The 574831-nt window shown below is 46.3% G+C and overlaps 9 protein-coding genes and 1 non-coding gene across 37 annotated transcripts; 6 read left to right on the forward strand and 4 right to left on the reverse strand.

Annotated features, from left to right (window-relative positions):
• Positions 1-220: 220 nt before the first annotated feature.
• Positions 221-31812, forward strand: AIF1L (allograft inflammatory factor 1 like). 2 transcript variants are annotated; one of them, XM_075905924.2, is made up of 6 exons: positions 225-386; positions 481-542; positions 15746-15812; positions 22880-22921; positions 25303-25465; positions 28888-31812. In XM_075905924.2, the coding sequence occupies exons 1-6, from the start codon at positions 356-358 to the stop codon at positions 28973-28975; spliced, it is 453 nt and encodes a 150-aa protein (XP_075762039.1). In that variant the 5' UTR covers positions 225-355; the 3' UTR covers positions 28976-31812. The 2 variants fall into 2 exon arrangements, with proteins under 2 accessions (XP_089629106.1, XP_075762039.1); XM_089772980.1 differs by lacking the exon at positions 22880-22921 and having other exon boundaries at positions 221-386.
• Positions 31813-35463: 3651 nt separating this feature from the next.
• NUP214 (nucleoporin 214) lies at positions 35464-122526 on the forward strand. Of its 2 annotated transcripts, XM_075905426.2 has the most exons (36): positions 35464-35619; positions 39077-39272; positions 40698-40849; positions 42686-42890; positions 43690-43760; positions 44099-44162; positions 47016-47119; positions 48290-48396; positions 48915-48981; positions 49484-49610; positions 54180-54341; positions 58135-58600; positions 61437-61612; positions 62580-62671; positions 64292-64381; positions 64793-64942; positions 66041-66199; positions 69616-69719; positions 70253-70435; positions 71109-71194; positions 71309-71392; positions 75031-75276; positions 77335-77496; positions 79624-79732; positions 89349-89424; positions 90153-90261; positions 93020-93125; positions 95941-96008; positions 97560-99347; positions 101620-101690; positions 102353-102509; positions 111895-112044; positions 115390-115561; positions 119756-119898; positions 121553-121577; positions 122289-122526. In XM_075905426.2, the coding sequence occupies exons 1-36, from the start codon at positions 35578-35580 to the stop codon at positions 122320-122322; spliced, it is 6303 nt and encodes a 2100-aa protein (XP_075761541.2). In that variant the 5' UTR covers positions 35464-35577; the 3' UTR covers positions 122323-122526. The 2 variants fall into 2 exon arrangements, with proteins under 2 accessions (XP_075761541.2, XP_075761542.2); XM_075905427.2 differs by lacking the exon at positions 111895-112044.
• Positions 122527-146255: 23729 nt separating this feature from the next.
• On the reverse strand, positions 146256-159665 carry FAM78A (family with sequence similarity 78 member A). Its single transcript, XM_075905428.2, has 2 exons — positions 159343-159665; positions 146256-147245 (listed from the first exon to the last, which is right to left on the reverse strand). Exons 1-2 carry the CDS (start codon positions 159663-159665, stop codon positions 146717-146719), a joined length of 852 nt encoding a protein of 283 aa, XP_075761543.1. The 3' UTR covers positions 146256-146716.
• Positions 159666-160118: 453 nt separating this feature from the next.
• Positions 160119-241532, forward strand: PLPP7 (phospholipid phosphatase 7 (inactive)). 6 transcript variants are annotated; one of them, XM_075905432.2, is made up of 6 exons: positions 160119-160245; positions 163616-163746; positions 164364-164453; positions 165105-165247; positions 178525-178987; positions 198011-198849. In XM_075905432.2, the coding sequence occupies exons 4-6, from the start codon at positions 165239-165241 to the stop codon at positions 198373-198375; spliced, it is 837 nt and encodes a 278-aa protein (XP_075761547.2). In that variant the 5' UTR covers positions 160119-160245; positions 163616-163746; positions 164364-164453; positions 165105-165238; the 3' UTR covers positions 198376-198849. The 6 variants fall into 6 exon arrangements, with proteins under 6 accessions (XP_075761547.2, XP_075761545.2, XP_075761549.2 ...); XM_075905430.2 differs by lacking the exon at positions 160119-160245 and adding an exon at positions 160832-160969; XM_075905434.2 differs by lacking the exons at positions 160119-160245; positions 198011-198849 and adding exons at positions 161347-161768; positions 237945-241532.
• A 7260-nt stretch (positions 241533-248792) lies between these two features.
• Positions 248793-335875, forward strand: PRRC2B (proline rich coiled-coil 2B). Of its 8 annotated transcripts, none has more exons than XM_025187388.3 (32): positions 248793-248970; positions 277055-277222; positions 280311-280488; positions 281497-281599; positions 284824-284896; positions 287704-287847; positions 289321-289562; positions 290030-290151; positions 290659-290801; positions 291459-291549; positions 292060-292252; positions 292775-293090; positions 295732-295916; positions 297311-297518; positions 298886-299108; positions 299883-301946; positions 304113-304312; positions 305255-305400; positions 309124-309265; positions 310672-310754; positions 311434-311625; positions 311774-311968; positions 312379-312465; positions 313843-313947; positions 314500-314692; positions 315988-316085; positions 316835-316962; positions 318566-318806; positions 322330-322462; positions 322837-323013; positions 324273-324354; positions 331297-335875. In XM_025187388.3, the coding sequence occupies exons 2-32, from the start codon at positions 277108-277110 to the stop codon at positions 331340-331342; spliced, it is 6648 nt and encodes a 2215-aa protein (XP_025043173.3). In that variant the 5' UTR covers positions 248793-248970; positions 277055-277107; the 3' UTR covers positions 331343-335875. The 8 variants fall into 8 exon arrangements, 7 of the variants coding, with proteins under 7 accessions (XP_025043173.3, XP_006128441.3, XP_075762072.2 ...); XM_006128379.4 differs by having other exon boundaries at positions 322333-322462; XM_075905957.2 differs by lacking the exon at positions 331297-335875 and adding an exon at positions 323708-323799 and having other exon boundaries at positions 324273-324357.
• A 1482-nt stretch (positions 335876-337357) lies between these two features.
• POMT1 (protein O-mannosyltransferase 1) lies at positions 337358-369320 on the forward strand. 5 transcript variants are annotated; one of them, XM_075905958.2, is made up of 21 exons: positions 337358-337721; positions 338421-338567; positions 339214-339320; positions 341589-341639; positions 343072-343218; positions 343915-344026; positions 345609-345674; positions 346273-346366; positions 347127-347282; positions 351213-351343; positions 356056-356151; positions 357028-357120; positions 358091-358187; positions 358283-358375; positions 359151-359271; positions 360664-360761; positions 361416-361529; positions 362182-362308; positions 362831-363008; positions 363342-363542; positions 368882-369320. In XM_075905958.2, exons 2-20 carry the CDS (start codon positions 338446-338448, stop codon positions 363514-363516), a joined length of 2178 nt encoding a protein of 725 aa, XP_075762073.2. In that variant the 5' UTR covers positions 337358-337721; positions 338421-338445; the 3' UTR covers positions 363517-363542; positions 368882-369320. The 5 variants fall into 5 exon arrangements, with proteins under 5 accessions (XP_075762073.2, XP_075762074.2, XP_089629108.1 ...); XM_075905959.2 differs by lacking the exon at positions 337358-337721 and adding an exon at positions 337857-338189; XM_089772981.1 differs by lacking the exon at positions 337358-337721 and having other exon boundaries at positions 338253-338567.
• Positions 364138-376035, reverse strand: UCK1 (uridine-cytidine kinase 1). The gene is made up of 7 exons (XM_006128384.5): positions 375886-376035; positions 372181-372340; positions 370056-370152; positions 369662-369804; positions 369462-369556; positions 367583-367631; positions 364138-367226 (listed from the first exon to the last, which is right to left on the reverse strand). Exons 1-7 carry the CDS (start codon positions 375982-375984, stop codon positions 367039-367041), a joined length of 831 nt encoding a protein of 276 aa, XP_006128446.1. The 5' UTR covers positions 375985-376035; the 3' UTR covers positions 364138-367038.
• A 6026-nt stretch (positions 376036-382061) lies between these two features.
• Positions 382062-394587, forward strand: PRRT1B (proline rich transmembrane protein 1B). 3 transcript variants are annotated; one of them, XM_006128388.5, is made up of 5 exons: positions 382062-382280; positions 382970-383087; positions 389660-390060; positions 391289-391429; positions 392383-394587. In XM_006128388.5, exons 2-5 carry the CDS (start codon positions 383054-383056, stop codon positions 392527-392529), a joined length of 723 nt encoding a protein of 240 aa, XP_006128450.1. In that variant the 5' UTR covers positions 382062-382280; positions 382970-383053; the 3' UTR covers positions 392530-394587. The 3 variants fall into 3 exon arrangements, with proteins under 3 accessions (XP_006128450.1, XP_006128451.1, XP_089629025.1); XM_006128389.5 differs by lacking the exon at positions 382970-383087 and having other exon boundaries at positions 382063-382280; XM_089772899.1 differs by lacking the exons at positions 382062-382280; positions 382970-383087 and adding an exon at positions 383097-383290.
• TRNAE-CUC (transfer RNA glutamic acid (anticodon CUC)) lies at positions 384654-384725 on the reverse strand. The gene has a single exon. It is a non-coding gene; the product is annotated as a tRNA-Glu (tRNA).
• Positions 394588-401893: 7306 nt separating the features above from the next.
• Positions 401894-553884, reverse strand: RAPGEF1 (Rap guanine nucleotide exchange factor 1). 8 transcript variants are annotated; one of them, XM_075905548.2, is made up of 26 exons: positions 553663-553884; positions 492710-492849; positions 485118-485296; positions 480882-481038; positions 471000-471088; positions 470447-470599; positions 468570-468693; positions 464894-465077; positions 463554-464060; positions 453475-453677; positions 450469-450624; positions 430367-430648; positions 427117-427209; positions 424720-424808; positions 423058-423169; positions 420400-420475; positions 416697-416785; positions 414229-414317; positions 412994-413179; positions 411483-411567; positions 411160-411254; positions 409610-409688; positions 409369-409470; positions 408808-408905; positions 406691-406819; positions 401894-405993 (listed from the first exon to the last, which is right to left on the reverse strand). In XM_075905548.2, exons 1-26 carry the CDS (start codon positions 553685-553687, stop codon positions 405843-405845), a joined length of 3672 nt encoding a protein of 1223 aa, XP_075761663.2. In that variant the 5' UTR covers positions 553688-553884; the 3' UTR covers positions 401894-405842. The 8 variants fall into 8 exon arrangements, with proteins under 8 accessions (XP_075761663.2, XP_075761662.2, XP_075761664.2 ...); XM_075905547.2 differs by having other exon boundaries at positions 450469-450627; XM_075905549.2 differs by having other exon boundaries at positions 430367-430525; positions 450469-450627; positions 553663-553883.
• Positions 553885-574831: the final 20947 nt, after the last annotated feature.

Here is a 574831-nt window from a genome sequence, read left to right on the forward strand (position 1 = left end):
GGTCGGGGGAGGTTTCCCTTGGGCTGATGGAGTGAGAGTTCCCGCAGCAGCACAGCCGTTTAGGAGACCTCGTCCTGCTGCTCCGGGGGGCACCACCCAGGCACAATGAGCCGCCTGCAGGGGCGAGGAAAGGGTTACATCCGCCAGGCGCCGGCGGGCAGGGGCGGGGAGCGCTCGGCCGGTGCATTCTTTTGCCTCCTCCAGCGGAGGGGCCGCTGAGTCACCAGGACCCCGCTTGGTGAATGGCTGCGCTCAAGAGGGGCTGGGCTGCCCCTTCCGCTCCCGGCTCCGCCAGCGGCTCGCAGCTCGCCCCGCTCCGCAGAGCAGCCGGCGGGAGGGGACGGGGCAGCGCAGCATGGCCGTGACCCTCAACAGCCGCCTCCAAGGTAAGCGCGCCCGCAGCCGGCACCTGCGCCTCGGGGGGCGCAGCCACCTGCCCCTCCGGCCGGCCCGGCTAATGCCCCTCTCTCCCCGGCGCAGGAGGCAAAGCCTACGGACAGCGGCGAGCGCAGCAGGAGGGGCGGCTGGAGGAGATCAACAAGGTAGGGGGCGGCCGGAGAGGGGAGCGTGGGGGGCGGAGGGGCGCTGGGGGGAGACCTGGGCGCGGGGAAGCGGGTCTCCCTGCGGGGGCTGCTTTGCCCGGCTGGGAGCTGCCGCCGCTGGGAAGCGAAGGGAGCTGGGGGCGGCGGTCCCAGCCACCTCTGCTCCCGCGCCCGCTCGCTCTGGCCGGGGCGCGCCGCTCCACGTGGGCTGGTGGGAGCCAGAAGTTCCCGCTCTCGGATTTCTAGCCGGGCTCGGCGCGCAGCCTGCTTCCTGCCGAGGTTTTCCCAGGGAGCTGGGGCGGGAGAAGGGGCCAGAGCTTGGCTTGTGGGTGATGTGGCCAGGCGCTTGTGCAGCCCCTCTCAGACCCCCGGCTAGGCAGAGCCCAGCTAGCTGCCGCTGGCCTCTGGGGAAACTGAGGCACGGATCAATGCTGTGACTTGCCCAAGATGGGATGGGGAAGCCTGGACTCCAGTTCAAGGCTCTATCCGCAGAGGCATCCTCCCCCACCTCAGTTACCCCTCTGGCTAGCAAAATCTGCTGAAGATCCTAATTTGGGAGCAATTCTAATATGCCTCTTTCCTGCACTGAGCTCACCCAGCCAGTCCTGCTAGGTGGGGGCCAGCATATTAGGGGCAAGGATGAACACTGGTGTCTGTCTTTGCTGAAGAGTTTGAAATCCTTACAAGTGCCCCCTGCCCCCCCTGGACTCTTAGCTTGCTGCAGCAATCAAACATGAGTCTGTTAAGGAGCCTTATGCCAGCTGGAGAGACCGGGGCTGATGGCCTTGCACCAAGTGCTGTGTAGTGAAGTTCCCAGATCTGGCTTAGTTCTGTCTTCTTTTCCCGCCAAAAAACAAACAAAAAACAAGGTTCCAAGGGTGCCACTAAATGCCTCCGGCTTCTAAACCGTGTCTGCAAGTGAGACCACTGCCTGTGCCCGGTGGAGAGAGTTGCCTGCCCACCCAGCCTGGGTGACTCCAGTGTGCCTTATGTCTCACTTGAGCCAATTGAAATGGTTAGGAGCCCGTTAAAGCTGTATATTTGAGCTCAAAGTGAACTGAGGGTTTGTCTAGAGCATGGGTTCCCAAACTGGGGTGCATGCCCCCGTGGGGTGTGTGTGAAGAAATTCCAGGGGGGGCATGAGGCAACCCAGCCACACACCCCCATCAATCCCACCTTAAGTTTTACTGCTATTTTTGGGGGGGGGAAGGTATAGGAGGGTTTCTCAAAAATCAAAAAGGGGGTGTAATGCGGAAAAGTTTGGGAACCGCTGGTCTAGAGAGCTGGGAGGGGAAGACAAAGGTGTTTGCAGGGGAAGGAGGATGGGGGGGAAGAATCCATATGAAGGGGACTGAATGGAGATCAGAGTTGGGGGGGGTAGGCTGGCAGGAGGGGTCTAGTGTTTGAGGTCGAGTGTGTGGAAAGACCCGAGTCTGTGTGGGGCCAGGCCCTAGTTAATCTTAATTCCAACTAGATTCCGTGTCTCAGTGGGCACACTGCCTGGTGTCTGGCTTGCTTCTCCCAGCTCCAGATGGGAACGGACCTGCTGACCTACTGTCATTTCTCTGACCCAGCAAATAGAGCCCTGTCCCCACCCGTGGGCTGTCTCTGTTGTTAGAAGGCCGTGGTAGCGAGTGAGCTGTCCTTCCCACTGCTTTCCCAGCTCATGGAAGGGACCTTCCAAGACCATGGAGACTCCGACAGGCAGGGGCCACGTGGAGAGATGTCCAAGTGGAGAGGTGGTCAGAGCCCGATGGGTGCTCACTTACAGAGGGCCCCATAAAACAGAGCCGCCCCTCTGTGCCTCCCAGAGCCCTGGGGTAAAGCTTGCAGGCTGGGTGTGTACCTCATGGGACCTACTGGCAGGATGGTGAGGATGAGCAGCCAGGCCTGTCCTCACTCTTGGCTCTTACTGGTTTGGTGGATTAAATCCTGGACCTTTCCCAGTCCTGTCCAAGTTGCATAGCTCAGGCCTGAGGTTATGTTTGAATAATCCAAGCATGCTGGACCCAGACCCTAGCAGAGCAGCCTGCGCTGGTAGAACCAGTGCGAACACCCTCTTCCTCCGCGCCGCGGTGACGGCAGTAATGAGGCGCTCCGTTACGCTTCCCTGCAAGTCCAACACCGTGCAGAGCCGGGCAGGGTGTGTGGCTGGCATGCGAAGAGGGCTGGGGTGTGGCAGTGAGGAAGGAATGGAGCCGGCCGGAAGCTGGGGAGGAGGTGGGTCTGGTTTGGGACAGGAACGTTGGCTGGGGCAGGACAGTACAGGGAGGTGTGGGGGCCTGTATTAACCCACAGCCGGCTGTGAGCCAGCACTGCGTCCCCTAGGGCCATGTGGTCCCTGAGCAGGTGGTGTGTGTCAGAGGGAGGCTTTCAAGCCAGTGGAAGGGGTGGAGTAGGAGAGCCTTTTCCTGGCTTTGGATGGGCTCCCTGCACCCACTTCTGGCCTGATCTGACCTGTGCTGCGCACATGGCTGCTGCCAGATGGGCACTTGACGAGACTGTGTGCAACAGGGCCTGCCCCGAAACCTGGCCCTGTTACCTCCACACAGCCCCAGCGAGCGGCACTCCCCCAGCCTGGGGGGTCCCCGCTCCCTCCCCCCTCCTGAGGGTGGCAGCCAGACTGTAGAGACTGAAACCTGCAGCTGAGATTGTATCACATCTTTGCAAGCTGAACCCCTTCAAAGCCAGCTGCTGTTTGGAAGGGGGACCGAGAAGGGAGCGGACGTCTAGGCAATGGGGGGCGGTGACTGAAGCTATTCCTTGCATGGCACTGGGCATCCCAGGGTAGCAAGGTTGGATCTACACCGGGGCTGTCTCCCTTCAGCAGCCCCCTATCTAGGGGACTCTTCCCCGCTACAGCTTGGGGACTGAAATCCTGTATGTGGGGCTAGGGCTGGGCCTGTGCCAGGGACCGTTGTGTGGCAGTAGATGCTTTGTGGCCAGCTGCCATAACAGTCCCTGCAGGAGCGCGCCCGAGGAAGAATAGGAGCTATTGTTCTCAGGAAGGGCTTTCAACTTTCACCCCAGCCTGAGCCGAGCTGCTCTGATTTCCTCTCCCAGGAGTGCAGAGTTTCTGCCTCTTGTGAATGCTGAACTTGGGCCTTTTCTTCACTCTGTGTAGCCGGTGGGTGCTAGGGACGTAAGCGAGGAGTTGAGTACTTGACAACTTGCTTTCTCCCCCGCTTCTCTGTTTGAGAGGCAGCAAGTAGGGGGACAAGCCGGTTCCCCCCAGCACCCCCAAGGTGCCATCTTCCCACCCCCCGCCAGCGCCGCTACCTCTGTCAGAGGCAGCAGTGGGGGTGGAGGGGTAGGGGAGGCTGTTCCAGCAGCAGTTCCTGTCGTGAGGGGTCCCAGTAGGGAGCTGGGCCCCCCTGTGGATGGGGGCTGCTGCCACGAAGTATCACCTGCCCGCGGCCAGAGAGGCGCAGTGGTCCCATTCTGACGTGAGGCGGAACTTCTCGGTCCCAGCTCGAGCCAGGTCCATGAGCTACCCCTGCTGTGGCTCTGCATTTTAAATATAGTAAGAGTCGGGCGGCTGCTACTACATTGAAACTGCAAAGCTGCAGTGGGGGTAGCTCCTGGACCGGCGTGAGCCAGGACAGAGCACTTCCCCTTATCGATTAATCGTGTAGTTGATACAAATTATATCGGCTACACGATGAGTCAGTTATCCGCCTCTTAACATCCTTGGTGGGTGCTGGGACCTCAGACGTCCTGCAGATCTTGGCAAATCAAGGATTACACAGTGCAAAGGGCAGTGAGGGTAAATGCCGTGGGCACAAGGGCCAGGTGAGGTCCCTTTCCCTGGTGCAGTAAAAAGGAGGCCCCTGTGCTGGAGGAGGGAACCTTCTCCTGTCCTTGAGAGTAGGATGGAAGATGCCTCCGTCTTACGAACACCTCTCCCCTGTCCTCCTTGCCCACCTCCTGGACACTAAGCACCCTAATCTCTCAGGGGCTGTCCTCTCCTTGTGTTCTCTGTAGCACTGATGGGAGGCCCTGGAAGAGGAGGCGGGATGGTGAGGGTGGGCACTAGGAGGCTGACTGGGTTAATTTTGGAGAGTTAGGAGTGGGCTGGAGACTAGGAAGAGCCGGAGGTGTGGAGTGAAGGGGTGTGTCCAGGAAGGATTCCAGAGGCTGGGGTGGAGGGAGGAATGTGTAATGGATTCTGAGATGGACAAAAGCCAGTGAAGGCTTTGGAGAGAACATCTCAAATTCATCCAGGCCGGTATCTTCGATCTGAGCATCTCAATGCATGTACCATCCCCCAGCTTTGCGGGAGGGAGCATGGGACCCAGGTTCCAAATGATTCCAGGGGACAAATAATGAAAAACAGGTTTGGGGTGCTGGCCAGAGGTTGGAAACAAGGGAACCAGAGGGGGACACCGAGCAGAGAACCCTGGACAGCTCCCCCTGCCCCTCAAAGCAGTGTAGGGAGCCAGCACCTGCCGTCCACAGAAACTCTGCCGGATGCAGAGTGTGACGGCGTGATGGGGTTTCCCCGTCTCCTGCACCCCGAAATGGCACAAACAGACTGCACCAGCTGGTGTAATGGAGGTTGTTTATTGCCTCTCCAGGATACAGCACAGCACAGATGTAATCTGGTCACAGAGCTGGGCTAGGATGCCTCAGGCCCCCTTGAGATGGGGGAGTCTGGGCCCCTAAACTCCAATCCCTTTCCCTAGGCTGTCTCCTCCATGCTTCCAGCCAGCCACACACTCACTCTCTTCCAGCCCTGCCCCCCAGCCAGAGCAGCATCCACCTTCCTTTGTTCCTCTCCATGGGGGGTGTCTGGTTCAACAAGTTTGGCATTACCTTTGCATAGTGAGGTTTTCCCTGCTGGGTCTTGCTCCAGACAGCAGGGGTCACCACAGCCCAGCAAGTACCCCCACTACGTCACACAGAGAGGAGCAGAAATAGTTGCAGAGCACCCCTCATCCGGCATCCTCCTCCTGGGGTTGTAAATGGCAGCGTTGACCTGGGAAGAGGCTGCTGAGGAGGTCCTGTGATTTCATGGGGCCACGGATGAGGCAGCATCATCTTCGTATTACAGGAGGAGAAACTGAGGCGCAAAGGGGAAGTGATTTTTCCCACGGTCACAGAGCGAGCCAGTGGCACCGCTTGGACTAGAACTGAAGTGCCCCAATCCCTCACCCTCACTGTGCGCCAATATGCTGCACTTGGTGGGTTTCTCTTCTAGGCATGGATGAAGGCAGCCAGGACCTGTGGAGACCATGGGGCGGGGGAGGAGCTGGAGAGGACTTGAGCCAGCGAGAGGCATGGATAAGGGAGCACGTGACAGAGGAGACGTGGGGGTGAGTGAGGAGAGACCCCAGCACAGCTCACGTGGCTGGGAGATGTGGAGACTAGAGCGTTTGGGGTTAGTTCTAACCCAGCCTGATCTCTGATTGCAAGATTGGGGCTAAGAAGGTTGAGGAAAGAGCTACATTGTCCTCTCTAACCTCGCCCATCCAGAGGGTAAATGTAGCTGGAAGTGCAAGGGCCAGGAGTCTTGACAGCTGCTCTTCCCAGAACCCTCTGAAATGGTTTCTGTGCCAAAGCTGCTCTTTCAGGGGAGAGGGCCCTGAATTCACTGACTTGGGGGGGAGATGGGAGGGTGACAACAAGCTTGATAAGCCCACGTGATTCTTGCGGCAAGTGCAAATCTGTCCTTGCTTTTACCCCTTAAGTGCATGGTCCATGCCTGGCTCCTGCACAGGGGCTGTGGCTTTGCCCTTTGAGCTGTGGTAGGTTGCACAGAGGGGGAATATTCTTCTGACTCGTGCCACCCTCACTCTGCGCCTGGAGCCTCCTTGTAGGGAGGTTTGGTTGTCAGAAAAGCAGCGGGGCTTTGATTTCCCTTGGTTTGCCTTGGAGAGCTACTTGTTAATGCGCTTGCTGGCTTCTCTCTCCCTATTGTAGCTCCTTTCTTGGGCCTGAGTGTTAGTGTGTGCTGCCCTTAAACAGGCGTGGGTGTTGTGTGCACACAACTGCTGTCTGAAACCGGCTGCAAACAGCCTGCAAAGGCCATGGGGTTAACGGGCTGGAGCAGCTGTGGGCTGTACGCCCTGCTCTGCTCCTCTTGACCAGCCTCTGTGCTTTCTCTCTTCATGGTGGAGGAGTTGTTTTGCTTTTTTAAAAATCTGATCAGCTGTGCCACTGCAGAGATTTGGACCCCTCCAAAGCCTCCCAACTGCAGCATAGCTGGCATACCACACTGTGCAGCTGGCATGGCAGAGTCACCCATGAAAACTGCCCAGGCCCTTATATAGACAAGGAGAAACTTTCTCAGGCTTTCTGCAGGGACTTTCCAGCCTGCAAACTCCCAGGGCTGTAAGCAAACTCCATTAAGATCTGTGAGGAGCACCAGCCCTAACCAGAGTCCCTAGCGTGCTTGGGAGAGCAGTCGGGGACACCACCTGGAAAGCCAACAGCTCCCCTCCATGCTCTGCTCTCTCTGGCTGTCTGCAGCTGAAATGCTGAGCTTAGTGCTCTTCTGCCTAGATTAGGGTCGCTGGCAAGAAGCTGCTCCCTGCTGCTGCCTCCAGACTGCCAAAGGGCACGGACGACTCCCATAGCCAACATTTCTCTCTTGCATGTTTCAGCCAGAGCACCAGTCTCAGCCATTGAGTCTCTTAGGGGACTTGGATTGCCAGGTGCCTGGGCTAATCAGCACAGATCAGCAGCGATCCAAACGTTGCCCCTTCCAGTAGCTTTGGGGGGATGAGAATGGAATGGCCTCAATCTGTTTAACGGGAACGAGGGGCTTGCATCACAGGATGCCCCAGCTGAGGCCCCCGCTTTGAGTGCCCGTCTCAGCAGAGAGCTTAAGAATTAAGCGGCCAGTGGAGACCGGCACGGTGATGGGCACCTTACAAACACTTAATGCCAGCATGGGCCCTAGGGCAGCTTGGGGCAATTCTCCCGCCACCTCCCCCGGCCCTGCTCTGCCTCTTCCCGTGATGCAGGACTGGGGGGGGGGGACGCAGGCTGGGGTCGGGGTGCTCGACTTCCTGCTGTTGTGGTGCAGTGGAGCCCAGTGGGCTGGGAAATGGCTGCTGGATCGCTCCGGCTCCCACAGACGCAGTGGCTGTGTCTAGACTGCATCCCTTTTCCGTAAAAGGGATGCAAATTAGACGTATCGCAATTGCTAATGAAGCGAGGATTTAAATCCCCCCCACTTCATTATCATAAAAATGGCTGCTGCTTTTTTCCGGCTCGGAGCTTTGCTGGAAAAAAGCGCCAGCCTAGACGCGGATCTTTCGGAAAATAAAGCCTTTTCCTCTGAGGGATAAGGCATCTTTTGGAAAAGGCTTTATTTTCCGAAAGATCCTCATCTAGACTGGCGCTTTTTTCCGGCAAAGCTCCGAGCTGGAAAAAAGTGGCAGCCATTTTTATGCTAATGAAGCAGGGGGGGATTTAAATCCCCGCTTCATTAGCAATTGCGATATGTCTCATTTGCATCCCTTTTACGGAAAACGGATGCAGTCTAGACACAGCCAGTAAGTGGGAGGCTCGGCCCTGCGCCAGGTTCCCCAGGTAATCCCCAGGCCACCCTGAGCCCAAGGGGTCCAATCCATAGACAGTTGAGGCGGCCACTGTGGGGGCCCCCCCAAAGTGTGGGGCCAGGGGAGGCTGCTCCGAATCGTCTTGTGGACGGGACCACTCCACGAAATGTTGTAGGTGTATTGGCCTGTCCCTTCCCAGGGGTATGGCTGCCCGGCAGGCGGAGGTGTGATTGCAGCTTGGGAACCAATAGTGGTGAAGCCATGGCAGCGAGGACCTCGGCAAGAGCTGGCCACCCGAGTGCACGCCCCGGGTCCCGGGCAGGCTTGCAAAGCGCGTGTTATGGTGGCTTCCCTGCTTTGGGACCCTGAGCTAGCTAGCTCAGGTGCCATGCCATGTGCTGCCATCAGACCTCCATCCCCTGACAGGCCCAGGTGTGTGAGTGGGGTGGGAGAAGGGAGCCTGTGCTGAGGCGTCCTGGACTGTGTGGCCAAGGGGGAGGACGTGTGCGTGAGGGATGTTGAATATCGGGTATTTGAACAGTCGATTAAACTCATGAATTAATCAACTATTCTATAGTCCCCGGAGGTGGAGCCGGCAACCAGCAGCCAGCCTGACACAGAGGCAGCAGCACGGGGTGGCAGCAGCCCATGTCCAGGGAAGGGGCTGAGCTCCCAGACCTGGCACGATCTGAGCTGGGCTGCCTGCGTGCCTGGCTCCTAATACATTTTAAATGCAGAGCCGCAGCGGGGGTAGGTCCTGGGCCCAGTGCGAGCCAGGACCGAGCCAGGCTGCCTGCCCACCTGCTAAAAAATGTACTGGCCGGGGCGGGGAATGTGTGTGGTCTGTAGCAGTAACCTATAAGCGTATCCTTTAATCGACTACACTATTCTGTCCCTAGCCACTTAAACAGGGATGGCTGGTGGAGGGCACTCAACCTGGCTGGGCTGGAGCGCCCTCCCCCTCCCCCCTGCCCGCGGTGTGTGGGGGCTGCTCCGGCTGGGCTGAGCGCCTCTGCCTGTGGTGCACCGGGCTGGTCGTGGGCTGGGACTGCTCAAGCTCCCGTCGGTTAACCATTCACTTCCCTACGCTCGATAGGCAACGACGCCGCTAAAGGCTGGAACCTCAGCAGTGGGTTCTGGGAGCAGCCTGAACCACTAGAAAGAGCCCGAGACACCAGGCTCTGGGCTTGGGATTCCTCTGTGCGGTGGCTGATGTCTGTTGTTATCGCAGTGGCTACAAACAGGAATTGCAAACTGTGCTCAGGGCGCAATGTTTCCATTTGAAATGTCTTCCTTGTTGCTTTGCACGTTCCAGACCAGGCTCCTTGAGGGTTGCTGGGCCGTGACTCTCTCCCCCTCCCCTGCTATGAAATGCATTCTCTTCCTCCTCCTCCCTTCCTTCCAATTTCTTGTACCAAGAGAACTGGCTGCTGACCTCTAGTTATCTGACTACCTGCTGGGTTGAGGCCACTTGCTTTGGTGTGTCGCCACATCAGTACAGCATCTAGGCAGCTTCCCTGCTAAATTGTAGCTGGCTTGTGCAGCAAAGTCTCAGTCGCCAGCCAGCCAGCTCCCTGTAGCAGTGCTTCCTCTTGGACCTATAGGGTGTGTCTAGACTACAGGGTTTTGTCGACAAAACTATACCTGCTCTACACTGCCGCAGAGTTCTGTCGACATAATGTTGACAGAACTCGGCAGTTTTGTCGATGGTGGTAAACCTCATTCTACGAGGAATAACGCCTTTTGTTGACAGAGTTCTGTCGACAGAAGGCGTTATTGCATCTACACTGTCCTGTGCGTCTACACTCTCGTGTTGACAAAGCGGCTTGCTTTGTCGACAGGACTGGATGTAGTCGAGATGCTGTTTGTCGACAGTATCTGTCGACAAAGCCTCTGTCGACAAAAGCCTGTAGTCTAGACGTACCCGGAAAGATGAGCTACCTCTGGGCTGTCACCTGGGGTGGCAGAAGCTGGTGTCCTCCCATCCTAAATGCCTCTTCTTTCTCCCCACCCTCCTCTGTGGAAGAACAATATACCCTCTGCTCCGCATGGCCCAGCAGGGGGGTTGTGGGGCAGGGAGAAGTCTGGCCCTGGTTCTCTACTGGCTCCTCCACTCTCTCTTGTGATTGTTTATACCAATAATAACCCTCCCTCCCAATACAGGTTCACTCTGCAGCCTGTAAGTCTGCCTCCATTGCCCATGTGCTCTGCGTAGAGGGGGCCAGATAACACATCTCTCTCAATGGGGATATTGTGCTGCTGGAGCATTGGAAGAGAGATGAAGCTAATGCAGAGTAGGCAATCCTCTTTGACCAGGAGCCACTTCAGAAATTTTTGAAATGGTCCTGGGCTGCCCATGAAGAGGTGGGGGCTCAGGTGGAAGGGGCGGGGGCTCAGGTGGAAGGGGCGGGGGCTCAGGTGGAAGGGGCGGGGCCAGGACACTTCCTTGTTTTCCTGCCCACAGACCCTGATTGGTCTGTAAGTGGGGGAGTGTGTGAAGTCTTCCCTTCCCTCCAGAGAACCACCAGCTGTTCTGACCAGCTGGTGGTTCCCTATAGGTGCCCGTGCCCCTGGTGGTGGGAGGAAACTTTGCACTCTCCCCATCCCTGATTGGCCTGAGGATGGGGGGGCCATGAAGTCTCTTGCTCCCTGCCCTACAGCATGCAGCACTTAGAATCAACCACCAGGACTGACTCTGAGCACCATGCACTCCCCTGTCCGTAGGCCCTGGTTGGCCTGGGGGCAGGGGAGCGGGAGTACCCCCATGGGCCGGATCAGCCCACTTGGCGGGTTGGATCTGGCCCACGGAGGCCCTTTTGCCCATCCCTGAACTAATGGCCTGACCCTTTGTGTCCATCACAACTCCCCAAGACTCTTGTCTACGTAACCCTGGGGACCTGGGGTAATGGCAGTCTGCCGCCCCAAACTCCTCTTGCCCTTTCAGCTGGGTTCCAGGGCTGAGCAGAGCCCATTGAGTTGAGCTGGAGGGTGATATTCTCAGTTGGATCAGTATTTCTGTTCACGTGTGGCTCAGAGGGAACCAGCCTGGCTTATGTGAGTGCGGGGAAGGGTCTGGGTGTGCTGCTGAGACCGGAGATTGGTGAGCCGTCGTGAGAACAGATGCTCGTCATTAGGGATGTTAAATTTAGATGACTTGGCTAATCGAATAGTTGATGCAATTTACATTGACTATTCGATTAGTCGATAAAGGCGCCTCCGCCTTTGAAGTGTAGTGACAGTCCCCTGCTGGCTCTGTGCTCCCCCGGCGTTTCAAAACGTCTGCCACATGGAGCCCGGGCTCAGCTGGGGACATGGTGTTTCGAAGTCTTAGACCTCAGGCTCCACGTGGTGCTGCTGCTTTGAAGCACCCCTGCCACTCCCCCCTCCCCCCCTTGCTGCCTCTTTCTGATAGAGGCAGCCAAGTGGGGGGAGTGACTAGTCCACTAGCGTATCAACCATCCAATAAGCACTTGCTTATTGGATAGTTGACTAGTCGTTCACATCCTTACACCTTGCTCCTCGCCATGAAATCCGAGCACCTGCGAGAGGCGTATTAAGCAATAGCTAATTAACTGGCATGAGTTGAGAAGGACCCTAGTAGAGAAGGGCCTGTGTAGCAGAATGCAGATTTGGATCCAGACTTCATCTCTCTGTATCTCCGTTTCCCACTCCTCAGGCGTGGATGACGATACTGACGCGCGGAGAGATATTGATTGGAGAGGCACGGAGTAGGAGCGCTGGGTAAGAGCTAGGTGTTCTTGTTCAGCCCTAGTGGGCTGATCCGGCCCAGCCCTGTGCTGTAGATAAGACCCCGGGAGGTGTTTGTACAGAGCTGCAGTGAGGTGGGCACTGAGAGGGAGGAGACAAGTATGGCAGGAGGGAAGGGAGGTGGGTTTCAACCATGACAGCAATTCAGTCATTTGGATGGGCTCTTGGTCAGTTCTGTGCTGGGGAGGAGCCTGTAGTGCATTGGGGGTTTCCCCGGTGTGACCCAGGGACCGCTTGGCAGAGGGTGCATAGAGTTTTACGGCATACACTGGGCTGGAGAGTCGTCAGTCACTGTAATCACTGGGAAAAGTGCAGGCAGGTAACGTTGAAGGAGTTACGTTTCTACACTCAGAGTTATGATCTTAAGTTCAGGTGACCAGTAGGGGACAAACGTCTAACATTCCTACGACAGGAGGTGACAGGTCACCTGTGTGGTGTATGTCTTGCCATGTTTGCTTGCTGAGCCATGTGCTTGTTTGCATGCTGAGCCGTGTGCTAATTCAGAAGTTGCAATATCTTCAAGAGAGAAAAGCAGAAGGGAGCCCTGCTTACAAGCAAACCCTATGGGCTACTAGGCTATAAGGGGGCTCAAGGCAGACCCTGGATATTTCCGGGGGGAGGGATGCAAGCAGACCATATGCTTTGTCACATGAATGGAAGATCACAGCCAAACCTAAGGGCTGTGTCTACACTGGCCACTTATTCCGGAAAATCAGCTGCTTTTCTGGAATAACTTGTCAGCTGTCTACACTGGCCCCTTGAATTTCCGGAAAAGCACTGACGATCTAATGTAAAATCATCAGTGCTTTTCCGGAAAAACTATGCTGTTCCCGTTCGGGCAAAAGTCCTTTTCCAGAAAAACTGTTCCGGAAAAGGGCCAGTGTAGACAGCACAGTAGTCTTTTCCACAAAAAAGCCCCGATCGCGAAAATGACGATTGGGGCTTTTTTGCGGAAAAGCGCATCTAGATTGGCCACGGACGCTTTTCCGGAAAAAGTGCTTTCCTGGAAAAGCATCCTGCCAATGTAGACGCTCTTTTTCCAAAAATGCTTATAACGGAAAACTTTTCCGTTATAAGCATTTCCGGAAAATCATGCCAGTGTAGACGTAGCCAAGCTGTAAAACACAGAAAGGACTAGGGACGTTAAATATCAGTTAATTGAATAGTCGAGTAACCTCATGAATTCTTATCGGTTATTCGACTAGTCTATAGTCCCTGGGGGTGAGGCCGGCAGCCAGTGCGCTCTGGCCCCACTCCCAAGGAGCCCCCGCCACTCCATGCTGCTGCCTCTGAATCAGAGGCAGCAGCGTGGGGTGCCAGGCAGGAGCTGGTCCACGAGGGGAGCCAGTTTAAAAACCAGCTCCTCTCACACACTGGCTGCCTGTCACCCTGTGCTGCTGCCTCTGATACAAAGGCAACAGTGTGGGGTGGCAGCAGGCCCTGTTCAGCGGGGGGTGGGGTGAGTCTAAGTTCCCGGACTGGGCGTCAGCCAGAACTGAGCTGGGCTACTTGCCCACCTGGCTCCTAATACACTTTAAATGCAGAGCTGCAGTGGGGGTAAGTCCCAGACCTGGCACAAGGCAGGACTGAGCCAGGCTGTTGGCCAGCCGCTAAAAAAGTTTACTGGAGGGTGAGGGGAGGGGGGAAATGCATGTAGTCTATAGAACTAACCAGGGCTCAGCGAACCGTGGTGAGCCCCGCTCGTCAGCCGCGCTGTCCGGTGATCTGCACATGCGCAGATTGCCCGAACCCGGTTCTTCCGGGTTACAATCTACTCGCCCGTGGCAAGTAGAGTGTATTGTTTGTCCAGCCCTGGAACTAACCAATAAGCTTTTGCTTATCAGTTAATTGAGTACACTATTACATCTGTAGAAAGGACTTGGAGTGGAATTTGCTCCAGAAGACCCGACAGTAATTAGTGCAGCAAGTCTAGGTTGTCGATGCATGTTCTCCTTTCGGTTCATGTGTAACAGTCTGTGTTCTGATTCTGCTTGCTGTCCCTGGAACTCTGCACTCGGTTAAATAGACTTGATTTCACTATACACGTACCTAAGTGCGGTGTGCAAAGCAGATCCGCGAGCTGAGGTGTAACGGAGAAGCTGGGGTGCACGGTTCCTTGGGAAGCAACGAATCTGTGAATGCAGGAGACCCTCAGGCTTTGCGGAATCGCTATTTGTGGTTCCGTGCATTTGTGGGGGTTTCCTGGCCTGCGGGGGGCCAGGAGCTGCAGGATTCTCACCGTGGCTCCCGGTTCCTGGAGCCACAGTGAGTTTGGGGGCCAAAGGGAGCTCACCATGAGTGCCGGAGTATTTGCAAATGTTGCCATCGGCAGTGGTGCCAGGGACACATGTACCACCAAATGGCAGGGGTTTCATGGACTGTGTGTCCAGCGGGTCGAGGCCTGGACACTTCAGGGAGTTGCTCGGTGGGCTCAGGCGTTGGGCTGTGCCTATCGCTAACCTGTTGAGAGGCAGCAGGGCCTGTGACGGCCTAGAGGGGAGTGTTGCCTGTGGCTGGTGCAGCTGTGGGGCTGACTGCTGGCGGTGGTAGCGAGGTGCCTCTCAACCCGGGGTACCCTGGAAAGGGTCACACCCTGCTCCTCGCACCATCCATACTGGCCATTGCTTTGGCAGTGGCTGACGGGTTGTTTTCTCTCTTCTGAAATAGCTGTCAAATGTACTTTACTTAAAGCCCTAAGATCGCCAGGCTGGAAGCTGCTGATACTGAGCTGTAGGCTGAGACTCTCTGAGCCATCTCAGGGGTCCGGCTGCCATGTTCCTACGTTGTTAGCAGTACGGGATGTGGTAGGAAACAGGCACGTCTCTGTGACTGCTGGTGATGACTGAGCGTCCCAATACCTTAAGGCCAGGGGCCTCCTATTCATGGCTGCACAGTCTGGGTCTGCAAGGCACACATAGAGTGTGCAGCAGCCTCGGCTCTCTGCCCCGCAATCCCTTGGAGAGCTCTTGCCCCATGCAAACAGAAAATAAACAGCAGCTGTGAATGATCGCTGCAGCAAAGAATGCTGACCATGGACCAAGTGACTACGTTCCTGGAGGTTGGGTGGACGTGGGAGAAATGAAGAGGAAGACCATGCAGTTTGCAGCTGCAGAGTGTACGTTGCCAGCGGAGGTTTGCTGGAGGGGCACCATGGTGGGGCTTGCTGTCCGGATCCTGCTCTGTGCTCCAGGCTGTTCCCCTTGCAGTGCGATGGCACTTGAATAATACTGCTTGAGGTGATGGCAGTGGAGACTGGAGAACTCTGCAAGTGGGTGTATGGAACTGACTGGCCCGCTGTTCCTCCAGCTCTCAGGAGAACCTGTTTCCTGCCTTAGCACATCAGAGTCACTAGCTGCCTCCCGCTTCGGGTGGCAAAGGTTCTCTGAAACTCAGTATCCAATGTCCACCACTCCCTTCAAAGCCCTGAGAGCATGATGCTGGATCTAAGGTATGAGTAGGGTGTGTGCCTTGACCTCAGGAGAGCGAGGTGAGGGGGTTGGAGTCTCCCATCTGCCCCCCCCAAACTGTCTGTGCCTAAGCCAGGAACACGGATAGTGTCCACGGACAAAACTGACGGGAATCCTGCAGCACTGCCGCTAGAACAGCCCCATAGCTGCTAGTGTAATGAAGGTGTTGTCATTAATAAACCTCCGGGTAGTGTAATTTCCTCTTGGCTCCCTAGGATTTTAACTGCAGAGGATGGGGGTGGGGAGACGGAAAAGACCCTTTAGATCTCTCCTGGCACTGATTTTGCTCAGCTTTGTAAACAGCATCTGTTTTTGACTTTTAGCAGTTAATTTCCCTCTCAGGTATTTATAGAGTCATCCCCCTCCCCTTCTCACCTCTCCCCCCCGGACTTGCTGGAGGAGGTTTGAGGCACTTTGCTGTGTGTTTTTAACCTTTGGGACTTTTTTTTGTCCCGATTAGGAATTTCTCTGTGACCCCAAGTTCAGCGATGAAGAAGATCTGGAGGAGAAGCTTGCAGCGTTCAAAGGTGAGACTGCCTGTTGCCTTCACCTGTACTCTGTGCACCAAGGGAGCCTTTCCCCCAGAGCTGGGACCAGCCAGAGGAGACCTTGCTTCCAGAAGAGATAACAGTGAATGGACTGAGAGAACCGGCTCCTCGCAGTCCGGTCGCAGTATTAACCATCACTGTGACTTATCCCACAATGAGTCCTCCCTCTCACTGACACACACACACACATTCGCACCCCCCTCCGATGGTCCCTCCACAGGCACCTCCCACACCAGTGTGGCAGAACAGTTACTCTTCTAAGGGTAGCGCTGTGCTCAAACATGCAGTTCCTCTTTTCCAGCCACAGTGCAGCTGCCCTGCTAGCCGTGGCTGCACCATGGCTTGAAAATTAGCACAGACTATTCCAGTGCAGGCAAGGTGCTCCTATGGGAGATAAAGGAAAAGATCTGAGCAAATACATAGAGCCCTGCATGCATATAAACTTGTATCTGCAAAAATGAGCTGCCGATATCTGCACTGATCTCTGAGCATATAAAGCAGATATTTGCAGGGTTCTACTAATTAGGGATGTGAACATCTAACTGTGTGCATGCCTAACTGATGAGCCTGAGCATGAGTGGATATCTTAAAAGCTGGTTCCCTGCGTGCACTGGCTCCCAGGGTGGCCGCCCACTGCCCCGTGTGTAACTGCTGAATTTTTCAGTGGTTACCCAGTTACTTAGACGCATTTTAGCATCCCCACTACTAATACAATGATAGTGGCCGTATACACGCTTAGCTTCATCTGAAGAAGTGGGTTGTGCCAAGAAAGCTCATGATACCATCTACATATTTTGTTAGTCTCTAAGGGTATGTCTACACTACCCTCCTATTTCGAAATAGGAGGGTAATGTAGGCATACCGCACTTGCAAATGAAGCCTGGGATTTGAATTTCCCGGGCTTCATTTGCATAAGCTGGGCGCCGCCATTTTTAAATCCCGGCTGGTTCGAACCCCGTGCCGCGCGGCTACACGCGGCACGAACTAGGTAGTTCGAACTAGGCTTCCTACCTAGTAACTACCGTTACTCCTCATGGAATGGAATGAGGAGTAACGGTAGTTTGAACTAGGAAGCCTAGTTCCAACTACCTAGTTCGTGCCGCGTGTAGCCGCGCTGCACGGGGTTCGAACCAGCCGGGATTTAAAAATGGCGGCGCCCGGCTTATGCAAATGAAGCCCGGGAAATTCAAATCCCGGGCTTCATTTGCAAGTGCGGTATGCATACATTACCCTCCTATTTCGAAATAGGAGAGTAGTGTAGACATACCCTAAGGTGCTGCAGGACCATTCGTTGTGTGTTTTTAAGATTTTTCAGTTCCAGGCTAACACGGCTCCCCCTCTGAAATGCCCGGATTGATTAGGCAAGAGAGTAGAAAGCTACAACATTGGGATCTAAGCGTCCTCAGAATTGAGGGTCTTGGGATCCCTGTTTGGACCGCTTGTCCCTATTGTCTTTCCTGATAGGATATAGATCATCATCCACCTCAATCCAGACCCTCCCAAATCCCTTCCCCTAGCCCAGTCCATGGTGATGGAGTTCAGAGATGTGCCCCTCTCTTCATTTTCCAGCCCACTTGCCTGTTTATAGATCTGGAATGTTGGCTGCTCTGGGGTTTTGGTTCATGCCTTGGGTAGTGTCCCCCCCCTTTTTTTGACGGGGGGAGCAGAGCAGCACAAAGCTTGGATCTGCATGTAAGGCTGTCTGGGAGTGGAGTTTGGGCCCATTATGGATAGGCATGAGTCTTAAGATGAGCTATCTCAACTGGCAGTGTTTGTGTTTCAGCTGGGAGCTGGCTCCCCAGCCTTTGTAGACAGACTCACTCCAGTTCCATTTGCATTAGCATGTCAAGAGGAGCAGCAGGGTTGGTGGCTCAGGTTAGCCCCCAGAATTCTAGCTTGCCTGATCCCCCTGGATCTGAGCTCCGATGGTTAATCTGGGCCGCTGCCCACGCCGAGCAGAGCTAGTGCAAGTCCAGCTGCAGTGTAGACAAAGCCTTAAAACCCTGCCCCTCTCCTTGGGAGCCCTGGGAAAACAGGCCCTCCATGTCCTGCTCCCTTTGGCTCTCTGTCTTCAAGCACCACTCTTCAGCAAATAAGGCCCCATCAGTAGAGGCCCCAGGGCAGTTGCTTAACCTACTTCCATTCCAGGCATTGGCTGCTTTTTGGCTTTGATGCCAGTCCTGGAAGGTGCTGGCTGGTGCCTTTCCCAGCAGAGACTAAGCGGGGGAGAGGGCTGGGTGTCTCCAATTTCCCCGTGTTCTCCTTTCCTTCCCCCACCACCTGCCATTCCTCCCATTTTTGCTAAAACTCTGAATTATTTTCCCTGTGAATTGGGCTTTCTTTAGCCATTGCGGCTGTGGGTCGCAGCCGCAGCGCTGCCTGTAACAGGAGCCCTCGGCATCTCCTCCCCCCGCCTCGTGCATTTGTCTCCATGGCTCGATGGCCTGTTCTGTGGGAGTCCCGCTCCCCGCCGCCAACACCTCCTCCAGCTCTCCAACAATTGTTCTATTGTGCCTCCCCTCTCCCGCCTGAGCCAGAGTGTCTCGGGAACCCCTGTGCAGAATCGGTGTTTGTGTGAATGCGCGGGGGTTAGCAGGGCAGGATTTCACCCCCATTGAAACCCGGCAGCATGGGATGAAAGGGGAACACAAGCGGCTTGGAGCGCCTGTGGTATAAAGCCTCCTCTGTTCTCTGCGCTGCCTGTCAAACCTCCTCCGAGGCCTAGAGAAAAGAACGCGCACTAGGCGCACAGCAGACGTGCAGGGGGACGGGGGAGGCGCACATTTCAGATTCATATGCTGGGATGACTGACCCAGTGCTCGGACCTGGCCAAGTGACTTAGAGCCACAAAGGAGGGCACTCTGAGGGGGGAATTAAAGCTGCCTCTCATCCCAGAGCTGCCATCCTGTTCCCTTGCTGCTCTCTGAACAGGAGAAGAACAAGGCTGGTTCAGACCAAAGGTCCATCTAGCCCAGGATCCTGTCTCCTGCCAGTGGCCAATTCCAGGTGCCCCAGAAGGAATGAATAGAACAGGTGAACATCAGGTGATCCATCCCCATTTCCAGTTTCTGATGAACAAACACCATTTCTACCTATCTTGGGGTGTGTCTAAAGTACATGGCTCCGTTGATGGAGCCATGTAGATTAGGCTGATCGGCAGAGGGAAATGAAGCCGCAATTTAAATAATAATTTAAATAATTTAAATAATCGCGTCTTCATTTAAATTTAAATGGCTGCCGCGCTCTGCCGACCAGCTGATGATCAGCTGTTTGTCGGCAGATCGGGGCAGTCTGGACGCGCCGCTGTTGACAAGGAAGCTTTTGTCGACCGGCGCAGGTATGCCTCGTGAAATCTGCTTCCTTGTCGACAGCGGCGCATCCAGACTGCCCCGATCTGCCGACAAACAGCTGGGCAGTCTGGATGCGCCGCTGTCGACAAGGAAGCAGGTTTCACAAGGCATACCTGCGCCAGTCGACAAAAGCTTCCTTGTCGACAGTGGCGCGTCCAGACTGCCCCGATCTGCCGACAAACAGCTGATCATCAGCTGGTCGGCAGAGCGCGGCAGCCATTTAAATTTAAATGAAGCCGCGATTATTTAAATTGCGGCTTCATTTCCCTCTGCCGATCAGCCTAATCTACATGGCTCCGTCAACGGAGCCATGTAGTTTAGACACACCCTTAGAATGCTCCCCTCATCAAAAATTATTGCTGACCCCCTGGCTAGGGACACCAGTCCTGCCCTTGCAGGCTCATAGCCATTGAAGGACTTATCCTCCATGAAATTATTTAGCTCTCTTTTGAAACCTGTTAAAGTCCTGGCCTTCGCAACATCTTCTGGCAAGGAGTTCCACAGGTTGGCTGTGCCTTGCACGCCCACATGCCAATTACCAGTTATTTCCCTAGAAGCCCATTTGCTGCAGTCCAGGATTTCTATCAGTGACTGAATGGTGACTTGTTGGTGAGGTATTTATCAAGGTGGAAATTCCCTCCTCCTGCTTAGCCATAGAGACAGTTCTAGACTCATACCCTGGCCTAGACGTGGCTAGGCATCTCATCCTGAGCTGAGCCACACAGCCATGTAAACAGAGGCAACTATACACCAGTGGCTGGTAGAACAAAGATCTGGTGCAGTGAGCAATTCAACTGCAAGTTGCCTGTAAAACAGGGAAGTACGGTGGTCGAGCTGGGCTTCCCTGTGCAGCGACAAATGACATTGCTTAATGTTACAAAAATAAGGTGGAGAAGAAAGGGAGTTTTCTTAATATTGTGTCCTCCACAGTGGGATCTGGGCATTGCTTAGGGCTAAGGGAGGTACCCCTTTTTCAAAAAAAAAAAGTACCCCCAGGAGCTACAGTTTTCAGACACACACCATTTTTTTGTACCATTGCAACGCATTTGTTTAAACAACTTAATCGTAGCCGGGCGGGCAATGAAATTTTGGGTATAAAAAGAACAAAAATAATGAAGAGCTGTAAAATGTAAAACAAAAATTCTGTTTTCTCCAGATTTCAGTTGTGTTGACGTGTACCCCCCAGACTTCTCTCGAGAACCCCTAAGGGTACTCAGACCGCTAGCTGAGAAACACTGGCTTAGTCCATCAAAGAGCATCATCCTGAGCCTGGTACTACAAAGACAAGAATTGCCCCAAATGATGCTGTTGGTAGTGAGAAGTATCCGGCTCTTAGCCAGGGGCCTTGCTAGCATGAGGAGACTAGTACAACTCCTCCCCTCTAGGAATAATGCCCTGTGTAATAGGAACGCTTGTGGAACTAACAACATGATATGGGACATAGGCTGGTTTTCATCATAGTTCTTGCAACAAATCTATAGCCCTCTTATTCTTCAGTTATTGCCGTGGTGTGCACTGTAGTATCAGCAACCAAGTCCAGAATCTTATGCCCTAAAACAGATTCTTACCACTTGAGCTCAAGGAGAATCTCCTTTGAGAGGCTTGTAGTACAGGGGCTTGGACATACAGACGAGTTGCTCTGTTTCTAGCCACTAGAGGACAATGGTGCATATACAGTAGCCCCAGGTCATTATAAAAGCGCCAATCGGGAGGTTTCAGTGGAATACAACAGCCAGGTCATTATAAAAGCGCCAATCGGGAGGTTTCAGTGGAATACAACAGCCAGGTCATTATAAAAGCGCCAAACGGGAGGTTTCAGTGGAATGCCTTTTTGGAAAAGTAACTGCACAGCTCTCCATGCAGCAAACCACCCCAAGCTGGGGTCGGTCAAGTACACTATCTTGACTCTCCTGATGCTTTCGCTGTGTTAAAGGATACAGTTTCTCCTCTCGTTGGCTTTCCAATCAGTGGCCTTAAATGTTTAAATCCAGATTGGAAGGCTGCCATTCAACTGTTCAGTGACTAGTTAACTGACAGCTCTGGACTAAATCAAAGAATCTGTGGCCAAATATATCTACCTGCAGTTTACCTTTCAGGAAGCAGGAATATTTACCATACCATATCAGTCATCAGTCTACCATGGAAACCAAATCAGCCAAAAAAAATTTAACGGGGCTCATGAGGCGATACAGGCCTGTTGCACTACCCAGTGTGGAAAACACCCAGTTCATCCCAGCATGCAGTTGCTAATCAGTGGTACGTGTTGCCCAGATGTCTGGCATGCATGGAGCTCCCATTAGCACTAACGAGCTGTATGCGTTCACCAAAGGGATAGCCCTGTCACAATTCTGAACTGGGAACTGGGGCACTAATTGGCACCTATGAACTGGCGTTTGGCCTAATTGGGTCTTGGTCCATCATAAAGGCTTTTGTATCTTCAAACCCCCTATATTTGGCCTGAGGGCTAGGTTCAACTGCAGGGTCATTCGCCCTGTTCTCTCTCATATTGTCTCTGTCTCCCATGGACCGGTGAATTCGGAAAGATCTGTCTCTAGACATGATGCCTCAGAGTTTAAAACAACTGCGCTGTTTGAAAATCTATTCAGTGTGCATTGTGTAATGGGTGCTAATGGCTGATCTCTCACGCCGGTCATGGTGCCGCCTGTTAAATGGGGCTGAAAATGTTTTGAAGAAAGAGCACTGTCCATTGAGAGCCATCGCGCTGCGAAGAGGTGATGAATTCGTGAAATGGGCAGGCCTGCCTGGCTCTCTTGTCTCCCTCTGAATCTTATGAACAGGTTATACTTCCCCACCAAGCAGTGCCCCTTCCACATTACCATTCATCAAGAACTTAGACCTAAGCGACTGGGGAAAACCTAGCCCCTTTTCCTGCGCAATACTGTATTCCTCTAAATCCCACCTTCGTACTTTGGACCTTTACCCCCAGGCTCAGGCTGAAACGCACATGTCCTCGTCCGTATCTTGTTATCTTGTCTGCCACAGGCCACTTCTCCCTACTAGGTCTCTTTCTTTGGTTTCCCTGTAGGAAAGGAACCACAGCTGGAGTTGTTACTGAGCCTTAGAGCCCACTGAACTTGTTTTCAAGGCTGGGCTCTAAACCCAGTGCTTGGGCATTTGTGTCCCTGTGGGACCCCCTCACAGAGGTATTAGGCACATTGCTATCTGTATTCTCTAGCCCTTTGAGGCTCCCCAGCTGGGATCAAGGCCCCTTGTGCTGGGTGCTGTACCGGCATATCAGAGCCATTCCCTGCCCTGACAACCTGAATAGTTAGATTATTATCAGGTGGGATGGGAGACACAGGCACAAAGAAAAACAACTCTCCTAAGGTCACCTAGCGGATCACTGCAGAACCAGGACTACAAGTCAGGTCTCCTGGCTGCAAGCTCAGAGCTCTATCCATTAGGCCTCACCATCTTGCTTCCACCCCTCTCCGTCTTGTTTGTGGCCAACTTCTGAGGAGTCCCATGGTGCCAGACCAGGTGGGCAAATGATCCAGTCTAGTAGAACACCCTGTGTGCTTCATTGCCGCCTCCTGGTGACTGAGCCCCTGTGCCCAGCCATGGAGCAGTGCCGTGTAGTCCTGGCCTCTGCCTCAGCCAGGACATAGGACGGGCTGCCCTGAGAGCCTGCTGAAGCTGCTCTGCTTTGCTAACTCCCTGCTGTGTCTCTTCCAGAGAAGTACATGGAGTTTGACCTGAATAACCAAGGCGAGATTGGTGAGTGACCCCTTGCGGAACACCTCCGTGTTGCTGGGCCAGGAGAGTGGTCTGTTGGGGCAGACGTCACGACAGCAAAGCATAAGTCTAGGGTTGCTAGTTCTCTCTCAAACACTGTCTCCAGGTGCTGATAGAGTCCAAGGGCTGCTCTTCCCTGGTCTCCCCAAATCTCTTGCCTCGGGACTGTGGAACCTCTTCTCTATCATTTGGCTCCTGAGAGGCCGACATTGTCCCCATATGTCCAGCCTCCTGTCTGTGTTTTTTCTCTCTGGATCTCTACCTGCCTGCTTCAAGCATTAGATATCTCTGCTCTTGGTCCTACCTCCCTTCTTTCTCCTGGATCTCTGCTCAGCCCTCTGGCTTCTTTTTCTGGCCCCATATGTCCAGCCTCCTGTCTGTGCTTTTTCTCTCTGGATCTCTACCTGCCTGCTTCAAGCATTAGATATCTCTGCTCTTGGTCCTACCTCCCTTCTTTCTCCTGGATCTCTGCTCAGCCCTCTGGCTTCTTTTTCTGTTCTTGGCTCTTCTTTCCTCTTGGTTCTCTCTCCGCAAGTATCAGGAAGAGCCGTGGATTGCTAGCTAGAGTTTTGTGCTTGGGTGAGCCTGTGGCCTCAAGGCTTTGTGGGTTTGAGGTGGAAGCCAGACCGAGTCCCTAGGTTCCACTCAAAACCAAAGCTCGCTTGTCCTTGTCCACCTCCAGTCTTCTCTTTAGAGGAAGAAGGGACTGCCCGAGACCACTGTCAGGTGAGTTGTAGGCTGTGGAGCTGGGCCCAGTGTTCTGTTTGCACCCGCTGAGTTCTTAATGGTTTTTAAAGATCATATAGTAGTTTCCCTGGGACAGGCCCCAGTGGCTGAAAGAGAGATGAGGCCAAGCCACAGTGTCCAGATCCAGACTTCTGCAGTACTTAGGATTTGGGTCCAGGGTCTTGCTAACTTCCCCAAAGCTCAGCGTATTCACTGTATCTGTCTTGTGCATTCTCTGGGGGCCACGGGCTCCTCCACCTTCCCTAGCTGATCCAGTGTCCCTGGTGGTCTGGGAGGGAGAAGGAGACCTGGCTCCAAATGCTGGTGCTGGTTACGGGGTGGAAAGGAGCCTGCAGCTCATTGTTCAAGTGAGAACAATCTGAAGGAAATTGCCTCAGACTCTGAGGGTGGGGTTTTAGCACCATTTCCAACGGGCCTGTTTGGGTCTGTCTTGGTTTCTTTTATATTGGTGTTTCTTTTTCTTCTCCCCCTCCCTTTCCTCCTCTCTATTCACAACCATCCTCGCGAGGCAGGGTGGGGAAGGGGGCAGAGATGCCATGGTTTGCCCCAGATCACGTAGTGAGTCAGTGGCAGGGTTAGGAATAGAAGCGAGGGGTCTGAGCCCATGCTGTGCCTCTCGTGGCAACACCTCAAAAGCCAAAACCTACGGGGAGGGTCTGCAAAGGTGGCTTTATACCACCTCAGCATAGGGCTGCTCCAGGGCCACTGGTCCTGGCACAAATCAGAGCAGCCCTGGGCTGTCTAACTTGCAGCTTCCACCCACCCCGGCACAGCCTCTGTGCTCAGGCTTCTGGTGGGGGCCAGCTTATGCTGTACATCAGGATAATCACCTCTAGCCAGTTTGGTCCCTGGAGGGCTACCAGAGCAATGTTGTGGGGCCGGGGCTTGGGCAGGAGAGAGCAAGTGGTAGATTCCATCAGGAGGCTGAATTCCCCCATTTGAGGCACCTGGGTAAAACGGTATGAACACCACCGATACCTGTTAGCTGCTTAAGCAAACTTGGACATCACCTGGAGGAAAACTATCGGCACTGCTTGGTTTCTGTGGAACCTTTCTGCTGCTGACTGGGGGCCCTGACATGGGGCTGCATCTCCTGCACGTGTTGTTTTTTTATCTTGGCAAGGGGAGGGCCTGTGGCTGGGGTGAGCCGCGGTTTTGCTGGAGGGCATTGAGCATGCTCATCATGTAATTGAAGGGGGGGGAGTAGGGATGTCGCAGTGTAAACGAGTAAGCAGTTAATCTTCATGGTTCCATGCACCCGCTGCGTGGGGAGGGGGCAGGCGGCTCGCGGGAGCTGGGATGTGGGGAACAGGCTTCGGAGCCATCTGCTGCACCCCCTCCTCTCCGTACATGGGTCCTGCGTACCCCCCTGCGCTGCTGCCTCCATTAGATAGGCAGCAGCAGGGGTTCAGAGGGCGTGTGTGCATGTAACCGTGTCGGTTAACGGATGAGCCCCGATTTCAGCAGGTGCACGTTTACCACAATAAACAAATGTTAACATCGCTGGTGGGGAGGACGAAGTCGTTAATATCCGTGCCCTGTATCTCGGTTCAGCCCTGCGCGGTCTCCCGCCTCCACCATGCCTGGCAATGGTGCGGGGGCTCTTGCTCTTGCAGATCTGATGTCTGTCAAAAGGATGATGGAGAAGCTGGGGGCTCCAAAGACGCACTTGGAGCTGAAGAAGATGATCTCTGAAGTGACGGGCGGGGTCAGCGACACCATCTCTTACCAGGACTTCGTCAACGTGATGCTTGGCAAGCGCTCCGCCGTCCTTAAATTGTGAGTGGCGGGAGGGGAAGAGGAAGGGCGTTGCTGGGGTTTGAGCTCCACGCTGCGGGGGTCTGAGGGGGGGCCAGGTGCAGCAGGAGGCAGGGCCTGTTCTGCAGGCTCCCGAGGCACAAAGATGGAGTGGGACCGACACAGGAGGAAATTTCTGAATGGGGAAAGGAGGAAGGACGTCTCCGGAGGGGGGATGGGCAGATGCGGCTGGTCACTCGGAGGGAATCAGAGTCAGGGGAGCCGACAGCCTGCACAAGTCTCCGGTCAAGGTGGGGGATGGGCAGTTCTGTGCTCCTGGAAAGGGCGGGGCCGGGGCAGCCAACACAGCAGAGCCCCCAGCGCCGCCCAGTAGCAGTGGTGGTGGCCAGGAGCCCCAGCCCCCTTTGAATTGTGGAGCCCTGAGGCGACTGTCCCCTCTGCCCCTGTCGGTGGGCCTTGTCGGAGTCCATCCAGGGTGCCGACTGAGCGAGGGGGGGGGTTACGTTGTGTGGGGAGGGGACCGAAATGGAGGTAGCTCTGGACCCCTTTGACAAAGTTTGGGAAGTGGATTGGAATCCATGTGGCCGGGGCCGGGTCGTCCTAGGTCTGTCACCACCTCCCGCTGCCAGGAATGTGCTACCGCGGGGCCTGGTGTTTCCGGAAGAGACTCCCCACCCCCCACCCCCACCCCCACCGTTCTCATGGCCGGGTTAAAGCGCTGCCAACGCACACTGGGTGCAGCGCTCTGGAGGACTTGTCCCTTCGCATGGCTGAGCATGGGGCCTGCCTCAGAGCTCAAGTAGGCGCTGCCCCCCCACAGTCACGCTACATCTGTCGTGGGGGGCGGAGGGACTCGGCAGCTCGAGGAGACGTCCTCTGACTAGCTTGATCTAGCTGGCTTGGGTGCCGTTAGAAATGACGCCACGGCAGCTACTCGTGGGACTAGCCACATACAGTAGCCCAGGCTGCCTTGATGCACTGTGGCAGGAGCTGAGCTAACTAGCTAGGGGTGAGACTGGGGGCAGCCTCCCCCACCCTCAGAGCCATGTGGAGTGCACGGCGTGGCGCTCTGGTGGCAATTTAAAGGGCCTGGGTCTCTGCCCACTGCCTCAGTAGCAGCAGCAGTGGCCAGGAGTTCCCAGGCCTCTTTTGAGTCGCTGGGCCCTGGGGTAATGGGCCCCCTTTGTACCGCCTCAGCCCCTGTTGGCAGGCCTGATTTCTACATGAGTTGCAGTCGTAGCCTCATACCTAGAGTGAGGGTGACTCGCATGCTGTGGCCTGTGTGTCTGATCCCGACCGGTACTGCCCAAGTCTCTCTCTCTCATGCTCCAATCCAGCTCTACCCGTGGGCCTGGGGGCAGAGGCTAGTGCTGCAGCGAGGCCTTTTCCTTTCTCTTCCTGTCTGAGAGGTGTCTGCTCTGAACTGGGAATTCAGCGGCAGTGCAGAGAAGCTGGGAGGCTCCTGCCATTTGCCTCTTTGTACAAACTCCCCCTTCCTATCTCCTGGCTTCTGTTCTCTCCATCCCCTGCCCCAACAGGACTAATTTACATAGAGACAAGTCCCTTCCCAGCAAACACACAAACAGGCATCCCATTGTCCTCCAGCCAGGGTTGAGTTTCTGCCCCAGTTACAAATGCAAAGTTCCAGTCCCAGCAAAAGCCATCGCCCATCGGACCAAGGTAGCAGCCGGCAGGAGATAAGTGGAGTGGGTGGAGGAACCATGTTTGAAGCAGTGCATGCAGGGGGGAGGGAAGGTCCTTCTCCTGAGGAAGGAGCCACTGATGTAAGCTTCTCACAGCCCTTTGTGCCTTCCTGACAAGAGCCTTGAATGCCCTGCTGCTGTAACAAATGGCTCTGGGTACCAGCTTGGCTGCTCCTTGCAGTGGGGTGGAGTCCACTAGCTCCTTCCCCACCCTCCTAAAGTCTCCCTGCCATTCATGGCCACCACACATGCTAGCACTGCTTTTGTGCATAACCCTGATGGATACTTCCAATGTGATTGGGTATCCAAACGGGATATTAAGGGAACCATTGTGTTCCCCACATCAGCAGAATTATTGTCACTAATCTGCTGTGTATGTACGGTGGTGAAAATCTTTAGTACTCCCCTTACATGCCCTTGGTTCTCATGCTTGTGAAGGATGGTTCTGGGGATTTCTCTCCTCATGATGGATTTGTTCCTGATAGTTCCATGATTCCTGCCACAAGTGCTCACGGGTGTTCCCTTGGCAACCTTCTATCCCTGCTGAAGCCTGTTTGACATTCTCCATCTTGTGCCCCAATAGGACTAGTTGAAGTAGGGACAAGTCCCTTCCCAGCAAACACACAAACAAGTATCCCATTATCCTCAGGCCAGGGTTGAGTTTCTGCTCCAATTGTAAATACCAAGTTCCAGTTCCAGCAAAAGCCACCGAACCAAAGTAGCAGCTGGCAGGAGTTAAGTGGCTACAATTCCTAGGAAAGAATAAAGCAGCGAGTGACAGTTAAAAAGCATTCTGGATTATCTTTCCAATTATTACCCCGTCCTGTCAGCAGTCCTCCTCCTTTCTCCCAGCACAGTTACTGCGGATTGCTTGTTTTTGCTTAAATGTGCATGCAATGTAATTTCCAGGGGTGGCTAGTTGCGTTGTCTAATACGCCTGTCTGTAGATATAGTGACTTAGAATGCACGGCAGATCTGTGCTTCTCAATAAACTTCAAGTGGCTGCCTGAAGTGAACACACAAATCCCTTGTGCTCTCAGATGGCAAGCAAATGGGCGACTTTGCAAATGGCATTTCACGCACAACCCTTTTGGCTACTTCAAAAATGAAACATCTTGTACTGGGTTGGCAATACTGCCCTCTACTGGCTACAGAGTAGTAGCGGCACAGCTGTATTTTTTCAGTTTAGAGAGAGAGGGTTAAAAAAAACCGACAAGTTACTATTCTGCACATCAATAAGGCCTTGTATTGGGGGATTTCTGCGAACGTTGCTGGCATGTATTGAGCCTCACAACCTTCCTGTGCAATGTAGAACATCTCTGTTTCACTGATGGAGAAATGGATAATGCGGAAAGATGAAGAACCTGCCCAAATTATATCTGTGATAAAGCTAGGACTAGAACCCAGGAATCCTGACACCCCGTTTTGTGTTCCAACTACAGGTGATCCCTGAGTTACGACTGCTCGACATATGACCCCCCCCCCCATTTACGACCATTTTTTTCCATGCGAGGTAGCTCCCCAAACCTCCCAATTTATGTCCGCAGTTTGCATTTACAACGGCATATGACTTAGGACAGTTCTCCAGGAACCAATTAGGTCGTAAGTGTGGGGGTTGCCTGTACTGGACTCTCTAGTGGAGGAGGAAGTGCTTGTTGTTTTCCAGCACATTATTGATCCTAATGATGGGTTAATCTGGCACCTCTATTCTTAATTCATGCTTCTGACTGTTTTTTCCAGAGTCATGCTGTTTGAAGGAAAAGCCAATGAAAACATCCCAAAGCCTTCTGGTCCGCCTCCAGAGAGAGATATCGCCAGCCTTCCTTAAGGTGATAGGCTGAGAGCCAAACCTGTTAGCATCATGGTGGTCTGTAAGGAGGGTTACCTGTTCTGTTACTTTTACGTTGGTCAGTCTTAGTGATAGAAACTAATCAGCCTTAGAAGAGGAATGACAAGGGAAGCCCAGGGACCCCCAGTCCACAGGTCGCCATCTCTTTGCTGCATCCCCTAACCAGTTTCATCTGTTTGAGAGACTCTGTAGCAAAAGTGTAACCGTAAAACCAAAAATAACTGCAACCCCCCCGGTGGTTCTCAGGTGAGAAATTGTTGATTGTTCTCTGTGGTCTCTAGCATGGATCTTTCAGCTACAAGGGGCTGCCTCCTTTTGAACAGTGGCTCAGAATCCACCTGTGAATCTGCATTCAGCACAGAGCATCCTCCAGTCACGCCCATGGGAAATGGACATGTCCTTAATATGGCCACATTGCTGTCTGTGCCCTGTGTGGCTGCTGTTGAGTTCTGTCCTGCCCTAACTAGTAAAGTGCCTTCTCTGCTTTACTCTACACACACCAGCTTCTGGCTAGTTCTGAAGTTGAACAGTAATTGTCCAGCCAAATGCAAGTACATCTTTCATCCTTGTGGTCTGCTCTCCTAGACAAGGATGGGAAGGCGGAAGTACATTTGAGACTGGCTGGTTGGGTCCTGCCCAGGCAGTTGAGGACTGCCCTTTGGGGACACGGTGGGGGAATGCTAGCCACTTTGGAGAAGGGCAAGTGGCTGCTGAGGCGCAGAGGCCTAGAGCCTGAAGAAGGAATTTTAGACACCTCCCCACCCGACCCACATACACCTACATCCCATTGAACAGTAGGGCCCAGTACCTGCTTCTCTGATTCATCCCTACAGTGTCAGGTCTGAGCCCAGTGCCTGCTGTTAAATTTCCCCAGTACACCTAGGACGTTCCTCCCTGTCCCAGTTCTGTTGCCTTTTTCGTGGCCAAAGTGGACCCCAGTTATAAATCCACACCTTCCCACCTGACCTGGCAGTGGGAGAGCTCCCCTTAGCTCTCCTGCCATGTGACCTCCTCTGTTTCCATGGTGCCTATAGCCTTGTGAATGATGCAGAAACTTCCTGTTTTACTGCTGGGATTTGACCTTGTGTCCTGTGAAGCTCATGAGCGGGTTAGAGGAGAAATTATAGTGTCGGGCTGGATATTTACATCCTGCTAAGGTAGGTTAAGAGGAAAGGTGAGGGAGGCCTGTGCATCACAGCCATTGCTGCGATACAGTAAATATCTGTGTGTTGCATCTTTTGGAGCTTTAAGTCAATACTCTAAGGATCTCTTTTTTAAGGTAAAGAACTGGCCTTACTGAATGCATGCTAGACACTGGCTATCTCAGGAGAATAAAATCAGACTTGAGAAACATTCAGTTCTAGGATCCACCGGATCTGGTGTCAAACTGGGATGGCTCTTTGGGTCTCTGGTGCCTTTAGTTGTTGATCAGGAACATGGAAGAAATTTTCCCTGTGATTTCCTAAACTAGGGTGCAAATCCATGAGAGACTGTGAGCTCCTGGCCCTACTAAAATCAATGGGAATTTTGTTGTTGACTTTCTAATGAGGCCTGGATTTCCCCCCTCTGACTTGCAGTTCTAAGACACTGACATCCACCTTTATTTTGCCTGCCCAAGGTGTAAGATTAAGCCCCAAGTGCATGTCACAAGCAGTCTAAAAATGGGCAAGAATTGCCCTCACGATCACAATCGCAGGCCTCCAACCGGAAGATGATAAAGAACTTCCACCTGTGACTGGTGCAGGACAGACAGCAAAGTCCCCTGGAGGGTCCCTCTTGGATCAATAAGTCCTTGCCACTGTGGTCTCCTTTTTAGAAGCTAGAGAAACTATTCTGTTCTGTCATCTGTGGTAGAAGCTGTCAATTCATTGTCTGCTTATATTTATATAGTTAAAATGAAAACTACATAATATATTGGGTTTGTTTTCCTTGTAATGTGAATAAGTGGTTGGCTTCTGAAGCTTGCAGACTCCCTCTTCTCCAGTGACCAATCTGGTCAATTTCCCTAGACTAAATCCTGTTTTAACGGCCAGTTCCAAAAGCTGTTATCTTGCACCTGAAATTCTGGGGATGGTGGGAGAATGAGCCCAGCTATTTTGCTTTCAATTTTCACAGAAAAGGCCTGGGATATGCTGAATCTGTAGGTGTAGGAAACGGAACTCCAGTCTGAGTCCTTAAGCTGGACCAGAATGAATTCTGGATGAGTCTGTTTGTATTAATGCCCTCAAAATCTCCCAAATTAGGCCTTGTTCAACAAACATATTTCTTATATGCTTGAATTTACTCATATGAGGAGTCATTTGACTTCAGTGGGACTATTCCGTGACAAAATGGAACACATGAAAGGGTTGGGGGTTTTTTTTTGCCTTTTTTTTTTTAATGGGAACCAGGGATCTTGTCTCTCCCTTTTGGGGGTAGGGAAAGACTCCCCAGGATCCCAGGACTGAGACTTAGCTGGACTGTGCTTTGGACACTGCTGTGTACTCTGTATTTACAACTCTTGGAACCCAGTTGTTTGCCTCTGGGATTTAATTGCTTATCATGTTTCTTCCCTCTCCCTCTGGGTTTTTTGTTTGTCCTTGGCAGCTTTTAACTTTGTGGTTTTTAAATCATGGTTTAAATTTAAAAAAAAACAGATACCCAATTTATTGTTTGAACTCTAACTAGTCTTATTGTGCCTGCCAAAGGCTGCCCTTTTTAAGTGTCTTGCTGTTCTTGTTTGTATGAGAATTTAGAATTGTAATGGAGAGAGAGATTGTGGATGAGAGCAGCACAGCTCTATTTGTACAGACTGAAAATAAATCTTCTGACATTTATGTGAGGCATCAGTGTATTTAATACTGCTACTCAATATCCCTGTCTAAACTCAAGTTGTTCCATGTGATCTAAAACCTTAGGCCTAGTCTATACTACAGCAGGAGGTTGAATTAAGATACGCAACTCCAGCTATGTTAATTATGTAGCTGGAGTTGACATATTTTAAAGTGCGTTTCTGCATCCACACAGGTGGAGCTCCTGTCAGCTTCCCTTACTCCTTGCAGTTGCAAGGAGTACAGGTGCTGGCTGGAGCTGTCCTCAATTTATGGATCTATACTAGACCTGCTAAATTGAACACCAGAAAATCAACCTCTGGAGCATCGATCCACCAGTAAGTATAGATGTGGCCTTAGTTTTCAAATCATTTTAGTTAAAGGGGTGCAAATCCCTGAATAGGCACTTAAATTACATCAGGATAAGATAGCTGTAAACCATTTCAGCCAAAGGCTTCAATGTTTGAATCAAACAGGGCAAAGGAAGGGGTTTTTAAAATCAAGCATTCACTGGTTCCTGGCTGCTCGCTTACTTCAGGGTCACTGTTTGACATGCACATGTGTCTGGCAGAAGCAGCAAGACTCTTCTTCTTCATCTTCACTTTAACAATGGATTGGCCAAACCATCAGTGAGTTTCCAAAAAGAATTATACAAGTGGGACTGCGCTTCATCATTCCAGTGGATGACAGGTAGATTTCCTGTCACTCAAATCAAGTGGTAAACCCCTTTTGCCCCAGCATAGTCAGAAATGTGGATGAGGCCTTGCTAGCAGCCTCCCTAAAGAATGTATACACCTCACTGGGGCCAGTGCAAGGTCAGAATGTATCGTTCACTGTGTGACACATCCTTGCATACTTCAGATAATATAAATTGCATTAAACTAGCCTGTGGGAACTGAGAGATTGTGCTGGGGTGGGGGCAGTGCAGCACACACAGCCTCCCCCCCCGCCTGCTCCCCATAAAGTGCAGAGATCCACATGGAACAGCTAGCCACTCTCGATGGTCCGGGGCTGCTGGCAGGCTGGGGAGCCTGCCTGAGAGTGCTGCTGGCCAGGAGCTGGTTAGGTAAGCGCCTCCCAGCCAGAGCCTGTCTGTGGTACCCCCCCTTTCTCGCACCCCAACTCCCTCCCAGAGCCTGCACCCCCTCTCACACTATTCCTCCAGGTCAGAATCCTTTCCTGCACTTATACCCCAAGTCACAACCTTCTCCTTCACCCAAACTCCCTCTGAGACCCAGCACTAAAATGATTAGGGGGCTGGAGCATATGATCTATGAGGAGAACCTGAGGGAGTTGGGTCTGTTTAGTCTGCAGAAGAGAAGAGTGAGGGGGGATTTGACAGCAGCCTTCAACTTCCTGAATGGAGGTTCCAAAGAGGATGGAGAGAGGCTGTTCTCAGTAGTGACAGATGGCAGAACAAGGAACAATGGTCTCAAATTACAAGTGGGGGGAGATCTAGGTTGGATATTAGGAAAAACTATTTCACTAGGAGAGTGGTGAAGCACTGGAATGGGTTACCTAGGGAAGTAGTGGAGTCTCCATCCCTAGAGGTGTTTAAGTCTCGGCTTGACAAAGCCCTGGCTCAGTTGATCTAGTTGGGATTGGTCCTGCCTAGAGCAGGGGGCTGGACTTGATGACCTCCTGAGGTCTCTTTCAGCTCTATGGTTCTATGATTCTATGACCCTCTTCTGTACCCCAGTCTCTTACACTGAGTTCCCTTCTGCACCCAACCTCTGTCCAAGACCCCACATCTCCACAGAAAAATGAAGCACTTGACCACTTACCAATATCTTGGATTGCGCCCCCCCCCCCCGCATAAAAAATAATTGCCTACTCGTGCTCTAGAATATCCATTTGAGTGATATTACAAATACAAGTATTTTTATCTTTTCCAGGGATCTAATGGCAGGTGCTCTCTCTGGGTATGTCTACACTACCCTGCTAGTTCGAATTAGCGGGGTAATGTAGGCATACCGCAATTGCAAATGAAGCCCAGGATTTGAATTTCCTGGGCTTCATTTGCATAAGCGGGGCGCCACCATTTTTAAATCCCCGCTCATTTGAACCCCGTGCCGCGCGGCTACACGCGGCACGAACTAGGTAGTTCGAACTAGGCTTCCTAGTTTGAACTACCGTTACTCCTCGTGGCACGGGGTTCGAACGAGCGGGCATTTAAAAATGGCAGCGCCCCGCTTATGCAAATGAAGCCCGGGAAATTCAAATCCCGGAATTCATTTGCAATTGCGGTATGCCTACATTACCCTGCTAGTTCGAACTAGCGGGGTAGTGTAGACATACCCTCATAGACTAGCTGTCTCATGAGATTGCTTGAGTAATGCTGCTGTTTGCCCTTCATTTGTTGGTGTGTGCATGCCTGTCCAGTCTGACATACACAATGGCAGTGGCTATTTAGCTTTGTTTAAAGGGTCTAATAATCCCACTATAGAGTAATAGTAATTGCTAATGCCATCAAAGGGTATTAGTTACATGCTGCAGTGGAGGAAATGAAATTAAGCAGTTCAATTGTAAACATGAAGCCACATTAACTGGCTTCTCTATAACCGGAAACTGATATTTTAAAATGAGATTTATAGTACTTTCATGTTTCACTTGGAGACCATTCATACAAGGAATGTGGAATTCCTTTCTTTGAAATGCAGAAAGTGGATCTAGCCCCACAATGCAGAGCCCTACACTGTCATGGTAATTATGTTAGGATAGACTACTCTGGCAGCAGCATTGACTGCTGTTTATGTATGCTGTGTGCATACTGATCATTGCATATGGTAAACCAAGACTTCAAACTCATGAGTGTCTTAAAAATCATGAAATTCTTAAAACATAAATCTGTGGGGTTTCTGCCCTTCCAATTTCTGAGCCTTTAGGCTACACTTAGGTCAGATACACCTCACTTCCATCCCCAAAACGAGGAGGGTTGGACATTTGCTCGTTATTCTTTAAAAGAACCTGAAAGTCTCATGTAATAATGACTCCAGGAGCTGGGGCTTTAACTGAAACACCAAGTAATGTGAGAGTTGGCAGCACTGGAATAACTAGCTTGCCCCAAGGTTGATGTTGGTGATTTACTGCCGTGTAGCAAATATAACACGACCAATTGGGTAACAGGAACAGTAGCCTTCCAGACTGGCTGGATCCCTGGTAGGATGACTAGAGGGGACTCCTGCTATTAGGAGCATTGTCATCTATAGGCAACTGTATCCTGCCTCTGAAAATACATGGTAAAACAAAACAAAAAAAGTCATGTAGCACTTTAAAGACTAACAAAATAGTTTATTAGGTGATGAGCTTTCGTGGGGTGGACCCACTTCAGATCCTATTCTGAAAGTGAACAGGCATGACCATTTTATAACAGAGGGAAAGAAGGTAAAAAAAAATTACAAACTGACAATTCAGCTACATCCATGTCCTAGTGCTGACTGTGATCCAAGTTTGAATTGCTTATTGATGTTGCTCCTAGAAGCCCCAATGATGGGGCAGCCCCCCACCCCAGTCTGTTAGGTGCTGTACAAACTAGTCACTGCCCTGAAGAACTACCACGCCCCATCCTCCTTTGGCCACGCCCCCTCGTCAAAGCTCCCGCCCCCTGGCATTAGGCCCCGCCCTACAGTCTTACTCGGTCTTCCTCGGTCCTCCACGAGCCAGCGGCGCTGCCATAGAGCGCTGCGGCTAGAGTAGACTTGATGGCCGCCGGAAGCGGAAACGCTCCTCAGAGCCCTGCGCAGGCGGTTGGCGACGGGCTGAGCCGGAGCTATGGGGGACGATATGGATGTGGTCCCCGAGCGGGAGATGAAGGTATGGGCGGGGGGGTTGAGGGGGCCTGCTGGGGGAGGACACGGGGGGAGTACCCTGCCTTGGGGGCACTAGGCGTTGTATGAGGGAGTTTCGGGGGTCAGCGAGCTGGGTGGGGGGGTGGGGGGCGGTGTGGGCCCGGGGGGACGGGGAGGGGGAGGGGGCTGTGGGCCGGGGGGACGGGAGAGGGGGGAGGGGCTGTGGGCCGGGAGCTGGGATAGCGGGATTGAGGGGGAGGGGGCTGTGGGCCGGGAGCTGGGATAGCGGGATTGAGGGGGAGGGGGCTGTGGGCCGGGAGCTGGGAGGGGGAGGGGGGGGAGGGGGAAAGGGGCTGGGAGCTTGGGGGGGGGGGAGGGGCTGTGGGCCGGGAGCTGGGATAGCGGGATTGGGGGGAAAGGGGCTGTGGGCCGGGAGCTGGGATAGCGGGATTGGGGGGGAAGGGGCTGTGGGCCGGGGGTCGGGGGGACTGAGCTGGGATAACCGGATTGGGGGGAAGGGGCTGTGGGCCGGGGGGACGGAGCTGGGATAGAACGTCTGGTCATCCTAGTGAGTGCTCATATCACTACAAAAAATCAGGCTGTTAGGTGTGGAATGTTAGGTGCCACAGTTACTGGGGCCCTACCAAATTCATGGCCATGAAAAACATGTCAGACCTTGAAATCTGGTGTGTTGTGTGTTTTTAGAATGTACTACACAGATTTCACAGGGGAGACCAGCATTTTTCAAAAGGGGGTCTTGACACAAAAGGGAGTTGCAGGGAACCACAAGATTATTTGGAGGGGGTTGTAGTATTGCCACCTTTCTGAGCTTTCTTCAGAGTTGAGTGGCAAGAGAATGGCTGCTGCTGACTGGAGGCTCAGCTCTTCAGTACAGAAGAGTGGCAATACAATTCCATGCCATCCTTATTTCTGTGCTGCTGCTGGTAATGGCTCTGGTTTGTGTATATTCTTTGTCAGTCTGAATTGGGGAGTGAGACTGTAATCACAAAAGGAATTTTAAGTTTTCTGCATAGTAAAGATGTTACCATTAAATTCTTATTGCAAGCAGTCAGCGTTTATATGTAACTTAAAGCTTTTGTGATTTATAATCACACTTTTTTTCCCTTATGTTTCTGGTGATGCAAAACTCTATGCAAACAACAAGGGGGTGTGATCACATGCAAACTATTGTCAAATACACAAAGTAAACATTCGAGAAGGGGGAAGAAGGAGGGGAATCTTTTTGTACTGCAGTGGTCACCAAACAAGTAGATCTTGGAGCCTTTGACAGGTGATCCTGACTGGTTTGGCCAGGAAGCTATCACGCTCTGGCACTTCAATTGCCCCTCCACCCACTATCATGCTGCTCATGCCCTCTGCCTTGTAGCTGCCCCCTGGGAGTCGCCTGCTTGCTGTGCAGGATGTGGGAGGGAGGGGGGGGATGCTGATGTCAGGGTGTTCCTTCTCCCACCCACTTCTGTATCCTATCTCTACACAGAGAAGAGATGGAGTGAGCTTGTCAATGCAAATCTCTCACTCTCTCACACTGTGGTAGAAATGTAGCCGTGTTAGTCTGGTGTAGCTGAAACAAAATACAGGTCTATGTAGCACTTTAAAGACTAACAAGATGGTTTATTAGGTGATGAGCTTTCGTGGGCCAGACCCACTTCCTCAGATCAAATAATGGAAGAAAATAGTCACAACCATATATACCAAAGGATACAATTTAAAAAAAAAGGATACAATTTAAAAAAAACACTGTGTGTGTCTGTCACTCACAAACACAAACTGTCCTTCACTCTCTCCCCACTCAACACATATGTGGGTTGTTTTTACTTCTTTTACTGCATGCAAAGTATGTTGTTTTTGGTTTTTGACAGGTTTGTGTATTTCATACTTTTCATTTCTTTCTTATGCTTAAATTTAATTATTTGAGTAGTGAGTTCTAAAATGCCTAACCTGTCATGGCTGGAGTAATTATCCCTATGGTAACTGCTGCTCCTGGGAGTGACTGGCATGTCCCTGCAGCGCCTGAGAAAGGTAGAGCAGGGGATCTTCACGTTCTGTCCTTGCCTGCAGACACCAATCCTGCAGCTCCCATTGATCAGTACAGGCAGTCCCTGGGTTACGTACAAGATAGGGACTGTAGGTTTGTTCTTAAGTTGAATTTGTATGTAAGTCGGAACTGGTACATATCGTAGGGGAAACTCTAGCCAAACATTTCTCCAGAACTCAGTTTTATTCTCCCACACCTCACTTCCCTCAGTCCTTTATTCTCAAGCTGAGGTGTCTGCTGAGAAAAGCCGCTCCGCGTCTCCATGGTCTGCTGGGGGGGCGCTAGCTTCGTGTCTCCCTGGTCTGCTGGGGGGAAGCAGCTAGGGCGGGGTTGCCTCACCCCGTTTGTAAGTAGGGATCCGATGTAAGTCAGATCCATGTAACCCGGGGACTGCCTGTAATGGGGAACTGGGGCCAGTAGAAGCTATGGGCTCAGTGCCTATAGATGAAGGACAGCACATGGAGCCATTGCTGTACATGCCAGCTGCTTTCAGGAGTGGTGTAGGTCCAGGACAGGAGCGGGTAGGAAGTTTTAAGTATATTACTGTAATAGCAGGTAAAATATATTCAGATACATATACCACTTTTAAGTTAACATTGTCCCTTATGCGATCACTGTAATGACTGTACTAGTCATTATGCACAGTCTTTTTTCTTTTTTTTTTTTAAGTGGAAAATGTTTTGCTACTTTCTAGGGAAGTCTACATGTTCTCCAAATGCTGTCTATTAATGATAAGTATATTAAGGATTATCAGACTTTTGAAAAAAAATACCTGTCAGGAATTAAAACGGTGACTTCCTAGTTCATTTTTGGAAACAGTGAAAAGTACAGTGTCCATTTTAGGCCACCTGATAGAAAAATACTTTAAAAAAGATGCTTGAAAATAACTTGGTGCTCTAGCTATAAAGTAGATAAAGAAGAAATAAATGTCTTAGTCTTTCTTCAGTTAGACGTCCCAGAGAGAGATTTCAAAAAGCACCTGTTTCAGATTGTGGTGATAGTGTTTCATGAGATTAATAACAGTCTTTCCTATTCTTCATTATTTACTTCACCAATATTAAAGTGCTAAGTGAGGTCCATGGCCCACCTATTAATAGATAATTTATGAAAATATCCTTATCTCTCTCCTACATATTTAAAAAATCTGGAACTGATTATAACAAATTATTTTTCGTTGAGGCAATTTTAAAGTAATTATTTTTGTTGATGTGGTCTGCAAACTCTTCAAAATCATTTTCAGGAGCTTGTGGTTTGTCAGCCACTTGGGAAGTAACAATTGAGAGATTGTGTGTATGTGGTAGTGGGCAAGTGCTTTTTAATGAATTCAGTTTCTCTGGGATGTAAGCGAAACTCAGTTTTAACTCCCCTTCGCCACTCCACATATAGACACCTACAATTGCTTTTTAACTCTGTTGTTTTATGACAGGATTTTCAATTCAGAGCGTTGAAGAAGATCCGAATATTTGATGCTCCTGAAGAACTCCCTAAAGAGCGTTCCAGTCTACTTGCCATCTCAAACAAATATGGGCTAGTCTTTGCTGGTGGAGCAACTGGCCTGCAGATCTTTCACACTAAAAATCTTCTCATGCAGAATCAAGCAGGAGACGATCGCAATAAAATTGGTATGCTAATATTTTGTATTACTCTACAAAGGAGGGAGCTGCATTTGGAATGTCTGTGACATAGCTGATTAGTCTACTCATGCCACATTCCATTTGGTTCAGGCCTGGCTGTGACAATCCATGCATTTGTGACTACCAGGCTTCAGAATTTGAATTTGTTATATCTAGGAATGAGGTAACATGTGCTGATCCAATTCCAACTGATACACGATGCTGCAGTTGTCTGCTTTCCAATATAAATTGCTGTGAATGGAAGGATACTTCATCCTTCTCCAGGGTACTTTACTCTCTGCATTGGTTCCCCATTGAATACATTTCAATTCAGTTTTTCCTTCCTGATATCGAAGGCCTCCATGGGATTGGCTTTAGCTACTGGAGAGAGTGTTGCTTTTTCACAACCATAGTCTTCTGACACACCTGGAGCCTATTGGACAACAGTGGGCCTATGAACTCATTGTGAGAGAAGAAGATGGGTTGAACTCCTGTGAAAATTCTAAATTGTGGAACTTTCCCTTGTAAAAGAGATGAGTAGTCATAAAACTACCATTTTGAGGGCTCAGTGCAAAAGTACTTTCTTGACTTTAACGTTCCCTCTGTGAATTCATAAATTATCCAACACACCCTCTTGCTCATTTAAACAAATCTATAAATTCATCAGGCATTTTTGCTAAGAGGCTGGGAAGAAAGATGGATGGTTGATAGTATCTGAATATCTCCCAAGCATTAAAATTATAATAGTAATGTGCGCCATACAAGTACTTTCTTTCACATGAGAAGTGTTACCAGACTAATAACTCTAACAGTTGATATTCATAGAAATTCAGAAATTGCTTGGCAATAGCAAATCAAATCATCCATCTAATCCGGTATCCTGTGTCTGATAAAGGTCAGGACCGGATGCTGTAGGGAAAATTGTCTTCATCTCTTTTCTTTGATTCTGATGCTGATCTTAGTCTCAAAAGCAATGAGAGCTGCTGGGATATTATCCAGCAAGTTTAAAAAAAAAAGTCATGATTTCTATTTGATCTGTGCTACATGACCCTTCAGATATTTTGTGTGTTAAAATTCACTGCCAAGTAGGTATAAGTCTCAGTCTCTTTACTTTTAGAGCAATTCATATGCTAAGATCCAGAACAAGGAAATTCCTCAAAAACCCATAATTAGAACTGTCAATTTTTCAAATAATTAAAACATTAAAAAGATTATTCAGACTGGACTCATGGCAAGTGGGGTGCATGTTTCTACTCATCCTTTAGAATTAAGCTGCTGTATTTAACTTTACATGAATACATATTAAGTCACCAGGTAGTATCTGTATTTGATTTTTTTTTAAATAATTCTGCTTAAAGTCACCACTTACTTTTCACTCTTTTCTAAGAGTGACCACTCCATACAGTCTTGTTCCTGTTTCTTTTTGTTTTTAAGTTGAAAATGTTCAAAGCATATTGGTTCCTATGAAGTTTCCTGTGCATCACCTGGCTTTGAGCTGTGATAACCTCACACTGTCTGTCTGCATGACATCCAGTGAGTTTGGTTCCTTCATTGGCTTTTTTGATGTCCGCACGTTTTCAAATCAGGTAAGGTGATATGCAAAGAAATGCTTAAACTTGACCTTGAAAGGAAGCATATGATGATAGAAAGGGCATGTCTCAAAACATTTTCTTGGGTGACTCATGTTTTATGTGGCCACAGTAAATAATGCTTTGTAGGTAAAGAACTGTGAGCTTTATTCAATAACTTTTCATTTAAAATCTGCTTTAGTTTCCTCATCTATAGCATGAGGTTATTAACCTTCTTGACAGGACTATTGTGAGGATCTCACAACTGATATTTAAACAGCCCTGTGAAGGGAAAAAATATTAATACTGCCACCTCTACCTTGGAATGTGGTAATTCAAGCACCTGTCTGCTATGCTAAGCAATATTTATGGTTGCCTCTTTTTGTTTGCTGTCGCACTGTCTGGTATGCACTCATCTGTTGAAAGAGAAGATGAATACATTACCCAGAAAAAATTCCACTGCTGTGGTGGTAGAAAATGACCTATTTTGGCCTTCTTCAGTTGTTCCATGTGATATTTTGTATATATTGCTTGTTTTACATCAAGTATCATGGGCTCACAGGTTAAGAATGTTGAAAACTGAACTTTAGTATTGACTGTGAACCCTCAATACAGGAAGCAGTATTTCCATAGCTGCTGTACTGGCTTTTAAAAGGGCATTATAAAGTATATTAATAATAGATTCTAGAAACAGTGACAGTATTTATTCTTGTGCAGCATTGGACACACAAACAAATATCCTTTGCAGTGATACTTTTTAATATTGTGGCATAAATAATGTACTCCTACCTTTACACATTCCCCTCAGTGTTTGCAACCCAGCCACTTCAGCAATATAGAATAAGAAAGGGAAACCAACAAGAAACCAACAATGAAATTAATTCTCCCTTCCTCCCCCCATTAACCTAACTGGTAGAAAAAATAAACTAGATTTTAAAAAGTTTTAGTCATCTGGAGAAATTAACATGACATTAGGAAAGAATTTTTGAGTATGTACATAATGAGAGCCTTGTGTGGATACAAAATTTTGTAGCGTATCTGAATCTGCCAAAAAAGCCATGGATATCCACAAGTACAGCCTCTCTCCGACTTACGAACCAGTTATCGACCAAGCAATTGGTCATAACTCGGTTTGTTCGTAAGTCGGACCCCATAGAGTTACATGTGACTGCACTGTTTGTAAGCGCGGATTGTGTTCGTAACTCGGGGTCCGCCATTTACGACAGTTTTGGTCGTAACTACAAACAGTCGTAAGTCGACCGTTTGCAACTCGGGGACCAGCTGTATCTGCGTCCATGGATTAACTTGTATTTGGTCTTGGGTTATCCACTATAGCAGTCGGTGTTTTTTCCTGTAGCAAGCATTACAGTACAGCATGCCAAATGGTTATGGAATGTGAGTTTGGAAGAACTTGTTTGTACACTGAGGCTACGTCTACATTGCAGGCTTCTTGCGCAAGAGAAACCGTTCTTGCGCAAAAACTTGCAGAGTGTCTACACTGCACGTGCATTCTTGCACAAGTAAGTTTACAGTAAAGCATTGGAACAGCGGGCTTCTTACGCAAGAGTTATTCCCCTCTCCATGAGGAATAAGCCCTCTTGCGCAAGAAGGCAGTATGCCGGGCAACAGGGGTTTCTTGCGCAAGAAACCCCTATGGCTAAAATGACCATCAGAGCTTTCTTGCGCAAGAGAGTGTCCACACGGCCATGGATGCTCTTGCACAAAAGCACATTGCGGTGTGGATGCGCTCTTGCGCAAGAACTCTTGCACAAAACAGTTCTTGCGCAAGAAGCCGGCAGTGTAGACATAGCCCCCGTGTATGAGCTAAGGCATTCATTTATTTTTTCTTAAAAGGCTAAACAGCAGAAACGTCCATTTGCTTATCATAAACTTGCCAAAGACTCAGGCGGTATGGCAATGGTCTGCGATCTGAAGTGGAACCCTGCTAACCCTTCCATGGTCGCTGTCTGTCTATCCGATGGTAGTATTTCTGTCCTGCAGATCACAGAAACTGTGAAAGTTTATGCTACTCTTCCTTCCTCAGTGGCTGTTACATCAGGTGGGTGACAACTGTAGCTTAGTGGTAATACGTAAAGATGGAAGATGCCATAAAGTTTGTGGAGCTGTGACTGGCTTATTTGTCTTGACATCAATTTAAAAATATTTTCCCAGGCAGTGAATGGAGTTACACTTAATGGAATTTAATTATATTCCAGTAGAGGTTTTCTAATTTTTCTTTCATGGTCTTCTTGAATTAAAGCTAAATGTTTCTGACAAAAGGTTACATTAGCATCAGGCCTTTATCACGTAAAGAGAAGGTGCCTTAGTATTGCAGATGAAATAGAATTGTTTCTCTGCATTTTTCAATTACATCAGTGCATGAGGAACTTTGCCTTCTGTGATCTGGAGCGTGAGTGAGCAGAATTGGTGTTTCAGAAGCATTCTCCAGACTTCTAATCCAGATAGGGCCTGGTTCAAACACACTTTACACTGGCTTTACAGTAAGTGTGATTTTAAAACTGATTTAGTTAAACCAGTGCAACATTGTGGCTACTATTGAATCGCGCCATTTGAACCATTTTAAGCTGGTGCAAATTTGTGTGTTGCTAGACTCCAAGACAGATGTGCAGAAAGTTAAATGTTTCTGGAATTTTAATTAATCTGAGCCATGAAGCCTCTTTGGACTCATCTTTCTTGCATTGCCATATGGTAATAAAAATCCATGGAATCCCCAACAGAGGACAATTTCAGCATGATTAGCTGTTTGGCTCAGGATTGAGTGGTATTTGGTTTACTGATGCTGTCACTGGAAATTGCTGCGTTTAACTTTTCCACTGACATTTATCTTGTTTACTCAGTGTGCTGGAGTCCCAAGGGAAAACAATTGGCTGTAGGGAAACAAAATGGCACTGTGGTCCAGTATCTGCCGGTAAGTTATTGTTTGCAATAATTAATTTTCTTTTTATTGACTTCTATTTAGCTTTAATTATCACTTTCATCAGCATGTGTCTATGTTGAAGTCATGAGCATATTGTAGGTAACATAGTGGCTTTCACATGAGTCTTCCCAAGCATGTCATAAATATTAAGCATCTCAACCTGCATTGGAGAGGTATTGGGACATCTGTTACTGCTGAAATGCAAGGATCTGTGGGAAGGAATGTGGCAAAAAAGGACATGCAACACCCTAAAATCAACTTTTCGGGATATGCGGAACTCCTGGTGAGGGTTTTTCTTTTTTCTGAAAGAGGAATTATTTTTCTTTCAGAATCTGCAGGAGAAAAAAGTAATTCCCTGTCCTCCATTTTATGACTCTGATAATCCTGTAAAGGGTAAGGATGTGCCTGTGTTTCTATTATACAAACCTCTTTTTTGGCCGGGGGGGGGAGGGGGGGGAAGCATGTTAATTTGGCTTCCAGACCAAAATTTCCTCTACAAGGCTTTGTTCCTGTTGGACATTTATATGTAGAAATGAGGTATGAACTCACCAAAGGTTGTGGTGGATTCTTAATCACTGAAAAACTTTGTCAAGATTGGCTGGGTTTTTTTGTTTTGTTTTTTTTAAGAGAAACTCTAGCTCAGGGATCTCAAACTCCTACCCTGCTGAGCAATTGCACAATCTGTCCTGGGACTCCCAATGGGCAGAGGTGTTGTCTATTACCAGCCCCCAAGTCCCATCCCTTCCCACCATTGCCCTGCTCCCTCCTCCCCATAGCACCCCACTTTCCAGGACGTGGCTTTGGGGATCATTTGGGGGGGGGGGGCGGAAGGAGAATGGCATCATGCTGCAGCATCTGTAGTGACCTTCCAGGCTCCCCAGGGCTCCTGCTGCTGTGGGGAAGCAGAGAGGAGCAAGCATGCCCACTGAGTGTGCTCCACTTCCCCTGCAGCTCCTGCTTCTATCCAGGCCACCCTGGTGATCCCCGAAGCCACATCCTGTGCAGTCGGTGCCATGGCCATGGGGATAGGTGAGGCGATGGCAGGAAGGGGTGGGGCTTAGAGGCCAGTAACAGATGGCACCCTTCTGCCCCTTTCCTATAGAAAGGATGTGGATGCATTGGCGAGGATCCAGCGGAAGGCAACCAAAATGATTAGGGGGCTGGAGCACATGACCTATGAAGAGCGGCTGAGGGATTTGGGTTTTAGTCTGCAGAAGAGAAGAGTGGGGGGAGGTGAGGAAGAGGGGGAATTTGATAGCAGCCTTCAACTTCCTGAAGGGAGGTTCCAAAGAGGATGTAGAGGGGCTGTTCTCAGTACTGACAGATGCGGAACAAGGAGCAATGGTCTCAAGTTAGTGGGGGAGGTCTAGGTTGGATATTAGGAAAAACTGTTTCAGTAGGAGGGTGGTGAAGCAGTGGAATGGGTTCCCTAGGGAAGGTGGTAGAATCTCCGTCCCTAGAGGTTTTTAAGTCTTGGATTGACAAAGCCCTGGCTGGGTTGATTTAATTGGGATTGGCCCTGCTTTCGGCAGGGGGCTGGACTTGATCTCCTGAGGTCTCTTCTAGCCCTAGGATTCTATGACAGCTGGGAGTCCCAGGTCAGATTGCACCATCACTTTGGCCGGGGCTGGCCAGCAACCTAGAAGTTTGAGGCCCCTGCACTAGGTCAAACAGGAATTAATTCTGGGAAGTCCCATGATCTGTGTTAGACAAGAAGTCAGACTAGATGACAATGGTACCTTCGAGTATCATACTCTGTGGATATGCAAGCATTTAAAAAACGGTTACATGTTTTTCTAAAAGAATGCAAGCTGCTTTTTAAGCACATGCAAAAAAATTAAAGCAATATTATGATAAATTCTAGTGATACACCTTAGTGGTGGGAAGATAAAATAGCTTCTGTGCATATCTAGGGTTTCTAAGATGTGCATTATGTCAGTGTGAAGCGGGGACTTTTACGATGAACTGTGCTCTCTAAAGGCTGCAATTACCTTTAGCTATGGAGGTTTCCAGACATTTCACAAAAGAATAGACCTCTTTTTCCATGCATAATTTTCATTATTTTATAATAAAATTCAAACTACCGCTACAAAATTGCATTCAAAACTTTCTTATAAATACGCAAATGCAGTGAATTTAGAAGAAGGGTCTCAACTCCATCATTAGATTTGTTTAGGTGTGTGATTACTGTGGTGTGTTTTTGCCCACAGTATACCAAGCCACAGTAAACTGGCTCAGGTCTGTGCTTCAGCTTTATTTCTAAATTTCCTCCTATCAAGCTGGTCCTCTAAAGTCACTCTTTTTTGTATGTTGTCTGCTGATTGACATGTGTTAGATGGGCAGCGCATTAGAAGGTCGTCTTCTTGCTACTGCAGATGTAAACTCTCTCTCTGAGGGTATGTCTGCGCTACAGAGGTTTTTTTGGGAAAACGGCCGTTTTTTCTGAAAAACTTCAATTATGTCCACACTGTAGTCGCGTTCTTCCAAAAGAAAATCAAAAGAGGAGTTTTTCTGATGTTGGTAGTTCTCATTCTACCAGGAAGAAGCCTTTTTCCGAAAGAGCTCTTTTGGAACAAGGCATGCATGGATGGAGAAGACGGAGTTCTTTCGAAAGAAGAAGAAAGAGGAAAAAGCACAGATGCCTTGGTGCAGTGTTTCTCAACCAGTGGTATCCTCAAGGGTACTCAGGAGAAGTCTGGGGGGTATGCCAACACAACTGAAATTTGGAGAAAACTGAATTTTTGTTTTAAGATTTACAGCACTTTATTATTTTTTTACACCCAAAAATTTCATCACCTGCCTGGCTACAATTAAGTTTAAACAAACGTGTGGCATTGGTAGAAATAAATGTTGTGTGGCTGAAAACTGTAGGTACTTACAATTTTTTTTTAAAGGGGTGGGGTAATTTATAAAAAAAAAAATTGAGAAACACTGCCCTGGTGGCCACTCCATCCATAGTAATCACAGCTAAAATGCTAGAGAGCATCCAAACTGAATGGATGCTATCTTTTGAAAAAGCAGATAGCTTTTTTGATGTGCTTTTGCAGTGTGAACTCTCTCTTCCGGAAGAAGTTTTTCCAGAAGATCTCTTCTGGAAAAGCTTCCTCCAAAAGAAATCTGCAGTTTAGACATAGCCTGAGAGTTACAATGTCATAGTACATAGTTTGGTTTTAATTGCACATAGTACACAATATCCAAATGCTCCCTTAAGATGTATCTTGATGATGATATTTATTTTTCTTCCAGTCCTGGATGTGCTTTGGGTTGGCACTTATGTCTTCACTATAGTATATGCAGCTGCTGATGGGACCTTGGAAACAGCCCCAGAGGTGGTGATGGCCATATTGCCTGTAAGTGCTAAGAAGTCTCAACTTTATTTTTCTCATTTTAAAGATTTTATGCTGATTGTTCTTTTGGCCTGTTTGTTAGTATAGCAAGTTCTTTTTATTCTTGTTAGCGTCGACTAACAGTTATAGTATCAAACTCCATTCTGAATCTGTCATTTAATGCCAAAAATAGGGTCCAATTAGGAATAAATCTGTAGCTCGTCTTCTATTGAGATTTGACTGAGACAGACTTTTTGAGGTCTCCATGTAAACAGAACTTAAGTAGCAGGTACTCTGGAAGGCAACCTTAATGGTTTATCACAGATATGTGGGCTACCCAAAGACTACTTTTTGGTATTGTAACCTGCTGCTGGGTTACTATGCTGCATGCACGCTCCCAGGGCTGTTTGTGTATAGTGATGGGCACATTCACTCTTTATTATTCCTGTGCACTTAACTCAGTTGGACCAGATTAACTTTGTACTGCTCTGAGCTAGGGTTGTAATAAATAGTATAGTCGATTTAACCGATAAGGAAAAGCTTATAGGTTAATGCTATTGACCACGCATTTCCTCATTCCCCTTTTTGGCAGTAAACATTTTAGCAGGCTGGCCAGCAGCCTGGCTCAGTCCCAACTTGTGCCGGGTCCAGGACCTCCCCCAGCTTCTGCTCTGTATTAAAATGTATTAGGAGCCAGGCGACCGGGCAGCCCGTCTCCGTTCTGGCTCATGCTGGGTCCGGGATCTCAGAACCCAAGAGACAGGGGCCATTGCCGCCCTGGGCTGCTGCCTCTGTATCAGAGGCAGCAGCACAGGGTGACAGGCAGCCAGACCATGATGGGAACTGGTTTTTAAACTGGCTCCCCTTGCAGACCTGCTCCTGCCTGGCACCCCGCACTGCTGCCTCTGATACAAGGACAGCAGTGCAGGGTGGCAAAAGGTTCCTTGGGAGTGGGACTGGAGCCATTGGCTGTCAGCCCCATCCCCAGGGACTAAAGAATTAATGAGGTTCTCGACTATTCTAATAAGTTGATTATTCAATTAACTGATATTTAACATCTTTAATCTGAGTGTATTTCTAAGAAGTGTAATGCGATTATATTGCTAGGTTTGCCCATTTGTATGAGGAGCTGAATTAACTTGCTTTAATGGAAGTTAAATTGAATGCCAATTTCTGTTCCTCTGGTCTCTGCAGAAAAAGGAAGAGAAACGACCAGAGAAATTTGTGAATTTCATGGAGCCTTGCTATGGAAGCTGCACTGAGAGACAGCATCATTACTTCCTCAACTATGTGGAGGACTGGTGAGTGTAGAAACCTATGACCAGATCTACAGCTCTTCATATATGGGTCAAAACAAGCTATTCGTTTCTCTGGTTTTTAGGTGGTAAGAATGTATTATATGCCATAAATACACAAAGGTTTTTTTAAGTCATGTGCTTAGAATGAAACTTATGTTTTAAGTGGTCCATGGCTTTTAGATTTTTCTGTTCATGTGTCCGTGGGAAGATGTTATGCCCTGTTTAAGCTACTTGTTTCTGTTCCATCACTAATAGCTTAAAACAGTGATGGTTCTCGAGAATGTTGTATCATCAACTCAGTTCCTTTGGTAGAACCTCTGGACTGCTAACGACACCTGGTGAAGAGTTTGCTGTTACTTCCCGTCTTTTACCATTTAAGCATGATGAATCAGTTTTGTTCTTGATTCATAAAGCATGCCATAAGTATTTGGGATGCCCATTGCAATAATATGGGTTGAGGAACTCTATATAGGGTTACCACCATATTTGAATTTAATGCTGTTTTGGTTCTGTACTTGAAGGGATCTAGTCCTGGCAGCTTCAGCAGCTTCCACAGAAGTCAGTATCCTCGCCAGACAATCGGACCAGGTAACCATCCATTCTGCTGCACTTGAGCAAATGCATCTTCTCCAGGAAAGTTCTCTGGATATCAAGATCTAAGGGCTAGGAAATGCTTTATCTCAGAGTCTACCCATTTGATATACATAGAATCTTAAAATGAAAGCAAATCATTGCCTTGCTTATGAGGAGTTATGAGTGTCTTTAGTGACCATAAAGTAGATGTCTGAAGTGAAGCATGGCAGGTAATGAGTAAAGTCCCAAAGGGATATGTTGCATTGGGCCAGTTTAACATCCTGAATCACTGTCCTCCCTGGTAACCTTAACAATTGTGAAGTTTTATGATATTTATAGGATTTTTTTTAACTTTGCAAAGTTTGAGAAATTGCTCATATTGTTGCTGTAACTTCTTTCTAAACCATTGGTTAACACAATAGCTATCTGGGGATTTGTGTTTTCCTGTAGCTTGTTCCCAGTGTGAATAAGAGTGCTGAAAAATCACAACAGTAGCCACAATATATTTTTTTTCCAGAACAATTGGGAATCATGGGTTCTAGAAGACTCCAGCAGAGCAGAACTTCCTGTGACAGATAAAAATGATGACACTTTACCAGTAGGTGTCGCCATAGATTACACCAGTAATATGCCAATACCTATCAGTAAGTCTTATATACTTGTTTTGTTTGTTGTTATTAAAAATAGCAAGTCAGATGGATATCTTTTGGGGAGCCGCTGGGTGATCAGTGTTTAGAGAGGTTGTTTTGACAAGGACTTTAGTGTAGTTCAACATCTCTAATTAGGCAATCTAGAAGCTTTTAGTAACCTGGGATTCATCAACAATCAGTATATTAATGTATTTGCTTTTTCCATCACCTACTTGAATAATGGAATTGAAATAGTAGTAGGTTTGAAGCTACTTGTAGTGTTTAACTCCAGTATGTGCCTGTAAGAGAGCTTGGTGGGCTATTGTAGCAGAGTCATTCCTGCAGGTCTATTTTCTTATATAAATTAATTGCATTGATCTAAATTAAAAGTAGACTAAGTCCATAACCAGGAAATGAATAGTTCACATGCAGATGCATTGAAACACATTGAAAGGTCTGTGAAAGGCATTGTACTCTGTGTAACCAGTAACACTATTTCTGTATCTTCTGCTGTGGCTGAAGGGCCCTCGGCTTTTGTTTCTAGCAAGGTACTTTGCTGATACAACAGTGCCACTGTGCTGTACCTTGATGGATTTTGAAAACCCTCCCTCAGAGCACAAAGTGAGTCTGAAATGAGCCTTTGGGTAGAGCAGAAGGTAGGGGCAAGTTGCCTGTAGCGCACAGCAGGATGCCGGTTAACTGAAAACAGCAGTACCCTTTATTGCAGCGATAGGCTACTGGAGGCAGTTCCATTCAGGATTGGATCTGAAGTATGTTCTGTGTTAATTAATACACTTTTATTGGATTAAGGAATCTACTAGGCATCTTCTTTAGAGCCAGGACTCAGGATTCAGTTGGTCTCTTCAAACAAATCTATTGCTACACATTCCCCTCTGCAATTAACCCTTTTTGGATGCCTTAGTCTCTCGTTTTATTCACTCTGATACTTCCCAGAAGTACCCTGAGGCACCTTGCTATCTCCTTCCCATAGCGTGAGGAAGCCTTTCTGGGGGTCTGCTCCCCAATTCCACCAACCACATACAATACGAGCCCTTCCCTTTAGGCCTACGGGTTAGCAATGGGCGCACACCAACCCCCGAGCCCTCCAAGTGTCTAGAGTGTCTATCCCCAGTCCACTGATATTCACAAATTTGCTGCTTTCAAGGGAACAGGGCACCCCAGCTTACCAGTTTCATATGGGGTTGCTGCTCTATTTAATTCTTAAATGTGTTATACTGAAATCAAGTATACGTTTATTTAACAAAGAATAGAGATTCAAGAGATGGCAAGTAGAACTATTGGAAGCAAATGGTGTCTCATAAAATGAATCTCAGTTTGCATTCTAGAGCCTAGAATTGAGAAGATATTCTTTGATGTCTACCAGACTGGCAGTGATCCCTTTTTCATGACACAACAGGCCTCTTTGTGAAGGATCCTGTGTGTTTCTTTGCATTTCCTTATATACCAGATTAATCTTGGTTATAGATGGAGAATCCTTCTGTTAGTTGTTTTATTTTCCTGTAGGTTGCTTCTCTTGTAGATTTTGCAATCTTTCAACTGGTATCTGGCCCAGTCTACAAATAGGCATTAATTGTGAGGCATGCAGCACACAGTACTCATGGTCAGAGAGATAAGCGTTTGTAACATCCAATGCATGTCACCACCTGGTGAATCTATCTTAAACTATGGGTCCTAAAGAACATATTTTTTACTAATGATGGATTAATATTCCTTAAATATTATCCATACACATATTTTGTAATTATTATGATTACCAGTGGTTTTGGGGTTCTTGGTTGAGATCTCATATGCCATCCTTTGAGGAACTGCTACGCATTTATTTGACCTAGGGAGCCCCTATAGCCCTCTGCATCCCCTCTGCCCATTGACACCACTGGATCCCTGGGCCATTCACCTTCAGTGTTTGTACTGGACAAGTTTCCATGGGAAAATGACCTTCCCAGGATCCGCTCAAAGAGCTGTTAATAGGAGAAAGAACAGAGTCAGAAGAGTATGCACCCATAAACCAGACTAACAACATTCATGAAGGTTTCTGTGGTCTAGATCTGAGCATTCAGTGTAAATAGGGAGCATAGACACCACGTAAAAGGAAGTTTTTAAAAGGTCTGACAAGCAGTTTGGGGCCCAGATTTCAGCCTGTGTGAAAATGTTTGAGTCACAGCAGGCTCTAGAAACAAATCCCTAGTTTGAAGTAGCCCAGATATTCCCCAGCTGAGATTTAGAGCATCAAGCTGTCCTCTCCAGAGGGTGTCTGTTTAACATTGGTATTATTTTTAAAAAGTGTTATAGCATTTTATTTATACTTTTTACAAAGATGAAATAAGATGTGTTCCCTGCTCCGGAGAACTTAATCTTAGGCAAGACACAAGACAGATGTGGGGTTTACTGAGAAATATGGGGGGCGGGGGTTATTGGTTGGAGGGAAGAGAGAGTGAGCTCTTAGAGCAGTGGTTTCCAACCTTTTTACACCCAAGATCACTTTTTAAATGTCAGAACAAGCCAAGATCTACCACCCCATCCTTCCCCCAAGACCCCACCCTTTCCTTGAAGCCCCACCCTCTCTATTCTCCTCCTCTTCATCACTTGCTATCCCCAGCCCTTATACACTCTACGCTGCCAGGGTTTTTTCGATTCTTCTGTGGGAAGAGGTTTTTCCAACATTTGGCCTGTCTAGTCTGGACCAAATGTCAGAAAAACCCTTCTTTTGGAAGCCTGCTTATTCCTCATGGAATGAGGAATACAGGGGTTACCGAAAGAGCATGTTTGCTCTGCCACTAAAAAAAGCAGAAGAACAAAGGTGTCCCTGGACGCGGAAGAGTTTTTCCAGGATATCTCTGGAATCCTGGAAAAACTCCTGAAGTCTAGCTGTACCCTCACTGGGTTGAGACAGGATGTGTGGGCTCTGGGGTGAGAATGAGGGATTTGGGTGTGGGAAGAGGTGAGGTGTGCAAGCTCTGGGAGGAAATTTGGATGCAGGAGGAGGTGGAGAAAGGGATGCTGGCTCGGGGAGGGGGCTCCAGGCTGGGGAGTGTTGGGGTCAGGTGGAGGGTTGGGATACTAAGCAAGCCACAGGCTTGTGGATGTGAGGGTGCAGGAATTTGGGTTGGGGTATGTGAGGGGCTCAGGGCAGGAGGGGCCAGTGTATGATAGGCTCAGATCTAGGGTCGGGGGGGGGTGCAGGAGTGTTATGATGCTGCGGCCAGATGGGGGCTTGGCCCCAGTTGGGGGTTTGTTTGGCCAGGCTTCATTTTTAAATAAAATACTGTGTCAGACACAAAAAGTTTCTGCATTGTCTTTATTTATAAGATGGGCAGGGAACCTGTTTTGAATCAGGAGTCACTGACCCTCAGAAAAGTCAATTGGGGGCCACACAAGTGAAATGCAAAAAAATAACTCCTCCAAAAACCCCCCAAGCCTCACTAAAGTGGCCTGAACTGTGCTGGTGGGAGCAGGGGACATGGTACTGGGAAAGGGTGTTACTGGGTGCTGGGGCAGGGGACAGGGTGCTAGTGGGGGAAGGGGACAGGGTGCTGGGGTAGGGGCAGGGTGCCAGTGGGGGACAAGGGGGCAGGGGACTGAGTCCCCCTCACCTGCCTCCTCCCGGGACTTCTCCCCTAGCACGTGCCTCCTCTGGGGACTCCTCCCCCTCCCTCCACCCATCGCAAGTTCCCGGCATGCAACAGACCTGGGGGAGTGGAGCAGCCAGTGCACTTCCGAACCCCTGGAAGTGGCGCGCAGCTGCAAGACTTCCAGCCACCCTTCAGGAAGCTGGCACTACCTCCACTGTCGCTGGAGATAGGTAGTGGGGCTTCTTGGGGGCGAGGGGAAATGGAGGGGCCCCCGAACGCCTCGCGATCAACCAGTTGATCGCGAATGACAGGTTGGTGACTAAGGTCTTAGAGAGTGAAGGCAAGAAGACTGTTTCAAACATATAGGGCTACATAATAGAAGACTTGATGCAAGAATTTCATGCTCTGTGTTAAGCAGCAGGTCATACTCAGTGATCCTGATGGTTCCCTTCTGGCCTTAAAATCTATGGGTATGTCTACACACAATTTTTATTTTGGGAGAAGGATGCAAATAGAGCTGCACATTTGCATACTTCCTCCGGGGCTTTTTTTTCCAGAAGACACTCTTCTGGTATTTACTCGCATCTATACCCAGCCGAATTTTGAAATAAACCCCTTTTTCGAGAGACCTCTTATTCCTCCTACAATGAGCTTTACAGGGGTCTTTCGAAATAGAGCATCTTCTGGGGAAAAAAAGGAGGAAGTATGCAGATGCGCAGCACTATTTGCATCCCTCTCCTGAAATAAAATTTGTGTGTAGACATATCCTATTTGTTTAGAAAACTATGACGTCAAAACTGAAAAAAAGATTAATAACAGGACTGGGGAAATTGTAGGGGAAAATTGGAACAGAGATATGCACAGTCATGTAGGTAAGAATAAGTAGCTTAAATTGAGATGGCAACGTCAAGTATGAGGGATTTGGGTTTTGTGGGTGGTAGTAGAGGCAGGTGACTTTGGCGGTGGCATAAGCCTTCTATGTGATCTTTTGCAGGTGAGGAGAAGACTCTCAGTCCAGCTCCAGTTCTAATATTGCTCTCTACAGATGGAGTGTTGTGTCCATTTTACATGATCAATCAAAATCCAGGTCTCAAATCGCTCATAGTGACTCCAGAGCAGCTGTCAATAGAAGGGGAAAGAGCTCCAAAATCAGCAGGTGGGTGTTCTGTATGTGGGAAGAAGCTTTCAGTTTTATTTGTGGTGACTGGTAGTGCTTTAGCTGTTGAACTTGCTATCCAGGCAGCTAGAGGGTGATTCTCCCAGATCCCCAAAGCTCTTCCAAAATAAAACAGGCCTAACCCCCAATAGATTGAGCAGGGCTGGGTGGTAATTTTCACAGGAAGGCCACTCCACAAATTTTGGCAAGTTATCACAGGCTGCACATTTCTACTATATTAATGAAATTATCTCATCTATTATAGAACGATACCATTATCTTCTTTACACAACCAAGTAATTACATTTGACAATAGTTAATTCAATACAGGATTATCCAAATCTTATCTTAGACAATTTATATTGAAAACAGTTTTGTGAACACTTATAAAATTTGTAATAACACTAACACTAAACTTTTTTAATTTTAAATAGTGAATGTAAATTGAAAAGTAAATGTAAAAGAAATGAAACTCAGTATAAGAAAGAAATTCACTGATGGGCATTAACAAGGGAGATGAAGTCAGATGTCATCCTGGGCAAGGTTGGATATGGGGGCAGGGCTTCAGGTGGAAGGGGTGGGGGTTAGCCTTCCCCAGATAACTCTTCAGCACTGTCCAAGCCCATTCCACCTAGGGCTCCAGCTACTGCCACTGTGGCAGCAAGGGCCAAACTAAAGTTCTCAGTTGCTAGAGGTCATGGTGGATCATACAGAAATAGCAGAAAGGCCCAATTCAGCCCGTGGGCTGTATTTTCTCATCCCAATATAGAGCACTGGCAAACTTATCCACTGTTGCCTGGGTCCTTCAGGGCAGGGGGCTGGCGGTGTGGAGGGGCAGTGCAGGGGTGGGGCGAGCACGTGAAGTCTCTTGCTCCCTGCCCCGACTCTGCAAGGGGCAGGGTGGGGTGCTAGATTGAGGGATGAGGAGGAGGTCTCAGGCCAGAGCATCCCATCTGGCATGATCCTTTCTTCTCCCCGCAGTCCCTTCCCCCGGCTACCAGGGGCTTTTCTCTCCCCACCCCCAACCCTGGCACTGGGACCAAGGGCTAGGAAGCCGGGGGAAAGGGTTTGGGGTAGGGGAGCTACTTACCCAGAGTGCTGGCGGGCAAGATGGCAGAGCCCCAGCCCTGCTGGCCGCTCACTTGGTGGTGTGACTGTCCTCCCAGTGGACACTGCAGGATAGCTCTCCCCTGCAGGCCCGTGGTGGCCACTCTCAGTATCACGTCCCTCCAAACAGCAGCCCTCCCTTTGCATGTTATGGAAAACAGTCCCTTTCCTGGGGCTTCCGGTCGTCCTGACACTGTCATACCCTGACCTTGCTTTAAGTTAGGAGAAGAGGAAGCTGCATACTAGGGGAAAACAAAAGAGGCTCCATGGACTGGAGCTGGCCCACCAAGTGGGTTGATCCGGCCTGCAGACACCCACTCCCAGGGCCTGGGAACAGGGAGCGTGTGAAATCCCTCACCCACCAGGGGTGCATGGTGCTTAGAGTCAAAGTGATGTGCACCCCTTGAAGGGCAGAGCGGGAGCACAGCAGGTGGAGACTTTGCACATTTCTCCCTGCCCCCAGACCCTGAGTGGCCTCGGGGTGGGGAGAGCACGTGAAGTCTCTTGCTCCCTGCCCCGACTCTGCAAGGGGCGCGCGGAACTTTGACTCTAAGTGCTACACACCCCTTGCAGGGCGGGAGGAGACTTTGCACGCTCCCCCAGGCCCTGATTGACCTGGCATTTGGGGGAGCACGCAAAGTCTCCTCCCACCCTGCAAGGGGCACACGGTGTTTAGAGTCAACCGCCTTCTGCTGCTCAGCTGGAGGTTGACTAAGGGCAGCGCTCTCTTGTAGGGTGGGAGCAGGAAGTGAGAGCCTTCCTGTGCTCACCCCGCTCCCAGACACTTCCCTGATTGACCTGGGGGTGAGTGGAGCGTGTGAAGTCTCCTATCGCCAGGGGCTTGGGCACTTAGAGGGAATTGCCAGCTGTTCTGAACAGTTGGCAGTTCTCTGAGGGGGACGGGCAAAGACTTCCTGGGCTCGCTCCACACCCAGGCCAATCAGGGTCTGTTGGCGGGGAAGTATGGAAGTGTCCTGGCTCTGCCCCTTCCACCTCAGGCCCCAGCCCTTGTGGGGCAGCCATGAGGCCAATTCAAAAATTTCTGAAATCCTCCCCAACCCCCAGCTAAAATTATTGCCCACCCCTGCTATATTCCAAATTTGGAGGCCCTCGCTCTTACCATGTAGGGGGCATTCTTGAACAAATGGGCTGACAGACAGATGCACTCTAAAATATATGAAGAAATAGAAAGTGGTTTGTGCAGTTCCATGCTCAAGATTCCATTCTACAAGCTGTGTGAATGTACATCGCATTCACTAGTCCTGGTAAAGGAATCCAGAGCATTTCTTAAACTACAGGTTGGACCTCCCTGGCCTAGCACCTTTGGGACCTGACCAGTCTTGAACCAGGAGTTTGCCACACCAGGGGAGATCAGTACCAACCCATCTTCTGCTGGACTTCTGCCCCCACCTCCTAGCCACCAGCCCAGCTCCACAGCCAGCCGCTGGGCTCCCTGCAACTGGATATCCGATTCCTGGGGCTCTGATCCAGAAGCATCTGGATCTAGCTTATTTCATAATTTGGCGCTCTCTACACAGCACCAAATTTTGAAATAACCCGCTATTCCCAAACGTCCCTTACTCCTCATGGAATGAGCTTTACAGGGACGTTGGAATAGCGAGCCCTAAATAATGGGTTTGCTGTTGAGAACGTGGGATAGCTATCTTGGGATACTCCTGTAGCCCGAAATAGCGTTGCAGTGTAGACATAGCCTGAATGCTCCAACCCTGGAGCACACATGAGATTCCTGAGGATGCCAGACCACAGATGTTGCTGAACCAGAGTGTCCCAGCTAGAGAGGTTCAATCTGTATACACTTACAGTCAGTCACTTTTTGGGGTGCAGGGCTGCAACCATGTGGCAAACTAACTGCTGTAACCTGTGTCTTTCAAGAAGGCATCTTGGGCACTTTAGTTGTGGTGTTATTTATCATTTGTGTTGAAGTAGCACTTACGACCTCCCCAGTCATGGGCCCCATTGTGCAAACACAGAACAAGAAGACTGCTTATCGACAAGAGCTTGTGTTTCTTCCCATACATTGTATCTGAATGGGGCCGTGACATGGGTTAAGTGCTTTCTCATCATGATGGCTTATTGAAACAGATGTCAGCTGAAGGGCAACAATAGCATTAGAAAACTGGTGAGAAACGAATAGTCTTAATAGTGTGTTAAGTGTAGATTGGGGGCTTCTTGTGCCTATATGGACTGATTAATTCATTCTCTCTTCCACTTCCATATATACCATGCAGAGATATTTCAGTGCAGAGCTACCAGTTTCTTCTGTAAATGTTTGTTTTTGCCTCTTGGAACACAGTGCCTTAGTTTGGCATTGTCTCTCTTTTTACATCCCCAGTGAACTTATGCATTGGCAGGCTGCTTTATATAGGTTGGCATGAACCACATCAGAACTGATGGAGAAATTGTGGCACTTTTTCACTGAAAATTCCAAAGTAAAATTGATTCAGAATGATTATATGGATCAGAGGTTGGGCTTTGTCCATCTAGTGTCTCAGTGGATCAGCTTGGTGATTGAAACACCCCTCTCCCTCACTTCGTCCCTGTCGTTTTATGATATTGCCAGTCTCAGTAGTGTGATTGCATTTTACTGTCCACATTGAGCAGTTTTTGGCTTGTAATACTTCCTTCAATGACACAGTATTAACTTGGTCCAATTGTTTTTCTCCAGGAAGCTCTGCCACAACCCCGACCACCCCTCCTGCTCTTTCAAAGCTTGAAACTGTACCAGCTGGCACTCCTGCCTCAGCTACACCTCTTGCTCCTGCTTCGTCAGCCACTAGTCTACCTTCTGGTGGTGGCGCAGCTGCATTTTCCTTTACACCTTCAGCTATAAAGATGTCTGGGGATCCTCCACCATATCCCTTTGGATCAGATGCCTCCAAGCAAGCTCAGGGCCCCAATCTAACTGGAGCAGCTGCATTCTCTTTCTCGTCTGTTTCTTCCAAAGCTTCCATGACTCCTTCCCCTGCTGCAGGCCCCATGACAGCTACGGCCAGCTCCTTCTCTTTCGGATCGACGCATTTTAAACCAACTACAGACAGTGCTCCTGTGCCAGCACTGTCCGCCACGCCTGCTGGACTAAAGCCATGTTTCACCCCTTCAGCATCTAGTGTCAAAGTAAACCTCAGCGAGAAGTAAGTAATAAGCTGATGGGCTGTGTTATGGGGCGGACAGTAGTTAAACCAGTTTGGGAATGTGTAGCATATCGTGGTAGTAGCTGAGATCACACAGCTATTTCCAGGTTTTTTTTCCCCTAAGGGAATCCTCTCTGCTCCTGATGGAGTCCTGAGAAATCCCTTCACTATCTAAGGCTTTGTCATAGCCATCAGCTTTCAGGCCTTCCTTCAGTGCTGGTAGTCAATGCTCAAAGGTATGAGGTTAGAAGAGTGAAGATGTCAGATTCTATTCATAAAGCAGCAAAACTTGCACAGCACCAACTTGCAAAATACCTCTTGCTTTTATCTCTTTATTTCACAAACACTAAACTTTAATCCCACCCACCCCCCGCGCTGCTGCCTCTGTGTCAGAAGCACAGTGCAGGGGAGCAGGTGGGAGCTGGTACACGTGGGAAGCTGGTTTTCAGGCTGGCTCCCTGTGCATATTAGCTACTGCGGAGCCACCTGCCCACTGTGCTGCTACCTCTGTATCCAAGGCAGCAGCCAGCAGGGAGGCAGGGGCAGGCAGGAGCCAGTGCTTGCCAGTTCCCCACCTGCCCCCAGCGTGTAAACGTGTAACTCCTTAAAAAAAAAAAAAAAAAGATCCAGCGGTTACACGTTTACACAAATACATGTTTAACAAAAAGTGGGTTGCACTCACAAAAGCTCATAATACTGTCTATATCAGGGCTGCTCAACATGCCACCCATGGCCCGTTTGTGGCCCGCAGTGCAGTTTGGGTTTACACGGGGCTCAACATGCAGCCTGCAGGTGGGACCCTTCGAACATGGCCTCCACTGGGAACACATTCCACAATGGCAAGGCAGGGTGAACACTGAAAGATGCAAGCGGATGGTCTGTCTGGAACAGATGGGTACAGGGTGTTGGCGTTTGTAGCCCCAAGGGAGGAGGTTCTGGGGCATTGTGAGAAGTGCTTTGTATTCATGCCTGTCAATGTGCAAGAAGCTATTTGCATGTATATGCAATCACATTTAAGTTGCAACCCTCGGCATGTGCAATGAGCAGGGCTTGACAAACAGCAGCAAAACCTACTCGCAAGACCTGCATTGCGCATGCGCATGCCGCCAGTGAAAAGGGCAACGGGCTGAAATCTACTCGCCACGGGTGAGTAGATTCAGTGATTTGTCGAGCCCTGGCTATGAGTATCATTGTGGCCCCCAGGACCTCCAAAGTTGAGTAACCCTGATCTACATGTTTTGTTCATCTTTAGGGTGCTATTAGTCTATTTATTGTTTTTAAGTTTTTCCTCTTACCGACTAACTTGGCTACCCCTCTGAAGCTTTAGAACCACAAGAGAAATGTTAATTGAAATGGAGATTTAATGAGATCAGTTCTGAATTCTTTAAATTTCTATTTTTAATTTAGAAAATATGCTTTCACTAATATCTGGATCTATGTAAATTTAATGTTAAAGACAAACAAGGCAATCAATTCCTGAATCAGCTGAATAGTCCTGGTTTTTAAGATAAATGGAAGTTCCTGTTCCATTTGCCTTTTAAAAGTAATGCCTGACACTAGAGATGTTAAAAATAGTTTAAAACTGCAACTAACTGTGTAACTTAACTGTTAGTTTAGCCTGGGGATGTAGTACATCCCGCTGCGGGCTCTGCATTTGAACTTGGAGCTAGCAGGAAGTCTCAGTCTTGGCATGCTGGCCGTGCTCTCAGACTACCCCATCTCTGGCTTTGCAGTTAAATTTGGAGCCCGGTCCCAGCACATGTACCAGTTCCAAATTGAAATACAAAGCCACAGAGAGGGCAGTCTGAGAGCAGGGCCAGCTACCCGGCTGAGCCTGCCTGCTGGCTCGAAGCTCAAATGCAGAGCTGCGGCGGGATGGGGGGGTGACTGCCCAGATGGTCAGCGTTTAACAGGTAAATCTTAACGATTAATCAGTTAAACACTAACATCCCTACCTGGCGCACTGTACAGTGCCAGCACTAGTTTAATCTGATGTATAGTTCAGGTTTTAAGGCTGCTGGTTGTTAATTTTCCTCTGTGCCTGATGGGGGTAGGATGATTCCTAGAATTGAGCAATTCCCTATTCCAGAGCTGACTCCAGCGCGACTCTGGCAGTTCCATGGGGAGTAGTCTAAACGCAGTCCTGCTCTGGTGACTGAGGCAGCAAGAGCCAAGTATCAAAGAACCTTCCCCATTCTTCTTCATGACACTGTCTCTTCGGTTACTCATTATAGCTGCCACAAGCCGTGTCATGTGAACTATGGAACTATCTGGGTTGAACATGCCTCTTGTATCCAACATTCTGGAATGGGGTATAAAATAGGGATGTAAAATCCTGTTTAATTCGGCTACTGCTTAAACGGGGTCCTGCAGGTGGGGACTAGAGCACCCATGGTGCAGAGGGCCTGGCCGGGCTAGAGCTTCCAGTCCCAGCATGGTGGACTATGGTGGGTTGGGCCAGGAGGTTGCTCCAACCTGGCTGAGCCACTGGTAAGCAGTAAGCATTATCCCATCGGGGTGATGCTTAGCAATTAACTGCTGACATCCCTAGTATAAAAGCCCCCACCCTGTGAGTATCTCTGAGTCCATTTTGTCCTTTCACCCATTTCCCATCCTCTGAAAACGCCATCTACTCCTGCTAAGTAGTCTCATTCATATTCCCTGAATGGCTTCTTTCCACCTTCACTGCCAGCTTGGTATCTGGATATTGAGTCCCTGTAATGATTCACAAAATTTAAAAACTGTCTCCTTTTAGATGTTAATGCTTCATTTTGAGCATAGAAGAAGGTATGTCCAGTTCAGGAAGCTAAATTAGTTGCCCTGTTTTGTCTTTCAGGTTCACTGCTATAGATACATCTACTTCTGCTGGCAGCAGCAATCACAACAGCTCCACGATGTTTTCATTCTCTACCACCTCCAAACCTACTCCTGGAGGGCCTCTAAGCCAGTCCACCCCCCTTTCAGCTTCACCTGCCACCCCAATGAAGGCATCAACCCCTGTGTCTGCAACAAGTATGACATTGAGGCTAAGGCTATATATATATAAAATAATCAGATTTTTACCTTACCAGGTATAAAATGAATATAAGAGGTTTTCTCTGCTGATTTCAGCTAGTGCAAATGAGCTATGAGTTTAGTAATTCTCCCAGTCTTCAGACTGCAAACTATATAGTGCAGTGAGTATAATGCTGAAACTGGAAGGGTTTTCTCTTTGCCCCTCATTCCCCATAGGGATAACTATTCATTGCCTCAAGTAACTTGTTTAGCTTCATATTTTCATCTAGAAGCTGTTGCACTTTTAGTGGACTAATACATCTCATTATATTGCCTACATGTCTTTGCTGTGTTGAATCAATTTAATGCATTTATCTTCCATTTGTAATGGCCAAAATTCAAACAGATCATACATTAAATTAAATCTCATCCTGTTAAGTTAATATTTCTTTTTTCATATTATATGATTAGCTGTCTCTGGTCAGGAGTTGTCCTGGATAGAAATAGAAGAGGTGATAGAAGTCAGACTTGAAAAGGATCATTGGGCTAAGGGATGCTGCATAATAGTACTGAGTAGTAGTTTTAGCAGAGCTATTGCAGTTGGGGAGGAAGAATTCCTGAGGAGCCATTGCTATTGGTCTCACTTTCCTGAGAGGCAAAGTTCATCCAAACTATTTCACAAATTAAATGTGTGTGTGGAAACATACCTGCCAGTCTGAAATCTGTTCTCTAGTTGCAAGTCATCTGTCCTAAGTCTGAGGTCTGGGAGCAGGGATAATGGATTAGGCTTGTAGATCTTTGCTGACTTGATGTAGATTGATGCATCATTTTAGAGGATTGGCTTGCTAAAATGCACTGTTAGGGTTTGTACCTTGCCTGCTAGTGATCGGAATAGCCCCAAAAGTGGGCATGTCCTGTCGCCAATTAGCATATTTTTTTGAGAATTGGGTGTTTGTCTATAGTTATTTCTCTCTTTAAATTCCAGTGGCACGTCCTGCACAAAATGTGCCTGCAGCTTCTAATGTTCTGAAGACAGCCAGGATCACCCCTCCTGCAGCGAAATCGAGCTCCATTCAGGTTAGGAGAACTTGAGTAGATTGTACAGAAACTGAGAAATTTCACTGACCTGTGATGTACATTTAGTCTTGGACTGATTTTAGTACTGTTAGGTCAAGGGACCACTGAACTAAAATCTTAAGTCATAAACTGCCAAAATTAAAATAATATTCTATGTAATTTTGGGAAGCTGGAACTCTGACATGGGTTTGGAATCTGAGGTAATAGAGCTAAAGCTAATACTTTGTGCTGGATGGCAATGTAGAATCACAGCTTTCTATCCGCAGAGAGATGTAATTCTTTGGGGTATATCTACACTGCATGGCTATTTCGGGATGCCAGAGCTATCCCGAAATAGCTACGCTGCATCTACAGTAAGGCCGTTACATAAGAACGGTTGTACTGGATCAGACCAAAGGTCCATCTAGCCCAGTATCCTGTCTGCCGACAGTGGCCAGCACCAGGTGCCCCAGAGAGGGTGGACCGAAGACAATGATCAAGTGATTTGTCTCCTGCCATCCCTCTCCAGCCTCTGATAAACAGAGGCCAGGGACACCAATTCTATCCCCTGGCTAATAGCCTTTTATGGACCTAACCTCCATGAAATTATCTAGCTTCTCTTTAAACTCTATTATAGTCCTAGCCTTCACAGCCTCCTCTGGCTAGAAGTTCCACAGGTTGACTACACGCTGTAGTGTTAAGGACCGTGTAATTGACTAACCAAATAGTTGATGCATTTTTGCATTGACTATTCAGTTAGTTGACAGGGCGGCGCTGCCTCTTTGAAATGCTGTGGGGAGCCCAGTGCCGGGCTCCTCGCAGCATTTCAAAGTGGCAGCGCCGCTTGGAGCTCGGGATCAGCTGGGGACTTCTCAGCTGATCCCGGGTTCCATGCGGCACTGTCCCTTTGAAAAGCAGCCTATGGCATTCAAAGTGGCAGTGCTGCACAAGGCAGCTAACCCCAGACTTCATGCGGCGCTGCCGCTTTGAAATACTTGCCTCTTTTCTCCCCCTCTCTCCTTACTTCCTCAATCTGATAAAGGCAGCAAGGGGGGAAAGCAACTTGTCCTTAACATCCCTAGTCTACACAAGGGATGTTCGAAATAATGGGTGCGCTGTTTTGCCGTCCCAGTAAACCTTGTTGCACGAGGGATAAGGGATGGCTCAAAATAGTGCATTATTTCGATATTTGGCAGCTGTTTAGTGGCACAGCGTGTAGTCTGGATGTTCCGCGGTCAACAAAGGAAGAACTTGTCTACCGCCCCATTATGCCTCGTGGAATGAGGTTTACCAGGGCGGTCGACGAGGGCTTCCCTTGTCAACCGCGGAGCATCCAGACTACCGCGCTGTGCTGCCAAACACCTGGTCGGCACAGCGCGGCAGCCATTTTGATGTAAATGAAGCTGCAATTATTTAAATCGCCGCTTCATTTCCCTTTTTCGAGTACACTAATCTACATGGGTCCGTCGATGGAGCCATGTAGTTTAGACGTACCCCTTAGGTATACATTTGTGCTTGTTCCAAAGGATGGCTTATGTTTCTAAAATGACTTTATATGCAAATTTTTCTAGTAGCAGGCATTTGTTGGTAATGAAGATTTTCATTTTGATAAGTTTATATTCTCAACACTTGGCTTTCTAGGGCAAGTCAGCATTGTCCAGTGCTGGGTTAGAGAAACAAGTCCATCAGTGGAAGGATTCAGACCCTGTCATAGCAGGAATCAGAGAGGAGGTGAGATTTTTCAAGGATATTTATCTTCAAACTTCTTAAAAAAATCACTGTACAGACATGAGGTCACAAGTCACTCTCCTTATTCCATTAGTGTTCTTCTGTTCTTAGTTGCCTTGGGAGATGTTTCAGAGTATAACTTAATCTCTCTCTTTTTTTTTTTTTTTTTTAAACACTCTCGCCCATGTTTGGCTGCTTAAACTATTAGCATATATTAATATGTTTAGCCAGCCCCAGTGTCATTTGTTCCAGAAATAGTCATGTCACAGTCTTCAGGATTTAGAGAGCCAAGCTAAACTATACACTAGAAAAAGGTTTGGGTTTATATAATTACATATTCACACACTCAAATCCCTATTGTTTGGTGGAAAACAAGCAACATGGATGGACTTTCTTTCTCATCTGGCTCTCTAGATTGCCCATTTCCAAAAGGAGATGGAAGAGCTCAAAGCCCGAACCTCCAACGCCTGTTTCCAAGTTGGCACTGCCGAGGAGATGAAGAAACTGCGGACCGAGTCTGATGACCTTCACACCTTTGTCTTAGAGATTAAAGAGACAACAGAGGTAAGTAATGCAGAGGAGCTTTTCTCAAACATTTACACATCGGTTGAGACTTTCATGGCTAGCATTTGGGGATGTAAATGGGTAACCAGTTAACCAACGCCTGGTTGAAGTAGTCCAGCCAGGCCCGCCACACAGTACCACAGACTGGGGGAGCGTTAACCCAGCCTGGCTGGAGCAGGCTTACGGTGCAGCAGGTCAGTCCTGCCAGGCCTGGCTTGGGCAGGGAGGCTGCTCCAGAGACGACATGTCGCGATGGGTCATTTAAACTGCTTTATACTGGTTAACGTTTTAAACAGGATTTTACAACACTACTTTAATTAACCTGTTGAGCACTGAACAGTGTAGCTGAGCCATCTGGATATGCCGCTTCAGTGTGCGTGGGCATATCCAGTTGTTCCTGAAAGTAAACTTTTTCTGAAGCCCATGTATGGACTTCAAATGGCTATAAACTGGCTAGTAGGAAGTTTAGACTTGAGATTAGACCAAGGTTTCTAACCATTAAAGGAGTGAAGTTCTGGAACGGCCTTCCAAGGGAAGTAGTGGGGGTAAAAGATCTATCTGGTTTCAAGATTAAACTAGATGGGTTTATGAAGGGGATGGTTTGATGAGATAACATGATCTTGGTAACTAATTGATCATTCATTATCAGTGGGAAATAGGTCAATGGAGGGATGATAGGAGTTACTATAGAGAACTTTCTGGGTGTCTGACTGGTGAGTCTTGCCCACATGCTCAGGGTTTAGCTGATCGCCATATTTGGGGTCGGGAAGGAATTTTCCTCCAGGGTAGATTGGCAGAGACCCTGGAGGTTTTTCACCTTCCTCTGTAGCATGGGGCACAGATCACAGCTGGAGGATTATCTGCATCTTGTGGTCTTCAAAGTATTTGAAGGCTTCAATATCTGAGATATAGGTGAGAGGATTATTCTAGGAGGTGTGGGTGAGATTCTGTGGCCTGTACTGTGCAGGGGGTCAGACTAGATGATCATAATGGTCCCTTCTGACCTTAAAGTCTGTGAGTCTATGAGTATGCATTGATATCAATGACTCTATCAGAGTCTTTTGTTGAAATCTGTCTTGTCTCTTCATCTGTACACAGTCCCTTCATGGAGATATCAGCATTCTGAAGACAAGCCTGCTGGAGGGCTTTGCTGGGGTGGAAGATGCTAGAGAACAGAATGAGAGAAATCATAACTTGGGATATTTACATCTGTTGTACAAGAAACCATTGGACCCCAAAAGTGAAGCGCAGCTTCAGGTATAAAGCCATGCTCACTAATTTGCAACTGTGCTTTTAAAATAAAATACAACAATTGAGGCTTGAATATAAGGTGCCCAGAAGCTGTGCCCTGCCTCACTCACGTTGCTTTAGCGCAGTACAACAACCGTAAGACTTAAGTATCTTTCTGAGATCTCACAGTACTTTGCTGACATGACACCGCTAAAACTGCTCTGTGGTAGTTAATGTCCCCATTTTAGATGTGGGAAATCAGAGACATACGAAAGTGAAGATCAGAGTCAATGGTAGAAAAGGTAGCAAATAGCGCTCCTGACTCCCAGTACCCTACTTTAACAAATAATGTTTGCTTAAGTGATTTTTTTTTTTTTTTTTTTTTGGCAAGTGCCAGGTAATTTTTTTAGCACTTCATAAAATCATCTTTTCAGAATTATTTTTATCTTTAGCAAATGCTTTTGCAGAGCAATTTGATGATTTATAATGACTTACAGAACTGTGGTTAATTTCATGGATGGCAGAGCATAAAACTAAATGGTGTTCTAAGTGCCTGATTGCAATGGAACATTCCCCAAAATACTCAAAAGACTTCGAAAGAGATGAAAGAAACCAGGATAAAGTACTTCTTTCCTCAAGCAATGTTGAAAGGTGCTGTGATAGGGCAAATTACAACAGTGCCTTTGGGAGCTTTTACTGTATTATTTATGTATCGTTGTAGGTCAGGGATTGTGTGTTCTGCCATTGGGAATGGTGAGCACAGACATCCAGCAACCAATAACAGTGCGGTGGAGGGGGCAAAGAGAGTAGCACCTCTAGAAAGACCACCATTGGAGAGGCTAGCATATAGTGATTTAAACGGGATCCTCCAGAGGCTAACAGACAAAGAAAAGACAGCCTGATTGGGTTTAAATTGATTGAGGGCCTACTTTCTGATCCATCAGATAAACAGAACCTTCTTTACGGGGGGGATCTCAGCCTTTCCTGGGAAGGGCTGGAAGGATTGTGTCTATGGGGGACCCATAAAATTGAGAGGTGATCTCTCATAAACTTCCTAGCATGCATGTAGAAACTTTTCAGTAATTCTTTCTGTGACGTTTTCATTGTAAGAATAATTATGCTTGCTTAGAAAGAGCTGTGTGACTAACCTGTTCATAGCCTTTGGAGAGAGTTAAAGTGCCAATGCAGGCCTGTATTGGCAGTCTGGCTTGATAGGGAACTTGGTGAACAGAGAGGTGTGCAGCCTGAAAAAACCTAGTTGAGAGGGTGAATGACGCATATCTATGCACAAGAGAGGTGATGGCTTGCAGCCAGTTACCTAAGAGTGGGTGACCTGGCTTGGGCATGGAGGGGAATACAAGTACAGTTCCCCTGAACTATGTCGTGTACACCATGGAAAGTAAAATGCCCTATAATTTAAAAACATGCCCTATAATTTGTGATACTTACCTAGTTCTTGGTTCCCTGCTGGACAGAACATGCTCATCTCAGGAAGTCTGACTAAGTAGTTGAGAGTAGTACCTTTTGTGTTATAGTAATAATTTACAGATGGGGTTTTGCTACTAAACATTAATGGTATGACAGTTAATATCACATCAGAGTGCACCACTTTGCATGCAGTTTCAGATTTCTATTACAGGGAAAATATCTCCCTTCTTAATTGACAGTATTGCATGTTTGTATGTAGTCCTTCTATAGAGAAACATATTTTGTTTATGTTCATTCCTGACATAGGGCCTGTTGGAATCCCATTCAGGATCAAAGAAAGTATAGGTTCTATACATACATTTATTTATATATTGCTGCAGTGAAAAGAATAGCATTTCTACATCAGATTTTACTAAAATTCCCCTGGGGTGCTGTAGATTCTTTCATAGTCCAGTTTGCCTTGTGTTTTTTTTTCCATTTTGCAATGGAACTTGCATGACTTTAAAGGGTGACAACATGGTTTTAAGAGCGAACTGCACAGACCTTGGGGAAAAAAAACACGGGGAAAGATGGCAGAAGGGGAGAGAAGTGGGAAGATTGAGACAGAAGTAAGGACGGAGGATTTTCAGCTATACTTACTGAAAGAGAGTAGTTGCTTCGGCCTCCCATCTTCTTGATACTTTTTGGCTGTGAAACGTAGCCAGTAGGGATATAAAAATCCTGTTTAATTGGTTAACTGTTTAACCAGTCAACTGATTAAAGGAAGAGCATGTCGGGCAGAGGCTTCAGCCCAGGGGGAGTTACTCTAGTCCCCCACCAGTTAACCTTAACTGGTATGCCCTCACCCCTTAAGGGGTGAGGCTTACTGGTTAACCCGTTTAAACCTGTTAACCAGTGCCATTTCCCCCATCTGTGTGCAGAATGTTAGCATAAGAATAGCCAATTGACTTACTTCTTACAAGAGCTTTTAACTGGGTTTCTTTGATGTGTGAACCAATCAACTCACTCCCCTGAGAGCAGTTGCTTACATGAGTGTTCATAGTTACTGGACAGAGGAATTATGCTTTTCAGTGTGTAATCCTGGGTCAGCAGCAGAACTGGACTCATTCATGTTGGCCTGGTCTGATAGAGTCTTGTATGATATCTTAAAACCATTTTACAATGGACTCCAGTCACACAGATAGATTTTTGGCAACCCACCTTGTTTTGTATTTATATATACATGAAATCCGTAAAACTAAACTTCCCATTGCATACACCTCCATCATCCAGAGGCCGAGTTCTATGAGGCTTTTTCATGCTGTGGCATGAGACACAGAATGAAGGGAGGACAGAGGGATGTTTTTTACGTTTTGTGCACTGGACTGGGACTAAAGATGTCTGGGTTCTGTTGCCAGATACATTAATAAACTGGCCTTGGGTAAGTCACTTTAAAGATCAAGCACTGAGGCATAGGGGTACTATCTTCAGTTTAGTACTTTCTTACCTCACACAAGTGTCGGGAGGAGAGATTTTTAAGTGCTTGGGAAGTGCTCAGATCCTTTAGTAATGGGAAAGAAGGGAAACACAAATAGTTAGATAACATAACTTTAAGTTTTTGACTACCTTTTACCTTAAGAAACTTCAGCGAAGTAAACCAGGGGCAAGCACATCATCAGTAGGAAATGGCTCTGGAAGAATAAAGTTTAATACTTGATATTTGTAACACACTTCATGTAAGTATCCTGTATACTTCACATTGATAGGGGGAAGTATTATCCCTATTTTAGAGAGGGGAACTGAGGTACAGAAGTTGACTTGCTCAAGGGCAGGCAGTAAGCTAGTAATAGATTTAATAGAAAAACAGAATTCCACTGTATAGCGTTCCACCATTCTGATTAAAATTTACTAAATGTGTATATGTAGGAGTGTCCTACATGACTTATTTTGGTTATTTACAGGGTCTTTAGTTTGTTGCGTTGGATCTGAGATTCCCAGAGAAAACTGAATGACTTTATTTTTTTTCTCTTTGGTAGGAAATTAGACGCTTACACCAGTATGTGAAGTTTGCTGTTCAGGATGTGAATGATGTTCTAGATTTGGAGTGGGACCGGCATCTGGAACAGAAAAAAAACCAAAAGTGAGTGAGTGAATTTGGAACAGAAAATTGTCTGTGTCTGAGGAATATACTAATAAATTAGGTCTTAAATAAACAAAAGGCATTTTATGTGTACCACTTTAAAACTTTTCAAAGAGTTTGTGAACAATGTTTGATGAAGCCATTTTTACTTGGATTTAAAGTCAGGTTGCAGCCTATTTAACTGTGGCTAACTTTGCTGTGTTTTCTCTACCTGGTGTAAATTCCACTTTCCAAAATACCTGTAAAATAGGCTGTGTGTGCACTACACAAATCCAGTAGATACTGTTAATGAAGCCCTTTTGTTGAACAAGTATTAAATGAATAAACATGCAGTGTAGTACAAAGAGAAACGTATAACTGGCCTGTGCTGCCTTGGTATTCAAACCAAAATGTGGTTTGGGGGCTGAAGTTGACTTAAGTCACTAGATGAAATTGGTTTTCTGTATATGCATGCACATGCACTTGCCGATGGGTTATCTTATGTGTCTAATGGTCTTCTTGTCTCTCCCTGTTTTCTATTCTGTTGTTTCCAGGCGCCTGATTGTTCCTGAGCGCGAAACTTTGTTTAACACTCTTGCTAATAATCGTGAAATAATTAATCAGCAGAGGAAGAGGCTGAATCACCTGGTGGACAGCCTGCAGCAGCTCCGCTTATATAATCAGACCTCTCAGTGGAGTATGCCCAGTGACACGTCTTCTCTTAGCAGTGCTCAAAAGTAGGTATAATAATTGGAGGTTGCAGCAAGAAGTGTATTAAGTCTCTTCCCAATAGTAAAGTATTAAGCTGCATGTTCAAGACCAACTTAAATCATGCTTTGTAGATACCATAACTGAGCGTAGAGATGTTGAGAAGATGAGGAGAACCCTCAGAAATGGGCATTGGCTATAAATATGCCAATTCTGTAACACAGATGCTCCTCCGACAGACTAAAAAATGAATTCAGTTGTATTTTGTGACATTTTGTTTTAATATATCCATGTGTCTGAATGAAAGATGGGCTTTCACAATAACGAAAACGTGAAAATGTAGCCTCAAAAGTGATCTAATGAAGACTGCAGTAGAATTTTAATTTGGGATAAGAGGGAATATGGGACCATTTGATCTTTCCATAAGTAACTTATGGTCTTGGTGCATGCATTTAAATAGTGCAGCATCTAAAGAGGTTGTTTTGGCATTCAGTAGTGATTGTTGTAAAGCAGTGTCACTGAGGCATATGCAGCTAGACAATCCTGTGACCTTTAGCCCTCTCAGCTGAGTTGGCAGCAAGCTGTGGTGTTCCCACATAAGCCTGTGGTTCCTTTTCATTCCCGTACAGTTGTTTATGTGGGGCAATGAGATGGCTGTTCTTGCAGTACCTGTTTTTGCTTCACTACTGTGTCTTGTTTCAGCTTTGACAGTGACCTTGAGAGCCTGCGCAATGCCTTGGTGAAAACTACCTTGGAATCGTATGCCAAACCTCTGCCAAAAGCACCTGGTAGCTATTGTTCTGTTTTCTCCTCCCCCTCTCCCCCGTGCACATTCTAAAAATTACTTGTCACTGAATCTCCATGGTGTCTGTAGATTAGAGATTTTTTTTTCCATTTTGCAGCTAAGTTGTCCCCAGTGAAACAGGCACAGCTGAGGAATTTCCTAGCCAAGAGGAAGACTCCACCTGTAAGATCCACTGCTCCAGGTAAACTCTTGCTATATTAGAAATCTGAAACATGCAAGTCTTTCCACAAAGCTTGTTGTCCTGCCTTATGCATAGAAGGAAACATTCTTTCTTTAGCCCCTTGTATTCATCACTTCCCCCAAATAATTGGCTTCTGTTGAACTAGTTTTAGATAGATGCTTCCTTTCCTGGCTCAGACTGGACTACTGAGCATCCCTTTTGGTGGTCTGTCCTCAAAGTTGATCACCTTATTTTCAGTAAATTGTGGTGTTTGCTAATCTGGTAAGAAAAGGAACCAAAATACCAAATGGAGGCAAAGTTGGAAGGAATCCCTAATTCTTAACTGTTGTCTCCAAACTAGTGTCGGTTATTTCTGTGTAATGCATCTACACTGTGAAAATATCCAGAAGGCTTATAGAAGACCTTCCATAAAAATGCAGAGTAAAACTAATTGTGAACCATGATTACTCAAAACAGCTAATATTCAGAGGTTATTTAAGCTTAACTAAATTCTGTATATCTCTATAGCTGAGTGGTGGGTTATTTCTAGCACCTAGGAGCCCCAAACAGGACCAGAAATTCATTGTGCTAAGTGCTGTACAAATATAAACCAAAAGGTGGCCTTGCCCCAGTGAGCTTACACTCTTAAGTCACGGGAGGGGCATCATATGTGCAATCCCCACCTCTTCCCCCCCCATACACACTACAGCTTTTGTTCATGAAAGAGACTAATTAAGATGAGTACGTAGTCTCTCTCCTAATCACAGTGAGCCTTCTGGTTTGAAATCAAGGTTCAGAATTGTTTTAAAATAAGGCACTTTAAAAACCAAATGCCTCTTTTCTTGGTGTTATCTAATTTAATCAATGTATGTGACACTCATTTTAGACTCAAACACCAGTAGCTCATGTTCTGAAGTGGTTATTATTCAGTGTAAATCTTGCAGATTATAAATGACAAAGAATCATTTCCTTACTATAACAGCAGAGAGCAATTTGTCATTAATATCTTGAGATGGAGGCAGTCAGAGATGCAGGAAGCAGTGATCTGAGAGCAAGTTCCTGCGACGTTGCCAGCTCTCACTGGACCTACAGTACTAAGAACCATAAATATTGTACTTCACTGTTATTATCAGATTAATCAAGAAGATAACAATGTAGCTTGTGAGACTGATACAGATATGACTCACAAATAACTGTTTTATGACAAAAAGCTTCAGGGGGTAGCCAGGTTAGTCTGTACAGGATAAACTTAAAAAATAAGAAATAGTGTGGTAGCACTATGATAGTTTCTACATGAGACTTGGAGGAGTGGCTTGAGATTGAAGCTCATAATCATGTGATTAACAAGAAACCTTTATACTAGAGCGCTCTTTAACTCCCCCCAACCTGTATCACTGATTCATGTGGGAATATTGCTGGTGGTTCCCCTTCATCCAGGGAGTGAGGGGAAAGTGTACAGTTTGCTCCATTCCTCAATCTGACAGGAGAGCGCAAGGGGCAGATGAACTTGGATATGCCCCAGCCGGGTGATATGCACCCTTCCTCCTGCTGTGACTGCTAGAGTTGCAAAAACCATTGCGAGAAGCTGCTGCAATGAGAGGCCTGGAGTAGTCAGCTCTCCCCTGGGCAGCCTGTACATTGAAGCCCTCATCCCCAGCCCCACCCCAGAGCAATGATTTAAATGAAAAAAAAAAAGTTGTTTTTAAGGACCCGAGCAACGCCAGGTAAATCTTCTGGTATCATAATATTTTGGGGATTGTTGGCGCACAGGCTCCTTAGAGAAGAACCCCAATGGTTCTGTATGCCTTGAAGCTTATTGGTGGCTCATATTTGACCTTGTGAGCTAACAGCATTTATGGGACTCTGATGTCTTTGTAGAATCATAGAATACTAGAACTGGAAGGGACCTCGAGAGGTCATCAAGTCCAGGCCCTTGCCCTCCCAGCAGAACCAAGCACCTACCCTCACAGATCCCTATCCAACCTGCTCTTAAATATCTCCAGTGATGGAGATTCCACAACCTCCCTAGGCAATTTATTCCAGTGTTTAACCACCCTGACAGTTAGGAAGTTTTTCCTAATGTCCAACCTAAACCTCCCTTGCTGCAATTTAAAGTTATTGCTTTTTGTTCAATCACCAGAGGTCAAGGAGAACAATTTTTCTCCCTCCTCTTTGTAACACCCTTTTAGTTACATGAAAACTACTATCATGTCCCCTCTCAGTATGCTTTTTTCTAAACTAAACAAACCCAATTCTTTCCATCTTTCCTCACAGCTTATGTTTTCTAGACCTTTAATCATTTTTTGTTGCTCTTCTCCAATTTCTCCATATTTGGATGCACTACTCCAACTGAGGCCTAATCAACACACAGTAGAGCGGAAGAATTACATCTTGGCTACGTCTAGACTGGCATGATTTTCTGCAAATGCTTTTAACAGAAAAGTTTTCCGTTAAAAGTATTTGCGGAAAAGAACATCTAGATTGGCATGGACACTTTTCCACAAAAGCACTTTTTGCGGAAAAGCGTCCGTGCCAATCTAGACGCTTTTTTGCGCAAAACAAATCTGAGCTGTCTACACTGGCCCTTTTGCCCAAACGGGAGCAGCATAGTATTTCCACAAGAAGCACTGATTTCAGACAGTAGGAAGTCAGTGTTCTTGCGGAAATTCAAGCGGCCAGTGTAGGTAGCTGGCAAGTTTTTCCATAAAAGCAGCTGCTTGCTGACAACACTCCTGTTAATACATCCCAGAATCATGTTTGCTTTTTTTGCAACAATATCACACTGTTGACTCATATTTAGCTTGTCGTCCACTATGACTCCTAAATCCCTTTCTGCCATACTCCTTCCTAGACCATTGCTTCCCATTCTGTATGTGTGAAACTGGTTATTCCTTCCTAAGTGGAGTACTTTGCATTTGTCCTTATTAAACTTCATCCTATTTACCTCAGACCTTTTCTCCAGTTTGTCCAGATCATTTTGAAAGCACTTGCAGCCCCTCCCAGCTTGCTATCAAAAAGTGTGTCTTCAGGCTCCCTCTTCTTTATTTTAGAAGATTTTGTCCCCTCTCCCTTCCCCCCCAGTTTTGCTTCTAAGCTCAAAAAACGTTCATTGACAAATGTCTACACAGTAATGAGTATAGGACTATAGCACTTTAGAGACTAACACATATATACAGGGCTTGACAAATAATGTAATCTGCTTGCCCGTGGCGAGTAGATTACAGCCCGGAAGAGCTGACGCCAAGCGATCTGCGCATGCGCAGAACCGCGTGGCTGGCGAGTGGGGCTTGCTGCCACTTGGCGAGCCCTGCATATATATATTTATATATAGTATCATGAGCTTTCATGGGCACAACCCACTTCTTCTTTTATAAGAATATAACAAAGCAACCCTTAATAAAAAATATAACAAGGCAACATGCAATCTCCTGATCCTTATTTTTAATTTGAAAGGATCAGGAGATTGTATGTTGCCTTAATATAGCTCCTGGCCGTATAGCATGTGGTGTCGGAGTTGAGAAGTCAGCTTCTGCGCCATGAAATTGAAACCAGACAATTAAAATGTTCTAAACAGGGTTCTTCCATCCTAATTGTTGAGGTTAAATAGCCCCCTCGATGGCTTTGGATGATAAAATAATGGGGCACTTTTACCATTACAGCTAGTCTCTCCCGATCAGCCTTCCTGTCTCTGAGGTATTATGAAGATTTGGATGAAGTCAGTTCAACATCCTCCAATTCCCAGTCACTGGAGAACGATGATTCACAGGTTGTAGAGCAGGAAGAAGAAGCTGCACCAGTGCAAGTCCCCCGGCATGCTCCTGTAGTCCGTACGCCCTCTGTTCAGCCTGGTCTAATGGCACAGTCTCCACCCTTTGGTAAACCTCATCTCCCGATGGGCACTTTAAGTGAGTAGATTTTGGAACTGCATTCCCCTTCTTGATGTATTTGTCTTAACTTCAAATCTAGATGAAATGATTTTGTACTGTCTTCACATTACCAAATCTCCAAGAGCAATTAACAGTACAGCATTATTGCCCTCTTGAACTCGGTTCACTAGTAAAAGCAAAAAAACAAAACCCAGATATTCTGTATTACCTTAGGACTCCTCTAGACTTCAGGGAACAATCAAAAGAAGATATGCAAATTCCATGGGAATTTGCATATATTCTTCCAATTGCAGAAAGTGAAAGTAATTAAGATGCGGCTTTTGCAACTAAGGGGGTGGTTTGCCAAAAAATCCACGTCTTAATTACTTTCACTTTCAAAAGCTTTGCTTTTGAAAGTGCGATCAGAAGAAGATATGCGAATTCCCACGGACTTTGTGTATCCTCTTTCGACTGTTCTGCGTAGTCTATATATGCCCTTAGGGTACGTCTACACTTGCACCGTAGTTCGAACTAGGGATGCAAATGTAGGCAACCGAAATTGCTACTAAAGCAGGGATTTAAATATCCCGTTCTTCATTGCATGATGATGCTGGCGCATTACTCCGCTCAACAGCTGTTTCGAAAGTGAAAGTGCGCATTGGTTTGAACCAAACCCCTTGGTTCGAACTAACATTACTCCTCATTTTTTGGAGAGAGTATTATGAGCTTTTGTGGGCAAAACCCACTTCCTCAGCTGAGCTGAGTGGAGCTCCACTCATATATATTTGTTAGTCTCTAAGGGTATGTCTACACTACCCCGCTAGTTCGAACTAGCGGGGTAATGTAGGCATACCGCACTTGCAAATGAAGCCCGGGATTTGAATTTACCGGGCTTCATTTGCATAAGCGGGGAGCCGCCATTTTTAAAACCCCGCTGGTTCGAACCCCGTGCAGCGCGGCTACACGGGGCACGAACTAGGTAGTTCAAACTAGGCTTCCTAGTTCGAACTACCGTTACTCCTCGTGAAATGAGGAGTAACGGTAGTTCGAACTAGGAAGCCTAGTTCGAACTACCTAGTTCGTGCCCCGTGTAGTCGCGCTGCACGGGGTTCGAACCAGCGGGGTTTTAAAAATGGCGGCTCCCCGCTTATGCAAATTAAGCCCGGGAAATTCAAATCCCGGGCTTCATTTGCAAATGCGGTATGCCTACATTACCCTCCTAATTCGAACTAGGAGGGTAGTGTAGACATACCCTAAGGTGCTACAGGACTCTTTACCAAAAAAAAAAAAAAAAAGTTACAGACTAACACAGCTACCCCTTTGAGACTTTCAGGGCATTAATGTTGAAGTAACATTGGAACTTGATTGTGCTTTTTGTATAGCTTGGGCCTTTTAGATTGAGACAGAGAAAATCAACTAAGATTTTTATCCGTTGGCTAGAGGACAGGAGGGAAAGTCAAAATGCCTGCCTTTGCCACTAATGTGTGACTTTGGGAAAGACTTCCTTGTGCCTCAGGCTGCCCGACAGTAAAAAGGAATGAACCTTTCTGAGCCATAAATATGAAATCTTACATGAGAGATGGGCCTGTGGCTCAGGTGTGCTTATTACAGTCTCTGGTTCATAGCCTTCTGTGCCTGACTTCTGCTTTCAACTAGTGTAGTTAGGCTTAGTACTTGGCATCCCACCATCTGACATTAAGATGACTGTTTGTGTATGTTCAGTTTCTCTGCAAGCCCAAAAGAGTTGTGCTTACTTCAGTAGGGATCTGTAAGTGATTGAGCAAGATGTCAATAGAAGTGACCAGAAGCAGAGTCTGAGAAGCAGCCAAGAAATGTGTCCATGTTTTATGTGACAGCCTACATCTGGTAGCTGAGAAGGCTTTTTTTCTACAGATGACATTCTGATAAGGTTAATTAAGGAATTTCATGTATGAACTGGATTATGTATTTCCAAAGAGAGTAATATCAAGGTCATAGCAATTTGACCCACCCTGCATGCTAAAAAGTATCAGTACATTCTAGTACGGGGTTTTTGAGTCTCCCTTGATCATGGGAATTCAATGAACTGTACTTTTTTTTTTTTTTTTTTTTTTTAAGTTCCTACCTCTTCAAGCAGAATCATTCCACAAGGGGCAGACAGCACAATGCTTGCAACAAAAACTGTGAAACATGGGGCCCCTGCTCCCACTGTCTCTGTCCCAGCACCGCAAGCAGCTGCTGCTGCAGCATTGAGAAGACAGATGGCTAGCCAGACTCCAGGTAAGGCTGAAGTTAACCAACTGAAGTCTGGACATTGGTACTTGTGTGGTGTTTTCTTTTATTTCTGTAGTAAGGGAATTTAGTAGACTTTTAATGATTTAGAGGGTAAGAAATCATTGACCTGGCATGAGCCAAGTCGGACATGTACAGGATCTGTGTGTGATTCCCCAAAGAATGCTGCAGTGGTTTCTTCTCTCTTATTTAACTATCATGCCTGAAGAATTCTCATCCAAGACTACTTTAATCTATGCAGAAACACAGAAGTTGACCTCTCTCTCTCTCAGATATTTTGTGTGTGTGTGTGTGTATACAATCTTGAAAAGCTACAATTATAATTATTTGATATCCATAAGCCCCTAAGAGTTACTAATATTTGACTATTGCATAATTAAAATAGTTCTTCACCATGTTAGTTATGTTTTAAATAGGGATGTAATAGTATAGTCAATGAACTGATAAGCAAAAGCTTATCTGTTAGTGCTATAGACTACAGGCATTTCCCTCTCCCCACCTCACTCCTGCCAGTAAATTTTTTAGCAGGCTAGCCAGCAGCTCTGCTCAATCCTGGTTTGTGCCGGGTTCGGGACTTACCCCTGCTGTGGCACTGCATCTAAAGTGTATTAGGAGGTGAGCGGGCAGGCAGCTCAGCTCTGTTCTGGCTTGTGCCGGATCTGGAGCCAGGGCAAGCAGCCCGGCTCTGTTCCGACTCGCACTGGGTCAGGGAGCTCAACTCCCCTTTGCCCCCCAAACGGGCTGCTGCCACCCTACACTGCTGCTTCTGTATCAGTGGGGTGAAAGGCAGCCAGTCCATGAGGGGGAGCTGGTATTTAAACTGGTGTCCCTCGCACACCAGCTCCCACCCGGCACCCCACACGAGAGTGGCAGGGGGCTCCTTGGGAGTGGAGTTGGAGCGCACTGGGTGCCAGCCCCACCCCCAGGGCCTATAGAATAGTCAAGTAACCAATAAGATTTAATGAGGTTAATTGACTATTCAATTAACCGATATTTAACATCCTAGTTTTAAAGCAGTTTAATACTAATGTTAAAGGAATATTGTGAGTAGGTTAATCCTTACATCTGGTTGTAAGGTTTTTAGAAGACCTTAATAGAAAAAACTTCATATATGGTGGAGGGGTTTTGGTTTGGATTTAGGCATCTCTTGTAATGCCCAGTCATTGCAGTAAATAATAAAATTCAGCTGCAGACAAAGAGGAAACTGACTAGTCTGTTTTCCTTGTCTAAGATGAATGGAACTGGAAAAGGTAGATGGACAGCAGGGGTACTTAAAAAGTGAACTAGGCATTTTAAATTCTTAGATTAATAACAAAAATATTAATAAGAGAAAGGTGAGGGAGATTTGTGTTAAGTATGATTTACGATGTACAAATTTCATGCAGCAAAATACAATACTTCCAAATATTACAAAATCCAGTAAAATAGATTGTATTACTTTTGATTACACCAATCTATTATAATTGAATTTGCTGTAAGTAATTCTGCAGTCATTAGAATATAAAATATCATAATTTTTATGACATTGCCTACGTTCCAATAAGTTCTGAATGTACACAAACACAGATCATGCACTTAGTGACCAAAATAGCAATCATGCACTCTCAATAGGTACTTCTATACGTGCCCACAGTATTATTGTGGGACCCTAGTATAGACTTTTATTTTCTACTCACATATTTTTGAGGTGAGGGAGGGAAGAAGGGAAAGAGGAGATCATAATCGCAGTTCCAAGGATAAAATAACCAGACTTCTGAATTGTAAACAGGAGATTGGTCAAGTATTGATACCAATTATCATATACCTTCATTAATGTCTTCCTTGTGTATCTTTGTCTGCCTGTATATATCCTAGTTGTGGTATTGTAAGTCACAACTTGTCTAGTCAGCAGTAAATTACTCCAATCAAATTTAAGCCCTATCTGTGGTTTCTGTTGATTTGACTAGATCAGGTGTTCCATTGTAGCTAGCATATTGCAGATTCCATCCCTTACTCTTCTAGGTGTACACGTGTGGTGGTCTAGTTAAGAAGCTACTCCTCTGGATACTTTAATGAACCATGTGTAATAGAATATTTCAGCTAATGGGTGGGATTCCTCTCTGTTCACTCTTAAAGCCGTGAGCACCTCCTTGACTGAATCCAATCTAAAGAACGTCCCTCAGGTGGTGAACGTGCGTGAACTGAAGAACAGTGCCTCAGCCCCTGCTGTGTCTGCAGTAATTGGGTGAGTGAGTGATTTCCTTTTTCTGTGTTTTAATCTGTTCCATTAATTACCCCTGGCAATAAGGTTCATTTGCCAGGAGGGAGCGATACTACTGCTTTCTATATTCTAAATCTGTTGAAGCGGAAGTGATTTGGAGAGGAATGATCCATTGCCGTTTTAGTATATGATGATGGATAAAGATGATGGATACTGTCCTTCCCAGGTCATTCATGGGCAGGGCTCGACAAATCCACTTATCTACTCTCCTGTGGAGAGTAGATTTTAGCCAGTTGCCCTGTTCACCAGCCGTTCGCACATGCACAGTGTGGGTCTCGCACATGCGCAGGGCTGGCAAGTCGTTTTCACTGTGATTGTCGAGTCCTGTTCATGGGCATGCTACATGATTTGCCTAAACAAAGGAAATTTCCGTTCTGAGTTTGTCCCAATAATCTAGGCTAGTGGTTTAAGATTAAGTTAATTATTAGGGTGTATGTAAACACAAAATATATTGGTACATTCCCTTTCTGTTGTGGTTCTGGGTCCTATGGTTTCATTGCTAATGCAAACTCTGAATCCTATTGCCTCAAAGGTGGGTTTCAAACTTTGCTATAAAGTCCCCTGTCCCCATTCAGCAATATTTTTGCATGTATCCTCTACTTTTGAGTGAAGAAAGCATACCCATCTGCAACTAACTCTGGATCTGTGTGTTTGAGCTGTCCAGCTGCTCTCCTGTTTACTCCTTCTGCCATAGAAAACATCTGCTCTGTAGTTTACTTCTCCAGTCCCACGCCCCTTAGTTCCTGCCCTGCAGGATTAAATGTTTGCTCCAGTTTCTCTAGTAACTTGCATCACTAGAATTTCTGTGCTGTAGAAAGCCCTTGATATTTCAGGGATTAATATTAATTAGGGGTAGAGCTCCCAGAAATATGTCCAGATGCTAGGCTGTTTTGCTCCACAGAAACCCACGAACATGTGCTCACTGTTTAATTTATGATTTATCAAGCAGTTCTGACTTCCCTATGAGTTTAACTGAAACTGTTGGCCTTCCAATACTCCACAGCCAGCTGCCAATTCAAGTCGTTCCAGAGATTTTTCTTTTCTGACCAAGCCGTGTCACCAGCCACAAAACTAATTCTTTTCTGTCTTGGTAATGACCTTGAATCTTCATGTTTTGTTTTCTGTGCTGGTTTAAGCCCAGAAAAATAAATGATTTTTTTTTTTAAGTGAGGGAGGAGAGATTTTTTACTGGAAAGTATTGGAGGACTCAGAGGGATAGCTGTTTTAGTCTGTGACTTTAAAAACACGTAGTTGTATGGCAACTAAGGATGCATCTACACAGCAAGGCTTAATTTGAAATAAGCTATGCAAATTGAGCTACGTCAATTGCATAGTTTATTTCAAATTTGGGAACATCTGCACAGCACTTATTTCGAAATAGAGCACTCTTCCTCTGACTTCCCTTACTTCTCATACAATGTGGGTTACAGGAGTCAGAGGAAGTCCTCCAGCTTGACAGTTTTTTCAACATTATTTTGAAATAACTGCCTGCTGTGTAGACACAGACTAAGTGATTGCGAAATAACGTTGCTGTGTAGATGTACCCTTAGGGACTAACAAAAATACATATAGTATCAAGAGCTTTCATGGGTAAAACCATGAAACTGGAGTGGAAATAACAGGAACCCAGAATTTATAACAGAAAAAGAAGGATGTGGGGGGTGGAATAGAGGAGTTAGGGATTATGCTGCGTTCCTACCATGGCTTAAAAAAAAAAAAAGTATTATAAAAGGAGATAATCTCACCATATGCTTCCAGTGTGAATCCTCTGGAATTGCAAATACTTTATCCCAGACAATGGTATGTGCTGGACATGCGCTTCTTGGAATTGTTTCAGCTTGCCATTTAGGATTACATGCATTTTGTATTCCTCTCTTTGATGGAGAAGGGAAAGCAGAATTCCTTTGAAATAATTTCAGAATACCTTAGGAAAAAGAATTTTGTAATGGTGAGCATCAGCTGTTGCTTACCTTGGAGAGGGCAACTCGGAGGATCTACTCTTGGAGAGGGTTCAGAAGTTGCTTCGTATTACGTTTTCCCTACAAGCAGTTGCCTTCCTCTGAGGCAGTAGCTTCTTGAAGCGCTGTAAACTACCAACAGTGGTGCCCAGCACTCCTGCCAAAAGCCAAATTGGAATGAGCCTGTGGAATTGATCTATACATGATGTAAGTTTGTGGCATGTAAATTGGTTTAACTATATTTCTTGCTTCAGTGATCATCTCCCTCAGTGTTATGCAGTCGAGTTAAGAGTGCTGTATCCAAATTGAATCATTGATGCACATCTTGGATGAGCGTGAACTGGAACTCTTATCATATAACTATTTTAACTTCAAATAGTTTTAGATATGCAGAATGGATCTGTATCTCTAATTCATGGGGTGTCATACACTTTATAAAAGCTTCTGAAATATAAAAAGTCTTATTGTATAACTGACTTTATAAGAATATACCCTCTAAAAAATCTACAAAGTAAAACCCATGCTAACTAATTAGATTGATCATTAAATAAAGAACATCCGTCTAGCAAAGTTGTCATCAGTTTTACTATTTCAGGCATCCTGTTTCTCTCTTGCCACCGCAGCACCTTCTCTGGGTTGTAGGGATGTAAAATCCCATTTAATCAGTTAACTGGTTAACCACTAAAAGAAGGGGGGAGACACTCTGGCGGGGCTGGAGCACCTCTGCCTGCTGTGTGGGCCCACCATGGGCGGGCGCTGTTCCAGTCAGACTGGAGCAAGCCTCACCAGGCTTGAGCAGTCCTCTGCCAATGGTAGATGAGGGTCTGCTCCAGTCCCCCTTAGTTATGGTAAGCATCACCCAATAATGATTTCTAGTCCTTATCAGGTGTTCTGTGGCTTTCTTGTGGCCTCAGTTCTTAATATATAGTTGATCTCCCACCTTCAATTTAAAAAAAAAAAAAAAAAAAAAAGCAATAACACCTCCACAGCTGGAACCAAGCTGACCTTTAAGGATTGAAAGAGCTGAAATTGCAAATTTTCTTCTCAGAAAGCTGACCCCTTCAGAACAATCCTGAAGCATTGTGGGGAATGTTGCCCCTATTTCTACCTGTTTTACCTGCTTTGTCTCTCATCTGGCACATTTTTATATACATTTTTATCTAGTTCCCCAACATTCACCAGACCTGGTGAGAATAGCTACATTGAGTGAGTAGAAATCATTTCATACTCATAAAACATCAGTGGCTTGCTATCTTCTCCCCTTTTGGAAAGAATTGTTTTGATAAATGTTGAAGTCTTGAATTGCGCTAAGTCATTTACATGCAGACGATACACTTATTTTTCACCAATTTTAAAAGTAATTTCACTTCTTACTGCAAAGTGTAAAGCACTGAAATGTCTCCAATAATATCCGGATGTAATTTGACAAAGGAACAGAAAAATTTATAAATTGAGTTGATCTCAGTACATAAATCCATGAAATTGGTTTGGAAAAGCTTCATAAATACAGAATGTAATAGCTGGCAAACCTAATCTGGCTTTTACTTCGAAGTATTACAATAGCATTCTTCTGCATGCTGACATTCTGTGCTGCTCCAGCAGAAGGCGCAAGGAGGCTGAATCAAGGAGTCTTTTTATGCTCTTAATTTCTATATATATTATGACATAGGCTGCATCTTTATCATTAGGTTCTAGTCTGTCACCACAAAACTTCAAGATATAGTTTTGAGCAATAGTACGTAATATGTCTTCCGTATACTTGGTATTTACTATTGCATATCAAGTGCACAGAGTGCCTTCAGTGAATCAGCATTATGTAGTGGCTGGCTTTTGTTTGGCACACTCTCACTGTGTTACTTGAGCAAGTTACTAACCGCCCTGCTTCAGTTTCCTTATCTGTGTAATGGGCACGATATTTTGTGAAGTCCTTTGAGACCCTCTGGAGATCTGTATATTTTTTTAAAGTGGACTTCCTGAAATCAGCAGATATCTTTAATTTTTAAAAAAATATTCACAGACCTTTAGCTTTATTTTTGTTTTTAAATTGAAAGCTCATTAGTCTGCAGCTGTTTTTAACAAAGTTTAAACACACCTAGTAGGAGGAGAGTCTTAATACATTCAGTGACGTGAATTCACATGGTGAGCAGGAGCAAAGAATATGAAATATCCTGGTTAGTAGCAGTCGGAGAAGATTGGAGTGTTTAAGATGGAATGGATCTGGTCTATAATAGGACCTTTGTAATTTAGGAATCTTTCCTTTTCTGTGAGGATATGTGGTTGATTTGTAGCCAGTAGGAGGCAGAAGAAGCTAGAAGTGATATTTTATGGCTGTAGCCTAGTGTTTGAGTATGTTAGCTGTCCATGTAACCTGCTTTGCTGAAGAAAGTTAGTTTTCACTGAGGGAGTTTCATATATGCACTGGCTTTGGAAATTGTCACTTTCCTTGACCAGCAGATACCAGTTACTGAAAGTGACAAGGGAAAGTACATTCTCTCATGTTGCCTATCAGGACATTTCAGACTCATTTTTGCTGTATTTTGCAGCATGGTGATAAAAGTAAGATGAGGGTTTCCACTGCTGACTTGTGTGTGTGAGGTAATGTCTCCACTTTGGATTCTGCAGCCATAGGAACAAAAAAGTCTCCAGCAGTTGAGAACTCTATTTTATCAAACTCAGTACCGGGCACTTTCAGGTACATTAAACTTCAGAGTTCTTTTTTTATAGTGGGTTTGAGTGCAGAAGGGCTCTTAAGAAGCTATTTCAGTCATGCCTGATCACCTCTTCGATCTCCTACCTGTTTGCTCTTTAGCCTTCTCCGCTGCTTTCCTTCTACATTTTTCCTGGAACATCCTCCTGTGTTAAATGTGAGCTCAGGGCTCAGCTTCGGTGCAGCATTCCTTACTTGAATTTTCATATGCAGTAGTATGGAGCGTACCAGTGTTGGGTACACCCCAGGCCCCCAGACACAAGCACTTGCCAGGAAATGCCACAGATCAGTTTAAAAGAGATCTGCTACCTGTACTGAGAGCCTCTTCGCTGCCTTCTCCAGCCAAGGGCTTTCCCCAGAAGCATCTTTCCCTGACAAGAGGCTCACAGCCCTGGCCGTAGTAGCAACATAAGATGCAAACCCATTGATAAGACATGTTTAATAGTCAATTAGGAAAACAAAACAAAAAAGCAGTTAAAGAATATTCCCAAACACTTATGGCTCCCTGCAGGAGACACAGCTCACAGTTTGAGAAGCACTGATCTAGATCAGAAACTCTACTGCCAGCAGAGCTGCTGCAACTGTTGATTTAGGAGTATAAGTCTAGGGGAGAAGGTCCAAAGAACCCTTTTCCTCCATATCCTTATAACATTCTGACATATCAGCTGGACACATTCATTCTTTAGCAAAACTCCAAAGATCAGTTTCTCTAGCCAAGTGACTGTCTTAATGTTCCAATTCCTTGATTTCTTGGAGAAAGGAATTGTATGTGTATTGTAACCCCATAAGCTAGAGTCATGCCGACAAGCATGTCCTGCTTTATTCCTCCAGCTTGCCTTGGGCATCAGTAGGCCTTGGCAGTCCCTGAACCTAATTCATTTTCTCTTGTAACATTGATAATTGTACATAGGAGAGAGCAGTGCTACATACTGCATACAGAACATTATTAGAGGGGAACCGATCCATGTGGTTCAGAAGTAGGAATACAGCTCTTCTGCACCTTCTGAAAACACTGGAATGAAATAATGGAGTTATCTCATCTTTCTGCTTAGCTCTGATTTGTATCTCTGGAGAGTCTTTATGCTCTTATTTCACCAGTCATTGCTCTTTAATATCCTGTCTGTTAAGAGAAGCGAGATCAAGGGGCTATAGCAAAGGCCTGTGCATTAGACTCCTGAGTTCTGTTCCCCATTCTGCCACAGATTTCTTGTGATCTTGGACAAGTTGCATAACTGTCGTGCTTGTTTAGTCATCTGTGTAATGCTCACCTACTTCCAGAGGTATTGTTAGGCTTAATGTTCAAAAGTAGCTGCTTGGATGGGGTGGGGGTTTTTTTCAGATCCTTGGATGAAAGAATGCTACGAGTGTTATGACTGTCAGTGGGTCTGAGGCTCAGTCCGGTCTCTTCCCATCTCCCCTGCACTCTGTACGTAATCTAGTTTGTGTGGAAATGCAATGAATGTGGAGCGGCATATTAGTCAAGTGAGCTTTAGATAGGGCAGACAGACTGATTGTGCAAGACCTTTCAAATGATCACCTATAGGAAGCTAGCCTGGCATTTCCACCTGCGCTCTTGCATATTGTTTCAACAGGCAAGTAAGTTCTTTTGCCATTATGCTCATTCTGACTATTGAAATGGCAGCCCCTTGTGCTCAAGGTGTGCAGAAGCTGTAGGAATCCTTTATCAAATCTTGCCTTCAGGTGTGGTACTGGCTTCTCCCCTTCATTATTGATGCTTGGTGCTGGATGTGCTGGAGCTGAAGGTAAAACATCTGTAGAGATGTCAGTCATGGTGCACCCTGCACTGGATGGTTAAAACTCCTTGCATAGCTTGTTCACATCAGTCCCGGAGTGCAGGGTGCCCTTTGTGAAGCTTCAGTAGCAGTCTGCTTATAATGTATCTGGTGGTGGTTCTGCTGAGTGGGTAGTTGTTTTGAGAGGGTGTGTGCACATTGATGATGTCACATCAGACAGAGACATTCAGTTCAGTATTAGAAATGCATGACATCACCTTAGCTTGAGATAAAAGGGCTTTGTTCCTTATGGCAGATGTGGTCTGAATCTTAGACTTGCTTATGCCCAAAGATTGAAGATGAGTATTTGGAATATAGGGCATTACCGTTACAGTGTAATGCACTGTGGGTAATTCTGCAGACTGAGGGATCTGGCTGAAAAGTGTCCTGGCTGGTTAGGGGGTCTAAAATAGTTGTCTAGGGGCTGCCTGATTAATCTGAACGTTATGTTGCACAACCTCAGATGTTGGGTACATTGTGTGGCCTTTAACCACTTGAAGAATGTGCATATGGTAGAACCAGAAATGCTGCTTGTGGTTAGTACAAACACTAAAGACTTGTTTTCTAGGCCATGGGAGCATGCAATCTCCTGAGGAGAGTTGGCGTTACCATCTTTAAAACTTTGGAATCTTAACCAAGCTTCTCCTACCTGGCTCCCGAATAAAAAGGCAAATGGCTTTGAGAAATTATTCTTCTATGTACATATCCAGTTCCCTTGGGTTGCTAGGAAAATTCTGTGAGTTTTCCTTGTGACTCAGTGACTTAGATAAAGGTGTGGGAGTAGGAGTGATTTAGAAGTTACACCACTTTTGAGCCCCAGATTTGATTTCTACTTGGAGAGAAGGACTTCTGACTCTTGTTCTATCTTATATTCGAGAGAGATCAGTTGTTACAGAGCACCTGTCACTGGTTAGATGTATGCAAAAGTAGGTCATTATAAGGTTTCTTCCTTACTATTTCTAAAACCTATGGTATTGGACTAAATGGGCCACTAATATAAGGAGCTCCTGTGACTTGATGGTAATTCCCATGTCATAATCATTAGAGCCATAATGTGACATGTAGTGGGAGCTAAGTTTCACCCTGTCAGCCGACGGTCAGGGCAGTGTGTGCGTGTGTGTTACACCCAAGTCTTCAACTGCTGAGATGCAAGGTCCCGTTGCAGCGGCCAGCCTAGGAGGCTGGAGGGCGCCCCGAAAAGAGTTTAACGTCCGTGACTTTACCGCTAGGATCGGTGTCCCGTTGCGGAGGGCAGCCAACAGGCTGACAGATGCCCCGAGTTTATAGGAAAAGCTTATTACATCTCAGATTTCAGCTGCTAGGATACAGGATCCCTTCGCAGCGGGCAGTCTAGGGAAGACTAAGAGATGCCCCAACGGATCTGTCACCTGGGAGTGACACGATCCAAAACGTCCAAGCTCTTCCTATACCTGTCCCTTACGACCGTCTGAAGTTCTTTTAAATTGTGCTTGGTTCTGTTACAGCAACTGAAGGAGTCAGGTTAAAGCTTAAACAGTTACAGGTTTATTAAAGAAGCTTATAAATCATATGGTTACAATGGCTATTGCTCTATTTCTTAACTGCTAGCAAATATAGATCTTAAAAATGGTTACAAAGAAAATAAAGATAGAAAATAGAAATAATAGTACCAAGTGACAGCTTAATCTTTAAAGAGCTCTAAGTCGATGTGTACACTTAAGACAATGGACCATATCCAGGTACAATTTTTACCCCCTTCTGTGCCTCTCGACTCCAGCGGGTCAAGCCAGGGCCGGTCCCTCAATTCCTAGGAAAGACAAATACGAGGTGGGCGTCCCCATGGAACCTCGGGAGGTCAAACACCTAACCCAACCAGCAGATAGATGGTAGATTGATACTCAGAGTAAATGTGCTGCTGGACCCATCTTTATACCCATAGGGGCCCGTATCCTCTTTCTTATCTAAGATGCCAAATTGTGTTGGTCCATTTTTGTGGCGCTGGTTCTTACAAGCAAGTTTCAACTTAATTTACACTTGCAAGAGAGAGAACTAAATTGGAAGTACTGGACATTTTTTACTGGGCGAGAGAGTCCTCCCCCTGCGTGTTCATATCAATATGGGTTTCAGTCAAGGGCACTCCTCGGCAGCCTCTTGGTAGCAATTGGCATATCTCTGTTTACAGCCATTCAGGGTCACTGAGCCTGTCATATCCGGGCCTTCTGTTCAAGGCTTTTACTGCTCTGTGTGCCCAGCATACTCCAGGCAAGCAAAAATGGATGTTACGGGGGGGTTCCTGTCTGGCTACACACCCCAGAAGCAGTTGCCTTTCACAAACAATTGCCCGTGGGCTCAGAACAGTTTTGTGAAGCAAGTAAAGCTTTCATGTAACTGTAACCATAACCATCGCAATTAGGGATGTATTTTTTTAAGAAAAACACTTTGTAACTGATTAAAATTCAGTCAGTTACACAGTTAAATGCTCTGAATGCTGCTGGCAGTGGCCAGGAGTTTAACCAGTAAGGTTAACCAATAAGCTAGTGCTTATTGGTTAACCAGTTAAACTCTTACATCCCTAATAGCAATTATATTATAAATCACAAGTTAGCCATGTCACAACCCTTTCTCGCTAATTCAGTGTTAGCACAACTTTGAAGACAAAGTACCGTTGGGCAGGGGAGGGGAGAGCGTTTCCCCCCTTTTTGTCTTGTTTTGCTCATCACTTCTGAGACTTACCCATGTCTGTATCCAGTACCAGACTCTGGAATGCGTGGAAAGCCTCTTACGTTTTTATGCCTGGTGTATAACGCACATAATCCCCTGGCCTGCTGATTCTTTCTTCAATTCTCTGTTGAAATAGAGATGGGTTGACTACTTTCTCTTCAGTGACATAAATGGGTGTGAAGGAGACTTGATCGTGTAAGTCTGGAGCTTTGGACACATTTGCAGCCAGTCTCTCTTAAATGAGGCTTATTCATTTAAGAGGTTTATTCCATAATCGGATTTGTTCATTTGGGTTTTGCTAAAATCACATGTTCGGAATCTTTGCTGTCAATGCTGTACTGGACTTCTCAGAAGTCGATGCTTTGGGGGAGAGAGCTGCTTCTAAACTAGCATTTCATTAAATCTTTTTTTTATTTTTAAAGATCATCTGTACCTCAATCTGCAGCCCAGGCAGTCCACCAAGTTTTGGCTACTGTTGCTACAAATCAAGCCAAGCAGGTATCTCTTGATATTTACCTCTTACGTACTATGCAAGACAGATGCTGCACCACTTTAAGTTTCAGCTGCTGTTGAATAGGATGTCTTGAAGTTCCTTTCCACAATCTCTACCCTGCATTCCTTCCAAACTACAACTTAATCTGTGACCCTGACTGGATAGTGCCAGACTTATCTGTATTTTGTCTCTTAACTCAACTGCTTTCAATTTGCTTTTGAAAATAGCTTGTGGGCTGCTAGTGGCTCTGGATTTACTGCATCATCCGGGCTGAATAGTCAAACCAACAGTGAGGGAGATAATGTTAACAGACATTCCGAGTTAATGAAAAAACAAGAGGCAGGAGAGGGGGAATCGGGGAAAGAATAATTCTATGTATCCAGTATTTTCCATAAAACCTTTCCTACTGGGGGACTAGATGCTACAATAGATTAATGTTCACCCACATTCCAAAATCATGTATGTTGTCAATCTTTGTTCTGGAGAGCCCCAGAACTGCATTGACAGATATTTGCTGGGTTAAACTGGAAGAGTTGAGTATGGACTCTCCATTCAGTTTTGTAAAACCATGTGTGGGTTCATGACTGGAATAGGAATAATGTGGATTAGAACAAGATGTTCTAGCTTCTCCTAGTTTTAGCTAAATGTAGCACTCATTTTCTTTTCTGAAAACCAAATCCACCTCAGAATTGAACAGTAACTTTTTTTTTTCATTTTGTGTCTGTATTTTTAGGGGTCTATAAACAGCTCACTTAAGGCACAGTCTTCACCTGTATCTACATCCATACCATGTACCGTCACCACCACAGTTGGTCAAACATCATCTGGCAACAAAATCTCAGGTCAGTTGTCATTTCTGCTGAGGGGGAAACAAAAATGGGAGAAGGCCTGACCTTCTTAGCTCACTGTCCACAAGAAAAAAGAAATCAAGGCACTGATTCCAGTTCTGTTGTTTGTCCTCTTGCTCTTTCAGTCTCGAGAGAGTTTTAAATGCAAAGATAAATGAGGCCACCGTTCAAAAGTCAGCCCACCCACATGAGTTTTGTTTAAAATTCTGCCTTGAAAAAGTTCCTTTTTCATTCTGCAATCAAGTGACTTCACCTAATATTTAGCTTGTGTGTTCCCTTTAATTGTAAACTTTAGAAGTATTTGAACTGGACACTGATGTATTCAAAAAAATAAGGTAAAACTGATACTGGGCTTGAAAGCATGGTATGTTCAGCTGTACTCTGGGACTTTTGCTGCGCTGTAGCAGGTTAACCAGAAAAAGGTTAACCAGTTAGTTGGTAAGCATTAGTTTTACTGGAATACTTACCTGGTAATGGGTTAACCAGACCTATCTAAACCTGGCAAAGGGTGAGCCCAGGCCAGAGTAGCCCCCACCTGCAGCAGGCCTGGGCTGGAGTAGGGCCCCAGTCACAGCGAGCCTTGGGCAGCCCCCACCTGTGGCACAGCGTTCCCAGGCTGGAGCAGCCCCTTGCCCACAGCAGGCTGTCCAGTGGAATCCCAGCCATGGTGGCCCCTGCCTGGAGCAGCCCCTGCCATGCCTAGCAGGCAGGATTCCTGTCCCCCGGAGGCAGGGGGACAGTAGCCCTGTTGTGACCCTTGCCCCTTCTGCTCTGTACCAGCCCTCCAATGGCTTACTGGTTAAACTATATAACTTTAATCTTTTAACCAGTGAACTATTGTAATGGGTATTTACATCCCAAGTAGCCGTGCTCACATGAGATGATCGTGGGGCAAGCTGTTGCATTGTAGAGTCACACCCTGGCTTGCCAAGCAGTAACTGGCTATGAAGGCAGGCCCTTAGATTATGGAAATGATTTCCAATGAAATGCCTCAATGATACTTGTCTAGAGATAACAGTAACATTTCTGGATATTTCTGAATTTGTGGATATTGACCAGAATAACCCCATGCTACGCAGTTGTTATTTTATGGGCTACTTCAGATCTCTTTACAGTGTTCATATTTTAAACCATTGGTATAGCTGATCCAGACAAGAATATATTTCAGAGATCAATGTTTAGATTATACTGTGACCATATAGCGTTCGGAATTGCCCATAAATCTTTATACAGTAGTTGTTTGCTGCCTTCAAAGTGAAGATGCATATGAATGAGCTTTGTTGTTACATGTCTAAAAGTGAAGAAATGATGGGTAATAGTCGGTGGACATTCATCTATATAGCTGCCTAGTTCAACAATCTCGTACAGTGTGCAGTCCAAAAGAGGAGGTTGGCAAACAGTCGGCACATAATACTCAGACACCTGAAACTTGGCATTTCTGGGTCAGTTATTAGAAAATGAGACACGGCTACTTCCTTGCAAATGGCTTTAAATAGTAGTTGAATATACTTCAGCATGAATTAATCACTAATCCATTTGACTGCACCACTGGTTTTCTGTGACTTCTGAGGTTTGTGCTCAGATGTGATCAAAGGGACTGTCAAATGTTTTCTCCCTTTGGGCTCTTCTGGCTTTTGCATATCAGTTTGGGGGTACTCTAGAGACTGTTAATCAGCCTTGTTTTTCAGTACACAGCTAAATCATGTCTAGAAAGCCATATGAAGAGACTGCTTAGAAGCATTATGAAATATGGTATAGAAAAGAGATACATGGAGTAGGAAGAAGCTTTTGCAGAAAAATCCCCACAACATTGTTTGTCTTGTGTGGAGTTCAACATGTTTTTTCTGTAGTAAAAATTAGATAAAAAAAGTAAATAATTTAAGTGCGTGCCATGCTTGTGAAGAGTAAGCCGAGTGAGCCCTTGGCATGGAGCAGGGCTGCTTTTGAAAGGCTCACCAGACAAGTATCCCTGTCCACTTTTCTCTGAATTGTTTCCAGTCACTTCTCAATAGCAGCTTTGGCTTCTCCATTTCCTTGGTGCCAAGGGCATTCAAAATAAGGATCCATCTTGCTCTTAAGAAGTAAAGGCTAAGAGCAATTTAAAAATGGGGGGTCTTTTGCTTCTTAATCAGAGAATAGAGCCAATAAAAATAGTGAGGGAACGACATTTCACATAACAAAACAATACATTTAAAAAAAAAAAACCCTCTTGAATGTGAGTTGAAAATGTCAGATGTTGAATTTGATAGTGCCTTCTCAGTATTTGAACACTGGTTGTTATGGTGATGGTTTCAGTAGGGAATATTGTCAAGGATCTTTTGGTAGATTTTGTTTACTCTATAATCTTTATCTTATGCGAGAGTGTGACCAGTAACTCTTCTTCTAGTCAAATACTAATTATTGCTTTAATTGCACTAAGTAATGATTCACATGTTCTGCAGTCTTGCACTAGTAACACTGATATTTTTATGTATAAGTACCAAGCAAATAAAATAAAACGGATATGTACTTCCTGAGGATGTGACATTAAAATTTTGCAAGACTTTTGTTTTCTGTTGTGTTTCCAGTTTGTGCAGTAGGACACAATGTGTTTGTGACTGTTCTTTTTCCTATTGATACTGCACATGGTCCATCAAATATGTGAGAACTCTGCTGGACTTGGCCTGAAAGATTCTCTACATAGAGCACATAGGGGGCTGAAGGTGAAAAGATGTGCTGTTTTTTGCAACTATTGTTGTTCTTATAATTCTAGGGCAAGGGACAGCAAAAACTGCTGTAGCTGTGACCTCTCCTGCAGTAACTTCAACTCCAGTGGCTGCTGCACCGTTTAACAAGACATTTTCATTCTCTTCTTTGGGGTCTGTTATAAGCTTTTTTGTTTCTGTATATCTTCTAAGTACTGTATTGCAGCTACAGCAAATGATATCAGTGAGCTATGTAGTAATAATGAATAATAGCTACTGTAACCAATTATAAGTGTTTTCTATCCCTTGTTGTTTAATTGATGCTAATAGCTCCAGTCAAAGCTTGGAAAAGTTTATATGGTTTGTAGAATGGCTACATAAGGAAGTTTAAAGAGTTGTGGAGAATATGGCACAATTTTATTTTGCTGTGAACATTCTAGATCAGGAAGTGTGGATGAGAAATGCTGTTCATAGGTTTTGGGTGTCTGGTTGGCAGCATGGCAGTAGCCAGGTTGTGGAGAATTCTAGGAACCTTTGAATCAGCTGAAATCCAAGTGTTTAATTTGAGGTTATATATGTGATGGTTTATAAAGCACCACCCTGATGATCAGGCAAACTTATTTATTCTCTGCCTCATAAATCCATAGCAGAGACAACTCTAAGTTCACCATTCTGTACCTCTGTGCTTCAAACCAGTGCAGAGGAGAGTTACTCCCCTTTGGAGAGGGGGCCGAAAAATGCATAATGGGGATACAGTAGTCACTTTTCTGCAATTAAAACAGCCAAAATGGATCTGGCTTCTTGTCTCTTTATCCAGCCAGGACAGATCAGTAAGAAATGAGGTTTTCCTAGAAGCCATGACAAGAACATGAGCAAATGAACCTTCAAATCTTCAGCTCCTAGCTGTTGAGAAGGCCTGAAGTTTCCTCCTCAAGAGGCTAAAGTTGAGAGGGAGGGTATCTGAGCTAGCCTTTGACTATGTTTGTAATCTTCGCTGATGATTTTCGTTCTCCAGTTAATTTTTCTAACTCTGGATATAGGGATGTTCATTATAAAAGGCGGGGTGTACACACTAATAAGATTCTGGTACACACAGGCACTGAAATTCCCACTAATGGCTGGAAATCTGGGCACACAGTCCAGTTTGAACTCGGTGAAGTTAAAAAAAACACAACAGCATGAATGCCATATTGTGACTTGAAAAGTAATCCACTCCTGGAGGTGACTGGAGTCCCAACGCCATCTGGTGATTTCTGTTACATAAGCAATAACACACAGAGAGGCATGTGTCATAAAGAGATAAAAAACATTGTTATCATGTTATAACCTCTGTTCTGAAATGTTTCAAGGGTGAGATGAAAAACCCATTTTATTTAAATAAATAAATAAATAAAAATACAAATTTCCTTGGCAAAGGCAGATGAAATAGATATTCTGTGCATTTACATATTCGGGTGAATTTCTTTCTTTGAAAGAAGTATAGGCAGGTGTTTTAAAACAGAGGTTTGGGAGTCTCCTTTCTAAGTTCTGTTGCAGATTCTGCCACTTTGTCTAGGATTTTAGATTGTTAATCCCTCTTGCCCTAGTTTATTAGTCTATATGTTGGGTGTAACACATAAGCACTTGTTGCACTCTTCAGAAGACCCAAGCATTTAATCTGTAAAGTGGGAAGATAAAATTTGTATCTAAAAGAGAAAATCAAAACCCCTCTCTCATGGTACCAGCCCCCTTGTCATAGCCTAGGAAGTGGAGTCCCTCTGATTGTGCCAGTAGTGTAGTGAAACCACACAGAGTTCTGAAGCTGCAGCAGCATCTGTCTCGGAGACTCAGGGTGAAGTGGCCAGAATGCTGAAATTCCTGCAGGCTTTCAGGTTCCCCAAAGGGTTCCAGGCCTCATTATGGTGGCTTATTCAGCTAAAACTAGAGTAAATGTATTTCAAAAATGTAGCTTGTTAAAGTATGTTTATTTTCCACAACTCGCATAAAAATAGTCGTTTAATGTATATAATGTTCTGTATGGCTTCCTCCTTCATGAGCGGTAGTAAAGAACATTTAATTATTCCATAGTACATATACATAACCACTTGGCTTTAAAGCTATTACTTAATTTTGAATAAATCCATGTACTCCTGTAGCTGTCGCTGCCATTATTCTCTACCATATCCATGTTCTGCCAAGTCAGCTTATTGCATGGAGCTTTTCCTAACAGTGAATGGAAGAGAGGAGCAGAAACAGCAGAGGAGAAGGACATAGGAGATGAAGTGGTCAGAAAGGTCTTGAATTAAACCAAACTCTTTCTGTCTATAACTTAGAGCTTTGTCACAGGTAGGGAAATAAATGTAAGCCATTCTCCCTGCTTCTGTCAGTTGCTGTACAGTAACAGGTTTGTGAGTAGGAAGCAGGATACATCTGCAAAACCCAATTTTGTATGTCCCTGTTCTGAGAATCTGGGTTTCACTATTAGTCAAGAGGAAGGAAGAATTAACACTGGAAACTAAGGCTGTGTCTACACTACATGCCTCTGTTGGCAGAGGCATGTAGATTAGGGTTGTAGGCAAAGGTAAATGAAGCCGCGATTTAAATGATCGCGGCTTCATTTACATTTACATGGCTGCCGCGCTGAGCCGACAAACAGCTGATCAGCTGTTTGTCGGCTCACCGCTAGTCTGGACGTTCCCCCTGTCAACATCAAAGCCCTTTGTCGGCAGCCCCGTTATTCCTCGTGGAATGAGGTTTACCGGGGCTGCCGACAAAGGGCTTTGATGTCGACAGGGGGAACGTCCAGACTAGTGGCGAGCCGACAAACAGCTGATCAGCTGTTTGTCGGCTCAGCGCGGCAGCCATGTAAATGTAAATGAAGCCGCGATCATTTAAATCGCGGCTTCATTTACCTTTGCTGAATAAACAACTCTACATGCCTCTGCCGACAGAGGCATGTAGTGTAGACGTACCCTTAATGTTGTCTGTCCCTTTTTCTTTTGGTCCCCAGGACGGGGTTTAATTTTGGTGCAGCCACGTCTACTGCCGCAACACCACCCAGCCTTGCAACCTCAGAAGGTAAATTGTGTAAAGTGTGAAATATCTCTTGTTTCTCCAGTAGATGAATACTTACACCTTTTTTCATTCATACAATTCTTGTGTTTTGTTGTTAAAACTGCAGTAACTACAATAATATTGGGTTTTGTATCCTAATGCTGGATTAAGCTATGTAATATGCAAGAATCTGGGCCACCTACCTTTCAATTAAGAGTAAGCAAAATATTTGTTCCCAAACACATCTAGTGATGTATTAGCACATGAAAAGGGCAGTATTGGAAATTATTTCCTCTGCTGTTTTTAATCTGCAGGCTTTAAAATGGCATAGGTATAGGTGGCTGGCTGCCTAGCGCGATCAGCCTTAAGTAGAGCGTGTACATGGTGAGTGAGGGGGAGGATTTGGAATGGTTTATAGCCGCATGCCTCTCAGAAGCTTGTGAAAAACAGGCAGGCTGCCTCCCGTACTTAATCTTTTGGTTTATGGGTGTATTATATTTACCAATAACTTATCTGGAGGAAAAATTTCCCTTCTGTATCAGTGAGCAAATATTCCATCTTTTGCAAGGAGATAGAACTGATTTCATTTAATCTTCAACTTCCAGATTAGGATCTTATACATTTGAGTAAATACAGGCAGTCCCCAGGTTACATGGATCCGACTTACATCGGATCCCTACTTACAAACGGGGTGAGGCAACCCTGCACTAGCTGCTTCCCCCCAGCACACCAGGGAGACGTGAAGCTAGTGCCCCCACAGCAGACCAGGGAGACGCGGAGCGGCTTTTCTCAGCAGACACCTCAGCTTGAGAATAAAGGACTGAGGGAAGTGAGGTGTGGGAGAATAAAACTGAGCTCTAGAGAAATGTTTGGCTAGAGTTTCCCCTACAATATGTACCAGTTCCGACTTACATACAAATTCAACTTAAGAACAAACCTACAGTCCCTATCTTGTATGTAACCCGGGGACTGCCTGTAGTGGTGGTAAGGGGAGGCTGGAAGATTCAGCAGGTCTGAAGAACTGCTTGTAGTGGTCTGCATTACACAGATTATTTCAGTTCTTCATACCACTCTCCCTGGGTCAGCAAGAATACTGTGGCCTTGATTCTCTATTTACAGTGGAGATGGGAGTTAAGTGAAGAAAACTGATAAGGACCTTAAAGTTTCATGAGGAAATAAGTCCTACTAATTCAGTCTCTGTTACTATTGTGTATTAACCTGTATCACTTGGACATTTTCATTTAATTTAAAAAATATGGGTCAGTAAGGACAGAGAAATGAAATCAGGACTTCTCAGTCCTGCTCCCTCTATGGCCCCTAAGCTACTTGGTCTTTTTATGGACTGATCCTCTGGCACTCAATACTGCAAAACTAATCCATAATGTTGTTGTTATATTGGGCTTGAAAAAATGTCAGGGTTAGTTAGTCATCTGATAGTCGCGAGACTGTACAGGCTTTGAGGTAGGAGTATTTTCTTGATACCTGTTTGTAAAGCATTCAGCATGCTGGTACCATACAGATGATAATGAGCATCGCAACCTGTAACTCATTTTAATTCCCTTTATGTCTCTCCAGGAGTGACAGCTCCTGCTAAAGAGTCGAGTCAGCCTGATGCATTTTCACTTGGTGCGGGTACTAGATTTGGAACAGTTCCGGAGAGCTCATTTAGCTTTGGATCCATCAAGCCAGCCAACATTTCAGGAGTCCCCGTGGCAAGTGGCTGTTCTGTGGATACCGCCCAGACAAACAGCAAACCTGCTCCGACTGCCACTTCAGCTCTTTCCACAACCTCTGGCAAACTAGAAGTCCTTCCGTCAAAACCAGGAGAACATTTATTTCAGAGTAATATGGCTGGGGAAACTCTTGGAAGTTTCTCTGGATTAAGAGTTGGTCAAGCAGATGATAATACCAAGGTCAATGTTAAAGCACCATCTACCAACATAGTTAGCTGTCCACCAGCTAAAACATCCACAGTACCTTCTGGATTTACCTTTAGCAGCCCTCTGCAGTTAGGGAAATCTGTGGAAGCCACTTCAACATCAGTCATGGCCACCAGTACAGCATCCACGTCAGTCAGCGCAAATACCACTGGCAGCATATTTGGCAATGTCCAGTTAACCAACACAGGACCTCCTGGGGTATTTAGTCTTGGAGGATCTTCAGGTGGCAACAAGCCTGCTTTTTCATTTGGTATTCCACAAGCAAATGGTATCACAACATCCACCTCCGTACCAGCAACCATCACCACTTCAGCATCCCTGTCATTTGGAAGTCTTTTGAGTTCAACGCCAACTGCTGTCTCCCCAGCACCTTCTAGCACTGCTGCAGGGGATGTCAAGCTACCGTCTTTGTCTGAAAAGCCATCTGAAGGGGAAGCAGTGTCTGCACCTCTAACTCCTCAGCCCCAGACACCCCAACCCCAGACACAATTACAGCTGTCCGAATCTGTTAAAGACGAACAGGCTTTATCTCAGTATCTGGCAGGAGACGCAGATGTGACAGGTCCTAGCACCTCCTTGACGCCTTCCACCGATACAGTCTCTACAGTTACCTGTGTTAGTGAGTCGAATGCAGAGGCAGTTCCTCCAGTCTCTGCTCCTGCCCCACTGGAACAGAACATTTCAGCGACCACAGCCGCAGCAAATGTCGTCATTGCCCCTTCTGCAGAAACAACAAGCACATTGGCTGCCACCACAGACACTGGTGCTTCTGTTCAAAGCCCAGCTATTGGTACTTCTGTATTCGGGGCTGTTTCTTCAAGTTCCTTGGTGTTCTCTCAGCCTCCAAATTCCAGTTCTTCTGCTTCGGCCTTTAGTCAGCCTGCTGGTGACACAACCACCACCCCTTCCACTCCTGTTTTTGGACAGCTGACAGCAGCTACCACAGCATCTTCTCCATTTGGCCAACCCACTGGCAGTACAGTCTCCACCACTGCAGCTACTACTCAGGTAGCTGGCTCAGGGTTTGGCACATCTACTTTTGGCACAGCAGCTGCAGGTGGCTTTGGTCAGCCAGCATTTGGGCAAGCACCAGCCTTTGGACAGCCAGCAAGCAGTTCTTCAAATGGTTTCACCTTCTCTCAAACTGGGTTTGGGACCATGCCCGTTTTTGGCCAGTCATGTTCCTCTACTGCAGTTTCCAGTGGTGGAAATGTCTTTGGATCGCCATCTAGCACCAACAGTCCCAGTTCCTTTTCTTTTGGCCAGCCATCTGCCAGCGCTGGTGGTGGACTGTTTGGGCAAAGCAGTGCTCCGGTTTTTGGGCAGAGTGCTGGCTTTGGACAAGGTGGATCAGTGTTTGGTAACAATGCTGCTGCCACCACTACAACAGCATCTGCTGGCTTCAGCTTCTGTCAAGCTTCAGGTAAGAGGTGGGAGATGAGGACGGGTCGTCTAGTTAACTGTCAGATTGAGGTAGTTAAGCAGTATTTCCTAGGGGAAACTAGAACTAATTGTGATGCCTTCTGCTGGCAGGGGACATAGCAAATCCGATCCTGTGTGAGACTTGCAGTTGGAGACTAAACGGTCTGCCTTAGTACTAATTGCTTCAGTCGAAGCCCTATTTGAACAAAGAAGCTCCAGTTTAGGTTCCCATTACTAAGTATAGCTTAACATGATTCTAAGCAATGTGCTGTGTTGTTCATTGACCAATAATTGAAGAGTTTTGGATTCAGTGTAGTCTTAAATTACACCGAAACAAATGGCTATTTAAGTACTTCAGAGCGTTACATTAAAGTAAATGGAGAGGACCAAGGTGAGCCTGTAACAGTGAGGAAATTCAAAAGGGCTCTTCAGCCGTATTAGTGAACTGCATTGCATACATGTCATCAGAACATATAGATGTACTAGGCAGCAGTTCAGCAGAAAAGAACCTGGGGATTACAGTGGATGAGAAGCTGGATATGAGTCAACAGTGTGCCCTTGTAGCCAAGAAGGCTAATGGCATATTAGGGTGCATTAGAAGGAGCATTGCCAGCAGATCTAGAAAAGTGATTATTCCCCTTTATTCGGCTCTGGTGAGGCCACATCTGGAGTACTGCATCCAGTTCTGGGTCCCCCACTACAGAAAGGATGTGGATGCATTAGAGAGGGTCCAGTGGAGGGCAACTAAAATGATATGGGGGGCTGGAGCACATGACCTACGAGGAGAAGCTGAGGGATTTGGGCTTATTTAGTCTGCCGAAGAGAAGAGTGAGGGGGGATTTGATAGCAGCCTTCAGCTTCCTGAAGGGAGGTTCCAAAGAGGATGGAGAGAGGCTGTTCTCAATAGTGACAGATGGCAGAACAAAGAGCAATGGTCTCAAATTACAAGTGGGGGGAGATCTAGGTTGGATATTAGGAAAAACTATTTCCCCAGGAGGGTGGTGAAGTACTGGAATGGGTTACCTAGAGAGGTGGTGGAGGTTTTTAAGGCTCAGCTTGACAGAGCCGTGGCTGGGATGATTTAGTTGGGATTGGTCCTTCTTTAGGCAACGAGCTGGACTCGATGACCTTCTGAGATCTCTGCCAGCCCTATGATTCAATGATTCTACTTTTAGCCACCCCAGGTAGTGGGTTGGTTAGGACCTAGTCACCTAGCGAAGTGTGCTTTTGCTTTGAGAAGTGTCTTGCAAATAAACAAGGGTGGAAATGTGGCTTTGGAGTTCCTGCCTGTGCAGATAAAGTGAATTTTTACACAGATCAGAACCCTGTCTGCCAATTTTCCTCTTGTTACACACGTTACTAAAACTGATTGCGTTTCTGTGCAGGCAAGGTTATAGCCTTCTGAGAGCCTTGAATGAAAGGTGCTAAGTGCAAAGTAATATTAGATAAAATGTATTTCCAATAAAACTAATTAGGCTAATTTAATTATAACAGATGGAACTATAGGAGACCTGCCTCTTGCATTAACTATAGTAATAAAGAATACTTAAGTCTGGGGGAAGTGAACTCCTGCTAACTGAAGGTGCTCCTAATTACAGAAACTGCAAATCGTATTACAAAGAATGTATTTAAGTGAACTGGGAAATGGAGTCTGGAGTTCTTTTTAATCAAAACCTTTCATTAGCTTTAACTGGAATCTTTAGGTAGCAACGCTGAGATCCTCTCTACACAGGAGAAATCAACAACCTCTACAGTATTTGTTCATAGATTGCAGCATTAGAGTGACATTAACAGAAATTTAGTATTAGCAACATCCCAAACACTAAAACAGATTTATTTTGTTTGTTTTAAATGGGGGGAGAGGGGATACTGACTTTCAAATAACACATAACTGATATTTACCTTGCTTCAGGGGGTAGCCGAGGTAGTCTGTAACAGAAAAAAACAGCAAGCAAACGGTCTGGTAGCACTTTATAGACTAACTTTTTAGTCTATAAAGTGCTACCAGACCATTTGCTTGCTGTTTTTTTCTGATCTTTACCTTATTCTTGTGTCTTATTCATGTGTTGGTACGTACCTAGTCACTCCAGCTCCATTTGGCAATGACCTTTACAGTATTATCAAGTTAAAACTGATTATTTGGGTCATAAAGTGTATTGCCCTTTTTTTCCTGGAGCTTCTGTAGTAATAAATGGCAATTCCTTTTAAATTGTCTGCTTCCGTAGTATTGCACTGAATGGAATTATATAGGAGCATCCTTTCCCTTTCTCCAGGATTTGGTTCCAGCAACACAGGTTCTGTGTTTGGACAGGCTGCCAACACCGGGGGCACTGTCTTTGGCCAGGTAACTACAAGATGTGCTGTATTAGTCTACGCAACAGGGTTCTGTACATGCAAACAGACTGGTCCAAAGTACTTTGCTTGTATCAAGCAAAACAGAATATGTTTTACAGCCAATAAGTAAAAACTATCCAAAACTATGTTGGTAATGTTTGATTATGTAGAGATGCAGCATCATGAAAGAGGACATAGCCCCTGTACTTCCTGTGGCATGCATGGACTTTCGCTTTGTTGTCTGTTTCAAATGATTCTGTCCCCCACAAAACAGCGTGAACAGGTGTCAATCTAGATACCATGAACTCCTGCACCTGCTCCAGGGAAAGGCCAGTGAGCTGTGTATGGAATTGTTGGTCAGATGTAGGCCCTGAAGTACTTGCAGGGAGTGCACAATGTGGATGTGAGACAGGGTGGCTAGCGTGGATATGATGCACCATTGTACCTTGTGTGGCCAAACTGGTGCACATTATAGCTGTGCAATTCTCCAGTGTCACTAAAGCTTGAGAGAGACGTAAGAAGATCCTAATTTAGTTCAGCCTTAGAAGAGCTACTAGTTAGCGCCTCATCCCTTTTATATCACTATTGTGAATGGAATTAGGCCAGTCAAAATCAACTGCATCTATATGCTTTTTTAAATGCTTTTCTGCCTTGTGCCGTTTGGATTTTCAGCAGTCATCCACTTCCACTGGAGGCTTGTTTGGGCCTGGAAGTGGTGGAAGAAGTGGAGGTTTCTTCAGTGGCCTCGGAGGAAAGCCAAGCCAGGATGCAGCCAATAAAAACCCCTTCAGTTCTGCCACTGGAGGATTTGGAGCTGCAGCTTCCCCGAGTAAGTAAAGCAACCGGCTCAATGTCTCATTTCATTCAATATCTTATTAATGACCTGAATGAGGGGATGGATTGCACCCTCAGCAAGTTTTAGGATAACATTAAGCTAGGGGGAGAGGTAGATATGCTGGAGAGCAGGGATAGGGTACAAAATGACCTAGACAAATTGAAGGATTGGGCCAAAATAAATCTGATGAGGTTCAACAAGGACAAGTGTAGAGTCCTGCACTTGGGACAAAAGAATCCCAAGCATTGTTACAGGCTGGGGACTGACTGGCTAAGCAGCAGTTTGGCAGAAAAGGACCTGGGGATAACAGTGGATGAGAAGCTGGATATGAGTCAACAGTGTGCCCTTGCAGCCAAGGAGGCTAATGGCATATCAGGGTGCATTAAGAGGAGCTTTTCCAGCAGATCTAGAGAAGTGATTATTCCCCTTTATTCTGCACTGGTGAGGCCACATCTGGAGTACTGCGTCCAGTTCTGGGTCCCCCACTACAGAAAGGATGTGGATGCATTGGAGAGGGTCCAGTGGAGGGCAACCAAAATGATTAGGGGGGGCTGGAGCACATGTCCTGCGAAGAGAGACTGAGGGATATGGGCTTCTTTAGTCTGCAGAAGAGAAGAGTGAGGGGGGATTTGATAGCAGCCTTCAACTTTCTTAAGGGAGGTTCCAAAGAGGATGGAGAGAGGCTGTTCTCGGTAGTGACGGATGGCAGAACAAGGAGCAATGGTCTGAAGTTAAGTGGAGGGAGGTCTAGGTTGGATATCAGGAAAAACTATTTCACTAGGAGGATGGTGAAACACTGGAATAGGTTACCTAGGGAGGTGGTGGAATCTCCATCTGTAGAAGTTTTTAAGTCCCAGCTTGAAAAAGCTGGGATGATTTAGTTAGGGTTGGTCCTGTTTTGGGCAGGGAGTTGGAGTCGACCTCCTGAGGTCTCTTCCAGCCCTCGGATTCTATGATTCTAAAGAAAATGAGTATAAAATGTACTGAGTTCCCATCTTGTTTTCATAGTGGTAGTTTTGTTCCTGGGTAATTTCCATGGCATGAAAGGCCTAACAAGCAACAAAGGGAAGTGGTGGAATGTGGGGGGAAGGGGAGGTGTACTTTCCCCAAAATTTACTTTTCAGGTTTGTGCAAAATGAATAAGGAAATATTCCAAATAAATAGCCAAGTGCTGCACAGATGGGAGAAGTCTGAAGACAGCATTCATATTTTGTAGAGATTTTCAGTACCAAAATATAATTCTTTCAAATTCAGTGCTGTAAGTTCTTACCAGTGAACTTCAGCTTCTAAGCTGGATATTAAAATCTTGTTTTTCTCCTCTGCAGCCTTTTTTACTTATGACAGTGTCCCACAGTTACCATTCTCTTCTGTGATTTTGATTTCTTGCCTTCTTTTGTTGATCTGTCATTTTATAGCTGGAGACTATGCAAAAATTGTTGTTAAAATATTTATTCTCACAGCTAATTGTAGAAGAGCCAGGAACCTGCCTTTCTCAGGATATCTCAGGAGTCTTTCTCATACTGATGTGTGATAAAAGATATTGATGAACCAAACAGGAGCACTGCAGTTAAATATAACAGATGTATTCAATGTGAATCCACTTACTATTCAGATCCCAGGCAGTTCTGTACAAGGATCCTGTCTCTCTTAATACATGGACCAATAGTGATGCTGGAGATTTTACTTTCAAATGTAGGAATGAGTAAGCAAGAATGGAAAACAAAGTTATCTTGAAAGACTGTGAAGTCCCTTCTGCTGTAGGAAACTAGCATCACCATTGGTGAGTTAGGAGACTAGATCCTTTATAAAAAAAAAAAGGCAGAATAGATGCCCTCAGGCATTTAAAAAATGTAAACAATACCAATATAATCGCACTCATTTTGGACAAGGGTTCTGGTCCACTTCAAAAAATTTTGGCGTTAACATAGATGAGTCATGTAGTCCTCCTGCCTTCACCCAGCAAGGGAAATTATAGTTCAGATTTTATACATATGTGGAGAAAAAGCATTTAGTGTTTGAAGTAACAGTGAAAAATGAAGTTGAAAGTGGGTTTGGAAGTGAAGCATCTCTATAGCATGGCTTTCTGTGGAGATTTAGTTGGGGCCTGTTGACTACAGCTTAATCTACAGCAAGTCATCCCATCTTCTGACATGCATACATACATGACTCTTCAAATGCCAGCCTCTTTATTTTGTTATAGTATCGATGGTATAAAATATATGCATATAGTTAGCATGGTTGGATTTTTAAGGACCTCCTCCTGATTTGTATTAGAGACAAGTTGACATGCCCATCTACATAGCTCTTATTTTCATAAGCATGTATTGCAGAAGCCATTTAATAACCTGCTTTTCCCCCAGGGTAACAGCCCATTGAAGTGGAGTTGTTTACCCTACACACTTGTAAATGTTTTCAAGGACAAAACCATCTTTGTGGGAAGTTCAGCTCATGCATTGCTGGGCTGTGGCTCTTGACACCCTGTGGCTTACTCTACACTGCAGGGTTTTTGTGCAAGAAGTTTTTTGTGCAAGATTTCTTGCGCAAAAACTTCTTGCACAAAAGTGCATCCAGACCTCAAAGTGCATCGCAAAAGCTATGTGCTTTTGTGCAAGAGAGCATCCACATTACATAGACGTTCTTGTGCAAGAAAGCTCTGATTGCCATTCACAGAATGGCCGTCAGAGCACCTGTGCTTTTGCTGATAGGGGTTTCTTGCGCAAAAACCCCTCGAGTGTCCACACCTCTCTTTTTGCGTAAGAGCTGTAGAGCAAAAAGGAGTTACTCCTCATGGGGAGAGGAATAACTCTACTGGCAAAAGTCCTCTGTACTGTAGATTTACTTGTGCAAAAATGCGCTTGCGATGTGGACTCTCCGCCGGTTTTTGCCCCCAAAACCTTGTAGTGTAGACATAGCGTGTGTGGATAGCTTGATTCCAACCACTGGTTAGCAGGGATAACATTTTTGAAAGCACTTCTAGCCAATTTCAGATGTAACTGAGGTACTTTGAAAGTCAACAGGATGTTAGTTCCTAAGTACCCTAAAGCCACTCTTCAAAATTTTATCTTAACAGGGAAAGGGCAGGAAGAGGGAGGGAACAAGACTAAAGATTTGTCCTCTTGTTTGAATATTTTATTTTGTAATGTGCTCAGATAATACATGAAGAATGTAATATAAAAATCTAGGTAGAGATTTACAGTGGCATGAAATCCAGTCTCATAACTTGCATTTGACAATTTACTCCTTGCAATACAGTTTGGGGATCTGTGTCCTTTTGCCCTTTCCCCACCCCATCTAAGCAAGCCCTTAGATTTTAACTTGTTTATGTGCAGTAGCATTTTTCACCCGTTAAGGAAGCAGTAACACTACATTACCTGCAAAGGCAAGTCTGTAGTTTCAAAAATAACATTGTTAATACTGCACTGTGTTCGCTGCTAGAGCGGGTTCCTTTTTCTCTCTAATGCCAAAGCCAAGATTTGTTACCTTCAGGGCTCAAGTCCCAGTGTGGCTCTCAAATGGAAATTACAAACTTCATGTTAGTTTGTTAATTACTACAGGTTGGACCGCCTTGGTCCAGCACCATCGGGACCTGACCGGTCCCAGATGAGGGATTTTGCTGGACCAGAGAAGGTTATTTCTGGGCTCTCCTTGTCACTGCCCTGCCCAGCCAAGGCCTTGCTGCCAGCATCCCAGCCAGCTTCCCTCTGCCTCCAACCCCTCCCCACACAGGGCTCCTGGCCCCATTGTGGTAGCCTCACTGCTGGCGCACACAGCCCCATTGCCGTGTTCCCAGCCCCATGGGGCAGCCCCTCTGCTGGAGTGCAGCTATGCCACCGAGCGACATCCCCTCTTGGGCTTCAACCTCTGTCGGCAGCCCTGCTGCCTACCAGCCTCAGGTGGCAGTGGGACTGCCAGGTTCTTTGCTGCGCTGCCAGGTAACAGCCCCACTCCTGGGTTTCTAGCCCCACTGCCAGGCAGCCCCATGGTCAGGCTTCCGGCCCCACAGAGCAGCCGCACTGCCTTCTAGTGTGCCAGGCAGTTGCCCCATTTGGTGGAGCAGGCTGCCGGGCTCCTGGTTGTGCTGCCAGGTGGCCCCGCTGCCTCCTGGTTTTGCCAGGTAGTTTTGCTGCTGGGCTTCAGCCCCACTGCCTCCCACCTCCTGCAGCGTCGCCTCTGGGCGTCAGCCCTACTGCTGGTCTCCTGTTTCAGTGCCACTGGGCGGCCTGCCACAAGGCTCCCAGCCACCAGCCCTCCACCAGGACTCTCTGGTCCTGGGACATCCGTGGTCCTGCCAGACCAGAGAGTCCCAGTTAAGAGAGGTTCAGCCTGTATCAGAAATCTGTCAACTAATCAAGAAACTGATGCATGAGGTTGGGTGAGCAGTAGGGGGAGAGTACAATTATTTTCACTGCAAGAGGTTTTCAATCCACACGTCTGCAAAAATCAATAGAACAAATCCCAGCCATACAAATAGCCAAAGATTGTGGGCTTGATTGTAACTAAATCAGTAGGAATGAGCAGAGTAACACCGAGCTGCCATTTTCCTTCTTCACGTGAATTTCTCTGTGCATAAGAAAATATATTAAATCTTTGGTACAAAATTTCACAGGTCTTTGGTCACTTTTCACATGCAAAAGGAGATCAAAGAAATGAAGAACTCTCAGAATGCATTTAATGGATATTTTACAGGGCAGCAAATGTAGTTAATGATATAAAAAGTTGATTTTTTGTAAAGAGCATATAACCATGTTAATCCTAAACAAGCTGTTCTGGGTTGTGGGCTAACTTTCAGCCTGTTCAGAGTGTCATTGGAAGGCATATGCATCCTTTAAACTGCCTTTTGAAGACCAATTGTACAAGGTTGACTTTTTTCATTTCCTTAGGAATTTGCATTACATTGGTCATGAAATATTAAAACAGAGAGAACTCCTTTGGAAGCTACCAAGAATTTTGTAGGTGATTTAGATGTTTGTGTGTATTGAGGAGTGGGAAAAATCTAATCAGATTCCTCCACAATTTGCCTTTGGACCTGGTATAAGTGCCAGGTTCAAATTACTAGCTGTTATAATGTAGACTTTTGTATATCAGGGCTAATCAGACTAAAATTGTATTAGTCTGAGTCTTCTGAACTAGCTGGTCTCTGTAATTCTACGTGAAACTGACTGAATATGATGCTCTCTGGTCTTCAGAGTTGAAAATAAGTTTGGAATACTTGGAGTACCATAATCTTATGCAGGTATCGGTGGCCTGCATAAGCATGTGACAAGTTTATCTATATTTAAACAAAATTAGAACCCTTTTTTATTATCAAATGCATCTTTTACTAAATTAGGAGCTTTGAGTGCCTTTATTCTTTCCTTGTAAATTTTGTCCAGCCAGCTATCAGAGAAAGAGAAGAGGGTTGCCTGGCTGAAAGGGAGCAGTGCAATAGCCAACAGATGGAAGTAGGGAGGAGAAGAAAGCAGTCATGTTATCTTTGTGTCCTAAACCCATTGAAGAAGTAATAATGGGCCCTCTCTTAACCTTTTAATAGTCCACCAGCATTAAAGGCTGTGGTTAATTCTTTGACCTTGCAAGTTCCTCTGTTTTTAACTTTTAAAATCAGTCTTCATGCTAATGGAAAACAAATATTTCACCCCAAAAAGAATTTAAGTGATTCACGATCTTTTGTCTACTGAAGTCATAAACTGTGATCAGATTCATGGAAGATTAAAAACTCGGGCTCTGTTTAGTCAGTGAGGCTGTCAGAGTGCAACTGCAAATTGTCCTGCAGCGCATCATGTCAAAAAATGCTGGCTCTTCCTGCCAGAATGGCTAAGAATCTTGAATTCTTCATTGAGTATTGGTCAGTGTGGATCCCAATGTAGATATATACATGCAAGTTTGGAATCATTGGAACACCTGTGTCCATCAGCCATGTATACACGCTGTGCCTCCTTGTGCTCCCATTTCAAGGCCTAAAGGACAGAATAGCCCCACCCCTCCTTTCAGTCCCTTCTTAATGCCCATGGTAGTCAGGGGGAAGCTAGTGAAGGTCTGACCTGTTTCAGCATTTGTCTGGGCTTCGAAGACCTGTTGTGAAAACTGTTTCTCAGGCCAAGTCTACACTGGCACTTTACAGCACTGTCACTTTCTGGCTCAAGGATGTGACAAAACACTCCTGCAGGCACAGCAAGTTACAGCCCTGTAAAGCACCGTGAGAACTAGGCTACAACACTGGAAACTGCACTCCCAGTGCTGTTAGCTGCTCTCCTTGTTGAGTGGTTTACATAGAGCACTGGGAGCCTGCCGTGGCCACACTTCAACTTCAAAGCGCTGCCAGAGCTGCATTTAAGCTGTTAAGTATAAACTATTAAGTATAGAGAGAGCCTTATGTGTGTTAGTTTAGTTATCGATTTTACCATTTAGTTGAACCTTCCAGAGTGGAGAGAAAAAGAAGAGACTGTAGCGGGAGGCCCACTGTACAGTAGCGCGGGATGGTACAATTATTGGAAATAGCATCTCTAAGTCCTACTGCTGTAGCGAACTAGCTACGCTCAACCGCCAAATAGCCACATGTGGCTAGAGTGTTGGACACGACAGGTTTAAACCCTGCTCTTCATGCAACAGTCTGTTGGCCCCATAGGCAAGCATAGCTGACGTCTTTTCTGTCTCAGGGAAGGGCATATCCCGGATAAAGACTGTTTGCTGCTGCAGCAAAAATCAAGGGGAGCCACATTCAAACTGCACCTCCTGAAGCAGTCCATGAAAATGGCCTCCGACCTTAGGGAGAGCTCATCCAAGTTGGAACTGAAGAGCATTTGTTCGGCAAGTGCCTTATCAACAAGGCTCACCACTAGTTCAAAGGACCATGCCAGCCCCAGGAGCATGTGCACTGACAGGCACCTCCTTGACATCATAGACATTGGGGCAGACCTCCTCAGCACTGACCTCAGGACTAAGAAATCCCAAACTGTGTCAAATGCTGATGCTGCACTTGCAGCGAATGTGCCACACAGTCTAGCTAGTACCTGTACAATCTGCCACCATGGCACTGTTGATGCTACTAGACCCACACTGATCTGTTGTTTCATCCCAAAGAGAGTAACTGAGGATATTGTGCTGTTATGAGCCCGTCACTGTCCATCAAGGATCAGTCTTACAGAATTCAAGCAACATCTACAACTTATTTCCAAAAGGAGTCAGACTCAGCTTATGCAAGGGTGCTAGGTGAAGCACTCCATTCTTCTTTGTAAAGCACTGTGCATTGGACTTTGCTGATCGATCCAATGCCAGATTCAGGAGAACAATACTCCGGTTCCTGATTGAATGGTGAACCTGGCATTCCTCCAGTGGTGTGGTGGATTTTTTTGTTAGCTTGTTTGTTTTTTTGTGTGACGATACTGCCCAGTACTCAGTTCCGGCACCTCTAGACGCAGTACCAGCACCTCCAGTCAGAGCTCAAGAACTTTTCCCCTGAAGTACCAGCACGTTTTTTGTTTAAAAAAAAAAAAAAAAGCACTGCGTTCCTCCATTCTGAAGAAGATACTGCTGGCCAATCATTTACAGTGGGATCCGTAGTGACATACTCAGAGAATGGTTCCTTACCTTACAGGAATGGTCTCCAACCTTTTTACCTACGAGATCACTTTTTTCCAGTTTAAGTGCAATGTAAGATCTACCTCAAACCCAAATAGCCTTTTCCCGCCCCCTTCTCCGAGGCCTCACCTTGCTCACTCCATCTCCCTTCCTCCCCCATCCTCGCAGCAGGCTGGGCAGGGGTGCAGGCTCAGGCCTTGGGCCAAGGGGTTTGGCATGTGAGAGGGGCTCCTGGCTCAGCCCAGGGTGGGGGATTGGGGTCCAGGAGGAGTTTCAGGGGGAAAGCTCTGGGGAGGAGTTTAGGTGCAGAGGATCTCATGTCTGGGGCAGGAGGAGGTTCAGGGCTGGGACAGGGGTTCAGGAAGCAGGCTTTGCCTGGACACCATTTAACTGAGATGACTTCTGGGTGGTGGAGCAGTGGAGTTAAGGCAGCTTACTCCTGCCCTGGCCCTGCACCACTCCTGAAAGCAGCTGGAATGTACAGCAGTGGCTCCATGATGCCATGTGCTGCCCCTCATCTACAGGCACTGAGCCCACAGCTTCTGCTGGCAACAGTTCCCCATTATTGATCAATGGGATCTGTAAGAGCAGTGTCTGCAGGCAAGGACAGCATGTGGAGACCCCCTGTTCTGCCTTTCTCAGCCGTTGTAGGGACATACCAGCCATTTGCAGGAGCAGCAGTTACAAAAAGAATGACTCCAGCCATGACAGGTTAGGCTTGTTAGAACTCACTACTCAAAGAATTACATGTAAGTGTAAGAGAAATGAAAATGATGGAATGCACAGACCAGTCAAAAACCAAAACTAAACCCACTTTCCAAGCAATAAAAGTAGTAACAACCCCCTTCCCCCCCCCCCACCAGTGTATGTTTTGGGTCAGGAGATGAGTGTGAAGGACAGTGTTTGTGAGAGTGACAGACACACACACTGTGTGAGTGACAGAGATTTGCATTGCCAAGCTCCCTCCAGTCCCTTCTCTCAATGTGGAGAGTGGGGAAGGAGGGACACCCTGACATCAGTGCCCCCCCATTCTCCCTCCCACACCCTGCACAGGCTCCAAGGCAGAGGGCAGGAGCAGCATGACAATGAGGGAGAGGGCAGCTGAAATGCCAGCACTTGATAGCTTCCTGGCCAAAGCAGTCAGGATCACCTGTCAGAGGCTCCAAGATCTACTGGTAGATCCTGATCTACTGGTTGGTGACCACTGCCTTACAGTAACTATGGTAACTTCCATGTGGATCCTATGACTTACTTACCAAAGTCCTCAGCTAACATGGGCTACAAATTGCGAGGGTGGCTACTCCATTCTTTATCATCCCTCATAGGAGCATGAAGAGGCACAGGGTAGAGATGTGGCTGTTCAAAAGATTCTGAACTTGTGTGCCAAAGATGCATTTGCCCTATCATAGGATCCACAGTGACTACAACATCTCAAGGAATCAGTTAGTCTAGGGCTTGTTCTTTTCAAGACATGAAATCTAAATGGTAAACTTGTGTCCCCATGAATGGCTGTTTTCAGTAACCCCAATTTCTGATTTGAACAATTGACTCCCTCTTATTGCAAGATGGTGTAAAAAAATATGCATGAGCTTGTCAATACTGGAGATAACAGTCGCTGCGTTTGTAGCCTTATCAGTGAAGGAGACAATAAAGTGGCTACAAATGCAGTGTGTTGGAACAGGGATTAGGGCAAGCTCAGTTTCTTTCTGTAGACTGCCATTTTGGATATTAATATTCACTTTGCTTTTTGGGAAAGTGATTATTTTTGTCTCATGAGCTTCACAAGTATCCTTCATCTCTCTAGATACCTCTAGCTTGTTTGGAAACAATGGGGCCAAGACCTTTCGATTTGGCAACTCATCTTACGGAGAGCAGAAACCCACAGGCACTTTCAGTTCTGGAGGCGGGACCGTGGCCGCTCAAGGCTTTGGGTTCTCTAGTCCAACCAAAGCAGGTATTCTATTAATAAAACCGCTTCCAGCACCCACTCTTACTCGTAATGTATTGAGTAGTGTGATCTAGTGGTCAGAGATTTACACTCCATACCTACTGTGTGGCAGAGCATATTCAGGAGTATTGCCTCTGCATGATACTCCACCATATGATACCATTGATCTCCAAAAAACAACAAAAAACAGGTCCCAACAAGTGAAAATTCAGATGCTAGATTAAAAACGTAATGAGTTAGCAGCTTATCTGCACAAAATCACGGAGTAGACTCCATCTCCACAGGGTTCATTGCAGAAACTGCCATTCGATTTGTGGGGAGGTGAGCTGTGTTAGGGCCAGGCTTGTACAGCTCACTGGCACCGTGGCGCTCCATGTGCTTTGGAGAACGTACTGGGTGTGTTTCCCCCTGTTGATGCCTCCTCCCAACTTCCCTTCTTGTGTAATCCTTTCTGTCCTGATCCCATCATTGTCACGTATGTACCAGAGTCTTTGATGGCATTTTCCCCAGAAAGTTGAAGCTTCAGGTCTATTGTTTTAAATCAGCCTGACCTCGCTGTCGCACATGTGGGACTTTTTCTTCTGTAATTAATCTGCAGTGAGATACAAGGTCGTTCATGCCGTTCTGTTAACGATTACATTCTTGCAAAACAGCGTTGGAAATCTTGCTTAATCTTCTTTCCTATTGCATGGTAGTTTTGCCCACTGAAAATAATGGAATAGATGGTGACTGTAATATGAATAGAGCCCTGTGCAGATACAAATGTTTACCCACAGACACGGATATTGTTGAATAGACATCAGTATTTGTTTGGCTTGATAATTACCAATCACAATTAGAAACCCAAAGAGTTAGTCAAAGCAAGGTTCTTTCCTCTAACCTTTGACTACTCCTCCAGTTGGCACCCTTGGAATTTGGAGTTTCCTTGGAAGCATCATACTTGGAAAAAGCTGCACACAGACTGACACCATAGGAGTTTAGAGAATGATGCTCCAAAGTATCCCTTATAGAAGTGGTACTTCAGGGATTAGTATTTTGACGCTACTGGTGGCTTTGCTTTTGGATAAGTGAAGTGGCAGATACTGTCAGTTGATGCTACTAGCCCCAATAACAATGACCTTTGTTTCTCCTACATACTACTTCAGCATGGTAGTGTAGTAAGCATTCTACCTGTCAAGCCAGCCTCTCACCTTGGATGTTGGAGATTCATTCGCTGAAATTACCTGTCTCCTTCCCTATTGAAGGAAAGGCTATAGTTGTATTAACTCTAGAGTCAGTCTTGAGATGGGATTTTCTGACGGGTTGTTGCAGGAGGTCATTTATTGATGTGGAAACTCCTTGAAGTCCTTTCCCCATCTAACTTTAGGTGTTGGACACCATAAAGATACTCAGCAGTTTCTTTCCTATTTAGTATAGGATGAAAGTTTGCTGTACGATTTGCTATAGGTCACCTTTTTCCTGGTTTGTGTACCACATATTGCATTGCCTTCTCATTTTTATGTTCATCAGTATAGTACACAAGAGTCCAGTTCAAAACTAAGCTCCAAGAAACTTAGGTAGAGACCAGTGTCTCTAAAGAAAGTGTAACTGGATATCTGATCTATGCGTCAATAATTCAGCCCTAGCTTTTATTTTTTCCAGACCTTTGTGTTTACAAGCAGGCAGTATCCATTATCTTGACTTGGCCTGGAATTTCACTCGGGGTATTAAAATGCATGGTGTTATCCCAACCCTCAGCCTTAATCGAACAAAGCAGCAGGTGCCCTATGAGAGCCCCGTAGTCAGTTCTAAGCATGCAAACAGCATCAGCAGAGTGAATGTAGGATAGAAAAATCCTAGTAAAATGTTCTTGTTAGATATTGTAGAAAGAGGAGATTAAGACACTGAATGGGAACTTGAGGTCCAATTTAATTCATGGCTCTGCCACAGATTTCCTGCATGATCATGAACAAGGCACTTAATCCCAGTGATTTAGTTCCCCTTCTCTAATTGGAGGTTGACAAAGTATTCTTACCACGTTAGTCCTTTAATAGTAAATGTAGTGTTTGAGGTGCCCAGAAGCAGTAGGGATGCGAATGGTTAACCGGTAAGCAGGTAATGATTAGCAGTTACAGTTCATTGATGGGCTAGAGCAGCCTCCCTGCCCACTATGGGCAGGGGTCTGCTCCAGCCCAGCGAAATCAGCTCCCTTTCAAGGCAGACCAAGCCCAGTGCACCATGGGCAAGGCCACTCCAGCCTGGCTACCCATCCACCCCCATTTAACCGGTTAACCAGTTAAATATAACATTTAACCAAGTGACTAATTAAATGAAATTTCACATCCCTAATAGGCAGAGAAGAGCAACTCTTACCCACTACATTGAGATTCCTTCCATGTCTTTAAAGAACTATGTGCTGCATAACCATAATCTTGATTCGACAGGTTTGTGTATAAGCCATTTTTCATATCAGATACGTTGCAGTGGTAAAATATCTTCTGTTGCATTTTGGCAGGGTGATGTTAGTAAAGCTAGCCATTGCAGGGAATTTTTTATCCTGGGTGTGGTCTGTGTATGTGTGGTGGTTTGGTTTTTTGTTTGTTTGTTTTGTTTTTTGCACAGGAGTTCCGAAAGAGCTTTAGTAACTTATCTAATTCCTGATGAGTAGGTTTGTAAAACTGTCTGCAGAAGCTAAGCTCTTCCCTTCTACAGTAGGGGACATGAGATCATTGATAAAGGATGCATGAGCATTGTTTAAATAAATGAAAAGTATCAGTCTATAATTTATTGCCACATGTATTTTTAATTGCCAGTATAACCCAGTGAATGTGAACACTCACTAACTTGCAATTAAAGCATCTAGTTTATATGAAGTAGACTTTTAATTCCTTCTCTCTCTCACTCACTCACTCACACACACACACACACACACACACACACACACACACACACACACACACACGCACACCATCTCCCCTTATGTGTATCTGTAGAACACACACACACCCTCCCCCCCTCCCCTTATATGTATCTGTAGAACCCTTTTAAACTGAACATTATCCTCTTTAAAATGTAATTCTGGGAATCTAGTTGTGTGCTTAGCTACTCAGGCAATCCAAACTGCACTTGTCCATTGGATAATCTGTTTCTTTGGGCTGATTTTGGAATGTGATCATGAACTCTCCTACCCATGCCTTTTGTAATAAAATGTGCTGTACTAAGTTCCATGGATAGTTCTGTGCCCATGCATAGGAATGTCAGCCCCCATTGTAGAATCTGTCTTTTTGGAAATCTAACTTTTGTTTTTCTTTTTTTCTCTTTGTTATTGTTTACTTGATGTTCTTGTCACTTTTTTGCCTCTGTTTTGCTCAGGTGGCTTCGGTGCTGCTCCAGTGTTTGGCAGCCCTCCCACTTTTGGGGGGTCCCCTGGGTTTGGAGGGGTGCCAGCATTCGGTTCAGCCCCAGCCTTTACAAGCCCTCTGGGCTCGACGGGAGGCAAAGTGTTCGGCGAGGGTACAGCTGCGGCCAGCGCTGGAGGATTTGGGTAAGTTAATGTGGGTTTAGGGTTTGGCAAATAAGTATTCTTACTTGATGCAAAACTCTTATGCTTCATTCTGTATCCAGTAGATTTTGCAAGTAAAGAAGGGTCTAGAGATCTGAAGTACATAGCTGAGCAGTGGGCCTCTTCATTAGAAAAACCTACCTGAAACGAAAACTGCAAAAGCCAGTCGTTCCTATTTCTGAACATGCTGGCCCCAATGAAAGTAACAGGTTTTCGTTTGAATTTGGGAACTTTCAAATTGAATCCTAGAATACAGAAGTAAGACCAAGAGCATCCCACCCACCTGTCTAAGTAGCAATTTATTCCTTATTTGCACACTAACAAGTGTGCCTTCCAGTCTAGTTCTAAATGTGCCACACAAAGCAGCTTGTTTCATTTCCGTGTGGAATGATAAATGTGTTTAATCTCTAGACTCATCCCCACCTTTGGGGCTGGGATAGAGATTTTTGAGAATAATTCAGTATCATAACTCATCCCTGCACAGACCATACTAGTAATATGTGGTAGACTCTAGAAATGAGGTACTGATTTTTCCACTTTTTATCACTTACATGGCTCTAAAATCGTATCTCGCAGCAGATAGCACTTTATTCCCCATTCAAACCCTGTGAAGCAGCAAGTGATTCACCCCACGCCTTAGAATTGATGGTAGATATCTAGCTTTCAAATGAATGTTCACATCCCATGGTAATCAACCCCCGTCATTTTCTGCAGGGAAGTCTTGTAGAACTGTCTATTGCAAGGTCCAGTGGAGAAGCCACTAGCTTTTATTTTTTGCCCTGTGTTGTAATTTCCCCAATCTCCATGTTTGCATATCCCATGAGTGTCTGCACTGGGTTCAGAGAGGAGCTATCTTTACATAATGCACCTCAGTATTTTCCATCTTCCAGATGGGTTTGCAAATGTTAACAAGTTAATCTCAACACCCTTACGCAGTGGTCAGTTAGATGTTCTTCAAAGCCCACTGTACTCCATGGCAAGCTCATGGTAAATTCTACCACAAGGCCCATGAATTCTGTAGTACTGCAGTGCAGCAGACTGGAGAGTTACTTCAGATAAGCTAAAATTGGAGGGGTTTGTTCATTCAAATCTAAAAGCAAACACAGGGACGATTGCACTAATTGTATTTAATTAGCTCCGAAACGCAATTTATGTTGCTCTGTCCTAGTTGCTTTCAGTTGCTCTTGTGTGTTCAAAACACATGCAGCAAATAGCAGTGCTGAAATTTCAAGTCTCATTAGGACTCTGAGTTAATATCTCATTTTCAGGAATGCAGCAATTCACATCCATGAGAGTTCTTAAGGAATTGAAGACTTGGGAAGGAAGTGGCTTGCACTTAGTCTTCTTCACAGCTTGAGAAGTTAGAGACTTAGGCAGCTTTGAGATCTTATTCTAAGAGATTTAGAGTCCAGTTTTTTAAAAAAAACTAATGATGGGAATTGGATGTCTAGATTCCCTAGGTAGCATTGAAATCCCACCCTAATCGCTTAAATCAATTGTGCCTGAACTTTTCCTGTCACACCCTCTCTCCACTCCCCCCCCTTTGTAATGTAATCTGTCTGTGCCCCCCTGCTCCTCCCCCCAACATTACAGCAGAGGAATTTGAGCTGATGGTGGAGCGAGAGGCAGAACTATAGATGGGGGAAGAGCTAAGGCTAGAGATGAAGTTGTCCTAGGGATGAAGAGGGAATGGGGGCAAGGTGGGAATGGGGCTGAAGTGGGGCTCAGTGATGCTCCCTCTCAACCTCCCATAGAAGCTAACCTGGGCCCTGCCACATGCCTCCTGAATGTTCATCAACATGTGCCCCAGTTTAGGGACCCACTGGCTTAAATTGACATTTGGCAAGTCAGTTCATCTCTGTGTGTCTCCGTTTTTCCATCTGTAAAATAGGGATAATGATCCTAATCTCCTTTGTTCTCACTTTGGTCTCTACTGAGGGGAGCTATGTAAGAAGTAGGTAATAGTATGTGACAACCTAGACTTTGGAGCACAATTCATTGCCAGGCAGATTCTGCTGTACAGTCTATAGCTGCAAAATTGTGTAATATGCAAGGCCTAATATTATCTTCGTTGTATAGATTGGGGGTGGGGAGTGGAGCTGGCTTGAGAAATTGAAACCCAGATGAAGTCGTTTGCCCCAGGTATTGGAGATGGGACAAGTACTTAGCTCCTTCAAGACTTGTGCTCAGCCCAGGAGACAACATTGCAAGCTCAGCCATGTACTTAGTTACATCATTTCTTAACAGCTTGAATCGCTTTGAGGAAGTGCAGCAAAAAGCAGTTTCTGTTTCTTGAGACCTACAAAATTCTGTGTCAAATCTAAAGGCGAGTTGGGATGGGACAGGCCTTCACTGGTGCCACCTTAATGTCCTCCAAACTCTCACTTTCACAATGACACTACATGAGAAAATCCCTGAGAATTTGGATCAAAACCAGATTGACAGGATAAGTTGTTAACAGGTTGCATCTCCAGCTCTAGAATTTGAACTTATACCATTAAAAAGTAAGTCAGTTGTTTGTACTCTAATCTCTCCTAGTCTCTTTCAACAGCCATTTGCTTTAGTAGCAGCTGAAAGGTTGAGGCAGTTAAACCGCAGGTTTCTTTGTTGCTAATTTTACCTCACGTTCTTTTCATATCTGGTTAGATGGTTTGTTTTCTAAAGCCACAGAGCCATAAAAACCTGTTGTCAGACACTACTGGCCTTTCCTCCCCCTCTTAAAAATACCACTGAGAAAAGCAAGATAGCCCACGCTTTATTTACAATCAAGAGCAAAAGCCATCTGCAAATAGCCACATCAAGAATCCTGTTTGGTGCAGGCTTACTTGTTGAATTGCAAAGTCACTGAAGTGCTTGTCTGAATCTGATACCATATATGGAAACTACCTGCACAGATCACTGTCTCAAAGAGAGCAAGGCAGAGAGGATTACTTGTTTTTTTAAGCAGGAGATTTGCATGCAGCACTTCTGCAAGGGCTGTTGCTTTTTGAGAAGTATGTTTTGATGCTTCAGATGTACTCTTGATCTGGATGGATGGAGAAGTAGATTAATTCAATGCCGATTGAGATTGAGCATCACAAATGAATGGAACTTGCTGGGCTCAGCCTACTGCCTCCTTGACATTTTATCAACAACAGGAAACAAGCACACTGTTTGACTTGGCTGACATTGCTGTCTGCATTACTCAGTTCTCAGGTGCATTGTCAGAGCTTTGTGTGGAGAAACTTTAATAGCTCGTGCCTGCACTATGCCCAGTTCAAGATATTATATCAGTGGTATAAGCCCATTGTTTTCAAGCATAAATAGAAGCATTGGAAGAGGTATTGGTGCCAGTGAGACCCATGTTAGATGGAATTATCATGCCATGTCATTGATGTGATACTGGTGTTGGTGTATTTAAAAAGAAATATTTGCCTGAACAGTGCTTGGTTGGATGGGGTGAATGGACGAAGGTTGATCTGGTTCTGTCTATAAAAATACATTTGTTTGTTATTTTCATAGTGTGCCCCCAAAAACTGTAAAGTTAATAATACAAAGGGATTTTAAAAATGGTTATAATAGGTCAAATGAAAGAAGTGTCAAAAGCAAGGAGAGGTTCAGGAAGGAAGAGGAATAAGGTGTACTTCAAAATAGGGAGGAGAAGGGAAATAAGACTGGAGAAGGCTTTCTGGGTTAGGCTGAATAAGTCACTGCCCTGGGAATCGGGAGACTGGATTCCAAATCCAGCTCTGTCCTACCCCTTGCCCTGTGACCCTGGGCAAATCACACAACCCCTATGGCCTGTTCTTCCCCTCTGTAAGACACAGTAATGATGCAGCATTTTAGAACTGGATGGATGAGAGATGGTGCCGGTGGTAATTTATTATATCACCATGAGGGCAGGAGTTGGGATTTTGTGGCATGAAAATGCACCACAGTTGCTTGTCATATGTTAAGGAGAACTTTTTCCCCATGGGCTCACTTGTTTCCTCTGAAGAGCAGGTGAGCAGAAGGCTGGCTGTGGTACTCTGCAGATTCTTAATGAAACCAAGAAATAAGCATCTCACAATAAGTGGGTATATAGTAAAAGAGTTCTGAGGCTTCAGGGAATGCTGCTTTGGGGGGGGGGGGGAAGACATACGGCCTTCCTTTGAGTGCTGAAGCATTTGTGAGTGTTTTGTTCTCTTTGAATTGCAGTTTTGGTGGCACCAATAACAATACCGCATCATTTGGCACCCTGGCAAATCAAAATGCTCCTACATTTGGGTCGCTGTCCCAACAGACTCCTGGTTTTGGCACGCAAAGCAGTGGATTCTCTGGCTTTGGATCAAGCGGAGGAGGTAAGAGAAGCTGAAATGTCCCTGGCAGAGAGTGAAGAGAGGGAGACCTAACAAGGTTTACAAAGCTGGGAATGGGAGGAGAATTGAGCATTATATTTTTCCCTTTTCTGATTACAATGAATGCATATTTCCATTTCTCGTTTGGATTTACCCCGAATTTGAGAGAGTGGAGGCTACACAGGCATCAGGTGGATCTCTGCCCAGAACTCTTAACTGGTAGAATACAAGTGAACACAACCAGATTTGCTTGTAACCAAGAGCACTGGACTCACAGTATCTCTTGTTCTGCCTAAGCTCTCACAATAGCTGCTCTTACAGTCTTGGGACTCAGAATGTTCTGTATCTGCAAAAGCAACGAGGAGTCCTGTGGCATCTTAAAGACGATCCAGTTTATTTGGGCATCAGCTTTCATGGGTAAAACACTTCAGCAGATGCAGCAGAGGGAGTTGGTGAGGAGTATGGGCTAAACATAGCACTTGAGTGCTTTTCTCAATGGAACTCTGTTCCAGAGCTGACCTAGAATATTGAGGAACAGATGTTGATGGAGCTGCACTAATTTACGTGGAACTGAGGTTATTAGAAGGCACGCAGCCCTGTTTGTGCTCTCCTTGCTCTTGCTTGCACAAAAGCAAGTTTCACCTTTTTAAAACCAGCAATTTGTTTTTATGGCAATGCCAACAATTGTTTTTATTACACACATCGGCTGCAAATGAGATGGGTTGGGTCATCAGTAGTAAAGGCTGTCACTTGCAGGCCGGCCACGTTTTTTTCTCGGTGACAGTTTTGACATTCATTGTTTGCCCATCCTTTCTCTAGGGATGTTAAATTTAGATTAATTGGCTAGTTGAATAGTCGATGCACTTTGCATCGACTGTTTGATTAGTTGATAAAGGCGCCTCCAACTTTGAAGTGTAGCAACAGTCCCAGGTCTGTTGCTATACTTCAGAGGTGAAAGCGCTGCTGGGAGCACGGGGTCAGAGGGGGACTCAAGTAGTCCCCTGCTGTCCCTGTGCTCCCCGAGGCATTTTCCTGCGAGAGTCTGGCCCCAGGCTCCACGTGGCACTGCTGCTTTGAAGCACCACCTCCTCTTCTCTCGCTCCCCCCCCACTCCCTCCGCCCCGCCTCTTTCTGATAGCAAGTGGAGGGAAGTGACTAGTATGTCGACTATCCAACAAACATTTGCTTATCAGATAGTTGACTAGTCGTTCACATCCTTACCTTTGGCCTAATTTGGGAGGAGAGATCTTCTAATGCAGCGGTTCCTAACCCAGGTTCTGGAAGTGTCTGCCAAGTGGAGCCTGCATTATATTTGCTGGGGCCTGCAGCAGAAAGCTCAACTCCCACTGCAAGGGAAAGAGCCCGGGGCCCTGCATCTTACCACACAGAACTGAAGCTGAAGTAGTGTAGCTTTGGGGGAGTCCCTGTGGGATGGGACCCCGGGCAGTTGCCCTACTTGCTGCCCACTAGTGCCAGCTTTTACAGTTGTGACACAGGTGGTATGTGAAGTTTTTAGCATGCTGGGAGCAGGGGAAGCTCAGAAAGAAAAAGGTTAAGAACCCCCTTTCTAATGGCGTATGGGAGGGTGAACCTACTATGTGTCGCATGCATTCTTTATGCTTTTAACAGTAATCCTTTAATCTTGCGTTTCTCTCAGGCTTTGGCTTTGGATCATCTAACACGTAAGTACCCATCACTGCCTTGTATCTGATTTTCCTTTAAATATATAAAAAGAACTAGAATAGAAGTGCTAGAGAATGTGTGAAAGGAAGCTATGGAACGCACACTAAAATGCTAATCCTAGTTGAATTTTTAATCAACGAAGGAAAATTATTTCATTCCCTCTCATTTCTCCTTTTAATAGTATTATCCACAGCTCAGTAGATGGCAGCTTTCTTCAGCATTCCTTTTCTCTCTTATGGGGGATTATGTAGTACTTTTTTTTCTTGATTGCAAAGTGCATGGTAGGGATGGGTAAATATGTATTCCCATGGTAGCCATGAAATATGGTGCAAAATACCAGATCATCTTCCTGCTCAGAATGAGGCTTTATTTTTCTAGTGGTTCTGTTACTCCTAGGAGATAAGTCTCCTATTTCTATTCCCTCCTCTGCCATGGAGTTACTGGGTTTCCTTAAGCAAGTCATTTAAACTTTGTGCTTCTGTTTCCCCATCAGTAGAATAAATGTCAGCATATCTACTTTACAGGTATGTTGAGACAGTGTTGTTAAGCCTCAGAGGAAAGGTGCAGGAAGGCTAGTGAATTCTATTAAAGAGCTTCTATTGGTACATTGACTGGTATGGCGGTTCTGGGAAGCTTTAGATAGTTGCTAGATTGCTAGAGATGAAAAAGGACTCCAGCTTTCTCACTTACCTTGTGCTGCTGTTTCACAGATCCACCTCGGGGTTTAGTGGTTGGAGAAGCTGAGAGGGGATGTTCTTGAGCCCCTTCCACCCATTCTGTGATCGGCCAAGCCAGAGTTGCTCTGATTGGAGATCCCTTCATGATCAAGCATCAGATCAGCTTTCCTTGGAAATGTCAATTCTTCAATTTCCCTTTTTAAAAACACTTGATGCTTATTTTTATGTAGTAATTATTCTTGCTCTTTAATAAATTGTGTTACCTGCTTCAGTGTGGTGTGTGTGGAAGAGTCTTTCCAGCATGTATCTAGAAAACATCAGCTTATATTATCCCACCTCCATGTGGACTGGATATAGATGCTGGTAAAGCAGGGGTGGGGAACCTTTTCTGAACTGTGGGCTACTCACCCACAGAAAAATCAGTCTGAGTCCGCACACAATGAGAAGTAAAGAAAAACAAAACCTTCACTGACATTGCCCCTGATGGGGAAAGAGAGAGACACTCCCTTTATTCTCCCTTACACACCAGACTGGAGGGGAGCCCAGCTTAGTAGATTTTGTGTTGTCCAGCTCCGTGGTCAAGTACCAGGGGTGGCGTTGGAGCACCGGTGTGGGCTCTCCAGTGCGGGGGAGGGAGGCATGAGCCTCAGGTACCAGATCCCAGAAAGCCAGGGGCCGTATCCAGCCCCCGGGCCTCAGGTATCCCACCCTTGTGTTAAAGGATGCCTCTTGCCCAGCCCGCCTATGTAAGAAGCCCTGGAGGTTTTTCACCTTCCTCTGTAGCATGGGGCACGGGTCACTTGCGGGAGGATTCTCTGCATCTTGGGGTCTTTAAAACATCGTTTGAGGTCTTCAGTATCTGAGATATAGGTGAGAGGATTATTCTAGCAGTGGGTGGGTGAGATTCTGTGGCCTGCATTGTGCAGGGGGTCAGACTGCAAGATCATAATGGTCCCTTCTGACCTTAAAGTCTGAGTAAGAAGGAAGAGGATAATTTTGGGTCTACACCAGTGTAGCTTTCATTGAAATCAGTGGAAGTTGTGGTCTTTTTTTATGACCGGGCAAGTATTTTTGACCCATCAAGTGACAGCTGTGTGCACACTCACCTCACTAAAATTCTGAGAACTGTGGACCCAGTCTGAGCCTGCAGCTTACTGGGGAAGTGGAACGTCAGTTCAGATGAGAAATGAGGTGAGCGTAGCACAAATATTGTTAACAGCTACACTCAGCAAGGTGCTGGAAAGCAAGAGCGCTCTCCTTCATTTTTTGCAAAGCCTACTGTAAAAATTAGCACCACTGAGTCCCCTTTAAAGGAAAAACTTTGAGCCTTTGTACTAAAAGTATGACATCCATCTAGAGACACTAATGCTTTTCATCTTGTAGCTTTGGGCACTGGATCCTTTTGTTAGCGCCACTTTTACCAACCCCATCAGATACTTTTTAGTGGTTCCCCACTCTGGTCAGAAGCATTTGTGAATTTGTCTTGTATGTGTTTACTTGAAAATATTTAGCAAATGTTTTTAAAGCATGCCTTGAAGGCATCCACAAAAACATTTTCTCTCTCTCTTTTAATGCATCTGACCTCCATGAAGCCCCCAAGTGAAGTGATGGATTTTCTCTGCACTGTGAAAGATGCATTTGTACTTCATAGTAGTTTGTGTTGTATTCTGTCCTGTTACTGTCAGTATAACATAGTGGTTCTAGTAGGAGACTTAAGAATATTGAATAGAGCGGTGTTTCAAATGAGAAGCTTTCTAATCTTATTTTAAATAGACGTGCAACTATGTGATAGGAAAATATTATCTTGGTCTGGGGTGACATCTGGGAGCAGAATTGGTTGTTGAAATGATAGCTGTGTGTATACATGCAGCAAGGCAGTTTTCAGTTGGATGTGAGGGAAAAGCTTTCTAACAGTAAGGATAGGTAATGAATGGGCTTCTAAGGGAGGTTGTGGAATCACTGGAAAAATTTTAATAACTGTTTAGACAAACACCTGTCAGAGATGGGCCAAATGTCAGCAGCAGGGGCTGGACTTAATGAGCTCTCAAGGTCCCTTCCAGCCATACGTTCCTGTGGCTAGTGATGACTTCATTTTTACTGTGTCCAGTTTGCAGCTCTGTATTGAAAGCAGTCTCTCATATTAGCAGTTTCCTGAAAAATCCTTGTTGTTTGGGATTCCTAACTCCAATTGACAAGTAAGCCTAGCAGCTGACCTTCTCTCATCCCAGTTGTGGAAGGTGCCCTTCATGTGTGATAAACAGCAACACCCATTTATCAACTAAGAGTGAAACTGGTAAGTGTGGCTTAAATAGATGGTCATAGAAATGCAGGGTTTGTTTAATGTGTCTAGGAAAGAGAGGAAGTTGTTCTTAGATGGGGGCAGGCTTTTATGCAGCTGTAAATACTAGGGCTCCACTCACACCCTGCATGTCATGACCCATGCGAGGTGAAATGGCACTGCTTCAGCCCCTCTATGACTAATGCAAAAGGATATGTCTACACTTACCCCCTAGTTCGAACTAGGGAGGCAAATGAAGCATACCGAAGGAGTAACAGATAATTCGAGGGAAGGGTTTTGGATCGGACTACCGCGTCTACATGCGGCAAGTTAATTTGGGTGACTGGCATTTTAAAATGACGACCAGACGCGAATATGCTAATCAAGCACGGGATATTTAAATCCCGTGCTTCATTAGCAACTTCGGTATGCTTCATTTGCCTCCCTAGTTCGAATTAGGGGGCAAGTGTAGGCATACCTAAGCGCAGTATGTAGGTAGGGACTATCTCCTGGAATTTTGTTGGAGAAAACTGATGCTGAAGTTCCAAAAAACTAAGGAGAAGGGGTATATATGAGAACTTAGAGGAGGGGTGGGGAACTTTTTTGGGGTCGAGGACCACTGACTCACAGAAAAATCAGTTGAGGGCCATGCAGAAGTGAGAAGCACACAAAAAAAGCCCTCGGTGATGTAGCCCACAGCTGACAAGAAAGACGCCCCACCTTGCACACCAGAGCCTAGGTGTGCCCTTCCTTAGGGCCTGTGGTGGGGCAGCAGGGGAATTGGAGTGCCAGCACAGGCTACCCTATGCTGGCAGGGGCCCTGAGCCTTGGGGGCCGCGTCCAGGCAAGTGGGGGGGCTGCATGCGGCCCCTGGGCCTGAGGTTCCCCACCCCTGACTTAGAGCATGGCGTCATTGTGCATGTACCTTGACTACACCCCAGTCTCACCAGGGCTAATTGCGCTGCTGCCATCACTGTGGTTTCTTTCTTACTTATAAATAGAAGCTGGTTTGGCCCAAGCTGTTGACCTTAAATTCTTTGCATTAATCCTCCATCACTGTGGCATGTGACACCTCCTAGCAAGGCCATATCAGCTGTGCTCCCCCAGATAGCAAACAGGCCACTTGCTATGAAGCAGATTGGCTTGGTAAGAATGTGAGGCTGGCATGTTAAGCCATTCTCAGTTCTTTTTTAGGACGATGGGAGCAGTTGGGGGTCGCCCCTCCTCTTGCTCAAGACCTGTTGATCTTTTTTCCCTGCTGAAGGGACAAAAAGATTGCTTCGGACTTCAAATCAAAGGAAACCCAAGTTGTGGTTTTGTCCTGCCTGCAGCCACCCCTCGATCATAGTAAGCAAGTCCTGGAGCGAAATGGCTGGCACCCAACACCTGAGGCGTGTGGGCATCCAGTTTAGCTACGCAAGAAGCAGAGTCGCACTGAGAAAGCCGTGATCGTTGGCGTGCAGGAATTACGTGCATTTTTATTGGATGGCTCGAGGGCTTTGGCAACTGTATATGGAGACTTTCCCTTATAGCTCGATGCACTTCAAATCCAACCCAGGCTGCTAGTCGCCGAAAGTCATTCCCATCTGACAGCTGTTCAGTGGCCTGTCTGTGAGACGTTGGCTTCTGTCCAGTTTCTAGTGGGCAGGTGTCCACATCAGAGAATAAAGCTACTACCCTAGTTAGTGCCCTTGTTGGCAGTCCTAGCAAAGACACCATCGCTGCACGGTGCTTAAACTTCCCTAGTTCTGTTGCCTCAGATTGGCTAATCTTTAAATAGCCTTTAATCTCAGGAGAGCAAGTGCACCAGCTTTTCATGAAGAGTATCTGCTAAATTCAACCTTGTATGGTCGACTTTACAATAGTGCAGACGCAGTGCTGTGAAAGTTGACGTTCTTGGTCTCCGGGAGATGTCACAGCAGGGCACTGTGGGACCTCTCTTTCAACACTGCTGCTCTCCAGGTGAACAGGAAAAGCCCCAAGAAAATTAAATTTCATTTCCTGTGTGGCCAGCGCGGCAAGCAGACCTCAAGAAGGCAGCATGCCTGGCTATGAATTCCCAAGGGTCATAGATGAGCACCAGTGTGGAGTGTAAATTAGACATACCGAAATTACTAATGAAGCGGGGATTTAAATATCCCACGCTTCATTAGAGTAAAAATGGCCGTTGCAGTAATATGCCCGCAAAAAGCGGCAGTCTAGACAGGGATCGGTCGACAAGGAAAACCTTTTCTGACCGATCCCTTATGCCTCATGCAACGAGGTTTACAGGATCGGTCGGAAAAGGCTTTCCTTGTCAACCGATCCCCATGTAGACTGCCGCTTTTTGCTGGCAAATTGTTGTGTTGGCAAAAAGCAGTGGCCATTTTTATTCTAATGAAGTGTGGGATATTTAAATCTCCACTTCATTAGCAATTTTGGTATGTCTAATTTACATCCCTCTGGTGACAGAGGGATGTAGTCTAGAGACATACCCAATGAGCTTAGCTAGCCAGTCCATGGATTCCTCCTGAGATGACACTTCGGTAACATTGGGCAGCAGCTTAGAGGACAGCATGGAAGAGGAAACTGGCCAGCATGGTAGCAGAGCACAGACCGCCAGGGCATCTTTATTTGAAGACAGTCCCCTCCTCCCTAGATGTCTCACAGCCAGGCCCTGATCCCGGGCAGGGCACTTCTAGGGAGTTCACATATTTTTAGCGAGCTGTAAATGGGTTAAGGCAGTCGGGTATGATCTGCGGCAGCCACTTTGCTTACACAGCAGGGGCTCCTTGGAATAGTTTGATGACGTATCTGGAGACGGAGTAGGAATCTTCCCTGCACATCTCCATAAAGCTCCCCTAGAAGAACTCTCTGATCCTTCTCACAAGGTTTCTGGAGAGATTTGCCTCATTCTGTCCTCTGTGGTAGGACACCTTCCCATGCCAAGCCAGCTGTAAGTGGTCTGGTGTCATTGCAGCACAAAGCGTTACAGCATAAGGTCCAGGTTTCTGGCCACATTGTCAGCGTCTGCTCCCTGTCACTCTGATTCGGAGAAGACTGATATCTCGCATGGAAGCCTGGGTGAGGCAGGGGAAACTATTAGCTGATGCCTCTGCAGAAAACCTCTGTTTGCTCATCCCCGATGAAGACTGGCTTGAGCCCCTACCCTGCCACCAAGCCCAGATCCCCTTCGCCCTCTGCGTGCTCCTGCAGGAAAGGAAAGTTGCATTCTCCCGGCAAATGAAGGGTGCCGAACACACAGGTCCCACATTAACCCTTGCCTGGCTTTGCTGCCATGCTCAGACCTCCTCCTCCCCCTCCTCAGGCTCGAGCCCCTGTCTGCCCCTTACCATGCCTACCACCAAACTGAGTCCAGCTGCTCCCCCAAGAAGTCTGTGGTGTACTGCTGCATAGTGGCCCTTAAAGACACAACAGTGACCTTGTACATAACACATCCTTCTGGTCTTTAGACAGACCTTCCTTTTATGCTAAGAGATTAGGTTTTATGCTCAACAGGGTATCTCCTGTACACTCCACGAGCTCTCTGGCTGGCAGAAACCTGCAGGTGAAAATGGACTAGGGATGAAGTGTTCAAGGAGCAAATGTGATCTGCCCGCTTGGACAGAGAGTGCTTAAACGGGTGGAGGAATACGCTACCCCTGGAGGTGCGAGCGGAGCATGAGGGCAGGAGCATGCAGGGAGCTGGAAATGAAAAACCAGGTGACAGTCTTGATGACCATGGCGGATGTGATGTGCTGCATGGTGGCCTTTCAGGACAGCTCCATGCACAAACACTCCCTCTTGCGGACCCACGATCCTTCCTCACCAAGGGATCCTAGAACGTGAGATAGTCATGGGCAGCCTCACACTGAACCCGCAAGGATGTGTCCCAAAGCAAAAGGCTGTCCTTCTCCTACCTGTGATCACTCCTCTCTCCCCCTCAAGCTACCGTCCTGAACTTCTTTTCTGTCCCTGCTGTGTTCCCTAAATAAAAGCGTATTTTTTTAATCGTCTCTATTGCTTGTGTTAAGCAAGCACACTGAATGCAGGAGCACCTCAGTAAGAGCAATGTGATTCTTGAATCACTGGCCATTCATAAAGCTCTCTTTCAAAGCCTCTGATTGGCAGTTCCCCTTGATGTGCTCTCCTTACTGCCCTGGTGTCTGGCTGCTCATAATTACTGGCTAGTCGCTGAGCCGCAACGCTACCATATAAGTTTCCCCCTTACTCTCTCAAATATTACGGAGCACCAGCTGGCTGCCGCACCAGCGGGAATGTTGTTTTCACTGAGGTCTAACCTAGTTAGTAGACTGCAGAACCTTCCCTTTAAATGCCCAAAAGCACATTCTCCCACCACTCTGCACTGGCTCAGCCTGTAGTTGAGCTGCTCCTGACTGTGGTCCAAGGTGCCCGTGTTCGGGTTCGTGAGCCTCAGGAGCCCCCACTGGTAATTTTCCAGGCAGGAAAGAGAGATACAGCTTGACAAACCGGCAGGAATTCTTAAAGAAGTGCGCATCATGCACCTTTCCCAACCATCCCACGTTGATAGCGGTGAAACAACTCTTGTGATCCACCAGTGCCTGCAGCACCATTGAGAAGTGCCCCTTACTCTGTGGCAAGGTAGTTGAGTGCCAAGATGGGGATGTGTTTTCCGTCTATTGCCCCATCACAGTTAGGGAAGCCCATTGTGGCAAAGCTATCTGCTACGTTCTGCATGCTTCCCAGAATCGCTACCTTCCGTAGCCGAAGTGTATTGATTGCATTGGCTATTTGGATCACAGCAGCCCCCACGGTAGGTTTCTCCACTCCAAACTGATTGGTGGCTGTAGCAGTGCAAGCTTCTACTGGACAATTACCACTCCCTTCCCCACTGTCAGAGCGGGGCTCATGCTGGTATTCTTGCACTTCAGGGTGGGGTGAGAGGGGGAATAATTCACAAACGTCCATAAAAGAGGCCTTATGCATGCGAGAGTTTTGCAGCCCCTGCTGATCATCCCATAGCTGCATTACTATGTGACCCACCAGTCTGTGCTTGTCTCATGGCACCAGCATTCCACTGAGTCTAGAGGATTGAATGCCGGCGGCATGTACCAGTTGCTCAAATCAAGTGTTTTCCAGCAGAGTATGTTCATGGCCTTCCTGAGATTCATCCTCGTTCCAGTGGACCCTGGATACGCTCCAGCATATGGTGCACCATGGTTAATATGGGTATTTTAGAAATGTGCATCTCTCTGAGTCTGTTTGTTCAAAACTCCTAAACAGTAAGGGCTTCATGTAGGGGTTAGGGAAATGGCTGCATTCACAGAAACCGGGGTATGGCAGTTAATGGGGCTAGCACCACCAAATTGGGTCGGCAGCTTCCTTTTATCCTAACTTAAAGCAAGGTCAGGGTTTGGTTGTGCCAGGAAAATGGAAAGTCCCTGGAATTGGGCTGTTTTCCATAACATGGAAAGGGAGGAGCTGTTCAGGGGAGAGCAATATGTAGAGTGACTCCTAGGGGCAATGAGCATGGGGAGAGCTATACCACTGGGGGTAGCCACACTACCAAGAGAGTGGCCCTTCAGGGCTTGGGCACGCCGTCTTCCCTGCCACCAGACTGGGTAAGTAGCCTTGCCCCAAACCCTTCCCTCCCCACTGGCCCTTGGCCACAGTGCCAGAAGGTGGGAGGGAGAAAGCCCTGCCAGATGGGAGGCGAGAGAAGCAGCCCCTACCCGATGGGACCCCTAGCCCCGAGACTCTTTTCATCCTTTGAAACCTCACTCTTGCACCCCCCCCCTATATCCACAGTCCTCTGCCCCGAGCCCCCTCATGAATCCCCCACCTGGCTCCTGCATTCCCACGTCCTCAGCCTCCTGCCCACACATCCCTCAGGCCCTACCCTGACTCCTTCAGCCCCACACATCACCAGCCCCTGGCCCTGAAGGACCAGGACAATGCCAGGTAAGTCTTCCACTGGTTGCCATGTTTTGATGCTCAAAGGGATCATGAATGGGTTCCGTACTTACACTGATGGCGTCTGCACAAATAATCGGGGCGGGGGGGGGGGGGAGAGAGCATGAAAAGACTGTTTGCCATTGCTGTTAGGCAGGGGGGAGGGAAGAGATGAGTATGTTATGGGATGCTGATGGTATGTACCAAGAACTCCCACTGCAGTTTTATCCCAATGTGCAGTGGGAGCATAGCCCAGACTGCAAAGGGGCGCAGGAACTGTGCATTGCTCTCAAAGTCGACGGTATGCATCCCGAGTAGCAATGCTCTATTTTGAACTGCGCTGAATTCTTGCATGCAGTGGGGACATGTAGCTTCAACTTTACAAAATCAGGTGCTAAAAAATCAACCCTAATAAATTCTACCTTGTCCTGCAGTGTAGATGAGGCCATATGGACTCTTCCTATCTGTGTATTTCAAGAGACTGGGGAGAAACCAGACTGGTTATTCCTTTTCTCAGTTTTATGTAACACAGAGGAGGGGAAAAAACTTCCTTTTTTGTGGGAGAGGATGTTCTTTTGGGGCCTCTTGTCTATCGTTAAGATGAAAAACACAATTATTTTCCTTTCACCTTTAATTGCCTTAAGCATGTGAACTATCTATCCCTTTTCTACTCTCGTTGGCTTAAAACGTGAATTCCCTGCCTGCAGTAAAGTGCTTCTGGCTACATCTCTGGACAGGCAGGAGCAGAGGAACTTTGGGCACCAGTCAGGTCTGCAATTGGGAGAGGGGGCAGAAATATTGAACCATCTGTTTTTTGCCTGGGGAGCAGCACTTATCAGGAGACTGCTTCTTCCTTGGGGTACAAATCACGGTGTTTGTGGCCTCATTGGCTGCTCCCAACAACTGCTGGGGGAAGGTGTGACATTGCTCCAATTGCCTGTGTTGGTGGGAGCCATTCTGCTACTTATAAATAGAAACGCATCCAGACAAGGGCCAGACCAGAGATTCCCTGCATTGTTTTCAGACCTTGGAGGGATTGTTCAGACCTAAAGCAAGAGCAGATTTCCAGACCACATCACCCTGTCGTGCCATGTGTACGTGTATATAGCTGGAGGCCTCACCTTGTCCTCTAGTGCTGCCGACTCTGTGTTTTCTAGTGAGCTGCAGCCTGAGAGTTTGGCACCGCTCCCCTCATTCTTCGCAGCCGCACCTGCTGGATCCTGTGTTGCCTCCGCTCCCCACCTTTTCCCAAGCGTATTGATGTCAAATATATGTCCCAGGCCAGGATTTCTTAAGGAGGGTAAATTGCCACACTCTGTGCCAGGCTGATTCATCGTTTCCTTTTCTAGCAAAGTCACGTGCACGATCTCTTCCCTCCCCACTCAGCTCCCGACCTATGACCCACTTACAGATACACCCTTGAACCAGAGCGGCGACAATACTGTGTTGATAGGGCAGGTGTGGCCAACCTGAGCCTGAAAAAGAGCCACCATTTACCAATGTCCATTGCCAAAGAGCTACAGTAATTTGTGAGCAATCCCCATCAAGTGCCTCCTCTCCCATCTCCAGCATCTTTTGCCCACCAGCAGCCCTACCGATGAGTGTCTCTTTTTCCTTCCCCGCACCTCCTGTCCACTGCAGTCAGCTGTTTCATGGCACTCAGGAGGCTCTGTGGAGGAAAGAAGAAGAGAGGGTGCCATACACTTGGAGGAGGAGGTGGAGCCAGGAGTTGAGCACTGAAAAGTTGGCACCTGTAGCTTCAGCCCCAGAGTCCATGCCTGAGCCAGGAGCTGCATATTAAGTTCAGAAGAGCCACAGGTGGCACCAGGGCCACAGGTTGGCCACCCCTGCCCTAGGGCCTCAACTCGGGATGTAAACGACTAGTCGCTTCCCCCCTCCCCTTGTTGCATCTATCAGAAAGAGGCAGCAAGGGGAGGGACGGGAGAGGGCGCTTCAAAGAGGCAGTGCTGTGTGGAGCCCAGGGTCTGCCACTTTGAAACCCCACAGGCAGCCCAGGGCCAGACCTTGGGCTCCATGCGGTGCTGCCACATGCAGCCCCAGGGCTACCTGGGGGCTGTACGCAGCATTTCAAAGCAGCAGTGCCATGTGGAGTCAGTGGCATAACAAGGGAGGGGGCAATTGCCCCTGGGCGCCACACTAGAGAGCTGGAAGAGAGGGTGTGACAAGAGTATTGGATGGGAAATGTCTTACTGTCTCTCCCCCCCTGGTTTCACTACTAAAAGGAGCCTGGTATGGTCCAGCTTAAAGATAACTCTCAAACATTAGTTAAGCCTGTGATTGAAACTGGGGGCACCACCAGAGGCAGCAGGAATAGGCCAGAATTGAGGGGTCCTTTCTGGGTCAGGTCATGAAATATGGAGCCAAGTAACTGAGGAATGTTGCTAGTGATGTCAGTTATTTCACTCCCAGCGTTCCAGGTTTGAACCACCACCCCACGCCCTAATTCTAGATACCACCACAGTCCTTCGGCCGGGAGAGCTGGAGGCCTTTCCATTAATGCCACATGCTAAGCTAAACTGCAGGCGAAGGCCAAGTAACCAAATCAGCCAGAAAGGTGGCTTATTGCTGCTGTCTGCTCCTGTTTTCCAATTCACATGCCCTCTCTAAAGCTCCATTTCACTCGGGGAGATCCCTGGATCCAGGTGTCTGGTGCTCCAGCTGCACGGCCTGTGCTAACCCATGGGGAGTTCAGATGTTACCAGTGGCGGCCCGTCAATACAGACAAACTAGGCGGTCGTGTAGGGCACCAAGATAAACGGCCGTTGAGGGCTTTGGAGGCGGGGGGCACCGAGCGTGCATTTCACCTAGGACGCTAGTTGCCGACAGCTCATCGAGGGCCGCTCCTGGATGTTACCGCAATCGGCACAGGATAACAACCGAGACAGACAGGACTTCAGTGCTTGTGGGCAGGCCATGGGGGAGTGGAGAGATGTTCCTCCATCCCAGACTTTTGCCATTCACATTTGGTAGAAGAAACCAGCTGCTCTCAGAAGCTGGTGATCTGCCTGGCTTCGTCTTTCTCAGAAGTTGCTAACTTACTGTATCCTAATCCAGCCAGCTAGGAGAAGCGATCAGTCTGTGCAGGAGGGCAGTGCCAGGCGAGACAGAAGAGGAATACTGAGTTAGAGCCTTAAAGAACAGCTTTCATCTGCTTTTGTAGCTGTAGGGCCAGATTTTCAAGAGCTTGGCACTCAATGTGGGCTGAGAGTTGGATACCAAGTACTATTCCAAACAGCACTGGAAAGACTCAGATCTTGTTTTGGGCTGTTATATTTGGAGTTTTATTTTTTATTCTTAGTTCTCAGGAAGATAAGGGACCAATAATGCACCTGGGGCAGGCCTGGCAAATTTCATGAAGACAGTGTGAACGTCCACAAATAGGTCAGTCAGTGTGTCTCAGGCCAGTGGGCCTCCCCTGTTTTTCTCATACTAGACCCCAATCATCTCTAGACTTTTGATTCCATCTTAGACCTCTACCTAGCTCTGCCAATGCACTTCACTACTGACAGTGCCCTGCCTGCTCTTCCAGTCCTGGATCACTTCCACCATAAGTGCCTCCAACTCCTTTATATCATGGGCACAGGCCAGTTTGCATTTGGGGTCCCAGAAGGCTGATTAAACTGCTGCGCCATTCAGGCTACGGTCGTACAACACCTCCTGTTTGAAGTTAGTGCTCCCAGGCCTGCTGGTGTCTGAGAGCGTAACACGCATCCATCCATGCATGGTGCCTGTGTTAGCTCTGTTGTTTCTCCTGAGCTCCACCAGCTGCTGAATGAAAATGGAGCCCTTTGGCGAAGAGGAATCTTCTGATTGGGCAGCATGGCTAATGGCTGAATTAAATGACAAGGCCTCATAAAACTACATTTCTCTGCCTGCAGCATTTGAGCAAGGGGGATGCACGGAGCAGACAGGAAAATCACCGATGACTGGTGAAGGGGTGAACCACCCAACTTCCTTTGTGATACTCACCCCCCCCCACCCCCACCAGCTGTAGTTACAGGGCCAAAACCACAGAATAGTGCTGCATGGATTTAACGATGCCATTTCTCAAAAGAGAGTCTCTCTGTGTGGGCAGTGTTGTGTAGCATGGACAACAGCGCTGGGCATGCCTTCCGCGGTAAGTCAGATGGCTGCTGGGCTTTCGGAAGTGACAGTAATGGCTGCAGCGAGATGCACTTGAATTGGCCGCGAAGCTCCGGGGTGTATGGTTATTGGAAGAATAAACTTGAGAGTGCAATCAAAGGGTACAACCTTGGCCACGGGATATTTTATGTAGTCCTAGGGGGATTCTGCAATTGTTGCATTTGGAGCCATTGTAGAGTTCCCCCAGGGCTGTTCAGCGTATCTGGGATCCTGTGTCATCTCTGCTCCAGCTGGGGTTGCGCTGTTGCTGGGTGGGGGAGGCGAAGTGTTTGCGCTGAAGTCAGCAGCCGAACTGCCCACCCTGCCACGCCCTGTACGAATGCTACGAGCTAGACGCAGGGCTTGGGTTGTCACTTCGTAAGGCCCAGAGGCCAGTGTGGCCTTTCAGTCAGCGTTTCCCCTGAGCGTCCGTGCATCGTGCCCTCGTGCGTTGCTCTCATACAGGGGAATGCTGTCACGCACGCGGCCTTGGCTGCAGCGCGGCTCTTCGTGTCGAGGGAGTTTTCCTGGCTGAGGTCAAGTTGAGCCCCAGGCTGGAGTGGGAAAGGCAGCAGCAGCTCAGAATGTCTGAACACAGAGCTGTGACTCAGCAGGAATAGACCCCTCTCATCCCCAGGCCCTTGGCAGAAGCAGCGCAGCCATCTCCCCAGGCAGGCTAATCTCAAACCCAGGCATGTGTGCTGCATGCATGATTGGAGCCGGGGGAGTGGCCTTCAGTAAGATTTTATGGACACTGTCCTGTAAATTATCAGAGGGGGAGCCGGGTTAGTCTGAATCTGCAAAAGCGGCGAGGGGTCCTGTGGCACCTTATAGACTAACTGAAGTGTAGGAGCATAAGCTTTCGTGGGCAAAGACCCACTTCGTCAGATGCACTGTGACCTCATGAGGAGCAGAGAAGCTGGAGACGCCAGGATCAGCCTGCCAGTGTTGTCCTAGGGCTCCGTTGGCTCTTTCCCCAGGGTGGAAATGCCCATCCCTGCCTTTCCTTGCTGCAAAGAAGGGCTTAGCACCTGCTGTGGACTCGATCTTTGTTGCTCCTTCCGCTGTGCCAGCCAGAGGCTGTATTGGGACAGGAGCACTGTTATGAGGCTTGCCACCAGAAAGAGGCAACTGCCCCAGGGCCTGGTAATGCAACTGCTGCTACCAGAACTCCAGGGCCTTTAAACAGCCTCCATTATGCTGGGCAGTGTGCTCCGAGCAGCTTTGAGGGCGTATGTGTGTGCACGCGTGCGCAGCAGTCTAGGAGGTGCAGAGGACTAGCTGTCTCCAGCCCCACCCCTTCTGTCCAAGGCCACACCCCTTCCAGAAGAATAGAGCCACCACACACACACACACACACCTTGCCCAGGAGCCTGGCAAGGCTGTCGGCTCCCCTGACTGTCCCATTAACATGCCAGCACGTGGTCCTTATCCTAGTGCCGTGGACAGCGGAGGCTTCTCCCAAGCCAGGCGGAAGGAGCGCTCTGTGTCCCCAGGCTTTGCATTCCAGCCCCTGGCGGCTTCCCAAGGGTTGTGTGTAGAAGGGCCTGGGTGCTCGTTGTCCCCCACCCTCCCTGGGATTTCACTTTCAGGAGCTCCCCACCCCCACCTGGCACTCAACTTCCCTGCCGGTCCTCCCATCTTAGCTCAGGGTCTTCCACAGCACAAAGTTCTTCCTTCGATTTCAGGGGCTTCCCAGACGCCGCCCCCGCCCCAGCTGCCTTGGCACCTTGCATTCCTATGCCTCTGCTCAGGCGTCATTGCTGATGGGTATAACTGGCACGGCCAGGCTCTCTGCCTATGCTCCTATTATCTCCGGCAAATTAAGTGAAGTTGCTTATTGCTGGTGAATGTATCATACATCCTTGCTCTCGATCGACCTGCTCCTCATGCGGCAGTTACTGAGAGAGGAAAGCCACAGGCTGCCTTCTCCCCCACTTGGATAGACTCAGAGCATCCTGGGCCCACTCTGAAAAAGATGACTCGCTACTTTCTAAACCACATTCCTCCAGAGAGATGTGCAGAGCTCAGCAGTTCCAGAAGACAGGATGTTAAGCAAAGCGTGTGCCCTCCTCCTCTCTCTTGCTCTGCTTTTATTTTGCAGGTGCGGTGAGGTTTGGCCTGGCAAGTATTTTGGCTGCAAGTGAGCCTGAGACCTCCAAAATCAAACTCTGAATAAACCCTGGGTAGATTTTTGAGTGGAAGGCCCTGAATTGCCCAAAATTGTAAATTGAGGTTCAGATTGGTCTCATGAATGACCTTGACAGTCTTCAGACTGTGCCATAACCCAAGACCTGGGGTGAGGTGTGTGGGGGGGTAGGGAGGGGTTGAGTATGGTTGCAGGAAGCCAAAGGTCTCAAGCAAATTCTTCTCCATAAAAGAACTGTCTCCACTATAAAGATTTAGCATGGGAGAGTCAGCTGGGAAAATCAGAGTAGTTACTCATGCCACTCTTTTTTTACTCAATTGCACAGACCATGCAGCACTCCAAATGAAAAAGTTTTCTGGATTCTGCGGACCACATCTGCACTTCCTGGAAACGCATCTGTGTTAAAACGTAAGAACGGGGGAGCAAAAACGTCTGCAGCTGCTGTGTGTCCGAGGTGGCCGCGAGGCAAGATGGCAGCAGACACGAAAACAAAGCCCAGCTTGTGACGGCAGATGAAAATGGCTCTGAGCATCACTGTGGAGATAAATGAACTTCCACAAACTACTGAAGAGTAATAAAGTCAGTCAGATAATTCCTCTTAAAAAAGAGGCCTTGAAATTAGAACCCAAAGCGGTGGAGCCGCAGTGGAACTAAAACTAGGCTGCCCTGTTTCAATGCCCTCCTCCGGGCCCCGGAGAGGGGAAGTGTCTATTTGTTCAGAGTGGAGGCGCTGCACAGAGAACCCATTGTCAGTTCAGTTTGTGGTGCAGGCATCTAGCCACATGGCCAGCCTTTGTGCCATCTTCTGTAGCCTGTGGCTGGATTGCGAGGCTACTTTCCTTGACTGTGTGTCTGGCCATGTGCATAGCAGTAAGAGCTGTTTTGGCCTGCAGCACTGGATTCTCCCATGGAACAATCTAACTCTTCTGCACATACAGCAAGTGCCTGCAGCCTTTCACATGTAGCCCAAAACAACTGAGTAAATTGGTATCTTCTCACCCCACCCCCCAAAACCAAACCTGGGACATCTCAATTTAACCTGCTGTCAGTATGTAAGCCCAGAGAATTTCCACTGTGGGAATGAATCCTACTTGGAACCTGTCCTCTCTTCTGGTCATAATCTCCATCCTTGCAAATTCTGCTCTAAGCCAGTGTTTCTCAACCAGTGATACGAGTGTCCTCAGGGGTACTCGAGAGACGTCTGGGGGGTACGTCAACACAACTGGAATTGGGAGAAACCTGAATTTTTGTTTTAAGTTTTACAGGGTTTTATTATTTTTGTACTTTTTACACCCAAAAATTTCATCACCCGCCCTGCTTTGATTAAGTTGTTTAAACAAATGTGTTGCAACAGTAGAAAAAAAATTTGTGTGTCTGAAAATTAGGTACTTATAATTTTTTTAAAGGGGTACTTTATAAAAAAAAAAAAGGATTAGAAACACTGCACTAAGCCTACAAAATACTCTATCCCCGTGGTCACCAACCAGTAGATCGCGATCTACCGGTAGATCTCAGAGGCTCTAAGAGTAGCTCTTGAGCCCTCTCTGAACTGCGCGCCTGCGCAGTACATTTACATTAGATTTCCTCATTTGAGGAGCAGCTACTCACTGAGCAGCAGCACAGGTGAGTAGCTGCGAGGAATGGTGGGATTTTTTTTTTAAAGTAGCGGTATAAGGATTAGGGATAGCAAGTGATGGAGAGGAGGAGAATAGAGAGGGCGGGGCTTCAAGGAAGGGACAGGGCGGTAGATCTTGGCTTGGTCTGTCATTTAAAAAGTGATCTGGGTGTAAAAAGATTGGAGACCACTGCTCTATCCCCAGTCTCCTCTTCAGCTGTCTACTTGTGTGCACCCTCACAATCAATAGCTTCCTGTACACAAGCACGGGGCACGTTCATTACACGCAGCCTTGTAACAATGTGAGATGCTCTGGCCCTCAAATGGTTGGCTGCAACTTCCAAGGAGTACAAAGGCCCTTGCTAAACTGGTTGCTAAGGGAGACATGAGTGAGAAGCAGGGTGTCTGAGGAGAGAGGGTTTAGAACTGAAGGCCTGATCTCTGTCCTGGTGCCCCATGTGTCTGCTGCCATTTTGAGGAGCATGAGGCACCTCCAAGCCTAATGGCACAGGTCTCTCCAGCTTGAGCTAAAGACTAGGCTTGATAGCTGGGGGCCTTCGTAGATTCTAATCTTCCGTGCAGTAAAGGAGGCTCTTGCGGTTATGGGGTCTGCGATTTGACCTTGGTCGTAAGCGCTGCTGCTGAGAAGTGGGTGAAGTTTCATGAACGGTCACAGTGGAAACTGTAGAAAGAAAAGCTGAGACGACAAACAGACTGAATCAACTGAAAGAGTCAGGATCCAGCGATACCCCTCCAGGGCTCTTCTGATGATTGGGATGCAAGCTGAGCAGAAATCAAGCAACCAAAGCCGGTAAGCGGTGTCTCGAAAATCAGGACTTAACGGGTGGGCGAAATTAAGCCCGTGTGTGCCCATGCCTGCACAGCAGATGCAGTCCTTCTGGGCCCTTTTTCATGGGCAAAGGGTATGTGCTGAGCAAGGCACCCAACAGTCTTGCTGCTGTTATAGAAAGACCAAGGTTTCCTTGATCTGCTAAGATGTTACACAGTGGAACTCTTGCATAGGACAGGTTGGGTCAGACACCTTGCGGAGAAGCCCCTGCCTGGCCTCGCATCTATGGCTGGGGTGGCCAGGTATCCGGTATTCACCCTGACAGTCCGGTATTTTCGCCTGTCTGATAAAAAAAAAAATTCAGAAAATACCGGACACCTAAGATGTCTGGTATTTTCTGATTATTTTTTTCCCCCCGGCCAGTAGGCGAAAATAACAGGCACCTGGCAACCCTACAAACACTCAGCGCCTGGCCTCCCCTGAGCCACCCCCCCCCCCCCCAGCCCTCTGACCCCACACCTCATGCTTACCTGGTTCCACAAGGCTGCCAGCATAAAATGGCTGCTGGCAAAAAGACCAAGGGGAAGCAATGACTCCCCTGGGTCTAGCGCTCAACTGCTCCCCTGTTCCTATCTCTTCACTCACTCTTAAAGGGGACATGCTGTTTGTAATGCTGTTTTATTTGAATTTTTGTTTGTTTGTTTAATGAGTCTTTTTTTTTTTCCCAACAACTTTGGTCTCCCCCCCCTTTTTTTTCTTCAACAGAAAAAAAGTGTTGTTTTGGGGAGGGGGGGGGAGAGGCAAGTGTTTGGTGTTTTTGTTTCAATCATCTGGCAACCCTATCTATGGCAGCAGTGAGTGGTGAGACAGGAGTGGTTCTGCAAAACAGGAAGTGACCATTCAAAGCCAGAAGCACAGATTTATTTCCTGAAGGGGGAGAGGAACAGTGGGGCTAGCTGAATGCCAGAAGGAAGCTGCAGTTGAGACTTCAGCAATGATACAAGAGGTCCCATTGATTAATCTATTAGCCTGAAGCTGCTGACCTAAAACCCAGGTCTCTACTTCCTCCTTGGACACTTTCCTGTTGGTTTAGGTGCTGTCTTTCTTCTTGAAAAGTGACCTGATATGAAATCTACCGATCAATGGCAAGAGGTTGGAGTGGTGATGGAGAAATTGTGGAGACAAGGGAAAGTGGTGGCAGGTTGGAATTATTCTTATAGATCTGTGGTTCTAAAATTACTTCCTAAAATTACAAAAGTCCTGCTTGTAGGAGCGGCTCTAGGCATTTTTCAGCCACTTCCCCCCCCCCCCCCCCACACACACACTGAAGTGACATGCCAACCCCTCCCAAAAAAATGTCCCAGAACCCTGTAAATCAGTACCCAGGGCACTTGCTGTGCTCACCTGCCCCTAGAATGACCCTAACTGCTTGGTAGTCCACAGTATGAAACCCTCTGAGGAATAAACAGAGATAAGAGGTTGGGAGAAGATGCAACATCTTGGTAGATGAAAAGTTTGGCAAGAGGGTGTGAAAACATGTCAGGCAGCCAAATTGAGCAGAAGCTCAACTGGTATCTACCCTGGTGGGCACTCCAGACTAGATTAGCTTTGCAATTGTCTTATCATAGGGCACCCATCAGCCCGGATCATGGTTAGGGGAAGGTGGAAACAGGGCAGGCTCTAGGATTTTTGCCACCCCAAGCAAAAAAATTTTTGGCTGCCTTCCCCCTCCACACACTTTTTTGTTGGATTTTCCACCTTTGCACTTTGCAATGTTTTTGTTTGTTTGTTTATTTTCATTTTCGTTTTCGTTCCGGCATTTTAGCCCTATAAATGGCAAATATAATTTTAATTTTTTTTTCCATAAAGGCAAAGGCACGTCAAGTAAACGCCCCCTCCCCTTTCACTCGCTGCTGGATCACAACAGCTTTTTCCCTGCCCTGTCCAGCCCCTCCCTGTGGACAAGCACCCCTCACTCCTGACCCACAGAGGGTGCAGGGACAGCGCAGAGCCCAGAGACGCATGGGAAACAGGGGGAGCAGGGTTCACCGTGGGGAATGGGAGGTGCAGAGCCAGAGGGGCGTGGGGACCGGGGACAGCAGGGGGACTGGGGTGCTGGGGTGTGCAGAGCCAGAGAGGTGTGGGGAACAGTGGAGGGGAAGGGGTGGCATGGGGAATGGGAGGCGCAGAGCCAGAGGGATGCTGGGATTAGGGGGAGCAGGGGAGGCACGTGGAATGGGACGTGGAGAATGGGAGGAGCAGAGGGATCAGGGTTGTGGGGCAGTGCGGGGAATGGGGGGCACAGACACAGAGGGGCACAGGGAAAAGGGGCTGTGGGGTGCAGAGCCAGAGGGGCGCAGGGACCAGGGTGCAGGGGCAGCGCAGGGAACGGGCAGCGCATACCCAGAGGGGAGCAGGGTGCAAGGGTGGTGCAGAGCCAGAGTGTCGCAGGGAACAGGGAGAGCAGGGGAACCGGGATTCAGGGGAGCAGGGTGCAGGGCACAGAGGCGGCAGGGGGAACGGGCGTCGTGGAGCCCAAGGGGCGTGGGGTGGGGCAGGGCAGGCTCAGTGACCCGAGCGGTCAGCAGGGAGCGGTCTCTCACTGGTGAAGGGGGCTGGAGCAGTGGCAGGACTGGAGCCAGCAGGGCAGGGCAGAGCCTGGCCATGCCACGCTCCGCAGCCAGCTCCTGGGAGGACACAGCCAGAGCTGAGCTCCCGTGGCCCTTTAAAATCGGCGAGGCCTGGCATTGCCGGGGATGGCTGATTACCTGGAAATGCCGCCCCAGGAAATGTGCCATCCCAAGCACATGCTTGATTTGCTGGTGACTAGAGCCGGCCCTGGGTGGAAAGCTCCCCTGTATTTTTAAGCAGCACCTCCACACGTTGTGGAAATGCACAAATGGCACAGACGCTGCAAGCCAAGTGTTTAATGTAGAGATCTGAGCATGACTCCAAACGCCATGTCATCTTTCCCTTTAAAAAATGCATCCTACCTCACCCCACCCCCAAACAACTCCAGGCAGACTTGTTTGAAAAAAATCCACTTTATTTCTCTCCATTAGAAAAGCAGGGCTTGTTTCTACATTTCAGTGAAGTGTCCAGACTTGATACAACTTTGTTTTCACAGTATCTCTGCAAGACCAAGGACGGTTGATATTGCTGCAGCACGAATGTGGGCAGAATGCTAGAGAGGAACCTCTGCTACAGGGTCTAAGGTAAGCCCCCTCCCCCGAGCACTCTCCTAACCCGACTGCCTTTCTGCAAGCTGCGCTGGGTGGAACAGTTCCTTCCTTCCCCTTGTTCCTGAGCCGCGCTGGAGGCTCTCTGCTGGGCTGCCCCTGCTTCTGGCTATGCGAGCTGGTGCAGAAAAGCATAGTGGGAAGCCAGGAATGGACTCCAGCTGCCATTGCTCACCTGGGGTGGTTCTCCACTGGCATGCATGAAATCCTGCCTCCTTTTGGCGCGTGGGAGATGGACGTTCACATGAGGAACCCTTCGCCGTTTCCATCCTGGCCCCTCCCCTGCTCTTCCCCTCTCTCCTGACCTGCAACAGGGACTGACCCCGTCCTTCCTAAGCCGCCTGGCACATTTCAGCTCCTGCCACGGTTTGGGGCTGGAGACTTGCCTATTGTGGAGGGCGTAAATGGGGCCTCCAGAGCCACCATGCTCCTGTTGTGCGCTAGATCGGAATCCAGAAGTGCAATAGCTCGTGCTGCCAGCAAAACCCAGCATTAGCGCTGCACTTTCCTCAGGACACGTCCCTCGTGCAATCCCATCCGTGGCTTGGCTCCAGAGCAGCTTAATAGACAAGTCGCTGTATTTACCTCGGCTGATTGCAGCCACTCAGGGCAGCGTAAGCTGGAGCCCTCAGCATTCAAGTACCAAAGGAGAGGCTAAGTGCTATCCAGAGCAATTCTAAATATATGGCTATTGAGCTATTAACCCGCCATATAAACAGTGGTGTGTGTCGCACTTTTCACTTCCAGCTGCCACCCCCTTTTGTGCTGGCTGGATCTGCCCCCAGCAGTTTTTGTAATAAAGCAGTGTTGAGAAAACATCACTATTGAATCACAAAGCATGAAGTCTTAAAAAGACAGTGTCCTTTTTCTACCCCAGCATCTGACAGCACAAAGGGAGGAGGGAGGTACATTTCCAACAAGGAAAAGGCTAAGGCAGATTTGGAATGGAGCGGGAGTTATAGGCTGGGGACACAGGCCGTGCAAAACTCTGACCTCTGACATGAACCTCCATTCTCACATTGACTGCACTGCCAGGTCTACTCAGTGCAACAAGATGTTAGCAAAGATGTGAATGTCAAATGGCATCCGTGTATCCAATCCAGCCAGCTAGGAGGTGGGAAAGGCCTGGATGTACCAAATCCAGCCAGAGAGGGGGTGGGAATTGCCTGGGTGTACCCAATGCAGCCAGATAGGGGGTGAGAATTGCCTGGGTGTATCCAATGCAGCCAGATAGGGGGTGGGAATTGCCTGGGTGTATCCAATGCAGCCAGATAGGGGGTGGGAATTGCCTGGGTGTATCCAATGCAGCCAGATAGGGGGTGGGAATTGCCTGGGTGTATCCAATGCAGCCAGATAGAGGGTGGGAATTGCCTGGGTGTACCCAATGCAGCCAGATAGGGGGTGAGAATTGCCTGGGTGTACCCAATGCAGCCAGATAGGGGGTGGGAATTGCCTGGGTGTATCCAATGCAGCCAGATAGGGGGTGGGAATTGCCTGGGTGTACCCAATGCAGCCAGATAGGGGGTGGGAATCTGGCTTGTTAAATGTACCCAGAGGCTAAGCCCAGTGCCACACTAACTGGAATATGGCATGAGGGCTCCCTGAATGCAATTTCTGATGAGCAGAAGAAATCGCACCTCACAGCACCCCTTTGTGTAGCAAATTAAGACCGTGCGAACCCACAAACCGCCCTCAAGCTGCAAATACTCAGCACTTCAGAAACAGGCTCAAAATTAATGCCAGGCCTGATGAACACCGTCCCTCCCTCCCACCCCCAAACTTGGAGGCTGTCGTGAAGAGTCTACGAGCTTCCCCGCTTGGGCCCATCCCCGCTATTGCCATGCTGGCAGCAGCCGGCACAGGTGTGGCCGTGTTCAGTGAGTGGCTATTGTGTGGCGTTGCCCAGGAGAGGGTACGGATCAGTCTCTAGTCTGTGCAAGCCAAGCTCTAGCTGGGAGCAGGTCAGGCATAAGGAAAGGGAGCTCAGGAATGAAGGAGGTGGTTGCTGTGCACACCACAATGGTCTCATGAGCTTGTTTCATCGTCCTCACTAGACCTAGAGTCTGGCTTGAAGCCCATTTGCAAGCTGCCTCTGATGACTGGCGCTCTGCCTGCCAGACCCATGGACTCTCCCGTCGGAAGCCGCCTCTCACCGAATGCCCACGGACACAGCTGCTGGTGGGAATCAATGTCCATGCCTAGTGGGAGGGAGGATGATTAAGGTGCTGTCGTGGGATGCTGGGCTCTGGAGCATGAGGCTGGTGGTTCCTGGGCGGGAGGGCAGCACTTGAACCTGCTGCGAAAATAAAGGGGTTGAGCACGAAGTAGGGGAGATCCCAGGATAGGCTGAGACGGTCTTGCTGGTGAACTCTTTAAAGAGCATGCAAGGAGGCTGGGGGCAATGAGAACAGCTAGCTAAAGAGCGACTTGGAGCAGAGCCTGGCAAATGAGAGTCCCTGTGAGACCAGCTGAGCAGGGACCAGCCAGATACAGACAACTGAGCAATCTTAGTCCCTAAGCAACTCCTTGCTAAGGGGCAGTGTGACACTCCCCTTTTCACAGGTGCAGAGGAGAGGTGAAGTGACGCGCCGGAGACCATACAGCAATAGCAGAAAACAGAAGGTAGGTCCCGTCTTCCCAGCCCCTGCCCTGTCCTCTGACCCACGCTGCTGCCGCCACACAAGCTCCTCTTCTTCTAAAGCTCCCTCTGCCAGACCCATGACTCGAGCTGCCTCCTTTTTGTGCCTTCCACCCCTGGTGGTGTCTCTGAGGCTGCCAGGAGAGGCACCAAATGACTTACGTGGGCCGCGACTTAGGTTCGAAACAGACGTAACTTCTTGGGGCACCCGCCTCCCCGCAGGAGGCAGATTTTGCGTTCTTCACACTACTTTGGGGGTCACAGGTTGACCCGTGGATGCTTCCACTCTATCTCGGCAGCTGTGTCGTCCCCTACAACCCTGCTTTGGCCTTATCGCTGGAAACCATCTGAATCCTGTGGGACTGTGAAGTTGTACGAATGGTGCTTCTCCATCAGCCCAGGTGAGCACTAAGCTATCATAAGAGGAGACTTTTCTTTGTTTCCAGTGTTACTATGAAGGGTGCATGTGATTTGATTTTTTTCCCAGAGGTATAATTCTACCTGAGTCATAGACTCCAATGGACAACAGCTGCCCTCCCATACGCCCATGCAGCCCCGGTGATTTTAGAGGGATCCCTCACTATCTCGCTCCTCTCACCCCACCTGTTATGAATTCATTGGGGTTTCATGGGAGGAACTGATGGCAGAATTTGACTCCACATATCTTACAGCTTGTGTGTGACCCACCTGTCATGGTGCCCTACCGGAGGATAATTGTGGGTTAGTTTGGAAGGAGAATATGAGAATATCCCACCACCAGCTGGATTGTCCTGTATTCTCATGCCAAAAAGAGGCTCAGCCCAAAAGGCTTAAGCAATGCGAGGCTGTGATGACCCCCTTCCATCGCGCGGCTCGGAGCCTGGCAGCTCTCGTCCAAAGACGTTACTAAAACAGATTTGTCACCTCCATTACAACTCTGTGTGCAGTACTAGTCCCATTTCAGCTCCTATAGCAAAACAACTGGTTCTAAGCTGGGTTTATTTCCATGCCGCCTTGCTCCATGTTTAAATTCAGGAAAAATTTCTTTTTTCATCTGATTTCTTCCATTATCATTCCTTTCGCCTCATCCCTTGATACCCTGACAATCTATTCCTTGCGCCAGAATACTTCCCCCGGCCCTCCCTAAAACCCGGCAGACAAGAGATTCTGCTTGGTGAGACTAAATTTTCTTTCACACACAGCTTTAAGGCAAAAGTTTGGCAATGCAAAGCAAAGTCTACATAAGGCCGCATGACTTAGGTTTGCAACTCAGAACCGTTTATCATTTTTAAAAAACCATCATAAATAAATAGGGTTTTGCTTCAGGAACTTGTTTCAATCTGGAAAAAAAATCCCTTTCCTCCCACCAAACATCATAAAATCCCAGATTAAAATCTTGTTTTGTTCTGGACAATCTGGGCGAGCTGCTGAGACTGACGTTCACACAGTAACTACAGTCAAGAAGAAAAGAAAGCTACAGGGCTGGAAATAAAGTTTTAGTTTGTTGATTCCTCCTTTAGGAATCAGGTGATGAAGCAGACCCCCGGGGAAGGTCTCCTCTTTAGCTTTAGCACAGTGAGATCCGTCCCAATGGGAGAAGGTAGAATGGTTGCATTTCTGCTGAATGAATAAAAAGTGCATCTCGATTTCTCTTAGATTCTAAATGTATCTAAGTGGTTTCTTTCTTCCCTTCTGGTGCCGGGATGCCAGGTTCCTATTACCGATATTTTGGAGGGATCACCACTAGCGATGGCCCATCCTTTGGCCTCCACATGAGTACCTGAGCATCATTGGCATTGGGTTTCACAAGGGCACTGGGTGGTATTGGCTCATTCTTGCTAAGGACCTGGGGCTGCTCTTGCGCGAAGGGCTCCCGCAGCTTGGCGCGCTGCCCCAGGGGTCTGCTGGGATTCACCTCTATGCCCAGCTTCATGCGCCACTTGATAGTCTGCAGCATCACCATCTCGCTGGTGGCCGTGTTAGTGGCAACCAACCAGGTGGTGAAGCTTTGATCCCGGTGGATGCTTGTGAGTTTTGCCACGTTGCTCTCACTCACAGGCACTGCCCACGTGACGCTGGGGTAGAAGTTATCATTCATGCTGATGCTGAACTTGGAGTCCTTCCTGGTGGGCCCCACAATGGTGCAGGTTTCGGTGGTGTTGCCGTACCAAGGGTAGTTCACGCCGTCCGAGTCGCTTATGGCCTGGATTTTGCCATCTTGCAGATCCGGGAGCTCCCAACTCGACCTGCCGCAACCAAGAAGGAATCACGGATAACTGGTTAGCGCAGGGACTGACGGGGCTGGGCTGAGAGCGGGCATGGGCTGAGAGCCGTTCCCCTGTGTCTTCCTGGATTGGGATTTGTGCTCCCAATGTTACTCTGGGGTGAAAGCTCGTCCCTTCTGTTAAAACAGCTTTGCAGATGCCCAGGTCCAATCCTAAGGTAGAGGGTACCACAGCACTGGTGTCAAAAAGAACCAGCAGCTCATTCTCTAGGCATGGTACCAGACTGGCCACAACTTGCTACTTGGGATGCTCTAAAATATACTGGTGTTTATAAACCTTCCAAAAAGGGCCTTAAAATCCCTTTGTTGCAGCCAGTCTTGTGCTGCTCTTTACTCTGTCTCTTTCTCCCTCCCTCGCCTCCAGGACAAATAAGCTGCCTACAGTTTTGTGGCCTTGCTGCTTTTCAATAAGAGCAGGCGTCAAACCCAAGTCTGCAGGATGGCTGAGCTGCCACCAATCTGCAGTCACCCCCAGTCCTAGGGCACAGGAGAAGTGGCCTCGAGTGGTAGGGAGGGGAGATCCCAACTGGATTGCCCTGCCTCTTGCTAAGTGCTGAAATAAATACTTAGCTGGGAACTGCCTGTCTTCACTCAGTCTCTAAACACGCACCATTGTTCATGCCCTGAAAATGTCACACTCCTCTCCATCTGCCCCTGCTCTAGTCGAGTCATGGGCAGGGCCCTACCAAATTCATGGTCCATTTTAAGGCTTGTCTTTAACTTCCGGGAAGATAGATGTTCCGGAGATCGATCTTCTATGGTTCGATTTAGCTGGTCTAGTAAAGACCTGCTAAGTCGAACTCTGATGGCACCTCTGTCAATCCCAGTACTCTACCAGGTCAGGAGGAGTAAAGGAAGCCAAGAGTTTCTCCCATTTGACCTCCCACTATGAAGACGCCGGAGACATTTGATCTAAGCTATGCAATTTCATGATCATGGCTTTTTTAAAAAATCATACAGTTTCAGCTATTTAAATATAACATTTCATGGTGTGGTAACCATAGGGGTCCTGACCCAAAAGGGCATGGTGAGGGGGAGGCTGCAAGGCTATTGTGGGTTGGGGATCTCGGTATTGCATCCTCGCTTACTTCTGCTTGCGTTGCTGGTGGTGGGGTGCTGCCTTCAGAGCTGGGCACTGGGCCAGCACTTGCTGCTCTCTTGCCACCTTTATTTCTGTGCTGCCTTCAGAGCTAGGTGATTGTACTATCACCCCCTACAACAGGGTGGGCAATAATTTTTGACGGGAGGCCACTCCAAGAATCTGGAAAGTGGTCGAGGGCCGCACTCTTCCATGATACTAATGGAGGAGATGTGGGGTCTGGGATGGAGCAGGGACGTGCAGAAAGGGAGCTTGGAGTAAGGGAGGGAGTTTGGGTGAAGGAGGCAGATGTGACATAGGGCACTGAACTGGGCTGCAGGGGGTTGGATTGTGACTGAGGGCAGGGAATTGGGGTACAGAAGGGATACAATCATAAAATACTAGAACTGAAAGGGACCTTGAGAGGTCATTGAGTCCAGTCCCCTGCCCTCATGGCAGGACCAAACCTGACAGATGTCTGTCTAACCTGCTCTTAAATATCTCCAGAGATGGAGATTCCACCACCCCCCTAGGCAATTTATTCCAGTGTTTAACAACCCTGACAGGAAATTTTTTCTAATGTCCAAACTAAATCTCCCTTGCTGTATTGCTTCTTGTCCTATCCTCAGAGGCCAAGGAGAACAATTTTTCTCTCTCCTCATGACACCCTTTTAGATACTTGAAAACCGTTATCATAGCCCCTCTGTCTTCTCTTTTCCAAACTAAACAAGCCCAGTTCTTTCAATCTTCCCTCATAGCTCATATTCTCTAGACCTTTAATAATTTTTGTTGCTCTTCTCTGGACCTTCTTCAATTTCTCCACATCTTTCTTGAAATGTGGTGCCCAGAACTGGACACAATACTCCAACTGAGACCTAATCAATGCAGGGTAGAGCAGAAGAATGACTTCTCGTGTCTTGCTCACAATACTCCTGTGAATGCATCTCAGAATCATGTTTGCTTTTTTTGCAACAGTGGCTGGGCCCCTTGAGTGGGACCCAGCAGAGCCAGGCTCTGTTCCTCAGCCCCATTACTGACCTCCTGGCTGAGCTTGGATGAGTCACTTTCCCTCCCACTTTGTCTAGTTAGCCTGTAAACTTGTCTGAGCAAAGACCCTCACGTTTGTGTGGTGTCTAGCGCAAGGGGGTCCCATTTTGGCGCCTCATGCACTACGTACCAAAATACAAATGGTACATATTAGTGCCAGAGCTGGGGAAAGCACCTAGAACCAGAGCACCATTTTGAGAGAGTGAGAGTGGGGGGCAGTGAGGAGAAAGTACACAGATTTTGCAAATTACTCCTCTGCCCCTTCCCTTCACCAGCTAGAAGTGAGGCGCATGCACACAAGCTGTGTACTGTCCCCTTGCTCCCTGATAGCCAGGGGAACAGGAGAAAACCCAAGCCAGGTCGCAGTATGCACGGCTGCTGCCTCCCTGCTCTCCCGAAACGGTGCCCTTGACATAGAACATCAGACTTCTCCTCACCTGCTGTCACCATTCGACAAAAGTCCCACATCCCAGGCCCAAGGGCTTGGAAGCGAACACAGCAAACCAGAAAAGCAAAGGCCAGGGGTTCAAGACCCTCCAAACTGGGACTACAGCTGCAGCCAGTCTTTGTGATTGAAAGTTTAAAAATAATCACAGGACTTCAACCACAAGGCCAATGCTTTCTGGTGAGAAGACGAACAAACATGCCCCCCCCCCCCCCGAATGTTAAATGCTGGAGCTTTTACCTTTCCATTTGGGCTTGAGAAATCCATTATGAAAAGCTGATTATTGGGTAAGAGGAACATGATGCCAGAGATAGCTGAGCCAAGAGCCCAATTTTTGCAAAGTAAACGCATCACACTCAAGTGACCACAAATACTGCCACAAGCCCAAGGGCCAAGGTGAGTTCTGGAGGTTGCTTTTTACAAATTGCTCTGGCTCTCATGTGCACACTGAATCCCTACTGGCTATCAGCTGCTGGAATACTGTGTTTTGGGAGGATTTTCTTGCACTTCAGTACAAGTCTTATGTCGTAGCCTTAAAACAGCCCTTACAGTAAATCAGAGAAATGGACTTTGTGCACAGGACTGGGAGCAGAAGACTCTATAATCCACGCTTTGATATTGACTCCCTGTGTAGTTTTGGACTAGCCACTGCATTTCTCCTTGCCTCAGTTTCCTGATCTGTAACATGGGAATAATAGAGGCAACCTCACAAAGCAGTGCTGAGGACTGATTAGTTTAATGTTGGGAAAGGCCCAGGAGATTGGTCTGCTGCTAGTTAGCAACAGGAGTTTGACTCTAACCATCCTGCGGACTATTTTATAGGACCAGAGGTTTGGCCTGGTCTCTTTGGTTACGATCCTTGTACTTGTGGTGTTGCAGCATGTTGTATGCTGAGCAGCTGCATGACTAATGCTATACATATCTAGGCTGTGCAGTGCTCTGGGGCCTCGCAGGATGGAAGACACAACACAAAAGAAAAATATTAAGTGGAAAGCATTATTTTAGGAATCTGCCTAGGGCATTAAGATTCAAAACTGACTAGCAGCTTTGACTCTCCAACTTCACACCTTCTAGGAGCCTGATGTGCAGAGAGCAGATGTCTGTCTTTCTGGAAATTGGGCCCCTTTAATGGGTCTCATGTTGAGCCCCTAAAATTCACTGGTCACTTCTCAGGCTATGTCTACACTACGAGTTTTCTTGGCAAAAAATATGCTAACGAGGGACTAATTTGCATGAGTTGCGATCTCATTTGCATATATTCTGCCGATCCGTTTTTGTGCAAAAACAAGCAGCGTGGATGTTTTCTTTTTGAGCAAAACCCCCTTTTTCTGCAAGACTGGTATATCTCCTTTTGTGGGGCATAAGGGTCTTGAGGAAAAAGGGTTTTTTTGCACAAAAAGAAAATGTCCACGCTGCTCGTTTTTGCACAAAAACAGATTGGCAGAAAATATGCAAATGAGATCGCGACTCATGCAAATGAGTCCCTTGTTAGCATATTTTTTGCCGAGAAAACTTGAAGTATAGACATAGCCTCAATCTCCAAGCTTCTCAATGTCAAGGCCACAAGGACCTGGCCCCCTGATCCCAGCCTGGTAAATTCAGTGCCATGTGATGTTATCACAATCTGTAGGGTATCTCGCCGGGTTTGGTTTTTCCTGTGCAACAAACCTACTGGCTAACATGCTGTCTGCAGCAGTTCTTGTTCTTCTGAGTAGACTGCCGCCAGACAGAGGAAGTCCTCTGCCCTACAGCTACTTCTGACCTAAAACTGTAAGAAGGAAACCCCTAAGTGGAGTCTAGCCAGAACCCCTGCGGCCAGGGGAGGAAACTGATTACATGAGAGTGTCTTTTAAACAGCGAAGAGTCCTTCCCCCCTCCCCCCCCCCACTTCAACACAAGATGAGAGAGAAAAGCTCCAGGGGTTTTTTCAGTGAACTCAGCCCTGCAAGGGAAGATAAATTGGAGGTCATGTACTATAGCAACAGGTTTAGTATCTCATCAAGCATGATCTCGGAAATACCATATGGAGCCCTTTCTCTCTCTTTCAGCAGATGGTTTAGGATTACTGGCCGTTCAAATCGTGGCTGATGCTCAGCTTGATTGAGGCCCGCGGATGAGATGTGACAATTTCCTGGATGTTCATGTAGATCAGGGGTGGGCAATAATTTTTGAAGGGCCGCGGGCAGACTTGGAAGGGGTGAGGGAGGAGAGCTACCCTACCGGGAGCTTTGCTTGGCCCGGGCTCTCTGCCCCCTGGCTTCTGGCCAATGGAAGGGACCTAGAGCAGATGGGAGGGTGCTGGGGGCTTAGTGTCCTCCCAGAGTTGTCTGAGGAGGAGGCTTAGAATTCACATAACACAGCTGGCAGCTCCTGGCCCTGCTGCTAACCTGTTGCCTGGCAGCTGCCCGGCAGGCACTGTTGGAAGGGCTCATGCCTCCCTGGCAGCTCCCAGGCAATGGGCCAGTGGGACCGAGAGCTGCGAGCCCTTTCAATTGCTTCTGTTTAAAGGGCTTGTGGCCACCAGGCAACGCAGCCACCCAGCAAGCGCGAGCCCTTTAAATAGAAGCCGTTAAAAGGGCTCGCGTGTCTCCGGCTCCCGGGTGATGTGCTGGGGGTGGAGCCTAGAACTGCCTCATGGGCCCGATCAACGCCCTAGGCAGGCCGGATTCTGCCCGCTGACAGGCTTTTGCCCACCCCTGCTGTACATTATGGATGTGCCCACTGCTGAGACAGATGCAGGCACAGGGGTGGTATAAACACAGACAGGCCACCCTGGAACAGCTCCTTTGGGACTCAGCCCATGTCTTGAGGTTTGTAAAGTCCTGAGCTATTTTGTCCTACCCTTGCCACAGGTGGTGGGGAAATAATCTGCGTGGAGGAGCCCCTGAAACTGTGTTCATTGGCTCCACCTTAGTGCCAGGTGGATCTTTCGTTTGCCTCCCCAAACGGCCACGTAAAGGACAGCCTCTGGTCGGGCATAGCTCTGCAAAGTCAGGACTGAGGTGCACTGGTTTAACTTCATAAAAAGATTCCGGCTAAGTCTACACTGGGGCTACGTCTACACTGGCACCCTTTTCCAGAAATGCTTAAAACGGAACAGTTTTCCGTTATAAGTATTTCCAGAAAAAGCACCTCTACATTGGCAGGATGCTTTTCCGGAAAAGCACTTTTTCCTGAAAAGCGTCTGTGGCCAATGTAGACGCGCTTTTCCACAAAAAAGCCGATTGTCATTTTCGCGATCGGGGCTTTTTTGTGGAAAAGACTACTGTGCTGTCTACACTGGCCCTTCTCCGGAACAGTTTTTCCGGAAAAGGACTTTTGCCCGAACGGGAGCAGCATAGTTTTTCCGGAAAAACACTGACGATTTTACATTAGATCGTCATTGCTTTTCCGGAAAAGCAAGCGGCCAGTGTAGACAGCTGGCAAGTTATTCCAGAAAAGCGACTGCTTTTCCGGAATAAGTGGCCAGTGTAGACACAGCCTGGCACTTTACGGTGCTGTAACTTTCTGGCTCAAGGGTGTGAAAAAACACACACACACACACACCCAGCATAGCAAGTTACTGCCAGTGTGAACCAGGTTACAGCAGTGCTCTTAGCTGCTCCCCTGGCTGTGCCTTAAGTGTAGACAGAGCCGAAGGCTGGGGGTGGGGGATTAGGAGTGGATGCTGCAGGGCAGGTGAGAAATTTGGGGAGGAAATGTGCACCACACTCTACAGCCCTATGCCTAATTCTAGCAAGTGTGGCTAATCCTAAGGATTTCAATGAGCATTACATTTACTCGCAAATGTTAGTGAGAGGAAGAAGTAGATCCTGTTACTGCAGCAAAAGGAAACTAGCACAGCTCATGCAGCACACGTCCTAGTGTTGCCTGCTGTTATCAAAGATCCCTTGCCAAGCAGATCATGACCTCTGATTGTCTGGCTTGTCCAAATTAAGCCAAATAATTCTCCCCTGACCGGGCATTTTGACATGCTCAGAGGGAGGTAGCATAGCATGCCCCACTGCTGCAAGGGGGGAGCTCTCTGGGATTAAAAACACATTATGGAAAGCCCAGAAGCTTGCACTGTAAATTCTTCAACACCAGGGGTGCTGTGTGACACACTCCGCTCTCCAAGCCTGTCTGTCTTCAGGCGGAGTTGCTCCAGAATCAATGGTTCTGGGTTGTAATGTTGACACATTTGTGTTTTACTCTGCTGCTCCGCCGTCCAGAATCACCATAGACTAGAGCAGCTGAAAGCCCTGCTTTAACTTACCACAGGCAGTTTACTAACACTTCAATACTTGTAAAGCTCCATCTCCACGGAGCAAGGCGGCCTGGGCTGTGGCCAGCCAAGCCATATTTTCCAGCCCTCCTCATCCAGTCTCTGACCCTCTTGCTTTCCTTTTCAGGCATGTATCTTTCTATTCCCTAACGCGGTCCCTGGTTTACACAGTCCCTCTGGAGCTTCCCTTGCAGCATAACATGAGGCCATACGTGCAGCAAAATTCGAGCCAAGTGCCCGCTGGCTTTCCACAGCAAGCAGGATGATGCTGGTGCGTTAAGGTAACCTGTTACTAATGGCACATTATCCTGTCTGAAATACTTGGGTGCAAACTCATCCTTGGGCCTCGGTGCTTGAAGCCAGATTGTAATTAGTCACAGGATGTTACTCCGTCAGTATGCTCTTGCATACTCTTTTTATAATAAAAGGGGAGCGCCTGTATCAGATCTGGACTCAGCTCTGCACAGATACCCAAGGATCCCTTTGGGGTGGCAATGTAAAGCCATGCTGGGCTTTCCACCCATCCTGCCACAGGATTCGTTGTGACCAACATCACAAGCTAACAAAATCTTTACAGGTGACAGAAACGGATTGGGGAGGTGCTGTGCATTAGCAACAAACGGGAATAATCCTGAACTGGATGTCTATGGACTTATACCCCCGAACCGCCACGTTCAATAAGACTCCCTTTATAAACTGGCTTTTAACCTCTACTTCACCTATTTTGGCTTTGCAAAGCAGTTCAGTAGGGTCCCTAAGAATAAGAAGTGAATGAAAAAGCAAGTGGGGGGACAGACATTCAGGCATGAAAGTAGAAGAGCTGTTAGCACATCTAGATTTTGGGGGACCTCAATGAGTTTTTAGTCCATCAAAGTTGATTTCCTGCACCCTGAAATTTAACGGATTAGTCTCCAATCACATTTTTCCTCCTGGGCGCTTGGAAGTTTAATTCTATTTCTGTTGTGGGCCCAGGAAGATGTAATCTTTTAAAAGAGAGATGCTTTCAACTTCAAGGGACGTTGTATATAGATTTTTATCTCTACAGTTGTATTTTAAAAAGCCTTCACAGATGACTCAAAGTCTGATGTATTTATCACAGTCTGTGTTTTGCTTATCACCATCTGTGCTGCTATGTGCCCTTTACACTACGGGGACAGTGAAATTAGATGGGTTAGGCTCACATATTTTATATTATTTATATTGTGATAGCAGCTAACAGACCCGGTCATGGGCCGGGACCCCACTGTGTTAGGACCTGTATAAACACAGAACAAAGGAATGATCCCTGCCTCAAAGAGCTTACAATTTAATTAGTGCCTGGCTTTTCTGTCCCTGCTTATGCTAAGTTCTGCCTGATTCTGATCATCCCTGTTAAGTAGCACCTTGCTCCAGGAGTAGTTCTGTTGAAGTGAATGGAACTCTTTGTGGGCTGAAGTGCTGCTACCGGTGAGCAGTGGTATCAGAACCAGGCTCTCAATGCAATCTAATAACCAGGGAAAGTTGTTTGCCAAAGGACAGCAAATTAGGACCAGCCAGGCAGTTTCACTTCATGGTCCTCTATTGCTCTGCTGTTTGCTCATGACGCTACAGGGAGAATGCTCATAGCCAAGGAAGCATTCAATGGCTTTTTAAGCAATGACACTTCTCTTCTCATTACATCTTTCAAAACCTTTTTTTGGAGCGTGTAAAACATAAACATTTGGCACCTAAATCCCCAAGCTGCAGACCTCCTTTCAGACAAGCGAGTGTTTGAAGTGTCTCTGTACCTCCCCGCCATCTAGTACACACAACTCAGTCTGTTCCTGCGTTCCCTAGCCATGCCTGCTGTTGGTGCCATGGGCAGGAGATATGCACCTGAGTGACAACTTCAGAATGTCAAAGCAAAAATGCTTCCACGTTTGGTGCAAAGATGAGGCTCCCATTCTCAACTGGGGATGTTAAAAAAAAATTATTTTTGTAAACATGTAACTGTTGAATTTTTCAGTGATTACATGTTTACATGCAGGGGGGCAGGCGGGAGCCGATGCTCGTGGGGAGTCAGCTTTTAAGCCAGCTCCTCACAAAGACCGGCTCCTGCCTGTCCCTCCCATGCCAGAGACAGCAGCACAGGGTGGGCAGGCGACTTCACGGGAGCTGGTGCTCGGAGGAGCCAGCTTTTAAGCAGGCTCCCCCCAAGCCCTGGCTTCCGGCCCTCTCCCCTCCACTTTGCTGCTTCTGATACAGCGGCAATGGGGGTGCGTGTAACCATGAGGATTAACCAATGAGCTCAGGCTTATTGGTTAATCATGTAAACAGGTACACGCTAACATCCATATTTTCAACCTGAATCCTTCTCATGCCATCAGATTTCACTCAGGGCATAGACATGAAGTTTTGTATTCAGAGTTATTACTGCCTATTTTAATGATCTGTTGCAACAGCGATTAAAAAAAAACAGTTGTCTCTATTTAAGAGCCTTCCTGGGGCCAAATTCTCCACTGCAGTAAAATCCTAGCAATGGGACTCTGCTAAAGTGCCGCAGCTCATGACCCGGCCTATTCTTCCAGCCAGATTTCCAGTGGTCAGAAGCAATTGCAGTCCAATATGCTGCAATGGCATAAAGAGGTCTTTGTCCCCAAAGGCCCTATGTATAACTTTATCATTTGGCCGGGTGGGAGCAACCCTCTAAGGAAATGGGACCGAGACGCCAATAGAACTTTTAATCATGTTTCCATAATATACAAAAGCGGTTAAATAATAAGGAAATATACCTCTCATATAGAACTGGAAGGGACCTTGGAAGGTCATTGACTCCAGTCTCCTGCCTTCACAGGAGGACCAAGTACAATCCCTGATAGATTTGCCTCAGATCCCTAAATGGTACCTTCAAAGATTAAATTCACAATCCTGGGTTTAGCAGGTCAATGCTCAAACCACTGAGCTATCCCTCCCCGGAGCAAAGCACCATTTTGCAGGCAAACACATGCAAAAGACTTGTTCATCCCCAAATCTGCATAGTTTACTGAATTACAGTTCATTGTTCCACTGTATCTGTAGTGAGCTTAATTATAGCTGCTCTGATACAGAACTGAGCTCTTACACAGGACTTTTAGCCTGTAGCTATCATAGCCTTTTAGAAAGGAAGGGCAGCATCCTTCTCCTCAATTTACAGACGGGAAAACTGAGGCACAAACAACGTGCGCCACAGGCTCTCTGTGTGTCAGTGACAGAGCTGGTATAGAACCCAAATGCCCTGTTAAGCTTTTAACTGCCTATCCACCTCTATTTATGCACAGTGGATTTTTGTGTGTTTTCCTTCACACCTGATCATCTAGGCTAAGAATATCAACTGAGCCTATGGGAGTAAGGCACCCCATTTTTTCAGCTCCTTTGAAACCCCCCAGCCCTAATTTTTGGTTGCTGAGCCTTGCATAGCTGAACCCCACTTTAAAGAGCAGACAGGGAGCCCAACCTCCCAGGGCTCAGGCCTCCTGTACATGCTTTAGAATCAGCAAAATCTTACCCCCTTCCCCGTCAAACCACACTCTCTCAGTATTTGGCTGTCGCCAACGTATTGGCAAGTGGGCACTTTCTGTTTGAGCAATGAGCTTAGAGAGGAAATGGAGACAGAAGGCAGGAACTGTTGCCTGGGGCATTGGACCTCTCTGGCACTTGTTTGCTTCATGCCTGACGTGTCAAACTCATGTCATAGGCTGCGCACGTACTAGATATAACCTTGCTCTCTCTGGCTGTGTCTACACAAAGTGGAAGATTGACACCGCCACGGTTGAGCTTCCAGAGTTCCATTTAGTGGGTCTAGTGAAGACCCGCTAATTTGAACTGAGAGGGGGCCCCTGTCGGTGGTGGCACTCCTGCTCCTCATGAGGCGTGAGGGAAGCCAATGGGCGCGTTTGCTCCCATTGACCTCCCGCTGTGTGGAAGGCGGAAAAACGCAATTTGAGATATGTCCGCTCCAACTATGTAATCAGCTGGCCTCTGGGTTCTGCAGTGCTCCTGGAGGGGGAGAGAAACAGGAAGGCGAGGGACAGTAGAGAGGCAATTTAGGACAGGCAGTGTGTTGGGTTCAGCTAGTCTCTGGGTCTAGCCTCTGTCCCCCTTCTTTTTCCTCCTCCCCATCTTTCATTTTGTAGTTGACCTGTCCTTCCCGCCCCCCGCGAGGCAAATCTCTCCCTCACACGGTGCTCCTTGAATTAGCAAGCAGGAAGGTTGCTTAAGCCTGACCTTTTCCTCCCATCTTCCCCTGCAGACTGGGCAGCATCAGCATATCCCGTCACCAAGCCATCTGCCTCTCCTAGCCTACGCTCCACTCCAAAGTTAGGCTCTTGTACTGCTGGCTGGGCACACCACTTCCGCTGCATCATGAGTCTTCTACTAGTTTTACCCACATGCTATTTTGTGGAGGTGTGTGTGTGTGTGTAATAGTTTATATATATATATAATGATGCATTTCCACTTGCATCACAGTTTGGAGATAGAGGTGTGTGTGGTGTTTTTCCCCTGCTCTTTTAACTTCCTGTTGTTACATGGTATGGATGGGGATGTGCACTTTTAACCACAGTTGGAGGGTGATGCAAAGGGTTAACCCCCTCATTCTTGCAGCCAAACCCTGCTTGTCTTACCCATGCAGGCAGCCTGTTGCAATGAGCAAGACAAACAGGATTCAGCTCCCCCCCCCCCATGCTGTCTTACATTCACTGCTGGTGTAATGTTAAGCACTCAGCCCTGCTGATAGCACATTGCAGGAATAGCAACCAACTTGTTTACAGCACCACAACGCTGCAAGTGTCAACAATTGTTCGCATTGTGAGCACCCTTTCCTTTTTTTTTTAAGGGGTGTGCATCAAGGAAAAGCTGGCATGGAGGGAAAAGCAACACCCTTGTGTTCTGCCATGTCTGCAATCTTGTGGCAAGGGTGACTTCTGCTTTCAGAATTTACAGTGTTGCAGAAGCCTTGGTCTGCCCCCTGTCTAACGTGGTATTGCATCGGATGGCTACCCAACCAAGTGTTTCTGTTTTAGAGACCAATTTTCTTCCCTTTGGAGTCAATGGAAAAACACCCATAGGCCATCAGGGGGCAAGATAAAGCCCTTATCTCCTTTTGTAAAGTATCCAGTTTTAATATTAGAGGAGCCAGGTTCTTTAAAGTAAAATCAAATAACTAAATGGTTTAAAGCTTCCTCTGCTGCCTCTCCTTACACACATGCACACACACTGGAAATACTTACATTCCCTGTTCCCCATAGTGGTTGTAAAACTCCATATGGCTACATGCCTGAATCCAGCCCACGATCCAGGTCTCCTTCTTGGCGATAGGGGGTACCAAGACCTGGGCAGAGGCTCGAAAGTGAGGAGTCCGGTATCGCAGAACCACGCTGGACGACTCGTCAATGTTGGTGGGAACGGGATCAATAGAGGCTTTCACTTCAATCACAGAAATACTTTCCCGGAAAACTTTGGATTTGCAGCTAATACTCTGAATACAGCCCATGGCATACAACACCAGTGCAATTCCTAGGCCACACCAGCAATCCTGGAGAAGATTAGGCATTGAAATGATATGGTGCTAGATCAAATACAGATCTCCCTGGTTTGTACTCTCAAAATTGATATCCATAGGATAGAACATTCGACATGGAAAGTCTTTATTTCAATTTCAGTATTTACCGCTGCTGCGCTTGTGGATTTAGCTGCAATTCAAAAGCAAAGGGGCCTTTTCTTATTTCCCCAGTTAATGATAGATGAAATCACTTGTTCATATATTCTTTGGATTAAAAAGAGAGTCTTGAGTTCAATAAATAATCATCTCCCTTTTTTAAAGATATTAGTCCATCCTTTTCGTGAGTGCCATCTGTTGTTCACCATGAAACAGCGGAGAAGCTGGTATTTCCCTTTATTCTTTGGATGAAAAAGCAGCGCTCTGATAGACACATCTATAGAAATAATAAAATACTTCTTGTCTCAGCCCTTGCAGATTTTCACTTCCGGACTTGCAGTTGTTCAGAACTTCCCTTTGCAAAGAAAAAACAGTAAATTAAAAAAAAATTCAAGGTGGGGGAACGTTACATCGGCCCCATCTGTGACTTGGAGGCTTCTGTAGGATGCCAGAGAGATGGGTCCTGCTGATTTTTGTAAGTAATAAATAGCTTAAATACTAAATCACAGGTCTTTGTCACGCCTCAAGTCCCCCCCTCTTAGCGTTTAACCATAAAACCGGAGGGAAAAGGAATACGAGGAGATCTCTTCGCTCCTCCTAGTGCACCACTTCGCTGCTTTTTGTTTCCACTTCGCTCTCCCTTCCTTCGACCCTGGCGGAGCCCCGCTGCAAAGCCATGACTCGGGGAAGCTCCGCAGACGGCCGGTCTCCTCTGCCCCCCGGGCTCTTCGCGGTCTGTGGGGCGGCGGTACCCCGCCCGGGTTCAGCCCTTCCACCGCCCCTCTCGGGACCCGGCTGCGGGGCGGGCTCTGAGCGCGCCAGAAGTTTGGTCAAAGTTTCTCTGCAGTGTCGGGTGGCTGCGGCTTTGGGTCCCGAGGCTGCCCCGCGGTCTCCCCCCCTCCCCTCCGAGGTCACGATCCGCCCCGCTGACCCAGGCTGCAGCAAACAATCGCCTCCCGTGACATGTCCGCTCGCCCCCACCTGGGCTGGGGAAGGATGCGAGACAAGCGAGGTGGCTCCGCCGCCTGCCCCCCGCCTCCCTCCCAGCGCCGGGCTGCTAGCTGGATGGTGCGGTGGATCGCATGTCACGCCGCCTGTGTCCTCAGATGTCTCCGCAGCACCGGCTCCGCAGCCTGCCTGCCTCCCTCCGCGTCTCCGGGGGCCAGGCTCACCCACAGGGGATCCTCTGCAGGCATGGGGCGCGTGTCCTTTGCAGCGGGGGGAGCGGAGAGTGAGAATTCAGCCGTTCCCCCAGCCTCTGCTTCCGGAGCCTTCTAGCTAGAGAGCTTCACAGCAGCCTGCACCTGGGGGGGAACTTTGCATTTGAGCCAATGCACCGCCTCGCTCGGCCCCCCTCCGGTGCGGTCCCCCTCTTTGGACAAATGTCATTGGCAGGTCGCTTCGGAGCTGCCGCTGCTGGGGGCTTCTAGGTGCATCCGTTTGCCAGGCTGCTCCAGCCAGACCTGTGTCTGCATGTGTGTGTGTGTGTGTGTGTGTGTGTGTGCAGGGTGGCTTGTTTCGCTTTATGTCTAGGGAGGTGAGAAAAGCAGGAGCGACACCTTCCCCCCCCCTCCAGCCCGCCCGCTGCTGCAAGCTTCCTCTTTTGGCAAGCAAGAAATCAGGAGGCAGGAGCTGAATTGTATTTCAGCCTCTGCCGTGGATCCGGGCGGGATCCGAATCCTGCTTCGGGTTCTGCTGCGGCATCAGCAAGGCAACCGGGTCAAACTTTGCAGAAACTCATTCCCACCGGTTCCATGCCCGTGGCATTTTCATGCAGCGCAGCTGTGCTTGCAGGCTTTCCAGGGAGGGAGCTCTGGGCATGACAGCTTCTTCCCCTCCGCCCCAGTCCGATTGCAGTATTATTAGCAGGTCTCTCTCCCTGCCTCTCATACCTCCCTCCCTCGCAGCCCTCCCCCTGTAGTCCTCGCTTAAACTGCAGCTGTTGGAGCGAAATCTTTGCAAAACGGCATTTCCTTTCCACCGCTCCAGGCATTCTGGGTAATGTAGTTTTGTTTTAATTCCACCTATTTAAAAAAAATGCAACGCGTTTTCTGTCACTTTAATTTTGGCCCTTTTCTCTCTTCTGAACTGTTTACCGGATGAAGTTTGGTAGGTAGAGTCAGTCAGGGTATAAAATTCCTTTAGTCCTAGGCTCTGGGCTGGGGGGGAGAGGGATTCTGGCAATGGAAAATCAAATCCTATGGGGAAAGGTCTAAGGAATAGCTGGTATAAGCAGAACACTGAAATCAGCTGATTGTGAGGAAGCGAAGGGAGAAAGTTGCTGCCTTGTATTATTGATACATGCGGTGTTGCTGTGATGGTCTTGTGGCATACAAGCCAGTACCTACAGTTGATATTTGTCCTCCGTGTGTTGGGTGCTGGGCCTTGTGAAGATATGAGCATAAACCCTGGTGGGTGCTAAGCACAACTGCAAGCCTGGATGTTTTTATAAAATGATGGTTATGAATATTTAACCCCTACCGGTTTTCATCCTAGAGCAGTGGTTCCCAATCTTTTTGATACTGGGGACCAGTAAACCCATTCACAAGCTTTTGGAGGACCCATAACATTTATTTGCATATTTGCATAGTCATTAAGCAAATGCTGAATATGCAAATAAATTGTCTGGGGGACTCCCAAAGTCCCTAGTGCCAATAGGAGAGGGCCCGACCCCAACCCTTAGGTAACTACTTCACTCCCGTTTGGGACCGGTAAGGTTAGAACGTGGGTTCCCAAACTGGGGGCATGAAAAAATTCCAGGGGGGGTGCGAGGTGACCCAGTCCCCTCCCCCGCTCCCCCCAGTCAATCCCTTCCTCCCAAGTTTTGCTGCTATTTTTATTTTTCGTCCCCGGTCAGTTCCTTTTTTTTTCCTCAAGTTTTTCTGCTATTTTTGGGCGGGGCATGAGGTTTTCACAAAAATCAAAAAGGGGGCTTGATGCCGAAAAGTTTGGGAACCACTGAGTTAGAAGGTCCCTCTCAGGCCTGCCGGGTGACTCGGCTCATATGGGCCCTGGAGGTCGGGTGAGTAGCCCCGTGTCCTCTCCCCCTGTCGCACCTGCGTTCGTGGGTGAAACCACGGGCCACACCTTGCCCTGGGGGGTGTCGCTGTCCCTACCTGTCCAGCAGGTTGTTCCACCTCCCCCCTCTCCTGCCCGGACCCAGTCCTGGCCGTACAGCGCCTGGCCTTCTTCCTGGGTCCTAGCGCCCACCGGATCTAGCCCCGCCGCCTGGGAGCATGCCCAGCAGAGACGCCGTGACGGCACGCTCTCTCCCAAGAATCGTGTGCAGAAATTTTTCTGAGGACTGGTATTTTTTTTCTAAGGACCGGTACTGGGCTGCAGACCACACTTTGGGAAACACTGTCCTAGAGCTCAAAGCTCTTTACAAAGATGGTCAGTATTACGGTCCCCATTTGTCAAATGGGGAAACTAAGGTACAGAAATGTGTAACAAGTTGCCCATGGTCAACCAGCAGATAGTCTATTATATCACTATAATAAGATGGATACTTGCATGTTATTTACACACACACACAACTCACTTAGCTCTGCCAATGTGCCTGGCACTGGGCAGTCTACCCAGTTTCAATCCCTGCCCTTGACTCTACAGTGCAATAAATACACGGGAAGTTGGGAGTTGAATGGAAATTCAAACACGCAGGTGCCTTGGGGGCGGGGCAGGGTTGGGCTTGCTTCTTGTGGGCATTACTGGAACTACCATGGAGCCCATTGCATCTGAGACCCAAGTGAGAAGACAAGCGTTTAACGGGGATGTGCTGGCATGAAAAAAATCCCACCTCCAGCTCTCAGTTTGGCCAATGCCTTTCCCCCTCTTCCTCTTTTCAGCTGAGTCCCCACCCTGTGCAGAGCAGCGTGAGGTGCCTCAGCATGGATGGGAAGCTGAGCCCGGACGCCTTCTTTTGCCTGCTCTCCCTCTTAATGCCAAACAAAGCACCACTGGCAGGCGTCCTCAGTAGGTAAGTTGGTGGGGCAGATAGAGCCAGAAAGGGACACACAGGTCCAGAGAGCACCCGGGAAGGAATTTCCCTGGCTGCTGGAGCGATGGGCTGCTGGAGAGGGGAGCTGCTAAGCAAGCCCCTGACTGTAGGAAGAAATGACTGTAGGGGGGCAGGGAGAAAAGGCCCACCCCAGCTGGAGCAGGAAGATCATGAGGTTGCTCCTATTTGGCTTTAAAAGTAATTTACAGTCTACTCTAGTCACCAGAGATCACTCACAGCCTAACTAGGCATGGACATAGGCATCCACATTTTGCATCCACACCCTGTTGGCTTGTGAAATAGACAAGCTGAGGAGGATCAGAGCTTGTCAGTCTTTGGATGGGAGCTTCTAGGAAAACAGCTGCTAGAAGGGGCACTTATCATACAGCAAGTCATAACAGTTTCATGCTTCCTATTTTGTAAAAATGTTATGCAAGCATAGGATTAAGTACTGATTATTACTATCCTTGCAGCGGATAGGGAAACAGCTGCCCAGAGAATAGATACAAGGGATTGATTTGCCCACAAACTCTCATCAAATCTGGTGGGGGGGGGGTGTATGTGTGGAATAGAACTTAGAAGTTCATGCCTCCCAGGAGACTACTTTCTACCAAGTCAGTACTGACCCAGCGTTCTGGACACTGTGATCCCGGGAGTGATGTTCTCCAGATGACACTAAAAACAAGGTAATTAAAAACCCCACTGTGCTTTTTGCAAGAGTTGAGTAGAGCCGCCAGAAGTTCTGTTTTGTGAAAGATTTTGAAATCTGGTTTCATTCTGAATGGGAACAGGAACTGAACATATAACATCAAATAAAAAAGAAAGTTGAAATAAAACCAAAATTATTCCATTGATCCCAACCTAATTGTTTTTGAACTTTTCTTGGCTAAGAACTGCAGATTTTTAAATATTTGTTCCCATGCCGAAGTAGGATTTCAAAACAAAAAATTGAAATATTTCATTCCAAAAAGGGGACATTTCAACCTTAGTGGAACTTTTCCCCTCAGTGTTCCTCTGAAATTAACCCAATTTTCCAGAAGCATTTTGATTTCAATGGAGCCTGGTTCTGTTGCAATTCTGTGCCTAGCTTCAGAGCTCAGCCTGGTTAACTTTGCTGTCCAGAAGCTTCAGGGGGTAGCCGAGTTAGTCTGTACAGAAAAAAACAGCCGGTCAGCTGAAGAAGTGGGCTATGCCCACGAAAGCTCACGATACCCTCTACATGTTTTGTTAGTCTATAAAGTGCTACCAGACCATTTGTTGTTTTTAACTTTGCTGTGTAGGTCAATTTCTGAGTTAGGTCACTATAGTCTACCTATCACTCCAAATCATCTTTGCAGCTTCTGGTGGATGCTTCTTCACATGTAGTGCTACATGGCTGCAGACTGCCACATGCCACTCCTGCAGTGACTGCATTTGAGGACTGGGTGAAGCGATATTTAGTGTGGTGAAGAGCTTGAAGGTGAAAACATTCATGCTGAAGGTGGGTCTTTGAGGCCCAGCTGTAGCAAAATATAATGTAGCAGTTGGGGATCTGTTGATCCCTATAGAAGATGCTTTTCCTTCTTCAGTCTGTTTTATGTTTGTGTGCCCCAGTCTCACATCACAATGTGCCCACTCTCCGTTCTCCCTGGGGCTATTTCCTCCTGGCAGTGGGGCTGACATACTTTGTCAGCAGAGGGTGACGGAAATAGAGCACCTTCCTTTATTGGAAAAAAATACTGCAGTATTCTACACGGAAGGAGTCAAATACTGCAGCTGGAGCTAGTGCTGCTGTAGCCTGTAGGGTTAATACTCCCGAATACTGTCGTGTGTTTTAAATAAGGTTCCTTTCCCCCTCGTTTGCCACCTCCTCCTCCTTCACTGCCTCCTCCAAATCAAAAGCCTCCTGAAAAACAAGTCCTGCCGTAGGAAGGCAGAAGGTTTTGCTGTTCAGCAGTTTGGCTGCAAGTGTCTGCTGCTGCTGCTTGGCAGTGATTGCTGGAGCTTCACCGCGCACTGGAACTTGGGATGTGCTGAAGGTGTCGGTGATGTTGGCGTTGGCGGGGACGGGGAGGTTTCCAGAAGCATGGGGGCAGAGGCATGGCTGCGTTCTTCCATCTCCGCTGCAGGCTGCCTGGGATTGCCAGCTGAGCTGATAAGCAGCAGCAACTACGCAGGGAATTCAGGCCCCCTGACCTTGCTAGCCCAGGGGGATGTGGAGCCAGGCTGGGAGGGTGCTGGCAAGGAGGGGAAACGGCCTGTGCACAAACAGAATCAGACACCTTAGGCAAGACTAAAAACTGCTGCTTCCCACCTGCTTTCCTAGAAGTTTGCAGCAGGCCCTCTGCGCCCCCTACTGGTGCTACCGCTAGTCCTGGGTTGGACGTTGATGGGCACAGGCCCCAGCGAATGGGACAATCTGGTGTCTCAATGGGTTGAGCTGGGCCAGCCCACAGTGAAAGTCCTCCAGGCCTGTGTCCTACGTCCTGCAACCTCTGAGAACCTCTCTTTGGCCTGCAAGGTCCCTCCCCAGGGCACCCCTTCCCAATGGACCTTTCTGGCACTAGGCTACCCAGGGCTCAAGAGGGGCATGAACCGTGGCTCAGCACTGCTGGACAGCAGCAGCTTCTGGCCCTGACAGCCTCTCAGCTCAACAATTCCAGGACCCAGGCTTGTGCAGGGAGCAGCTCTCAATCCACAGGGACCTAGTGAATGGGCAGTGCGGACCCTGCCTACCCCCACTTGATGCCCCCTTTGTATAGCGGGCAGCAGGCTCCCTGTCACTGGATAGAGTGGGGTTCTCAACTCCTCAGCCCCCACACTCCTGGCCTGGCCCCAGACCTGGCTTATGCAGCCCCACACTGCTAGTCCCATCCCTGCACACCACAATCCCAGCTGGCACCTCCAGCCTGTCCCCCCAACACCACACCATCCAGCTCATCTTGGTGTCAGTCCTTCCAGAGCTCCCACAAACAGGGGAGTTGAAGCAGCAGTCAGGCACTGCCCAGGCAGCAGGGAGTGCATGTGCTATTCTAGAGAGCTGGGTGGGGCATCATAGAACCACCATCAGGAAGATTTGAACCTGGGACCTCTGGAGCGTAGTATAGGAGCCTCTACCACTTGAGCTATAAAGCCAGCTGGCCCTCACGTGAGGCTGTAGAGCTCACTCATACTTATCTCTTGCTGTAAGTGGTCTATGTGCCACTACATGGGACAGGGGACCACACCCACTAGGTATGTGGGTTATAATGGCACTTGTGTCTGAAGCCTTGGCGGCAATAGCAGTGCTTCCAGGAGCAGCCCCACACTGCTTGCACCCAAGGCACTGCTACGGTCATGCTCCTGATTTTAGTAAACTCAGAGGGCTGGTAGGTAGCAAGACTAAGAGGAAAAATAACTGAAGAGAATTGGTGGTTTTTCAAAGGGACATTACTAAGGGACCAAAAGCAAACTATACCACTGCATAGGAGAGATAGAAAGTATGGCAGGAGACCACCTTGGCTTATGCAGGACATCTTAACGTGATCTAAAAATAAAAAAGGAGTCATATAAAACGTGGAAACTAGGTCATATTAGAAAGGATGAATATCAGCAAACAGCACAGGAATGCAGGAGCAAGATGAGAAAGGGGAAGGCACAAAACGAGCTCAATCTAGCTAGAGGCATAAAGGGTAACAAGAAGACATTCTAGAAATATATTAGAAGCAAGAGGAAGACCAAGGACAGGGTAGGCCCATTGCTCAGTGAAGAGAGAGAAACAATAACAGAAAACTTGGAAATGGCAGAGGCGCTTAACGACTCCTTTGTTTCGGTTTCTGTCAACAAGATTGATCGTGACTAGATGCTTAACACAGTGAATGCTAGTAGAAATGAGGTAGGTTTAGAAGTTAAAATAAAAAAAGAACAAGTTAACAATTACTTACAAAAGTTAGATGTCTTTAAGTCACCAGGGCCCAATGAAATGCATCTTAGAATACTCAAGGAGCTGATAGAGGAGGTATTTGAGCCTTTAGCTATCTTCTCTGAAAAGTCCGGGAAGTCGGGAGAGATTCCAGAAGACTGGAAAAGGGCAGATATAGTGCCCATCTATAAAAAGGGAAATAAGAACAACCCAGGAAACTACAGACCAGCCAGTTTAACTTCTGTGCCAGGAAAGATAATGGAGCAAGTAATTAAGGAATCCAACTGCAAACAACTGGAAGATAATAAGGTGATAGGTAACAGCCAGCATGGATTTGTAAAGAACAAATCGTGTCAAACTAATCTAACAGCTTTCTTTGATATGATAACAAGTCTTGTGGGTAAGGGAGAAGCAGTGGACGTGGTATACCTAGACTTTAGTGAAGTATTTGATATGGTCTCACATGATCTTCTTATCAATAAACTAGGGAAATACAACCTAGATGGGGCTACTATAACTTGGGTGCATAACTGGCTGGATAACAATTCTCAGAGAGTAGTTATTAATGGTTCATAATCATTCTGGAAGGGCATAACAGGTGGGGTTCCGGCAGGGGTCTGTTGGTTCTGTTCAATATTTTCATCAGCAACTTAGCTGATGGCACAGAGAGTACAATTATTATGTTTGCAGATGATACTAAGCTGGGGGAGGGCATTGCAATTGCTGTGGAGGATAGGGTCATAATTCAAAATGATCTGGACAAACTAGAGGCATGGTCTGAGGTAAATAGGATGAAGTTTAAAAAGGACAAATGCAAAGTGCTCCACTTAGGAAGGAACAATCCATTTCACACATGCAGAATGGGAAGCGACTGTCTAGGAAGAAGTACTGTAGAAAGGGATCTAGGGGGTCATTGTGGACCACAAGTTAAACATGAGTCAACAGTGTAACACTATTGCAAAAAAAGCAAACATGATTCTCAGATAAACAGGAGTGGTATGAGCAAGACACGAGAAGTCATTCTTCCATTCTATTCAGTGCTGATTGGGCCTCAGTTGGAGTATTGTGTCCAGTTTGGGCACCACATTTCAAGAAAGATGTGAAAAAATTGAAGACAGTTCAGAGAAAAGCAACAAAAATGACTGAAGGCCTAGAAAGCATGAGCTACGAGGGAAGACTGAAAGAACTGAGTTTGTATCGTTTAGAAAAGAGAAAACTGAGAAGGGACATGTTAGCAGTTTTCAGGTATCTAAAACCTGGGTTTTAGTCAAGGGTGTTAAAAGGAGGAGGGATAAAAATTGTTCTCCTTGGCCTCTGATGACAGGACTAAAAGAAATGGAATTAAATTGCAGCAAGGGAGGTTTAGGTTGAACTTTAGGAAAAACTTCCTAACTGTCAGGGCAGATAAACACCAGAATAAATTGCCTAGGGGGGTTGTAGAATCTCCATCTCTGGAGATATTTAAGAGCAGTTTGGATAGACATCTATCAGGGATGATCTAGATGGTGCTTGGCCCTGCCATGAGGGCAGGGGACTGGACTCGATGACCTCTCGAGGTCCCTTCCAGTCCTAGATTCTATGATTCTATATTTCTACCTGCACTGGGCTCATGGAGAGAGCAGCCGAGCTGGGGATCCCTTCATGCTCTTTGCAGCCCCGGCTGGTGGCCACCCACATGCCTGAGCTGCCCCACTGCCGCCACCGCCAGTCTGCCGGCCTTCCAAATCTGCCACCCGAGGCAGCTGCCTCCTCTGCCTGTAGCTAGGAAGACCTCAGGGAAGGGATCTGGGGAGGGAGCTGGAATCTATCAGCCTGGGAGTTCTCCAAGGTGCTAAAATAAATCCAGTGTGGATCAGATTGCAAGACCAAAATAACCCAACAGCAGCAGCAGCCTTGGAAATCTGAGCAGGGAGCACAGAGCTGAGCAGAATGCGTGTGAGGGAGGGAAGGGGCATTTTAATGGTTTATTAATAATATTTCAAAGCCAGGGCGTGCCTCTGCTAAACCTGCTTCACCTCCCTCCCCACATACAACATGTATGTGTTGCACATGTCTGTGCTCAGTGCAGTCTGTGAACGATGCACCTGCATTGTGATCTGTAGGAAACCCAAAACTTCTCTCTTGAACTATCCTTCCCCTCCCGGACTATGGTCATTGCAGTCCTCCTATATGTGCCAGCGTCTAGGAACAAGCTGCTAAAAGCAGAGCTCCGTGCCCAATCCAGTCTTACCCCTGAAAAAGGGCGGGGGGAGGGAATCAAGCAATGAGTTGCCTCCTTTCCTCTCTTTAGGAAGAGTGGGTACTGGAAACATAGTGGCCTTTAAATCTGTGGGGTACCCTAGTTCAGTGTTTCTCAACCAGTGGTATGAGTACCCTTAGGGGTACTCAAGAAGTCGGGGGGGGGGGGGGGGGGGGGGGGGGGGGGGGGGGGGGGGGGGGGGGGGGGGGGGGGGGGCACATCAACACCACTGAAATTTGGAGAAAACTGAATTTTTGTTTCAAGTTTTACAGCGCTTTATTATTTTTGTACTTTTTACACCCAAAAATTTCACCGCCCACTCGGCTCTGATTAAGCTGTTTAAACAAATGTGTTGCAATGTAGAAAAAAAATTTGTGTGTCTGAAAACTGTAGGTACTGGGGGGTACTTCTTTTTTTTAAAGGGGTACTTTATACAAAAAAAGGTTGAGAAACACTGCCCTGATTCACCGCTTGTGCATATGTTTAAGGCTAGGACCCTGATCAGACCTTTGTGAGTGTGTGTGTTTGTGTGAGTGTCTCATGTACTGTAAAGTAGTTGGCAGGAGAGAGACCCATGAGTTTTAAATTTCACCCCCAGTGTTTGCTTTCAAAGTATTTTTTCCCTGTGGTTACTCCAGCAGGGAAACTGACCAGTAAAAACTCTTCCTCTCCCCTCCCCCCATCCCTCAATCATGGTCCAGAGAGCCAGAGCTCTTCCTACTTCCCCTGGGCTGTGTCCAGACTCCATGCCTCCGTCGACGGAGGCATGTAGATTAGCCAGCTCGGAAGAGGGAAATGAAGCCGCGATTAAAATAATCGCGGCTTCATTTAAATTTAAATAGCTGCCCCGATCTGCCGATCAGCTGTTTGTCGGCAGATCGGGAGAGTCTGGACGCGATGCCCCGACAAAGAAGCCTTTCTTCATCGACACAGGTAAACCTGGTTTCACGAGGCTTACCTGTGTCGATGAAGAAAGGCTTCTTTGTCGGGGCATCGCGTCCAGACTCTCCCGATCTGCCGACAAACAGCTGATCGGCAGATCGGGGCAGCCATTTAAATTTAAATGAAGCCGCGATTATTTTAATCGCGGCTTCATTTCCCTCTTCCGAGCTGGCTAATCAACATGCCTCCGTCGACGGAGGCATGGAGTCTGGACACAGCCCTGGTGCTTAGGATCACTGCTACAAACCAAACACTGCATTGGAAACAACCCCCCAGAGCAACACCCCTGCAGCAGGAGTGGCTGAGCCATGTAGAGCAAAAGCGATGGCTATAGTAAAATTATAGAGGTGACTCGTTTTGCCAATGGCACATGGGCTGTGATTTATCCCATGCCATGGAACTCAGCACAGGGTAATGGCAGACCTGTAGTAACAGGGATATTGACTTCTCTAATCTCTTAAGAATGCAGCTGCATAACTCAGTGACCAAATGGGACCTACTGTGAGTCCATAGCGTACTAGTAACAGCACTGCTGTGCTGCCTTTTGTCTGTCTGCACATGTGTGGTTGTGTGTATGATATACCCGTATATGTAGTCTTTACAAGCCAAGCTGGGGTGTCACTCCTGGGATGGGACAGATGTGTTTGAAGAGAGGAAGGGATGGAAAAGTTTGCGGCAAGCCAGCGATAGAGCTCTGTCCTCAACTGGTCATCACATAGCAGTTGTAGATCCCTAGGGCAAGAGAGGCTGAGAAGCTGCCTTAGACTGAAATATATTTTTACCTGTTATCCACAGAGCTGGGATATCTCTGGTGATCTGAGCAAGAGACTAGGAATTGGGATACCTGGAGGCTTTTATTAGCTCTGCCACAGATTTGCTTGGGCACATCGTGGGTTTACCCTCTGTGTCAAGTAGTCTGTAACAAGGTCTTATACCACCTCACTACATAGGGATGTTGTGGCGCTTAATTAATTCTTGAGAGACTCAGACGAAAGGTGCAATAGACGTGTACATTATTAATTATTATTATTTTAACCCCTTCCCCCAAAACCATCTCCTTGTGGGATGCAGCTCTCCCATGTAGTGTATGAATTTCATATTGGTAAATGGCCCTAGAACCAAGCAGTGTGCGAGAGGCAATAGTAATCTTTTTAATTGCACCCACCTATCCTCTGAGGATTTCAAGGCCCTTGACAAAGATGGGTGTGTATTATAGCCACTTGGAAGATGGGGAAACTGAGGCAAATGAAGAAGCCCTGTGGCTTGAAGGGCAGTCCCGCAAGATTAATATGGTTCCTGTTACCATCTGGGTGTTCAAGCTGGAGAGGCATCTCCCTCCAAAAGGCTCAGTCTAGCTTCCAGGGCTACAGAGACATGTCCCTGGAGGCACCCCCCAGTGCCCGATTAGGCACAGATCCTCTGAGCTGTGGATCCAAGTCTTGCCTGGCAAAGGCTCTGGTCCCAGCAGCAATTGCATCTCTTGAGGGGTCGCTACCATCTGCACAAGCGGGTGGGGGAGACTTGGTTGCGGTGCTGCTCTGCACTGTTCTGGGTGTGTTGCGTTACCAGCAATGGGCAACCCAGGCTTGTGAGTGGGCTGCATGAGCAGCCCTCCTTCAGCTCAGTGGCCGCAAGGCTGAAATCGGGCATGTGCACTAACCGTGACCCCAAGAATACGACTAAAGACATTGCACTTGATTCTCCTCCTTTCTCGTGGCTTTTTCAACACCAAATGATCCTTTATTAGAGGCAAGTTAAATGCCTGGCAAAGTAACATAAGGAAGCAACACGGCTTTTACCATGTTGTGTGCAATCAGCATGGACTTCACATGTGCCCTTGCTTTAAAAGTGTGTCTCTTTGCATTTTGCCAGGGTCCGCTCAACCCTTCCCTCCGCTGCAGGCCCCACCCCCACTTCACCCCTTCCCTCAAACCCCCACCCTGCCTCTTCCCTGCTTCCCCCCCTGAGCATGCCTGATCCCTTTTCCTCCCCCTCCCTCCCAGCACTGCCTGAGTGCTGTGGATCAGCTGATTTGCTTCCCATTCTTGCTCCTCCTCCTCCTCCTTTCCAGAGCTTGAATGCTGTGAATCAGCTGATTCACAGCACTCCGAAAATGTAGGAGGGAGGGGGAAGAGTAGGTAAGCGCAGGGCCGTCAGCACATGAGAGGCGCGGGGCAAGGGGACGGAATGGGGGCCGCACATAGATCCCCAGTGGGCTGCATGTAGTCCGTTGGGTGCATGTTGCCCACCACTGCCCTATGCAGATGTGAGCCCTGTGGTCTGAAGCAAGAATAAAGAGCTCGCTGTTGACATCTGTCTGTGAGCGGGGAGAAGAGCAGTGTGAGAACTCCCATTGGAGAGGGGCTTCCCAGGGCAGGGAGCTCTCTGCTGGCATCTATTGGTCAGCAAGGGGAAATGACTGACCGGGCCAGGCCTCATTTGCATTTCAGTTATGCAAAAGTTTGGTGCCTTCGGGTTAAGACACAATTAAGATTTTAGTTTAGAAGCAATAAAATGTGATGATCTGTGATGGGAAATGAAGGGACAAGGCAACTGTATCAAATGTGCCTTGGGTGAGAGGTCACCATGACCATTGTTGTTGCCTGGCACAGCTGAGTAGCAGTTACTGGACACGCCCTAAATTAGACATTTGAATAGACAGAATGGCTTCTACCTTCTGTTGCGAAGCCTTTCCTGATGGTTGGGTTTATGTTTTGAGACTGTATGTGTCATCGACTCAGCTCTAAAGATTCTTTCAAAACAGTGGTTGTCTTTGAGGTGGTGGACAGAGGTAAAATGAGGTGCTTCAAGGTAGCTCAGTTGGTGCTGAGATGGGTTGGGCTGAAGCCACAGAGAGCAGCAGCTTAACTGAGGCTACATCTACACTGCAGGCTTTTTGCGCAAGAATGTTTTGCACAAGAGTTCTTGCGCAAAAGGTCTTGTGCAAGAGCGTGTCCACACTGCCATGTGCTTTTGTACAAGAGATGTGCTTTTGCACAAGAGCCTCCGTATGGACACTCTCTTGCACAAGAAAGCTCTGATGGACATTTTAGCCATAGGGGTTTCTTGCGCAAGACAGTCCTATTGCCCATCCACACTGCCTTCTTGCGCAAGAGGGCTTATTCCTCGTGGGGAGAGGAATAACTCTTGCGCAAGAACTCTGATGCTTTACTGTAAATTTACTTGTGCAAGAATGCGCACGCAGTGTAGAAACTCCACATGCTTTTGTACAAGAACAGCCGTTCTTGTGCAAGAAGCCTGCAGTGTACATTTAGCTTATATGTTTAACTGGTTAACTGGTTCACCATGTCATGCTGCGGGCAGGAGGCTGCTCCAGCTTGGCTGGGCCCGTCATACCATGGGCTACTCCGGCTAGGCTGGGCAGGGCCCAACGCACTGCACTCCAGGGCTGGGGCTGCCCAGGCCGGAAAGAGTGCTGATGATCCAGTTACCCCAGTAAGGTGAATGTTTACTGGGTAACCAGTTAACCCTCTACATCCCTACCTCCAACCCTGCACCCCAAATTGTGAGTGGGGGGACTGGGGAGGAGAGAAGTGGCCAGAGTGCATTAGGAGGACTGAGTTTGGAACAATTTCGAAGACACCTTGGGGCAAGGGATGGGGGAAATGCCTTTGTTTTAAAGCCCTTGACTTGGGGCAGTGAGTGGAAAAATACTGCCTCTCAAGAGTGCCCAGGGTACTATATAACCTTCCCCAGGTTTCTGGGTGAGGGTTTGACCCAGTGTTGTTTTAACTCTGATGCTATATTCAAGTTTTCAGAAGGAACCCTTAGAAAACTGAGACCCACCCTTTTTGCTGCTGACAGAACGATTACACTGAGTTGAAACGAAGGATGTGAAGTAGCGTGTTTTTCACTAACCAAATAGTCGGTGCATTTTTGCATCGACTATTAGATTAGTTAATAGGGCAGAGTTGCCCCTTTGAAACACCGCCATGGCGTTTCAAAGGGGCAGCGCCGAACGGAGCTGGGGATCAGCTGGCACTCCCCAGCTGACCCTGGGCTCCACATGATGCTGCCACTTTGAAATCAAAGGGACAGTGCCGCACAACCGATCCTGGGCTCCATGGGCGCTGCCCCTTTGAAACACTGCTGCAGCGTTTCAAAGCGGCCATGCCACACAGAGGCTGGGGTCAGTTGGGGACTCTAGATGACCCCGGGCTCCATGAAGAATTGCCCCTTTGAAGTACCCGCCTCTTCCCCCCTTGCTGCCTCTGAGCTGATCGAGGCAGCAAGGACGGGGGAAGCGACCAGTCAACTATCCTGTCGACTAGTCCTTAACATCCCTAGTTGAAACACAAGAGGCTGCAAAGAGCAGGTAAGCGCCATGTGGCGCAGGCCAAGCACTGCGGTGGCTGGGCTGTCAGGGAAGCATTTCAAACCCCTGTGTCTGGGGGACAATTCTTATTGCCTCCAGGCCCTAGCGTAAGCCATCACAATCTTGGCCACCAGTAGAGAGACCTCTCCTCTTTCCTTTCCTTTGGGCTTCTGTGCGGAAGTCAGTGGGGCCTGGCAGTGCCCCAGAGCTGATCACATAGCCCTCAGCATGCTCTTGGCCAGCCCTGGCTGGACCAGAGAGCCGGGGAACGTGTGTCCTGGATAGATGGCAGAGATAATTGAGTTTGGCACCAGAAACACCAGCAGTTCCCATGGGTGCATTTGGTTTCCCACTGGACTGTAGGCAGGACTGTAAATAAGCATCATTCCAGGGAGGAAGTATCTTCCTAGAGTAGGGGTGGGCAACAGGGCCTCCGCGGGCTGGATCCGGCCCACCAAGCGAGTGGATCTGGCCCGCGGAGGCCCTGCTGCGCTCCTGTCCCCAGGCCAATCAGAGCCTGGGGGTGGGGGAGCTGTGTGAAGCTTCCTTCACCCTGCCCCGGCCCTGCAAGGAGCCCACGGAACTTCAAAGTGCCACGTGCTCCACGCAGGGCAGGAGAAGGCTTCCTGCACTCCCCCGCTCCTAGGCCCTGATTGGCCTTGGGGTGGGAGAGTGTGCTAAGCTTCTTCCAGAGCGTGGGTACCTAGTGGGAAGGGGGGGGCAAAGGGGCTCCCCCACCCCCAGACAGGAGCCGCCCTAGACAAGGTGCCGGCAACTGGCGCCCTAAGTGAAACGCGCAATCGGCGCGCGATCAGTGCCCCCGCCTTCAACGCGCTCAACGGCTGTTTTTCTTGGCACCCTAGGTGACCGCCTAGCTCGCCTGTATTGACAGGCCACCTCTGCCCCCAGACCAATCATGGTCTGGGGGTGGGGTAGCCCCACCCTTTCCCATTTAGGCCCCACCCATTCCAGGGTGGCACGGGATTACTTAACAAATTTTTGAAGTGGCCCCCGGGCAAAAATTATTATCAACCCCTGTCCTAGAGGGACTGTGGAAAGCTACAGTCCCTCTGGTGGGAGCAGGGAGGGATTGATTTCAAGCATCCTCAACTTACCTGCCTACCAGGTCTATGTTACAGCCATGTCTACCAGAACATTCTGGCTCTTTCCTCTGGAGCCTTGCATGCCCTGGCATGTCTCAGGAAACCACCTAGCATTACGTTACTCTTCACCACTCCGGTGGGAGCACTAGCATAGATCAGGCAGAGGTGTCTTTCCATCCGTGCTCTCATGTATGCTCTGAATAGGCCTAAATGCAGTCGGTGGAGTGGGGCCAATGTAGGGTTGCCAGGTGTCCAGTTCTGAACCCGACAGTCCAGTATTTGAGCTTCCTGTTCGGGAAACAAATTGAAAAAATATAAATGTCTGGTACTTTCTAAATAAGATGTAATGTAGATTGTGATGTAATGTCAAGTGTGTCTGCTATTGTTGTTGAAACCATCTGGCAACCCTAGGCCAATGTAAGATTGGTGTGAGAGTAGGACTGGGCCCCAGATGTTCAAACAGGGCCAGTGTAGCCTCCCCCAAACAGCTACGCTTGATCATTGACTGCCCCATCCCACTCAAAGTTGTGCAGCATCAGTTGGCCTGCTAGTAATATACCTGTTACCTGTAATCAATGTTCCCTCTGCTCTTTTCCATCCACGTGCAGATTTTTTCCATTGACATGCAGAATAAATTTTATGTGCACCACAGCATGAGCAAGTGTGAACCACCAGTAGAAACAAAAAACCTAGCAGTGGGCTGCTGCTAATCAGCTGGGCTGCATTTGAATCTCCTGAGTGGCCACAGAAGTCACTCCCTGTAACCACCAGCTCCTTGCACCTCTCCCTAATAAACCAATCAAGTCCTATTCTCTGAGCCTGTCAGTTTTCCCACACTCCATGCTTCCCTTTGGGTCTTGTGCCTGTATGGTCTGTCTGGTCACACCTTACTCTGTTACGGATACTAAATGCTTCGTAGTCTTACGCACTGATTCGAGTCAGCAGGCATCCGCCTGTCAGCTGCTGGGAATCTGGGTTCTGTGAGATGCGGTGCAAACATGTGTTACAGTGAGGCTGGACTCAGTGTGGCAGGTGGGAGAGAAGGGAGAAATTGTTAGCAATTCAGTGTTAGTCCAAAGGCAGGTGCTGCTACATCACTGGCCCGGAGGCTAGCGGGCTGGTGGAACAGTTACTGTAGGGCTGTGTCTACATTGGCAAGATTTTGCGCAAAAGCAGTTGCTTTTGCGCAAAATCTTGCCACCTGTCTACACTGGCTGCGAGTTCTTGCGCAAGAACACTGACGTTCTAATATATAAAATCAGTGCTTCTTGCACAAATACCCTGACGCTCCCGCTCAGGGATAAGCCCTCTTGCGCAACTGTTCTTGCGCAAGAGGTCAGTGTAGACAGGCAACAGCAATTTCTTGCGCAAGAAAGCCCGATGTTTAAAATGGCAATCGGAGCTTTCTTGCACAAGAGAGCGTCTACACTGGCACAGAGGCTTTTGCGCAAAAGCACATGGCAGAGTAGACGCTCTCTTGTGCAAAAACTCTTGCGTTAAAAGTATTTGTGCGAAATCATGCCAGTGTAGACGGAGCCTAGGAGTTTAGAAAAGGTGGTTGGGTTTGGGGAATATAGGACTAGTAATATTTGAAGGTTACTAACACTAAAGAGCGGCAGGAATTATTTACAGCAGCACAAGAGGGAAACAAGGGAGGCAACTAGGAGCCATGGGGATGAAACTAAGCAAGGGAAAAGATCTGGAAAGACTCCTTGGCAGTGTCCTAAGGAAGCCCCATCTCTTGATACTGCAAATCTAGGCTGCACAATAGCCTGCAGGAATCAGTCCTGCCCTGGTAGGGAGAGGGGAACTTTTCCAGTTCTAATTCTTCCATTAAATCAGGCGGACGAATCCTGGTGTAAAACTACATTTCCCAGTCTCCCCTGCAGCCCTGGGGATATAAGCAATTGGAAGATTTAAATAGACCAGGCCTGAAGCAACCAACCCTTAGCACATAGAATTGCCCGCCTCTTCTCTGTATCCATTGGCTGTTTAACCTTTTTTCTGGTGTTGGACTGGCTGTCCTGCCTGGCATTAATTTTTCTTCCAAGCTTGCTAGGCTCATGAAGTAAACAGCCATGTGCATTCCTTACTCTATATTTAACAGCTGCTGTCTGTGCTGGAGGAGACAGCGCAAGAAGGGAATCTGTGTAGCTTATTAAATTCATCTCTCTGAAGGGGGGAGGTGGGGAAAGCTGATTGGCAGGGGAGAGGGATTTCTCTCGTGTACAATTTTTTGAAAGCAGGTTTCATCTAGGGAGACTCCACAATGCCAGCATCCCAAAGCCGGGCCAGAGCCAGAGAGCGGAACAATGTCCTCAACAGGGCTGAGTTCCTCTCCTTGAACCAGCCCATGAAAGGGACCCAGGAGACCAGGAGCTCCAGCAGAAAGCAGGGCGGCCAAGCTGGCCTGGCTCCCACCCAAAACGAGGGCACTAAGGAGCGGAGGCAATCGCAGCAGCTGCCGGAGGAGGACTGCATGCAGCTGAACCCCTCTTTCAAGGGAATTGCCTTCAACTCCCTGCTGGCCATCGATATCTGCATGTCCAAGAGGCTGGGGGTCTGTGCCAGCAGCGCTTCGTCGTGGGGCAGCGCCCGCTCCATGATTACACTCCTCGGGATCACGGGGCATGGCGTACCCTGGATCGGGGGCACCCTGGTTTGCCTGGTGAAGAGCAGCACGCTGGCGGGACAGGAGGTCCTCATGAACCTGCTGCTAGGTGAGTACAGCGCTCCGACTCCTAAACACAAGGGACAGCAGGCTTTCCTTCTCCTCTGTCCTGTTCATCCATCTCCAGGGGCCCCAGGGTCTTTCAAGAAAGAAGGAATGAGCTTAGATCCAGAAAAGGGATAATTCAGGGGTTTATGGCACTTACCAGCCATTTGTGCGGAGCCCGGGAGTGCTGCTGGGAAGCCATGTTGGTGAGTGAGGGAGGTAGGGTGCACTGATACCACAATGATGGGGGCAGTATAAGGACCTACAGGGCACAGGCTTGGTTCTCTGCTTTACTGCACAAGAAGTCCACCAGGCTAGCATGTGACTACTCCTGGAGTAAGGCCCTGTGCAATGTGGGACTAGCAGAGTGGGACCTGGGATGTGTTAGCGACCAAACCTGTGGGCAGGAAAACCGTACGGCTTCGAGGCTGCCAGCCAGCTCCTTTATTTAAACTATCTCTATTTCCAGCGGGGGAAGATTTAAGGATGAATTAAAATTTCAGTCCAGGGGGGGTAATGGTAAAATGGGGATCAGAGTCACCCAAGTTTGATGCTCTTTGCAAATATTGTCTGCCCCCCTTCCCGGGCTGGAACAGGCTCTGGCTCCTCTTCTCAGCTGCCCGAAGAAGAGTCTTGCTGCTTCTTTGATCTTCCTCCGAACCCTCCCTTCTTTCCCCAGGTGTCTGCTCTGCTGCTGTGCCTCACCTAACTGAGCAGAGAGCAGCTCCTATAAAAAAGACAACTAGGGGGCTGCGTCCTGCTCGCGACGCTCACCTGCCCCCCTCTCTCTGGCCGCGAAACACCCAGAGAGCCTGGTGATGCTGATGACGTGATGACGCCATTCTTTCACCCAGAAGGAACATTCTGTCGTCCGGCGGGAAACTCTTTTTTACCTGTAGCGAGAGATGAGGCTCGTTGGTAAGGGCCTAAATGCCCCTGGCAGAGCCTGCACACAAGTTCTTAGCAAACCTGTCCTCTGGGGGCATGGAAAGCCTGTGGCTCTGGCCCCTAAACACTGGAGATCAAACCCAGCTTGACAAGGCCCTGGCTGCGATGATTTAGTTGGGATTGGTCCTGCATTGGGCAGGGAGTTGGACTTGATGACTCCTGAGGTCTCTTCCAGCCTCGGGATTCTATGATTCTATGAAATGCTCATTTCAGCTTTCACTTACTTGCCCTTTTTGCTGCAAAGCTCAGATTCGGGCTGGCCCCCTTCTCCTGGGTTAGTCGCACTTAGCCAGGCAGCTGCTTATACTTGACCTCTTGGTAACACAAAGCCCATGCCCTGCGGTCCCCTCAGTATTGAGGTGGTGCCCGAAACAGCCTCTGCTGGGCTTCCCCGAAATCTTAGCTCTGCTCTCAGTGACTCACAAAACAAATAATTATTTTTTATCTTGTTCTGCTTCACGGGAAACATAAAGGCTGGTTTAAATCATCTCCTGTTACTCAAAGGATGCTGTACAGAGTCTGCCACCCATTGCCATAGTAACTAGGCAGTTTCCAACTAGGGGCCTATTAGGGACATCACAAAAGACTTGGAACACGCCACATGGGGAGACGTCTGTCCCCTGTGCCCTCCTTGTCATATTTCCATACTTTTTCCTCGTAAACCTGCCATTACTGTGTGCAAGGGGGTTACCAAAACCACTGGAGTAGCCAGTTAAACACCCAAGATCAGAAGGGCAGAGATCTGCCTATTTACGGAGTGCCGTTGCCATAGTACCTAGGTGCTGCCAGGCTAAAAGGCCGGATTGGGATGTGGGGTGGTGGACCCCGCCAGGAGCCATAAGAACCAAAGAGAATGAGATAGGTGCAGTATGGCCAGTGAACGTGTCTGCCTGCTCCTCTGCTTTGTGAATTGCTTCTCACCGAGTGTCTGGGATTTTTCCCCCCACGATGGAGCCCTGAATATTTCAGTGGCCTGTTAAATTTCGCAGTTCTTCTGTGGAAGGAGACAGGAAACTTGGTTTGCTAAAACTGTCCAACATCCTCAGTCATCCTTTTGTTTCGTCTCAGCCCTGTGTGCGGTTCAGATCCAGCAGTGCTTGGTGCAAAGTCCTTCAGGGCGGGGATGGGTCTACGGGAATGGGCTCTTCACATCTTTGCCTTGATCCTTGGGAAGGGAAAGAAGCAAGGCTGTTCACTCCACTTGGCTTCCCTCCCTTCCCCCACCCCCTCGGCGTCTGATACAGCAAGCAGAATTTCTGATGCAGTCTCTGGGCAGGGAGCCAGCCCATCACAACACGCTTGTTTAGGATTGGTAATCAGGCTTTGCAAAGGGAAGGAGTAAAAAGATCGCTGAGACGGGACTGGGGACCTGGCAGAGGTACAGCTGCAGATGGAGACACGCCCCCGAGCTGTGCGCTGGATGAAAAGTTTCCTTCTGTGTGATGGAATGTTTGGGGTGCAGGTGCTGGAATTTCTGCGCCTTCCTTTTCTCCCTCCCCAGAGCATGGATCCCAGCTGTGGATCTCCTCCGTAAGCTGAGTGGACCCACGTTGGCCCACGTTTGCTATCCATTCTGGGATTTATTATCCCAAACACTCATCCCCAGCCACAAATGCCAAGCAAAGTAAGGAATTGGGGTCACAGTCTGTCTCTCAAATGAGGGTATCTGTCCCCATTATAAAGGCTCTTCTGCTAGAACACACTTTGGGGAGAAGGGGGCCTGGGGACTGCCAATCTCATCCGTTCAAAAATCACAGATCAGGCTCCCAAAATCAGAATTAGCTTCAACATAACAAGATTTAAAATCCTACAACTTGGGTTCATTGTATTTGGAGCATTTCGAGTTCACATTTTCCCACTTTTCTCTGAAATCAGGTGGGCTAGAAACTTATTTAAAAAACAAAAAAAAGAGAACGCTGAGATGTTCAGATAATCATCTGACTCCAGCAGCTGGGTCTTTAAGAAAAAAATCAAATATCATGGAACTCACAATAAAATTAGGGTTAGAGTTGGCTCTCATCCAGACCCCAACTTTCCCAAAGGTGAAGGGGGATAGGATCTGGTTTTCTGATTCTAACCTGCCTAACAAAACAGTCCCAAGTTCATAGAATCATAGGTTATAAAGCCAGATGAACCATTGCGATCATCTAGCCTGCAAACCACTGGATTTCCCCAAATTAATTTCCGTTAGAACTAAAGCAGATCATTGGAAATATTGGCTGTTTTTCTAAGTGTGAGCGAATCCGTCACTTCCTTTGGCAAGTTGTTTCAATGGTTAATGACTCTCTCTGTTGAAAAAAGATGCAATTTTTTAATTGTAAATTTAGTCTAGTCTAAATCATCTAAATAACCTCGATAGCGGAGTGAAACGGGCTGGGAGATGAGTGGCAGAGCTGAGCATCCATGGTGAGTGCAAGGAGGCCCGAACCAGGCCCCCAGGTAAGCCCCCCAGGCCTCTGTGGTCCTGTGGATACCATCCAGAGGACCTTAAAGTGGCCACCACAGAGCCCACAAAAGCATGGGGCCTGGCACAGCCGCCCCTAACTATCCTATGGACGGGATGGCTCTGGTTATATATAGACTGTGATCGAGTCGTCCCTTACCCTTCATGTAAGCGCTCCAACTCCCTGGCAGTGAGTCAGGATAGGCACCGGCTTTCAATCATTTCTTCCTGCAGAAGGCCACACATCTGCGAATAATAACCCAGTAGCAAGAGTGACGCTTCCGGTGGCACCTTTTAATGCATGGGATTAAAATGCTGTACAATGGGAGTGTGTTAGTTCCCAACCCTGTTGCGAGGGAAGGAGCTAGTATTCTCCCCTCGCTATCACTGAGGAAGCCGACTTGGGCCACACTGAAGCTGTGTCTGCATTGGCATGATTTTGCACAAAAGCGCCCGCTTTTGCGCAAAAACATGCTGCCTGTCTACACTGGCGGGGAGTTCTTGCGCAAGAATACTGACGTTCTAATGTATGAAATCAGGGCTTCTTGCGCAAGAACTATGATGCTCCTGCTCAGGAAAAAGCCCTCTTGCGAAACTGTTCTTGCGCAAGAGGCCAGTGTAGACAGGCAACATGAATTTCTTGCATAAGAAAGCCCGATGGCTAAAATGGCCATCGGAGCTTTCTTGCACAAGAGAGCATCTACACTGGCACGGATGCTTTTGCGCAAAAGCACATCTCTTGCGCAAAAGCACATGCCAGTGTAGACGCTCTCTTGCGTAAATACTTTAACGCAAAAACTCTTGCGTGTAAAGTATTTGCACAAAATCTTGCCAATGTAGATGTAGCCTGAGTGGTTGTCGGGGGCTCTGTCTGTCAAGGAAGTTTGGTTAGGCCCAAAGAACTAGGTAATTCCCACAGCACAGGGAAGCAGCTGATTGTGCTCGTTTACACCATTGAGGTCAGTGGGGTTACTCCGTATTCACACCTGTGTGCATCAGGCCTGATGTGTTGTGAAGAGCCTGGGGTGATGGATACCACGTGCTCATCCCCCTTGGAGACGAGGGGGTCTCAAAAGTCCTCTTTTGAAGAACTCAGACTTTGGCTGCACAAAGTTTCCCTTTTGGCTAATGTCACTTGATAACCAGGCTGGAGGAGCCTGATGAATCCTCAGTGTAAAACTGGCTGTAGGGAACCTGGCTTGGTACAGAGCCCAGTATAACATCGGGCATAAGGTCTCCAACGGGCCTGACTCTCCATTGCCTTGCTCTTGTGCAGGAGCCAGGGCAGTGAGAAGTGCTGATTGGGTGGCAATTTGCACCCAGCTTGCACAGACGTGAATGCTTCCACAAGGCGCACGTCAGCGGAGATGCAGGCACCCCAGATCTTCCAGGGTGTCAGTGCCACATCTGACAGTAGCTTTCTGGACTTGATGCCTGATCCCCTACGTGGCACATTCACCCTCAGTGCCCTTTCCCCTCCTACCCCTCAGCATTTGCTGGTCACCCTGTTAGGAGCCTGCATTCTGTTGCGCCTGCAGTCAGGGGTGTAATCCCACCCTGTGTGGACACAGGAGGAAAATGTGATCCACCCTGTGAGGAGAATGTTATTTATTTTGCTGGTTCAGGGTGGTGTAACGCCGCTGACTTCAGCGAAGCTGCGCCAGGTGGTGATTACATTTAAATATAACGTTGCCTGCCCTGCATGCTGTATCATACATTGGCTCCTTGGCTTTGTGTCACAAGGGGTTTATTCCCGTCAAAGAGACAGTACTGAATGAAATGGACAGATCCTTGGTTCCTTGGTGGCAGGGTGATGATACGCTGTCTGCCTGAATGAGGGTGAAAGGCTGGGGGGGGGTATTTCCCCTTTATAAAGGACAGGGAAAGGTCAAGACATTTTCTCTTCTGTCTGTTCCGTGAATGCAGAGCCTGCCCTAAGATCTGTAATGTTCCAAGTAGCCAGACGAGGGTGGGGAGCAAGGGTGTAATGTCCTAGGGAAGTCCCCTATGGATTCCTGGCCAGGGCTTTGGAAAAATCTGCAAATCTATCCCCGATTTTATACTAGGCCTTGTACGTGCAAGAACAGAACCCTGGGAGTTCAGAGAGTAGTAGGTGGAGACCCACGCAGTGCAGGCAAGTTCATCCCTTGTGTACCTGCAGGTACGTCTACATTGCTATCAAAGGCTCTGACTGCAGCCTGTGCAGACATGGCTTGCCTAGCTTGGGTAAGGGCAGCAGTGATGCCACAGCCACACGGGTGGTACAGACTTGCCCAGAACCCTGGGTAATTACTCGCACGTCTAGCCCATGCTGAAGCACACACTGCCCTGGTTTCTCCGCTCCAGTACCTGAGCTTACTAGATTACAGCTCGTTCCTGTGTCCACACAGGGCGGGATCACACCCCTGACTGCAGTGTAGATCTACCCTTTCTGTTGAGTGTCAGGACTCGGTAACGTGGACACGAGAGAGGCAATGAGTTGCCTGCCTGTCTGCTCTTAAGGAGAGTTGCATTGCCAGACTGGCCGGGTCTGCACTGCAGGCCTATGTCAGTCTAATATATCGCTGCCCTACAGACCTGTAGCAGTATATTAAGCAGTAACCACTTGTGTTCCAGTGGTGGAGGAAACCTGGCATCCTGCTGGCATCTTCCTGCTCAGACACTCTGCCCCTATTTGTTGACCTGGAATGCAGGGGAGACACTGGCCTCTCCTCCTGTCCTGGGATCTGTTCTGCCTCCAGAAATCTTGGCAAGTTTGCAGCCTGTCTGCTCAGTGAAGTGGAAACTCAAGTGGGCTAGTGGGACTGGCCAAGGTAACCTCACACCCACCCACCCTAGTCATCTCTGCATCCCCCATCCATAGCCCCTCCAACTAGGAGTGAACATTCCTCTTCATCACCTATCTGGCTGCAATCTCTCTCAGCCCTCTCAGGCACTGCAGTAAAAGCCCCAGGTCCTTTGCCTGGTGTCTCCCTCCCTTCTTGTTCCATCCTCGCTGATGAGTTCAGGCATTGATGAATGGCAAACTGCATCCAACTCGCTGGCTTCCCCTCCTCCTCCGCCTCCTCTCCCCGCCTGCTCTAGTTAGGGCAAAGACATGCTGTTAAGCAAGGAGCAACCCCGTGACTCTCTAGAATCCTTCATACAGCGGAGGGGCCCAGTGACACACTAGAACCAGCTGCTGCAGGCGCAGAAACCACGGCTTATATTGGACCCCTGCCAGAGCACTAGTCTAGCTCAATTGGTCAGCTCTCAGCAATGACTAACTCCCAGCACTTCAGAAGAAGGTGGGTTATGCAGTAGCCTGAATACCAAGACTCCCAGGCAAAGCTAGCAGGTAAAGTGCCCTGAGGCTGAATGCAGATTCAAAGAGAAGGGAAGTGCTGTGGTTGTTAAATTGGGGTGGAGAGGGGTGAGAACTGGCTGTCTTTCTCTGCTGTCCGGATCCCCTCCCCCAGCTCTGAACTAGGCACTCTAGGAAGTAGGTGTTTTGCGCTGAGATGAACCCTGCTGGGAAAAGCTTGAGTGAGGCTCCCGCCCCAGGGGCAGTCCTGGAGAATGTGTGTGTGTTTGCTGGTAATGCAGCTTGACAAGAGCAGTAATTGGGAGAAAGGGGGACAGGAGTGAGGATTTCGTTTGCTTTTGTTAAGGCAGCCACAGGACTGGCTGGCACGGTTGGAGGGGCAGGAGCGGGTCTGGTGCTGCCAGTCTGGAGTAGGCAGTGGTGACAGTATTAGCGCAGTGTTTCTTAAACTGTGTTCCAAGGTACACCGGTGTGCCATGAGGCAGTTGGAGATGTGTGCGGAGAACAACAGAGTGCAAAATGGCTGTCCTTAAAGGGGCAGGCAACCTTTTTTTTTTTTTTTTTTGATCAACAAAAAATCCTTGGTTTTTCTCATAAAAAAAATTGTTTCATGTTCCTCTGTCTTAAAAAGTTTAAGAAACACGGGTATTAGAGGGTTTCTCCTCTTCCTGCCCAAGCCAGGCTGAAAAGCTCCACTTACTCAGAGGATTTTGGGACACTGAGTCACCCAGGTTGGTGAGGTGCTTTGAGTTCCACAGGTGGAAGGCTCTGTCAATTCTCCAAGGCTATAAAAAACCTGAGGCTGATTTCTCTTGAAGTCAATGGGACTTAAACATGCACTGACGTGCCTTGATGAACAGGGATAAGCTGAGAACGGCTCAATGTTACGCATGCGCTTAAGCACTAAGCTCAATCATGAGAATTATGGGTGGCCCAGACACTAAGCATTGCGTCACCAGTGGGTGAGCAGTACAAAAAGCTTCTCTTCCTTCTCTCCACAGGCAGATCATTCTACTTCTCTTTCATTTCTGCACCTGACCCAAGCCTTTCCTCCCGTGAGAGACACGGAGCACAAGTCCAGTCTCGTTATGCTGATGCAATGGCCCCATGCTCTGTGCTGTTGTTATGGGCAGCAGGGCGTTGGTGTGGATGCCGTTGTAGGATGCACTGATACTGTTCTGGTATCATTATGGGTGCACAGACGTTATCGGTGCTGTGTTCATGCAGTCTCTATCCGAGGCAGCTGCATAGCTGGGGGAGAGGTCTCATAGTGGGTCAGCTGATCTCCGCACATTGCTAGCAGGATTTGCAGGGAGTGGGGATAAGGAAACAGATCCGTTGTGCCTTGCAAATCTGCAGGTATCCGCATCTGCCAATGTGGAGCAGATATCTACAGCTCATTTTTGCAGATGCAGGTGCAAATACAAATTGTATATCTAGAGCCCTGCAAATTTGCAGCTATCCACTTTCTGTCTGCAGCTCATTTTTGCAGATATGGATGCAGCAGCAGATATGAATTTTGTATCTGCAAAGAGCTCTTCAGATCTGCTTAAATTCAATAAACAAGATATTCAGATGCAGGTGGCCTACAGGGGGCTGGCTCCTCCATAAAGTGCAGGGTTTTTTCACTGTGTTTGCCCTTTGTTCACCTCTTCCCCAGAATAATTGCAGAATAATTGCCCTGCACGGCAGAGCAATTTGGGAAGCCGCCATGCTAAGTAAATGCTTCTAGGGTACAAATTGTCCAGCTCCCAAAGGCATGTTTTATCCAAGGGCTTTCTAGGCAGCCTGTGGTTTCACTCAGGGCTGTTTCTGATACGTTGGAGAGGGATTTGGAGTCTGTTTTTTTTTAAATTCCATTGACCCCAAATTTCTTCCCTCTATTATCCTCCTGTGATCCCATGTCCCAGAATCCTTTGTGGTGTTTTGGCTGAAAAATCACTTCTCCAAAATGTTGTAAATATAGCGTGGTTAGTTATTGTTGAAGTCCATAGTGCCGCCTGTGGCCACGGTCTCCATTGATGGGCCTGGCTGACGAACCTGATCATTTCACATGGAAAAAACAAAACTGGGAAGTTGTGGGCTTGACTCGAGAGCTGCTGAGATTCTCCTGCTTCCACTGACCTCGTGGCTTTAGAACTCCTGGCCTGTCAGTTCATATCCTGGTTGGGAATGTTGTCAATTGCTTGCTCTCCAAGATTACATGCTCTACAAGACTACACCCATTTCTGCAGCACGTTGCCCTTGGGAAGTTTTCCACATGGCAGTGGGTTCTATAGAAATGTCATGAGTTCCGGAAAACAGCTTCATGAACCACCTTGGAGCCGCAACCTCCAGGAGATGCAACTCACAGTCTTGAAGCTCAGTCTATGACCCTGTGTATTACCACAGCAGTGGCTCCTGTGAGTTCTCCAAGGGAGTAATTGTGTTTGTACAGGGCCTAGCCCAGTGGGGCCCTGCTTCAGACTGGAGCCTCATGCATCTGACAAAGTGGGGTTTTGCCCACGCATGCGTATGCCCAAATAAATCTGTTAGTCTCTAAGGGTGTGTCTAGACTACATGGCTCCGTTGACGGAACCATGTAGATTAGGTTTCTAGACATAGGAAAATGAAGCGGCGATTTAAACAATCGCTGCTTCGTTTAAATTAAAATGGCTGCCGCGCTGTGCCGATCAGCTGTTTGGCGGCACAGCACGGTAGTCTGGACGCTCCGTGGTCGACAGAGGCATTTGTTGACCTCCCCGTTACGCCTCGTGGGATGAGGTTTACCGGGGAGGTCGACAAATGCCTTTGATGTCAACTGCGGAGTGTCCAGACTACCGCGCTGAGCCGCCAAACAGCTGATTGGCACCGCACAGCAGCAATGTTGATGTAAATGAAGCGTCGATTATGTAAATCGCCGCTTCATTTCCCTATGTCTAGAAAGCTCATCTACATGGCTCTGTCCACTGAGCCATGTAGTCTAGACACACCCAAAGGTGCCACAGGACTCCTCACTGTTTTTGCAATGCAGACTAACAGGACTGGCCCTCTGAGACCAGTGTTCAAGTGCAGTGGTGCTCAACCTTTTTTCATTTGCGACCCCCGGAGCCGGGAAAATTTTTGTTGAGCAACATTTTGTTGAGGACCCTTTAATTTAGAGTGCCGGTCCACTCCCCTGCCACTTCTCCCACCCCCACTGCATGTACGTCGGGCACCGAGCCGGGAAAAGAAAATACCATCTGGCCCGGATCAAAGCACTGCAACCCCCCAGGAAGACAAGTCCCCACGGGTTGCACACCGCTGTTCTAGTGTAATACAAGTAATAAATAAGAATTAGCCAGGCTGCCCTTGCCCTGACATCCATAAGGACTGGTCTGAGGACAGGGTGTAGTCTGTGGAACTCTCTCCATAGGAACTCCTTGGTTTCACTCTCCAGCTGCTTTCTGAGCTCACTGTAAGCTCTCCTTGCTTGGGTGAATTCCTCTCCACCTATTTCACTTCCCCTTTTCCCATCTACCTCCATGACTGGTAGGCTGTAATGATGCTGGGGGATTAATAGTTGAAGCCTTGGTCCTGGCTGTGATTTTTATTTTGATATTTATCCTGGAGCCCTTACAGCCAGGGGTTGTCCTTGCTCATTTGAGTGGTTCCATGTGAGTACATACAGGAGCAGCCAAAGCAAAAGGCTTCGGGGTTTTCTTTTTGTCTTTTTTTGGCACTGCACCTAGGTTGTTCAGCAACGCTTGTTTGAGAACTTATTCCTATAAACATCTCAGCAGCAAATCTACCACATCCCTTGAGTTGCTCCAATTTATGGGAACTAGCCAGCTTTTGCACACAGCCAGCAGGTGCTGCTGTCCCTTTAATGCTTTTCATGTGCTGGCAATGCCCCTCTGCCATGTACATTGAACAAACTGGATTGTCTGCACAGCAGAATAAATGGACACAAATCGGACATCAAGAATGGTAACATACAAAAGCCAGTGGGGAACATTTCAACTCCCTGGATACCCAGTTACAGACTTGAAAATTGCCATCCACACGCAAAAAAATTTCAAAACCAAGCTCCAACATGACACTGCTGAGCTGGAATTTCACTGCAAATTTGACATAATCAGAAAGGGTCTGAATAGAGATTGGGACTGGTTCACTCATTACCGTAAGTAATTTTCCACTTTAGGTAGTCTCACTTTCTTATCCACATCCGCCTTGATTGAATTAGCTCTGATGTACCACTCCCATCTGTTTCCCTACTATTGCTCACGCAACTCACAAAAGCTCATGCCACAAGAAAACTGTTAGGGTATGTCTACACTACCCCGCTAGTTCGAACTAGCGGGGTAATGTATGCATACCGCACTTGCTAATGAAGCCCGGGATTTGAATTTCCCGGGCTTCATTAGCATAAGCGGGGAGCTGCCATTTTTAAATCCCCGCTGCTTCGAACCCCGTGTAGCGCGGCTACACGGGGCTCGAACTAGGTAGTTCGGACTAGGGTCCTATTCCGAACTACCGTTACTCCTCGTGAAACGGGGGTCGAAGCAGCGGGGATTTAAAAATGGCGGCTCCCCGCTTATGCTAATGAAGCCCAGGAAATTCAAATCCCGGGCTTCATTAGCAAGTGCGGTATGCATACATTACCCTCCTAGTTCGAACTAGGAGGGTAGTGTAGACATACCCATCGTCTTTCAGGTGCCATTAGTGTTTTTGCTGAAACAGACCAATATGGCTACCTCTGAAACCACTCCTCAATCTACTTCAGATCTCTTTCTTACAGGGACAGCAGTAGCATTCACACCTCAGAGCACTGGAAAAAAAAGAAACCTGGCAAAGAGTGAAATCCTTTTACTGAGACTTCCCTTAAGGGTGATATTATAGATACAGGTTTTGAAGACATGAATGAAAGCATTAACCCTTCTAAGCTTGCCCCTAATCTGTCTATGCAGGAGGCTACCTCTCCACTGTTACTGAGCTGCAACTTTTAAGTGATTCCTGAATGCAGTAAGAACAAGGCAGATACATATTACCTTTCTCTGTTAGCAGAGCTAATAGCTACCCATGTATCAGGGGTAGCTGCGTTAGTCTGAATCCGCATGAACGACGAGAAGTTGCAAAGACCCACTTCGTCATATGAAGATGCCCACGAAAGCTTATGCTCTGATAAATCTGTTAGTCTATAAGGTGCCACAGGACTTCTTGTTGTTAATAGCTACCCATGTGACTGCCTTCAGTTTTAGTGCGAGTCCAGTGGGTGAGCGCACCAGAGCCCAGATTTTAGTTATTTAGATTCCACAGTGAGCTATCATACTAGAACTGCCCTAAATAGGCAGGATTTAGCCCTAAGCTTTATGTTTTAGGAGCTGAGTAGAGCCGTGAAACCATGGCGATTTGCACTTCGAGAGAATGTTGTCCAAGAAATCTCAGGTTTTCACACATTGTTCTGCTGATGGGCGCTGTTGCAATAAAAGTTCAGCTCTGCAGCCAATCACACTTTTGCCTCAGGTGACACTTTGCTATTTTTTTTCAGATTTAACATTTGTATTAAAACTAATGTTTGAAATAAAAATGCGTATAGTACATAGGTTTAGAGGGAAGGCTCTGTACATCTGAGGTCATGCTTGGATTATCGAAAATTAAGTCTTGCTTAAAAAGTCACAAGATGCATAGGGTACATAACCAGCATTGACCCAGGTTAAGGAGTTTTTAGGCAGTGGGGAATAAGTGTTTGGGTACGTTACCCCTGGGAAGTTTTGCAGAGTTAGTTGCGGTAAGCGGATATGTAAATAGGTGGGGATTGTCCCTCAGCGTGTTGGTATCTGGGGTAGGCTCTCTAGGAAAATACAGTCTACCAAGAAAGAATTTGGGCTCTTTTCCTAATTGTGTCCCTCTTTGGTGGTCCTGCTCTTCCGTTTTGGTACTGTCAGTGTCCTGTGATGTGTTCTGTGTATGTGTCCCTCAACCGTCAGATGACGTCATTGAAAAAGTCCTCCTCCTCTAGGGAGCAATGCAAGTGCAGTCGGGAGAGCCAGTTTCATACTCTCTGTAGAGACCTCTGTCTCTCCAGGAGAGGGTAGAGTTGTAGGGGCCCCATCTTCTACAGTCATCAAGTATGTGGGGGCTAAAGAATGTGCCTGTCTCCACATTGGCTGCACAGAATGGGTAAACTGGGTATACAGACGCCAGTTTGCCAATCAGCATTTTCCCACGCAAAATGGATGTGCTGGCAAGGTTTGCAGGTGCCGTTCAGCCAGCCTGCTAGAAACTACCCCTTGCTTTTTGCATTTCCCGTGCTGCAAGATGGAAACAGCAAAGAAGGAGTGCCGTTCAGCCAGTGCACAACCTAGGTCCAAGCTACTGTGTAGGCTGGGCAGTTGCAGGGACATATGAGCTGGACTATGTGCTCCCTGAGTGACTGCGCCATTTGTATCTATTTCTGAAGGCCGAGCTGTTTGCTGACTCTGTCAGAACTGTAATAACACCGGGCGCTGATTCACTCTGGCATAGTGTTTCCCCAGGGCACGCGGTGGAGGAGAAGCGAGCCAGCGAGGGCAAGGTTAGAAAGCCTTGGCTTGGGTGTGTTGCTCAAATGCGCGCTGGAGCTGGGGTGAGCAACTCGGCATCACCTGCAGCCCCCGCGTTGTGCTGCAAAGCAAAAGTTGAGGCAGCTGCACATGTCACAGAATAAGCTGCTTGGTGGTGACCACAGTGCAGGGGACAGGGACAGAAAAAGCCCCAAGCTGTAGTACCTGTTAGGAGAGAAGGGACGGGTGTTGGTTAGAATGAATGTTATTGAGGCTGCTGGAAAAGGCACAGACAGAGCCCTTGTTTCTCAGAGACTCTCTGGCTCCTGGGCTGACTTTCCCAACCAGGACTGCCTCAGTCATGACCGGGACCCAACAGCTATGGGATAAGCCACTGACTGCGTCAGAGAAGTAATTTAAAGGGGTCTCCGTATAATAGGCCCTGATTCAGCATGTGCTTCTGTACACTGCTGAATCGAGGCCATAAAAGGCACCGCGGTAAGGGTTCAGAAGCGGAGGGCCCGCGGTCGCTCATGAAGCGAGATGAGAGTCCGAGCACATGAGATCACTTGTGTCACCACTGCAGCTAAGGCAGACTTCCCCATCAGGATTAACCAAGCTGAACTGTTTTCCTCTGCAGCTGTTAGTTTTGCTGGCAACATTTGGTGTCTAGCAAAAAACAACAGTGCATGGCTGGTTCAGAGATCGCTGGCCTATTTTTGGAATTCCTGCCACCCCCGTGAAACTCAGTCTTAGCAAATCTTAAAACACAAAGGAAACCCCCTTCTGTTCAAATAGTACTACACACTGAACAGCTACAGACCTGAAATTCTAACCCTGGCTCCCCTCCTGCCCAGCTAGTGCATCACAAATACAGTACAGCAGCCCCCACCGTTGCATTTCTTCTCACAGTCTCACCTGTTTTGATGCAAGAAGCCGTCTGCTGTCTTGAACAGCCTCTCTGCATCACCCTGCGTCATCAATTCTCACCACCTCATTTCAAATCTTGTCTGTAACCCTCTCCTCTTCCTTGCCTTTGACTCTGCCCCTTGTTTGTAGGCATGAGATACTTATGTTCTCAGTGCTCTACAGTGGGTTTACAGCACCGTTTCCTCTCATTTATACTAAAGATGAGCTGGAATCAGGATTTTTTATCCCAGTCCAATGCCCTTTCATGGTTCTGATAACAAGGGATCTGGATCCAAGCTACCCCTCATTTCGGCTTTTCCAGAAACAAATTCCAGCCTGCATATCAGCGATGGGCAACCAAGACTAGTGAATGGGCGGTATGAGTAGCCCTCCTTCATCTCAGTGGGCAATATGATTACCAGTGGTGGACAACCTGCAGCTTGAGGCCCACTGGGGTTCCACCTGTTGCCTGCACACCCCCTTTGGAAGGAGCAGGGATGGAGTGCAAATCAGGTGATTCCTGGTGCTCCAAAAGGGCTGGGACGGTGGGCGAGGAGTAGGAATTGTGGGGCTCCGGTGCCCCAGTGTGCGAGAGGTGTGGGGGAAGGGGCAGAGAAGGGGTGCACAGGTCGCAGGTGAAACGCCAGTGGGCTATGGGCTGCAGGTTGCTCACCACTGTTCCATCTGCTACTTCTAAGTTACACCACTACACCGTGTACGGTCCTGTGGTGCTTAGCTTGGCATGGGCTGCACTTTGCACGGAAGATGTTATTCAAGCTTTACTGAAATTTATATGGGGGGGGAAACTGTGTGCGCAAAGTGTCTATATACACGATACACACTGTGCAGGGAAGAGCGCGGCTGGCAAAGATTCTGTTTGTGCAGGTTTCAGGGATAACCCGCGGCTCAGAGTTGGTGAGCTAGTTGTGACAGGAGTATCACAGAGCAGCAATAGAGTTGAGACCTTCTTCGTCCCGATCATCTGAATGTATGTTGCGATCCCCTCCTTGTGAATTGCTGTCTTACTTCCCCTACACTATCTAACCTGTCTTAAGGAGAATCCCCATTTAGCCAAATAAATCCCTTGTCTCCCATCCTATTTGGACACCCAAGGGTTGCTCTTCTTACTAACTAGCTAAATCAATGTTTTCTGTAGCATGCCTCATTCCTACCCAGGGGAACAGTTCAATTGATGTCAGTGGGGCTACTCGCCCAAGGAATGTGTTTCAGATTGGGCTCTAGTGTTTTGATTCATTTTGATTCATGGCTGAGGCGTGTTGGTATCTGAGAGAACTGCTCACCTTGCTGTTTGCCATCTCCTGTGTACTGGAGAAACCCTCTTCCGCCCCCCCAGTTCCTGCGAAATCTTGGCAGCATCGAATGAACAGTCTTAGTCCTGAGAAAATAGGCAACTGGCTTTCTGACATTCCTGCGGATGGAGCAGGCTGTGCCTGCTACGGTATGTATCTGCTGTCACTGCAGCTCCTTCCCAGCAAGGAGCTGAAATCAGCACTCTAACTAATTAGAAACACTGCAGAAAGGCAGATGAGAAGATTAAATAAACTGAAGAATAAAATCAACAGCACCTGTCTGAGGGAGGGAAATGAGCAAGATGAGGACAAGCTCCACCGGAAATTACTTCCGGGCAGGAGCAATTAAGGCAGAGGGGCCCAGAATGAGACAGAAACCACCCATGCAGCAATTGGAAAGCAAGGACTGACTGTCTTTAGCATTTATACAGGGAAATGCCTCTCTTACACTTTAACACACACACACAGAGGGAAGTCTCTCTTTCCCTCTTTCATGCACGCACAAACACACACCACACACACTCCCCTACATTTATACAGGGGTGTGCATGTATGTCTGCATTATCTGGACTATCTCATACTCATGTACCGTATTTTCTGGCGTATAAGACGACTTTTTATACTAAAAAACATCCCCCAAAAATCAGGGGTCGTCTTATACGCCAGGTATAAACATACTGTAGCTTCGGCTACATACAGAACGTCCCTATTATTACCTTTTAGCCCGCTGGATGTGCCCTAATACAGTACTGTAGCTTCGGCTACATACAGAACATCCCTGTGCTGATACTGTATGTACCGCGCTGAGCCAATCACGGCAAGCGGTGTCATCTATTAATGCATACAAAGCCTGCTCGGATTGGCTGAGTCAGAGAGGTGGGCTATTACAACCTTTGCCAATCCGAGCAGGCTTTGTATGAACATGATGAGGATTTTGAAGGATTTTAAGTACCGGTAAGCCAAAACCATTTTAATTAAAATTATTTAAATCAAATCTGATGTTATTAAATGGTGTTGCCTCGGAAGGGGGGGTAGTCTTATATGGCGAGTATAGGCCAAAACCTATGTTTTAACTGGAAAATTAGGGGGTCGTCTTATACGCCCAGTTGCCTTATACGCCGGAAAATACGGTATATGAGTTTGTCCTTTCTGTGCTTGGTTCTCCAATCTAGGCTGCTGAAGAAGCAGCTTTTTGCTAAATCCAAAGCAAAATGAGATGTCCAAAGATGCATCCTAGAATATTCAAGGAGCTGATAGAGGAGGTATTTGAGCCCTTAGCTATCATCTGTGAAAAATCCGGGAAATTGGGACAGATTCCAGAAGACTGGAAAAGGGCAAATATAGTGCCCATCTATAAAAAGGGAAATGAGAACAACCAGGAAACTACAGACCAGGCAGTTTAACTTCTGTGCCAGGAAAGATAATGGAGCAAGTAATTAAGGAATCCAACTGCAAACAACTGGAAGATAAGGTGACGGATAACAGCCAGTATGGATTTGTAAAGAACAAATCGTGCCAACCCAATCTGATAGCTTTCTTTGATTGGATAACGAGTCTTGTGGATAAGGGAGAAGCAGTGGACATGGTATACCTAGATTTTAGTAAAGCATTTGATATGGTTTCACATGATCTTCTTATCAATAAACTAGGGAAATACAACCTAGATGGGGCTACTATAAGGTGTGTGCATAACTGGCTGGATAACAATTCTCAGGGAGTAGTTATTAATGGTCCACTATCCTGCTGGAAGGGCATAAAAAGTGGGGCTCCACAGGGGTCTGTTTTGGGACTGGTTCTGTTCAATATCTTCATCAACGATTTAGATGATGGCATAGAGAATACATTTATTAAGACTGCAGATGATACCAAGCTGGGAGGGTTGGCAAGTGCTTTGGAGGAGAGGGTCATAATTCAAAATGATCTGGACAAACTAGAGAAATGTTCTGAGGTAAATAGGATGAAGTTTAACAAGGACAAATGCAAAGTACTTCACTTATGAAGGAACATTTCGTTTCACACATACAAAATGGGAAGCGACTGTCTAGGAAGGAGTACTGCAGAAAGGGATCTAGGCGTCATTGTGAACCTCAAGCTAAATATGAGTCAACAGTGTGACACTGTTGCAAAAAAAGCAAACGTGATTCTGGGATCCATTAACATGAGTGTTTTGAGCAAGACGCAAGAAGTCATTCTTCCGCTCTACTCTGCGCTGGTTAGGCCTCAGTTGGAGTATTGTGTTCAGTTCTGGGCACCACATTTCAAGAAAGATGTGGAAAAATAGGAAAAGGTCCAGAGAAGAGCAACAAAAATGATTAAAGGCTTAGAAAACATGAACTATATACGGAAGACTGAAAGAACTGAGCTTGTTTAGTTTAGAAAAGAGAAGACTGAGAGGGGACATGTTAGCAGTTTTCAAGTATCTAAAAGGATGTTACAAAGAGGAGGGGGAAATTGTTTTCCTTGGCCTCTGATGACAGGACAAGAAGCAATGGGTTTAAACTGCATCAAGGGAGATTTAGGTTGGACATTACGAAAAACTTCCTAACTGTCAGGGTGGTTAAACACTGGAATGAATTGCTTAAGGAGGTTATGGAATCACCATCACTGGAGATATTTAAGAGCAGTTTGGAGAGACATTGTCAGTGATGATCTATCTATCTATCTATCCCAATAGAGAGTTTTTTAAGAACCAGACTAGCTTGTACTGTACAATTTGCAGTCTTCATGTGAAGGACACAGAAAATAGCAATTTACCAGAAATTGGTGACCTAAACTTGTCTGTTTTCATTGCTCCAGCTCTAGAGAATTGCAAAAAAGAAGAGAAGCAACAAGGCAATGAGAACTGAGACTACATGTCATTTTCAGGTCACCAAAGTGGTGTTAGTTATCGAAATAAAGCCATTTTCTCGATCTTATTTTTAACCTGTCACTATCCCTTAATGTCCTCCCACTAGTGGAAACCACCAGTTCAATCGAATTCTGGGGGTGTGGAGAGGAAGAGGCCGTGGTATTTGTGAGTGTGTTATTTTTTAAAGGCTTCAGAGAACAAGGAATTAAATAGGCCTGGCATGAGCTAGGCCTGCTGTAAGGCACAGATTGCACTAACTTCCCCCTCCAGCTCTGCTACTGCAACACCATCCTCCTGACTTGCATTCCCAGCCATGTATACAGCAGATGGTGGGGTTGGTGTGGATGGCTTTCTTTGGCACACAAATGGGGCTAAGTTAAAGAGCTGTTGTCTAAGTAAAGGGGCAGGAACTTTGGAGTTTTTATCCCAGTCCTGCCTCTGTGATCTTGGGAGCATCACTGGTCTTCTCTGTGCTTCCGGTCCTTCATTTCTGTGGGAAGGGGATAACACAATACTCGCCTACTTCATGGGGGCGTTGGGAGGGTCAGTTCATGTTTGTAAAGTGCTCTGAGGATGACTAGGGCTGAGAGTACCCAAGCCTGTTTTCAACTATGGTGAAATTTGAACTCAGGTCTTCAGTGAAAAGCAGTTATTGCCCCAGATGCTGCCTTGCGATCCTCCCTTTCCCTTGCTAAACGTCTCATAACAGTGACCTGTCGGTTTGTCTCCATGACCTTTCCCTCTTTCTCCCTTCTTTTGCAGCATTGTTCCTAGATATCTTGATTGTGGCAGGATTGCAGAAGCTGGCCAAGCGACGAGGCCCATATGATGTCCACCCTGGCCTCTTGGACTATCTGACCATGGACATCTACGCTTTCCCTGCTGGCCACGCCAGCCGAGCTGCCATGTTGTCCAAATTCTTCCTCAACCACCTGGTTTTGGCCATCCCTCTCCGGATCCTGCTGGTCCTCTGGGCCTTTTTTGTGGGGCTTTCCCGCATCATGATTGGACGACACCATATCACAGATGTCCTATCTGGCTTTGTCTTTGGCTACTTGCAGTTCAGGCTGGTGGAGTTGTTGTGGATGTCTTCCAACACATGTCAGATGATAATATCAATCTGGTGAACACGAAAATCCCTGATGGAAACTAGCAGATACTTTAAGAATCTCTTGCTCTCATTTTTTCAATATAATTCTTCATATTCATTGGGAAAAAAATTAACTTCCATAAATAGTAGTTGTATTTTTACTGCTGCTCCCCTGCCCTCCCCAGCCCCACCCCCACCCCCCCAAAAAACCGTTTCTTGCAGGTGGTTAAACTGCAGCAATCATGGGCCAGCCATCACAGTATTTTGGCCACTTTTTAAAATCTCATTTGGATGGAAACTGAACTAAGCAGTAGAGATAGCAAAATGAGCTCTTTTTGGATGGTGGGTCTTCAGAGAACCCATTATCCCTTTGGAGATGTGTTTAACTGGCTTCTTGGAGGCAAAACATTTTGGGGAGAAGTACTACAGCACTTTTTCTCTTTGCCAGCCCAACGATTGTGTCTTGTACAGCGCTGGGCATTTCGCAGATAATAAATAATTGTAAAACAGCTGTCGTGTTTGTTTCTTATCATATTGACTCTACCAAGAGAAAGTGGGTGGAAACTCCATTTATTGGCACTTTACATAAAAGGCTGGTCTGTGCTGTGCAGGGAACAATCCCGCACTGGCCATTGAGAGACAGAACAGTGGCCTTGATAGAGAGCACTTTAATACCACAGGCTTAACTTTGAATGTGTGTATAAATCTTTTTAACTCTAGTGGGACTTAAGCGCATGCTTAAGTGTTTTGCTAAATAGGAATGCACATACAGCTACTCCCCAAGTTGCGAACGGTCGAGTTACGACCGTTCACACTTACGACCAAAGCTCCCATGGAGCAGTCGTAAAGGTGGTCCCCGAGTTACGAATACGACCCGCGCTTATGAACAGCACGGTTGAGTATAACTCAATGGGGTTTGAGTTACGAACAGTTCGAGTTACGGACCAAGTGTTGGTCCATAACTTGTTCGTAACTCGGAGAGTGGCTGTACTTGAAACAAAGCATTTTTTAAAGTAGTTGGCTGAATTATGCCCCTAGATCAGCTATTAAAAATTCTACTCAGCAAGGGTGAATGGGGAGGAGAGGTGTTGGAAGGGCAAATGAAATACCCAGGCTTTCCTCCTGGTCAAGGATGGGTGAGTCAATTTTGTGCCAGGTCATGACCATTTTGAGAGATTGAGCTAGATGGGACCCATGAGTCATTTCTGTGTCTTCATTTTTTGGGGTTTAGATTTGCCAATTAATAAAATGGGATGAGAGGTGATTTTCATGGCAGCGCCTGTCTCGGGTGAAATGCAATCCAGCACATGGGGAATATGGTTTACTAGCCAGAGCCAGGGATTGAAAGCCTAGAGTCATTGTTTCTACTCCTGGGCATGGCTTACTTGTTTTGTGACCTCAAGTGACTTCATCGCACCGTGCCTCAGTTTCCCATCTGTAAAATGAGGATAATGATCTAGGCCTTCCTGGCTTGTGAGACTGACTTAACTGATGTTTGTGAATTCTCTTGAACTTATTAGGTGGCCAGCGCAGCCCAAGCGCCAAGTGTCGTTCTGAGCGATCATCTTGAAAACTGGCCAGTTTACATCAGAATTTACTGTATTTGCTAAATGGGGTCATCTCAGTTGCGTAATGTGTCTGCCATATAGGGAAGCCCCAGGTTTTAAAAACTGTCTCCCTTCCTTCAGAAAAGGGTTCCTGGCATTTGGTGGAGGACTCACCCCACCAGAACGTCAGGGTCTCTCATATTTGGGGTGTTTCTTCCCTGCTCCATGTTGGGGTTCTGTCTTACTGCCACTCCTGAGTCCTTGATGGCACCCACCAGTATTCCCTGTCAGCTGTGCACTTGTGCAGCTGCTCGGGAAAGACTCAAATGCTTCCCAGCTGATTAGCAGAGTGCCCACAGCTAGGCTTGTGTTTCTATTGGTGGTGCACGTTTGCACATACCTTGGTGCACGTAAACATTTATTCTGCACATGGATGGAAAAAGGCACAAATAGATGGAAAAGGGTAGAGGAAACATTGGCCCCCCCCACTCCTCATAAAGTCATACAAGCCAGCCAAACTTTGTCTGCATGGTGGCAGCCTGCCAGGTGCTGCATTCCCACCCGCTCCTGTGCATCATTGCTACCTTTGGGGACAATGTAAGTATCTGCTTGACTCCCTTGACCTGCCTCCCAAATGAGACCAGACCACTGATTCCACAAGACCCAGGTGAGAGAGACCACGGGTGGTATAATTTGTGTAGAAACTGCCTGGTGAGAAAGCGAGAGCATTTTTGCTAAGGCTGCTGCAAGTGTTTAACTGTTGTTTTTGTTGGGTGTAATTAATCTGAAGTACCTATCCCAGGCAGACAGCTTCAGCTGGGGAAGACAGCAAAGAGCCTTCAAAGGTATCAACTGACTGCTCTCCCCAGGCTGAAATTTCAGCCGGCAGAGCATGACGAGAAATAGCTACTGGGAGCTAAATGTGTTTAAAGACAATTGAATTTTATGGAGCTTCCCCTGTGAGCAGTTCCCGAGGAAGTTGCTTCTGGGAAAGGCCTGTGATCGTAGCAAGTGTGATAGGGAAGGAGAGATGTGAACACTGAGTCTGGATCCAGTTTCTTTTCCAGGAAAGCAGCACCCGTGTCCTTAGAGAGCGTTCAACTGGCTGGAGGGGCTGGTCTGTCAGTTGTTTGAACAGTCATGGGTTAGGGGTGTTGGGGGGTGGGGAGGTACATCTGCTTCTACTGCACTCTCTGTCAATATGTCCACTGATTTACTGCGCTTTGGAAGGGAGGCTCTGATTTAGCATCTGGGTTTGCTGCTGCATGAGGAAGGGGAACCTGCATTTCCTGTGCTTCCTGGGGCTGCAAGAGTCTTTGCAAACACCCACAGGATGTGACTCCTGCACAGAACTGTTGTGTGCCTCACCTCTTTTTCTTCCAGGTATCCTTGCCCTTAAGATGCCTGACCACCTCCTTCAGGGAGAGATTGAGGCATGAGTGGGAGCACCCCAAAGGGAGAGTTGTAGTTGGCTCTGTTGGAAGGACAACCAGGCTGTCTGAACAGGAAGAGAGCAATGGATTCGTTTGCCCTGGTTTCCATGAGGAAATCCATGACGTTTCGAGACATTTAACCGTAAACCTCAGATTTTCTCGCCCCTTCACTTGAATCTGTTCTCACTCTAGTTTCATACTGGTATCTCTCCACTGGCCTCAGTAGAGCGAGATTCACCATGGCATAAGCAGGAGGTGTATGAGGCCCCAAGAGTGCAGCGAAGACTTGCGGACTAACCTCAGTGCCCAGGCTGCTCTCTGGCACCCTCTGAATGGTTGTGAAGTGAGGAGGGGGTCAGTTTGAGTAGCTGGCACAGGCTGGCTTGTTACCCACACACATTTCTCTATCCCTTCCACACTGTAGCCAGGTAAACACACCTTTACCCAGTTCCTAGGGCTCAAGGTGCAACCCTGTTAATTTACACACTCACCGCTTACCCAATTCCTAGGACACAGGGCGCATCTTCCTGCGGGTTTTGCAGAATCTTTAGCCACTGAAAGAGCCTCACACAGTAATATCCTTATCCTCTATTTATTGACAATTCTCAAACAAGCAGAATACACATGCTAGGCACAGTGTTATGCGCACCAATCCTGGTACAGGCTGACTTCCCCTGTTGGTCAGACAATATCAGTATCTCTGGTCTTAGGCTGTGTCTCAGAAGGGGAGTCCTTTTCCAGGTCTTCCCCCTTCTCTTGGTGTTCCTGGTCTTCTTCCAGCCTTTTCTTCTTTCCTTCTGCTTCTGTTACTTCTGATCTTCTTCCTCCTGGTATCCTTGGGTGTGTCTAGACTACATGCCTCCTGCGACGGAGGCATGTAGATTAGCCAGATCGGAAGAGGGAAATGAAGCCGCGATTAAAATAATCGCGGCTTCATTTAAATTTAAATGGCTGCCCCGATCTGCCGATCAGCTGTTTGTCGGCAGATCGGGGCAGTCTGGATGCGATGCGCCGACAAAGAAGCCTTTCTTCATCGGCACAGGTAAGCCTCGTGAAACCAGGTTTACCTGTGCCGACGAAGAAAGGCTTCTTTGTCGGCGCATCGCGTCCAGACTGCCCCGATCTGCCGACAAACAGCTGATCGGCAGATCGGGGCAGCCATTTAAATTTAAATGAAGCCGCGATTATTTTAATCGCGGCTTCATTTCCCTCTTCCGATCTGGCTAATCTACATGCCTCCGTCGAAGGAGGCATGTAGTCTAGACACACCCCTTCTTAGACCCCAGTTTATATAATGAATCCCGAGTCTTGCTTAGCTATACCTTAACCAATTATTTTAGTATAATTTTACTAACCAATCATAACAAAATTACCTAACCAATTATACACCACCACCTTAATTGATTTGCACCTAGCAAAATTAATTATACAGCAGACAGAAACAGTTACAAACCAGACAGAGATCACACAATCAAACAATAGGAAAGTGTAATGACAATGATCATAGAATGAGAATGCCACAACATTCTCTATTGATAAGCAGTTTCTTTCCAGACAGAATGGTGTTACTTAAGTTTTCTTTACCCATCTTGAGATCTGTTTCTTTATCTAGTGACAGTGGAGGAGCTATCAGGACAAAGTCCCCTCCTCACAGCTTGGTGTGACACTTTTTTAATACAATTTAGATGGAATGTGAGTATATGACTCCAGGTCTTATAGCTAATGGCTGCTGCTCTTCAGTCTAGCTGCAGAAGAAGGCTTTGGTTCAAGCCTAGCACAGGCCTTCCAACATGGCTACAGAAAAAACATATTGTTACAGGCTGGCCCCTTCTTTTACCCAGGTGGCAAATTGATTTTGGTCATGTGTCAGGAAAGAAGGTCAGGCCAGGCCTAGGGCTGTGGATGCTCCAGTGAGGCTGGGCTGGGCATGCCAAGTGGGATGGAGTCTGGGAAGCTGCAGTTGGGCCGAGGAAGCAGCTGCCAGTGAGTGCTGCAGGGAGCAAGGCTGGCTCTGGCAGGGAGCTAGGGAGCTCCAGAAGTGGGGCTAGGGACCCCTCACTGAACTTTGGAACTGGTGCCTAACAAGGCCATCCGGGAGTACCGCATGTCTCAGGGAGGAGGGCTCCCTGGAAATATCATAGAGGGGATCCTCAAGGAATCCATTTTGAAGCACTTGGAAGAGAGAAAAGTGATCAGGAATAGTCAACATGGTTTCACCAAGGGCAAATCATGCCTGACCAACCTAAGTATTCTTGCCAGCAAGTTAAGTAAGTATGGATTGGATAAATGGACTATAAGGTGGGTAGAAAACTGGCTAGATCGTCAGGTTCAATGGGTAGTGATCGATGGTTTGATGTTTGGTTGGCGGCTGGTATCAAGCAGAGTTCCCCAAGAGTTGGTTCTAAGGCCAGTTTTGTTCAACATCTTCATTAATGACCTAGATGAGGGGATGGATTGCACCCTAGGGGAGGTGTAGGTTGGATATTCGGAAAAACTATTTTAGTAGGAGGGTGGTGAAGCAGTGAAATGGGTTGCCTAGGGAGGTGGTAGAATCTCCATCCCTAGAGATTTTTAAGTCCTGGCTTGACAAAGACCTGGCTGGGATGATTTAGTTGGGATTGGTCGCCCTTTGGGCGTGGGGTTGGACTCGATGACCTTCTGAGGTCTCTTCCAACCCTATGAGTCTATGAAGAATGACTTCTCGTGTCTTGCTTACAACACTCCTGTTAATGCGTCCCAGAATCATGTTTGCTTCTTTTTTGCAAGTGTCACACTGTTGACTCATATTCAGCTTGTGGTCTGCCATGACCTCCAGATCCATTTCTGCAGTACTCCTTCCCAGAAGGTCGCTTCCCATTCCGTATGTGTGGAACTGATTTATTGCCATTGTTTCACTTAGACCTCCCCCTAATCACCGAAGCTAAACTGAAATAAATGTCGTTTAAATGGAAATCAGTGTGTCCGCACAGGGATTTGTCCTAATTTAACTAAATCACCTCAGAAATGGCAGCTTTGGTGAAGCTGGCACAGCTCTGAGTAGAGGCTGGCCCTAAGTCTATTTAGAAATCAATTTAATTAAGTCACTGTGATTGCCTGGCACAGATGCTCTGAAATCCGTTCGAGGAAGAACAAGCTAAATCGCTATCAGGCGTTCCACCCCAGTGGAGGTGACCACAGCAGGGCATTGCTCCAATCTAGTTACTTCAATACTCAAACTGTGTCGCCAAGGCCTAAGGCTACAGTTCACCCAGCCTCTCAGGGAAGCTGACAACTTCACACACACAACAGCATTAACACTTTACTACAGGTCCAGCTGTGACAGGGCTAGGGCCTTGCCTCGTCCCTGGTGAGCAAGGGGTTAATGCTGGCTCTGCTTTCCCTCTTCCCTTGCACAGATGCTCAGCAGGCAGGCTGCCTGTGGGAAGGTCAGGCTGGACAGCCAGGTGCGCAGGGGGGTCCTGTGAAGTCACATGGCTTGGCTGTCTTGTTGCTGAATGTTCACCTGGAGGAAAAGCTTTGCTGACAGCGCATAACTTCCACTGAGCCCTTGCCCAGCATGGCTCTGGCTCTGTTTCTCTAATACAGCCCCCTTTTCCCTCTCCGTGAGGGCTCAAGCTTGCTGCGTAGCCCACCTCCAACCCAGCCAGCTTTCCTCTCGCCTCCCTTCTCCTTGGCAGTGTCTGTTCTCGTCTGCTTTCCTCCCCACCTTCAGCAGATCCCAGTGGCAGCTGCAAGGCGGGGCCTGGCAGCCCAGATGCTCATTCTAAGGGCCCCTCAGTCCTGACGGATGCAGAGAGCGCCTCCTAGCGAAATGCCTGCTGCTGAGTCTGGGACATAAGAGTCGCTGCCCCTCCCTCCAGCTGGGTCTTTGGATGGACGGATGCTGACACAGCAAGGCAAGAGGGTGCAGAGCACTGGGAGGAAGGGGAATTTGTTCTGTTCTGCTCTGCTCTTTAGTCCGTCATTTTCCTGGGCAGGGCAGGGTTGCAGGGCCCCCTCTGGCCGAGCTATCACTGTCTGAGGGAGCACAGGGCTGCGACTGAGCTCAGGGGCACACAGAAAGTCCAATGGCAGGAGGCTAAGTCGACTCTTGAAAGATGTGATCGTGCCTCTCAGTTAAGTGATGTTTAGAAAACAACCCGTGGAGCGGTGTGCAGTTCTAGCCTCAGCTGAAGGAGAGGAGCCTGCCTCTGTCACTATAGCAACAGAGCTTGATCGCAGGATACCCCCGTGCTCCCTGGTCAGAGTTGCTCAACTTCTGCAGGAGGGCAGAGGGCAGCTCCCTGAGACTGCCTGTCCAATGGCTCTACCACAGGGATGGGCAATAATTTTTTACTGGGGGCCACTTCAGAAATGTTTGAAGTGGCCCATGGCTGCCCCAGAAGGGGTGGGGCCTCAAGCAGAAGGGGCGGGGCCAGGACACTTCCGTGCTTCCTCACCCACAGATCCTGATTGGTCTGTGGGTGTGGGAGCGTGAGAAGTCTTTGAGCAGCAGCTGGCAGTTGACTTAGTGCCCCGCCCCTTGCAGGGTGGGAGGAGTCTTCCTGTGCTCCTCCCACCCCCAAGCCCTGATTGGCCTGGGGGGAAGAGGGAGCAAGCGAAGTCTCCTCCTATTCTACCCCTTTCCTGAAATGAACATATGGCACTTAGAAGCACCCTCGCAGGGTGGGAGGAGACTTCACGTGCTTCCCCTTGCCCCCAGGCCAATCAGGGCTTTGGGGCAGAGGGAGCATGCAAATTCTCCTCTTGCTTGCCAGGAGCACGCGGTGCTTCTAAGTGCCACATGCTCCTTGCAGGGTGGGAGCAGGGCAGAAGACTTCACTCACTTCCCCCCGCCCCCGGGCCCTAACTGGCTTGGGGGTAGAGGAGCAGCAGGGCCTCTGCCGGCTGGAAAAGGCGCTTGTTGGGCTGGATCCGGCTCACAGAGGCCCTTTTGCCCACCCTGACTCTACCGTGAACTTTAGCGGGCACCAGAGCAGGTCTCTTCCGTAAGAACCAATCCACCTCAGCCCCCTCAGGGCAGGTACCTTTGATCGCCTTTATAAATCACCGCAGTCTCACTAACAGGCCTCAATGGGTTATTGATTAGCTCCTGGGGGCGGGAGGGGAGGGAGCTATGAAATTCACAGGCGTACAGTGACAGCTTTGAAGCAGCGTTCTCTTTGATTGTAGTTTAGAAATGTGGGGGGTGGCGGCTGGGAGACCACAGTGCTACAGCCTACAATCTAAGGGGATTTGTTATTGCTTTAAGCTTTGGTATAAATAATACAGGCCTACTTTTATGATGATTGCTGTTTGGGCTAGTGATAAGCCAGGATGGCGGAGGGGTGATGGGATTGGATGGCATGGCACTGCAGTCACAGACATTCAGGGCCTGATTTGCCTCTTGTTCTGAAGTAAATCAGGAATCACTTCACTGAACTCAGTGGGGTTTATGCTGGTGTAAGTGAGAGGAGAATCTACCCCTCTGCATTTATCTTTCATGCACCACAGGGACTTACTACTTGTTAGTGGCTGATTCCTTCTCACTGTCAGAACTGAGACACGGGCGAGGTTGTTTCTAAAAGCAGGGCTTTCCAGTCAGGGCAGAACATGAGTTTTGCTGCCTCTCAGCGGGTCTTAAAGGACTGTCAGTATCATACAGAGCCTTTAGGCCTGATTCTCCACAGCCTTACTACCTGTATTATCATTCATGCCTGTGCAAAGTGGGGCTAAAAGCCACCTTTCTGGTTTGGTAGCATCAACGCCTACTGTGCACAGGTGTCACTATCTCTACCAGAACAGGGGGGTGGAGAATCAGCTCCTTTGTCTTATAGATCGTCGGTTCAAATCCAGCCTGGGTTGTAATGTCCTCAAGCAGTTTACTGCTCCATGGGTGGGTGGAAAACAAGTTTGGTGGTCCCAGTCTGGAATCCAAAGGGCAGGTGTCCCCATCACATCAGTCACACCCAACTGGCACCTACCGGGGGGGGGGGGGGGAGGGAGTTTCAGCTGCGGCACAGGGCTGAATGAACTCCTACAGGGCATGGTTAATGTCCATGGGTGTAGGAGCCAGCCCTGTAGCTGTCTGTGCTCTGTGTGTATAGTGATCTCTGGAACAGTCCAGTTGCCAGTTTTCACCAGCACCAAATTCAGATGCATAATGTTTTCAATAGGTGGGAGGGAGGAGGGTTGGTGAGGCCTGGTCCTTGGTGAGAGACAAACTCTGCTCTACAAGACAAGGCCAGGAAGCTAGACTGCACTGGGCTCTTCCTGTTTCCGGAGCAATTCTTCATCTGTGCTGAGCAGCAGCCGTGTTTCTTTTGATAAGAGCTGGGAAGCAAAGGGTGTGTGTGTGTGTGTAGATGATGTGCTGCTTCTGTGTGAGAAAGGAGAAGGCTTGGGCCCTGTGCGAGGCAGGTGCCTGCTGGGACTGAAGGACAGAGATTTCTCAATCAGCTGAGGCATTCCTAAAAAGAGGTGTGTGCTGGTATCCACCACACTGCAGTGTAGTCCTGTGCGTGTGGGTTCATTCATGCCTTACCAGCAATTTGACTTGACCCTGTTGTGCAGCTGCTTACGTCCTTTCCCAGCGCAGGCGTGTAGCTTGGGGTGGGGCATGTGGGAAGCTGCAGAAGCACGAAGTGTCCAGCTGGAAACCCCCTTCCCCTTGCCCTCCCACCAGAGCCATGAGGGCTGGGGGTTGGATCGTTGCCCCCACTGCAGGGCAGGAGGCACCGAACAATTTGGGGTGCAGCATTTTCCTGTGGGAGGGGGCCTGTTCTGGGTGAGCCGCCCGTCTCCTAGAACAACAGGGCATCCTGTTACGGGGAGCGTCACCCTCGCGTCTCCAGAGCGAACGAGTCCCCACTGCAGCCAGGCAGCACCGCGGCTTCCCAAGGTCTGTTTCACTGAACACACACCGCATAACAAATGCCCCAGAGGAGGGAACTGCTTCATGTCGAGCTGTGTGCGTGGGCTGCTCCCTCCGACGCTGCGCACGGCCTGAGGAAGCCCGTGCACTGTGGAGATGAGGAGGATGATTTCATTTTTATTTTTGGTGTGAGTGATAACATGCCCCCAAGCTTTTAATGCTGATTAAATTCAGCTGCAAAAAGCAGTTTTAATTTACAAAAACGAAGAGCACTGGGTAAGCAGCAAATCTGGATTATAACCTCAGGCATATGGGGGAATCATAGCTGGGTTGTTTGTCTTTCTCCCTCCTCCCCAACCTCCTAAGCTTGTTTTATTTGAACAAGCTATTTCTTTTTTTTTTTTTGGCCACTGATGACTAGAACTGCGGGGAAGAAAGTGTGAGACACGTCTCTTCTTAGTAGGGCTCTGTGGAGTCTTACACCGGTCTGTATTTTTCTCTCCTAGTGCCCTCTTTGCTGGGTCGGTTTCCCCAAGGCAGAAGGGGAGAGGAAGAGGGAATGGAACCCCCTAAAACCAAAGCAGGGCACAAAGCGGTATGAGTTCTGGGGAAGAGAAGGCCAGACTTGCAGAATGCTTGAGTGATATGGCTCAAGCTGACTCCACTGGAAGGGGAAAGACCCAAGAGATGGCTGGGGTGAGGCAAGAATGTTATTTCCCTTTCACATGTAATTAGAGCTGAGTAAAGAACAGACTTTTTTTGGTTCATTGGCTACAGTTCTGAAAAAACGGGAAAACACGGTGTTGGAAACGAATGGTTTCCTTCTGACTTTGAGCATTTGCTGAAATTTTTCGTTCTTCCAGATAAAATTCAAGGCCAAAATGAAAAGTCCCTCCAAATTGGAAAATTAAAACATTTCCTTTTGAAATGGCCCAAACAAAATATTTTGATTTATTTGGAATTTTTAAACCTTTTTTTTTTCATTACATAAACAGTTTGGCAAAATCGTCATCAAGGGTGAAATATTTTGGTGGCATCAGACATACATTTGTCACTGAAAAAAAAGGTTTAGATTGAAAAATGTCAGTGCACTGGGCAATGGCTGCAGAGCCCTGGAATCAGCTAAGAGATGGAGGAGTGAGGGTCTTGGTACCCTAGCGCTGCATCCCACCGCCTACTGCAATGGCTTGTGCTGCTGCTGACTGGGCTTCTGTATCTCAACAGTCACAGAACAGCTTCAGACAAGTGTGCATGTATGTCTTGGGATATGCCTGGTGTTTGTGTGTGTGTGGTGTGGACACGTGCCAATGGTGTGTATTTAAGTTGGGGTCTTGATGGTGTTTGTGTGTGGCATGTATGCATAAGGGGGAGGGGTTTGCTGTGTGTGTGTGTGTGTGTGTGTGTGTGTGTGTGTGTGTGTGTGTCTTCAGATGGCAGGCTGCCCTACCCCCATCTCTGTACTATTGAACTGGCGTGTAATTCTGCCATAATCCCATAGAGCTGTTCTGTGGATTTCATGACTTGTGGGTGGGGATTTATTAACACAGTTATGCAAACTTTATTTTGGTGGCGCTTAAGGAGAGGCACCGTTCACTGCCCTTTTCCCCAGCTGTGTTCAGCTGGAGTTGGTCCCTCCGCTATGGAAGGACCAGCTGGCAGGAATGCCAGCAGCAGGAGAGCAGCTACACATGTCTAGTTCACTGTTGGGATGGCCAGCAGTTAAATGCCTGTTTCCTAGAGGCAAAATGGGAACTTGAAAGAATCTTTCCTGGAATGCCTTGATGTGGCTCTAGTGCTGGGATGGGGAACTTTGTTTGGGTTGGGGGCCACAGACCCACAGAAAAATCAGTCAGGGGCCGCACAAAAGGGAGAAGGAGAAAAACTCCAAACCCAACTGAGAAGCAGAAAGACACGCCCCACATTCCCCTCGCACACCAGAACCTAGGGGAGTCCTGGCTAGTAGATTTTGTGGGCCCCTCTATGCTCTTGGCTGGGGCCAAAAATCATGCCAGTCTAGACGTAGCCTAGTAGTTTAGTTTAGCCTAAGTACAGGTATTAAGTCTTTGCTTACTGGACTGAAAAAAAGATGTGTGTGTGCCAGGACATTTAGCTAAGAGAGCATGTTCCCTCTCAGAGACGGGGCCAGTTACTGGCAACATGATGGCAGAGGGAGATAAGAAGGAGATAAATGACCCTTTCCCCATGACATACAAACCATACTAACTTGGTGTTGCTGGGCAGGCCGGGTCTCCCAAGAGTGAATGCAAGAGATGGAGTCCTTTGTCCTAAAGACCTGCTACTTTGTGGGTGTCAGTATGTCTGGGAGTGTCTCTGTTCTGCACGCAGGACGACATCCTTGTCTTCGCTTTGGGGGAAAATCAGGAGAGCAAAGGGTGGCTTGGCTGCCATGTCTGATATTGCACTGCCAGGCTGAAGGATGGGGAAGGAGGGTTTTCTCCCATGCTGACTTTAGTTACCCAAGAGGAGTCCCCCTTTGACACCCTTTGGCAGAGGCCAGCCTGGCCTGCGGATATTTCTCATTAGTGCTACAGGGCAATAAAAGGTTGAACCTGCCGCTCTACTCTGCACTAGTTAGGCCTCAGCTGGAGTACTGTGTCCAGTTCTGGGCGCCACATTTCAAGAAAGATGTGGAGAAATTGGAAAGGGTACAGAGAAGAGCGACAAGAATGATTAAAGGTTTAGAGAACATGACCTATGCAGGCTTCATGAACTGAGCTTGTTTAGTTTGGAAAAAAGAAGATTAAGGGGGGACATGATAGCGGTTTTCAAATATCTAAAAGGGTGTCACAAGGAGGAAGGAGAAAATTTGTCCCTCTTGGTTTCTGAGGACAGGACAAGGAGTAATGGGCTTAAAGTGCAGCAGGGGAGGTTTAGATTGGACATTAGGAAAAAATTCCTAACTGTCAGGGTGGTCAAATATTGGAATAAATTGCCAAGGGAGGTGGTGGAATCTCCCTCTCTGGAGATATTTAAGAACAGGTTAGATAGACATCTGTCAGGGATGGTGTAGACGGAGCTTAGTCCTGCCTTGAGGGCGGGGGGCTGGACTCGATGACCTCTTGAGGTCCCTTCCAGTCCTATTATTCTATGATTCTATGATTCTAATCCAGAATTCCCTAGTCCAGCAACTCTCCTGGTCCAGCATCGTTGCTGACCCAGCGGGTGCTCCAGGGGCGGAACACTCACAGCTGGAGTCAGGAGTGTTGAGGGAACTGGGAAGAGAGGAGCCTGGTGGGACAGGGAAGCGGAGGCCCAGTGCCCAGAGGCCCAGTAGCCATGAGCAGAGCCCTAGCAACCTGGGGACTGGCAGCAGAGCGCCGGCTGGCAGAGCAGAGGAGAGCCCTGGCCTGTGGAGGGGAGTCCTGGCTCCCATTTCACCGATCCAGCCATCAGAATATGCTTCCCCTCTGCGATTTGAGCGTGTAACCCTGTATTCGGTACACTGTCTCCTTGATGGGCTCCTCCCATTGGCTGATTGGGACTCAGAGAGTTCTTTGCTGCCTCTGACTTCATCCCCCAGGATGCAGGAATCAAAGCGGATTAAGAGTCCCTTAGCTGATCACATTTATTTCATTATTTGAGTGAAATCCCTCAGTAAATACCTTCTTTCCCCGCTCCTATCCCCTTCGCCCTTCATCAGAATAGAAGGCAAAGAGGAACTGCAGAATTAGGAGAAGTTAATCGCAAGAGTGGCATTAAAATTACCTGGGTACATCATTAACCTCTCCTGGCCCAGCTGCGTGTAGCAGGGCGGGGGGATTGGCTGTTGCTGGGAGATGCTAAACAGGCAGAGGATACCAGCAGATTCTGCCTGCCCAGCACGACAGTCCTGCTTAGGGGAGAGACACACTCCAGCAATTAATGAGGGATTTCCCAGCAGCTACTCAGTGGAACTGCAGCTACTTCCTTCGCAGCATCACAGCAATGAGCAGTGGTGGTGGTGGTGGTTTCACAAATTGGCCCACACACCATGGCATCAAAGGCCTCTGGTTAGGGCCATTGGTATTGTGACATGACTCAGTCATGGGGAGGCTGAATAGAGGCCTTTGCATCCAGAGCTGTGAGTCGAATGCGCTTAGACACGTCATTGCCCTTTGATTTGCAATAAGGTCTTGGCTCTGCCCTGTGCGCTAGAGGGCCTGAGCACAGAGGTGTTGCTAATACATCTGCTACGTGGACAGAACCTGCCAATGCACCTTCTAGAAGATGCACAGAGTGGGTTTGATTATTTGCAGCCTTCGGATTCTGGGCTGCTACTGGGGCAAAACAGCTCCCAACACATGTTATGGCAGCTCCCTGTCGATCACTATAGCACCCTAGGTCGTGTAATGCATGGGTAGGGCCTGCCTACATCCAGCACAGCCCCCACCAGAGCTAGCCAGAAGGCAGTGTACCTGCATTGGAGCATTTTCCCAGAGCCACTTCCAAGTAGGGATGTAATAGTTTGTAGTCAATTAACCGATAAGCAGTAGGTTAATGCTATAGACAACATGCATTCCTTCCCCCACCCACACCAGTACAGGCAGTCCCCGGGTTACGTACAAGATAGGGACTGTAGGTTTGTTCTTAAGTTGAATCTGTATGTAAGTCGGAACTGGCGTCCAGATTCAGCCGCTGCTGAAACTGACCTCCAGTTCTGACTTACATACAGAATCAACTTAAGAACCCCAAGCGTCCCCAAGTCAGCTGCTGCTGAAACTGATCAGCAGCTGATTCCAGGAAGCCCGGGGCAGAGCAACTCTGCCTCGGGCTTCCTGTAGTCAGCGCTGGTCAGTTTCAGCAGCGGCTAAATTAGGACGCCTGGGGCAGAGCAGCTGGGGTGCTGCTGGGTTGCTCCAGTAGCGCCACTCCTTGGCACTACTGGACCAACCCAGCAGCACCCCATCTGCTCTGCCCCAGGCGTCCTGATTCAGCCGCTGCTGAAACTGACCAGCAGCGGCTGAATCAGGACCAGAGCAGCTGGGGTGCTGCTGGGTTGGACCAGTAGCGCCCAGAGTGGCGCTGCGGGACCAACCGGCAGCACCCCAGCTGCTCTGCCACAGGCGTCCGGAGAAAAGACTAGTCTGCTGGGGGGGGGGGGAGGGGCGTACTAGCTGCACCCCCCCCCACCCCAGCAGACCAGGAAGACACGGGCGGCGGACCGGGACGCACCGCGGTCCCGCCACCTGGGTCCTCCGCGGCTTTGCTCCCAGTCTCCCTGGTCTGCTGGAGACTGGGTTTTGCAAAGCCGCGGGGAAGCCGGCAGCGGAGCAGTCCAGGCACGCCTGGGGTGCCCCGCTGCCCGAGCCTCCCCATGGCTTTGCAAAGCTGCGGGGGGGCTCAGGCAGCGAGGCAGCCCAGGCGCGCCTGGACTGCTCCGCTGCCGGCTTCCCCGCGGCTTTGCAAAACCGCGGGGGGGGGGGACTAGGGCAGCCCAGGCACCCCTGGGCTGCCCGAGCCCCTCCGCGGCTTTGCTCTGAGTCTTCCTGGTCTGCAGACCAAGGAGATGCAGAGAAAGCCCCAGAGTACACGGGCGGCAGGACCGCGAGGTCCCGCAGTCCTTGTACTCTGGGGCAGCCCCGTTCATAACTGCGGATCCGACATAAGTCGGAGCCGCGTAAGTCGGGGACTGCCTGTAATTTTTTAGCAGGGTGTCCAACAGCCTGGCTCATACCCCCGCTGCAGCTATGCATTTAAAATGTATTTAAGAGCAAGGTGGGAAGGCAGCCCAGCTCAGTTTCGGCTTCCGCCAGGACTGGGAGCATGGACCGGGGCTGCTGCCACTCCACAGGGTGACAGGCAGCCAGTCCACAGCAGACCAGCTCCTGCTTGGTGCCCCGCGCTGCTGCCTCTGATTCAGAGTGGGAGAGGGCTCCTCAGTAGTGGGGCGGGAGCACACTGGCTGCTAGCCCCATCCCGGGGACTATAGGCTAGTCGAGTCACCAATAAGAATTCATGAGGTTAATTGACTATTCAGTTAACCGATATTTAACATCCCTACTTCCAGGTCCCTCTGTGGCACTGGAGTGAGGGAAGGGGAGAACTTTCCCGACTATATCCATGGTGCACTGGCTTGGAGTTCCTTCCTGGGGGCAATTTCAGGCATTGGTTTTCACCGCTACAGCTCCTTATGGCGGAAGCCCTGACTCCTTGAGAAATGTTCTTCTGTGTTTGTCCTGAGGGCTGCAGGTGCCCAGCCTCTACCCAGACTTCCTTCCTGAAAGGCAGGCCCAGGGCTCTGCAATTTGCTGACACAGCAGCTCCCCTCCCCTGCCTGCAGCCTTTCAAATGCCCTGCCATGCCCTGCAACTGAGAGAGGCCCGTTCATTAAGGGAGCATTGGGATTGGCAGAGGCATGGGGATTGTTGTAGGGTTTGACAGAGTTCTTTAATTGGTGGGGTGTTGCACTGAGATCCTGTTTAGCGAGATTTGAGAAGCACGTCCTACCAGATTCAGATAGATGCTCTGACCCTCAGAAACTTCACTGCACCCCCAGACACCCATCCCTCCACACATGCATCCCTGCACCCACACAGACAGCACTTTATAGTGGGGAATAGATATGGGCCCTTAGGGACAAACAATCTTCATGCTGCTTACCCTCTTCATGGGGCCCTCGCCTGCATTCCTTGCACAGTCCAGTATCCCACTGAAATCAGCAGGAAACAAGGGCTGCAGGGTCAGACCCACAGGGATTAATTAAAATAAAATAGCAGGGAAGAGAAGCTCAGATAATTGGACCTAAATGATGGATGTAAATGAAACTTTCTCCTTGATACACGGCTGTGTTGTCCTTGCACGGGCTCCATGTCCCTGCTTGTCCAAGCAGCAGTTAAAGCGTTTTCCTTTACAGTTTGTTTAGGAATTAGCTTCTTGCACATCTGGCTGCAGAGGGCAGTTACAAAGACACAGGATCAGTTTAATGCTGATCCCCTCCCATCCTTGCTGAGATTTTCACCTTGACGGTAATAGAATTGTGATTTTTAAAAGGGCTTTTGCTGTGTGTGGTTTTGTTTCAACCCGATCTCTAAAGATGTACAACAACAGTACGTTGCCATATGGGTTTTGCGTCCAGCAGACATGAGGGGTTACATAAAAGAGATTAGTGGGATAGCAGGACCAGAAAGAAATACATGGGGCCATGTGATGAGAGCTGCTTAGGAAGGGATGTGGCAGGAGGAGCTGTAAGGTACCAGATCAAAAATAAGGCAGGTCTGATGGTTTGGATGCTCAGAGTTGAGCCAGTGCAGTGTCTGGAGGTATTCAACTATTGCTCTGCATTCCTTGTTTCAGGCTGGTTCATATATTCTTTTCTTTTCCTCTTAAATCAGCATGAGGTCATGTGTGCCTGGCTGATGCCCTGTGAGCTGGATCAGAACCTTGCTAGATGTGAAACGAGGCTTTCTGTCTACAGGACCCTCGGCCCAGGAACATTGAATAGTCCAGTCATTATGTGCATAAAAAAGGAGAAATTATACAAACTCTCCCATTCACAGCTTCTCTGGTTAGTTGGTAGGGTGGGGGCAAAAGGGGAAGCACAAACTAGAGAGCAGGCAGGGGAAGCTTTGTATTTTGGATACTATCTACCTCCTATTTACGCTTTCCTGCTAAAACAAGTCATTACAATATAGCTAGCACTCTCACCTGGTGCCTCCCTATCATATCAGGACAGCATGGCTGGAGTCTGACCAGCAGTGCCTAGCTCAGAAGAGGAATTTGGAGGGGAAAGATTTGAATGGTTCACAAGATTTCCGGTGTTTGTTGGGTTTTTTCAAAGCCTCCTGAAACGACAAGGGCAGCTGCTTAGCTTCCTTTATAGATAACCTTCTTCCTGTTACCCAGCATGCTTATCTACTACAGACAGACTGGCAAGTGTAACCGGAAACCTGATACCTTATCTCTATCCTTAAGGAGCGTATTTAGGATTGGAATGTGTTGCAATGGTAATTGACTGTATAAATACAAGTGATGAATATGGGCACGAGGTTACACCTTTGCAGGAGACACAGCTCCTGCTAGACAGGAACCGGACTTGTGCCTACAAAAAACCCCTCTTCTTCTATTTAAAATCTGAGTTAGAAAAGCAGCAGCTTAGGCTTGGCAGCTGATTGGAGTTGGGAGTCAAGACTTTTTGGCTACGTCTAGACTGGCATGATTTTCCGGAAATGCTTTTAACGGAAAAGTTTTCCGTTAAAAGCATTTTCGAAAAAGAGCGTCTACATTGGCATGGATGCTTTTCTGCAAAAACACTTTTTGCAGAAAAGCGTCCATGCCAATCTAGACGCGCTTTTCCTCAAAAAAGCCCCGATCGCCATTTTCGCGAGCGGGGCTTTTTTGCGGAAAACAAATCTGAGTTGTCTACACTGGCCCTTTTGTGCAAAAGGACTTTTGCCCGAATGGGAGCAGCATAGTATTTCTGCAAGAACAGTGACAATCTTACATGAGATCGTCAGTGCTTTTGTGGAAATTCAAGCGGCCAGTGTAGACAGCTGGCAAATTTTTCCAGAAAAGCGGCTGATTTTCCAGAAAAACTGGCCAGTCTAGACATAGCCTTTAGGTTTAACTTCTACTCTCAACTCTGCCACTGCCTTGCTGTGTGTTTGGCCAAGTCATGATGGCCCCTCTCTGGGCCTGTGTTTCCCCATCTTGAAAAAGGTCTCGCTATACATACCTGTCTTGCAAAGGATGTTATGGGGGAGAAATCCAGGTTTTTTTTCTCCAGGATTGCTATGTAAGTAATGTCATGCTGTGTCTTGGCTACTTACTCTTTTTAATCTGGGCGTGGATTTAGAACAACGTAATATGCAAACACAACAATCAGAGTGAATAGGATTGGCAAGCCAGTAGACTAATTGAAATGAATGGATTCAGCAGCGAAGCCAGGCTAGAGAGCTGGACCAGAACAGATGAGTGACGTGGGAGTCAAGCAGTGCTGCGGCACCTCGCTGATTTCCCTCTCCATAAGTTACAGGCATGACTGTAGCAATTGCAGTGTCACTGTCTTGATGGTGATGAAAGAGGAGGGAACAGAACAAGCCAGCTTGGGGTGAGGGGGGCAGGATGTGGGTAACAGCTGCTGGAGAAGGGGTGGGGTGGAGGTGTCTATTTTAGTCCGGTTCTGGGGAAAATAGAAACAAGAGGCACTTACGACATGCAGGCTCTTGGTGCCAGCCTTGAGGAGGAGCCTGCTGTAGGCAATAGCAAAACTGTTCTCGCCTCCCTGATAAATCATCAACCTTTCCACTTGCCTGCAATTTAGGGAGCTGGGGAATGTGCAGAGACGGAGCTGGGTGAGCCTGGGTGCCAGGCAGGGTAATTCCAAATAGCTGAGGGAGCAAAAAGCCCCTTTTGTTCAGGTCACTTTGTAGAACCGTCATTCAGTTACACTGCCCAGCTGTAGCTGCTATGGCTGCATTGGCTTGGACCACAACTGGATCCAAGTGAGGAGAACTGGACATTGACTGTAACAGTGCTATCTCACAGTGACTGCTACGGAGTCCCTAACTGTACTCGTACATCACCCTGCCGACATTTGTAATGTACCAGCACTTGCAACTTGCACTGTACTGACTTGAGAGATTAAGCTCCAGAATGTCAAAGGTCCTTAGGCTCATAACTTTCATTGGGGATTAGGAGCTTAAATATCTTTGAGGATCTGGATCTAAGAGGTTAGAATGGCTCTTCTGCCTATACCTGCACTCGCACTGTCATTGCCAGAGAAACACTACCCTGAAAAGACACTGCTACTGCTGATGACTGAATGTGCAAAATAATCTGGTCCACGTCATTGGCAGTACTTTGGAATTGCCAAACCAGATCAGATCTCTGCTCCTTGAGTTCAGTAATAAGTCTCTGACTGTGGCCAGCACCAGTAGCTTCAGAGGGAGATGCAAGAAACCCTGCGGTAAACTGATGTGAGATATAATCTACCACACATGAAGGTCTCATGCTCCTCCCTAACAGGGACTGTTTTAAACCCTCAAGCTTGAGGCTTTATATTTTTTCCAACAGTCTTGTTTTTCATTAACAATAAAAACCCTGGGTATTCCTGTTATCTCTATGACCACTTGAACCTTCTCTGAATCATGCTAAATTCTTGGCCTCGGTGACATCTTGTGGCAATGAGTTCTATGGTCTCATTACATGAATACTAAATCCCTGACCACTTTTGATGTTAGTGTGTCACCACAGAGGGATTATGGTCATATGGACCAGGCGTGACAACTGCTAACACAAATACCTCCACTGCCAGCAGCACTGATTTCTGCCTGCCACTGTAATTTGATCACTGGGGGGATGGGATTGGGAGGTGAAAGTGTTGAGTAGGGGCTAGCTGCCAGCAATGATCTCTATCTTGTTGACAGCCTCAGCAGAATCTAATGATTGAATGGGCCATGGAGGCTGAAATCCTTTCCCCAGCTGAAGGCAGAAGCGCAGTGGCAGGGCAATGTGCCATGTATTGGTACCCGTGAATAAAGAGAAGGCTTCGGGCTGCAGGGCTGTCCATCTTGCTGCTTTTGCCAGCGCTGCATCCACTTAAGAGTTGGGAGGGAAAGCAATGTGTTACTGTGATCAATTCTACAAGCTAGCTTGCCTGTCCCTGGCTGGAGCTATCTTTGCTTAGCAGCTTTATTCCTTTATTGGCTATTGTTTTTGGAGGCCTTCCAGCCCACTGGAGATTGGGATAAACCCTTGTGCTGTTTCCAGTACTTGTATTCCTGTAGGCATCCTTTGCTCCCTGGATCAGGACACTGCAGCCTCTGCGCTAGGCCGGCTGGTGAAGGGCGCCAGGCAGCCTGGCTCGGGCCAGAGCTCTGGTGCAGTCTCCCAGTTCTCCCGGTCAGTGGAGAAGAAGTGGGGGAAAATGGGAAGAAGTGTGTGTACAAAATATATATATATATATCCAACCAATCTACTCGGCATCTGCGTCTTGTGATCCTGAAACCCAAGAGCCCCCCTGACTCAGCAGGTTATTAATAACCCCCTGGCTGTCTTCCCAGTGCAGTGACCGCCAGCCCTAACTTCTCCTTCCTCTCCTCTGGGACAAGACAATGCATATGCCTGGCAAGATTAGAGGTCCCTGCCTCCCTCCAGGCCTCTGGGCATTGTAGTGTAGCCAGCCGCTGGCTTTCCAGCATAGCATGGGCTGATTGCTACGGGACGTGTATGGTGCTGGCACTAGTTACTGGAGGGATGGAGGCTTCGTTAGTCAGAACTCCAGAGAAGATTCGAGGGTCCATTTGTGTCCAGCAGCCCTAATGATGAGCTACTCTTGAAATGTGTAGGATCTATGAAAACACTCTGCAGCCCAGCTCTCTTCTCTGGGCTAGGGTTAAAGGGGTTTTGGCTAGTGAGATCACAGGAGCAGAATAAGGTTCTTTAGGGACCTGGATCTCCTCTCCTCTGTCTCTGTTTATTCCCTTCCAGGACCTTGCTATGTCTGTGCCCCTTGTGCCTTGCTAACTTGCAATATAGCTACTGCTTTGTCCATTGTCAGGTGACTTGGACTCCTGTCAGTCAGGTCCCATCTGTGGGGCACAGAGACTCAGTTACTCCCTTCAAATTAGAGAAGGTCCAGAGAAGAGCAACAAACATAATTCAAGGTCTAGAAAGCATGACTTCTGAGGGAAGATTTAAAGAACTGGGGTTGTTTAGTATGGAAAAAAAACTGAGAAGGGACATGGTGGTGGTTTTCAAGTACCTAAAAGAGTGTTACAAGGAGGAGGGAGAAATTATTTTCCTTAACCTCTGAGGATAGGATAAGAAACAACGGACTTAAATTGCAGCAAGGGAGGTTTAGTTTGGACATTAGGATAAAGCTTCCTAGCTGTTGGGTGGTGAAACACTGGAATAAATTGTCTAGGGAGATTGTGGAATCTCCCTCAGTGGAGAATTTTAAGAGCAGGTTAAACAAACACCTGCCAGGGATATACCTATACCTATCTCATTGGACTGGAAGGGACCTTGAGAGGTCATTGCATCTAGTCTCCTGCCCTCATAGCAGGACCAAGTACTATACTTGGCAGATTTGCCCCAGATCTCTAAATGGCTCCTCTCAAGGACGGAGCTCACAACTTTGGGTTTAGCAGGCCAATGCTCAAGCCACTGAGCCACCCTTCCCCACATGATGGTACTTTGTCCTGCTCAATGCAGGGGGCTGGACTTGATGACCTCTCGAGGTTCCTTCCAGTTCTGTGATTCTGTGGTTACCCATTCATGGGCTGACGGCACCGTTCAACCTGGCAACGAAGGAACACCTTGTGATCAGGCTCCAGCCTCATGCTAAAGTCTTGGGCTTTGAAGGTCTGCAGTGTGATCTGGCACCGCAGGTCGGTCTGGACCAGGCAGCAGGAGTGCCCATCCAATCAGTCCCCAGCTCTCTTAGCCACTGAATTTGAAGCACAAAGAAGAGGCCTGGCTTGCCCGCGGTTACGCAACCATCCCAGCAGCTGGAGCTCTGATTTTCTGTTCTTCCCCTTTTCTGTTTTGCCTTTCCCCACTTTGGGTTCCTCCTTTCTGCTCCCTCTGTATTTTACAACACGAGGGCAGGAGCAGCTACCCGCAAACAGGAAAGTAACCTCCACTCACCCCTTATGCAATGGAGACGAGATCTGTCCCCTCTCTAGGACCTGACGGAGGGCACTGTTAATCACACAGGGCGGCTAAGAATAGAGCCCTATTCTCCTCACACTCTCCCTCACAAACTCAATGTCCTTTCCAGCCCAGCGAGCCCGGGCAGGCTGCTCTACTCCTCTGCAATGCTCTGGCTGTTTGCTGTGCTCTGCTTTCTGAAGGGGAGACATCTTGGCCACCCCTGCAGCCATTGCTCATGGGGATTGTTCAGACTTGGTGAGCCTCATGCTCCCTTCTGTTTCCTGACTCTCCCCTCTTGCTTTCCTTTTCGCTTCTTGTACATTGGGCCTGATTCTCCCCCGCTGCCCGCTCCACTCCCCTCTGGTTGCGGCAGGTGCAGGGGAAAGTGGTTGTAAGTTCCATTTGTGCTGCCTATGAATTTAGAGCAGCTCCAGGACTGCTCCAGCTTATCTCCTACCTCTGCCCCATGGGCTGGTGAGCACAGCAGAGCTCAAACTCCCTGTGTTTTGGCCTCCCCACAACATGCCCCATGGGGGGGGGCTGGTGCAGGGCTGTTACAGCAGTTCTGTATTGCTCTACCAAGGTCATGGCTTCCCTGATAGGGCCTTTTTACGGTCACAGTGTAATGTAAGGGGGCCTTACTATAACAGAGAATCAGCCCAATGGCTTAGGCCTTCCCTTCTGCTCCCCTGCTTCTCTTCTGCCTTGCTGTCTTGGCATTCCCACCACAGCTTCCCCAGTCTCTTCAGCTTCCCTTCCTCTTCCCTCTCGCACCTGTCTGCTCTGTTTCCCTTTCCTTCTCCTCCCCCTACTCCTTGGGCACTGCCCCTGCTCTCTGCCTTCCTGTTCTGCTTTTCTCTCCTCCTTGGCCTCTCCAGGATAGGATTTCCCATAAGGCTGACTCAGTTCCAAGGTGAACAAAGGGTCTCGCTAATAGCTGCAGACCAAGGTCAATAGCGTGTTGGCTACAAGTAGCCATAGACGAATGTTCTATGATGGATGAAGCGGGGGGGGGGGGGGGGGGGGTTGGTGAATATTTATAGCAGGGGTAGGGAACCTATGGCCTGGGGGCTGGATCTGGCCCCTGGTTTACCTGTATCTGGTCCCTGAGGTTCAGGGCTCCCCCCCCCAGCATTGGTAAGCAAGCGCTTGCACTCAAGCCTTGTGTCCCCCTTCCCCTGTAGACCCTGTCCTGCAGAGCTGGAGCTCCAACACCCTACTTCCCACACAGCCCTCCCACCCTGAGCCTGCTCCTGTACTCTACCACCCTTCCAGACCTACTAACCCCCAACATGCTCCTGAACCTTCACTCCTGCCCAGACCCCACACTCCAAGCCCACTTCTTGGCAGCCCCTCTCACACGCTGAGCCCCTCATTTTTGCCCCACCCCAGAACCTAAAGGGGCCCACAAAATCTGCTACCCGCCTTCCCCCCCCCATCCCCCCCGGCTCTGCTGTGTGAAGGAAATGTGAGAAGTGTCTTTCCGCTTCTCAATCAGGAGCCATGTCAGTGAGGTGTTTTCGTTTTGGGGTTGGCTTTTTTTGCATCTCACTTTGACTGATTTTTCTGTGGTTCAGCACGCCCCCCGCCCTGGCCAAAAACCATTCCCCTCCCCTGATTTAGAGCCAGTGGAAAGGTGACTTTTGGAGGGTGTATTTTGCTGGCTGTCCCCCTGCCAATACTAATAAATCATGGGTGAAGGGGCCAGTGTTCTACTCAGAAGTCTTCAGACTCCCCCACTTCAATGATTCTTTCCTGGAAGCTATTTCTCTTTGTCAAGTTGGGAAGTCAGAATGGTGCTTATGGCCTCTGTAAGGTACCTAGCACCAGTTCCAGGCTGGACTTCCATCACTGGTATGCAGGGCCAGTGCAGCCAACCTGCTAAAAGTGGACTCTAATTCTGGGCGTCTGTTTTCAGATGCCCAACTTCTGGTACCTTGGGCAGAAGTGCTGAATACTTGCCTCTCCCTTTGACTTTTGCTAGAATTCTGGGTACTCAGCGTGTCTGAAAATCAGATGCAAGGCATCTCCCAAACCCAGTGGCACTGACTGCATTGGCTGTGCTGCTCGGTAGTTTTAACTGTGAAGCCGGACATAAAAGCCTTCCCTTTACACCCACTCTCCAGGAAGTCAACACCCTTGATTCTTGTCTTTCAATTTGTTTCATTTGGTGACCCTAATATATTTTAAATGGAAGTGTGGACCCCTTTGGACATCTTAGACATAAACCCCCAAGGATATGCAAGCCACAGGTTAAAAAACCACTGTTCTGTGATAACAACAAATGTTCACAGACCCCTTTAGACATAGTTCGTGGTCAACCACAGGTTAAAAACCACTGTGCTAGATCCAGCCCTGATGGATAGAGCCCTGCAAATCTACGGATATCTGCTTTATATTTGCGAGTATCCGCATCCGTGCATGTCAATGCAAATATCCGCAACTCATATTTGCGGATATAGATGCCGGTGCAGATACAAATTTTGTATCTGCACAGGGCTCTACTGATGGTTAATGATGCAGGAAGTGTTAGCTTTTGGGAGTGGGGGGGGGGGGGTTGTGTGTGCTTTTAGGATGTGATCCCATCTACCTTTTTAAGGTTGGTTTTGTCACAGAGCACCCTCTGGTGGGGAAAGTGTGCATATGTCAGACACTAGTATCAAATCCCACATCCGTTGATGTGACATCTCTTCGAAATGGTGAGGCCAAATTAAGGTGTTTTTATTGATTACTTTAACCAAAATATGTGTATAATATTGTATATCATATACACATATCATTTATATGTATTTGACTGCATCCTCAACACTCATCTTTCAGGTATTACTTGTCTTCATAGAGTGGGAATTCATCCTTGCATTGTTGCCAGAATATGGCCAGCAGGCAACCAATACATCTTTCCACTTCCAAGGCATGGCAGGGCCTAGGTCAGCCTTGGGCTCAGATTAGGGCAGTCCTGAGATGTACCCTAAAATGTTCCCTAACTGCAGAATGCAGAATAGCTGGGGTATAAGACTGGTTTGGCCATTCCACTTTGGACCATTCTTATCCCCCCTAGGCAGAGGGGGGATAGAGTTGACTCTGCATGGCCCATATAAATTTGTACCAAAAGTATTCCTTGGTGATCCTGTGTGAAGCTGAACTGCAGCCCCTTTGTGCCAGTGCCAAAAGCTTTGCAGGGCAACAGTGAATTGGACCCTTAGATGGTAATCTCCAAGGGGCAGAGACTGTGTCTTTGTGATTGTATTCAGCCGGGAGTATCAGCAGCACGAGCCTCCAAAAATCATTAAATGAAATAATTAAGGAAACATTTAAGTTTGAAACAGAAGCTTCTCACTTTATTAAAAGTGGGCAAGTGTTGTGTCATGGTGCAAAACTACTCCTACAAGCAATACTTTTTAAAAAATGAATAAAAAGAATGACTCACAAATCAGAAAGTTTCCAACAAAGATCTTTGCCCGGGGTTTCATCTATACATTAGTCTTGTCCGTGTGTAAATGTAGAAAAACATGCTGTCTGAGCTGTGATTGTCTATTTGAGGCCAGGATTTACTATGGGAGTGGGCAACACAGCCTCCCTCCCTTCAAAAATTGTTGCCCACCCCCAATTTACTATGATGCAGAACACTGAAATAATGCTCTGTTTCACCCCTTCAGAAAGCAGCCAGTGTTCACACTGGATGAGTGAACTGAGATATTTCTGAATTGACTTCAGTGATCCTTCTCTAAGCTGGCAGCTGGCATGCGAGAGATGATTCTGAACAATCAGTTGATCATGGCTGAATTCGAAAACGTACACCTGGAGGAAGTCTTGAACATTCGTTTCTGTTACATTTGGAGTAATGAGAGTTTCAATATTTTGAAAATCTTAGGGGGCAGCTGTGTTAGTCTGTATATTTAAAAACGAGTAGTCCTGTGGCACTATTCAAATATTCAAATATTTTGAATAATTCTGTCTTTCTGTTCTAACTGGATGGAATACTGGCCATTGTAAAATCAAATACTTATAAAATCTCTTTGCTGAATTTGGGGAACTGCATTTGTGTGTCCTTATTTACATTTTCTTGGGAACTTTTACTTGACAGCTCAGGCTTTCTAAGTTTCTCCAACATTTCTGGTTTTAGCTGATCAAATGGCTTGAACTGAACTAAGTGGTGTTTCCCTACTAGATGGGCTTTCTGTTGATTAATTGTCTGACATGCAGAATTTCACATAACTTGTTTATCATGTTTAGGACTTTCTGACAGAGAGCTAAACTTTTCCATTTGAGCTGCTATGTCAATGATTTGAGATCTCATTTGGGGATCTTATTCTTTGTATCCTTCACACCTTCCCTAGTTGCACACGGTCAAGGTCATTCTCAGAAACTGAAGCCAATGCTGCCTCATAGAGAGTTCATTTTCTTGGAGAGATGACACAAATACCTAGTGGTGTCCTGAAATATATTGCAATTGTTTAGGTGATTTATGTCACGGCCTCCCCCATGTTTTATTAAAATTGGCTTATGAATATGCATAACTCAAAGATGCTTTAGGCAAAATGCATCACATGACATCTTTTTTAAAGTTACAATCTGCTGAATGTATATATTCTAGTCCTGTGCATGTGTAATTTTTGTAGATGAAGTCAGAAATACAAAGTGTGGATCTATTTATAATTCTAGCTCTGCTAATGGGGGACCAGAAGTAATACTCCAGAGACTTAGTGGCCCAGTGCTCAAGACAATGATCTGTATATGGTTTTGTTTTTCCTGTAAAACCAAACTGTGATTAGTCCTAAAAAGACATGTGGCTAGGACTCCTGATGTTGGAACCCATTTTGGATCTTGTACTTTTCCACTCAAGTAGTAATAGAGATGTAGCCGTGTTAGTCTGGTCTTGCTGAAACAAAAGACAGGACTATGCAGCACTTTAAAGACTAACAAGATGGTTTATTAGGTGATGAGCTTTCGTGGGCCAGACCCACTTCCTCAGATCAAATTGTGGAAGAAAATTGGCATAACCATATATACCAAAGGGATACCTCAGATTTTGATTTGTCGATTTTATGTGTGTTCACTTTTTTTTTTATTGTATCCCTTTGGTGTATATGGTCATGCCAATTTTCTTCCACAATTTGATCTGAGGAAGTGGGTCTGGCCCACAAAATCTCATCACCTAATAAACCATCTTGATACCTGCTGGAAACATCTAAGACTGAATGGAGGAAGGATTTGGCCCAAGGTAGAAGGCTGCCTAGCTTGGCTGCGTCTAGACTGGCAAGTTTTTCTGCAAAAGCAGCTGCTTTTGTGGAAAAACTTGCCAGCTGTCTACACTGGCCGCTTGAATTTCCACAAGAACACTGACTTCCTACTGTCTGAAATGAGTGCTTCTTGCGGAAATGCTATGCTGCTCCCATTTGGGTAAAAGCCCTCTTGCGCAAATGCTTTTGCGCAAGAGGGCCAGTGTAGACAACGCGGTATTGTTTTGCGTTAAAACCATTTGCGGAAAATCATGCCAGTATAGACGTAGCCCTTGTGAAAGAGATGATTAGAATAACTATTAGGGTAAAAATTTGTATGTAACAAGTTTCATGGGCTGTGTCTACATTAGTGCGACCTTCCGCAAAAGCAACTGCTTTTGCACCAAAACTTGCTGCCTGTCTACACTGGCCGAGAGTTCTTGCGCAAGAACACGGACATTCTAATGTATGAAATCAGTGCTTCTTGCGCAAGAACTATGATGCTCCCGCTCAGGAATAAACCCTCTTGTGCAACTGTTCTTGCGCAAGAGACCAGTGTAGACAGGCAACATGAATTTCTTGCGTAAGAAAGCCCTATGGTTAAAATGGCCATCAGAGCTTTCTTGCGCAAGAAAGCGTCTACACGGCACGGATGCTCTTGCGCAAAAGCACATCTCTTGCGCAAAGGCACATGCCAGTGTAGACGCTCTCTTCTGGAAGAGTTTTTGCACAAGAACTCTTCCGCAAAAGAGTTCTTGTGCAAAATCATGCCAGTGTAGACGTAGCCTTAGTGTATTGGGATTAGCTGGCATGCTTTGTTTATTTTGTCTTAGTAACTTACTTTGATCTGTCTGTTTTCACTTGCAATCACTTAAATCCTACTTTTTATACTTAATAAAACACTTTTGTTTATTATCAAGCCCAGTGTAAATAATTATTACCTGGGGTGAGGGAAGCAACCACTGTGCATATATCTCTTTCATTGATAAAGGTTGACCTTATGAGCTTTTTCTGGGTAAAACTTTATACAGAGTAAGATGGATTTATTTGGGATTTTGGTCCTCTTTGGGGCTGCATTCCTGGTGCTGTCAATGGTCATATAGCTGAGCCATCCCAGAGCTAAGCTGGTTCATCATCTGTGTTGCTCTGCTGCAGGGATGTTATCCCAACTCTGTGCCTTGGCTGGGGGAGACCAGAGCTTCTGCAGGACAGGGCGAGGGGGCGGAGGCGCAGAGGACAGATAGGCAGGCTCAGTAGCATCACCAGCACACAGGGTTACAGTCCCAAGGAGACCCCTGTGATCAAACCCATCGCAATTTATTTATGTTTTTTGTAACCTGTTTGACAAAGCTCCTATTCAAACTAGGGGAGTCTTGTGCTTTCAGATGAATTGCTTGTCTCAGAGACTCACAGCAGCCCTCAATTTAGGCACCATTCCTAGGGCATCAGCTCACTGTTTGTTGAGCTATTCTCATCATTGGCCAGCATGAGCTATAGAGGGAAACCAAACTCTGCAGTCTCAGTGGACCCCCAAATGATACAAGACTGGGTAAACCCCTTTCTTTTCCCCAGCCAGTCTTTTCCCTGAGTGGAAATGGGGAAGTGGGTACTGGGGAGAACCTAGGACCACCCTCTACTCCAGGTTCCAGCCCTGGGTCCTGTAATATCAGCTGCCTCTAAAAGTCTCCAACATCAGCTGAGACACAGCTACAAAACCCCTGGGTTACTTCCCCAGCACCTTACTTCTCTCAGGCCCATCCCCCTAGTATCCACTGGTGCTTGCTCTTCCTAGACTCTCTGTAGTGCTCCTTCCATCCTCTCAACTCCCCATGTGCTAACTAATTGCAGAGAAGCTCCTTTTTAACCAGTCTCATGTGGTTCTGTAATAGGCCCCAGGTATTCCAACTAGCCTTGGCTCACTTGACTCTGCAAGCCCACTTAATTAGCTCCAGGTGCTTAATTGCCCTGATTGATTCTGGCAAATTCTCGCTGGTTCTGGATTAGCCCCTGCCAGTTTACCCTGGGAACGGAGATTTACTCAGTCTGGCTATGTCTACACTGGTGGGTTATTGTGCAAATACGGTGTATTTGCGCAAGAATCCGCAGAGCATCTACACTGCCCACCGGCTCTTGTGCAAGGAAATTTACAGTACGGTGTGGTAAGAGACGGCTCCTTGCTCAAGAGCTACACTCTTTTTTAACAGGTGTAAGCCCTCTTTCGCAGGAGCTCTTGTGCAAGAGGGCAGTGTGGACGCTTGGCAGGGAATTCTTGCACAAGAAAGCCCTATGGCTAAAATGGCCATCAGAGCTTTCTTGTGCAAGAGAGCATCCACACAGCTGTGCCTTTGCGCAAGAGCGCCCATGGCAGGCACCTGGCAGTGTGGACGTTTTCTTGTGCAAGACTTCTTGTACAAGAACCCTTGCACAAGATGTTCTTGTGCAATAAGCCGCCAGTGTAGACATAGCCTCTGAGGCTAATATACCTCCCTTCCATCACTCTCTTGTACCCTTCTGACCTGACCCTGTCACAGCTGTTCCAAGAAGATCTTTTAGAATAGCATTTTCAATAGCGTCCTGACATGCCAAATTCAAAGCATGTCCATAGCAATACATATACGTCGCTTAGGGTTCCGCTGGTTGCACTCTGCCTGCTACACAGCACACAGCCATAGCATTGCCTGTGACAGTTGTTATTCCTTCAGAGTTAGACTCGGTGATATATAAATAATTCCTGATGTGATTACCTCAGTGGCTGCACAATCCATATTGTTTGGGAAGAGCTGATTGTAGAAGCCATTTATGTCATAACCCATTTAAGACTGGCAAAAGCCAATTGCTTTTTGTTGAAGAAGAATGTTGTTTAATTTACCATAATTATATGGCCTTGATCATTGTACACCACTTCCCAGAAACTCCCTCAGAAGTCCCCCTCATGTCATTGACCCATAATTTCCACAGTTGCATTTTGAATAACTGGACTTGTGAATTTGTCTTCACTCTTTTTACAGCCACTTTGAAGTATTGATCATATTCTGTGTTAAACAAAGCAGATGAATACAGTTGCAGTCAATCTCTCCACTTAAGAGTATATTTTCAGATTGTTTCAAACAATGGCCTCACAGTGCAAGTCCTTGACTGGCACAATGACGTGTTCTACTAGAATTTTCATTAGCATCTTCCTGTTTTCTTCTGAAAGAACTGAAAACTTAGCATGTCCCCAGCTTTCTTAGGGTCAGCTGAAGCATTTCAGCTGCCTTGGTGCCTCTCAAATTTGTCTCAAGCCTTTTTCCAATTAGGGAACTCTGTGAAAGTTTCACCTCGGACTTAGTCAAAAGTATTTTTGCATCTAAAAGGCTGTACAATTGTAGCAACAAAGTGCTCTGTCGCTGGCTTCAGAATAATGGTGCCACTGAGGTTATCAACCAGGATGAGCAGGAAGAACGGCCCTGTTGTCTAAAGCGACACATAAGGTAAAACTTATGTCATGAAATGGTTGACGAGGCGTCTCAGATGTACCAATGGTATCAGATAACTGGCATTTGGTTCTTGTTGAAAGGACGACAGCAGGATGATTCCTAACAGTTCTGCTGCCCTACACAGCCCAAGCACCTGCACCCCTCCACGAGGGTCACTCAAGGGCTGTGGGGCAGGAGTTGTGGGAGGCAGTAGGGCAAGGAGGCAACAGGGATCAGGCCTGCCCCCATACTCACCCAGCGATGTTGGAAGTGGGGCGACTGGCCCCACCCTACTCCATTCCTGCAACTCTCGCCATGTCACTTAGGGGTGGTAGGCTTTTGGAGGAAGGGATGGAACATTTCCACCCCATCCCCCCCACCCACTGGCAGCAGGAAATGGAGCGATGCACCTGGAAGCCATTGGAGCAGGCTGGGGCTAGGGCAGGGTTGCTCTGCTTCCCACTGCTGCTGGTGAGTGTAGGAGTGGGTCTGATCCATGTTGCTAGCATCAGGACCCCCAATAATCTCCCAGACTGCATCACTCAGGGGAGGGGGATTGGGAGAAGGAGTGGAATGGTAATGGGGTGGGGGTGGGAAGCAATGGGGTGGGGCAGGAGTTTAGGGGGTAAGGTGGGGCAGGGATGAAGAAGGGGAAGAGCTGTGGGTTGTCCTAGGCTCTGCACCCTCCCTAGGGAAGGCCCTGCTGGGCACAGCCTCTGGGTTGGGGGCTGCTCAGGGGATGTGGCTGGTTGCTGGAGCTGGCACTGTCCCATGTGCAGCATGCAGCTGCCCAAGGCACTATGAAATGTGAAAAATGCCCCTAATTTCATGGTGCTCCATGCATATTTTGCATATTGGTAGGGATGGCCTTGGATGACAGACAGGTTAGTGCTATAACTGCAGGAATAGCCCCACTGGAAGTGTAGTAGCTTCCTCCTCTTTAGTCAGCTATGTTTCAAGCGATTTCATGTAGGCACCTTGCAAATGGATGCTTTGGGTTTTTTGCTTTGCTCAGTCACTGCTCACTTGGGAAGAATGGTGTGGAGATGCAGAAGGAAAAAAACAACCCTGGTAACCTCAAACACCAACTCAGTGATTGGCCTTGTGATTTTATACAGTTGTTGCTTTCCTTGCAGGGCAGTCTAGAATGTAGTAGAGTGAAGAAAGAGAACACACCTTGTCATGAATAGGAGCTGTTAAGAAGAGTCTGACTTACCTGGAGAGTGAGGAAAGGGTTAAGCAACTCTGCAGATACACCTGAGGGCATTCAGCTAATGAAATGCAGATAGGAATTTCAAACCAAGAGAGGGTGGGTTTTTTCCCTCTCTCTTCCTTTGTTTTGAGATCAGACCAGTTTTCCCCACATAACAAGGGAGACAGGCTCTCCCAGGAATGGACTCCTTGAAATGTGTAAGTAGGGAAAAGTTTATACATTCCATCAGGTTTCATTGTTTTCCTTGTTTGGGGGTTTGGAAATCATGTCTCTTTTGTAACTAAGGATTACAGCCCAGGGATTCTCCCTGAGTTTATTTCACTCCGTGGCTGTTTAACACCCAGTCATTTACTATACTTGCAACAGTAGTCTTGTTTTGATTAACTGGTATTGGTTGATTTTTGTGTCCTTAAACCTACATATCTAAATTAACCAAGAGGAGAAGACACCCATTGTTCTCTATGGATTCCCTATGTTTGTTTTCCCAACTCCAAGCAAACCGGAGGTTGGGGCAGGGAGGCGGGGAGAGCTTTGCCTCAGGGAAGTGATTCCAAGTGGTCTCTTCCCAGTAAGAAGGTTTATTTTTTTTATTTCTTTTTTTTTTTTAATTCAAATTGACACTGGGTGGTGGCAGCAAATTTTTTTCTTAGATCTCAGGGAAACTGAGACTGGACAAGTTTGTCTCTGGAAGTTACAGAGACAGGTTCTTACAGAGTTTATTCTGCTAGCCAGACCCTATGTCTACACTCGGAGTGCCAGTTTGGGGAACTGAGCCATGACACACCTGATCCTTTGATTACACTGGGAAATAACTGTTTTTCTGTTTTGGTAAATGCTGCTGGGCGTACCCAGAGTTGGAAGCCAATGTGTTACCCTTCCGCCTCGGCCAGCATGTACTTTGCTAGAGACTAATTGAATGTTCACTCCCTGTTATGCCAGTCTGTCTTCTTCATCAGCCAACTTCTCAAGTCTCTCTCAGCCCAAACCTTGCGTAGCCAGTAACAAACATGAACTCTAGTTCTGCACTCCTCAGAGATGTTTCTCTGCAATGCACAGCCCCTGCAATGTACCATGTCACAGGAGGTATTGTGTTTGCTGTTCTTTTAAAGAGTCAGTACAGCTCATTATCTTAACAGGAGTAAATACACACTTTCCTTCAAGCACAGCACTGAGTTGGTTTACAATAAAAAAACAGGTTTATTAACAAAAGGGTGTAAGCTAATGTAGTGGGGCTCAATCTTTTTCATTTGTGGACCCCTAAAAATTTCAAATGGTGGTGTAGACCCTTTACAAATCTTGGACGTGATCTGTGAATTCCCCATTGGTCTGTGTACCAAAGATTGAGAACCAATGGACTAAGGGGTACCAAGTAGCAGGGGTAAAGATAGAAATAGTTACAAAGTTATTGCCATGGAGTTATTTCACTCCATGGCTGTTTAACACCCAGTCATTTACTAATACTTGAACTATGAAAGTTAAAACATGCATCTCACAGACTAAAACAATCTCACAAGATGCAATCATAGTTAAGATGCTTTCTCTCCCCCTCCCCACCACAATCTCCTTTCCAGCCTGTCCAGGATCCATCAGAGATTGGATCCCTTGGTTGCCTTCTTTCCTAAGGTGAAGGATCAAGATGGAATCTCTCTCTGTCCTTGTATCCCCAAAGGGATTATCTTTGTATTACAAATTAGGAAGCCCTCAAGGGTGCTCAGGTTGGCTTTGCTTGTTGGGAGCTGAATCCATGTCAATTTTATAGTCTCTCATGAGTTTTACAATGTACATGCCCTTCCTACAACCGCCAATACAAATGAATAGCTCATTGTCCGTGTCTCTGGTCACATCTGGATCTCTTAGCCTCTAAGCCAGAGATGTTTTTCTTCCCTTTTGACTGGAAAAAAAACTGATTTTGCCTCCTTTGTCTGCATACAGTTTCCAAAACATAATATTAGTGAGTATTCCTAAGTTCATCTATAATGTTATTGTGATGTAGTGTGGGTACCTTGCTGGTTGCTAGGCTTGGGCTGTGGGTGACCCCCACTGGCTGCTGTCTGTACCATGGCCCAGCCGAGTAGCTGATGGGACAGGGAGGTAACCTGTTCTACCAGTTACCCCCCAGGGAGAGGAACAAAGGAAGGTGGAATGCCGCCCCTGGCTGGGGGCAGGGCTGGAAGGGACGGGTCTTTAGTGGCTGTCTGGGAAGTAGGGGAGAAGGAGCTAGGGAGGGGGCTGGGATTGTAGGGCCCAGCCACCCCCCATCTCAAGGGGGGGCACTGAGGCCTCATAGCCCCAGTTCCTGTAACCAGATTACATCTGTGCTGTGCTGTATCCTGGAGAAGCAATAAACTCCCTCTATTCTACTGGCTGGTGGAGTCTGTCCATGCCATTACGGGGGTGCAGGAGGCGGGAAACCCCAACCTGCCGCCACAGTTATTACAAACATTTCACAAGGATAGTAATAACCAGAATGGTGTTAGTTTTCCAGTGAGGTATCACATGATTCAGATACCGATTATAAAAACAGAGAGTTGGGGTATATTGAGCTAGTCAGGCCCGCTGAAACTCACTGCTACCTACGAGAGAGCCCCTTGCCATCTGGCATAGGGATGCTCTTCAGGTCACAGTGATCCCCTGGTTCATCTCCCACCCAGTGATTTCAGCAGGAAGACTATAAATAAGATGGCCCTTTGACTCCCAGACATGATGGCAGAGGCGTAGTGAAGGGGGGGCATTTGCCCCCAGGTGCTGCTCCAGGGGGACGCTGGGCTGGGCTGGGAGTGAAGCGCACCCTGCTTTGGCCCACGTGATGCTTTTGAACAGCCAACTCCCGGTCTCTAAGTGCTCCCGGCTTTCTACACGCTGTGAGCTGAGGCAGCAGGGCCAGGTGGCAGCAGTAGCCACTTTAAAGGTTAGAATCTCTTACCCAGCTGTTCCGTTCCTCCCGTGCCTGGCTGGGGGGGGAGGGAGCAGGACAAAGGATTTGATGGGGGGGGCGCTCCCAGCACTGGGGGGGGCTCATTCAGGGGGAGGGGTGAGTGCTTTGGGATGGGGCACGGGGGGGGGGGAGACTGGCTCTGTGGGAGGTATGAGTGCATTGGGATGGGGGGATGCTGGTGAGGGGCTTGCTCTGGGGGGAGGGGTGGGTGCATTGGGGTTACTTTTAATTTTTTTAAATACAAGATACTTTATAACAAAAGGAAAAACTTAAAAAAATAATCTGGTTACATTTTAAAGATTAACAAACATATAGATCAGGCATGTCAAACTTGAAGGCCACTGAGGGCCACAAATGAAAACTGATAGCTTTCAGGGACACCAAAGAAAATGTACTTCCATTGGAAAATTGTAATTATATATTATTATAGATTATGTTTTAGGTATATTTTATAATATTTTTATAATTATAATATAATTAATATATTTTATAATCTAATATTATAATAATATAATATTATTAGGTATATTTTATAATATTTTTCAGGTCTTGTTTTAATAATACAATAATTTGATGTGTAAAATTGTTATTTACTCATAAAATAATGTTTAATTTAAATATAAATTTAGGGTACTTTTAAATTTTGTATATGACACATAACTTGTTTTGTTGAAATAAAAACAAGTATAGACCATGGTCAATCAAATAGAACAGGATTCTGTGAAAATTTCACATACTTTGTAAGTTTGAGATTTTGCATAAACATATACTGTAATTATTCGTGCAATTTCAAAAAATTGACATATTTGATATAAAATTAATATACATTTTGTGATTTTATTTGGAAATAAATAAATAAAAACCAAAACATTAACAAAATATCCCCCTCCACTGCCCCAGAGCCAGGCACTTCCATATCCCCGTTCTAACCCAATTCCCCTCTGTTCCCCCAGAGAACCCCCTTCTAACCCAATGCCTCCTCCCTCCCCCAGCCCCAGGCACTCCCAGCCCCTCCCCCCATAGCTAATGCCTGGGTCCCAGAGCCAGTGTCACTGGCACCACACATTTCTTCCTCAGGCGCTCGGGAGACGTGAGCATAGCAGCCAGCTGTGAGCAGGCACTTGATGCCTATGCAGAGCAGCCCAGCTAGCCATGGTCTGCACTCGGCCACGTGCTCCGAGCGGCCAGTGGGCCACACTTTATTCTTTTATAAAATGTTGTGGCAGGCCACAAAAAATTTCGATTTTTCACAAAAAATTTCGCCAGAAGCCTGTTTGACATGCCTGATGTAGATGGTATCATGAGCTTTTGTGGGCACAACCCACTTCCATCCACGAAAGCTCATGAAACCATCTACATAAAGGGTGGGCAATAATTTTTGCCTGCAAGCCACTTCAGAAATGTTTGAAGTAGCCCTGGGTCACCATGGAAGGGGCGAGGACTAAACAGGATGGGGTGGGGCTACCCAGACCATGATTGGCCCCTTTGCCCCCTCCTTCCCACTAGGCACCCATGTCTCTGGTAGGGCAGGAGGAGGCTTTATGAGCTCCCCCACCCCCAGGCCAATCAAGGCTTGAAGGTGGGGGAGCCCGGGAAGCCTCCTCTTGCCTTGCGAGGAGTACGTGGTGCTTGGAAGTGCTGTGTGCTGCTCGCTGGGTGGGGGCAGAGCAGAGAAAGCTTGACGTGCTCTCCCACCCCAAGCCCTAATTGGCCTGGGGGTGGGGGAGCAGCTGGACCTACACAGACCGAATCTGACCCATGGAGGCCCTTTTGCCTACTTCTGATCTACGGCTACGTCTACATTGGCATGATCCTGCGCAAATACTCTTTAACGCAAGAGTTCTTGCGTTAAAGTATTTGCGCAGGAGAGCGTCTATAGTGGCATGTGCTTTTGTGCAAGAGCATCCGTGCCAGTGTAGACGCTCTCCTGCGCAAGAAAGCTCTGATGGCCATTTTAACCATCGGGCTTTCTTGCACAAGAAATTCATGTTGCCTGTCTACATTGGCCTCTTGCGCAAGAACAGTTGCTTATTCCTGAGCGGGAGCATCATAGTTCTTGCGCAAGAAGCACTGATTTCATACATTAGAATGTCAGTGGTCTTGCGCAAGAACTCCCCACCAGTGTAGACAGGCAGCATGTTTTTGCGCAAAAGTGGCCGCTTTGGCGCAGGATCGCACCAATGTAGACACAGACTACATGTTTGGTTAGTCTTTAAAGAACTACTAGACTGTTTTGTTGTTTAAGTTTTTCCTGTTCCAGACTAACTCAGCTACCCCTCTGAAGCTTATAAAAAAGGTTCTATACTATTCCATTCCTTTTTGTCTCTCTGTTTCCTTTCTCCTTTGGTGAGTTGGGCAGGCAGGAGTTTTGGGTAAAATGTATCAGACATACACAAAGTGCCCACTCTACCTCAGCTGGTGCTGGATAATCAGAGCCTAAATTCTAAAGGAGTTGGCATTACTGATGTGATAGATCACCCCACGTTTTGTTGCCCATTTTCCATCTTCCAGTCATAGCAGAGACTTGGGATTAACGTGGCTTTCTCAACTAAAAGTCTTATACATGTTTGGATGTTGTGATTGTGAACACCTGGAGAGGCAGTCTGCTCAAGGCAAAGTTGGCCTTGAATCTTGATATCGATGGCTTCAGTTGAATAGCTTGTGTGAAATTTGGAAGAGCAGCTCAAAGACACCTCTCTCCTTTACCTAAGGATAGAATCTCATGGCAGCCTGAAGGAAAAAGTCCCTGGCTGCGTCTACACTGGCCCCTTTTCCGAAAGGGGCATGCTAATTTTAAACTTCAGAATAGGGAAATCCGCGGGGGACTTAAATATCCCCTGCGGGATTTAAATAAAGATGTCCGCCGCTTTTTTCCGGCTTGTAGATAAGCCGGAAAAAAGCATCTAGACTGGCCCGATCCTCCGGAATAAAGCCCTATTCCGGAGGATCTCTTATTCCTACTTTGATGCTTTTTTCTGGCTTATCTACAAGCCAGAAAAAAGTGGCGGACATCTTTATTTAAATCCCGTGGGGGATATTTAAGTTCCCCGCGGATTTCCCTATTCTGAAGTTTAAAATTAGCATGCCCCTTTCGAAAAAGGGGCCAGTGTAGACGTAGCCCCTATGGCAGACAGAAAGCCACGCTTGCAGGGTATCCTCAGCCTTAGGCTACTTATTGCTTCAAGTGCCTTCAAGAAAGTGAGGGTATGTGTTGTGTGTTAGTTTTATTTAAAAGTTTTTTGGAGTGTTATTTTAACAGGTAAGAGGTTATTTTAATCGCTTACATTGATAACTCTCGTGTAGTTTTTTGCTGTGCGATAATGTGAAAAACAATTAGGTTAACTTGGTAAGCAAATGGGCAGTTAGGAAACATTACAGATTGCTTATAATAAATGTATTGGGTATCTTGTTAGTCTTTAAAGTGCTACATAACTTTTTTTCTTTTTGTTTTACCAAGATTCAACTAACACGGCTACCTCTCTATTACAATAAATTTGATATGCTCAGAATCTTTTGTATTTTTATTCATTAAAGCAATGTGTTACTCATTTGCTATAACAGTGATTTTAAATGCTTGAATGAAATATAGTAATGAAATTCATATTTAGGTTGTATAACATTAACTTTGTTCATGTTTCATAATTAAGAATTTGACATTTTTTATGTAAAAGACATGAACCTAATGAGAACGGGATATGAACAAATTAAAGAGAAAAAATATTGAACAGAATGTAAACCACAAAACTATACAATTTATGTGTCTGTAGTTAGTAAAATAAATAATTCATTAAACAATAAATATCCTCAGAGGTGGATTATTTACAGTGGTGTAGTGAGGAGGGCACGGGGGAGGAGAAGTGGCCCCTAGGTGCCACACTAGTGAGGTGCCAGTATAGTCCTCCTGCACTCCCTCATCATCCCTCTGCTCACCTGCTCCTCCTCTGCCTGCCACCACCAGATGGAGCTACCTCCTCCCCACCTTTCTGTCCCCAGCCTGACTCCCTCCACCTCTGCCAAAGGGTTAGTGTGTGCGGGACTCAGCCCCAAACTGGAGGAGGTTGGGTAAGACATGGTACAAGCTCCCCCAACTCCTCCCAGGGTCGAGCTCAGCTATGGGCCAGGTTTTGTGCCCCACCATTTGGCGGGGGGGGGGGGGAGCACCAATTTTGCCTTTGCCCCCGGGCACATAACACCCTCTCTATGCTTCTGCATGATGGGACAGGGGAGAGGGGTTGCCAAAGACAAGCCAAAGGATCCTGAACTCCATGATACCTAGCCTTCTCCCTCCACTCCCCCCCCCCCCCACACACACACGTGAGAAGAGCACATTGAACATTGTCTATTTTTCTCCTTCCAGTCCCCAGCACATCAGGACACCCTGGGAGTCAGCCCCACCAACTGGCTGGACTCATCCTATGTCTCTCTAAAGACAAGGGATCAAAAGTTCTACTTCACAGAAAGAGAGAAGGCAGGAAACAACCTGCCTGGCTGAAGAAAGAGCAGGAGAGGCACAGACGGCTAGGCCTCACCCACGCATGCCGAACTCCCCTTCAGCAGGAGAGGAGACCTTGCTTGATGAGCTGTTTCCCAGAAAGGAGACGGAGCCTGCTGCAGGGGAGATCTTCAACCCAGCCAGATTTACCAAGAGCTAGCAGGGTCACAATGTTATGGAGCACACGGCAGGGTGCCACCACAATGGGAGTCTTGCCTGCCTGAGGTTTAACCTAGTTAGCAGACTGTGGAACCTTCCCTCCTAATGCCCAAAAGCACATTCTACCACCCCTCTGCACATCCTCAGCCTGTAGTTGAACTGCTCCTTGCTGCAGGGCAGGCTGCCCATGTACAGCTTCATGAGCCACCAGGGGAAGAAGTAGTCTGGGTCTCCAAGGATCACTATTGGCATTTCAACATCTCCAGTTGTAATTTTCCAGTTGGGGAAAAAAGCTCCAGCTTGTAGCTTGCTGAAGAAGAAAAGTTCCTAAAGATGTGCGTGTCATCCACCTTTCCCGACCATCCCACATTGATGTCAGTGAAAGGACCCTTGTGATCCACCAGCCCCTGCAGCACCATCGAGAAGTACCCCTTTCTGTACTCCTTTGCTAGGTGTTTGGGTGCCAGAATGGGAAATGTGCATTCCATCTATCACCCCACCATAATTAGGGAACCCCAGCTCAGCAAAGCCCTATACTATATCCTCCATGTTTATCAGAGTCACTACCCTCCACAGAAGAAAGGTACCGATTGCCTGGGCTACATGGATCACAACAGCACTCACTGTAGATTTCCTCACTCCAAATTGATTCCCAACTGACCGGTAGCTATCTGGCATTGCACACTTCCACAGAGCTATTTCCACTAGCTTTTCTACTGCCAGAACACGTCTGATTCTGGTATTCTTGTGCTTCAAAGCAGGGAAAAGAAATTCACAAACTTCCAGGAAAGTGACCGTACGCATGCAAAGGTTTTGCAGCCCCTGCTGATCATCATATACCTACCTCGCAGTGCTGTCCCACTAGTCTGTGCTTCTCTCACGGCACCAGAACCGGCATTCTACTGCATCCAGAGGATCAAATGCCAGCAGCATTTGCAATTCGCTCAATTCAAGTGCTTTGCAGAAGAATATGTTCGTGGCCTCCTGATATTCTTTGTTACGGCGGACTCTGGATAAGTTCTGGACATACTCCAGCATTAGGCACATCAAAATTTACATCAGCATCATAAAGCTTTGCTGCTGAACAAGATCCACAATGGGATCCCTGCTCACACTGCGATGGCGTCTGCGCAGATAACTAACAAAAGAAAAAAGGGCGCGAACAGACTGCTTGCTGTTGCAGGGGAGAGGGAGGAAACAAGTGCATTAAGAGCCATTGATGACATGTACCCAGAGTCACCAGCTGCACAGTTTTGATCCCAGCATGCACTGGGAGTATAATCCAGAATGCAAAGGAGAGCACACACTGTGGAATAACTACCCACAATGCATTGCTCTCAAAGTCAAGAATAGTCACCCTGCCAGGCACACACACTTAGAACTACAGTGTGTCCTTGCATAGGGACATGCACTTTCAACTTTACAAAATCAGGTGCTAAAAAATTGACGTTAAGGTCGAATTTATTATCTCATAGCGTAGACATAGCGCGAGAGTACCCTGATCAGACATGTCTTTGTGGAATTGATGTATGGAGTGCAGAAGCAATAGTTCCCCTGAAAGTCTTGTCTATTGCATGATTTTTTTGAGTCCTCACCTGGGCCGCATTATGACTTTCATGGGCCCTAGGCACTTTTGCCTTCATGGGCCCTTTCCTCCATAAAAAAAATATTAAAAATTATTTTTGATATAACTTTAAATACTTCAACATTTTTTTTTCTGTTTTAGGCAAAATTTAATAGATTTTCGTGGGCCCTAAAAATTTCATTTTTTTCTGATGTGAGAAAAAATTTAAACATTTTCTTCGACCCTCAACGTTCTTTTTTTTTTCTTCTGATTTTAAAAGAAATTAAAACATTTTCGTGGGCCCCTAAAAGTACCGTGGGCCTTAGGCACTGTGCCTACTGTGCCTAATGGATAAGTAGGCCCTGGTCCTCACCTCAGCCCGCTCCTCTCCCACTGGTTTCAGCAGCGTCCATGACATTTGTGACCACTTCATAAGAGTGGATGGATGAGCAATGATTTTGTTTAAGTGCTGTGGTGATGGGGGACACACTATATAAATGAATGTATTATTATCTTTTGCTTGTTTATTTCACCTGCTTGAACTCTACACTGGGGTTTATTAATTGGCACTTATATTCCCCGGGCTTGAAATGTTTCCTTGGAAATGAACACTAGACCTTCAGAGAACTGCTTATTATAGCACCAGGTGTGCATGAAACTGAGTACACTCTAGTGTAACCCAAGTGAGTCACTCTCTTAAGATTTGGGTACTGGTGACTGCACTAATGATCACAGAGGCTATGTCTAGACTACAGAGTTTTGGTGGAAAAACTGATGTTTTTCCAATAAAACCTGAGTTACATCCACACTGCAAGTGCGCTCTTTCAACTGTAAATTGAAAGAACAGAGGGGGTTTTATGCAATTGATATTCCTCTTTCTACGAGGAAGAAGCCTTTTTGCAAAAGAGCTCTTTTGCAAAAAGGCATGTGTGAACGGGGAAGAGGGGATTTTGTGCAAGAAAAGGCCTCCAGGAAAAAGCACAGGTGCCCTGGTGGCCACTCCATACCAGCTAATCACAACTGTTCAGGTGGGCATTAAACAGGTCCCTGCTGGGATCCAGGTGGCCGGTGTAGGGTTTCATTAGCCAGGGCATTAGTGGGTATGCTGCATCCCCCACTATGCACAGTGGCATGTGCATGTCGCTGACCACAAAGTCCTGGCGTGAGAAAAAGGTGCCTGCCTCCAACTTTCCATAGAGGTTTGAGTGTCTAACACTTGGGCATCATGTGCCCTGCTCTTTGACCACCCCACAAAAATGTCTGTAAATTGTCCCCGGTGGTCCACCAGTGCCTGAAAGACAAAAAAGTAGCCCTCCCGATTAATGTACTGGGCCGCTCGATGGTCTGGTGCTCGGATGGGGATGTGTGTCCCGTCGATGGCTCCCCTGCAGTTGGGGAACCTCAGGGCAGCAAATCTGACCACGGTTGCATCCAGGTCCTCCAGATGGACAACACTCTGCAGCAGCAGGGAGTTGATGGCCCTCACCACCTGCAGAAGGAGACAAACAAACACACAAAGCAGAGAATGAGAGAGGGGGTGCATGAGTTCTTGGGAGGTGCCCTTCCCCCTCCCCTCTTCTTCACCCCCCCAAACACCCCAGGACCCACCTTCTATGAGGCCCCTCTCCCGCCCTCCCGCCCCCGGCAGCAGGGCTGTGTCAGGGCGGGACAGCACAAGCCTCTGGGGACAGGGCTTTCCCACTCCCCCCACCTCACCCCCCACAGTCCCAAGCCCCCCTTCCTGAGGGTCCCCCTTATCCAACACTCTCCCCTCCCCCCTGCGGGGACTGCAGCCTAAGAGCGCCTTACCTCCATAAGGAGAGCCCTGATGGTGGACTTCCCCACCCCAAACTGGTTGCCCACTGATGGGTAGCTGTCTGGGATGGCCAGCTTCCAGAGGGTGATTGCGACCCACTTTTCCAGGGGGATGGCGGGCCGCAGGTGGGTGTCACGTCTCCGGAGGGCGGGGGTGAGCCAGGCACAGATCTCTAGAAAGGTGGCCTTGCGCATTCCAAAATTTTGCAGCCACTGCTGGTCGTCCCACTGCTCCAGGACCAACTGGTCTCACCAGTCCAAACTGGTCTCTAGCTTCCAGAAACTTCTTTTGACAGTGGGGTGCGGCAGCCGCAGCCACGGAGAAGGTCCCCAGAAGGAGCTCGGGGTCCACGTCCTCCAGTAACAGGAAGGCAGCTGGCAGAAAGTACTGCAAAAGCATGCCCGGGGCAGCTGCGGCTCCATGGCACACAAAGGAAAAAGCTGTGGCGTCCAAAAAAAAGATCACGGCAACCACAGCAGGCACTGCTGAAGCTTTGCTGTCCCTTGAAGAGGTAGGCAAGCAGGCAGCAGAAACAGAGAAGCGGCTGTCCTCCAGGGAGGTCCCTTTAAGCGCGTGTCTCTGCAGGGCTCCGGCAATAGCACTCGAAAGCAACTGGTGACCTAAAGCCCAGCTGGAACTGGTTCCAGGTGGCCTTTATTCAAGAGAGCATCCAATCAGTCTGGACACTCTCTTTCGCAAAAGCGCATCGCCTTTTTCCCCGGCTTTTTTTTTTTTTTACCAGTTTCCCCTGGCCATTTTTTTTAAAGGGTTCTGTGGCCAAATAAAATTAGGAAACACTATGTTAGGCAAAGGAGGAGGCGGGGCTATCTTCAGGGCTGGGACCTGTTGCTGAGCGTGTGAGCTGGTCTCCACTGGCTTAGGATGCAGGAAGGTGTCCCAGGGCGCTGGCTCTGGGCCCCCCTCTCTCCAAGTTGGATTGTACTGACTGCTCCTGGATCCTGTGTGAACAACAAGGCTGTTCTACACTGTATCTGGACCCAGTGACTCCCTCACACTCTGTCATACCCCCCTATCAGGGTCTATCACCTGTGAATTAATTAAATGCTGAAGTAGATCCCTCCGTCCCCTTCCTCTGGTATAAGTGCAATAAAGAAAGAGGAGGTGATGTTTAGGTGCAAATGAGGTAAGATGTTATTTAGGGATTGATTCCAAAAGAGGGAGAAATGGGGAAGAAAACCTGACGCAGATATGACAAACATAAAACAAAACTGGTGATAGTGACAGGAACCAACAGGGGGCTTGAAGCCCAGACCCATCAAATCAAAGCCTTTCACTCTGTGGTTAGAATGGTAAGAAAACTCCTAAGGGCCTTCTACCCTCAGGTTGATTTAGAGCTACTGGGGAGTCCCACAATGTTCTGTCCTGGACCGGCAGGTGAAGAGGAGTCCTAGGCTAGTGAGGAGATAAATCCTCTTCTTCCACCACTGCAGGTGCTTCTGGGGTTGTCCCTCGTCAGATGGTGGAACAGACAGACCTGAGCACTGCTGCCACAGACCTTATATCTCCAACAAAGGGCTGCTCTTCTTTCTGCTTCAGAATGGTCAAGATTGCTCCATTTTTTCGTAAAGAAATAAAGCAAGTCCTATTTTTTCCAGATGATTAAAAACTGGAAGAACTTAGAAACTCCACGGTGAAGCTATTAGTGAGGAAACAGTTTTGCCAGGTCTGAAAAATAATGGATCAGTTATAATAAAGTGTAAACCAATTGAAGCATGTCACTTCTGTGGGGATGCAGGGACTTCTACCTTACTGGAATCTTGACCCTCTTTCCCCTCTCTGGCTACATCTACACTATGAGTTTTGCCAGAAGAGGAAATGCAAATGAAGCGTGGATTAGCATTTTCTCATGCTTCATTTGCATATTCTGTTCCAATCCATTTTTGTGCTAGGGGTTATTTTTGAGGCATAAGGATCTTGCGCAAAAAGGGGGTTTTGAGCAAAAAGGAAACGTTCACACTGCTTGTTTTTGCGCAAAAACCTCTAGCGCAAAAATGGATCGGAAGAGAGTATGCAAATGAAGCATGAGAAAATGCTAATCTGCGCTTTGTTTGCATTGCCTCTTCCAGCAAAACTCGTAGTATAGATGAAGCCAAAGTGCATATAACGTTCTCCTTGACTAAGTAAGAATCTGGGTAAGCCCAGAGATTGCTGCAGTCTGGCTGCTTCTGGGATACCTGGCAAGACAGATTTTGTTGTGACTCAGTGAAATACACACAAATTCACCTGCAGCAGGCAGGCCCATTCCTTGAATTGCCAATGTCTTTGGGTAAGCCTGTCTCATTCTGAGGCAGAACCCCTTCTAAGAATGAGTGCTTGGGCCTGCTAGAAGGGCTTGCTCTGAAGGGGTCTGGTGACTGCCTGATGGGCACCTGATTCTTATAAAGACTGGGTGAGTGTAGCTGAGGAGGGGAGATACAGGAAGTAGATTTGTGCCCAATAGGTGACCTGAAGGAAAGCTACAAGGAGCTGGGAGGCTCTGACAAAGAAGTCCCTGGACCAGGGGGAAACAAAAGCTGTGGGATTTATGGACAAAGCAATGGTGCTTTGAAAGGGCCTGAGTAGATGCTGGCTGTGGCATTTAATCCTTCCTGGACTGGGGAGACAGGTAGCGTTGCCAGATACTTTCACAAAAAAATCCCAAACATGGCAGGAAAAAAATTGGTCGAGCAAAAACAAACAAACAAATAAACAAAAAATGGGGAGCCAAAGTTGTTGAGCTAAAAAGGAAAAAGATCACTGCACCTTTAAAAATCCCCGTGCTCCTTGTTTCCCCCACCCCCAGTAGGCAGGGGAAGAAAATCCGGTATTTTCTGGGGGTTTTTACCATACAGGGGCCAGAAATACCGGACTGTGCGAGCGAAAACTGGACGCCTGGAAACCCCCAGGCCAGTAGGTAGTTTACAACTGGTAGAGAATGTGGACAGGTGATTGATTAGCCCCAGGAAGGGAGAGAAAATGGAAAAAGATACAGAAAAGAGAGAGGCAGAAGTGATAACTGGTGGGACTGGGCTGCTGGACCTCACACCCTTTGTTTTTTGTTTTTTGTCTTTTGTTTTTGATTAAGTATGGAAAGGAAGGATATTGTCTCTGCTGGCAGAACAGCCAATAGAAACAAACAAACAAAAATCTAGCTGTGGGCACTCTGATAATCAGCTGGGCAACATTTGCATTTCTTCTGAGTGGCTACACAAGCAGCCATTTTACAGGGAATACTGTTTGCCACCCTATGGCATGAGGCCCAATCCTAGCACCAAGAGCAAATATTGAAATGTCTGGAGAACTGGGCTCCAGTGAGTATCGCTGGTTCTGGAGAGGGCAGCTGAGGCAGGCCTGTCTCAGGGTCTGCAAAGTTGTGACTAGAAGATGACTTTTAAGGTCTTTCTCTGTGCCTTTGAGTGGCTGGTGCTTTTGATGTAATTGGCACCATTTTTGATCAGAGAGGGTCAGGCAGTGTTCAGAACCTCAAGTGCTGAGCAGTCTGGCTCATATCCAGAAGTAAAAGTTGGTGTGTTAGACACTGGAGACTGACTCTAGAGACTTATTACTGCAACTGTTCTGGGTGAGTCCAATTATTTCATTGGGAGCATACCAGAATGTAGTGGCCCAGCAGTTGCAAGATCTTACTACCCAGTGGCTTTATCTTAACCAAGCAATATGAAGAGGGATTGGACCCGAAAATTGACAGAGCTGGGCGGGCGTCATGTGCAGAGCAGGGATGACTGCAATCCCAGCAGCTTTCCACTAGGCTGTCTTGTAGACTGGGCACATTAAATCCATGTATGCAGAATAAGGAATATGTAGGATAACTGTAATAAGTTTAGTTTAATGGTGATAGTGGGTGGCAGTATAATTGTTTTTATGTGTGTTACCCTGTCAGCCATCTTACCTGATTAGCAGGAATGATTTCTGCCATTGGAAAATATGCAATGGGCAAGCTGTCAGTACTTTGCCTGATGTTGAGGCAAGAAAACGCCAGAGATGTCTCTGAGGGTATGTCTACACTACCCCACTAGTTCGAACTAGCGGGGTAGTGTAGACATACCGCACTCGCAAATGAAGCCCGGGATTTGAATTTCCCGGGCTTCATTTGCATAAACTGGGCGCCGCCATTTTTAAATCCCTGCTCGTTCGAACCGCGTGGCTCGGGAGAGGAAGATACTCCTCGTGGAATGAGGAGTAACGGTAGTTCGGACTAGGAAGCCTAGTCCGAACTACCTAGTTTGGCACGGGGTTCGAACGAGCAGGGATTTAAAAATGGTGGCGCCCAGTTTATGCAAATGAAGCCCGGGAAATTCAAATCCCGGGCTTCATTTGCAAGTGCGGTATGCCTACATTACCCTCCTAGTTCGAACTAGGAGGGTAGTGTAGACATACCCTGATTTATTATGGTCACCTTTCATAGACTCTAAGGGTTGGAAGAGACCTCAGGAGGTCATCAAGTCCAACCCACTGCCAAAAGCAGGACCAAGCCCAACTAAATCATCCCAGCCAGGGCTTTATCAAGCCGGGACTTAAAAATCTCTAGGGATGGAGATTCCACCACCTCCCTAGGTAATCCATTCCAGTGCTTCACCACCTTCCTAGTGAAATAGTTTTTCCCCCCCTAAAACTAGACCTCCCCCACTGCAGCTTGAGACCATTGCCCCTTGTTCTGTCATCTGTCACCACTGAGAACAACCCCACACTAGCTGCTTCCCCCCAGCAGACCAGGGAGACGCGAAGCTAGCGCCCCCTCCCCCCAGCAGACCAGGGAGACGCGGAGCGGCTTTTCTCAGCAGACACCTCAGCTTGAGAATAAAGGACTGAGGGAAGTGAGGTGTGGGAGAATAATACTGAGCTCTGGAGAAATGTTTGGCTAGAGTTTCCCCTACAATATGTACCAGTTCCGACTTACATACAAATTCAACTTAAGAACAAACCTACAGTCCCTATCTTGTACGTAACCCGGGGACTGCCTGTACTACAATCCGAGAGGCTCTGGGGGACAGACCCATAGTCTCCTATAGACAACCACCTAACCTCAGGAAGATTCTTACCAACAACCACAGGACATACCACATTAATACCAACCCCGGAACTTTCCCTTGCAACAAACACCGCTGCCAACGTTGTCCACATATTTACTCTGGTGACACCATCACTGGTCCTACCTAACCATGTCACTTATATGATCAAGAACACATATTCCTGTTCATCCAGAAATATAATTTATGCCATCATGTGCCAACAATGTCCTTCTGCTATGTATATTGGACAGACTTCTCAGACACTTTTCCAAAGAATTAATGCCCATAAATCAGACATCAGACATCCTCACAAGGAAAAACCAGTTGTTTTTCATTTCAGCCTAGCTGGACATAGTCTTAACGACCTTACTATGTGCATCTTACTTCAAAGAGACTTTAACACCAGATTACAGAGGGAAACTTCAGAACTTCATTCATGCTTAAATTTGACACTTTACAAATGGGCCTTAACAAAGATGCTAATTACCTTCCCCATTACAAGATAGCTTCCCCACTTATCACCCCTGATTAGCCATTCATTGACTCATAAATAGCTATTCCCTCCCTCCCTCCCTCACCACACCTTCTGTACTAAATCTGATTTGTCAGTTTAATAATGTGTTCACTTTTTTCATTGTATTCCTCTGATATATATGGTTATGCCAATTCTCTTCCAGAATATGATCTGAGGAAGTGGGTCTGGCCCACGAAAGTTCATTACCTATTAAACCATCTTGTTAGTCTTTAAAATGCTACATAGTTTTTCCTTCTTAAGAGAGAAAGTTTCAATGTTGGAGCAGGAGATGATGAAGATTGGTACTGAAACCTCCTACAATAACAGTACATGGTAGAGTGATGGGCACCAAATATGAATGTCATAATCAAGGAGAATTAAATTTTCTATTGCTATCTTATTATGTATCCCAATGTAAACAGGAACATGCTAGGCAGAGAGGGGAATTCTCTGCTGGCGACAGTGATTTCCTGAGGTATAAAATCAAAGAAGAATCATGTGTGAGACATTAAATTTAGGTAGGAAGAAAAAAAGGTTCGGTGTTTGACAGGTATCTGGCAGCCAGTGTGAAATGGTCTCAGGCCACTTCTTACCAGACAGGTATCCATGCCACACAACTGCTACTACATCTGCCATTAATAGGACTCCTTGCTGGCAACCTTAATAAAGGGAGATGGGTTATGGAAAATGAGCTCCCATCTCAGTGTTAAAAGGGTGGTCACTCCATGGCAAGGCTGCATTAAGGGGTGCTGTATCATTGCCAGTTTGGGAACTGATTTAATGTTTAGAGAGCGGGGTGAGAGAGACAGAAATTCCATGGCTTCTCACTTTACTGAGAAACTGCTTCCTCCTTTGTGCATTCTGGGCTCAATCTAAAGCTCTTGCAGGCAAGGGAAAGACTTTCCTCTTCCTTCTTTCCTTAATTGACTTCTTCTCAACTTTCATATCATATCTGCCTACAATGAGAAATGGGAAAGCCTGGTATTTGGCTGCAGCTTCTCGACCAAACCTCCTGTCCAGCCTAGGCTTCTCTCTCACTTTTGCATGCACATCTAATCACCATGGGGCTTTTTATTGAAATCCAAAGAATAGTTTCTGCCTGACTATAAAGTAATCCTGACAACTGTAGAGCTCCAGGATCCCAGAGCTGCCCCTGCCAGTGTCTGCCTTGGCAGGACCAAGCTCCCATCCTCTCCTCCTGCAATCAGTTTCATGACCCCTCTTGTGGGCTGTAATCAAGGTGCATACTGTACTGTCCTCTGCCAGAATCCCTCAGGTTTTGGGAATCAGAGCAGAAGAGAGCTCCCCAGAGCAGAGGCTGGAGTTAGACAGTTCTGCAGGCACCTCTGCATCTTTCCCAATCATTCTTCCCCCTTTTTCTCATGTCTTTGACTCTTTAATTCTCTTTCTCCCGCTCTTTCTCCTCCCTCTCCGGCACGCTCCCTCCTTTCTCTCTCTTTTTCTTCTCTCGTTTTGCTTTCAACCTCCTCGCCTCTATCGTTAACCCCTGTGAGGCGCGGTGCGCCTGGCTTTCCTCTGGAGTCCCTGCAGGTGTCGCTGTCCGGTTTGTACGCCTCTGGCTGCGGGATGAGTTGCTCACTCCAGGCCGGGGATTGACAGGCCGTGCAGGAGCAGGGGAGGGGGGAGGACTGGAGGAGGAGGCGGAGGCAGACACAGAGAGGCAGCGAGAACCTGCAATCCAGGCAGCGCCGCCTCTGCCTTTCAATCCGCAGCCATCCTGCTCCCTGAGCCCCCATCTACCCTCCTGACTCGGCTCCCCAGGCAGACCCGGCTCCCGACAACCACCACAGGTGGGTATTGGGGTCGGCTGGCGGGGCTAAGAGGTTTTATTCAGGGTGGTTGATGCGGCGGGGGGGATGGGACCAAGGCAGCCCTAAAATGGAGCCTGAGCCAGAGGCTGCCTGGAGCCCGGAGGGAACCTGCCCCAGGCTTCCCCTCCCCCTCTGGTCTCCATTTCAACCCCGTCTCACTCATTCACGCCACCCCCCCCCCCCCCCGGCTGTAGCGGGCCGGAGCCCAGCACCCCAAACGCCGCCTTGCCCAGCGTTCCGTGCCCGCTTCGGCCCAGCCCGATCCCCGCTTCAGACCCGTGCGCCCCGGAACAAAGCCGGGGGATGGAGCCCCGGGGAGCCCCTCAGGGCGCTTGACCCCGGGTTCGGAGGGTTGGGGTGTGTGTGTGGGGGGGGGGATTAGCCTCTGGTCTCCCCCAGCTCAGGAAGCTGGAGCCGGTTTGTAGGCTGCAAAGCCCAGTCCGCGATGGAGCCTCCCTCGGTTCACAGCCGCAGATGCGAGGCCGCCCCCACGCCCAGTTGGGGGCTGAGAGGCGTGGGGACCGGGTTCACCTTTCAGGCTCGAATACATCGGGGGGCTTTGTTTAGCTTGGTGGCGTCCTAGGTTAGCCCGTTCGGATTGTGGGTGGGTTTTTCTTCAAAGAAAACCCCCGTGTATTTGAAGGCTTCAATATCTGAGGAAGTGGGTCTGGCCCACGAAAGCTCATCATCTCATAAACCATCTTGTTAGTCTTTAAAGTGCTACATTGTCCTATAGGTGAGAGGATTATTCTGGGAGGGGTGGGTGAGATTCTGTGGCCTGCACTGTGCAGGGGGTCAGACTAGATGATCATAATGGTCCCTTCTGAGCCTAGAGTCTATGAGTGTTCAGCCTCATTGTTTTGGTTCTGCGCTCGGGTCATGGGAGGCCTGATCCGTGTTGCTGCTACTGTTATTACAAACTGCTAAACCCTCCCCCATCTGGGATTATTAAACTATACGCGCTACAGTACAGTTCTGTCTCCCAGAGCTTCCTGCCCAGCCCCCATTGCTCTGCTACGGCACACACGGTGGTGTATGAAACAGTTTCATTTAACACCGTTGTGCGTGTTATTGACTAGTCGATTTTTGGGGTGGTCTTTTTTGCAGAGGCAGTTGAAAATCGAAATCACTCTCTTGGTTTGACAGCGATCAGATTCTTGTTGCAGTGGATGTTTCAATAAGGCGTTTGAAGCTCAGCTGAGCAGCTCCGATTGTTTTATTGTAGCTGTGCAAAGAGGTTCCAGAGACTGAAATGCAGTTTGTGGGGGTGTGTTTACAACGCAGCTTCTGAGGCTGTGAAATGCGGTAGGGATGTTTCTGGTGTTTGATGCTGGATCTTGGAAGATGCATGTGGTTTTATTAAAAATGTATATTTTATTGTTAACAAAGATTTTACTACCTCTGGGTTCGTGGGGGTGTGTGCTTGAAACTGGTCCTGGCTCTATAGATAATGTTGTTTCCATGCATCTCATAAGAATATGTGGATATTTCGGTTAGCAGAACTGTGTGGGCTTTGTGGTTGCAAATGTTCTTTGATCCTGAGTTTTGGGTTTTGTTATGAAAATTTTTCCTCAGAGGTAGAAAAGACTCTGGGTACAGAAAAGGTGATAGAGCAGCAGAAATTTTGGAGGCAGTGATTGTATTTGATGGATTAATACTTTCATATAATGATGCATTTTTATGTTAACAGTATTAATATTTGGCAAAATATATACAAGTTATGAAAACATTTAAGACCCTGTGTCTCTTTCTAGAAACTGCATGGGAGGATGGGCATTGATCCTGAAAGCTGCAATACTTCCTCTTCATTATTAGCAGACAGTGCCCCTCATCTTGCAGAACTGAGTCCTGAATAAGGATCTGTAAGTTAGTTTAGAACTTCCATGGCAGTAGTGCCTGCATGCCTCAACTAGAGCAGCAACTGTTGTGTGAGGTACTTTGCAAACATAGAAGATGATAGTCCTGGTCCCCAAAGAGCTTGCATTGGAGTGTTGGCTTATGACAAGTGGATTTGCCAAATATAAACTTGCAGGATACTACTTCAGGACCTGAATTTTTCTGAAATACTGTGCATTCGTGTCATCCATCCATAACTTCAATTGGAATCGTGGTTGCTCAATGTCTAAAAGCCAAAGTTTAGGGACCAAGGACTGGGATAAATTCACAGGGGTAAGGGAAGGAGGAGCCCTGAGTAGCTAAAACTTTAATTGCACTTTTGCTTCTGTAAATAATTTGGCCCTGATTCTCAGACCTACAAGTGGGTAAAACCTTGGGCCTATGCAGAGCCCCATTGAAGTCAGTGGTGTGGTGTTCAGGGTGGGTGGAGAAGTCATGTTGCTCCTCATAGACTGAGGTCTTTAGAGATTTTTTTCCCCCATCTGTTGTTGTTTGAGGTGTGAAGGATTAACAGGACTTCATTGTTAATCTTTATTTTCATGATGTCCTTTCTGAAATGTGCTTTCACATTAAGGCATAAGAAGATGTTGTCAGGTTAAAAATTACATTAAAAGTTCATAGAGGATTGGCAAAATTTAAGATTAAAATCAAATGTATCTTTCATTGCTCTTTCTGAATTTTTCTTTTTGAACTTAATTTGACTTTCACATTGAAGAGAGGATGGTCTGTTTTCCTTTTCACTTGACTAGTCAATTAGTTGTTAAAGGGAGTGAAACTGCATGGTTAGCTTCTGGGCTGGGAGCTAAGCCCTCTGTGGCTCTGCCTTTTAAATGTATTAAGAGCTGCAAGCGCAGCAGGGTGGCTGGGGGATGGGTTAGGATTGTGAGCTGGGAATCAGTTCCCAGTGCCCTGCTATGCCTCTGCCTCTCCTGCCCCCCCACCCCGAGATGGTGCTGGGGGGAACCAGCTTTTAAATCCTCTCCCCGCAGCACGAGCTCCTGCCCCTTCTCCCAGCTTCCTCTCTCTGATAGAGGCAGCAATGGGCGAGGGGAAAGCAACTAGTTGAGTCTCTAGTTGTCTATTAGATAAGCATATGCTTATCAGATAGTCGACTAGTTGCTTACATCCCTAGTCCAGATGTTGCACACATTTCAGGGCAAATTTTATAAAGACATAAAATAAAACAGCATGTTGAAATATGTAAATTTATAAAAATATGATAATACAATTTTGTTTTCAGGCACCATTGTGTTAATGCCAGTCAAGAATATGTTTTTTTAACGTTTCACAAAATCTATTTTGAATAGAAATGACTATAGGTTTTAAAAATTCATTATTTTGTTTTAGCATTAAATCAAAGTTTGCAATATTTGCATATGAAATATCGTACCTTTTTGCTAGTGCTTGAAACCCAGAAAGTGAAATTATTTTGTCTGAGCTGGTTGAAGGACAAAAAATAAACTGCGAAAACAGGGAAGAGTAAATGGAGGTTTTAAAAAAAACCTTAGTTTTTAAACTGGCTAATTCAAGTAAGGATTTTTTAAACATATCTTTTAGCAGAAAATGACCCTTGTAGCATTAGGTTTTATCAAAGCTTTTTCCAACTTGTAAGTTTAGGAGCTAATTTAATTGAACAGTGTCATAAAAATAAACAAAAAATAATACCAAAACATTATGGCTTATCAGTGGGTTAGTACTATTTGCACTGTGCCTACTACCATTGGGCCTAATCTTTGATTGGAGTATTTGGGTGCTCATGTTAAGAAAAAAATCTCTACAAGCTCTTGTAGAGTGCTGATATTTTTGCATAGCCACCATCAGCATGTTAGGGCCTGATTCTGCAAGTTGTTCAACATGAAACACAATTTGCCAGATTAGGGCCATAGCTTAGGGTGTCGCAGTAGGATTTATTGTATTTTGAAGGTTAGTCATACAATGTGTGTTCTGTTGTTCCTTACAGAAGTCAGCTATTTAGAACTCACATTTATCAATTGCCCAAGGTTTGCATTGTACTTTTTCGGGTAATTTAATGTACTTTAGGACTGATAGGGTTAGGACTCTTGATGAAGTACTTAAATGACGATAATCTTATTTGTTTTTTTTTCTTTCGTACAAAGAGATCTCACTGTAGCAAGACTTTCACTTGTTTTAATCACAGTTCGTGTTGTGATTGCCCATATTGAAGGCGTGGGTGTCAGAGGGAACTTCTAGTATAGTAAATGTTAATTTGAAATAGGGGAGAGAGTAATTTTTAGAATAATGGGAGTGGGTGACCTCCTTTCCCCATTCCACCACCAGTGCACTTTCCGTTTGTTCTGTCATTGGGCAATGAAAATTTTGTTCTTAGTTTCAATTTTTTTGTTCTTCAGATAGTCATACTTTCTAAGCAGTGTTTCTGCTAAGATTTTCCACCCATGAGCTGAGTGAATTTTGTCTTGTGTACCAATATGTTCGGATGTGTGCCACCGTTGCACCCACCAGTTACTAATAAATATCATATATATATATGTAAACATTCTAGAAGAAAGAATACTAAAATAGTCCTTTCCCAGTCACAAAGAATGAAAAGAGCTGTTAAATCAGAAATTTCACCCACGCATCTGTACTGTTATGGCTGACCCGAGTCATGCCATCAGATACAGGTATGGTAAAAAGACAGCACACAGACACCCCTCCCCCAAACCCATACCTGAAAAGTTTGAACAATAAGCTGTTTTTCTTAAAGACCTGTGCAGCGCTGCTACACAACACCAGTAATAAATGGTGGCAGGAACGATTTCCTTGGCAAAGAACAACTGCTGCTGTTCTTAAGTTTGGCAGCACCTGACCTGCCACAAATGAACTGTTTACAAGACAGTAAACTGCTGATAATCCGGCACCTTTAGGACCCAGGGGTGCCGGATTATCAGATATGCCAGACCCGTGGTCCCCAACATGGTGCCCGTGGGCACCGTGGCGCCCGCGGGAGCATTTGCATGCGCCCGCCAGGTGCTCGGGTGCTTGCGGGGGAGCATCGGCCCCGGGCGCGCAGCGCTTGCGGGGGGGAGGGGGGGAAGCACCGGCCCCGGGTGCGTGGCGATGGGGGGGGGGCGCCTCAGGGCGTGCAAGTGTCCCCACCCCCTGGCGCCCAGTGGGTGAACGGCCACGCCCCCTGGCGCCCAACAACCTCAAAAGGTTGGGGACCACTGTGCCAGACTATTGGAAGGGGGGGGGCTATGAGGGGTCTGGAGTGGGGTGGATGGGGGGGCGACGCTGCGGGACCAACCCGGCACCACCCCAGCTGCTCTGCCCCAGGCGTCCCCAAGTCAGCCGCTGCTGAAACTGACCAGCAGCTGACTCTGGGAAGCCCAGGGCAGAGCACCCCAGCTGCTCTTCCCCAGGTGTCCCCAAGTCAGCCGCTGAAACTGACCAGCGGCTGACTCGGGGAAGCCTGGAGCAGAGCAGCTCCAATTGTCCGGCTGCGTGGAGCACTTCTGGGTTCCAGGTGGTGCCGGACTATCAGGAGTGCCGGACCACTGGATGCCAGACAATTGGAGTTTTACTGTACTTTGCAATGGCTAGAGATGTGGTGGCTGCCGGAATTGGGGCCACGGTTCATGGTGACTGCATGGGGAAGCTATTATAATATGAAGGATTCTGATTGTTTCCTACATCTTTGCTGTGATGTTGTGCTGCTTTCTTTCTGTCTGCTCCGAGCAGCTGCCGCCAATCAAACGGCTCCAGCTTTGGCTGTGGGAGCAGCTGCTGCCCATCCTGAAGCTTGGGCCAAGGCAGGGTGGTGGCTGCCCTGCTGCTCCTGGGGTGGGGCAGACACCCCGCATGCAGCCCCACCCTTGAGCATCTTAGCCGCCCCTGCGCCACTCTGCTGAGGAGGTGGGTGGGCTTGAAATCCTTGGGGCGCCCGCAGAGTTGCACACCTTAGAGGGAACACTGCTTCTAAGTGAGTCTCCTTTTTCGTGTAGCACTGACTCATTCCTGTAATAGGTTAGTTGACTCATTCCTGTAATAGGTTAGTTATCTCCCAGCTCCCTGCCTAATTTAGTTTGTCATTGGGAATAGAAAAAACATAAATGTAGATTTTTTTAGATTAGGGATGTAAACAGGTAACTGGTGCCCGGGAGCAGCCCACAAGTGGAAGGCTGCTCCAGCCCCTCTAGGCCCACCATGGGGCTGGGAATGGTAGCTGGCTGCCCTGCAGGGCCAGGAGCTGCAGGCCCTGCACTGGCAGCCCCACACGGTTGGCAGCTCTGCTGGTTGGGGGCTGTTCCATACCGGCTGGAGTGGCCCTGCCTGCGGGATCCTGCTTAATCAATTAACCCGTTAAACTTAACATTCCTATTTCAGATATTTGTTGCATGGTCACACAGAAACATTCTGAACAGGTAAAAGCTGGTGATCTGTAAATTTCTTCTTCCTAATCTATCCAGAAAATTATGCTGTGGAAATAAACTGACTTTCATTACTAAAACTATCTTAATCCACTCCCAAAAGTTTCTCCCAGGGAAGAGGCATACAGATTTGTGACTGTAACACAAGTTTGGATAAAAACTTTTTCCAGAGAAGAATACATGTGGATAAACCCAGAGGGCTGTAATATAATGTTATAACTCGCAGAAGCACGACTTGATTTCACTTTGAGAGATTATCAGAAACTTCTTTGTAGCATTCAAGAGCTCTGTGTATATTTGTGTGTATGTGCATGCAGGTATAGATTAGCAATAGGTTTTTGTCATGTTGGTACAGAGTTAAGTGAGCTGGGGAGCTGTGTATTTTGGAACAAAATTTTTAGAAGGTTTGTAGGCGTAAAATTTGAATTTGTCAGGAAGCTGTAACACCACATGAATGGTAGGCTTAAGCCTCTTCCACTAGAACAAAGCTTTTGTATTTGACTGTGGAAGGGAGCTGGGTGCGGAGGGTGGGGCTGGAATCTCTTGAGCTGCCATGCTAAAAGGTCAGGTAAAGGACTGTAAGGAAAAGGACTGCAAGGAGGTGATCATCCTCTGTGACGCTGGTACAGCTGCATCTAGAATATAGTGTCCAGTTTTGAGCACTTGTATTACCAGGAAAATGTTAACCACTTAAAGGGAGCAACAGAAACTCCTAAAAGGCTGCAGGTGTTGATTTGGGAGAAAAGATTAAAAGGGCTGCTCTTTGAGTGTGAGAAAAGCTAATTACAAAGTTATCATAAAGACTAGCAGACATACCCAGTGTTGCCCTGGTCTTTCAGGGCAGAAGGCAGATGGGGGTGTGTGCAGGACTCTGGGCAGGGTTTTAGGGATGGGGGTGTGTGCAGGAGGCTGGGGTGGAGGAGTCCACAAGTGAGGGTTAGGTGAGGAGGGGCTCAGGGCAGAGGGGTCCCATCTGCCAGGGGCCTTTTCTGTCCCTCCAGTCCTCTCCTAGCTGTCAGGGGCCTTTTTTCCTTCCTCCCAGCTCCTCCCCTGCCACCAGGGGCCTTTTTTCCTCTCCCGGCACTGTGGCCAAGGGGCAGGAAGGGGGAAGGGGTTTGAAGCAGGGTTGCTACTTACTCCATGTGCTGGGAGGCAAGATGGCGGAGCCCCAGACCTGCTGGCCACTCCCTTGGTGGTACTGCTGCTCCCAGTGGACACTGAGGATAGCTCCCCCCTTCAGGCTTGCTGCCTCCAGTGGCCATTCTTGTTTACATCCCTCCGAACAGCAGCCACTCCCTTTGTGTGCTAAGGAAAAGAGTCCTTTTCCTAGGGCTTCTGACTGTGGCACAACCAAACTCTGACCTTGCTTTAGGTTAGGAGAAGAGGAAGCTGTATACCAAATTTGGTGGCCCTAGCTCTTACTATTTAGGAGGACTTCTTGAACCAGTGGACTCCTAGATACGCACACAGACATATTCTAAAATAGATACAGATATGTAAAATCACAGAGACAAAGGACATTCTTTTAGGTGGTATATAACGGAATAACTTGGAGTATGGGATGAAATTAAATTTGGAGATGAGCTGGCAGGGTTTAACAAATCATCCGTTGTCACTAGCAGGAAGACTTACTCTCTATGCTGATGGTTGATGTGAGCACAGGGCTTGTGGTTGTCTAGAATGGGGAGTTTGAAGCCTCCCAGGAGTTTCAGAGATACAGCTGTAAAGGCAACAGACTGTAGAGTTAACACCCCATTGAAACTAATTGGGGGAGGGATGTGTGGGAATCCTCTTCTTCCTATGTGTCTGTACAGGATTCTCTTTCACTGGAGCTGGAATGAATCTACGTCAAGGAGTAGTTGGGGACAGGGTTTAGGAAGACTGCATTGGATATATATCTGTCTCAAACTGTTCATAAACTTCCTGCATGTTTTCTACTGTGGAAATTTACTGTCCAGGCTGCTGCTATATAGATTTGTCAGGTATCTCCACCTGTGTGTGGAGTCTGGGCAGGTGCAAGTGTTTGAGAGGCTATTGTTGTCTTAAGGCTGGAGTAGTGGTCCTGGAGCACGTTTGGAGGTGGGGAGGAGGGATTTTTCTCCTATTGTGCTAGCATTTGGGTCTAGGCAGTTCGTCTGTGGTTCAGAATTTTTTCTGAATTAACAGAAAAGCAATGCCACATAAAGTCACATCCTGGGTGCTTTTCTGTATAGCCATAAGCGTGAAAAGCTTTATTAAAAAAATATTAAGCCCCAAACTAACCAGGGGCAGTTTCTTGCCACTCATTGATGAGCATGTGCATGATATTGTGCTAATTGTCATTTTTCTACATTCAAGGAGTGTATAGTATTTTATCATGCCACAAATACTTTGGGGAGTGTACATGATAAACCAACTAGGATGTTTTTGATATTCTGCAGATCAGGATAATCGTAGTTTATAAATGAATCATGAAGGCCATCCCACTGAAGGTAGGCAGGGAGGTACACCAAGATTCAAAGGAGATGGGTTTTGTTTTTGGCTTTACTACTAATTCACAGACTGACATGACCTTGGGAAAGTCAGTTAGGTCCTCCTTGTGTGCTCAGTTTTCCTGTCTGTAAAGTTGATAGGAAGCTTACCCACCATTGTAAAGTATTTTGTAATCCACAGATGAAAAGCCTATGTAAATGAGAAGTTGACTGTCAGTGAAATGTTTCTCACTTCCTATCCAGCAGTGCTCAGTCCAAATGTTTTGCATACAGAACATAACTGCTTTTCAGAAGATCTAAGCAAGACTTTTTATTATTCCAAGCATGTTAAAAGTGCTACTCAAACTATAATATGATCACTTACTTCCTTGGATCTGTTGTCCTTTCCCAATTAAACACTTCCTTTAATTCAGGCTTGATAAAAGTCAACGATACATTTTTAATTTAAATTGCATTTTTACAGGGGCAGTAGCATGAAGTGGCAGGGGGCTCCTCGGAAGTGGGGCCAGAGTGCACTAGCTACCCGCCCAACCCCTAGAGTGGGGTGGGCAATAATTTTTTTACTGGGGGCCACTTCCGAAATTTTTGACGTGGCCCCAGGCTGCTCTGGAAGAGGTGGGGCCTCAAGCGGAAGAGGGCCACTCATTTCCCACTCACAGACCATGATTGGTCTGTGGTATGGGGGAGTGTGTGAAGTCTTTGCCCCCCCCCCAAAGTTCCCTCTAGGCACCCATGCCCCAGCAGTAGGAGGAGACTTCGCACACTCCCCCTTCTGCCCCCAGGCCAATCAGGGCTTGGGGGCAGGGGAGCATGCGAAGTCTCCTCCCACCCTTCCAGAAGCGCATGGTGTTTCTAAGCACCACGCACTCCCTGCAGGGTGGGAGCAGGCTGGAGGAAACTTTGTGTGCTTCCCCCCGCCCCCAAGCCCTGATTGGTCTGGGGAGAGGAGAGCGCACGAAGTCTCCTCCCACCCTGCTAGGAGTGCGAGGCACGGCTAAGCACCACACACTCCTTACAGGATGGAGGAAACTTCATGTGCTTCCCCCTGTTCCCAGGCCCTAATTGGCCTGGGGGCAGAGGAGTGGCAGGGCCTCCACTCGCTGGATCAACCTGTTTGGCAGGCCGGTGGAGGCCCTTTTGGCCACCCCTGCCCCAGGGACTATAGAATAGTTGAGTAACTAATAAGAATTCATGAGGTTAATCAACTGCTCAATTAACTGATACTTAACATCCCTATTAAGTAGTACAGTACATATTTGCTAACACATTTTAAAGAAAGTCAGACCACGGAATTGGTGGAAGTCACTGGTTAACTACATGGAACGCACAGTTTGTTGAAGTGCTAAGTCAGCCTTTGATAGCAGTAGCCTCTTCTGAAGGTGTAAAGAGAATATTTGGTTTATTTCAGTTTATACAACTAATTCAATTCAATGATTTATTAATGCAAAGTTGAGAAACTGAGAGTTGAAAAAGGAAGAAAGTTTTGCTTTTCTCTTCCAACCTATGAGTGAACACTAGGGATGTAAAGGGTTAACCAGTTACCTACTAAGCCTCTCCCGGTAATTAATCCCTAATGAACACTAGGTACAAAAGGATGACATCTGCTAGTTCTAAAATTTTGAAGGACACTAACATAAAAATAGCTATACTTGGTCAGACCAATGGTACATCCAGCCCAGTATGCTGTCTTCTAACAATGGGCAATGCCAGGTACTTCAGAAGGAATGGACATAACTGGTGATCGAGTGATCCATCTCGTCATCCACTCCAAGCTTCAGACAGTAAGGGTACGTCTAGACTACATGCCTCTGTCGCCAGAGGCATGTAGATTAGGCTACCAGACATAGTAAAATGAAGTGGCAATTTAAATAATCGCCGCTTCATTTAAATTTACATGGCTGCCACGCTGAGCCGACAAACAGCTGATCAGCTGTTTGTCAGCTCAGCGCAATAGTCTGGACACGTGGGTGTCGACATCAAAGGTATTTGACCACCCAGGTATGCCTCCTGGGATGAGGTATACCTGGGTGGTCGACAAATACCTTTGATGTCGCCACCCGCGCGTCCAGACTATCGCGCTGAGCCGACAGCTGATCAGCTGTTTGTCGGCTCAGCGCGGCAGCCATGTACATTTAAATGAAGCGGCGATTATTTAAATCGCCGCTTCATTTTACTATGTCTGGTAGCCTAATCTACATGCCTCTGGCGACAGAGGCATGTAGTCTAGACGTACTCTTAGAGACTAGAGATACCTAGAGCATGTGGTTGCATCCCTGACCATCTTGGTTACTAGTCATTGATGGACATATCCTCTATGAACCTACATCATTCTTTTTGAACCCCGTTATAATTTTGACCTTCACAATATCGCATCACACAGTTTCCACAGGTTGACTTGTATGAAAAAGTGCGTTGCATGAGGAAGTGCTTCCTTTAGTTTGTTTTAAACCTTCTTGCTTTTTAATTTAATTGGTGACCTAGATGACTAACTACCAATAATACAGGTGACCACCTGTCCCTCCTGACTTACGACCACCCGACCTGCGACCCTCCCCCCCTCTTTTATGGCCACCCTGCTCCAGGAGCTGTGGGGCCGCCTACCGTCCAGTACAGCCCCATGCCGGCTCAGGGCACTATTTTGCCACACCGCGGGGCCTCCTACCACCTGGCACAGTCCCCAGCTGGCTCAGGGTGCCATTTGCACTGCTGGCTCCAGGAGACTATCACTCCCAGGAGGCAAAGCGGGCCAGGAAAGGAACCCCCATTCATAACATTGCCCTTATGGGCAATAAGAGTTCGACTTACCACTGTTCTCCAGGAACCAATTAGGTTGTAAGAGCAGGGGTTGCCTGTACTTCCTTTGTTTAATAAATCAGTTAGTTTGAAATACAACGCATATTTTGATGAACTATTTTTATTATGCATCCAGCTTATTTAAAGGAATTTTAGTTAATAAAAACAAATACATGATTTTTATATATGTTGTTAATCATCATTTAGGACAGGGGTGGCCAGCCCATTAAACGAAGAGAGCTGAAACAGCGGTGGAAAAAATGCAAAGAGCCACACCAGATTTTTTTTTGGAGCAATTTTTGTTGGTGGTGGGGGGGAGGAAAAGCTCCCCATCAGCCCCCCAGAGTTGTTTAGCCCCCTCCCCAAAAAAAGGACGCTGCCGCTTTAAAAGAAAATACAAGGCTTTTTAGCCACATCAGGTGCCTGTTGGTTGCCACCATCTTGAATTGCCACATAGGACGGCTCCCCTGTCCCGGTGAGCACAGGGGGCTGGGGACCATGTCTAGGAGTGAAAGGGTAACTTCGTGAGGTGCGGGAAGGCTTCGTGAGCCGCACTTCAAAGGGGGGAAGAGCCGCATGCGGTTCTCAAGCCGTGGGTGGCCACCTCTGATTTAGGAAATAAATGCATTATTCACCATTTTCTAGCTATGTAAAATACTAAAAGATGTATACGGCATTGCTTAGTTCCTTCAGGGCAGTGGGTGTGGGGGGTACAGGAATCAGGGCAGGTGCTTGGGGATCTGGGGGCCTCAGAGCTGGAGTGTGGGGGTGCAGGAGTCAGGATTGGTGTTGTGGAGGGGCTCATAGCAGGAGGTGCAGGAATCAGAGCAGGGGGTGGGGGTTCTGGGCAGAGATGGGTGTGGAGGAGTCAGGGCAGGGAGTTGGCAGGAGATGGGGTGGCCAGTGGAACAGCCCAGGGCTGGGGTGCTTCCCCCTTCCCCCCCCTCGTGGTCATTCGTGATTAAAACTGTCACTTCTGTCACACCCCTCCCATTCCGTTTGATCATGCACATCCCATTGTCCTGGCACAACCAAACCCTGATCTTGATTTAAATTATGACAGAAGAAAGCTGCATATCAGATTGGTGGTCCTAGCTCTTACTGTTTAGGACAGTGGTTCCCAATCTTTTTTTATACTTCGGACCAGCAGATCCATTCACAAACTGTTGGTGGACCAGTAAAACTTTTTATTTTAATATTTGAAAATTCATTATGCAAATCATGAATATGCAAATAAATGTTACTGGTCCATCTAGCCCCAACCCAGCCTCTTGCTCCCCAACGCCTAACACCCTTTGACCTCCCCCTCCACTCCTATGCCTTGTGCCCTTTGACCTTTTAACCTCTGACCTCTACAGCCCATGCCATCTTGCCCCGTGACCCACCTCGCCCTCACTCAATACCCCTTTGCCCCCACCTCCGTACTCCCTAAAGGGAGGCTTCCCCCCCCATGGAGCGTGGCCATTACTGCCATGTGGGCAGGGGGAGCAGCCATTGGCAGCATGCACATGCCCTCCTCCTTAGCGCCCCTGCCCTCCCTGAGCGTTTCCTGCACCCCCATGTGGGTGGACTGTGGAGCTGCCATTACCAAGGGGGAAGGAGAGAGGGAGGCACCTCCTGCTACGCCGCCTCCTGTTGCCACCTCAGCCCCAGCACAGCCGCTGGCAAAATCGGCCGCGTGGGTGGGTGGGAGGAGTGTGGAGCCCCGGTCAGGCTGCCGTTACTGAGGAACCTCCTGTTCTGCCTCCTAATGGTGCCACCTCAGCCCCAGTGCTGCTGCCTGCAAAATCGGCAGTGGGGGCGGAGGAGCACGGAGCTCTGGCTGAGCCGCCACCTTAGTAAGATGGGAGGGAAGAGGAGACACCTCCTGCTCCACCTTCTGCTGCTGCTTCCTCAGTCCCAGCACAAAAATCAGCCGCCACAGCTGCTGGAGCTAAGCCACTGCAAACAGCTGGCTTCAGCTCCAGCAGCTGCTGTGGCCTGTCAGCGAGCGGTTCGTGGACCAGCACTGATCCGCTGCTGTGGGCAGAAACTGCTGGCTTAGGAGGCATTCTTGAGCAAACGGCTCGTGGATGGTTGGACTGGATAGACGGCCAGATGTACACATTTTCTCACATATATAGTAGATATAAAAACTAGGAATCTGAATAAGTGTTAGTTAAGCTATGTGGTTGCTCAGATTTGCAAAAAGAATCACCACATTTACCATGAGGGCTCTATTTAATTGCAAATGAACATATTTTAATGGTTACCAACCAATGAGAATCAACCTTGAGGAAAATATGTGGAAAGTACAAATTTGAAACACTAAATCAGTGGTTGCAATTGAAGTTTCTTGCTTACTGATTTAAATCTTGCTAAATTAAATCAGTCTGCCCTGCTCTGATTTTTCATGGACTTTGATATGCATATTCAGTGCAACCAAGAGTTTTGAATTACTGGCTATATGTAAACCCAACAGCAGAATGAAAAGTGGTATTATAAGGGGTTTTTTTTTTTAAGGGAGAGAATTGGAAATACTTTTTTAGGATCTTGCATCTCAAATATTGGAGTATTTGAACTACAAACTTGCCTGAACTTCTGTACATTTTATTTGTAGCTTGACTGAATTGTTTCAACAGATTTGATGAATGTGGGAAAACCAATGAAGTTTTATAGAGAAGGATTTATTCATCTCCATGCCCGTGCAGTATTGTTTCCTACAGGACATGCACTAGTACTCCTATTTAGTTCTAAAGGTGCCAGGCAATGGAACTCCCACCATTTCCTGTGGAGAAGATTTTATATTCAACTCAACAGGGCTTGACAAATCCACTCAGTAATGGCAAATAAGAAACTTTCCCACAGATGTATCATAATGGGCATTTGACCTTTAATCTCTGTGGTTTCAAAACATGTTCTTCTTGAGTTATTATGATTGTGAAGATAGCTAGGGATGTTAAGACTACACCAACTAACTAATATTTAACTAATCGTGTAGCCAATAAAAATTCTATTGACTACACGATTAGTCAATAGGGGAAGGCACTCAGTCTCAGCTTGTGCTGGCCCTGGGAGCTACCTCAATTGCAGCTCTGCATTTTAAATGTAGTAAGAACTAGGGATATACCCGAGGTAGCAAGGGCGGAGGGGAGGGGAGAAGAAGCAGGAGCCAGTGCTGGGAGAGCCAGCTTAAACCTTACAGAGCCCTAGCGGAGGCTCTTGTACATTTCAAAGGAGGAATGCGGAACACCGCGTATAGCCCTGGGCCAGCAGGAAGTCCCACTGACTCCAGGCTGCACGCGGGTGCCTGATTTGAAATGTACAAGAGTCCCTAGCGGGGTCTCTTGTGTATTTCAAAGCCTTGGAGCCCAGAGTCAGCGGGGGACTCAAGTCCCCCACTGATCCCTGGCTCTGTGCTGCACTGCATGCTGTGCGGAGCCTGGGGTCAGTTGGGGACTCCCCAGCTGACCCCGGGGTTCTGGGGAAATGCTGCGCAGAGCCCGGGATCAGCTGGGGAGTCTCCAGCTGACCCTGGGCTACACATCTGCCCACATTCAAAGGGACAGCCTCCACACAGCTGGCCAGTGCGATTGTGCTGAGGGCGGGAGTTATGCCTGAAGCCTTCCGCCTCCCCTCCGGGCTCACAGTTTTTAAAGAGAAACTGCCTCACAGCAGCTTTTCTGAGCAGTCTGTGGGGCAAGCTGTGGGCCTGCCTGGGGCTCCCTGCTGGATCTGGGGAAATACTGCTCGGAACCTGGGGTTGGTTGGGGAGTCCCCTGCTGACCCGGGCTTCGTGGCCCTTCGGCATTTTAAAGGGGCAGCTGTGCGGCACTGCCGCTTTGAAGTACCCCCTTCCCCTCCCCTTTGATGTCTCTATCTCATAGAGGCAGCAAGGGGGAGGGGGGGGAATTGACTAGTCAACAGACTATTTGACAAGCAAATGCTTATCTGATAGTTGACTTGTCTTTAACATCCCTAGCATGTGGTCAATAGGTTTAACCGATAAGCCCGGGCTTATTGGCTAAATGTGTAGTTGACTACACGTTGACATCCTGCGTGTGTGAAATCTGGGGTTAAAGTACTATGACTCTTCCTAATGGATTGTGCTAAGGGAATAAGGCTGTTGTAACTCCATGAGCTCGTCGTTCTGGTGTCTCAGGTGTTTCAGCAAGGCAAGGTGGAAGGCAAATGATTTTTAGAAAATATAGTAGTACCTGTGCTGAATCTTCCAGCTGTTAGCTTTGGAAGAGCTCAGAGCATACATGCAATTTTAAGTAAAAAGATTTGCATTTAAATAACACATCTCTGCTTTGTGCTTTAAAGACAGCCTACAAAATCCTAAGTCACTTCCCCTATACAAAAGGAAAAGGGTAATAGATTTAATTTGTGGAAGCCACAGGTAGTTCTCTCTTGACTGAGCTGCTCTGTTCTTTGTGGTTTGGCTTCTGAGGTATGAGATGTGAAATGTATGCTTGTTGCATTTGTTTCCATTTGGGCCTTACTAGCTTACACTAATCAAGTGATTTCAGGAAGTCACAGCTTCTAGCCTAGTATTGTTTTTATGTTAATAAGATGTCAGAGGTTGGTGTTGGGTCCAGTTTTATTTAACACTTTCATTGTCTAGATGAGGCCATAGGCAGCATGTTACTGACATTTGCAGAAGTTGCTAAATTGGTCCATCTTATCAGTTTCTGGCCAGAAGCTGGCCAATGGGATTGTGCTGAAGGCGGGAGTTATGCCTGAAGCTTTCCCCTCTCCCTTGTGGGCTCACAGTTTTTAAAGAGAAACTGCCCTGCAGCCACTTTTCTGGGCAAGCAGGGGAGCCTGCCTGGCTGGGGCTGCCTGCTGCATCCGTGGGCCGGATCCGGTGGCATGGTGGGCCAGATTTGGCCCGGGGGCCGTATTTTGCCCAGGTCTGGTGTGTGGGGAAAATACATCCCTTAGCAACCTTGCTATGCAGACAAAACCCCCAGTGCCAAAAAGGGCTCTTGTTGGTATAGCTAATGTTGTTCGGTACAGTGGGGTTCCTGTACATGGAGAAAGTCTGCAGTGTAGACACTGCATAATCCAAGAACACCTATGCTGGCATATGGTGAGTAGTGTGCTATAGCCTGATTTCCTGACTAATTCATTGCTCTCAGGGAAGAATGGATCTTGAAATCTCTATCTGAACTGTATAAACCCAGGAGCTTGTATGCACCTCTTTCTCTGCATGAGCTGCAGACCAACACACGGGCTGGACGTACCTAGCTTTTCCTCTTCATTTTAGCCCTCAGCTACTGGGGCAGGGCCTTCTCGTGTATTACACTGTCTGTTGAGTCCTTATGGAGAAGCAGGATTCTCAGAGGTTACTAATGGATTGCTGTGCTTACTAATGGATTGCTGCCAGAGTGTTCCGTCTGCACAAGTGACCCTATAGTACTCAGGTGGTAGGCTGGCTGTGAATCCATGCACCCAAACATCTCTTCTCAGACACAAGTTTGAGATGTTGGCTGGTAACAGGTGCTTTATAACAACAGTGGAATCATTTGCTCATAAAAGAGTTTTGTTCTTCATGCCCTCAGTTGTCATGAAACATGAGGATTTACATGCTGTTTTTATACAAACAAAAAGTACCCACAAAACAAAATGGATTATATTGTGAATGTCCTTATTAACGATATCCATGTCTCTCCTTTTTAAATCCCATTAATGTATTGGCTTCTTATCTCTTGGCATTGAGTTCCAAAGTTAGGTTTGCATCATGTATAATGGTATTTCCTTTTATTAGTTTCTAGTTAGTTGCTTTTGAGTGTCATTTGCTGTCCCCAGGCACTAATGTTATGAGAGACAGTAATTAGAAGCACCCGATTTACCTTTTCTGAACTGTATATTTTGTATACAGAACAGTCCCAGTCTTTTCAATTCCTCAGCATACAGAATTATCTTCATGCCTCTAGATAATTTTTACTGGTCATTTTTAAACCACCTCCATTTCTGCAGTATCCTTTTGCAGCTATGGTGACCAGTACAGGCAGTCCTCGGGTTACATGAATCTGACTTACATCAGATCCCTACTTACAAATGGGGTGAGGCAACCCCGCATTAGCTGCTTCCCCCCAGCAGACCAGGGAGACGCGAAGCTAGCGCCCCTCCCAGCAGACCAGGGAGACGCAGAGCGGCTTTTCTCAGCAGACACCTCAGCTTGAGAATAAAGGACTGAGGGAAGTGAGGTGTGGAAGAATAAAACTGAGCTCTGGAGAAATGTTTGGCTAGAGTTTCCCCTACAATATGTACCAGTTCTGACTTACATACAAATTCAACTTAAGAACAAACCTACAGTCCCTATCTTGTACATAACCCGGGGACTGCCTGTATTAGAGGAAGTATTCCAAGTGAAGTCATACAGTTGGGATCTATAATGGCATTATAATGTTTTCAGTATTATTCTCTATCCCATTCCTTATGCATCCTAACATTTTGTTAGGTTTTATGACCACAGTGTGAACCAACCAAGGTCTTTGTGGAAGTGTCTTGATGTCCAGGTCCTTTTCTTGTGTGATTATACATAGTTTAGAACTTTGTGGTGTGTCTGAGTAATTGAAAGGGTTCCTTCCAGTGTGCAGTATCTTGTATAAATCTGTTTGCTCTGGTCAGCTGAGGCTTTCTAACTTCCAAATATTCTAACTCTGTAGAGATGCAGTGAATAAAACCTCAACAGCTCAGTCTGCCTTGTACAGGTACTTACAAAAACCCCTCAGGACACTCCTGTTTGGCAAGAATGCTGCTCATTGGCTTCGTTTTCAGTCCAGAGTTTCTCAGCACCATAGATCAAGTTTTTAGTACTGGCACTTTTCATGACAATTTCTCCTTATCTGGTGGCCCCCATGTCAACCTCTTATCTTAGTGGGTTAGTTTAATCTGAGAAAATGGATTTTAACTACAAGAACATATGTCCAAATAAATCTATTCGTCTCTAAGGTGCCACAGGACTCCTTGTTTTTAGTGGGTTAGAACTTGCTCAGTGGAGTGGGAAGTAGGCAGCATTGGTGCCTGGATTCTGAACACAAGGTTTAAGGCTGGTTACTGGGCGGCAAGGTGAAGATGATGAGATTGCTGTCTGGTACTGCAGAGTCTTCATCTAGTGATCTGAGCTTGGTGTGAGTGGGCGAAGCCTGGGGAGCTGTGATTTAGACAGACCTCTAGTAGAGTGTTCTGTTTCTGCTGTGACGCTGGGATTCTGTTGTGCAGTCCGTTATTATTATTTATTGTTTATATTACAGAAGTGCATAGGGGCAACCAGGAGCAGGGCCCCATTGTGATAATTATTGTACAAACACATTGATACAGTGCTTCCCATTTTTATACCGTGGGCCGGCAAACCCATTCACAAAACTTTTGGCGGACCCAGGACATTTTATTTGCTTATTCATTATGCCAAAATATCTACCCCAGCTAGGGCCAGCCTTAGGGAAAATGGCACGCTGGACGAACTTGTACGTTGGTGCCCCTGCCCCAGGCATAGTGCCTAGGGATGTTAAAATTAGATTAATCAGCTATTCAAACAGTTGATGGAATTTCCATCAGCTATTCAATTAGTTGATAAAGGAGCTTCTACTTTATCAGTGTAGCAAGAGCTTGTCCAGATGTTGCTACATTTCAAAGGCAGAAGTTCTGCAAGGTGTCCCACATTTGAAATGTACACGAGTCCCCACTGGGACACTCAGTCTGCCACTGGCCCCAGGCTCCATGTGGAGCTTCCACTTTGAAATGTACAAGAGCCCTAGCAGGGACTCTTGTACATTTCAACAGTGGAATGCTGCTGCTGCGCCCCTCCCCCCTCCCATGGAGCTGGAACTGGGGAGAACTGGCTTTTAAACTAGCTCCCCACAGCAATCACTCCTCTTCCCCTCCCCTCCCCCCGCCCCTCCCGGCTGCCTCTTTCTGATAGAGGCAGCAAGGGGGGGAACTAACTAGTCGACTAATATGTCAACTATCCGATAAGCTTTTGCTAATCAATAGTTGACTAGTCTAGTGAAGTGTCTTTCAATGTAGAGTGGCATTCAAAGGCAATTAACTAAACATTTGACTCAGCCTGTTTTTCTGCCCAGGTTTTATCCACGAAAGTTCATGATCCTATACCTTTGTTGGTCTCTAAGGGTGTGTCTAGACTACAGGGTTTTGTTGACAAAAGTGGACTTTTGTGGACAAAACTATACCTGCGTCTTCACTGCCGCTGAGTTCTGTCGACATAATGACAGAACTCAGCAGTTTTGTCAACAGCTGTAAACCTCATTCTACGAGGAATAACGCCTTTTTTTGACAGAGTTCTGTCGACAGAAGGCGTTATTGCGTCTACACTCTCATGTCGACAAAGTGGCTTGCTTTGTCGACAGAAGTGGCTGTAGTCTAGACGCTCTTTGTCCACAGAAGCTTTGTTGACAGTATCTGTTGACAAAACTTCTGTCGACAAAAGCCTGTAGTCTAGACCAGCGTTTCCTAAACTATGAGCCGTGGCCCGGTACCGGGCCGCAGGAAAAAGCTACCGGGCCTCAGCATGGTTGCCAGGGTGTTCTGCACTCCCGGAGTGCCCGTGTGGCGCCGGGTCCCACAAGCCCTCAGCCGGCTTGGGCGGAGTCTGCAGCCGGATGTTCTGGCTCCCGGCAGAGTCCTAGCTAGGGGAGGCGGGGGAAGGAGGAGGGAAGAGCCGGCCACTGGAAGCAGCACTGGACAGGGAAATCGGGGCGGGCCAGGCCGGGGAGATTGTGGGGCCGGTGGAAGCAGGGCTGCCGGGGGACACGAGATCGGGGGTAGGGAGCTGGCTGGGGAAGATGGAGAGGGTGGGGGGGAGAAGTGGCCGCTGGAAAAAAGTCAGGATGCGGGCAGCGGGGCTGGCCAAGGGAAATTAAGGGGAGAACTGGCTGTCCGGGGGGGGGGGGTTGGGGGAAGTGGGGCTGGCCAGAGGCGCAGCGGGGGGAGCGGGGAGGGGGGGTGAGTGAATCAGTCGGCGGGGAGTGGGACTGTCCCGGCCATATGCAGATCTCGGGGCACTGCCCCCCTTCGCCCACCCTCGCAAAGCACGAGTTAGTCCAGCCAGGGGATTCTGTTGTCCGTGTCGTCCCTCCCGCCCCCCCCCCCCCCCACCCTCGAGTAGTTGCGAACTGTCTGGCTGGTAGACACACTCATGCAGCCTGAGTACATTTACCAGCCAGGCAGTTCGAAACTACAAACTGATACATCTAGTAATAATAAAACTTACCTAATGAGAAAATACCAAACATGTCTGGTATTTTCTCAGTTTGTTTTTTATGTGTTTATATTTTTGGGCTTCAAAAAACAGAACTGGAAAAAAAAAGGGTTCCAACTAAAGTAAAAAGTTTGGAAAACCCTGGTCTAACCAGCTTTCTGTCTGTCTTACAGTCCATCTATCCAATCCATATTCCTTAACTTGCTGGCAAGAATATTGTGAGTAACCATATCAAAAGCTTTGCTAAAGCTGGCACTGGGGGTTTTGGGAGGATCAGAAACAACTTATTGAGTATTCATCATTTGAAAATAATCAGTGGCTGAGAACTCGGATCATGATTATGTTAAGAAAACGTTTTTCTTACACTGGTAGAGTGCAAATAACTTGTAGTGATTCACATAAATGCTGCCCCTTGCAGATCCAGTACAAAAACCCAGATTGAGACAAAACACAGACTAAAGGTCAAATTCTTGTTCTAGTCCCCTCCCAAGACGTTCTCCTCACTCCTTCTTTGAGTTTAATTAATAACTCTCAGGTTCATTGGCGCTCTCTACAAGAGAGGTCAATTCGAATTAATATGATGACTACATGGACATTGTGGGGATTAATCTAAAATGCAGACTCAGACACTGTTTCTGCCCTGAGTCCCCCTGACCATTTCTGGGAGCTTTTCAGTCTCATTTTAGTTTCTATTAAAATGTTTTGCAACTCTGTTACCACATGAAAAGCCCACAATGGCAGCCAAGGAAACAGACCGACTGCACAAGTTTACAAATCAAAGGAAGATTTAGTCATGCACAAAGTACTGTTAAATGCACAAAGTTAAAATACTGGAGAAATACATTTTGTATTTGCAGGCCTAGCAAGCAGCAGGCGTTAATCACAATGCGATCCGGCTCACGGGGAAGAAGCGCTGCCTGCACACTGCTGTTCTCCCAGCCAGGAGAGGGGGAGAGGCAGCACTTCTTCCCTGCAAGCTGGATCGCGCAGTGAGGCTCAGGGCTTTTCTCTACCCACCCCAGCGGGGAGCCTGCTGCACAGGACGGGCCAGGCAGGCGAGAGGGCGAGGTTGCAGCACCCTGGAAGCTGGCTGCTCTGCAGTGGCTTAGGCCACAAACAGAGGGCCTCACCATGGACTGACGGTTGGGAACCACTGAACTAATAGACGACCTCTGCCCCAAAGACCTTGCAATTTAAATAGACAAAACAAACAGATCAAAGGAAAGGGATTTAACTAGTTATTGTCATTTATTTGGCTTCCATAGTCTTTCTGAGCAAGACCATTGAATAGAAAGGCCCTTTTCCTGAAGATTAAATATTTGATCAGGGAAATTTGGGTGTTCTGAGATCTTGAGTTCATTGTAATGACTGCATCCTACACTAATAGCTCCAAGTAGCAGGTGCTACCTCGCTGCAGTATTTGTTTTAATAACCATGCAGGAGGGTAATTCATTTCTTTGTGTGTTTGGATTTTATCAGCGAGAGCTTCAGCCTACCAGGCTGGGAAATCTCTTAAGATGTCTGTCTGAGTCCCAAGTCAGACTGTCTGAGAGGAAAATACAATTCTCTCGAGGTAGCTTTGGAGTTAAAGGCAAGTGTACTTTTTCCATAGTGCTGCAGAAGACCCAGCTGGCAGAGCAGAATCAGAAGAAGAATTTAGCAGCGTAGATGGGCAAATACCCAGTTTCTATGGCATTTGCTTAGACTTTGAGGTCTGAGGGCCAGCATTTTATCTTCTTTTTTAGGTGGAATGACAGTCAATTTTTTTCAGATCAGCACTATCCTGTAGCAAGGTCAGTCACAGTAAGAGAAGTCAGTGTGGTCAGTGGTTACAGCAAAAGTCGGGGGCTGTGTCTAGACTGGCACGTTTTTCTGGAAAATCATCTGCTTTTCCGGAAAAACTTGCCAGCTGTCTACACTGGTTGCTTGAATTTCCGGAAAAGCACTGACAATCTCATGTAAAATCATCAGTGCTTTTCTGGAAAAACTATGCTGCTCCCGTTCGGGCAAAAGTCTTTTTCCGAAAGACTTTTGCGCGAAAGGGCCAGTGTAGACAACATAGTACTGTTTTCCGCAAAAAAGCCCCGATCATGAAAAAGGCGATCGCGGCTTTTTTGCGGAAAACCGCATCTCGATTGGCCACGGACGCTTTTCCGCAAAAAGTGCTTTTGCGGAAAAGCATCCTGCCAATCTAGACGCGCTTTTCCGAAAATGCTTTTAATGGAAATCTTTTCCGTTAAAAGCATTTTCGGAAATTCATGCCAGTGTAGACGTAGCCTGGATGTTAGGAGAATGGAATTGTGTTCCCAGTTCTGACATTGTCTCGTGTTCTCTTGGTTAAGTGTCTTCTGCCCCTGTTTTCTAGATATCAGGTGTAATGTTACTTAGCACTTTGCAAAGATTGATTTGAGATTTTCAGCTGAAAGTCATCGTAGGAAGTACAAAGTATTCTGTAAATGTCACTTGTCCATACTCTGACTGTGGTTGCTCCAGAAGGCTTGACAACAAGCTTTTCCTATTGCGCCCCTCCATTCTCTGCTTTGAAGTGGTTGTTTATTCCTCCTTCATCCTTTTTAATGATATGAGATGTGATCAAGAGGTAGCTAAGACTCGTTACATAACTTGTTGCTAGGATTTCATTTTGGCAGCTCTCCCCTGATATCTGTTTGCATGCTGACTTTCGGGAACGCAGGGTTTTACTGTTAAGCAGCCAACTCCCAATGCAGCTAACATTTCCCCCCTGCCACTGTGTTAAAATTCAAAATGGGTTTGAGGAAAGTTATTGCTTATTAAAGTGTAGGATGGATACCTAAACAGCAGAGAGAACAGGTGTTCCGCAGCCTTCCACCTTAGAGGGTTCTGGTCTAAAATACCTCAATCCAGATCTCCAACATGCCTGCTAAAACAGTCCCAAGGGCCCACAAAGCATTGCCTGTGCATCACAGTCCTGATTTACAGCATCCCCTCTTCTTATACGCTAGTCGTGAGGCTCCCTACAGCTCTGCCAGAGCAAACAGATTGTCTGCCACGCTAATCGGGACATAATTCTCTTTCCCTCTTCCATGCGCGTCCTACTAGTACAATACTGTGGAAATAAGGAAGGGATTCTTGTTAGAGCTTTGTGAAGATGGACATTTCTGTCCATGGACAGACATCGTGATCCTCAGGGCTCTATTCCCAAGAGCCACTGTGGTCAATGGAGTGTAGTGTTGCCCCATCGTGACCAGGAGCCAGTGCCCTGCGCCTCCAGCTCCTCCTGGCAGCACAGCTGCCCCACCCCTAACCCGCCCTCAGACATGGCCTCTGCTGGCTGGGGTCGTGCAGTCCCGCTGACAGCTGCGCTGGGGGCGGTGCAGATGTGCTGCCAGGAGGAGCTGCTGGTGCTGGGCGCTGGTTCCTAGGTGTGACGGGGTAACGTTCTTTTCTGTTGGCCACAGTAGCTTTTGGGAGCAGAGCCCTGGGGATCATGAGAAAAGTTTGGACCAGAAAAGGTGCCAAAGATGTGCCCGCGGTGCCAAGGGAGAATGTGTCCCAACATTGCCTTTAAGCCTTGTTATCTCTGCAAGGCCCCACATTGTAACACCATCAGCCTGGCTAGAAGGGCTGCATAGGATTCCTGATCAGCCAGCGGAAGTTCTTTCTGGGTGGTAGAAAATTCTTCCCATCTTGAGACTTAGCATGCTGAGTCAAAAGCCTTACACCTGCCAGCCCAGGATTTAAACCTGGCAGCACTGTATCAACCCATAGTGCCAGTTTTAGTGGTCACAAAATTGCTTCCTGGCTGCTGCTGTTAGATATGCCATACAAGCCTAGATTGCAGATGGCAGCACAGTGTCAAACTGGCTGTGTTCAGTGTGTGTGGCCTATGCTTACTGTATTTTGCATGTGATATGTGATGAATTTAGCCTGTTATCTAAGACTACTTTCTTCCACTATTTGATCTGAGGAAGTGGGTCTGGCCCACGAAAGCTCATCATCTAATAAACCATCTTGTTAGTCTTTAAAGTGCTACATTGTCCTGCATTTTGCCTGTTATCTGGAACTCATGTTTGATAAGAATCAGAAAATGTAAGAGAAGGAAGAAGTCCATTAGATCAAATCTGTTGTTTGCCAGGGAAGGATGTCCTACCCCAGAAGCCAGCCTACTGGATGTTAAAAGTGATTGCAGATCAATTTTAAGCTACAAATTGAGGTTTTGGAAAAAATAACAGATTTGGAGAAGTTAGGCTAGACCCAGAGGTTGGCAACTTACGGCATACGAGATGATTTTCTGTGGCAGGTGGGGCGGGAGCTCAGCCACACCCTCCCCTCTCCGTGAAGCAAGGAGCCATTGTTGTGGCTCCAGCCTCAGTCATGCAGCTGCAGCCTGGCACACCAGCTCCAGCTTCCCGCTGGTGGGGAGGGGCAGGAGAGGCGCGCACACTCATCCCTGGGGTTGGGCTTGCCCAGCCTGGGCATGCAACTCCTGGGAGCTAAGGGGTTAACCACTCCCCGTCTCCCTTCCCCCCCCCCCCACTCTACAGGCTCTGCCTCCTGCTTCAAGAGGGGGCAGGGCTGGGCCTGCTCCGCAGATGGGGCTGGCTGGCGGCCCGTCCCATGTGGGGTGCTGGGGGCCGGGATGAGCAGCAGCCTGCAGGTGAGGGGCGAGCCCTGGACAAAGGGCTAGGCCGGGCAGGGAAGTGACTCTGTCCCCCTTCCTCCCTCTGCCCCTCATGGCCTCAGCACTGCTCCCAGGGGTTGCAAATCCCAGTGCTGCTGCCCTGCTGGTGAGTGCACTGAGGGGAACAGGGATGTGGGCAAATGGGGTGTGTGTGTGTGTGAAGGAGGATGTGGGGGGAGGGGCTGTACTCCCTTCCCACTCCATCACAGCAGGATACTCTTTGCACCTTATCATTGTGTGTGAATGAGAATTTCAGCCCATTTGCACAATAATCAACCAGCCATAAGGGTTTTGAAGTGCAACTATTTGGCTGCATTCTCACCCTCCCAACTTTTCTGCAGTACTCCCTCAAACCCCTCCTGCCCCCAAAGTCCCTCTTGTACCCCCACCCCACACCCTCTTCTGCTTCCAAACTCCCTTCCAGACCCTGCCCTCCTCACCCCCTCCTGGAACCCCCCATCCCTATCCAACTCACTGGCAACCCCGTCCTGAACACTGTACACCTCATTTTTGTCTCCACCCAAGAGCCTAACGGAGTACCCAAAATCCACTGGCCAGTGGGAAGCCCTGAACCTCAATCCTCTCTGTTCCTTTTCCTCGCCCTGTTGCAACTTTCTTCTGGTGCATGAGACTAAAAAATGAAAATGATGAGAGATGGCTGATTTGACAGAAATATATTGGGTTACATTGTCCAGGCTTTGTTTGCAGTGCAAGCTAAACAAATGGCATCAATTATGTGAAGCATATATAGAATTTTAATATTTTGTTCTAATAATCTGAAGCGCCAACAACAGAGAGAATGCAATTTTTATCGTGTGCTTTCAGACCTGACACAATCATTGATAAGCTGTCATTTTGTATGCAATTTCACGAGTCAAACCTCATTTTTCTCAAGCCACATTTATACCACTTCTTGAAGCCTGAGTGTCCTCCTTCCTAGCCAGCAGATGCAGACAGGAGAATTTGAAAGGGTGTCTGTCAGTCTGTGGTAATTGATTCTTCCAAAGCAATAGTTGCCCCTAAAACTAATTAACTACAATTTGGAACCAAAACACAAAATATAACAAACCTGGCAAGCAATAACACGGATGGAAGTAATTGGATGAAAATTTTAACTTTCTCATTGTTATAACCATGTTGGTCCCAAGAGATTAGAGACAAAGGTGGGTGAGGTAATATCTTTTATTGGACCAACTTCTATTGAAGGCTCCTCTCTTTCACCAACAGAAGTTGGTCTAATAAAAGATACTGCACCTCCATCCACCTTGTCTAACTTTCTAGTTGATTTTTTTTATTAGTTCTGAAGTAGTCGACTTTTTTGTTTGAAAGGGAGGGTTTCTCCTGGTGTCTCTTACCAGCAGTAGATAATCTCTTGTGGAGTGTTACTGTTTAAATGAAGGTGTATTGTCAAGAGATGTTCACTTGTGCGTTGTAGGAAAAGTGTGTCCCTGGAGTTACAAATATATTCATCGCAATAATTACTTGTGTGTTTATTTGATGAAAAAAATCACCTTTTTATTTAAAAAAATGAATGAACTTGAATGTGCTAACAGAGTTGCTTATGGAATTTTTAAAATCTTCCATAAAGATTATCAAATATTTTGAACTTCCAGTTATGTTGCTTATTCCTTATGCTCTTTCAGTGATGTTCAACTGATGTCCTTAAACCTTTTGTAATAGATTCTCCTGAATCCCAAAAGCTTGCACTAACATGAGATGTTAAAGTGGCATAGTTTATCCTGTGTCCCCACTGAGTCCTCTGGTAAGATGGGGGCCTGAAACAAAAGTCCATGTAGCACAGGCCTGGTTTGAGGCCTGAGGCCTAGCTAACAATGGACAACACTTGGCTAATATAAAGCAAAGCTAAGCTGTGAGCAAGAGGCAGGCCCCTGCTCACAGAATTTGGTATGAACAAGGCTACGTGTGTAAAACACACTAACTGGTAATAGGCCCAGGTGTAGAACCATAATTGGTACTAGGTATCAACTGTAAAACAGTAATTGGTACTGGTCATAACTTGAAAGCACATGGCAGCACCAGCTCATTAAAAAAGATTGTACCCACCCTCCCCACCAATACGGACTCAGGCTCAGGAATGGGTCTAAAATGACAGCATAATGGATAGAGATTATCTAATCAAACCACGAGTTACAGGGTGATGGGTGGCAACCCGACACGTCAGGAGTTGATGTGTAACTTGTTTGTACCTGTGTATAAAGTGTTGTCTTGGGGGAACAGTCTTTGAATGACCTAGGGATAGTGGGATCTCCCACTGATTGTGTCATTCCATTGTTACGGGGTACATGTGTGTAGTGGTTCGGTAGAGTCTACTGACAGCTATTACTGTACTTCGCTTAACATTAAACCTGGCCTGGCACCTTCACTCTTTATCTGATTTGTGGCCTTTGGGGTCTCTCTTGAAGTCTGCTGTGTTAACTAATTGCACAAGTCAACACAGTGCACATCATTTAGCACACACGTAAGCAGCCTTCTGGTTATCATCACTGATTGAGCAGGAACCTATTGGGAGACCCTGCCTGACTACAAGTCCTAGCTACTATCAGCTAGGAATCTTGCACATTTTGTACTTTATCAAAGTATAAATAATTGGTTTGATGCTATTTCCCCGACTCTCTCTCATTAAAAGGCAGATCAGGAGCGGCGCAGAGAAATTTCCTTACTAGATGACATTTAATCGCAATGTCCGATCGTTTGGGGCAAATAACCAAGGGAAAGGATGGGAAAAGCAAGTACTCAACTCTCAGCCTGTTTGATAAGTATAAAGGAAAGTCAATAGAAGCTATCAGAACTACAGGTAAGCAATGCCACAGACAAGCTAGTGAAGGCTTCCCTTGTAAGGGATGTGTTTACTACTGTGTTAACTTTGTTATTGGCATTTGGATGTGAGCAGCCACACTTACTATGTACTCACTGGTACTGTATACCCCTCTGTATGTCGCTAGGAGTTCTGAGGACATACCCCCTGGTTCTTTGCTGAAGTAAACTGCTGCATTCTGATTGTTACCTGTAAGATACAGGAAGCAATTATTTCCCACTCAGCTCAGTGCTGATGAGGCCTCAGTTGGAATATTTTATCTGGTTTTGTGCACCACCCTTTAAAAAAGATGTGAACGAAGATGGGGAGTCCAGAAGAGAGCAACAAAAATAGTAAAAGGTATAGAATACCTGACCCAGGAGGAAAGGTTAAAAAAAATCTGTGTATGTTTAGTCTTGAATAAAGAAGCCTGAAGGGGGACATAAATTAATGGAGATTGCCTATCTCCTAGAACTGGAAGGGTCCTTGAAAGGTCATTGAGTCCAGTCCCCTGCCTTCACAGCAGGACCAAGTACCACCCCTGACAAATTTTTGCCCCAAATGGCCTCTACAAGGATTGAGCTCACAACCCTGGGGTTAGCAGGCCGCTGATCAAACCACTGAGCTATCCCTCCCCTTTGATGATAATCTTCACATATGTTAAGGGCTGTTATAAAGAGGATGGTGATTAATTTCTCTTCATGTCCCCTGAAGGTAGGCCAAGAAATAATTGGCTTAATTTGCAGCAAGGGAAGATTAAATCAGATATTAGGAAAACTTTCTAACTCAAGGGCTGTGTCTACATTGGCGCGATCTTGTGCAAAAGCATCCGCTTTTATGCAAAAACTTGCTGCCTGTCTACACAGGCCGCGAGTTCTTGTGCAAGAACACTGACGTTCTACTGTATAAAATCAGGGCTTCTTGTGCAAGAACTATGATGCTCCTGCTCAGGAATAAGCCCTCTTGTGCAAGAGCTCTTCCAGAAGAGGCCAGTGTAGACAGGCAACATGAATTTCTTGCTCAAGAAAACCCTGTGGTTAAAATGGCCATCAGAGCTTTCTTGTGCAAGAGAGTGTCTACACTGACACGGATGCTCTTGTGCAAAAGCACATACCAGTGTAGATGCTCTCTTGTGCAAATACTTTAACTCAAGAATTCTTGTGCTAAAGAGTTTTTGTGCAAGATCACGCCAGTGTAGATGTAGCCAAGGATAGTTAAGTTCTGGAATAGGTTACCAATGGAAGTTGTGGATTTCCCCGTCATTGGAGATTTTCTAAAACTGGTTAACCAAACACCTGTCAAGAATGGTCTGAGTAAACTTAATCCTGCCTGAGTACAGGGGATGCGGATTAAATGATGTTTTGAGGTCTCTTCTAGTCCTATAGTTTTTGGTTCTTTTCCAGTGAATTTGGGGAGAACTTGTCTGTCTTTGGGCACATGGCAATTGACATTCAACACTCAAGCAGTTTTGCCTGTGTCCTCACTGCTAAGTGAACAGATTATCACTTTGATTAAAAGCCTCCCTCAGATTTTAGACTATGCCCCAGGACAGCTAGCTTGGGTGTAAAGCAGGGGTGGGCAAAGGGGCCTCCGCAGGGTGGAGCCGGCCTTCCAAGCCCGCAGATGCCCTGTTGCTCCCTGATTGGCCTGGGGGCGGGCAGAGCGAGCAAAGTCTCTTGCTTCCTGCCCCTGCCCTGCAAGGGGCACGTGGCATTCAGAGTGGACCGGTCCACTCTAGCACTGCACGCCCATTGAAGGGCAGGGGCAGAGAACAAGAGACTTCCTGTGCTCCCCTGCCCTGAGAGTGGGGGAGCGGCAGGATGTCTGCGTGCTGGATCCACCCTGCCAAGGCCCCTTTACCAACCCGGGCTGTACACCCAAGCTAGCTGTCCTGGGGCATTGACTAAAATCTGAGAGAGGCTTTTAATTGACGAGGAGGGTGGGGGAAGCACGCAAAGTCTCCTCCTGTCGCCAGGGGCAGGGTGCCTAGAGGGAACCACCAGCTATTCAGAACAGCTGGCAGTTTTCTCTAGGTGGGGGAGGGCGGGCAAAGACTTCCCACTCCCAGGCCAACCAGGGTCTGTGGGCATGGGAGCATGGAAGTGTCCTGGACCTGCCCCCTTCCATCTGAGGTCCTGCCCCTTCCAGGGTGGCCCTGGGGCCACTTCAAAAATTAGCGATGTGCCCCCCCCCCCCCCCGCCATCTAAAATTATTGCCCACCCCTGGGGTAAAGCAAATTAAACTTTGGCCAGACATTTTTGTTTGTGTATTTAAGCTGGGTTAGGAGCCTAGGTGAACTCTGCAGTGAAGACATACCAAGAGGGGGATACTGAGGTCATAAAACTGAAACGAATAGGCTGGGTTTATTCTGAGCTCCAACATAGCTCACAGTGGTTAGCATAGAGGGGACTTGGATCCAGGACTTCTGGATTCTATTTCTAGTGCTACAGGTGTGCGGCCTTGGACAAGCCACTCCAACTCCTCTGTGCCTTTACCTACCATAAAATTGAGATAATTGTATTTGATGATGAGACATAATGTGCTGTTTAGAAAGCACTGTGAGATCCTACAGAAAGACCAGTTCAGTCCCAGCAAAGTTAACGGAGCCCTTCTTTCTGCTGGAGAAGATAAACTTGATGATTTATGTGGTTTTCTAGGTGACGCTTTGAACTTGGACTTTAAATAAGACCCAAGGCTTTGTCTGATATGCATGCTTACTGACAATCCCAGGACCCTTTCCATAAGAGGAGGGGTTTTGCTTCTGTCCTTGGCCAAAATGGTCCTGTCTTCTAACTGTTGTGTTTGGGCTACCTACCAGGTGATTGTTAGTTCACCACAGAGGTGACAGCATTGCAGTGGCTCTTTTGGAGGGTAGATTCTGTATAAACATGAAGTACTAATATAAAGATGCAAATTAACATTGCTGTTGCTGTGTGATTCTGCAGGTTAGGGTCAGATTCTACCAAACTTACTCTCTTAAGTTAGTCCCATTGAAACCAGTGGAACTCTTTGAGGGGTAAGGTGCTATTAGAGATAAATGAGGGTGGCAGAATCTAGCCCTTAATGACTTGCTGGCCCTCTCACCAGTTATTCCTAGACATGGCTTACAGAGTCTCGGGAAAGTTGCTGCTGCCCGGCGCATGCCACCTCCTGCAAACTTGCCAAGCTTGAAGTCTGAGAACAAAGGAAACGACCCCAACATCATTATAGTACCCAAGGACGGTACAGGATGGGCAAACAAGCAGGATCAGCCAGACCAAAAGAGGTAAGCGGAGCAATTCTTACGATAAATCCTCACAATCATGAAACAGAAATTATACTCCATCATGCAGAACGTTCTCTTTGGGCTTTATTAGTGACCTCTACTGGGTGTTATTGATTACTATGTAGGTCTAAGAATACTGTTGGACTACAAGATCCAGAGCAGCTCTTTGCAGATACAGAACTGGTACAGGCCCTCCCCGAGTTACAAACATCTGACTTATAAATGTCGGCACATAGAAACAGAAGCTCACCTGCAGTTCAGGGAGCAAGCAAGAGGCACAGGAGGTAATGAGCAGCGCATGTGCTGGCGGGAGGACTCCAGAGGAACAGGGGGAGGTAGCACAGCCAGCCACTGGAAAGAAGCAGTGCTTTGAAGGGGAAACCGCAGCTTCTCTCCAGCTGCGGACTACACAGCTGTCCGTGCTCCTCCAGAGTCCTCTGCTCCGTGCTTGTGTCACTTGCCTCCTCCTGGCAAGTGGGAACTGGATGCAGCCCACGGGTGTGGGGGGATGCCCACAAGCCCCCTTGAGAATCTACTCCTTGCTCCTCATGTTCCTCTAATTAAACCTGCCTTGCCTCAAGCACCAGCAGTCAAAGTTAAATAACAAAGTATTTCTACTATTTTTCATTATAAATTTGCATTTCAGCTACATTATGAGTTAAATGTCTTTTGTGAGCTGCCTGAGACCGTAACTACCATTTATAACATTGTTTCTATGGGAAAACCTGTTCCAAGTTCCAAACAACTGATTTAAAAACAAACTTTGGAACACAACCTGTTCGTAAGTTGGGGACTTCCTGTATACGCATCTGATCTGTAAGCATGGCCCATGAACGTAAAGCGGAAAGCGATAGATTTCCAGGGTCTGGAGATCCAATCTCTTTTGTCATATCTTTCAGCAGAAAGCACGATGCGTGCCCAAGCTTTGTATGAGGGCTCTCTGTATTGATAGCGTTGATTATCACCTTTATCCCATCTGATCTCGGTTGGTCTGTTGTCTTTTCCCAGTTCCAGTGCGACGGCTGCACAGCCGCAGGAGTCGCTGCCGCAGCAGGGTTTGCAGAAATCTGTCTCCAATTTACAGAAGCCGACACAGTCAATCAGTCAAGAGGTAGGTGCAAGTGATACCTGATGACTTACTCAATTTGGCCCATGCCCATAGATTCTAAAGACTGACCAACCATAGTTCGTTATAGTAGCTCCGGGTATGTCTACACTACCCCGCTAGTTCGAACTAGCGGGGTAATGTATGCATACCGCACTTGCTAATGAAGCCCGGGATTTGAATTTCCCGGGCTTCATTAGCATAAGCGGGGAGCCGCCATTTTTAAATCCCCGCTGCTTCGAACCCCGTGTAGCGCGGCTACACGGGGCTCGAACTAGGTAGTTCGGACTAGGGTCCTATTCCGAACTACCGTTACTCCTCGTGAAACGAGGAGTACCGGTAGTTCGGAATAGGCACCCTAGTCCGAACTACCTAGTTCGAGCCCCGTGTAGCCGCGCTACACGGGGTTCGAAGCAGCGGGGATTTAAAAATGGCGGCTCCCCGCTTATGCTAATGAAGCCCGGGAAATTCAAATCCCGGGCTTCATTAGCAAGTGCGGTATGCATACATTACCCTCCTAGTTCGAACTAGGAGGGTAGTGTAGACATACCCCCCCTTATTATCAGTTCTGTTAACAATAGTCTAGCTTGACTTCAAGTTACTGTGCCACTGGAATGTTCTGCTGCTGTTACATTATCAATGTAAGTATATTTCTGTTTACCTTACAAATCTATAGGAAGAGTCCGTTTTAAAGAAGCCTTATTGAGGGCGCAGCAACAAACCATCCCAGAGTGCAGAAAAAATAGCAAATATGGCAGGTAACCAACTTGGCTTAATAGAGAAGTCTTCGGTGAGCTTAAACACAGGAAGGAAGCTTATAAGAAGTGGAAACTTGGACAGATGGCTAGGGAAGAGTATAAATATATTGCTCGAGCATGCAGGAGTGCAATCAAGAAGGCCAAAGTGCCATTGGAGTTGCAGCTAGCCAGGGACGTGAAGGATAACAAGAAGGGTTTCTGCAGGTATGTTAGCACCAAGAAGGTCAGGAAAAAATGGGACCCTTATTCAGTGGGGAAGGCATCCTAATGACAGATTATGTGGAAAAAAGCTGAAGTACTCAATGTTTTGGTGTTTTTTTGCCTTGGTCTTCATAGACAAGGTCAGCTCCCAGATTGCTGCACTGAGGCAGCACAGTATGAGGTAGAGGTGAGCAGTCCCCATTGTGAAAGAACAGATTAAGGACTTTTTAGAAAAGGTGGACATACACTAAGGGCCAGATCTAACGCATCCGAGGATGCTAAGAGGGTAGGTTGATGTGTTTGCAGAGCCATTGGCCGTTATCTTTGAAAACTTGTTGTGATCAGGGGTGGTCCTGGGTGATTGGAAAAAGGCAAATACAGTGGTCATCTTTAAAAAAGGGAAGAAGAATAGAGGGAACTACAGGTCATCCTCACCTCAGTCTCTGGAAAAATCATGGAGCAGGTCCTCAAGAAATCCATTTTGAAACAATTGGAGGAAAGAAGGGGGATCAGGAACAGTTGACATGGATTCACCAAGAGCAAGTCATGCCTGACCAACCTAATTGCCTTCTATGATGAGAACTGGCTGTGTAGATATGGGGAAAGCAGTAGCCATGACTTGACTTTAGCAAGCCTATTCAGTCTCCTGCAGTATTCTTGCCAGCAAGTAAAAGTATGGTTTGGATTATAAAGAGGATAGTAAGCTGACTAGATTGTTGGGCTCAATGGCTCAATATCTAATTGGCAGCCAATATCAAGCAGAGTGCCCAGCAGATCAATCCTGAGACCAGTTTTGTTCAGCATCTTCATTAACCATATATGGTGGAATGGATTGCAACCTCAGCAAGTTCATGGATGGGGGAGATACGCTGGAGAGTAGAGAGAGGGTGAGAAATCTAATGAGGTTCAACAAGGATAAGTGCAGGAAGAACCCATGCACTGCTACAAGCTGGGAACCGACGGGCTAAATGGTAGTTTTGGGGAATTACAGGGGATTAAATGAGTCAACAGTGTGCCCTTGTTGCCAAGAAGGCTAATTCCAGCAGATTGAGGGAAGTGATTATTTCCTTCTGTTTGGCATTGGTGAGGCCAGTTTTGGGTCCCCCACTACAGAAAGGATGTAGATAAATTGGATAAAGTCTAGCAGAGGGCAGCAGAAATGATTGGGGGCTGGGACACATGACTTAAGACAAGAATCTGAGGGAACTGGTCTGCAGAAGAGAAGAGTGAGGGGGGATTTGATAGCAGCCTTTAACTAACTGAAGGGGCGTTCCAAAGGTGATGGAGCCGGGCTGTTCTCAGTAGTGGCAGATGACCGAACAAGGGGCAATGGTCTCAAGTTGCAGTGGGGGAGGTCTGGGTTGTGTATTAGGAACAACTATTTCACTAGGAGGGTTGTGAAGTATTAGGAGGTAGTGGAATCTCCATCTTTAGAGGTCTGACAAAGTCCTAGCTGGGATAATTTAGTTAGGGTTGGTTCTGCTTTGAGCAGGGGTTGGACTAGATGACCTCCTGAGGTCTCTTCCAACCCTAACCTATAATTCTATGACGCCTAGGGAAAATGGCTGAAACAGGGAGAGCTTGATCTGCATTTGTTAATCCACTTTATTTTGAAAGGTATTTGTGTGACAGCAGATCCAGTTGCTACTTTTCGCCAAAAGTTTCATGTGATAAGAAGAGATCGGCTTGCACATGACAAACAGCTAAGCTCAGGCCTGAAAAATCCCCTGACAAGTGATATGTTTCCCCTTCTAGTGAGCTTTCAGATCCAACCCATCTATTCCTGCAGAATGTATGTGCTTTTACTGTAACTTAAAAATTCCAAACCTGTGAGATTTTTAGAAAGGGCATCAGGGAGGTTGTTAGGTGTATGAGAGAGTGAAATTCTCCAAGAATCCGAGGTAGTGTGGAAAAAGCCTGAAAGATGAGTGGAAAAATGTATGGAAAAAGTGGGAGAGAAGGGAGGCTTTGTTAGATTGAAGCGAGCAAGAGGAACAGGCAGAAGAAATAGATAGGGAAGCCAGTGAAAGTATCCAAAGCAGAAGATTTCAAAGTTGTGGTGAGGAAGAGGATTTTAACTGCAGCATTTTGGATTGAGGGAGTTACAGAGAGGAGATGGTCATGGCCTCAGCTAGAGGGCTGAGGCATTAGCAGGATCTGGTAACATCTAGAGGATACAAAGATCTGACTACAATAGCATTCTCCTGCTTTACTTTCACCTATAAGGTGAAGAACTCTCATGAGGATCTCCTGGTCTTTTTCTTTTTACAGAGTACAAATTCAGTGCCAGGTGGACCAAAGTCATGGGCACAGCTGAATGGAAAGCCAGCAGGACGAGAAGGTGGTGAGTATGATTATGAATAATGGAGCAGTGTGCATGCACACAGCTTTATAAACACACAGAATGAGGTCTTTCCATGATGCACTCCTAGTTTAAAGTCTTGTCTAGACATAGATAAACTTGCAGTAGTATAACTACAATGAGGTAATTACAGTCTGTGCTGCTAACTGCATCTGTTTGACTGAGGAGTTTGAAACCAAGGTAACATTTTGAGTAGAGAAATTAATTCCTTAAATTGAGATCTCAGTCTGACTGGTAATATGACTCTTTTTATATTGGATGTATGTTCTAGTTACCATTAATATTGGTATTTTAAGGCTCAGAAAGAATGGCAGTAGCTTGAGGCACTGAGCTTTTAGCAGACCAGTAGCCTCTGGCTCTTCAAATGAAATTGCAGAGTGTCAAAAGAATTAAATAGTTTTAGAAGCAAAAATAGATTTAACAATCTTATGAAAGCTTTCTCAAAGCCCAGTCTTCAGGCAAATGTAAGCTTCTGCTTTGAAGTGACTACCGGCACAAATATGTATTTAACCACTGTATTTTTTTAATTGCCACTTTCTGTGAGATTGTTGCCATATGGACTCCATCTAAGGTAGGTTTTAAATCTGTGAGCCAAATTAGCATCTTGTGCAGAGCGGTGGTCAAATATTTCCCTGTAAGAAAGTGCTAATGTGCTTTGAGAACTCAATGTAGATCAGACCATTGTTAAGGTACAGTACATAAACCTGAGGAAAGAGCTACGTGCAGGGCTAAGAAGAGCTTAATTAGAGGATAATTGAATCATAGAATCACAGAAATCAGGCTACAAAGACTTATTAGGTCATCTTGTCCTCTGCACCTGTTCTGCAACTGCTTTGAGCAATTGCATTTACAGTCTAGTGAAGCAACAGCTTCTAGTGTTAACAACAAGGATTGAGATCTTTGCTCTTTCTGTTCGCTTATTTTAGTTACCGTGTCTTCCTTAAAGATACCATTTTAGTTGAAGCTTTGGGGAAAAGGGAGACTTTTAAATCTGCTGTAATGTAATAGGATATGTGTGGTATGGATTGGGGTATGAATGTTGAGATTGGATATATTTCCTGTCCAAAGGGACCTTCAGGGAAGGATGTTTACACTTCATTGGACTTTTCCCAGTGGAGTTCATGTTGGGGAATTAGGCTCCTTGCTGTGGATATTAGCACACAAATAATTCTTATGTTGTGCAACAGTATCTGTTTGGGGAAAGCTTGCCTCTTCTCTCTCTACCCCCTGCCCCTCCTCCCCCTCCCCCCCCCCCCCCCCCCGAATCATAATGTAAATCTTTCCTGAAAGGTGCTAGTCAACCTTAACTGTTCCTGCTATTAGCATACTCATACAGATCATTGCAATAATGCAATACAACTCTGATAGCATAAATGTTTGAGATATGGCACATCTCATATATTTTAAGATAAACTTTGCCAAATGTTTGTTTGAAAATGCTACATATAGTACTAACTTTTAAACTGGGAACCTGTTCTCAGCTATGGGATAAAGAACCGTGATTTTGACCATGTAAGATCCTGTGCTTATCTATGAACATATTACAGAGTAACATTTCTAAACAGTCTGTCCGGAATTTAAAGGGACACTGTTATGCTCTCAATTTTGGAAGTCTGTAAATGTTTTTAATAGGGGTTTTTTTGTGCTTTTATAAAATGTGATAGAAATATTTTTATTTAAAATAATTTTTAAGAAAATGCTAGGGTGGGTTTTATTTTTTATAATTGACTATCCTCTCTCTTGGTGGATAGCACTGAACTAGTTCCAGGAACATGAAACTGACTATATAGACCAATTCTACTTTACTTTCCAGAGCAGAAATGGCAAAGATCTTCTGGTGTGTTTAACAACTGCAGATGGGGTGTGTAGCATACAGTTTTAAAATGGGCTTTTTATTTGGACCAGTGCCCTTTTACTGCAAGGAAACAGTTTATCAAAACATAGCTCACTCTGCTCAACAGGCTCACTGATTTCTGTGCATTATTTATAAAATTACTTACTGATAAATTGATTTTTAATATTGTGTACAGTTGTACTGCTGGCAGTTTTCTTTTACTCAGTGTCATCTTGCCAGTGGGTTTCTGATGAACTGCAATTAACTGTTTTCCACTCACCATTGCACCTTTATAAGCAAGAAAACACATCTTAGAGTTGCATTTTGTGATTGTTAGAAACTCAGCAGGGCAACTCTCCAGTAAGAACATCTGACTGTGGCCAGATTGGGTCAGCGATCAGTATCTTAATGTTGTGAAGGAGGGCAATATATATATCACAATGTAACACTTAATGCTTATTTATAACCTCTCACTGAGAGCATTTGCAAGGAGCATAACAACGTAATTGTCTCCATAGACAAATAACAAAAGTTGGAGGAATCTGAATATAAATGTTGAGTGCTTCATATCATTTCTGAAGCGAATTTGCAGAATTTTCCTTACAGTTCAATGTGAATATATGTATGGTACAAAAATAATTAGGAACTGCAGAACTTTAATTAGGTTTGTTGAACACAGGAATTTAAATGAAACCCTTTCATTAATAGTTGCTAGGTAATTTGGTATGGACATGAGCTGTCATGTTAGTGACATACCTGGCTGTGGCTAACTTGTTAGCAAATGCTAACACAGGCAGTAATTTGTGTTTGAATGTGCTAGAAGCAGAGATTTTTTCGGAGGAAAAACATTTGTGCTGTGTTTCCTGTGTTTCCAAGGTGATCACAAACACGGCAGAGCTGATGCAGGATGGAGAAACCTTGTCCTATCTGAGTTGTGTTCTTGTTTCTTCAATAGGTTCAAGGGCCTCAAACCGACTGTTATCCTTCTCTCCCGAGGAATTTCCGACGCTGAAAGCAGCTGGCGAGCAGGACAAGGCTGGCAAAGAAAAGGGCGCCTTAGATCTGTCGTATGGGCCAGGACCAAGCCTCCGCCCCCAGAGTAAGTAAATGGCAGCATGTTGCTTTCCTGACAGCTAGCCACAGCCCATTAGATCACTTTTTAAGGAGATACGACTATCAGGCCAGTCTGCGGTAGTTCCAAATGTTTCCCCTCCCATGTTGTCTGTCACTCCTACAAGCCTCCCTGCTGTGCTTGGCTCAGAAAATAACTACAGAATCTAGGGACTGAAATTGGGTACCAGAGCTCTGCAGGACAGGCAGCTAAATAGTTACTATCGTCTGCTTCATAATTACTTTAAAATTGCTCTGTGTGTGAGGGAAGAAGCTTATGTTGGGCAGTGGGACGCAAATGAAATGTTTGTTTGTGTCTGTAATGAACATTTGTCCATCTCATGAATTATAACAACTGTGTTCAGGCAGTACTTTTGGTAAGAAATACCTACTATTGAGATAGCACAGATGGTGTAGATCAGTATTTGGGCTCATTGACAGCAGCAGTGTGTGCTCCACTGCTGCAGCGATTTCTTAGTAGGGCTGTCAAGGTGTAGTCAAGTACACGATTAACCAGTAAGCCTAGGCTTATTGGTTAATCTTACCGACTACATGCACCCCTTCTCCCGTTGCCTCTGTATCAGAGGCAGCAAGGGGGGGGAGGGGGGGAGGAAGGAGCTGGCTCCCCATGAGCACCGGATCCACAGAGCCCCTTCTCCTCCACTCCCAAAGTGCTGCTGCCTCTGATATAGAGGCAGCAGTGAGGAGGATTGGGGGGGGGGGGGTAGGTGGGAGCTGGTACACATGAGAAGTCAGCTTTCAAGCCAGCTCCCTGTGTATATCGACTCGTGCAAACTCCCCACGCACTGCTATCTCTATCAGAGGTAATGAGTGGGGGGGTGGAGGGGAGGCTGCCGTGGTTGGGCCCAAGCTCACTGTGGACAGAGGCTGCTCCATGGGATGCTGGCTCCCTGCAGACAGGAGCTCCTCCCTGTATCAGAGGCAGCAGCGTGGGGCAGCAGATGGGAACCAGTCTGTGCAGGGAGCTGGTTTTTAAACCTGCTCCCCTCATGGACTGGCTGTCACCTGCCACCCTGCACTGCTGCCTCTGATAAAAAGGCAGCAGTGTACATTAGCCGGGGGCTCCCTGGGAGTAGGGCCAGGAGTGTGCTGGCTGCCAGTCCCGCCCCCAGGGACTATCAAATAGTCATGTAACCAATAATATTTTGTGCAATTACACGACTCTTCAATCAGTCGCTATCTAGCATTCCTGTTTCTTAATAACAGTGTGCATGTGAAAGCTTGCACCGTCACTGCTGCAGCCATTAGTAACAGTTCTGGGTATAGAACTCAGGCTCTTTATGAAATGCCTCTGTACATTATCCACTGTTCTTTGATTTGTGCCATCTCATCTCAGATTCTATTAACGTAGCCATCTGTAATTCTGGCCCCAGAAACGCTTTGCTTGATGACCTTCTATATGTGCCCCCCAACACTTTACATCTGTATCATTCATTTTCAGATGTCACGAGTTGGAGGGAGGGCGGTGGGAGGAACATTACCTCTGCCACATCTCTGACCGCCTCCCCTCCTGAGCCGGGCAGCAAGACCTCTAACACAGGAGATGGAGCCCCCTCCTCAGTGAATACCAGCGATCCTAAGGAGCCCTCTCTCCGCCCGGCTCAACCTATCCGTAAAGGGGCTTCACAGTTCATGGGAAATGCGTACCATCCGCCTACGTACCATGACATGCTACCTGCTTTTGTAAGTCAATCTGCTCTCAAAGCTGCATGCGTGCGTCTCTTTCTCCCCATCCTAAGGAATAATAGTGTGCGAGGGGGCAAAATATTACATCTGACTCTACTAGCAAAGGCACTACATTTCCGGACTCCCCTCTTTAAACCCTCCTACGTATTGCTCTGGGGGACAGCTGAGATATCGTCCTTTTTTTTTCCTTTCCATTCCCATCTTGTACATTTGTCCTCAGTAGCCAACATTAATGCATTAATCCTCTCAGACAGCTAAGTGCATCCATTGAAAAGCGTAGGTACTTCTCACCTCGCGCCATAAAGAACAGTGTCCACAATGACACCATGCCTGTCTAATCAGCTAAATCTGACATGTTCTCCCTCCCTTCCCAACCTCAGCACTAAAATGCCCTTGTAATATAGTCTGGATATTTTTTTTCTCAGCAAAGAAAAACTATCATGTTTATCATTGTTCCGTTTCAGATGTGTCCACAGCAGCCATCTGAGGTCCCTGCATCACTGGACCGTGGGTCTTTTCCTCTTCCTCAGCTTCGACTTGAGCCCCGTGTTCCTTTCAGACAATACCAGATGAATGACCAAGATGGGTAAGGCCTCCAGGACTACCTGACTTGCAGAGGACAGATAATATAGGACAAGATCTTTATTTTATGCAAGAATCTTATGACTGAGCCAGCCTGGTGAATAAAGCTGCAAGCCTGGCTTCATTTAAAGCCTCAATGTCTTGCTTCCTCTATAGCAGGGTCTGTGAATGTTACAGAGAGGCAGGAAGCTAAGTTAGAAGGTGAGGGAGTCCTGCACATTGGTCAAGGAGCAGAAGGACTTCCAAAAGAATCCTGTCCAGTCCTAGGTCAAAAGGCTGGTGTCTATGAGCTGTAGGCTTTAGGGAGGCTCAATAATAAACAAGGAGGGAGGGGAGGAGAGGATTTCAAGGGTAATAATCATTGTTTGTAGGCTCACTGCCTAAGCATGTGACACACAAAGTAGCTTAAACTTCTATGCTGTTATGAGCTGGGGGCATGTGGATTTCCTGTGCTTTCCATCCTCCTCTTTTAACTGGTGTTGCAGCTGTATCTTTTTGTCTCACCACATAGAAAAGAGAATAGACCTGGGGCAGCTCGTCCAGCTCGTCCAGTTCGGCAGCAAGGAGAGCGGGCTCCCCGGCCCACCATTATCAACGCAGAAAACTTGAAGGAACTGGATGAACTAGACAATGATGCAGATGATGGTTGGGCAGGTAAAGTACCATTCTCCTCCCGCTTCAGGCAAACAGTAACTACTCGGGGAGTGAAGAGGTTGAATTGCTAACCCCTTCATCCCCAAAGAGAGACTAGTTTGATAGCTCATTCCCATGCTCCCCTTCCCTTCCCATAAAAGAGGATGGTATTCTCTGCAATGTGGCAGCTACGGGTGGTGTAAGTGATGCTACAGTAGCTCCTTCTGGTTCTCCCTTCGTGCTGTGCTCAAGGAACTGGATCTGAGGACTCACAGACTTGATAATGACATGTAGCTGAAAGAGAGCCGCTGGTGCTGATCTGGGAAGAGACTGAGTCAAAGTTAGCCCCAAATCGTCAGAGTCCAGTCATCTCAAGGCATGCAGCTGAAGTCTAGCTAGGCGTGACCCCATGCACAGAAACTTCATCTCAATTTGCTTCCTCCCTATCAGGAATGCATGCAACCAGTCTTCTGAAAACTGTCCTGCTGTTGAGATGTGTGGTCAAGACATAACACTGCTTGTTTTCAATAATCCTCTTGATGCTGTGCCTGAACATTGTGTTTTTCTAAATTGTCGCATTTATGTCTATAGAGTGGTGCGGCTCCAGATGCTTCTCAGTTTGTTAGAGGGTCCTCTTTCCTTCCTTTGATGTATCCTTCCTTCACTCCCGCCCCACAGGCATACACGATGAAGTGGATTACTCTGAGAAACTGAAGTTTAGCGAAGATGAGGAAGAGGAAGATGCTCTTAAAGATGGAAGACAGAAATGGTAAGAGGTGACTGTCTGGTCTTCTATTGGTGCTCTGTTCATACCGCTGGATATCATGAGCTATTTAGAATGTGTTCTAATCATCAAAAGCAAAGGCTTAGCTCCCCTCCCCCACCTCCTCAACTTCATGATATAACCTCTTGGATTCCACTTTTCAAAGTGTAATTGGGACATCTTTGTGGCATGGATAGGATACGTGACTGGGCATCAGGAGACCTGTGTTCCGTTCCTTGTAATTCCACTGACCATCCTTGTAATCTTGTGCAAGCTACTTCATCTGTGTGTGCCTCATTTCCTCCATCTGTTAAGTCTAGTAGTAATACTTACACACCTTTACAAAGTATTTTGAGATCCATGGCTGAAGAGTCCAACGCACCTGCCAACATTTTTGTTGTTGGATTCTCTAGTCTGTTGCTTGTATAATAAGCCTGCTTATGACTTGATGAATGAGTTGAAAATGTGTTTTGAGCTGATTTGGAAATGGTAATATCAAAAGCATTTGTACAACAGGAACAGCTGGGACCCCAGAAGGCAGCGCCAGCTGTCTCTGAGCTCCGCTGACAGTGCAGATATTAAACACTCCCTGGAGGAAGGAAAGAACTGGGGTGACTCCGCTGGTTTGTCTCGGTCAGTTCATAAGGTGCAAGGCCCCCAGCAGCCTTCAAGGAAGTTGAATGGCTGGACCCCTGCATCAGAATATCAGGTATGTTGAACTTGCACAGATTGTATTGTGCTGACAGGATGCTTGATATAACAGATTACTGTGCTTCAGAATCCATGTTGGAATTCTATAAACAGATCAGAGTACCCATTGTGACAAAACGAAATCTGAGTAAAGCACGAGTAGTTTAGAGAGCAACTAATAACACGTTAGACCTGCCAGCAAGACTGGGAGAGGATCTTCTTTTGAGCCTATGAACTCTGCTTCTAATCGTTTGAAGGGTGGGGACACTGCTGAATGATTACAGGGCTCCCTTTACTCCCAGCTGCAGAGATTTTCCTGTGTAACAGCCACAGTAGACAGGAATTTAGGCTGGACCAGAATGCTTGGGTTGCCCCATGACTTGTTTTGTTGTCAGTTTAGTACCATCTTCGGGTTCTGTGCACTGTGCCAATGTTTGCATCAGAAAGCCGGGGCCAGGGTTTTGTATATTTTTGAAACTTTTTAAGCATTTAGCAATTTTAAGCCGGAGTCAAATGGAGTGGGATATTTCTTCTTTTACAGAAGCCTCCACTGGGGGGTATTCTCAGACAGCAGTCCTTGGAGGATAAAGAAGAAAAGGTGCCCCCGAGGCAGAAGTTTGTCCACTCTGAAATCTCAGAAGCCGTTGAGCGAGCCAGGAAGCGGCGTGAGGAGGAAGAGCGCCGTGCCAGAGAGGAACGCCTGGCTGCCTGTGCTGCCAAACTCAAGCAGCTGGATCAGAAATGCAAACTGGCTCAGAAAATAGGAGAAACCCACAAACACGTGGAGAATGAAGATCTGAAGCCCCCAGGTGTGGAAAAGAAGGTGGCTCAAGAGAATAGTCAGTCGTTCCATAGAGGTAGGGAAATGTTACTAACCTTGCTTCATAAAAGTTGCTTTTACATTATCGTAATTGATCCCTTTTAGCAGAACAAGGATGTAACTAGATGCACTTCAGGGGTAAAGAAAAGCGATCGCAGGCTTCTTTGAGTCACATCATGTAGGATTAATTTTTTCTAGTTTCCTAAAGAACATTTATTTTGGGTCAATAATGTAGAGTCTCCCTTAAAGGGACACTGTCTAATTAAAAAGAGTATTGGAAGGACAAAAATATCCTACCACCCCAATTATCTTTATCCAAGTTATGAACAACACCGTACTGATTAGAGTAGACAGAATTTATATAGTTTATTTTGCTTTTTATTGTGCCCTCTTTTTACTGGTGTCTCAGTTTAGATGAAAAATGAGCCTCAGATTCTGTTTTTGTTTATACAATTAATTCCTAAGCAATTTTGCCTTCAGGCTTTCATGCTTTAATAGAACACTGCAATATTTAGGGTGCAAATACTGCTGGAAAGTTTTAGAAAAACTGTTTCAATTGGGATGATAGGCTTTGATTGACTTTAGCAAAGCTTTTGATACTGTCTTCCCATGGCATTCTTGCAAGCAAGTTAAGGAAGTATGGATTGGATAAATGGACTGTAAAGTGGATAGAAAGTTGGCTAGATTGTTGTGCTCAATGGGTAGTGATCAATGGCTCGATGTCTGGTTGGCTGTTGGTGTCAAGTGGAGGGCTGCAAGGGTCAGTTCTAGGGCAGGTCTTGTCCAACATCTTTATTAATGACCTGGAGGAGGGGATGGATTGCACCCTGAGCAAGTTCACGGATGACACTAAACTGGGATAGATATGCTGGAGGGTAGGGATAGGGTCCAGAGTGACCTCAACAAATTGGAGGATTGGGCCAAAAGAAATCTGATGAGGTTCAACAAAGACAAGTGCGGAGTCCAGTCCTGCAGAGTCCAGCCCTTGGAACAAAAAAATCCCAAGCACTGTTACAGGCTGGGGACTGGCTGGCTAAGCAGCAGTTTGGCAGAAAAGGACCTGGGGGTTACAGTGGATGAGAAGCTGGATATGAGTCAACAGTGTGCCCTTGTAGCCAAGAAGGCTAATGGCATATTATGGTGCATTAAGAGGAGCATTTCCAGCAGATCTGGAGAAGTGATTATTCTCCTTTATTCAGCACTGGTGAGGCCACATCTGGAGTATTGTGTCCAATTTTGAGCCCCCCATTACGGTAAGGATGTGGACGCATTAGAGAAAATCCACCGGAGGGCAACAAAAATGATTATGGGGCTGGAGCACTTGACTTATGAGGAGAGACTGAATGATTTGGGTTTATTTAGTCTACAGAAGAGAAGAGTGCGGGGGGATTTGATAGCATCTTTTAGCTACCTAAAGAGGAGGTTCTAAAGAAGATGGAGAGAGGCTGTTCTCAGTAGTGACAGATGACAGAATGAGGAGCAATGGTCTCAAGTTACAGTGGGGGGGAGGGGAAGGGTGTGTGTTCTAGATTGGATATTAGGGGAAAAAAATTTATTGGGATGGGTTCCCTAGGGAGGTGGTGGAATATCCATTCCTACAGGTTGGTAAGTCCCGGCTTGACAAAGCCCTGGCTGGGATGATTTAGTTGGGATTGGTCCTGCTTTGGGCAGGAGGCTGGACTCAATGACCTCCTGAGGTGTCTTCCAACCGTAGGATTCTGTCATTTTTCAGAACTGTATTTGAAAGAAACTAATTTAAGATGAGATTTGATACAACCAGTAGGTCCTTAAATACACATGAAAAGCAGGGGGACTGTGCTGCTTTAGCACTTGACAAGGAATGGTGCGTGGCTGTGTACTTGAGCCACAGCAGTAATGCAGCAATCCTAGCTTGGCTAGCAAACTTTTTTTTATTTTTTGTTTGTCTTAAGTGTTGGATCTTAGTCTTGTTCCTTTTCATGGCAGTTCCACAATAAAAGTAATGCCTTGTGTTTATTTAGGATCCAGTCCTGAAATCACTTATATGCATCAGTAACTTGAGTAGGGTCATTGATTTCAATGGGTTTGCAGGATTGGGGGTCTCAGTCTATATGGTCTTTGGGGCAGTGTTTGTCACTTGCTATGTAAGTGTGCAGTGGGGCCCTTTTGTGAATGGGGCCTCTGGTTGCTAGTGTAATCTAAATAACGATGATGGGATTATAACCTCCTGCATAAAATCTCATGCACTGAGGAGGGCATCTTGACTCCCAGTACCAGCTTTGGCTTCTCATTTAGTTTGAATGGAAAGGCAACTGAATGACTAGTGGTAGTGTCCTGTGCGTCCTGGCCACTGTGGGGAGTGACATGGGGCTCAAAATGGGCTATTCATTTCTCCTTAGTCAGAAGGATGCTGGTAGCATTGAAGGTCTCAGTAGGAGAGCGGTGTGGGCAAAGAAAAGAAAGTGGAATGATCTGTAGGGCTCTCTAAGGAAGATAGTAGCTGAAATACTATACAGAGCGGAGCACAATAGTGAGAGTAGAGTGGGGAGTTCATCTGGGAAATACAATCACAAGGTGCTCACAGCTCATATGTGCAATGTTCTTGCAAGTAACTCAAGCTAGCTGCTTTATAACATGCACTAAGCTTGTCTGGTGCAGAATTTAATCTAGCCTTCTTTTTGCCCTCCCTCCCCCACCAGCTGCTTCTGAATTTCATGCACAGGATGTCTCTGCTGGTTACCTAGAAGAGGAAACCACAGCCACAGCAGTAGCTGCCCAAAACAGCAGTGAGGAGGAGCTTAGAGAAGCCACATCCCCAGCACATGAGTTCAACAAATATCAGAAATCACTTCCTCCAAGATTTCAGAGGCAGCAACAGCAGCAGGTATGAGGCCTTGACAGCTCCCCCCATCCCTTCCTGGCACACTTTCTCTCTTCACTGCACACCCTCATCAAATACTGTTTATTCGTGGCCAAATCTTATGCTCAGCATCTAGTAACCAGACTTTGTGCTAGAGAGGTCTAGAGGGGGGAAAACAGGAATCTTCCTCCTAGGTTTGCTCTTCAATATGCTCAGACACAAGAATGCCCTACAGATCTGTTCCTGTGGAGGCTGCGCACACCTTTCATGCCCTTGTTCATAGTGTCCAAGATTATAAGGCTGGAAGGGACCACTGTGATCATCTAGTTCTAGTCTGACATCATAAGAACATAACATAAGAACATAAGAACGGCCGTACTGGGTCAGACCAAAGGTCCATCTAGCCCAGTATCCTGTCTACCGACAGTGGCCAGCACCAGGTGCCCCAGAGAGGGTGGACCGAAGACAATGATCAAGCGATTTGTCTCCTGCCATCCCTCTCCAGCCTCTGACAAACAGAGGCCAAGGACACCATTTTATCCCCATAAATCCTGCATAATGCAATCGATTGATAGGGCCCTACCAAATTCATGGCCATGCAAAACACGTCATGGACCCTGGTCTTCTCCCATGAAGTCTAAAAAAATTTGAGTCAAGCTTGACCACTTAGTAGAAATCTTGTTTTAATTGTTTTGGTTTTGTAACATTTTGAAGGCTTTTTTCCAGAATATAAAATTCCTTGTGTGTGTAGTTTCTACCTGGACTTCTGGCAGATGTCAAATCAGATAAAGACCTGTCATATTCCTTTATTGTGGATTGTATCCTGCCCTTTCAGAATAATGGAATGGTATGGCCTCATGGTTGCTTAATTTCTCAGAATAATACATAGGAAATTGTATAAGATTTTAATAGCTTTTTAACTGAGCTTCCTTTGTAATGTAATCTCGCTGGTTAATAAGCTTTAGTATTAGTATCTATGTGCACTAAATATCAAATGATCATATTTCATCCAGTGAGAAACAGCATTTTCAATATTTGAACCAGATTAATAAATTATGTTTGACAGGAAAATTCAGTTAAAAAATCTCCTGAGTTTGAGATGTGTTGGGAGAATGAAATGTAACGTTGTGATCTTGCAGCACCAGGAGTACGTGTGAGAAAAAGAGAGCAATTCAATGGCAGCTAATGTATATACATCTAAAGAAGCACAGGCTGTTCCTTATCAAATCTGGTAGTGTGCTGTCCATATCTCCTACCCAAGGGAAAAGGATGCCACATTCTTCGATTCTTTGGAGTTTATAATGCAAGCTTGTATGCAAGCTGGCCTAGAGCAAAGAAAATATATTAATGACTTACGTTGTGCTTTATTCAGATGCTCAAGGTCTGTGTTAACCTGTGTCATTGTTCTGCCTATCCAGGAGCAGCTGTACAAGATGCAGCACTGGCAGCAACAGCAGGTTTATCCTCCACCATCCCATTCCCACCCTCAGCGTACGTTCTACCCGCCACACCCTCAGATGCTTGGCTTTGATCCTCGCTGGATGATGATGCCATCCTACATGGACCCTCGTATGGCTCAGAGCCGCACCCCAGTCGATTTTTACCCTTCGTCCCTTCATCCTTCAGGTAGAGTGGGGGTTTGGTGCTTTTGTACGCTCTGATGCTATCCTGACTCAGTTTCTGGACTGTATCTGTAGCTCTTTTCCTGGAACTTGGATTCACGAGAGTGAGAGTTGATGCGCCCTTTACCTTCAATAACCTGAAAGGACAAGAAGCAATGGGCTTAAACTGCAGCAAGGGAGATTTAGGTTGGACACTAAGAAAAACTTCCTAACTGTCAGGGTGGTTTAACACTGGAATAAATTGTCTAGGGAGGTTGTAGAATCTCCATCTCTGGAGATATTTAAGAGCAGGTTGAATAGACATCAGTCAGGGATGATCTAAATGGTGCTTGGTCCTGCCATGAAGGCAGAGGACCGGATTTAATGATCTTTCAAGGTCCCTTTCAGTTCTAGTATTCTATGAACTCTGTGAAAAAATTAATTGCGAAGAGCAAGCTACATTCTTTTGGGTTCTGACAAGTCCTTAGGTGTATAATGCACTAGTCACTTTCCTAAGGATTCAGGCCACCAACGAGTGGTATGCCAGACAGGAGGGTGGGTTTTTGGCTATTGGGATGCAGGGTAGGACCCTTGGAAGGAGAATCTATCCCAGCTTGCTTTGCCTTCTTCATTACCAGCCTTACCTTGGCTCAGACTTCTCATTCTTGCTCTCTGTGATGACTCTCTCCAGGGATTGGGAAAAGTCTAAAGGGCGGTAGAGGCTGATGAACAGGCATCACTAAAAGTTAGGGTGGGATCGGGAATGCTTAAGCATACCCATGCATCTAGTCATGTGCTGCCTGAGGGTTCGCATTTCATAGCAGGAAGATACTCCACCTGTTCCCCACTGGAAGGGGGAGAGAGAGGTCATGGTGTGGTGGAGAATTAAAGGAAGGAGTGGACTGGAGATGGTTTTATTCTCACAAGACCTTTTTAGTTTTCCTAAAGAAAGGCAGGACAAGCCAAAAAGTCCTGCCCCAGGTTATATGCCCCTAGTATTTGTTAATCCTGCTATTAATCTGCCAGAGATGGCCATGTAAACAGCAGGATGAGTAAACCAGTGCCTTATGTTTGTGGTGTTTGTGCATTTCTTATCCCCACTCTATGCTCTTTGCTCCCAAGCCAGTGAAGTTCTGTATTACTATGCTTAGGTTTGGCTATGAAAGCTGCCCTAAATAGTAGCCCTGAGGATTCTGCTTCCCTTTCATTTTGCGGCGGTCGCTTTCCTTTTTATATATCTCCTGGTCTTAATTTCCTTTTTAAAAGAAGGTTTCCAAGGGTGCATTCTTCCACCATCCTGGAGGTAGGGAGAGATGACTTGTCCTACGGTTGTAAATTGCTGCTTGGCTGTGAATCTGTAGCATTGCAGCTTGAATTTTCTCTTCTCGTTAGGAATTATGAAGCCCATGATTCAGCGGGACTCCATCAATGGGAACGGCTGTAGGTCTGAAGAGCAGAACTGTCAGCCATCAGTGCAACCAGAAAGGAAAGCTGCCTCTATGGACCCTGCCCCAGTGTGGGGACAGGAAAGCTATGCATCTCTGCAGAGCAAAGGGTACCCACTGCCACATCAAAAACAGACTGAGAACATGACGATGGAGGGACTGCATACCAGGTGAGGGCAAAACCATACCATCTTGCCATGCATACTGTACTGGGAGCTTCTCTTTGCTTGAAGGAGTGGACTTGGGGTATACCCATAAGACTTCTTCAAAGAACAGAAGAAGATATTTTTGGTCACCTGTGTTCCCAGGAGTGCTCGTAGTGTGTAGTGACAGACTAAAATGCCACTGAGTTCTTGCATATAAGAACATTACATTCAATTTGAGCACTCAAAGCTTTATACGTTTAAAAAACTAGAGAGAGTCTAACTCTTTCTCTTTGGGAATCTTACTTCTCTGCTATGCAGCTTTGCAGGTGCTCCCTTGTGGGGAGAGGCAGTTTTTATTCATGTAGACAGCTGTCAAAAATTGTGGTTAACTCATGGGTGTTTCTCTCTTTTTATTTTATTTCATTTTTAATCAGTCGTCCTTACTGCTCTGAGGACTCTGAATCAGACTGCTAATTTTGAAATCACTACAGTGATCAGAGGCTGAATCCACATTCAGTGCCTGACTCTCTTATTTTTATTTTCTGTTCAGAAACCATTTATTTTTGTTCATCGGCTCTGCCTGACTGGGTATTATAGACTGGGGCCATGGCAGATCAATAAATCAAGCCCTCAAATATTTTATAGGCTAATTGAGTCATGATTGATAGTAGATGACAACGTTTGTTTGTTTGTTTTATTTGTTTATGCATGCATGCTGTGTGTGGCCTGGGCACCTGGAGCTGTGGTTTAATCACATAGACTGACTGACTGACTGACTTGGTTCTGGTTCCTTTTTAGGAGTGACAGCTCTTACTCTGCCTCATCGGGAAGGTCAGAGGGCATAAATGCCCAGCGCGATCTCTTTGAGGAGAGAGGGGATGAGTACTTAAACACTTTTGACAAGAAAGCCCAAGCTGACTTTGACAGCAGTATATCTTCTCAAAGAATAGGCCAGGATCTTTTGTTTCAGCACCAGGAGTCCGTGCAGGAGGCATGCGTTTCTGGTGCTCGCCATGCAAGCTTACGGTGTTCTCCCTTAGAGTCTGACTTGATACAATCTGATAAAAAATCTGAGTACAATGGCTGGGACATCAACCACCATCAGAAAAACTCAGAGGCTGCAGCAGAGGCGGATGAAGAAGTGCCTAGGGGTGAGCAGTCGTTCAGTGCTGACCCATGGAAGAAAGAAGGCTCTGCCACTAAACAGCCTGCTGAAGAGACAGATTGGGTCCCCGAGAACAGAAACACCAATAATCAGCAGCAGGAGCAAATGGGGAGGACACGGAGATCTGGCCCAATTAAAAAACCAGTTCTGAAAGCCCTCAAGGTTGAGGAAAAGGAGAAAGAGCAGGAAAAGATTAAACTGGAAGGAGAAGAGATCTCACACCCAGCAAAAGAGAAGACACCTGTATATAAGTTGGACAATGATTCAGAAGATTCATCAGCCTTACTGAACTCCACTCATTACCTGCTGGATGAAAAGGGTTCTTCCCAAGTCAGCTTCACCCAAGATACTGAGAAATCTCAGGAGGAAGAGGAGGAGGAGGAGGAGGAGGAAGAGGAGGAGAAGGCTGAGAGAGCATGGGAGAATAAGCCACCCAGAGAGTCTAATGACCTCCCTCCCACAAAAAGAAACAACTGGATCTTTATTGATGAGGAACAAGCCTTTGGTGGGAGAGGCCGAGGAAGAGGCAGAGGCTTCAGAGAGTTCACTTTCAGAGGCCGTGGCACTGCTGTTGGTGGCAGGGGGGTTTATAACAACCAAAGAAGCAGCAGAGGACGTGGTCTCCGAGAGTTCAGTCAGCTGGAAGACTTCTCAAGGGGCAAGCCCAGACGCCGGATTGCCAGTGAGACACATAGTGAGGGGTCTGAATATGAGGAGCTTCCCAAGCGACGCCGGCAGAGGGGTTCTGAAAACAGTAATGAAAGCTCCCTCCTGGAGAGGGAGGAGAGTGACCCGAAGAAGGGAGACTTCAAAGATTCTTGGAGGTCCAATAAAATCTACTCTGATGATCACAGCAGCCTTGATGCCAAGGTAAGGGGCCCAAGAGCCTTTGGGAGGTCGCTGCCCCCACGACTGAGCAACTCTGGGTATGGGCGAAGAGGCTTTGTGGCAAAGGAGCCTTCCCAGTGGCAGGGCAGAAGTGGGGGAACCATGTGGCAGGAGTACACCCACTGCCCGCTGCCGGACACGTTTGGGATCAGGCGACAGTCTGACAAGGATTATATCCAAGATTCTTACAAGCACACAGACTCCTTCACTGGCAGGGGTTTTGAGGAGAATCACATTGACAACAGAAGGCACTTGTTCCAGGAGGATTACGCTGCAGACCAAGAGAACATAGAAAACAGGCCATTCAGGAGGCGGCGTCCCCCTCGTCAAGACAAGCCCCCCCGATTCAGGCGCCTGAGACAAGAGAGAGAATCTGTGGGCCAGTGGAACCCTGAGGAAGGTGGAGCTAGCCTGTTGCCCAGCCAATGGCCGGGGAGACCCAAGCTGACCACGGTGGAGAAGAATGTCTCTAGCAGGAGGTCTCCTGAGCTGTCCTATCAGAACTCGTCAGACCATGCCAATGAGGAGTGGGAGACCGCATCCGAAAGCAGCGACTTCAGTGAGCGGCGGGAGAGGCACGACGGAGTCTTGGAGAGCGAAGTGCCGCTGGACAGCAGCCTTGCCGGTGCCAGCTTGGGAGAGAAGAGAGAGCTGGCAAAGAGGAGTTTCTCGAGCCAGAGGCCCCTTGTGGACAGGCAGAGCCGCAAGGCAGAACCAGCAGGGTTTGGGGAGCATTTGGTAAGAGCCAGTGGAGGAGCTGCTTCCCGGTACGAGAGCCAGCAGAATGGAATGCCAATGAAAAGCAAAAGGTAAACTCAAAGTCTGACATACCACATGTGCCCTATGTCACCACGTGTGCATGTATCCTGGTAGCAAACGACTTGCAAGCAAGAAGGGGTTGACTCATGCAGAGATGTTGGCTGTGCTTCCTTTCATCACACACATGACTTGTAGCACCACTTACATGTAAATACCTTTGAGCCTGCTGTAGCTCTGATGCCTAGGCTAGAACTCTACCTGTGGGGGGAGCTCAGGCTTGTCTTGGTTTCAGAAAAGTGGTTGGTCATGACTGGAGCTGCCAGCCTTCTTTAACCTGTGTAAATCCTATGGTGCAACAGCAGATCAGGTTTGTGCACCCCCATCAATTCAAGTGCTAAGAGGGCTGAGACATCTTTGTCATCGACTCCAAACTCTCCAATCCTCCGCTGGTGAATTCCAGCTGGGGTACGGCCTGGCGGTGGTGGAAAGTTTGGAAGACTTGTTTCCTCAGTAATGACCTGATTGGATTGCAGAGTTTAAATGTCATTTATTTCAGTCGATTTCTCTACTTCAAAGCTTTTCTAGGTCCACAGCAGTGGCTGTGGTTTGTGCAGGGTGGTGAGTTCCCAGGTCTAGCTGTACTTTCAAAACCCTTGTTGCTGCTTGGCGATAGGGGATAGGCAGCGCTCCTTTCACAGAAACGAGTGCTGCATGTTATGGGCCTGCTGGTAAGAATACTCCTGTGAATACTTATTTGGGCTTAAAACCAAACTCTACTGGGGATTAGGAGGTTTCTTGCACCTTCTTCTCAAACATCTAGTGGTGGCCATCAGCGTTCCATATAAGCTGAGCACTTGTGCACCCTGTCAGGAGTGATTCAGATGCTGTGCAGCTGATCAGCAGTGCACCCACAGCTAGGTTTTAATTTCTTCGAAATGGTAGTGCACATGCCCATGCCTTGGTGCACCTAAAATTATTCCACACATGGACCAGATTGACCTGCAGTCTGATCCAGACTGCCATTTCCTATGTGATCTGTTTTTCTTAGCAATAGCTTTTGGAGGTACAGGCCTCTTGAAGCTTGAACTCTTAGTAGAGCTATTAAAGCTTTGAAGTAGACCAGCGGTTCTCAAACCATGACCCTATTCTGACAATTAAAATTACCACGTGACCCCTGGAGCGGGGAACCGAAGCCTGAACCCAGCCAAGCCCTACCACTCTGGGTGGGGGAACCAAAGCCAAAGCTTGAACTTTACCTGTCTGGGCAAAAGAGCCAAAGCCAAAACCTGAGTCCCGCCACAAGGGGCTTTAGCATCAACCCCAGCGAGTCTAACACCAGCTGTGGTGAGCCCATTAAAATGGGGTTGTGGCCCCCTTTGGGATCCCGACCTTCATTTTGAGACCTCCCTGAAATAGACAATGTGTGCTTTGATGACACTACCTGGTGGTTTTCTTCCCCAGTTAATTATTAGCAAGTTGCTCCTCAATAACTGCACAATGGTTTATGGAAAAATTCAACAAAAGGCACATAAGAGGGTGTGTGGTGGGAACCTGGGTGAAAACAGAATCAAGCGAAAGGGGGAAGCAAATGTATTGCTTAATATTGCTTCTTTTTAAGCCAGATTTGTTCCCATGGTGCATGCAATCCCCTGCACCTCTTCTCTTAAGCTCCCCAGTGCTCCTTGTCAGTTCTGCTCTAGGGAGCGCCATGATGGTTAGAGATGCAAAGAATTGCCCAGAAAAGTAATCTGGGAAGAGGCTTTTGGGGGGAGGGGGCCTCTGGTGTTTTTCTTTCCTACCTCCCTTCCCCTCTCAGCCCTCAATCTGACCCTGCTGGGAAATATACATTTATTGTAATGAGGATTCAAGGAAACTTTACAGCTTTTATACAAAGGTAGTAGACATTAGGAATGCGAGCAGAGAGAGAGGCCTGTAAATCTTCCTGAGAGGCAAGCTTAAGAGTACAAACCATGTGTGAAGGAGAGTACTTTTGTCACTTCACTGCAGATGTTGGTTTTTTCCATCCCATTTCCCACAGCAGTGTCCTCATAATCAGGCTTTTGCTTTGAATTTGCATCTGTATCAGTTGAGAGTGGGGGGGCAAAGTGCAGATTGCCCAGCTTGTTTAAAAATGTAGCTATGAGAAGCTAACCCATTCGTGTTTCCCTCCCCCGTGTCCTTATTGAGCCTAACCCTTTTCTCTCCTTTTCTCACAGGTCTCCAGAAGAAGGTGGGGGTCTGGGTAACACCAAAGGTGGGAGTAGCCACTCTGTTTACAGCCTAGAGAGATCATCGCGCACCAGCTCCGACAATGCTGAGGGGCCAGGTAAAAAGCAGGAAAAAGAGCCTAAATCTACAGCCCAGAGATCAAGCGACAAGGGCGAGACCATGTCACAGTTTGAGTTGAATTATGGAAGTAAGTGTCTCATTTCATTTGTTTCCTTAGGAGGGACACTATCCAGTTAAACATTGTATTAGAATGTCTTCTTTCTCTTTCTGGTAACACACACAATTCAAACTGAAGTCAATTTAAATGCCAGATTTATTCTTTTTTCTCCCATTTATTTATAACAACTGATTTCCAGTGGAAGTGCCCCCAAAATTATTATCACATTTCTGTTGGAAGTATTTGCAGAAGCTTTGAATTTTTTTCATTAAAACCTAGTTTTGAGCCACGTGTTGGTGTCCTTTTAACATTTATTCTATGGAAAGAGTTAGGGGAGTGCTTATAGAAATGTGTCTCTCTACACAGAGTTACAGTCTATCATGTCAAGAGTAAAAAATAAGCTAGTTGGTTGGAGAGACGTTGAGAAACCATAGCCATCTAATGCAGAGAAGTGCGATCTAAGCTCAGTTGAGCTCCAACCCTAGTTCTAATACTGTCTCTCTGAGGCCTTAAGCAAGTCACTTAACCTCAGGGTTAATAGTCCTTCAGGGGTGGGTTGTAAAGGTTAATCAGTTAATCATTGTATAGACTATGGGTGAAAGCACTTGAGTCACTTTTGAAAATAGGACTTAGGCTCCTAACTCTTGGGTTCTTTTGAAAATGTTACCCAGTGCTTTGTAATTCAACGTTAGAAGGCATTTCTGGGTTATTGTCTACAGTTAATGCCCTTGTTGTCATATGAAAAGCCCAGTTTTCAGCTGCTAGCCCCAGGCTGGGTTTCTCTAGGTCAGGGATAGTGTAATTCTGTTGGAGAGTAACGATGCAAGGCATTTCAGAGGAACCCTGCTGGTAGGTCTCTGCTTACTTTCCAAAGTAAACTAAAGTTGCCGTTGGCTAAGCTGTTTCACTCCTTAGCTTAGATCCCATTTGGAATACATTTTAAACCATTTTTAAACGGTAAATCTTGTTCAGATGCCATCATTGACAATCGGGTTTCAAGCACAACTGAGGAGAATGAAGTGGGCTCGCTGGCAGGAGAAGGCTTCATTGAGGTCCTCACTAAGAAGCAACGCCGCTTGCTGGAAGAAGAACGTAGGAAGAAAGAACAAGCTGCCCAGGTGAGAGTTGTGAGTACAGAGCACAGCCTGATCCCATATAAAGCTTGCAGTGATCTAAGAAGGAGAGGCGCACAAACACACTTTTGGAAAATGTTTGAGAAAGCGACAGCATGTGTGCTTGGCCTAACCCTGACAGTATTAGGCATAGAAAATATGATTTGTAGCTGTACTGGGCAGAGGAAGTTAGTCTATAAGCAACATCCTGTAGCTTTCTGACTGTTGCTATGGTGACCTTGGCTCCCAAAGCTTTTGCTGTCTGTTTCTTTTTGTAACCAGTTGCCTTTTTACTGATGCGCAGCTTGGCATGCAAATGAGTGAGCAGACTCAAGGAGAGGATGTTGTGAAAACTCTTCACACAACACTCAGTCAATCTGTGGAACTCGTTGCCAGGAGATGTTGTGAAGGCCAAAACTATAGCAGCATTAAAAAAAATTAGACAAGATCATGGAAGAGACAGGTTCATAAATGGGCCATTAGCCAAGATGGTCACATATGCAACCCCGGCCTCTGATTGCCAGACGCTGGAAGTGGGCTACAAGGGACGGATTATTCAATGATTGCCTGTTTTTCATTCCTTCTGAAGCACCTGGAATTGGTCACTGTCAGAAAACAGGATACCAACCTATCTGGAGCATAGATCTGGCACAGAGTGGTTGATCTTACTTAGATCTGGGTGGGTAATTTGGGCATTTCTTCTGCAATTTGGAAATGCTGATGAGGGAGTAGGCCAGTTTTCATCATTGGCTGAGAGTTGAACAGTCTTTCATTAAACGCATAGGTCTTAAGTCCAGATCAGAGCTTCTCCAGGTGACAGCAACCCCAGATTAAGGTTTTATATTTAGCACATGAGCAGTAACATTTTACCTGGCTACAAGTCAGCAGCAATATACACACACTGAAGGATGGTCCCAGGATTAAAATAATAATTTGTAGCCAGATCATTTTTAGGGACTTAAATGTCCTTTTCCTAGCTGCTCATTAACCACTAAGCAGTGTTCTGAGACTGGATTGCTATGGTTGAATTGTTAGTCAGGGTCTTCTGTCAGTGTAAATGATGTTCCAATGGATCCTTCTGACCTTTCCGCTACTCTGTTCTTGAGAGTGGAATATGAAGAGACAAATTTAAACTGATACACTGAAGAAAGGCTCTGAATTCTCCCATCACCATCTCTCCAGTCTCCCATTGTGGAGAGTTAGTGCATGTAGAACAAGAAACAAATACCATATGAAACTCCTTTGGTGGCACTAAATTGGGAAGAGTTGCAAACACCAGTAAGGAGAGAAATACTAAAGGGCCTTTTATGAAACATTATTGTGTTTGATTCTGTTTGTCAAAAATAATAATACCATAATACTAACCACCACTCATTGGTCCATTTGGACTAAGGATGCTAAGTATCGTGTAATTGACTAATCGAATAGTCGACACATTTTTGCATGGACTATTCGATTAGTTGATAGGGGAGTGCTGCCCCTTTGAAATGCCGCTGCAGCGTTTCAAAGCGGCAGCGCCACACAGAGCCAGGGGTCAGCTGGGGAGTCCCCAACTGATCCCAGACTCCACATGGCGCTGCCACTTTGAAATGCCACCTGTGGCATTCAAAGCAGCAGCGCTGTATGGAGCAGCTGACCCTGGGCTCCGTAGGACGCTGCTTCTTTGAAGTCTTACCCCCCTCCCCCCACTTGCTGCCTCTGTTTGATAGAGGCAGTAAAGTGCGGGGGGGGGGAGCAAATAGTCTACTAGTCCTTAATATCCCTAATTTGGATCAGGATACATTGGGTATGGTATTGTTTTAGCTTATTGTGATTAAACTCTAGAGTGAAAACTGTATGCCAAATATGATTTGTCCTGGTCAGTACTGGCTACTATTGTGTCTTGTGACTGCTTATATTACAATATTTTTCACCCTTTAATGTTATTTTCAAGTCCCTTAAAAAGAACAGAAACATGGGAATTAAGCACCAAAATGAAATATGATTCACAAAACTGCAGGCTAATGCATTTGATGGGAGAGGGGAATAATTCAAACAAAACTATGCAGTAGAAGGAAGAATCCTGGGAAGCAATAAAGCTAAAAGTGAGCAGCCCATTCCTGGAATTCTTCAATGGGAGATGGCAGCAGAAATGACAAGTGTAGTTATGGGTTCTGAATGCCCAGATGCCATGTCATAAGATGGAGAGGTGATGGCTTCTCTCAGGTGTAGTTATACCTGGAATATTAGGTGTGGTTTCGGGCATCATGTTGACCCGAAAGACATTAACAAACTAAAAAGATCTTTAATACTTTGTGTTTTTTTAGGTGGCTAGAGGAATTGATTGATGAGGAAAGATGTAGGAGTAAATTTTGCATAACTAGGCTAAGTGATGACTATTGGTGGGATGGAGGCATGAAACAACAAGTACTTGAAGATGGAATTGTTTTTAGCATAAATGGAGGTCTGACTGTCTAACTGGGAGTGGAAGGATTAAATGCAGAGGAAAAAATGTTACTGGGAAATGCTTTATGACAGTCAGATCTTTTGTGTGGTAGATTATCAAGAGGTGATACGAAACCCCTAAAATGATTAGGGGTTTGGAATGGGTCCCATATGAGGAGAGGTTAAAGCGACTGGGACTTTTCAGTTTAGAAAAGAGAAGACTGAGGGGGAATATGATAGAGGTCTATAAAATCATGAGTGGTGTGGAGAGGGCCGATAAAGAAACATTATTTATTAGTTCCCATAATAGAAGAACTAGAGGTCACCAAATGAAATGAATGGGTAGCAGGTTTAAAACTAATAAAAGAAAGTTCTTCTTCACACAGCGTGTAGTCAACCTGTGGAACTCCTTGCCAGAGGAGGCTGTGAAGGCTAGGACTATAATAGAGTTTAAAGAGAAGCTAGATAATTTCATAGAAGTTAGGTCCATAAAATGCTGTTAGCCAGGGGATAAAATGGTGTCCTTGGCCTCTGTTTGTCAGAGGCTGGAGAGAGATGGCAGGAGACAAATCGCTTGATCATTGTCTTCGGTCCACCCTCTCTGGGGCACCTGGTGCTGGCCACTGTCAGCAGACAGGATACTGGGCTAGAAGGACCTTTGGTCTGACCCAGTACGGCCGTTCTTATGTTCTTATGTAAAACTTACGGTAGTTCCTTGTCACGTTGTAAATTAGGCTAAGGAGTGAGTGTGCAATAGGGAACAATCCTGCAGTGGCAAGGAGATATGCTAGATAAACTAATAGCTGGTTCCCTCTCTAGAATCTGATTCAGTGAATTATCTCTCTCTCTCTCTCTCTTTTTTCCTACTGTGAACTGATGAATTGATTCTGCTGTGCCAAAGGACTGGGGAAGGATTAATCAAAAACCTGAGTTGGTGGTTTAATTTTTGTTGTTGTTGTTCTTGGGTTTTTTCCCCCGTCAGTCTGGCTGCTGCTGAAGCCAGTCATTCTTAATAAGCACTCTTACTAAACACTGAAGAACTCTTCTTCAGCATTCCTGCTGTGCCACCCTTGCAGGCTCTTATAGCCTCTCAGCAGCAGCTGGAGACAGGAAACAAGCCGCTGTGGCTGTCTCCCCTTCTGGTGACCCTTGCTGGGATTGTCTTGGTAAAGGCAGCCCTAAGCGTGGATAACTCCAGGGGGCATATCTGCTTCAAGAGCCAAATAAAAGCCTGGAAAATAAGCCTACCAGCAGCAGGTTAATGCAAATCAACAGTAGGTCTTATAGCCTGAACCTCTCTCTCAGGGACCAGCCAAAGGACGTGTCCTTCAGTCTCGTATCCCGCCTCGATTTGCTAAGAAGCAGAACAGTATGTGCCTGGAGCAAGGCGATGTAACTGTATCCGGAAGCAGCCTGGGCACAGAGATCTGGGAGAGCAATAGTTCAGGTATGAGAGGGTCTCCATTATTTGCCAACTTCATCGTTATGGAACTGGAATCGTGTTATGTTGAGGGAAAAGATAGGGGTGTACACATTAGGGATGTGAAAGGTTAACCAGTTCTAACTGCTGGTTCTGGTTAACCAGGGGTGTTTGGAGCAGCCCCGTCCATGTTGCAGGCAAGAGCTCCTGTGGCTGGCCCAGAGCTCCCCTGTGCACGGCGGGCTCGGTGGGGCTAAAGCAGCCCCTGTCAGCAATGGGCCCAGGTGCTTTGCAGGCAGGGGTTGCTCCAGCCATCTAGAGCAAACCCTGTTCATGACAGGCCCCCGCCCTGCCAGCCTCCCCTTTAATCAGTTAACCTGTTTAACCAGTGAAATAGGATTTTACATCCCTAGTGCGCATGTGCCCAAAGGAGAGGGGCTTCATCTACATTCCACTCTGAATCTAAAGGGGGAAGGGATCTGCAGATCTTCTAGGCTCATATGTAAAAACATTGCTGTTAAAATCATTATCATCCCTCAGCTCTGGTCATGTCACCCTCCTATTTAAATCCTTTCCCTGATTTATTTTTATACCATATCAAGTTTTAGCTTCTTGAACTTCTCTTCTAGGACCCACACAATTCTAGCCAGCCTACATCCTTGTAATTTCTGCAGCCTTCTCATCCTCTTGCTCCGTGTCCCTGAGCCTTCACCCAAACTATTTTGTTTGTACCATTCTCCTAGGGTGTGTCTAGACTACATGGCTCTGTCGACAGAGCCATGTAGATTAGGGTTGTAGGCAAAGGGAAATGAAGCGGCGATTTAAATAATTGCCGCTTCATTTAAATTAAAATGGCTGCCATGCTGTGCCAATCAGCTGTTTGGCAGCACAGCGCTGTAGTCTGGATGCTCTGCGGTCGACATCAAAGGCATTTGTCGACCTCCCCAGTATGCCTCATGAGATGATGTTTACCGGGAAGGTCGACAAATGCCTTTGAAGTCGACCGCGAAGCGTCCAGACTACAGCGCTGTGCCGCCAAACAGCTGATCGGCACAGCGCGGCAGCCATTTTAATTTAAATGAAGCAGCGATTATTTAAATCGCTGCTTCATTTCCCTTTGCCGTGTCAACAAATCTACATGGCTCTGTCGACGGAACCGTGTAGTCTAGACGTGCTCCTACTGTGCTTTTCGGCCACAAAGCCTCCCCTTTTCATCCTTCCACTTTTCCCTGAAAATCTATCATCTTTCCCTTTATACTCTTATCTGACCTCCATTGGGGTGCCATGGCTCAGACTGTCTGTCCTGGAGTGTAAACATGTTGGGGTAGTGAGTGTGTTTTTCCCTATGCTTGGGAGCAGAATTTACCTCATTATATAAATTATGTGCCTCACAGTTGATATCAAACCTTTGAAATTTGTCTCTGTTCTTACAGCCCTCTCCGTTCAGTCACCAGGCAGCGATTCCTGGAGTAAGCCTGTGAATGCCTTTAACAGCACTGAATCTAGTTCCACAGAGGTAAGGGGCACCCAATCTTTGTGTGTGTGTGTGTGTGTGTGTGTGTGTGTGTGTGTGTGTGTGTGTGTGTGTGTGTGTGTGTGTGTGTGTGTGTGTCTGAGTAGTATTCACGTACGTGGCTCAGCAGGTCTGTCAGCTCTGCTTGTGCAGTTTTAAATTGACAATTGACTACTCTGATTAAGCATGGTGCTGTTCTAAAATGGTGGGACAAATTCTGCTCTGTTGCACACAGGTGTAATCCAGAGTAACTGCCTTGTAAAATTTCATCAGAATTTCACTCCTAATTGGAGTAGAGCATGGTCCAGTATGTGGAATCATGTTTGTGTACCTCTCACCTGTGAGAAGTGTGTGGCTGTAGCTGTAATGTAGGGAGGATGCCTTTCATCACTAGAGACCGGAGTTCAAATCTGGTTTGGGTCATAAGTGAAATGAGTTTGGCAGTCTCAGCATGGTAGCCATGAGGGGCATTTTCATTGTTTTAAAGCTGCAATGGGATTGGTAATTTGGATGGTTTCTGAGTCAGGGTAGCCTAGCACTGGAATAGCAAGGGGCATTGCAGGTCAGGACTTGCTCCTTGATAGTTGTGCTTGGTAAATGGGAACGTGTTCTCGCTGTTGTTTTTCTCCCTGTGGAGTTGGGTTTGAATCTGGGGCTTTAACACATTTCGTGCTTTGCATAGCAGGGTTTTAAAGGCAGCCAGGGGGATAGTGGCATTGACTTGAGTGCGGAGTCTCGGGAATCTTCCGCTACCTCCTCTCAGCGCAGTTCTCCATATGGCACCCTCAAACCAGAGGAGATGAATGGGGCTGGCCTGGTGGACCCAAAGCCTGACTGCCAGAAGGAGCAAGTTCAGAAGCAATCTGATAAAAAGGTAATCTGGATTTGCAGCCACGCCAGAACACATAGTGACTGGTACCAGAGACCTTGTAAAATTAGGTTTATAGTTTTTCATCGCATTTTTAAGGTAGAGATCGGGTTATGCAGTCTTTGTGTCTCAGCCTCTCTGCTTTCCCATCAAGGATTCAGACCAAGGCTCAGGACAGAACAAGGAACACAAGCCCGGACCCATCGGCAATGAACGCTCCCTGAAAAACAGAAAGGGTTCGGAGGGAACGGAACGGCTGGAAGGGAATATCCCCCCTGTTAATGGGGTGGAAATTCACGTGGACTCAGTTCTTCCTGTGCCACCCATTGAATTTGGAGTAAATCCTAAAGTGAGGATTGAATTTAATTTTATCTTCTTGGTGGTTTGAAATCCCTCATGTGAGCTTGTAGAGATGCAAAAGGTGGTTTTGGCAGAAGATTACCTAGGGCAAGCTTCCAGCACATGCACTGTAGATTGCCTCGTAGATTTCATTATTGACACAAACCAGGTTCTCAAGAAGTCTTGGTAGATGTTTATTATCCTGGATGGGGTGGGAATAGTAAGGGAGAAATTAAGGCCTGTTGTCCTGTGTATGCCATCGGGGATGCCTGTCGCTGAGTATGGAGAACTATTTTGTTCTTTACTGAAAGGAAATCTTTAGTTTCTATCCTCATGATCCAGGTAAATGTTCACTAATCATGAGCAATTTACAGGGGGCCCTTGGGCCTGGATTTGAGTAGTGCTTGTTGCCTTTTTCAGGACTCTGATTTCAGTTTGCCTCCTGGTTCTGCCTCCAGTAATGCAGCAAACCCTGTTGCCAAACTGCAGGATGCCTTGGCCAGTAATGTAAGTAAATCTTAGCTATGGAAATTGAGAAAACATTGATTTGCAGTTGCTTTGATATTTAATGTTGTAGTACCCACTTGATTTACAAACAGCAGTGAAAATACAAGTGCTGTGTCTCAGATCGTGATCAGTACCTGGTTGGTTCAGACCCACACAAGCCTTTATAAGAGGTGACTCAAACACCTTTCATCAGCCTCTGTAAAGTAACAAGGCTTCTTTCAGGCAAGGCAAAGGGGTAGAGCAGGAGACAGGCAAAGGAACTTGAGAGTCCTGTTGCTGGACTTGTAAAGTTCTAACCACTGAAGTGCTTAGAGTGTTGTCTTTGCCACAGGCTTCTGCTTCCAAAGGCTCACTATCAGCCAACTAGGCCCCATGCTCATTTAGAGCTCATAATAAAATGTGTAGTTGGCTGGAACAGATTGCTAAAAGAAAATAGATTCAGAGTCCAAGATCTGCTTGTAGTTCAGTTGTGTACAGTGATTTAAATGAAGACTGCTGCTGAAACGTCTTAATTTTGTAGCCCCGTATATCTGTTGGAGGTTTGTCGTTTTCTCCTTACAAGTGTTTATATAAAACAGACTTACTCTGCTATTTACATAGGTTCACCATTGTGGAAGGAAAAACATTCTTCACGGCTGGTATTGCTGTGTACCAAATTAGCCCTGGGTGTAAGTACAAGTGCAGCTGCATGGAGATCAGGGCAATTATGCCTGCTTACACCAGGGCTACATTTGGCCCAGCATATCAGTTATGTGTTTACAGGTAGACCAGCTTTACGTTTTTACAATGTTGAGGCAACTCCATAGTCCATTTAAGAAGCTAAGAAGCAACAAAACAGGTTGGCTGCGTCTAGACTGCTTTTGCGGAAAAACTGCTTTTGCGGAAAAACTTACCAGCTGTCTACACTGGCCTCTTGAATTTCCACAAGAACACTGACTTCCTACTGTCTGAAATCAGTGCTTCTTACGGAAATACTATGCTGCTCCCATTTGGGCAAAAGTCCTTTTGCTCAAAGCTTTTGCGCAAAAGGGCCAGTGTAGACAGCTCAGATTTGTTTTGCGCAAAAAAACCCCGATCGCGAAAATGGCAATCAGGGCTTTTTTGTGGAAAAGCGCGTCTAGATTGGCACGGACGCTTTTCCGCAAAAAGCGCTTTTGCGGAAAAGCGTCTGTGCCAATCTAGATGCTCTTTTCCGCAAATGCTTTTAACGGAAAACTTTTCCATTAAAAGCATTTGTGGAAAATCATGCCAGTCTAGACGTAGCCGTTGTGTTGCTGTTACTTACATATTCCTGAGGTTCCATTTGACTTGTCTTGCATAGTTCCTGTGTTGTTGCAGATATTCTTAGTGTTCAGTATTTTGCAAATCTCATTTCAGGGAGGGTTAACTCAGTCCATTCCCATTCTGCGAAGAGACCACCATCTCCAGCGGTGCATCGGCCTGAACCCAATGTCCTTCCCCACAGCAGACCTTACTCTTAAGGTAATTAAGGCACTAACTCTGCTTGTGATTGCTTTGAAAGTATGAGCCTCTTCAGCCAAAGCAGTAAAGGGGGAGAGAACAGCCTAGATGTTTCACTGATTAGTTTCAAAGTCTGTAAGTGGCCACTTTAAAAAAAAAAAAAAAGGTGTGGGGGGGTGTATGTAATGTGAATTCAGTTCAGGGAAGAAAAGGCCATTTTGAGGCCCTGAGTCTTGAAGTCTCCTCCAACCATAGAATGGGGGGTACTCCAAGCTTATCCACTTCAACTCTACCCAGGTACGACCATTTCATAGGGTACACGAGCCAGCAATTCAGTATTCATGGCCTGTTTGATCCTTGGCACTCTGCTGTGCCTGTTAACTAGTACTAACTGCAGTGGGTTTTTTGTGATGTGGGCACTTATCCAACAGCCATCAGGTGATCACAGTTTTTAGTGATTACCAGCCTGGGCTGGATTTGAACCAGTAATCTGTAGGTGAATAGCTCCTTATCCCATCATTTACTGCCATTGAAAACACCTATAATAATTTCTTTCTCTTCTTGCTTCTATAGATGGAGTCTGCACGCAAGGCTTGGGAGAACTCTCCTAATTTACCGGAACAGAACTCTCCAGGAGGTGCTGGCTCAGGCATCCACCCTCCTTCCAGTGTCGGTGCTTCCAGTGGTGTGAGCTACAGCTCTTTTGGTGGTGTTTCTATGCCCCCTATGCCTGTGGCGTCCGTAGCACCTTCTGCATCGATTCCAGGTAACTGCCAACTGTTCAGTTCATTCCAGATTTGCAGGCAGAAATGGGCCTTAGTAAAATGTCCCATGAGAGTTGTCCTGTTGGATAATCTACTGTGTTTGTGGTTACATCTTGGATCCAAGTGATAAAAGCTTGTTGGAAAGAGCATCCTGTTTAATGAGACAGTTGAGCAGCTCATGCTTGATTGATCCTTTTAACAAAACAGGTAAGGCATTGCCTTCCCAAAACTGCCTAACCTGCCCAGCCATCTTGAAGGGGCTGGAGCCAGGCCTCACAACAGCCCAGCTGCTGGAGAAGGCTGGGACTGCATGGCAGCCCAGCTCCCCAACAGCAGCGGAAAGCTGGGGCCACACAGCAGCCCTGGTCCTCACCTGGGGTGGAGCAGGGTTTGGTTGGGGAAGGAGGAGGAGAAGGTTGTGAAGGGGCGTAATCTCAGGAAAGGGGTGTGTCTTTGAGCAGAAGAGGCGGAGCCACTCATGCTTGAATGTCAGCACCATGTGGCGCTCCCAGCTGGGAGCACTGCTTCCCAGTTCCGAGAATCCAGTCTGTCAGTTCTATGTGGTGCTCCCAGCTTGGGCTCTCAGCCCCCCTCATTGCCCTACTTGAGTTGGTGCAAGTGTTCCTGGTGAGGATGTACACCCCCAGCAGAAGGAGGGTAATTATGTGGCCCTAACACAGGTGGACTTAGGCAAGTCTCTTATAAGCAGAAAAGGCAGAACAGAAAATGTAGCCAGGATTTCTGAGTCCTGGGTTAGCGCCAGTGTTCCCTCTAAGCTGCGGGGCAGCACAGCTTCACAGGTGATTGGGGCTGATGGGAACACTGGTTAGCACCCTAAGAACTGGGCCATTCCTTTCCAGAGCAGGAGAGTGGAGATGGGCTGTACAAAGGACAGCTGCTAGTAGATGGATCTTTGGAGTGGCTAAAGTGAGGTCCACTTCCATTTAGAAAACAGACTCTTCACAGTCCAGGAACAGATGGTTTTTTTCTCATTCCTGCCTTATTTACAGTGCATACAGGATCACTCAGTGCTCCCTTCTTTGGTCCCGCATGTACGCTTAGCTTCTGAAGTAAATAGGTGCTCTGTCTCTTTGTCTCCTGCCTTTTGTTCTAGCTCCAAAGATTTGATGTCAGCAGGGCAATCCAAGCTGACTGCCTTGGCCCTTAAGAATAGTTAGTAGGTTGGACTGTACATTGTACTGTGCCTGTACCATTCTGTGTCCCTGGGATCTGCTTTGGCTGGAGTGAATAAGGTTACCTTGTCACATTCGTCTTTCCCTTTTAATTCAAATTCTAGGTAATCACATCCCACCCCTATATCTGGATGGTCACGTGTTTGCGAGTCAGCCACGTTTGGTCCCTCAGACAATACCTCAGCAGCAGAGCTACCAACAGGTAAAAAGGTTCAAGGCACTTCAGAGTTTCCCCTTATTCTTTCCTCTTTTAGTGGGCCAGCCTACTGCCAGCTGAGGGGAGCTAGATTGTGGCTCTGTTCAAAATCTATGAAAGATTCCCAGGGGATGCTACAAGCAGCTAATAGGAGATCAGGCTGACTGGCATGGGGAAGTAATACCGATTTTGGCACCCATATCCTTTGACTGGGTTTAACTGGGGTAGGGTGTGGAAAACTTTCCTTTGAATGACAGTGTGTGCCTCTTGGTAAACTTGCCAGTACTGTCCTTAGTGGAACTTGAAAATCTATTTGAGCCTCAGACCAGTTCCCTGTGGACAAGTGTCCATGGTCTCAAAATCATCAGGTTGACAGTACTAGCTGGCAGCTCTGACAGTGTCAGCAAACAGGGAGTGTTGGGTGGGCAGTGGAGAATCCCTCCAGGTAGGAGTTGAGGCACAGTGATAGAGCAACATGGGAACTGACATAGTCGCTGATGCGATGGACTTGTTCTGTACACAGAGAGCTGGAGTCCCCAGGAGAGTCAATCTGATCCTTTCTGTGAGTTCTGTCTCACATAGAGCCATTATTCACTTCCTGTTCAATCACATGACATTGGGGCATTTGGGGGGTGTTGCAGGTTGGATAACTTTTGTGGTGAAGTAACTAGCTAAAGAAAAAGCTGGTCTTTTAACACCACAGGAGGGTTTCTGGCTCCCTTAGTGTCCTTTCAATCCTTTTGTTTCCTCTGCAGGCTGCCGCTGCTCAGCAGATTCCGATTTCCCTTCACACGTCTTTACAGGCCCAAGCTCAGCTTGGTCTGAGGGGAGGCCTGCCTGTCTCCCAGTCCCAAGAGATCTACAGCTCCATACAGCCCTTCAGGTAACAGTTCCTGGTTTGTTTCTCAGTGGACAGAGCTTTCATGCTGTGATCTGCAAAATATATCCGCTGGGATGTTCTTTCCCCTTCCTCCTCTCCCTTGCTAATGTCCTACCTTTGCAATTTTCCATCCTCTTCCCTGCCCTCTTCCACGAGTGCTTGCACACTACTCCTAACAGATGTAGAAGAGAGATTGATTCTTGTGTAAATAAGTGAATGCCACGTAGACAATCAGGGAGGTGAGATTACTTCCATATATGTCATTGGTGAGCCTGTGGTTGGAATGCTTTGTCCACTTACGATGCCCACACTTCAGAAAGGGCATTGAAATACTGGGAGATGTTCAAAAAAGAGCTACAAGAATGATCCATGGGCAGGAAAAATAACACTTTAGCAAAGTGAGAAAATTCAAACTGGAAATAAGATTCAAATTTAAAAGCAGGGGTAACTAACCACTGGAACAGTTTACCTAGGGCTGTGGAAATCACCATCATTTGGTGTCTTCTTAAATCAAGATTGGATGTCTTTCTGAAAGATATGTTCTGGTTCAGCCATAAGCTTTTGGGATCATAGGAGTTAGCACGTGACATTTTGGGGACTGCATTATGTGGGGCACTAGATCAGTGTTTCTCAACCAATGGTACGAGTACCCTTAGGGGTACTCGAGAGAAGTCTGGGTGGTACATCAACACAACCGAAATTTGAAGAAAACTGAATTTTTGTTTTAAGTTTTACAGCGCTTTATTATTTTTGTACTTTTTACACCCAAAAATTTCATCACCTGGCTATGATTAAGTTGTTTAAACGAATGTGTTGCAATGATTAAAAAAAATGTGTGCATCTGAAAACTATAAATACTAGGGGTACTTATAATTTTTTTTAAAGGGGTTACTTTATAAAAAAAAAATTGAGAAACACTGCACTAGATGATTGTAATGGTCCCTTTCGGCCTCAAAATAATCTTGATAAAAGTGGCTTTCTACAGTAATGCTAGGGCCAGGCAAATCCTGTGTGAATCACTTTTACTCTTGTTAGACTACTGTGGGAGTGTGAGGTATGTCCACACAGTATTTGGCAGAGGGACGGTTGCTGCTTACTGGTCTTTATGTGGTGCCTTGGTCTGTGCTTTACATCAAAGAAGCTGATCTGCTGGACTTTTGGCCCAGAAGGCTTGGTTCTCTCCTGCCAATGGAGATTTCCCAACTGCCTTAGGAAACATTCATCTTTCTGTAAAATAGCTATTACCATTGAAGATGTTCTGATGTCACTTCATTGCCACTATGATGTTCTGATGTCACTTCATTGAACTTTGTAAAGGGAGACATATTGATTCCATTGAAATTGGTGACAAAACTCCTATTGACTTCAGTGAGATGGGGACTTAGCCCTAGGAGCTTTAGGATTAGTGCTAAAGGAGCTGTACAGAGTTAAATTCTAGATCTGAAAAAAGTTGGAACTAGAGGTTTTTATTCCCTAGTTGATCTTTGTATTCGAAATTACCTCTTAGAATGCCGCTTGCAGCCTGCTAGCTAAATGCAGTTTAGGAAGTTGTATGCAGTCCCTAATAGGCTTTATCGTTGTGCATTAACCTGTTTCTCTTTTTTAGGTCTCAGGTGTACATGCACCCAAGTCTGTCCCAGCCCAGTACCATGGTCCTGACGGGAGGTGCTGCACTAAAGCCCCCATATTCCGCCTTCCCAGGCATGCAGCCCTTGGAGATGGTAAAAACACAATCTGGGTCCCCTTATCAGCCAATGAGTGGAAGCCAGACACTGGTTTACGAAGGCCAGATAAACCAAGCGGCCAGCATGGGAGCCTCACAGATGATGGATTCCCAACTTACACAGGTTAGGAACAAAACTAGCATGCCCCCCTGTTGTCTGTACATGCTCAGAGAAGTCAGTTTCTGAGATGGGGTCCCAGATGCTGTTTGTGATGCACCGTACACTTTCATCAGTAAGGCCTTCATGAGGAGACAGTATTGACATATACAGTATTGAGATCTAGCACATCAGACTTTGAGGTGCTTTACTTGTTACGTGTATCTCTGTGTAAACCACATAATGGTTAACTTAGTGAAATTAAGTACTCTCTTTCTACTGATGGCAAAGGTCTGTGATTTGTGTGTCCATTACTGATGCGACTGCTCCTTTGCAGTTCCTTAAACCCTCTTACTGTGCTTTTGGGATCTTATGCCATGATGTCACAGCGATAGCTGCCCTCAAAGCCCCAGCTTCAATAGGCCAACACCAGTGTTCCGGCTTAGATTTTTCCATCCGTGAGCGGAGTGAGTTTTGTCGTGTGCACCAATATTGTGCTCACATGCACTTGTTCGGATATGTGCCACCATGGCACCCACGTTAACAAATGCCTTGTATATATTTTTTCAAATGTTAGGGAAGAAAGAATACTAAAACAAGAGATAATTAACAAGGTGCATGACATTAAATGTTTTTTATATGAAGTCAAATAAAAAGAAAATTAATATTGCAAAGTTTTCAGTCGCCAACTTCCTCTGTTTATAGTCCTCTCCCAGACCCTCCTACAGCTGGACTAGATGATCTCTTGGGGTCCCTTATGGTAAAACTGGCCTGGACCCTGTGCTGAGGTGACAATAAGTTATTTAAAAGATACATGATATATAAATGTTCCTCCATTAACTACTGTCTAGCTCATCTAGCAGAATGCATCCACCTTCACTTCCATGTTCTGGCCTCCACCTCTGCTAGACAAGTGAACAGAGTTGGTTGGAGATGAGAGAAGTGTTCAGAAATAGAAATTGTGGTTCAAATTAACACTCATTTCCATTTCTTTTTACTAAGCTATTATACCAAAATCCCTTAGCATTAGTGTCAGTGGTGTTGGACACAGTCCAGAGATTAAAACCTGGCCAGGTGATTGATTTACTTTTCTTCTCAGAGTGATACTTTTTACACTGGATGTGTATTTTAGTCAGAGGGAAATATGTTGTAGCCTTTATACTTGCCTCCTTCACAGGCAGCATGAAGTCACCTCAGCACATGGTCCCTCTCTAGGCCCAGTCTGACTGCTGCTGCTAGGCCAAGCCAGACATTTTCAGTCCTTGCTCAGCCTGCTCCTCAGACTACAAGTCCCAGACACCTTTGGGCTGATTCATGCCAATCAGAAGCAAGGCGGAAGTGTGCAGGCTGCTGGGGCTTGTAGGTAGCTGCTTCCCTCAGGGGCTGTGGAGTGGAGGAGACAGCCAGGCTCCGCCCCAGCCAGGGGAGAGACAGATGGAAGTCTTTGGGGCACGAGAGGCAGGTATCTATTTGCTGCTATCTCAGGACTGCTAGGGCCGGGCAGGCATGAGGCGAGACCAGAGTCGGCCTCTGGCTTTGCCATCCGAGCCGGCAGTGCCTAAGTCCTGCTCCTGGCATTCCCGAGCCCTGCAGTGCCAGGCAGGCAAGCCAGGAGCCTACCTGCTCTTGTGGTATGCAGAGCGTGCTCTGCTCCGGGCTCTAAACCCATCCCTGCAGCCTGCTGAACAGCAAGCTGAAGGGGGACTGCTGTTGTGGTTGGGTTTGCATTGTGCACTGTTCCTTGCTGCCCTAGCCTGGGTGGGGGCCCCTGCCGTAAGTGGAGCGGGGTAGGTTGCCCTTGCTGACTTTGCACTAGTCGAACATGAGTCGATTTCCTGCCCTGCATCAAAGCTGGCTGCCGTCATTTCTCTGTGAGACCCCTGAAGCAGCGACTGCCAGAGGAACTGACCTTGCCTTTTCAGTAGGAGAGGTATGTCCAATATGGACAGCCTCAGTGCAGCACATGGGGCAGCTCCCCGCCCTGCAGTTCTGCCAGCCAGTCCACATGGCTGCTGCTGGAGCAGGAACCCTCCATGCTACTCACCTTCCAGCAGGAAAGTGAGTGCTGCTGTGCGATTCTGCAAAGGAGTTGGGCGGGCCGAGAACATTTTGTCCGCAGCCGCGCACCTTAGAGAAAACTATGGTCAACACCTCCCCATATTTTTAGTAACCATTGAAAAATCATCAGTGCTTTTAGGGTCATTTTGTTTGACCTTTAACTAAAGACATCCCTCTTTATGTCAATTCATTGATCATCTTGGCCTAATTAATAATTTTTGCTAGTCTGGTGGGTAGAATCTTAATAGAAGTTTCTTTCTGTTTTTGTGTCTTTCTCTTGCTTTTTTCTTTATTAAACATAGTTCAAAAAGCACAATGAATCCTACTGTGAGGGCAGCTGTGTTTATATGGACACTGAGCACAACTATTAAGTTGCTAACATGGAGAAGTATTGTCATTGACTATAAACTTTGCTTATATTGTGCAATAGAGTAAATGTTTAAAAATATAATGATAAACAGACTATTCCTAATCTTTTTTATCATAAAGAGGGACTTTCATGCTGAGGCAGACTCAAAATCAGCAATGGGCAACATAGGTTAACGAGTGGGCCAAATGAGTGGCTTTCTTTCATCTCAGTGGACCGCAAGACTGTTGTAACGAAGATGGTCTTCCAGGATAGGGTAGTTTTACTAACTGTACTTATGAACTTAGAATTTGCGGGTGTGCCGATTGAACTGTAGCAGCGCTTTGATTGGATGCAGAGGGAGCATACAGCTCTCATGGTCAGTGTAGTGTGCAGTCAGCTTGCACCTCACTTTACGTATGTATCACTTTAGTAATATCTGTATGAAAAAACCTGCACAGCCACAAACCAGCAGAATCTGCCAACCTTGCCGGTGGGCAACAGTAAATAAAATGTCTTGCGGGTCACACACAGAGTTCTGATGGACAGCTTGTGATCCATGAGCCGCAGGTTGCCCATCACTGCTCGAGAACAAGAATTGTTAATTACAGAAAGTAACTTAACAGGGGGGAATGAAGAGGTTACTGGCCAACTGAGTATTTGAAGAAGTGCTTTATTCCTTGTAACCTGGTGTTGCCTTCCTGGATCACATAGTGAAGCCTTAATCCTGTCATTACAATGTGGTGTCATGGGAAGTCGCAGATCCAGCAATTATGTGAACTACCCAGTCGAATAAAAGGGAATGAGAGGCTGCAAGGGAGAGAACTCTTTGAAAAATCTCTGATAATTAGCAAAAGTGGCAAGGATCAGAAGGAAAAACCACATGCAAAGTGAATAGGTTTCTTGGACAGCGTGATATGTAGGGGCACCCACTTCATTAAAAAAAAATAGCAAGCCTTGCTGCTGAGGATCAAGGCAGTGTGTCTGAACTGAGCCTGAGTTTGTAAACGGTAAGCTCTTCTCGCCTCTTGTCCTCCCTCCAATGTTGTATGTGCCCTTTTGAAAATTTAGTCTTTTTTAATAGCCATTGAGTCCTCAGTTAATTTTTAATCACTTTTAACAACCCCCGTCATCAATTGTTTCAAGAAGGGATTGAAGCCTGTCATGGAACGTAAAGCTGAGGCCAGTCTGAACCTTCCTGATGTTCCAGTCCCTGAAATCACATCAGCAGAGGAGTTTAGCAGATATTTAGATGTGGACATCGAGCTGAAATCAAAAGGTGAGCTGTCTGACGCCATTGTGGCTGCCATCACCACTCAGAGGGCTTGCCATGCTGTGGCCACAAGGAAGACTGAAGAAGAACCAAGGAAGGCTCCAGGCGATCAGGAAAGCCCTGTGTCTGAGCACCGTCTTGCTAGAGCAACACTTTATTAAAAGAACACATGGTGTGGTTACAGAGTCTGGCAACTCTATCTTAAGATGATTTTCAGTATGAAAGTCCCTCTTTAATGTTCACGTCTACATTTGTTGTGTAGCAGTGTGTCAGGTTTGAGATGCTTCTTTCAAACTGTGGTTTAAAAGTGTTAGTAGGGGACATGTTTAGATGGGCCATTGTTATTTCCATTAAGTAATCACATGTAAATTATCATGCAGCTAACAATGCCTATGCCTGGGTCCCAGCTTCCTCTGCCCCGGTATGGTTCTGGCCAGCAGCCACTGATTTTACCACAGTCCATCCAGCTTCCTCAGGGGCAGAATCTGTCTGTAGGAGCTCCCCGCAGAATTCTTCCACCTGGATCTCAGCCTTCTGTCCTCACTACCAGCAGGGAGGTAAGGGCTATGTACTGCATGAACACCTTGACATTCTTTCAGGAGCCTTGCTTTGGGGTTTGGTCCCTCCATAGTTTCCAAAAAAATAAAAGGAAAAGGGAAGCCTCTTGTGGGGATACAGTTAATTGTTAATGGGGAGGAAGTCTTGCTTGCTTACTAGGCCTTATCTTCCAAACAAGTGATCTGAATGGAAGCAAAGGGGTGCCATTCCTCCTGTCTGCAGAGCCCACGCCAGCAGTTTCTCCAGTTCTACAGCGGTTTGTGATTCCACTTCCAGGAATCAGAACCTAACTGGATTAAATTAAATGTAAATGCTCAGTGTTCTAAGAGATCAGTGAAATGGTAAACCGTTGGCACGTGGTGGAACGCTGCTCATAAAGTGTAACACAGTTGTAAAATGCCTCCATCTGAGTAGATATGTCAGGTTCGTGTTTGGTTAGATGTATACTTATAAGGAGTGTTTTTGAATGGAGAGAACATGGGTGGCTAGAACTCAGGCCTATGTGGTCTCTTCCTTTTTGTGCCTCAAATTTAGGCAAGCCATTTTGCTTGAGTGTCTCAATTTCCCCCTCTGTAAAATGGGACTCATACCTGCTTCATGGCGGTGGGGCTAAACATTGATTGAAGTGTTTGTGAAGTGCTTTGAGATCTTTGGATATATAGAAGACACTTTCTTACTCATTTCCCTTCTCAGTCCTCCCAAATGGAAATGAAAGGGTTTCACTTCACAGATGGTAAACAGAACATGTCCTCCGGAGGATCTGTACCATCACCTCATACTTACAGGTAAAGGATCCAGAGATTAGTCCCATAGCTCCTGAATGAGGTCTTGGTTGGAAAGGGTAGACTATTAGCACTTGCAGAGAAATGGTGTTTGTGTCACGCTTCTGCAGGATCCAATAATATTTTCAAATGTAGAATTCTTACTGGTGCTTCTTGCCAAAGTGGAAATGCTGGGAGGTGGAATAAATGTCAGAATTCTAGTTTTGTCTTCACAAGCCCAAGAAGTTAAAGGGCTCATGTCCAGAAACTCTAAAACCTCAGGCTCTAAGTCTCTTAATTAGGTTATCTCCTCCATCTAGTGAATGTGCTTTCACTTGGGTTGGTATTTTTAAGAGCCCAACTGGCCATATAAGGATATCCTAATGCACAACTGGCCCTGCTTCTTGCATTCTCTAAAGGGACCTTTCTTTCACACTGACCATGTTCTTGTTCTATCAGTAATACTCCATGTATACTCTCATCCCTTTGATTTCTAGGCCTAACTCTGCCAGTCCCAGTGGGAAGACGTCTGGACCAGCAGTCAATATGGGTTCCATGCAAGGACACTATGTACAGCAGGTAGAGAATGTTAATACCTTTGTGAGTCTAGTCCTGAGGGTATCTGCTCTTGCATGTTGCCAGATTCATAGCAATCCTACCATTGTTGCTTTCCCTTGCCATTCCTGTGTGTTTGTGTACCTTATCTAGATATCTATGGCTAGACAGTCAGGAAAACTGACTGATTTCTCCTTAATGTGATTCTGTTCAGGGCCAGCGTGATTATTTGTGAGGCGCTGAGTTCGGACTGGCCAGCTGGCTAGCATGGGGTGAGCCTCAGCATGGACACAAGCTCGAGCACTGGCTGATTGAGCTCCGTGCTCACTGGGTGGCATCCTTCACCACCTAGCACCCCAGCAAAGGGGAGCACAGTTCAGTCCAGTCTTGGCCTGAGCTGGCCACCTGCTAGCCCTCCCTGGGGCTGCTCAGGCAGCCCTACTCATTTCCAGCATGTGGCTGCCAGGAATGGCTGGGTGATCCGGGCTTGCCACGGACGGTTACTCCCCCTTGGAAGCCCACTTGGGATGCTGGGCTCTGCATTGGAGGACAGAGAGCCCAGCAGGCTGGGGAGTTCACTGCACCCTGCCCATCCCAATGGCTTAGCTCGGCACTGGCTGTATTCACTGCAGGGAGCTGCGTGGAGCATGGTTTGAGAGGCTGGGTACAGGTGGGGAAATAGCCCTGTGGGCTTGTTGGCTGGAGGGGGGACCCTGAAGCCAGGCTCCTCAAATCTCAAGCAGGGTCAATAATAAAGCACTGGGCCATATGTGGGGGAACCGACTGCACACACCTCATGCCGGCCCTTATTCTGTAAAAGGGCTTTCCCTGCGTTTATGCTGTTTGGTATTTTTATTTGAATAATCATAGCATCTAGGAGCCTAAGTCATTGGCCAGGACTCTAGTTTGCTAGACATAGTTCTAATAAGTGGGTACTGTTATAGTAATATTGGCTCCTTGATTGTTACCATCCTCCTGACTAAGTTTTATCTGTTATAAATTAATTTTGTTAATTATTGAGCACTCTAGTGGGAGATAAGGGCATATCCGAAATAAAATATATTACCCCCTCCATTTTTTGGTCTTTATCTATCCACACACGAGGCCAAATGACTGAAAACTTACAGGGAAAGTGATTGAGAAGCTGCCTTGATGGTGTAACCAGGAGTTTTATCTCTAAAAGTGGAGAATGGCACATAACTAGGCTGTGACACCTTGAGAGTCTTTTTGTTTTCCCTGTTTGTAAAAATTGGGGAGGGGAGAAGATGTTGAAGCCAAAATACCTTATGACTAGATTTGTCCTAAGGAGACGAAGGGGTCAGTGTGCAGGTAGCCCCAAGGGAGAAAGGACTGCTGTATCACCAGCGGGCACCGCAAGGGGAGGGGTGCATGTCCCCCGGGTGGGACAGGTCCAAGTTAGTCTGTCCCCTGCACTCTCCAGCTATAGTGAGCAATGCAGCAAACTGTGCACTTTTCCCTTGCTCTCTGATGAAGGAGAACAGCCAGCAGTGTTCCTGTACTGGGGTGGAGGTTCAGGACTGGGACAGTCCGGGGGTTGGGAAGGCTGGTATCCCCAGCCAGCCCTTTACACCCTCCTAGTGATATTCTCTTTTCCGTATGGTTTTACGAAAAGCACTCCCATTTTCCTGGCCCAGCCAAACCCTTACCTCGCCTTAAGTTATGATAAAAGGAAGCTGTATGCCAAATTTGGTGGGCCTAGCTCTTAACATTTAGGAAGAGTTCTTGACGGACAGATGCACAGACAGATAGATCTAGTAGATTGCAAACTATTTTGGGATTTTTACATGTGAAGTCCTTTAGAAGGGCCAAATGCCTCAGCAATAGGGAATAGTAGAATTTTGGAGCAAATATCAGCGACTGTCTAAGAAATCTTGTAGGAGGAGATAACAGCTTCAGTGCACAGCCAACAAAACAGGTTTTAGCTATATTGCTGGGTGTGAGGTACTCAGAGCCTATGGTGACGGGCCACAAAAGTATCTGTGTATATCCAGGAAACAGAGGTGAAAGTGGTATGAGAAGTGGCTGTTGGTGCAGCCCTGTACACAGCTGACGTTAAAGCACTGCAATGACAGCGTTTTAATATCGCTGCCCCTTTTGCACCCTCTCCTCCCCCCTCCCTGGTGTTGGTCCTACCGATAGGGTCCAGCAGCATTTCCACAGTGGCACTTTAATGTCACTGCCCCTCTCTGTCCTGGGACGTCAATGGAGTGGGGGTGCAAAAGGGGCAGCAGTGTTAGCCAGCGGGGGCAGCACTTTGCCTGGGACCCGGCCAGTTTAAAGGGACCAATAGGCTGTGTGCTGTGCAGCACTGATGGGCTGGCTGGGGGAAGCTGGTCCACAGCCTGGCCCCTTCCAGTGACCCAGAGCTGAGGCCCTGTACCAGTAAGATTTTTAAATTACTTTCACCCCTGCCACGAAGGGGTAATCCGAAGCGAGAGGGGGAAAAGTAATTGAGCAATGTCTGGCAGAGAAGTAGCCCAAGTGATAGTATGCAGGTTGCTAGACCCCACTTTAGGGAAGTTGATGTTGCTTTTATTGCTGGGTGGGCGGGGGGGTGGGGAGCGGGAGAGACGAGCAGTGTGTGCCATAGACTAACCAGTAATAAGCTTTTGTATCAGCACTGAGGGCCGGCCTTAAGCCGATTTGGCCAAATCGGGCCCTGCGCCCCTGCACCTGGAAGTTGCTCCCTCGGCTCGGCTCCCCGCCCCGCCCCGCCCTTACCTACGCACGCTGCCGGCTGCTCCTGCTGTGCGTGCAGTTCGCAGGTGGGTGGGGAGACGCCTGGGATTTTAAAACTGAAAAGTGCCATGCAGCCGCCGCTGCTGCGCATGCGGTTCACAGTCCGGCCCGGCAGACGGTAGAAGGTAAGGGAGCGGGAGGGACTTGAATGGAGGGGGGAGGAAGAGGCTTGTGCGGAGGGGGAGGAGGAAGAAGGGGGAAGATACCAAGAGACAGGGTGGAGGAGAGAGAGACAAATGGTAGGGGGCCAAGTACAGACAATCAGGAACAGGGCAGGAGGGGAGGTATCAGTGGGAGGGGGGACAGGGTGATGCTGGGAGAGGAGAGGGGAAGGGCATTGGAGGCTGGAGGGGAAGGTGCTGAGAGAAGACTTGAAAGGAGGGGTGGGCACGAGAAAGGTGGGGATGGAGCAAGGCGTGTGAGGGCACAGAGGGGCAGGAGGTGAATGGGGCAGAGAGTGGTGAGGGGGTGGGCATCAGGGAAAAAAAGGGCAAAGGGGGCAGGGGCAGTGAGAGAACGGGGAGCACCAGGAAGGTGCAGGGCTAAGGGAAGGTGCAGGTGCCAGGGGATTCTGGGTGTGAAGCAGAAGGGCAGACACCTGCAGGGAAGGGACCAGCACCAGAGGAGAGAGGCAGGGCAGGTGTGTAGAGGGAGGTGTTAGAAGAGGGGTACTCACATGATCAGAGTGGGGCTACTGGAGGAGTGGGCACGGGGAGGGAGAAGGGCTGGTGGAGGGGGGCAGGTTGCGGGAGGGCTGAGGGCATTGAGAAGGGCAGGAGTCAGGACAGTAGAGGAGGGCAAGGAGTTGGTGGGCAGCAGGCACCAGGGGAGATGATGGAGCAAGGAGAGGAGACATGGCAGCAGACAGAAAAGGTAAAGGTTTATAAAATGTTTATTAATAATGCGGTATGCTGCCCACGGCCAGTTTGTTTGCGCCCCACGCTGCAGTTTGGGTTTATGTGGGGATCAACACGTGGCCGGCGAGTGGGAGCCAAAACAAAAGTAGTCAGTGTAATGATCTTCTGTTGATATGTGTTTTAGTAGTTAAATTCTTGGACTGTCATTGCTCATGAAAAGTGCTGTCACATGGGTAGAAATCAGGTAAATGTTGCATTTTGTTAATATCAGCAGAACTGACTTAAATGGGGCCTGTGTGTTGTGTAGTCTTGCCTTAATCTTTGTATTCATGCCTGTCAGTGTGAGAGAAGCTATTTGTATATATTTGCTTGCATATGTAACCACACTTAAGTTGAGGCCCTCAACATGTTCTGTAAGTATCAGTGTAGCCCCTGGGGCTTCCAAAGTTGAGTTGTCCTAGCTCATCCCTGACAGGTGTCTGTCGAACCTGGTCTAAAATATCTGCAATTTAAGCCCATTGCTTCTCATCCTAACATCAGAGGCCAAGCAGAACAATTTTTCTTTCTCCTCCTTATGATACTCTTTTAGATACTTGAGAGCTGCTCTCATGTCCCTTTTCGGTCTTTTCTTTTCCAAGGTAAACAAGGCCAATTTCTTCAGCCTTGACTCATATCTCATGTTCTCTAGACCTTTCATCATTTGTGTTGATCTTCTCTGGACTTTCTCCAGTTTCTCCACATTTCCTGAAATGTGGCGCCTAGAACTGGACATGATACTCCAGCTGGGGCTAATGTAGATGGCTCATTCCCTGCCTAGGGGACGTGAGACTGGGTGGGTTAATTTCCAATCCTCCTGTTTATTCTTTTCCTAAGGAGGGCACAGTAGTTCTGATGGGGCTTGGAGAAGGGATGGAAGCCAGATCCAAGATCAATGAGCCCTGGGAAGTGGGCCCATTGAAAGGAGACTGGACCTGTGGGTGCCTTGGGGGTCAGCAGCAAGGGCCTGCTTTGGGAAGCCCCCTCTTTGGAGGTGAATGTGGCAGCATTGAGACATCACGCAGAAGCAGGCACCACAGACACTAATGCAGATTCATGGGATGGCTCTCACAGATCTTGCACATGCATAAGATGATAGATCTGCAGGAGGGGGAGCAGTGGCGTGAGGGGGGCGAAGGGGTCAGTTGCCTCTGGGAGAAAAAATAATATAAAATTTAGCTAAAAATAGATGTCACACGTTTTTAAAAGGAATACCGTATCTCCTGCCTGTTGTCTTATTTTTGTCTCTTTAGGCCCCCAGTTAAAATTTTCAAAGGCACTTGAGTGACTAGAGTTATTTTTGAAAATTGGACTTGGAAATCTAAGCTCAGATTTTCAAAGGTAATTAAGCTCCTAAAAAGACAGTTGCCAACTCAGATCTTCAAAGATATCTATCTGATCTTTACACATCTTTGAAAATCTGGTCATAAGTGTCCTAGTCAGTTCTGAATGTGAAATGTAGGAGCCCAGTCCTAATTCCTTCAGCCATTTTTTTTTAATTTAAACATTTACCTACACTAATTCCTCTCCTCTTTCACTATCCAATAAATGCATGGATCAAAATTATAGATGCTTTTTGAATATGCTGACTTGAGAGTGGAAAGATTTCATATTGTCATGTATGATTCCTGGTAACCCATCTCAAATATGAAAAACTAGGTTGATACCTGTTCATATCAGGAGCTGTTGAATTCAGTTCACCATTTGCAGTATCTCATTAGGATGTTTAGTGGAGAATGTTTTTTTATTTATACTGTGGGCAAAGCATGGGCTCACAAGAATTCCTCCATTGTTTTACCATGAGTCTCAAAACATTTGGTGTTTTTCTGAAGGCCAGGAGTCAGTTGATTATGTAGGAATCTCAGCTTTCATTTTAAAAAAGTTCTCTATACTTCTGGGCCTTACAGCTAAGGAGGAAAGCTTTAAAACATGAACCTTAAATACTCAAGAAACAAAAGGCCAATAAAAATCCAACATGTTTTATTTTTAAAATATCTTATGATTTGTAGACCATTCTCATAACTGTGTATAGGCGTTCCTTGTGATTTTTTTGGGTTGGCAATACTGCTCTTTGGTGAATTTAGAGAGGTCTCTCCCTTCAGTTTCCCTTTCCACCCTCCTTTTTTGTCACAGGTCATCAGAGAATCATAGAGACAATGGAGAGTAGGGTGAGTTCATGACTATGGTTAATGACTGGTCAGGGTGACTATTATCAGCCAGTGGTCTGAATGAGCTATCTACTGCCATCTGTTAATCAACTGTAGGAAAAGGCTTCAGGAGCAGACCTTATTTATATAGACAACTTACTTTGCCACAGAGATCAGTAGACACACTTGCTGTGTCAAGTTGATCAATTTTGGCTCTTTTGGGTTGAAATTCACTTAAGACTTGGAGCTGGGAGAATGAAATGTTGTTATCCATATTGTATGATTAAAAGGTTAAAGACCTGAACTTAATATGACCTGACTTAGGGTCTACCATAACTTGAACACTAAGCAGAGGATAGTGAGTCACATCTAACTGAAAGTCACAAAAGATGGAAACAGGTTTTATTTCTGGTGATGTAGAGTCTATTTGGGAGTCCTCAATTATATCTGACACTTTACATCCAGTGTTTAAAGGCAGAGCTAACTAGAATCAATTGAGTCCTTGTCTTGTCTCAGTGATCGCTTGAGCAAAAATCATTGATGAAATCTTGTGTAGACTGACCTTGGACTCAACATGCAGGCAATGTATTGAAGGGCAGTGCAAGGAGGCCAAGGAGGCAAGGGCAGCGCAAGGAGGCCATATTACCTAGTGAAATCACTGGTGCTGAAATCACTAAGGACTGGAATTTGACCACAGAACTGACACTTTCTTAACAAAGGCTCCGTTTTTGCTATTTAAAAAGTAAATCAATGTAACAGAAAACTGCAACGCTCTCTGGTAACTTTTTAAAAATCAAATTTTAAACTTTATTGAAAAAATTGGATCTTTTGCAATTGAAAATATTTGACCTACACTTAAGGCAATTGATTTAATTTTGTGTAAAATTTTGCATAATAAAGGATGGCATTTTTTTGAAAATGTTCAATTATATAGATATGATTTTGATCAGATCTACTTGATGTGATATTTGTGTGTGGTTGTGGTTTGGGTTGCTTTTTTTTTCTCTCAACAAAAAATCCGGGGGAGCGCCAAAACGGTTCGAACTGGGCCCCGCACTTCCCAAAGCCGGCCCTGTCAGCACTGCACAGGCAGCTATGCTATACACCTTGTCTGCTTGTTCCTAGGTCCCTTGCTTAGCTAACTCTTTGTTTCCCTATATCAAAAGGCAAAACAGCGAGTGGATGAAAATAAAACCAACCTGGGAGCTATAAAATTGCAAGAACCATCCTCCACAAACCAGATGAAGCCAGTGCGCACAGGAGCGATCAAGCCTCAAGCAGTAAAAGTGGAGGAAAGCAAGGCCTAGCACAGCCTATGATCACCAGCTACCAAGAGAGGCATTGCAGCACAGCCTGTACCCCACTGGAAGTTATGAAAATCTGGCCAGATCCACCATCAACCCAAAACTGACTGACTGACACAACGTAATCCAGGCCTCCTCTCAACAAAGCAGTTTGAAACAGCGGATATGACATTTACCTGCTTGTTCAAAAACCAAACCAACCACTTGCTCCCACGTGACTATTGAGTGGCTCAAGCCATTTTTTTTTTTCATATCCCGCCCACAGGTAGCCAGGATAGTTAATTTGGCAAACTCATCCTTCTCCTTCCCTACATCTGTCTCAGCAGAATGGCAACAGGAGGAGGGGGTTAGTTGGAGGTTTTTCATTTTAAAGGCAGCTGAGGTTTTTACAAAAGAAAAAAGCTATATCTTTGTTTATTGCAAAACTTTTATATGTTCTCTCATTTTCCCCTGCTCTCTGCCCCCTCATTCCTCCTAGAAAATAGCTCCGCAGCCAATATCGTATTCTGAGACAGAATCTGCTTAATTTTATATACAGTTCTGTGCTACCTTGACAGTTGTGACTCTTTTAAATTGAGATTTTTGAGTGTTCCCCTCTCTCCTCCAGGAAGTTTAGCCTTCCAGCTTATTTGATTAAGAGAAATACAGGACAGTTAAGGCATTCAGTACTTATTCAGTATTTTTGTTTAAAGCTAGAAGCAGTGCTTGCTTTAGAAGTAAACGTGTAACAAAGGTATACAGTAGACCAATGCATTAATCTTGAAACTTGCACCACTTAATTGTAGCTTTGGGGTGCCCTGTGCACAACAAAATGTGGCGTTTTTGTTTTAAAGGAAAGACACTGAATTTCTGTTGCAAGCTCACCTGGATCTAGTTGTTTTTGTGGATTGGGATTTGTTTTGGAGACCGCAAAATGCGAAATCATGGATTTACAAAATGTAAAATCTGATAACAAATCTCCATACCTTGCATGGGTCAGAAGAGTTGGCTAGAACCAACGGGTCTATTTGGACTACTTTTTGTAGTTGTGATGCTCTCTCTCAGCTTCACCCTTGGCCGCTCTAATTCTTTATGCCTCCTTGCCTTGTGGGACTTCTCTGTTTTCCAATGGGCTGCTCTTTGAGCTGCACTTTCCCTTCTTCTCCAGGTCTTGCTCTCTGCTTCTTTCTCATCTTCACAGCTTTTTGCACAACTCCCATGGACGCAAACCAATGGGAACCCCCCTCTGCATACAAGACATAGTACATAAATTCAATGTTTTTTGCATCAGAAACTTATGGTTACATAGACATAGTTTGGATTTATGTGTTCTCTCTTTCCCCAGACTAATAACAAGTGCTTCTCTCCTTTTGGTGCAGTTGCATACAGTGAGTATGCACTTCCTCAAAAGAATTTGGTGGTATATTAAAAAGGTCCCAATGGGAAGGGTTTTGAGGTGAGCTTTTGTGTGTGTGTGTGTGCGTGTGTGCGTGCGCGCGTGTGTCTTACAGGACTGACTTGACAGTTCCTGAAGGTGCTTGGGTCCTAATGCTGATAATGGTCTTAAGTTAGCTGGAGGTGGTTCAGTTTACTTGTTTGTACTGTTTAGCTCTTAGAAAACAAAGAATGGACTGTTATTCCAAAATTAGGGAAGGAGAATGTCACTTCTCTCTTAGATGATAGCTTACTGACTGTACCATCTGCCCATGTTAGATGGCAGCAGGTAAATTGCCGGTGGTTCCAAAGAAGACATTTTGAACAAAGAATGTATTTGGGAAGTGGTCTCAAAGTGTTGTTTTTTTTTTCAGAAGAGAAGGTTCTCCAGGAATTTCTAGAGATGCATTTGAAGTTTTAAGCTAGGTAGAAATCAGGATGTTTATACAATAACATTAGAAAGAGCTTAGAAGGCTGAACTAACTTAGACATAGTAATGTCCCCTCAGAGCATGTTAAAGAACCCTGAAGGGATTGGGATAGGTTGGTACTTTAAAATAAAAACAAAAACAGAACTTTTTTTTTATTTTGTGGATTTTTAACTTTGCAGCAGTGTGTCAGCATATCTCTTGCATTCAGATCTTGAGAATTAATGACACAAAAAGCATTCAGAAATCTCCCAAACTTGTATCCTCATCTGCTAAATCTTCATTTCTGCTCCCAACATTTTCCAAAGACTCCTCCTCCAGTGAGTCATGTATCTCCCTTCTATCCCCATCTCCCTCCCCATCTTCACCTTGGAATATTGTGAGCAATTGAATTGGCTTGAATTTCTTTATTACATTGTGCCCTTACCTTTCACTCCTTTCTTTGCCCAGCTGGCCCAAGATATCAAACCGGAGTCTAATGGCTAAAGACTTATCCAAGCCCCTCTTCCCTTTCCTTCCATCTCTAGTCTTTTCAGAGACTCAGACCTTTTTCCTTCATCATATATGACTCTTGAATGGCTCTATGTGTTGGAGAAATTAGGTTATTGCTAGATTTGTTTCAATCCTTCTGTTGTAAATGCCATCAGAATTATAGTACTTCCTGTTGAAAAAGGCCATCCCTCTTTTTCCTTTATCCCCCTTCATCCTCAAACAGAATAAAACACTAAAATTTATTTATATGTATTTGATGTTGTAGGTCTAGGTGAAAAAATAAATGTTTCACTGCTCTATTTATATATTATGTCTGAATTATTCTGTGCAGGAAAGGCCAAGAAATGCATGAGAGCTTCATTCCATTCATCACCTTTGTGTGACTGTCAGCTGCAGTTGACAAGGCTTTCACTTAATAGACTTTTGTCTGTTGGAAAGCAGTTTTAGAGCCCAAAATTTTAACTGAATCTTCCATGTTATTTGTTATAGCTAGTACAAAGTTAGTGCAGTCTGTGATGCTCTTGAGAGTCAAATAAATGGAACTGTCTCTAGTCTTCAGTGTGCAGAAATGTAAAGGTTTTGGGCCCCATCTCCATTGCTGAAAAGTGGGCCCCCATAATGACGACGTTGATGCTGAAATTTGCCTTATCTGCAAACTGACTGCCAAATGTAAGCGGCCCCTGCTACTAGGACTGACACAGTTTGCAGTGGCAGGGAGAGGTGGAATCCAAACTCTCACAACAGTTGGTTAAGCAGAAGTATTCAGACACTGACTTTTTGTTCTGTATTTTAACCAGACTGTTTAGCAGAAGACCTGAAACATGTATGTGTGTAAATACTATTCCATTATGCGCAGCAACTGCTGGCCTGTCAGCATCATTCAGTGCTGCCTGCTTTCCTGTGTTTGGTTTGCTTTTAGCTCTTTTAAAACAAAAAATCAACCTGAGTTTTGAAAAAGATTCCCTGTATATTTTAAATAAAAAGTTAATTCGGCACAGTCACCAGTGAAGCAGGTATTGTTGTTGATCTTTCACTTTTGGCTCTCCCATTTGACAGCTGAACTGTAGTTAGTTACTCTTAATGTGTTCTCACCCCATTGATTCTCATATGTGTTTGTGTACATGCAGAGAGGTGCGCCATTTAACAGATTTCCTTGCAAGAATGCTGCAGAGCTACAAGCTGCCCTGTGGTTCATGTATATTTATATAGATATATAAAAACAGAGCTTAGCATTTCTGCTGTGTCTCACCTTTTGGCAAGCTACTATATTCACTTTTAAACAAGTACCACTCCATGCTAAGATCTGTTCTGCAGCATTATGTTATCCTTCTGTTTTGCTCCTGACTGATTAAGCACAGATTAATTCCTTGGAGGGTCAACTATTTTTGGCAGACAGCCCCCACTTTCCTTGTATGAAAGATTTATCTTATAAGAATTACATTACAAAAGAAGCAAAATCTTCTTAATATAGTTGCAGCCTATTGATGAGAGATGAACAAATTAGTAAACAATGGAACTACTGGCTGTGAAGAGGCAGAACCAGTCCAACTATGTATTTTTGTTTTGTTTTTTTAAAATCTTAATGCCACCAAGACATCCCAGGTGTCGTAGACAACTTTCTTGGATATAATTTGTCTACACCTAGCCAGTAGCCTTGGGAATCACAGCAGCAGCAATGAGGCACTCACTTTTTAGCATGTCAAGGCATTGTTCTTAGTTGGAATCCTTTCTCCTGGTTCCATATACATTGCATTCATTGTTTCTCAAGGGATATTGTACTCCTTAAAGCTTATAACCTCATGACCTGTATAGTAAAGTTTTTTTGGCCTTTCCTCTTTGTCTTTTCATGTAGACCAGATATTTGAAAGGGCAGACGATGGATAAATGTGTAATGTGCAACCTGTTTATTTTTTGGAAACTTGAACTTGGACCAGAACTCAAATCACAAAATCACCAGGCCAGTGGTGGCACACTCTTTTCCCTTTTCTGTACCTATTGTTTCTCCTTTCAAATATGTGATTGTATTAGCTCTTTCCATATGAAAGAATTCTCCTTATTTAAATAAAAAATGTTAAAAAATAAATAAAGCAGATTATGCTTTTCTCAAATCCCCCGTGTGATTTTGTTTGGTTTATATATGTAGGAAGAGAAATGTATGTATCTAGGATTTGCTCCTGTGGCTGTTAACATGCTCTCTCAACACTTAATGCTACGGGTAACATTCTCTACCATAACTGCACACATGGTTTTGTCTTTCCTACCAGACACAAAAATAGGGGCTACGTCTAGACTGGCATGAGTTTCCAGAAATGCTTTTAACGGAAAAGTTTTCCGTTAAAAGCGTTTTTGGAAAAGCGCGTCTAGATTGGCAGGACACTTTTCCGCAAAAGCACTTTTCGTGGAAAAGCGTCCGTGGCCAATCTAGATGCGCTTTTCTGCAAAAAAGCCCCGATCGCCATTTTCGCGATCGGGGCTTTTTGCGGAAAATAAATTTCTGCTGTCTACACTGGCCCTTTTGCGCAAAAGTTTTTCGGAAAAAGACTTTTGCCCGAACGGGAGCAGCATAGTATTTCCGCAAAAGCAGTGACAATCTTACATGAGATCGTCAGTGCTTTTGTGGAAATTGAAGCAGCCACTGTAGACAGCTGGCAAGTTTTTCCGGAAAAGCAGGTGCTTTTCCGGAAAACCTGGCTAGTCTAGACACAGCCAGGGTGGTTTCTAGTAGTGCCCTCTGCAGCTCACTGTAAAACCTAGGGCCACGACTGTGGGCTAGTGCCAAGGAACGGTCCACAGCGCTGTGAATCGGTAACCAGTTACCTAGTAAGCATCACTCTTAAGAGGCTGGGTGGAAGGCCTGTTCCGGTCCCGAGGCTTGATGAGCCTGCGCTGGATCCCGCTTGATGAGTCGAGAAATGCATCCCTGCTGTCAACTTGGCGTTTACAGACCACCCAGAAGAGGGGGAGCCCCGCTGCAGAGCTACCTCGGGCTGCAGGGGCTAAGACAAGTGCAGCTCTGCCTAGGGCGGCCCCACCCATTGATGTGAGCCCCGCGGGGGGGGGGTGCATAGAGTGGCCCCACCCATCGATGTGAGCCCCGCGGGGGGGCGGGGCATAGGGCTGCCCCACCCATCGATGTGAGCCCCGCGGGGGGGCGGGGCATAGGGCGGCCCTACCCATTGATGTGAGCCCCGCGGGGGGGGGGGGTGCATAGAGTGGCCCCACCCATCGATGTGAGCCCCACCCATCGATGTGAGCCCCACGGGGGGGGGGGGGCAGGGCCTGCAGCCTGTAGAGCCGCCCCCGGAGGGGACAGGCGCATCCGACGTCCCGCCGTTCACTAGCCCGGTGGCTGCGGCTAGTCGCGTCGCCTTCGTGCCTCAGTTTCCCCCTTGTGCTCCGGGAGCCCTTTCCCCGCAGCGCGTTTGCGGCTGCCGTCCCCGCGCCGACTCCCACCCAAGGAGCGGCGGAGGGGGGGGGGTAGAGGAGAGGGCAACGAGTTGTTGCTGTGGCAACAGGGCCATTCCGCAGTGCGTCTGACGTTACGTCCGGTGTCACGCAGCGGCTGGCGGACGGCCCGCTCCGGCCCCGCCCCTCGGCCTGGAATCTCCCCGCCCCCTCCTGGGGCCGGGAGCGTGATTGATCCGCGGCCTGGGTGCCGTTCGCACTTGGGCTGGGGGAGGGGCGCGGTGCGCGAGCCGGTCCCGAGCGGGGGGAGTCTCCTCAGGCGCGGGAACGCCCCCGAAGGCGCGTCTGAAAGGCAGCGCTCGGGCACGGACCCCCGCCGGGGGGGGGGGGGGCCCGGTGGGAGACTCCCGGGGCCTGGCTGCCAGGCGTTTGCTCGGGCCTCGCCTCACCGAGGCCTGGGCGCGCTGCCTGTGGCGCCAGGGCTCGTCCCAGAGCCCAGGTTGTTGCCCCAGACCTGAAGGGAAGCGCCCGGCTCTCTCAATGCACCGAGGTGAGAACCCCCCTTTCCTCGGGCCCTGTCGCCATTTCCCGGCGCTCCAGCGCTGTTGCCTCCTTCCACGAGTGTTTTGCACAAGCACTAGGCTTTTCCCGCTCTTCCCCGGCGATAAAGTCCCTTCATCCGGGCGCGCTTCGCTCTTAACAAGGGCCCCCGAGGCGGGCGCGGTGTGTCTGTGTCACACGCATACGCGCTCGTTTTCTCTCTGCCCGCTCACCCTGAGGGCACCGAGTCTGGCTGACATTTCAGCAGCCGTCAAGATTTTGGATGGGAAATGTAATCTTGCAATCACTCCGATGACGTAGGAAACAGGATTGTCTCCTGAAGTCTCTGCTTGAGCTGCACTGTGTTGGCTCCGCTGGGGTCATGAGTTAAAAAACTGGGAAAACATTAAACGAGCAATGGCAGCAGGGATGGACTGTACGTGTGGAAGCAGACAGAGACCGTATCTGCCATTTTTAGGTAGAAGCGTATTCGAGTAGAGCAACGTTTTTGGATTATTGTACAGGTTAACATACAGAAAATATTTCCCTGGCAGAAAAAGAGAGTACTGGAAATGCTGTTTTCCTATCTGATACTGCTAGTATCAGAAAGCAGCATATGTATTCTTTCTGCCAGTGGCCTTTTGATAAGTGACTTGTTGATAATCTGAATGGTAACTGTAGCTGTTTTCTTTTCCCGCTTTGCTTTCAGAGACTTGAACATACCATTCTGCAGGATGTTGGGATTCCTGAAGCAGCCAGTTGTGGTCACTGCAGAAATCAATCTGAATCTGGTGGCCCTGACTGTGATAGGATTAGTAAGCCGGATGTGGGCACTCTCCTACCCAACGGCTGTGGTGTAAGCACAGTGCTTCACTTGCTGCTTAAAATATGTGGGATAGTTTGCAAGTGAGAATATAACAGTGATGAAAAGTGCTGGATTGGCAGCTCAGAATACTTATTGATAGTATGGTTTCAGCACATGTAATGGCAATGCAAGCATCCTCACCAGCATGCCTTAACTGTGACCTAGAGCGGTGTTTCTCTACCTTTTTTTTTTTTTTTAAACAAAGTACTCCTTTTAAAAAAATAAATAAATTAGAAGTATCCCCAGTACCTACAGTTTTCAGACACACACTTTTTTTCCTACCATTGCACCACATTTGTTTAAACAACTTAATCATAGCCAGGCGGGCGATTAAATGTTTGGGTGTAAAAAGTACAAAAATAATAAAGTGCTGTAAAATTTAAAACTAAAATTCAGTTTTCCTTCAAATTATGTTGATCTACCCCCCAGACTTCTCTCGAGTACCGCTAGGAGTACTCATACCACTGGTTGAGAAACACTGACCTAGTGGACTGAAAGCTAAATCTCTATGCTCCATTCAATCCCTCTGCTGATTCCCAAAGGAGGAGTCAGTTAATGTCTCCATTACTAAGATATCAATGTATTGTGAGATGTTTCTAGTTAGATTTGACACGTTTCTTTCTCTGTGGTGTTTCAGTTTTGATGAAGTTTATTATGGCCAGTTTGTGTCTCTGTACATGAAGCGGATCTTTTTTGTGGATGATAGTGGCCCGCCATTTGGCCACATGCTGCTAGCTTTTGGAGGTAGGGCACTCCACTGAACTTTAATTTAGGAAACATGTATTGCCTTTGCTTTGGGAAAATAGGAACAGGATGCACATATGTTTTCAGTTCTCAGATTCTGTTAGTGTGGAGAAGGTATATCTGTTAGTGTGGAGAAGGCAGAATTTCTAATACAGAGCCCTTCTGATTTCACTTGCTTTAGAACGGGGCTTGGCAAGATGCGGCCAGGGGCTGGATCCAGCTTGCCTAACACTTTGATCCGGCCTGCGGATTGCATCTGGCTGCTTTCAATTTATATCCTGCCTGTGCCACCAAATTTCCAGGCAGGGACTATGGCAGCAGGATCCTGTTTAAATGGCTCCAGACTCCCAGTTGCCACACTATCCCAGCAGGGGCCAGAGCTGCAAGCCTTTTAAATAGCCACATCAACTCTGGGTGGCTGCCAGGCAGCATGGTAGTGGCCCAGAGCTATGAGGCTTTAAATAGCAGCAATTTAAAGGGCTCAAGGCTCAGAGTAATTTAAAAGGCTTCAGGTCACAGTAGTCGCAGCAACCACAGATGGCTGCCAGCTAACATGGTAGCAGCGGGGCTTAGAGCCATGAGCCCTTTGCTGTGTTTTAATTCAAAGACTCTGGCCCCAGACGGCTCTGGGGGAAGGCTAGTCCTCAGGCCCTGCCCCTTCCAGTTAGTGGAGCTGGCCCATCACCATGTACCAAAATTCATTAAGTGGCCTCCCTGCAAAAATTATTGCCCACTCCTGCTTTAGAATGACTATATGGACATTGAACTAGTGGCTTGGAGTGCGGGAGGAGGGAAAGTGGTGTAACTCTATATGTGCACCATTCACCATGATCCCTATCCATTTCCTTAGTATGATGGAGGTGTCCCCAACAATTCCATCTTGCTCTGAGATAAACAGGCAGACTGAATCATACTGTACAATAGGGATGATAGACAGCGATTAATTGAATCATGTAACTGCACAAAATATTATCAGTTGCATGATTATTCTATAGTTCCCGGGGGAGTTGGGCCCAGCAGCCAGTGCACTCCCAGCCCTACTCCCGGGGAACCCCTGACACCATGTGCTGCTGCTTCTGTATTAGAGGCAGCAGTGTGGGGTGGCAGCAGGCTCTGTCCGGGGGATAGGGAGATACAGATGGCTCTCTGTGTGCTGTGGGGAAGTGCTCCCTGTAGGTTTTGCCCCCCACTGTTCCCATTGGCTGCAGTTTGGCCAATGGAAGCAACAGGGGGTGGTGCCTGCAGAGAGAGCTTACCCACAGCACACAGAGCAACTTCTTTCCTCCCTGCCAGGCAGAGCCCGCAGGCCAGATCTGGCCCTGGCTTACCTTAATCAGGCCCGTGAGGTTCACCCCTCCTGCCTGCAGCAGGGAGCACAGCACCCTCCATGAGGCTAGAGCACCAGTGCTGGCTTGCACCCCTGCAGTCTGAGGGGAAAGTGGAGCCAAGCTCTGAGTCTCATAGGCTGGATCAAGGCAAGCCATGGGCCATAAGTTCACAACCCCAGGGTTAAAGTAGTGTTTCTCAATCTTTTTTTTATAAAGTACCCCCTTTTTAAAAAAATATATATATATATAAGTACCCCCAGTACCTACAGTTTTCAGACACATATTTTTTTTTCTACCATTGCAACACATTTGATTAAACAACTTAATCGTAGCCGGGTGGGTGATGAAATTTTTGGGTGTAAAAAGTACAAAAATAATAAAGTGCTGTAACACTTTAAACAAAAATTCAGTTTTCTCCAAATTTGAGTTGTTGATGTACCCCCCCAGACTTCTCTTGAGTACCCCTAAGGGTACTCGTACCACTGGTTGAGAAACACTGGGTTAGATCATTGGGAATAGTAGGCAACTAGAGAAGATTCATGCCCCAAAAGTGTGAAGTCAAGACAAAGGAAAGTGATGGTATAAATTGTGGGGGATTTAGCAATTAGCTAAGCAGTTGTCCCTTTCCTGTCTGTGGGGTTTATTATCACCTTGTCTCTTGGAATTGAAAATAAACCCATTCCTCATCTAAGATTGCTTTTTCATGTAACAGTCCACTGCTGTAGGGGAAGGTGTATGTTTGAGATAGATGGTCCACAAGGGTCTCTCTTTACAAAGTGGTTTGAATATAAAAATGCTAAAGATACACTTGTGGGAGAGCAGTAGAAACCTAACTCTGATTTCCCTCCAAAGAGATTTGTTTTTTAATTAACCTTCAGAATTTTATCTCCGTTTCCATGTGCCACTCAATCCAGCCACATCAATTGCTATTCTTTTCCAGGTTACTTAGGAGGATTTGATGGGAACTTCTTGTGGAACAGGATTGGGGCTGGTAAGTGCTGATTTTAACACTTTCCTCCAATAAAACTAGGGATGTTAAATATCGGTTAATTGAATAGTTAAGTAACTTCATGGATTCTAATGGTTAGTTGACTATTGTATAGTTCCCTGGGGGCAGGGCTGTTGCCTCTGAAAAAGAGGCAGCAGTGCAGGGTAGTGGCAGCCCGTGGGTGGGGTGGGGGGGTAATGAGCTCCCAGAACTGGTGCAGGCCAGAACTGAGCCGAGCTGCCTACCTGCCTGGCTCCTAATATACTTCAAATGCAGAGCAGCAGTGGGAGTAGGTCCTGGACCTGGCGTGAGCCAGGACTGAGTTGGGCTGCTGGCAGGCATGCTAAAAAATTTACTGGCAAGAGAGAGGGGAGGGAAATGTGTATAGTCTAGACCAGTGTTTTTTAACCTTTATAAAAAAAAAGTACCCCTCTTTAAAAAAAAAAAAAAAAAAAAAAAAAAAAGTACCCCCAGTACCTACAGTTTTCAGACACACATACCTTTTTTCTACCATTGCAACACGTTTAAAAAACTTAATCATAGCCTGGCGGGCAATGAAATTTTTGGGTGTAAAAAGTACAAACATAATAAAGCGCTGTAAAACTTAAAACAAAAATTCAGTTTTCTCCAAATTTCAGTTGTGTTGATGTACCACCCAGACTTCTCTCGAGTACCCCTAAGGGTACTCATAACACTGGTTGAGAAACACTGATCTAGAACTGATCTAGCTTTGGCTTATCGGTTAATCAAATAATCGACTACAGTATTACATCCCTAAACAGAACAAAGCTGCATTTCAGAGCTTATGGGTTTTAGTCACTAATAGAAGATTTTTGTTGTTCACTTGATCTCTTCAAAAGAGGTGTTAATTCTGTATAACTGCAGTGGATGTTTCAGTAGATGTTAAAAATCCCATAGCATGGAAGAGAATAGAGTATAATTATAGAAGGCAGGCTCGTCCTGAGGATAGGTGAATGGGGATGGGAATCAAGACATCTCCCAGCTCTGACTGACTTGCTGTGACACCTTGTGCTAATCCCATTTGCCTGATATTTTTCAAAGTGCTGCATATCCACAGCTCCCAGTGATTTAATTTTGAGTTGTGGTTACTCAGCTTTTCTGAACTTTATTCATCTTTAAAAAGGGGAACAATGATATTTGCCCATCCTGTGAAGGCCTTTGAAGTCTACAGATGAAACACTATAAATGTGAAGGATTTTTATTACTAGCCTACATTACTTCAGACAGGTTTTGTGAGTAAAAGAAATTGCAGGGTGGGACTACAGTCCCTGCACTGCTGATATTTTATCTCATTGTTTATGAACAACATGGGGAGATAGTTGAGTCTGAGAAGAGTGGCATGAAACCAAATCCTAGTCTTCCAGCAAACATCTATGCAATAATCAATGGCTTCTAATCCTCTTTTGTGTTCCAGAGTACAGTATGAATGTGCCAGTTTGGTCCTTGCGACTGCTGCCAGCACTAACTGGTGCCCTGTGTGTGCCTCTAGCATACCAGATTTTGGTAGAGCTGCACTTCTCCCATTGTGCTGCATTGGGAGCTGCCCTGCTTATTCTCTTTGGTAAGGATTGTGCCTTCATACAGAGAGGGGGAATGATCTGTTTTTGCCTTTGAATTTTTCCACGTTGACTTTTTAGAGTATGTGGCAGTTAGTAAGAGCAGTGGTGGGAGCCAGGGAGTTGGGTGCTGTTGTAGCTTTCCACATGCAGCTCTGGCAATATATCAGTCCCAATCAGCGTATTGTTATTCAGTCCCACACACAGTTCTGCAGCATAGCCTACAGTTCCAGCATTGCTTCTAAGCAGACACTAATTCTCTCTAGGGAAGAGGATGATTTGACACAGGGAACCTCACAGCCATGTGGGCAGCTTCATTTCTTTGCCTTTGAGGAGCCTCTGCAGTCTCTTCCTCAGACTTCTGTAATATACCAGGAATGGGAGTACATGACAGAAGGGCTATAACTCAGCTTTAGATTTCAGTAGGTCTTTTCTTCTCCCCACCCTTCTGCCATTTCCCCTGCTTGAATGGCTTCTGAAATACAGAGCATGACACATGCTCTTATCTCAGCCTTATTATACTTTTAAAGGAGCTTTGTTTTGCTCTCTTTGGAAATGTTTCTTTAATTTTCAGTTGATCATGTTTTTACAAGTCCTTATTGTTGGAGATAGTATTGCTGTCATGAGTATGGCTTGACAGTTTTCCTACCAATAATTGTTCCTGATTTGGTGTATTTATCTTCTCCTTTTGTTTCTAACAGAGAACTCTCTGATCACTCAGTCCAGGTTGATGCTCTTGGAATCAGTGCTAATCTTTTTTATCCTGCTTGCAGTTTTGTCCTACTTGAAGTTTTACAATTTACAGAAGTGCAGGTACAGCTGGTTTTCATATCTGGGCATTGGATAATCTTCCAGTTAATTGCATTTATCATTTAAATATAAATGTTTGTGCCATTTCTGTTTTTTTTTAATTGCCATGTAAATTAATTAATCAGAGTCTGTCTGGCACTAATTATTATGATCTTGCTGATAGTGTATTGCAAGCCTTATTTAGGGTATAGGCTAGGGAGGCAAGAATCCTTATCTAATCACAGCTGTGCTTTGGACAAGTCACTTAATTTCTCTGCACCTCAAATTCCACTCTGTAAAATAGACGTAATGATACTTGACCACTCACAATGATGTTGGAAGGATTTTATGTTCCAAGCAATTTTAGCGTACTGTTTAAATGATGGCAGGGTGGTTTTGACTTCCTTATACAGGTTAAATATCTCTAGTCTGGTAGCATCCATGGTCTAGCATGATTTTAATTAGCCGGATGCCCACTTATCATGAGTGTGGCCAGGTTTTCCCGTGGTCCCATAAAGTGTGTTTACAGCCTCCAGTCTTGACTCTCAGTTTTTTGTGCTGTTGTTTAGCTCTAATTTACCCCTAAGGCTATGTCTACACTACAAGGTTTTTGCGCAAAAACACTGTTTTTTGCGCAACAACCAGCGGAGCATCCACACCTCAAGTGCATTTTTGTGCAAGTAAATCGGCAGAACAGAGGGCTTTTGCTGGTAGAGTTATTCCTCTCCCCATGAGGAATAACTCTCTTTTGCGCAACAGCTCTTGCGCAAAAAGGCAGAGGTGTGGATGCTCTGGAGGGGGTTTTGCACAAGAAACCCCTATTGGCAAAAGCACAGTTGCTCTGATGGCCATTCTGTGAACTTTCTTGTGCAGGAGTGTCCATGCAGTGTGGGTGCTCTCTTGCGCAAAAGCACATCGCTTTTGCGATGCACTTTGAGGTCTGGATGTGCTATTGCGCAAGAAGTTTTTGTGGGAGATCTCTTCTGCAAAGGGTTTCTTGCGCAAAAACCCTGCAGTGTAGACTAAGCCTAAATGTTTTCTAAGATTCCAGTAAGCAGTGGAAGTATTGGTAATGCTGCTAGACAATATTGACTTCCTCTTTCTCGGCACTGGTCACATCCTGAGGGCACCAGACTAAAGAGGTTCAACCGGCAATTTAAAAAAATCCCTCTGGTATTTCTTTCTGATTGCTAATTCCTACTATGGAAAATTTCTCTGTACGTAGAAATGAAGAGGGTGACAAATATCTTTCTTAATCACAGGTGCAGAGACAACCTAAACATCTTAGACTCTTTTTGTGTGGTTTTGTGTACTCTCTGATTCTTGCAGAGCCCCATTTAAAATTATACCCTTTAAACTTAGCCAAGCCCATGGCCTATCCTATTGATTTTTTTTTCTTTGTGGTGTTGGGAGCAGTGCAGACTCTCACTACTCTGAATGACTTTTCAGCATCAGTAGAAGTGTTTAACATCCACACCTAGACAGAGGATATCCATCACTGTCCTGGGAGGCCTGATATAAGATGCTAATAGGTAGAAAAGGGAACAGTGAAGAGACAGACATTTTTCCCTGTATCTTAATGTTTTCTTTTGCCCTCTTCTCTAAGCCCCTTCACTGCAGGCTGGTGGTTTTGGCTTTTGCTGACTGGAGTTGCTTGTTCTTGTGCAGTTGGGTAAGTACTGACTTTTCCTGTCACGTTGTTTTACTAAACTCATAGATTGCTTTGCTGCGTTACTGAAAGCTCAGCTTTCCAAGACTTGCTCTTCATTTTACAACTAGTTGTTGAGCATCTGTCTGTAGCAAGCGTCTGTAAGTTTTTATTATTTCAAGGGTATTCAGTGAAGAATCAATGTACTGATTATATCAATCCACGTAAAGCAGTGACAGACAAATTGATGGGAGCTGTACTGAAAAGAATGAAACACATATATCAATACAAGCCTCCAACATACATGGGCTTGCTAAAAAATGAGACCTGGATTTCAACTTCTGCTCCCAAATTTGTCTGAGTTCAGGGACCTGCCATACTCTACCTTTTGATACACTGCCATGTTATCAAACAGTCTCCCTGCCTTTCTCATTAGCAGACAAATAGCCAGTTTGAGACAAAGCATTATGATTCAGCCAGCATATGGAACTGGAGCGCCAGTGTCCCTGGGCTTGGGAACTCTGCTGATTGTTAGAGTCTGAATGCTTACACCTTGCATTAAATCCTGTCTGTGGTCTGGGTATGTTTAACCTAGACTGATCTCTGTGTGCTGTCTTCCCAGGGTAAAATACATGGGGCTTTTCACCTACCTGCTGCTCTTGGCCATCGCTGGAGTTCATGCCTGGCACTTAATAGGAGACCAGACATTGTCAAATGTAGGTAGCCTAACGTACTGGATAAATAGCATGTAATTGCATTCACAGTATGCATCCAGAAAAGGAAGTGCAAGCTAAAAGCCTTCTAAACCATTTGCTAATAATTCAACACTTGAAGAAATCCTAGGTTTGTGTTGCAGTTAAGTCTACTGCTATAGTACAGAAAACCCTCTGCTTTCAGAGCTACGGCCCTACTATGTTATAGGGAGGAAAAAAGCAGGGTTAGGATTTAGATCAAATGTATACATGTAGTTTTTCTGGTGCCAAATTGTATTTCTGAATGGGAAGTGGCTTTCCTCCTCCCCCTACTGATACCCATCTTTGATACAGAATGACAGGATCTGTAGGTTAAAACCTGTCCAATTTCAACTATTCAATCTGACCTTGCAGGAGGTAAGTCCACAGGGAAGTTGGGATTTTTTTTTCCTTTTAAAAAATAATCAAGTATCTGCTTATTCTCAATAGCTGGGACAGGCTTGAAGGAGCTGGGGGGAGAAACAGATCTGCTTGCCTTTTCCCAGCTTTGCTGTGAGACCTTGGGCAAGTTGCTTCATCCCTCTGTAGCTCAATTATTCCCATTTTACATACGGGAAAACCCTTCCATATTTCACACACGGTGTGAAGCTTGATTAAATACAACTTTTAAAATGCTTTGAGAATCTGAGCTGTATTTCCATTATTACCTATCAGTGGGGAAGAGCTGCACGAAGCTGGGAATTACTTGAAAGGATGTAACAATGAGTTCTTTGTATTCTGCCAGGTTTCTGTGTTGGGCCATTTGCTAGCGAGGGGAATAGCCTTAGTGGTCATCCCAGTAGCAATGTACCTGTCTTTCTTCTACATTCACTTGACTTTGCTATACCGCTCAGGACCCCATGACCAGATTATGACCAGCGCTTTCCAGGCCAGTTTGGAGGTAAGGAAAGCGGGAGCGAGGGAAAGGAGATGCTGGAAATGGGTTGTGCATATATCCTCTGTTGTGGAAATGGACTAAATTAGCACTGTGAAATACATGCTTCTTTTGTCCTCATCTTGCTGCTTTTGTGCTATAAAATGGCATTAAGCTGAAACAGTGAGGAAGTGCTGAGTCTTGACATGAAAGCTCTAGTCCAGTCCCTAGCCTGGGGCTTTCTTTTGTACCAAGATCAATGTTTGTGGGCCCACACCAAATACGCCCCTTTTTCTACATAAGAGCTAAATTCTCTTGGTTATGCCAGTTGAACACTACTGAAGTCAATGGAATTGGTCTCACAAGTAAATGATGCAATGAAATCACAAGGGGTTTTAAAAATAACCAAACCCAGTTTGAGGGATACCATCTAGTCAGGGCTCGAAGGCCAGTAACATGCCCCTAACTCCCATAATAAAGCCCTGTTTTGTTTGCAAATGTGAAATAACATGACACAAATAGAAAAACTCACCCTCCAGTGGCAGTTTTTTAAAGTGCCACCAGACTTGTTGGCTTTACTGAAACAGACTCAGACTTAGCCCCTGTTGTCATGATGGCAGGATGGATGAGTGAGTGGAATTGTGATCCTGTGCATCAATTTGAAGTGCCCAGAGCGGGAAGCCAAGCTCACCAAAGACCAGATTTGCTGCATTGTGTAGGTCAGGCTTGCTCTAACAGCTATTTCTCCCAACATCAGGCAAGACTCAGCCTTACACCTGTGCCTCCTACTCCCCTGAGAGCATGGCCCGAGCCCCCTTCCATTCCTGTAGGGGTAGAACCAGACCCACAGTGGATGGGAGAATTTATAAAATGAAATAAAATAAATTCCCCTCAAAAAACCCCCAAAATTATAAAAATGTATTTGACATGGATTAGGAGGACTCCCTTTGCTGCTACCTGATGTGCTGAGACCCCATCGAGTCTGTTTTCCCTGCCAGATTGCCCCCCCCCCCAGTATCCTGTCTTGAGTCAGACACACTAAGCTGCTGAAACACACCTACAGGTTCTGGGCCACATCCCCAAAACGGCAGATCTTAACTGAGAACAGCGCAACAAGACCAAATAACTTCAAAAACAGACTGCATAAAGAAACTGCTGAGATTGAATTCATATGCAAATTTGACACTCTGAACCAAAGTCTAAACCAGGGGTCGGCAACCTTTCAGAAGTGGCGCGCCCCAGCGTATCCTCCTGCCCTGGGCCGTGCAGCTCTCCCAGGAGAGGAAAGAGGCGGAAAGGCTCTCTCTACCACACACCCTACTTGGTCTCCCAGGCAGGGGGAGGCTGCGCAGCTCCTGTGTTCTGCCTCCCCGGAGCATGGGGGAAGGTAGAGTGTATAAGGCAGTGTGCATATTGCTGTGAGGAGGGGAGGAGCAGCGCACTTCCCCACAAGCCAGATCCGGCACGAAACCTCAGGGCTTCCCCACCCCTGCAGGAAGCTGGTGTTGGCTCCAATCTTGTGGGGGCGTGATGCTGGATTGCCAGTACGGACTCCCTGTTGCAGATGGAAGGAGCGAGGGAGAGCCTGTTAATTGTGCGTGCCACTGAAAATCATCTTGTGTGCCACTTATGGTATGCATGCTGTGCATTGCCGACCCCAAACAAACATATGGAATAGTTCTCGCATTACAATAGGTAATTTCCCATTCAGGTACTCTCCACTCTTGGAGATGAGCCACATCCATTCTGATTTAATTAGCACTGATGTCACAATCCCATCTCTATAGCCTCTTTTTTCTGTCTTTTCCCCTTCAGCATCTGAAGAAGTGATTTGTAGCTCACAAAAGCTTATGTTCTAGTACCCTAATAAAAGTGTTATTTTTTTTAAAGTGCCACCAAACCCATTGTTGGTTTTACTGAAACAGACTAATATGGCTAACCTCTGAAAGATACCTGTCTCCAGCACTCAGATACCCAGCCCCTCTGGGTGCTGAACCCTAGATAAATCTGTTTACACTGTACAGAAATCTATATACTGTTCATGAAGTTTGCTGCCTTGATGTAAAGAGAGAGATGCACAGATTACTTGCCCCCCTCTCCAGGTAACAGTTATTTACACTGAGCTTATGATAAACAAAAGTGATTTATTAAGTACTAGAAGACTTACCTGGTGTTGCTCAGGTCCTTCAGGGCAGAAGGTGGCAGTGGTGGGTGGATGCAGGAGTCAAGATAGGAATTTGGGGATGTGTGGGGGTAGGGCAAGAGGCTGGGGATTTGAGGGAATGCATGAGTGAGGGTTGGGGAATGAGGAGGGTCTTGGGGTTTCCCCCCCCCCCTCTGGCTACCTCTTCCAATGCTTCCCCATCTGCCAGGGGCCTTCCCTCTCCCTCCATCCCCAGGTGCTGCAGCCAAGGTTGGGGAGGGAGAGTTTGGGGCAGAGAGGCTACTTACCCTGTCTGGTGATAGGCAAGATGGCAGAGCCCCAGCCCTGTTGGCCACTCTCTTGGTGGTGTAGCTGCCCCCCGTGGCCACTCTGCAGGATAGCTCTCTCCTGCAGGCTTGCTGCTCTTAGTATCCACTCTCAGTATCACGTCTCTCCTCTCTGTGCCCCTCCCTTTTACGCCCTTCATTTCTCTGACCTCTCCCTTTACATATTGTGGAATACAGTCCCATAACCCTGACCTTGTTTTAAGTTAGGATAAGAAGGAGTTGCATACCAAATTTGGTGGTTCTTGCTCTTACCATGGAGTAGGTAAACAGGCATTTCTAAAATATATAGCTAAAAAGGTAGGTTGTAAGTGAGAGACCGCATGCTGAACAATATAGGTCACTTAAAAAAACACGCAAGCTAAGCTTAATAACCTAAGAAACTTAGTTACATATATCATCTCACCCTCTTAGTTCTAATTAGCTTCTTTCACAGACTGGAAAGCCTTCCAGCGTGGGCCCAATCCTTCCACCAGTTCAGTCTTAGATGTTTCCAGCACTCATCGTAGATGGGATAGCCAGGGAGAACTGGCAACCAAGATTAACTCACTTCCCACCTTAAATAGGTTTTGCATAATGTGGAAATCCTTTGTGTTGTAAATTTCCCGTCTACTCTTGTGAAAAAATACAGCATCCAAAAGATAGATGCCAGCAACAGGTGACATGGCTACATGTCTCTGCAAGACCCCTGTCTCCTGAACCTACCCATCCACAGGAAGGTTAAGATCTATTGTCTTTTTGCTAATAGACCATTATAGCCCTGACTGGAATCAGTGGGAGTGACCCAAAACAGTGATATGCAATTACAGATACAAAGTATTAATATTCTTAATTTGATCTACAAAAATGATACATGCATACAAATGGGAAAAATTGTATGTGTATATATATCTTACACACACACACACACACACACACACACACACACACACACACACACACACACACACACACACACACACACACACACACACACACACACACACACACACACACACACCCCCTCTCATATATATATAAAATCTTGGTTTTTATTATTTCCATTGCAGCTCATCTGATGAAGTGGGTTTTGCCTATGAAAGCTCACGATTCTATATATTTTTGTTAGTCTCTAAGGTGCCACAGGATCACTGGTTGTTAGTCACATTGATTAATCCTCAGGCTGCAGTGCTGAGAATAGTGGAAGGCCCCTATGTGGAATAAAACAGAGCCCATACAGAATAGTTCCTTAATTTATTCCCGATGAAGCATTGCTTTGGGGATTTTCCCTGAGCCCCTGCAGGCTTCATTATGTAACCAAATTATCTGAGCATAGTATTGCAAGCTATGAATTTTATAGCTTTAATGAGGACAGCAAGCCTTATATTAATATGTTGTATTACGTGTTAAAGCTGAGAGTGACTCTCTTCAGAGTTGATCAGCTTCTGAGATTTTTTTCCTTCTGGTTTATTATCTTATTGTGCGTTTTAGGGTGGGCTAGCTCGGATCACACAGGGCCAGCCCCTTGAAGTAGCATATGGCTCCCAGATTACCTTGCGGAATGTCTTAGGCAAGCCCATGCCATGCTGGCTCCATTCTCACAAGAATACTTATCCCATCAGGTGAGGAATCTGTTTTGTTCTGTAGAGTATAAGGGGGGGGGATCTAATTGTGCTCTTGTTCTTCAACTTACAGTTCAGATTTCACAGACAGCGTCTGTGTAGCATCATAAGCGGTCTTTACATCAAGCTTTCAGGATGTTACCAACTGTTTATCAACCAAAACCTTGTTATTATCACGAAGGGCTTTGGAGCCCTTTAATACTCCTGTTAAAGTGTCAGGGGTTAAACGTCCATGGAGCAGTCCATAGTAATTATACTAATGTTGTTCCAGTTTGGTGTGCTTCATTTCTAAACCTCAGCAAGCAGACTTGGATTATAAAGGTATCGATAGAATCCAAGGCAAGGGAGTGCCCGAAAAACTTAAAAATATACTAGGCACCATCACCAGAATAGCAATAAGATGGATATTGGAGGGCAAGTGAAAACAAGGCTGCCTGAAAACAACATGATGAAGAGCTGTGGAAGCTGAGCTGAAAAACCTGGGGCATAGCTTGGGAGCCATTAAAAGACTTGCCAGAAACAGACAGGAGTGGAAGAGCGTTGTCGCTGCCCTAAACACCAGAGGTGTAATGGGAACATCATGATGATGAGGCATATTAGGATAATGTGTGGTTCATCCTTAAAAGAACTTTATAATCAGCTTGCCAAACCAGTAGCAATTAATTTCAGTGTCACTGAGAAGAGGGAAGGTACAGAAATGTAGAGGAAATAAAATGTGGAGGGAGACAGGAAAATCCTAACAATTACCTTAGATTCAGTCTCACTTGAGTCCTTAGTACAATAATAGACCAGATTATGAAAGAGACAATCTGTAAGTAGCTAGAGGATAACAGAACATCAAACAGCATGAACTTAAAAAGAGCAAATCAAGTCAAGAAAAGAGCTTGCTTTTCACAGTCCAAAATGAGTGGATGAAGGGAATGTGGTAGCAATGCAGGGGCTCTAGGTTTCAGTAGTATATTCAGTGTATTCTAGATTTCCGTAGTGTATTCAGTGTTATCTGGTATCATTAAATTAAATTTTAGATTAAAAATGTCCTTCCTGGAAGAACAGTAAGACTGTGGAACAGCACCTCTAGGGCGGTTGGGGAAGCTTTTGAAAACTGGAGGTTTTCAAAAGAAGGTGGGGAGCCATCTGTCTTGGATACAACAAATCCTGCCTCTTGGCATGGGATTAGACTAGATCAGTGGCTTTCAACCTTTCCGGACTACTGTACCCTTTCAGGAGTCTGATTTGTCTTGTTTCACTCACTTAAAAACAACTTGCTTACAGAATCAATTGTTCATAAAAATACAAAAATGTCACAGCACGCTTACTGAAAAATTGCTTCCTTTCTCATTTTTACCATATAATTATAAATCAGTTGGAATATAAATATTGAGTTTATATGTCAGTGTATAGAGCAGGATAAACAAGTCATCTGTATGAAATTTTAGTTGGTATAGACTTCACCAGTGCATTTTATGTAGCGTATTGTAAAAGTAGGCAAATATCTAGATGAGTTGATGTACTCCTGGAAGGACCTCTGTGTACCCCGAGGGGCAGGGTTTCCCCTAAGGTGCACGCCTGCATGGCTGACCGTTCACAATAACTTCTAACCTCCTTCCCAGAGCCACCAGCACTCACTTTCCTGCAGGACCTAGAAGGTGAGTGGCGTGGCTGCTTCAGCGGATGTGGCTGGGAGCCATTTGGCGGCTGGCTGCTCCCGTGGCCCAGGCCGTGGCCACATGGTAGTCAACTGCTCGGGCAGGCTGGGGCCATGTTGGCACTGGCTTCTTTGCTCTAGTGGGCCAGGGCCGTGACTGCTCTGCTATGGCGGACTGGGCCACGTGGGAAGCAGCTGCTCTGGCAGGCCAGCACTTGGGCTGCGTGGGGAGCAGTTGCTCTGGCGGGCCAGGGCCGGGTGGGGAATGGCTGCTCTGCTCCAGTGGGCCTGGGCCAGGGCCAGGGCCACATGTTTTAGGTGGCTGCACAATGCTAACAAAGAATGAGTATTTCCTATGAAAACATAGCTTTAGCACAAATATCAGGTGCTTCTAGAAATCAGGCCATCAGGGTCTAATGCCAGACATGACTCCTAGAAAATATACAGCATAGACTGTACCTATCACTTAGAAAAAAAATGTAAACTGAATTCTGCCACCTTTTGATTCCTTTTTCCAAACCTCACCTTGATTTTTCCTGAATTGAAAACTAAAACTGCTTCAAGTGGCAGAGGAATCACAAATCCATCACCTGTTGATGCTCTGATATTGAAAACAACTTGCCCACACAATGAAACCTAAAATGACTATGACAAAACTTTTAGGTCAATCCAGTGGTTTTCTATCAGGGAGATGTATAAGCAGAGGTCTTCCAAGGGGAAGATCAGCTCATCTAGATATTTGTCTAGTTTTACAATAGGCTTACATGAAAAGTATAAGTGAAGTCAGTACAAACTACAGTTTCATACAATGATTTGTTTATACTGGTCTGTATACAGGCTGTTAATTGCTCTAAGTTGCCTTATAACAGCAGCTGAACTTGCTCCTGGCAAAATGGAAAATGCAGAAGGCACAATGGGGGCTTAGATACATCTTTCACTCTTTCAGTATTCCTGCATTGATGCATTGTGGTCATCTCTTGGTAGCCTAATAAAAGTTAAGATGCTGTAATTCTAACTTTTCTGCTGGATCACATACTCTTGATATTGCTAGCAAACCTTCCAACGTCCTTTTCGTACCTTGAATTCTGACAGTAATCATAGGACTGGAAGGGATCCCAAGAGATCATCTAGTCCAGCTGGGGGAGAATCTGGGAAAAGGTTATAAACAGAGGAATTTGTCTACTTAAAATTTTGCAGTATTAAATGTATTTTTATTTGACTTCATATTAAACAAACACTTAGTCATGCACCTTGTGATTTATCCCTTGTTTTTGTATTTTTCCGTAACATTTTACATATATAATTTTGTTAATAACTTGGGTGCCACGGTGGCACACATCCGAACAAGCACACATGACCTCAATATTGGGCACAAGATAAAACTCACTCTGCTCCTGAATGGAAAATCTTAGAGGAAACACTACCCAGGGGTACCACTGGTCTAGATGACCCTTGCGGTCGCTTCTAACCCTATTCTAATTGTCCTGGGAAATGTAAATGGATGTGTATGTGAATTCCATTACATGGCCTGTAAATTGCTTAAAAGATCAGGAAAACCAGCACTGTATTGTGAAAGGCACCCAGTGGGATGCAACTGAGCCAGGGCTACTACTATATTCCTTCATAGTTGGGAAGAACAGTTCTGGATACCAACTGGGACATGTCAGGAATGTCAAATGAATTGAAACAGCATTTAAAAGCTAGACAGGAGACAAAAATCACATTGACTTCGCAAAATAAAAGCTAACATAGAAGGTGGGGAAATAATTGGAAAGGCAGATATTCAGATGTGTGTGCATGGCGGGGGGTGGGAGAGTTGGTATTATATCTGGAAAACTGTGATTTACAAAATAAATCTGGCTTGATAGTGGAGAGAGAACTGAATGAATGAGTTTCCTATCCAGTGCTGCAGCCAGCAGACCAAAGCCGTGTTTTGGCTACCTGTGCAGAGTAAGGCGATGATGGTCCCTTTTCATACAGCTCCCTTGGCATGGTAGCTAGAATGCTGTATATGGTACTAGGCATCATTGGTGCTGACACACTTGAGAAGATTCTAAGATCAGAACAACATGAGTCTATCTTGACTTACAGCAGATCTGCACACTTCAGTATGACCGTCACTCAAGGGAGAGTGAAAAATGCACTCACCTGACTGATATAATTGCACTCACCAAGTCCCTGGTGCATGTTGGCAAGACAGCTGCTCCTACTGACATAACTACCACCTCTCATGGAGGTGGAATTACTAAACCAATAGGAGAGCTCTCTCTCCTTGGCTTAGACTGCGATTGTCTCCATCAGTAGTGGTGTAACTGTGACAAAGAAAGCTTTTAGTGTAGACCTGCCCTAAACAATGACTCCAGCCATTTACAAGAATTTGAAGGATTGAAACACCAAAGAGGGAGAGAAATAATGCAAGGTGCATTATGGGGTATATGTAAAGAAAATTTTAAAAAATTACTTCAATTGATTTCCTGCATTGTTGAATAGCGATTGCAAGACAAACAGTGGAAGCTCGTTTCTGGCATTTCAGACTATACAGAATAAACCTCTGAAGAATATGCAGCAGGGAGGGCTGGAGAAAAGAAGCTAGTAAATCTTTTCTCTAATCACATCCCATGCTTTAATTTACCACCTAATTCATATGCCCAAGCACTTGGTCAAAGCCATTGATAGCCCAACCCATTCCATCTCTTCGTGGACATTACAGCCCAGTTTACTGCATGGAAGAGAGGATCTGAGCACTGGCTTTTCAGACGTCCCTTAGAATGGAAAACGAGAAACAGCAATGAGTGCTTGGTGTGCTGTACTCTTTGGAAGCCTTGGCCTCAACACATGTTATTTCATTATATCTGATGTGCGATGACTAGTCTGCATTGCTGTCATTTCCTTTCTACGTTGTATTTCTTCTGCTGTCTTTGAAAGACAAACCAGTGGTATAGTGCTAATTCAGGTCACCGAGTGAGATTTGCTAGTTTAATCTAAGGCTGCTCTCTGTTCTCTGTGACCGTGTGAAATAGCGATGTAACATTACCTCACAGTTCTGTCCTCTTGCCTATCCATATAGGTACGAGAATGGCCGAGGCAGCTCCCACCAGCAACAAGTGACTTGTTACCCTTTCAAAGATGTCAATAACTGGTGGATTGTTAAGGATCCTGGGATGTGAGTATACAGGAAACATGCTTAAATGCCATGCCATCATGAGCGCCGCTGATATCTGATCCCAAAGGCTAAGCAGGGCTAGGCCTTAGTAGTAGAATATCGCCATGCTTCATTTGCATAATTAATGAATGCATAATTAGGGGCTGTTTTTGCACAAGAGGCTTTTGTGCAAAAAGGTACTGTGTAGATGGCTCCTTTTTGTGCAAAAAACTCCTCTTGTGCAAAAGCTGTTCTTCCTGAAAAAATGAGGAAGAACGGTTCTTGTGCAAGAGGGGGGGGTTGCGCAAAAAGGAGCTGTCTACGCAGCTCCTTTTTGCGCAAAAGCCTCTTGTGCAAAAACAGCCCCTAATTAATTAAGCAAATGAAATACGGTGATATTCTAGTTTGCGCTTCATGCATAAGCTTTTGCGGAAGAAGGGTGCAGTATAGATGTAGCCTTAGTGTGAGAGGGATTTCTGTCTCCATGACCCACACAGGCTTTAATCGTTTTTTGGAGACTGCCAGCGACGGTGTCAGTTGTGACAAGGATGTATGTCAGATCTGATTGAAGCCACTGATTAATTTCATGTAAGCCATCAGTCAGCTATTGGATAGAAATAATCTTTGGTCACCACTGGCTGATCTGGATTCAGACCAGCCATCAAGAGCTCTGTTTTCCATTATCAGTTACCTACATCAGCCTATTCCTCCCTCCACTTTGTGTTCAGTAACTTTCTCTGTATCCATCTGTAACCCATAAGGAGCTCAGATTTCTCATCTCACTGTCCAGATGTTTCTCTTCCTTCCTTTTGTCCTGATCTCTGGCTTTTCAAGCATTAGTCAGCACTAATTGTGGTGGGGTATGGAAACATTTATTTTGGTTTGTCACTCCCACAGGCAGCAGCTGGTGGTGAGTAACCCACCACGTCCCATCCGACATGGGCATATTGTTCAGCTGGTCCACGGCATCACAACTCGCTACCTCAACACGTATGTGTTTCTCCTAGTCTCCTGGCTTTGTTGCTTCTCTGAATGTGTCTGTAGGGATAGAGGTATACTGGAAAAGTGGTGTTGCTCTCCCTAAGACTTTCAGGCTCTTGTAGTATACTCAGCCATAGGCAGGGGTCTGGATACACCTCGTCCATCATTGAACGGTTTCTGGTTAATAACATAAATTGCTCTTTTACTGCCAACTTCAAAAAGCAAATGTCAGATCATTTGTGGTAGATGTAGAAGAGTCAGAGACCTCTTAGGTCCCAGCTAGTCCAATATACATTGTGACCACATTACACATTTTACATGCCCACTAGTCTGGGTGAGCATTTTTCCCCCAAACAGACAGGCTTCTTTAGATTTTTGCATCAGCACTACCTACTCCATTATAGTAAGGGTGGGACTTTCAGAAGTGCCTAATTGGCCTTGCTACATGTCCCATTTACTTTCCTAGCATGTGGCTTTTCAGCTGATTTGATGGTCCCAAATCATGTAGGCACTGTAAGCCTGTCTGCTGCATGTTTGTGACAGTTTTGTAAGGCTGCATTATTATAAGAATTGTCTCTGAAGTAGCAGGCAAGATTCAGTAACCTAGATTAGGAGGCGGTTCTCTCCTGTGCTCATTCCAGGCCAGTTGATTTGTTCTCGGAAATCCCACTAAATACTGCTAACATTCTAGCAACCCTTCTTTTTGCCTCAGTTGAGATATTTGTGCTTTACCAAAGTCGGTACCTGGCAAAATCTGCTTCCTCCAATGCTTTTTTTATGGTCCTTTATAACAAGGAGCCTTCTCCCTTTCTTTGACCCCCACATGTGCCACTTGATTTGTGCCAATAGATTTTTTGGCTTTTTGTGTGTTGAATTTCAGTACTCACTTGAGAAGCTTTATGGGATTTGATTGTTAAATAACTCTATGAAATGAACAGAGAATTTAGCCCAGGACACATTTATTTTGTGGATCTTGCAGACATGATGTTGCTGCACCTTTGAGCCCACATTCCCAGGAAATTTCCTGTTACGTTGATTATAATATCTCCATGCCAGCACAGAACCTCTGGAGAGTGGTGAGTGAAAACTTGGGTGAGGGGCAGGGAAGCTTTTCTCCTCTTGGGAAACATCTAAGACAAAGTGAAGATCAAAAGACATCCCTTTTTTGCAGGAAATTGTAAATCGGGAATCGGACACTGATGTGTGGAAGACCATCCTATCTGAAGTAAGGTTTGTCCATGTGAATACCTCAGCGGTGTTGAAGGTAAGTGGTTTTATGTATATCAGTCTTCTCCTCTTCCCTTGTAGTCATCCCAAACTGCCATGCAATCTGTGTCCAAAACTAATTTTCAGTAAACTGAAAAGGCCCTGCTTGGTCTGACGTCATCTTGGTCTGACGTCAGTCTAGTGAAAAGACTGTTTCTGACAGTTATGGAGCACTGTAATGGCTTAATCTGTTATAGACTGAGCACTGCATATTTTAAATGGCAGTTGCAAGTTCTCAGCTCATTTGAGGACCAGCGTATGGGTCAGAAGTAGAGGCTGCATAAACAACAGCTGGTGGTGGTTGGGCATGCTTAAGAATTCCTCTTCACAGATAGCATTTAAGGTAGGTGTGAGAGACACTATCCATTTTTATTAATTGATCTAAGCCAGTGGTTCCCAACCTGTGATCTGTGGACCCCAGGTGGTCCACGATGGTACTACACGGGGTCCATGGAAAGTCTAAAAATAAGGATTGGGCCACCATGGTGGGCCCGATTCATACTTTTCTTTTTTTTCCCCCTTACTTTTCTTTTTCTTTTTTCTTTTCCCCAGGGAGGAGGTCTGTGAAGTATTTATAGATTGAAAAGGGGTCCGTATGCTCCAAAACTATAGGAACCACTGATCTAAGCTCTTTTATCACATTAGTCAGTCAAATCTGAGCACTCGCTCCACTGGCATCCTGTTAAGGTCGAGTCCAGCAACAGGTCTGAAATTCAGGAACATCCTGGCAGGACTGTGCTTTTTTTTTTTAAGCCTTCACTTTTATTTTTCAGCTCAGTGGTGCATCTCTACCTGAGTGGGGTTACCGGCAACTGGAGGTCATTGGGGAGAAATTATCCAAAGGGTATCACCAGAGCATGCTGTGGAATGTGGAGGAGCACAGATATGGGAAAAGTAACTCTCAGTAAAGTTCTGTAGTTCTAATGCCGTGGTCCCCAACACGGTGTCCGTGGGCGCCATGGCGCCCGCGGGGGCATTGTGTGCGCCCGCCAAGTGCTCGGGGCTGGCCTGGCCCCGGGCACGAGGCGCATGCGCAGTGCCGGAGCTGGCCCTGGGCACATGGCGCATGGTGAGCGCCGGCCCCGGGAGCGCCGCGGATTGGCCGCCCGCACTCTGGGCGCGTGGCGCTTGGGGGGGGGGAGAGCGCCGGGCGCACGGCGTTTGCAGGGGGCGCCAGCCCTGGGCGTGTGGGGGGGGAGCGCCAGGCGCGTGGCTATGGGGGGGCCGCCCCCGGGTGCACAAGTGTCCCCGCCCCCTGGCGCCCGGCAGGCGAACGGCCACGCCCCCTGGCGCCCGGCAACCTCTAATGGTTAGGGACCACTGTTCTAATGTGTGAGCTTCCTCTTCAGGGAGAAGGGGATATTTATAAAACAACAAATGGTCTGGTAGCACTTTATAGACTAACAAAACATGTAGATGGTTTCATGAGCTTTTGTGGGCACAACGCACTTCTTCAGATGACCGGAGTTTTGAGTTTAGGATACACAGACTCAAAATAAATAGGAGAGAAGGTGAGGGGGGAAGAGGGAGGGTGGGGAGACAGGGAGCAGAGGGTATGGAAAATCAAAAGGAAAAACAGGAGGGTAGGGCGGGGAGTCAGTAAGTATCTGAAGTATTTATAGTACAGAAAGGCATTTATAGGTGGTCCTAGAGAGCCATAGAACCTATCCCATCCTGTAGTCTGGAATAACAGCTGTAGGACATCTGCCATCACTCCCACAGCCTGAAGGATTGTGTTACTTGGGCTGGACCTGGAGATGAGGATTTATCCCTAAGGCTACGTCTACACTGCAGGCTTCTTGCACAAGAATTGTTTTGCACAAGAGTTCTTGCGTAAGAACGCATCCACACTGCCATGTGCTTTTGCGCAAGAGATGCGCTTTTGCACAAGAGCGTCCATGGCAGTGTGGACGGTCTCTAGCACAGGAAAGCTCTGATGGCCTGTAGCCCATCCACACTGCCTTCTTGTGCACGAGGGCTTATTCCTCCTGGGGAGAGGAATAACTCTTGCGCAAGAAGCCCTCTGTTCCAACGCTTTACTGTAAATTTACTTGCTCAAGAATGCACATGCAGTGTAGATGCTTCGCAAGTTTTTGTGCAAGACGTAGCCTAAGTGATTGGGTCTGTTCCTCTGAACACTAGAGAAAATGCTCTTTGAGCAAACTCTGTCCCTCCTTCCTTGCACATTGGAAACACCCGATTTATTGCAAAGGGGCCCCTTGGAACCAAAGCGAAGGCAGAGTTATCGAATGTTGGATATTTCTGAGCTATGTGATGCACTTCCAGGCCAAGAGCAGAAGGAGAGGGAAGTGGAGCTGCACTCGCCCACGCAGGCTGACATCAGCAAAAACCTCAGTTTCATGGCCAGATTCACAGAACTGCAGGTGACTGGGCCAAGGGAGCAGGAAGGGGGGTGGGATGTGATTCTTCCCTGCAAAGTTCTCTTCTCCAATGCAGGGAAAATGCAAGGCAGCATTTCTATGAAGGGCACCTTTAACTGATAACACCCATGGCTTAGTTCTTATGTAGAGAGTTGCTTTCTCACCCTCCTAATAAAAAAAGACACACGTAAACAGGACTACTTATTGAAACAGCTGTAGGAGCCATTGCAGTGTTTTCTATGGTCCGTTTCTGGAGGTAGGATATGTGTTGCCATAACAGGTTGGGAGAGATTTAGGGTCCATAAAAAATATGTTGTAGAGTGTTCTTTTTAGTTTATTCAGCATGCTGATCTATGGCATGTTCATGAAGTACCCCCATTTGTATAACTTAGCTGTTCAGTAATAAAAGTAATTGGGCACTCCAAGATTCTGCCTTCATGTGGATTTTTAATGGGTGTTGTGCTTGATGTCTCACTAATCTTCACAAATTCAGTAACAAACCAGTATTCATTTAAAATTGTAATCAAATACAGTAATGAGAACCCTCTCTGGCTTAGAAACTTGCTTGGCCATAGGAGTAGTGTGGGACTGCCTGTCCATGCCAGGAGTTTTGATTGTAGTCCAAAATTTAAAAGTCTTCTGATGGCTTTGTTCTAGTGGAAGATATTAACATTGAAAAACGAAGAGACAGAACATAAGTATAGCTCTTCCCCTCTAGATTGGATCACTATGGATACAAACATCGCTTACTGGCTCCACCCTACCTCTGGTGTAAGTATGTCATGTTATTAACTCTGGATTGCTCATGTGGACTATGTGAAGTCTGAAGGCAAGATATGAAAGCGGTGAGAATGTTTGATAAAGATCAGGCTCTGTTCTTGTGGTGTTTCTGCTCAGATGTCTTTTATAGGTGGTGGCAGGTAAGAACCTCTTCTGAGTTTCAAAGAAAGTTATTTTCTCTCCTGATAAACCAAACACTTCACATTTTAATTTAATAGAAGATCTCTTTCCCCCCCTTCCACTGCCAGATAGGACAGTAGTAGACAAGTAAACTGGAAAGTTCTGCAGGCACTCGATGCAGTTATAATTCTTTAAGTAAACAATTCTCTTCTTCCAGTCCTTTAAAGGAAAATTGCAATTTAATATTCACTTGATCCAGGGTAGAACATCTATCCATCACTGACCATTTCTTTCAAATGCTTTATATAAAGATGAATTATGAAATAATAAAGCAGCCCCACTGTCAGTCTGATGACACATTCCAAGACAGATTAGCTCAGTAGCCAGATGGACAGGATTGCCATAGCTCTTGTCAGATAAATTCAGAGTTTTTGGATTTGGGTGTATGCAGCTATGTAATATTTAATTTTGTGCTTCTCTCTGTAATAAAAATCACTGTCGTTTTCCACCTCTTATCCTACAGGCTCAGATCCACCTAATTGGAAATGTTCTCACCTGGGCATCAGCAAATGTTGCAACTCTTGTATATGTGTGTCTATTCCTGTGGTATTTGCTTCGACGACGGAGGAAGATTTGTGACATCCCTGAAGGTCTGATCCCTTAGCCACTGAAATAGACTTGTACAGAGCAGTTTGACACTTCACTGCACAGCAGTTGAGCATTCTAGTTGGGGTTCAGCTATTCCAAAGACAAAGTAGTACAGCCCTCCCTGGTTAGTTAGAAGACCTGTGTTCTTTCCTGATAGGTACCATCTTCTCTTTGGGAGATTACAATGCATCACTGCATTTCCTGCATGCTTTAATGCTCCAAGGATCATAATTGGAATCTATCAAAACCCACCTACCATGAGTATTTTAGAGGTGCCGTTGGACACACAGGTCCTGTGTGCTCTGCAAGATCACTAAAGAGCCTACTGATAGCTTTACACTGCATAACCTTTGGTTAAAGTGGCTAGGGAAATGTTATCTAACTACTTCCACTCTGCGTGCAACATAAAAAACTTTGGAAAATTGCCTGTCCTTGCAGTTGCTAGTTGTCAGGGTGCTTGGTAGCAGACCTTCCCAGGAAGCCTGGTTAGAGCTCAGCACTGTGTTACCCTTTCTGTCTTGTAGATGCGTGGTGGATCTGGGTGGCAGCTGGAGGCCTCTGTGTGGGAGGCTGGGCTGTGAACTACATCCCCTTCTTCATGATGGAAAAGACACTTTTCCTGTACCACTACCTGCCTGCTCTTACTTTCCAAATCCTCCTGATTCCTATTGTACTGCAGCATCTGAGTGATCACGTCTTCAGGTACCTGGCACATCCTGCAGGGTGGTGAAATGATGGGGTTCTTAATTCTAGCACTGACTTTGGGCACAATGCATTATATCCCATCTGTAATAACACTGCCCTGCCTCCTAGAGGGGCATGGAGAGAATTACTCAATTAATGTGTGTACAGAGCCAAGCAAGCTACATGTTAAACTGCAGCCTTATTTAGAATTTCATTTATTTGGAGGAGAGAAGACAGAATCTGTTTCCTGGGGTCTTCCTTTCTTGCAGTTCCGAATTGCCACACTGGCCACTTGCTATTAGAATGTGTGTGTGGATGGCTTTCCTTTAACTTCAGTTCTTTCTCTCGCAGATCCCAACTCCCTAAGAACACATTCAGTGCCTTGATGGTAGCCTGGTTCTCTTCCATTTACCTGGTCTATCGCACATTCAGCCCACTAACCTATGGGAAGCCTGCCCTCTCAGCAGCTGAGCTCAGGGACTTGCGCTGGAAGGACACCTGGGACATCCTGATCCGCAAACAATAGTGGAGCCACTTTACACACTAGTCAAGGTAGAACTGATCATACTGAAATGTAACTGCTCTTGCTTCTAGATAGAGGCTCAGGGCAAAAAGCCTTGTAATTATGTTGGCAAAAATTGTATTCCCATGGGGGTGATAATGTGTTTCTGTTCTGCTCGATAGCATTAGTCTCATTGCAAATCTACAGTATTGTAGGTTAGCTCCACTGTCTCAAACTACCCTTGATATTTAGTGTAGAACAGGTGCCTAGACTGATCTTGAAAGATTTTACTGTAGAGCTTCCTTCTCTTCTAACTAGTAGCGTATAGTTCCAGGCTGCTGCCTTTAGAGGGAAGAGACTCGTACTTGACTGGATGCATTCAGGGAGACCATAGTGACACTTCACTAAAGCTTTAACTAACTTTACTTCAAGATAGAACAACTCATGGCTGAGAGACTAAACACACTACAGGGAGAGGATGTGTTTGCTCCAGCCTGCTCCCTGGCTGTTCAGCCTCTTTATTGTAGTTGACACTCCTTTGGGACTCTGTTAAAGCTCCTTGGTGTTGGGATGAGTAGCAAGAATGTGCCTTTTAGTAGATCTGTGTTGCAGGGACTGAAACTACTTTTATAAAAAAACTAGAAGATTTATTACATTGCTCAGGTCCTTAACTCATTTATTTTTTGTTTTTCTTCATTTAAATCATTGCTCTGGGATGGAGCTGTGGATGAGAGGGGTTCAATATGCAGGCTGCGTCAGGAAGAGAGGGCTACCCCAACCCTCTCACCACAGCTACTTGGGGTCATGGCTACTTCAGCTCCAGCGGGCACAGCTGGGGGAGGGGTCTTGTCCTTCGCCTTGGACAGGTCTAGGTTCATCTGCCCCCTGCACTCCCCAGCCAGAGTGAGCAATGCAGCAAACTGTGCACTTCCCCTTCACTCCCTGATGAAAGGGAACAGTCAGCAATTTTCCTGTATGAGGGGGGGGCTTCAGTCCCCCCATGGCCTCCCTAACAGGCACCTGGGGTGGGAGGCTCACGGCTGGGGCAATCCTGCCGGGGAGGTGGGTGGGGCATGCCCCTAGCCAGCCCCTACCTGGGTGAATCTCTTTTCTGTATGGTTTTATGCATCCTCGTGCTCCTTTGAGGGAGGAGAGCTTCAGCTCCCCTCCCAACCAAATCCTTAACTTATAAGACTGTATACCGAATTTGGTGGTCCTAGCTCTTACCATGTAGGAGGCATGCTTGAACCGATAGATTTGCTCACTCTGACAATCTCTCTCAAACCATTACGTGGTTACAGCCACATTGCTGCCATTTGTTCATTGGTGTCACAGAGGTAGTCACATTAGTCTGTAACTTCGAAAATGAGCAGTCCTGTGGCACCTTAGAGACTCACAAAAATACACAGTGTCATGAGCTATGACGTAGGTTTTACTCACAAAAGCCCATGATATTATATATTTTTGTGAGTCTGTAAGGTGCCATAGGACTACTTGTTTGTTCACTGGGTTATTTATCAAAGCAACACAAAACCGCCTGGCTTTTTATAAGAGACGAAAAAAGTTCTTCAACAATAAATAATTCTTCCCTCTGCTTAAGTCTGCATTTACCAAGTAGATGGGTAAGTAGCAAATGATGTTTTAAAATGTCACTTGTAATTAGAGGGTGGCCTTCTTGTAGTAAGGTAGAGACCAAAGCTCCCTCTAAGCTGTATGGCCGCGCAGCTATTTTCGGAGGCCTGCTCAGAAGTTCAAAGCTCCTGGTGCAGGTAGGGAGCTCAGCTGAGGGCGGGGGCGTCTGTAAACAGCAACTAATCACTGCCACATGCTGAACTGAAGAGCTCCCAGAGCAGAAAAGCAGCTGTGATAAGGCTGCAATAAGTGGTTGGAGGGAGGGAATAAGTAATTGCTTGGAAAATCCAAGGGGAGTTGGGAGAGTCCCTTCTGCTAGAGGAGAGAGAGGCAGAAACCCAGCAGTGTTTTCAACCAGCCTGAGCTAAGAAGGGGGGGGTAAGGAGCTGACTGCATGGGGTAGGTGGGGGATAGAGGGGGTGGGTGGGTGCTGGCATCTGTGCAGTGAGTTGGAGGCAGGGGGACAGTTTGTTTTGGTTGTCCCAACTCCCTGCAGTTCTCTCTGCTAGGCTGGGTTGGAGGGGTGGGGAAGCAGGCTGCATGGGAGGACATTTGCATTTCAAACAAAGCTTTACATAGGTGTTAATGGCTTAAGAGAAGAGAGAAAAATATTTTAATTTTTTTGAGTGTTGCAGATATCTAAAACTCTTAATTTAATTATTGTTTTAAAATCCTGTGTTACTAATTAATACATGGTAAAGTGTATTGCATTAAGGCCAGATCTTTGCTATGTGGTAAAGTTCTGGCTCTTATGAGTCAGAAGTAGCAAGTATGACATGCGATGCTAGTTTTGTAGAATGAAAGATTATCTGCAATCTCTTTGAAACATGCCTGAAGTCACGTGTTAATTTGTTCTGTGGCTTCTACTCTTTCTCAAGTGGAAGCAGGCTAATTCCCTACCTTTGTAATCACTAAGGGTACCTCACAACAACTAGACACAGATGTCTTGTTTTAATAATTTTCTTCCACACATGGGCTGCTGTATTGATGGTGCACATCCATACACTACCTCAATATTGTTGTTGCACATAAGAAATTTCAACCTGCCCAAGGATAGAAAATGAGAGAGGGAACACTGGTAGAGACTACGGTTTCATGTTAAGTTTCTTCTGTTCATTTTTTGATGCCACAGTACTCTTTGCTTGAGCTACTCAACTCCCCCTGGGATTGAATACTTGAGCTTTACCACTGCTTTGGAGAAGGCAAGAGAACTGTAAACCACATTTACAAGTGAATTCTGCCAGCAGACTCTGCACTCAATTAGTATGGAAGTGTTCTCCAAGGTCAGCCTTCCTGTCATGAGACACTCAACCCCATTGGAGCTCTCCTGCTCTGTAATTGCTTTGAGCACTATATCTGCTAAGCCTAGCTACATTCTGCGTAGCTTGTGACACACAAAGGAGCAATGGGGCTCCACCTTTTAGCAGAGTTGTTTAACCTCCCAAGAAGCCTAATTTTCCTCAGCCCTCAGTAAAATAGACATCTCTGCAGTTGCACCAATAATGAGCGTAGTCCTTTTTCCACACACAATAGAGTCCTTCTGGACATGGGAATGCCAGATCTATGTTAAGGAACAGGGGCAAGTTGGGGCCTGTTTAAAAACAAGTCTCTTTTCTGCTTCTCACTTAAGAGCAAGGATCTCATTTCCTTGCTGCTAAGGAAAAGCACCATGAATGCAGATTAGGGGTCCTGTACCCCACTGCACTGGGTTTAATTCCCAGAAGGGATTTCAGCATACAGTGCCATCTAAAACCAGGTCCTGGGTGCAGGATCAATAGTCCAGTTCCTTCCTTCACTCTGTGAGAAGACACACACCTCTTGAATCTGTCCCTAAGTTGCTATGGGCATGTCACAAACCAGTTAGTTGAAAAAGTTGGTCTGGAATAGAAGCAACTTCTTCAGACCCCCACCTGGTTAGTGGGGACGGCTGCTAGACTCCAGATGAGATCGTTTGCCAGCTGCCAACATGGTGCTGCCCTCTGTTTGCTCAGGGAATGATCGTTTGTATGTCCGACCATGCCCATTCATCGCCCCTCGCTGCCACTTGCAGATATCTCCATTCAAAATGTCCTGGATGTGCTGCACAATAAGGTTTATAGCAACTGCAAAAAGAACAGTAAATATTGGACATATGAATGTTGTTGGCTGAAGTCTTCCACTATTTTTTGAGCGGGTGTCTGTGACAACCAGCTCTGTCTCATTCAGATACTCTTCATTGCAATGTTGCTGCTTGCATTTGAAACTAGTGCAGTGTGGTCAGATCCCTACAACATAATGCCAGCCTCTTAAAAACTATAGACCTGGTTAAAACAAAGTCAGGGAAATCCTGTCAGTTTCTAAGCACTTTTCCCTCCACTTTACAAGAGGGTTCAGGAGGAGCATTGGGAGATCTGTTTATCACTATCTTTATGTGCAAAATCCATGTGACAGTGCAGTTAAAGCAGTAAATGTCCCTTACCCATATTGTCAACTCCACGAGGAATAATCACATCTGCATACTTCTTTGTCTGCAAATCAGAAATAATAGTAGGGCTGGGCTTTTCACAATATTTACCACTATTCTCAGATATGAAAAAAGGAGGCTACTTTTACATTGTAATAGTATCTAAAAGTCTGTTTGGTCATCTGAATGTTACTATCGATCTCCTGAATTTTGTAGCTGTGACTGAACAGTTTAAGGGGTGAGGGACTGTTGCCTCTATACTAAAAGCACTCAAGACATTCCTTTCCTCTCCTACTATTACTGACCTGAAATTGATGTTACCTTCATTGAGCCTCTTTTGCAGCACTGCCTGACTTACAAGAGCAGGTCAATCCAGTTAGCTGGTGGCATTCTGATTAAAACCAATTCTGTTTGTAATATTTGTGTGTGTGCTAAATTGCTACCTGTCTCTGATCCTTTCAAGTCCTCTGCTTTTTATAAAAAGGCAGTTCCCTCATAGGGATGCTGATCTTGCTACAACACTTGCAGGAGGCAAAGACCAACTCAGACCTCCCCCTAGATCAAAGTAAAAAAAAAAAAAAAGAAAAGCTTTTGTATTCTTAAAGCACTAAAAGCATTCACAAGCTAAATGTATGTATATGGTCACCCAAAATGGCAGCCACCTCCTCTCCTGTACAATTACACACAGGAAGGAAGGGGAGCAGTGTAGACCCTAGATCAGGGGGCTGCAACCTCTGGCTCTTGGGCCAGATACGGCTCAGTATGGAACAAATATGGCTCTTTTGCCATTCCCAAAATCCATGCTACTTTTTAAATTAAAATGAAAAATTCAAAATTTTAAAAATGCATAATTACTCATGTAGCATGAATGCCTGCATGAACCTGAATTTGACCAGTTATGATGTAAACTTCAAAGAAATGTGCAAAAAGATGCAGCAGAAGTCCCATTAAATAGTCTGTGTGTGAGTACGTTTCATTTACACTATTGCTAATCATCATGTCAATTATCAATAATATTAAGTTGTATATCTTCAGTCATCAAATGGGCATTCTTATATGGCTCTTTGTTGACCGCTTGTTCTGAATTTTGATGAAGTTTGGCTCTTTGGTTTGAAAAGATTGCCAACCCCTGCTCTAGGTCATACTGCAGTGTTCTAAGTCAACTGACACTAATACATAAATGAAAGGTTGGGGGTGTGACAACCAGAATATCCATGGCAGTAATCAGTGAGAGAAGAACTCATTCATATAGCACTGTAAATTTCCAGGATGCTTTACAAGCAGCGGGTAACAACCATTATATGTCTTTGACAGGGTAGCTCAGATGAGAAGCAAGGAGAGATTGCACATGGCTCAAGAAGACATCCCATGTGCAACAGACATGATTTTGCTTCAAAACCTTCTGTGAACCACTTCTTAAATTGTTCTCATTGAGACAGCCGGTATAGCCCTGTGTTACGAACAGTGGCTACGCTTTGGGAAGGTTACAACACTACAAAGGATAGTATGCTGGGTAGGACATCACATCTGAGCCAAACTCAGCTACACTTGTTTTCTCTACAATGAAAAGAAGACAACCCTGATGGCTTAATAGTTTTTTTGTTTGGTTGGTGTTTTTGGTTTTTTTTTTACTTTCTAGGACTAACAATGGCTAACTGTCTTGGATTAAATTACTGGGAATTTTATTCTAAATACAATGCAAAGATTAATTCTAAACAATAGGATCTTCACTAAAGATTACTTTTAATTTCAAGCAGCTATGATTTGAGTGATTTATATCATAGGTCCCTAGTTCCACTTCTCCAGCTCTAGTATGAATAAGCATCACTTAGCTTCCCCTACTTCTCCAGACCCTTAAAACATGTGTCTGTTTAGATAATGGAAAGCTTGGTACCGGCAAACAGAACTCCTCAAAGGCGGGTTTGACGAAGGTTGTGTATTGAGTCAGGATCTGCTCTAGGTCCCTTCCACGCTTCATATCTCGAAGAACTGGGGTAGAAGGAAAAACAAGGGGCAGTGAGTTTTATTGTATAGCTGGAGACCACCACAAGGCAAGCAGGTGGCTGCTAATGGAACAGAAGCCCAGGATATTACCTCTGCGGGACAGACGAACATCAGAGTCTGTGTCAACAAAAAGTCGGAGATGGAACATGTCCCGAATGTCTTGGTTATAGAACACCAGGATCCCCTCAAAAAGAACCACATCTGCAGGATAGACCACTGTTGTCTCTGCCAACCTGGCAAAGGGAAAAGGTACGTGGAACATTAGTTGGACCACGTTTCAAATTGCAAAGTGGCTTTCAACACTGAGCGCTAATGTGTAGTTCTGTTTCATTCCATTTAACATAGCTCACCCAGTCCCACTTTTTTGCTCCCTCCAGCATCCTGCTGCAAAATTCATATGCTCAGCGAGGATGGGGCAGAGAGATGACAGCTCACACTAACTCTGCCTAGCACCATGTGAAAAATGTTAAGAACTGAGACTTACCTGGAATGAGTTACAAAATCGTAAGTCGGCACCTCTACAGTTTTTCCTTCCACAATATTTTTCAGGGTTGTGTGCATCAGATCATTATCAAAAGCACCTGCAAAATGAAGAAATAAAATAGAGACAAGACCCAGGAAGTGTTAGAGCCAAAATTCTGCGAGTCTTTTCTGGTACTGAACAATTTAAGTCTATCAGCATTCCTCTGGGTGACGTTACCAGAGGAGGATTCCTGATTTATTCTTTCTATCTACAACAACCCACACTCTAAGTAATATTTATTAAAGGAAAACTTCAGCATCACCCCAAATATATTGTAATCACTGCATCCAGATACAAAGATGAGGACATTTTTGTAAAAGATACCTTAGGTACACAGAAATGAAGAATACGAACAGACAAGAAAACTACAATCAAGACTGCTTGGTAGTTGACAGATGGACATGGCAGCTACAGCCAGCGGAGTAAAGGATCTAGAAAAGCTAAATCTTGTATTTTTGGTATTTTATTTCTAGTCAGTTCAAAACATGTTAAATTAACACATCAAAACAGAATTACAAGGTAGAAAGCCTTATATATTTGTCCAGTCTTTTTAAAGAGTGAACCTTCTTAACCTAGAGCAGGTGTTTTTCTACTTTTGCCCAGCATGGACTGCAGGGAATGTCTCCGATTTGCAATCATGTTACAACCTTGGGGCAAGGACAGCTGTTGCTTATACAAAAAATATAGTAGGGAAAGTATTTCATGAATTTTTAACTTTTTTAAAAGGAACTTTAGCAGCTGGAAACCAGGAAGTGACTAAGTATCATGTGAGTAATGTTCTGCAGACTTACATTAGGCTAACTTCCACTGTAAAGTATTGGGCATCTCACTCCAGCAACAACATAAGCACCAATCACAACATGAGGATACTGTGGTTTTTCTAAGAGCTGGGTTGGAAATTAATTTTTTTTGTTTCTTCCCTACTACCTGCCACTGCAGTTCTTCCTGTCTGTCACTTAGGTGAGGCTGAAATACAGGAACTCAGATACCCAGTGAGGGGTGTTCAGTACTTTCCATTTTGCATGTTTAAAGCCTTTTAGATACAGTAATGTAACCATGAACCAGGTCAGTCTTATGTCTTTTTTACAAATGATCAAAGCATGTAAACTCATTGTGACAACGACTATCTACTCCATGTTTATCCTGTACAGTGGGCTACAGGTCCCTGAGGGCATGCCTATATAGCAACATTCTTTTGAAATAACTAGTTTTATTTTGAAATAAGTTTACATCTACACAGCAGGCAAGTATTTCGAAATGATGTCGAAATACTGTTGAGCTGGGGGCCTTCTTACTCTGACTCCTGTAAACCTCACTGTATGAGGAATAAGGGAAGTCGAAGGAAGAATGTTCTATTTTGAAATAAGTGCTTTGTAGATGCTCCCAATTTCAAAGTAAGCTATTTTGACTTAAGCTATGCAATTGACATAGCTCAATTTGCGTAGCCCTGCTGTGTAGTCGCACCCTGACTGGAGCTGCTAGGTGCTACAGTAATAATTATAAAGAGTATTGACTTGCTCTGTAGTCAACCCAGAAAGGCAGTAGTAAAGCTAGGTTGAGGCCCTGTATCTTTTAAGTCCAAATGCTGTGCTATGCGCACAACTTCTCGTTGGAGCTTCAGAAAGGTCACCCCTTAGGAATAGCGAGATTTCCTACAGGAACAGGAGACTTCTCAGTATGCTTAAATGAAGCATCCAGCTTCTACTGGCTCTTAAACTAAGGTGCCCAGAAGAAATGTTTTCCTTTAGAATTGGTGCTCTCCTAAATGTTTCTCAATAGCCTCTGGGAAGCACCGCATTGCAAAGACACTCCTCCAAACAGCACTCTGATATCAGTACACATCATAGAGCTATGGTAGAACAGAAGGAGATGGCTAGTGAGAATAAGGTCTGCAGAGGCAGGGACCAATCTTTTTATTTCCATGGAAAGCACCACATTCTCTATGGTGTTCTACAATCAGGAATTTTGATACGTATCTCAGCTCTTGCCCTTCTTCCATGACCATCTCCCATCAAAGTCCTTCCTCATACACACTGTTCCCTGACGGCACAGATGAAGTGAGATGGGAGGATTTTTAAAGCTTTACCTGGGTGATCAAAGTTATACTGTCCCTTCAATGCCTTGGCTTTCTGGTCTGCAGTGAGGACCTTGTAGAACCTATCCTGGCTCAGAATGATGAGCTTTCGTTGGTGATGATCCACTTCATTTTGCCCCAGGAGCTCCATGATCTTCTCACATACTGTGGACTGACGAACAACAAGCAGTCACAAATAACAGCCATCTGCAGCATCTTCCCCCAGGGCTTCACCAACATTCCCAGCAGTGAAGGGAGGTGGTGGATAAAAACTAGCCTTATTGTAACAGTTGACAAAACAAGGCAGCCCCCTTCTCCCAACACAAGTCAAAGCCAGGGAGAGAACAGTCCTGTATTAAGCACTTCATTATATTTCCTCTCTGCCTAATTCAACCTTACCCCTGGCTTTAGTGAGCTTTAAAATGGGGAACTGTGAATACTGTCTGCCTCAAGGAGCAGTCAGGAACATGGGGCAGAAGAATGTCTGCATAGAGATTATGGAGTGGGACTGAGCACCTGAGGGATAGTTTTGGGTGAACAGAGCCAGCTCAAAGAAGGGTCTGTTCACAGATCTAATTCCAACCCTGTCACTGCTGGGAAAGCTCAATTTCAGTTCTGCTATAGTATCTGTTACCTATCACTATAGTATTCCACGTTACAATGCTATTTTGTAATGGAGCCTTCTCTGCAGAAATGCTTTACAAACACTTGCCTACCTGAGAGTTGGGGAGATGTGAGAGACGTTCCCATTTTACAAATTGAAAACCTGAGGCAAAGAGCACTTAAGTAACCAGTCACATAAACCAGCAACAGAACATGGACTAGAGCCAAGGTTTAACTTAAGAACATAAGATTCGCTATTGTGTGTGTGAGACCAATGGGCCCTCTAGTGCAGTAGCTTGTCTTCTGACAATGACCAGTGCCAGATGTTTCAGAAATGTTGAACAAACAAAGCAGTGATTCATCCCTAGTTGTCCAATCTCAGCCTAGCAGGGAGAGGTTTAGGGACGGCCAGAGCCAGAGGGTGTGTCCCTGACCATTTGAACTAATGGTCATTGATGAACCTACCCTCCATGAATTAAATAATTTTTTAATCCAATTATGCTTTTGTCTTGTACACTAGCCCCTGGCAATGAGTTCCAGGGATTGTGCAGTGTGTGAAGTACTTCCTTATGTTTTAAACCAGCTACCTACTGGTTTCTTTAAATAGCTCCTGCTTCCTCTCATACAAAGTTCTTAACACTGCTCGAGTCACTTTCTCCCCACCATTCATGATTTATTAGATCTCTACATATCCTCAGTTTTTAAATCTCTCCTGGTATGGACGCTGTGCCATATCCCTAATCGTTTTGTTGCCTTTTTTTTGTATTTTTTTCCAGGTCTAAAATATGTTTTTTAAGATGAGGAAGCCAGAACTGCACACAGTAGTCAAGGTATACCTCAGATTTGTACAGTGGCAATGTGATCGCTTCTCTCTTACTACATCGCCCTTTCCATGTGGTTCCTAACAGCCGCCGGGCATTTTTGACTGCTGCTGCACACTGAGCCAATGTTTCAGAAACCTGTCCACAAGATGGTTGTTTTTAGCTTCCAAGGCCCCTTTGCCAACCATTCTGCCTCTCCATTAGGGGTGACATTCCCTCCTTGGCAACTTACTTCGCAGAAAGCGTGTTCTTCCAGCTCAACAAAGAAAAGAAACTGGAATCGGTTGTATACATTGAACAGAGCATTATAACTGGATCTTGACCCAATTAAAACTAGGGATGTAAAATCGCAATTAATCAGTTAACCAGCTGCTTAACTAAGCAGGATCCCTGGTAGGTACTGCTCCAGCCCGCCTGGAGCATCCCCCAGTGTGTGTAGGACTGGCTCCTGGTGCCAGCTGCACAGGGCTGGCTTCCTGGGCCGTGTGGGGGCCTGGCACGGCTGGAGCAATGTTCTGCTGGCAGGGGGCTGCTCCCAACGACCTGGCTAACCATTAGCTGATAAGCATCACCTGCCAACCTGTTCTCATCCCTAATTAAAACACCCTGTCAGAGAGTGGGTGTAATGCACAGGGTATTGGCTGAACTGCAGCTGGGAGCAAGCCTCTCAGCCTAGGGTGACAAATTCATGCTAGGTCTGTTCAGGCTATTGTGCCAATAGGAGTGTTGTGGACATGGCAGCTCAAGCTAGTGACCTGAGCTCAGACCAGGGGATTGGACCAAGGCAGCTAGCCTCAGTCACCATGGTCTGTCCAGCATGGCTGGGAGGTTGCTCCCAGAGGCAGTGTAGACATACCCACAGAGGCCAAACAAAACACTCGCTTTTCCTCACCCACATTCATCTCCCTAGATCAAAGTGGGGTCATCTTTGGAGTTGAATTGAGTCAATATTTGCGCTGAGGGCAAAGTGCAGGTTCCTTCTCCATCCCCTGTTAGGTAAATCTCTACAGAAACCATCCTTCTCCCTCCCCCTCCCCATCTCCCCCAAGGTTAGTGCAAAATACATACAATCAGATAAATGGCTGGGTGGGAGGTTCATTCTGAGGAAAAACTATTTTACTAGGAGGGTGGTGAAACACTGGGATGGGTTACCTAGGGAAGTAGTGGAGTCTCCATCGCTAGAGGTGTTTAAGTCTCGGCTTGACAAAGTTCTGACTGGGTTGATTTAATTGGGATTGCTCCTGCCGTGAGCAGGGGGCTGGACTTGATGGCCTTCTGAGGTTTCTTCCAGCTCTGTGGTTCTATGAATCTCTAAGGCCCACTTCAGGAGGTGTTTCCTGGGTGTGCTATGAGCTCTGCCCTTCATTCAGTATCCCTGTTTACCACCAGGCTTAGCATTTTTCTCACTTTTATCTTGATACATCACTGACATCTGAAATGTTTCCTCACCCAAGAGAGGAAAAATCCTGCTGAAGCCTGTCTCCTTTCAAGCCCCCCCTTTCTTCATGTCTCATTTTTGGTCTTTCTTTGTCTCCTATTTTTCCACAAGTGTTTGAGCCCATGCACTTAAGCAGTTTGTACTGGCCAGATGGGGAAGGGAAATGGGGTGCTATTCTGGGCTGAAATAATAATGCTGATGATCCTTTGGAGGAAATGTCAAGTCAGGTGCCCAGCAGATGGGGGGTGTGGGTGCCCAAAGCCACACAAATTGTGAGGGTGTTGCTTGGGGCTAGATGTCAAGGGTCCTTGGTTTCCTGCTGCTGCCGCTAGCGACTGATCTGTACTCAACCAGAGACTAGAATGCACAAATGCCATCCCCTAGGAAGGCTGGGAATTAGATGACGACACATGCATGGCACTGAAACCTGATGTGCCTCCCCCACAAAATCATGACAGCAGGTAACTTTATCCCTAAACAGGGACACCTCCCCTCCCCCCCCTCCCCCCCCCCGCTGCAAAATGGATGTGGGGCTCCATAGGGAGTCTACCAAAAACACCACTCAGGGGCCTTAATCACCAGAGATGTTCCCAGCACCTAGCTGGGGCATCCACATGGCTGGGGAGGAGGCACCCCGGCTATTCTGGGGGTGGGGTTTACTCACGGAGCCCTGTGGGGGAGGCCAAGCACCTTGGCAGTGCTCGGACCCGTGCCCCCCCCCCAACAGCCCGCAGGTGCCTTGGCTGAGCTGAGACCGGCCAGACTCATCTCACCCATGGGCGGCCAGCAGGCTGCACACTAAGCGGGGCCGTTCCTGCCCAGCTCCGGGTCCAGCGGGGGACGGGAGGCTCCTACCTTGCCGCTGGCGGTGCCTCCGCTCACCCCGATCAGGAAGGGCCTCGGGTGCGGTCGCTCGGCCTCCCCCCCGCCAAGGCTGCTGCCTGCCGAGGCCATGGCTCGCCACTGCGCCGGGAGGGTGGGGGGGGGGGGGAACTACAACTCCCAGCAGTCACTGCGCTGAGGGCCGAGAGCGCCGCCGTGAGGCAGGCTGGGAGCTGTAGTCCTTACGTCTGGAGTGTTCCGAGCCTGCGCAGTCTGCTCTGCAGCTTCTGTGGCAAGAGACTAGCTGGACAGGGGTGTGAAAGGGGAGAGCGAGAGAGAGACACTTGGGGGTGAATTTTAACAGGGGGCAGGGTACGAGCCAGGGCTTGCTCACTGCACCTGACTGGGAAGGGCCCTGGAATTATTTTTTTTTTTTTAAGATGGAAACTGTCCCTTTCATAAAATCTTAAACCACCAGGCCACAAGTGGACACAAAGTGCTACATCTGCAGCAACAATCCCTGGGCTAGCAGCAGGGGGAAGTGACAGCCAGATGCACCGGCCAGAGTCCCTGGTTGCAGCCTCCGTCACATTGACTAAAAGAGAAGCTGGCAGCTTCCTCTTCCATTCAGTCCAGCTGCCCATTTCAGAAGCACTTTGCAAAGGCCAAACAGAGCTTTCAGCTCACCTGTTTGCTGCCAAACAGTTAAACTAGAGAGAATTAACATCTTGTTTTGTTTTAAAAGCATGGACGTGGGTAAAAGGTGGCCAAGTAGCCCCCCGGGGGGGCAGGTTCATGGCAGCCCGCAGCCAAGGAGACAGGCTTTCAATTTCTAATTCTAGTAATTTTCTTTGTAAAGTGCTCCAGCCTCTCCCCTCCCGTTTTATACACACCCTCATGCGCTGAAAATTAAAGTTACTGGCTCACTGATGCTTGTAATTGTTCGTAGCAGCTGCACTGGCTTGTAGCAGTGTGGGAAATGGAGTCATGGATGATGCTTGTTGTTCAGTTTCTCCCTTTTTCGTTGTTTTTCTCTACGATTTTATCCACAGCCCACTCAAGTCAATTGAAAAACTCCCGTTAATTTCAGTGGGCTTTAGATCAGGCCTTATCTGAGAACAGAGCTGCTGCTGGATATCACCTTGACAATGCTAGAGACTAAAGGCCTCTTTCCCCTAGAGCAGGTGTACAAGGGTGGAATTTAGAGGGACAGTCACTCTCCATAGTCCTTTCGGTGCTGCCTTCTTTGCTGAGGCTTCCACTCCAGGGGCTGACAGTGCCAATGGATTTGCTATTTTTTTTAACTTACTAGGAAAACGGTCAAGACCCTTCAACATTCAAAGATCAGACATCTGGCAGAGGGTGTCTACTTTTGATCATTAGAGACACAGGGCAGATTTAAACAGGTGACCAAGATTTGTGAACTCTATATTCCATTCCTACTTCACTGAGCAGATAAACCTTAAACATTAAGGCTACATCCACACTGCAGGCTTCTTGCACAAGAACTGTTTTGCGCAAGAATTCTTGTGCAACAGGGTGTCCACCCTGCCATGTGCTTTTGCTCAAGAGATGTGCTTTTGCACAAGAGCATCCATAGTAGTGTGGACACTCCCTCCCGCACGAAAGCTCTGATGGCCATTTTAACCATAGGGGTTTCTTGCGCAAGAAACCCCTGTTGCCCGTCCACTCTGCCTTCTTGCGCAAGAGGGCTTATTCCTCGTGGGGAGAGGAATAACTCTTGTGCAAGCATCCCTCTTTTCTGACGCTTTACTGTAAATTTACTTGTTAAAGAATGCACGCGCAGTGTAGATGCTCCTCAAGCTTTTGTGCATGAACGGCCATTCTCGCTCCAAAAGCCTGCAGTATATCCCTAACAGTTTGCATGGGGATTAATCAATCCTTGAGTTTCCTGCTGCCCCCTCCAACTACTGTAGATATGAAAATTGTAATACTCTTGAGTAAGTTTTATAATGATTTTTGATAGTAGAGACCTCAGTAATTTAGCACACACAGGCATAGGAAGATCCAATGGCCAGAAGCAAGAAAAACTCAAGACTAGAAATAAGGTACAAGCAGTGAAGAGTGAAGGTAATTAAGCCCTGGGGCAGCCATGGATTGTGGTGGATTCTTTGTTACTTGAAGTCTTTACATCGAGACCTCACTCAGAAGTTACAAGCTCGATGCAAGCATCAACTGGTGAAATTCTCTGGCCCACATTATGTAGGTAGTCATACCAGTATTAACGGGCTCTGTACAATGCATTTGTGCTGTCTACATAGTAGAAACAGACAACAGACCGTATGGAAACCAGTATCAGGAAACAAAAGCGATGGCAAACAGAGCAGCCTTGGGAGGAATTTTCAGACAAGATCATACGCGTGTGTACATTTGGTAGATGGAGAAGGCAAAAAAATAGTCAGTTTGCCATATAAAATCAAAGTCCTGAAAACTCAGAAGGACTCTTTTAGGCTAGATAAATATTTCTTTCCATGCTGGTCATTTTCTTTACTACGTAATGGAACAACTACATCACACAGAGACCCAGAAAGGACAGGTTCAAGAATGCGCCACATTTACATATGAGAAGTGCAATAAAAGGGACAGTACAGCAAAAACTACCAATTATATGAACAAATTGGGGTGGGCAAGGCAAGAAAGCAACTCAGAACCATGAGAAATTTAAAAAGAAATTGCAGCATAATAAACACAGTTCTGCCCTCAGTGTTAGTGCTAGTTAGTTAGTGTTAATGGTTGGAAAACCCTGATAGGAAAGTCAGAATCAATGTCTATATTGCTCACTACAACCTTTGTCACACAAACTGGAGACAGGTGCCTGGCAGAGCACCTACTTCAATCACTACAAAGGAAATAACTCAGTCAAACTTTAAAAATGTGTCTGAGGTAATCATTAAACAATTTACTCCCAGAGAAAAAAGTTAACGATCCAGGAACGGGGATAATATGGGAAACAGTCTACCAATGGGATCAATAGGAAAGCAGAGATTTCAAACCCGACATAAGGTAAATTTTGCTGAAGTTTTCGCTTAGCTGGGAAATTGTTTTAATTGTCCTGAAATTACCACAGACAATTTAACTGATAACTGTAGAGCTCTTTGCTTGTCTGACCAGAACAAAAGGGCGCTGCATTTCCCGGGTCTCCAGTCTGAGGAAGTCAGGAAAAAAGGCTACTCCTCCGTCGCATCAGACACTGGCTCCTTTTGCAACCACAGCAATAAAGAAACAGCCACAAGTTTTTATAGAGGCTGACACGGAAATCTTCTTTCATGTATATATTCTAGTCTAATAAAAGACCTTTGCCAACCAAGCAATGCGATTTCGCGGTGTCTTTGTATCTGGGATCCTAACTCCTGGGGCTCTGCATCAGGATTACATGAGGTCTCTATTTTTTCAGAAGGTGGAGAGAGAAGTTTCATACTGCACATCACCTTCAGCTTGACCTATTCACATTACACAGGAAGGGACGTGTTCCCCCTGTTACATGGCAGTTCTGTCCCCGGATAAGCCCGTGTCATAGCTCATCACTATCTAGTGACTGCCTGATAAGCTGTCCAATGAGCAAACCAGGTTAGCTGTCAGCAAGCCAAGGGCGTCTTGGACACAATTGACTCATGTGGCAAGTACCAGCGACTGACTCAGCCCTGACTGTCGCAGTGACAATCAAGAGCTCATAGAACTCAATTTCTGCAGAGCCGATTAAGAAATAATCAGAGTAAGGGAATCAGCTGCACTCGGACGGTGACTGGAAAAATGAACCTACATTCCACTGTCCGTGGAAGGTGTGGAGCCAGCCCATCTCGCACTCCCACATCCTCGGGCCTTGTTCCTGATTTTCAGCCCTTTCAGATATGCTGGTCCTGCCCCTACTTCAACACCTCTCTGTAACTATAGTTTCAGGTTGGCCCAGGAGATAGCAGGGTGGCATTACAGACAGGCAAAGGGAAGCGTTGGAAGAGGCAAGGAGGAGAGATTTAAGGCTAATTGCACCAAAGACAAAGCCAGCAACAAGTACAGGCGGATAAGAAGCATTGGGAACAGGGAAAGGAATGTGGTTTTCAGTCAGACCCAATCACACCTGACACAGGTACCTGGGCTATCTTCCTGGCCTGTCCTAGTTCCAAACAGACCATTGCTAAAGAAGAACCCTCATTTGGAGTTAATGAGTCGCAGAAGAAAGCGCTACAGCCAGAAGCCAGCACTGCGACTGTGTCATGCCACAGCTCAGGTAGAGCAGCAGAAATAGCCACCCAGCAGAGCAGACTGGGGGAGGCAAAGGGCAGCCGTCTGCTGGAATGCCCCTCAGGGGCAGGAGGAGGTGTGACCCCTGACTGGCACAGCTGAGCTGACAGAAGTGTGGGATGCAGACACAGTTACGCTAACAAAACTGCTCTGTTTTATGGTTTCACTAATGCCAAGTGCAGCTCTGCTGGCATCGCTGTGTCCAGCCAGGAGGGTTTTGCTGGTGTAACGTAACAGTATTCATATATGGGCAATAAGCTCCTAGTGTAAACACAGCCTTGGATTCCTGAGAGCTTGGCTCCTTGCCCACATTGTATGGCTTTCCACACTAGAGCCCGTACTGGTCTAACTACACCCCTCCCGAATCACACCCCTAACCAGCACAGTTATACTGGCACAAAACTGTGTGGCGACCAGGCCTGTAGCCATCTGTCCCCCTCGGGGAGGTGATATTATGACTGCAGCCCAAGAAAGGGCTTGAAACAGATCCAGTTTGGGTCTCCCTCCCCCTTTACAATTTTCCAAGTTGTGCTCTCTGCAACACTTTCACTGACAATGGCACAGACGCTTTAGAGAATCCCAGGTGCCGGTAAAATGCCAATAGCTGTTTTAATGGATGACGTGCTGGGGAGCAAAGCGTGACACCTTTGTGTGTGTGTGGGGGGGGGGGGGGAGAGGAATCAACACTGGCAACTTTTCACAAAAAAATATTTGTAACAAAGAAAAGCCATTAGTGACAAAATGCCTTTCACGTGAAAATATTCAAAGCATCTCTGCTTGTCTGGGCTTGGGAGAGGCACTTTTCCTATGCAGCCCCTCTCCCCATCAGTGTCTACCTGTGCCAGCTCAGCCACAACTGCCTGACGTGTAGCATTGCTGTGTTTTGTTAAAACAGAGCGACAGCGTTCCACCCCAGAAACAGCTGCAGCCCAGGTTAGGAGAGGCTGAGGGATATGGTTTTATTTAGTCTGCAGAAGAGAGGAGTGAGGGGGGATTTGAGAGCAGCCTTCAACTTCCTGAAGGGAGGTTCCAAAGAAGATGGTGAGAAGCTGTTCTCAGTAGTGTCGGATGGCACAACAAGGAGCAATGGTCTTAATGTGCAGTGGGGGAGGTCTAGGTTAGATATTAGGAAAAACTATTTCCCTAGGAGGGTGGTGAAGCACTGGGATGGGTTACCCTCAGGAGGTGGTGGAATCTCCATCCCTAGAGGTTTTTAAGTCCCATCTTGACAAAGCCCTGGCTGGGATGGTTTAGTTGGGTTGGTCCTGCTTTGGGCAGGGGGCTGGACCCAGTGACCTCCTGAGGTCTCCTCCAGCCCCAGGATTGTGTGTTGCTCCCCAATGTTCTCGTCCACCAATTTGCTTTGTGAAGAGGAAGAGACTGGCCTGCCCCGACGGGGACCGGCGTTGCGTAAAAAGCCCCTTTCCCAGGAACATTTCACACTCATGCAAGGGGCCGATGGAAGGGAATTCCTTTGTCCATAGTGGGGGAGAAGCTCTCTCAGGCAGAATCCTCCTTCCACTTGTCCCGGCAGCCACCTCAGCCCAGTCCAGGTCTAAAAGCCAAAACAGCAGCCCTGCCTCCCAGTGCCAGTTATTTAGTGTGATTTGGCTCCAATAGGTATTTACAGTTCAAAGGGCTTTGTGGCCTGTTTGGGGGGGGTGTCCCTCCCCCTCTATTGTATCCCCTTATCTGGAGCAGGCTCTGACAGGCTTATGCTCCCTCTGCCAGGGTAGATAGGGAAGTCTGGTCTCAGTGCTGAAGTCTGGCCTTCATCCTTCCCCCCCACCTCTGCCCCGCCCCCAGGAGCAGGGAGATACTGGTACAGCCTGGCCTGGCTGGGAACGCCATGGCACGGGAGCTATGCTGCCCTTGTGTACACAGTCGTCTGCAAACAAGCTCGTCAATTATTAATAAAGCTCAGCACAGCTTCAGGAAACCGAATGCAAGCAAGGAAAGAGGCCGGGACTTAGTTCACAGGACAGTCACGCCCAGGAGAAATGCAGGCAGAGGATCCTCACTCTAGCCCACGAGTGTAGATAGCTCAGGAGAACTTCCAGGGAACAGCTGATCCCACTGGCAGGGAATCTTCATTGGCTTTGGGACGCACCACAGCATGGTCTGGAGTGAAACCAAGTAAGACGAGAGAGGCACATCCATTAATTCAGGTAACGTGAACGTTCCTTTCTTTTGGGTCGAGCACTATAAGGGCCAATCTAACTGAATTAGGTTGTGTCTGGCGGAGGGAGACCTCTGGAGTCTATGCAGTTTCTAGCAGTCAAATTAGGGTCTATCAAGAGTTATAGGGTCTGTCTGTGAGCCAAGTAAACACTAGCATCTCCATGCCACAGATGGGAAACTGAGGCACAGGGTTGGGTGACTGACTCCAGGGCACAGGGCAAGTCAGTGTCAAAACCAGGAGTAAAACTCAGGAATTCCAGGTTGCCAGATGGGGCTCAGAGCATGTGACTCTTACCATTATTGGTTCACGTAAAGAGAAACCCCTCTGGGGAGTAGCGTGTTAGAAACGGGCACCAGCTGCCGGAGCTCGTTTCTGCTACGCAAAGCATTGCACAGTGTTTTGTGGGAGAGGAGAAAGCTTGCCTGCATGTGTTTGAGAGTTTCTATGTGGCTGGCAGCTCCCAGTCACCAAAGAGCGGGAGTGAATTCTCACTCTGTCAAGTGGCAGCAGATTTCAAGGCCTGGCCAGTGAGTTTCCTAGCAGAAGAAACCAGAGACCTGGAATCTGAGTATTTACACTTCATACGCCTGTCCTTGGACAGAGGTGATCACAAATAGCATGCAGGCATTCCCCTCCTTCAGGAACTGTAGCCAAAATCCAATCCCTCATTTCCAGGAGGAAATTCTGCCCCAAGAAGTGATACTAGACAGAGAGAGCAACTCAGATTCTTCCCCTATCCCGTTCCTCCCCCACTCCTGCATGGAGCCTCATGAAGCTGCAGCATCAAGCACAGGTTGGTTTGGGCTGGATTCCTGCTGCTTTCCTAGAAAACCCCTGAATTGCACTGGATTTGGAAAGGGAACGTGTGAAACCCACCCTGGGTGAGCCCTAGTCCTGAGCAATCTACGTGCTGGCACTGAACCCTGATATCAAGTCCAGATGCCGAGAGGCAGGCCCAGCAACACCCCAACGGCAGGATCACACTGCAGCTGGAAGGTATGTGCAGGTTGAGGATACAGTCTCTCCCTGCAGGGCTGTCCAAGAGTTAACCTACTTTCAGCTGGGGGTTGCATGAGAGATGCACATGTCTTAGAGGGCACATACAGGATGAGCAAAATTCTCAAGTGTAACTTTTTTCCCCTGGGGGGTGATGGATAGATGCCGGTACACAAACACGTCACACGTTTGTGTGGATGTTGGCAAATGCTTGTAGCTGGAGTTTTTTCGAAAAAAAGTCTAAGCCTTTTGTTTGGTCATTTTTTAAACAAAACGTTTTGACTTTTCGATTTGAACCCTCTCCTCTTCAAAATGACCTGTGCTTCTTGCATTTAAAAAGGGAGGGGGGGTAGATGAAAATGGAAATACAACATTTAGCTTGTCACCAACTAAGCTACATTTATTTATTTACTTCTTGATTTGCCAAACTGCAAAATTTCGCTTTCAGGGTGACCCCAAATGATTTTTTCCTCTGATTTTTTGGACCTACCTGTGAACACCCCACTCCCCCGCCTTTTCACATAGCTCTAGGTCCAGAGACGCACTGACTCCTGAGAGGGAGTCTGGACACAAGCACTGACCTGGGGCAAGTCATGTGGTCTCTGTGTTTTGGTGTCCTGGTGTAGGAAGGAGAATCCTTGCTGCCTGAACTCACAGGGGTCTGGAGGAAGGGGAAAGCTAGCAATATAAACCACTGATGAAGAGCTGGGTGGTACAGATTGGACCTCCCTGGTCCAGCATCCTCGGGACCTGACTGGTACTGAACAACAAATTTTGCTGGACCAAGGAGGTCAGCTCTGCCCCCCGCCACCAGACTCCCCTCCTGGCCTCAGCTGCCAACACCCCCTCCCCTGCCAAACCCTGGACTGGCTGCTGCTGCCCAGCAGGCCAAAAGCCCACTTGGGCTGCTAGCCCCCAGCTGCCACTGGCCCCACAGATGCCGCCAGCCCTGGCCCAGGCTCTCCCACAGCTGCTGCCAGACCAGGCCAGGCTGCTGCTGGACCCCCAGCTGCCCTATGGCTAATGTCACCAGCCCCACTGCCCAAGTGCCCACCACATCCATAGTCCCAATGTTTAGAGGTTCTACCTTTGGGTAAGGGGACTGTTACCCCTACTAAAACTCTGTGGGAGCTGTTTGGTTTGCCAGCTCCCAGTTTCAGAGGGGGAAGGGTTCATGAGACTGACAGACCCCAGAGACAATGGAAAGCAGCCAACACTCCAGCTCAGCCTGATTGACAGGTTGGACAGGCCAGTGAGGAAGGGGAGAGGCCAGGCCTGGTCCTCCCTGTGTGCTGGGATTGTTCTGGCTCTCTCTGAGCAAACAGAGAGCCTAGGCAGCTGTCACATGAAATTACATGCTGCTTTCCCTGACTGGGAATCGAACCCAGGCCACAGCAGTGAGAGTGCTGGATCCTAACCACTAGACCATCAGGGACACAGCCCAAGTAGTGCAAGCTATGTGCTGAGGGGCAGTTTTTGCAGCTGCTGAGCTTGACACACACAGCTCAAGGAGCGCAGACCCTGTGTTGAGCAGCAGACTGGCAGTGCTCAGAGAGCCACAAGGAACAGAGAAGCAACGCAAGAAGCTAGAGACTGGCCAAGCAGCACCCTGCAGCTGGATGTGGTGAGCAGCTGGGAACTGCAAAGTGTGGGGAGAGGCTCTGGACTGGGAGAGGGGTCTGGCCACTTAGAGCTTGAGGCTGTGTGGTCACAGTCAGAGCAAGCGTGTCCAGCCTGCAGCCCCCCCCCCCCCCCCCCGCAGCACATCCAAGGCCTCTAAGGGGCCTCTAAGGAAGAGACTGTGCACTGTCCTTACACTCTGCAGAATTCTGTGTTGATGTCCCCGTGCTACAGAGCAGGGCTGTGTGTTCTCATTTAACCAGTCTCATTTTTTCTTATTCTTTTCTCTTTAATCAGTTGATGTTTAATAAATTGTATTTGCTTTGAACCTTATGAAGTGATCACTAGGCCAAGAAGGCATCCAGTGAGAAGAGAGCACCTCGGAGTGGGGACACCCTAACTCCTACCCCTAGTGACTACAAGGTCGGGGATTAAGCCCCAGGAAACCTGGGCCCAGCCTTGTTGGGGTTTCGAGGGCTCTGCTGCTCAGGAGAGTGGAGGGGGAGCCCTCAGGAACAGGGAGGCCGTGCGGTAAAGGAAGTGGGAGCGGGGACTCAGATCCTTTCGCTGGTCCATTTCACCGGGGTGGTATAGAAGCCAGGAATGTTCCCCACAATAGCGGGACCATTCCCCCGCTTACATTTGCAGTTGCTCTTCTCCTCCAGAGGGGAGAGTCAAAAGCCCTGGAGTAATTTCTCTCAAAGGATTTAAAGAGAGAAGTTACCATAGAACAGGCCTAGCGGCCACCCACGGGTGCTCAGGCAGCTGACCTGCCACTGCAGAACTCACCCAGACCTGGGACACTTTCGCCCTCAGAAGGAGCATGGATGTTTTTTGGCCGTTAGGTAATAGTGACGCCAAATGAGGGGAGCACCTACGCTCAGGTCCTGCTCCGCCCTGACATGCCTTCTCCATCAGAGACAAACCCCCTCCAGCTCGTCTTCATTTCCCTCATCGGCCCGGCATGCGCTGTTAACAGTAGCTGAACCGCAGGAAGGCGGGGGGGGGACGTTATGGCAGACATCCCTCTGGCAATCCCTGGCCAGACAGCCAAGTGCGCACGGAGAGGTCTGGTCAGGTGGGATCCCGCCTGACCAGGCCACAGAAATTGGGCAAGGCCCAGAAGATTCTGCCTGCCATGGAGGGCGGCTCTAGGCCCTGTAAGGCTTTAATATTGAATGGAAAGTTTCTTATGGAGTCAGAGTCGAGGCATTTCACGGCACTCGCAGGCCCCAGGGCAGGAATGTTCATTTCAGTCTTTGACGCAAACCGTTGGGGGGGGGCTTTGGGGTTGGGCCTCCTTTCAGCACAAACCAGCTCTGAAGCCTGGAAGCTGAGCCAAGGCCTGACTGGGGTTTCACAGTGGGGGGGCGGCCAGTTCGGAGGGGTCTGGGCCTCTCTCCTTGGCTGGCCGCAGCCTCAGGTTAGACACGCTCCAGTGGCCGCGTGTCACGCGGAGAGGGGAAGCCGAGCCCTTCTGCCGTAGGGGAAATTTATGCCCCACAATACGACCTGTTAGGAGGCTGCTCTGCTGTGCTGGCAGCCACTAGGGAGGGAGGCAGGCAGCAGCCTTGGGGTATGCACCTGGCTTGGCTTAATTCTCCTTATGTTGTCTGGAAGCCCAGGAACTGGAGCCGGAACTCTAGGCGCTTCCCGCTGATGGAGACTTTCCCCCAGGAGATTATTCAGACAAATTGTGGCATTTTGCACACGGACCGCGCTCGTCTGCCGGAGAGCTCGAAGTGTTTTCCCAGCCCCAGGGTCCTCCCAAGAGACTATTCCTGCCTTCCCCCTTTTAAGACAGGAGAAACCAAGACACAGAGAGGGTGCAACCTGCCCAGTGTCACCCCACCCAGCTGAGACTCAGTCCAGCCGCATCAAGACTCAAACATCTTGGAGGCTGGAGCACTAGAGACCCACAGAATCGCAGCAAAGTCCATGACAGAGCAGGGAACTCAGCAGTCCAGCTTCCCAGGTCCGTTCTACAACGTGGCCTCGTTTTAAGCAACACATGCTCAGCTTCACTGTCAGGAGCCACCAGCCACAGCTGGGCCCACAGTGACAATTCAATAACCCAACTCATTGTACCTTGAACCAAAGTGCTAGCGCACGACAGAGCAGCTGGTGAGCAGGGATTTGCTCTGTCAGGTCACTTCCTTTCCCAGCTGGTGGTTTCCAGAGGTGGAGCATTATTACTGCAGACCCCCTTTGGCTAGAATGGAGGAAAGGCCATTTCCAGAGTCCAGTCAGTGAGCTCCCAATTGTAGTTATGTGACTGACTCGCCATGTGGCCTTCTACTAGCTACCTCGCCTTGCTGTAGCAGCGTCTCCACCTATAAAATGAGGCTAAAGAACTTACCTGCCCACAGTAGGGGCCGATATGGGAATTATTTAACTGAAATGTGCATTCAGCTTCTAAAAGTGCTTATATATGGAAACAGTTCGCCATTAAGTTGTATGCTAAGCTCAATAATTTACGTCCATCTGAAAAAAAATATCAAGTACCAAATGCAAACTGCAGGAGAGAGCACAGTGTGTAAGTCTCCAGTGCTACACACTATGGCTCCTCTGAGCCAAAGGCCAGCCGCCTTTGTCCATAGAGTCCTTCAACACCTGAAAGGTTTCACTGCACGGAGAAGGTGGCTGTTGCCGTTGCACAGCACAACTACGCCTCTGCTGACTTGAAAAGTCACCATGAGCTGAGATTTATGCACAACATGAATAACGGCAGCTGACATTGTCCAGTGTTATGGACATCCTCGATTTTTGGTACTTTAATTGCATTTCCCCTCCTCCCCCCGAGTAATATTACAAACCACCCCAACATGTATGTGAACCACAAAGTCATGTAAGTTTCTGTGCTGTCACACACAAATAACCCCATCAGGGTCCAGCTTCACTTTTAATTTCACCTGTCAACATGCTTTATTCCTTTATATAAGTTTCTAAAACCCAGAAACATAGAATTCTAGAACTGGAAGGGACCTCGAGAGGTCATCGAGTCCAATCTCCTGCTCTCATGGCAGGAACAGGAACTGCCTAGATATCTATAGCGATGATCTATCTAACCTGCTCTTAAATGTCTCCAGTGACCGAGATTCCACAACCTCCCTAGGCAATTTATTCCAGAGTTTAACCACCCTGGCTGTGTCTAGACTGGCATGATTTTCCGGAAATGCTTTTAACGGAAAAGTTTTCCATTAAAAGCATTTTCGGAAAAGAGCATCTAGATTGGCACGGACTCTTTTCTGCAAAAGCACTTTTTGCGGAAAAGCGTCCGTGCCAATCTAGACGCGTTTTTCCGCAAAAAAGCCCTGATCGCCATTTTCGCGATCGGGGCTATTTTGCGGAAAACAAATCTGAGCTATCTACACTGGCCCTTTTGCGCAAAAGGACTTTTGCCTAAATGGGAGCAGCATAGTATTTCCACAAGAAGCACTAATTTCTTACAGTAGGAAGTCAGTGCTTTTGCGGAAATTCAAGCGGCCAGTGTAGACAGCTGGCAAGTTTTTCTGGAAAAGTGGCTGATTTTCTGGAAAAACTGGCTAGTCTAGACACAGCCCCTGACAAGAAGTTTTTCCTAATGTTCAACCTAAACCTCCCTTGCTGCAGTTTAAGCCCATTGCTTCTTGTCCTAACCTCAGAGGCCAAGGAGAACTATTTTTCTCCCTCCTCCTTGTAACACCCTTTTAGATACTTGAAAACTGCTCTAATGTCTCCGCTCAGTCTTCTCCTTTCCAAACAAAACAATCCCAATTCTTTCAATCTTCCCTCATAGCTCATGTTTTCTAGACCTTTCATCATTTTTGTTGCTCTTCTTTGGACCTTCAAGTTTCTTCATATTTTTCTTGAAATGTGGTGCCCAGAACTGGACAGAATACTCCAAAAGAGACAGAATTTTTTGTTTCATCAACTCCCTTCTTCTCCCCTCTCCAAAAAAGTTCCTGGATTTATTCCCTATTCAAAATCAAACATTGCCCAGTATGCAGAGCCAGGCAGCCATTAGCGATGGTTCAACAAAAAACCAGACAGAGGGGAAAAGGATGCTAGGCCACCAAGCAGCGAACTCAGATCGGGTGTGAAATCAAGCTCTATGTCAGCCGAGTCCTTGGGAACATCAAGTCAAGGAGCGAATGAGGTGCCATTATATTGAGGTTCTTCTGTTCTTGCCAAACAGTTCCACCCTAAAGTACATGGAGATTCAGAGCATTGTAATAACCACCTGTCTTCGCTAATCACTTGGCCTGTGAAACAGGTACACAAACACCACGTTGGCTGCAATTCTAGTGCTTTGGGCTAGCCCATGAATACTAGACAAAAGCAGACATCCTTGTGTCTAGCCAGGCCTGTAGAGGTTCCGAGATTTGGAAGAGCCTCTCTCCTGGGGTGTCAATAGGACTGAGCTGGAAACCTCTGGAGAACATGTCATGAGATTTCTGGTGCTTGCTGCTTCTGGTCACCCAGAGCCCCCCTAGTATCTCAGCGTAGCTGCTTGGAGCACAGGAGAAAAGAGCTGGCTGCAAACAGCCTGGGTCAGTTCAGGGTTGGCTCTTATTTGGCTGGGTCTGTCTGTGGAAGGGGTGTGGGAGAGGCCCCGTGTGAATGGGAGGATGAGCTGCTGTGGCCATTCGTCATGTGCGTTTGTCTGCAGGGGCATTGCTGGCTTGTGGGGAATCTTCACTTCCTCAAAGCAACAGTACCAGCAAGTGCCTGTCACTCACTTTAACCTTTGCTGCAATTTCTTCCAAGGGCCAGAGATGGAAGGCGACCTCTCCTGCACCTCCAGGGAGGGACTGCGGAGCTGCGAACCCCCGGAGGGAGGCGTGACGGGACCAGCCTGGGGTTCCACTGCAGACCACAGCAGAGGAGGGATGACAGGGCAGGAGCAGCAGGGCTGCACTTCTTCTGGACTCACCAGCACTGCCGCTGAGCCCAACTTCCCCGCCCAGGAAGGACAAGAACCCAAGTGCACTTCGGGAGTCACCAACCCAAGCTTTGCTGGGGATCCTCCACCCTATTCTCCTCCAGACCCAAAGGCTGCTCACATGATGTACCCACCCTTCCCAGCCATCTCAGGACAAGTGCCCATCATGTACCAGCCAGGACTTTTGCAGCAGAATGTACCTCCTGGCTCCTTCCCATACTCTATTGTATGTAACCGGGATGTTTGCTAGTGTATCATTGAATAGTTGTGTAGCCACATGAAATCTTATCGGTTACTCGACCATCCCTGGGTGTGGGGCTGGCAGCCAATGTGATCCAGCCCCACTCCCAGGGAATCTCCTGCCACTCCGCGCTGCTAGCATGGGTGGGGGGAGACAGCACTGCAAAGCTGGTGCTGGGGGGGAGGCGGAACCGAGTTTTAAGCCTCTTAAGGCTTTATGCCTCTGCAGGAGGCAGTGCGGGGGGGGGGAGGGGGTGAAGGGGGGGGGAAGGGCAGGTGGGCCTGTAGCATGCGCAGGGAGCTGGCTTGAAAACTGTCCTGTGTGTATTGGCTCCAGCCTCTCCATCATCAGCAGGAACAGCACGGAGGTGGGGGGACGGGGGGAGGTGGATCCGGTGCTCATAGGGAGCTGACTTTTAAACCAGCTCCTTATAGGCACTGGGTCCGGCTCCCCCCATTGCTGCCTCTGACACAGAGGCAGTAAAGGCGGGTGGAATGTGTGTAGACAACAGGATGAACCTATAAGCCCAGGCTTATCGGTTAATCATGTAGTCGTCTACCCAGTGACATCCCTAGTATGCATCTCTGGTAGCACGTCTCATGAGTTTGGAGTGCAATGTTTGCCCCCTTCCTGCATCTCTCTCATTGGTACTGCAGATTAGTCACAGAGGCTGCTGTTTCCCCTGGTGTGACTGTGTTACCTGTGGCCAACCTTCCATGAGTGTATGGACTTGAGGGTGAGGAGAAGGCAGAGGATCCCAGAGCAGGAAGCAGGGCCAGCTGTGAGCACGTGCCGTGCCAAGCGACTGCCTGGACTCGTAGGCTAGTGCCAGCACCGCAGGGTCAGAAGAGGAAGCCAGCAGACAGGAAGGGCTTGGAAAGGGGCTGGTCTGTACCCGGCCCTTGCTTGAGAATCCCCAGATACCTTAGAAAGGGAAAAGCTTCCTGATGGTGCAGAATTGCCCCCCCCCCTCCGCCACGGATGAGTGGAAGCCCCAAGGTGCGAGACCTTGAAACCCGGTGTGGACAACGCCCTGGTAGACATGGCAGTAAACAGCATAGGGAGCAATCCCGCAGAGGGGGGCGGGCCCTGCGTCTGCACCTTCCGCCATTCCACAGCAATGGGGTACCAAGGCGGTGGCCCTTGCCGCGGGACCCCCTCTCCATGTTGCATGTGCCCAGGAATGACCAGAGCCCTTTGCTTTGTGTTGCAGTACAACGGGCTGCCCGTCAGCGGGCTTCCAGCACCAGCAGACAGGGGGCGCCCGCCCAAAGATTACATGGTCGAGTCGGTGCTGGTGACGATCTTCTGCTGCTTATTGACTGGGGTGATCGCGCTGGTCTATTCCCACGAGGTAGGACGGGCCCTGCCCTTTCTGCCGCCTGGGCAGGCTGAACTTGCTTGGAGGAGGGATGTGGGAGTCCCTGTGCTTGGAATTTATTCTCCTCGTTAGGGATGGGAGCGGCTACGCTTAATAATAGGCAGCCCCGAGAGGAGCACTCCGGACGCTAGGCAACAAGTTACACGCTGGGGAGTCTTTCCCCTGCGCCGCTTGATACACGGGACATTGATTGTCAGCTCCACGGACACACTCAAAAATCTCTGCTTAACACCCCAAAGGCCGGCTGTACCCCACCAGGCCTGTCAACACAGGCATGGGATGTGGGAAGGCTGGAAGAATTCCTTTCCTCTCGAGATCGGGTGACCACTCACCCGTGTATACAGGGAGTCCCAGGAAACTGTCTGTTTCTTCCTCAAATCCCAAGAACACGGATTCGGCAAGTACCTCCCGGGGCAGAAAATTCCCCTTGCTCATTGCACTCTAGAATATAGAGCCCTACATGTACTGAGCCCAAACCAAACCCTGGCTGGGTCATCCTTTTGCTGCTTGGTTCCTATTCAACTGTACAGGGATCATTACAGCCAGACAATGTACAGCCTGTGTGTGTGTGAGTGACTGACAGGGCCTAATCAGCTGGTGGTTGAAAGACAGCCCAGTGCACCTTGCTGCGCTTTCTGGGGAGACAACCACCACTCTTTACCCACTAAGGGTTTTTTTGGAAGGGTTCTGACTGTGCTGGCTTGTTTTCTGCCTGGATCCATGGTCAGAGCCTTAGATGGTCTGAAATTTCATCCCTTTCCCTTTCCATTAGTAACAGCTGCTGCCTTTGTTCTTTATCAGATGTGCTTAAAGCTGTGCACAGGGACAGGGGCTCCCCCTTTGGGAGGCCTCAGCTCTTGTCTTTGAAGTGAAAGGAACTTGTATCCCTCTTCTTACTGTCCACTCTCTCCCCCCCGCAACTCTAGACCCGAGCAGCCCTGAACAGAGGAGACCTGATCCAAGCCAAGCTAGCGTCCAGAAAAGCCCGGTCCCTGGTTCTCTTCAGCCTGCTCTTTGGAGTGTTCGTGTGCATCAGCTGGGTCATCTATGTGCTGGTGGTGCTTTATGTATGACAGAGCCCCCCACAGACAACAGGCTGCATCACCTTCTCTGCTCACCACCCGTGGGACCTGGGGCAAGCGCCTGGTGGCGGGCGAAGGCAAGTGCCAGGATACAGCAAAGGGGCATGGAAGTCCGAGGGTCTGAGCTGCCTTGCTTTCTGCTGGCAGACACTGGCCTGTGCTTGTCCAGCCTGGGGTTGTATTTCATTCTCTTCTTCAACTGCAATGACTGACGGTGTGGTCCCAGGCCCAGACGCTGCCCCAACGCCAGCACACAAGCCATCCGCCCGCCTCGTGGTGTCCCCAGGCTGGAAGACAAGAGAGCGTCACACAACTGAGCGCTGTGCTGCTGCAGTAACGGGGCAGCAGTCCACCAGCTGAACATCCTCGCCACAAGACACTGCACGTCCCAGGGCGCCTCCAGGATTTACCAGCCTTCAAGGCCTCGTTCACATCTTGTGGCCTCCATTCCCAGAACAGTATCTCGTTGGGAAGACAACTAGCAGTATCAGCAGGCCTTTCGCCACCAGCCCCCTCTCCCTGCTGATAGGGGATCTGAGGTTAGCTTGAATTCCTTTGAGACTTGTGATGAACAATCACCTCCCTCAAAAAAGCAGGGTCGGTGAAAACCTGGACTCCTGCAGGATCAGAGTTAAGGTTTCTGAGCTGGAACATATTCCTCAACGGCGACACCTTTTGGGATTGTGCTTTAGGCACACAAAATCAGGCGGTTTCCCTCTAAACCATGGCACTTAAATAAGAGGAAATGCACCTTCCGGATGCCCTGCATCTTGCTAGCTCTTCACATCCAGAATCTATGTTCAAAATAACCCGCTAGGAAAGGAAGTTTCAGGATTTCATTCCCTGCCATTCCACCTGGCCTGGGGATTGTGGCCCAAGAAAACTTTGAGAAACATACTCATCTCTCCCACATCCCTGCTTCTGGATTTCAATTAAAAAAAAGGGCTTGTCAAAAGCTCATGTTTCCATATGTAACCATGTTCACAAAAGAGATCCCCAGTGCCCTGTCTGAAAATCAGCCTCTCTCTTATGAAGATGTCATTCCATAATCCTTCCCCTTCCCCTCCTGAAACAGCTGCCTCTGGTCAGTCAGAGACAAGATCCTGGTTAGATGGACCTTGGGTCTGATCCAGCCTGACATTTGCTGTGTTCGTCATCCTAAGAAGGGGGCCCGCCAGGCTGAGATGGGGGCCCTCCCAAAGCTGGGGCTACACAGCTGGTCCCCAGAGCTGTCCAACCTCATGCCATGGCCACATGAAACATTTAAACGTTTAAATAAAATTCTTGCATGTGACTTGTAGGAGGCAGGATAGCTTCAAGGACGTGGGTGGGGCTGTGTGAGGCTCAGGATAAACAGCTGGCGGTAAGCCATAGCCTAAACTCAGACTCACCTACGCAGCCGGCTGCCCTGCCAGCTGTAAGGGAGAAAAGCCTATTTGTTCGTCTAAAGTTTACACCAATGACCACACGCTCCGCTCCCTAATGCAGGAGCCAAGTTCTCTCCCTCCCCTAAGGCCGCCTGGATGTTTACTGCACGTGGCAGGCGCATGCAGAAGCAGATGGACTGGCAGTGAGGTCTGTCCCACACACGTCCCCTAATGATTTACCACTGTGTCCTCACAGATGTCGAGAGACTGGAACAAAGCAGAGGGCTGCATGTTGGGCTGTCTGGTTTGGGGACCACGACTGAGCACAACAGAAAGAAACAGTATCGGCCACTCATTTGATCTGACAGGCCTTAGTGCTTCTGCAAACGTCCTCTTTTTCAGCCGAATGGCAGACCCTCTCGCACTCCGCACTGTCCCAAATGCTGCCGCCCTAGGACTTCTTCGGCTACATTGGCACAGGCCTCGAAGTACAGCCCGAGGGGCGGGAATGCTGATGGAAGAAGTGGGTCCAGATAGTCAACAGCGTTACCGTGACACTGTCGCTGTACGACATTAAACACTTAACCACGGTTTGGGATTTTGAGTAGAGACTTTGGCCTGCTTAGCCCCACAGCAACAAGCAAACTAAAAATATTTGTAGCCTTTTGTGAAAGAGACCGAACCCCCCCCCAAAAAAACCACAACAACATGTGAAGCATTTGCAATGTGAAGTACTAAGTCGGGCTGTCAATAGGTCTTGATCCCTTTCAGGTTAGCCAGGGAGATTTGTCGTAAAGACCTCTCCCCCCGATGATGTATTATAGTGGTGCGCAACCTTTTTTCCACCATGACCCCAGTGCCACGGGGTCACCAACTGGCAGGCCCAGCCCCCAGCCAGCCAGATCTAAGTGCAGCACTGCACAGCCGCCAATGGCTGGGCCCAGCCCAGCCCCGGGCCACCCGGAGCTTAGCACCGCGATCCCCCCAGGAAGACATCCACAGCCCCCTTGGGGGTTGCGACCCACGGATTGCGCACTACTGAGAGGTATCAAAGATGGGAACTGTCTCCCAGGAGGAAAAGAGAAATTGAAATAGGCTGGAGTGGTGGGGAGGTCCAATCAATTCCTCGCTTCCATACAATACACAGAGAAAAGGGGATGGGAAAGAACAGCAGAGCTAGAACATGCAGCTTGTGTCTCAGATGTTGACTTCCGCTTGCGGGCTGGCTGCTGGAGACAAGGTGGCGCAGACGCACAACAAGGTCTTAGTAGCCTCACTCATCAACGGGCCAATTTGTTGGAGGCATTTCTTTTAGCTTCTGTTTCTGATCCTAGGCTCAGGGCAGTTTTGTAAAGGGCAAGATGTTTTAGTCAGCTAAGCCAGGCACTTGCTAGAGAGAGGCAAAGAGAGACAGGAAAGAGATGAAAACGTGGGGAACTGAAAGGACACGAAGGAGCAATGGCAGCAGGAACTCAAGTCTCTCATGGAAGGTGCTGTTTGGGGTTTAGCTGAAGCCAGTGGAGTGGGGATGTCGTCTTGGTCTTACCTGGCCTGATTAGGGCAGACATCTCTGAAGCCAGACAGTCAAGGTCCACCAGCATCCTGGTGGATCCTATGGGGGCAGTTCATTCCTTTCAATCTGTGATGTTTTGACATGCCCTCCCCCCACCGGGGAATCTCTTTAAGGACTCCAAAAAGAGAGTGACAGGCGGCATCCCCAACATCAATTTTTGGTTCATTAATTTCAAGTCCCACTGTCCTGGTTTACCCGTCACCTCAACACAGTCCTTGAGCGGCCTCAGAGCTCTGTGTTTGAACTAACCCCGGCTAACTTTGGCAGGCAATTCTATGTAACAGGCCCAGTCGGATTTTTGTTACCTTGCACAAGCGAGGGTGCAGGCCCCACACACGATACACGAGCCCAACTCAGAACAGCCCCACAGCGACTGGTTAGAAAGGGGGGCACGTATCAGTAAGGGCACTTGGATTTGGGTGAGTGCGCAGTGGCATTACTATACGTGACTGTCACAATGATCATAAGACGCCTTCCTTATTATACAGAGAAGTCTTGAAACTAGACAAAGAAATTGCTGGTTAGTGTAACAGTGACCTCGCCAAGCTGGCCAGGGGTGGGTCTGCTTGCAAAACCAAGTGTTTTGCAATTGAAATGCAGTTTTCTGGCCAGCAGAGGGCTGGATTTTCTAAGCCTAAGACACAGCTTTGTTTTTCAAGGCTAGTCTGCTACAAGGTGCTTCCAGGCAAAGAGGGGGAAGACTGTGTGTTCAGTGGCAGGTCAGGTCAGTCACCAGCATCTTCAGCACCACGGCGCCAAAGAGCTTAATGCAGGTAAATCAGAACCACCTGCGAGATACACATCTCCCTGTAAATCAAGATCATTCTACCTCTGCTGACCTGGATCACCCAGAAGGGAACCCCCAGGCCACGGCTAGGAATCTCTGCATCACAGCTACAGTGTGGGCTACCTGCCAAGTATCACCGCTTGGTCCTGCAGTCTGGGGCTGCATAGGAACAGAACAGGAACTTCCCTTCTACAGTCCTCTTCATTACTCAGAATCTGCAAATCACTAGGGTCCAGCCTGGATGCAGCAGAGCTAACCCCGAACCATTCCCAATGGCTCTCCTTTGCCAGCAGGAATAAACCACCTTTCCTCCCCGGAACAACCTGTGTAGGAGGCCTGGAGACAAAGGCTGGCTAATCACCATAGAAACAGTTCAACTGCATTTATCAGAAGCGTTTCACCCAAACTCTAGGGGCCTGTACATTACTACAATGAAATAAAAACACATCTAATGGCTCGATACCCTTTTAAAGCTGCCACACTACCAGAGGTGTAGCGAGGGTGTTAAAGCAAAATTTGTGCTGCCCCCCCCCCCCCCACTGCCACGTGACAGGGCCCCGAACCTGGTGCACAGCTGAGCCCGATGGGGGTAGGGGAGCTTGTACCATGCCTTCCCCCAGCCCCTCCAGTTTGGGGAAGGCACTATACCACTGTTGAAGAGGGAGGAGGGTTGGGCCGGGGGGTGCAGAAGCAGGGAGGAGGCTTCAGCAGGTGGTGGTGGGTGGAGGAGGAGCAGGTGAGCAGAGGTATGATAGGGGGAGCAGAAGGGCAATTACCCCCCACACATCTCCTTTGCTACATCAGTAAATATAAGGGTACGTCTACACTACAGCGCTAGTTCAAACTAACTTAGTTCGAATTAGTTAATTTGAACTAACGCATCTAGAACTAAAAACTAGTTCGAATTAGCGTTTTGCTAATTCGAACTAGCAAGTCCACATTGAGTGGACCCTGAACAGGGCTTAAGGATGGCCGGAAGCAGTGCCGGCAGGGCATCAGAGGAGGACTTAGAGCATGGAGATGCTGTCTCAGGCTAGCCGAGGGCTGCGCTTAAAGGGTCCCGACCCCCACCCTGGACAGACAGTTCTCAGGGGTGCCCCGCTTGCAAAGAAGTTCTGGCTTGGAGTGCCCGGAGTACCCACACTGGGCACATCACAGCACTCGGACATCAGCCTGGCTGCACTTGCCGCAGGCTGCCATCTGGGGAGAGGGGGCAATCGGGGGGCTGCAGGAGAGCTTCCACCCCCAGAAGCCCGCAGAGCCAGCCCAGTCGACCCCATCGGGGGCTCGTACCCCATTCCTCCCTCACCTCCTTCCACTTACCCTTCCCTAGCCCCCCTTCTTATTGATGTACAAAATAAAGATAACGTTTCTTCCAACATTGACTCTGTCTTTATTGAAAAAAACTGGGGGAGACTGGGAAAAGGAGGTGGGAGAGGGGAAGAGAAAGGCTGGGAGAAGGGAGGGCAACTAACATGATCAGGGGTTGGGAACAGGTCCCAGATGAAGAAAGGCTACAGAGACTGGGACTGTTCAGCTTAGAAAAGAGGAGACGGAGGGGGGACAGGATAGAGGTCTCTAAAAGCAGGGGTTGGGTGGAGAGGGTGCATTCAGAAAAGTTCTTCCTGAGTTCCCATAAAGAAGGACTAGAGGACACCAAAGGAAAGGAATGGGTAGCAGGCTTCAAACTAGTAAGAGAAAGTTGTTCTTCACAAAGCAAATAGTTAACCTGCAGAACTCCTTGCTGCAGGAGGCTGTGAAGGCTACAACTAGAACAGAGTTTAAAGGGAAGTGAGATCAATTCATGGAGGTTGGGTCCATGGAGTGGTATTAGCCAGGGGGTAAGAGTGGTATCCCTGCCCAAAGTTTGTGGAAGGCTGGAGAGGGATGGCACGAGACAAATGGCTTGGTCACTGTCTTCGGTCCATCCCCTCCAGGGTCCCTAGGGTTGGCCGCTGTCGGTAGACAGGCTACTGGGCTAGATGGACCTTTGGTCTGACCCAGGACGGCCATTGTAAGCTCAGGGCTCAGGGTCGGAGGTCTCAGTGGACCCCCTTGATTTTCATGCACACCTGCTCCTGGGTGGCCAGGCTGGCAGCTCTCCTGCCCTAGCCGGCCACTTTCCTGTGCCTAGTGCGGAGATCGTGGACGAGGTCCACGATGTCCACACTAGCACAGGAAGGTGCCTGCCTCTTGCGGTCCAGGGCAAGCTCCCGGGAGCCGCCAGCCTGGTCCCGGCCAGAGGGGGTGGGCTGGGGGGCATCGGGTGGGTGGCTCTGTGCCGTACCAGGTGCAGGGTCTGCTAGCTGGGTGCTGGCAGGCTTGCACCTGGCACGGGCACCGTAGCCAGCCCGTGCCCCTTTAAGGGGTCTGGGGCCGGGAGGGGGGCAGACGAGTTTCCCTGGTGTTGGCCAGAGTGGCCACCAGGGAAACCTGGGGAGGGCTAGCCTCCCACTAGTTCGAACTAAAGGGCTACACAGCCCTTAGTTCGAACTAGCTAGTTTGAACTAGGCGTTAGTCCTCGTAAAATGAGGTTTACCTAGTTCGAACTAAGCGCTCCACTAGTTCGATTCAAATTCGAACTAACGGAGCGCTAGTGTAGCACCTAGGAAAGTTAGTTCGAACTAACTTTGTAGTGTAGACATACCCTAAGAGATTAACTTACCTGTTAAAATAACACTCAGAAAAAACGTTTAAATAAAACTAACAACACGAGAATTGCCCTCGCTCTCTTGAAGCAATAGGTAGCCTAAGGCTGAGCATACCCTGCAAGCGAGGCTGTCAGTCTGCCACGAGGACTTTTTCCTTCAGGCTGCTGTGAGATTCTATCCTTAAGTAAAGGAGAGAGGTGTCTCTGAGCTGCTCTTCCAAATTTCACACAAGCCACTCACCTGAAGCCATAGACATGGGCGGCGAGTTTTATGGGCTCGTGGTGCCCATGCTCCACCAATATTCAGAGCCGAGGGCCCTGCTCCAGCAATAAAAAAACCCACCTGCCAGCCCCCCCTTCTTGTGCATCCTCCCACCCCCGCCCCAGAGTGTCCCCGCTGTGCGCAACTTTCAGTGCGGCTCCCCCTCGCCAGTGTGCGCTGCCGGCTGCTGCTGCCATGTGCGGCGTTCCCAGGTGAGCGGGGAGACACTCGGGCGTGACATGACGTCACGGCCCGGGACTTTAAAACTGCTCGGCGCTGCGTTGTGCCGCTCGGCCTAGTTCCAGGTTCGGAGTCCGGGGCCCGAGCACAGACTCTGGCCCCGCAAAGTGGAAGGCAGAAGGTAGGGGAGGGGGAAAACTAGGGGGGAAGGGTGGGAGAGGAAGGGGCTTGTGTGGAGGGGGAGGGGGAAGAAAGGGAAGGCACCAAGGGACAGCGTGGAGGAAAGACAAATGCCAGGGGGCCAAGTGCAGACAATGAGGAAAAGGGCAGGAGGGGAGGTGTCAGTGGGAGGGGGGACAGGGTGATACTGAGAGAGAGGAGAGGAGAGGGGAAGGGCATTGGGGGCTAGCGAGGGGAGGGGAAGGTGCTGGGAGAAGGCTTGAAAGGAGGGGTGGACATGAGAAAGGTGGGGATGGAGCAAGTCATGTGTGAGGGCACAGAGGGGCAGGAGGGGAACGGGCAGAGAGTGGTGAGGGGTGGGCATCAGGGAAAAAGAGGGCAAAGGGGCAGTAAGGGAAGGGGGAAGTGGCTGGCATGTCCCTGCAGCCCCTGGGAGGGGCAGAAAAGGGGGTCTCCACATGCTGTCCTTGCCTGCAGACACCGCTCCTCCAGCTCTCATTGATCAGTAATGGGGAACTGTGGCCAGTAGAAGCTGTGGGCTCAGTGCCTGTAGATGAGGGGGTAGGACATGGCGCTATGGAGCCACTGCTGTACATGCAAGCTGCTTTCAGGAGTGGTGCAGGGCCAGGGCAGGAGTAAACCTGCCTTAACCCCACTGCTCCACCACCCAAAAGCCATCTCAGTTAAGTGGTGCCCAGTCAGTCTGCTTCCTGAATCCCTGTCCCAGCCCTGAACCTCCTCCTGCACTCAGCTCCCTGCCCCAGACATGAGTCCCCCTGCACCCAAACTCCTCCTCAGAGTTTGCCCCCTGAAATCCCTCCTGGCCCCCATCCCCCACCCTGGGCTAAGCCTGGAGCCCCTCCCACACTCTGAACCCCTTGGCCCAAGACCAGAGCTTGCACCCCAACACCCTATCCCAGCCTGGTGCAAGTGAATGAGGTTCAGGGAGGAAGGGAGATGGAGTGAGCAGGGTGAGACCTCGGAGAAGGGGTGGAGCAGGGGCAGAGACTCAAAGAAGGGGTGGGAAGGAAGTGGGACAAGAGTATTTGGGTCTGAGGTAGATCTTACATTGCACTTCAATGGAAGAAGTGACCTTGTGGTTAGAAAGCTTAACACAGGGGTCTCCAACCTATTTGGGAGGTGAGGTGACTGGCTTTGTTCTGTTTGTTCTGCACCTCGCACCATGGGATCCTGGGGTAGGCAGCAGTTTTATGTCAGAGTGAACCTAACTGCTAGCAGCTAAAAGCAAAGAGGGAAACACCGGAGAGAGGAATCAGAGCACATTTCAGTCCCTGGGGAAGCATGACTGTTACTCACTGTAATAGCAGGGCTCATCACAGGCTTTCACAGCACCTCTCAATGCTGCCAGGCATTACTCTCAGCTCCCACGAAGTGTCTGAGTGTTAAGAACTCTTGGCACCTGACTGGATTGAGCCTTTCAAAGTTCAGCGAGCTCTTAACATTTTTGCAAGGCAGTTCAGGGAGCAAACAGAGATCCCCTTCGCCCATCCCTTTGGCCACTTCTGCAGTGGAACATGGCAACTGCTTAAAAGCACAGAGCTGTGTCACACCCCCCTTTGGGCCTGAAACACACAGCCAGGTGAAATGACTTGCAAATGGTCGCAATGAAATGGCCACACCACTGCAAACAGAACCCAGGAGGGCTGACTCCTCGGCCTGTTTCAAAATACTAGGCCTCCCTTTTTTTGCCTTACAGTGAGGGTACAATGAACACACACACTATATTACGGCGTAAATGGGAAGACAGTCTTGTGTACAGTCCCCCCCGCCCCTCAGCTGCAGCTTGACTGCCAGAAGGCACGTTTTTTTTTTTCCCAGCCAGCTCTGATGTGGCATACCATGTGTCACGCCCTGCAAAGCTGTCCGACTTCAGCGTTGCTTTTGGTATGCGACTCGGTCAGTGTCTGAGCATCCTATGCTCCGATCTGGCAGATGCAGATTATTTCCAGTGGAATTTTGAAACATATCCAGGACTGAAATAGACCAGGAGCACCACATTTTCAGCAATCCAGGCCTCAGGAGCAATTATTTATAGGCACGTGTGGAGTGTCATAATGCCCCTTGGCAACCTGCACACACCCTTCTTCACATGTGCTACACTCTGCATCCCCTGACTAGGGGACTATGAAAGAGGCAAGCAGACCTCCTGGACGGTGAGAGAGTGACCCTTCTCCTAATTGTGGGCCAAGAAATAGGCTTCTGCTGGGCAGGGAGGGGGAAGAAAAGTGTTCTGGCTCTGAGAAGTGTATATGCTTTGCCGGGAGAAAACAAAAGGCCAACAGAAAAATGAGACCCAGGCAGATGGAAACCACAGAAAACACGAGGCCACACCAGCTGGAGAAGTGGATTCGATTGTCACTTTAATCTGCAGACTGCTGCATGCACTGTAAACATGATCGTTAGGCTGGGTTCTTTATCTGTGTTTATTTTGCTTTAATATAAAAAGGTACAGGTTTGAAATGTTTGCAGGAAGATGTCCCGACCAGGCTGGGCTTAGTGGTCAATAGAGAACAATGTAACATTCTAGGCTAAGAGAGACTTGGGATCAGCAGGGCTGGCAAGCGGCTCGGCAGAGTCGGGGTAACATAGGGCTCCCTTCCACAACTCTGAGTATATCTGCTGTCATCCCAGCAGTAACATACAAACTGCCAACATCTCTTATTTGGCCTCCGCCTGAATCTTCAGTCAAAGCTTTAAAAAAAGGAAGCCCCACTCCTCTGAGAGGGGAAACGGTCGAAGGACTCTGCCTGCAAGAGGCATGACTGACCGATGCATTCGCAGGCCTGCAGATGGCTCTGGTGTCTGGCTTCTGATCACAGTGAAGCATAGAGCAGGAGTGAAACCGTCACGCCCGTGGAACGGCTAGGCCTGCCCTGGCCAGGGTGGAACATTACTGAAGCTTGTTTGTACGCGTTGACGAGAACACCGCCCCCACGCCCCAGCGCCTGTCCATGAAGCGAGTCCCCAGGTCAGACCACTACTCTTCAAAACCACAAGCACAAACCTCAACTTGAGAGGCAAGCCAGCACTCCGCTTGCCACCAAGGAACCCAAATGGCAGCCCTGCTGGGTCAGACCAATGGGCCATCTAGGCAGGAGTCTGTCTTCCAGCAGGGGCCAGTGCCAGATGCTCCAGAGGCAAAGCCTAGAACAGGGCAATTACGGAGTGATTCATCCTGCTGCCCAGCCCCAGCTGCTTCTCCTTCTCCAGTTCTTTGCCTTGGGCACCGTGTTGATAGGGTCTGGGTCACAGCAGCAGCCTCCCCCAGCTGGTTATTTGCACAACCAGGACTCGAGCACTGATCCTCACAGCAGCCACGTGGCAGCCAGCACACACACCAGTGGCTTCCTTTCATTAGGAGCTGGCTGTGTGCGGATGGCAGCTTTGTCTCCTCCTATGCATGGTTCAGGGGGGTCTTGTCTGCAGTTTAGTTGCACAGCAGGGACTTGAATCGGCTACACAGCAAAGCCAGACGAGACATGAGCATCGGTGGGGCAGCTTAGGACAAGGTGCATTCTGACTGAGGTGCATCTGCCTGCTGAGGCCTCTCCCCCAGCCACCTCTGCCCCCCCTTCCCTCCCGCCAAGAGATGGGACAGTCCCAGGTAGCCTCATCAGACTTTAACCCAGAGGGAGCACAACTCACACACACTAGGCACCAAGCTGGAATGCACTGAAATGAAAGGACAATTTTAGCCACAACACCACACCCAATACTGCTATAAATCACCTCTGCTACAACACTCGCCTTAAATAACCAAGTGACGTGCTCAGACCAAGCAGGCAAGGATTCTAACTAAGCAAGAGGTGGAGCGTGTTGGCTGCTTCACAGTCAGCTACGACTTTATCCTGCAAAGCAGCCAGCTCAACAACTCTCACAGATTAGCTTCATAAACAACAAATCTGGCTTCTTAAACTTGTTAAATTTCCTCTCTTCAGTATTGACAGGCTTCTCTTTGGCTGTTCCCCTTTCTACAGGCTGCTTGGAACTAGCCAGGAATGGTCGGCTGACCTCTTGGTCGTGTCTATATTCCCTTTACATGAAATACAGCTGCACTGATTGAATAATCATTTCATGCATTCTCCCCAGCTAGCCATTCACATTTAGAATGAGTCAGCCGGTAACATGGCAAAGACAAATAGAGGAATGTCAGGAACAAGCAAGAATGCTGCACGTGCACAGAAAACTAATCCTGCATCTGACTATGGGCTTGTCTACTTGAAAAAATTATATCGCTTTAAAAACAGATTTAGTTAAACTGGTGCAACAGACTGTGTAGAGACTCTTATTTCAGGTTAGCTTAAGTCAGGAAAGAATTTACTTAAGCTAAATTGCCACGAGACACTCAGACTGAAATAGAAGTATCTACACAAACTGGTTTAAAAATACACCTTCAGTTAAATAGGTACAAGGTTTGTGGGGAGACCACTCCATCTGGTATCAAACAGATTGTCAGTCAAAGCCGCCATTTAACAAAAGGGACAAGGAACGACTGCTATGAGTGTGAAGAAGAAAGGGTTTTGTAACCCTGGTTCACTCAGAACTAGGTAGGCTTGGCAGACACTGAACATCTCTTGATGAGGAAGTGAATGCTGCTGGGAGAAGCCCTAAGAGTTACATCCCTAAAAGCTGCAAAGGTTTTGTTAGAATTTGCTATAAAACCCAGTGATTCACCATCAGGGAAACTACACCACACAGTTCCAAACGAGGCCTTGCACGTATTCCTGAAAACACGACCAACGCTGTAAACAGTTGATGAAGGACACAAAAATGTCGCAGGTGTGAATTGGCCAGTCTTAGCTGCACTGGTGGAAAATCCTAGCTGCACTGCTCATCTGAGGGCATGACCAGAGGGGTAAATGGTAGAGAAACTGAATAAGGCACATGGACCAGATAAGGGTTAACATGACGCATGATGTGCTAACTTCCCAGTATGTGCCAGTCTGCCTGTGTTCCACTGAATCTTGACTGTACTGTGGACAGAACTTTGCCACCCAACGATGCCTTCTGGCTTTTCAGACCTTTAGGTCACATAAATGCAGCACCAAGGGTTATGCAGAGGGGGTTGCATAACACTTCTGGCAGCTACCCCAAGCGAGATGGGTGAGGGAGAGAGGATAACCAGTCTTAGCACCAAACACATGTCCTTTCCTTTGCACCTTAGCGTTTAAAATCCTGGAAATATTCCTCCTGGTTCCAGACGTCCCCCTCTATCCTCCACTCCAGACTCAGCTGCCCCAAGCCTCTTTTATTCCAGCACTCGGAAAGACGTTTTCACTAGTTGTGGATTTAGAGACACTGTTTTGCACTTGATTTCCTTAAACCCACTGGCGATTTGACATGCATCAACCCCCGCCCTCCGTGGGATCTAAATACTAGTATTTACAAACAGTCGATACACTACAGTATTTCCTGTGCAGTAGCTAGTACCATCACGAAGGGAAACGGGCTCAAAGGGTGCTTGAGCCGCAGTACCTTGGCTAGTCAACCTTCCCAGAGCTGGGAGAGTTAGCATCTTTAAATAACGAGACCTGGGGGAGGAAGGGCAATGGGATGACTGAAGACAGCAGTCCTTGCCTATGTTTTCAATGCCTCTTCCATATCTCTGGTGGCTGCCTTCCACCAGAGAAATCTGGGACAATTTGATTTAATAACCCTGTAAACACACAAAAATGCTTCCAAAATGGAGCTTCTCTGGCAAGAAGAGTACAAGGCCCCTCCAGCCTGCCGCCCCATCTTCCCTGGGGGGAAAAAGTGATTCACGACCACACTGCATGGGAGACAAGAAGGTAACAGGGAACAATCCAGGGTTTCCACAGTTTTTGCCAGCTGTATAGGTGCTTTGCCAGACACACCCTTACAGCTTATTGGCTGCGGAGCTATTGCTGCTGCCCCCTGGTGTCAGAAGACAAAAGCAAGAGTATTTCAGAATACATGTAAAACATCAATTGGCAAACCAGCCACACGCTGACAGAGGAGCCTCTTTCCACGGCACTCTCGTCACAGGTTTAAAGCTGACTGACGGCGTGGAGAGACGGGAGGTGGAGGAAGGAGAATGGAGCGAGCATTGGTTTTCCTTGGCTGTTGCTGTCTGATGTGACACACACATTCACAATTCTTCTGCTGAGAGAATCCAACATTCACAGACCCAGGAAGCAAGCGACTCTTGCCACCGGAGCAGGAAGAGTGCGTCATCCAGTAACAGGTACAAGTTTTTACTCCAGTCTCATAGCTGCCCTCTGTGCATTCGCAGAGCGATTCTCCTTGCTCATGTGCCCCTTTTCCTAGGTTTTCTCTTCCCTGTCTGTTTTTCGCCTCGTTATGTTTCGAGGTTTGATTTTAAGAGACAGTTCCCACAAGGCCTCCTCAGCCAAATGGTCGCTGAAGTCATTGAAGAAAGAGACTATATCGTCATTTCTTTTGATGTCGTAATGGCTATAAAACCAGAGAGAACATTACAATTAACACAGCAGCTAGCTTACCCCATGAACCACCCCTGAATTAGGGCAATTCCAGACTATCTGGTCTGAAATACATTTAACATTCCAATTTGGGAAATTTGTACAACGGGACCATCTGCTTGTAGATACCAGTGTATTGGTGGAGAAAAGGCAAATGTGGTACTGAACTTTACAAAGGGAAAGAACAACAATCCAGGCAGTTGCCAGATGCCCAATATAACTGCAAACATTAGTAAAACAGAGCATTAGGAGGAAAACCCGCAAGTATCAGAGAACAATGAGTCAACAGCCATACAGAAGATGGATAGAAAGAATAAATCTCAGCAGAGAAGAGAGGAGATGGAAGGCTTCCTGCATGGAACATTTAAAACAAGGCTGGATAATGCACTAGGTAAACACACTGTAGGCATCATAGCTGAGCTCGAAAGAATGAAAGACTTCAAGGAAACTGACAGTTCTTCTGTCATCTCGAGGATCCTCACTGACTGCCCTAAAACCCCTGACTTTACGCCACTTCCATTCTCCTAGTCAGGGTTCCTCTCTGCTGCAGTAGCAGCAGCACAGCACAGTTCGCATCCCCCTGTGCCTAGTCCCAAAGTGGCGTAAGAACACCTCAAAGGCAGCTCAAGTCTCTGCTCCCTGCTGGAGGCCAGGCAGCTGGCTGTACTTACATTTGTTGGAAGCGCCTCATGCTGTCCAGGATGTTAAACTGTTGCCAACGTTTGGAAAAGTTCACTTTGCCATCGATGTAATCTGGGTTTCCCAAGTGAACGAATGTCAAGTCCTGCAGAATCAGGCCTCTGGAAGAGAGAAGAGTGGAGCATGCAGGGAGGAGGGAAGAAAAGCACAGAGCTGCAGGTTAGTCGCCAGCACAGCAGAGCCAGCTGGAAGGCAAGTAAAAATCAACCCCACTGCTCAGTGCTCCTGCATTTGAAATCAGAGGATGTCAGTCCTTTCAAAGGCTAAAGGCTCCTGCCTTCATACGTGTAGAGGGGGGATCCTGCAGATGAAGCATTAATGCTTAAACCAGTGATACCGGGGACCAGTTTCAGAATCAGAGAACAATTATTTACTTCAGTGCATCTGCAAGTTGGGAGCAGACTAGGTAAAGCTGGCACAAGACGTGCTGGCTGTCAGTGCTCTTGGAAGCAGGGGGCAGTGAGTGGCACTTTCAGACTTCTCTCAAATTTTCTGCAAAGGAGGAGAGCTTTCCATGTTGCTGGGTCTCCTGCTGGGTAAAGCCACCCAGAGGAAGGCACTGGATCACGTTTTCCTTCCCCTATGGCCACTCCTCCCTTCCTGTGCTCTGTTCCTTTTGGGGCGGTCTCATTCTCAATGGTCCTTAACAGGTGGTCTATTTTGTGCCTCTGTACGTTCTTCTCTAACAAGCTTTCCCCTGCTGGGGATCTGGGGCAGGCAGGACTGATGCTGGTAAAGCCCATATAAACCCATGGTGAATCTGGCATCCAGACTATGAGACAGGAATGTAAAATCCTGGTTAACCAGTTAACTGGGATCCTGCAGCTGGGGGGCTGCTCGGGCCAGACAGGAAACTGCTCCAGTCCAGCTGGGCGGGAGCACCCCCTACCCGCAGCACGGCCAGGTTAGAGCATCTCTCCACCCGAATCAGGCAGTGGGCTGCTTCAGCTTGGCCAGGCCATGGGTTATCAGTAAACATCACCTATTAAGGATGAAGCTTACCAGTTAACAGGTTACATCACCGCCATAGGATCCCTGCTGTGAAAGGTGAGAACTACCTCCGAAAAAATCACAAAGGGGAATGCCAGCGATGGGCTTAAATAGCAGCAAGGGAGGTTTAGGTTGGACATTAGGAAAGACTCGCCTAGGGAGGTTGTAGAATCTTCAACACTGGGGGGCTATGTCTACACTGGCAGTTTCTTGCACAAGAAGAGCTGTTCTTGCGCAAAAACTTGCCTGCTGTCTACACTGCACGCGCGTTCTTGTGCAAGTAAATTTACAGTACAGCGTTGGAAAACAGGGCTTCTTCCGGAAGAGTTATTCCTCTCCCCACGAGGAATAAGCCCTCTTGCACAAGAGCTCTTCCACAAGAGGGCAGTGTAGACTGGCAACATGAATTTCTTGCACAAAAAGCCCTTATGGTTAAAATGGTCATCAGAGCTTTCTTGCGCAAGAGAGCATCCACACTGCCATGGATGTTCTTGCGCAAAAGCACATGCCAGTGTAGATGCGCTCTTGTGCAAAAAATCTTCCACAAGAACTCTTCCGCACAAGAAGCCGCCACTGTAGGCATAGCCAGGATGTTTAAGAGCAGGTTAGATAGACATCTAACAGGGACAATCCCTGTGGTGTTCAACCAGTTCTGAAGCAGTAGTCACTACAGAAAGCGAACTAGCCACTTTCAACCAGCCAAATAGCCACATGTAGCTAGCGTGTTGGACACCACAGATCTAGATGGTGCTTGGTCCTGCTGTGAGGGCAGGGGACTGGGCTTGATGAATTCTCGAGGTCCCTTCCTGTTCTAGTGTTCTGGGGTTCTATGATCACAGGGAACTGATACATAACCACTCTGGCTCTTAGCAGTTCTTGGATGACTAGGAATGAGAAGCATCATCTTCCTCACATTTTAGAACACAGAAGCCTTGCATCAGTGGAAGGCTTGCCGTAAGGGTAGTATCCTGCACCCTTTGTCCCACTCTCAAGGTGAAAAACAAATGCATGGCTGAGGAAAGGCTGCCAGGGACCTGCACAAAGAGACACCCCGAGTAAGAGGAGACAAACTAGTGACCATTAGAGAACAGCTACTCACAAGTAAGGTATACAGGGAGGTTCCACCTCTGCCAGCGCTGCTCGGTAGGCCCGGAATGACGAGGAGCTGTCAATGAGTGTGCAATACTCTTCCAAGCCCTAGAAGGACATAAAACATGGATGTGGAATTCATAGTGCAAAGAAGCCATTTCTCTAACAGGGTGCATGTACTTAAAGAAATTGCATCCCCAAAGATCATAGTAAGCCAGAGAGCTGGTTCTAAGTCATTGAAAGGACCAAGCCTTCTCCTTAACTATACATACACAAGCCCACATGCTATCAGTATTCAAACCTCTGACCTCTGTAGAAAGAGAGATAATGTTTTCTTAGCCTATGATGCTACTTGCATGTCTGCAGCTTTTACAATGCATGCTGTTGAAGTGAAATACAGATTTCCAGAATGGTGATACCATCCACCATGTGAAGTGTGTATCCACTATCCTTCAGTGCCAAGACACATTTGAGTTATTAGAACTTACACAATTGTTTCCCTTCATAACAAAATTTCTCTTTTCTGCTTAAATATGGGAATGTCCACAGGGATCACACTGCTTTTTCTCACCTCCGATGTCTGTTTCTGCCACTCCAGCCTTCGGATGGGTGCTGAATCCAGCGCAGAAAGAATGGCCAGATAGGAGTTAAAATTATTCAGCTTTCGTAAGTGCTGTAAAGAGGGAAAAGACTAGTGACTCTAGAGGTGTGGAAGACAAACAGCGTTGCCCCTAATGGAATGTCCCACATACAGCAAAACACATAAGTGCACTGAACAATGGGTGTGTGAATCACAAGGAATGAGCTGTTACCTTCATGATCTTTATAAATTTAAGGAGCAGCCTCTCTCTGTCTTGCGGTTTCTCTTGTAGCATGATTATCGAACGGACCCTGTGAGGATTGGCAAAAACAGAGGAAGAGCGATTTAACCCTTGAGCTAGAATCTGATCTAGCAATACCTGCTGCTTCACTTGAGTGGCTACTAGCTAACAGAGTGATGAACGAGGCTGAAATTTTACACTTTCCTGTCCCATTTCTTCTCTACAGAGCTTAAGCAAATACAGGCCGTCCTTGCTATAAGTCCAAGAAATGTTCCAAAAAACTTGGACTTACAGTGAAACAACTTAAAGCAGGGAATTGTTTTCTCGCAGCTGACTTCCATTTGCACAATTTATTTATTTTTTTGGGTGCAACTTAAAAGAGGGGAATGGGAGGACTTATAACACATCCGTTCCTACAAGCGTCAATGACTGTAGTGCGGAACAGATGTATACCGGGGCAACTTATATTTTAATTCCCCAAGACACCAGAAGTTGAAATTACCAAAACCAGAAGGAAGCTCCCATGCAGAGAGAGAGAGAGAGAGGTTATTTCTCACAGTGAATGTTACAGGGAACGAGGTGGAAGAATTCCATCACTCTTAGATGCAAAGTGGAGCTACTTAACATCCTAGGATTAATTCCTCTTAAAGGGGTGCCATTCTCCTTTGGTTTGTGAGGACATGTGAGGAACTAAGGGATCAATTTACCCAAGGGATCGGTTTTTAGCTGCAGTTCAAATCCTTTATCAGACTGGCTATTTGACATGGTACCCTCCTTTCTCTACGGATTTTAGTTTGAGATAGGCAAGAGGCACATGCACACAGATATCTCAGGTGTTTGTCTAAAGCAGGGTTACTCAACACACAGCCCGTGACTGCATGTGGCCCGCGGCCCATTCGTTTGCGGCCCGCAGTGCAGTTTGGGTTTATGCGGGGCTCAACCCATAGCCCGCGGGTGGGATGCTTTGAACATGGCCTCCACCAGGAACATGCTCCACAACGGCAAGGGGTCTCCCAGGCATTGAAAGACACAAGAGGACAGGCTGGCAGGAACAGATGGGTACAGGGTGTTGACATTTCTAGCTGCCACGGAGGAGATGCCGGGAGCGCTGGGGCATTGTGGGAAGTGCTTTGTATTCATGCCTGTCAGTGTGAAGAAGCTATTTGCATATATTTGCATGCATATGCAACCACATTTAAGTTGCGGCCCTTGGCATGTGCTGTGAGTATCATTGTGGCCCCTGGGGCTTCCAAAGTTGAGTAGCCCTGGTCTAAAGGATCTCGGTGTTATTTGCGATAAAGCCTGGAGATGCAGCTGTCTCCTGAAGTCAAGTCCACAAGGTTTCATTTTCCTGTGACATAGGATTCTTTGCAGAATATCTTGGGTCTACACCCAGGAGGAAGCAAAAGTGCCAAGCAAAACACTACAAGACAAAACCATTGAAACAAGCAGCCATAAGGTAGCACAGCTCAAGGAGAGATTTTCTGGGCTCCTGGGACATGTTAAATTCTGTACAGTGGCTGTTGCTCTAATCTCCTTACCAGTAGGACATGTTATTAAAGTGCTCAGTGAACTGTGTTAGGTTGGGACTCTTCTCCTCATTTTGCTCTTTTGCCCAAAGCAAAACTTCTGGGATCTGGGGGGGAAAAGAAAAGAATGAGCCACGAGTTAAAAATGAAACATCTGTCTGTGGATTCCCCATAATCCCCATGATTTACAGACCTCCCCTGACACAAACTTTGCTTTCTCCTACAACCACAACAGGTGTATGCCTGAGAGCAGTTGGAAAGCAGCATAAGAACTTGCTGAAGGCATTTGTTAAAACCTCTCCCTTCCACCCCAGCCCCCGATTTTGTGTCTGTACCTCTATCTTATAGAAGAGCACGGCATCTAAAAGGGTCAGCTGCTCGGCTATTTCAAGACTATGGAAATCATGCAAGGTCCCAGGCCTGTAAGAGACAAAGAGGGAAAGGCAAAGGCTAATTAAACCATGATGGACTTTCTTTCCTTTAAAATACTGACACTGGGAAGACAAATGGGTGGTTACAATGAGAGCCCTTGTTTTATTTCATGAAGGTCAACTGAGGAGAGAGCTAGAGGCCCAATTCTTCACCTCTTTCATCAGCTGTGCTGAAGCATAATTCCACTGAGGCCACTGGAATCACACACTACCATGATATGGGTGTAACACAGCGTAGAACTGGCACCAGAATTTTTTTAAATGAGACTTTGTCTGCAGAGGACGAGAAAACAGTCCATACTTGTGGCATTAACATAATTTCCACTGCAAGCTCCCATATCAACTACTTGACTTTTCCTCTTGGTTTTTCTTTGGGTACGTCTAAGCTACAGGCTTCTGTGGACAAAGAGCGTCTAGACTACATCCAGTTCTGTCAACAAAGCAAGCCGCTTTGTCGATATGAGAGTGTAGATGCAAAGGACAGTGTAGATGCAATAACGCCTTCTGTTGACAGAACTCTGTTGACAAAAGGCGTTATTCCTCGCAGAATGAGGTTTCCCGCAGTCGACAAAACTGCCGAGTTGTGTCAACATTATGTCGACAGAACTCGGCGGTAGTGTAGACGCAGGCATAGGTTTATCGACAAAAGTCCATTTTTGTCGACAAAACCCTGTAGTCTAGACACACCCTTTATCTTGCATATATGATGATCTTAATACAAATATCAATGGGGGAAGGGAGCCTTTGCACACAGCGTCTCTAATTATACAGAGGTCTAAACATGTCACTTTCTCCTCTCCTGATCTAGAAGTGATGAGTGCTGAGAGATCATTTACACAAGACGACAGGGGATCCAAGTCAAAATGACAGATCCCTGCCCTGAGAAGCTTACCAGAGTGTCATTAAAGCTCAAGATGGGTGCTTGGAGTGTCCTATCCCTCAGGCATCCAGATTCTCTGTTATGCTTCATAGTCTACACTAAAGGATTTTTAAAATCTCACACATGCTTCTTTCCACCAGTTTGCCAGTGACTTCCTGTGTGTCTCTTCCCTTGCAGAACAAAGGGATGGACTGACTGAGTCTCAGTGCATGTCGGCACGAGGCAGGCGCATTCACAGGGCTCCTGGATGAGGAGCTCTGAGGAGGTAACTGATTAGCCCACGAGCACAGATACTGCACACAAGCCTCACCAGCACACAGGGGTAACTCATGGAGCTCTATCACACACGTGCCTTAAAAAACAAGGTGTGACAGAGAAGAGAAGACAGTGTGTTGGGCAGGGACAGATAAAGAAGGGTTAGGAAAAGCATACCCCCCCCCAAAACCCCCCCCCCCCCGAAAAACTCTGTGCATTGACCTACTCTGCGTAGAGTGAAAGGCAGGAGCAAGGTTTGAATAGGTGCAGGCTGCCTCACCTGGCTGCCACCCCTCGGGCTGCTAGAGGTTTGATTGAATTGGCGTATCTCAGAATGTTCTTCTGCTCCACTTTATCCAGAATGTTTTTGCGTAGCACTCTCGCAAGACTGAGCTCCCCATTGCAGACTAGCCGGAACACCAAGTCCATCAACAACTTTAGGATCTCTTCCGTCAACTCCACTAAGCTGAGACATGGATGGGGACACATCAGAGAGGAGTCAGAAAAAAATGACATTTTCCATTTACCTAGGACCTGTATTACGGACTTCTCCTCTTATCACTAGAAATTAGGACAAGAGTCCAAAATTAATATGAGGGTGAGCTTCCCCCATGGAATTGAGCAGTGAAAAAATTTTTTTTTTGCAGCTCTGACTTCCAGGGACCCGAGTAAGATTACCTTCACCCCCTGCAGCCAGAAAAGCCCACCCCATGGTTCCCCCCTGCCCCCAATTATAATGGCTTAGCCTTTTAATACAGCACCCTAAACTTCTCCCATCTGCAATTCTGGGTAGCTATTCCTGATGTGCTATCTCAACAGCTCTTTGCACTGCGAGCTAGCCTTCTTATCCATACACTCGCTCTGTTACACTGCTGCTATGACAACCAGCTCTCTGGGGAGACTGAAGTACCTACAGCTAGCTCTCAGAGACTGCTCAAAGGCATCTCATGCTGCACTCCTCCCTTGAGTACACTGCGGGCCATCTCAGTAATCTCTCCCTTCCTTCCATCTCCTTATGGGACCAAAGTTCTAAATCAGTCTCAAACCAGGAGACTCTTGCATGGAAGCACAACACAGTCCCAGATGAGATGCGCAGGCAGCCAAGATAACTGAAATGATGTGTCATTAGGGATGTCCCTAGAAATCGACGCAGTTACTGTTCTGCCTCAGACTCCCATCTAGGAAAGTGAGCTCAACACACAATCCAATTATTTTTCCCAGAAGCTTAACTGAATCCAGGCCATTCCAGTTCGCCCTCTGGAGAACTTTTCCTTCCCTGGAAAGATTCTCCTTCAAATTGTTTATTTTTGAAGTTATAAGTGAGACCCAGAAAAGGCGCCCTGAGAACATGCATTGCCCAGCTAACACCACAAGTGCCCAGCCTGCTGCAGTCTTGCTGATCTGAGGAAGGAAATTTCAGGGCTCCCCCTACCCCGATGTGGTTTACATGACAGTACTGCTCCAATTTTATTATCTCCTGCCTAGGCCCCCAAACAAAGCAGGAGGGAAACTCACCACAGCTCGTCCACCACTCTCACCAGCACGAAGAATGTGTTCTTGCTCACTCGCTTCTTAAAAGTCTCTGTGAAGTGACAGAACTTCTCATATGTTGGCCACAAGTTAAAGAACTAACCTTGTCAAGAGGCTTTCTGCCAGGATCACTGCGGTTTGCCATGACTGAGACCAGCACTCAATTTCTAGGAGGGACATGAAATACTAAAGCTGGTGGTCTGAGCAGTACAGGCTGCACGTAGCAGAGAAGGGTTCACGTCACTCCGTGGGCGCACTGGGGGGAGGAGGTGGTTGTACCCTGAAACCATCATCTCTAAGATGACAACTGAGTCAACTGCCAGTCCAGCAAGCTGCTGTCACTCCTCTTGGCCTCACGGTGCCACCTGACCTCTCCTGTAAGTGCACAGAGCTCAATCCCAACCCAGTCTCTCATTCCCTCAGCAGGCAGAGATCAGGGGGTGCCTCTGGTCACTTGCAGACAACACTGGCTGTTGAGGAAAGTTGACTGACCTAAAGAGTTCTGCCCAGTTCAAACCCCGCAAGATGGCTGCCGTGGTTACTGTGGGGAATGTATGAGGGGCAACATGAATTGAGAAGATTTCTTCAACCGCTGGGCTGGGCTGGGCGGGGCGAGAGGAGCAAACAACAATGAGTTTAAACAACAACAAAAGCTCTGGTGTACAGAACTCCAGATTGTGGCTCTGAATTTCAAGCACTTCTTAGAAGTGAGTACTTCACAGCTGACCTTAACACCAGAGGCTCTGTGTCTGGTGATCATAAACCACAGCAGGGCCATCTTCTCTGCTGAAGGTGGCAGTGAGGAGCTGTCACTCTGGACAGCATGACACCAGGCCTTGGACTAAAACCCATGAAGCTTTTACACTGTGCACCTCTGTGCCATGGCAATGGAGGGAGTTATGGGACAGGAGCCAAGGGAAGGGCATTCTAGATGTAATATTCTATATGTCACAGCAGAAGTATCTGCCGGGAGGTAAGGGGCCCTAGCCATGATACCGGTACCAAGGGCACAGCTCAGAACCCCAATGTGAAGTATTGGTGGCAGGAAGGAGGTCTAAATACTGAGAGTTTAGTTTTCACCAGTAACTCCAGTCATCAATCCACACACCATCTCTCTGGGTACATCTGAACAGCTCTGAGGGGCAATTCCCAGCTCAAGACAACATAAACACGCTAATTCTGCTCAAGCTAGCTTGCTAAATACAGCAGTATGGCTACAGCACCACAGGCAGTGACTCGGGCTAGCCAGCCCACTAACTATCCAGAGGGTTGGGCTGGGTTGCACTCAGGTGGCTAGCCCAAGCCCTGCCTGTATGACTGCTACATTTAGCATACTAGATTGCGTATGTCACATGCTGGGAATTGCATCTCTTAGCGCTGTCCAGACATACCCTGAGAGGAGTTCTCAAAGCGTAGCCATGTCAGTGTGTAACTTTATAAACAAGTATTCCTATAGAACCTTAGAGACTAACAAAAAAAAATTATATCTATCTATATATATATATATATAAAATAAAAATCATCAGAGGAAGAGGGTTTTGCCCGTGAAAGCTCTGATACTACCCATCTATTCTTGTTAGTCTCTGAGGGTATGTCTACACTACCCCGCTAGTTCAAACTAGCGGGGTAATGTAGGCATACCGCACTTGCAAATGAAGCCCGGGATTTGAATTTCCCGGGCTTCATTTGCATAAGCGGGGCGCTGCCATTTTTAAAACCCCGCTCGTTCGAACCCCGTGCAGCGCGGCTACACGGGGCACGAACTAGGCTTCCTAGTTCGAACTACCGTTACTCCTCGTGGAATGAGGAGTAACGGTAGTTCGAACTAGGAAGCCTAGTTCAAACTACCTAGTTCGTGCCCCATGTAGCCGCGCTGCACGGGGTTCGAACGAGCGGGGTTTTAAAAATGGCGGCGCCCCACTTATACAAATGAAGCCCAGGAAATTCAAATCCCGGGCTTCATTTGCAAGTGCGGTATGCCTACATTACCCCGCTAGTTCGAACTAGGAGGGTAGTGTAGACATACCCTAAGGTGCTACAGGATTACTTGTTCTCCTAAGAGGAAATTAAATATTATCCCATTGTACAGATGAGAAAGCTATGGCATGGACAAATGATAGAATTGCTAAAGCCAAGCAGTCATCCGGAGTTGGGATTAGAACCCTGGAATTCCTGGCTCTCAGTCTTGTGCTGCAGACCAATAAACCACATCAGCTTTGATTTCTCCCAGGGAGCTTGCTATCTGGTTTGCACTGAAATGAAGCAATTGTGCACTAAACAATGAATTCCTGCCCATAAGCTAACGGGGGGGGTGTCATCCACATGGGCTTGAATATACCGCAGACTGCTTTGCCAGCATGCTTTGGATTAGGCCATTTCCTGCCCTGCCCATGCAATGTTGAATGCAGCGCTCCGAGCCGTGACGGCGTCTAGGGTAGTGCACTTTTGGAAGGATATCGGTATTGCAGCTTCTTGATGAGCTCTTCAGGGGTAATGAATGTTCTGTACGTTGTCAAAAAGGCTTCACAATACAGCACCCGATCTAAAAGGGAAGGCAGCAACACCTCAGTCAATGGGGTCTCCAGAAAGAAACATGCTCTGTACTGAATTCAACATTTAGGGCAGCTTTACAAAAGGACAAAAATTGGTAACAGGGGAGGCAAACTGTGCAAGAACAACTTCATATCCAGATTTACAGCAACACTGCAGTGTTATCTCTTGCCAGGCGGCGGCCAGCCTGAGTCTGAGGAGCTGGCATTCATCAGTGCACATTGCTGAAGAGTCACAGTAATACAGCAGCAGCCCCCTATTAGCTCCCCCTAGTGCCTCCTCCTGCTGCTGGCAGCCCCCATGCCTCCGGCCCACAGTGATCAGCTGTTTCGCATCCTGCAAGACACTCTGGAAGGGAGAGGGGCGTAGTGAGAGCACATCCAGCTCAGGGGAAGGGGAAGGGGCCTGGTGGAAGGGGGTAGTGTGGGGGCAGGGCCAGGGATTGAGCAGTGAGCACCCCTGGCACATTGGAAAGTTAGCACCTGCAGCTCCAGCCCCGGCCCTCATGTAGGGAGCCGCGTATTAATTTCTGAAGAGCCACAGGTTGACCACCCCTGCATAAAAGCAATGGCAAAATTCTCTCCACCCAATTTGTCTGACTCCTGGTTGTAACACACTGAGATCTGCTTAGACAACAACCTAGAGGGTCAGCAAAAATCATGTACATCAGAGAAGAGGGCCTTTAATAACAGGTCAAGCTAAAGTGCAATCAAACAAACCCCTTTCAATGGAACTTTACGGCCACTTTCAAAGCATTGCTGATGGTTTTGCTGAGAGTGCGAACAGCCTATTTCCAATGAGGGGAAGAATTAATAGCACTGCAAATGTTGGCTAGTAAAGGGTGCTACAAAGCATGCAGTGTGCTTCTATGCCCAAGCATCTCCACAATTGGATGTCAGTGGCTTTGTCTACAGTCATGGGAGCAAGAGATGGAATCTGCACACGATAGCGAGAGGGATGCATCTACACAGAAAGCAGCCACAGTGAAGCTTAGTCCCTCTGTAAACACGGGTGAAATGATTCTGACAGTCTCAGCCTAAACTCATTGCATTCTGGCCTTACTGATCCCTTCTGCTCCAGAGAAGCTGCAGTAATTAAAGGAGATAGCATGGTTAGGCCTGAAATCCTTTGGCAGCTCTGGGGAGAAGGATGGACAGTTACAGGTTCATTAGAGGTTTTGGGCCAAGATGGAGGTGTATTAATAGAGATGCAGGGGGAAACATACCAAGTTTGCCTAAAACAAGGGCTGCGTAAGGTAAACCGGTTAACCAGTAAGCAGTACCCTTAACGGATAATCCTTACCAATTCCAGTAAGCGGTGGGGGCTGGTGCATGTTCCTGCCCGCTGTGGGCAAGGGGCTGCTCCAACCCTGCAGGGCTTGCCATGGACAGGAGCTGCTCCATGTTCCAGAGCAGCCCCTGTCCACAGTGGGCCCAGGGTGGAAAAGAGGGTGCTGTAGGCAGGGGCTACTCCAGCCCAACCGTGGCAGCAGGAAGGGACACTCCAGCCCAATTGGGCTGGAACGCCTCCCCCCCTTAATTGTTCATCTGTTAAACAAGGGGGAATGGAAGTATGACAATTGCTCCTGTCTGTCTGCAGTGTTTCACTTGGCAGTAACCTCACACAGAAAGCTCCTTACTGCTGCTCCTAAATCAGTGGCGAGTGGCTGTCTGTTAGTCTATGATGATCAGATATAATCTCTAAAGCAGGGTGGGTGGGTGGTCATGTTATAGGTGAGCTCTGTGCCTTGTTCAGCTTTAATCCTGCATTTGCGGCAGGAGTGCACAGCCATGGGCACAGCTGGCCCCAGGTTTTATTCCTAAATACCACAAGTCTTCTTTTATCCCTCATTCCACCTAGCTCTGCTGCTCAAACCTAAATGGACAAGGAGCAGCATGCAACAGGGAGCGGAGTTATATTTCTTCTGGGTTCCTATCTAACCAAAAGGCATTGTGAGGGAATACAGCTGGCATGATCTGGCACCCAGAACTGCCAGGAAATTCATCTTTAAAAGAAAGCCTCTTATCCATACCCATCTTTGCAGTTCAGCTCTGAATCTATTAACCCTCTCAGTCCCCTAAACACTGGGTTAGCATAGTATGAATTCCTCTGGGTTCAACTTGCACCAACAACTTTGCAGTGTATGCAGAGAGGAGTTTGCCAACTATTGTAAGAAATATAATACACATCTCTCTCACCCTCCCACTTCTCCCTATCGATGCAGGGATAACTGCTAACAGGGGAGGCTACCGCACATCTAAAATACACAGTGATGTGCATTAATGGGAAGCGTAGCAGGCTCCTCATAACCATTCCTTGATGCAGTTTCTTCAGATTTCACTATTTTTGCACAAGTTGTCCCACATGTATCCCTCTAGTAATTAGCTCTCCAAAAATGGAACCATGCACAAGAGGCCATTTCTAAGAGGCTGCTGCTCCAAGGAAGAGCAGTACTAAGCTGGAGATGAAGAACAATCCATTTCACTTTCACCATTTTTGCCTATGCTTCAGGAAAGATCAGGAATATTTCTGGAGGGAAAAGTATGTCCGGGCTGGCTGCTAGGTGCTGGATAGCAGTCTCAAATGCCCAATGCTACAGAAGGAAACAGGGTTTGTACATGAAAGATGCATTTGATCATTTTAAAGAGGAATGAGGGCAGAATGAATTTGGCTGGCAATCCAAGAGAACTGTGCCGGTTTAGGCCAATGCAAACATCTTATTTTCATTCTTTGGAAATGCTACAAATCCCGTCTTTATTCACAGGACTTGGCGAAGGGGGATTGATATTTGTAGGAGCTGGATTTGAGGGGTTAGCTGGAGAGTTCAATTAAACTATTTTTAGAATTAGTGTGGAGAATAGAACAGTTAAAATGTGAGTGTTCAGTGCTTGAAAATATGCAAAAAGTTAACATTACAAGATGGGGCTAAAACATCCAAATAAATGAAAGAATCTTTTCACCCACCTCCCACTTTTACACACAATGACAAATCACCACTCCGGTTGGCAATACTGGTTGTCAGTGGGTGTGAGGATGAGGGCTGGAACCGGAAGGGTGCAACAGTTGAATTTGAGGAGCACTGGCAGAACAGTGCTGGGGCAGCTCACTAGTGTGTCTGGCTCAATCCAGTGATATTACTTCAATGACAAGTTCACTCAAGCTACCCCCAGCCCAACATTAAACTGAAGTCAACAGGATACAAAGCAGAAGGGTCGCTTGGAAAACTGAATCAATGGCACCACGGGCCATTCACAATTACTCTTCTCTAACGCAGTGACATTTTTTGGCAGGATGGGCAATGCCAAGGCAACGGCGACACCCGCTTGCATTGGTATGCTTTGCTCCACAGAGCTACACTCTGGACACAGAACAGTTAAAAACACCACAGCTGTGGAGCGGAATGGTATAAGAGCTTATCCAGCTTAGCTCGGTTTCCAAAGATAAACACAATCCCCTTTGCAACATTAATACAGTCCTCCCCTTTTTGTCCACATCTGCATATGGTAACACAATCAGCAGGCAACACTACAGAAGTCTGTAGCATAACTAGAGAAAAAGCCACACACAGCTGCAAACTCCCAGCTTGCTCCATTCCATTCACTATACCTTTCCTATCTGTCTCAGTTGCATGGACTAGCAAAATATCCCCAGATCCACCACGAACATCTGGTCCATCATCACCCTGCAATGAGAAGAGAAGCAGGTTACACACAGGGGGCCAAACCTCTTTTCCACGTGGCCTAATTCTTTAGTGCCTAAAATGCAGCATTAACTTGTACAGCCTGTAACAGTCCTTGCACCTCACAAAGCAAAGTGCGAGCTGGGACAAGGTGTCGAGTGCTAGGCCAGTCCTGTGATCTAGTGTGAGTACTCCACCTGCCATCCAGGGAGACTCAGTTCTGACTTGCAGTCTGGGTCACTCACTTCTTGGGCCAGAGCAGCAAAAACTGAACAGTTTGCCTGTGAGCAGACAGACAGGAAATATTCTATGCTACTCACCAGTGAGCATTCCAGTGGCCATTAAGGAGCAGCAATCGCATGCGATTATGCATCAGAAACCAGCTGTAATGCATTAGGATGCAAAGGGTGTAGAGTGAAAGCTGCACATTCAGCCTGAACTTGGGCATTTCCTGGCTTCTGAATACTTAACTGTGCAAACAGATGCTGCATTAATAATTTGGTGTGTTTAGCTTCCAGGTGTGGGTGGTGGGGAATGGCATGATAAAGAAAACAGAAAAAGAGGCGAGAAACACATCTCCAAACTTAAAAGATGGTGCCTTCAGTCTACAACAGAGGGGGTAATAAGCCAGAGGTGATTCACCAGGGTTAGCCCTTAGCAGGCCACCAGAGCTTGATTTAACTGCACATTTGCAGGTACAGCCACTTGGAGACCCTGTTGGCCGTAGTTTGCTGGTCCCAGCCAAAGGGAGCTACAGGAAGTGGCATAGCCCGTACACCACTTCTGCATCTCCCATTGGCTGGGGACAGCAATCCGCAGCCAATGGCCATACCTGCAGATGTTCAGGGAAATAATATTTTCCTGAAAATAAGGCGCTGGCAGCCAGCCAAGAGCTAGCGCTGGCTAACCATGCCTACCTCTGCTCTACCACATCAAAGCTCATCTAGTTTGAAAAAACTGCAAATCAAGCATGCAAATTCTATAGTCTGGAACTATCTGGTTAGATGTCACCTGCTTGCTGCCATCCTCAACCAAGTCCAGGTGCTGGGAAGAGAACTCAGGTGTCCTAGCTTCCGCTCCCTGGCCTCACCACCAAACCAAACATCCTCTCCCTTTATCGTACGTCCAGCAGGAGCACACTACTAAAATTATACAAAAGTCTATTATTCTTAAGGGCCTTACATGGAGTATTCCTGCAGGGAAGAGACTGGAATACTGGCTGGCTCCCTTAGACTACTCCTGATTTACAGATATGGAGCAACAGTGCTTAAGAAGTGATTTTTTTCAGGTGAACTTCTGGCAAGGCTTATGAAATACCACTTAAGAATGAATTCTAGCTTCTGGCTCTCTCCTGCAGATCATGGCTGTCCAAAGAACATTCCCATAAGTGCCAGTAAATGAAATATTGTCTCTGTTTGTCAGAACGGCCCCTTGACAGTCTGAAAGCTTCAAAGGCCTTGTATTTTCCTCAAGCCCTGCATGAGAAACAGCTTAGTTTGGAGTATCAGCAAGCAAGCATAGCACCCAGGCCAGAAACCAAGTTATTTCTCAAGTGCAGGAACAGCTATTTTGCTGAGTAGCTTTGTTTGCACTTCTGAAGCCATTGAGCAATGTAGAAAAAAAAATACACTTACTGCAACCTTCTACCAGAGACTAATCCATATACTAAATCCTCATCCAGACTTAGAAAGGGGGCAACTAATAAACCTGGCTACACACCAATGCTTGATTACTTTAGTTAACATAGGCTGCATCCATATTGAGCTGCCAGGCAGCCTACAGGGTATGATTGTAGAGCACACCAAAATGCTGCACTCCAACTGCTCCGTGTGAATGCTGCTGGAGCAAGGTATCTAGTTTACAGTAACACAGTCCTATTTGAAAGAGGACTGTATTTATGTGAACTAGGTACATTTTCATTCATGCCAGCACAGGCCTGTTGACGGGGAGGGGGCAAAGGGGGCTAGTTCCCCATGGTGCGGCAATTCAAAGCAGTGGAAGCAGAGGGAAACCTGGACCCTTTAAATTGCTGCTAGAGTGCCCCAGCTAAGGGCTGGGGGGAAGCACGATCCAGGCAGTGCTGAAAGCTCGCTATCCTGGGCTTCGCCCATTCTACTCTCAGCCAGATCCTCCCCACACATTGCCCCGGGACTCGCAGAGGCTGTAGGCTCCACTGCGCCAGCAGCATCCACATGGGGCAGATCGAATGCAACTTTTTGGTGCACTCTGCAAATTGTGCTGTTGCCTGCACTGGGGCATAGCATAAAGAAGCCCTTGGAAGCTCAGCTGTTACATTTTGGACATCAGTACAGGCTGAAGAGGTAAAGACACAAGAATGTGTTTAATGAGACAGTCTGTGCTTTGGTAATGAACTTATGGTCTGATGCCAACACTTTTCCATGCTGGCATCTCATCTGCTTTCAGAACAATTTACACACAGAAAACTGCAAATTGTTGCTTTCGCTAATCAGTTTTTCTCTTTAGCTTGCACATTGACTGGCTGTTTGATTCATTTTCTCTGCACTCGTGGTCAACGAAATTTTGACAAACCAAGGAGCATGAAAGTGACTCCCGCAAGCACCTACCTCCTGTTTCAATGTCAGCCGAGACATAATTTCATTGTGATCAATCAAAGACAGCTCATCTACCTCTTCTTCCAACAGCGATGATTCCAAATCATCTGGTGACTTCTGCAGCCTGCAAAGACAGCAAAAGACCATCAGGACCAATATCATATAGCAAGAGAAGCAGAGTTCTCACATTGAGTGCCCAGTCTCCAGGTCTTCATTAAACGGCCCAGAGAACACAGCTCTTGGCAAACACATCCTAGTGCCTGGTACTAATACTATAGTTTTTTGCATTCCTGGGAAAGGAGAAAGACTGCAGCTTATACATGAAATCTTCAGCAACAGAACACTTGTCTGCCTAGACTTCTGACTAGTAAGTAGGTTTTAACTACAGCATGCATCACAGCACACTTCAGCATTTCCACGTGTGGTCTGAAGCCTCATCCCTCATGTTATTACGAGTGTTATTACATGCCTCATGTTATTACAGCACGAGTGATTCTGCAAACTTATGGATGTTGGAAAAGACTATCCATGGTGGCAGCATCTTATCTCTTAAGTTAGTTCGTGATCTGTTTTGTTGACAGAGGGCTGAGATGACAAGATTTCTCTCTGCTGGAGGAGATGACAGAAGTTTGAACAATTTCTTTTCCCGTGTTAAACAGCTACCCCCTGGCACTCTCCTAGCTCCCAGCGGAGGTCCTTTTGTTGGGTCTTGTACAGATTCCCCTTGCCTGGCTTCCTATAATACTCTGTGTCAATCCTCCAAAGTCAATCATACTGCAGCGTCTGATCACCATAGAGCAGTCTCCCTAATTCTCAGATACTAACCTTAGGATGGGAATTAGAATTATGTTGCTTCCTTCATTGTAATAATTAAAACCATTGGGACAGAGAGAAAAGATTTTTTCTCTCTCTCATACACACTCACACCCAAGAAGAGGGGCACTCCCTCCTCCTCTTACCTAAACACAGCCGTGCACATCTCATTTGATGTACCAATATGCACTGCATCTATCAGAATGAAGATTTCAAAATAACTCAGGAGCCCGAAGGGATGTAAACTCTCCTGCTTCTGGGTACGGGCTCATGTCTGTCTAACAAGGTGAGGAAGAAACCTCCTTCGGGTAGGCAGTTCTGTAACTGCCTAATACAGCGTTTCTTGCACCTTTCCTCAGAAGTAGTTGGGATTGGACTGATAATCTGATCCAGATCAGCTGCTCCTATGTATGGGGGCTGCATTAAGCACTATGAGTTTGTTAAATCACCCGGCATTGACTGGATTTTCTTTGTTAGATGGGATTTTATTTCTCAAAGAGTCATGGAACTGGAAGGAACCCCGAGAGATCACCAAATCCAGTCCCCAGCACCTCTGGCACGACCAAGCACTGCCCCTCACAGGTGTTTGTCTAACCTGCTCTTAAAAATATCCAATGATGGAGATTCCACAAATACCCCCGGCAATTTATTCTAGTGCTTAACCACCCTGACAGTTAGGAAGTTTTTCCTGATGTCATGAGATTGTTTGAATGGGATAAAAATCTTGCCAATACCAAGATTTTGAGGAAAGCAGAACGTGAAACATGTGGCTTGTTAGTCAGTGGGTAGGACTAGAATAGCATTGCAGAGGCACTGCAATTCTGTGGAGCAGGGGGAGCTGCAAGTTCAGGTCAGGCCCACCTCTCACCACCATCTTTGCTTTCCTTCCCACTGGTGCTGCTATGCGAAGTAGAGTCTTTGGGATGGCCGTCTTTGATGGCGGGAGATTCCTAGAAGAGAAGGAAGCTTTTGATCATTACATGGGATCCTGCAACCACTGGTCATCCCACACTCACAGCCTTGCTGCCTCTAAACGGCCCTTTACTGTATATTCCTATGGAAGGATTAAAGATTGATGCTAATTAATGCCAAATGCCAGGAAAACACAAATGTTAATTAGCCAGGAAATGGGAAAGCATCTCGGGAAACTTGAATGTTATTATTTTTGTTTGCCTTTTAAAGTTGTGAAATTCTTCTGACAGTTACAAACCACAAGTCAGTTGCTGACCTAGATATTAACCTTTCCTCCAAATTTGTTCATCAACTCTTGCAGCTGAAATGTACTTGCCCTCTGCTGAATTACATCTGTTCTGCAAGACTGTTCTAAACTTTTCTCTGAAACTCCTCTTCTAATTCTTTCTAGTTACAGCCCGCAGAAGTCATAAGAACATAAGAACAGCCATAAAGGGTCAGACAAAAAATTCCCTCTAGCCCAGTATCCTATCTTCTGACTGGCCAATGCCAGGTCCCCCAGATGGAATGAGCAACAGGAAATCATCAAGTGATCCATCGCATGTCACCCAGTCTCGGTCTTCACAACATCCTCTGGGGCAAGGAGTTCCACAGGCTGACTGTGAATTGTGTGTAGAAATTCTTCCTTTTTTTGTTTTAAACCTGCTACCTATTACTTTCATTTCGTGACCCCTAGTTCTCTGTTAAGGGAAGAAGTAAATATCTTTTCCCTATTTACTTTCTTCACTTCATGATTTTATAGACTTCTATCATATCCCCTCAGTCTTCTCTTTTCTAAGATGAAAAGTTCCTGTCCTATTAATCTTCAGATGGCAGCCATTCCAAACTCCTAATAATTTTTGTAGCCCTTTTATGAACTTTTTCCAATGCCAAGGTATCTTTTTTGAAATGCGGTAACTACATCTGCATGCAATATTCAAGCTGTGAGCATATTACAGATTTTATATAGAGGCAATCAGATATTCTCTATTCCTTTTTTTAATGATTCCTAACATTCCCACTTGTCATAATGTTGAAAAAGAGAGTAACCCGAACACAAGGCAAATAATAGCAGTTCAAAGCAAATAAAAAAATACACCTCACATTAGCCATTTATTAAGGAGGAAAATAACTATGAAAGATAAATGGGGTTAACAACTTTATAGTACTGTAGATATTTTGCAGTATATGGAGTGCTCCCTGGAGGTTCAACATATCAACTTGAGATGATTCAAACCACATTTCTAGAATTCAGAATCGCCCTAGAAATTTTACAGCCAAGTCTGGGTTTCTATGTATTTGCAAAGTCGTGCTAAGTTACACAGTGAGAAACGCTGTGAAGCCCTCTTCCCTTGTTAAAAGCTAGCTGGATGATATGAACAAGGAGGAGGAATTGCCTGATTGTCAAGATGTGTTGATAGAAGGGAAGTGGTGGGAGCCTCATTACTTCAGATGTTAAATCTAGACAGGAATAAACACTAGATCATGGACTTCAGGGAACAATTCCACCTAGGCAGAGGAGTGGACAAGACAGAAAATCACAGATCTTTGCTTTTGCTATTTTCTACAATATAACAGGAAAATAATCAGTAGCACTGGAAGACATTTTATACTGGGCGTTGTTGTACCCCTGTCTGTACTCCCTGTGTCTGGCAACCAGGACCATGGATTCAGGGCCAGGAGTGGAGCCCCCAGGTAAAACCTGAGGGTGCTACAGTACCCCCTGCACTCCTAGTTCCTATGCCTATGAAGATGATACCCCCTGTGATGTGATTTGCCCTATCTCTTGTAGGAAACAGGGAAAATGAGACCTGTGCAGAGGAGGAAAGGGTTAAGAGATTATATCAACCACTTACTCTGCATCCCAATGGTGATGAGAAAGGATGGCAATTTATAAACACAAGACTGGATTTGAAAAAAGCCGAAGCAGTTAAGTGTTTAGTACAGAATTGGCACCACCAAACCTACAGGTCAAGGCTTGTACCTTTCCAGAAAAAAACAAACCCTTGTGTACACAGCCCTAAACCAACTACAAAGCACGCTGAAGTAGCTTTAAAAGGAAAAGCAACCACCATGTTCTTAAAAACATTCACCCCAAATCTCTGAAGCCAAGCATCATCTGTTCTCCATCCAAACCAAGATTTCCGTCTAGAGCGAGAACCAAAACAGACAAGCAGGATGGCCCACCACCAATGCAGCCAAGTCAGCAAAACACAGAAGCCCACAATATGCAAGAGACTTATAAAAAGCATGTTATGCTCTGAATGAGCTCAGCATGCACCAAGCAGTCCCTTCCAGTTTACTTACTCCTTCAGAGTGAGGGAGTTCCCCGTTGCTTTGGCCAGAGGAATACAGATTGACGTATTCACCCTCACCAGCCTCCTCACTGGCGTTTTCACTCTACAGGAGACAGGATGAAAGGAAATATGTCATGGTGCCCCCACGCCCAGCACTTAATGTGTGCAAGTGAACATGCCTGGCCCATGCCCTGGCAAGAAAGGATCTCTCCCCACCCTCTGGTGCTTGGGCTGGGATCCTTTCCTTTGGCTCAAGCGGAGAGGTGTCACTACTGACTTCGGGCTCTGTAATTCCACTGAGATAATCGCCATTTCCCAACTCAGCAGGACTATCCAGAAGGCCGAGTGGTGCAGCCATCAGCAGCAGGAGAGTAGCACGGATGCCTTTGAGAGAGCTACTACGGAAGCCACCTGTTGGAGATCACAGTGTAGCCCAAGGGTGGGCAATAATTTTTGATGGGGGTCACTCCAAAATTTTGGAATATGGTCGAGGGCCGCACTCTTCCATGATATTAATGGAGGAGATGCAGGGTCTGGAATGGAGGTTGGGTGCAGAAGGGAGCTTGGGGTAAGGGACTGGGGTGCAAGAGGGAGACGGGAGTCTGGGAGGGAGTTGGGATGAAGCAGCTGGTTGTGACCTAGTGCAGGGGTTTGGGATGTGTCCTAGGGTTGGAGGAGATTGTGATCTGGAGCAGAAGGTTGGGGTGCCAGTTCTGGGAGGGGGTGTAAAAGGGAACCAGAGGGTTTGGGTCTGTTGAGTGAGGGAGGTGAGGGGGGGAGACAGAGTTGGGGTAAGAAACGGCTGGGGTGCCAGAAGCAGGCTGTGGCCAAGAGACTCACTTGTCAGCCGCCAAACTAGCCTGCCTGCAGAGCTTAAAATGTTTCCCAGCCAGCCAGCCTGCTTGCCTGGCCATGTGCTTCATGAATAACTGAACCCAGGAGAGAGGTGTGATTCTTCTTAGCTGCCTGTTATTCTAACAAGCAGCTCCCATTGGCTGGTTTCTGCCAGAAACCAGCCAATGGGAATGTGCTGGGAGCAGGGCATCTCCTAAAACTTCCCCCTTCCCCTCCAGTTTTAAAACAGAAACAGAGCCCTGCAGCCCTGTTTTTGCACAGTGCACAGAGCTGCGGGGCAAGCTGGGGAGCCTGCCTGGGGCTCCCTGCTGCCTCCGCAGGCCGGATCTGGTGGCTTGGCGGGCCGTATTTTGCCCAGGCCTGGCATAGCCAAATGTAAGCTCAGACTTCAGAGTCACAGATTCTGAACATTTATAGTTGAAAACAAGATGGCCACAATAGGGACCTAGCTACATACTCTGGGTGTTATCTTGCAGCGTAGATAAGACCAGACTGCATTCCCAACACAGGCCATGTAGCATAGGTTTGTAATTCCATTGAAAACACAGCCTAGACTAGGGATGTTAAATGTCAGTGAATTGATTAACCTCATGAATTCTTATAAGTTATTCGACTATTCTATAGTCCCCGGGGGTGGGGCCGGCAGCCAGTGCGCTCCGACCCCACTCCTGAGGAGCTCCGTCAATCTGCACTGCTGCCTCTGTATCAGAGGCAACAATATGGGGAGCCAGACGGGAGCTGGTCCACAAGAGGAGCCAGTTTAAAACCTAGCTCCCCTCGCAGACTCGCTGTCTGTCGCCCTGTGCTGCTGCCTCTGATATAGAGGCAGCTGCCCCTATCTGGCAGGGGTTTGAGCTCCCGGACCCGGTGTGAACCAGAACAGAGCAGGGCTGCCTGCCCGCCTGGCTCCTAATACACTTTAAATGCAGAGTCGCAGCAGGGGTAGGTCTCAGACCCTTCACAAGCCAGCACTGACAGAAGCTGCTGGCCAGCCTGCTAAAAAATTTACTGGCAGGTGAGGGGAAGGGGAAATGCATGTAGTCTATAGCATTGATTGATAAGCTTTTGCTTATTGGTTAATCAATTACACTATTACATCCCTAGCCTAGCAGGGTGCAGGGGCCCGGAAGGCAAGGGGGCCTGGTTGAGGAACCTGATGGGCTGCTGGCTGGGAGTTGCTGATGTAAGCATCTCCCAGCCAGTGCTTGCCTCTGGCACCTCAACCCCTCTCTTCCTCCAACCCTCTGCCCCCTCCTGCACCTGTGCCCCACATAACCCAAACTCTCTGCACCCCTGCTCTCGCACTTGTACCCCTCCCAGACCTTGCACCCCAATCCCATGCACCCCCTCCTGCATGCCTGCCCCAGGTCACAGTCCCCTCCCATCCACCCCTACCCTCCTTCTGCACTCCTACCCCACATAACCCAAACCCTCTGCATGCCCTCCTGCACCCAGTCCTCTGCAACAGGTCACAGTCCCTCCCAGATTCCAAACCCCCTCCTGCATCCCAAACTCCCTTCTGCACCCAAGACCCCGCACTTCCTCCATTAATACCATGAAAGAGTGTAGCCCACGACTCCTTACCAAATTCTTAGAGTGGCCCCCCATTACAAATTACTGCCCAGCCCTAGCCTAGACCTTACCTACAAACACAAGATTAAAACATGCTAGAGGTGGCTGCAACTCTATTGCAGGAAGACCCTTCAATACTGAAGATGTAGGAGTGTAGCTAGTTAGGACTGAAGAATCTGAAAATAATTTTTCGTTCGCTTACTTGACAAACCCTGAATTGAGGAAGGTGCCCCTGCTTCCCCTTCAGTCAGACATGCCACATACTGGTTTGGTAGTTCTCATCTCCTCTGCTGTTTTGTGGGAAACAGACGCTTGAATTTGAGTCTTTCCAGGCAAGTGAAAGAGGAACTGCTTACTTTAAAAATGCAATTGCCAAGCACAAGGGTTCACATAGCTTCTTAACAGATCTGGAACCTAGTACTGCCCGAAAATACCTTCTCCAAAGATGATCGGACTAACACCCCTGGCTGAGCCAACCAGTGCCGGATGCTGCCCATTTCATGGCGTGCACTCTAACCAGTAATGTAGCACAGGCTATTTGCAGTCAGAAGACTGGGATTTGGAGAAGCCCCCAAATCTGTTGTAGATTAGAGGGGACAGTAAGCTGTTAGGTCCTTTCCAGACCCTCATTATTAAGTAAGGCAGGAGTGGGGCGCCTAGCATAGCAGTCACAAAAGCTTGACGTTCTAGTAACCAGAGTGCGTATGAACCAGTGGTCAGGAACGAATGTTTAAATACATTTCTGTTATACTAAAATATGTATTAAAACAAGCGACAGTTCTTTAAAAACACGGCCTTGTATTAAGGTGCATTATCTCTTTGGATAGTCTCACCGAAGACGTCTGGAGAGAATCAGTGAAAGAGGTTTCAGAAGGAAGGCAGACAGGAGCATTCCCATTAAAGCTGCTCTCCTGAGAAGAGGAGTTTGGCACATCCACAGTGCTTGGTGACTGGCTGGCTGTGGTTGGCACCGCTAGATCAGAGCTCTGAGACTGATGGACAGGTGGAAAAGGTGGGGTGGAGGAGGAAGAAGAGGTAGAAGAAAGAAAAGGAGGAACAGAAGTTTGGTTGTGAGGCACAAAGTCCTGTGAGTAGGACCTAAACACAGATTTGTACTACACAATGCAAAATGAACAACATAAAAACAAGGAGGATGGGAAAGAGAGACAGACAAAAGAAAAAGTAATTAGATTAATAGTAGTTTAGCAGTGACAGCACAAGGTTTTTCTATCAAAGGCACCTCTTTGTTGAGAGGCAAAACTAAATGGAGGCAGCATTATTTTATCATCTACACACGAGAGCTGAAATCACTAGCTGGGACATCTGCCAACTTTTCTCCAAGTAATGCATGTTCCTTATAGATTACCAGGCGGCTCTTCTTACTGCAAATGGGGAAAAGGGGCAACTGAAAGTCTTCAGTCATTGGTGGAAAGGAAGGCTCTAGCTATTTTGGTACAAATAATGACAAAAACTGCGCCTTGCCAATTGTGAGCAGGTGAAGACACACACAAGCATACAGATACCATGATGATGAGAGAGGTATAAATACCTAGACAGAGAGAAGGATTGTGTGTCTAATACTTCCCCAGTGGATTTCAGTGGGACATACACTTAAAATGCTGTTTGCTGCAACCATATAATTTAACAGCTATTGTGAAAAGTCTGCTCCATAGATCTAGAACCTCACAGAACACAGAGGAGAATGACTAAATATTGACTTCAAAGGTATGCTGAAAGATAGGTTAGGTTACAAGCACAAATGCCATTATTCCTTTCCATTTTAGAAATGAAAATTGCTCTGCGAAGCAATGAAGTTTACATTAAATTCAACCTCTCATTCAGTGGATTTCGCAGAGTCTACTAAAGACAGGACAAAAGGAAATACACATTATAGAGGAAACTCTATTGTGCCAAATGTTCTTGCTTTCAGACTCTTACCCAGACAGTACTGAATGTGAGTACGGCGGAGGGAGTACATCATGCCAGGAGAGCTACAAGAAAACCATCACATATCACTCTCTACATTTGTTACTGAAGAGGAGGACAGTCAGGCTGACTCAAACGCTGGAACGAATTTCTTAGAGTACCAGTGACACCCAATTTAAATAATGAGGCAAATAAGGCTAAACCTGATGGTCACGGATGTTTTTTAAAATACGCACAGGAATGTACCCAGGAAGCCTGAAGGAAGAATCAAGTATCTAAAAAGCTTGTGAGAAGCTGTTGTTCATCTTGGGGCCATAGACATGAATGCACTGCATAAGCAGAGTACTTTGCTATGGTTTTCTAAAAGTGCAAATGCAGGTTGCTCAAACTAGGCTGAATAGACATGCTGCTACATTACCAGACAGAACGGAGATTGATCTCTCTTAACAATTACATGAAGCTTTTTCATTATCAGAACTTCAACAGCCCACTTCAATGCTTTATCGATGAAGCGTGAACAGATCATAAAAACTAAGTGTGTCACCTGGCAGCATTTGGATGTACAGGTTTCGGCCTTAACTTTTTCATCTTGCAAACATTCAAATGTGCAATGGGCAGTAAAATCTAAATCAAGGAGAAATCGAGACATGCCTCAGGCCAGGGCCTGAGTATTAACTGAGTTTTATCACTACAAAGTGAAAAGGTCAGTAGGTAGCTAGCTAGACTTTACCTTACTTCTTCGGTAGTTTCCCCCTCTCGTGTTGCGGGTGAAGCCTGAGCTAGTTTCTCTTGTGTTTCCAGAGCAGAGACTGAATCACAAGTCACCACAAACAGGAATAGAGAGGCATGCTTTGGAGATAGAGCTAAAAAGGCTAGACAAAGACACACACACACACACACACACACACACACGTACACACACACGTAGAAGCAAACTCTTTCCAATGCACGCGGCTAAGGGGAGTTCAGGTTCAGGGCATGCTCTTCTCTGTTCCTGCCCATTTCTTTACAGATGAGCAGGGCTAGCTTTGGGGAGACTGTCAACTTTTTATGTGGCCTTAGTAATGCTGACAGTCTAATCTCCGTATTTACTTTCAGTTGTTTGCATAAAGGCTCCACTTTTGTTCATTTTCACTCGCCTGGCACAAAATACTAAATCCCTAGGAAGACGCCAGGCTCATGACATCATTCTTGCTCAGCAGATTGATTCTGCCTGCCCTCTCTCCTCTGATATTTCATGATCTCACTGGCGCATTCTGATAATGCCACATGCTCCAGGCTAGTTCTCAATTAGAAGGGGAGCAATGTGAATGGGGAATGTGGACTAGCTACCAAACACCCACAATAAAAGCTACACATTTAACAACTGTGGTCATAACAATGGAATTCTCTATTCCAATTAAAGCTCCTAGGAAGCATTCTGCAGGATGGACTTCCTGCTGCTACAGAGGACAAGAGATTTGTACACAATACATGCCTCAGAGGAGTAGCCATGTTAGTCTGTATCTGCAAAAAGAACAAGGAGTTCTGTGGCTCCTGAGGCTATGTCTACACCGAGGTGGTTTGGTGACAAAAATGCTGTCGACAAGCAAAAGTTGCCAAAAGTAAAAATTGGACAAGCCAGTTTTTCTGTCTCCCATTGTTGACATTTCATGGCCACATTGCAAGCACCCAGTTGACAGATAGCGCAAAGCGATGTGGGTAAGCATCCCACATTGCAATGTTGTGGGAAGGCAGAGCTGATCCCTGCACTTCTTGGGATTTCCTCATAGCTCTATGTCATCTCCATGATAAGGAAGGTCAAAGCAGCACAGCAGTCTCTCCGGCCCTTCCTCTGCAGCAACAGTCTGCCTGCCACTGTGTTTCTAGTGCAGGGCAAAACAGAAGTACTCCAATGATTTGTTCCCCAAATTGAGGCGCTCACTCAGCAGGCAGATACTTCCTGGAGCTTTGAAAGGAGGGGGGGGGGGGCATGTCTGCAGGGCAGCAGAAATCACAAAACGCTGAGTGCAGCCATAAGGACAAGCATTGTGGGATACTGGTGGAAGCCAGGTCTCTGGACAAACAAACAGCAGGGTCCATGCTGGCTTTTTGTCAACAATAAAGGGAGGGAAAAAGAAAAGTCTCTTTCGGGGGTGGAAGTTTTTTGTCGCCACAACTGGATGTTTTTTGGGACAAAAATCACATTGTAGTGTAAATGCTCTGTTTTGTTGCCAAAAGGCAGTTTTTGGTGACAAAACGTGTCAGGGTGGACAAGCCCTCAGAGACTAGATCTGTTAGTCTCTAAGGTGCCACAAGACTCCTCGTTGTTTTGACACAATACAATAATACAACTTTGAACTTACATAGCACATTTAATCTAAGGATCTCAAAGAGCTTTGCAAAAGGCAGCTATCAAAGCCCATTGAACTGACTGGGAAACTAAGTGCCAGGAGAACTTGAACCAAGCTTACAAAGAAAGTTAGTGCTAGGGTTGGAAAGAGAAGACAGGACTCCTGACCTTGCTCTAATTACTAGAAAATGCTGAACTCAAAGCCAGACTTATATGTTTCTATGGCAGAGGAATTTATGAATTAGTATTTAATCCCTGGAGTTGATTTAGGTTGCAAGTGTAAGGAATCTGGTAGCATCGCTCTAATCCATTAAACTTTCACAGTATTTGACAAAACTGGCAGGTTTAGCTCAGGTTTGGTCTAAGTCTAGAGCAGTTTCTCAACCTTTTTGATGCCAAGGACTGGCTTGCTGCCTTGCTAAACAGTGTCAGGAAGATCTCAGGGACTGGCACTGGTCCATGGACTGGTAATTGAGAAATGCTATCCGAATCTAGAGGATACAATGTGCTGCACTGAGACAGATGGAACAGGTAGATGTTGCAGGTTGAGATTGAGGCATATTTGGGGGGTTTGTGAGGGAAGCTTGCATAGTGTCTGTTTCAACCAGCTTGATATATTCGTCTCAATTCAAAAACACTTTTGTGCCCAAATATACCACAAAAATAGATTAAAAAAGTTGGGCTGGAAATTGGTTAATTCATATAGACAACATTCTGTACTTAATGGACCTCTGTCCTCAACAGCCTCTTAAAATGTAATCTCAGAATGGGGTTTGTAGATGTTACTGTAAAACATGGTATCAAAGAAACAGTCTATTATTACATGATCATTATAAATACAAACAAGAACTCGGCTACGAAGGAAGGAGCGCAGGGGACCCTTTGTAGGCTGACATTAATTAGCCTTGCTGCTCTTGCCTAGCAATTTTGGGATATTGGATCTTTTACAAACCAAGCCAGGAGAGGCCCCCCTTTCTGCTATATTTCAGCATGCTTGTGAGCAGCTCTGGAATCTGAACTATGCAGTCATGCTGGGACAAGAGCCAAGCATGAAGCACACATTTAAAGGGGGAAAACATCCAGTGTCTGAAATACTGTCCCATATGGTTCCCATTTCTGCTAATCTCCAGCCTAGCACACAGCTGCAGCATGGTCTGTTACAAGGACTTTAGCAGGGTCTGAGCACTGGTGATTTCGCCTAGAAATGCTGCTTCTCTTTTAAAACCATGCTGACTCGGGGCAAGGGGAGAGGAGAGGAGAGTCAGTCCACTCAACAGAACTGCAGCAAGAAAACAAAATCACAGCTGAGGGTTTATCTTGGGAATGGGTTAGGGCTTGTTTCTCCTATTTCTGAGAGGCTTCCGCGGGGTCAGCAAGATTTTGGCTCTGTCAAACTCCACAGCTTTGCTTGCTTCTAAGCTGAGTACTTTCAAATAATCTTCAGGAAAACCAAAAAGGAGGCAGTGCACAGCATGAACTTTTGGGAAAGAGCATTCAACTCTCCTCAAACTCATGCCATGCAAAATGCCAGGCTGCCTGAGATCAGCTCTCCTCTAACGCAGCCTCTCAAGAGGTGCTGCCAACAGACCAGCACTAGAAAAATTAGCACCAGCATGCAACCCTACTTTTGTTCCGTAAAAGCAAGTTACAGCTGCAGGTTTATTTGCTTCTCTCTCCTCCGCAAGCCTGGATAGGTAGTTACAAAAAGCTAGCAGAAGTGAAATCCTACAACCTCCGTGTGTAGGCAGTTTAGTATTTCTGTGGTCTTGCAGTTCAAATTGGCCAGAGGAGACTCTGACGTGCAGTGCATCACACAAGTTTAAAGAATCCTCCTTCTCTGCCTATCGGTGTAGTCACAGGTCATTTGCTGTTCTGGAGGCACCACAGTGAGCAATGGGTTTGAGCCAGGAGTGCTCTTATTTCACAAAGACGGTAGGGAGCAAGCTTGTCCATATCTGAAAGCTTACCTGGCACTAAAACAGGTTCCACTCAATGTTTTGTTCTCTGGGACAGGACTTCAGGGGCTGTGTCACTGAATATTTCCAACGGTTTGCCTCAGTTTTTGTCAGGGTTGCAGAAAGGGCTGGGGGATGCCACTGCTAGAATAGCAGGTTTACATCACTAGTCTCCTCAGTGTGACTGCATGCCCCAATGGTCAGTGCTGCTGTAACCTTTACCTTGGATTAGCAGGCAAAGATGAACCCACTATGCACTCATTTCAGGGGAGTTACTCTACTCGTATTGGGAAGATGTGCCTACTCGGGATGTAATAGTATAGTCAATTAACCAATAAGCAATAACCAATAAAGCAAAAGCTTATCAGTGAATGCTATGACTATATGCATGTCAATGCAGAGCCCCACTGTGTCTCTGCTGAGCTGCCAGCGGGCAGACAGCTCAGCTCCTACTACATTTTAAATGCAGAGCCGCAGCAGAGTTTGATCCTGGACCTGGAATGAACCGGGACTGAGCAGAGCTGCCAGCCCGCCTGGCTCCTACAACATTTTAATGCAGAGGCACAGCAGGGCTACGTCCCAGACCAGGCACGAGCTGGGCCTGAGTGCTGTAACTGACTTTACTGACTAATCATGTAGTTGATAAAAATTCTATCGACTACACGATTAGCAAATTAACTGCTTCTTAACATCCATAGTGACTACAAACTGTCACCAGGACAAGGTGTTTACAGGTTGATGTTAATTGAGTCTGAGACATAGCCTCTATATCCAGAGCTGGACTCAAATGACTGATTGAGCATTTACAGCAGGAGTGGGGAACCTAAGGCTCATCCCAGCTTGCATGGATCCAGCCCCCTGAGGCTCAGGACTTGCCCCCAATGGGGCTGGAGCACATAAAATCTATTAAGCTGGGCCTCTGTAGGCTCTGGTGAGTGAGCAGAATGTGGGGAATGTCTTTCTTCTTCTCACCTCCTCAGTTGGGGGCTTTTTTTCTTTTGTTTCTCAATTGTGTGCCACCTCCAACTGATTTTTCTGTGGGTCAGCAGTCCCTGACCCAACAAAGGTTCTCCACCCCTGATTTATAGCATCAGCAATCACACACACTGTTCACCTTCTCAGCAACACCATTGTGAGTTACGAAGCTGAATTTCCTTGTCAAGTTTATCCTGACTAGTGATGTTAGGAAGCAGATATTTCACTAATAGAATCATAGAACACTAGAACTTGAAGGGAACTCAAGAGGTCATCGAATCCAGTCCCCAGTCCTCAAGCAGGACCCAGTACCATTTAGACCATCCCTGATAGATGTCTATATAATCTGCTTACAGGTTAATGGAGATGGAGATCGTGTCCCCTCTCTGTCTTCTCTTTTCTAAACTAAACAAGCCCAATTCTTTCAGTCTTCCCTCATAGATCGTGTTTTCTAGACCTTTAATCATTTTTGTTGCTCTTCTCTGGACCTTCTCCAATTTCTCCACATCTTTCTTGAAATATGGTGCCCAGAACTGGACACAATACTCCAATTGAGGCCTAATCAGCGCAGACTAGAGCGGAAGAATGACTTCTTGCGTCTTGCTCAAAACACTCCTGTTAATGCATCCCAGAATCACGTTTGCTCTTTTTGAAACAGTGTCACACTATTGACTCATATTTAGCTTGTGGTCCACTCTGACCCCTAGATTCCTTTCTGCAGTACTCCTTCCTAGACAGTCGCTTCCCATTTTGTATGTGTGAGACTGATTGTTCCTTCCTAAGTGGAGTACTTTGCATTTGTCCTTATTAAATTTCATCCTGTTTACGTCAGACCATTTCTCCAGTTTGTCCAGATCATTTTGAATTATGACCCTCTTCTCCAAAGCAGCTGCAAAGTTCGTATAATCTGCAAACTTAATAAGCACACTCTCTATGCTAATATCTAAATCGTTGATGAAGATATTGAACAGAACCGGTCCCAAAACAGACCCCTGGAGAACCCCATTTGTTATGGCCTTCCAGCAGGATTGTGAACTGTTAATAACTACTCTCTGAGAAGGGTTATCCAGCCAGTTATGCACCCACCTTATAGTAGCCCCATCTAAGTTGTATTTGCCTAGTTTATTTATAAGAATATCATGTGAGACCATGTCAAGTGCCTTGCTAAAGTCTAGGTATACCATGTCCACTGCTTCTCCCTTATCCACAAGGCTTGATATCCTATCAAAGAAAGCTATCAGATTGATTTGACATGTTTTGTTCTTTCCAAATCTATTCTGGCTGTTTCCTATCACTTATTATCTTCCAGGTGTTTGCAGACGAATTCCTTAATTACTTGCTCCATTATCTTTCCTAGCACAGAAGTTAAACTGTCTGGTCTGTAGTTTCCTGGGTTGTTCTTATTTCCCTTTTTATAGATGGGCACTACATTTGCCCTTTTCCATGCTTCTGGAATGTCTCCTGTCTTCCATGATTTTTCAAAGATGATAGCTAAAGGCTCAGATAGCTCCTCGAGTATTCTAGGATGCATTTCATCAGGCCCTGGTGACTTGCAGACATCTAACTTTTCTAGGTGATTTTTAACTTGTTCTTTTTTTATTTTATCTTCTAAACCTACTCCCTTCCCATTAGCATTCACTATGTTAGGCATTCCTTCATCATTAGACTTCTCGGTGAAGACCGAAACAAAGAAGTCATTAAACATCTCTGCCATTTCCAGATTTCCTGTTACTGTTTCTCCCTCCTCACTGAGCAGTGGACCTACCATATCTTTGGTCTTCCTCTTGCTTCTAATATATTTATAGAATGTCTTCTTGTTTCCCTTTATGCCTGTAGCTAGTTTGAGCTCATTTTGTGCATTTGCCTTTCTAATCTTGCCCCTGCATTTCTGTATTGTTTGCCTATATTCATCCTTTGTCATTTGACCTATTTTCCATTTTTTATATGACTCCTTTTTGATTTTTAGATCATGCAAGATCTTGTGTTTAAGCCAAGGTGGCCTTTTGCCATACTTTCTATCTTTCCTATGCAGTGGAATAGCTTGCTTTTGGGCCCCTAACAATGTGCCTTAGAAAAATTGCCAACTCTCTTCAGTTGTTTTTCCCTGTAGTTTTGCTTCCCATGTAACCTTACCTACCAGCTTGCTGAGCTTACCAAAATCTGCCTTCCTGAAATCCATAGTCTGTTTTGCTGTTCTCCCTTTTACCATTCCTTAGACTCATGAAATCATAGATTTCATGATCACTTTCACCCAAGCTGCCTTCCTTTTTCAAATTCTCAACCAGTTCCTCCCTATTTGTTAAAATCAAATCTAGAACAGCTTCCCCAATAGCTTTTTCAACCTTCCGAAACAAAATTGTCTCCAGTGCAGTCCAAGAACTTACTGGATAGTCTGTGTCCCACTGTGTTAGTTTCCCAACATATGTCTGGATAGTTGAAGTCCCCTATCACCACCAAATCCTGCGCTTTGGATGATTTTGTTAGTTGTTTTAAAAAAGCCTCATCCAGCTCTTTTACCTAGGTAGGTGGCCTGTAGTAGACCCCAAGCATAACATCACCTCTTTTTTTTAAACCCTTTTTAGCCTAACCCAGAGACTCTCAACACATGTTTCCTACGTCCATCTCTACCTTAGTCCAAGTATACATTTTTAATATATAAAGCAACACATCCCTTTTTTCCCCACCTATCCTTCCTAAGCAGTAATGTTCTATACCAATATTCCAATCGTGTGTATTATCCCACCAAGTCTCTGTGATACCAACGATGTCATAGTTGTGTTTATTTATTAGCACTTCCAGTTCTTCCTGCTTATTACCCATACTTCTTGCATTTGTATATAGGGATCTAAGATACTGATTTGATCTTGCCTTCCAGTTCTGCTTTGTCCCTCCTTTTTCCTCTGCTATTATAGCCCATGCTCCCTCCCATTTCCGACCCATCTCCCAGGTCTCCATGTTCTTCACTTACCTGTGGGCTTTGGTCACCTGCCTCCGTTGAACCTAGTTTAAAGCCCTCCTCAGGGGGTTAGCCAGTCTGCATCCAAATACTCTCTCTTCCCCTTTCTTGAATGGTGAACCCCATCCTTGCTTAGCAGTCCTTCTTGGAATAGTATCCCGTGGTCGAGGAAGCCAAAGCCCTCCTGGCAACACCATTTTCACAGACATGCATTCACCTCCAGGATGCACCTGTCTCTGCCTGGGTCCCTACGTTTGACAGGAAGCACTGAAGAGAATACCATCTGCACTCCAAACTCCTTTACCAGTATTCCCAGAGCCCTGCAGTCACTCTTGATCCACTCAGTGTCACACCTTGCAGTATCATTAGTGCCCACATGGATGAGTAGCATGGGGTAGTAGTCAGAGGGCCAGGAAATCCTTGACAATACCTCTAACATCTCGGATAGAGGCCCCCAACAGGCAGCATACCTCCTGAGATGACATGCCAGGGCAACAGATGGGTGCCTCAGTCCCCCTCAGAAGAGAGTCTCCAACCACCACTACCTTACGTTTCCTCCTTGCTGTGGTGGCAGTAGACCTCCCAGCCTTGGGGGTACGAGGCTTCTTCTCCTCAGCTGGAGTTGGGGGGGGGGGGTATGATTCCTTATCTCCTGTATCAAGAAGAGCATAACAGTTTCCCAGTACCAGGGTGGGAGGGTTGGGAGCAGGAGGGGAGCACGGCCTGCTGCCAAAAGGGACCAGCTGAATTTTTATAGACTACATGATTAGCGGATAAGGGAAAGCACTCAGTCCTGGCTTATGCTGGGTCCAGGTCCTAGCCCTGCTGCAGCTCTGCAGTTTAAACTTAGTAGGAGCAGAGCTGCAGGGGGGTAGCTCCCAGACCCAGTGTGAGCCAGGACTGAGCCAATCTTGCTCAGTCTAGGCTTGCATGGGACCCCTGATGGAGCAGCCTCTTCCTGCCATGGTCAGAGGCTGCTTTGAGGTAGCCTCCCTCCCCCTCCACTCTCTTGCCTCTGACAGAGGCAGCAGCAGGGGGGGGGGGGGGGGGAGAGGCGGCACCCATGGAGATGGTGCTGAGGGAAACTGTTTTTTAAGCTAGCTCCCCACCAGCTCTTGCTTCCCCTCTCAACTCTGCCCCCCCCCCCCCCGCTTGCTGCCTCTGATACAGAGGGGGACAGGTGGCACCAGGGAGCTGGTGATGGGGGGGGGACGGGTTTTAAGGTGGCAGCAGGGGAGAAGGGAGCAGGCGGGTCTGTGAAGAAAGCACACACGGGGAGCCTACTTGAAAGTTGGCTCTCCTCATATATTGGCTTCAGCCTACCCCCCTCACCCTCTGCGTTATCGCCTCTGATAGGTGGGGGGCAGGTGGAACTGGTGCTCACGGGGAGCCTGCTTAAAGCCAGCTCCTCACAGGCGCCAGCTCCTCACAGGCACCATTTCCCACGCATGCTTTGCTGCCTCTGTATCAGAGGCAGCAAGGCAGGGGGGAGTGCGGGTAGTCAACAAGATTAACCAATAAGTAGGGTGCCCATATTTCCCTATGTGGAATATGGGACACCGGTGGAGGGGAGGGCGGAGCTTTAGCCCCGAAGGAGAGGTGCGGGGGGGAGCTGCCAGCACTCAGGACTTCAGTCCTGCAGTGTGCCAGGGGCGGAAGGAAGGGGGGGAGGGGAGGGAGGGAGGCGAGGAGAGAGGGCTCCACCAGCAGGGAAAATAAGGGACAATGTGCCCGTTTTTTGTTTGTTTGTTTGTTTGTTTTTTAAAGTCAGGATGCCGGGAGGAGGCCTTAAATAAGAGACTGTACCAAGATAAACAGTCACCATAGCAATAAGTCCAGGCCTATCAGTTAATCGTGTAGTGGCTGCATATTGACATCCCTATTACAAAGTACTGGGGCATATACAAGGCTGTTGCACCCTAGATTGTAAATGTACATAGAACTTCCTAATTCATGCTGCAATACTGGCCCTCTAGTTACTTTTACTAATGAGGAAGGAAATGCTTCTGACAATTGAGTGTCTCCAAACTTTGTCACATGCTTTCTGCTTCAACATAACTCTGCACAGCCTCTGCCCTGGCCACACAACTAAGCTCTCCATTTTAAAATGCGGGGTAGGGCTGCAAGTTAATGGCTCAAGTTTTCTATTTCCATGGGTGGCCTCCCCACTAAATTGAGAGAGAACACACCACAGTAAAGCTCTACTTATCTAGCTGGGTCCACAGCATCTCCACAAGGGCAAAACCCTTGTGAAATAAAAACATTTCTAGGCCTCACTGAGAGTGCTGTAACCCTGGCTCTCTTTGGAAGTCTCATTGAGCAGTTTTCCCAAGCTGGTTTCACTTTTGCAAACTTCATCAGCAGTGTAGCACTGCTGGGTTTCACTTTCCCTCAGGGCTGCGCTGTAAATACTACTGCTAGACACAGCACAGAGCTCTTTCAAAGGCAGAGCTTGAGGCCTCGGGGAGAGGCCAAACAAGACTTCTGGAGTGGAAAGGACTTCAAGAGCAAAGGAGGGCTGCACATAGCTGCATCTGCTCAGCAGGAGGCATGGTTTCAATTTTATGAACAAAACGAAACTGTTAGGAGGAAGTGGTTTTCACACATAGAGCTCAGTGACCAGCATATCACAGCACTATTAATATCACATGCAATCCTGATGTGAGTAGAGGAAATACATTTAAAGCAGAAGGAAAACAACACAGAAAAAGCAAAACAATGCTGAGAGATCGACAGCTGATTATATGCATGCACATCTTTTTTCAAAGTAATGAGTCAAATCCTGTTTAAGTCACAAGTGAATTGACAAGTGAATTGACACCCCCCCCCCCCCTTTGAGAGTCCCTCCTGGCTGAGCCTTTGCCAGGCTGGGGTTGAGAGCTGCAAACACCTGAACAACGTGGGGAAACTTACCGGGGGGGGGTGGGGGGGGGGCGAGGCGCAGCCCAGTAACTTTTTCCCAGTGTGGCTCTCCCAGAAGGGGGTGCAGGGGGCAAAGTCTGCCCAGGAGCCTGGCATACTCGCCAGGAACGCTCCGGAGCTGGGGCAGAGGCATCCCCAGCAGAGGTGCAAGGCGGGAGGCTCCCAGCCCGGGCTGACAAACGGAAGGAGCCCGGACCTCTGTCCCAGGCAGTGGGTGGCCCACGCTCCGGATCGCTGCAAACGGCCCGTGCTCCCTGGCAACCCGCTTGCAATCTCCCCTGCGCCCTCTTGTAAACCCTCCTTGTAGCCCCCCTTGCCACACCTCGGAGCAGTTGCAGGCACGGGGCTCCGCGGCCAGCAGTGGGAGGCTGCAGGCGGCCACGGTGCACAGGAGAGGGGGCAGGCAGGAATATCCCCCCACCCCCGCGGGCTATACTCGTGCATGGGGTATACAGGGATTTCTAAACTCAAACAGCAAAAACTGCGGGGTATATTCGTGAAAAGACAGTCTGACTCTAAACACTGATAAGCTGCTCATACACCAAAACTAAAGGGGAAAAAAAATCAACTGCTGAGAATTTTCCGTGAGCTGGCTCTTTTCACCAAAGGACTGACAGCTCTGAGTACTGCACATACAGTGTTTCTATCGGAAAACTATTTGCATCTTCCACAAGAGCTGGGAAGCCAGCTCAATTTCCAGAAATATACCTGTAATTTTTCTCACTTTTAAAAACAAAAATCAGAGAGAGGCATGACATTTCTCCATAATCAAGGATGAAAACAGTTTTCCATTAGATGCACATACAAGTCAGCAGAATCCAGATGAGAATGACTTTGTCTGGCCAACAGGAGAAGTTCAGCTTTGGTGAGCACAGCACTGTATGCTTAGCATGTGTATTCTGTTTGCGTGGTACTTGTCAATAAACAGAGTAAGGATATTACTGTGTAACGCTCTCTCACTGGTAAAAGGGTGGGTATTTAAATTAACAGGGTTACACCTTGAGCCCTAAGAACTGGGTAAAGGCGTGTGCCCCATGCGTGTTGGAGTGACAGAGAATTTTGTGCGGGCAACACCAGGAAGTATCAAGGCTTGAAGGCTACCATAAGACACTAGTCCACCCACTTCCAAAATCAACGAAGAGATGCTAAAACAAAGGACAATACCTCCACAAGAGTGAACAGCAAGAGGAAAACTACAGCAATTACCATTTTTCTATTGTACATCTCCTTTTCTACCATCTCGCAATAGGAAACAGCCCAAAACCAAGAGATGGGATTCCTTAACAAGACGTTAACCACACAATTCAGTTAAGTCTAGTCTCAGCAATGCGACTTATAGCCCTGACTCTCCAAACTGTCTCTTAGGGGGTGCTGGGGAGGCAGAGGCGTAGTGAGGAAATGGCATGAGCGGTGACTGAAGTAGTCCCGCTTGTCCTGGTCCCGAATGCTGCGCCTCTCCCTTTGAAATGTACAAGAGCCGCAGGCAGGTCTCGTACATTTCAAAGGCAGAGATGCAGCAGGATTGTGAGCGCCTTCTTTCACAACAAATTGCCATCGACTACTCGATTAGTTGATGAATCAAAATTTAACATCTCTAATTTGGTACAATGAACAGACATATCATGCAGCTGAGGTGAAGCACAAGAGGAGATCCAGAAGACAATCTGTTGTGCAATGAAACCCTAAAGGTTCTGTATGCAGGAAGGAAAAAGGCAGACTACAGTATAGCATCCCTTGCAAACAAAACCAACCAACCTCGCCCTGAAACAGCAGGGCACCCCAACCTTGCCTAAAGTGCTTACCTAAAGGGTCTGTGTCTGCAGACCAACTTTCCTTAGCATGGGGGGAGTCCAAATCATGCAGGCCTGGTGAAAGTTGGAGAACAGGAAAGGGTGGGCAGCAGGGACAACAGTGGGCACAGAGGAAAGAAGAAAAAGAATCAATTGTCAGCCCTACAGGGAGACTAGCACCCTCTCTATCAGCACTTAGTCTGACCCATCAGGATCAGCCTAAGGCTCAGAGAGAGACACATCAGATGAAGCATGTGGCTCAGATGTCACCTCTCCCTGTACAGCTGAGAAAGGATTTCAAAAACTCTGTCCATTTTCCCCTAATGCATTTCAGCATCTGCTCCTTCTGCATTCAAGTGCTGATCTGGAACCAGGTCCAGGAGCAAGGAAGACAGCTGGCTCGACGTACTCTTCATGGTATGGTTCAGACACCTGCATGGCGTGCACTGCTTTCTCCTTTTCTGTTTATCAGATGAAAAGTATCCATGAACAAAGAAGAGGGAGGTTAGAGCTGGGGAGTCCAAGTGCCAGGGATGTTAAATATCGGTTAATTGAACAGTCGAGTAACGTCATGAATTCTTATCAGTTAGTCGACTATTTATAGTCCCCGTGGGTGGGGCCGGCAGCCTCTGTATCAGAGGCAGCAACGCAGGGTGCCAGGTGGGAGATGGTCCGCAGCAACAGGAGGTGGCAGCAGCCCCTGTCTCTGGGGGTGGTCTGAGCTCCTGGAACCAGCACAAGTCGGAACTGAGCTGGGCTGCCTGCTTGCCTGGTTCCTAATACACTTTAAATACAGAACTGCAGCAGGGGTAGGTCCCGGACCCAGCGGCTGCTGGCCAGCCTGCTAAAAAAATTTATTGGTAAGGGAAGTGGTGCTGGAGGAATGCGCGTAGTCTATAGCATTAACCTATAAGCTTTTGCTTATTGATGGTTAACCGAATACATTATTACATCCCTACCAAGTACATGCCTCGCTTCCAGGTTAAGGCCGCTCAGACACAGGAGGAAGTGGACAGGTATTGATTTCTTTATAGCAGCCATGAATAAGGAGTCTGCTCTGTCAAGACATTGTCTCTGTAGTTTGCAGGATGAAGGGAGATCACACAGGGGGGAAATTATGCAGGTAAAGCCCACAAATCCCTACAGGACAATTTACAAGATCCACTTTTTTTTTTGGTAACAGGATGAATTTAGACAGAGCTGGCAGTGTCAGTGAAGAGACTGCAGCATTGCACAGGAACCTCACGTGAAGTCAAATCTTCACTTGCCTGAAGGCCTGAAAAGTCTGACATCTGTTCCGCTGAACTCATGGTGAATCAGGCTGCTTACCCAAAGGATCTGAGTGAAAGAGAGACAGGGAGAGCAACAGCCCTCAGGCACATCCTCTCTCTAGGCTTACGCCACCACGCTCTTCACTTTCCTAAAACAAAGATTCAATCTGGATGTTAGGTCAGTTCCTGGGCTCCTAAGGTACTTGTCTAGCCTCCTATTCCATAATGTCATATTCTTCATATATTTTCTTTATAGACAATGATGAAAAGAACTCCCATATATTAGTTATTCAACCCCCCTGAAAAGCACACTTGTAGAAATGCTCACAGCAAAAAATGCTCCCCTTATGAGATTAAGTGGAGGGAAGGATTAGGCCCAGACAGAAACAGGGCAAGAAATCCAGGCAGCCAGAATGGAAAAGAGGCACTGTTAGAGATATTTGTATAGAATGGCAAGGGGGGGGGGGAGGGGGGGGGGGGGGAGGGGAGAAAGAGAGAGAGAGAGACAAAAAAATAGCTGGCTGAAGAGAAGTGGTGACTCTGCATACGGGACTCGTTACAGAAGATACAATGTGGACATCAAATTGAGAACCCGGATAAGAAGAAAAGTTCATTATTAACTTAAAAAAAAAAAAGGATTTTCATAAAGAAAATGTCCAAAAGTAGTATTTTTAGATTGAAAAAAGGATTAATAGACAGGATTCCTCCGGCCAGAAAAGTTCGTACAGTGACACCAGCCCTTTATTTAGCAAGAGCTCGTGCTATTCAAAGAGAGCTAGGCAACACAGAAAATCAATTCCTTCATGTGGAGCTATAAGACCCACGAACTCTAGGTGTAGCTGACCAGGAGAATGGATGAGGAGATCTGCAGATTTCATGCAGTCTTACAGATTTGTAGAGGAATGTGTATTCCCTTTCGATTTGCAACCTCCATTCCTTTCTTCCAGCCAGAGACACATGAAGAGAAATTGCTAAGCAAAGCCACTCTTGAGGATGGCCTGGGCAGGAAGACTCTGTGATGAATTGCTCAGACACTGCTAACGGGCAGCCGTTTCATTTCTTTATTAGGTTTGACATCCTGGTATTGATTTAAGAAAGCTTTGCTTCATGTATAGAACAGATAAAGATTAATGTAGGGGATGGATCATTTTAAGAGACTTGATAATCAGCATTGATTACTTAGTACATGGGAAGCTGATTCTTTAGTTGTCCTGTGTGTGAAAGGTTTGTTGTCCCGAGCATTAAATCCCTGCTGAGACTGGTGGTCAGCCAAGGCTTAATCCTTTAACAGGTTTATTGTTTTTCCAAGTGGACTTGCTGTGGCTAAAAAGAGGAAGAACAAGGACTACAGGATGGCAGAGTGAACAGAAGATGGAAATTCACGTGAAATTATGACTACAGGGCATCCCCCGCCAGTGTTCCCGCTAAGCTTCTCAGGTGATTAATCAGCCCTGCCCAGTCAGCTGGGTGCACAGAGCCCTGAGCCTCTGACTGGGCGGGGCTGATTAATCACAGGAGAAGCTGTGGCGCAGCTTAGAGGGAACACTGGTCCCTACTGTATGTCCAAGATACATTCAAAAAAGGCAGATGTATAGCGAAAAGACAAAGTGGGGAATTTTTTCCCCATGGCTGACTTCCGTTTGTGCAAATTAGTCTTTTTTTCTTTGGCGCGCCAGAAGAGCGGGGAACGGGAGGACTGAAAATGGAACAGTTCCCATGAGTGTCAACGATGCTAGTGCGGAAACAAGGTATACCAGGTTGACTTACAGCGGGGACACCCTGTACCGCAATTCATGACATTTCTCACAGGAAAATGCATGGAAATAAGGCTGTTGAATCCCCCTTGGTGTATAGCCATAAAAAGATTAACAGAATGTTTCTAGCCCTTGTGTCCCCACCAAAGGGTGTTATCTTGATAATGGTCCAATTCTTTAGAGTTGTTTCATCTCTTTTATTAGGGGCAGGAAAAACTATGAATGTAAAAATCTGTGCATTAGCGTCAACCAGAGCTACTCAATGTTGGAAGCCCCCGGGGCCACAATGATACTCTCAGCACATGCCGAGGGCGGCAACTTAAATGTGGTTGCATAGATATGCAAATATATATGTAAATAGCTTTCACACTGATGGGCATGAATACAAAGATTAAAGCAAGACTACAAAACACACAGGCCCCATTTAAGTCAGTTCTGCTGATATTAATAAAATGCAACATTTACCTGATTTCCACCCATATGACAGCACTTTTAATGAGCAATGACAGTCCAGGAATTGAACTACTAAAACCCATATCAACAGAAGACCATTATATTGACTACTTTTTTTGTTTTGGCTCCCACCCACAGGTTGCATGTTGAACACCGTGAATAACCCAAACCATATTGTGAGCCACAAACAAACGGGCTGTGGACCGTGTGTTGAGTAGCCCTGGTGTAAACCATCCTTATGATAGTTATATGGGCCAGCCATGAAGCATGTAAAGACATTAGCATTTTGTAGCTCAGAGACAAAGGGATATTCAAACTCTTATTTCTCTTGAAATCTCTGCACCTTCTACAGCCACAAGCAACAACTCATGTTACTACAATTCACAGGCACTTCTGGGGGAAAAAAGGATACTTTCTGCCTTTGATAGTATTCTGTGTATAGTCAATGGCACTGTTTCCCCTGCTCTAGCTAGTTTCTTCCTTACTGAAAAAAACCCTTTAATTGACCAGAAAAACACTTAAAATTAACATAAAGTAAACAGTGTCCATTTAAGATAATCTAAGAGGGTTTTAAAAATAAAAAAATCTGTTTGTATTTTTAAATCATTAACTGATCATATGTATAACCTTAGAATTGCTAAAAAAAAGTTTATTTTAAAAGTAAATGAAGCATTTTTACTTGCCAAGACTTTGTTTTACCATGCAGTGTTTTGACTACAACAGTCAATTCAAACTGAAAACAGTGCAGGAGTTAAAACGCAGGACTACACATCAGAATTTGTTCTGTTCCTGGCCCTGCTACTTGCTGAGTGACTTTGGGAAAGTTACTTCACCTCTCTTTGACTAAGTTTCTTTGTCTATTATGCAAGGATTCCAATATTTCCCTATTTCATGAGTATAGCTATTGTGACTTAACATACTGCTTTCACATCCATAAACTAGAACATAGTAACTTCAGCAACAACTTTTGCTGAAGTTCAGAACACTAAAGTCAGCTCCTGGCACAGGCTAAGAAAGAAGGTTTAATTCTCAAATATTTTAACAATTTTAAGTTATTGTCTAAACATTTTGAACCTCCAAGAGTGGTCTATAATTTATAAAGCACTAGCAGGTGAGGCCTGTTGTTGACTGGGCAAAGTAATTTTGCGTAGATTATACTTATAGGAAAGTTCAAGAAATGAAATATATGCAATAGAATTTTTTATTAATGTGCTCGCAAAAGGGAAGTAAAAACAGTTTTAAATGTGTAGGATTTCAACTTCAAACATTCTTCATTTTATTGAATAATTATCATACGCACTAAATTTGAATCAGAAATTTGTAAAGCTTCCATTACTCTTTTTGTAACCAATTTGAATTATTTTGTGATTTGTAACAGTAAAAATGTTATTTGCACTAAAATGACAGTTGAATAGCTGACGATTTTAATTTTGTTTGCAAATGTGTTTATGAAATCTAATCATGGGGCATGACTTTTTTCAGATGAAAACCAAAAATAATTATTTAAACCTTTCACCCAGCATATTCTGGTGTAAAAAGTAGTGCATTCAACTAATTTAAGTGGCAGGATTGTTTATGCAGAATTTGGTTTCTGTAGGTAATAGTGAAGTATGACTATTTTTCACAAACTCATTCTTCAAAATATATAGTAGATATAGATCACCTTTAACGATAGCCTGTTTGCACTTGTTAATTATAATTCTTATTATAGTTGTGCAGAGATTTACAGCATAACCACATAGTTCTGCATTCATTGAATCTCATGCTGATGAACCATTTGTTGGAACCCTGCTGTCAGACAGAGGAAAATTAACTTCATTAAAATGAATGTTTCATTATTATTATTGCTACCTAATTTCAACAGTTTATATCACATATTTAAACAGTGCCCTGTAGATGGCGCTTATTTTGATTTAAATCATTCCATGCTCTCTTCATGGTCCTCCACCCAAATTGTTAGTGAGATGCTATAAAATATATTCATTCCCCCACTTCACTCTTCAGGGCAGCAGGTATATTTACTGAATAAACAAGTATTGATCTTGTCTGTGACTACAGATATTTTAAGGGAATCAGACAAGGAGAAATGGGAAAGGAGACTGGCTAGAGACCACTTCCTGGAAAAAAACAAAGAACCAGGAGCTGCACATGTTGTTCCATGCACCTGAATGGATCAAACTCACGAAAGAGACAGCTTCTCATTATCTCTCCAAAAGCCAGATGCATGAAGCAGTACCTAATTAACTAGTACTCATCATTGCATTTATCCAGAGAGGTCAGAGTATTTCACAGGGTCACTTGCGCACTGCTCTGGGCGAAGCACAGCGGAAGGAGTATGCCATAGCAGTCTGAGCCTCTTCCCCCACCTAGGCCATAAATACACACAAGACACTGAAAGGCCAACCCGCCCAAGGCCATTAGGTAGATTCAAACTGGGATTCTTCCAGCTAGGCTCATTACCAAATGCAATCAAAAGCCCCAGTGAGAGCCTACCAATTTACCTGCTCCTGGGTCAGTTAGCACAGAATGTGTCTAGGAGCATTTCACCAGAACACACATGCATGCACGCACACGGGTAAAGAAGTGCAGTTAGTGACTCACCGAGTGCACAGGAAAGGAGCTGTGCCGGTTGAGAAAGGAGTTAGAGATGGACATACTGAGGCCCTGAGTGGCACTGGTGTCCTCGGGAGTGAAGGGCACTTTAGTTTGCTGGACACAGTAGGAGACAGAAGAGAAGGAAGAGGCAGCATAGGAGGCCTGCTGAACCAGAGAGAGAAAGCGAGAGAGAGAAAAAACAAAGACAGCAAGCACAGAAAGGCTATGAATAAAGGGTGAGAAAGGCTATTTTAAAACAATGCAATTAAAGTGGCTTACTACACAAATAGCTACTTGGGCAGTTCAAAGGTGCACAGGTGAGCTCTTCTCCACAGCCTCTCCCAGCGGAGCACAGGCCAGAGGTGCTCAAAGAAATGGGCACACAGTAGCAGCCCTACCAAGCAGTGAAATTGGCCCTTGCTTCCAGATGTTAGGCAGGCTGTTTATGTGACCTGTTTACTTTGTCAGCCAGTCACCTGGAAAACGGAGTCTCTCCAGCCTGAGAGATGTGTCTTCTCAGGCACTGTGGGGATCCTGGGTCAGGTACAACTTTCAATGTTTTAAAGAAACGCACTCCTACCCAAAATTATATCCCAGTTTCACAAGAGGGAAATACTATCCTTTGAACAACAAAACATACCACACGGACCATTCTAGCATACTTCGTATGCGGGAGAATCAGCCATTAAAAAAATCTCCTGATCTCCTGTATGTCTGGTGTGTCAGAAGGACGCTAGGCATAATAGCTATTTCTGCCCTTCTGCACTCTTCAACTCGCAATCTCTGTTTTAAGTACAGGAGGAGTACTGGATCTTTTGAAAAAGCCTGCCATTTTTTAAAAAGCACCATGTCGTGAGTATTCAAATGAAGCATGGGATATTTAAATCCCCACTTCATTTGCACTTTCAAAGTGTCTAATTTACATCCCTGTGTCGGAAGAGGGATCTAGTCTAGACGCAGCCTTGGAGAGTTAGCATCACCACTTCCTAGAAAACCTCAAACACTACCTGGAGGGTATCATCTTGTAAGGTGTAAAGAGTGCCCAGAAGGCAGAACCATGATCTCTTGGTCAACCAGATTATTATTAAAGAGCAGCACAGTTGTGGTAGAGCCTATAGGAAATACTTTATTTCTACTGACAAATTAGGAAAAGTGCCTGAATTCACCTATTCTAACTAGCAGGGTGTTTAATAGCAGACTTGACTTAGTTTTAATGTCTCAGTCAAGGAGTCCTCCTCCACACACAGTAAAATTGCATTACACTCAATTTGTCTGCCTCAAAGACAAATTCACCCTGCTAGGATTTAAGCTTATAATTCCAGGGAACAGAGATGCTTTGAACATTCAGTGTGGACCTCTCAGGCTTCCCTTTGATGGAGAAAAATGCTGTGAGATAGTCAAAGTGAGCACAGATAAGAGGTGAGAAAATACACCAACAGGGATCAACATGAATGATTCTTTCATGCAACATGGGAGGCAAGTATCACCTCTTGAAGGCCTGAAGTAAACTTATCAAGTTAAGCAATAGCAGTCTGTGGCCCATTCTTTACAATGACTCCAGCATTGCTTCTACAGCTGCAGCAATAGGAATTAGCTCCTTGGGCCCAGGTGCTGGTTTCCCCTCATCCCCCAATACTAATCTGTTTGTTTTACTTAAAAGGAATAAAATCCCTGAAGTGAGGAGGCCAAAGTAAAAAGAGGACACCATGAAAAACATGTTGAGAACCCTCCCACCCCCACAAAAAAAAAAAAAAAACCCTGGGTAAAATCCAGGATTCACTGAAATCAACTAAAAAAGTCCCACTGACTTAAATAAGACCAGAATTTCATCCACAGTGTTTAAAATTGGCATTCTAGCTCACTGGCTGTGTGCAGAGGACTAAAACGGCAAGATGAAGGCGGTGGGATTTTCTTTGAAAATGAGCAAGCAGAATTCCTGTTCTGAAGCAGCAAAAAACTCAAGTCATCACAAATATCATTGTTGACCAGAAAAAGGACAACTCCTGTTTTAAACTAAGCCATAATGGTAGAAATTGAACTGGAATGGTTCCCTAGTTCTTTGTGAATATGTAATGACAGGAGACACCTAGTTGTTAATAAGCCAGTAGGGGCACTGTGGAGAGCAGATGGGTTTGTTAATGGTATCAGCCACTATCTTTCTTACAACAAACTATACAAGGAAGAACTAAGTGTAAATGGTTGCTCCTAGCCAGTTTTCTGACCAGTGGCTGAGAACTTTAACTAGGAATGTTTCGTCTGTAACATGGTTTAGCTATCAGAGCCATCAGGAAAAGATGTTGTCTGGACTTGCCATGGTCTTAGCAGCAAATGTGATTGAACAGGACAGTAGTCAGCATGGTTTTAACCACAGTGTAGGCAAGGCCTTTGATGCTCAATTTTGATTTTGCAAAGCTCATGGGGGGTACTCTGAATTTGAGGGCTGGCATCTAGAATGGTGGTTAAACTAGGTCATGAAAGATGTCTGAAAAAATGTTAATTTAAGATTTCAGGGAGCGAAACCCAGGTAATGTAAACATATCAGCAGCCCAGATCTGCAGTACAGACAGTCCCCGGGTTACGTACAAGATAGGGACTGTAGGTTTGTTCTTAAGTTGAATTTGTATGTAATTCGGAACTGGTACAGATTGTAGGGGAAACTCTAGCCAAACATTTCTCCAGAGCTCAGTTTTATTCTCCCACACCTCACTTCCCTCAGTCCTTTATTCTCAAGCTGAGGTGTCTGCTGAGAAAAGCCGCTCCGCGTCTCCCTGGTCTGCTGTAGGGGGGTGGGGGGGGGGGCGCTAGCTTCGCGTCTCCTTGGTCTGCTGGGGGGAAGCAGCTAGTGAGGGGCTGCCTCACCCCGTTTGTAAGTAGGGATCCGATGTAAGTCGGATCCATGTAACCCAGGGACTGCCTGTATTCCAGGAACACAAGCTGCAGAGAGTGAAAAGATCATTTCTCTCAAAGCTGTTACAACAAGTCAAACAGCAGAATATGGAGAGTGTCACTCACCAGCTGTCGCTGTTTTGGTGGAAGAGCAGGAGGCGGGGCTAGCTCTTGTGATGAGTCTGTGCTGCTGAATGAGTCATTGAACCCATAGACTTCCATGAGGTGCTTGTTTTTCTGCTGGTAGATGTGTTCGTTCTGAGGTGTCTGGTAGAACATGGATGGCTGCGGCTCTGAGTAATCTTCCACAAACTGCATATATGCCATCACTGTAACACAAATCAGGATTACACACATTGCTCTTGGCCAGTCCACTACAACCTTTTCAGTAGCAGAGGTAACAAGTGGGCAGGATCCTTCCCCCACAAAAAAGCAAAACCAAAGGATAAATGAACACACTGCACCGGGTTTTTCACTTTGCTTCAGGAGAGTGATCAGAGCAAGTCTGTCACGTTTGCCCATTCTAGGCCACATTCACACAACCGGGGGCATAGCAACATGGCTACAGCGCCTTAGCTCTGAAACTGTAACCCTATAGTGTAGATGCAGATTACAGCAATGGAAGAGGTTTTCCATCACTGTGGGAACTCTACTTCCTCAAGCAATGGTAACTTGATCAGCAGAAGCATTCGGAGCCATTCTACAGCAGGGGTTAGAGCAGCATAGCTCTGGTGTTCAGGAATGTGAATTTTAAGCACAGACCAGCCTAATTCAGTGACCTGTTCATCTTGCTGAAAGTGGCTGCAAACATCATCATCCCTCAAAAGGGGGCATCAATTCACACTTCATTATGAGTCAGAGGCGGGCCAGCCACGCCAATTGTCTGAACAGCTATCTCCCTTAAAACTGGCCCAGGCAGAGTTTTGAGTTTGCTTCTAAGAAACCATGCTCCAAAAAGTTGTTCTGAAACAGAACAAAGTTTTTTAAGCTTGGTTTCCACTGGAAAACGATTACTTTGTGCAGCTATGGGACTAAAGCGAACCTATGCCAACTTGCTCCAAATGTTGGGCCAATGGTTAAAAATATTCCCAGAACATGGAGGCCTAGGTCTTTCTCTGTACTGTTATGTGCTTTCACCACAAAATAAACTACACTGAGATTCAAAATTATACAGAGGAAAGGAGAACGAGACAGCACGATAACTGGAAAATAGGATTCAGATAACATGGTCTGGACTACTGCTTGAACTTGCCACACTGGTGGCTGAGAGATAGGAGTTTTACTCATGATCATATTAATTTGGGCCTTTCCAATGCCCAAGGAAAGTATTTTGGACATCTATGGGGCATGGTTTGAAGTGAGATGATTATTCGCTATTAACCTTCTTCCCTGGAATCTTCAAAGGACAATGTTCACTTGCAGCATCAAATAAATATTTTCATGAATTGGTTTTTAAATTCAGTCAAATATTTTATTTGATCTTAAAACAATGTAAGCATTGCAGCTCTGTGCTACTGCATGAGAAACAGACAGTGAAACCGAGTAGAAACTAAACCAGCTGAGGCAGCTTATGCTTTCCCAACTAAGAGAAGTGCAAGTAGTAAAAAACCTGCATAAAGAGTGAAAAATAAATGGGATTTTATAAATCTCCTTCAGGTTGAGTAATTTGAGGTACTTTTAGAAGCAGGACATTTTGTTAAAAATAAATCTTGTTTAACCTTTCAGTAACTCAGATCTGTCCCTTTCATCCTGCCACCTTCAATAGTGCCATTGCCTCTACAAACCAGACCTATCCATGGACACATACAATGTGGCTCTCTTGCTTTCCACAACACCTATCCTCAAACCTCTCAACTGAATCAATGGAGACCATTCTCCCTTTGCCAGATGAAATTTAAAATATCTTCACTTTGAATAGACATGGGGTACGTCTACACTGCAGAGTTTTTCCAGAAAAATGTTCGTTTTTCCACAAAACTACTTACATCCACACTGCAATTGTGTTCTTTCTACAGAAAGTCCAAAGACTTTTTTTTTGACAGCGGTAAACCTTTTTCTATGAGGATGAAACTTTTTTCTGAAAGAGCTATTTTGGAAAAAGGCATGTGTGGATGGGGCAGAGGGTTTTCTTTCAATAGAGGCCTCCGGGAAAAGAACAGGTGCTGTAGTGGCCACTCCGTCCACAGTAATCTTAACTTAAATGCGAGATGGTGTCCAATCAATGTGGATGCTATCTTTTGAAAAAGTAGATTGCTTTTTCGATGCGCTTTTGCTGTGTGGACACTCTCTAAATAAATTCTTCCAGAAGATCTCTTCTGGAAAAACTTCTTCCAAAAGAAGCCTGCAGTCTAGACGTAGCCATGATGGCTTCCTTATGGACTTGTCTCTTTAAACGCACCCAGTACCTCTTTATCCAGATTACTGAGGAGCCCTAATGGGAGAGCCCTCTTATTTAGAATTCCAGCCATTTGGAACAGGGGTCTTTCCACTTCACTGGGTCACTGCAAATTTCTGCTGTCACCATCTCTCTCCCCTCTTTCCTAAACATCGTAATACGTCTCTAAATTTGCAACAGAATCCAAATGTTGTAAAGCATTTTTGCATTGCAGTTTGTATGCTAGACACAATAAGGTCCCAATCCCACAACAGGATCCTAATGAGTGGACCTCTGTACCTGTGAGGTGCCCTACTAAAATCAATGAGACTTAGTATAGGCACAAGGTCTATCTGTGCAGTTCTGACTACACAAATGGGGCCTTTGTTGTATTTTACTGTACAGGCAAAACACCCACACTGGGACTTTACCAGCTGCTACAAAAAACAAGAGTGACTAAGGATGGAAGAAAACCTCACAAAATCTGAGGCAGAACAAATGGCAGAATAGAGAGCACACTACCATTCAAGCACTTTGAAAAGGCTGATCAGCATCTTTTTCAGAACTACCTTGTCATTCATAAGGTGTGCTCATTATTAGTGACATATCTATCATTTTTTTCCTTCATTTAAATTTTTAAGTCTGGTCGTTAAGTGGTGATCATTCAGCTTTTGTTGGTGTTTCAGTGTTCTGGCTGCAACAGAACAATATCAACAATAAAACTGTACGTGCAGTCATCAGAATGCAACACAACCCATCACGCAGAATGCAGAGGTCAGTTCTCACCACATGACGTCTATAATCCAAAAGTGTCTCCAGCCAACAGCAATTTACAAGTGGTCCCATTTCAAAGAAGCAGCAGCCTCATACAAACATAGCAGGAAGGAGCTGCTTTGCACCAGTTGCCTGCATCTTTTTTGAGACTTCCTCTGATGTTTTTTAACTTTACTTAGAAGATGAGAATAAAAGTTGTCAAAAAAAATCTCTCTTTATATAACAAACAAAACAGAGCTATGACAGAGGAAGTGCAGAAAAATGCTGCATAGCCAAATCTGTTAATGCACCTCAATCTTGAGCAGTGACAGCTGCTACTATTCCAGTTACAGGACTTCACACCGTTCTGCCAATGTTCATCACACTGCGGTCGGGCAGACCCCCTTCACATCCCACACGGCTCAGCTTGTGCACCTCACTCCCAACCTACAGTACCTTTCCTGAGCTCCCAATGCAGCTCTACCATAGACCCTCACAACAAAGTCTGCTTTTTCAGACTTTGCCCTTCCCACAACCAGGAGTAAATTGTGTGAGTCTCTGTGTGCATATGTTTGCATTTTTGCTGTTGTGGACAAATTATTAGGATTAGTGTTGAGAACACCAAATTTATTCCACTGGTGATGTCATTTGTATTTGAACATAACTCTCAAGGTGAAAGTGAGGGGATTAAGGCACTGATTTACATCACTGCCATGCAAAGGCGACAAATGTTGAATGCTCACATAAAGCCGTGGCCGGGTTGATTTAGTTGGGATTGGTCCTGCCTAGAGCAGGGGGCTGGACTTGATGACCTTCTGAGGTCTCTTCCAGCTCTATGGTTCTATGATTCTATAACACACAAACAAGAACAAATATTCAGCAAGAACAAATGTTTCCAAATACCAGCAAGTCTCAGCAGACTCAGCTATCCCTTTCAATGTGTATGTACAGAGAAATGAACATGGAGTACACCATGAAGCCAAAGGATGTACAAAAATTCCAGCTCATGATGCATCTGTAAGGAAACCTTTCCCTCTCTGTGCCTCTCTTGGGTGGAGGAATGGAGGCCAAGAGGCTGAGACAGAAGGGCATATTCTGGGATGGGAGAAAAGCCAATGACTCAGAGCCTGGCCTTTGTGATCTCCATGTTACATAGCCAACATTGGCATGATCACACTAAGCCTTAATGAGGATTCAGCTACAAAACCATTTAACGTGCTACATTTAGCATACAGAGCTGAAGTCACCAGCCAATACCTAAGGCTCTACTGGGTTTAAAAGCTGCATTACAGCAGTAATGAGAAGTGTCGGTGAAAAAGGTGACACATTAACTTCTTGTGGAAAATTAAATTACAGTCCATGCCTTAACTCAAGGCAGTATGTCTGAGTGCAGTTGGCAGCCTTAACTTAATCTTTAAAGGAATAATGAAGAGCTCTTTTACCTCAGCTCTTTATGGCACTAATGCTTCCAATTGCCATGACAGCTACTGACCAGCTTGTTAGAACCAGTACAGGGAAGGTGAGAGCGTCCCTGCCTCAACACTGACTTCATCCTCAATTTTAGGTTAAGGAAAAACCACATAAAACAGTGAAATACAATCCCTGAATTCAATGTTGTGTGAAGGGACGGAGGGACAGAACACAAATTAAAGGGGGACCCTGGCTCTTTAAAGGTCTCTGATCTATAGCAGAAGATTGAGAAAATGGAAATATTCCTGAGATTGCTCTGTGCATAGGCTCCCACCCATCTCCTGCCCTCCCCTCTATGCTGCAGTTTTTAACGAGGCAGACATTCAAAAAGCCGATAGGGAAATTACATCACTTATTCAGTTCAGGCTACAAATCCTGCAGTTTATTCCAAACACTATAGGGTGGAATGAGGGCGGCAGCCTCCTCAGTGAACAACAGAGATGTAAAGACAAATCTGAAGGAGTACCCCTGAGAGGAGGGAGGAGTGTGAAACAATTTGAAGCATCTCCCTCCAGAATGTTCCAAAAGCCAGGCAGCATCCAATATCGCCCTATCGGGACTGAGACCGTGCCGTGGTCCTCTTACTTTCTGCTCTGAATGGAAATCCCCCATCTGTTAAGTGTAGAATGTACTCACTGTCAAAGGAATGAAATCTCTGAGCAACACCATACGGCAACTAGTCAAATTCACGGGCCCTGCTAGCTTCACTCCATAGAACTATCAGTACTTTGGCATTGGCCTCTGGGCCTGCTGGCAGCAGGCGGACATGATCTCTTCTTGGGTCCCATTCTCAAAACACAGAACTATGTACTGGATATGGAGGATTGCAATACCGGCACTGGAAGGCGCATGGAGGGTGTGGACAGAAGGCCAAGCAGGCCTATATGTAATGGTAGCTGGCGCCTAGTCAAGGAACAGGGAAAAAGCAACAAAAAGTGTGGGTGCAGCACGTGCCAGATGGATTGCGTGAAGGCACTAAGGACTAGCGGCTCCTGAAGTTGTGTTGTGGTGCTAACTTGCTCCTGACTGTGGACAAGTCATGTTACAAACTGATGAGATCGATTTGCTCAAGACTGCTCTGTAACAGCAGTCATGTCAGCCAACTAAGGTTACTGCCACGACTGGGCAAGAGCGATTACTGTTTGCATGTGTGTGGACAGGGGTTGAGTTAATGGGAAAACACAAACTACAAACTTCATATTAACCCACTAGTGAAGACAAGCTCGAAGAAGCTAGCCTTTGCCACTACCTCTGAGGATGACACCTGCTGTGCAAAAAGTTCATGTCACCCTGGATATGTCCTCAGCATAGCTACAGCAATTAGCAATCAGCAGCTCAGATGGCACCATTCTGTTCTTACTTTTCAATGACGGAGGAGAAAAAAGGGAGGAAAGAGAAACATGAACAAATGACTCAGCTCCAGATTCTAAGCTGTTTGGGGGCAGGATCCTGTTATTTTAGGCCATGAGCTTTTTGTGGTTAAAACTGTTCTATAGCTGTGCCTTGTACAGCACGAGCACATTGTTAACTCTTAATAACGGTAGTCTAGAACAGTTCACCACTAACATGTATCATGTATTCTTACAGCACTAAATAAATAACAATTCAGGCCTGACATTGAAGGCAGAGCTCTTTCCCTGTCCGTGTCAGACAGAAGGCTGCTGTATGAGATCTCCCAGGGCACAGCTCACAGTAATACATATGGTTAATTTAGACAGGACTTGCTATAATTATTAATTTCCACCTTTGTCTTTACTATAACATTTCCTGCCAATAAATCAGTTGCCAGAAGATGACCAGAATAGTGAGACAACAATGAAGTTGCATCTGTGACAGCTATAAATATTTTTAACAAATACATGTATTATCAGTACTTCAAGAGTGTGGCATGCACATATTGTGCAGGTATGCGAGCAATGCTTCTCAACATATGTAATTATACCAGGATATCTTCATGCATTCATTCACAGTAACACATAGCATGTAGATCAAGAAAGGAGTAGTGGTGTTAGCACAATCTTATTTCTAACAATGTTCTACAGAAATGTTTTATGTACAAGAATAAGGCAAAGCTAACAAAGACAGCGCTGTAGCATGTTTACCTGCAGGGTATGGACTATACAGCAATCTGTCAATGTCATCTGAATGCAATTAAGGTGTTTGCTGCGATATATGAAGTCAGGTTACACCCCAAATACTTCAACCAGCTTTGCACCAAGGATGTCTTATCAAACCCAGGGGACAGACTACAGGCTGGATAACGACATCTCCCTCCCTAACAATACAATCTAATCAATGCACCACAGCCTTTTGATAGCTGCCTTCTACAATCTGAAGCTAACACTAAAAGCCCAGCTAAACATCAAAGACGATTCTCTTGCAAGGCGTGTTACTGGGGTTAAAAGTGCACAAAGGGAGTAAAAAAATAGATAACTGTTTACATTGTTTTTAAGTAACTCTCCTTGACTTTATGACCAGTCTCACAGGATAACAGAAAGAATGAAGAGGGGTTTGGAGAATTACACAAATGGCCTGAGCCACACTTTTCTCTATGAATGAGGTCACCAAATTGCTTTTAGCCCAAGCATATGCAGTCACGTACCTCCCAAGTAAAAGCACAGAGGTGCTCATCCACAGCTAAGTCTTCACCCTTTATGTGTCCAACTGCACGGAACGAACCTGGGCTTAGATTAAGCCCTTACTAACAAGAAGCGTCAATGTGTAGAGATGAGCTACGTGTACCTGAGACCGTGACTGGCAATACAGATTTGCATCATTCAGTTAGCACTGCATACAAACCCTATAGCTGATATTACTAAATCATTTAGTATAGCTTGAGTTATTGACTGTGCTCTCAGTAACTAGCTTTAATTTCCTTTGGGATGTCTACAAGTCAGCATGGAAGCTCCCTATTTACTCTAGGTACCTTTAAATATTTTGCCTTGCTCACAAGGGACAGAGATATGTTATTGTCTATAACGTATTATATATGGGGACAACGTACCCCAACAGACTTGCCTCTCAGGACTGGGCCCAGGTCACGCTCAGCTCTCAGAGCAAAAACAGTACGGGTTACAAGTGTGGCGTGGAAAACTTAGGCTCTGTTCTTATAAGTGGAGATGCTGATTTTTGATGATGAACTAGTGCTTTTATGATTAATGTAAGAAAGGTATTGGCTGAGGTGTAATACAACAGTGACCAGCTAAACAAGCCAGGCAAGTTCCACACACCTCTTTCCATGAAAAGATGGCAAACGACAAACCCAGGCCCGCCAGAAGGTGAACTTGGCATTTTCCAAGTCTTCTCTTGGGTTCAGCTAGGAGTCACATTATAATATATGGTTGATCCTAATGCTGGAGGATGAGGCAGTGCACATAACCTATTTAAATACAGAATTGTGAAGCTAGCCAGTGACTGGTCACTTGCTGGATCTCATCACACATTCCAGGGCCTAGTTCATTCCCTGATCAATCAATATAGCTGCTCCCTTTCAATGCGACTCCCATGTTTTAAGCAAAAGATCTACTGTTTAGTGAAAATTAAGGTAAATCAGAATAAGTGGTACTGATGAGTGGCAATCAGAGCTGCTGCCTGAGGATGAGAGAGATTGGTTTATGATGGAAAGACCTGGCAATCAGACAGTACTCATTTTAATAATGTTATCTTGTTATGATTCAAATGAAGACAGGAACCCATGGCAAAATAGTAGCATTGGGCATCATCCCGATACGTAAGTCCTGTGCTGCCATGCTGTGATCACAACCTGGATGCTAAACTGCTGGGCTGGCAGTTCTTAGCTTTAAGAAGGAGAGAAGGATCAGGAAAGAACCCCTCTCCTTGGCCTCTTGGAGGCAGTCCAGACTTCCTCTACGGTGAGAAAGTGGCCATAACAATTTTGAGGTGATTCTATGGGAATAAAATAGGAAGATCCAAAAGGCAGGGCCACTCTGGCTTGAGAGTGATATGGAGAGAAAAGGAAACCACCCTTAAAGGCAGTGGTAATACTTTAACCTGTCACGTTAACTGCTGCTATCTGGCTCCCTTGTAGTTCATCTACAACTAAAACTTACATTGGCATAGCTCTCTTTGGTCAGGGATGTGAAAAAGCTCACTTCCCTAAGCCACACAACTACGCTGACAAAAGAATACTGCTTTCCACATACCTAAAACTGATCCTACAGGAAAAACTTAAAAAACAACACAATCTGGTAGCACTTTAAAGACTAACAAAACACGTAGATGGTATTATGAGCTTTTGTGGGCACAACCCACTTCTTCACATGGGTTGTGCCCACGAAAGCTCATGATACCATTTACGAGTTTTGTTAGTCTTTAAAGTGCTACCAGACTATGTGTTTTCCTGTTACAGACTAACTCAGCTACCCCTCTGAAACTGTTCCTACAGTGGCAGAACAGCTCCTTCTGTTGATAAAGGCAATATCTACACTGGGGGTTATATCAGAATAGGCTCTATCAGCAGTTCCCAACTTTTTCCAGATGGGGACCCATTTTGACAATTCAGGAAGACTTGGTGACCCAAGGCAATTGAAGAACAGGGGCAGGAGAGGAGGCAGAGCCACCTGGGGAGACACTTGGCGACCCTTCTGAAACGTAATGGAGACCCATATTTGGGTCCCGACCCATAGGTTGGGAAAAGCTGCTCTATAGGGAAGACATAAAATAGGACAGAGGAGATTTTCACTTGCAGGACTAGTCTACAATGTAAAGTTGCATCTGTCTCAGCGTTGTGAAAAATCCACATTCCTCAGTAGGGATATTAACAGCTATCTGGTTAACTGATAAGAGACTGCTTACTGGTCCTGGTTAACTGCAACAACTCCCCCCTTTCGCCACGTGTTCTGCATTTAAAACTCAGACTGGCAGGCTTGCTCATTCCCAATCTTCTGGTCTGAGTTTTAAATGAAGAGCACTCAGGGGAGCTGCATATTGCCCTGTGCGGCTGCCTCTGATACAGAAGGAGCAGCAGCATATGATGACCAGGGGCTCCGTGGGACTGGGGCCAAGAGTACACTGGTTGCCAGCCCCACCCTCGGGGGGGAAACTGAGTTACTCTGTAACTAAGAATTTTAGCAGTTATACGATTATTAAAATAATCAATTTCTAACATTCCAAATCCTCAGAGATGTCATTAAGCTGACCTGGTACTGACAATGGTAGGCTGAAAGGAGAATTCATCTAACGATCTACCTGGCACCTTCTGGGGAGGTGAATTAATTACAGCAATGGAAGAAACCCTCCCATCACTGAAGTGAGTGTCTACATTTAAAACACTGCAGTGACATAAGTGTGCTGCCTTAGTATTTTAAGGGCAGACATAGCCATGGTCTTAGATTTCAGTGGGAGTTAGGTGCGCAGGCATTTTTTAAAATCCCACCCAGGTTCTTAAAGATGCAGACTGGCTTCCGAAGTACCCTTACAAAGCTGGCTCTTCTGACAAAGGTTTGGCACCGCCCACCCGTACCTTTGCTGTTAACTATTTTAATACTTGGCCTGAGGGAATAAGGACATAATCACCTGTAGGACACTGCGCTTGTGAAGATTTGTCAAAGGGAAAGAAAGAGAAATGCCAATGCAGGCACTTGCTTACTGTGTTTGTTTTTCTTCTCTGGAAGAGGGGGTGGTTTCTCTGGGTCACCCGTAGAGTCAGGAGCAGCAAACTCAGTAATGAATTCAGCTGGCACTGAAGAATTGCCCTGCTGGAAGGGCAAGACAGGAACAAATGCTGAGAAAGGTACTGATGAGAGAGCTCCTGGGTTCTGCATATCATCTTCTGAGATGTTATCATATTGTGAGGGGTGCCTCTCATAGGAAATCCTGCAGCCCGCATTATCCAAAATCTGAGAGGCTGCACTCCGCCTCTTCTTCTCTGGCAAGGCTGGAGGAGTCTCTGTAGACTGTGTTGCTGTCAATGGGCTGCAGTATTGCGGTTGGGGGGAACTGCTCGGTGGCAGCTGGAAAACGTGTCCATGTAATGGGGAGCCACACTCGCCCAAGGACTCTGGCAATGGGCTGAGGACACTTGGCACCTGCTGAGGTATCTGGTCAGCATTAGAGAGGTCCTGTTGCAGGAATTCATAGTCCGGATCATAGTGATCTGTGTACAACAAAGATGATAAAAACATCATGCATTATTCACACCTAAACTCAGTTACTGCATATTGCCCACATGTGATCCATGCAGCGAGGGCTGGGGGAGGCAGGCCCTACAGGCCCCTCCTATAGCCCTGCCCCTTGGCTGAGGCCCCGCCCCCTACCACATGGAGGGGAGGAGGCTGGGCAGTGTGCCAAGCATGCACCCTCCACAGGGACTGGGTGGGCGTGCATGACGCCAGCCTCCCCAGCCCCCAGAGCACTGGGGAGGGAGGAGCCGTGCAGCCCAAGCACCCTCCGGAAGGAGCCCACAGCCCCAAGAGTACTGGGGAGGAAGAAGGCCATGTGGCTCCAGCCTGCCCGGCCCTGGAGCATGAGGCAGGTGAGCACTCGGGGGCACAACACTCCACCCTCAGTACATCTACACTAGGTATTCCGGGGGTGGAGTGTGGGTGGGGCCACACCAGGTGGTTTGGAAAGGCAAAGCCTTCCCCTGCCTAGGCTACAAGACACCCATAGTTACATCTCCTTCAAAATCTGAAAATAAAATAGGTTTAACCTAGTGGAACTGCCCTTTTCTATTGATGGGCAGAAATGGGGTTAAAACAAACAAGCATTTTACCTTGTGACCCAAACCGAGTCTGAATTCAGACTTCTTACAGCTAAACGATTTCTGAACTTTCATGCCTTTCCTCACCCGCAACAGAATATAATTCATCCACCAGCAGCAGCTATCCTGGCAGGAGCTCATTATAATTCTGCATCATGGCTCTGAAAAGACTCAACTCTGGAATGAACTGGAACTCCCCACTGGCTCTGAAGAGACCCTCTGCTTACCTAATGTTTCACAGCTTGTGTTGCGGGAGCACTGCCCACTGTCCCGGTCCAGCGAGGAGAGCTGCTCGTCAGACTTGCTGAGCTTACCCATGCTACTGCATGGTGAGAGGCGAGGGGATTCCCCTCCATAGGAGTGGCTGCCACCCGACAGCCTCCTCTGTGCATAACAGTCAGCATCAAAATCCTTAGGTAGAAACAACAAAACATTTTCATCAGCTTGTCAGTGAACAGCAGGAATGCTAAGAGATAAGGCATACACTAGTGATGTGCAGAAAGAGGGATGGGAATTGTACTATGCTACACAATACTAATGGGCGGTCGGTGCAGCTAGGATTGGGAGCGGCAGGCCCCCAGCCTACATACAGCCCCTCCTACTCTGCTGAGGCGCCGCCCACCCACAGGAAGGGGAGGAGGTGGGGCAGCATGCCAAGTGCATGCCCCGGCCATAGGCAGAGGAGGGGAGGGAGCGAGCATAGGGTTACCAGATGGTTTAACGAAAAATACCAAACACCCCCCACCCCCCCAAAAAAACTGAGGAAAAAATTCTGTTGAGGGGAAAACAAGGGGGGAAGACTAAAATTGTTGAAAGTCATTAAGCAAATAAATAAATAAATAAATAAATAAATAAAGCAAAACAGCATTACAACAGCATGGCCCTTCAAGTGCATGCAGAGTCCGAATAGGGCTAGGAAGAAGAGTAGTTGAGCACTAAGACCCAGGGAAGGCATTGATTCCCCTTGCTGAGGTCTTTAGGCTTTTTGCTGGTGGCCATCTTGTTTTCTTGGTTGAGCCAGAAGGGAGCTTCCCTGCTGAACCAGGTAAACAGGAGGTCTGGGGGCCCTGTTGCTGAGTGTGTCGTAGGGTTGCCAGGTGTCCGGTATTTTCGCCTCCTGGAAGGGGAAAAAACCCCCAGAAAATACTGGACAATTTAGGTGTCTGATATTTTCTGAATTTTTTTTTTTTTTTTTACTGGAGAGGAGGCGAAAATACCGGACTGTCCGGGTCAATACCGGACACCTGGTAACCCTAAGCAAGCAAGTATACACCCCAGCCTCCCAGGCCCCAGAGCACTGGGGAGGGAGGAGGGTTCCAACCTCCCTGTCCCAAAGCACAGGGACAGCAGGCATTTAGGGACAGCAATACCCCTCCCCCCTCCAGCAGGCATATATTTTAGCGCTGTACCAATGACAAATAATAGTTATGGGAAGGCAAACAAACAACCCATGTAATTCCATCATTTTTCTAATTTCCCTACTATTCAGCTATTTTACCCATGCCAAGCCCATTAATGGACAGAACACAACTGTTTAAACCCCTCTCTTTAGGTTAAATGTATTTTAAGATGCCTGCATATGACGTTTTGAGCTCCCCAACGTGCTGCACGAACCATATGTCCATTCCAACAGAGTTCTTCAAAAATAGGTCAGATGACCAACTTGGTTTAACAGAAATCTGTGTCAATCTTAAACACAATAAGGAAGCTTACAAGAAGTGGAAACTTGGATAGATGACTAGGGAGGAATATAAAAATATTACTCAAGAATGAAGAGGTATAATCAGGAAGGTCGCAGGCCAACTGGAGTTGCAAGTTAGCAAGGGATGAATAAGAAGGAATTCTACAGGTATGTTAGCAACAAGGAGGTCAGGAAAAGCGCAGGACCCTTATTGAATGGGGAAGTCATCTTACTGACAGATGATGTGGAAAAAGCTGAAGTACTCAATGTTTCTCTCCCCCTCAACCCTTGGTCTTCATGGACGAGGTCAACTCCCAGGCTGCTGCACTGGGCAGCACAGCATGGGAGGAGGTGAGCAGCCCTCAGTTGTGAAAGAGCAGACTAAGGATTTTTTTTTAGAAAAGCTGGACTTGCACAAGTCCATGGAGCTGGATCCAACACATCTGAAAGTGCTGAAAGAGTTGGCTGATGTGACAGCAGTGTCATTGGCCATCATCTATGAAAACTCATGGCGACTGAGGGAGGTCCCAGACCACTGGAAAAAGGCAAATATAGTGCCCATCTTTAAAAAAGGAAGAAGGAGACTCCAGGGAGCTCTTGATCAGTCTCACCTCTGTCCCTGGGAAAAAAATAAATCACAGAATAGATCCCCAAGGAGTCTATTTTGGAACATTTGGAGGAAAGGAAGATGATCAGGAACAGCCGACATGGGTTCACCAAGGGCAAGTTATGCCTGGCCATCCTAATTGCCTTCAAGGATGGGATAACTGGCTCTGTAGATGTGGGGAAAGCAGTGTACGTGATAGATCTTGACCTTAACAAAATTTCTTGTACATTCTCCCACACTATTCTTGCCAGCAAGTTAAAGTAGTAAGACTTGGAGGAATGGACTATAAGATGGACAGAAAACCCTCAGCAAGTTCATGGATGACACTAAGCTGAGGGGAGAGGTAGATACGCTGGAGGGTAGGAATAGGGTCCAGAGTGACTGACCAATTGGAGAATTGGCCCAAAAGAAATCTAATGAGGCTCAACAAGGACAAGTGCAGAATCCTGCACTGAGGATGGAAGAATCCCATGCACTGCTACTGGCTGGGGACTAACTGGCTAAGTGGCTGTTCTGTAGTGAAGGACCTGGGGATTACAGTGGACAAGAAGCTGGATATAAGTCAACAGCATGTCCCTGTTGCCAAGCAAGACATATTGGGTTGTATTAGTAGAAACATTGCCAACAGACTGAGGGAAGTGATTATTCCCCTCTGTTTGGCACTGGTGAGGCCACATCTGGAGTACTGCATCCAGCTTTGGGCCCTCCACTACAGAGAGAACATAAGAATGGCCATACTGGGTCAGACCAAAGGGCCATCTAGCCTAGTAGCCAGTCTGCTGACAGTGGCCAGTGCCAGGTGCCCCAGAGAGAGTGAACACAAGTAATCATTACGTGATCCCTTTCCTGTCATCCAGACAAACAGAAGCTAAGGACACAATTCCTACCCATCCTGGCTAGTAGCCATTGATGGACCCAACATCCATGAATTTATCTAGCTTTTTTTTTTTGGACCCTATTAAAGTTCTGGTCTTCACAACATCCTCTGGCAACAAGTTCCACAGGTTGACTGTGCACTGAGTGAAGAAAAAGAAAGGATATGGACAAACTGGAGAAAGTTCAGCGGAGGGAAATGAAAATAATCGGGGGCTGGGACACATGACTTATCAGGAGCGGCTGAGAGAAATGAGTGTATTTAATCTGCAGAAGAGAAGAATGAGGGAGGAATTTGATAGTAGCCTTCAACTACCTGAAGGGGGGTTCCAAAGAGGATGGAGCCAGGCTATTCTCAGTGGTGGCAATTGACAGAACAAGGATCTCACCTTGCAGTGGGGGAGGTCTAGGTTGGATATCAACAAAAAAACTATTTAACTGGGAAGGTAGTGAAGCAATGGAATGGGTTACTTAGGGAGGTGGTGGAATCTCCATCTTTAAAGGTTTTTAAGGCCTGGTTTGACAAGCCCTGGCTGGGATATTTTAGTTGGGGTGGTCCTGCTTTGAGTGTGGTTGGACTACATGATCTCCTGAGGCCTCTTTTTTAACTCTAATTATGATTCTAAAACAAGGGTTATTTGGCAAAAGAGGTAGTGGTCTGGGTGCTGCAGTGTTTCTTTCAGCTTCCACCATTGCATTTCAGGATACGATTCTCATATTTTTTAAGAGTTAATGCCATTACCTGTCTGTTGATTCCAATAGGTAAACTAGATCCACTGGTGGCTCGACTCATAGGTGCCACTACTGCCACTCTGGTAGGAGAAGGTGCAGACTGCCTTTTCTTAGGGGGCAATGCTGGAGGAGGGCTGCAAGACCAAAAAAAAAAAAAAAAAAAAAAAAAAGTTCAGATACTTCAAATACTTCATTATAAAAAAGCTGCATTGAGGCTCTAGGGGTCAGGATTATATCTGACTCACCACATTAGGTAGATGGTCATCCCTGCTCTGTACTGTCTATACTGAAAGGGCCCTATATTTTTGCACTGGCACCAGTATAATGCTGGGAAATGCCTACCTCTTATAACACTGAAGTGGTTTTATCACAATATATGGGACTGATCTCACTCTATGTTCAGAAGTTGCTTCTAATACCACTGATATAGAAGTCAGCTGATGCTCAAGCTGCATGGTGCCATAAGCACGCACACATTCTCTTCCTGGAATATACCACGGCTTTTCATATATTCCATTATAATTCAGAATTGCAATTGTCACTGCCACCCACAGACTTCAATAGCAGAAGACCCTCATGTTTCTAAGTAACCACATGAGGTACATTTTCACACCACCAACTAGCAGCGGTGTTATAGTGGTCAATCATATAACATGCACACACCATATGCACATGCTGAAGCCTAGAGGTTTTTCCTCCTTCTCAGAATAGAGTGTAGAAACTTTTTTGTGGTTACTATTTAGAAAGAGGAAGGACACACAGTTAAAAATGACTTTTACACAGTTTAAATCCCTTTCACCAGTTTCTTAATGTGCTAAACAATGTGCAACTAACTGCGTGTAGATTCTTCTTTATATGTGGCATCTCCATTCCTGGAAGTTTTCAACTAAGGTGGCCCATTTGGTATGATCCTCTGCTAATCTCTTTGCAGATTAACAGTCCATCCAGTCATTCTGATTCAACTAGGATAATATATTGTCCACCCAAATTCTTCTTTTTCTGCCTCATGATCTCTGGCCACCTACATTCTCTTCCAGTGCCTATAAACACACATTGCCTGCTGAACCCCTTAAAATGTGCACAGCAAATTAAATCTTTCTTGTCATGAGATCCCGGATTATCCTTTGCTTAGTTCCAATAAATTACGATACTTTGTAATGGCTACATAGTCTACCCATGATATTTTCAGAATGCTGCTAAAATTACCCTTGAAATGAACAAAAAGACTCCCTTTGGTTTTGATGAGAACTGATCAAGTCCCATACGCATATAACTAAAACATCACAGGAAAATGTCATTCTCCAGGGCCTTTGTGTACTTTTCAATAAGACTATATAGTACACATTTTCTTCCAAGTATCTTCCCAAAGGAAGTGTTAGCCTAAAATTATACATGGGGAAAGAAAGGCACAAATAAAGGGACTTGCTCAAAACAGACAACAAACCAGTGGCCAAGTTGGAAACAGATCCCAGGAATCTTGACTCTCAGACTTTGCCAATAGGCAATTCTGGCTTCACATCTTACACAAAGACCTCTGAAGTTTCTTTAGCCACAGCAGCCACCAGTTTTCCATTTGGAAAACGTAAACCATATGAAGCACACCATCCAGGATTTTTAAAATCCTTCCTGTCCTGCAGGAAGGGAGAGACATTTTTCAGGGACTCAATGTTATTCAGAGAATTCACCCTGAAGGGCAGGAAATGCAACATGGCAGAGAAAGAGTTTACAACGGTAAGGGCTGTAGTTACAACAAGGGGACATCTATAACAAACAGAAGGATTTCTCTCATGTACAGGTTACATTGGGGGGCTAATGTAATAAGGTTGTATACAGTAGTGAGAATGGGCATGACTGTTATACAAGAGGCAGGCTGCATGTCAGGATTACCTGTTTTCTGCCACACGAATGCAAGGTAGAGGGGGCTTGGGAGGGGCAATCTCTTCATCCATTGAGTCGGTCAGTACGTCGGCAGACTGAGACATACTAGTTGTCTTATTGAGAATCTCCATCTCTCTGTCCGTCAGGGGAAGCTCTGAGGGACTGCAAAGCATAAACCACAATTTGTAGAACACTACCTGCATGTGATTTACACATATGCTTTAAAATACACATTTATAAGAAGTAACACTGAAAGGCAAAAAATACTTTCTCACAGCAAAATTTCATAGGCTTCCACAATGTAACATGCACAGCAGCAGCCAGATGACTTCTTGTTGCCAGATTTCAGCATCTTTCCTCACACTGGTTGTTCCTTGCTCCTCAAGTAACCCACTGTAATCAGAAGAACTCTTGGAGGAGTATGGTGCTTTCCAGAGTGAGGAAATGTGCCAGATCCTGGTCCTAAAGTATTCAGCTACCATGAACAAAGAAAAACTCACACACAGACAGGGATGTGTGTGTGTCTTTTAAGGCGTCAAACAACCATTTGTCATTGACCTACCTGTCGGATTTACATACTGGTAAACTGGGCTTAACTGGGCTTGTGGGAGATGGATGTTCCTTCTTCTCGACTGAGAGTCTGACCAGCTCCTACATAAAGGCAAAAAACAGCAAAATGTAGCACAATAGCAGCAATCTTTCTGCTCCCCCGAGAAAGCTGTCAGAACAACTTGTAGAAAGATCTCAAGAGCACCAAATCTTCACATATTGTAACACTAGCATACTATGAAATATTACAACTAGCTAAAGAAAACAGCAGTGATCCAAAGAAATTAATACAATGCATTCTATGATGCATAAGCCTTTTTTGTGTTTATTTTGCTAACTTGTAAAATATAGGACTTTGCACTGAATCTCACTAGTAAGCAGTGGGACTTAGCAAGGACCTTCTGGATTTAGTTCCTACTTAAGACATTTTTATCCTAATTTCAGAGACCCTTCACAACCAGAGTTACAAGTGGGACTCCAGGACTGGGTATGCCATCTTCACGGCCTCTAACTTTTATTGCTTCTCATCTTTTCAGTTGGAATGGACTTTACTAATGACATCATTCACCACACCAACACTGGAGATTCCTCTTATTTCTAGTGAAAACACTTCAAAAGAAAGAAAGTTGAGCCTAAAAGCCCAGATGCCCATTTTGTTCCTTGCCAGAGAAATAGAAGTCACTCTACTGCCTCCAAAAACCAGGCATAACAAAAGGGTTTGCTAATAACTGGAGGTCTTAGACAAGAAATCCTGTGGAGATACCCAAACTGGTACAGTGCAATGCACTATTCACAATCACCTCTATCCTCCATCACAGAGAAATTTTAAATCAAGATTGGATGTTTTCCTCAAAGACAGGCTCTAGCAATTATTTTGGGGAAGTCCTCAGATGTGAGTTATATAGAAGTTCAGAAGTGACTAGATGATCATAACAAATATTCTAGCAGCACCTTAAAGACCAACAAAACATGTAGATGGTATCATGAGCTTTCATGGGCTTAACCCACTTTATATGACTGGAGTATTAAAAGTCCAGATCCAAGAATAAATAAGGGAAGGCGCAGGGGGAGAAGGAGAAGGGAAAAGAAAAAAAATACAGGCAGTCCCCAGGTTACGTACAAGATAGGGACTGTAGGTTTGTTCTTAAGTTGAATTTGTATGTAAGTTGGAACTGGTGTCCAGATTCAGCCGCTGTTGAAACTGACCAGCGGCTGACTACAGGAAGCCTGAGGCAAAGCTGCTCTGCTCCGGGCTTCCTGGAATCAGCCGCTGATTCGTTTCAACAGCGGCTGAATCTGGACGCCTGGGACAGAGCAGCTGGGGCGCTGCCGGGTAGGTCCCCACAGCGCCGCACCTCGGCGCTGCAGGGACCAACCCGGCAGCACCCCAGCTGCTCTACCCCAGGCGTCCCCAAGTTAGCTGCTGCTGAAACTGATCAGCGGCTGATTCCAGGAAGCCCGGGGCAGAGCTGCTCTGCCCCAGGCTTCCCGGAATCAGCTGCTGATCACTTTCAACAGCGGCTGAGTCTGGACACCTGGGACAGAGCAGCTGGGGTGCTGCCGGGTTGGTCCCTGGTCTGCTGGGGGGAGAGGGGGCGCGCAGCTAGTGCCCCCCCCAGCAGACCAGGCTTTTCTCGCCGCGGAGGACCCGGGCGGTCCCGCCGCCCACGTCCTCCGCGGCGAGAAAAGCCGCTCCACGTCGCCCTGGTCTGCTGGGGGGCCCCCAGCAGACCAGGGAGACGCGGAGCGGCTTTTCTTGCCGCGGCTTTGCTCCGCGTCTCCCTGGTCTGCTGGGGGGGGGGCCCCCCCAGCAGACCAGGGAGACGCGGAGCGGCTTTTCTCGCCACGGAGGACGCGGGCGGCGGGACCGCAGCGCGTCTGGGCGGTCCGCCGCCCAAGTCCTTGGCGGCGAGAAAAGCCCTGTTCGTATCTAGGGATCCGACATAAGTCGGATCCACGTAAGTCGGGGACTGCCTGTAGTGAATTACATTGTTTAAGTCACAATGATCATAATCATTCCTTCTGGCCTTGGGTTGTAGGAATCTACTCAAAATAAAAGCTTAACTCAGAAAGAATAATACATTCATATGTAGTGAAGTAATCTTGAAATAACTCCATTTAGTGGGAAATAACCTAGGCTCCTTCCTAAGAGCTCTGAATCATAGTTTGAAGATTATTAGCACCTCAAAGGAGATGACCCAATAACTTTGTTGACATAAGACTTTAAGGCAACTTTGCTTACACTAGTGACTAATCTAGACTACAAATAAAGGTGTTCAGTAAGCCATATTATCAATTTTACCAACCTGAAATGTAAGTAAGCCTGTCCAATAACATAATATGCCCTGTGAATAAAGTTGAGTACAGGCAGTCCCCGGGTTACGTACAAGATAGGGACTGTAGGTTCGTTCTTCAGTTGAATCTGTATGTAAGTCGGAACTGGCGTCAGCCACTGCTGAAACTGATCAGTTTCAACCGCGGCTGAATCTGGACGCCAGTTCTGACTTACATACAGTTTCAACTGAAGAAACCCAGGCGTCGCCAAGTCAGCTGCTGCTGAAACTGATCAGCTGCTGATTCCAGGAAGCCTGGGGCAGAGCAGCTGGGGTGCTGCCGGGTTGGCCCGGAGCGGCGCTGCGGGACAAACCCGGCAGCCCCCAGCTGCTCTACCCCAGGGGTAGGCAAGAAAAGCCTGGTCTGCTGGGGGGGGGGGGAACACTAGCTGCACCCCCCCCCCCCAGCAGACCAGGGAGACGGGGTGGCGGGACCGCCCAAGTCCTCCACGGCTTTGCTCCGTCTCCCTGGTCTGCTGACCTGGGATACGCGGAGCAAAGCCGCAGAGCACGCGGGCAGTGGGACAGTCCAGGCGTGCCGCGGCTGTCCCACTGCTGGCGTGCTCCAAGGCTTTGCTCCCCATCTCCTTGGTCTGCTGGTCAGACCAGGGAGTCGGGGAGCAAAGCCTTGGAGCACGCCCGCAGCGGGACAGCCCAGGCGCACCGCGGCTGTCCCGCTGCGGGCGTGCTCCAAGGCTTTGCTCCCCATCTCCCTGCAGACCAGGGAGACGGGGAGCAGCTTTTCTCACCCTGGAGGACAGGGGCGGCGGACCGCGGCGCATCTGGGCGTCCTGCCGCTCCCGTCCTCCGGAGCGAGAAAAGCCCCGTTCGTAACTGCGGATCCGACATAAGTCGGATCCGCGTAACTCGGGGACTGCCTGTATAGGACCTCACTTTGGTTAACCAATAAAAGAATTTAATTGTTTTAAGTTTTATAAATATAGATATGTAATTACCAAAAATGTATAATTTTGTTTTCTATACGATTTGCTTCCACTTTCTGAGTTAAATCTGCATAAAGACAACTTCTGTACTGTATTTGACTATAACTGATATGCAGGGCTTGATGAACGGCAGCGAAAGCCGCTCGTCAGCTCCGCACTGCGCATGCGCAAGACCCACATGCGCGTGCCGCAAATGAACAGGGCACCCGGCTGAAATCTACTCACCACGGGCAAGTAGATTCAATACTTTGTCGAGCCCTGCTGATAAGACTGTGGATAAAGAGATAAGGGCACAATAATCCGAACTACAAGTCTGCCAGCAGTCAAAACAATCACTCATGCTCCAACAATGCCATTATAGTGGAGAACACATTTTATGGAGGTTTGAAGCAAACAAATAGATCTGTTGCTCAAAGATCAACATCCCCTGGTCCAATCAGACTGGATAGCTACCAGTGCTTTCAGATTATAGTGGCTCCCCCTGCATGTTATTCAAAAGAAGCTGCAAAGTACTAATTTTTTTAAACAACCTGACAATCAGCTAACAATTGCACATCCAAATCTGATGAGTTAGGAAACAATGTTCAATGCTTCATAAGACATGAATAAACATGATTACAACAACATCATCACCATCCTATTAACGAAAAGTAGGCTGAAGCCTATTTCAACAAAACACATACCCATAGCAGACTTGTTTTGGCATTGGGGATGATGTTTATGTGCCTGGCCGGGTTTGTGCTCAAAACCAATCCACCTTGCGTACACCAGTCAAGAGTAGAGCAAAACACCCAGCTTTACAGATGCCAGCCCTGGAGAGCCACATCTACTATATATTTGAGAGAGTTTGTCTGTCTGTGAGTAAGCAAGCCTATGTCTGTCTGTTCAAGAACTCCTCCTAACTGGTAAGAGCTAGGACCACCAAGTTTAGTATATACCATCCCCTGATCATAACTTAAAGCAAGGGAAGGGTTTGCTAGTGTATGCATAAAGATTCCCCCCTGCCAAATTTGTATGGCCAGGGCTTGACAAATAATACAATCTACTCGCCCGTGGAGAGTAGATTGGAATCCAGAAGAGCTGGGTTCGGGCGATCTGTGCATGCGCAGATCGCCGGACAGCGCGGCTGGCGAGCGGGGCTCGCCATGGTTCAGTGAGCCGTGTATGGGGATGCATAAACCATCAGAAAAGAGACAGAATCACCTGGCAGGCAAAAAGGGAAAAGCACCTCCCCCTCCATAGGCTGCTGAGCCCTGAGCCGTCCACCCTCCAGGTGCCCTTTAGACAGCTGAAACTTCTCTCCTTCCCAATTCATATGGGAACATTGCTGGCTGTTCTCCTTCATCAGGGAGTGAGGGAAGTGTCCAGATTGCTGCATTCCTCTTCTGGCTGGGGAGCACAGGGGGTAGATGAGAAAGGACCTGCTGGAGCTAGGAGACATGCACCCCTCCCTTGGTTGTGCCAGGTGGAGCTGCAATGGCCACAGGAACGGAGAGGCACTTCTCAACTGGCCCCAGGTTGCTGCAGTGAGAGCGCTGGGGTAATCCTCTCTTTCTAGGGCAGCCTGCCTATCGAACCCCTCATCCCAGCCCCATCTCAGAGCAATGAGTTAAATGAAGCACGTACATTTTATTTTCTAAAAAACAAAATTAATTGACCTTCAGGGGGTAGCCGAGTTAGTCTGTACAGGATAAATTTAAAAAACAACCAGTGGTCTGGTAGCACTTTATAGACTAACAAAACATGTAGATGGTATCATGAGCTTTCGTGGGCACATCCCACTTCTTCAGATGACCAGAGTTTTGAGTTTGTTATTTTATAATTACAATTATAGTTATTAATTTAATTAATTGAGTCAAGGACCCGAGCAATGTCAGGTAAATCTTCTAGTCTACATTAATAAAATACTATGCAGAAGCAAATAGGGCATGAGTGCTTGAGTGCTCAACATGGCTGGTGCTACAAAGCTGTTCCTATCTGGGACAGATGGAAGGAGAACCCCTGCAGTGAGTAGAGTTCATAGGCAAGTGCAAAGCTCATGTCTGACAAGGATGAAAAATAAAGTCCAAGATTAAAGAAATCACTCTGGCCACGGTTAACTCATTCCCCGACAGGCCCTTGTGCTCAACCAGGGCAGGCCATGTCTGTCAGAGTTTTAATAATTTGAACTGGGTAGTAACAGGGCTTCAGGGCTTATGACTGTATCTGTAAATTACACTCTCAGATGTACACTGGAGACACTGTACGAAAGCTGTAATAATCCAATACCCTCAGAAATAAAGGAACTGCAAAGCCGTGAATGTTGAATTAATCTCAAATCTCTCCGTTGAACATCTGCTAAGTGGGGGCACATAGCACAAGTTTTAACTAACCTTTAAAAAACTTGATTCCCCTCAGGCTGTGAAATCCTCTGGCACTTCCTGTTTCTCTTAAGAAAGTGCCATTCTGGGATATCCCAGACAAGTACCACAAATCTACAATGCAAGAGGGAATCTTACAAAGGAGGAAAAGAATTAAAAATGTACTACTTAAAACTTATTTCTGTGCTGAGTGCCTGCCTACAACCCAGGCCCTGGGGATAATACGCAGAGAAATACAAAATGAACTCAAGTTTTCATTTTCATTTTGCAGTTCCTTTTAACATTTGTACGGAAGCACGAGGAAAAACATTCATGGGATTTTGGAAACTGGGATCCTAAAAAGGATTTTCAGTCCACAAGTTCTAGGATTTTTGAGAACCACGCAGTGACATCATCACATTCATTATTCCTAGTAACAGTGAGTTGGCAAAGGGATTGTGCTGCAGCTGGCATTACATATACCAACTTACGATCAAGACTGAGTGGTGACTCACTGTACTGCCGCCTTTATACATTCTGGTCCAGATCCAATGGCCGACAAAGTCACTGGAAAGACTCCAACAGACTTCAATGTACTTTGGAGCAGGCTCTTTGTCAGATTATCAGGCATTCATGAGCAAGATCAATGACTCCACATAATGTATAAAAGAAACTAAATGAAATGAATGGTAGTTAAACCAAAAGCTGAAATATGCCTAAGAAGCTCTTGGCACAGTGAAGGTAAATCTGCTGGTGAGTTTCCTCTTTTCCTCTTCTCTACTGTGTTTAATAAACCCAACCAACTTGACTTGAATGATAAATTTTGTGCCACTGGCAACTGCTGCCCTAATGCTGACAATCTCTGGAGGCTTAAAGTTAACATGCTTAGTCAATTTTCCCTTTTCTCTGCTTCATAACAAGAGACGAGCCTCTCTGGCAAATGGGAACTTAGAGATAATATTGGGGGAAACAATCTAAACTGGTGCTTTAAAGCACTGCTAAGAATATTTCGGACTTCTTGTCACATGCACTGACCTGGCATACGAGTAACACTTTGGAACAGCTCTGTTGTGCTGTTATTTCCAAATCCCAAATGAATGCATACTTGAACGGAGCTGGATGAAATTTTTCAGAACAGTTATTTGTGGTGGAGGAGGGGGAAGAATGGGAGAGAGGTGGTTTTGGTCAACCCATTCACAAATTTGACACACATACTTTCAGACATTGACAAAATGGCCAGAAGAGAAGGAAGACAATAACATGGTAATGACGCTGACACTGCTGCTACTCATCATAAACTTTAGTCATGTGATTAGGGCAGATACCTAATCTGCAGGTCTTCAACCTAAGTATGCAACTTCAGCTATGTGAGTAACGTAGCTGAAGTTGACACATTTACGTTTGCTTACAACTGTGTCTTAAGCTCCGCTTACTGTTCTCATTCCAGAGGAGTACTGGAGTCAAGAGGAGAGCACTGGGAAGTCGATTTATCGAGTCTAGTATAAATTTACCCTTGTAGGATCAATTGTTGCCCATTGATCCAGCCTATAGTTGTCCTCAGGATCAAATCCCCACTTCAGACAAACTTTTTCAAGTCACCAAAAATTCTGAAAGCATTTCAGATTTGAGTCAACTCAAAATTGAAATATTTTTTGGAATTGTGACCAAAGTGAAAAATCAGTTATTCATCCAACTCTACGCTTGAGGATCCCATCATCTCCCATATCCTTATGAGAAAACTTCAGTCAAACATTAAAACCCCTCCCTTTGAAACTAATCATTGATGCTTTGAATTTTGAAAACATTACCAAAATTCATCAGTTTTCCATTCTCCTCCCCTGCATCCACTAAAACAAGAGCAAGAGACCTCAGAGACACGCATCATTCATATGGCTAAGCAACTGGACCAGATGCACATCCAGCCAGCGCTTACTGACTATAAAAAGGCCCTTGTCAGCTTTTATCACCTGTAATTTCTGCTATCTTTGTGCTACTTCGGCCAACTGGAAATTCCAAAATGAGATGGATTTTTTTTGAATGCTGTAGTCATAAAAGGGAATTTTCATTGTTATAAATAACCAAACCTGAGATGAACACAACAAATAGCAATACAAAAGGGCAGCTAGCTAACTCATGCACAATACTGAGAACAGAGGAGGAAGTAAGTACTAAAATGTAGAACTGGGATTCGATGGAGATTTTATTAATGTTACAGAAATCATTCTGGGCAGTAGTACAGAAGTGACCCATTTCTTACTTCCTGCTTCTAGATACCAAAAACTTGGCTCTTCTAAAATAACTCTCCACTTCCCACACAGTAAGAGATACTGTCACATCACTTACATTGAAACCATGTCTGCTTTCTAGCCAAGAATACAGATACCAGATATTTAAGGTAATGGTTTAAAATGAAAACCAAATTGGTATTTCTATGCATGGTTCTGCACAGGACAAGTCTGGTCATACACTTAGTTACATACACACATATACTAAGAGTCTACACAGGACTATACAGATCTAAACAACGTCACAGCAGTGTTTTGCTGCATCCCCTATTTGTTGGGTTGTTTGGATACTATGTAGAAGATCCTGAGGAGACTCAAAGTGCCACCATGCAAATTAAAGTCAAGGGAGGTCTGAATTTATACCAGCTGAGACAGTGTTCCTACATTTCTATGCCCTATCTTTCCCCCTCTGATCCCGCTCTCAGAATTAAACACATTTTAGCTGATATTTAGTGCCTATGTTTAAGGGTATATCATACAGAACAATCCTGGAAATGTGACTTCTCTGGATGATGGGAATATTTTGTTTCAAACAAATAACTTTAAAAGCCTTCAGAACTAATAGGATTATTTTTACTAATTAAAGTGCATGACATGAAAGAGGGATACCAGAACAGCACGCCAACCCTTCTGGCAAGGACCAAAGCCCAAGAGATGCAATTCACTTTCAGAGTTTCAAGCCACAGAAATTAAGCCAAGTTTGAGTACAATAAAAAGATGGCAGAGAGACCCAACAGACAGGCCACTGGATGGGAACAAGGGAGACTTGGTTCTATTCCGGACTCTGCCACTGGCCTGCTGGGTGAAATGGGCAAATTACTGCCCTTCTCTGTGCCTTAGTTTCCTCTTCTGTAAAAGGGGGTGATAGTGATCTCTTTTGTAAAGTGCTTTGAGACCTACCGATGAAAAGCACTATATAAGAGCTACATATATTATTAAGTATCATCATCATTAATTATTATTATTATTATTATTATATGATTTTCTAAGGAAATAAGAATGAGTTAAGTGGATCAGCTGGAATAAAAACCTACCCCAAATGTACCTCCACCAAATGTATCTCAGTCCTTGATCCTGTAAACAGAACTTAGAGGTCTGATTCAGTTTGGCATAAGAGGCTTAATTCCCTCTTTCTGCATTTCAATTAATTCCTGCCTTTCAAAATACAGTTCCAACATATATGACAGCTTCTCTGCTAGTTCCTGGGGCCTTTGATAAAAGACCCTGAACATCAAGTATCCAATTAAGAAAATCTACAGTGTGCACAAACATTTAATTCACGGGGGTAAGATCCAGCAGAGACACTGCTAGAGTAACTGGGCTACACAACATCATCAAAGGTGGAAAAAGGCCTGGGAGATGGTAAGGAGAAACATGGATAATCAAAATTTGTTGGGAGGTAAACTAGTAGCATTTCCAGGAAGATAGGAGGAGGAGTATTCCAAGGAGGTCACAGAGGGGATGCAGACAGTTCAGGTAAACTTTCCAGTGCTTATGCAAAACAAACCTCCAAAACAATGGACTGCAGTCAGGCTCCGGTCACCAGCCCCCAATGATAAGGAATTGTAGCATCCTATTACTGATTCATACCTTGCCAAAAGGTGGAGGTTGGCATCTTTGATTCTCCTTGAGCATTAATGGGAAACATTTCCATTGCCCTTTGTCTAGACAGATAATATGTGAACTCCAACCTGTAAGCTGCATTTAGAACAGGGAAGGCTCACTAAAAACATAATACAATAAAGGTTCGTTGCTTCTGGCAGTCCATCAGTATGCACTGGCACACTAACTATTTGTGCTGATCCTTAAAGAATTTATCTGATAAGGCAATCTCATTGATGCATTAGTAGATTTCAAAGATAAGACTTTATTCCTGTCAACAGGATATTTGTGTTTTACATGCTACTAAAAACTGCTGTCTTTATCCTCCAAATAAATCTTTTAGAAAAGATGCATATCTTATACTCAGTAGAGCAGTAACTAGCATTTCATACCTTTACTCCATCCAGAACAGCTTTTATGACACCCTTCACTGTTGTCACCATTTCCTTGTCTTCCGAATTCACCCCCTCCAGCATCACCTGATCAGACCAACGAATCAGATTTCCCAGACTCTGGTATACCCGGCTGTAGCAGGAAGAGATGGCAGAACTGTAGGGAAAAAAATTAGTTGAAGAGATGATAAAATGAAAATATGAAACATTTATCTCAATAGAGAAATTATTGCAGGTCCCACAGTTTATTTTTAAACAAATACTGTGTGTTAGGGCGCAGTGTAATTTTTACCCTTTTGCTATCTGAATTATTCTTCTGTTAAACACAAAATCCAGAAAAGGGAATTAAGTAGGATGAAAATGAGACATGGATTTTACTTTTGCAGCAGTCACAATACTAATTCTCAAGTAGCAGTTGAAACAAAGGTATTAAAGGTATGTATTCATAGTTTTGAGAATACATTTCTCACCGATCTTAATCCTTGCAAATGTGGAACTAAACGCCATTTCCTTATGAAAAGTGTTCTTCCAACACGGGGCACAACAATTTGGGCCTGAATACTCTAAGTGAATTTAAGTCCTGGCTTTTTAAAATGTAGAACTGCACTAAAGCCATTGTTCTGAAGAAAATGATTCTTGGGAAAAAGAACTAAAAATTTTAACAAAAGCTTTGCTCTACCATCTCTGAAAATGTCAATTTTGCCTATAAACAAGATATGCTGACAGTTGATGATATTCCAATAAAGACCTAATACTCATTTTTAACAAACATGTTAATTTGGAGCTTCATCACAAATAGGACAGATGTTTTCAAGATATATCAGGACAAGAGAGAGAGGTGATCCTGCAACCCTGATTCACATAAGTATTCCCAATTGCCTGATTCTCCTGATGTGTCTCCAAAGATGTAAAGAATGATGTTTATCAAGGGGAGAATCAAGCCCATTAACTTCAATGAGATTCCTTGGGTGAATCAGGTTTGCAGAAGCTGTCGGTGGGCAATGAACTATTGTAAAACTTCAAAGGCTATATGTCTACACAGCAGCATTATTCCAAAATAAAGCGTGTCCACACTGCAAGCCATTATTTCAAAATAATGGCAAGCTGGAGGACTTCTTACTCCGACTCCTGTAACCCTCATTTTATGAGGGGTAAGGGAAGTCGAAGGTTAGAGTGTTCTTCCTTTGACTTCCTGCTGTATGAACAGCGCTAAAAGCCGAATTAAGCTATTTCAACTTAAGCTACGCAATTGACATAGCTCAAGTTGCATAGCTTAATTCGACTTGTCGTATAGCAGTAGACATACCCAAAGGAAGGACTGCAAAGAATGGAGAGTACATTTTTCAGAAGTATGGCACTTGTCAGTATTCTGTGTCATTTCAAGAGACGTTATCTTGAAAGTAGATATTTTCTAAATAGGTCCCTCCCGACTCTTTCCAAGGCTTTGATTTCTTTACCATTAATCTTCAATCCACTTCCTTCTGAGAAGGCAGTAATTGAAAAGCCCACTTTGTACTAGATGTAATTACTTTTTTTTCCGTGATGCAAATACTACCCTGAAAGCCAAAAAGGAATTCAACAACAATTGGATGGCTTTCTTACACAACAACCCATCCTCGCACAACTTTTTTGAGGGGCACTGAAGATTAAAATCTCCATTTGTGCCTTGCCATTACTGAAAAGGAGTAAGATATGTAGGTACAGCATGAAAATACATTGTTTAATGAGAATGCAAAATCCTCACTGAAAGGGGCTAGACTTGCTAGAACTTGCTTACAGGATTCCTGCCTTAATACTCTGTCTACAGGAGGAGCTCATTACTCAGTGAAAAAAAGACGTGACCAGAGCTCATACTGATGGAAGCTCCCTGCTGAAAGACTAGATTCTGACATCCAGCTCCCAGAACTCAGCTAGCTGCCTGGGGTTGAGAGGACAGCTCAAAATATTTGTTTTCCAAGACACATTCTGTATTTTAATTGCCTCAATAAGGTAAACTTGTTCAACACATGCCTGGGGAGACATGAATCAGAAAGCGATTAACTACACAAAGATGACATTTTCTATCCTAAAGATACTCTCTGACATTTAACATGAACTCTTCACATAAGTTACGGTGCTTTTTTTATTTGATTAAGCAAAAGCAGGTGCTTGTTAGGAATTCAGTGGCCGTGGGAAACTTGATAACAGCCAAATGAACTCTGAGTCTCAGAAAACCTGACCAATACTCTGTACTCAACAGCTACTGGTCTCTGTAGCTTTACAAACTACATTTAATATGCTACTCCTTTACCTCAGCTGCCACTGTGCTCTTTATCCATTTTCTCCTGACCCTTCCTAATAGCCAGGAACAGTAGGAACACCTTAGTCTACACGATGGCTCCACCCCTACCAGATGTCCTGTTCCTTCCACAAGGTTTTTACTGTGCCTGATTTATGAAAATAAGGACAGATTTAGTCCATGTTCCCTCATACAGGAGTGACACCTTCCCTAAACTAGCAGAAGTTAATAACCAAGTGTCAAATTCTGTTTTGCTCTAACTCTAAATTAAGTCAATTCTTCCTCAGATATTCCTCCCTCACTAAACCCAGCTAAACCCTAGATACTGAAGGCTCTCAGCAGAATACCACCACTTTACTGTGGCTGGCTTTCGAGTGTGGCTCACTTTTTCATCTCTAAATATTACATCACATTTATTTCCTTGCCAGCCTCTGGGACTCCTCAGCAGCTGAAGTTTCACGAGTGGTAGCTGCAATAGTTCAATTGGACAGCTTTTCAAAAATACTTTTGAAAATAAAAGCAAAGAAGTATCCCATATGAAAAAGTAGCTGCACTTGAAGGTATGCAGTGGGAAAATATACAAGAACTAGGGATGTTTGATTTCAGGTAATTGAATAGTCGTGTAACCACATGAAATCTTAGTGGTTCAATTGTCCCTGGGGACAGGGGCAGCAGCCAGTATGTTCCTGACCCCACTCCCAGGGAACCCCCTGCCGCCCCACACTGCTGCCTCTGTATTGGAAGCTGCAGTGCAGAGTGGCAGGGGGAGCCGGTCCATGAAAGGAACCATTTAAAAACTAGTTCCCTGTGCAGACCAGCTGCCTGCTGCACCACGGACAGAGGCTGCTCTGTGGGATGCAGAGCAGCCTCTGTACACGGGGAGTTCGGACAGAGGCTGCTTTGTGGCAGCCTTCTTGACCACTGCCCCCCACCCCCACCCCCTCCGCTGCCTAGGCTTATTGGTTAATAGTATAGTTAACCTCACATTGACATCCCTAACAAGAACAGCATGAAATCTTCAAGGGCTTTTATTTTCCAATATATTTTTGTGCTGTTTTGTTTATACAACTTCATTTAACAGGGGATTTGTTGAAGTTTGTATTTTAAGCAGGGTCTCCAGAAGTCTGGAAAATGATGTGATCTAGCAGGCCTAGACGTGTGGGCTATGGCTTGAAGAGTCCACAGTTCTTATAATCCAAGCTCAACTAGTGGCCTTGGCAAGCCACTAGATTTCTTCTGGACTAGTGAATAAGTCCTTAATGCAGAACTGAGTCACAGAAAACCTAAAGAGGAGCGCACACATTGGGATGAATTCAGAACATGTACTCTTCTTAAGTCAACAGAGTTGCATCTTCTTACAGTTGGTCTAAATTTAACTCAAAGAAGTCCAAATGAGTAATTTACAATTTCTGTCGAAGACTTTTCTAATACAGAGGCGGACGAATATCACCCATGAAGGAATTACTTTGAGGTGATGTTCACTTTTCACTAAATGCTGTCTGCTCTTACTGATTTTGGCTTGCAAATGTCACTAGCCACAGTGAGAGCACGGCATCTGATACACAATCTCTTTGAATGTCAGCTGCCTGCTACCTAGCAAAGAACTTTTTTCCACTGAAAGTCTCTGATATTTGGAATCATGCCCCACATCCCTGTCCTCTGCCATTTCCAACTCACTTCTAGGAATCAATCATTTCTTCTTCCCACAAATCAACTCTTTTTGCTCTCTCTTTCCTGAACCGCTGTCCAATATCTGTTTTTTCTTATCTACTTTAAACTGTGATCTCTCTGCAGCAGGGACCTTGTCTTCAGACCTTGTTTGAAAAGTGCTTTGTAAATTGGCCACTTTTTACTAAAGAGCAGCATTTCATGCCACTTGTGTGCCATGATTTTTCAGACGTTTCAAATTGCTTGACATCCCGCCCCCCATCATAATCTCCCACCCAAGGGAAACTCACCTTTGCTGAATCTGTGGCTCTATTTGGACAAGACTTACGACAGCCTCCAGCACTTTAGTCGCTGAACCTGGCAGCATCTCCAGTACTTTCTTGTCAATTGCCATTTTGTCCACAATGGTTTTAAAGTAGCGCAACGCACTTACAACCTCCTTTTCCTGCTCCTCAAGCCTACTTAAATTCTAAAGGAAAAAAAATGGGGGTCAGAAAGGAAGAGATTACAAAATGTCTTTTTTTTTTAAAGGAAGTTATTTTAATTCACCTGCTATACAGAGAAACCAACAATGATGTACCTTCTGCTTTAGAGACACACAAAGTCCTCTCCACAAACTTTCCCAAGTTTAATCCTTTTTCTCCTAGGAAGATAATCAGGCTCTCATTTATTCATAGCAAAGATTTTTTTTAAACAAAGCTCCTACCTTATTGATGAATTATCACCACACTGCTTTGGTGTCAGCAAAGATAAAGAGAGCCTGTACTTTCCAGGTGAGACATGCACATGTGCTAAGAGCAGATGGCAAGAACGGTTCAAGGAAGGATATGATAACAGATGGGATTTTTCCCCATTGATTACAACTCTATTTGCTTTAATTAAGAAAGGGGATAAAAACATTGTGTGAGCTCTATTTTTAAATCATAAAACAAAAGTTATTTTCAAGTGACCAACGGTTTGGTGGTAACTCTTTTCTTTAAACCTTGCTTTTCTTTCCTTATGTGGGATTTAATAATAGAAAAAAAGATGCAATGTAGTGACATCATGGAAATGAAACAGAACTGCAAACGTATTGCAGGTAAAATTGTCAAACCTAAGTGATTAAAGAGCCTAAGCTCCATTGGGTTTCATTGGAAATCAGAAGCCAGAATTATTTTGTTGCTTGTGAAAATGGGGCTTAGGTGCTTTTGAAAAATGTTACTTTGAGTCATTTTAGTGCAAATAGTTACATAATGAAAAAAGCGAGAGAATTAATCAATCAGGCAAACCCCAATACAGATATGATCAAAACCAAGTTCCTATATTTTTCATTTCCATTATTGATATTTACAATAATAAATATGTGTCTAGCCCTATCCCAAGTAACTTCAATAGCACTACTCATGTGAGTAAGGGCTCAGGCCTTTCATTCATAAATAAAAAGTCCTATTCACTCAGCAATACTGCTGGACAGAAAGAAATTATTCATTTTCCCATGAGGATGAACTATCACACACAAATGTGAGATTTTGGCATCAGTGAACAAACTGGGAAGGAACGAAGGGATCAACTAAAAAAAAAAAAACACTTAGAGAATGCCTCCAACATCCTGGCATGTAGCTATTTGGAAAAGGAAATTCAGAAGTGGCATATGACAGTTTAATAGAGTTCTGGTAAAGGATATTTTTTAAAGTTTGCCAGAGCCTGCCTAAGGGTCTATCAATACTGGCAGGAAATTCCTGAGAGGAAAATCTAAATTAACACTGAACATTGCTAGTAAAGGAGCAGAGAGCTTAACAGAGTCAGGTTTCATCCATTATCCCTTCAGCTAATTCAGCTTCAAGAATTAATGACCTATGGGTATTGTGTCCTCCCCATGTCTCTTCAGCTGTTAAACTGCAGCTTTCCTGAAAAACAGGGCCAGCGGACCATACTTCTTCAGATGATCTATTCATAAACAGCACTGGCTAGTAACATGAACTCAATCCCTTAACTTTATTTCAGCTGCTGTTCCAATGTACCTCATTAAGGCAGAAGGCAAGCTTAAATGTCAGTGTACAGGCAGTCCCTGGGTTACATGGATCCGACTTACATCGGATCCCTACTTACAAACAGGGTAAGGCAACCCTGCACTAGCTGCTTCCCCCCAGCAGACCAGGGAGACGCGAAGCTAGTGCCCCCCCAAAGCAGACCAGGGAGACGCGGAGCGGCTTTTCTCAGCAGACACCTCAGCTTGAGAATAAAGGACTGAGGGAAGTGAGGTGTGGGAGAATAAAACTGAGCTCTGGAGAAATGTTTGGCTAGAGTTTCCCCTACAATATGTACCAGTTCTGACTTACATATGAATTCAACTTAAGAACAAACCTACAGTCCCTATCTTGTACGTAACCCGAGGACTGCCTGTATATTATAGTATTCATGTTTGTAGCCAAGCAAATTCTAGCACAAACTTTTATTATTATAATACCTCTTATATAGCACTTTTAGGGTGTGTCTAAACTACACCCCTCTGCCGACAGAGGGATGTAGGTTAGGCACATCACTATTGCAAATGAAGCGGGGATTTAAATATCCCGTGCTTCATTTGAATAGAAATGGCCACTGCTTTTTGCCGACGTGGCACTTTGCCGGCAAAAAGTGGCAGTCTAGACAGGGATCGGTTGACAAGGATAGCCTTTTCTGACCGATTCTGTAAACTTCATTGCACAAGGCATAAGGGATCATACTGTCATACTGGTTGGTATGCAGAAGGCTTGAACAAGAGATCAACTTCATGTGAAGAATATGAAGCCAAATCTATCAACCTGACACTCAGAAGACTGAACAGTCCAGCACGAGCCCAAAACAAATGACGGAAACTCTGCCTCCTCCGGGGTTAATTATAAATCTAGAGACAAGGAATAATGGGCAATGATGTATAAAGAGAGAGCTGGTGGGATGAATATTGATTAACACACCTAAAACGTCTAAATGCTGCAAGGCATTATGAGCTCTAGCTGAGGCCCATTGAACAAACATTCCTACAGCTAAGATGGGTGAGTAGTGGTCCCTATCCAGATTGCTGTATGGAACTTGAATGAAGCTCTTATTTCAAATTCCACTTGTGATGGACCCGCCCCAGGGGTGACCTTATACTGGCAGGAGAGCAGATCTACAACAGCCAGATTTACTAAAACAGCAATTCCACTTGATCCAGCAATTTCCATTTGGGGCATTAAATTAGATGGATTTACTACTCAGCCAAACCAATACATTCCTCCACCCCCTCATTTGACTCACACATGCAGATATATCACTGCATGATTCTGGAAAGTTTCCCTTAAATAATCATTACAAATGCATTATGTATGAGATACAGCTGACCCAAAAAGGGTTAGGCACTCAGATACTTTGGTGATGAGTACAGTCTAAGAACCTATATAGAACTAATAGGCCAGTGACAGCATTCAGTTCACTACAGCTTGAAACTCTCTCGTCTTGCACTCTCTGGTCCAGAAACATCTGTCATCCGGAATTATTTTAGTTAGCCGGATATCCACTTTTCATGGGTTTGGCCAAGTTTCCTGCAGTCCCATAAAGTTTGTTTACAGCCACCGGTCCTGCCTCTCAGTGTTCTATGCTGTTATTTAGTTCTAATTTACCCCAAATGTCCTCTAACAGTCCAGTAAGCAGCAGAAGTGCTGGTAATGCTGCTAGACAATATTGACCTCTTGCTGTATGCAAAATTCTCTCTCTCAGAACTGGAAGGGACCTTGAAAGGTCATGGAGTCCAGTCCCCTGCCCTCACGGCAGGACCAAGTACCATCCCTAGCAGATTTGTCCCAGGATCCCTAAATGGCCCACTCAAGGATTGAACTCACCCCCCAGGGTTTAAGTAGGCCAATGGTCAAACCACTGAGCTATCCCTCCCGTAAGAGTGCTGGACTAGAGAGGTTCAACCTGTATTAGAAACAACATGTAGTCCTGTGGCACCTTGGAGACTACCAAAAATATACAGAATCATGAGCTTTCATGAGTAAAACCCACTTCATCAGATGAATTGGAGTAGAAATAACAAAAGAACCACCTGTCAGTTGTAGCACCCATGTTAATGAGGTGGGTTTTACCCATGAAAGCTCATGATTCTATATATTTTTGTTAGTCTCTAAGGTGCCACAGGACTACTCATTTTTAAAGTTACTGACTAACATGGCTACCCCTCTGAGACTAGTTGACTATTAGATCTGGAATAAACCATCCTTTGAATGCATGGATAGGTTTTTGCTATGTTATTGAATTTACAGTTAATCTGTTGGTACTGTTGCTTCTATTTGAGCTAGATTATCTACTGTAAGTGTGTACAATAATATTTAACCCCCAGATTTAAAGAAATAATAGTACAAGCATGGATACGAAACCAACTCAGTGGTTTGTCTTTTGATAGCATGTAGCTTAGGAAAATCTCTCATCAGCTTCTCCTTGTATTTCATCTAAACTCTGTCATAATGACCCAGTGGCACCCTTTCCTTCCCCCACAAAGCTAATCAGTTGGCTACCACAGAACTAATCAATTAGCTAGAGACCATAATTAAAAGGGATTAGAACTAAATCAGAGATCAACATTTCACAAGTCACAAAGTTTACAGTTTAAATGCAGACCAATAATAGCCAATTTACGCAACATGAACAGCAACTGAGCAGTCTTTCCTACTGAGCAATGACTTCAAGCAAGATTTATTTTCCTCATAAATGCAATTTCCAGCACCTGGATTTGAAACAAATATTTTTATATCTTCAGCAGATTTCTGGTGAGTTGCTTTCTTTAAGCATTTTGAGGGAAATAATGCAGAAGAAGAAATTTGCCTTTCATTCAAATGCAAATATATATATTATCTATTTCCAATTGGACTAATCTCTTTGTGGTCAGATAGCAATTAAAAGGAAAGACTATGTCACTGTTTTACATCAATCAATAAAAAAAAATAGCACACATTCTCCCAGTGAACAGCTTGTTGGGTTGTACATAGAACTAAAAAATGCTCTATACAATAACTCTTTGAAGTAGTCACTATGTATTAACTTTCCTGGAAATAAAACATTATAATCTCTAAGGAGGATTCCTAGACAATTTAAAAAAAATTGTGGAACAGACCATATTGTGTTATTAGTCATGTTCTGCTCCCTAATATCAAATTTACTTTCAGTACAACTTCTTCTGCTCAGTATTCTCACTTATCCCACTTCCCCCTGTCCTGCCCACCAATGAAAAGCCTCAATTGAGGAAAAACAAAGATTTTTTTGTGCTATCACAGACACCAAAAGTAAAAAAATTCATCATAGAATTTAATGTCAGAGCTCCATAATAAACCCCCATTTTGCCGTGGCCATTATATTCATTCAAAGCGGAAACTTGGCAGATGGTTGCTTTTTTTAAGACAACATTTACTGGTTTGGATTCTTCTGTGTTGCTATCAATTTCTTTGGTATCTGTACAATTTCGGATCTGCATGATAATGTGCACTTTCTGGGCTGCAGGGCATCAAGAAAGTAGTAATAAAATTTCATCTTAGCAAGGCAGCTCCTAAGGATGATCGTAAACCTGTTGCCCCCATCTCTCTCTAGTAATAGGTTGTACGTACCCTTTTCTCAACAAGAGGGCAGGTACAAGTCCATTCTTTTTGTGTCTCTCTCTGAGGAGGAGTGAGAACCAAAGAAAACCCTCTTTATTTCACCTGTTTAGAATTCCTCCTCTCAGTGGAGGACATAACACTCGAACTAGACATCCTCTCTCCTTAACAGTCTGTTGTGAATCCACAGCGGTTCTCAAACTGTGGTTCAAGACCCCAAAGCTGATTGCGACCCGTTTGAATCAGCTCACCATCCGCAGCTGATTTAAATTTGGTGGGGCCCGGGGCTAAAGTTGAAGCCCAAGTCCCACCACCTGTAGCTAAAGCCAAATCCCGATGACTTTGGCTATGGGTGACAGGGCTCAGGTTATAGACTCCTTGCCCATGGCGGTGAAGCTGGGGCATTGGTTCCTCCTCCCCAGCCTCAGGGCCATGCAGCAGTGTCCTCTCTAATTTTTCCCACCCCAGAGAAGAATGAATGTTATGTGCATCAATGTGGCGGTGACATGTTACAAGCACCACATTGCACAATTCATGTGGTGGGAGTGGGGACAAGGGGTTCTGAGTGTGAGAGGAGGCTCAGACCTGAGGCCGGGGGTTGGGGTGCAGGAGTGTGAGGGTTCCAATTGGGGATGCAGGCTCTAGCGTGGGGCTGAAGTTGAGGAGCCTGGGGCTGGGACAGAGGGTTGAGGTTCAATGGCTCTGGCTGGGAGTTCTGGCTCTGGGGTGGAGCTGCAGATGAAGGTTTTGGGATGCAAGAGGGAAACTCCAGGTTTGGGCGTTGGGATCTGGAAGGGATACAAGTTCTGGACTGGGGGTGGGGAATTCAGGGTGAGGCTGGGGATGAGGGATTTGGGGTGCAGGAGAGGGGTTTGGGTAGGGAGGGAGGAGACTCAGCATGGGCAGAGGGTTGGGGCTCGGGCCTACCTGGACAGCAGCACTAAGGCATGCTGGCAGGTGCCGGCCTGTCTTGGGGCTCCATGCTGTGCCCCAGAAATGGGCAGCAGGTATCCTGGGGCCGGGAGTTGAGGCTCTGTGGTGCCACACACGCTGCTCTTGCCGGCAGGGCGGAGACAGCATACCGGCCCCAGGGTCTCCCTGCTTGGAGCCAGACCTGCTGCGCTGGCCACTTCCCTGCTGGCCACATGACCTGGAGCAGCTCTACGATGGGGATGGTGAAGAGGTGCCCCTCTGACCTCTCTGTGGAAGCTCAGTGCTGAGGCTGGCGGAGAGAGGTGCCCCCTACCTCCACAGGCTGCAGCAGCTCCAAGGCTTGGGGAAGAGGCATATCAGCCCTAAGACCATTACAGGGCTTAGTGTAAAAGATCCTACGGATATTGCTGAGGGAAAAATCTTCCGGCATCTGGGCCTGTGGTGAGCAAGCACACTTACGTTGAATGGACATGAGCAAGCACTCAATGAAGAAGCTGCACTTTAGTCATGCAGTAATTTTTATTGTCAGAAGTGGGTCGTGGTGCAATGAAGTTTGAGAACCCCTGAACGTGAGCAATTTCCGAATATGCAGACACCCACCTTTCCACTGCAAAATCCAGCCCAGAAAATGAAAGCCAAAGTCTTCCCCATGATGATGTAGAGCACAAGGATACATTTACTTTATCTCATTTCTAGACACCATTCAACCCCATTGTACAAATCCTACTGTACCTTATTAGGAATAAACAACTCAAGTTTGAAGAGGTGGTAAGGTGCCACTGGATTAGTGTCTCAACAGCAATTTATAAGGTTTGAAATACAAGTTTAGGTTTGAGGAAGAGTGAGCTAAAAAAGTCAGCAGCTGTTTGGATACATCTGTTTGACATGCTCTGTTGAGGACACCAGAGATTGAGGACATCTTTGGACTGGCTTCAAGGGCCTGCTTGCATTTTAATTGAACACACCCTGAAGTCAAGCAGTTATTTAGAAGTTATAAGTGCACTATAGGGCATTTGTGTCTGGGGAGGGAATGTCAGGCCATAAACTACATTCCATAATGAGTCATTTCAATGCTATGGAAGGAACATCAAGATCTCAAAAGGAAAATTATGTATGTCAGCTGACCTTGTCTCTAGTCAAATATACTACCTACAAAGGACCATCTATAAGGTTCCTCTGGAAAGGAATTCTGAAGAGTACTTCAGGAAACTGCAAACTTTTTTTTGACAGAAACACAGCTCCATGAACTGAGAGCAACATTGCCAGAGCAGCAGATTTCAGTATAGTTACAGTACAGACTATTCAACAGGCGGGGGAACAGGCAAGACTGCGTCAAATGAAGATAGTGCAATTCATATGCTTACTTTGTTCACTGGCTTCTCCAATGTTTTCACTGTCAGGTCGACCTGTTTCCCTTTCTTTGATGGTGTTCGCTTTATTTTTGGTGAATGAAACTTGTCCATCAACTTCATGGTGAAAGATGAGAGATGGGAGCGCTGAGAATCTGGAAAGAAGCACAGATGCACTATTAAGCTGGAGTAGACTTCTTGGGGACAGGCAGGGTATGCTACAAAATCATCTAGAAAAGCAGACTGTGAAATACAAATCAGCGCTGATAAATATATATAGGATAGTGTGAACTATCACTATACTTCCAAGTATAGTAACTACCACCATTCTCTGTTTCACCACAGACACAGCTAAGCTTAAAGGCAGAGGGAATGGCTTTTCCTTTACTATATGAGGAACAGAAGAATAAGAATATCATCTTTGAGGGGTGCTTTTTAATCAGTAGATCTCAAAGTGCTTTAGAAAGAATGGCAAAATCATTACCCCTATTTCGCACAGGAAGTGACTTGCCCAAAGTCACTCAGCAAGCTCATGGCAATGCAGGGAATAGAACCAAAGTCTCTTGAATTCCAGGCCATTTGTCTGTCCCCTAGGACACATGGCCTTTGAATGATTTTGTATGAATAGTTTCCCCAAAAACGTGGATCTTGATATCTCCAAAGGGTTTAAGTTCAAACAGTGACCTGCATCTCAGGGAGGACCATTAAAACACAAGCAGTACACATTGCTTCCAGATGAGTACACCCTAAAGCATTTTAATTAGAAGACTAAGTAAAGTAGTTCCCTCATGGGAGGACACATTTTTCATTGTGGAAATCAACTTTTTTTTTTTTTTTTTTAAAGATTCATGAGTGTCTGAAAAACAGAAGGCTCAAAAAATCTATGATGCTTTTACACCGATTTTCTGCCAAGATATTTTTAACTGTTTAACTCTGCTGATAAATAGAACAAAGTTTATAAACTGCCTTCCTGGCAGAGAGCAAACTGGATTGTATTTTGAGCAAATAGCATTTTAATAGGCAAAAGTATGAACTGCTCTTTCAGTGAGCCAGATAGCTCTGACAGCAAACAGTGAACTTGCCTTCAAACACATTATCTCCAAAAGTAAACAATTTTCCTTGAACCCTCTCTTGCCCCTTTGGCTTATCTGGGAATTGACTGCATTGGTTGTAATGAATAACAGTGACATTTCCCATGCATGTAGTGCTGTACCTTCTAGGCTGCTGAGTCAAATCTAGCGCTCGGCAGCTAAATACCACATAGCTTTGAGTGCTGCTGAGCTGCCTCCGCACACTGATCAGAAAACCATAACCACAACGGGAAGGGGGGGGGGGGGGAGTCTGGGCTTTCCGCCTCCATGTAAGTCATTACTAACTACTATCAGGAAGGCAGATTTAAATCTTTTCTGTTTCCCCCCCTTCAGTGGAGCAAAAATTCCAACTTAACTTAACGAGGTATTATGTCTCCATTTTACAGGCACTCTGTTAGCTGGTGCTCAGTGCTCACTAGTTACCATCTATTCAAGTAGAGTTACTAGCTCTCTAGTAGCCGCCTGCTGTCATTACTTAAGTCCGAACGCATGGTACTCCAGGACTATCAGGCCAAAAATGCACTCTATAGAAATAAGCTTTTTGTAAAACCTGAGACCAAGAGAAAACTGCAGTAGAAATGGGTCATGCCAATACACAGTCTCTCCTGTAGTGTGTGCAACCTAAACATTCTAGCAGGCTTGATATTGCAGGAGAACCTGAAAATGACTAGATGAAGTTTGGGAGAAAAGGAAGCATGCTCTTTGTCCAAGTTCATAAAATTGAAAAAAATAAAGCAGCATAGATGGTGAAAATTAAATTTTAGCATCAGAACATTTCAGACATTTTTTAAAAATAAGGCACTTCTTATTTTTCAAACTTAATTTAGTACAGGCATTCAAATCCAGGCTGGGCAATTTAAATAAAAATGTACTAATTATCAAAGTTGCTGAGTGCACTCAGTTCCCATTAATTTCAGGGGGTGATCAGCACAGCTAACAATCAACTCACTTGTTTAGTTGCCTAATCTTAACCAATTTAATTTGAAAATTTGGGCCCAAGTTATTAGGATTTTAAAATGTTTAGTGTGCCTTTCAATGGTCCATAAAAAACACCTTTCAACTTTCTATCCTCATTTTCGTATACCAATTAAGTCAATTAACAGCGGAAAGCCAGAAAGAAAGGTAAAAACTACTAGATACAGTGGTGTGAGCAAATAAATCCAATCAGATTACAGTAAGTCACTCATAACTTCAAAAAACTAGGAAATCAAAGTTAAGATCTTTTAGAAACTATAAATAACTATATATTGTTCCCATAGGAGAGGGATGTTTAAACTAAAAGTAAATTTTTGAAAAGCGAATTTTGACGGGTCAAATTAAATCTCTTTCCCTTCTAGTATCACAAGTTGTTGGGTTTTTTTGTTTGTTTGCTTTTAAGGAGGGGAAGTAAGACCATCAAGCTAAAATAGATAAGTTTACAATATAGGCAGATTATTTAATTATTCATATTCATAATATAGGAGGTGCCGCCTGTTATATTCCTTCATCTGTACCAAGTAAAGCAGAAAATAAAAAGGAAATCCCCCAGCTCTCAACAAACAAGAGACACCATATGAGAATATAACCAAAGTCTGGCTCAATACAATAGGCAAGTCTTCCCTCAGAGTAATACAAGTCAGAGATCAGCTTGTTACATTATTCTTTGTTTAAATTCTAACATAAAATTATGCCTTGTAAGGATTTTACAGAGGCCAGGAAAGTACATTTCTGGTCATTACAAACGATTCATAACTCAATCCAGTCATGTCAAGGCTAGATATGGCTGGGCTCCAACCATGTCACTAATAGAAAGGACTGGATGTTTTCTTCTTATATTTCCTAAGTTAAGGCTCATGGTATCTTAAAGACCCCTATAAACATTTATGTATGTAAGGACTTGATGCCTGTGGGAAAATATTATTAATATCGTTAGTTGCATAAAAGCTGCATATTAATTTGCTTTTGCTGCAGTATTTTATGGCATAACAACTGGTTGCTGTGCAAAAAATTAAGATGCTAATAATAGGTCAGAACTTCAGGTGGATGCTGGCATTGGAATGAGAGGAACTCCCTTTTTAAAACAAAGACACATGACAATTGAATGTGACCTATGTGGTAAAAGGGGAATGAACTTAAGAGAAGGAAAAATTTCTCTATGTACAGCAGGTTGGCAGAGAACTGTTCCCCAATTAGGTGTTTTTCAAAGCGTGGTCCCCAGACTACCAGCTGTTGTTTAAATCCTGTTTTTTAAATCCACCAAGGAATATATTACTATCCCTGGATCTTGCAGACAAACCCAGACACACATCAATCGACCTGAAATATCACTCAGAGCAACTGGCATCCTGACTTAGCAGTAATTTACGTCATTGCTTTACATCCATTGGGGTCTTCCAACTCTTAAACACTTGCTGGCCCCACAAAGTGCTCAAGGTCACTGTGGGCAGCAATTCCCAGCAGCTTTAAGAATGCTTTTGTTCTTTACTTTTACAAAGACACCAGTGGTATCTAATTTGCACAGTTTGCCAGGGTTTTACACACACATTCACATGTGGCATGAAAAGGTACAGATCAAAGTATTTTAAATATCCAGGCTAACATCGCAATTAGAATAATTAATCTGAGGGTAAAGAATGGTAATGGCAATAGAATGAATCTTTGGCTCCTCCACCATTAAACGGCAAGGACCTATTTAAATGAGTTAAACCATCAGTTCTGTTAGCTGAAGTCAGATGATATTTAGTATTTACAGGCACTTCTAATGCCCTACTTTGACTATATTTCTTACCTTGTCTTTTTGTCTACAATGAGCATTTTTCCTAACTCACCTGGTCAGAAGATTTTGCTGCATTTTAATGTAAGCGAATAGCTAACACATCAACCTACAATAATTTCTTACATTTAACAACATTTTACTTGCCACTTACAATATCACCTTCTATGTTTAAAGCACTTTACTAACATATCTAATTTCAAATACCTTAAACTATTTAATACACAAGTATGAAAATTCTAGTGTCTCCTCTTTGAACTATTTGTTGAACTGCCACATAATTTGTTAGATGTTCATTCCATTTAAAATGACTTCAGGATATTACACTTACCCTTATTAAGCATCTGCAGGCAGCGCTTCATCAGAATACCAGCACTGTACTTATGAATATCTCTTCCCCTTTTGGTCCATAAGAATTGGTATTCTGTACGTCTTAATATGGCACATTCAAACAGCTTCAAAGTTAATAGCTTTCTTACCCTGACTTTTTTCCTAAATGGAACTATTACAATGGGGGGACATGGGGGAAGGGGAGAATACAAACAAATCAAAGGGTTTCTGACCCAAAGAACTGTTGGATTTCCATCCTCTCACATTTCATCTGCCTGAATAGTTTGCTACTTGCTCAAATCTTAAAGAAAATAATAAACCCTCAAGATTATTTTGCTGTGGATTCATGTGTTTCAGCTTGTCATTGGCAGTTTTAAAATGCCAACCTTTTCATTGCTATTTCCATCCTCCTATTAAAGAGAAACCTTGCTCTGTTATGTTTGAACATGCTCCAGCTGTTGAGTCATGGCCTTGCGGCAACTTTAAAGCCAGTCTCCCCCACTTCGGCACGTGTCTAGGTTCTGACCACACACAGAATCTTAGAAAGCTCACAAGTTATAAATGTAGCCTAAATCTCCCTGGAACCAGGTGCGAATGGAACATCTCACAAATCCCTGTCCTTTAAATGTTCATCTACGGCCTTCACACAGGGTCTTTAGCTAGGAAGGCTGGTCTGTTTGTTTGATTGTGTGGTCTGAGAAAGGTAGCATCATCAACTTGAACAAACTTGCAGTGCTCGCCAGTCTGCTGACAGAATGTTACGTCTGATGAGAAAAAACTGCTGATTTCAAACTACTGAGGATTAAGAGATAAATCAGTCTATGAGATGAATGTAGCTGTGACAAAATTAAACTCTGCTTAATTCTAGCCAAAGCCCTAGTTTTCTAACATGACTAGAATGGAAAGATGACAACAATCCAGATGGACTCAAATCAATGGCAGAAATAGAGCCAAACATTTCAGGTGCTGGTGAATTCCATCAACTTAAAACCTAGCTGCATGTGACTTTAGGTTAAGTCAAAATGAAAGGTCTACCACTTCACAGATCAGTCACTACAGACTTTCCAGCCTCCCCTCTATCATTCACTCTCACACAGTATGAGTAAGGTGCTGTCAGGAGGTCTGATTATTGACAGCATTTCAGAGAACAGACTACAGATATTTCAAGAACAGGAGAGGGATTTTTGTTTTAAGACTCTGGTTATTGTGGCATAGATCAATCATCAAGACAACTAAGTTGGACTAGAAGGGACTTGCAATTAAAATGTTCAGCATATCTAGCATCTGAATCATATCATGCAAACAGATCGTATGGATGGTATTTAACAAAAAAACCCTCAAAACCCCAAGTTTTAGAATAGACAAAGCCTTTTAAAAAGGGCAAAGGTCAGTCTTCAATTTCAGATTCAAAGCAGTCCTTAAAACACAGAACTGATAAAGAATGAAGATATCCCTACAATTTTATTCCACTTAGGTCTTTTCTAGAAGGACATATTTAAAAGACACCAGATAAAACCAGCCACCCATGTCATAATGAAGCTGTTGCACATATTCCTAATTGTTATTGCCAATGGTTATTGCTAACACCCACTTCAAAATGCCTGTCCAGTTGGCACTGTAATGCATTGTCATGTGAGACACATTGGTGGTTGGGAGCCGTCTCCTACAAGAGTAAGGCAATTTGTCCTTCTCTAGATTCACCTCTGTTGTCACTACTACAAGAAACCAGCCATTTTAGGATGGCTAGACTCAGGAGCAGGTAAAGAAAAGTGGGACTTAACCCATCTAAAATAAGGAAAAAATGCAAATTTATAGGTGTATCAACATCATCTATATTTGATTATCATTGCCCATAACCCTTAATGAATCACTTGCCCTTTTAGATTATAAACTCTTTGCAACAAGGTTGCCAGGTGTCCAGTATTGACCTGGACAGTCCGGTATTTTAGCCTCCTGTCCGGTAAAAAAAAAATCAGAAAATACCGGACACCTAAAATGTCTGGTATTTTCTGATTTCTTTTCCTGGCCAGGAGGCGAAAATACCGGACACCTGGCAACCAGAGCCGACTTATCCAGTAGTCACAGTACCTAGGGCCCACGATACTTTTAGGGGCCCATGAAAATGTTTTAATATCTTTTAAAATCAGAAGGAAAAAAAAAGAACTTTTAGGGTCGAAGAAAATGTTTTAATTTTTTTCTCACATCAGAAAAAAATGAAACTTAGAGCTCACAAAAATCTATTAAATTTTGCCTAAAACAGAAAAAAAAATAAAATGTTGAAGTATTTAAAGTTACATCAAAAATATTTTTTTTTTTTAAATGGAGGAAGGGGTCCACGAAGGCAAAAGTGCCTAAGGCCCACAAAAGTCATAATGCGGCCCTGCTGGCAACCCTACAACACACTCAGCAACTGGGCCCAGCCCCTGGCCTCTGACACCCCCAGCCCCCCCTGCTTACCTGGTTCCACAGGGAAGCTGCATTTTGGCTTGATCAATAAAACAAAATTGATGCTGGCAAAAAGCCTAAAGACCAAGGGGTCTTAGTGCTCAACTTCTCCCCTCTTCCTATCTCTATTCTGACTCTGCAGGCACTCTGAAAGCAGACATGCTGTTTTAATATTTAATTTTTTTCTTGCTTAACTCTCGGAATCCTTTGTTTTTTGCGCTCAACAACTTTGGTCTCCCCTCCCCCCCCAGCAGAATTTTGTCCCCCTTTTTTTTTGGGGGGGGGGGGGGGAAGTGTTCAGTATTTTTTATTAAACCATCTGGAAACCCTACTTTGCAAGGGGATAATTGTGTCTATATATTTGTAAAGTACACAGTGTAATAGGATGGACTCTGAAACAAGGTATCTTGGAGCCTTGACCAGAAGACTACCTATTTTCACAGCCCTGGTTGTAGAGAGGAAGAATTGAAGATCTGCAGGATTTTCAAGGAATATTTTAAAAAACTAAATAGCTGAAGATGATAAACATAAACATGGACCAGACTAACATCTGTTCTCCATTCTTTCAATAGTGCTGTTCATCACTTCATTCTGACATTGTGGGGTAGACTGTTTTTACAGTCTCAGAGGGGTAGCCGAATTGATCTGTAACTGTTTTTACAATTATGGTTCATATCCCCCACCCGTCAGACTCCCAGGGATGTTTAGGAATGTAATAATAATTATCACGTAATGCTTCCATGGCACCTCCCATGTTCAAAGAGCATCAGATGGGGTGTCAATTGTTGTGGAAATGGCAAAGCAGGACTACAATGTACATTTTTAACCTGAGAACATTTCACCCCTCTCTCTCATAGCAGCCTGGTCTCATAGCATTTATAAGCTGAGTCCTTCCTTTCCCTGGTGTGTGCAGCTAGGCAGAGAGACTGAGGCAAAGAGTACCCTTTAATATATGAAAGGGGGATCCAGCAGGGAGAGTCCTACATCAACCAGGAAATGTGCCCACCCTAACCTTTGTATCTTAGGTGGAGCTGTTTGTAAGCTGCCGTAAGTCTCTCTCCAGGGAACTTCTGTGTTAGGAAAGCTGCCAAGATTCGGAGGAAAAGGTGGAGGAGGAGCTGCTTCAGAATTTAAACAACACTGCTCAAGTGTTAAAGGAATATCACATGTCACCTACTAAGCAGTCAGCATTTCCAAGCCGAAAGACCAATTGTCTTTTTTCTTTCTTGGCAATATTACAGTGAGTGGCCATAAAACAGTGAGCATTAATGACTGTAGTGACAGCACACAAACTTCAATGGAAAAGGGAGGCTCAGTTCCTCCTCAGCTGGCCCGGCAATGTTTAGTGACTCACAGGTTTCATTATTTTTATGCCGCCCTCTAGAGCCTCCAGAGGAAGTGAAACATTTTTATTTGTCAGGGAACACATTTTGATTTTTTTTTCTAAGCAACCATGAATGAGACATCTCCAGCTGCATGCATCTCTGGGGAAAGCTCAGAGAACATGTAAGGGAACTGGCAAGGCATACACAGCAATCCACCGGCTCAGCCACATCTCTCGACTGCAGTGAAAGAAACTGGATCAGTCAACCACATTAATTTTACAGCACAACCTTTCTTCCTTTCAGATTTCTATTTCCCTCACTCAGAAGCAACACAGCAGGCTGGGAGGAACAAGAAAAAGAATCCAAACCAAGTAACAGATTAGGAGTCTGACTGACTAACATTGCAGGCAGCCTGGCTCCTACTACATTTAAACTGCAGAGTTGCAGTGGGGTTAGTCCCACGGGCAGTGCAAGCTGGGACTGGGCAGTCCTGGGCTTGTCCTAGCTCCAGGACCACTACATCTCTGCCAGGTGGCTCTTACTACATTTAAAAAGCAGAAGTTCAGTGATTGGGGATGCTGGGACTAACCCAGTCCCAGCTCATGCCGTGTCCCCTGATTCAGCTCTACTTTTTAAATGTAGTAAGAGCCAGGTGGTTCTTACCACATTTAAAAAGCAGAGGCGCAGTGGTTCCCTGCTGCAACTCTGCCTCCCGTTCCCCCCTATGGAGATGGTGCTGGAGGGAACCAAACTCGACTCCCCATAGCACCAGCTCCTGCTCCCCGCCTTGCTGCCTCTGATACAGAGGCAGCAAGGGGTGGGAGAAGCAAGTAGTCGAGTAGTAACTCAACTAGTCTACTACTCGACTAGTCGCTTACATCCCTATTACTTATTCAAGCCTTACAATGGCTGAGCAGCACATCGCTTTACTGTGTGCAAACAGGTCTTAAACTAGGCCCACCAAAACAACCTCTTCAACTCCTGCAGCTTAAAGAGAACATTTTCAGAATAACGACAACAATTCAAACATGTAAAAATAAAGCAGGGCAGGCTCAGATCTGCACGTACACTATCAGAGTCACACCTATCCAAAAGAGGAAGGTTGTGCGCCACAGCTGACATCTCATTTGGATTAATGCTGGGACCAAAGAAAGGGCTACACCACAGAGCTCAAGTTAAAATTTCTCTTCCCCCTTCTTCTCATACATATTTGTAGCCTTTAAATCTGATAGATGTTGGTTTCAGTCCGGTGGCTGTCTGGGTAGAAGCTCAGAGCTGAAAGATTATAACCTGATGTTGCTGCAACTGTTTATGTGTCTCCAAGGTTATGGGATGACGTCATTGGTGTTTCTCTAGACCAGCAAGCAAAGCTGCATTATTTCAGACGGTTTGGGAATAGCATAATTGCTAACAACCTGCACAGAGGTTCAGCAGCTTAGCTGCAAGATAGCAAAGGTGAATCCTTCAGTAAAAGATGCCCTGAAGCATCGAATTTACACAACTCAACTCAGCCTGGTGTGTAACCTCAAATCTCATCCACTAGGACATGGAAATGTGGAAAATCAGATCATATTTTTCAGATGTACTTACCAGTTGCTTTGGAAAAGGCTGCAGAGAAATAGATGACTTGAATTACTAACTGCACCCTCTTTACATGTTTAGTTTGAAGAGCAAAATCAAAACTCAGTTCTCTCCTAAGTCTGGAAGTATTTTTGATAAAACTACACTTGCTTCCCCACAAATAAACTGAAAACTTGGAAAACATTCTCCAACATTTGGCATTCCATTCCCCACTCCATCTCCTGCATTAGAGTCTCACAATGAGTGGTTGCAGAATAGGGGGTAAAGTCCACTGAAGAGCCTGGCTAACTTAAGCAGAAGAATCAATAGGCAGACTGCAGGCCAAATCTGGACTGTCAGAGGCTTTTGAACATACAGATGTTAAATTTCGATTAATCAGTGAATCGAGTAGTCGATGGAATTTCTATCCACTACTCAATCAGTCGATAATGGGGGGGCAGGCCAGGCACTCGCTATCCACACTGCACCTCTGCCTTTTAAATGTAGTGAGAGCTGCAGGTGGCTCTTACTACTTTTAGAAGGCAGAGAAGATGCAGCAGAGAATGCAGGGCGAGCGGGGACTCCAGCAGCTCCCACTCACGCCAGGTCCTGACTGTGGCACCTCTGCCTTTTAAATGTAGTAAGAGCCCCGCAGGGCTCTGTCATGAGTGGGAGCTGCAAAGGAGAGCCTAAACTTACCCTGGAGAGCAAGGAAAGGGTTAAGCTAACCATAAAAAGGGAAATAAGAACAACCCAGGAAACTACAGACCAGTTAGTTTAACTTCTGTGCCAGGGAAGATAATGGAGCAAGTAATTAAGGAAATCATCTGTAAATGCTTGGAAGGTGGCAAGTTGATAGGGAACAGCCAGCATGGATTTGTAAAGAACAAATCATGTCAAATCAATCTGATAGCTTTCTTTGATAGGATAACGAGTCTTGTAGATAAGGGAGAAGCGGTGGATGTGGTATACCTAGACTTCAGTAAGGAATTTGATACGGTCTTGTATGATATTCTTATCAATAAACTAGGCAAATACAACTTAGATGGGGCTACTATAAGGTGGGTGCATAACTGGCTGGATAACCGTACTCAGAGAGTAGTTATTAATGGTTCACAATCCTTCTGGAAAGGCATAACAAGTGGAGTTCCGCAGGGGTCAGTTTTGGGACCGGCTCTGTTCAATATCTGCAGAGAAAGTACGCTTATTAAGTTTGCAGATGATACCAAGCTGGGAGGGGTTGCGACTAATCTGGAGGATAGGGTCATAATTCAAAGTGACCTGGACAAATTGGAGAAATGTTCTGAGGTAAATAGGATGAAGTTTAATAAAGACAAATGCAAAGTGCTCCACTTAGGAAGGAACAATCAGTTTCACAAATACAGAATGGGAAGCGACTGTCTAGGAAGGAGTATGGCAGAAAGGGATCTAGGGGTTACAGTGAACCACAAGCTGAATATGAGTCAGCAGTGTGATGCTGTTGCAAAGAAAGCAAACATGATTCTGGGATGCATTAACAGGTGTGTTGTGAGCAGGACACGGGAAGTCATTCTTCCGCTCTACTCTACACTAGTTAGGCCTCAGTCGGAGTACTGTGTCCAGTTCTGGGCAGCACATTTCAAGAAGGATGTGGAGAAATTGGAGAGGGTCCAGAGGTGAGCAGGACACGGGAAGTCATTCTTCCGCTCTACTCTACGCTAGTTAGGCCTCAGTCGGAGTATTGTGTCCAGTTCTGGGCAACACATTTCAAGAAGGATGTGGAGAAATTGGAGAGGGTCCAGAGAAGAGCAACAAGAATGATTAAAAGTCTAGAGAACATGACCTATGAAGGAAGGTTGAAAGAATTGGGTTTGTTTAGTTTAGAAAAGAGAAGATTGAGGGGGGACATAGCAGTTTTCAGGTATCTAAAAGGGTGTCATAAGGAAGAGGGAGAAAACTTGTTCATCTTGGTCTCTGAGGATAGAACAAGAAGCAATGGGCTTAAACTGCAGCAAGGGAGGTTTAGGTTGGATATTAGGAAAGTTCCTAACTGTCAGGGTAGTCAAACACTGGAATAAATTGCCCAGGGAGCTTGTGGAATCTCCATCTCTGGAGATATTTAAGAGTAGGTTAGATAAATGTCTATTGGGGATGGTCTAGATAGTATTTGGTCCTGCCATGAGGGCAGGGGACTGGACTCTATGACCTCTTGAGGTCCCTTCCAGTCCTAGTATTCTATGATAAGCTATTCTGCATCTGAGGGAAGGGGCTTTGGGCACTGAGTCAATGAAATGCAGCTAAAGAATTTCAAACTGAGAAGCAGCAATCTCCTTGGTGAGAGAGAGACGGGGATCTTCTCCAGGTAGGGAGGGAAGAAATGAGTTCTCCTAAAACAGAACCCCTGGGTTCGTCGGAATATGAGTAGGAAAAAGCTGAGGTAGTCTGTAAGGTTTATTGTTTTCATTGTTTGGAATTTATGTCTGTGCTGGTTAATTAGGTTTTTTTCCCCTCTCCTGTAACTAAGAAATAATCCAAGGAGAATCCCTTCCTGTAACTAAGAAATAATCCAAGGAGAATCCCTGAGCTTTGTTTCAATTCATGACTTTTTAACACCAAGCCATTTACTATGTTTGCAACAACAATCTTGTTTTAGTAATAAAAAGTGGGGGTTTTGTAAGTACTGGTTGATCTTTTGTGTCCTTAAACTTACGTACCTAGCTGCAGACACATTACCAGAGGGAGCAAAGGTTCCCCCCCCCAAATCCTTGGGGAAAGGAAATTGGGGGTATTGCTCTCAAGGAAGAGATTCCAAGTGATTTCTTCCCTGGAAAAAGGGATTTGTACACTTGGTGGTGACAGTGCCAACGGATTTCAGGTGAAACTGAATCAGGAAAACTTTTTGTCTCTGGGAACTGCAGAGACAGGATTTGACAGTATTTTTATTTTGCTATCCAGGCCCCATTACCTACATTCAAAGTGCCAGGTTGGGGAATTCAGCCGTGACAGGCTCTTACTACATTTAAAAGTCAGAGGCGCAGCAGGGAACCCCCGGTTTCCTCTGCCCCCCTGGAGACGGTGCTGAGGGGAACCGGCTTTTAAGCCAGCTCCTCCCCAGCACCGGTTCCTGCTCACCCTCCCAGAGGCAGCAGGTGGGAGCGGGGAATAGTCAAGTAGTGACCTGAATACCCAATAAACCAGTTTATAATCTACTCGCAGCGGGCGAGTAGATTACACTAATTGTTGAGCCCTGATCATTTTTATATTACTGTCTCTGGAGTCTATGGATGTAAAATTCCATTAAAAATGTTAACCAGTTAAACTACATGTTTAAATGGTGAACAGGCCCAGGCTAGAGGGCCCTCCATCAGCAACGAGGCAGATGGCATTTCCTCTAAGATTTTCCATCCATGATCAGAGTGAGTTTTGTCTTGTCCACCAATATTGAAATTGTGTGCACTTGTTCAGCTGTGCGTCACTGTGGAACTCAAGTTATTAACAAGTATATATATATTTTTAAATGTTAGGAAAGAAAATACTAAAATAAGAGATAATTAACAAGATGCATGACTTTAAATGCTTATTTAAAATTAAATCAAATAAAAAGAAAATTAATACTTCAGCTGTTATAGCTGGGAGAGTTGCACACCTGCCACAGAATAGCATATTTGACTAATAAAACCTTTATTAGTGATTAAACACAAGATGGAGGGGATCCTGTTTGTCTCTGAACCCTGATGTATCAGTAAGGATGCACATTAAAAGATGTTTCTCTAAAGGCCCAGATCCAGCAAAGTGATTGAGTGCATGCTTACTTTTTTAAACATGTAAGAAACCCCAGTAACTGCAAGCTGGGCTCCAACTATGTGGAATTGATATAAAAATCATCAAGAAAAAATAATGGAGCCCCCCCCAGAGCCCAAATATATCCACAATTCCATTTTTTCAAAATAGGGTAAGAGCATTTTAAATAAATTAGCCAACTGATGTGTTATGTTGCCACTTTTTTTAAGATCATCTAACTGTTCAGATATAGGCTTAGAGTTTTGACTTTAATGCCTCTGGTATCATCCAAAGAGAATGCCCTTTAAATATAAAAACTAGTATTAAAAGTAGATCTTTTTTAAGACCATCATATTAACTCAGCATAGACACCAGTCCCTGGATGAACACACCCTAAGGATTATTTCACATTTCCCAAAACCATAACAGTGTTTCAGGAATGTAACTCTGAATAAGCTAAAAAATAGCAACAAAAACAAAATACCAAAACCACAGCACAGCCCCAGACTCAGGAGTAGTCACACTACAGCCCCAGCTCCAGCTCCAGCTCCGGCTTACGGGGCAGCTGCCACGCAGCCCCACTCCAGGAGCAGCTGGGCAGCCACCCATCCTGTAATACTGAGTCAACTGACTGGATTTGGGGGGGCTAACCAGAGCCATGCTACTGGGTTTTTATTGCTGTGCAGCATACATTTAATGGCAACACAAACAAAAACCAAATAGAACAGGGAGGAGTTCCGCTCTGGTTGGAAGTGCGTGTTTGTGGGGGTGCAGCTTTTTACTAGCATGCTCTGTATGCACAACCTGCTGGGAAACGTAGTCCAAAACTACAGCTGCCCATGAACAAAAGAAAACAGCAGTTGCTATTATCAAAGCATCTTACTTAAAACGCTTTCCAGATCACGAAGGTTTACACCGCCTGCATCATAGATAAAACTTGCACGACACACACACACAAAATAGAAATTAAAGTGCCTTTTCACAAAACATTCTGGTGTTTAATTGGGTTTTTTTCTTAGCCAACATTTATTGGAAAAATCCATCTACATGTACTAATTACACTGGAGCCATACATGTAAAGCAGCAGATAAAACATTGCACTGACTCAATATTTTAGAGCTTATACAATGTGAATTCCTGTTCCTATGCCTTTGCTTTTTTGTTTTACACAAAAGACTGATCAAATAGGAGTTTTTCCCTACTTTGCATAAGATGTGTGGCAGGCAGCTGCAAGAACTGGAGCTAGAGCTGGAGCTGTGGGGCACAGCAGCCTGGCGCCAGCCCCAGCAGTCACTATGCAGCCCTGGCCCCAGCTCCAGCTCTGGGCTGTGAGGGGGGCCACTGCTACATGTGCAAGGGCTGGAACCAGGGCCACAGTGCAGCTGCTCCTGGAGCCTTGGCCACAGTGTTATTTTTAGTACCACATCTCTGGCCCCCAGAGCAGCCACACAGTGGCCCCAGCTCTAGCTTCAGCAGCTGCCACGCAGCTCCCAGCTCCAAATGCTCCTGAGGCGGGGCTGCGTGGTGGCAGGCTGCCCCATGTACTAGGGCTGGAGCCGGGGCTGCAATGTTATTTTTAGTACTGAATTCCTGGCTCCAGGAAAGCCACACCATGGCCCCAGCTCCAGCTCTGATAGCTGCCATGTGGACCGCCCTGGCCTCAGCTTTAGCCCTGGGGAAAGGCTGAAGCTGGGGCCAGGGCTGCATGATGACTGCCCAGTTGCTTTTGGGGCGGGGCCACATAGCAGACGTCTGTCCCAGGTGCTGGCTCCAGTCCTGACACACAAGGCAGCCACCGGCCACCTGGTCCCACCCCAGAACAGCTGGGGAGCCACCATATAGCCCTGGCCCCCTATCTCCCACCAAGCCCACCACTGGCAGCTTAACTTCCATGGTTAAGAAAGGCGAGTGCTGCTGCATGGCTCTGCTGAGGAAGTGGGCGGGATTCAAATTCTTGGCGCATGTGTGCACAGGCGTGCACCTTAGAGGGAACCTAGGCAGTGGGCCCAGAGTGTCATGAGTGGAGGGCTGTTCTGGCCAGGAGGAGGTTAACTGGCTACTTGTAAACATCATCCAATAAGGGATGATGCTTGCCAGGTAACTGGTTAACATGTTACATCCCTACTGGAGTCTGGTCCTTGATTATACCTCGACAAAAAGTAACTGACTACACCATTTTGCATCAAAAGGTAAAAATTTTTCCAATAATTTGTTAAATGATAAGCAGACTGTTCTGAAAAGGAGCCACATTATTTTGACTAGTAGTGTATTCTCTGGGCTAAGAAGCTGAACACCTTGATATGCTGTTTACATTTGTCTGTGCAACTCTGATGCCTCAAGCTACAGGTTCACATTCAGCAAAGGAAAAGAAAAATAAAAGTGTCAGTAACCATACCTGCATCATCCTTGCAAGAGAGAATACAATCTGAGTACCAGCTTCCTTAATGCCATTTACTAAAGCAAAGTGTTGTGGGAGGACTCTTCAAACCACTCTGAAAGCTGGCTTTAAGTACTGCTAAACCGTTGGCTTGCTGGACCAGACAGACATCTCCGTGGACACAGACACAAGTGCAAAACAATACTTTAGTAGAACAGGTTTGATATTTCTGAGATAAAGACAGTTCCTAGACTGATTAACACCATTATTAACCTTTGCCTAAGAAAGAAGCTGCAGGCACTGTTCACAGTTCTGTGCCCTTCAACATTTGATAGTATCTGCAGCCAACTCCACAGTTTTATTGCCTACCTTTGAGCACTAGGAAATCCTAGTCTTGTAACAGCATAATTTGAAGCATCAATACCTCTAGCAACAGGAAGCAAAGACGTTAATAGAACAGCACAGACTAGAGTGGAGAGGATACTAGCCTGCATCATTGTTAACTATAGGACCGGTATGTGACTAGCCCATCATAGCAGGAACTATATATCAGGCTTGCTTTAGAAACAGTATTATCTTTGTGACTATCTCAGTGTATGTTGTGTTATATACCTTCATGCCACTATTTAGAGAATTAAGGGTTGAGATTTAACTAGCAGCAGTAAACCACTATTTATGACGAGCTTCTGGTTTATATCTCCTCACCACTGAACTGGAATTGCCATGGGTATCTCTGGCTGTGGTTGAGTTACAAGTACTTGAGTAAATGAAAGAAGCCCCCAGACAATCACATGCTATTTTCCCATTTGCTGCCCAAACCAAACATTTTCTCAGGAAGATCTCTAATAATATGATATAGAATTATATATCCTGGAACTTTGCAGAAACAAAGGGACACAGCCTTATGGAGCCAGAGTGATCCGCACAGAAACACATGGAAAATCTGGATACATAAATGTTGCTCACACAGAACAGTCAAGAGCTGGACCTAAGACGACTTCAGGGTAGCTACTAGAAAAGCAGCCACTAGAATTTCAGTTAAAGATTTAATAAACGATTATGAGAAGCAGCACCTTGTCACCTTTAAAAAATAAGTATTCTTGTTATCAGACCTCGAGTCTTACTCTATGAGACAGGTTTGGCAGTTTTCAGAGCATGATAGCAGGTGTATTTATTTAGTCAGGCATTGCCTGAATCATTGCTGACGCCTGGATTGCCCTTTTAGTAGTGAAGGTGACTGCAGAGTATGCCACCTGCCCACTGAAAAAGTGTGTTAAAACCTAGGCTCTATGGCAAAGGGCCTTTAACAGAGCTATAAATAAATGATTAAGAAATCTTTCCTTGCTCTACTTTTCTTTAAACTTGAATTTACCAAAGCAGCAAGAAATACAGTAGCTGTCACTGCATCCTCTATTCTATTTATGCCTACAAAATGCAACACAACTGTGTTGCAATTCTGCGGTCCAGACCTTGAAGGGTGGATCAATACTAATTTTAACTACTGGTGCAAGGAGTAGTACTTTCTTTTGGAGTAAAGGAGTTCCATTTCTAAAACAATAAATAAAATTTAATAGGAGACCAAAGAGATAAGGTTTTTTGCATGTGACTATGACGACACCACAGCATTGGAAGGTTAAAAGTCAGGGGAGGTCATGTGCCCCCTCCATCACATCCCAAGAGCATTTATGTCAGATTAAAACCGGTGATTGTTCAAAGCTTAATGTAATTAAATTTTTGCTCTTTCAGCATACAAATGCTCAGTGTGCGGTTTATTTCTATCACAGGTTTAACTTGACAGGGTTCAAAAACCCATGAGTATATTTATTTAGAAATATACACTCAATTCATCTCTGACAATGGTAAATTCTGACAGTTTAAACAGAGAGGATTTTTAATAGTTGCTACATTTAATAATCCAGGTTAACCTCTCACAAGTGGTCATCTCATATTGGTGAATGGTCAATTTCATCCTTGCTTGTGTTTAAAGGGGCAATCTTCATCACGACTCTAGTCAATCAGCTGTAATTTTTACATTTCCATATTGAAACAAAAATTATTTGTTTAGTGCATAGTTGAAAGTAATGGACATACAGTAACTATAACTTTACTACTGGGCATCCCCGCTATAAGTTGCCCCAGTGTATGTCTGTTCCGCACTAAAGTTGTTGATGCTGAACTGATGCGTTACAAGTCCTCCCATTCCCCACACAAACCTGCACAACCCTCCCTCCCCAATTTGCACAAAGGAAAAACCCTGGTTTAAGTTGTTTCACTATAAGTCCAAGTTTTTTGGAATGTATCTTGGAGGGCCTGTACATTATCGTCAGCAAGGGGCAGAAGTGATTTTTGGAGTATCATGCATGTGGCATAAGTCACGGAGGTGCTGAAATAAATTTTGTTAGAAGTACATGGTAGCCCAGTGAAGTTTAAGAGACACTGATTTAGGCTAATTATCTAATCACATATCAGCTGACATTAGACTTGGCTGAATCTCTGCAAGATATGAGAGGTCAGAATCAGTGGTTCTCAGACCTTCACCTCAGCCAAGTTCCTATGTAAAGAGTCCTTCACTATGGCAAAAAATGTAGTTTTGGCAGAAACAGCAATCTGGTAAAAAGAGGGTTTGACTGGAACTGAACACTTCAGCCATTGATGGTGAAGTCTCAGCAAATCAACTACCCACCACAGGAGAACATTTCCACTATGCCATACTCAACATCACAAGGAGATTTCAGATCAGAGCTCGGATGGCATTTAAAACATGTATTTATTTTAGGAGAACTCCCCTTCCTTTCTGCCCTCTCCACAGATTTATTAAATTCATTTATTTAATTTCACACTTTCTAACAAAGGGAACCTGTGTTTTCTCCTCATGTTCCACATACAGGCTGACTCCAGTTTAAGGCACAGCAGACACTTTCAGGATATGGTCTCAAACCATTGCCTAAATTTAAAGTCTTTCTTACTGTTGATTTCTGAGAGGAGGAAAGGTGCTGCAGCCAGATTCATTCTTTTCAACTCCATTATTGGGTACTCAATGGTTAGGAAGACCTCATTCACATTTAACACATATTCACCTCTCAAAAGCTGGACAATTAACCACATGGAAGTTGCAGAGTCTGTATCTACCCCGGAAAGGCAATAACATCCAGGTGCATGAACCTCTTGTTGTGGGAAAACTTAACAACAACAGGAACCTAGAACCTTGCAGGAGCTGGAGAGAGAAAAGGCTCCTACAGAGTAGGTAGCTGACTTTTCAAATAAAAGAGAACATTTCCTTAATCTCACAGCAACCTCACTGGTGTGGCTTCCTTGAAGCGCCAACTGATGGTTCATCAGAAAAGACTTTGTATACAGGCGTATGTACTGTTAAATGATCAAACTGAGCTCACTCAAGTGTGGAGACTTTGGAGGAGCTCCTAATGGGAGGCATTTTCATTAAGAATCTAATTACCCATGAAAGACCATAAAAAACTACTTCCCTAGTCTCATGCCTCTTTGGAAGTATCCTTAGGATCATTTGCCTCCAGTAGAAGGGGCAGAAGAAAGCGAGGAGCTGATCTGACTTTATTTATAGGCATCTATCTATCTTCCAGATATTTATAATTTTCCTGATAAACTTTTGGTGACTTGTATGTATCAAGTGACAAGATAATATCAACTGGAGACTTAGCTGAAGAGCAATGGTCTCACTTTTAAATGCTGATCTAGACAAGACCCAAACCACCACCATTGTGTCTTGAAAATAGATATTCAGTCTGCATTTGGGCATTATTAAAAGGACTTTTCTTGTGCACCTTTAAAGTTAAAAACATCTTTCTGGTGCAATAGATAACTATGGTTGCATTGCCACTTTACACACATGCAGCTTTTGGACGTGAACAGATGAGAAGTACATACTCAAAGCAGTTTAACTGATTTACGGTGAACCAGATGATGGAAAATAGATAAAAATGGGTTTGGAAACATTTCAGAGTTGAAGATCGTTCATAGATAGGCCCGTCTCAATTTGTACCACATACACTCCATGGGAACTGAAATATTCAAGACATACAGATTGATCACAAGATCTTAAAACCATGTAGCATTGTTACAGAATGTCAGACACACACAACTGCCAGTCAAACTTGCAGCAATCATATAGTAAATTATTGTAATGAAACAGTCAGAAAATCATGTTTATAAGCTGCAAACGAACCAGCCAATCCGGCTCACAAACTGTAGAATACTGCTTAAGTAGCAATTTGGATGATGTCGTGTGACGGGGAAGCGGGACCTGAAGGCAAGAGTCCCACTCCCCGCACTAAAGTCAGACTGAGCCCCTGCACGGCGGGGGATAAGCGGCTATGCCGGGCTTGCTCAGCAGCCGCTGGAGGCGCATGAGCAGTGCGTTCCAGCCTGTTCACTCCAGGCGGGGGCAGAGAGTGCATGCGCCGGCGTCCAGAAGACCGGGCGCTAGCTTTAAAAGGAGAAGAAACCCCAGCAAGGGAGAGAGGAGGCCAGACGGAGCCGAAGCTGGAGCCAAAGCCGGAACCAGAGTGAGGGACGCTGGAGGAAGCTAGGAGGTCACGGAGAGGGAAGGAAACAGCCCAAGACAGGGCAAGATAGTGCCCGCGGACTGGTGAGTTTGGGAACAAACCCCCCACCACCAGTCGAACAGGTATTGGTTGAACCTGTTCTTAGGGGTCCTGGGCTGAGACCTGGAGTGAGGGCGGGCCCGGGTCTCCCTTCCCCCTCAACAACTCGGTCTTTTTGGGGAACTGATAACCAGAACACGAACTCTTGCCGGAACCCGAACTATAACGACAACCGCAAACTACGGAGGATGGTAATGCACGATAATACGTCAGCATCTCAGGTCATAAAGCCACACCTTGAGATTATAAAGTAACAACCTGAGCAAGAAAGATGCAGATTTGGAATGTCGACAAGCTCTTTTCGGTATAAAAGCACCCATAAAAAAAAAAGAACTGGTTAAGGTCATGGAGGACAGATCCACCAATGGTTATTAGCCAGGATGGGCAAGGATGGCGTGTCAGAAACTGGGAATGGACTACAAGGACGATATGTGGGGCAGAGGGGCTCAAGCCTCCCAAATGCTGTGTGTGGGAGGGCAAGGGACAAGCAGCTGGTGGGGCCAGAGCCTCTGGGTGGCCCAGGGGCATCAGGGGGATGGCACAAGCAACAAAAGTCACTCCCACACCTGCACTCACCGGCAATGGAAAGCAGACCAGCTTGGCCCTAGCTTGCTCTGCTTCCCTGGCTCATCACTGGATTGCCATCACACTCACTTGTGACAAGGGGGAAGAGACAGGGCAGAGGTGGAGATGAGGCAGATAAGCAAGAGGCAGAACATGGCTGGGGCCTGAGGTAGAGTGGGGAGGTTGTCCTGGCCATCCCCTGGGCTGGGGTGATAAAGGGAAGAATCACATGGGGGGGCTGTGACATGACTGGTGTCCCTCCATGTTCCCGATCAACAGGGGCCCTGACTACAGGGGATCGATCACTTGGTGATTTCCTGTTCTGTTCATTGCTTCTGGAGCACCTGGCATTGACCACAACTGAAAGACAAGAGACTGGATTAGATGGACCTTTGGTCTTAATAATTTCCTACCAATACTAAATCTACAATTCCCATTTCATAGCATTATTAGCCAACAAAAATTTTTTAATTATTATACGGGCAATTCAGTTATGAATTTTTTTTTTAAGAGAGAGAAAACAAAAATGCCAGATTTACCATGATGCCCATGTGTCCCTTCTGGACCAACAGATTGCTGCTGGGTAATCGCAGTCCCGCTGCTGCCTTTTCCAAATGTTCTAGAAACCCCCCATAAAAGGGTTACTCTTTCTTTCGCATCATAACAACATGGCCATTACTCGCATGAAAATGACAAGCAGCCCAAGGACATTATAGCACTTTCACACATTGAACCACCCATATCCTGAAAAGCTTGTCTAGTTCCATTAGTTGTTAATTTCTGTGGTCCCTATCATTTGTAGCGCTAACCGCATGCATCTAAATGCACTAAAATGCTGGCAGCTACATTAGCTCTCGTTGAATTTTAAACAAATTCCTACTTTAAAATGGTGTATAGTGCTTCAAGACTTAATTCAGAGGGTGATCATCAAGTATAATTTTAATGTCAACTACGGACACGTTATGTACACACCACTAAAGAAATGTCAAGTTACGCATTCTTCTCTCTAGTTATGTTGTATCATTAGTTTACACAGCAGTTAATTTGCTACATGAATTTCACACTCAAGTAGCTTAATCGCCAAGTGATTTATTGACATTTTGCTCATACACTTAATTGGTGCTTTTTATCTGGCAAGATCCCAATATTCTCTTTTACTATATGCATGCTACACCTCTGGGATGCAAGGTAGCAACCAAGGAAAATCATAATAGGAGGGGAAATTATAGTCAAGATATGAGGGTAAACATCCAATCCTTACAAAATATGCTAGGGGTTCTTTAATGTTCAAATAAAACTGAATCTGAAGTCTTGTTTTGTAACAAGTTTTATTTAAAACACATACAATAAGATGCATGGTGTTCCAGAAGGAAAGCTGGGAGATACATCTATGAATCCATAGAGTACTAGTGATTCTAACTGAAGCTCAGTTCAGCAAGCCATCCCAAGCCTGATTTAAAAGTAGGTACTCTATATTTGCAAATGGTTAACAACAGACCATTTCTGTATCACTTTAATGGCAATTTCATCATTCTACCAGTATAGACATAAATATGTAGCCATATTACACAAACAGAACATCAATTAGGGCTTGATCCAAAGGCCTGCCAGAAAAATAAGCAATTCATCTGAGATCATCTGAATATGCAGTTGTTTCGATTTTTCAACTAAAAATTTAGCATTTTTGAAAAAAAAACCCACCTTAATTTAAATATCTAATCAAAGCATGACCTAAATTTGAATTTTATATAGCAGCATAGATGTGCACAACACTTTCCATGCTGAATCACATTACGTCAGTGAGAATGGCTTAACTTTCATTGTAGACTCCTATTTAAAAGGTAGACCCACGTTCTGACATTCTGAATTGATACAGAACCTGAAAATGACAGTGATTGTTATAGAAAATATAATGCACAAAATTCCTTATACACAAGTTTTTATAGCCAGTCATCTTCCTACAGCTACAGGATTTAGAAAAAAAATTAGCTGACTTCTTGCTGGCAAGATCTTTTAAATCAGGTCAAATCAGGTAGCTCCAGGGAGGGAGGTACAACCTCTTCAATCTATATACCGGTTTCTCATGCTGCTTACCTAATTAATTGTGAGTGGCCATCAGCTGTCCATAGCTCAAAGGCCAGAAAGAGCACAAAGAGAACCATGCAAGACATGTATGTCAAATCCAACAAGCGATCAATCCATGCAACACATTGGCCTCAATGTGGAAATGGCACACAGACACAAACCCTTTAAAATTATATCAAGAGGATGCTCTTCATGTACATTATTCTATTGGCTCCTAATTTGCAACTTAATTGTTTTAGTATTCCCATAACCATAAAAGTTAAGGAAGCAAGAATAGAAGGAAACAGGAAGGCCATCCTCATGTCTTAATGGAAGCTGTTAAAGTCGATTAACACACTCAATGGAAAAAACAACCCAAGTAAGAAATACTTCATCTTTAACTTTATTTCTGTGGTTTTGTGCATATAGATTACAATAAAGAGTAAACATTTCATATAAACCAAAAACAAATAAAACTCCCTGGGGAAGGTGTCAGGTGGCCTTGTGACAACTGATAGCCAGATCCTCAGCTGGCGTAAACAACAATAACTCCTCTCGTATTGTTTTTTTTCCCCTGACAGAGCAATGTAAATAAACAAAAATTAAATACATTTACTAAATTAAAAACTAAGGTAAGAGTTATTGAAGTATGATAACATCTGTAGGAGTAAGGTTTCCTTTCTCTCTCTCAAAAGTTGTTGAACGTAATGCTTTGTGTTTCACCTTTAAGGAAGGACCTTTGAACGTCTATGACAGGAGTGGGCAATAATTTTTGAACAAGGGCCACTTCAAAAATTTTGCGGGCTGCTTTGGAAGGGGCGAGCCCTCAGATAGAAGAGGTAGAACCTTTAAATAGCAAGAGTTGAAAGGGCTTACACTTCCCCTGCAGCTCCCATTCTCACATTAGCAGGGGATGGGAGCTGCAAGACCTTTTAATTTCTGTTATTTAAAGGGCTTGCTGCTCCCGGCCTCACTGCTAGCACATTCCTGGGAGCCAGGGTTGCTAAAGCCCTTTCAATTGCTTCTATTTAAAGAGTCTGCACCTGCTAGGTGGCTGCCAGGCAATGCAGCCGCCCAGCAGGCGGGAGCCCTTTAAATAGAAGCAGTTAAAAGGGCTTGCAGCTCTTGGAGCTGCTAGCGCATTGCCAGGGAACCAGGACTTGCAAGCTCTTTCAACTGCTTCTATTTAAAGGGCTTGCATCTTCCCCACATCTGTCAGGTAATGCATTGTCTGGCAGCCGCAGGGAAGGCACGAGCCCTTTAAATAGAAGCAGCTGAAAGGGCTCACGTGTCCTGGCTCCCAGGGAACATGCTAGCAATGAGGCTGGGAGCCCTTTCAACTGCTTCTATTTAAAGGGCTCGCACCTTCCCTGAGGCTGTCAGGCAACATGTTGCCCAATAGGTGCAGGGAAGGTGCAAGCCCTTTAAATAGAGGCAGTTGAAAGGGCTCGCACACCTCGAACTCCCAGGCAACATGCTAGGGGATGGGGCATGGAACTGTTGCGTGGGCTGGATCAAAGCCCTAGGTGGGCTGGATTCAGCCCACCGAGAGGCTTTTGCCCATCCCTGTTCTATGAAGTAAATAAAAGTTTTGCCATTGACCACTGATAGCAGGATTGGGCTCTTAAGGAATTAAGCAGTGACATGCTTTTCAGGGATTAGAAGTATGAAGGAGACCAAGGAAGGTCCTTCACCATTCAGGGAATGGAATACCACTGAATACTCTTCCTGATTTTCCAAATCACTTTGTTCTTGTTGTATAAAGTTACTTCTAGGAAGGAACCACTTCCACACCACACCTTTTCCTCTTCTGTTTCATGCACACTAGTTTGTTACTATAGGGTTGTTCATAAATGCTGGGCTTCTGCCATTGATTTGTTTCCCATCAGACTAAATAGCAACGAAGCATTTGTTTAAAAGAAAAGTGTGTCTAAAGAGGCACATAACTTGCTTTAACTTTACAAACCACTGTAAGTATAAGTCAAACATTATTAACAATTATTTGTTCTTGGATCAGGACCCCATTGTGCAAGGCACTGAACACACACAGAAGGAACAATTTATGATACAAAGAACTTACAATCTAAGTATAAAAGGTAACAGGTGGATGCAGACAGAGAAGGAAGTACAAGGAAACACTGAAAACAGTACTGGTCAGCATGAGAGGCAGTAGTCTCAGCGCACAAGTAGTCCAATCAATGTCACATTTTTCAAAGTCATCCTGGAAAAGGAGAGTTTTAAGGAGGGCTTTGGAGGAGGATAATAAAGGATAATAAAGTAGCATTTCAGACATTTAGGTCCTTGTTTGAAAATATAACAAATGGGCAGTGTAGGTTGACATCATGGGGCAATCAGAGGTGGGGGTCAACTAGGGGTGACCTGCTAGAGAAAGTTGCTGCAGATACAATAAACACCAAAGTACAACTGGCTGTTACCCCAATTAACTCCTCTCAGCAAGCACTGATAGGAATGGTGAATTATATAGAAGGGAGAATATCAGCGGTGGGGATGTAAGATTTATCTTCTTAAATCTAAAGTGGCAGACCTTGAGGGAAGGTCTCTCTGCAATAATCTTGAGAATTACAGGAGTACAGGAAGTAACAAAGAAAGATAAACCCTTATAATTCATTTTCCTGCACTTTTAGTAGTGCGCAGCCTGCCGGTGGACACTAAAGTTGATATACAGAGATCAGATCCTGGTTCATAAGTCAGCATCAAATGCCAAACATACTCCAATTACCAGATTTCTCAAATACCCTTTAAAAAAACCCAACGCGGCTAGCTTGTGGAAACAGAAGTGTTTTGGCAAATGCCATAAAATAATTTTTCAAAAGTTAGTCTGCAACTGGAAAGTTAATACAGAGTCACTTATTCAAATGGATTGTTTGGTCTGTTCTTTGGTGCAGTAATTTACATTGTTTGTGAGCAATAAGATTTCTCCCGTTAGTTATATGCATGTTTAATATGGGGAAGGGAAACTGAATGTTTGATGGTAAATTAAAAGGGGAAGAAGCGATCACGTGGTTCTGAGAACGTAACCCCACAAAATACTTTATTCCATGCACCAAGCTGTATTACCAATACTCTGGTGTTTGGTTTGGCCAACTGAAAAGATAACAAATAAGAGGACAATACACAGGTATATCTCCGACACACTAGATTAAGAAATGTTATATTTGTGGAGTATGGGTTTCCATTCTCTCTTTTTACAATGCAGTTACTACTTTGTGGTATGGAAAAATAGTATGTCTGTCAAAAAACTCATAATAATTTAGCTCTAGAGTCCCCCTCTCATGGGCTTCTGTGTGGGGCATAAGGTAAGATGCAATAGAGCAAATGACACAAATTTTCTAATCACCTTTGGTTGTAAAGCTACACAAACAAAAATCATTCTTAACATAGTCAAATGGCTCTGAATCTTAATTTTATTTTCTGGAATGTAAAGGGCCTCAATGGTTGAATTAAAAGGAAAAGGCATATTCATTCTAAAACCACAAAGACAGGTGTTGCACTTTTGAGAGAGACATACTTGACTACAGGGAAGCTGCTAAACTAGAGCATAACTAGATGGGAAAAGCCATGCATTGCTGCTTCTCACCCATATCCAGAGTGTTAGCCATTCGTTCATAAAGCTATTCCAGTAACAGTCTCTGAATCAATTTCAGACTACAAAAGCAGATTTTTAATCCTTAAAACTATCATAAATGGATCTGATCTAATTACTGCTAATGTGTATTGGTCTAACCTTTATAATCCTGAAAGCTTTTGTAGGTTTTTTACTAAATTATATGGAGAATCCCATATCCCTGCTATGATTGCTGGGGATTTTAAGGAGGTACCTTATCTTTTAGTGGACAAATTCCGGCCTCACGACCATAAGCAAACCAAAACTAGTCTATAGAGCTGCACATTAAAGAATCTGAAATACACAAAAACACCTACAAGATCTTTATCAAGCATTCTTAAATACTCATCCGAGGAAGTAAGAAAACAAATTGGCAGAGCCAGACAAGTACCCAGACATCACCTACTTCAAGACAGGCCCAACAAGGAAAACAACAGAACACCATTAGTCATCACCTACAGGCCCCAACTTAAACTCTTCGGGTGCATCTAGACTGGCAAGATTTTGCGCAAAAGCTACTGCTTTTGTGCAAAAACTTGCCAGCTGTCTACACTGGCCGCTTGAATTTGTGCAAGAGCACTGACGTTCTAATGTAAGAATGAATTTGTGCTTCTTGCACAAATACTTTGGATGCTCCTGCTCAGGGATAAGCCCTCTTGCGCAAGAATACTTGCGCAAGAGGGCCAGTGTAGACAGGCACCTTAATTTTTTGCGCAAGAAAGCCCGATGGATAAAATGGCCATTGGAGCTTTCTTGCGCAAAAGCGCGTCTATATTGGCACTTTTTGTGCAAAAGCATCCGTGCCAATCTAGATGCTCTTTTGCGGAAATACTTTTCTGTTTAAAGTATTTCCGCAAAATCATGCCAGTCTAGACGCAGCCCTCCAGTGCATCACTGACAATCTACAACACATCCAGGAAAACGATCCCTCACTCTCACAGGCTTTGGGAGACAAGCCAATTCCCACTTAGAAACAACCTCCCAACCTGAAGCAAATTCCTTACAGCAACTACAAACCACACCTCAGATACATTCAACCAGGAATCTTACCCCTGCAACAAACCCATTTCCAACTCTGTCCACATATCTATACAAGCAACACCATCACAGGACTTAACTACATAAGCCACAATATCAAGGGCTCATACAACTGCTCATCCTCTAATGTGATATATGCCGGCAATGCCTCTCTGCCATGTATATTGGCCAAATCAGATAGTTTAAAATGTTTCCTGGTGTCTGATGTGTCCATTTATCCTGTGTCACAGAGTCTATCTGGACACTCAATAATGGATTTAAAAGCGGCCATTCTTCTACAAAGTAATTTTACCACCCAATTACAGAGAGAAACTGCTGAACTGGAATTCATTTACAAATATGACACAGTCAACATGGGCTTAAATAAAGATATTAACTGGTTAACACACTACAAAGCCAATTTCCCAGGCCTTTGACTTTCACATGTATTTCAAAAGCTATGAACGGGACCAGTGCCAGCCTGCTTAATTAACTTCCTTAACACATGTCCTACAATCGGAAGGCAGGGGCAGCCCGTGCCTATAGGCAAACTAGGAAGCCGCCTAGGGCGCCAAGTTACATGGGGCGCCAAATTCCAAACCCTGTCCCTTTCATTTCCCCTTCCCTTTCTGGTGCCTTACCCCCCTCCTGGCCGCAGAGTAAATCCTGGGAGAGGCAGTGTGTGTGTGGGGGGGTTTCCCCTGTGCCGCGCGGGCGGGTGTCAGCCCCAGGGGAGGAGGAACGGGGGGGGGGGGGGGGGAGTCGGCCCCGGGGGAGGAGGAACACAGAGGTTTCCCCTGCCCCGCGGGAGGAGGGGGTCAGCTCCAAGGAGGCAGGCGCCGGCTTCCCCTGCACCGCGGGGGGCGGGTCGCCCCGGGAGAGACGCATGCCGGCTTCTCCCTGGGGGGGTGGGATCTTGGGAGGAGGTGGGTGCAGGGGACTCTCTCCCTGGCCTGGCACCCTGTTACCTCTCCCCAACCCTCAGCCCCCAAACTCCATCCCTAGCCCCCAGGCCTCCAGCACTCAGACCCAGAACTCCATCCCCATCCTCAGCCCCTTGGCCCCCAGCCCACAAGCCCCAGAACTCCATCCCCAGCCTCCAGCCCCCTGACCCCTAGCCACAGAACTCCATCCCCAGCCCCCCTCTCCCCAGCACAGAACCAAAACCCTCAGTCGATATCTGCCCTTGGGGTTGGGGGGGAGGGGCGCTGATTGCAGGGTTCGCCCAGGGCGCCAGTTGCTGGCAGCTAGTCCAGGGCCGCCCATCGGAAGGGGACTACTTTTGCTGTTATGTATACTTGGATTCTGTTATTTCCACTTCAGCTCACCTGACGAAGTGGGTTTTACCCACGAAGGCCCATGACCCCCCCTATATATTTGTTAGTCTCTTCGGTGCCACGACTACTCATTGTTTTAAAAGTTACAGACTAACATGGTTAACCTCTGAGGCATTAAAGAACCTGGATTGTCTGATGTCTGGAATCTTATCTTTCTATATATATAAAAAGGATTTTCCTATGGGACAACCGAGAGATGTCATCACACCACTCTGCATCCCCCTCAGCCACCCAGCCTCTTCCCTCCCTTATTGCTGCTGAGGGCCCCAGCCTCCCTGGTGCTGGGGCAGGGTGGCAGCCACGGAGCCTCCTGGTGCTCTGGGGAGGGGACCTGTGAGCCGCAGACACTGGGGCTACGGGACCCATGCACCCTCCTCTAGTGCAAGTGGAGGGCAGGAACCATGAGGCCTCCTCCCTTGTGGCTGGAAGTGTGACCAGGCCTCGGTCCCCCTCCCCATGGCCCGGGGCTGGGGAAAAGAGGCAGGGGAGGGGGAGGCAAGGGTCTGGGTGGCTTCGACCTCTGGGGGCGGTGGAAGAGAAGAGCCGGAGCAGACTCGGACCCTTCCCAGGAGCTGGGGTTGGAGAGCTGCAGTCAGGGTGGCCTCGGCCCTGGGCCCTCCCTGGTGGCCAAGGGGAGAGCTTGGCGTGGCTCTACAGCAGATGGGGGGGGAGGGGAAGGAAGAGTTGGGGCTAGCCTGGCCTTGTGGGGGTCCAAGCCGCCAGGGGGGAGAGCTGGGGCAAGCCATGGCTGCCACACCTCAACTTGGCCCTCCCTAAAGCCAGGGAGGGGGGGGGGGACAGGGGGAAGCCAGGACGGCCTGTCCCCATAGAGGGGGTGTTGGTGAATGTAGCAAGCAGGGTGCACTGCCCCCTAGTATCCCTTAGGCAACATGTATACTTTTCTGTGCTACACAGTTTCTATTTCTGATCTCCAGAGGCTTGGTTAATTTTGTGACTGACACTCCATTAATACAACTATGAAACAGCCATGTAGATGGAGATTTAATGGATTCACTACCATTAGATGCCCATTTCAAAATTTTTAGTGAAAAAGAAATTGGCCTGTTCCTGGAGACAAATGAACCCTCAATATCTTGTAGTAGGCATAGAGAGCAGAATTACAAGTTTTGCATCTGCCAAGAAGAGGGAATTTGGAGAAACTATTGAGAAAATATGACAGCCCTTAAGAGAAATGTAAAAGAGCTTGATTTGTCCTTTAGCATAGCCCCATCTCTAGATTGCTGATGAATTGTGCTGAGAATCCTGATTAATTTTGGGGCTATGAACTCAAACTGCATTCAGTTCATGAGGAATTCACCCTATATCAACTCAGGCAAGACTTCTGGGAACTGGGTGAAAAAGGCAACAAGTTGCTCACATAGCATCTAAGACAAAAGACCTTTGCATATAGAATCCTAACATCTATATTTAACATGGTAAATTATATACATCAGTTTAAGACATTAAAGAGTTCCTTAATTTCCAGAATGATCTGTACTAATTAAGTCACAACCACCTCCACAGACGTTTTGGACTAATTTTAGCACAAAGACGCTCCTAGGTCACAAATTCCTTGACCTCCTGTCTGGCAAGATGCTTACAATGTATAATGAGTCCCTCCTAGACGGCACCCTTCCCAGTAGGCTGAGGAAAGCCCTAATATCATTTACTTTTAAACCAGGAAGAAATGTCACACTATATTCCAATTATAGGTCAATTTATTAACTATGTCAAAACATTGCCAAAAATTCTGGTCATGTAATTGGGAAGGTTTAGGATCTATGATGAACTCAAACATACAGGAAGATACAGTCTTTGCGCCAAGGAGCTTACAATGTAATGTAAGAATGCTAGCAAACAATCCACTCCTGTATGAGCTGTGGAACTTCATAACAGAAGTACTCAGGGATGTTAAATATTGGTTAGTTGAACAGTTGATTAATCTCATGAATTATTGGTTACTCAACTATTCTATAGTCCCCAAGGGTGGAACCGGCAGACTGTGCGCTCCAGCCCCACTCCCAAGGAGCCTCCTGCCACTCCACGCTGCTGCCTCTGTGGGGTACCAGGCGGGAGCTGGTCTGTTAGGGGAGCCAGTTTAAAAACCAGCTCCCCTCGTGGACTGGCTACCTGTTGCCCTGCGCTACTGCCTCGGATACAAAGGCAGCAGTGCAGGGTGATAGCAGCCCCCATCCGGGGTGGGGAAGTCTGAGCTCAGAGACCTGGTGGGAGCCAGAATTGAACTGGGCTACCTGCCCGGCTGGCTCCTAATGCACTTTAAAGGCAGAGCCACAGTGGGGGTAGGTCCCAGGCCCAGCAGAGCTCCTGGCCAGCCTGCTAAAAAATGTACTGGCTGGGGGAGCGGGGAGGAGAATGCACGTAATCTATAACTTCTGCTTATCAGTTAATTGACAATACTATTACATCCCTAGGAGGAATACATTACATACCCTTTTCACATTACATACCCTTTTAAAGTCTCCATTGGATTGCGTCTCAGCATATGCACCAACTGGTTTACAAATAAATTTTAGGGGGAAGGGGAAGAGTCATACATGTTTAAAACAATCACAAGAAACAATGCTATAGTTAGCCATAAGCTCATCATTTCTAAGGTTCATGGCTCATTCAAAAAGGAAACCAGCTAGAACTGAAACTGGATTAGTTACTCTGCATTTCTCAAGTTCACAAGAAATGGAAAGAAATTACCAATGTCATAATACGAAGAAACCTAGATGTGCAAAATCACCTGAAAATACACTAATTTCCTGAAGAACACACCAGGTTTTACCGGCCAGTCTCTTACTGCAGCAGAGTTAGGCCCCAGGCCAGTGCAAGCCAGGACTGAACTGTCCTGGCTCATGCTGGCTCCTGGATGCTGCAGTTCTGCCCAGCCCCCCGCACTGCACTGTGGAACTGGTGGCTGGGGGAACCGGCTTCCCTTTTGGAGGGGCAGGGGGGGGGGAGGGGGAATGAGTAGTTCAATTGACTATCCTATAATCATATGCTCATCAGTAGTCAACTACTCCCTTACTTCCCGAATGTGAGCCCATGTCACTTCCCAGCTTTAAGCAATATGCCGAACGCATGAGATCTGTGGCATGGAAGCCACTGCATACAAAGCCCCCACACAACAGAGCTGCTAACATGTAAAAGACCATGAAAATGCTTCTATGTGAGACACTCAAGATCTCTGCTGGTAACAGCAGACATCTGTGCTCTCTCAGAGCTGCAGTCCAGCCAGAATGGGAAGCAAGTCTCATCTGGCTTTGCTTACAAGTAAATAATAAGCTAACAGAGAAACAGTTCCACTATTTAAGAGCCATAAAATAGCAGGCTCCCTGGTGAAGATGCTGATTACTGTAATTTAAAGCAACACAGAAAGAGTACTTCAAATTGTATGCACTGGAATGTATTATTAAAACTGGCCACTGTTCATTGGTTACTAATGAGAAATTGATGGGTTACGATCTCCATTAGATAACAAACCAACTAACTACAAATGAGGCTCCCTCCCATACAAGCTCAACTATCATCTATTTTAAAAGAGCTTTTGGATGCTTATCTAGTAAGCTGAATTTCTGGAGACAAACATTATTTATGAGCACTGCAATAATGGGTGTGAACCAGGGATGTATAATCCCGGTTAATCAGTTAAACTTAGGTTTAACTGGTTAACCGATTAAGGAAGATCCTGCTCCACTCCCTTCCCCCCTCACACTGGACTACTGTTCCCAGCACCCACTGCACAGAGGGAAGCATCTCCTGATCCTCATGGGGCTGAAGCAGCCCTCTGCCCATGGTGAGCTGCTCCGAAGTACCAATTAACTGGTATCTGGTAAACATCGCCCAGTTAAGTTAACCAGTTACCCATTCACATCCCTAGTGTGAACTTAAAACTGTACAGTAGGGACTGTGCAGAAGAAGAAAACTGTTCCCCAAACAGAGGGTGATATAGCAGCTCATTTACACACTCTCATGAAAAGAAAGTGTTTAATTACAAATCACACACTCTGAGAAATGGGAAAGATCTTTAGAAAATTAAAAAGTAATGCCAACAAAGTACAGAATCACAGAATATAGGAACTGGAAGGGACCTTGAAAGGTCATCAAGTCCAGTCCCCTGCACTCACACAGGAGCAAGCATCTAGATCAGGTCTACTTAACTTTGGAAGCCCCAGAGGCCAAAATTATACTCACAGCACAAACTGAGGGCCGCAACTTAAATGTGGTTGCATGTACATGTGAATATATATGCAAATAGTTTATTTCACACAATGCCCTGGCACTCCAGGCACCTCCTCCCTGGGGGCTAGAAACACCAACACCCTGTACCCATCATCTGTTCAAGCAAGTTTGTCCGCTTTTGTCTTTCAATGCTCATCCCACCTGAGACATACCTCGCCGTTGTGGAGCGTGTTCCCAGTGGAGGCCATGTTCAAAGGATCCCACCTGCGAGCCCCATATAAATCCAAACCGCACCGCAGGCCTCAAACAAATGGGCTGTGGGCCGCATGTGGCCTGCGGGCCGTGTGTTAAGTAGCCCTGATGCAGATCATTCCCGATAGTTGTCTATCCAACCTACTCTTAAATAATTCCAGTGATTAGAGATTCCACAACCTCCATAAGCAATTTATTCCAGTGATTAACCACCCTGACAGGAAGCTTTTCCTAATGTCCAACCTAAATCTCCCTTGCTGCAATTTAAACCCATTACTTCTTGTCCTGTCATCAGAGGTCAAGAGGAACAACTGTTCTCCCTCTTCCTTGTAACTTTTAGTTACTTGAAAACTGCTATCATGTCCTCTCTCAGTCTTCTTTTTTCGAAACTAAACAAACCCAATTCTTTGAGTCTTCCCTCATTGCTCAAGTTTTCTAGATCTTTAATCAATTTTTTTGCTCTTCTCTGGACTTTTACAATTTCTCTTGAAAAGCGGTGCCCAGAACTGAACACAATACCCCAACTGAGGCCTAATCAGTGCCGAGTAGAGTGGAAGAATGACTTCTTATGTCTTGCTCACAACACTCCTGTTGATGAATCCCAGAATCAGGCTTGCTTTTTCTGCAACAGCGTCACCGCTGTTGACTCATATTTAGCTTATGGTCCACTATGAGCCCTAGAACCTTTTCTGCAGGACTCCTTCCTAGACAGTCACTTCCCATTCTGTGTGTGTGAAACTGATTGTTCCTTCCTAAGTGAACTACTTTGCATTTGTCTTTATTAAACTTCAGCCTATTTACCTCAGACCATTTCTCCAGTTTGTTCAGACCATTTTGAACTATGACCCTATCCTCCAAAGCACTTGCAAACCCTCCCAGCATGGTATCATCTGCAAACTTAATAAACTTTATGCCAATATCTAAATGGTTGATGAAGATATTGACAGACCCAGTCCCAAAACAGACCCTTGCCCCCACCTTGTTATGCCCTTGAAGCATGACTGTGGATCACTAATAACTACTCTCTGAGAATGGTTATCCAGCCAGTTATGCACCCTCCTTACAGGAGCCCCATCTAGGTTGTATTTCCCTAGTTTACTGATAAGATCATGCAAGACCACATCAAATGCTTTACTAAAGTCTAGGTATATCACATTCACCCCTTCTTCCTTATCCACAAGACTCGTTATCCTATCAAAGAAAGCTAGGAGATTGGTCTGACATTTTGTCATTTACAAATCCATGCTGGCTGTTACCTATCTCCTCATTATCTTCCAGGTGTTTGCAGATGAATTCCTTAATTATTTGCTCCATTATCTTCCCTGGCACAGAAGTTAAACTGACTGGTCTGTAGTTTCCTGGGTTATTCTTATTTCCTTTTTATAGATGGGCACTATATTTGTGACAACTTCCAAGACTTTTCAAAGGTGATAGCTAAAAGCTCAGATACCTTGTCTGCTTGCTGGAGCCAGCTGCCATTTCAGGTCACCAGACCAAATCAGGCCTTATTCTGAATATTAATCAACTCAGAATGTTAATTTTAGATGACATCCTCACCACTGTTCCAATCCCTTTATGCCAGGTAGAAAAACTAGTTTGGCGTAAAAGGACTTTGAAAGGCCTATAAAAGGATGACCTGGTACAGGAAATGCAGAAGATGGCTGTACAGCTACCTTCCAAGGACCTCCTCTGACACTCTGGCCAAGAGGATATACTGGGAGTAGGGACACAAGATGCACTTCTGCAGAGATTTTGGGCAGTGCTGCTGCCAATAGCACAGTAAGAAGAGGCTGCCATAACTATCTTAGATAAGGCCATTTTAACCCACTCACTTGTTGGCTGCAACCCTGGTGCTGTGCCCGAGAGAGAGAGAGAGAGAGAGACAGAGAGGGCAGACTTCTACTGGACAGGCAGAAACTACAGGCAGTCCCTGACTTACGAATGGGTTACGTTCTGAACCCTCTGTCGAAACTTGATTTTGTCGTAAATTCGGAAATACCCTTAAATGCTGCTCGCGCTGTTCGAAAAACTTGACATACATTGTTCTCAACTTGAAAATATTATAATGGGATTAATGGGAGGTTGGTCATAAGTTGGTGTGTTCGTAAGTCAGGGAGCGGCTGTACTACCATTTAGTCTAATTGGCATTTTTACAGTTCCCATCTGTTCATCTCAAGTACTTTACTATCATGAATTAAGAACCTCACAACTCCTTTGTAGGATACATATCTCCATTTTATGAACTGAAATGCATGGAACAGTTTGTAAGACAAGCAGACACCACTCAACTAAAGTAACAAGTTGTGTCATAAAATCAATAAAAGTGAACAAAACAAGGGCAGAACTTTTACCCACAGTCTATTTTAATTCTCGTTTTAAAGAGCCAGCTCTTTCCAGCATGCAGAATAGGGTGGAATAAATCTTTGCACAGTGTTCTCAAAAGGAATATTCTACATAAGTGGTAAGCAGTAGTATTTTACTGATTCAGACAGTTAAGTTCTTGAATCAGGATGCAAAGAAAACTGAATCTGGGTCTTTAAATAAGCATTTCACTTGGACTACAAAACATATCTGCATTTATAACCACCTGGTGCAAGTTCTTAATCAGCATCCTTTACACACTGTATCAGAAAAAGCCTTAAATTAACAAAGAGAGAAGGCAAGCGCTAAGGTGTGATTTACAAAAATGGGAAAATCATTCCATGATTCTGAAGAAGATAGGGAGTAAGCAATACCAGGGTAAAAACAATCCTCCACAACTGTACAGAACTGCAAGGTGGAAATAACTCAAAAGCACATTTAGGAAAGTATTACATTGTGTACCTGAATACACTTAGCATAAGTGAAACTATTTTCATTGTATGCACCTATTTTTCCCTGCCCATGGCAGGCCCCCCAGTCTCTCGGGGGGCTGGAGCAGTCCTCTGCCCATGGCAGGTGGGGAGCTGTTCCACTCACACTGGTTAACCTTAACCATTAAGCCTCACATGTAAAGGGTGAGGCTTACCGGATAGCCGGTTAAACTTTCACATCCTTAATGTGAATGCTCTCCAGGTTTTATTGCCAAAATGGGTGCTAGTGTAGACTAGGCTTCAGTGTAAACAATCCCTTAGGATGGCATGGGCAAGATATGGCTCACAGGCCAGATACAGCCTGATACTCCTTTTAATCTGGCTCATTGCCCAGCACTGCAGCAAAGAACAGTTCCATGCCACTCAATGTGGCTGGCTGCTCGGTATGGCTCTCAGCACTGCATGCAGTGAGGGGAGTGTCACACACTGTTCCCACTCCCAAAACAATGTCTCAGCTCTTAATGGCCAGAAAGCGTCCAATGGGAGCTGAAAATTTGTGCTGGGAGTGGAAGCAGTGCAGAAACTGACCCCCTCCTGCACTTCTTTCCTGGGCCAGAATCCTCTCCTGCACCCATTCCCTCCTTCTGGATCCTGCATCCTAATTCCTGCCCCAGGTCACAACCCTTCCTTCACTCATTCTCTTTCTCAGACCCCACACTCTCCCCTGCATCCTAGCCCCTTACCCTGAGCTCCTTTCTATACCCCAACCTCCGTCACTGACCCTGCATCCCCTACATAAAAAAGTGCGGCCCTTGACCACTTTCCAGAATCTTGGAGTGACCCCACATCAAAAATTACTGCCCACCCCTGCCTCAGGAGATTTTCTTTGCAACCATAAGGACTAGAAACTTTTTTTCATTTAAAAAGAGCTAAATTTCTGGGTAAAAAAAACATATTTGCCTCAGCTGACTGTATGTTTCCAAGTTTTATAAAAAATGCTACCATTAGTTTAAGTTAAAAAGCAGAGAAAGGAATATCATGTTATTTTATCCACTGTGTAGAATTTTAAAATGTAACCATACTTTGTTGCTGGTCAGCCAAGGAGGTATCATTTCCTATTGATATTAAGGCTTTCCCGAGATTTTTTTTTATATGGTTTACTCATAACAAACATCTGTTTGGTAACTGTTGGAATTAGTGAGTAGCTTCCCCGCTTAAAAATAATCTACATAGTTCAGTGCAGAAGAGAATTCGGAAATCAAACTCTAAACAATTTCTGATAGGTTTTTAAGATATAAACTGGTCGTCTGCCAAATTACACACCCTTAAAACAATGGTTACACCCTCTACAGCTGAAAAAGAAATAGCTGAAAGGGAATACATTTTATACTAGTTCCCAGGGCAAAAAATATCCTACAGCTGTGGGCCTGGTGTGGATATTGTTCCAAATTAAGAATACCGGACTCAAAGAAAATTTCCTTCTCCACCCTGCCACAAACTCACATGAGAAAAATTCCTCCGCTCTAATCTCTTCCTTTTACCCATCTGATGTTTTATAAAGAGAAAAATTCTAGCATTTTATAAAAATAAAACAATTGCTGCAGACCATTTTTAAAGGTTTGGTTGCAACTGCTAAGTAGCATGCAATAAAAACTGTCTACCAGCTGTGGACAGTTGTGAAACTCTCAAGGCTGATTTTACATTGAATCCAAATGTTTTGCAAGTCCCTGTACACAAAGGCCTTCTTGTACACCAGTACAGTTTACAATGCAGCCACAGTAGGACAGAAATCAGTACCAACATTATTGTTTTAATTTCATTGGTTGATTTACCCATCCTAACAAAAGACTCTTTTCAGTAATACACATTATAATACAGGACTGAAGTATTATTAGAAGTGTTGTGACGAATGTGAGTCAACAGATAGATACAATACAAAAGCATTTCTAAGGACACAGTCACACTGGTTATTTTATAAGCTGCTGTTACACAAAATGATGGATGTGAGCTTGCTCATGCATTCCTCAACAATTCCTTTCTAAATTTTGGTCTTGCTCTTTGCTGACCACACAGCCAAATGTAAGCAAACACTTGTGTGTTGATATTTGTGCACAGATGGAAGACTAGTTAAATGGAGCAGTCAACTTAATGCTAGTCATTTAAAAAAAATTCATTTCAGACACTGTATCTAATCTTGTGCCCTTCTGCCAATTGCTGTTGTTTTACACTCAGTTTCCTATTTTTGGAATGTTTATTTCTCCCATGGAGCTGTGTAAAAGATCACATAAAACAGAGGAAAATGACTCACTATACAGGGGGAAGATGGGAATGACTATACACAAAGTGCTGTCAAATACATTAAGCAAAAATATACTTCCCTCTATTCTCCATCAGCTCTAGAAAACTTAGGTGTAACATGTAAAAACAGTAAGTAAACATTTCTCAGGGAAGCATATTTTTAAGATGCTATTATCCCTTCACTTCAAAACCACACAAAATTAATCTTTTTAAGTATGAAATGATTCAGTTTGGGATTATCTGTGAATCCATTTTAATCTCAAAACAGGGGACCTATAGTGTCACTAATTAAAATTCAACCCAGAAAAGCATCCTCAGCTGTTAGTGAAGCTAGTGAGAACTGATGGTGCTCAGCACCTTGTAGGATTAGACCCTCAGGTTCATTTGACTGAAGCTCTTTCAGGAGAGCCCTGTCTATTGACATCAGTGTATCTACAAACACCTAATGTAGATAAATTGTACTGCCATGAGGCAGCATCTGTCTGATTTAGGAGCCAATTTGTTCAAGGATGATTTTAGTATTGGCTGAACTAAGTAGCCCACATGGCATAGGCTATGCTGGCACCACTTTGTGGCAAGTGCCCCATGCAGGAACTTGCTGATTTAGGCTTCAAATCCAAAAAGGCATCCCAAAGGCATCTCCTTATGAGATTGGGGCACCATGTCTAACCCTCTGGATGTAAATGCAAATCCAGGGGCTGGGGCACTATTCCAGGGGATCTGCCCCTCCTGTGCACTTAATATTCATGCTGGCTTGGTGGTGGTGGGAGGCAGTTAAGGTCCTCAACCCTCAAAAAGGAGAGAAATGTTAGTGGGCAAGCAGAGGTGCCCAGAGACTTTTCTAGTGTGTTGACAGGAGCTCTCAAGAATTTTGCAAAGCATCAGTGGGGTGAGAGTCACTGCACTGGTGTAGACTGTTCCCTGGATGTGAACCTTGGATATAATTTGACTAATAAATATATAGCCTGGTTAAAAGCCATATCATGTGCCCTTGTCTTCCACACAGGAGTACACCAATCACCAAAAGTAGAGAAGCTGCACTTATACAAGGCAGGGTTTATATTAGTGCTGTTTACTTTAATATGCTGCCAAATTAAATTGCATCCATGTACGTCTTACTTTATGTCAATGCAGAGCATCAACAATAGGGATTGTGCAATGCATATTTCCTTAATATCTATTGGTCATTAATTCAAAGGGGGTGGGGAGAATGCCTCACAAACTACTGTGCAGATAATTTTTCACCCTATGATCATACAAAGCAAGATGGATAAATGTTAGAAAACATGACAGAAAGAAGGAATAGGACATCAATATTTCCCAAAAATACAGAAGGTGACTGGCATTCTGAAACAAAACTGTTCGGTCACACAATCATGACTACAATTCTGTAAATGTATCTGCCACAAACATGCATGAAGCATGTGGTCAAGTGAGTCAAATTGCCAACCATTGCAAGTCTTTCCCCTTCTCTCTCATCTTTCTGCCATAACCCTGCTTCACCTTGGAAAACACTGTCTGTGAACCACTCACTGGCTATGAAAGGTGTTAGTTTCATTCACTCACCCAGACTGTGTATAAACATATAAATCCTTAGCATTCCCATCTCACAGAGTAGACATTCCCCCTCTGTAGGGATTTCACAATGAGATGTAATTATCACTAAAAAAAAATCCAGGCAGGCAAACTGCCTCCCCCGTTAGGCTCAAGGGCCAAGACATGTATTGCAAGCCTATGAGTAAACACAGCAATGTGATGATTCCAAACTAGTCTCTCATTTTCAATGTTGAGGACTTTGCAAAAATAATAAAAATGTTAAAACCCTCAACTGTATTTCTTCAGCCAAGCAAACACATGGAAGCTCTGACCAAAATCATCTTTTTCACCCATGACATGGGTTGATTTTCCAGGGATTCTTCAGCTTAGAGAGGAATTCACAACTCTAACTGGTTAAAAATCCTTGGGAAGCACAAAGATTTTAAGTCTGACCATCATGCCCTATAACAGTTTTGACAGACAGGGAGATAAGACAGATAGGTCTGCCTTCTATTTCCCTAGCTAGTAGAGTAGCACCTTGCCTTCTTGTCCCAGTCAACAGCACAGTCACAAATACCCGCCAGTGGACATGGAATAATAAAACAGTAGGAGAAGGAGCACAGGAAACCGCACTGTGTACATTTGTAAAGAACAGAAACTTCTTTATCAGATTTAATTTGTTTCAGTCTGACAGTATTGACAAATGGGGTATGAAAATCTTGCTGCAGTCACAGGCTCTTCTTCACAGCAGCACCAGCTAACAAACTGCAACTGCAGCCACATCAGTAGCCAGGAATTTAGCAGATGGCCTCAGTATGAGGATGTGTGGGGAAGAGGTGAAGTAGGAGTTTAACACTTTGTTCTCACCCCAAAACAAAGATCCTTCTGTGCAGTACCAACACAAAACAGCTTCACTTGTCTGGTTTAAAGCGGAAAACAAATCCATGACATTTATACCACAGAGCACTAGCATTTCATCAGAGCTTCACGTGCTTATAATGGTGGCTGAAACTTGGTTGATTAGGCTGTCAAAAAACTTTCAGACATCACATACCTAATTTGAGAAGTATTTAATAAAAAAAAGTAAATAAAGGTAAATAAAGGTCAGGTTTGTTACCTTTACATACTGGACCCACAGGAATGCTGGAAGCCCAGGGATGAATCTCAATTTGCAGTTTTTCTCCATGGGTACCAGACTCTAATGTACATCTTTTTTTTTTTTTTTTTTTTTTACACAAGGAATTTATTGTTTTTAGCAATAATATTAACAGAATTTGGGCACAGAGGCTAGTTTCTCCTGGAACACAACCTTTCATTTGATGCAGGAAATTTTTTGAAACTTAGTAGCGTAATTGACGGTCTGGGTGACCAAACATTAGTAATCTTGGATCATGTCAAGTCAAGCAGTATTAAAACATCCATACTAGCGGTCAATGGCTTGCAAACATAGTTTTTATTACCATTATGCATCTCTTTTCCCAGAGAACCTCAAAGTTAGTAGATATGCTAATCTGTCCAGCTGTCAAACAACTCTCTTGAAGCATCAAACAGACAGAAGGAAATATAAAATAAATATTCAGGTTATTACTGTGAACATGGGCAAGGCAAGGCAATAGTAAAAAGCCACTAAGATATGGAAGGCTTATGCCAAGGATATACTAGGCCAGTCTTTGATCAGGACTATGGGTTTTAATCCTCAAGGCCCTGGTGTTTTTCAGGCTTCCAGAGAAATGAAAGCTTAGAGAAACTTGCACATATATATTACGTACTGTATATTTGCTGTCTCCAAGGAAATTGTATTACCATGAAATACCTAAGATTTGAGGTCTGGTGAACAAGGATGTAGCTCAGGACAAAATCTAACCAAGATTAGAAGACAAAAAATTCATCTAAGTGCTTTTTATTTTCTTGTACATTCTACTGAAGATTTTTAAACCCCATTCTTAAAGAACTGTTAAAAGCACATTGGCCTGGCAGGTTTTCCCAAGATACTTCAGCTGTATATGTTAACTCAGGACTGAACAAAATACAGCCTGTGGGCCTGTGCAGGGGTGAGGCAGGCTCCTTGCCTGCCTGCAAAACTGCTGGGCTGCTGGCTGGTAAGTCTCTTGGCCAGAGCCTGCCTCTGGCACATCAACCCCTCCCTTCCCCAACCTTCTGTCCTCCACTCCTGCACTCCAATCCCCTGCCCCAGATCACAACCCAAACCATTGCACCCCCTCCTGTACACCAATTCCCTACCCTAGGTCACAACCCAAGCCCCTGCAGCCCAGTCCAGTGTGTCAGGTCACAACTGCCTCCTTCACCCAAACTCCCTCCCAGACCCCGCACTCCCTTCTGCACCCCAATCTCTTACCCCAACCTCCCTTCTGCACCCAACCTCCATCCCAGATCCCACATCTTCTCCATTAATATCAGGGAAAAGTGCAGCCCACGACCACTTTCCAAATACTTGGAGTGGCCCCACATCAAAAATTATTACTCACCCCTGTGTTAACTGCAGCAGATACCCCAATCTCTTGCAGCTGACCAGGGAGGAGGGGGGAGATGGATGAGACAGATGACACACAAACACACTATTTGCCAGTGGTATAGTCACCTTTCCTTCTGATGCTGAATCATCCCTTCCTGATGTAGGAGGATATTTTGTTTCTCCTTAGTGTCAACTTAGATAACTGTTTGTATAAATTCTAACCATAACCACAAGGACATTAATTGAACACTTTGCTACCCACAGGTTTGTTGTTATTGGTTTTGTTTTTCTCTCTCTGCAGCAATTTGCATACAACAGTTTTGTTTGGGATTCTTTTTGGTCTTCTCAATACTTTCTCCCTGTAGAGTCAGGTAACACCAGTTTCAGTGGCCGCCACCCTCACGCATCATCATGTTTTCCTTTGTGCCAAGAGAAATATCATGCAAGCCAAACTGTGAGAGGCAGAAATAGAGGAATGTCCTGACCAGTTCCGTTTTTGCCAGACAAGTGCGTAGCAGTGGTTTGCTAAATCAACTTGTTTATATTGAACTAATTATTACTATGTTAGTAGGAAACCACAGCTTCAAGGAATCATTAAAACCTACACCTACAATCCTATAGGATAGAAATAGATGACTAATGAGGACTAACCTCTCAAATTACAGCTCAAAAGATTTCCTACCTCCACTTACTCTATTCTATTACTGTGCCAATCAATATTATATTTGAGCTCCACTTAAGCCAGTTTCAATGAAACTATATTGAATACTCATTTCAGATGTGCTTTCCTTTCCAATGTAATTGAAAATGTTTCAAAGGAAAAAAGTGTTGCAGCTGGATAGTGAAATATACAGGTAAACAGAGGTCTCTCTCACTCAACCAATTTAAGTCAGAAGAAAACATAACTGGCCAAACCCAACAAGCTTTAGCCACCAAAGCACCCACTGATCTTAATGGGAGTTTTGCCTGAGCAAAAGCTTTAAGATTTGGCACAACAGTCGAAGGGAGTCTCATACTAATAGTCATACATCAGTTCTCAACTGCTCTACTATTGACATATTCCACCTCAATTGTTGTAAGTATTATTAAGCACATGTTCTCAGTAAGCTACTGTTTCTTAACTTATACTCAATTTGTTTTATTTATTTAGGCTTCTGTGACATTTCTAAACAAAAATTACTGGAAAATTTCCAGAGAATCTCAAATGTGACCCAATCTCTCTGAAAATGTTTCTGCTAGAGGCCCATCTGTTGCACAGTTGGATTGCTGCTAGCCTCAAGTGTGGAATTTTGCTGCTGTAGGAGAATTTGATGACCTGTCACCCGAAGGAAAAATTCCAATGACTCTAGGAATCTGACAGGGTCTGGAAATTTTTAGACTGAAGACTCTGTATATTATTAAATTTTAAAAAGGATATATATCAGACCTGGTGTACAAACAAAGTTGCAGCAGTATGCCTAAGGCTGTATACACATTGCCACACAATGTCAGCAGGAGAACGTCTCCCATCGACTTAGAACATATACACTAGCAGTGGCACAGCTACAACAGTGCAGCTGAGCCACTATAAACTTTGTAAACATGGCCATAGCCTAAAGATGGGATTCTACACCCTGTTAAATTGGACCCTGTTGAATCAATCCTTTCTTACATCAGTTCACTTTATGTCAGTAAATGTAAAAGGCACAGGCTAAACCAATAGAACCAATTTTAAACTGGTGTAAGTGTGCCCACAAAAGAACAACTTTATGTGGAGAATGTGACAAAACAAAAACAAAAAAACACCCTGTATTCATTCAGATCTCCTTAGGCCCCAGGCTTAGGGCTTGTGTCTACAAAGAAACTGCACCAATTTGAAAAACAGCTACAGTAAAAGCAGTGCAACCCCTTTGTGGGCATTCCAGTATTTGTTTAAACTGGTTATGATGGGGTTTATGTCACACCTATGAATTTACCAATGCCAGGCTAATCAATATAAAACATGCTTCACTTGATTTAAGAATATCTATGCAAAGCTGAATCACTTTAACTAAACTAGTATTAAAATGACACCTTTAGTTAAACTGGCATAGCTGTATGCTTAGACCAGGCTTTCACAAATAAAAGCATAGGGGGAAAAGATAAAACAAAACAGGGCTCTCTCTGAACACACAAGATGAAAGTTTTCCAAGAGGAGTCAGAGATTCTTTAAAGAGGAAATATCAGTTTGAATATTTTGAAACTGACAAATTAAAAAAAGAGAGAGAATTTCTGATAGAGCATCCATTTTAAACACTGCTTGCTTACTTAAATTCCCTTAAAATACTTAGGGGAAAAAAAAAGAGTTCTCCGGTTTCCATAGGCATTGTTATCAATGCATTTTTTCAGAAAGGTGAAAACTTAAGATTGATAAAACATGCAATAAAAGGTGGAGTCTTTATGTAATTTCCATGTAAATAGCCCAAATAGCCCAAATAACAAACTTGTGTACTTGTGTAATGTACATGTAACACCAATAAAAAGGCACAGCCATCACTTTGACTGAGTTTTATGTTTCAAATAGTATTGTGCTATAGGTTGAACCTCTCTAGTCCAACAACATCCATGGTTCAGCATGATTTTAGTTTTTCAGATGTCCACTTATCATGGTTGTGGCCAAGTTTCCCACAGTTCCATAAAGTGTATTTACAGCCACCAATCCTGGCTCTCCGTGTTCTGTCCTGTTATTTAGCTCTAATTTACACCTAAATGTCTTTTACAAACCCAGTAAGTTACGGAAGTGCTCGTAATGTTGCTAGACAGTATTAACCTCCTGTGGTTCAGCAAATTCTCTGATTTGGCACCAGTCAGTTCCCAAGGGTGCCAGACTAGAGCGGTTCAACCTGTACTAGTTAAAGTCCACATTTAAGAACACTGAAAGGATTCACACAACAGTATCATCTGTTAAAGGAGAGGTTAAAGCGACTGGGACTTTTCAGTTTAGAAAAGAGGAGACTGAGGGGGGATATGATAGAGGTCTGTAAAATCATGAGTGGTGTGGAGAGGGCTGATAAAGAAACGTTATTTATTAGTTCCCATAATAGAAGAACTAGAGGACACCAAATGAAATTAATGGGTAGCAGGTTTAAAACTAATAAAAGAAAGTTCTTCTTCACACAGCATGTAGTCAACCTGTGGAACTCCTTGCCAAAGGAGGCTGTGAAGGCTAGGACTATAACAGAGTTTAAAGAGAAGCTGGATAAATTCATGGAGATTAGGTCCATAAAAGGCTATTAGCCAGGGGATAAAATGGTGTCCTTGGCCTCTGTTTGTCAGAGGCTGGAGAGGGATGGCAGGAGACAAATCGCTTGACCATTGTCTTCGGTCCACCCTCTCTGGGGCACCTGGTGCTGGCCACTGTCGGTAGACAGGATACTGAGCTAGATGGACCTTTGGTCTGACCCAGTACGGCTGTTCTTATGGATATGGTAGGAAAACACCATAAACCCAGAGCTAAAATACTGATCTTGCCCCAAGCCATTTACTGGATGACATTTGTTATATCCAGGAAACTTTCTAAATATGGAGTACATTCCTCAGGCTATTTTAACACCACTTGTAGAGCAGGGACTGGATGGTTCACTAGATTAGAAGACATCTGAAAAAAGTCGTAAAAGGCTGGGGAATAACACCATTTATGCCACACAATGTGAAGGCAATATTTAGAATAAGATGAGCAAATAAGATGATACCGTATGCAAACTAGAGGTTAATACCTGTAAAAACCACACATTGGGCATACTGGTCAAATTTTATGACCACGCACTTTACATTCACAAACATTCAAGATTGCAGCATCCAGTCACTGACTTTACAAGCTACATGTGTTCTGTATGTTTCAGAAATACAGGAACACAACAAACTCAAGATACAAATGTAACCCTCTGCATACATGTACAAAATAAATGTAAAGATGTCTCAAGAATGGAGAAATTCAAATCCTTTATATACTGTTTGATATTAGGCTTTTCAGGGTAAACTACTCTTTACAATTTACTCCTGGGGGAATACTGCACCACTACACAATGCAGAATTTGCACAAAATTCCATTTTTGCCCTCAGAACTAGAGCTGCAGAGCTGATGGCTACCACTAGGAGCTTCTGGACTCTGCAGTGCCCAGCTGAAAGTGACTGGCTACTCAGGCTGAACTGACCATCCTCCTTGGCAGTTAAAGGGAAAGAAAAAGGTGAAAGAAACATGCAAGTAGAAAGCTGGCAAAGAGAGACATTTTGACATTTTAAATACATATAGGTCAGATACCAAAATATTTGAAATCGCTTTGCTAGATTTGACATAACATGAAGCAACATTGTAAAACTGATTCTCCCACACATTGTATGTCAGAGTTCTCATGACACTAGTGTCAATGAATGTTCAGATACAGACTATTACACTCTCTTTTCTGAGCATCCATTATATGTTTCTTGTCCACATCCATTCTTTCCCCATTCACTACCTGAAAACACTGGGTCCAGCAAAGAACAGTGGTAACTATAGCCATGAATGGATTTAACATCAGGGAATGATGTTAAAGATGGGCAGCTGTATGAGGGAATGTCTACACAGCAGTGTTATTTTGGAATAATTGATGTTACTACAAAAAAAAGTGCATCTACACAGCAATTCATTATTTCAAAATAATGGCAAGCTGGAGGTCTTCTTACTCTGACTTCTGTAACCCTCATTTTACGAGGAGTAAGGGAAGTCGAAGGAAGAATGTTCTTCCTTCGATTTCCTACTGCGTAGACAGCACCAAAAGCTGAATTAAGCTATTTCAATTTCAGCAACGCAATTAATGCAGATTAAGTTGCATAGCTTAATTCGACTTTTGCCCTGCTGTGTAGATGTGCCCTGAGTGAACTACAATGCAATAGAGAACTTAGAATTCATCTGCTCTATGAGAAGGCTTCATGCGTTGTCTGAGGACAGTATTGCTTTCTCAAGATGAAACCCTATTGTGTACGAGCACTTTTTTTTTTTTTATAGGCACAAACTATATACAATGTTCAGACCGCAGCACTGGTACTTCAGGAGTAAAGTAGCCAGGCAGCAGTAAAGTGATCATTTGTATGTCAATATTGGAGAATGTTCCTGAGGCAGCATGCTCCAAACTGTGAAAATCCCATTCTTTCAGATTCCTTGCAATCTACTTTCTGTGTCTCCACACCAAAGAAAAACCACCCTCATGAAAAAGATCAGTGACCTACTTCTGACCTACTCTTCCCCTTTGTTATCTTCCTTGAGCTCCCCTCTGATGTCTTTGACTCAGCTGATCATTTTCATCCTCCAGGATTCTCTCACTTCCTTCAGCTTTCGTGACTATATGAATTCTTGTTTCTCTTAGCTTTCCAACAGCTCCTTCAGCATCTCAACAGGTCACTCAACCTCTTCCCCCCGGTTTCTGAGGTTTCTGCTCCTGGTTATTCTTCTGCAAATTCAGACTCATCAAGGTAAAAGGATGACCCCTTTTTCTCACTCACCCTTTTCTTCTTTTGTCTCTATAATAACTGAAAATTTCACAACATTGTTCTACACTATCCAGACTCATACTCTCAATAAGTTTTTATTCTTCTTCTTTACATCCAATGTAAAAGGCAAAAGCTGCAGTTAAATCATATTGGTTCTTCCTTTATAATCTAATATCTGTCATTTCTTCTCCTCCCCCAATTCTTAAATTCTTGTGCATTCCCTGGTCCTCTCTCTCACTTCTGTTATAACAGCTCTGTAGTAAGTTGAGGGTCAGTAACATGGAGTCAGCAGGCCTAAATAGAGGCATGTAACATGAAAACAGCAACAGGCCTGCAATCTAGTGAGCAAGACTTTGGTTCAGTAACAGGAGCCAAGAAAGAGGCCCTATTGATAACTGTGTGATTGTGTAAGTTAGGTCAGCATGGAAGGACACAGGGAGGCACTGGGTACAGACTGTAAGCCAAAGGGGAGTAATGGAACATCTTAATAAGAAATGTCTTGGTACAAAAGCTGCCTAAAAACTAATGCACATACCGACCTAGGTTCAGGACTGGGTCGAAATTGACAGCATGAAGGATAGTAAGTAAGCCCCCCTTCCATAAGGTGAAGGGTGGTAACTAGGCAACAGAGGGTGGTAACCTGGTATGTAAAGAAATTATGTAAGTTGTTTGTACCTGTCTATAAAAGGACACCGCAGAGGGTGCTCTCTGGCCGACCTTGGGGGGGGCGCACTAGGCGCCTGAACGGCAGGTGTCATTGCCTAAACTTACAGAGTGCACAGTAGCTTAACTTTGACTAACTGCTGTTAATATCTGTTACATGGCAATAGGCCTGCCCCGTGTTGGTACCTTGTCAACGCGGGCCATAGTGCCCAGTGGTGTAACATTGTACTGATCTCTGTTACCAACTGGTAGAGCTTCGCATTTGACAATAAATCTGCTCGATTGATTTCAAACCTTGCCTGCATCTGTCGTTTCCGGGGCCTCTCAGAGATCTCTTGTACTGACCCAAGTGCACGGGGTCTAACACTCTAGATAAAGGGAGTACCGATTGTTACGCACGCAGCCGAAAGTTTAACAACGGAGTAGAGGTCCTGTCAGGAGCGCACCAGGACAACCCTGACCAGACGACGCTGACACTGACAGTCCAGACCACCGAAGGTACCGAGGTACGACAACACCGAGGTACGACAAGCTCTACCTCTGAAGTGCTACATTTCATTTATTTATGAAGTTCATGACATAGGAAATAGAGGAAGCCTTTTACAAAAACCAATGGAGAAAGGGAGAATATCTTGGGTATCCAAACTATGAAAACAATCAGATCATGGTAACTTTTCCCTCACCTTCCTCCCAAGCACCAAATTATTCACAAGAATAAAAGGCCAGTCTTTCTTCTTGTCCCATCATTGTCTTTTCCATATTAGCCTCCACACCAAATATATACATATCCTCTCATAGAACACACACTCTCTCTGACTTACAGATAAAATGGATGGATTTCTCTTGAACAGATGGCACAGAACACCTATATTTACATGTAAATAAAGATGCATGAACTCCTGACAGAATGTGCACTCGATTCATCCCAGCACATCTAACCAGCTTCACTGCAACAGCACTAAACTGAAGAAAAAAATTAAATGGAACAGTCAGGACAATTTATGCCCCAAAATTAGGTTTTGTAAAATCAAGATCTTACAAAAAGTAGCATGAACAGTAATGTCAATTTTTTTTACATTTATTGTGTCTGAAATTAAGTTGTTCATATTTTAAAAAAGAAATAACATTTTCCTACAATATTTCCAGCCCAAATGTTAAAAGATCCTGTAATATACAGAAACTAGAAAGTGAGGAGTTGACTATAAGCTGATTAGAGTATTATTTTCATTGCCTGAGACGAAGTTAGGGAGGCTGTGGAATCTCCATCACTGGAGATATTTAAGAGCAGGTTAGACATCTATCAAGGATGATCTAGATCAGTGATTCTTAACCTTTTTAAGACCGAGGAACACCAAACAATTTTTTTTATGAGGAAAAAAAGGTGGGGGGGGGGGGGGGAGAGACCGGAGAAAAGTTATTGACCAAAAAGTTTGGGGGAAGTTATTGAGGGGGGAAAAAAGTCACTTGCCCCTTTAAGAGCAGCCATTTTGAACTCTGTTCTCTGCAGGCACACCTCCGACTGCCTCGTGGCACACCGGTGCGCCATGGAACACTGTTTAAGAAATGCTGATCTAGATGGAGCTTGGTCCTGCCGTGAGGGCAGGGGACTGGACTTCACCTCTCAAGGTCCCTTCCAGTGCTAGGAGTCTATGATTCTAAGTTCAAAAAGTAGTGAAGCATCAATAGCAGTAGTCAATGTTTGAAACAGGATGGAGAGGAAAATGAAGGACCATCATATTGAATATGGAAAACAGTATAAATAGTATGTGTTTTGTGCCTTCATAAACACTTTTTTTTCGAAGCCAGTGGGCTCTGATGGAACTGGTGTGCAAGACCAGATACTGTGTAATACTACCTTAGAATCTTAGCTACACAGATACTGGTTATGAGTATCAACGCCACCACTTTTGGATGACAGTCAAATAGTGTTATTATGTCTCACAAACTATACTGTAATTGTTTCAATGATGAATCATGGTATTGTTTATTGATGTAAAAAGAGCAACCTGAGCTGAACAGACCAACCAGATTTGAGCCTGAAAACTCACTACTGACACTAATCCAGCTGGCCTGATTTAACCAAAATAGGAGCTAAGAGAGCCCTCAGAAAAAATCCTAATGAAGATAAAAGGGAGAAGAGGCCGTCTTAAAGCACTAGGGAAATCCCTTCATGGTATTACATTATTGCCCAGAGGTCTTAATCAGAACTGGAGCCCATTGTGCTAGCCACCATGCAACACAAGGTAGGAAACAACAGACCCTGTCATGAAAACCTTAGGACTGGTCTATGCATTGCTTTTTCTCCCGGTACAAGTGTTTTAGTCATGGTGCGGTTTTGTACAGAAAGTTATATCAATACTAGGGATGTGAATGGCTTACTGGTTACAGCTACCTGGTGGTCTGGCCAGGACAGAGCAGCTCACCACCGCCTGGGCCATGGGCAGGGGGTGTTCCAGCCCACTGGAGCAGCTCCCACCCAAGGTGGGGGACCACTTCAGTCCAGCAGGCCTGCCATGCCACACCATAGGCAGGCAGGCAGCCGCTCCAGCCCCAGGCAGGGTGGAGCAGCCCACCCTGTTTATGGGGTTAAACAGTTAAACACGTGTAACTGGTTAACTGATTAAACAGGATTTTACATCCCTAATCGATACAGCACCAGCACAGTAGGTCCTCTTGGGGCTACAGTAATACAAGTAATAAAAACAACAACATGGATACAGTTATCTTAGTATAAAGATGCTTTATCCCACTATAGTTATTTCCCTTCCTGCTTAGGAATAAACTACAGCCAGTATAAGTAACTGTATTCACACTTGGAGGTTGTACTGGTCCAACTGAATCAATACAGTTAAAGCAGTATAACTTTTTGTAAACAAGGCCTTATTGTCTGAATGTCACAGGACAGGTGTAAAACAATCAAAAGGAGCCAATGGTCAAAAGATAAAGGATAATATAAAAGAAATGAATCATGAACTAAAGTACATTCAGTAGGAGAACCAGTTGCTGCTGATGTTTCAGAAGCTGAGAAATCCCTTCACTTGCACATCTGTGGAGATTTTTTGTAGTTAATGCAAAGTCGGCATGGAAAGTACAGTGGTTATTTAAATGAAAAGATTCATTTCAGTACCAGGCAACAGTGCACATAAAGAAGTCTATGGGATTTAACTTCTTTACAGATTAGCACTGCATCTTCTATTGCTGAAACACACGAGGAACAGCTTCAGAAAAAACTCTGTGGGTAATTGGGTAGAGGGAAATGGAACAAAGTAGGACCTTTGCATTTATCCTAACTATGCAAGTTAGCCTTCATTTTCCCCTGTTGACTATCAAGTCACCTTGCCTGTGGCTATCACGTGTAGTTTATTAGATTCTCATGTACATGGAAATGGCATGGTTTCTGGTGTTTTATCTGGAAGAGAACAACAGTGATGTGTGCTTCATCATTTCACCTTCATTGTTGTACAAGGATGTTTTAATTAGCTCTGGCTGCCACCTTTCAATAGCAGTAGTAGGAAACATGGATGCATCCACTGGAACAAGAACAGGGAATGAGTGCTTTGGATTCAGTTGGATTAGCCACCGGATGTCATTCCTACTGCCAGGTAATAAAATATAAAACACATTTCTCTGGCTGTGAATAAAGGGCTTCTTTAAAACAAAATTAAAAAATGGATCAGATTTTACACTCACCTCTGTTCTGCAACACCATCATTAGCACAGCTGCAGTTAAGATGCTGTGAGATTCTCTGTAAGCCCTTATTTTTCAGCAGTTTATAAATCATCGATAAAAAATCATTTTGACATTTCTATATACAGGTTTTCATAAGGACGGTCATACTAGGTCAGACCAAAGGTCCATCTAGCCAAGTATGCAGGCTTCTGACAATGGCCAGTGCCAGGTGCCCCAGAGGGAATGAACAGAACAGGGAATCAAGGGTACGTCTAGACTACATGCCTCTGACGACAGAGGCATGTAGATGAGGCTACCTAGCATAGGAAAATGAAGCGGCTATTATTTAAATCGCCGCTTCATTTAAATTTAAATGGCTGCCGCACTGAGCCGATCAGCTGTTTGTCGGCTCAGCGCGGTAGTCTGGACGCTCTGCGGTCGACATCAAAGGCATTTGTCGACCTCCCAGGTATGCCTCCTGGGATGAGGTTTACCTGGGATGTCGACAAATGCCTTTGATGTCAACCGCAGAGCATCCAGACTAGCGCGCTGAGCCGACAAACAGCTGATCAGCTCAGCGAGACAGCCATTTAAATTTAAATGAAGCGGCGATTATTTAAATCACTGCTTCATTTTCCTATGCCCGGTAGCCTAATCTACATGCCTCTGTCGCCAGAGGCATGTAGTCTAGACATACCCCCAAGTGATCCATTGCTTGTTACTCATTCCCATCTTCTGGGAAACAGAGGCTAAGGGCATCATCCCTGTCTATCCTTGCAATCAGCTATTGAGGGACCTATTTGCCATGAATTTATCTAGTTCTTTTTTGAACCCTGTTATGCTCAGCTTAGAAGCAAATGTTACACATTAAAGAGTTAATACACAATGCAAGTTATTTTTCCCCCTCAGTCTTTAGGGCTTTTGCTAACTTCCATATACAAAGTTGATCCAATACACTAGGATGGTGGTTCCCAACCTTTTTTAGACCCCAGACCAGCAAACCCATTCACAAACTTGTGGCAGACCGGCATCATTTTATTTGCACATTCATTATTCAAACATGCAAATAAAATGTTTCTGGTCCACCAAAAGCCCCAACTCCCAGAGCCACTGCGAAAAGCCAACTTCAGCTCCAGCAGTAATCACGTGATGGGCGGCTGCTGGAGCTAGAACCAGCTGTTCATGGCAGCTCTGGGGGTTGGAGTACATCCCATCCCCAGAGACCTCCTGTGGCAGCTCTAATTCCTAGAGCTCCCCACCCCTCCACCAACCCCCAATGCCAGCCATTGATCCCAGAGTCTCCTGCACCCAACTCCCCTCAGTGCCAGCCCCCCATCCCATATGCCTGTGCCAGCCCCTTAGAGCACCCCACCACAAGACCCTCCAGTGCCAGCCCTGTTTCCAGAGCCTCACTGCACCCTCTGCCCCACAAAATCCTCCCAGTTCCCAATGTTAGTCCTATCCCCAGAGCCCCCCAGCACTATCCCCACCCGCCTCATCCAACCCTGCACTGCAGAACAGGTCACAGTTGCTCTAAGGCTGCCGTGCCAGGCTCTGTGTGGCTCTCCCGCTGTGCAGTGAACTGCTCTTCTGCATCCGGGAGGAGACCCCACCCCTGTCCAGCACTGGTTGGCTGAGACACAGGGCAGGACACGCCTTTCTCAAAAGCCATGGTGGGAGGGAAGGTGCTGGGCGGCATACCCTAGCCCCAGCCTCCAGAGCTTCATTGGCACCAGCACAGACCGACAGTTGGGAACTACTGCCCGAAATAGCACGAGGTGCACTTACTAAAACAATAGACAAGGTAGCCATTAGTGGACTGGTGGAAGTATCGACTGCAGCTCAAAGCTTTTTAATGCAAAACTGAAACCACAAGGAAACCTATGGCATATCCACAAGCTTTATTCCTGAGCAAACATGAAGCTTCTTGCATTCATACAGCAGATTGTGACAACTCAAGCTAATGTTGATAAATAACAGGTCTCTTATAAATGAGGAATATTTTTGCAAGTGAGGCTGTAAACCTAGATGACACAGATTTGTTCTATATTCTTGATCTTTATCAAAAGTAAAAACTTTTCCATATTCTGCTTGCCAGAAGGAGGTGAATACAAGCCAGAGAGAGCTACTGCAGGAACCTGTGGGGCTACACTAAAAGATATTTTTGAATTCACTGAAATTCAGTCTCACTTTGGCAGAGAACACAAAACGATTGCCCACACCCAGAAAATAAATTTAGCAATTGTTTCCGGTTTCAATTTTTTAATTGACTAAGTCACAATCCAGCTGCCTCGCATTCCACTGGATTTCAGCTGTCTCCTCCGCCCCCTCCTCTCCACCTCCCACTTCTTTCTTCTAATCATTCTGAACATCTCACTCTTGCTCCAGTGAGCCCTCGGTCTACATTTTTTAATAGGGTAATTTTGATGCCATGCTGTTTTCAACACCCATCAACACCTTCTAAATATGTGAAATCCTCTTTGTACCAAGCTCTGGGAAGTGTCAAGTCATGGACTTTGCTTCGTAGCTCTCCATCTTGACTCAACACACAACTAGGCAAGACTTTTTAACACAAACTTATTTTTCAGTAAAATGTGTATGACAGCATGGGAGTGGAATTCTATGAAGATTGCAGGAGATGCTGAAAGTGTGACTACTGAAAGATACCTACTGATTGGCCTTTCTAACGATGGAGTCCATACAAGGCAGTGGAGAGAGATAATCTCCAGTTTCCACATCAAGATATTTCACCAGAAGATTAGTGGCTTGCAAACCAAGTAATAATCTGGAAAATGGGCATTATGTTGGTGTCATGTTATTGGGTTTTAATATGAGTAGGCAGATGTGTGTTTGCGCCCCAAATCTGGAATGAAGTGGACCATGTGATGTGTCAAATGAAAGCTTATGCTATGCTGACTCTGTCAAGGCTACTCGTGCACTTGTACAATCTGTGTGTATGGCGTTATGAATATAGGCTTTGTATTTATATTTTACACATTTTCTACTGGGAGGGACAGTTGCTCAATGCTGCATGGACAATGGCTCTTAAGTACTACCAATTAACACTTCAGAAGCACACTTGCCTGAGAAGAACACACCTGAGGACATCATGGCTCCTTGCCTTAAAAGAACAGAAACTGGTTTGTGGGTCATGTGATCAGCCCATTTTGGAAGGCACTAGCACCCAGAAGAAGAATGGGTTTTCACTCTGCACGGGCAAGATTATAAAAGTATCACGAGGGTGTCTCCATCTTGTCTTCAATCCTGTTCCTGATTCCAGAAGCATCCTTGTCATGGACAGAAGCCAGAAAGGACCTGTTGACCCATCCTACCATAGGATGTGTACCAGAGACTTTTACGCTAGAAGTTTGTTACATCTCTGCTAAGCCTGTATCAAGAATTTGGTGACTGATGTATGTAATGTATTCTCGCTAACAATTAGATGTGAGATTCTAAAGGACTGGCACAGCATGCTCTTTTGGGTAAGATCTGAGGTATAAATTGACCTGGGACTGCAGCTGATCCTTTGGGATTGGGAGAATCTGTTCAGAATTGGTGAGATTGGGTTTTATAACCATTCACTTGTGTCAAGTGTGGTGCAGGTTGTGGCATAAGGGATGCTGAGGCGTCTGAGGGGTTTTGCTTGTGAAACTGTTTGCTGGCTAGGGTGGCGATGGAAGTGCTGCGTGTGACTGTTTTGGGGTCTTATAAAAGTGAACCCCAGTCTTGGGTTGTAAGCAGCCCTAGTTCTGAGTAATTCATCCTGATTTGACCCTCTCAGCGGTGCCCAGATTCACCTGATATATCATAGTTGGTCAAATGCAGAATTTCTAACTAACTTGAAAATCTTCCTTGATATCTGGGAATTAGGTAGAATGATACAAAGAGAGAGAAACATCTGCCCACTAAATCCATCGAAATACAATTCAATGCAATGTGAAAGATTATACAGACATGAAAACAAAGAGTCAAGATGGGATGATTTCCAGATTGACAGAATGATGAAAAGATGATTAAAGGCAGAAGAATATTTGTTAGTTATGAATTCACTTTTCAAATGATCTAGTAGGCAAAATGTAATGTACCGGGAAATTTAATCTCAATACTCCACCATTCAAATATGCATGATTCAAAATGGCATAATTCAATGTGAAAGACTCTGGCTGAACAATAAGTTCTAATCAGGATGTTTAAATTCATGCCAGTTGCATTGTGTTATGTCTTTTTATTTAGTTCCCATAAGAAAGGTTATCTTAGGATTTCCTGTGAACATTTATGCTCAGGTTAAACGGGTTAAAAACCAGGAGATTTTACATCTTTACTGAACTTCTTATAGATATAAAAGCTGAAGACAGGGATGTTTGATGACTTAGTCTTCTGTAAAAAAATACCTGCAGTCAGTGCTGAGCTAAAGTTTTCATGCCCTCAGATAACACAATCACCACAAAACAATTTGTCCCTATATCCCAACAACATGCTTCTGAAAAAGACAAATGTATAGAGGGTATTAAAGAGCTTCCTAAACAAAGTTAAGGTTAAGAATTCAAGAATGCACGGAAGATAACAATAACCTGGCATAAAGTTTCATTCAAACTATTGAAACCCATGTTTTCTAATAGAGAACCCATCACACAGACCTTGTTCACAGAATTTTTGATTTCTAGGCCAAGGTTTGACTATCTTACTGCTCTTTTTTTTCCTCTGAGATTTGAAGGATTCCAGATAATTCAGCTCCCTGGAGTCTGTGATCTGCCAGATAAATAAGTTCATGAATTCATCCATGGTAATAAACAAATCAAGCAGAGTCTGCAGGCTCTCTCAGCTCTTTCACAGCAACCTTATTCTGATTTTTATGTCAAGATTGCAATACTGACTGGAGCAATGGGGTGAAGTAGCCTAGCCTAGAGTCTGGGATTGTGGTGCTACATTTGGCACATTTGCAACAGACTCCATACGAACAAAAACTAAAGTAACCCTGGAATTACTGTAACTATTTACTGAAAGTCAAGGTTAAAAGCTGCAAACACACAACTGGAAAAAGGAAGAGAACAGTTGTCTAATGTGTATTTTCTTATCTGAAATGGAGAACACAGAGGATTTGCTTTAAGGAAGTCTTGGAGACCTAAGGCAATATTTCTCAAAGTGGTGCATGAAACCACTTTGAGAAACATGTTAACTGGCCGTGCTGGTTCGTTTACTTACTAGCACCGCAGCCACAGAGCCTCCCATCTCCTATTGGCTCTGTTTCGTCATTTGCAGCTTCCCACAGCTCCCCTTGGCTCCAAGGCAGTGCTCTGAATTGCTCTAGTGACCTGGTTTCATTAACTGGTGGTACTGACAAACTCCAGAGGGAAACTTGTCCACTCTTCCTTGGCCAACAGGATGGCAGTTATTATCTATTATTGTTTCTTATTAGTTTTTATTAAATGCAGACAACAAGCTACAGTTTAATGGTTTCTGGGATAGATAACGTCCTCTTATCTTAGAAATAAGATGGACCCCCACTTACACCCAAAGGTAAGATAATCTTCTTTTTTCCCAGCCAGACTGGACATATGTTCTCTCCCTTCCACTCAGTATAGATAGTTAGAAAGTCATTCAAAGCCAAAGCCAAAGCCAGCTTTGAAGATATCCAGTACCACTCCTTATCTGGCAACTTCATATTTAATTTGCAATGTAAATGGATCTATCATGTATTGGCATTCTCATAAGAATGTCTACCATGAAGTGCAGGCCTTAACCGGCTATATGGTTCAGTATACATTTATCTGCTGTCATAGGTGCTCCAGGGCTGGAGCATTCATGAGGAAAGGTCTTCCCCCCTCCCCCCCCACACACACAACCTCTGTGCCTCTTGCCCACTGGTGGACCCACTGATTTACTTCTTCTCTGCCCTCCCAGTGCTTCTGGATTGCCAGAAACAGCTGATTTATGACCGTCAGGAAATCCCAGAAGGGTGGGGGAGGAGGAAGAGTTTGGGGGAAGGGGTGGAATGGGAGCAGGGTGAGGACAGGACTGGGACAGGAAGAGATAGGGCAGGGTCTTGGGGGAAGGGATGATGTGAAGGCGGGGACAGGGACTGGCGGGAGTGTGTGTCAAGTCCCCTGGCTGCAGAGAAAGTCAGCACCTTTGCTATTGTACACTTCGGAGAGAAATTTTATCCCTACCCTACTGCAATGTCACAGACTATGTTTATTAAGTTACACTATTAATTAAGCTCTACATTGATGATGTGTACCCTCTCCACCATGAATATACAATATTGAAGTGGCTGGCCTCTAAGTCTCCTGATTTGACTTAGAAGTGGATTTTCTATCAAAGATTTTTTCCTTGGAGAAGTGGAACTATAAACAGTTGAACCAGGAGGACAATTTCAGAATTATGGTCTTCCTTACCAAGTTTACATGTCTGCTAAAATCTCCTGAATGCTTCGGCATGAAGGCTTCACCCACTGCATTCTTGCTATTTCACATTTTACAGTACTTGTGCAGGGCCAGGATCCTGCAAGATGCTCTAGGCTCTTCAATGGATGCTCAGCACATTGCCAGGTAAGGCTTAATGCTTGCCTGGCATCTGCATTTGGTACAATATGGTTAGCCTCTCTATTTATTGAGCAGCACTGCACTTGCTGCTCTCTGCAGACAGATTCATCTCTCTTGTATGAACTCCTCTTGCTACTTTTGTTGCTCTTGAGTTACAGTAATTATTCTGACAGTGCAGTAATTTACTGCACATGAGTAAACAAAATGGGATCATTTGCTTATACAACTGTAGTTACTGCTGCCTATGTTACTATCAATATTTATGAAGATCATGAGTCAAATTCACCACTGGTATAAGCACGTGCCAATTCCTTTGGAACCAGCCTCACAGCTGTGTGTGCTAACACTTTCAAATCTTACCTAGTTAACCTGAGATGAACATCACCAATACACTAATAAGCATATGCAGAATCCCAGAATGTAGCATTTTGCTGTGATGCTAGGGAAGAAGTCACAGGGAAATCATGCATGGATTAACATATGGTATTTCTGGAATCACATTTGTTCTATGATGCGATGCACACTAGTCAGACAGAAACTTAGAATTGAGGCATCTCTCCAACCCTATATACTGTATTAAAAGCTGGCTAGCAGGCAATTAAATTCACTGATTCCTTGGGGCCACTCCAAAACCATTTCACACGAAAACGTATTCTGAAACAAGACAGCTCCAAAACAAGAACAAAATGAATTTGAATGATCAAAAACTGAAATCACTGCCACCAACTTTCGCTCTTTTGTTAAAAGGGTAATGCCTAGCCAAAGACTACTGAAGGTGAAGATTATACTTCTCTCTCTCTCTCTCACTCACACACTTGTACCTTATTTACATGAAACTATTTAGCTATTCCTTATAAAGAAAAAACTCAACACTGATTTTTCTTGCTAATTAAATGCAGCATAATTAAACTAAATAAATGCACTGTTTAATTGCAAAACACTAATTGAATCTTTAAATATACCACTTACACTACATGGAAAGGCAAAGAGGGCATTCAGCCATCTCAAATGATAACTGAGAACCTGACATGATTTCCAGGAGTACAGAGATTTTGTGTGTAAGTATTTTTCAATTACAACAAAGATTCCTATGGCATCTTAAAGACAATGAGATGTTGTTTTTACCTATAAAAGCTTATGCCCAAATACACTTCCCCAGATGCATGGAGTTTTTCAATGATGCATCCAAGTTCAGAACAAGGCAGAAAGCATCTTCCTAACCGCAGAAATCACCCGAGCCTGACTCCAGAGCTATGCAAAGCGGAGAGGAAAAAATGAGCAAGCTGACTCTGAAATTTGCCTACAGACTCCTCTTTTCTCATCTCCTTGCCAACAACAGAAAAGTTGAGTGACTAACAATTAACCATCATGTGTAGGCCACATACTTCACAGGGCCAGCGCTTCACCGACGGTTACATTCAAATGCCTGTAAAAGCGCCAGGGTGTGCAAAACAACAGCGAGACACAGAGAAATGTTTAAGGACACAGTTAGGACATGTCCCTGACAGCCTCATCCGTCTCAGTCGGGTATATCTGGGACAGCACAGAACGGAGCCCCAGAGAGAAGGGAATGTCTGGCCAGGGGGGTGCTCCCAGAGACACACATCACTTTTGATCTGAGGAAGTGGGTCTGGCCCACGAAAGCTCATCATCTAATAAACCATCTTGTTAGTCTTTAAAGTGCTACATTGTCCTGCATTTTGCTTCAGCTACCCCAGACTAACACGGCTACATCTCTATCCCATCACTCGGGTGATTCCGCCAGGGGACCGACACGCAGAAGAGGCAGCTCGCCGGGGAGCCGCAGAGGGAGGGGAGCCGCCTGGGGGGGGTCTGCGTTTCATCCCCAGCCGGCAAGCGGGGCTGAGCGCAGCGGGCTCTGACGCCTGACAGGAGGCTTCCCCTGCAGGAACACCAGCCCCCCAGCCCCGGCACGGCTCCTGGCCGCTCTACTCCCCGTCACCTCAGTCACTCCCAGGCTCCCCTCACGAGGGTCCCCCATGCCCGGCTCCTTCCCCTCCCGTGGGGCCGCCTCAGGCGGGCTCCGGGCCCCGAGCCTGGCCGGCGGGGGGGGGGGGGAGCAGCGACCCCCGGGCCCGCTGGAAGCGGCCCGGCTGGGCAGGGGGGGAAGCGGCCGGCTCGCCCGGCCTCCCGCGCCGCGGCCCCGGCCTCCCCTGCGCTCACCTGCTTTCTCGATCTTGCCGGACATGTCGGGGCCGCGCCGGGGGCCGGGGCCGGGCTCCGACCCCAGGGCTGAGGCCCAGCCCAGCAGGAGGGAGCGGCCGGGGCGCCCTGCTCCGCGCCGCCGCCGCCTCCTGCTGCTGCCGGCCGGGCTCGATCCGGCAGAGACACTGCGGCGGCCTGTAGGCTCCGCGGCGGCGGCGCAGCCACCACCCCCCCCGCGCCGGGCCTGCAAGAGGCGGCGAGGCGGCCCGCTCGCGCAGCGCCGGGGCCACAGCGCCCCCTACCGCCAGCCCCCGGCACTGCAGCCTAAAGGAGCGTTCCTGTACCTTGGCCAGGGGCATTAACCTGCGGGGAGACCCCTGGAGAACCAGGCATCAACTGCAGCAAAAGGCCTTCTGCCACCCAGGAGGCACAAATCCCAGGGACAGACCCTGTGACAACAGGTTGGGGAGGGAATTAACCCCCCGTAGAGACACCCCCAAACCACCCACTCACTGGAAAATCCTGAGGCAAGCCTTCAAAATGTAGGCGAGTTTAAACAAACGGGTTCTTTTTATGGACCTCTCATTTTCTGAGCCTTTGGGTTGTGTTCACTTCACGTTTTCCGCCTTTTCTCTCCAACTAACAGGACTAGGTTGAATTACACCCTCTATGGGGTTGGGCAGAGACCATTCTGAAAAGTGAGATATAATTTATTTTAAAAGATACAAGGGGGCGGTGCCCCCTGCTCACTGTGCTCACCAACCCCCCTCTCTGGGGGCAGGCAACCCTGGCTCCCCACTCCTGCTGCTGTGACCCCACAAGCCAGGCCAGCCCAGCCCCAGCTCTCCCCCCATCAGCTGTTGCGGGGCTTGGTCCCAGCCCAGGCTGCAGCTGGCCTAGTTTGCTCCCTTCAGCTGCCAGGGAGTTCAGACAAAGCCAGGCCCGGACCTGCTCTCCCCCCGGCCACCAGGAAGAGCCTGGGGCCGAGGCCACCCTGGCCCCAGCTCTTCCTCCCTCACCCCAGCTGCTGGGGAGAGTCCTTCTCCCCAAGGGAGTTGAAGCCACCCAGGCCCTTGCTCCCCCCTCATGTCTTCCCCTCCCCCCCAGGCAAAGCATAGCTTGGCCACACTTCCGGTCATGAGGGTGAAAGCCTTGTGGCTCTTGGCCCTCCCCCCACAAGGGGGTAGGGCACGCAGCTCCAAGAGCACCAGGGAAGCCACATGGGTGCCACCTCTCCCCTCCTCCCTGCCCCCCCGCAGCAGGGAGACAGGGGAGGCCTCATGTCTGCTGCCCGCCCCAGCATCCGGGAGGGAAGAATGTCGGGTTGCTGAGGGGGGAGGGACTGTGGGACACAGAGTGATGTGATGATGTCACTATGTCATCCCGCAGAAAAATCTTGTTTACATATATAGAAAGATAATTCAAGACATGGCGCCTTATGCGTACCATACAGGAGGTGCTCTTTACATTCCATTTTAAATGTTTACATTTTTTATTCTTTATATATTATTGCTTATGGGCCTAATATCACTCAGTTTCAGCAGTATAAATGCAGAATAATTCCACTGGGATTTTTTACTCTCCCAAGAGCAGAGCTACATATTGTGTTATAGAACTTTTTATTGTGTCCTTGAAACAGAGTTAGCTACTACACACCTGCAAAATGCTGAATCCCTCAATTCCTGGTAGATTCAGTGGGAGCTGAGGATACTTTGCATCTTCCAGGCTTAGGTTCTTAAGGCCTAATTCTGCTGTCTTTGAAGTGAATGGAAAAATTCCAGTTAAGTACAATGGGAGCAAAAACAGGAGCAGGTCTGCAGCTTATGCAACTTCCTGCATTTTTTTAAGCCTTAATTGGGCATTTGCACTGCCAGGAGACACCGCAGAGCATCCAAATAACAGAGCATGCAGGCCTAAACCTCAACACACGTTGTATTCTCAGCTACACCAGTGTCAATTCCTGCATGCCAATGGAGTTTCTTTGAATCTACACAGATGCATATGAGATCAGAATCTGCCTCTTTTCCTTCATTAACAATAAGACACCTTTGATAGAACTGGATCTGCAATATTAACAGAAAACTAACTTGCCATAACACTCAGCAGGGTAAAGGCAGCTAGACATTTCTTTACCAAACATTGTTATGCATGGATTCATTGTGATTTGTGTTCCAGAACCACAGTGACATCAATAAGCCCTAAGGATACAATTCTGACATCTAAGGAGAGAAACTCTAGTGTCCTCTAGTGGAGATTAACAGGATAATATCACAGTTTTCAAGGGAGGATGACTGAAATTAATAGGATCCTATTTGAAGATTAACTCATCTGCAAGACTTGGATAGAAACAAGCAGCTCCAGCTTGATGATGATGCCAGACACCATGGCTACGTCTAGACTGGCATGATTTTCCGGAAATGCTTTTAACTGAAAAGTTTTCCGTTAAAAGCATTTTCGGAAAAGCACATCTAGATTGGCAGGATGCTTTTCCGCAAAAGCACTTTTTGCGGAAAAGCGTCCGTGGCCAATCTAGACACGCTTTTCCGCAAAAAAGCCCCGATCGCCATTTTCGTGATCAGGACTTTTTTGCGCAAAACAAATCTCTGCTGTCTACACTGGCCCTTTTGCACAAAAGCTTTTCGGAAAAAGACTTTTGCCCGAACAGAAGCAGTATAGTATTTCCGCAAAAACATTGACAATCTTACATGAGATCGTCAGTGCTTTTGCGGAAATTCAAGCAGCCAGTGGAGACAGCTAGCAGGTTTTTCCACAAAAGCAGATGATTTTGTGGAAAAACTTGCCTGTCTAGACACAGCCTATGGCTGTGTCTAGACTGGCCGCTTGAATTTCCGCAAGAACACTGACTTCCTACTGTCTGAAATTAGTGCTTCTTGCGGAAATACTATGCTGCTCTCATTCGGGCAAAAGTCCTTTTGCGCAAAGCTTTTGTGCAAAAGGGCCAGTGTAGACAGCTCAGATTTGTTTTGCGCAAAAAAGCCCCGATCGCGAAAATGGCGATCGGGGCTTTTTTGCGCAAAAGCGCATCTAGATTGGCACGGACGCTTTTCCGCAAAAAGTGCTTTTGCGGAAAAGCATCCATGCCAATCTAGACGCCTTTTTCCGCAAATGCTTTTAACGGAAAACTTTTCCATTAAAAGCATTTGCGGAAAATCATGCCAGTCTAGACGTAACCTTTCAGTAAATAAATGTTTTTAGCCCTTAGAGAGTGCTTCCTACTCACATATCAACTCAAGTATTTGGTACCTAAATATTGTTGTAGGTCTTGGGAACTTTTTAAAAGGGACATACCCAATGCTTTTTTTTGTGATGGTACTGCCCGGTACATAGTACCGGCACCTCCAGTCAGAGCGTACCTGGAAAGAATGGAGCATACCGGCACCTCTGTACACAAATATCTGACAGTGGATGGGGGCCGCATGTCTTAAAGGGGCCGCATTTCTTAAAAGGACAATACTGGCACCACCTTTCTCCTGGAGTACTGGCACTTTTTTTTTTAAACAAAAAAAGCACTGGACATAGCCAAGTTGTTGAGGCCCCACATTTCATGCACCTGGGTACAGTATATAGGAGGCAAATACCCTGAATTTGCTGCTTTTTAAAAAATTGACCATGTGACTATTATAATTTTTTTTTAATTGCTGTAAGTTCCATAAACAAAGCCAGCCCCACTCCGAAATTTGTGTTTGTGTAGGGTCTACAGCAATGGAGATAAGTGTTTCATGCCTTGAGACTGCTATGCATGCTCCAAAAGAAGACTCAGTCCCCACGTGTTTTGCTTGTTTGTTCTTTGTTTAAAAATCAAAAGAAATTTTACTAGGATAGATTCTCTCCTTGCTTACATTGGCGTAAATTGAGAGTAAATCTATTAACTTCAGTAAAGTTATACTGCATGCAGTTACATTGGTCACTAATAACTGAAAGCCCCGTTATGATCCCTAGATCCATGCCCAAAAATCTGTAGGGATAGAGAAGAACTGTGTCTTTAGCAGCTCATCTCCTGGATCACAGTGAGTCTCTCTCAGGATCTGTCTCTTTTCCACATCCCTAAAAGGGGAAGGAGAAGAAATCCTGTAATGTATTATATTTCTTCAGCTCCTTCTCTGTGGTCAAGATTCTTCCTCACATAAGAGAGATATCTGGGTAGCTCTCAGATGGGGGAACCTTGTCATTGTGGCAGTCCTGCTGAGCTGTGTTGCCTATAGGGCTAATAAAGTAAGAAGCAGTGAACACATATTATAGTCAGAATAATAAGCAGATCTGCCTGAATACACAGAAAAAGTAGCTCTATTGAGTGAGAAGGGACTATTCTTAAATGGTCACTTTTCAGAGTAGGGTAAAGTGAGATAAAGAATTATAACAAAATCATCCAAAACACAGGACTTGGTGGCGATGGGGGACTTCATCTATCCAGACATCTGGTGGGAAAATGACACGGCAGGGCACAGATTATCCAACAAGTTCTCAGAATGTATTGAGACAATTTTTTATTTCAGAAAGTGGAGAAGCCACTGGAGGGAGGCTGTTCTAGATTTGACTTTGACAAATAAGGAGGAACGGGTTGAGAATTTTAAAGTGGAAGGCAGCTTCAGTGAAAATGATCATAAAATGATAGAGTTCATGATTGTTTTCCCGCTTTGGGCATGTCTGCACCATGTAGCAGTTCAGCTGCTAACTCTCTTGAACTGTTTTCTCCTTTTGGGTACGTCTGTCTATGCTACACAGTTTTTAGCAACATGGCCCTGTCACTAAAGGTGAGCACATGTGTGAACAATGTTTGTAGGTACTTTTATGAACAAAATACTTCAACACCCCACAAGCAGCTTTTGTGTTGTTGGCAAGAGAGTGCTCTGGCCACCAAAGTGAAACCTCCTTGTACGAGGTGGAAGCATTTTTTCAGCCTCCCCTCACCTCTGCAGTCCAGCTGAGCTACACACCAGTTCCCTGCACCCCTCCACCACAACCCAGCTGAACCCCGCATCCAGTTTCCCAGCGCCTGCCCCCACCCCCCCCATGCTTCTTACCCACTAGTGGCCCTGATGACCAATTCTTCCCCTGTCCTTCCAATGCTTCTGGAATGCTGGGAACAGCTGCTTTGCAGCAGGAGGACGCTCTGGGGGGAGCTCATAGGGAGGACATGGGGCAGGAGCAGTGGCAGGAAGAGGTGGGGGAAAGCAGGGTTAGAATATGGTTTGGGGGAGGAGAGGAAGAGGCAGGACAGAAGCAGGGATTTGGGGAAAGTGTGGAATGGGAGTATGGCAAGAGACCTCCCTGGCTTAACCAGGAGATCTTCAATGATCTAAAAATCAAGGAGCACCCCACAAAAAAAGTGGAAACTAGGTCAAATTACAAATTATGAATATAAACAACACAAGTATTTTGGGACACAATTAGAAAGGCCATGGCACAATGCCAAATCAAGTAGCTAGAGACAAAAAATAAGATTAGATGCAAGAGGAAGACCAAGTACAGGGTGGGGTACTTAATGGGGTAGAGATGGGGAATGACAACAGAAAAAGTGGAAATAGCAAAGGTGACTTCTTTGTTTCATTTTCACCAAGAAGGTTAGACACACATCTGTCAGGGATGGTCTAGGTAATATTTAGTCCTGCCATGAGTGCAGGAGACTGGGCCAGATGACTTCTCAAGGTTACTTCCAGTCCTATCATTCTATCATGGGTAATACAGGAGCAAAACAGTTACTACGCAGGGTGTTTTTCAGGAACTATCAGAAACTCTCTTTTGATTTAAAAGGACCAGGTCTGCTCTAGATATACATGTGCATATCCCACTGCCTTAAGTAAAAGTTACTGTCTGTGTTGGGCATACCAGGGCAGAATGTGGCTCACAGGTGTAAGCCATGCAAAAAATGGAGGAGAGGAAGATGGGGATGACAGGTCCCATTCAGCTCTGCAATGGCTGAAGCAATGCCAGAGCCCCCTCCATTTGGTCAATCCAAGGCTGTGTCTAAACTGGCCAGTTTTTCTGGAAAATCAGCCGCTTTTCCGGAAAAACTTGCCAGCTGTCTACACTGGCTGCTTGAATTTCCGCAAAAGCACTGACTTCCTACTGTAAGAAATCAGTGCTTCTTGCGGAAATACTATTCTGTTCCCGTTTGGGCAAAAGTCCCTTTTGCACAAAGCTTTTGCGCAAAAGGGCCAGTGTAGACATCTCAGATTTGTTTTTCTGCAAAAAAGCCCCAATCGCAAAAATGGCGATCGGGGCTTTTTTGCGGAAAACTGCATCTAGATTGGCACGGATGCTTTTCTGCAAAAAGTGCTTTTGCGGAAAAGCATCCGTGCCAATCTAGACGCTCTGTTCCGAAACTGCTTTTAATGGAAAACTTTTCCGTTAAAAGCATTTCCAGAAAATCATACCAATCTAGATGCAGCCCCTGAGTTTAAATGTGCTGCATTTTGAGGCAGTGAGGATTCCTCAGGAAGGAGGAGGAGAATCAAGGGCTCAGGGAGCTAACTGTAGTGTCATGTTGTGTTACTATCCAGAATAGCGGGTTGACTCAGTTCACCTCAATTCAGAGATCTGCAATAAAGACAAACAGCATCAGTTCATAAAACAACCTGGGGCTGGTCTCTTCTTCATCAGGAGAAGCACATAGGAAGCAAATGCTTCAGGAACACTTGACAAGCTGTCATAGGCCTTCACAGCTGCCCCAGTGGAATCTGCTACATGCTTGTCTATCTATAATGACAACCACTAAAGAAAGTTAATAGACAATAACTACATCTGACCGACTGAGCAAGGGAAACCGCACAAGAAATAAGGAAGTGCTCAGATTAGAAAGAGCACTGCTGCCCTCTAGTGACCATACAGCATATTAGTCCTTAAAGTACTAATAGGCAATTACCACTCACTCATGTGTGCCTGCTGTGCTGTCTCGAATTCTGGAATAATGCTGCCTCTCCTGGTGCCTGCTGAGATGTATTGAGAACACCTGCTAATCTGCTGTGGAAGGGACAATGTGGCGAGGAGGGCTCCCCGAAGACAGCTGCCCAAAGTGGTCAGAACGGGAGCACTAGAGAGTAATGAGAACCATACAGTCAAATGCAATTCTAGGGGGACTTAGTTGTAATGTTCCCATCCTTTCAAGATTGCTGCAGAAGCAAAAACACTCACCAGAGGGCCTACAAGAGCAGGCCATCCTCAGAGAAGGGACTGGAACAATCGGCAAAGAACAAATTAGCAGTAGCTGTAATCACAACTTGGCTAGGAAACAAACAGATCCATACAATCACCTTATATGGTGGGCATAAGCACCCAAGAGCCCAATTACCACTAGCTGGCATGATATCTCCCCATCTCATTGTAATATACCCAGTTTATAAGATACAAAGCTTCCTAAACAGCATGAAATGGAACACTATCATTAGCTGAAAAGACGACAAAAGGCAAGGGGCCAAATCCTCATCTAATGTTAATCAGCATAGCTTCTTGAACTTCACTGAAAGTATGCCAATTTACACAAGCCACAGATCTGGCTAAAAACATTAGACAATTATAGTGGGCTCATCTGTTTATCAGTTACTTTTGGATACTTTGTAAGTTAAATGATTGAGAGAGGCTGCTCAGATCATTTGATTGTTTTATCTGACTGATCCACAATACAACCACCTTTCAAATCAAGATATCCAGAGAAATAAAATCTCCACTTTGAGAAGAGAAATTGGAGTCTACTCGACTTGAGAGAGCCACTTTATGCCAAATTCACTAAAACAACATTCTTCTATATGTAGGGAATTGCACACACACATAGACCAGGAGGCTTTGGTAACAGAGGAAGCATGGCAAAGGGGGCACAGAAATGGGTGTGTGTGTGTGTGTGTGTGTGTGTATAAAAAGGCCCATTTTCCATGTGCAAATACTCAGTTCCCCAGGAAAGAAACACACTCATGTTTTTGCAGTTCTGCCTTTGTTAGGCAGACAGCTAGTTCATTCTCTCATCCTGAGTGAGGATAATGGAAAGTGGTCATGTTTTTCTGTTGAAAGCTGCAAATAAACAATCACCCAGAGAAAGATCTCTCCATCTGCCTATTGTGGCAAGGTCCTCGCTCAGGCCCCTCACCCTGGGACACCTTCTTTGTCCACAAATCAGCCAGAGACTCTTTCTGGTGCAGTCACCTGTGCCTTTTATTGTCAGCGTCCCACCACCTTCTATTTACAGAGTTTTGGATGACAACTCAGCCAGCCTCTCCATCTGCCTGGGGAGCAGGAGCACACATGCACTTACCCTGGCTCCTCCCTCTTGCTCCTCTGGTTGTCTTATCTAGCCCTCTGGCTAATGAGGCTCACAGCTGCTTCTATTAGCCCTTCAGGCCTGGGCTTGCTCAGCTTTCTGTAATTGGCCTTTTCAGCCAGGCTGTAGTGGCCGAGTTCTGGCTTAGCCAGCAGTCTGTCACACTAGACACAGAGGGTGCATCTAGACTGGCAAGATTTTGCGCAAAAGCAGTTGCTTTTGTGCAAAAACTTGCCAGCTGTCTACACTGGCTGCTTGAATTTGCGCAAGAGCACTGACTTTGTAATGTACAAAATCAGTGTTTCTTGCACAAATACTTTCACGCTCCCGCTTGGGAAAAAGCCCTCTTGCACAAGAATACTTGTGCAAGAGGGCCCGTGTAGACAGAGAAGAACTGTTTTGCACCAAAAAGCCCCGATGGCTAAAATGGCAATTGGGGTTTTCTTGCGCAAAATCGCGTCTAGATTGGCCACAGATGCTTTTGCGCAAAAGCACTTTTTGCTCAAAAACAGCCGTGCCAATCTAGATGCGCTTTTGCGGAAATACTTTTAAGGGAAAAACTTTTCCGTTAAAAGTATTTCCGCAAAATCATGCCAGTCTAAACGCAGCCAGAGATTTTGTATAATTCCAAAAGTGCATCCTCTGAAAAGTTTGCCTTTAGCAACTGGAGGGTCTGAGATGATCTCAGCACTCTGAAATGCATATGTCACTTTAGTGGGTTTGCCTGTATTTTGTTTTACAGAGCTGGGTGATAAATGTTTTTAACTAGCAATAGCATAAAACAAGAAAAAGTATTTTCATGTGAATTAGCTCCCACGACATCTTTTTGCTCTGAATTCTCTCTGCCTCTTTGACTCTGCTAAGTTCCTTTCTTAGGGCTAAACCTGCTGAGTAGCTGGGAATAGGACAGAGGGAAGGAATCCACTGGAATCATGTGCTCCAAACCCTAGACCCCTTTTGCAAACTGAAGTAGAAGGTCCCAGACCCTCCAAGGTGTTTAGGCCCCCAAATGCCACTGAAATCAAATGGATTTAGCGCCTTGGAGGAATGGAGCCAAGAATCCTGCTACCCCTGCTGCTGGCACCCAGAAAGTGTGTAGGAGAAAGAAGCCAAATGGCTGTAATGTAGAGAGGAGATGAACTGGGGGTAAGAGGGACATAGGAAGAGAAAAAGAAGTCTTGAGGGGAAGGAGCATTATAAGCAAATGCTGACAGGAGAGGGTGGGACAGAAATGGAAGCAGAGAAGGGAAAAAGATGGAGAAGTCTAAAAAGTGTGGGAGAGGGGCAAGAGCCATGGATCCAATAGAAGCAATGGTGGGTCAGCAGCTGATGCAGGAGTCAGGGTAGGTACAGGGTAGAACAGGGACACAAGTCAAGAGGGGAGGAGCACAGGGGCAGAAGAATCTGCTAGAAGAATCTGCAGAAAAATCCACTAGTCCCGTGGAGAAAGTAGCTCAAGATCACGTAAGTAAAGACTGTATCTTAATGCACGTGGACAGGGGGGTGGATTAAGAATGCACAGGCAATCTTAACTCTAGTATTTTCTAACTTCCAAATGCTTAACTTTGTAAGTATAATATTCTTTTAATATAGTTTTTACAGTGCTAGACACTGTACGAATACATAGTGAGACACAGTCCCTGCCCTGAACAGCTGACAATCTAAATAGACAATAGGAGGCAGGGGAGACAGAACAGTTAAGTGATCTGCAGAAGGTCACAAAGCAGGTGGAACCAGAATAAGAACCCAGCTCTCCTGATCCTCAGTCCGGGCCTCCTTCTAGTGGGCCACATTGTTTCTAGTTAATACACTACTGTGTTTTCTCAAAGGAGAATTTTGTGCTGTTTTCCTCACATTGGACCAAGCACCATTGTTCTTAATCCATCAAGTCTACTATGAAGCCAGTGGAAATTTCTCTTGAGTAAGCACAGCAGAACGTGTCCCACAGTGGCTAATAATGGACAGAACTGACTTTATATTGGGTCTTTTTGACATCAGTATAGTTGATGCCTCTAGAGGGCAGCATAGAATGACATACTGCCGTCCAAGTAAAGACAGGGCCAAACTCTGCTCTTATACCCATGCCAATCTACTGAGTCCACATTCATGTAATCCCTTTGCTATGTGCAGAACCACCATGGAGTATCTACTTGTATTTTGCTGTCCAATGACTAGCTTTGATTTAACATTTGTACTCTGAAAAATGGCAGATCTGCTGGGTAAATAAGCGGTCATCTTTGCTGAATTTTGAGTTTGGATGACGTTTTCCCTCTATGAGCCCTGCAGATCTGTCAGGGCTGTTCCCTACTCTGGCACTCCAAGGGTATGTCTAACCTGCAGAGATTTTCTGGAAAAACTACACTTGCATCCACACTACTATTGCATTCTTTCGACAAAGTCCAAGGGTGGGTTTTCCAGCAGTGGTAAACCTCTTTCTACGAAGAAGAAAACTTTTTCCGAAAAAGCTGAAGTCTCTAGTAGCTGACCTTCCAGGACACGAATCAAATCATCACCTTTAAAAAGTGATTTTTATTACAAAACAAAAGATAAACTTGATAAAGTATGCTTGGTTTCTAGATGTTACAGAGCAACTAAGGAAAACAAATTAAAACACAGAGAAAAGCCTCTGGGCACAATGCAAGGTAGTAAATGGGGACGGGAGGCATAGATTCACATAGAGCAATTCAAACCAAACCACAAAATAAAGAAAAATTACCCTAGACTAGATTCACTTTTTCTTTTACTTATTTCCAATTTTCTCTTTGTTCAGTCCACTCCCATACCCCAAATTTCTTGGAGACATAGTAGTCCTGCTTGGGTTTGACTCATTCTGTGTCTCTCAGCTCCTGGTTTCTCTCTCCCACACAAAGAAAGCAGGCAAGGAATCTATACCCAATTCAAATTTCAATCTTCTATCTCGATTGGTTCTTCCAGCCCCCTGATCAACACCTTTGCTAGCTAACCCCATTGTCACCGGGTACTGGTCAGTACTCCTCCTGTCCATTATAAGATCCAACAGAGCTCTGGGAGCAGGAGCTGGAATCTATTCTAGCGTGCTGACATTCAACACAATTGTTAATTATATTCCAAACGCAGGACAGTTAAGAGACAAGGTGGGAGAGGTAATATCTCTTATTGGACCAGCTTCCCATGGTGAGGGAGAATCTTTTGAACCACATAGAGCTCTTCTTTGGACCGGGGTAAGGGACTCCTGGACACAGCACAATGGCCCAATAAAAGATAGTACCTTATGCACCTTTTCTCGCTAATATTCTGGGACTGATATGGCTACAACTATACTGCATATAGGAAATGCAGGGTAGGACAGTTACACCCATGCAACCATAGCAGCAATGGACAACCAAAAATAGCAAGTGGACCACAGCAGCCCATAGCCCGCGGAGGACCTACCTGCAGCCCCATAGACCTCCTATCTGCCTTCCTCCCCGATGTGCCTCTTGTGCACTGGAGCCCTGCACTTAGAACATTTAGCTAAGCACGAATGGGAAAGTGGTGTCATAAAGGGCTCTGTTCTACTGTTACCCTTTTTAGTGAGAACTACTTCTCACAGTCGAAGGATACGCTAAACAGTTTCTAGAATGTGGAGTAGGACATGAAGGAACCACATTCTAAAAGCAATTCAGCATGCCAGAGATGCTTTAGTCAGCTTCTGCTGCACTTCCTTTGTGGTCAAAAGCGGTCAGCCTTTGTCCTTTCTACCTCAAAATGCAACCAAGACACGTGCCAATTGCTCACCCTCTTGTGGCTTATTGATATAGTGGCAGTTTGTTCAATAAACCTCTTTACTGCAACTTCAGATCATATCTGCTGACTTTACTGACCAAAACATGTCTCTCCCTGTAGCCTGGAAAGGCCAATAGAGCTACAAGTGAGCTCCCGGGAGTCTGTTCTGACTGGTGCATTGTCAGCTACGTTCTGCCTGTGGAATTTATTGCTGATGTTAGAAAGGGTGAAAAGACCAACCCTATATTGGTTTTCAGATCCCAGGGAACATGTAGTGTTGGCAAGTGTTGTTGACTTGTAAACTCGAAGTGCCCTTTTCCCAGGATGCAGATGGTTGTGGAGCCTAGGCCTGAAGGCCAGGACATGCCTCTTTCTCAAGGCCACTCAAAGAAATTGTAAGGTCGGTAAATTTAGAACAAAGGGAAGCACTGTCTCACCCACCACAATGAATGTGGAGTTCTGCATCAGAGGCCGCCAATGGAGTCACGGTAGCTGGATTTTTAAAACAGGCTGGATAATTTGACAAGACCATTGGCAAAGGTAGCTGCTGCAAATTGGCAAGTGCTTGTCCTGTTTTTCAGTGGTCAGCGCAAACAGAGAGACAGAAAGAGAAGTAATGAAAGAGAAAAATAACAATATACTGAATTTGTCTACCTATTTTCAGATTCCACCAGCCTGCATTGATCACTAATAACCTCTGCATTAGGCAAACAGACATAATCAAAGAGCCACCAAATTTCATGCTGGAGGTTATTGGTTGACCTCTGCAGGGGATCAGGAAGGAATTTGCCCTACACGTAGCATTGCACAATTGGCTGGTGCACTATGTAAGGGAATTTTCCTTTGTCTGAAGCATGGCATATTGGCCACTACTGTAGGCAGGACCGCAAGGATGTTCTAGCAATACCTACACGGCATCCTTTGTTCTGGTCAGGACTTGTTTGATGGTAGAAATGGTCCTGAATGAAAATAACTGGATGCAAGTACCCTGGAACTCTGATGGATTTGGGGTCCAGATCAGGATCAGGACTAGGCCGCTCAGGCCCAGGTCTAGTTTATAGTCCCATAGGCACCTTCCATGAATATAGACAAGTTGTTTTGTGTATTATTGGGTATTTCTAAGGGTGTATTGCTGAGGGTGAGAGGTTGATACAGTGATCAGCACAGTACCTAGAGAGGCTGGGTACACATTCCTCATGCAGCTACAGATGGTGTTGGATGAAGAGCTCTCAGCTACTCCCAGGCAGCTCAGAAAAAGCCAATTTGGACTGCTCAGACTAAACTGGAAACTAAAATGCTCAGGCTTGGCTCTTCCCTGTATAAAGCCATATGTCTTGGTGGCACTTCTGCAAAAGGTGTTTCAATCCTCCTCGCTTCTCTGCAAACACTCTGCCAGCCCAGCTCTCCCAATGAAGAGATTTAGCGGAGCTGGAAGCTCAAATGCAGAAGCCTTATATCAGAGAGGATCCAAAATGCGCGTGCCCCCCAACAGTCTTTTGTACTAGAAAGCTCATTCTGCTGCTGTAGGGAGGTGATGTAGCCAACAGGAGTAACAAATGTGTAACCATCACCAGGTGGACTTGATCCTGGGATCTCTGGAGCTTAGTTTAGGAACCTGTACTGCCTGAGCTAAAAGCCAGCTGGCTCCTGGCTTAAGCTGTAGAGCTCACTCATTCTTAGCTGTCACTTTATGTGGTCTAAATGCCACTACATGGGACAGTGATCCACACGGGGGTATGTCTACACTACAGTTTTTTTAGAAAAACGGCTGTTTTTCTGAAAAAACTTCAATTACATCCACACTGCAATTGAGTTTTTCTGAAAGAAAATCGAAAGAACAGAGAGGGTTTTCCGACATTGGTAATTCTCATTCTATGAGGAAGAAACCTTTTTCTAAAAGAGCTCTTTCGGAAAAAGGCACGTGTGGATGGGGAAGAGGGTGTTCTTTCAAAAAAAAGAGGAAAAAGCACAGGTGCCCTGGTGGCCACTCTGTCCATAGTAATCACAGCTGAAATGTGAGATAGCATCCATTCACTGTGGACGCTATCTTTCGAAAAAGCAGAGTGCTTTTTCGATGCGCTTTTGCAGTGTGAACGCTCTCTTTTGGAAGAAGTTTTTCCAGAAGATCTCTTCCAGAAAAGCTTCTTCTGAAAAAAACCTGCAGTCTAGACATAGCCTAGGTGTGTGGGTTACAGATGCATACCATGAGGCAGAAGCCTCAGGGTGGTTCTGGAATGCTCCAGCCCACACAGTACGTGTTGCAGTCTCTGTTCTTCCATTCGGCTCACACTAGCTTCTTTCTCCTCTCCAGAAGTGGAGTTGAATGTAAACTCCAAAAGACCTTGAAAAACCATCTTGCTGCCTCTGCCTGGAAGTTGGAAGGAACTTCTTGGATCATTACAAAGCACTTTCTGACGACAAAGCTATATCTGATATGTACATAATACTAACCTCTATTACCAGGTTCCTTGGCATTCAAATGGTGAGAGCACACCCAGCTTTTCTTCCAGGTCACTTTCCATGGTCAAGAGATAGCCTCCCCCCCCCCCCACACACATATTACACAGCAGGCAGGAGATGAAGGTGACCTTGGTGCTCTCGGCAGAAAGGAAAGGAGTGAAACCAAAATAAAACGGGAAATCAAAATCAATATTCCAAAGTCAAATAATAAAAATTGTGTTATGGAAACAGAGGTCACCCAGAGAGAAATGTTATCAGACGTGACAGCACTGCTCTCTGATTTCTTCTTGCTCTCTCTCAGCCAATCCCATGCAGGGAGAGCTTGTTCTAAAGCCAAAAATGTCATTCGTCCCCAATACTGAACCACCATATAGTTTGGCATGATTGACAGCAGAGATGCAGACCTGGCACGAAGACGACAGGATTGAGAAACAGTGGCAGAGCTATGGGGTGCTCTGGCTGGAAATAACATGGGATGATGAGGGGCAGCAATGAGCTACACTGGCAGAGCTGTTTGGGGGAGCCAGAACTGAATAATCGGGGCTACTGCAGGTGACAACTGGAACACACTGAACCCTGAAGACAGCAAGAGAGGAAAGGTGTGAGGAGTTTGAAATGCAGCACTCTCTCTGAATAGTGAGTGACAGCAACACAGAGACTGGGTAATGAAGGGAGAGAGGAGCGGTGCTTGATCATAAAGGATAATCACATGCAATAAAAAAAATTACCTTTGGGCACATTAACCGCTTGATGCCTCAGTTTCCCCTTTGCAAAATGGAGGTAACAGTGACCTACTTTGCAGATCGCTGAGGACTAATTAATTACTCTGACCCACGAGGAAGTGCCCATTATGAGTAGTTAAAATGTATGTGAGCTGATGTGAGCCTTCCAAAGTGCACACAGGTTCCTTACGGAGAAACTGGCTGTTTCCTACTCTGATTTCCACTGTGCAAACTCTAGCTTGCACAGATTTCAGACAGCATCATACATGTGGGGCACGTAGCCCTGATAATGATACAAACGTCAGGCCATTATGAGGGCTGCTTCTCCTCTTCCAGCCAGCAGCAATGGGTTGTTTTGTGTGTTTTTTCCCTTTTTTCAACCTGGCCTCCTGGTTCTGGCTGGGAATTTATGTCAGGTTTTTCCTCAGAGTTAGCAGCAGGGAGGTAAACTCTCAATAAAGTCCATTTGTTAAGACAAATTTCCTTCCGTAGCAAACAGACAATGGAAAAGCAAAAACAATGCTCTGGATGGACAAGGGAATTCCAGCACCATGGAGACTTGCAAAGACTGCTCTCTCTGCCCTGCAGAGTCCCCAGGGGCAGCCTTCAGGCCCATAAAAAGTTAATTCTGTTGTCAAATTTATTTTTATCTACTTGAAGAATCCCCACTGAGACCAGCTGGAAGCCTGGGGATTGTTTGGCTCCCCAGCCTCAGAAATAGCCTCTGGAGCGCCTTGTCCCCAGCTTCTTTGTTTCATTTCCCTTCAGAAATAAAGCTCGTTTTCACCAGGGCTCATTATCAGCCTGTATCTGAGAGGCTGTTGGACAGCCCTCGTCCGTTTCCGGGCCACAGTGTGCAACTCGGGGTGCATCTAGACTACATTCCTCTTTCAAAAGAGGAATGCAAATGGGGGAAATCGAAAATGCAAATGAAGCACTGATTTACAAATCTTGCGCTTCATTTGCATAATCTTTTCCCATCACTTTTTCGGAAGTTTTTTTTTTTTTTTTTTTTTTTTAAAGCAGTCTAGGTGGGGTTCTTTTGAAAAAAACCCGCTCTTTTTCGAAAGCGCCCTTATTCCTGAAAAAATGAGGTTTACAGGTGATCGGAAGAGATTATGCAAATGAAGCGTGAGATTTGTATTCCTCTTTTGAAAGAGGAATGTAGTCTAGACGCACCCTCGGTGTTAGAGGGGAAATTTAAAGGGCAGGCAGATGGATTGGAACTTAGGTCAAAAGAGCCTGCATCTTGCCCAAGCTAACAAGGAAACTCCAGGGCATTGGAGAGAAGCACAGAGCCCATTGGGCTGAATTCTCCTCTCCGCCCTTCATTCTGCTTCCACCCTAGCACAAGGCCCAACAGTATCCAGTCTGAAGGCAAAGCAGCACTAGTGAGGCTCACCAAGCCCCATTCTCCAGGTGCTCACAGCTGGCCAACATCCCCCATAGTCAGGTAGCACTGTTTGTGTAACCGCTTGGATATTTTAGCCTGTGGGAGGCAACAAGGGGGGGCGGGGGCAGACAGCTTCACCGAGCCGGCTCCCTGTGCACATTGGCTCCCACCTCCCTGCTGATACAAGGTGGGGAGAGTGCCTGTAGTTGATAGGATTAACTGATAAGCCCAGGCTTATCGGTTAATCGTGTAGTTGACTAGATGTTGACATCCCTAAGCGATATACAGAATTGGTTTCTGATGACCATTCAAATCCAGTCCCAAGTTTCCTTGTGACAATGACAGATGAAAATAAATCTCTCGTTAACTCAGCTATTCTACCAGAAGGCTGGCGGTAGCCAGCATCAAACATTGTTTGAAAGGAGGCATCATCGGTGTTTCTGGGAATTATAGAACAATCAGTTTTACTTCGGTGACAGGAAAATTAGCTGAAACAATAACTAAAGACAGAATAATAAAGCACTCAGAGGTATACATGATGGGGTCTCACAAGCTCTGCTTCGGTAAAGTCTGTACCTCTCCAATCTATTAGAAATCTTTGAGAGTCAACAAAATAGTCACTAAAGTAAAACCAGGAAATACGATGGGCCATGGATCGACGCCCACTTACACCAGATCAGGAACCAGCTCAGTTTATTTAGACTTGAAAGAGACTTTTTAAAAGTTTTTTTGTAAGATCAGATGCGTTGCTCCTCCAACTCAGGACCTGGCTTCATTTATTTGGAATTACCTTCCCCCTCCTCCCCAAAAAACCCTCAAAAAAGTCTCTAACAAGAAGTAGTTGAAGAAAATAAGGGTGTATATACGTTGCAACTGGTGGCATGGCTGTAACTTGGACAGACACACCTATACTAGTGAAGCTAAGGCATCATGGCATCACGGACTCTGATATGGACTAGCCCTGTAAATATCCACATAGGCTATGTCTAGACTGCAAGCCTCTTTCGAAAGAGGTTCTTTCGAAAGATACTTTCGAAAGAGCCTCTTTCGAAAGAGAGCGTCTAGACTGCACGTTGAACTTTCGAAAAAGCGGCTTGCTTTTTCGAAAGAAAGCATCCAGTGAGTCTGGATGCTCTCTTTTGAAGAAGCCCTATTTACATTGAAGAACGCCTTCTTTCGAAAGAGGAACTTTCGAAAGAAGGCGTTCTTCCTCGTGAAATGAGGTTTACCGCCATCGAAAGAAAAGCCGCGTTCTTTCGATTTAATTTCGAAAGAACGCGGCTTGAGTCTGGACGCAGGGGAAGTTTTTTCGGAAAAAGGCTACTTTTCCCGCAAAAAGCCCTGAGTCTGGACACAGCCCTAGGAATCCAGGCCATCATGTACAGCTCACAGTAATGACTGTGCTGCCATGTTTTCATTGTTATTTTTAGACACACTTGTTAGATCAAAGCTAGCTATGCCTACCTAAGCTGCAAGTGCATTTCTGATTGCAGTGTAGACATGGTTACCGAGGGAAGGGTGACAGAGAAATCTCTGTCAAGGTTTAGAAAGTGAGTAGCAGGCTGCATTCTCATCATGGAAGGAAGATTGTAGCAAGGTGTTCTGAGGAGCAATGCTGCTTAGCCTGTTTCTCAAAGGACTGGGAAAGATGAGCAAACAGTGAGGTGATGATATTTGTGGATGGGATAAAATTATTTCAAGGAGTGAAGAGCAGAGAAGACTGAGCAATTCTGGGGGAGCTAACCAGGGCCAGACCGAGCCATTCCGGTGCCCTGGGCAGACAGTTTAATTGCACCCCAGGTTGAGGGAGAGCGCATGCATGGCCCCGCCCCTGCACCGGCGTGTGGGGGAGGGCACATGCGCGGCCTTGCCCCTGCCTGGCACGTGGGGGAGGGCGCGCGAGGCAGGCCAAGCCTGGCTGTGCAGGGCCCTGCGGCCATGGGGGGAAGGGCGCTGCTGACCGGCGCTGTGGGGGTTAATGCGACCCCCACCCCAGGCGGCCACTGCAAGGTGGCTGCTGGGAGCTGCTGCAGCCTCTGCCCCTTACAGCTGCCATCAGGCGTCCCCCATAGGTTGGCACCCCGGGCAGCTGCCCGGCTAGCCCATGCCTTAATCTGGCCCTGGACCTAACAAAGGTAAGTGATTAGACAACATGATGGCAGATAAAGTTCACTGCAGACGCAGAAGGTAATGCACACTCCAAGGAACCATTTGAATCATTCCTATAGGTTGACGAGATCCAAATTAACAGTAACAATTCAGGAAAACAAATCTAGGCATAACAGTGGACAGGCCAATGAAAATCTCAATGAGAGATAGGCAAGCCAGAATCCAATAATTAATGGAGGATTATGCACCATAAGAAATACCACTGGAAGAAGCCAGAACAACAGAACCCTACGATCGCTTGACTGGTCCACACACCTAGACCAAGAAAATGCCCCGGGAAACGTCTGAACAACAATACAGACTTTGGCTTGCTACTGTCACAGGCCTTGTTTTTTCACTCCATCTTGCTCCTTAGCTCTGGCTTTTGATCCTGGCCCAGCTTGATGTTGGTACCCATCTGAGATCTCCTGACTCGGTTTGGTAATAAGTCTCGATTTCTGTCTTCAACCCATGCTCAGCAGATGCTATTGGCCAGCTACCTACACCCCAGCCATTAGAAATGGATTCATTTCTGGTCACCTCATCTCCTCAAGGACACAGCAGAAATGGAGAAGGTCTATAGAAATGCAATGAAAATGATCAATAATCCACTATAAGAGATTAAAAACATTAGGACAGAAAGGGGATAGGATAGAGGTGAAGAACAAGGAGGACATGAAAGAGGTATGTAAAATAACGTGCAATGTAGAGATAATAACTGGGCACACTGATCTACCTTTTTCCTAATCCTAGAATAAGAGACATCCAATGAAATTAGAAGTCAATACATTTACAGCAGATAACAGAAAATTCTTTTCATGCAGTGTGTATTTAACCTGTAGAATTCACTACCATAAGATTTCACAGAGGTCAGAAACTTAGTAGGCCCTGTAAAAGCAATGCACTTATACAGAAATAATACAATTTCCTCTTTGGCTACATTAAACAGGATACAAACCTTCCTGCTTCAGGGCATAATCCAGTCACCAACTGCCTAGGGTTAGGAAGAAATTTCACCTGTGGGCATGTTATCCTACACTGTCCATTTTGGGGATTTTTAAACACCTTTTTTGAAGTTTTTAATGCTGATCATTGTTGGAAATATGACATAGGAGTAGGTAGAATGCATGTCAATTGGTAATTCCTGCGTTTGTATGCTGGCAAACCAAGACTGCCCTGTTGTCCAAGAGGGAGAAGGCTGGCTGAGTTAATGACCCTCTGGAATAAGAAGAGAAACAAACTGGCTTTCAGTGTCTGCCTGGAGTGGACTCAGTGTCCTCAATGGATAAGGCTGCATCCTTTGGATTTGTTTCAGGGCCCATACAAAGCTACGTTTCTCAACACCACTTAGCACTTATATATATAATTGTCTCTGATTTACACCTGGGGAAACTGAGACCGAGAAGGAACTGGCTCACCGAAGATCACAAATATGAGTGAAAGAGCTCAAATGAGATCCTAGGTCTCCCGGCTCCTGTCTACTGGATGAAGCTCATCTGCGGGCCAGGGCACACATCTTCCGCAATAAGAGGTACAGGAGCATCAGATCTGGAGAAAGGAAAAAAGGCTTTTGAAATCAGGACAGAGGGACGCTCCATGCACAGTCCAGCCTGCAGAGCCTGTCCCACTAGTATCTTTATCCCAACATCCAAAACCCACCAACTGGCTCTGGCTCTGCAAACTGCACAGTGTCTGACAGGTGAGGCTGTGTGTGTGTTGGGGAGGGGAGATGTACAGACAGCTGCTCTTTCTCCCTCCCAAGTCTTTCTTCATGGTACGGGAGGAGGCAGAGGGAACGGTTCCTCTGGCTCCAGATGACAGAAATAACAAACAGCAGGGACCCCCCATTCCACCTGCTTCTGGTTTGTTAAGAGGGGTTTGCTGGTTTGCTGCGAGGGGCGAAAGAATGAGATTATACAGGAGCCTGTCAGGAGGCCAATGACATTTATAAAATATTAATCCTCACAGCGTGTCACTCATCAGCAGGTTTGATAGTTGTTCTGGGCTGGCTCCCATGGTCTCTTGCCTCCGTGCCGTTCAGGAGCAGTTTTGTGATGCTTCAGGGGCTTGTTGGATTTTTTTTTCCTTGTCACTTTTCATGAATTTGCTGTCCTCTACCCCATCCCCAATCTCTTTTCTAGGGTTTACTGCTTCGGCTGCTTTAATCATCTGTTTCCTTCTGTGTTCCCCCAAGAGCCACCTCCTGCTTTCCCCAGACTCGACCTCAAGCACCTCCCAACCCTTTGCAGCACATCTCTATTTTATTTTTAAATGAGGCTTGAATGATCCTTTATGGGGTGGGGGGAGAAACAAATATCCTGCCTCCATACTTATGTTCCCTCCACTCCCTGACACACCCACCTTGTAATTTTAAAAAACATCCAACCAATATATCGGGGATACCTTTTAAAATCTACGTGGGCTGTGTTCTGTGTGTTGGTCCCAGGTGAA

The sequence above is a fragment of the Pelodiscus sinensis genome, chromosome 23, assembly GCF_052426305.1.
Source record: "Pelodiscus sinensis isolate ZL-2025 chromosome 23, ASM5242630v1, whole genome shotgun sequence".
Classification (NCBI taxonomy): Eukaryota; Metazoa; Chordata; order Testudines; family Trionychidae; genus Pelodiscus; species Pelodiscus sinensis.

Coding starts and splice junctions, on each gene's coding strand:
- AIF1L (XM_075905924.2), top strand. CDS start 356: ATGGCCGTGACCCTCAACAGCCGCCTCCAAG. Junction 543..15,745: donor GGCTGGAGGAGATCAACAAG/GTAGGGGGCGGC, acceptor TGTCCCGATTAG/GAATTTCTCTGTGACCCCAA. Junction 22,922..25,302: donor GAATAACCAAGGCGAGATTG/GTGAGTGACCCC, acceptor TTGCTCTTGCAG/ATCTGATGTCTGTCAAAAGG.
- NUP214 (XM_075905426.2), top strand. CDS start 35,578: ATGGGGGACGATATGGATGTGGTCCCCGAGCGGGAGATGAAG. Junction 77,497..79,623: donor GATGGCTAGCCAGACTCCAG/GTAAGGCTGAAG, acceptor TCACTCTTAAAG/CCGTGAGCACCTCCTTGACT. Junction 99,348..101,619: donor CAGCTTCTGTCAAGCTTCAG/GTAAGAGGTGGG, acceptor CCCTTTCTCCAG/GATTTGGTTCCAGCAACACA.
- FAM78A (XM_075905428.2), bottom strand. CDS start 159,665: ATGCCTAATCTTCTCCAGGATTGCTGGTGTGGCCTAGGAATTGCACTG. Junction 147,246..159,342: donor CACTATGGGGAACAGGGAAT/GTAAGTATTTCC, acceptor TGGTTGCGGCAG/GTCGAGTTGGGAGCTCCCGG.
- PLPP7 (XM_075905432.2), top strand. Junction 178,988..198,010: donor CCTCATGAACCTGCTGCTAG/GTGAGTACAGCG, acceptor CTTCTTTTGCAG/CATTGTTCCTAGATATCTTG.
- PRRC2B (XM_006128376.4), top strand. CDS start 277,108: ATGTCCGATCGTTTGGGGCAAATAACCAAGGGAAAGGATGGGAAAAGC. Junction 299,109..299,882: donor ATGGAGGGACTGCATACCAG/GTGAGGGCAAAA, acceptor GTTCCTTTTTAG/GAGTGACAGCTCTTACTCTG. Junction 310,755..311,433: donor CTGAATCTAGTTCCACAGAG/GTAAGGGGCACC, acceptor TGCTTTGCATAG/CAGGGTTTTAAAGGCAGCCA.
- POMT1 (XM_089772982.1), top strand. CDS start 338,380: ATGGTAACTGTAGCTGTTTTCTTTTCCCGCTTTGCTTTCAGAGACTTG. Junction 338,568..339,213: donor TCCTACCCAACGGCTGTGGT/GTAAGCACAGTG, acceptor GTGGTGTTTCAG/TTTTGATGAAGTTTATTATG. Junction 359,272..360,663: donor GGAGCACAGATATGGGAAAA/GTAACTCTCAGT, acceptor ATGCACTTCCAG/GCCAAGAGCAGAAGGAGAGG.
- UCK1 (XM_006128384.5), bottom strand. CDS start 375,984: ATGGCCTCGGCAGGCAGCAGCCTTGGCGGGGGGGAGGCCGAGCGACCG. Junction 372,341..375,885: donor GAGGCACCGCCAGCGGCAAG/GTAGGAGCCTCC, acceptor GTTGTTCGTCAG/TCCACAGTATGTGAGAAGAT. Junction 367,227..367,582: donor TCGTGGAGTTGACAATATGG/GTAAGGGACATT, acceptor TTCTTTTTGCAG/TTGCTATAAACCTTATTGTG.
- PRRT1B (XM_006128388.5), top strand. CDS start 383,054: ATGGAGCCTCATGAAGCTGCAGCATCAAGCACAG. Junction 383,088..389,659: donor AGCTGCAGCATCAAGCACAG/GTTGGTTTGGGC, acceptor ATTTCTTCCAAG/GGCCAGAGATGGAAGGCGAC. Junction 390,061..391,288: donor GCTCCTTCCCATACTCTATT/GTATGTAACCGG, acceptor TTTGTGTTGCAG/TACAACGGGCTGCCCGTCAG.
- RAPGEF1 (XM_075905547.2), bottom strand. CDS start 553,687: ATGTCCGGCAAGATCGAGAAAGCAG. Junction 464,061..464,893: donor CACAAGCTGTGAAACATTAG/GTAAGCAGAGGG, acceptor TGTTGTACACAG/ATCACTATGATCCGGACTAT. Junction 414,318..416,696: donor AGAAGCTGCAATACCGATAT/CCTTCCAAAAGT, acceptor TGGCCAACATAT/GAGAAGTTCTGTCACTTCAC.